Source organism: Dasypus novemcinctus, chromosome 14 (genome assembly GCF_030445035.2).
Source record: "Dasypus novemcinctus isolate mDasNov1 chromosome 14, mDasNov1.1.hap2, whole genome shotgun sequence".
Lineage (NCBI taxonomy): Eukaryota > Metazoa > Chordata > Mammalia > Cingulata > Dasypodidae > Dasypus > Dasypus novemcinctus.
This window is the reverse complement of record NC_080686.1, coordinates 53,082,385-53,659,100: the sequence shown is the minus strand read 5'-3', so window position 1 is coordinate 53,659,100 and position 576,716 is coordinate 53,082,385. Positions and strand designations below refer to the sequence as shown.

Genomic DNA, 576,716 nt, shown 5'->3' with positions numbered 1-576,716 from the left:
ATCTATGGCCAACTAATTTTTGACAAAGGAGGGCAGGTCTACACAATGTCTCTTCAACATATAATGCTGGGAAACCTGGATATCCAAATTCAAAAGAATGAAGGTGGACCTCTACCTCACATCATATACAAAAATTAACTAAAAATGGAACAAAGACCTAAATATAAGAACCAAAACTTTAAAACTCCTAGAAGAAAACAAGGGAAGCTTCTTCAGGAAGTTGTCTTAGACCATGATTTCTTAGACTTAGCACTACAATCACAAGCAACAAAAGAAAAAATAGATAAACAGGACTTTATCAAAATTTAAAACTTTTGTGCATAAAGGGCTGCATCGTGTTAGTGAAAAGGCAGCCCACAGAAAGGGAGAAAATATTATAAACCACAGATCTGATAAGGGTTTAATATCCAGAATCCATAAAGAAAACAAACAACTCAACAATAAAAAGATGACCTAATTAAAAAGTGAGCAAAAGGTTTGAACAGACATTTCTCCAAAGAAGATACACACATAGTCAATAAGCACATGAAAAAATGTTCAACATCATTAGCCACTAGGGAAATACAAATCAAAACCACAATGAGATACTATTTCACACCCACTAGAATGACTATTATTTAAAAACTGGAAAATAACAAGTGTTGTAGAGGATGTGGAGAAACAGAAACTTCACTCATCATTTTGGAGAATGTTAAATGATGCAGCTGCTGTGGAAAACAGTTGATGGCTCCTCAGAAAGTTAAGTATAGAATTATCATATGACCCAGCAACCCTACTGCTAGGTATACACCCCAAAGAACTGAAAACAGTGACTCAGACAGATATTTGCCTATCAATGTTCATAGCAGCATTATTCACAATTGTTAAAAGATGGAAGCAACCCAATGTCCATCAACAGATAAGTGGATAAACATATATATATACATACAATGAAATATTATTCAGCTGTAAAATGGAACGACACTCTGAGACATGCTACAATATGGATGAACATTAAATACATCATGTTGTATGAAATAAACCAGACACAAAAGGATAAATACTATATGATCTCGTTGATATAAAATAACTAGAATAAGCAAATTCATGGAGATAGAAACAAGAATATCGGTTACCAGGGGTTGGGGTAAAGATAGGGAATGGGGAGTTAATGTTTAATTGGTCCAGTTCCTTTATGGGCAATGGAAAACTTTTGCTAATCGGTGGTGGTGATAGGAGCACACTACTGATTTAAATATTTGAGTGCAGTTAAAGAGGCAAACTTTAGGTTGTAAATATGTTACCTGAAAAAAACTTTTTTTTAAACCATAGGACTCTACCACAAAGTGAACCATAATGTAAATAGTTTATAGTATGGTTACAATAATATTGTTTCATCAACTGTAGCAAAGGTACCAAACTAATGCACAAATGTTAATAATAAGGCAAACTTGGTGGGGGGAAGTATATGGAAACTCTGTATTTTCTGACTGGTTTTTCTGTATACCTACAACTTCTCTAACAAAAACAAATTTAAAATTACTCTCAGGGAAGCAATAAGCAAAAACTATTACATGGGAAATTCTACAGGACAAATGACACAAGGTTTCACAAACATTAAAATTTAAAAAAAAAAAGAAGAAGAAGCAAGGAAAACTGTTATGGAATAAATGAGACTGAAGAGAAATAACGCCAAATACAATATGTGGATCTTGTTTGGATCCTGGTTTGAATTAAACATCTTAGAGACAATTGGGGAAATTTGATCATGAACAAGATATTAGATGATAAGAATGTTAATTCTGTTATATTTGATAATAACATGGCGGGAGTACTTTTAAAAATTACACTGAACAGAAAATTTTAGGTGAAATAAAATGTCTTGAATTTTCTTTAAAATTCTTCGGAAAGAAAAAGAAAAAGATCAAAGAAAATCGACAATACCTTCATAATTATTGATAGAGACTGTTTTATGGGGTCATTAAACAATTCTCATTATTCATGAGTATGTTTGAAAGTTTCTACAACAAAAAATTAAAACAAAGACGAAAGAATAAGAGGACAGTGTGAGCTGAAGCCAGTGATGTTTGATTACTATTAGAATCTCATTGCATGCAGTGATAACAAGGCTTAGGGTATTCTGTTTATATATATACGCATGTGCCATTTTGGAGAGCCAATTTCCAAAAACTTGAAATAAAATATACTTTGCACTAAAAGTAATCCAAACAGAATTCAATCCTCCCTTCATAATCCATAATTCAATTTACTCATTTATTCAACAACTATTTATTTTAGTACTTACTATGTGTTCAACACTGTTCTAGACACTGGGGATATAGGAGTGAATAAAAAAAAGATAAAAATCCCTGCTATCAAGGAAATTACACTCTGGTAGGCAGATAAAGACAATGAACAAGAAAGACAAGTAAATCTAGTATGATAGATGGTGATAGGTGTTAAGGAAATAAATAAATAAAGTGGGCAAGGGAATTAGGAATGTAGGGAATGTAGGGAGTGAGAAGTTTCCAAGTTTGGATAGGGTGTCCAAAGAAGGACTCACTAAGAAGCTACTATTAATCAAGGCCTTTTCCAACAAAAGGGAGAAACAAGTGACAAAGTCTAAAGAAGCATCATTAAATTTATAAAAAGTATTCTAATGAACAATAATATCATCATAAGAGTAAAACAAGTGACTTCCAGTGGCTAGAATGATGGATAAAATAGTCACTGCTCTTTTTTTCCAAACCTGTCTCTGAACTTCTTTACATTGATTTACTTTTTTAATTTGTTTTAGTTTCCTCAGAACAATCAAACTGTTGATATGTAAACAAATGGATCATATGACTTTGTAGCTCTGTGTGGCCAACACCCCAGCTGTCCAAATACTAACAATTTCTTACGGTAAACTTAAGAAATAAGGCCATTAAATTACTTAACCTAGAAAAGTTATAAAATATTCCTTGGTCTTCCTTTTCCCTTAAATCTAATATGCACTCTGTGCTATCACTACCATCTATTCCAGTTATATATTTCTTAGTAACAAATGACCACAAAATATAATAGTTTAATGTAACATTTATTCACAAATCAACAAATTGGACAGGGTTCAGTGGGACCAGCTTGTTTTTGTTCCTCTTGGTGTCAGCTGTAGCAGCTGAAAGGCTGGGAGCAGAAATCATCCAAAGGCTCATTCATTTATCCGGTAGTAGATGCTGATTCTCAGCTGGAACTTTATTTGGGGCAGTCAATTGGAATACCCATATGTAGCCTCTCTGTGTGGTTTGGTTTTAAGGATAAGTGTCTCAAGAGAAAAAGTGGAGTGGAAGCCATACTACTTTTCATAATCCAGCTTCAGAAGTCACACACCATTACTTCTGCCACAATCTTTTCTTAAGAAGCAAGTTACTGAGGCCAACCCATATTCAAAGGAAGAGAAATTAGCTTACACCTCTTGATGGTAAGTGACACAAAAATTGTGGCCATGTTTTAAAAAAGAAACAAAAAGCAAACACCACGGCCTGCCCTGTGGTCAAGGGTATTTTATACTCTTCCTACAAGCACTTCTCTCCATGAACTCACACCCTCTTCAAAAGTTTCGTCTATTTAGAGCATCAGTCTCAGGCTTGAGGTCCAAGAATCTTATCGTCTGAATCAGTTCCAAAGGTGAATGCAGCTCCTTGAGTCCTGCTGAGTAGAGGTCACCTTTATCTCACCATCTATGAACTACAAAGAAAAATTGTCTGTACTTACATACCGACAATACAATCATGGGTCAAGAATGGGACAGGTGATAGCCCCATTCAAGAAGAGGAACAAGGCAGTCTGGTATACAGCAATTCTGAAATCCAACGAGCACATATCCTTGATTAGGGTTCATTCCTACTGCCTGGGTCTGGCTCTTGAGTTCCCAACTCTGGATTTCCTCCCTCTGTGCTCTAGGTTTCACCACCAGAGTTTTCTTTCTTTACTCAGCCCATGTTTGCTGTGTAGTTTTTTTCATATTTTTACCTTCTCTCGCCTCCCCTCCCCTCCCCTCCCCTCCCCTCCCCTCCCCTCCCCTCCCCTCCCCTCCCCTGTCCTCTCCTCCCACCTCTTAATTTTAGCATTTTTTACTGTCTGGAGAGGCTAGGAATGAGAAGTAATTTTTACAAACCCACAAAGTCCTGGCTCCTTTATATTTAGTAAAATTTCTTTCCATGCATCTTTCTCCTCTTGTATTTTACTCTTGACAGCTAGAAGAATCCAGATAGCATCTCCAACACTCTGCCTAAAAAATTTCCTTAGCTAGATCATCCAGTTGATGAGATAGTATTTTCCATGTTAATACTTCTGAAGGTATTACTAAACTTTCTGCCACTATGTAGCAAGAGTCACTTTTCTTCCAGCTTCCAATAATATTTTCCTCACCTTGCCTTACTTAAGCAGCAGCTCCCTGGAGAGACATCAGGCTTCTGACAGGCCTTCCAACTTCTCCCTGAGGCCCAGTCCCAAAACCACATGGTTTAAATAACTCATTACAGTGCTTTTTCTGTATTAGGGCTCCATCAAGAAAAAAGAAAAATTAGGAATTATATGGAATATGGGATTTATTAAAGAAATTTGGCCTTATATCATTGGGGGAGCTCGTTAAACCATCTAGTAGGGTTGTTGCTTTCATATCTTGTGCTGTGCCCTTACCAGGATTTGGAGAAGCTGAAGAAGATGCAAAAGCAGAAGCTGCCCCAAACCAATAAAAAGAGCCAGCGGATCAGCAACAGTATAAGTGAACTTTAACAACAGATGCCTCGGCACTGAAACTTTCCAGGCTACCACTTCAGTTTTACCTTTTCAATCTCGTGGAAATGTCTCTTGTGGCCAGGTCTGACCTGAAACTATGAGAGGAAAGGAATTCTGAGATAAACTTCTAGCTTAGCTAAATTGATTCACCACAAATCTGCCATCCACCCCCACATCTGTCTCCTCTTACCATTGCTACTAACATAGTCCAAAGTCTTAGTCATCTCTTACCTGCACTACAATATCTCATTGGTCTAACCCTGCTTCCTTTATATACTACCCTCACACTGTCACTGTACCCAGCCATCTTTCTACAGTAAATGGCATAGCTCTAACATAAAATCTTTTAATGAGGGTAAAAGAGAATAAGACTGGGCTTAAAACTCATCATAATCTATTCTCTTGCTTCATTGCATGCCACTTTCTTTTACAAATCCTATACTCTGTCCTTGAGAGGTCATATATTCTTCCTGCATCGAGTGCATTTACTCTTATATCATGCTGTATTTGGTCTATATGCCTTTTCAACCTTATCTTCTTGTCTAACTTCCTAATCTTTTAAAGGATCTACTCAAATATTATCTCCTTTATAGTTATTCTTGAACCTTGACTCTGTCTCCGGGCAGAATTAATTGCTTCCATATCCATGTTTAAAGAGGAGTGTATACAAATTCTAGTTTTTCATTTAATACTTTGTGTTATTGTCCTTTTTATATTTCTCCTTTGCTGTACAATGTTTGGCACAGAGCATGCATTCAATAAATGTTCATTAAATTGTATTAACAAATTAAGAGGAGGTACTGTCTGAAAGAGCACCTGTGACAGTTTTTTGGACCCCAGAAAAGATATTCTTGACGCTAATCCATTCCTGTGGATGTGGGACCCTTTGGTTGGATTGGATTCAGTTGGGGGAACTTTGACTGGATTCCTTCCATGAGGCATGACCCAGGGTGGGTCTTGGTCCTATTGCTGGAGTACTTTAAAAACAGAGGACTAAAGCAGAGACACACTGAGAAAAAGCTGCAAAGGTGGAAAGAAGGAACTCAGAGAGGAACCCTGGAGAGGGGAAGCCACAGACAGCACCACCAGAAGCTGAAGCAATGAGACCCAGGAGAGAAGCAGGTGCCTCCATGTTCCTTGCCAAGTGAAAGGAATCCAGGATCACCAGCAGCTGACCTTCAGTGAGACAGCATCTCTGATAATGATGTGGATATTTTCACATTCTCAGAACTGTAAGCTCTTAACCTAATAAATTCCCATTATAAACATCCCATTTCTGATACATGGCTCTCAGCACCCTTTAGCACACTAAAACAGCACTTTATATAGTCAGTCAATGGCCAAAACTAATTAAGGGTCACAGAAGTTAAAAACAAGCTGAGTGATTTATTTGTTAGGCATTATCCTAGACGCCTAGTTTAAAAATATACTTTAGACAGTCATTGCCCTCAAGGAGCTGGGAGTGTAGAAGGAAATTAGAGGTAAACAGATCATTCATCAAAGACTTATTAAGTACCCATGTCATTCCAGGCACCATTATAGCACTGAGATACTGGGGAAACAGTAGTGAAAAAGAAAGATTAAGTCTCTTCTCTCAGGAGGCCAACATTTCAGTACAATGAAGTAAATGCCAAGTTAAATAAGTGCCCAGAGTGACAAAGATCCTGATCTGTTGGTTTAAGGAAGAGTTCCTGCTGATGAATGCTGAAAGCAGTCTTAATGGATTAAAAAGAATTAACCAGCTGATGAACTGTAAGGCAGAAAGCATTTAAATAAAAAGAACATGAAAAAAGAAAGAGGCATAAAACACACAGAGCTCATGGGCTAATATAAATAAATAGTCAATTCTAGTGCAGAAGTGGCAAGGAATGATGGGAGGTGAGGCTGGAGACAGATGCAAGACCAGTCATGAAGTACCTTTCCTAAATGCCATGCTTAGGGAAGTGGGCTCCATCCTATGGGAACAGGAAACCACTGAAAATTTGAGGTCAGGTAGTGCAGTGGTAGATTTGCATTTAAGGTGGTTAAATTTAGCAGCATAAAGGAAGGAAGGGTTAAAGGAAGCAAGAGTGGAGGCAGGGAAACCAATTATGAAGCTTATACTAGTCCAAGTGAGAGAGGAAAATAGAGGGAGAGGAAGGGATAGTTTATAATGCTGGTAAAATTGTGACTAGAATCTGGTGTCCCAATAAGTACATTAGATGGGGTGAACCACAATTCAGGATGTGATTCCCATTAATCGCCTTAGTTATGTTCTATAAAGTCACGTGAACACTGAATTAGTGAACCAGAACCACCGCCCTTTGAGGAAATACCGGGTTAGGTTGTTTTAAGTGTGCCAGGCTAAAGAAACCTGACATCTTTTGTTCCTCAAATTTGCACACAATGATTCCCTAGGAAGTTCTGTTTTACCAGCAGAGACTATCTCCATTAAATCCTGTCTAAATATAGAATCATTACCTTCAGAACATTTCAGAGCAACATTTCAACAACGCCTCCAAACGTAAATTTAAGCAAGTTTAAGCATAATTTGCACCAGAGTTCATTAAATCAGGTGTTGATCCATTAATGTTGAACTCATGGCCAATAGCACTAACTCATGCCTGAAGGAAGCTTACCTCATGTGTATTTTCTCCACAAAGCACATCACACAGAACCTTCTTGTGCTTGACACTTGAACACTTGACAGCATGTCAGCACTGCACTTGCTAGGGGCATTTTTTAGCAGTGAACTCATCAACGAAAAGCACAAAGTATGAAAAACATGGCATTAAATATACCGTGAAAAGGACACGTGTTTACAGTGTAAGAGCTGAAACAAGAAGGCAGATGGTCACTTTGTTCCACCTCAGCTGGGAACTTGTGCACTGGAGATTCAAATTTTTCCCCTGGTCTGCATATGTCTGCAAATGACTGGCCCTGTCACAAGTATTGATTTTGGTTACAAATAAATTTTAGTGAGAACATGAATTTGCAAATATGGAATCTGTGAATAATAAGGATCAAATGTATTTAGTAGGATAGAGCTGCATCACAGGTCCATGTTTATGAAGACATTATATACTTAGGAAGAGAGATGTAGGAAAGGAGACAGTTTGCTATTAATATTTCAAACTTTTGAGTTTTGTCCTGCATCTTAAATGCACTCCCTAAGGACACCAGCTGAAAGGACTTGGTTGCTCATCTCCCTGATGTATGAATTAGTCTCATGTAATGTCAGCATCCATAGGTTTTCCAGCAACCAAAAATCAATCCACTTGACAGGAAAATTGAAAAGTCACCAGCTTTTGCAGACAGTATAAGCCTGTAAATTCAGCACAAGACTAGGAATTTACAGTTGGATGTCAATCCAGACTGAGCTATTAATTTATTATGTGAATTTCAGGAAGTTAATCTATTCCACTGAAATTGTGTGAGAAATACCTAATGATTATAAACTACTTTGGAAGTATAAAGTGCTGTGAAAATGCTAGAATATAGCCACCTAGAATCTCAAAGACCTTGAAATAAAAATAATCATTAATGTTATTAACAAAGAGAAGGTTTGTTGCATTTTAAAATACTAATACAAAAGAACCTGTCTAATTCATACTATTACAGGAGCCCCATGGCAAACAAAAGGATTTTGAAAGCTGGAAAAATGTACAAAAAAAGCAGGAGTTTAAATACAGGTTATGGAAGAAGTCAATGTACCTATTGGTTTGTTTTGGCAAGTTTATTTTGTTATTAAAATGTGGTCAGAGACTATTGAGGAAAATGATTTCAAACATGAGTAGATGGTTCAAATACTCTAAATCTGCTATAGATATTGTCTTTCTTCTGTAATAAAAAGGATATTGGGCTTATCTTTATTCATTTGTTTTTAACTATGGAAATGGAAGATTTGATTTAAAGTGTTTTGGATTCTCAGAGCCTTGCCTTCTAAGCTTAGCCTCATCACTTAAGCTGAGAGGCTTGAGCAAACTATTCATTCTCAACCTGTCAAGTCTCATTTTCATCATTTATAAAATAGGGATGAAAATACCAACCCTTCTCTTTCTATAAGGACTGAATAAACTCATGTATGTAAAGCATTTAACACTGCTTGCCACAAAGTCACTGTTCAATAAAAGGAAGTTATATTTTCTTTTGTAGAACCTCACATACACATTTAAATCAAGTTCTCTTCCTTTCCATTAACAAATCTCAAATGTGCAAACATTACTTTTGGGACTGATAGAAGGTGCTAACTTATGCCTACTCTGCCAAGAACTCATCTCCCTGCTGCCACCTGCCCTCCACCAATATATTCTTTGTCCATTCCTACTTCATCTTATTAGATATCTGAGTGTACTCTATTAGAGTGGTTCAAATGAGAGGCTAGGTAAGGATCTTTCAGAGAGGTGCAAAAAAAAATTTTCTTACATTATGAAGTTGTAAATATATTAGTGGTTCACAAACTTTAAAACAGGAAATGAGTTAGGAGAAATATAGTTATCAACTCAAATTTTGCCAAGTAAGATTCTTTTTAAAAATTCACTCTCATCTATACCATAATTTCATGAAAGAATATAACCTATAAAATTTCTTTAAATTGATAAATTTGCTTTATGAAAACTCACTATTTTATACTAAATTTTCTTATTTTGGCAATGAATTTATACAGCAGCACTAGATTACTCAGGTTGGATAAACTCAGATTCTAATATGAGAAGGCACACTCACTTATACACACACACACATTTTGAAAGCTTCTACCAAAAATTAAATACATAGAAAACAGAAGGAAATAATCAATCAAGATAAAATGTAGGGAAGCGATGTGGCTCAACTGATAGAGCATCCGCCTACCATATAGGAGGTCCAGGGTTCAAACCCAGGACCTTCTGGCCCATGTGCAATGCTACCATGCACAAGGAGTGCCATGCCACGCAGGGGTGCCCCCTGTGTAGGGGAGCCCCAAGCACAAGGAGTGTGCCCTGCAAGGAGAGCTGCCCCACGCGAAAAAACGCAGCCCACCTAGGATTGGCATAAAATGTAGAAAGTTTAGAAAATAGAATGCTGAAATAAAACCATGCCAAACAAAATAGCTAAACACCTACAAAATCTATAAACTAAGGCTGAGATTTTTGACTTGGGAACTTGGCATTCTGCTTGAGAAAAGAAATATAAGTTAGAAGACCTGGTGGGGGATGGGGGTTGGGCCTGTCTAAAGCCAACAGCTACTACTCAACTCTCACCAAGTGCTGCCATAAAGAAATCCGAAGAAATCCTGGCCCAAGGTGGCCAGCTCTTCTATTTTTTTTTTTTTATAACCTGGAAATATGGATTTTAAGTGAGATCTCCCTGCTTGTAAATGTTACCAACTGTATTAGTCAGCCAAAGGAGTGCTGATGCAAAATACCAGAAATCTGTTGGCTTTTATAAAGGGTATTTATTTGGGGTAGAAGCTTACAGCTACCAAGCCATAAAGTGTAAGTTAGTTCCCTCACCAAAGATATTGCCACATGTTGGAGCAAGATGGCTGATGACATTCAGCCTTCCTCTTCCTTCTAAGGTTCCATGGTCCCAGCTCTTTCCTTTCTCAGCAGTAGGTTGACATAAGTCTTCTCTCTTCCTGGGCTTCATTTCTCTCCAGACTCAGCTGCTTTGCTCCCTCCACAAGGCCAGCTATAAACTATCAGGCAAATGGCTCATCTCATCATCCCTATGTCTAATGGAGCCTTCTCTCTTTTCTCATGTATCTCCTTCTCTGAGTGTTTACTTCCCAGGGCTCCAGCATCAAAAACTCAAACTCTCTCCTCTCTCCGTGAGTACCCACCCCCTTGTACACCAATTAATTTATTTTTTCTTTTTTTAATCACAACACAGGCCAAACAAAATACATCTCTGAACCATTCAGTTAACCAGTCTAGAAGCTCTGGTGTAGTGTGAGAAAAAGAAAGTCAAGGATAACATTCTAAAGGATGGTCATAGGAAGAAATGCCTGCCCATCACCCATTGCCCAGCCCAAGGAGGAGGAACTGGGAAAAAGTAGAGTTATGGAAAATAAGAATTTCAAGGAGGGGGTAGTCTTACAGTTTCAAATGAAGCAGAATTTCCAGTAAGATACAGACAAATGGTCATGGTACCCCTTTTAAGAGCAGTTTCAGGGGACCAGTAGAGGGTAAACCCAGACTTTTGTAGGCCAGAGTATATAAGAAAATACAAATAAGTATGGATTGAATATATTCTGCTTATTGGTAAAAAAATAAAAAATCCTAAGAAATATTATTTCATATATATATTTATACATACATATATTGTAGTATTTTGATATTGCTTATGAATTCCAAAAATAGACATCGAATTATGTTTGTACACTGGTTTGTTCCTCTGGGCATATTAGATTATATTGGATTCAGAGGTTTCAGTTTTACTTGATGAAATAATGATTAAGGCTTTGATTGGGCCATGTCAATAGGACATTGAGTCCCTACACACTTGGTGGGCAGCAACTCGCAGAGAAACAGCACCAAAGAGAAGGGAGGTGAGAGTTTTTAAGCTGGAGCCCCAGGAATTAAACACACAGAGAAGCAGATACATGAGACATGGCAGAGACCCCAGGAAGAGAGACACACTGTTTGCCTGATAGTCCACAGCTGGCCTTGTGGAGAGAGCAGAGCAGCTGAGCCCAGAGAGAGAGACAAGCCCTGGGAAGAGAGGAACCCAGGAGCCTGAACCCTTTCAGACCTTGGCAGCCATCTTCCTCCAACACATGGCAGCATGTGTTGAGATATATATATATATATATATATATATATATATATATATATATATATACATAATTCAAAACCACAGGTTTAAATAGCACCATGTGTGCATGTGTGGGTAGTGTCATTCTTTAGCAATAATTAAAAGTTTTGTCAGTATATTACAACATGCACAAAATATTTTTTTAAATGTTCTTTGTGAAGCTTAGGAAAGATGTGTTTTCTTAGTTCAAATTAATTTACCCACAACATCAAAAAGTTTAACAACTCATTTAATGAGAAGCGGACTTGGCCCAGCGGTTAGAGCATCCGTCTACCACATGGGAGGTCCGCGGTTCAAACCCCGGGCCTCCTTGACCCATGTGGAGCTGGCCCATGTGCAGCTGGCCCATGTGCAGCACTGATGTGCACAAGGAGTGTCATGCCACGCAGGGGTGTCCCCCACGTAGGGGAGCCCCACGCACAAGGAGTGCGCCCTGTAAGGAGAGCCGCCCAACACAAAGAAATTTCAGCCTGCCCAGGAATGGTGCCGCACACACGGAGAGCTGACACAAGATGACGAAACAAAAAGAAACAAAGATTCCCAAGCCGCTGACAACAGAAGTGGACAAAGAACACACAGCAGATAGACACAGAGAACAGACAACTGGGGGGGGGGGGGGGGGGGGAGGAGAGGGGAGAGGAGAGAAATAAAATAAATAAATCTTAAAAAAAAAACAAAAAACAACTCATTTAAGAACATCATAACCAAATCTTACAACCTCTACAATTATCAAGTACCTTAAGAGCTAAATTCTAAACAGAATATAAATATCAAATTCTGAGATATTAGATGGGAAGTAAAACACAAATGGAAATATGTGAAACATTTATTACTATCTCACATATTTCCTTGGTCTTATAATGACCTATGAGCTACTGAAATTCCTACACACTGAATACCAAGGTCAACAGTGAACCTGCTCTCTCTGCCAAAGCTCTACTTTTATGAAACACCTTGTCAATTCCATTTTTCCAAGATTTCAATACTCTTTCTGTCCTGGCTCTGCCTTCCTTCCAGGTCACATACAGACCGAAAAACAACACAATGATAATTACCATTTTCCTATTTACCATAAACTATACAGAATATGCTAAAATGCTAGATGCATTATTACTAAACTTTTCTATTAAGCTTTATAGTTCTCCTACGAGGTAAATTATTCCTTTTTTATAATGAGCAAAATGGTGCTCTTAAAAGTTAAAAAAATTGTACAAGCTTTAATAGATAAGTGCCAGTGTTAAGATTCAAATCTGGGTCTGATGGAAAATGTCAATATTTCCAGTATGTGTGTGGCAATTGCAATGCTATTATCCAAACATTCGAACTCCCTGCCTACAGGACACATGGTAATACTGCATAATTCTCTCATTTGGGTGAAGCCATGTGACCAATTCCAGCCAATGAATTAGAGAATGGTCTCTTCTGGGCCACAGAATTTGCTAGATCGAGATCCTCCTGAATGTTCTCTTGTAAAGTTTAAGGTGGTCACAGAGTACAGTGTCATAGAGCAGACCTCCTGTCAACGTGCAATAGAAATGGAACATATACAAGAAATACTCTTTTGTATGTGAGTCAGTATTTTCGAGTTATTGCCACAGCATAACTTAGTATGTATCTTGACTGTTACTATCATTAATTCTCAAAATTCAAATAAACACATCTCAGTGGGTAAAGATACAATATGAAAAGACAAGGGAAAAAGGAAGAGCTAAGGTCCACTGAGCCTTTCAAAAGGAGTTCACATAAAGTCTGACACTAGGCAGTTTCCAAGATCGAGGAAGGCAGATGAATAACTCTGCCTAATGTGCCCAATTTTTGTTCTATAAGGTTTCCCTGGGACCTTCCACCCTCACTAGTGACAAAAGTTATGATCTATTAAATGGTTCTCAACTGGCGGCAATTTTGTCCCCAAGGAGACATTTTTCATTGGCAAAACTTGAGACAGAACGCTAATGGCATTTAGTGTATAGAGGCCAGGAATGCTGCTAAACATCTTAAAATGCTTAGGACAACCACCCACAACAAAGAATTATCCAGCCTAAATTGTCAGTTGTGCCACTGTTGAGACAAAAGTAAAAAGCGTTTTCAATTTCAGAAAGAAATAAAAATCCTGATTCAAAACCGCAATTTACTCTTGCTTATCAAACTCATGCATTGAGGATCTCATTAACTCCCATGTTGACATTACATTGGTTGAAATTATAAACATTAGGACTTTCTTTTTGATAAGACAAAACTGACATGGAATAGAAAAGCAAGAGATAGATTGCCATTTCTGTCCCCCAGAGAAGTGATAATTCAGCAGCCTTGTAATTTGTCTTATTAAGGCATTTTAGCTATCCTGATTATACTGAAATAATATGACTATAAACTTCACAGATTTTTAAAGTTTTAAATTTTCTTGATCTGTACATTTTGAAGGATTCATTTTATAGATTCATTAAAATTATTATCTAACAGATGCATAAAGGTAAATTAACTGTAACATAGTATTAACATTTAAGAAAAAGCTCTTTTGGGTTTACTTCTTCCCTTCAACTAAAAAACTTGAAGAATTCATTTTTGGAGAAAGATAAATAGGAAAGGTGGCCTTTTTTGAGCAAGCAAAATTCTAAGTCACCTTCTTTTTATCCCTAATGATTCATTAGTTAATGGCAATTCCTCAGAATCATATCTTATCCTCTCAACTGGTATCTTAGAACATTAACAAACATTTATTAAGCATCTAATATAGGCTCGGTAATGGGCTAGATATTGTGACAGTAGTCCAGAAGATCTTGCTTGTAGGCACTTCTAAGAGAAAAAGAGATACATAAGCAACTAAATAAAAATAATTACAAGTGTGTAGTTAAGTAGAAAGGAGTACAGTTATTACAAAAGGTAGCTAATAAACAACTAAATATATATAATTAATTACAAATGTGTAGTTACTACAAAGAAGTGGTTCTATACCTGGGGTACTAATCTAGTCTAAGATGGGAGGGAACAAGGGAGACTTCCTACATAGGTACTATTTAAGTGCAGACCGGAAGGATTAGAAAGCTAGGTGAAGTAGATTGGGTAAAGCATTTCAACTCTGAATGGCAGTTCAAAGGCCCTGAAGTAGAACAGTGGTACATTAAAAGATAAGAACTGATGCTTCCTAAAAATTACTTTCAAAACACAGTAATAAAACCCATAAGCTCTTACTGTAAAGTTAGATGGAAAAAAATTATTTTAAAATAAAATAGGAGAGAAAAATTCAATGTGAAAACATGAGACAGAGAAGAAAAACCACCCAATATTTGTTCAATAAAAGTATTAAAGTATGACAACAGATCTTACAATGATGAAAGACATGTCAAAAATATTTTTATTATTTCAATTTTTTCATTTTTTTTGTATTTTGTTATTTATTATTTCATTTTCTTATTAATTTTATTTGGTTATCTTGATGGTTTCATTTTTGAAGAAGTTCTGCATCACAGAAGGGTACAGCTGGCAGGAGGATCATTGGTGCAGAGTGTGATGGGGGGTCAGGAGGAAGTTCATATGGCGCATACCACTAAGGCATATGAAAAGAGTTCAATTGTTAATGGGGCATTGTCACTGTGAATGGAGATCCACACAATAACAGAAAGAAGATAAAATTTCCAACCTGGAGAGCTCTGCCACATTCACTAAAGGGACAGCAAGAGTCCCCCAAGTACAGGGGCAGTGCCTAGTGGAGGAGGATGGATCATTGCAATGGGCCCTTGATATTGATGACTGTACTATGAACCTTTACTCTTGAAACTGAAACAGCCTAGTTTTATATGTTGACTAAGATTTACCTCCTGAGAGCCTCCTTTTTGCTCAAATGTGGCCTCTCTCTAAACCAAATTCAGCATATAAATGCATTATCTTCCCCCCGCCCCTGGTGTGGGACATGACTCTGGGGATGAGCCTCCCTGGAAGAGAGGGATTATTACTAAGTGCCAACTAACAATGCACCGGAAAAAGACCTTGATCAAAAGAGGGAAAGGGTAAATGCAAATGAGTTTTTATGGATAAGAGATTTCAAAATGAGTCAAAAGGTCATTCCAGAGGTTATGCTTATGCACATCTCAGCAGGATCTCATTGACTGCCACAGTAAAGTTGCCTCAAATAGCAGGGCTCCTGAGGGCCCTAGAGACAACCAGACACTATAGGCAGGACAGCTCAGGAGTTTGGCACCCTGCCAGTAGGCCCTACTTTGGAATTTACTCTCCCCAGTGTGAGAGTTGGCCTCATTTGTGGTTTCCCTACACATGGCTCTTCTGCTCCTTTCTATTTGACCCTATAGTTACTGACTTGATAGGTGTATGTCCAAGAGACTTAAATCTTTGCCTGTCCATGTGCCAGTTGGATCCTGAATCTCAACTGAGTTGCAACACCCACTCTCCAGTTCATTGAACTCACCCAGGACATCTAACAAGGAGATGATGATGGACAATGCCCATTCCATGAAAGAGAGTCTGCAATTTCAGGCAAGATGGTCCCATCTATCTGCTCCATGGGATCTAAGCCCCCACTCAATCAGAGGTGGAGTGGCCACACCATCCCAAAATTCTCCTGATTGGGGAATGAACGATGGACTAGAGTAGACTTACTATTATTCTACTATAGACTTGTTATTCTAGCAATGGAAGAATTTATATCATTGATGTGGAGGCAGTGGCCACAGGAGGTTCTGAGAGGAGGGACAGGGAAAAACAGGTGTAATATGGGGGCATTTTCAGGACATTGGAATTGTACTGTTGCAATGATGGATTTAGGTTGTTATATATTTTGTCATAACTTAAAATTGTGTGGGACAGAGTAAAAACTATAATGTAAACTATAAACCATACTTAGCGGCAATGGTCCAATGTGTGTTAATCAATTGTAACAAATGTACCATGCTAATGAAGGATGTTATTAATGTGGGAAGGTGTGGGAGGGGTAGGGAGTGGGGCATATGGGAATCCCCTATATTTTTTTCTGTAACACTCATGTAATCTAAAGTATTTAGAAATAAAAAAATTTTTTAAATATTATACAGTATGAAATTACCAATTAAATTCTCAAAGAATCAGCTAATCTGTTCCTTCAGCTAGTTCATGACAACCTGCAACAGCATGATATATTCACAAGTGTGCCAACATTAATTTGCACAAAATTCTTTTTACCATTTCATATTAACAAATGTTTATTTATTTTTCCTTTAACACCCGCGAGTCAGAATATTCTCCCACTTCCTTCAACCTAAATAAACTGTCACTATTCTAAAATGTTCTAATGACTCTACTTGACTTCTCAAGCCATTGCTTAAATGGCTATTACTTTATTATTTCCCTCTATTCTGTCTGGGCATAATACTATGCTCTTATATTTATCCCATATATCTTACATGTAAGAATCTGTGTTTGTATTATTCTCAAATATATGTCAGAACAAAACAACAAAACAAGGGCTGGATAAAATTCTGAAACAAAACTAGTTTTCTCTGTTTTTAAATTCTAAAATTGTCAAAAAGAACAATTTGAACAAACGAATGTTGATTTAATTCATTCACTTTTTATTTTTCCTTTGGCAAACATCAGATGTGAGAAAAACTATATTGCTAAATGTAATTACACACACTTGTTTACTTCATACAAGTTGTAAACATATTAAAATGGATAAAATTCTTGTCCAAATAACATATTCTAAAACTCTGACATATAGTTTTATGACTTAGGACAAACAAAACTTCCATGAGACCATCATCACACAGCAAACTAAATTAGTATAAGCAGTTTAAATTAACAACTGCCATTTTTTTAAAGATTCCACTTTTAGTTTACCATTAAAATGATGTTTATCTGAAGTTTAATGAGATAAGAGAAGCCAACTACACAAATCTTGTCCACAACCATATTGGTCATTTAAAATAAAAAATATTAATAAAATTTTAAAAATTAACCTATAATCAAGAAAATTCTACTCAGCAGGTTATTTTAGAAATAACTACCAATAAGCCACTTTAGAATATTTTAGATGTAAATTGAATTCATAATAACTAGGTTTCATGACATCTTGTTTATATTACTTATTAATGCTTATATTTTAATTTTAAAGTAACTATTTTAAAATAGGGCCAAGGTATTTAGTACTTTACAAATTCATTCTTTAAAAATTTCAGATCCCAAAGATATTCAAATTAAGAACTACAAAACAGGCAGCATTCTGAATATATTTTGTTTGGCAGGCAGAAGACTTTTTAACTTTTGTATTGGAATAACTTCAGGCAGGGCTTGCTTGCTCTATTTTACCAAGGTCTCTACCAGCTTTCCACATTTGTTACCTGCTAGGTGTGTGAGACTGACACCCTGTTTTAAATATTAAAACCCTATATTACTTGAAAAAACAGTTACATTCACCTGGTTATATATATCTGGGAAAGATAGGTCAAATCAAAAAGGTCTCATTTGCAAACATACATTATTCCTTGCATAACAAGTTATCAGGTATGTTGGTGTATATGGGTATAACATTCTTAAAAAAGAAAACTGTTTTGAGTAACCTGAAATCTGAGCTAAATAAATCATTTATACCCGAAACTACTGTATACTATATAGGTCTTGGCTCCCAAAGGGTGGATTTCAAGTTGACCCATACACATAACAAAAATTTTTAAATACTTGAATTAAAAGTAAAGTGCCATCAATAAGGCTAACAAAATAATAAGTAACAAGATTTTCTTCTGATCCTAGAGAATGGAGCAAAAAAGGAGAAAGTTTGTAAGGCAAATTTGAAGTAAATGTGACCTTGGACCTTTTTACATTGCTACTTCTTCAACTTGTACAAAGGAAAGAGTAAGAAAGGCCACATACTGTTTCTTGGTAAAAAATGTTGCAAAGAAAACAAACCAGCTGAGCAGTGATGAGGAAAACATAATAATGAATATAAGACTTTGTAGTTAGGCAGATAATCAAGAGATGTTGGTACTAAGTCACTCAGAAGTTTAAGAAATGGCAAGGAATATCTAATGATTTAGAATGACACCGTAATCTGCAGGATCTTTTTAAGGTACACACAAATAGCAGGTTAACCACTATTTCTTCAGAGGTTTAAATCTGATAGAGAAAAACCTATCTACCTTTGAATTTGCCTCCGTTCTTTAAACTTAACTGTTTCCCATCTGAATAAATAATTTTAAATTCTTAATTATTAAAATAAGTTTCTTAATATACTTTAATGGGGTTATATAAAAAGCTTCTGTAATCCCATAAATACCAAGGTTATTGCATTTAAGTTCATTTATAAGCATTAATTAAATCTGCTATCACCATCATCACAGTATTACAATAAACAAAGAGACTGAGACAATTCACTTGTTCAAGAAATATTACACTGAAATGGTTACTGAAAGCTTTTAGTAACAAGAAAAAACAAAACTAAACTTTATTCCTACACAGGATCGTAATGTCCAGAGCTCTATATTAATAAAAATATCTGAATCAGGTACCATCTTGGTCTTTGAATGATGTCCTCCATGATGGAGTTATAAGTTTTTAAAAAAAAACAACAAAAGGGACACTGGTTTTAAAGTTTATAAGACATATACTTCTCAAAAACCTGTTAGTAGCTGTGCCATAAAACTGATTTAAGGTAGTTGTGTTTTTCAGTAATGTTTGAAACAATTCAGCACTTGGTATGAATACTCAGATCACAAATTGTACTAAAACATAATTGTATAATGTTTTGTAAACTAGCAGCAGTTTTCAGTAGCTGTGTTCATCAACTGTGTAACAGAATTGTAATGTTCTCCTAAGCCATATGCATGTCTCATATATCTGAAATGAAAAAAGAAATGAACAGTTTTGATGGAAGTAACTCATTGTATATAAATGCGTATAATATATATAAATGTTTATTATGCATATAAAACTAAGCATTCTGAATGAATCACTCCACTGTGATTCAACAGACTACATTCAATATACTACATCAACATTTTCCTTATAAGTTCAACACCATCTACAGTCAGCAAGATTTGGTTCAATAACTGCTGAATTTAAGTCAGGTATAACAAAATCATTCAAGGAGAAAAAGAAAAGCTGACATGCTGAATGCTCAATAAGCTTAAATTTTTACCTAAAGCCATGACAATAATGACTATCTTGGTAGGTTTAATTAATAAAAACTAAAGCCAATAATAGCAAACCATGCACACTCTATTTCAGAGATTTCTTGATCATGTAAATTCTTACAAAATATAAAGGAAAATAATTTCTAAGGAATAAATTATAAGGCAAATGAATACATTTCAACATTTACTCTTTTTGAGATTTTTATCATTATTAATGTTAAACCAGGACAATGTATGAACAAGTCCTAAAACTTTGTCATCTTCAGAAATTTTATTCTTGATTCATACAAGTGTATTTCACTAAAGGCACAATTTTCTAACTCACATATTTTGACAATGACTTCTAATTCTATCATTACTTTTACATTAAATAAGCATAATTAATATTCACCTGAAGACAGGTTTTTTGATAAATCAACGAATACAAACTAAAATCTTTTTATATTACTTTTTGTCTTAATTATGAAAAATACAACAGGAAAAATTTCTAGGTACTTACACAAGTATTAGTGGCTTTTTGGGATATTCTTCACCAACTATGATAGGAGGAGAATCTGCCTGTATTACTTCTATTGGTGTTTGTAAAATGTGAGACAGTGCTCTTAGCTTTAGGGAAAAAAATACATTCATTAGGAAAATTAAAATGTACATTTTATTCTAATCATAAACTACTGAAGTAAGGATGAACAGGGCAATCAGTCAGAATAGGGACTGTGTTCTATTCATCGCTCTATACCAAGAGCCTAGCACATAATAAATATTTGTTGAATAAATAAATAACAATTTATTAAGTCAAACAGAAGTTTCTCAAGCCCTGGCTGCACAACAGTCATAAATACCAATTTAAAAATATCAGTGCCATAATTAAGGAAATAAAATAGAGGATTCATTTTACTAGTGTCTCTATTTTTTAATATAGATGAACTTTTTAAAAAATACTATTAATCAAGCACCAGACCAAATAAATTACAATTTGAGGGAAAGTGTTAGGGAAAGTGAAAAATAAAAACTCTTCAGATGATTCTAATGTATTTCCTAATGTATAGTATAACTCAGATACATTCCAGGATCGAGAAATCACTGCTCTAAAATTGTCAAGGCAAAGTGGAATAAGAAATGTATATGAATTGCACTATATTTTCAAGGAATTTTCATAAATATACAATTTTAGGTAACTACATATGATATAAAATTAGAGCTTACAACTTATGAATAATGGCTAATAAGGAATATTGATACTAAAACTTTTTAGACTATTTGAGCACCTTAAGTACTTCATGTGTATTAATTCATTGAATTCTTACAATAACCTTATAGGACAGGTACTACTATTGGGGTCATTTTAAAGACCTAGAATCTGAAGCAGAGAAAGGCTAAGAGACTTGCCCAGAGTCAAGCATGAAGAAATAAAATGACTCCTCAATTTAGTGATCTGATCTATGTATTTGCCCAACTAGTACAGTCCTTTCAGGAGGTTTTTGAAATTGCAGGTAAACTTATGTCAAATGTCCTTGAAGATGTTTTAGGTCTTTTCTCAATTAAAAAAAAATTCCTTAAGATTCTAATATTTATATTAATTTGTGATCCTTATAGAAAAGTTAAAATATCTTCAATTATTCCTAATGTAAGTCACAAAACTATTAGGAAAACTTGCTGAGAGTTTCCCAAGACCTAGGAGAAACAGACAAAACAAAGAGACACAGTTCCCTCTGGTGGTTCAAAAGAGGTACAACTACAGCACTTCTAAGAAAGATTTTTGAGGAAGCATTCATGTCTCTAAAAAACAGTCTTGAAGAGAAATATTCAGAGCTAAAAACTATTCAAGAAGAGGAGTAATCATTATACATTATACATTATTAGTAAAAATATTAGATTCATGCATAAGGCAATGCTGCTTTATTCAATGTTCACTAATACCCTATAGAGTACCTTTAGGATTTTATTACTTCCATTCGATAACTAAGAAACTTGAGTTCAGGAGGTTAACAGACTTCCCTAAGGTCACAAAACTCAGAAGTGGAAAGAAAAGCCAGGTCCTGAACCTAGGACCTGATCTCTTATCCTTCGTCTTCCTAATATACCAGGCTGCCTCATCACTACTCAGACCATTTAAGTGTTTTATTTTGTTTTAATGAAACAAAGTTAATAGTAAAATGAATAGCATGAGATAAAAAATTCTGATAAGTGTCTACAAGCGACTCAACATACTGTTTTCTTACATTTGAATTTTAATGCTTCAAATACTTCTTAACTAGAAATTCACTACACTATTACAATAGATGTTTTGTGATAGGATTTGATCTGTAATTTCAATATCCAAAATTCAACAACAATACTGTTTTCTATTTCTGATGGAAGTCACTATTGGAAAAATAACATGTCCAACACATCAGCTAAATCATTAGGGTAAATTTTACTATACTTAAAGCAACACCAGCCAAGCTAGCACACATATCTACCACTGTACTATTTAAAATGAAAAACACATCAATTCCCAAAGGTACATACTTTTTAACAATCCAATCACTATAATTACAAACTTACCTCAAGCTGACCTCCCCATGCAGCTGTGTTTACAATATCAATACAATACTTTCCAAACTCTTCTGTATAGAGAACAGATCAGAATATAGCATTTAATAAATTTCCTAACTTATTTTACAAGATCCCTTTTACAGCACCCACAATTCCTAGTGAAGCTACCCAAGTAATGAACTTCTTCCTTCTCCACCAGTACCCTACAGAATTTAATCTATTTCCCAGATTCTTACTTAATCCAACCCAACCTTCTACCATCTTTCCATCTAAGAACAAAATAATCCATTCTGAAGCCCAGGTACTTTACCTAAAAAACCTACTTTCTGCTCTTTATTTCAAACAATCAGCCTCAAAATTGCCACTATACTCACCACCTTGCCATGTATTTGAACCCCAAATCTATATCCCAAAGAATACAGACAGAAACAAAAAAAAAGTTACCTCTATATTATGTTTAGTGTAAGATCCTATAAGACATGCGAGAGGAGATGTAAAAGACCTAATCACAAAATTTGTAACAGGCATATCTGGCACACACAAATTATATAGCACAAGTACATGTATCTGTACTTTTAGAACGAAATCCCTGTATTCATAAATACCATTAGAACAGTGACAATGGCCCCATGAACCTCTTTGAAATCTTGATGAAAGTTGAAATAAAATAGTGCAGCCACCATCCCTCTCTTCCCCACCCACCCCTGATCAAGATAACATGATTTTCCATACAATCTCCATAATTTTAGACTGAAGCCAACCAGTTAAAGCTGATCCATGTACACATCAAGTTAGGACTCTCCTACTACAATAGTTTTTTAATCCCAAGGCTTACTTCAATGGCTTACTTCTGAAAAAGAATTTGAGGGGTTTATTAATAAATATTTACAAAAATGTCAGTACTTCTTTTTGATGTTACTTACATGACTATAGTATGACAATAAGGCATATTCTTTCCCAAAGCAATAAAAATATAAGTTCATACTAATCAACTTATGTTCCATCCTGTCTGTCCTGGAAAAAGGCAGTAAAAGCTAACTTGTCAATTTAGTGAGAGAAATACAGTTTTTTTTTTTAAGTGTGCATATAATCAACAGCCAATAAACAGTAGCTATATTTTCAATGTTATATATGCTGGCCTATTTTTCTATTCTCACTGAGGAAAGGCAAAGGAGAAGGAAAAAGAGGGACAGCTGTTTTATAATTAAAGGCCATTAAAATTAGTCATATAAGGACAATAACTGAAACATGAAATTTAGTACTAAATATGGTAATAGCTAAGGTAAAAATGAAAATAATTCATAGAGATCTCATCTAATAAAATAAATAAACTCCCTTGACCTATTTTCTTGGACCACCTATTTTTTTCCTCTTTGCTCTTTATTCAGTCAATAATCATTTATCAAATCCCTTTAATGAACCAGGTTACTGAAAGTGCTTGTCTCAATTAAACTCATTAACATTCATTCCATTCAGCAAATGTATTATGAGGACTTACTATGCGTCAGGAAATTACATTTTATTCTAGCTGGGTACATCATAACACAAACATGAAAGTTTGTAACAAGTATTAAAACAATTATGTGCAAAACTCCAGAGGGACACAGCTGAGAATCAGAGGTGAGAGGTGATGGTGGGTGGCTGCAGTATTTCAATTCAGTATTTCAAAGATGCTATACTAGTGCCAAACTCTGTAAGGAGAATAAGAACCAAACAAGTACATAAAGGGACAGAAAATCCAGGTACTCTGAATATCATCAGCAAGGGCAAAGAGATATGAAGTTTCTTGAGCTTTTCATCAAACTGAAGTCTTGGTAATATATTTTGGGGATTCTACAAATGCTGTAGAATAACTGTATAATTGTTTTCATTTCAATAGTTTAAAGCATCAATATAAACATATTATTAATCACTCAAAATCTGTACCTATATTTGCGATCACAATTCCATAGGCATTAAGTAATATTTCTTTAATACTTCAAGCTAACAGAACGAAAGTAGCAGCAGTTAGCACAAGACAGTATAAGAATCAAGAACTCAAAAGAACCCTAATCTATAGCAACTTTGGGAATCTAATTTTTTTTCTTTTGAAATGAATTCACATAATTTGAATAAGTTTATTATGATTTAAGAATTGTAAAAAAATTGATGAAGCTGGAATTTGAATATTATCCTGAATATAATAGGCTACTAGTGAAACTCATCTTTTTTAAGGCAATACTTCTGGTAATGAGGAAGGACTAAATGAGTTAAGGAAATAATTAAGATTTTAGTATTTTTTAAAGTTTTTACTATGTGAGTATATTACTCATTCATATCCAACAATTTAAAAAACAATAGGAAAAAATAGGTAATTATTAAATTTCTGGAACCATGGACAGACAGCTTGTAAGTTTAGAAGCAAAGTTATAGTTCAAAGGAGAGACCCAGGGATTTTATGTAAGCTATGTCCATATATAAAATATTGGCCAAAATTAAAAAGCAATTAAAAATCTGAAGAAAATATTTGCTGCGATTTTTATTTTAAGAAAGGATAGCTTTTTATTTCATGAGAAATAATGAAAAAGTTTTACAACAGTAAGCCCATCCTGGGTGGGGGCATCAGTGTAAGATGAGCGTAAAAGCAAGGAACTCCTCAAAAAATGAAGCAGCACTATCATTTTATCAAAGACTAAGAAAGCCTGTAGAAATACCCCAGAATAAATGAGGCTAAATATAGTATCTGATCCTGAACCAGGTCCTGCACTGAAGGAAGAAAAATGCCTATAAAGGACATTACTGAGTTATTTGACAGAACAGGAATATGGACTATAGATTAAAGTACTGTATCAAATGTTTAATTTACTGAAGTTGGTAATTGTACTATGACAATTTAAAAAAGACTATTTCTATTTAGAAGTATAGGACCAAAATGTATAGACGTTAACCTCAAATAATTCAGAAAGAACTATCAATAGAGACAGACAAAATAAAAATTACTTTAAACTATAAAGATATGAGTATAAGCTGGTAATTTCATGAAAAGCTATTTGGTAAAGAGTCAAATCTTCTAAGTTTGTAGTTGAGCCAATAATTCCACTTCTAGAAATATAATTTAAGTAATCAAAAGTATTGTGATTAGATTTTCCATACTAATTTCTAAAGCACAACTTATAAAAATAAAAAGCAAAAGCTGGCAACAGAGGGAAAGAGTTAAATAAACAGTAGAGTCATAAGATAAAAAATTACATAATCATTAAAAAGTCTCATTTTAAAATAACGTTAATGACATTGGAAGTGTTTATACAATAAATTATAATGGTAAAACGACATTCAATACCTTGCCAACTTTGCATTAAAATAAAATACGGTCATCTCAAAGATTGCTACTGACTTATTTTCTTTACATTTACCTACATTATTCATGTTTTTTTAGAAGCATGTTACTTTTACAATTAAAAAGCCTCTCATAAATGAGGTCTATTCCATGTAGATATTGTAGTAAAGTACATCTTCTCCCTTAATCTTCCTAAGTTCCTCTTCTTAAGCAGGAGAGCAACTGAGACACAAAGAACCTCAGTAAATTGTATAAGGTCAAACAGCTTAAATCCATGGTTTAAACCCAGAGCTGACCCCAGAGTCTATGTTCTTCATCACTGTATTACTCAAGAAAAGAAAGGAGAAGAAATGAAATGAATGTTGATTAACAGGACATGGGGGTTAAGGTTAAGGGAAAAATGAAAATGATACTAAAAGTTTTTAGTTTGAATTTGTATTTCTCACAAGTTTTCAGTTGAGGCTGATGCTGCTGGTCTACGGGACTACACTGAGACCCACCGTTCTAGAGAAGAGGTTCTTAACTGTTGTAAAAAGTAATAATCTCTATGGACTCAGGAATTAGTATTTATTAAAAGCTTCCTATAAGTACAATCAATCATAAATTTATGAACATTTTTTTGTGAAATTGCAACTTAGCCTAGTATTATATACTGTCTAAGAGTTCAGAGTTACTTCCGGAAAGCCTCCCTGTTACTCTAATGTGAACTCTCTCTAAGCTAAACTCAGCATATAAAAACACACTACCTTCTGCCAGCATGGGACATGACTCTGGGGGATGAGCCTCTCTGGCACCAAAGGATTATTACCAACTAGTGCCAACTAGCGATGCAACTGGAAAAAGACCTTGACCAAAAGAGGGGAATATTAAATACAAATGAGTTTTTATGGCCAAGAGATCTCCACTAGTCAGGAGGTCATTCCAGAGGTTACCCTTATGCATGTCACAGCAGGATCTCACTGACTTGCCACCTCAAAGAGCAGGGTTCCTGATGGCTCTACAGACATCTAGACACTATAAGCAAGGCAGACAAACTCAGGAATTTGGCAACCCATCAGTGGGCCTTACTTTGGAATTTTTGCCCCACAGTATCCCAGAGTTAGACTCATTGAGTTTTCCTACACATGACTCTCCTGCCCCTTTTATTTGAACCTATAATTAGCACTATATTTATTAAATATATGTCCCAGAGACTTAAATCTTTGGCTTATTCATGTGCCAGTTGAGCCCAGAATCTCCAAAGTGTTGCAGCACCTATTCTCTAGTTCACTGGACTTACCCAGGACAATTAACAAGGAGATGATAGTGGACAATGCCCATCCCAAAGACCAGAGAGTGTATGCAACTGCAAGCAATATAGTTCCATCTATCTGCCCCATGGGCTCTAAGACCCATCTCAATTAGAAACAGAGTGGGCATCATCATCCCAAAAATCCTTAAGATTGGGGAATGAATAATGGACTAAAATAGACTTACTATTATTCTATTACAGACTTATTATTCTAGTAATGGAAAAATTTTTAGCATTGATATAAAGGCAGTGGTCATCAGAAATTCTGAGGGGCCAGAGAGGGAAGAATAGGTGTAACATGGGGCCATTTTTCGGGACATTGGAATTGTCCTGCATGACATGCAGTTACAGATTATAGGCCATTGTATATTTTATCATAACCTAAAAAATTGTGTGGGACAGAGCATAACATATAATGGAAACTAATCATCGTTTAGTGGCAATGTACCAGTATGAGTTCATGAATTGTACAAATGTACTCTACTAATGAAGGATGTTGTTAATGTGGGAAAAGTGTGGGAAGGGGAGAGGGTGGACCATATGGGAATCCTCTACATTTTTTATGTAACATTTATGTAATCTAAGACTCATTTAAAAATAAATAAAAATAAAAGCTTCCCAATGATTCCAAAGTGCAGCCACTGAGACCCAATGGTCTAAAGTGTGGGTGTGTGGGGTGGGGGGTGGGCGGGGGGGGGGGGTTAAAGAGAGAATTCTTGGTTTACTTTAAGGAGTCCAAAAGGACAGTATCTTTTTATTTTTTGCCATTTTATACTTGAATATCTAGTTATTTCTGTCACTGCTGACAGATCCATCTAATCCTTTCTTTTGTACAATATATAACTTGCCATTTTTCAGACTAAAACAATTCCTTGGAGAATAATATTAGAGAAAAATCTGGAATTGCCAGACCCCCAACCCATATTTGACTGGAGTAATTGTATATTTATCTGCTTTTTATATTGGGGTTCTGCATACCACCTTATTCAAAGATGGGAACTGCTTGCTTAAGAAAAATGAAGTCGGAAAACTACCGGTAGAAAGCAAGTACACTACCTACTATAATACATTTGAACCCCTGAATGCTGACTGAAGAGATTGGCAACTGGTCTACCCTATATTAGTTCACCGTCCATTTTCCTTGAATGACCTTTCTGCATTCAGATTTCCCTATACCTTAACCAGCCCTTCTCTCCACCAGATATTGTAAAACACTATATAATCCCTACTCTATATTATTAACATACACCATGAACTCCCATTCCACACTATATGTTTTGAAATTCCTTGATACCATTAATTAGATATTCTCTTAATAGATAAATAGTAATGCTGTTCCTCATACTTATAAGTCATCTCTTTCCTTTTCAGTCTTATTTCAAGGGCAGGTCTTCTCAATTTCCTCTCTTAAGGCTTTCCTGGCTTCCTTCTTTCTCAAAACAAAACAATCTTCAAACAAAAACAGCATTCCCTTAAATTAGTTTCTCAATGCTGTCCATTTGCTTTCTTAATTAAATAACTTATTTGCTTTCTTAAATAACTTAATTTTTATTAATTTCTTAATTACATAACTCATCATGATCCAAATTATTGCCTGATAAAAAGATGTTTCCAGATTAAATTATAAGTCTGTAGCTCCTATCTTCTCACTGACGCTCATCTCTGCCTAGGGTACAAAATTTGTATGTCATCTACTCCTGATGCTTAGTCTCCAGAAACTACCTTCTCAGGTCCAGGAACTTTCCTGCTTTGGCCTAACACTTGAAGACACAGTTATATATCATATATACATGTGCCAAGAACTTATAAAAAGATCTAAGCTTTTTTTTTTTTTACCTTTCCATGCATACTTTATTCTTAATTATCAAAGGTATTACAAAGCATAAGGTAAACTCAGTTGTTTTTGATTCTATAAAATCAAATTTTACCTGAATATTAATCTTCCTACTTAAAGCTTACTGAGAAACTTGCAAAGTAAAGGATAAAAAAGGAAGTGTTTTCCTAATCATTCTCAGCTTACAGTGTTCAAGTGCTGTATTTCCAGAGCCTGATGGAAGCTTATCTCCCTGTATGCCTAGCATTTATTTTTGTTAAAAATGAGGTTATGAAAACATTTTTTTCTGATAATAGTTTTGAATCTTATTCCTATTTTTAGGTTACATAAAGCAATTAATGTATTTTACCTACAAAATGGTAAGTACTTAAAAGATTTTACGTAAAGCAACATGTATCAGTATCTATTAAAATTACAAAAAATAATTCTGTCCATATGTGATGTTCTCCCTATTAAGACTGTAGGGATTTTTCATATGCTTGATCCCATGAAACATTTCATTTAAAAACAACAAAACATAGTAAAGAAAAATAAATTACCTGAAGTATACATATCTCCTGTATTAGGGTTTGTTAAAAATGGCAGAAAGTCTTCCACATGGCTTTGCATGTATTTAGAAGTTTGACTTCTTAAGGCAGCCACAGTCAGAGTGGAGTCCTGTTCCTTCAGTTGATCTTCAATAGCTCTATACATACAGTGGCCATCAGATGGAATCTGTTTTATTTCCAACTGTCTAGCTGCCAATATTTGAGCAAGTTTTTGACTTTCTACATGTCTGGCTCCTGATAAGTTCTCAATTTCAGCTTCTGCTATCCTTTCTTCCCGCTGCTTTTCCAATGCAGCTTTTTTTTCCTAAGAAGAGGAGAATTTAGAAAAGTTAATTTATAATAATTAAGGCTGATTCTCATTTTTTTTAAAGGCATGAAGATGTAAGATTTTCAAAGCTTTTTGCCTTTTTTTTTCTTTTATCCAAATGCACTCTCATATAGATAATCTTATCACTTGTGGAATTTTCTACACTATGAACTGCTTTAAGGGAAAACTCATCTAGCACCTAGCACTATAAAAAGCCCTCAAGTTTTTCTTACGTCTATTTGAAAACTACATGCTAAGTTATAGTTTACTTATTTATTTCAAAGTACTGTCTTAAGAACGAGTTATCCTATACCTTAAAGCACATCATTAACATATTCAAGCTTAGAAAAATCCAAGCATCTTAATTTATCACTCTACTGGTGAAGCATTATTATGCTAACGTCTTTATTTTTATTTAAAGATTTGTTTATTTATTTAATCCCCCCCTCCCCCCCGGTTGTCTGTTCTCTGTGTCTGTGTCTATTTGCTGCATTTTGTTTCTTTTGTCCGCTTCTGTTGTCGTCAGCCACGGGAAGTGTGGGCGGCACCATTCCTGGGCAGGCTGCACTTTCTTTCCCACTGGGCGGCTCTCCTTATGGGGCGCACTCCTTGCAGGTGGGGCTCCTCTATGTGGGGACACCCCTGCGTGGCAGGGCACTCCTTGCGCGCATCAGCACTGCGCATGGGCCAGCTCCACACGGGTCAAGGAGGCCCGAGGTTTGAACCGCGGACCTCCCATGTGGTAGACAGACGCCCTAACCACTGGGCCAAGTCCGTTTCCCACTAATGTCTTTAGAAGGACAGAGGTAGACACTATTTTTATCCAGCTTTTAAAAACAGAAGTGTATACACATACATAGGTTTAAAAGTAATAGATAAAAGCATTCTCCATTGTAAAAATATTAAATTACAGATAGGCTAAGTTCTCCCACAGGGAACAATGCCAAAACCAGTGACCTCTTCAGAAGTTTGAAGTGGATCTTTCTAGACTTTTTATGTATTTTCATAAATACAGTTGTATTTGTAGAAAATGGAGAGAATTTTTTTAAACAAACTTTACATTCTGCAACCCGCTTTCCTTATTCAAATTTCTAAAGAAATCTCCCCATGATAGCCTTTGCAGGGATGGGATGGGGGATGGTCAAGGAGTGATCTGTGACATGAAGAATGAATAAGAGGTGGGGTGGAAAGGGTAGAGAAAGAAAAAATTCTTGACAATTGGCCTAGCAAAGATCAAAGCCTAGAAAAAAGGTAAAAACAGTTACCTGAGAAGTGTCAAGAGATGAGGTTGGGGCAAAAAAAGACAGATACATAATTAACACATATTAAGTCTATGCATAATGGGGAAAAAAAACTTAGAAGATATACCCAAATTAAATACAGGTTTTTCTCTGGATAATAGGACTATATACAAGTTTTATTTTGTTTTTGTTTTTTTTTCTTTGTGCATCTTCATTCTCTACCATGACCATTAGTATGTTTTACTTCTAATACTTGGGGCAAGGGAAAGTTGCTCTTATTGCTTTCAATATCAGAAAATAAAAATAGTTAAACTAACATTTACAAATCTTGCTATTGACAGGAATTACTGTGAAGGAATTGGTAAACCAAGAAAAAGGGTAGGAAAAGGTAAAAAGATGTTCATGACCCTAGCTCTAACTCAGGGGTTCTTAGCCATTTTTATTGTTCCACAGACCCCTTTGCCATCTGTGCCAGGTGAAAACCATGGACCCCTTAATAACTCCACACTATACTGTGTACTAGTTAATAAATATATCACACCAGCACCAACACATCCCCACAAGAATGTTTTCATGATTTCAATTCAAGATCATGGACTCCTTGTTAAGAACCCCTGCTCTAACTAATACTTAGGTCTAATACTTGGGGCAGGGGAAGTGAATAGAAAGGCAAATTTAAATTAAGTTTCATGCCACATCCACTTGTACTACATGTGTTACATGCCACGACAGATGAATCAAAAGTGATTTCTAAGTTACCTGAATCAAAAGCAGTAATAGCTCCCTATTAAACTTAAGCCTATTTAAGTATTTTTCTTCCAACTCTAACCATGCAAGAAGTAATAGCAACACGTTTACTTCACTGCATACCTACAACTGTGAATCACAAAGCATAACATCTTTAAAACACAAGATGGCACCATTACTTTATAAAAGACTGAAAAACAGGTTCAGAGGGGAGAGGGAGGATAAGCACCTTAGACATCATCTAATCCAAAACCCCTCATTTTCCTCTTCTGAGGAAACAGCACGCAGAAAGATTTCCAAAGGCCATATAGCTGGTTAGAAGCAGAGCAGGGGCCAAGGACAACAGAGAGCTCCTTTTATCCAGGCACCTGAATCAGAATAAAAGTTGGGGCAGATGGGAGCTGTAGTTAATGATGTAATGTACTATTTCCTGGAAGAGTGGAACTTTATTCTATCTGCAAAACCATTTAATCCTCAAAAATACTAATCCAGTCATTTCATTTTTCCCTCATTCTTTGCTTCCACATTAGGAAACAAATCACTTTCATCTCCAAGGTACTATACAGGAAATCCATGAGACTCTTTTCCCACAATTGTTGTGTCCAAAGGCACTAGGCCATTTTGGTTCCTACAGCCATATTACTAAAGACAGAAAGGCTTCAATAAAGTCTAATGAAAAGTAGATAAGATGAAAATAGCATATAACTCATAAATGTACTATTGGGAAAACTAGAGTCACAGTGATATATCAAATAGGAAAAATAATTCTGAATATGAATCTTGAGAGCTGAGTACTAGTCCTGGATTTGTACTGGACTTTCAGTATGCTATTAAGATAACCTGGCCCTCAGCTTTCTCAATTTTTAAAATAAAGAAATGAACTAGATCTCATTTCAGCTGTCAAATGTCATGTCCAAAGAATCCAGTTCTTCTAAATTCTATATTTGGCTCCCTCCACTATAACAAAGAGCTTCCACTAAAAAGTTCTTTGAAGTAAATTAAATACTCCTATGATTTACTAAATTGGAAATAAGATTTGCTCTACAATATCCCACAACAAAACACTATAATAAATTTTCATAAAGTTTTCTTATGTTTTTCATCTGTGTTTTATGTTCCTCCATAAAACACAGTTAGCTGGCTTTTTATTCCTTGGTGCCTCTGGCAAAAAGACAAGTTCCAAAAAATTAATAATTATGAAATTATTTCTGATTTCTGGTTCCACTTTCTTCAGTATTATAAATTTTCAATGTTTTCTGTTCCACAATTCCTTTAATATAACAAAGTATTAAGAAACTTTGCCAGCCTGCTGCTAAAGGCCAGGTGACCAATAAACAACAATGCAAAGATGGATTTGTTTGCATGTATCCTTATCAAATATATTCTATAATGAAATAAAATCTGAAAAATGAAAAAAAAAAAAAAGAAACTTTGGACATTACTTTCTAGGGTATTTTCTTTTGCCAATGTTCATGCAGCTAACCACAAAAATACTAACTTTTCTGAGGGTACGGCTGAAAAAGGTTTTAATTTTAAAGTATTTCTGGAGAAAAATATCAAAATGCTTGAGAAAGGTTAAGTGTTTTTGTTTGCTTTGTTGCCTAGGGGTCCAAGTGGGATGAACAAATTTTCATAAAAACACAAAGGAGCCATGTCCCTATGTCTTCCAGAAATAAATGGATTATTATAAAATCAATTACTAAGTAGAAGAAATTCCAACAAATATTTTGTTAATGCTACTGCCAAGCAAAAATTCTTTCACTTTTGAGTTACAGAAGCTAAATGACAAATTGGGAGACTGTCACAAAAAGAATGCATACCATAAGTATCTCCAAAAATGCATACCATAAATGACTCCAAAAACAATAAAATCTAAATTTCATGATTCTATGAAACTCACAATCATATTTACTCAAGAATAAAATGTTATAAAAGTATGAGAAATGTTTGACTATTTACAACTTAATCAACTTTCAAACAAAAGACTCTTGGAATTCAACTCTTAGGATGAAATCACTAAGTGGCAAACTTTGCCATTCTTAACAATAAACAATACTATCAATTTGTTAGCACTGTTCTCCAGGTCTCAGGTTAAGGGATTTGGAAACATCAAGTACTAGTACAACATGGAGTTTCACGTTTGTTTGTTTTTTTTCAAATTGAGAGTCCTAACTATGCAATCTCATTCCTGTAATTCTGACATTATGAACTCGCTACTTAAAATAAAAGTTTCTTTATAGTACTTCAACAATGCACTGTTTCATTCTTACATTTGTTTTCGTGCATGCTGTTCTTCCTCCTTGCAATGTCCTATCTAACTAAATACTTCCTTCAAATTACAACACATAATTTAATATTTAGCATAATGAACTTTCTCATTTCTGAATTTTCATGGTAATTAGCTATTATATAGAGAATTTTGTTCATCTAGATTCCTGTTTTCCAAACCACCGTAATACTTGGAGTTATCACAGTAAGCTAAAAATAATTTGGAAGTTCTAGGTTCAACTCTCATTTAAATACTTAATACCATGGTTCTTAACCAGAGTTGTGCATCAGAATCACCTGAGCAACTTTTGAAAATGAGTAAGCTTGGGTGCACAAATTGGACACCCTAAGTTATTAAGTCTTGGGTAAAGCCTGGCAAAATATATTTGTAAAAATATCCTTTGCACATCCCTTTCCCATCCCTACTCTCCCATGAGACTACAAACTGGACATTTTATTGTATTGCCTTAGGGCTATTTTATTATTTATAAAATAGGGATAAGAAATTCTATTCCACCAAATTTATTGTCAGAACTAAATGAGGTTTCATGTAAGCAGTCTCACATAGTATTTTGGCACCTAACAGGTGCTTAATAAATGTTAATTCAGGTACCTTGACATAGAAATTCATCTTTTTTTTTTTTTTTCATATTTCCTTCCTATACACATAAGATAGTAGTGCGCATACAACACTAACTTAAGTACTTGGTGACATGACTTTCATACCCGTCTCTTTTGTGCTTTTGATATCCGAGGCTGCTGACTCTCAAGAACCAAGTTTGAAATGTTAACAGCAACAGAATCTATCTGAAGGAAACAAAAAAGCATTAACAAGTTAATGAAAAGTACTTTTAAATGATTAAAATCACAAATATGTCTAATGTCACATTTCAAATTTGAATAAAAGGACTAGATACCAGATTAGATAACATGGTTTTATATCCTTTTCCCATTTTTCAGTGAGAATTGATCAGATTCCCAAGCAGTTTCCCTACAGCTTTTTGAAGATTTATGCTCATCCCTGCATGACTTCCTTTATTGGAATGCCTACTCCATTAATTTAAATACTGTACCTTCTGTGTCAATTTATTCAACACTACACACTTCCCTTCTTCGAATGCTGGTAGTACTTAAAAGTCTGAGTTGGCTCAGTTCACCCCTACCTTCATAACCTCAAATGTGGCAGCAGATGCCTTTCTCCATCCTAATTAGCCAGAACCTAACAAGCACTGCTCCTTGATGATAATAAGAATTTGAGCTTTTACTGTCATTTCCCACCTACAAACTGATCATTTGTAGCTATTACAAAATTTTATTAGCTGTTACAACTGATCCAATATTCAATGGTTATTATGTTTGTTTAAGAAAAAAAAAAGCCAGATTTATAACTATCAGGATTAGTAGGTATTTTAAGCAAGTTTTTAATATGACACATAAAACTTCATGAGGCCTCTAGCAAAAGAATCTTTAAAGGCTGAGGCTCAAATGATCAAAATATCAAAATCTGATTACAACTTCAAAGAGTGATAATGGACTCTAGAGAAAATAGGGGTCTTGTGATTTTTTTAGAGGAATATGCTAAAATTTACACACTGCCATACTGACAATAGGTAAAACATACAAAGCGTTTGAAAAGAAAAATGACATAAGAGTTCTGGTAGCATTTAGAAAAGAAACAAGCTTAGGTTAATGAAAAAGGTATTAATTCAAAATAGAAAGGGAGTTTGTATTTTAACAGTTAGACAATATGTAGCTTAGGAATCAAAAACCCTTGGACTTAAGAAAGAAATCTGAAAATTCGAACACCTGATACAGTGAACAAAACTATCTCACTAATAGAAGACATGAGAGTCAATTAGAATTACCACAATTGTGACAACAAAATTAAACACCTGGAGAACCATGGCTTGTTACCTGGAGATAAAATATATTCAGGGCAGGAAAGGCCAGGATCTTGACGACTGGCTAATAAAGAAATTCAGCATAATTTAATATATATTAAATATAAGGACAATTATTAATCAGTACAGACTAGTTGTTTTCCTTGTCAACAACAAACCAACAACTAGCCAAATAAAATAAAAATTTATATTAGGTAAGATTTTGCATGGGAATAAGAACTTTCCAACTATCAAAAGTCGAATTAAGTTGTGGAGTCTATGATACTTGATCTTCAAAGCCCAGGCAATAAGCTATCATGCTATACAAAAATATAGGAGAATCCAGTATTAATACCCTGGAGTAAGACAGCTCTGATTTTTACATTCTGGCTCCAGCACTGAACAGTTATGACTTGAGGACAAAATTCTAAATCTCAAGCCTGTTTCATGTAGTTAAAGATGGAAGTAACTACACTTACCTTATAGATGAGGATTAAATGAGATAATGCATGTAGCATGTTAAAGTGCTTGGCACACAATACATATTAGCTACAATGATAAAACATCATTTTAGTTAAAATGATGAAAGTTAACATGCTCCAATTTACCCAAGAAACACCAGGAAAAAAATTATTCATTATAATTTGTTCATAAAGTATTTTTATAATGTAAAAAGATAGCACAGGGAAGTGGATGTGGCTCAACCAGTTGGGCACCTGCCTATCACAAAGAAGGTTCCAGGTTCAGTCCAGGGCCTCCTAAAAAAAGAGGAGTAGACACAGCCCCTGCTGCAGTGAGCAGATGCCACAAGCCAGCCAACTTGGCAGTCCAACCACCAGGAGCAGATATGGCTCTGGAGGCTGGACAGTCCCCTTTCATTTGGGAGGTCCCAGGTTCCATTTTCCTTGCCTCCTGGAGAAGGTGAGGAAAACAATGAGCAGACAGACAAGAGAACCTTTTGGGAGAGAGGGGTATAAATAAAGAAAATAAATCAATCAATCTTGGGGGGAAAAAAAAGGATAAGGTATTTGTTCACCCATCTGATCTTTAGAAGAACTTGTGCTTAGATAGCAAAAAGTTATTTGTATCATCGTATTGTATGAGAGGAAAGTTATGCTCAGAAAAATTAAGTAACTTTGACCAGAATTAAAATCCTGTAAAGTGGCAGTTATAAGAATGATCTTCCAGCTTCTACATGAGAAACCTTCCTCTAGTCCACTTTATCAATTTGTTCATTTTTTGTTCTAGTAAGTAGGGAAAGAAATGTACTGTCTTTGCTGATCAAGTAAACCTGGTCAAAATATATTAATGAAAGGTGATGCATAAACAGGTTGGATGACTTCATTTCCCTACTATTTTATGATTTTATAAGGAGTTTAATAGAAGTGGATGATTGTATTCAAATGCTGTAAGCAAAGACATTTTTTCACATACCTTATTCTCTTTAGAAGTCAGCTTCAATTGCTCCAATTCCTCTCTATGTTTTTGCTCCATTTCTGCTTCCAATTTAGCAACATCTTCAATGAGTTGCTTCCTCCTCTTTTTGTCATTCTTGGGAACAGCATTTTTCATACCCTGAATTCTGGCTGAAAAGTCACCAAAATCATTAAATCAGAAACAGAGGAGTAAGAGAACATGACAAACAGGAAATATGAAGGGACGGTAAAGGGAGAAAAACACAGAAAAGTAGCTATTTAAGCAAGAAGAGTCATTACATAACTATCAGAAGACGAAGCTGAGAACCCGCCCCCATCCCCAAGGAAAATTCATTAACATTTGGTGCATTTGATGGGGCAGAAGAAGGAAAAAGAAAAGACTGACTGAGGCAGGTTTAAATCTTTCCAGTATCTCTTCTGAGCGCTCAAAACGGATGTGTTATTTCACAATGCACCCTATTTGGGCTAAGGGCTGGTAACGGGTTGGAATGGGAAGGAGGTGGGGGAAGGTTTAGGTCCAGGACTGTAGCTGTGAAGTGTTCTCAGACATCAGCACCTGGACGGCGGGCCTGAGCACAGAAAGCTTCAGAAGTCACAGCGATCAACAGGCCGCCAGTACAAGGGGACGAGAAAGAAGAAGCCACGTACTACTACTATGCGGAATTCTAGGAGGATCCAGACCGGTCGCCCTTCACGATTTCCCAGAAACGACCCGCTACGCGCGCCTTTCCCTGTCCCCCCAACTTCTAGGTTCCCCTCACCCTGCAACTCCTTTTTCTCTTTGCGATGCCTTCTCACCAGCTGCTCTTCCTCATCAAGCTCCTCCGTCAAGACTGCCTCCATGACGACCGGGTAATCAGCCACACCACTGGAACTAACCCGCACCAAGGACAGCCCCGCACCTTCCACCTCTCACCTCTCACCCTGGGGGCCATTGGTCAGGACTGGGACCCAGCCCCGCCCTCAAGGCGGTTCCGGCCCTAAACCTGGCCAGTTGCGCGAGAGGGGAAAGGAGAATGGATGCTGCGCGTGCGCACTGACTTGCGCCCCGAGTTCTGAAGGCTTGGCGCGGCGGGAGGAGGAGCGCGACTCGCGGCTGGGGTGTGGATTAGGCCGGCTGGAGTTTGCTGCCTCCCCAGTGACTGGCGCGCTCCAGCCCTTCACCAAGAAAGCTGCGCGCCAGGTTATTGGCCTTGTGATAGGGCGCGTGGAGATGGCGTAAAGAGCCTTTTTTTTTTTCAAAAATGTCCCTTTTATTTCTTTCCGTGCTTTGGTACAGCTCTTTTTAAAATGTTTGGTCCCAGTTGCTACAGGGAGGTATTGAAAAGGTAAGAAGTACATGTAAGACATTAAAACAGAAACGGTTGATAATTATATGTGGGAATCTTTGGCCTGAATCAGATAGACTGTAGGAAATTACGTTCTATTTATTGTTTTCCAGGTGATATCACAGCAGTTCCGAAGGAGGAAACAGCTAATTAATCGCGAAAATGCCGCCTCTTGAAATGAATATAGTAGTGGAAACTATAGTAGATATTAGTGATGAGTGTGTTTCTTGCCATATACGAGCTTAAAGAGGAATGGGCAAGAGAAGAACTGTCAAAGAGCTCACGAAAAAATGTCATGGAGTTGAAAGATATAATTAGCAAGATCCGGCACAAAATTGGGTTACTAAAGTAAATGTAAAGGAAAAGAAATGATAATGGAATGCAGAGAAAAAGGGAAAAGAAATCAAGATTTACATTTCGAGGAAAAAGAAAAAATTCTGCAAGACAGAGAAAACAGGTTACCTATGAAAGAACAAAACTCAGGGTGACCTCAGATTTTTCTCCAGGAGTAAATGCAAAAAGACTGGAAAAATAGATACTGTGGTTTAAGGGAAAAGGATTTTGACCCCAAAATTATATACCCTAGCAAGTTATTACTTCTGTATGAAGGCAAGTGAAAGACATTCTCAGATATTTGTTGTTTTAATTTACTAAAGGTTGCCAAAATACCGGAATGGGTGACTTTTTAATAGAAATTTATTAGGGTGAACAGGATGTGAAAATGTCCAAATAAAGGCATCAGCAGAGATGCAGTCTTTCCAGGTTGCAGCTGTGGGCAATCAGGCACTTGGCATCATCTAAAGATGCTTAGCATTGGGTGATGATCTTTCCCCGGCCTCCTCTCTCCATCTTCTGGCTGTTCTGCTGATTCCAGTCTTGAGCCTGTCTCCCAGCCTCTGGGGGTTTCTCTTTTTCTCTGCAGTTGTAAGTGATCTTGGAGTCCTCTCTCTCAAATGGCAGGATAAAATGGCATCTTTCATTCTCTGTGTGGCTTTTCATTTTTCTACCATTTATAAAAAACTACAGCAAGGGGGCCATGGTCCACCCTAAGTCATGCCACACTCAAGCACGCCAATCAAGGGCCTCCAGCTGAATTACATCCAATCAAAGGCTGGGTTAGCTCCAAGAACATTATCTTTTTTAGGATTCACAAAAGCTTCAAGCCTTCACATGCAGGGATTAAAGAAGTATACCACCCAAGTACTGTCTCTGAAAAATTTACTGAAAACAAAACAGAAAAAGAGTTGTCAATATACATAATATGTTACTTATTTTCACTATTTTCAAATTATCCTGAAACTTTTCTAAATTATCTTACAGTAAACTATAATATATTTCTAGGGGACACAAGAGACCACATTGCAAAAAAGGACTAGAAATTAATGTCTAAATACTGAAAAATCACATACTTGGAATTTTTTCAATATTCTTAAATAACTATTATGCCAAGAAAGAAATGATAGCAAATACTGACAATTTAGAAAATGCAACAGTGAGAAATTGAGAATTAAAAACTAGAAAGACCTAGTAGCTGGAGTTTTCTAAATTTTGGTACCTTCCAAAAGAGGAAGTAATCTGCCTAAGTAGTGATTTTACTCCTATAGAAGGTATTATAATTGCCACAGTAAACTTTTTGGTGGTAGATTTTTTTTCCCCTGGTTGAGCTATATCATAATGGATCCCAAGCAGCTGACAAGAATTGGTTCTCAATAAGGGAAATCCTAAGTGTGTTCCACCCTTGACACCCTCCCTCCCGCCCCAATTTTTTTTCTTAGTCCTCCACATAACCCTGATCTGCAAGTTGTGCCAGCATTACCTGGGAATTTGTTAGAAAACCAGGATCTCAGGACAATAGCAGCACAGGTTTAGATTATAAAATATATTATTAAGCGCCTACAAGCCTCTTCACTTAGTACAGTGCATTATATGTTATGAATGCTCACTAAATGTTATTAGAATTTACAAACTATACTTTGCTTAGGTAGTGTTATTGTATAAGAGATTGTGCTTGAATTGTAAGCTATTGCTTACAAAATCAGAGATTTCATATTTTTGAAATATGGACTGGAACTTCTGTTTTTCTCCTCCTGTTTTGGACATCTGTTAACATGGGAAATGGAACCTTCAGGTTAATAATCCAAAATTCAAAAATATTGAAGGAATACAATTTAAAGTGGTAAAGAGTGAGCCTTTCTTTTGTGGATGAAATAACCTTGGGGTACACTTAAATTCAAGTCAGTCATTTTTCAGAGGTTTTTATGTATAACATGAAAATTCCATCTCCAGTAGTTCTCAAGGGGCAGAATTAACCATTTCATTGGTGACAGGTTGGTAAACAGAAGTATTGGCACTACTTGGAATGGCAGCTCTAATAATTTGCAAACAGCTTTTCTGATTCTCCAATGATATCCTCCCCTGAGAACGATAACACGGTTGATTATTGTATTTTTAATAGTGGTTTAGAGCAGTGCTTTTCAAGTATGAATGTGCAAACACATTACTGGAAAATCATGTTAACATGCAGATTTTGATTCAATATGGGTGGGGTAGGTACCGAGATGGTATATTTCTTTTAACTCCCATGTGTTATTAATGCTTCAACTCTGGATACCACACTTTCAAGTAAAACAATAAAAATCCTACACTGTCTCTACTAACCATGAAAGCAAGGCTGAAAAAGTAATTAATTGCTTAAAGCCACACAGTAAATACCAGAAACAAGTCTGATTTCAACACTGTAATTTTTGTCTTGTACATAATTCTGCCTCTCATTCATGCTTTAGCACCCACTGAGATTTTTGTAAGAATAAAGTGACATAATTTCTAATTTATATAGCAAGGCAGAAAGCTCATTATTTCATACAATCAGAAAAGGGTGTGTTCATGGAGGGGAAAGATGAGATTTGTAAAACATTGTGCATGATTTATGATGGGAATATTTGTGGATAAGTCAGGCACATATTTGGAAACTAAGGTCTAGAGCGAGATGAGATGTCAAGGTTAGAAACAGGTTTTAGATTTCTGATGGAAGGTGGTATTTGAGGCCATGAGAAATCATTCTAGAAAGGATGATAGGAAATAGGAGAAAGAATAAAAGGGGATTAAGCTAAGGAATACCTAAATTAATGGACAAGTATTAAACAAGAAAAGGCTTATATTTATAGTCCTAATTGAGTTAAAAATAAAAACTAATGTATTGCAGCAACCAGCAAGATAGCAGCAGAGTAAGGAGCTCATAAGAGCTTGTGCTACAGGACAGTTAGTAATCACTCAGAGCTCTCTAAAGCACTTGTTTGGAGGCTCCAGGAGACCAGAAGAGCATCCTGCAACATCCTTGGAAGAATAGAAGGAGGAGACTACCCATCTGCAGAGAAGGTTCATAAGTAGAGCACTCCATGCCATGAAGGCCAGTGCCCATCCTCCACTGGAAGCACAGGCTGCCTCAGGAACTATTCCGCAGCTGGAATTGGAAGCTCCACTTGCTGAAAATGGGAGGATGAAACAATTGGGCACCAACTTCAGCTACTGATTAGTAAATTAAGTGGGCTAAAGTATAATCCTAAAATCAGCTAAAGTTTGAACGGGTCCAAGTCAGAAGGAGGCCAGTAGCTGTCATTTTAAGTCTGGTCCTTGGCATGAGGGGAAGCAATGCAGATTGAAAATCACCGTGCTGGTGGGGACTGGCTTCTTTCTATCCAGATTACATTATATACCTCTGGTATAAGCCTCAGCCCCAACTCTTGACAAGGAGGAAGCTGGGGCACCTGCACAGCCTCTCCTGGAAAATACAGGCCACGCTGCAGAGGCTGGTGATCATCCTACACTGGCGGTGCAAGCCACCTCAGGAACAATTCTGTGGCTGGAATTGGAAGCTCCATTTCCCAAAAACAGGAGGAAGAGATGGTTGGCCACTGAATTCAGCTACTAATTAGTAAATTTAGCCTGGCTAAAGTATAGAATAGCCAATGTTTGAAACTGTCCAAGTTGGAAAAAGACCAGTAGCCACCACTTTGACTCCACCCCTAGCAGAGGGGAACCTAGGCTGACTGAAAGCCACAGTGATGGTAAGGACTGGCTTCTTTCTCTCAGATCTGCCTAGCCTTCAGCCCCACTTCTAGCAGGAAGGAAGCTGGTAGGTCCTGTACCCGCACCAAGTAACTGCAGGTGCATTTGGCTGGCACAGACTGAATAGTCAGAAGTCTATTGGGGCAACTGTGGTCGTTATGGACCCACATGGCATAGCTGCAGCTCCATCCCCACTTCAGGCAGGAGAGGAAGGTACATGAAACTTCATCATTCTCTCTGGGCAACTAAAGTCTAGGCGTGCATGACTTGAATTATGACACACAGCTGTGGCTCTGTCTCCACCCCTGGCAAAGGAGAAAGTTGGGAAAAGCTTCATCAGTCCCTGGGGCAATAAGGGCAGCTTGAGCCTTCACAGCTTGTAGCATGAAGTACATCCTTGGCTCCTACTACACAATCAGCAAGCGAGAAAGTGTAAGAAAGTCCTAAACTAAAGAGGAAAACTGCACCCAGAATAAATAGTAAGCTAGATGCCAAGACACCAAAAAAATATTACAATCCATACCCAGAAACAGGAAGATATGGCCCAGTTAAAGGAATAAGATAAGCTGCTGGATGACATAAAGGAGTAGAGACAACTAATCATAGATGTTCAAACAAATCTCCTTAATAAATTCAATGAGAGGGCTAAAGTGATTAAGAATATTGAAAAGACCTTGGATGAGCACAAAGAAGAATTTGAAAGCATACATAGAAAAATAGAAGGTCTTATGGGAATGAGCAGTGCAATAAATGAAATTAAAAATACACTGGAATCATAATAGCAGATTTGAGGAGGCAGAAGAAAGGATTGAAGAAATGGTCTCTGAAAGTGAGCATACAAAAGAGATGAAGAAAAGAAAGGAAAAAATTGAACAAGTTCTCAGTGAACTAAATGACAATGAGATGTGCAAACATATGTGTCACATGTGTCCCAGAAGTAGAAGAGAAGGGAAAAGGGGCAGAAGGATTATTTGAAGACATAATAGTAGAAAATTTCCCAGCCCTACTGAAGGGCACATATCCATGTCCAAGAAGCACAATGTACTCCCATCCAAATAAATCCAAATAGATCAGTTCCAGGACACATACTAATGAGAATGCCAGACAAAGAGAATTCTAAGAGCAGCAAGAGAAAAGCAGTGTATCACATATAAGGGATATCTAATAGGATTAAGTGCTGATTTCTCATCAGAAACCATGGAGGCAAGAAGACAGTGGTATGATATGTTTAAGATACTGCAAGAGAAAAACTTCCAGCCAATAATCTTATATCTGGCAAAATTGTCTTTCAAAAATGAGGATGAGTTTAGAATATTCACAGGTAAACAGAAACTGAGAGAGTTTATAACAAAGAAACCAGCTTTGCAGGAAATACTGAAGGGCATGCTAGAGCCTGAAAAGAAAAGACACAAGAGAGAGGCCTGGAAGAGTGTCTAGAAATGAAGATAATATCCATAAAAGTAACTAAAAATGTCAAAAGAGTAGTTAAAATATGTCAGATAAAACCCAAATATTTGGGAATAATATTTGTTAATTGTTAAATTTTAAAAGACCTAAATAATTAGAAGAATATTCCATGATTATGGATTGGAAGGCTAAATATCATTAAGATGTCAGTTCTGCTCAAATTGATATGCAGATTCAATGCAGTCCCAATAAATATTCCACCAGCATATTTTAAAGAAATGAAAGACACAATTACCAAATTTATTTGGAAGTGTAAGGGGTCCTGAATAGCCAGAAACAAAAAGGAAAAGTGAAGTTGGAGAACTCTCATTTCTGGACTTTAAATCATATTACCTAGCTGCAATTGTGAAAACAGCATTGTACTGGTGTAAAGACAGAAATATAGACCAATGGAACCAAATTGATGATTTAGAAACAGACCCTCACATCTATGGTCAAGTGATTTTTGACTAACCTGTCAAAATCACCCAGTTCACTCAGAATGGTCCATTCAACAAAAGTGCTGAGTGAGAGAAATGGATATCCATAGTCAAAAGAAGGAAAGAGGATCCCATCTCACACCTTATATACACATTAACTCAAAATGGAACAACAACCTAAATATAAAAGCAAAAACCATAAAGCTTCTAGAAGAAAATGTGGGAAAATACCTTCAAGACCTGGTGGTAGGCAGTGGATTCTTAAAGGAGATAAGAGGAGGACTGAGATGGACTACCAATGTTCAATGCACGTAGAGGTTTTAATTGACTTTACTGTAAAAGTGTGGAAATGTACAGAGTTGATGGTAACATTATAGTGAGTAACAGCTGGCTTATAAATGGAAATGTGGCTGAAAATGGTTGTCTAGGGATGTAAATGCCAATTGACAAAGTTAAAGAATGATCTAGGGACTAGATAGCACAGTAAACCCAGAGGTGAGTGAAAATTGCAGTTGTGAGCTGGAGCAGATGGACATTGTCTTGGTGGTGGTGGGAATGTGGATAAACATGGGAAAACAACTGGAGAGACCTATGGACTGTCGTTAACAGTAATAGTGTAATATTCATGCATCTATGCCAAAGAAGTACTGTGTTGATAATGGGGGGAATATGGAGTAGGCTATGTTCCTGGTAATAATCTGATGGTTTTATCTCATATTCTGTGTCAAGTGTTCCACCATGGTGTGGTGTGGTGTGTTGCTAGAGGAGTGTTGTATAGGAACTCTGCATATATGCATGATTGTTTTGTAAGTTTACAACTTCTGTCGTAAAAATATATTTAAAAAATAATAATAGGGTGGGTTGGGGAAAAATATACCAAATGTAAAATAAGGAGTATAGTTACTAGTAAGATTTTGACAATATTCTTTCATAATTTGTAACAAATATCTCAACAATGTAAGGTATAGGTGGTGGGTTGATGGAGCAATTTAATATTATTGATGAATTCCAAAAAGAAATATTGGATTATGCTTGTCATCTCCTCTGTACCTGGGCATGATTAAGTTATGATTAGGGTGTTGAGTCCCCATCCACCAAGGGGGGGGGGCGGTGGGGACTCACAGATAAAAGGCATGACAAAGAACAGAATTGGGAGTTTCTGATGTTGGAGTTTTGAGGTCGGAGTTTGATGCTGAAGTCTTAAGCTGGAGCCCTGGGGAAAGAGACAGAGCCATTTGCCTGATAGTCTACAACTGACCTTGTGGAAAGAAGCAAAACCTAGAGAGCCTCATAGTCTACAGCTGACACTGTGGAGAAAACAGAGTAGCTGAGCCCAGAGGAACCCAGAAAGCCTGAGGTCAGCAGCTATTTTGCTCCAACACATGGAAATAGACCTTGGTGAGGGAAGTAACTTATGCTTTATGGCCTGGTCACTGTAAGCTGCTACCCCAAATAAATACCCTTTATAACACCAAGCAGATTTCTGGTATTTTGCATCAGCACCCCTTTGGCTGACTAATACAGCTGATGCATGTTTGCTTTGTAAGTTCACAACTTTTATTATACACTTATTGTGTATGTATGTTCATGTATAAATGATATAAAAATAACAGTAGGGTAGGTTGGGGGAAAATATTTTGTTTAGTAGTAACATTTTGAGTATGCTCTTTAATCATTAGTTAAAAATGTTTCAAACAATGTGAGGCATTAGTGGTAGGGTAAGATATGAGATCCCTTTATGATGTTATGTACGCTTTTGAAAGTTCACAACTGTTACTATACACTTATGTTTATGTATGAGTGATATGCTTCAATACACTTTTAAAAACGTTTAAAAAAATAATGTGCTGCAATCAACCCTATGTTTTGAGGTAGTTAATAAGAAGCATGGGGCTTTTATTGTTGGGCCAGAATTTTTTTTTTTTTTTTTTTTTTGTATTTTGCAAACTTAAAAAAATTTGCAATGGCACATTCATCATTCCTTTATGGTAGGATTTTTTTTTTTAGCAGTGGCAGGGCTGGGGATTGTACCTGGGACCTTGTAAGTGGGAAGCTGGAGCTCACATTGGCTCCCTCCATTGTTTCTGAATAGATTCTAATCTCTAGTTCACTACTACACATGTAGGTTTTTGTGTAATTCATTGAACACATTTTTTAAGTTGAGATTTTAACCACATTCACATATATAATTCATTGCTCTTAATTACTTTCACAGTGTTGTGCCACCATCACCACCATCCATTACCAAAATTTTTCAATCAACCCAAATTTACAATTTAAGCATTAACTCCCCATCCCTACCCCTAGTCTGGCCCCTGGTAACCTATATTTTAGATTCTGACTCTATGAGTTTGCTTATTCTAATTGTTTCATATCAGTGAGATCATATAATATTTGTCCTTCTGTGTCTGACATTTCACTTAATCTGATGTCACGGTTCATCCATATCAAAACATCATTCCTTTTTATTGCTGAATAAGTTTCTATTTTAGTAATATACCACATTTTGTTTATCCATTCATTGGCTGATGGACATTTGAGTTGCTTCCATCTTTTGACAATTATGAATAATGTTGCTATGAATGTCAAAAGTCCCTGCTTTCCATCCTTTGGGGTATATACCCTAAGAGTAGCATTGCCAGGTCATGTGGTATTTCTTCACATAGCTTTCAGAGAAAATGCCAAACTGTTCCACAGCGGCTGCAAATTTTACACTCCCACCAGCAATGAATTTAACATATTTTACTCAGTGCTTTCTATACATACTTGTTCTTAGGGAGCAAACAGTATAATAACAAACATAAATTCATTTAAATGTGAATAACTTATTTACAATTTATGCTAAGTATACTGTCAGTATTTCAGAAGCGTTCATTTTTAAAAGGCAAAATAAAATGAAATTTATCTGAAGAACGGTTTAACTCAGGGTTTGGCAAACCTTTTCTGTAAAGGGACAGATTATAAATAATTTAGGCTTTTCAGTCTGCACTCTGTTGCACCTTTTTATTTTTTTAACAACACTTTAAAAATGGTAAAAACAATCTTAGCTAGCAGGCCATATCAGCAGTTTACCTACCCCGAGTTTAAGTTACACTTTTCACTTAATCACAAAGGAGTCAAATTCATTTTGTAAAACTTTACCTCTGTCCTTTGTGTAGAAAACTAGATAAATGTCAACTTTATAATTTTTCCTCATTATAAAAGAACTATTCAAGTGCCATAAGGAAAAAAAAGATAATAAAGATAAAATGAAGATTTATTTTGCCATATGGTAAACATTAAAGACAAACAGGTAATTAGAAAAATATTAATAAGTAATATGTAAATAACAAATGTTAAAAGGGATATCTTACCTAAATAGTATAAAAAGGTGAAGAAAAATGTATATATTAGAATTTTTTAGTTGCTCTACATGTGAGTAAGGAATTTGGGGACTTTGTTTCTAAAGGAGAAGGAAATAGGAGAAACAGAGTGAGAAGGCAGGAGTAGACTATAAGGAGAGCAGTTGGGATTTGTTGTAGAGCCAGTGAATCTCAAACAGTGGTGGGGAAGCCAATGGTTATTTTACAAATGATATCTATAATATCTAAAAGCATTGCTTATACTATGATATAAACTTTGTTTCTACTCTGAAATCTTCCATTGTAGTCTCTAATGCTCGCCTATAGTTCTCTGAGTGATCCAAAGGCACACTGAGTTTCATATCTGGGTTAAAGTGATGGAATATAACAAATGTGTACATTGAATGAGAAATCAATGCTAGAGAGGGCCTTGAGAAAGAAGGCTTCTGGAATTTTACTGACAATCAGGGAGAAGACTCTAAATTTCCACAAGCCTTGGAAGTAACGTTTGAAGTTTATATATTGCAAAAAAAATAGACAGTATTTTTGAGGTTCATGTAAGAAATCTTTGCCCCAGAAGTTAAGCTTGGTATTTTAATGATGTTTTTAAAGAATAGAAAAGACATTTGCATTTGAACATTTACCAAGTAACAATGGAATTGTGATTGGATTATTACCATTGACCATCATTTCTGCCTTAAGGAGAGGAAATTTTTTTAAAAAGGGTGTGTGTGTGTGTGTGTGTGAAAGAGAAAATTCTTTCTTTCTTTGAAGAAGCTGTATGAGTCAACCCACAGTTTGACTGTGGGTTGTGAACAAACCATCTTTATCCCCGAAATAAAGTAACCTACTCTGCTTGGCATCGAGTATGGGGTGGGGTATAGGTCTAGAATGTTTGGATTTTCTAAGTAAACTCTTTGAGGAGGTTGAAAAGCAGGTGAGAACCAGATAAATTTACTTAGGATTGCCTTGAGTACTATAGGCTTGGTCAAGAAAAGCATTTATAGGTTCTAAAACAAGTAATTTATACCTAGCTCTCTGGGGACACAGAATCCTCAACAGACATCTAGGTTATAATTTAATCAAAGAATGCTAATACAAGTGAGATTAATTATTTCTAAGATAAACTCTATGGGGAAAAAGATTCTCTTTAATAAGAGGAATAACTGATTCATATTGTTGAAGATAGCTTAATAATTTATATCAAAATCAGAATTTCATTTCTAGAAATTTATCCTAGAAGAATAGAAATGTATACAAATTTATAATACTGAAAAAACGGGAAACAATTTGTTTGTCCAGGCATAACAACTTATTTAGTAAATTAGCATGTAGCTAATTAAAAAGAGTTAAAATTAGCATGTAGCTAATTAAAAAGAGTTAAAATTAGCATGTAGCTAATTGAAAAGAGTTAAATCTACATTGATAAGGAAGGGACCTCATAAGATTTAGTAAAGGAAAATGTTGGTTACCTGACAGCAAATATGGTAATACTTCTTGTAACTGTTTGTATGTTTGTATATGTGTAGAAAATACATGGATGTTGCCAAAATGTTAACAGTACTTACATCTGGATAGTAGCATTTTGGATAATTTCTCCTTCTTTAGCATGTATCATGTTAACAAAAAAACAAAGCTTTTTTTAAAATCAAAAACATTTCTGCAGAAATTCTGAACAAGATGCAGATGATGATAAATGTTAACCATTATTCCACCATACAGAGGTACCCTAAGAACAGGATGTTTCCTTCTGGTCATTTAAATTATTTTCAAATCTAGAATAGTTCTCTATATAAATTTTTTTCTGCTTCTTTTTCACTTGCAATTATAATATGGGCATTTCTCTGAGTCAGTTATTCTTCAAAAACATTTTAAACTGCTGCATATTTTCCCATCACATAAAGCACCTCTCAAAATCAGTTTTCAGCCCTTACCTTGCTTAACTTCTCAGCAATAGCTGAAACTATTGAATATCTTTTGTCCACATTTCTATTCAAATGTCAGTGAAGCCTGCCTTAGTCCCTCCATTAAAAAAATTAAAAACTGTTCTCCTCACTCAGCTTTCCTATGTCTCTGTTTATCTTGCTTTATTTCTCTCCAGTAACAATTATCACCATCTGATATATATCCTTGATAAATTGAATGTTGTCTATCTCTTCCCTTAGCTCCTGTGACACACCCTCTCCTGCTTTTTCTCCTTTCGTTCTGGCAGCTCCTTCCATTAATTCTTTCTTCTCTCTTTCTTACTGAAATTTGTTTGGTTCCTAGGGCTCTGTCCCAAGCCTTCTTTTCACTCAATTCATTTTCTTCCAACTGTATCAGCTCCCATGGCTTCAATTACTACATCTGTATGCCAACTGCACCTTTCTCCAAAACTCCAGAATCTTAAATATAAAACGGTCTCCTGGATAGCTTTTCTTAGATTACTCTACAGTTACCTCAGACTCTAGGTAGTTGTTTGTTTTATTTTGTTTTTTGTTTTTGTCCTTTTTTACTTTTTAATAATGTTCATGTATTTCCAAGTGCTTTTAAAACTCACACTAAATGGTACCACTGCACAGCCTAAAGGACCCCACATGTTCTTGCTCCTGCATTCGTCTCTGATCCCATCTATTCCCAATCCCAAAGCTCTAGTCATCCTAACTTTTTCCCCCTGTTTTTTGAAAAATCAAGTGTGTTTCTGCCTCAGGAGTTTTCCCTAGTGTTTTCTTGACTTGGGGAATTGTTTTATTTTTTTGTTTTTTGTAAAAGTGGCTTTTTATTATCATTCAGGTCAGAATACATATATCCACTTCATCAAAAATGCCTTATCTAACCAACAGCCTCCAAAATGACACCTCATATATCATGCATCTCAAGGCCCTGTCAGTCACTTCTCCAGCTATAGCATCACCATAGCACTGTTTACACTTTCAATACATCTCTTTTCTTCTTGCTTTTTTCCCCTACAGCTTTATTGAGGTATAATTGACATATACAAAACTACAACCAATCAACCAATAAATAGCATCACTGTCTGCTCAGTTGCTCACATTGGAAACCTGGGTATTACTATTCTTTTCCCCTTAGTGTTTACTTTTAACAAATCATTGTCCTACCTCCTAAATATATCTCAAATTAATCTACTTACCATCATTTCTACTGTAACTACTAAAGATCCAAGCCTGAAAATTTTTTTAATATACTTTTTAATTTTTTAAAAAATACTTAGATTACGTAAATGTTACATAAAAAATATAGGGGATTCCCATATGCCCCGCTCTCTACCCTTCCCACATTTTCCCTCATTAACATCACTGAATCATTATTTTACCTGCATTATAAAACTTCCTCCTCTCCAGTTTATTCTTTATAACACAATAAGAGTGACCTTTATAAAAATCAATGCCAAAGTAACAATTCTTAAATTTTTAAGTAGTTTGTCAAAGTCTATACTCATTAATATGCTTCTCATGGCCCTTTCCAGTATCATTTAATACCTCACTCTGTAACCATCTGTTCAACCATTCTGTACTTGGGTGCCTTGAACTTCCACAGTCTCCTTTCTCCTGAAATGGAGTGCCTTTGGAAACAGTGCTTTCTCACCACTGGAAATAATGAACTTTAACGCCCTAACCACCCTATCTAAAGTCACTCACAATTTTTATCCATTCATTCTTTATTAAAAGCACCTTATTTATTCCCTTTATAACACTTGCCTTTTGTCTGTTTCTCCTCCATGAAGCATTAACTAGACCTGACTTGTTTGTATTTGTGTCCTTGTTACCTGGCATGTAGAAGTCATTCAGTAAACCTTTTAATGAGTCAAACATATATTGGGTGGTCATTTAGCAATAATAAAAATAGATAAAAGAATATTTTAGGTCCCTTTCATCCTTAAAATAATTCAATTATGGTAATATTGTTCTATATCTTATCCTCAATATTTCTTGAACATAACATCAAACCAGCTCTCAGTTGGCAATTAGAAGACAAAAGACCAGCTCTCTCTCTTGTCCCTGTGATAAGGTTTTGCCCTTTGGCAACCTTTGCACAAATAGAATGTCAGTAAATGAACACAAACATTTCATAGAATTTTTTCTTTTGTCCTTTTAACTTTCTAGTCTGTCTCTCTTAATTTATATTGTATTTTACTCTATTTAAATATTTTCCATCTTCATGTTTTAAAATCTCTCTTTTTTTCTGATTTCCAAATCCTTTTTTATATTTTTCTTCTGTTGGGGATTAAATTATGTACCCCAGAAATACATGTTCTTAATCTTGACCCTCCCTGGTCCTGTGGGTGTGAACTCACTTGCAAATAGGACCTTTGAAAATGTTATTGTATTAGATAAGATGTAACCAAACTGATTGAGGGTTGATCTTAATCCAACATGGCCGAAGCATAAGCAAAGGAAATTGGACACAGAAATTGAAGCCAAGAGGGACAGCCAGAAACTAGAAGCCACAGGAGAAAGGAGAAGGCATCACAAATGTCACGGAAAAGCAAAAGAACCCCAAGGATTCCTGGCAGTCAGTTCCAGGGTGCCACAATCTTCATGGAGAAAGCTTTCTCTTGCTGATGCCTCAATTTGGACTTCCAACCTCAAAATCATGAGCCAATACATTCCTATTGTTTAAAAACCAACCCATCATATGGTATTTATTTTAACAGGTGTGAAACTAAACCATCTTTCATGGTAATTTTTTCCCGTTTTTCTTTGCATGTCATAAAAAATTATGTAGCACTGGGCAATAATCCTTATGTGGTAGAACACCTGATGTGGTGGATGTGACAAATTGCCACTTAGGATGCATTCCAACTAATTCCTAGGGTTGGAAGAATTTGCAAAGTCTAGAAAGATAAATACTACATTTCTCAGATTCTCTAGTAGGATGCTGGGTACAAATTTGTTTCCATCAATTAGAGGCTCTTGCTAGGATTAATTGAGATGGATCTCTTTTTTTTCTGTTATTTCAACTGTAGTTACTGCTTAGGACATTCATGTAGACCTTGGGTAGCATTACCACATCATTCCCATGTCCAGTAGTTTTGTCCTTATCTCTAGGTATCTTCCTGATCTCTGATCACTGCTACCATGATGTTTCCTTGAAGTGAACATGCCTTGTGACAGCCTCTTGATGAGCTTCTTTATGATTCAGTTTCTCATCTTAAACTGAGGAAAATAGGAAGATAAAAGCCATCTATTCTGAAATTTTAAGAAAACTATTTTCTCAAATAAAATCTTACGTAGAAGTCCAAGATAGGAAACAGATAAAAATGGAGCCAATGAAACTGAAACAATGAGTAGCATGGAATGCCACACTGAATTTAAGGCACTTTGGCAGGGCTACTAGGAATTCAGTTTGAATATCATGAGATAAAGTCAGGGATTTTCAATTTGATTGCACATTAGGATTATCTAAAGAGTTTTGATTGTTTTTCTTCTTAATACTGGTGTTCTGGGTTCTCCCAAAAAGTCTACTATAGGGACCAGGCAGGTGTATTTTTTAAAGGTCCCCAAATGATTCTTATATACAGCAGGGTTGAAAATAATTGCTCTGGCTAGCCTTTTTCCTAATTCTAAGCACTCAGCTTTAAATTAATTTTTATTCTCAATTACAATTGTGTTTTCTTTCTCCAAGGTCTCTGTATTTACAAAAATCTTTGTATTTCCTTAAAAATGTTATTTTGTTACCTAGCTGGCTCAGAGCTATCTTCCAAAAGAGAATTTTACCTGTTTGTTAGGTCTTTATTGTGGGATTACTGTGCTCAAGATGTGTTAACTGTTATGATTGCCAGATATATAATGAATTTTTATTCAATTTTTCTATCTTCAGATTACTCTGTTCTTTGAACTACAACAAATTCATTCATACATTCATTCAATCTACTCAACTAATACTTATTAAGTAACTGTTAGATATTTTGAAATGGACTAGATAGGCAGTCAGTATTCCCTTAAGGATTCTAAAGTGTTGGTAGTCAAAGACTCTTTCAGTTAAAAATGAAAAATATCCTTTAGGATGGAGGAAGCAGACATCTTGGGGACCAAATATGGTCCAAAAAGTCATATTTTGTTTGACCTGCAAAATATTGGACTTTTAAAAAAATTTCATTAGCTCTAAACCTTCTAAAATAAGATGAGTTCACATAAAAAAATCTAGACTTCCAGCTTCTCTTGAAAACTTGAGCTCTGACATACATTTAAATTCTAGTGTAGCAGTGGTGGGGTGTCCTTTATTTGGGCATGTTTTCTCCAGTTCATCACATTAGCCATTACCTTTGTCTCTTCACTGCTGAGGCCAAATGCCAGTTGTTTACAGGGCACTTGCACAGTTGGCTTTCTAAGATAGAATTAAAAGTGAACTAATTTTTGTGTCTACATCTCTACCAAAGGTAGGAAAATAAAAGGCAGGCTTTGAAGATATTAGAAAAATATCACTTCTATATAGAAGCGAAAAATATTCTTTGCATCTAAATATGCACAAAATGTGTCTGTGTACGGGTGTGTCAAAACATACACTTTAAGATGCCATGAAAAAAAACACCTGGTTAGTGTCCACTAATACATTTTCATTTTTAGGAAGCAACTAGGTCTACCTTGCTTCCCATTGGATCTTTCATGCTTCATATATTTCTTAAAATAGAGTAGGTGCTAAGTAAATGCTTACAGTATATAAATATGAAGACTCTTACAAATAAAGGGGGGGGGGAGTAGGAGGTCTGCTTTAATGTTAAATATCAAAATCTCTGTGTGCAAAACATAATAAGTATTATAATTTTTCTACCCCTATAATATTTACTCTTCTTGAATTGGAGGTAGAAATACATGCTGTTTCTCCTCCTTCTTTATCAAAATGAGAATGAAGTTATCAAAATCTCTGCATGTCACAATAAGAAATACTACTTCAAGTTTAGATTTTTTAAAAAATCCTCTTCCTTATCCTTTCCACCAAAATTTATTGAATAACTGCTATGTTCCAGGTACTGTAATAAGTACTGGGTATATACTGGAGATGTAAAAAGGTATATTTATTCTTATGAAGATGTTTTACTTGTAACAAGCAAGTTAGTATATTAGTTTATATGTAAGTAAACAAATAAATAGACTCAAATGTTAAGTACTATGAAGTAAAATAATCATGTGCTGTAACAGAAAATAATATGAGGAATTGGACATGGCTCAATTGATAGAGCGTCCACCTACCATAGGGAGGGTCCAGGGTTCAATACCCAGGGCCTCCTGACCCATGTGGTAAGCTGGCCAATGCTCAGTGCTGCCACGTGCAAGGAGTGCCATGCCATGCAGGGTCATCCCCCCGTAGGGGAGCCCTACACACAAGGAGTGTGCACCGCAAGGAGAGCCACCCGCCTGAAAAAAAGTGCAGCCTGCCCAGGAGTGGCGCACACACACACAGAGCTGATGCAGCAAGATGATGCAACAAAAAAGAGATACGGTTTTCTGGTGCTGCCGACAATGCAAGCGGATGCAGAAGAACACACAGCGAATGAACACAGAGAGCAGACAATGGGGAGGATGGGAAGATAAATAAATAAAATAAATCTTTAAAAAAAAGAAAAGAATATGGGGCATAGGATGGGAGTGGGAATCTATTCAGAATGGTTAGAGATGCTCTCCCTGAGAAGGGAACATTCAATGGTTAAAGATGATCTCACTAAGAAGGCAGAAATCTGATTGAAAGACAAGGAGTCAGGCTTTCAAAGTAGGATGGGCATTTACAAAAGAGACAGCCAATTCCAGGCTATTTACTTACTGATGGTATCTTGAACAAGGTTTATAAATCTCTTACTTATGCCACTGATGCTACATACTACCTCTATTCCATTTACCACTAAAAGACTCACTAGGTTGCATAAATTGAAGTAGATGTAGATTGTGGGGTCTGGTCTCCAGTGGAGAGGAAATCAGTGGCTAATAAAAACCACTCAGAGTCTGCTAAAGATAATACTTTGTTGTTAATATCCACTGTAGTGAAAAACCATAGAAGAGATGGGGTTTGTCCTCAGTGCCCTCCCACCTCTCCTCTGTCCCTTCACCACCTTCTGACACTGCCAAAAGCAGCAGGAAAATAATGCATTTATGCTGCATTCTTTTTTATCCATTTTGCTTTATTTCCTTGTACTTAACAGATCCCAGTCCTCCTAAGTATTTACCCTCACCCTCCTACCTCACCCCCTTAAAGAATGAAAGAAAAAGACAGAAAGAAAGAAAACAGAGGAAAGGATGCTTCTAAAGATCTATCAGATATTGAAAAAATTCATTTATTAAACTGTTCAAGACAAAATGAGTGGCTAAAGTTAATGTAACTTTTAAACCTTTATAAAACTTTTACATTTTAAGGGAGAATAATTGTTAACCCGAATGTATTCAATTGTAGAATTTCAGGAAATAATTTAAATGAAGAATTTCATAAAGGGAAAGGAAAAAGATCATTTTGGGGTGGGCTTCTGACTCCCCCTTCTCCTTGCTCACATCCACTTCAGCTATCTTAGAAGAATAGAGGTAGAAATATTGCCAGTGACAACTTTTGAAAGTTTGATGATTCATTAAAAAAATACAAAACCCTAATAACCGATCCTGAGTTAAGTTTACTTTGGAGAAATGAAAAGTATATTAATCTCAAGGTATGCTCATTTCACTTGCCTCCTTTAGAAAATAGGTTTGGTTTCACCTTTCTAAGTTTGAGACTTTTACCCTTAGTCTAATTTTTTTCAAATGTCCCCTGTGAATGCACCAGGGATTGTGATTATAAGACTTTATTTTGTTGCTGCTGTTAGACCACTTAGTACTTTTATTGTGAATGAACATGGAGTCAAAAGTGAAAAGACTGTAAGATTATAGAGGAAACAGAATTTGAAAATCAAAGTGAGGAGGCAAAATGCATCAGAAGATAATGGAGAATTTATAAATCAAGGAGTAACAAGGTTCAAATCTGAAATAGAAAATTGCTATTGAAAATCAACTACATAATTGGTTGTGTTAATAGTTAATCATCTCTTCCCACCCAAATCAATTACAAGGGTAAAGATAATGCACTGGATAATATAATTTTCTTGACAGGAATTTTATAGTCTGTGTAGGAATTCTTGTAACACCCTTATTTCATTTTGTCAAAAAATCAGAATTTAACTTAAACCAGCATAGCTTGTTCTTCCTATCATGGTAGGGAAAGAAAAGAAAATATTTTGTCATTTGATGTTCCTATGAAGGTTTAGAAGGTGTTAAGACATGTCATTAACTTTCTTTCCTTATAGCGTTTCGATTATACTGAAATTAGATAATTAGTGGTACCTGTTTTGAGTAACATGGTAAGTAGAAATAAGAATGGAAAGATTTGGGAAAGGAAAACTGAAAAATGATTTACAACACTTTATGTTCTTAGTTTTTAATGAAAAATTAAATTTATTTTATAAACACAAGCTTCAAATTATACAGATTTATAAATTATCAAATAGAAAAAAGCAGCCAAAAGACTATATTGCAGCATTTTTAATAGTATTAAATCATTAAATCAGTTATAATCATTTGTCTTGTTAATACTGCTCTTATTTACATAGTTCTTCAGACAATTTCACTCCTTTATCCTTGTATACTGGTTACTTTAATCTCTTAATTGTTATCATTAAATATTGCATGAACTATCTTACCATATAATATTTCCTTAAATCTTTATGTTTTTAAAAAGTAACATTCATATTATTACCCATCCTGAGATGGCTCCCTCATCTGCCTGCTTGCTGTATCTGCTAGCTGTGTCTGCTTGTTGTGTCTACTCATTGTCTCTGCTCATTGTGTTCATTTATTGTCTGTTCATCTTCTTTAGGAGTCACCAGGAATGTAACCTGGAGCTCCTATGTGGGAGGCAGGGATCCAACTACTTGAGTCACATCCATTCCCTGCTCATTGCATCAGTTTGTTGCATCAGCTCATTGCATCTGCTCATCTTCTTTAGGAGGCACTGGGAACTACACCAGGGACCTTCCATGTGGGAAGTGGGTGCCCAACTATTTGAGCCACTTCCACTCCCATATCCTTTTTAAAATGAAGAATATAAGTATATTAAAAATTCTCCAAAAAGAAAAAAGAAAAAAAACCTTTCTCCCTAATTCTAGTCCCCAGAAGAATGACCACTGTTAATAAAACCACTTATTATTAATAATATAGTATGGATAGCAGCAGCTTGATCCTTATTAGCTGACAGCATCATACCTGATTTGATTCTTTTTTATTATTCACAGCAATGAACTTATTTGCAGCCATCTTTCAAATAACAATTGCTAGGTTTTAAGAAAAATATTACATCCTTATTTGTCCCTATGTTAAAGGAGAGTTATATACTTAAGTATATCTGGGCAATATTTCAGATGGTGACATTCAGTTCCCCAGAAACTGCTTACTGAATAACAAGTATACCTAAATTTAACTAAAGATTTCTCATTTTGGCATCTACCACTCTATGTTGCAAATACATGTATTCATAAACTTGAATGAGTGAATGAAGGAGCTATATTGTTCCTCCATTGCCTTTTCTAATATCTCTTTCAGGATGAGAGAGTGAGCAATTCAGTATGAGCCAACATTCTGGGTTTTTAAGAGAACCAGGTTACTTTGCAAACAAACATGTATATGTTAAATACCTAACCATTAAATACAGCTGTTAAAAATTTAAGTATATAGCAATGGATTGGCACCAAAAGCATGAACAACAAAAGAAAAAATAAATAAATTGGACTTGAACAATATTAAAAACTTTTGTTCCTCAAAGGACATTATCAAAAAAGTTAAAAGACAATTTAGAGAATGGGAAAAAATAGTTATAAATCATATATCTGATAAGGGTTTAATATCCAAAATATATAAAGAAATTCTACAACTCAACAACATAAAGACAACCCACATAGAAAATGTGCAAAAGAGTATAAATTTCTCCAATGGAGATATTTATACAAATGGCCAATAAGCAAATGAAATGATGCTCAATGGCGTTAGTCATAAGGGCAATGCAAATCAAAACCACAGTGAGCTACCATTTCACACCCACTATTATAGCAATTATTTAAAATTATTTCACAAATGTTGGCTTGACCAGGATGTGGAGAAATTGGAACCCTTGCACGTTTCTGGTGGGGATGTAAAATGGTGCAGCTACTGTGGAAAACAGTTTGACAATTTCTGAATAAGTTGAACAGAATTACCATATGATCAGGCAATCCACTCCTAGCTATATAATCCAAATAATTTAAAAAGGAACTAAAACAGGAACTTGTATGCCAACATTCATAGCAGGAATATTTACAATAGCAAAAAGGTGGAAACAAACATAGTGTCCATCAAAAGATAAATGTATAAACAAAGATGGAATATTATTCAGCCATTAAAAGGAATGGATTAACCTTGAAAGTATTATGCTAAGTGATATAAGCCAGACACAAAAGGACAAATATTGTATGATATGACATATATCTAAAAAGGCAAATTCATAGAGACAGAAAGTAATTAGAGATTACCAGGGACTGGTGGAGGGAAGGAGAATGGGGAGATACTACTTATTGGGTATAGAATTTCTGTTTGGGGTGATTAAAACATTTTGGTAATGGTAGTAACAGTTTTACAACATTGTAATTAATGTCATTGAATTGTACAATTAAAAATTTTATGTTATATATGTTAACTACAATTTTAAAAATTTAAGTGTCAATAGACTTTTCTTAGTCACTTTCTTACATGTTGAAACTTCCATAATATTTCTTAGACTTCTTATCATTCATCATATTCAAAAAAGTCTCCAAGTGTGACTGAAGCCTTGAGTTAAGTCAATATGGAAAACCTGATGTGTGATTCTTCCATTTTAGTTTCTTTTCTATTTAAAATTTTAAATATTAAAATAATTCTGCCAGGTATGGTTCCTTAGGTCATTTGGAAAATCACTCCATAGTTCACTATATACTGGTTCAATAGTGTTGATTGGCAATGAGTTAAAAATAAGACACTCAGATGCTTTCCAAATTTAACAAGAGGTTTGAAGCTATATCCATCCCAGAAAAACATGTTCTTAAATTAAATTCATTCCTATGTATACCTCTTGTAAGTAGGATCTTTTGATGAGGCTACTTCAGGTAAGAGGTGACCTACATCATTCAGAATGGGTGTTAATCTTAATAGTAGTTCTTTATAAGCAAAATGAATACAGAGAGAGAACACTAAGGAAGCAAGAAGCTGAAACAAATGAAACTCTGAAGAGAAGGAACAGGCCAGCAGATGCTGCCATGTGCCTTGCCATGTGGCCGAGGAGCCATGAATGGCTGGCAGCCAGTCTTCAAGAGGAAAGCACCAGTTTATGATGCCTTGACTTTGACATTTCCTTAGGCTCAAAACTGTAAGCTAATATATTCATATTGTTCAAGCCTAATCATTTCAAAATACCATGAGATGAGTTGGCTTATAAAAATGGGAATTTATTAGCTTACAAGCCTACAGTTTGAGATTGTGAAAAGGTCCAAATCATGGCATCATCAGGACAATGCTTTCTTCCCAATGACTGCCTGCCAGAGATCCTGAACTCTTCTGTCACATGGAAGAGCACATAGCAGTGTCTGCTGGTCTCTCCCTTCTCTTCAGGGTTTCATTGCTTCTAGCTTCTTTCTTTTGTGGCTTTCTCTCTCTTTGTCTGAATTTCTTTTGCATATAAAGGGGGACTGAGACCTGGGCTGTGCCGTAACTGAAGTAATCTCATCCAAAGGTCCTACTTACAATAGGTTTACACCCACAGGAATGGATTAGCTTTAAGAACATGATTTTCTGGAGTACATTCAGTTCCAAAGCACCACACCCAGGGATCTGAATGATGGGCCATATCTAAGTATATATTTAACTTTATAAGAAACTTTCAAAATGTTGACAGTGTTAGCTGGCCAGCTTGCAGTTATCTGCACTAAGAAATTCTTTCCCCACTTGCTAGTTCATATGAGTGCAAATTAAAAAAAAATGGAAGTCAGATTCAATGAGATCTTGCTGAGATATGTATAATTGTAACCTCTGGAATAACCTCCTGACTCATTTTGAAATCTCTTAGCCATAAAAACTCTTTTGCATGTAATATTCCCCCTTTTGGTCAAGGTCTTTTTCCAAATTTATCACTAGTAGGCACTTGGTAATAATCCCTTGGTGCCAAGAAGGCTTATCATTGGGAGTAATGTCCCATGCTTGAGGAAAGGTTTATATGCTGAATTTGGCTTAGAGAGAGTCCACACTTGAGCAACAAGGAGGCTTTCAGGAGGTAACTTTTAGGCAATATAGAATACTAGGCTAAGATTCAGTTTCTTGAGAAAAGGTTCATAAGTACAACCATCAATGTCAAGGACCAAGCATAATGGTCTGTCCTCCTTTGCTAGGCACTCTCCATGTACTCAGGGGTTCTAGCTGCTCTATTAGAGAATGTATCAGGACTTCCAAGAATGGGAATTCAATATTCTTTTGGTTATCATATAGGTCTCCACCCACTGAGACAATACCCCATGACATATGGGTATTCATATGCCACAGAGGCATGCTGCAGGTGCACCCCACCACACATACCCCCATTACCAACACCCCACACCAGTGATTCTCCTGACACAGTTGTGACCCTTCTGCAATCCAAAACTTCCCCCAAAACAAAGTTAAAAAATAAATTAAAATAATAAATAAAATACAAAAATAAAAAATAGAATTTTAAAAATAAAGTAAAAATTTTTTCCTCAATATTTCTTTCATCATTGTAAGATCTGTTATCTTTTATCCACAGTGACAATTTCTTCCATATGTTCTCCCTTTTTCTTTTTTTTTTAATCTTCAAAGAAGCTTTAGGTTAAAGAAAAGCAAATTTTGGAAAAGAAGATACCTATTGCTCAAAAAAAGCAATCTTATCTTCCTAGAACAAATAAAATTAGTAGTCAAAATACCGATTCCAATAATAATTTTAGTGGAATCTATGCTGGCAAATCATTTCTCTTCTCCAAATATCCTACATTCTAATCCTTGCTGTATAACATGCTGAGATGTCATCCTACTCATTCTTCTTTTAATGTTATTAGTTGTGGCAGTTTGATATTATTGATGAATTCCAAAAAGAAATATCAGATTATGTTTGTAAACTGATCTTTTCCTCTGGGCATATTAGATTATATTGGATTCATAGGTTTACTTGATTAAGTAATTATGTAAACCTCTTGTACCAGTAGGGTGTTGAGTCCACACCCACCAAAGGTAAAAGTCATGGCAAAGGACAGAGTTAAGGGATTTTAATTTTGGAGTTTTGGTGTTGGAGTTGGATACTGCAGTCTTAAGCTGGAGCTCCAGGAAGTAAGCACATAGAGAAAAGGGAAGCAAGCCCCAGGAAGAAAGGAACCTTGGACCCAGGTAGAAGTAAGACACTGGAAGGGAGGAACCCAGGAAGCCTAAACCTTCAGAGCCGTTGGCAGCCATCATGCTCCAATATGTGGGAATAGACTTTGGTGAGGGAAGTAACATGCTTTATGGACTGATATCTGTAACCTCCTACCCCAAATAAATACCATTATAAAAACCAACTGATTTCTGGTATTTTGCATCAGCACCCCTTTGGCTAATACATCAGTAATAACATTTTTAGAAAAAACTAGCTCACTATTTTTTAAGGTATGATTGCTTAAGAATTAGATGCTCCTTTAACTGGGTTTCCATCATGTTTTCTTCATATTTCCATTAAACAAAAATGGTGTTTTACTTTTCTAATTATCTGTCACAATGGATTGTGAGTGCCTCAAGATTAATAGCCCTGCTTTATTCATTTTCATAACTCTATACTTACATTAGTGCTTGGTACAAGTAAGCAATCAACAATTGTTTTTTATGATTTAAGAAAAGTACTGATGATAAGAAAAGCTACTAGGGGAAAGCAAACAAACAAGCAATGGTAGAATTTTAAACTGTCCAATATTAGTATAATGGAAATATTTAATATATTTTAAATTTTTATATTATTCTTACACATTGATCCTGTGAAGCATTGTGCAATGACTTGTGTTTCTGATCCTCTGGTAATTAGAATAGCAGAAACCCAAATGGTAGACATATTTGTTTAAAGTGTATGTGTTTTAATTTGCTTCCTAAATGAAAATTTATATAATTATCTTTAAGATATTTTCAATTAAAAAGAAAGTAAGTCATATATAATTACAGATCTTTCTTGTGTCAGTTCAATTATAATAAAAGTTATCTATCTCTGATTATTACTATTAGTTTAAATTAATGGGATTTCCATTAATGGGAGTATTTCTTTGTTTAATATTTTTTATTTATTTTTAAAAGATACATAGATCACACAAAATTAAAAAATATAGGAGATTCCCATTTGCCCCACTCCCCATACCCCCCACCTTTCCCATATCAACAACTTATTTCATTAGTGTGGTACATTCATTGCAATTGGTGAAAACATTTTGGAGCACTGCTACACAGCATGGGTTATAGTTTACATTGTAGTTTACACTCTCTCCCAGTCCATTCAGTGGGTTATGGAAGGATATATAATGTCCTGCATCTGTCAATGGGAGTATTTCTTATTAAATAAAGAGTTTGGCTCTTTTTGTATATTTTACTTTTTGTTAGACTTTTAAAATTTATATTAACCCACTCATATTAATAAAAAAAATAAAAAGTTAAAAGTTGAGATTTTTGCCTGACACTTAGGCACTGAGTGGTCCAAGATGAGGCATAATTTGAGAGTGGGAAAAAAGCATGTTTGCCTTTATGTTGTGGTGTGGGAAAGACCTTCTGTGGCAGGCAGAATAATGTCTCCCTAAAGATGTGCACATTTTAATACCCAGAACCTGTGACTATTTACCTTACATGGAAAAGGAACTTTTCAGATAAGATTAAGAATTTTGAGATGGAAAGATTACCCTGGATTAGTCAGGTGGGTCCAAAAACAAGGTCCTTATAAGTGAAAGAGGGAGGCAGGAGGATCAAAGTAAGTGAGAGGTTTGAAGATGCTGTGCTACTGACTTTTAAGATGGAAGAAGGAACCACAAGCCAAGGAATATAGGTAGTCTCTTGAACCTGGAAAAGGCAATGAATGGATTATTTCCTAGAGCCTTCACACAGGAATGCATCTCTGCTGACACCTTGATTTTAGCCCAGTGAAAACTATTTCAGACTTCTGACTTCCATAACGATGATATTATAAATTTGTGTTGTTTCAAGCCACTAAGTTTGTTACAGCAGCAATAGGAAACTGACTCAGCTTCCTAATGTTGTTTTACTTAAATGATACTATTGGTAAATTTTAAATAAATAAATAAAATTGATCACCTGTATGTGACCAATGTAGGTAGTCTGACTGGGTGGTTTGATTAGTGTAGACTGGGTGATCAATGAGACCAATGAAAATATGTGACAAGTGAGGACAAACTGTCCAGGAAGGCAAGACAGGATCCTTTAGAAAGACTGAGGGACCTGAAGCATATTCTTTGGAGTTAGTTGACTAAAAAGGGGAAGCAGGCTTGAGAGTGAATTTTCAATAAGGTGAGAAAGGAACCAGATGTGAAATGGCACTCTGCTCACTATTATATCATATACCCTGGACTTGACATGAAATAAAAAAGAATGAGGATAGGAATACCATCAAAAAAAGAAGGCAGTTTCTCCTATTATTGCATATAAATTACAGAAAACATAAAGAAAAATCATGTAAGGAAGCAGCATATAGTGGACAGTTAGACAACTATTAAAATATTTGTGGCAGTTTGAGGCTTTTGTGGACCCCAGAAAATCTTGTTCTTAAAGGTAATTCATTTTGGAGCATGCAAATGAATTAGATGGGAACTTTATGGGTCCTTTTGATTAGATTCAGTTCAGGGACATTTCTTTTGATTAGATCACTTAGGTAGGGTATAACCCAGGGTGAGTCTTAATCCTCTTACTGGAGTCCTTTATAAATGGAGGAATAAAAAGCCACATACACAGAAAAAGCTGCAGAGGCAGAGAGGAAGCCTCTAAGCAGGGAGAACACCACAAGAGCGAAAAGCTGAAGCAACATTGTAAAAGCCAATTCATTTCTGGTATATTGTGTTGGCAGCCTTTAGCAAACTAAAACAATGTTTTCAACACAAACAGAATTGAAAAACGAACAAATAACTAGGAAAAAATATCTCTTATTTTTTACAGGATTTTCCCTTTCAAAAGTGAAATTTCTAGGCACATTTAGAAGAAATTTCACAGTAAATTTGCAAAAACCAGTGTGTGACTCAAGGGAATGGTTAATTTATTCAGGCTGCTGCAACAAAATGAATACCCAAAGGTAGTGTCTCCCAAAAAATGGGACAAAAGTCAAAAGAAACAAAAATGGCAGAATTCCAGCTGCAACTTGGTGGGCTTTGGTCAAGCAGATGTTGCAATCTTTCAGAAAAAGAGTTTGTGTATGTGTATATATGTAGGTACATGTGTGACAGAAAGAGAGAGAGGGAGAGAAAGAGAATTAAGTTCTCTCAGTTAATTATTTCCTGCTCTTGGAACTGTTAACTCAAAGAAGAAATTTAGAGGGAGAGGGTTAGTCTCTTGGTACTAGGGAGTCCAGAGGTCAGTGTAAGTTCAGAGAAGAAAATTTTACATTTCTCAACACAGGCAAAGGGTCAATATATTTCATATATAAAGTTAAAGAAATTCTTTAAAATTCCTTCCATGTTTCTTTTGGCACACATCTTGCTGTAATAGATAAACCCTGAAACCTTCATGGACTAACATAATAAAGTATATTTCTTACTCACAAAACACTTTGTTTTTTAATGTCTATATTTATTTATTTAGGAGGTACCAGGGATTGAATCCAGGACCTCATACATGTGAAGCAGGTGCTCAATCACAGCTAACCCCACTCCACCACAAAACACTTTAACCATAAGTAGTGATTTAGATTCCCAGGTCCTTCCATCTTGTGATCATTTTCAATGTGTGGCTCCAATGGGCTCACTGCCATCTAGCCTAGAGTGAAAAAAGAGCATGGAGGATCATGTAAGGAGGTATTTTATGGGTTATATCTAGAAGTAGTCTATGTCACTTCCACTCACCTACATTGGCTAGAAATTGGACATATAACCACCCCTAACTGCAAAGGTGGCTGGGGAATGCAATTAGCTGGGTTATCAGGAAGAAAAGAGAATGGATTTTATTGACTGGTCTCTGCCACAATATCTTTTTTTTTTTTAATCATTTTTAAAAACTTTCTGACTGGTTGTGTCATTGTCTTCTTGGTACATTTCTTTGCCACTTGGGGGCCTGCACCTCTCTGAACCATGTGGGGACAATTTGCCACAATATCTTTATGAATAAATTTTTACAGTACTGAAAAGAGGAACTCTTTCAACAGAAAAATGGCCAAAGGACAAGAACAGGCAAGTCACAAAGAAGTAATGCCAACAACCAATAAAAATATTAAATAATCTTCAGCATCATTAAAGATCTTATTTGTTTAAAATGATAATACCCCTTGTATTAGTTACCCAGTTGCTAAATCAAAAACAAAATGGTTTGGCTTAAACAATAAGAATTTATTGGTACCTGGTTTTGAGAGGACAAGTCCAAAATTGTGACACCAGCAAGGCTTTCTTTTCTCCCTTAAAACTGGCATTCTGGTGATAGCTGCCAGTGACTCTTGGTTCTTGGCTTTTCTGTCACATGGCAATGCACGTGGTAATGACTTCTTGTTTCTCTTCCGGATTCCACTGACTTCCAGCTTTTGGCTGCTCCTCATGGCTTCTCTCTCTGTATCCATTTCCTTTATGTGACTTCAGCCATACTGGCTTGAGGCTCACCCTCATTCAGTTTGGGTACATTGTAAATAATGACATTTTCAAAGGTCCTATTTACAAATGGGTTCATACCCACAGGACTTGGGATTGGGACTTGAATATGCCTGTTGTGGGGAACATGATTCAATCCCCAACAACTCCATGTTATTTTTCCAGAATGCTGATGAACTGAATAGTCTCAGACAGAAGTAGGAGTAAAAATTGGGCAATTCACCATATAAATCAAAAGATATAAAAATGTACATAATGGTTGACCTAAGTTTACAATTAAAAAAATTAATAAAGAATAAATAATCAGAAAAGTGTTCAAAGATGGATTGGAACTATGGAGAAATTCACAACAGTGAGTTAGAACCCCAGGCATATTCAGGCACAGTGACCTAAATCCAGAGAGACCCTGTGAGGAACACTAGCTGCTGAAGAGGGCTGCATACAAAAGGGTCTCCTGGTAGGGGGTGAGAGGGAAGAAGGAGAAACCTGAGCAGAACAGCAACCAAGTGCTTCACTCACTCAAGGCAGTTACTATTGGTACTAAATGCAAAATGGACTTTTCTGGAATGACCCACCTTTCTGGATTGACTGCATCTGGCTATCAGGGAAGAAACCAGGGGCAGAAAGTCTCACAGGAAAAAAATGATAATAATAAAAGGAGGTTAAACTAAACTGCTGTAAGATTGAAGGGTTCCAGAACTGCAAAGTGTAAGGAAAACAGGGCACTGAATGAGGGATAGAATTTAAACAAATCATAGGAGCTGGTGAGAAAATTCTGCATGAAAACAAACAGAACAGATCAAAATTCTTGAAGAAAGAACAGAGGAAAGGAAGCTTTCTCCTGGAGAAATTACATAAAAAATGATATTTTACCACGTATCCAAGGCAAGAATTAAATGACAAAGAGTTGAGAAAATACTATTATTTAAACTTGGACTGTTCTAAAGGTATAGAACGAATTGGACCAAGTGTCAAAAAAGAGCTATAACACAAAGGTAATCAATAATGAAACCCTAGACAAGTGAGAGTGACTGATTTACAGATTTAATTCATCAATATAGTCAGATGTCTAGACGTGAGCAAAAAATTGTAAGCCATATTAAGAAACAGGAAAACATGATCAGTGAAGGGAAAAATTAAAAATTTGGAGAAGACACAGACTTTGCAGACTTTGGAAATTTAATTAAAGACTCTCAAACAAATCTCCTAAATAAATTAAAGGATATGAAGGAAAATAAGGAAAAAAAAAAAAAAAGACTGTGAATGTGAATGACTCTAAGGAAAATGATGATAGAAACCATTCAAGGGTCCCAATACCAAGAAAGTGAGGACTATTCGCAGCCATCAACTTCTAGTAGCATCATTTATAGCAGTCAAGAAAACATCAGAGAATTTGAGAAGGAAGAATGACAAGATAAACAAGAAAGTGTGGAATCTTAATGCCATTGAACTTCTTGTGAATTGCCCAGGTCAACCATGGCAAAACAGGACAGCTTATTGTATGGTTTATATGTGCAAATAAACTTTTAAAATCATGAAATAAGCCCTGTCCAGTATGTAGGCAATCTATTCAAGTGATTGTGATGACTTATTTACCCGAGTTGACTTGTCTATTAAAGCAAAATTATCTATTTCTAAGTATATAACCCTAAAATATAGACAGTTATTTTGGTAACATGAAATTTATTATTATTTTTTAACATATATCAAAGTGAGAATTTCTTCTGTATAGAGTAATTTACATATTTGGAGAGTGGGTGGGGATTACTGAACATTCACTTACTTTTAGGAAAATTTCAGTTCTGTTTATATTTTATATTTGGGTTTTAATGTGATTTGAATAGGCTATATAACTGGTCCTTTACTCCTACCCCTTATATTTTAAAATGTTTTCACTTTCTCTTAAATGAGTAGTATCTGATTTTTAAAAATATAAGTAGGACATTTAAATGTAACTTATTTAGTACTTTTCTCATAAGGAGATAAAGTTTGTGAGAAAGATTTAATAATTAAATTTTACATAGGGAAGCAGACTTGGCCCAGTGGATAGGGCATCCATCCACCACTTGGGAGGTCTGCGGTTCAAACCCCGGGCCTCCTTGACCCGTGTGGAGCTGGCCCACGCACAGTGCTGATGCACGCAAGTAGTGCCGTGCCATGCAGGGGTGCCACGCATAGGGGAGTCCCATGTGCAAGGAGTGCTCCCTGTAAGGAGAGCCGCCCAGAGTGAAAGAAAGTGCAGCCTGCCCAGGAATGGCACCACACACACGGAGAGCTGACACAGCAAGATGACAAATAAAAAAAGAGACACAGATTCCAGTGCCACTGACAACAGAAGCGGACAAAGAAGAACATGCAGCAAATGGACACAGAGAACGGACAACTAGGACGGGGGTGTGGGGAAGTGGAGAGAAATAAATAAAATAAAAATCTTCAAAAAAATTTTTACATACTCTTAAACCTTCTGATCCTTAATTTCTGTTCTTTCAGAGCCTCCTAAAATACTCTACAGAAAAAAAAAAAGAAACTGGTAGTTATATTTGGTGCTATAGAAGTAAAAATGTACTACTTATTCTCCAGCCTCTTTGTTGTATTAATAGTAAGGGATAGGTGGTGAAGATCTAGTCCATTGAGAAATCTTTGAGAACAACCATCATTTACCTACAAGACAACTTTTTTAAAATTCCATATTAGAATGTGGAGTTGTCCTCAGGGATTTGACCTGATATGCAATTTCAGGACTTATTGAGGATTGATTGTTTCTCTTAAGTGAAAAACAATTTAAGATACTTTGAAGTACTTTCTTGGGCTGGGTTACAGAGACCCTGGTAGTTTCCTAGGTTTCAGACCTTTGCTTAAGGTCAATCTTACAAACCAGTGAATTAAGAAAGATAAAAGTCAGAGATTAAACAGAAGAAATATCCATTTTTTAAAAAGTTGGAAAGGTTGACTTTTCTCTAAATTATCTAGAAAACAGGCATAACATTCCTTTAAGAATGACAGGGTCATAGATTCTAAAATCTCCCCCAAACTGTGTAGATCAACTTGTTGATTATATTTATATACAAGTCTTCAGCAAAATAGTGTGAATTACCAAACCTTTAGACAAGTAGAATTGAGTTTTGATTTAAGGTCCCAATGTTTTTCTCCCAAGTATGACAAGTTGAGGAAAATAAGATCTAACTATTAATTTAGAGTAGAACTGACAAGTGATTTTACACAGCAATTTCGTATGTCTGTTACTAGCAGTAGATTGTTATAGGTAGACATTAGGAAAAAAAACATGTTTACACACAACTAAGCCATGTATACATATGTATGTAGAAAACAAATGGTTGGAGGTATAAGTACTTGAACCAGAGCTATAATTAAATACAATAAAGCTTAATTAATTCAGAATTTATGGTACTTCAAATAGAACTAAACAGAGTACATCCTTTCTAAGGTGATTTAGTATAAATGAGAATTTACTGTAAGTTCAGATTATATGTATGCAGTAATTATTCTATTTACAAAACAAATCAATGTGCAAATGGAATTTCATTCTAAATGCCTATGGATTACTAATCGTGATGGTTAGGCTATTGTGTCATCTCGGCCAGGTAATTGTGCCCAGTTGCTTGGTCAAGCAAGCACTAGGCTAACTGTAATACAAGGGCATTTATGGACTTTAGTCACCATTGACTTTACTGCAGTGGTAAATCATAGATAGCTGGTTATAATTACATCAGTCAGGGAGACTGGCATCAGCAATGAGTGATGCTTAACCCAATCAATTGAATGCCTTAAAAGGGGAAGTGATTCCAGCATTGAGAGAGAATTTCCCAGCTCATCTTTGGACAGCCTATAATCTCCAGAAACTCATCAAGAATCTTCATTGGACTTTCATCAGAACTTCTGGTTGCAGCCTGTTTGCGGAACCTGGGCTTGTGCATCCCCATGGCTGTGTTAGAGACTCAGCTAAATCTCTTACTATTGACAGATATCCCTTGTTGATTCTGTTTCCCTAGAGCATCCTGACTAATACAACTTGGTACCGGGAGTGGTTCTTGAGGAACAGAGTCTTAAATATGGGATGTCTGAGGTAGTCTTGGGAGTTTTGCAATTGTCTCTCTACACTAATTGGGCTCAAGGGTACTGATGACTCCCTTTCCAATAATGAAGAGGCTGCTAACAGTCCATGGCGTGAGTTGGCAATCGAGATACACAAAATAGCATCACTGGATACCCTTATTTCCATGCTTATAAGAAGCAAGGATCTGGGTGAGAGCATTTTCAACACCTTAACAGAGTTCTGTGGAGTCAAATGGTAAAATGATGTTGGCTGGCTCTTCCTAGATACTCTGGATACTGTTACCAAAAAAAGAGATGACTTAAAGGCTTCAAATTTGAAGCTTAAACACCAAACGGATGAAGTGAAAGTTTCTGTGTGTGCTCTGAAAGACTGTAGACAGAGGCTCAAAATATCTGAGAACCAAACTCAGACTCTCATTGTAAGAGTAAAAGAGTTACAAAGGAAACTGAAATCTCAACCCCACAGGGTTTCTGCAGTTAAGTGAAGGCATTGATTAGAAAAGAGTGGAATCCAGAGACTTGAGATGGAGACAAATGGAATGATGATGATATCCATGGAGACTTTGGAACCCTGAACTCTGCTGAGACTTTACCAGAGACCCTGCCATGGCCTGCTCTGTTCAGACCACACCTTGTCAACCGTGTATCATCCAGTCTCCAGCCTGCCCCAGGGAGTCTGAAACAACTTCCTGTCCTGAGGTGGGTACCAGGCAAACTGAGGCCTGCCCTGATCAACCATCAGTTTGCCCCCAGGCAGTCTGGGTCTCCTCCTAGCCTTGAGGCACATACCAGCCAAACTCCAGCATGCACTGCCAAGCCTCCAGTCTGCCCTGAGGAAACTGCCTTCCATCCCCTGCCTGAAGAGATTAATCCTGTCTCACCAGAAGAAAATGCAAGGCAATGCCCTGAAGTCAGTAGCTTGCAAGGCATTTCTAATCCTTCTCTGATCCCACCCCTACCACCTATCTTGTGTTCCAGACCTATTACTAGAATAAAATCACAACAAGCCCCCAAAGGTGAAATACAAAGTGTGTCCCATGAGAAAGTAAGATATACTCTGAAAGAACTCCATGAGTTTTTCAATATATATGGAAGAAATTAGAGGAATAAGTGTGAGAATGGATCCTAAGGGTATGGGATAATGGTGGAAGAAATATAAAGTTGGATCGGGCTGAAGTTATTGATATGTGCCCACTAAGCAGAAATTCTGGATTCAAAATGCTGTAGCTCAAGGGGTTAGAAAGGGCTCTAACAGTTTGTTTGTGTGGCTGGTTGAAACATAAACCAAAAGATGGCCTAGCATGTCTGAAGATGAGATGCTGGATTTGCCCTCTGACATAGTAGAAGAGGGAATTCAAAGGCTTAGTGAGGTTGGAGTGCTAGAATGGATTTACCATTTGAGAGCTGCCCCCCGCCCCCTCCAGCAATGTCCAGAGGACACACCTTTAACCAAGACTGTGAGGAATAAATTTGTAAAACTAACTCCATCTTCCCTGAAGAGCTCAGTGGTTGCTCTTCAATGTAGTCCAGATATTACTGTAGGGAGGGCTGTGATGGAATTAGAATCCTTGAACCTTATGAGGATGACTGGATGGCAGTCTGGTAAAATTCAAGAATCGGCGTTTGATCACCAAAGTCAAGGTGGGCGTGGCTACCACAATGAAAGGCAGATTCAAAGAAGCACTCAAAATAGTCTGAGTCATGTAGAGTTATGGCATTGGCTAATACATCATGGGTACCTAGCAATGAAATAGATAGGCAGTCTACTAAATTTCTTCGGGATCTGTATAAACAGAAGAGCTCCAGATCGAATGAATGAAACCCTAACTCAAATTATAAACACAGAGAATCATGGCCCCTTAATTAATTCCCAGACCTGAGATAGTTTACAGACCCAGAGCCCCTTGAATGAGGAGGAGGCCAGGTCCCCTTGGGGAAGGATCCTATTAATCTGCCCAAAATTTATACTGTTAATCTTCCTCCCACCTTTCCCCAAGAAGATCTATGGCCTTTTACCAGAGTAACTATGCATTGGGGAAAAGGAAATGATCAGACATTTCATGGATTATTAGACACTGGCTCAGAAGTGGCATTAATTCCAGGAGACCCAAAACGTCACTGTCCACCAATCAGAGTAGGGGCTTATGGAGGCCAGGTGATTAAAGGAGTTTTAGCTCAGGCCCATCTCACAGTTGGTCCAGTGTGTCCCCGGACCCATTCTGTGGTTACTTCCCCAGTTCCAGAATGCATAATTTGAAAAGACATACTCAGTAACTGGCAGAATCTCCACATTCAATCCCTGACTCGTGGAGTGAGGGCTATTATGGTTGGAAAGGCCAAGTGGAAGCCACTAGAACTGCCCCTACCTAGCAAAATAGTAAACCAAAAGCAATACCAGATTCTTGGAGGGATTGCAGAAATTACTGCCACCATCAGGATATGGAGGATGCAGGGGTGGTGATTGCCACCACATCCCCATTCAATTCTCCTATTTGGCCTGTACAGAAAACAGGTGGCTCTTGGAGGAGGACAGTAGATTATCACAAACTTAACCAGGTGATGACTCCAATAGCAGCTGCTGTCCCAGATGTGGTATTATTACTTGAGAAAATCAACACATCCCCTGGTATCTGGTATGCAGCTATTGATTTGGCAAATGCTTTTCTCTCAATTGTTATTAGTAAGGACCACCAGGAACAGTTTGCTTTCAGGTCACAAGGCCAGCAGTATACCTTCACTGTACTGAGTCAGGGGTATGTCAACTTTCCGGCCTATGTCATAATATTGTCTGCCGGCATCTTGATCATCTCTCCCTCCCACAAGACAGCACACTAGTCCATTATAGTGATAATATCATGTTGATAGAACTGAGCAAGCAAGACATAGCAAAGACTAGATGTATTAGTAAGGCATTTGTGTGAGAGAGGAGGAAGAGAAATCCAACTAAATTACAAGGTCCTTCCACTTCAGTGACATTTCTAGGTGTCCAGTGGTGTGGGGCATGTCAAGATATCCCTTCTAAAGTAAAAGGCAAGCTGTTGCATCTGGCTCCTCCTATGAGCAAAAAAGAGGCACAGTGCTTAGTTGGTCTCTTTGGATTTTGGAGACAACACCTTCCTCATTTGCGACCCATTTACCAGGTGACCAGAAAAGCTGTTGGTTTTGATTGGGGACTGGAACAAGAAAAAGCTCTGTATCAGGTCCAGGCTGCTGTGAATCTGCACTACCACTTGGGCCATATGATCCAGCAGATCCAATGGTGCTGGAAGTTTCTGTGGCAAATAGAGATGCTGTCTGGAGACTTTCGCAGGTCCCTTAGGAGAATTACAATGCAGACCCTTAGGATTTTGGAACAAAGCCCTGCCATCCTTTGCAAATAATTACTCCCCTTTTGAGAAACAGCTTTTGGCCTGCTACAGGGCCTTAGTAGAGACTGAGCACTTAACCATGGGCTATCAAGCTACCATGAGACCTGAGTTGCCTATCATGAGCTGGGTATGGTGTGACCCACCAGACCATAAAGCTGGGCATGAATAGCAGCACTCCATAATAAAGTGGAAGTGGTATATACAAGATAGGGCTCGAGCGGGTCCAGAAGGCATGAGGAAGTTACATGAGGAAGTAGCCCAAATGCCCATAGTCACCACCCCTGCCATGTTACCTTCTCTTTCACAGTCCACAGCTTTGGCCTTTGGGGAGTCCCTTACAATCAGTTGACTGAGGAAGCAAAAACTCGGGCCTGGTTTACAGATGTTCTGCACAATATGCAGGTACCACCTGAAAGTGCACAGTTGCAGAACTACAGCCCCTTTCTGGGACATCCCTGAAGGACAGTAGTGAGTGAAAATCCACCCAGTGGGCAGAACTTTGAGCAGTGCACCTGGTAATTCATTTTGCTTGGAAGAAGAAATAGCCAGAGGTGCACTGGTACACTGATTCATGGGCTGTTGCCAATGGTTTGGCTGGATGGGCAGGGACTTGGAAGGAACATGATTGGAAAATTGAAAACAAAGAGGTCTGGGGAAGAGGAATGTGGATTGACCTTTTAGAGTGGGCAAAATCATGAAAATTTTTGTGTCCCACATGAATGCTCACCAGAGGGTAACTTCAGCAGAGGAAGATTTTAATAATCAAGTGGATAAGATGACCTGCTCTGTGACTAATGCTCAGTCTCTTTCCCCAGCTGCTCCTGTCATTGCCCAGTGGGCTCACAAACGAAGTGGCCATGGAGGCAGGGATGGAGGTTATGCATGGGATTAGCAACATGGATTTCCCCTTACCAAGGCTGATTTGGCTTCAGCCACTGCTGAATGCCCAATCTTCCAGCAGCAGAAACCCACACTCAGGCTCAATATGACACCATTCCTCGAGGTGACCAGCCTGCTACCTGGTGGCAGGTTGACTACATTGGACCACTTTCATCATGGAAGGGGCAGTGATTTGTTTTAACTGGAATAGACATATACTCTGGATATGGGTTTGCATTTCCTGCATGCAATGCTTCTTCCAAAACTACCTTCCGTGGACTTACTGAATGTCTTATCTACCACCATGGCATTCCACACAGCACTGCTTGCAATCAAGGAACCCATTTCACAACAAATGATGTGCAGGAATGGGCACATGCCCATGGAATTCACTGGTCTTACCATGTTCCCCATAACCCTGAAGCAGGTGGATTGATAGAATGGTGGAATGGCCTTTTGAAGACTCAATTACAGTGTTAACTCAATTACAGACTCAACTACAGTGCCAAGGTATTAGGTGGCAATACCTTGCAGGGCTGGGGCAGTGTTCTCCAGGAGGCTGTGTATGTTCTAAATCAGCATGCAAAATAACATGACTTTAAAATGCTGTTTGACCTAAAGTAAGGGGGAAATGGAAAGGAGAAATGAGTTTATATGGCTACGAGTTTCTAAAAAAGAGTCTGGAGGCTGGCAGAAGGATTGCCCTCATGCACAACTGAGCAGAGTCAGAGAGACAGATAAAGCAGATACAACCCCCAGATATTGGTTCCTTTGAGGGCTAAAGAGACCCATGGGAGTTATGGTCATGGCCGATGGGGTTAACTACCAGGGCAGATGGCCCCTCTTTGGAAATGGTGTTTATGTGTGATGAATCTGGACTCAGATGGGATCTCCCTTCATAAGACTTTCATGCTAATGTGCTGGAGGTGCAGTTAATGTTGGGGTTTAAGATATATTTAGGGGATTTGAATCTCTGGACTGAAAATGTGATAGCCAGGTCCTGAGCCTCAACAGACTCCAGCACCTACAATCTGATCTATTGGACTTACCACACTCAGCTAAGATGGAGTTGAAGAAGGACAACCACCACACCATGGAGCCTAGAGTGATTACAAATGAAAATGGGAGGATTGCATCCAGCATCCATGTGGAATCTGAGCCTCCTCTTGACATAGAGGTGCAATGGACACAACCAATCCAATGTCCACATAGAAGAGATGGCATTGGATTGGGAAAAGTGGACATGGTGGACGATGGGTATGGGGAAAGGCAGGAAGAGATGAGAGGTGGAGGCGTCTTTGGGACATGGAGCTGCCCTGGATGGTGCTTCAGAGGTAATCACCGGACATTGTAAATCCTCACAGGGCCCACTGGATGGAATGGAGGAGAGTATGAGCCATGATGTGAACCATTGTCTATGAGGTGCAGACGTGCCCAAAGATGTACTTACCAAATCCAATAGATGTGTCATGATGATGGGAACGAGTGTTGTTGGGGGGGGGGGAGAGGAGGGGTGGGGGGGTGGGGTTGAATGGGACCTCACATATATATTTTTAATGTAATATTATTACAAAGTCAATAAAAAAAAATTTAAAAAAAGTAAAAAAAATAAATAAATAAATCAGCATGCAGTCCATGGTGCTGTTTCTCCCAAAACCAGGATCCATGGGTCCAGGAATTGAGGGGTGGAAATGCAAGTGGCACTACTCACTATTACTCATAGTGATCTACTAGGAAAATTTTTGCTTCCTGTCACTGCAACCTCAAACTCTTCTGGTCTACAAGTTTTAGTCCCAAAAGGAGGAGTGCTGTCACCAGGGAACACAGCAATGATTCCATAGAACTGGAAGTTAAAACTGCCATCTGGCCACTTTTGGCTCCTCTTACCTCTGAATCAACAGTCAAAGAAGGGAATTAGTGTACTGGCTGGGGTGATTGATCCTGTCTATTAAGGGGAAATAGGACTGCATCTACATAAAGGGGGTAAAGAAGAGTTTGCCTGGAATACAGGAGATTATCTAGGGCATCTCCTAGTGGGCATCTCCTAGTACTGCCATGTCCTATGATTAAAGTCAATGGAAAATTGCAACAATCCAATCCAAGCAGGACTAACAATGGCCCAGAATCTTCAGGAATGTAAGTTTGGGTCACCCCACCTGACAAAGAACCACGACCAGATGAAATGCTTGCTGAGGGTAATGGAAACATGGAATGGGTAGTGGAAGATGGTAGTGATAAATGTGAACTTTGACCACATGACCAGTTACAGAAATGAGGACTATAATGGTCATGAATCTTTCTTCCTTGTTTCATTCTGATGATGATTGTATATGTACACAAAATGAATTTCTTTGTCTTCTTCCCCAAACTTTCCCCTTATCATATAATAAGTTGTATCCATTTCATGTCATAATATTTGAGGATATCAAGTTAGAGAGTGAATATTACCCAATAACTTGCACCCTATTCTGTGTGGAATTAATGTGTTACCAGTTGTACACAGGACAGTTGAACATGGTTAGGTGGAAATATATATACACACACACGTCTGTTATTGTTTTTACTTAGAGACTATGTATGGTGTCAGGTAATGTGTATGGTTGCCGAGTTGACAAGGGGTGGACTGTGACAGTTAGGCTATTGTGTCAACTTGGCCAGGTAATTGTGCCCAGTTGTTTGGTCAAGAAGCACTGGGCTAACTGTAATACAAGGGCATTTATGGACTTTAGTCACCACTGACTTTACTTCAGTGGTAAATCATAGATAGCTGGTTATAATTACATCAATCAGGGAGATTGCCATCAGCAATGAGTGATGCTTAACCCAATCAGTTGAATGCCTTAAAAGGGGAAGTGATTCCAGCATTGAGAGAGAATTTCCCAGCTCATCTTTGGACAGCCTATAATCTCCAGGAACTCATCAAGAATCTTCATTGGACTTTCATCGGAGCTCCTGGTTGCAGCTGCCTGTGGATTCTGGACTTGTGCATCCCCACTGTTGTGTGAGAGACTCAGCTAAATCTCTTACAATTGACAGATATCCCTTGTTGATTCTGTTTCCCTAGAGCATCCTGACTAATAGAGTAATGTAGTCTTGATAGTCTACATGTTTAGTCTTAGTATAACATATATTATTTATTGAGTTACAAATAAAGAATTTGTTAAATGATTAAAAAAAACTTATGGGATGCAGTGAAAGCAGTTTGAGGGGGAAATTTATATCACTAAATGCCTATATTAAAAAAAAAAGAAAGAATTAAAATCAAAGACCTAACTACACATCTGCAGGAACAATAAAAGAACAACAACTAATCCCAAAGCAAGCAGAAGGAATGAAATAACAAATTTTAGAGCAGAAATAGATGACATTGAGTAAAAAATAGACAAAAACAAGTTAAAGTGGAAGATTAGAAAAAGATATTCCATACAAATAGTAACCAAAAAAGAGCTGGATTAGTGAAAGTAAAATCAAACAAAAGATTTTGAATGCAAAGCTGTTATAAGGGATGAATAGGTCATTATATATTAATAAAAAGGTCAATTCACCAAGAAGAAATAATTATATAAATATTTATGCACCTAACTTGGGTGGTTCAAGATCCATGAGATATATAATAGCAAAACTAAAGGGAGAAATAGGTGTCTCTAAAAACACAGTTGACACAGTTGGAGACTTGAATATACCTCTCTCAGTATTGGTTAGAACATCTGGACAGAGAATAAATAAAGAAACAGAGAGCTTGAATAATATGGTAAATGAACTAGACTTAACAGATATTTATAGAACATTGCACCACAAAAAGCAGGATATACATGTCATGGACTCTTCTCCAGAGTAGACCATATATTAGGTCATGAGAGAGATCTCAAGAAATTTTAGAAGACTGAAATTATACAAAGCACTTTGATCATAATGGAAAGAAGCTGGAAATAATCAATAATGAATGGAAAAAAAGAAATGTCATAAATATGGAGATTAAACAATACAGTCTTAAATAATCAATGGATCAAAGAAGAAATTGCAGGAGAATTCAGTAAATATCTTGAGATGAATGAAAATACAAACCCAATATATCAAAACCTATGGGACACCATAAAGGCAGTGCTGAGAGAGAAATTTATAGTCCTCAATGCTTATAATAAAGAGGAAAGAGCTAATATTGAAGATCTAACTGCACATCTGATGGAACTAGAAAAAGAACAGCAAATTAATCCCAAACCAAACTGAAGGAAAGAAATAATAAAGATCAGAGCAGAAACAAATGAAATTGAAAACAACAACAGCAAAAAAAAAAACAACAAAAAACAAAAAAACAATAGAATCAAATAAACTAAAAGTGGTTCTTTGAGAGGATCAACAAAATTGACAAACCCTTAGCTAGAATGACAAAGAAAAAAGAGAGAAGATGCAAATAAATAAAATTAAAATGAGAAGGGGAACATTTCCACTGACCAAGCAGAAATAATAGAGCTTGTAAAAGTATAAACCGTACTCTGAAAAACTAGGCAATGTAGATGAGATGAACAAATTCCTAGAAACACATGAACAACCCTCATTGACCCTAAAAGAAATATAAGACCTCAACAAACCAGTCACAAGTAAAGAGATTGAACCAGTCAATATAAGTCTTCCATAATGAAAAGCCCAGATCAGAGGCTTCACAGTGAATTCTACCAATGATTCAAAGGTAATCTAATACTAATCTTGCTCAAGCTCTTCCAAAAAAATTGAATGGGAAAGAATGCTACCAAACTCATTCTATGAAGTGAACATTGCCCTACTACCAAAACTAGATAAAGATACTGCAAAAAAAGAAAATTAAGACCAATATCTCTAATGAAGATAGAAGCAAAAATCCTCAACAAAGTAATTGCAAACTAAATTAAAAGCACATTAAAATAATTATACACCATGATCAAGTGGGTTTTATCCCAGGTATGCAAGGATGATTCAACACAAGAAAATCAATTAGTGTAATAAAGCTCATTAATAAATTGAAAAAGAAAAATCACATTGTCCTCTCAATTGATGCAGAAAAGGCATTTGACAAAATACAGCATCCATTCTTAATAAAATTAATCCAAAAGATAAGAATAGAAGGAAGCTTTCTCAATATAGTAAATAATATATATGGGAAAACCTACATTGTACTCAATGGTGAAAGACTGAAAATTCTCTCCCTGAGATCAGTAGCAAGACAAGTATACCCACTGTCACCATTGTTATTAAATATTGTGCTGGAAGTTCTAGCTAGAGCAATTAGGCTAGAAAAAAGTAAAAGGCACCCAAATAGGAAAGGAAGAAGTAAAACCTTTAGTATTTGCTGATGGGATGATCCTGTATCTAGAGAATCCTAAAAAATCCACAACAAAGCTACTAGAACTAACAGATTAGTTCAGCAGAGTGGTGGGATACAAGATTAATATGCAAAATTCAATAGCATTTCTATACACTATGGATGTGCAGTCTGAAGAGGAAAACAGAAAAAAAATTCTATTTATAATAGTGATGAAAAGAATCAAATATTTAGGAATAAACTTAACCAGGGTCATAAAGGACCTGTATTCAGAAAATTATAAAACATTGCTAAGAGAAAGCAAAAAAGATTTAAATAAATGAAATGACACCTTGTTCATGGACTGGAAGGCTAAATATTGTTAGGATGTTAATTCTGCCTAGACTGATTTACAGATTCAACACAATCCCATTCAAAATTCCAATAGTTGTTTTTGCAGAAATGGAAAAGCCAATTATCAAATTTATTTGGAAAGACAAGGGGCTCTGGATAGCCAAAAATATCTTTTAAAAATTACAAAGTTGGAGGACTCCCACTTCCTGATTTTAAAGTATGTTAATTAGCTACAGTGGTAAAAATATAGTACTTGCATAAAGACAGACAGACTGACCAATCTAATCAAACTGAGAACTCTGAAGTAGACCCTAGCATGATTTTTGAAAAGCTGTCAAGCCTTCTCATATGGGCCAGAACAGTTATTCAACAAATGGTGCTGGGAGAACTAGATGTCATATCCAAAAGGAAAAGAGAGACCCCTTAACTCACACCCTATACAAAAATTAACTTAAAATGGATCAAGACATTGACAGACCCTTGATATTAATGACTTTCCTTATGAACCTTTACTTTTGAAATTGAAACTTAGCCTAGTATTATTGGTTGCAGAAGAGTTACTCCAGTGAGCCTCCTTGTTGCTCAAATGGGGCCTCTCTCTAGGCTGAACTCAACGTATAAATGCATTTCCTTCCCCGCAGCAGGGACAATGACTCCCAGGGATAAGCCTCCCTGGCACCAAGGGATTACTTCCAAACACCAACTAGGAAAGCAACCAGAAAAAGACCTTGACCAAAAGGGGGAAAAGTAAAGACAAATTCGTTTATATGCCTAAGAGACCTCAATGTGTGTCAGGAGATCAAACCAGAGGTTACACTTACGCATGTCTCATCAGGATCTCATTGACTGCCAAAGTAAATACTACCTCAAATAGCAAGACTCCCCTCAGGCTCTGGAGAATCCAGACACTATAGACAGGGCAGATAGCTCAGGAGTTTGGTGCCCTGCCAGTGGGCCATACTTCAGAATTTATGCTCCCCTGTGTGACAGAGTTGGACTCAGTTGTGGTTTCCCTACACATGGCTCTTCTGACCCTTCTATTTGAACCTACAATTAGTACTAGAGTTGATAGGTATAGATAGGTATATGTCCAAGAGACTTAAATCTTTGGGCTGTCCATGTACCAGCTGGGCCCTGAATCTCAATGGAATTGTAACATTTACTCTCCTGTTCATGGGACTCACCCAGGACAACTAACAAGAAGATGATGTTGGACAACGGCCATCCCAATGAACCAAGAGAGTCTATAACTCCAAGCAAGAGAGTCCCATCCATCTGACTTATGGGATTGAAGTTCCCTCTCATTTAGAGTGGCCATCACCATCCCAGAATCTTCAAGATTGGGGAATGAACTATGGATTAAATTAGACTTACTGGTATTCTATTATAGACTTATTGTGATTTTAGCAATGGAAGAACTTATATCATTGATGTGTGGGCAGTGGCCACTGGAGGTTCTGAGGGCAGGGAGAGGGAAAAACAAGTATAATATGGGGTCATTTTAGGGATTTGGGAATTGTCTTGAATGACATTGCAAAGACAGATACAGGCCATTATATATCTTGTCATAACCAACAAAATTGTGCATGATAAAGTGTAAACTATAATCCATGCTTAGTGGCAGTGCTTCAAAATGTGTTCATTAATTGTAATGAATGTACCACACTAATGAAGGATGTTATTAATGTGGGAAAATATGGGAGGGGTAGTGAGTGGGGCATATGGGAATCCCCTCTATTTTTTATGTAACATTTATGTAATCTATCTTTTTTTTTAAAGATTTATTTATTTATTTAATTCCGCCCCCCTCCCCTGGTTGTCCGTTCTCTGTGTCTATTTGCTGCGTCTTATTTCTTTGTCCGCTTCTGTTGTCGTCAGCAGCACGGGAAGTGTGGGCGGCGCCATTCCTGGGCAGGCTGCACTTTCTTTCCCGCTGGGCGGCTCTCCTTACAGGCGCACTCCTTGTGCGTGGGGCTCCCCTACACGGGGGACACCCTGCGTGGCAGGGCACGCCTTGCGCGCATCAGCACTGTGCATGGCCCAGCTGCACACGGGTCAAGGAGGCCTGGGGTTTGAACCACGGACCTCCCATGTGGTAGACGGACGCCCTAACCACTGGGCCAAGTCCGTTTCCCTCTAATTATCTTTTTAAAAAATATATATATATATATATATTTAAAAATGGATCAATGTCCTAAATATAAAAGCTCTAACTATAAAGTCCTAGAAGAACATGTAGGAAAACATCCTTAAGATCTTGTGGTAGGTGGTAGTTTCTTAAACCTACACCCAAAGCATAAGCAACAACAAAAAAGTAGATAAATGGGACCTCCTCAAAATTAAACACTTTTGTACCTCAAAGGACTTTGTCAAAAGAGTGAAAAGGTGTCAATTCAATGGGAGAAAATATTCGCAGTCACATATCCAATAAGGGTTTAATATCCATGATATATAAAGAGACCATAAAACTCAACAATAAAAACACAAGCCAATTAAAAATGGGCAGAGGACTTCAGTAGACAATTGTCCTAAAAAGAAATACAAATGGCAAAAAAATATGTGAAAAAATGCTCAAAATCACTAGTGATTAGGGAAATGAAAATCAAAACTACAATGTGATTTCATTTCACATCTACTAGAATGGCCACTATTAACAATACAGAAAACTACAAGTGTCGGAGAGGATGTGAAGAGGTAGGAATGCTCATTGCTTATTCACTGTTGGTGAGAAAGTAGAATAGTATAGCCATTGTGGATGACTTTTTGGCAGTTCCAAAGGAATTTGAATACAGACTTGCCATGTGACCCAGCAAAACCACAACTAGGTCAAAACCACAACGTCATTCAAGACAATTCCCAAATCCCTAAAATGATGCCATATTATATCTGTTTTTTTCCTCTCAGTTTCAGAAGAACTGAGAGCAGTGACATGAACTCAGCAGTGTTCCTAGTGAAGTTATTTACATTTTCCAAAAGATGGAAACATCTAGGTGTCCATCAACTGATGAATGGATAAACAAATTGTGGTGTATACACATGATGGAATATTATGCAGCTGTAAGATGGAATGAAGTCTTGAAGCATATGACAACATGGATGAACCTGGAGGACGTTATGCTGAGTGAAGCAAGCCAGATAAAAGGACAAATACTGTATGACTGTGCTATTATGAAATAAATATACTGTGTGAACTCATGGAGCTAATAATTAGAAAATAGGTCACCAGAAAATAGAATGAGGGTGGAGTATGGAAAGCTGTACTTAATCTGTGCAGAATTGGTATATGGGTTGTTTGTAAATCTTTGGAATGGAATAGAAATGTTTGTATAGTGTTACAAATAGTGTTTGTAACTAGCAGAGTTACTACATGGGTATGATAGTGGTTGAAAGGGAAAGTCTATTGGAAGGAAAGATAAAAAAATGTAACATTGGGCTATATAACATTGTGAAATTTCATGTGAAACTCGAATATGGGTAATATTGCATATATAAGCCTATTTTAAAAATATATAAATACAAATAAACTAGAGAGATGGAAACAGAATAGCAGCTATGTATGGCAGGGGACGCATAGAGAGAATGAGAGGTGATGGATTTGTTTGTTTTTGTTTTTATTATTATTATCATTATTAGAATAATGAAAATGCTCAAATAATGACTAAAGTGATGAATCTATGTGATTATACCAAATACCATTGATTGTACACTTTCAATGGATTTATATTTTATTAATATGAATCAATAAAATTGCTTTGTTAAAAAAAGTAATGCTTCCATAATTTGTTTTTTATTTTTTTGAAGTTTAAATAAAGTTTTTAAAGAATGGAGTAGAGGCTAAACAAACTGGGATGATGTATTTAAGGGTCTGCACAGTCAGAAAAGATGGAATCAAAGTCCTAGAGGTATAGAACATTAAACTAGAATGTAGTTCCGTATCCCACAGGAGGAAGTGCTGGGAATACCCCTTTCTACAGAGGTTAACAGTTATTTTCTTACCCGACTGATTTATTTTTTTTTTAAGATTTATTTTTTATTTATTTCTCTCCCCCTGCTCCCAATTGTCTGCTCTCTGTGTCTATTTGCTGTGTGTTTTTCTGTGTCTGCTTGCACTCTTGTCAGTGGCACCAGGAATTTGTGTCTCTTTTTGTTGCATCATCTTGCAGCATCAGCTCTTTGTGGGTGCCATGTCACTCCTGGGCAGGCTGTGCTTTTTTTGCATGGGGTGGCTTTCCTTATGGGGTACACTCCTTGCGCGTGGGGCTCCGCTACACGGGGGACACCCCTGCTTGGCATGGCACTCCTTGCATGCATCAGCATGGTTCATGGGCCAGCTCCACACAGGTCAAGGAGGCCTGGGGTTTGAACCGCGGACCTCCCATGTGGTAAGCGGATGCTCTATCAGTTGAGTCAAACTCACTTCCCACCCTATTGATTTCTAAAGCCCTAGGAAAAGGCAGTTTCTTGTCATAAAATTTGTTTAGAGTGTCAAATAGGTTTCTCTGTGAAGAGTGTGTATCTCCAGGATTAAATGGATTTTTAAAAAGTAATATTACTTTTTGCAGTTATATTTGCCCTTCTTGTTAAAAAAAAATAGAGAGTGGGAAACTAAACTTATATTTCATCACCTCAACTAATGTTGCACTTTTCTGTACTTCCAAAACATCCTGAGAATAGGCTGATTTAAATGAATCTATTAGAGTGTTGTTCTACTTGGGAACCATTAATTTGGAAATAATTCTAGCAAAGAGTGTAAGTGGTAAGATTAATGCATCAAAATCAACATTTTTTAGTAGGAAAATTTCACTGTTTTTTTTTAGAAGGATAAATGCTTCAACAAAGAATAAGATCACTTTTTAAAAAAAGAAAAGCAAACCATTTAACCCTAAGACATGCAAATGTGCAAATTACTCAGAGAAGATTGTTTGATACAGTGAAAAGTACTTGATAGAGCTCCTTCAAGCAGATGTCATAATGCTTAATATAGCAGTTTAGGATCTTGAAACATAAATTAAGAGGTCATGATGTTACCATGTTAAATTATTTTACTTATACTTAAGGCAAAATATTTTTGACCAAAATAATTTTTACAGTGGTGACTAGCATAGCAAATGGTCGTATTTTCCATATATATTGGTAATCTTCCTATTCTTGCAATTGTGTTTACCTCCATCATAGCAGGGAATGGTGACCGTATCATCTTCTTACTTTGCAACCCCAGCATTTATTACCAAATACTTATATTTAATAGCCCTAAGTGAACATGTGAATTCTGAGGCAACAGTCATATATAAAAGTATATATAACAGTTATATATATATCTATCCATCTCTACAGGTTATTAAATAAACTCTACTCCATGTGTACAAACATGGAATAGTTATAGTTTTCTCCAAATACTGCCCCTAACAAGGCCATTTAAAATTTTCCATTGCATCTTAGAGAGGTTCCATAAATCCCTGGTCAATTTTAATGACTAAAATCCATCAGGCTTAAACTCCAAATATTAAAGATATTTAATACCTAAATCAAAGATTTCTTCTTTTCTATCACCTGCTGGCATGGTGGCTTGAGGTACCTGAAATGGGGAATGTTGTTGTCTTCCTTTTACTTCTTTCTCATTTCTCATCTTGAAGAAAGGAGTACAATTGACCTCCGGGCCTCAGCTTCTTCCTCCCTCTTTAGGTTGTAGCTCCTCTAGTGAGTGGACAGGGAGGCCTAAGAGGAATCACCAGGGCCACTCTGGTGATTGTAGGACTGTGATCCCCATTTCATTGCTGCTGTCTGTTGATAGTTATTATTTTTTTTTTTTTGATGTCCTCAGGTTTATTGAAAATATTACAGCATAGCAGAAAGATTCAAACGGCTCCACGTGGTGTTTTGAAATTCATCCCAACTGTGGGCTGAGTGACCTGCAGGTTGGAGAGGCTGCCGAAGTCCAAGAGCTTCAGCATTTCCTTAGTGTCAGGATCTACTTCAATGATCTCCTGATCCAGGGCTGAAACCTCAGGAACATAATTATCTCTCCTTTCTCTCTCCTCCTCCTGCAGCTTGATGGAGATACCCCGCACGGGACCTCTCTGGATCCGCTTCATCAGATGCGTGACATAGCATGTCGGCGGGTCTCTGGTAAAAGAGGACTGTTGATAGTTATTCACAGCTTCTAGAGGCCCCTTATACTCCTTGGCTCATGGCCCCATTCCTTCATCTCCAAAGTCAACAATGGCAGGTTGAGGCCCTCTCATAGTTTGAATCGCTCCTTCTTTTTTTGTATATGCCTCAAACATGACTTTTAAAGACTCATGTGATTTGACTGGGCCCACGTGGATAATCCAAGCTTATCACCCCACCTCAAGGTCTGTAGCCATAATCACCTGCAAATTCCCTTTTGCCAAAATATTCACAGGTTTCAGGGATAGGGTGTGGATATCTTTGGAGGGCAATTATTCTGCTTACCATAAAGGTAAACTAAAGAAGCTTTCCATTTGCATCAAAATTTAGAGGAAATAAAAAGGGCCCAGGGCAGTCTTTCCATACAGCAAAAGGTTCTTCATGTGAGAAATGGCTTCAGGATAAATTTCAGATCAAAGATGTGGCTGTAAAACGCCTTGTTAAGATTCGGAAAGATCCAAGGCAGTGATGAGGAAACTTGCTTATATAGACAATAGGTTTTTTATAAATCTGAAGAGCCTCAAATGCAGCCCAACATAGAGAGAGACCTGTCTCAAAAACAAAAACAAAAACAAAAACAGGACTCTGGTTTTCAGGGCATGATATAAACCCCAATCAGATACATAGAAAGCCCCATATGTTTTTTAAGAGAGTTGTATCAACTTGGAATAAAAGACAGAGGTAGTTTAAAATCATAAGTAGGGGTAGGAGGCAAGCTGAGACAACTACAAAGCTGCAGCCAAGAATCACTTCTTATGTAAAAGAAAGGACACTAAGTGGGCAGAACCAAGAGCCAAAAAGACCAATAAATGAGGAAGTAGAGTAGAACCAGGAGCAGAACTGTGCCCTAATTAATGAGCTCTCCTTGGCCCTGGCATCAGGGGAACTGGTGACATGTGCCAAGCTGGATTTCACAATTCTATGGTCCAGTGTGAGCTGTGTACCTTCCATTCTGAACCCCACATTGTTCCCCACTACCTTTAGAAATGTGAGTGCTTATTGCTGTATCCTGTACATCTTTTAATATTAAATGAATGTGGTAGGGAGATAAGGAGAGGCATGTAACTTGTTTTTTTATTTTACAGGTTCCTGGATCAACAGGAACTGTAGCCAAGAAGCTGAACCTGTAAAATCATACAAAGAGCCTCATCTGTATCTGCATTTGATTTAGATGACAAGATTCTGTGCTCAGGTGATTATATGAGACTTTGGGGTCTGAAAGGTGCTAAAGGTAGTTTGCTTGTAGGAGGGAAGTTACTCATCTGACCAGAGCTCAGACTATGGTAGATTGTTATAAAATGGCCTCCAATGAATCATGCCTTTCTGCGTTCCATGCACCTTGGAATGTAACATTGTTGTTTCTCCCATGAAGGGATGCAATCTATTCCCTCCACTGGCTTTGTGACTTCCTTTGACCAATAGAATGGGGAAGTGAATTTGTTTGAGAACTACAGCCTAGATCTTCAGGGGCCTCACAGTTTCTACCATCACCCTCATAGAGTACTGCTTTGAGACTTCCAAGCATGTGAAGAAGCTAGAATGAAAGACTATAAGAAGAGAAATGCCCAGTCATCCCAGCTGTCCCAACTGAGCCACCCCAGCCATCCTGCCAGCTGAATGTAGCAGGATGAGGAAGCCCAGGAGAGACTAACAGAATAATCACCCAATCAACCAATGGAATCATGAGAAATAATAAATCATGCTGTTTTAAGCCACTGGGTTTGGAAGTGCTTTGTTAGCAGTAGATAGCTGCAACACTAGCGTAAGTCCATTACATCTCTTACTAGATCATGTATTATCTGTTTATATAGCACCTTTTATTCTAACAGATACATTAGGTCATCTCATGATTAGAGATGGCAAAGTATCAGCCATGAAAATATCTTAAATTGATGAATATTATAAAACATTTACTGAGCAACCATAAAATACAGTAGTCTAAATTAGAATGATGTTCATCTAAGACTTTTTTTTGCTTTTAATCTACTTCAACATTGTTGCAAATATAATCTCTATATACTCATCACCTTTTAAAATAGTGTATGAAGAGTATTATCATTAGCTGAGTCACCCTCAAATGAGTTCTAAAACGGATAAATAAATCGAATAAAGGGAAAAAATTTTTATACTCAACATTACCTGGGCAATAAAGAAACCCTTGTTGTACAAAAATAATGGAACAATAAAAACACTGGTCAGTCAGATGGCAAAACTATCTTCATCAAAAAATTGAGAAATGCTCCTTTTTCCTGCTAAACAGTTTGTTTTGGTAAGATTCTGGACTACATAGGATTTGCTCATTCAGTTATTTGTTTATTTATTTGGCAAATATTTACTGAGTGCCTACTAAATTGCCAGGCACACTGCTAGGAACTAGAGTGTTTTTTTTTAAAGATTTATTTATTTATTTCTACCCCCACCGCCTGTTGTCTGTTCTCTGTGCCTATTTGCTGCGTCGTCTTCTTTGTCTGCTTCTGTTGTTGTCAGTGGCACAGGAATCTTTGTTTCTTTTTGACACCCCTGAGTGGCATGGCACTCCTTTCACGCATGGGCCAGCTGCACACGTGTCAAGGAGGCCCAGGGTTTGAACCACGGACCTCCCATGTGATAGACGGACGCCCTAACCACTGGGCCAAGTCCACCACTGGAACTAGAGTGTTAGCTGTGAATAGAATAGGTATAGTTTTTGACCCCACAATGTCATTTGAGGGTGGAGGGTGAGAATGGAAAAGTACATAACTGCTATAACGGAGTGTGATAATGATATGATGGGATACTATAGTAAAAGGGTTTTGGTGATTCTTCTTTAAAAGTTTCCTTTAATTTAATTGTCTCCAGCCTGCAACTCCAGGAGCACCCTATTCATTTTGTAAATTACAAACACTTTTGCAGGGAGCTCTACTTCTTGACCCCTTCCCTTTCCAGGTTCCTGGAGACCTGTAATTTTCCTAGGATCATATCATATGGGGTTCTTATATTGTAACCTGAAGCTGCTGATCCACAAAACTGCCACATAATAGGAAACATCATTCTTTAATATTTCCCTTAGGATTTCCAGCTGGTGTCTAAATGGATTTTTTGGAAGAAAGAGTAAACTGGTACAATATGTCTCCAGAGAGCAAAAGGCCCTTCTTAATGTAATATGAGCAATAGTTTCAAATGTCTAAAGTCTGCTGTTCCTCAAGCCCCTTTAAAGCTACAACTAGGACTACTAGTCTCATTTTTTTTTTTTTTTCTGTGTGACCTTTCAGGTATTTTGAGGACTGGGACCATGCCTTATTCATCTCTGTAGACCCAATAAGCATGAAATAAATGTTGAATGACACTGAGAATCTTTGCAGGAAAATTACCATTCGAAACCAAAGCTATTTTCCTATTGCATTTATATCCCGGTTTGTTTTGTTATTCATATAAATCACTCCTTTTAGGATAATGTGACAAACCACCAGTACTAAAAAAAAAAAAAGGAGAATAAAAATCAATGCAGGAAACAAGAACTATGCTTAGCCTTTCCCCCTCTCATTACATGTGAAAGTTTATTTTAAAACATTGTCTCAGAACATCTCAGAACATCACATAATGATTCTAAATATCATTATTGCAAGTGCCAGAGATAATATAGACCAAACACAAAAACAAAACTAAAATGGCAACCTATTTTGTAAAATGAAACTTGAAAAAACCAACACACTTTGCATATTTTTAATAAAGAACTAGAGTGCCAAATACCTATGTAAAAAAACAAGGAAAAGCGAGGTGTGCCAAAACTCATTAAAAAATCTCTACTTCCTCTCAGACAAGAGATGCTGAAAAATGATTTCATAACAAAAGAAGAGCTCCTCAAGAACAAACTGATAGTTCTAGGAATAAACTTTCTTCAAATAATGAATGCAAAGTTTGGCATCAAGAGTCCCTCCTTCTCCTCAGAGGGGCTAAACTTGATTTGTGTTTTTGCTCCAGTTTTTCTAAATCAATTAACAGGCCTTTTCATTTACCCAGTTTCAGGATGCGCTTTCTCCTTTTCTTTAATTAAGGAAATGTAAAACATACAAGAGAACTGTCGCACACGGCCTTCAGCAGCCCCACCCCCCACCCCCCCAGTTGCCCCTTCTTCCTTTTTGTGGTTACTTTGCACCTTTCCTTCCCCTCATTTCTCAATTGGTCCTAATTTGCTCCCTTTTTCCCCCGGCAGCCTGGGCTCCTCCTCCTTTTTCCTCTTGTCCTCCTCTCCCAGTCTCTTTCTTTCTCTCTTCTCCCCCTCCCCCAAGTCATGCTTCCCAGCGCGCATCCCCTCCCCTGTGCCTCAGCCCCGCACCCTCTGCATCCCCGCCTCCTGCCTTGTGACACATCCCGGGCCCTCCCGGAGGCGGCAGTAGCGGCCGCCGCAGCCGCACTAGTCGCCTCCTCCACCGAAGCCGCAACCCCGGGCTCAGCCTCCTTCTGGCCCCGCAGCTGCTGCAGTCATGGCTGCTAATGGGGTGGACGAACGCTCGCCTCTGCTGTCAGCATCCCATTCGGGGAATGTCACTCCCACGGCCCCACCGTACTTACAAGAAAGCAGCCCCAGAGGTAAGGCCGGCGTAGTCCTTTCCACGTTACAAGGAAAAGCCTCAGGACTTGGTTGTTGAAGCTCAGAGACGAGCCTCTCACTGGGCTGCGAGAGACGGATGCTGGCTGTGCCTTCTGGAGGAGAGCCTTGCTGCCTTGTAGCTCTACCGCAGAGCTCTTCTGGCGTGCGTGTGTGTGACCCAGGGTAAACGATGTGACACGAATTTCCAGAGCTGGTCTTTGCTGTTCTAGAGCAGCTCCTAAGTGCAGTTGGGAGGTGGTGCAAATCTCTCACAATCATTCACAAATCCTTCGGGTTGCTGAGAGACAGGGAGTACTGCTAACCTTGGTATCTGTCCTTGAAAGGTCTTTAGCTTGAAAAATATGCTTCTCTTATCATTCACTCACCAATGCTCTGTTCAATCAGGGAATTGCCTTACCAAAATGTATTTAGTTAATCAACATTTCTATTACGTCTGAAATGCCTGCCCTTCCATATTACTCCTGCTTGTAAGGAGTATGTGTTAGCTTTAGTTGTGAATGAGGAGGAAGACCCTGACTTTTGATGGACAGAAGGGATGTTTTTTATGTATATCTGGGTGAGACTGAAATGAACTTCTACAAAGTAATGCAGGTTAATACTGTATATTTTTCTACTTCTTTTCTCAAGATAGAATAAAAAAAGATTTGATGGTAATGGAATCTAGAGAAAGGGGGGTAAGATCTATTTAACAAACTATTCATTCTCTTCAAAAATCTATCATTGTGCTAAGCCTTTTAGTTGATTCTTGTAGTAGAAATAAGGTGGGGTCAGGAGTTATGGAAAATGGACTTTGAGAAATCACTTAGAGTAGTGAAAAGATTGGTCAAATATGGCACTTGCAAATTTAGGTAGTGCTTAAATGGATCTTGTTCCTTTTTGACTGAATGTGAGGGAAGTTTCAAAGCCTAAGGTAGAAAGTTAATGCTTTTGAAAATATGGGCAGATCATGTTTCTTGTAACAAAACTTTGTCTAAGTTAAAGGCTAGAGTTGGAAAAACTATAGAACCGGTTCACCTTGTCTAGTACTTAAATATCCTATTTAACACTTTGTAACTTGGAAAGCAACAATCTAGATATTAATTCAGGACAGATCTTAAAGGAGGACCAAGTAAAAAGATGTTTAGCTGTGAATAATTCAGTGTGATCTATGGGTTGTGAAACAAGGTGCAAAATGGAACAGATTCACTGAAAATACACAAGACATATTTGATAATCAGCGTTAAACTAGTGCCAGAAGATGCCACATGGCAAAAATGCCTTTAATGGACCAATTTGATATTAGTATTTTATTGATACATAAGTTGCATAGTCTAGGATAGGTTTAAACACTCATCAGTGAATGTTTCAACTTCATCAAATCACCCTTTTAAGACAAAATATTTCACAATTCATTAAGAGACAACTTAGATTTAAGTTATTGCCATAGAACCTATTCTCATGTTCTCTGCCTTGGATCCATATATTTTTAAAATATTTAGTCAATTAGTGGCTAAATTATCTCCCGAAATGGTCACACTCATGGGCCTGGTTATAGATTCTTTTTTAAAATCATTTACCACTTATTTGTTTAACCCGATACAACTCCTCAAACTACATGATAAGGTATAAGTTTGAGAAGAAGTAGTTCCATTCTAGAAAACTTTCAACAACTACAGAAATTCAATGACTTAGCAAAAAGCTTTCTATTTTGAAATATACTAGCTCTTTTTCTAAATGGTGGATGAGACAGGTTAGATAATGAGAAATGCTAATTTCATATGGTATAATACCAGGAAGGAAGAAGCATAAATGAGAAATAAAGGTACTGTATGTATGACAGAATATCTTTCCTTAAAAATAAAAAAAATCTTCTAAAGATTATTTTTATACTATTTTATACTATTTTATAATGGCCTAATCAAAATAGACTCAGTTATACAAGACTGAAGTCTTTAAGACCAGCATTATTCATTCATTCAGTAATTTACTGAGCACCATGAAGTGCCAGGCACTGCTCTAGGTAAACAAGACAGATGAAACTCATGCCCTGTGGAGCCAAATTTGTAGTGAGGACAGAGAATAAGTAAACATATGACAATTGTTACAGATAGTAAAGAAAACTGTCACTAGACCAGATGCTTTTAGTACTTGAAAACAATGAGTTGAATGTTGGAATTGAAGTACCAAAACCAGTATCCACCTTTTGATAATGAACTTTGCTTCATGAGTTTATGATACCATTTTTAAAAAAGGGAGTTAAGAGCCATAACTAGAGAATATTTCTTCAATCCAAACCTTTGTTCTTTGTATCACCTTCTAAGAACAGAAATCTGAGCTTTCACTTCAAAATGAACTATTCTATTTCAGCTTGAAAATCAGTGGAGTGTTTATTACTAAACTAAACCAGTTTTTGGTAATATAGTGAGGAACAGTTAGTATTGTGCATCTGTTTTAGCAAAAGCAGAATCATGTTTCTATATCAGTACTGGATTTCTACATAAAGTAAGAAATCTCCTTCTCCGAGATTATGATGCTCTACTTGAACTTGCCATTTTATGTGAAGGCATAGAAATTGACATCAAATATAGTTTCAGGCTCATTTGAAAGGAGATTGGAAAAAAATATAACAAAACATATAAAATCTGTATGCATTTAATTGATTTGTTAACACATATACTAAATTTATAGGTACGATATAGCAAAAGAATATGATACCTACATTGAAAAATGGTTTATATTTTGGGTTGCCTAATTATCTGTGTTTTAAATTTGGAAATGCATTTTGAGATTATATACTGTACTATAAATTTATAAATGGAAAAAAGTCATTTGTTATACAGGGACAGTTTGGCTTAGTTTCTTTCTTTTATTCATTCAGTAAATATTTATTGAGTACTAACCAGACTCTGTGGTAGGAGTATAAAAACAGACATGGCTCTTGTTTCACTCAAGTAGGAGAGATAGAGACCTAAATCAAATACTTAAATAAACAAATGCAAATCAGCAATGAGGATGAGGATGGTGCTGGAAATGTACTATGCGGTAAGAGTATGTAATAAGATTTAAATAGGTTAGGGAAGTCAGGGAGGACTTTCCTGAGGGAAGGAGGCTTGACTGATTGATCTCAAAGTTGGCAGAAGGAGGAGTGGAAGAACATTTTTGGCAAAGAAAACAGTATATGCATAAAGCCTTTAGTAGGGTGGAGTTTGGCAAGTGCAAGGAACTAAAAGAAGGTTAATGTGGCTAAAGTGGAAACAGCAATAGAGAATGTGCAGCAAAATGAGATTGGGGAGGTAGGTGTAGTTGGCAATCTCCTCCATGCCCAAACAATGTTTTCTGATATTCACTAAGTTCCTGGGTAGTTCACTTCCCTTGAATCTGGGCTGATCCTGTGACTTACTTTTGAACTATCAAATCAAGTAAAAGATATGCTGAATGACTTTTGAGGCTAGGTCAGAAGAGGTCTTGTAGTCTTTGCCTTGGTCTCTTATAAAGTACACTATGGGGGAAAGTTACTTGCCAAGAATGAAGTTGAATACCTGAAATCTCCATGCTTGGAGGAGCCCTCAGACATGTGGGTGAAGAAGCCATCTTGGATGTCCAGGCCAGTCATGCCTTCAGATGACTCTAGCCCTAGCTGACTATCTTACTGCAATTGCATGAGATACTCCAAGTGAAAACCACCCATCTGAGGCTGATCAATCCGCAGAACCATGAGAGATAATATTAAATTGCTGTTTACAGTCACTGACTTTTTGGGTAATTTGTTATGCAGCAATAGATGACCAGAACAGTAAGTATGAGTCATTCCATACTGTCATTGTTGGTCACACTAAGGGATTTTGCCTTAAGCAAAGGGACGACCCAGTTAGATCTGTGTTTCCAAAAGGGAAAAAGATCACTCTATTTATAGATTAATGAGGTGGCTAGATGGATGAGGATAGATGATTTGAGTGACTATTGAAATAATTCAGGTAAATTTCGTGAATTATATGATAGTAGCTTGGACTCAGGTGGTTGTAGAGTTGGAGAGAAGTGAGGTGGTGTTAAGGAGGAAGATTTACAGGGCTTGGTGAAAATAGTATGTGGGAGTGAGAGGGAGGTAGCAAGGATATTTCCAAGAATTCTGGCTTGCACATCTAAATTGTACGATTGCCTGCATTGAGATAGGAAATAGCAGGGGAGGACCCAGCTTTGGGCATCACAGATCCTGAGATTAGTTTATTTATTTATTGTCTCTTTTTTAAGAAAGATAAATGGATCACACAAAATGTTACATAAGAAGTTCCCATATAACCCTATAACCCACTCCCTGCCCCCCTGCTCTTCCTACATCAGCAAGGCACATTCTCCCCCAGTCCATCCAGTGGGTTATATCTAGTGGGTTATGGCAGGATATACAATGTCCTGCATCTGTCCTTGCAATATCACTCAGGACAACTCCAAGTCCAGGAAATGCTCCATATAATGCCTCTTCCTCCCTCTCCCTGTCCTCAGCAACTCCTGTGGCCACTGTCTCCACATCAATGATACAATTAATTCCATTGCTAGAGTCACAACAGTTCCATAGTAGAATACCAGCAAGTCCACTCCAATCCAAATTATATTCCTCCATCCTGTGGACCCTGGGATGTGATGTCCATTCCACCTCTAAATTGCGAGGGGCCTTAGATCCCACATGGCTGATGCTTGTGATTCTCTGCTTGCAGTTGTAGACATTCTCAGTTTCCTGCTTGTAGCTGGAGACACTCTTGGTTCCCTAGTGTGGTGATTGATCATTCTCACCTCCCCATCAGCTGACGTGGGTAAGTCCAGTGAACCAGAGAGCAGGTGTTGTAACTCTGCTGAGGCTCAGAGCATAGCTGGCATGTGAACAATCCAGAGATTCAGGTCTCCTGAGCATACATAAACCCCAGCACCAACCACAGGTTCAGTAAATGTGAGAGAATTGACATGTGTAGAGAGGTCACATCTGAATCCAACTCAGGAGCACAAATTCCAAAGTAGGGCCCATTGGCAAGGCACTGAACTTCAGAGTTATCTGTCATGACCATAGAACCTGTGTGTCTCTGTAGCCCTCAGGAGCACCAGTACCTGGGGTTATATCTACTTTGGCTATCTCTGGGATCCTGCTGAGACATGCATATGTGCGACCCCTCTGATAACCTCCCAACTCATTTTGAAGTCTCTTAGCCATATAAAGTCATTTGTCTTTACCATTTCTCCCTTTTTTCCAGGATCTTTTTCTAGTTTCATCACAAACTGGTGATGGTAGTAATCCCTCAGCACCAGGGAGGCTCATCCCTGGGAGTAATGTCCCATGCTGGGGGAATGGTAATGCATTTACATGCTGAGTTTGGCTTAGAGAGTGGCCACGTTTGAGCAACACGGAAGCTCTCAGGAGGTAACAACTAAGCTCTAGGCCTAGTTGAAATTTCAAGCACATAGGCTCATAAGCATAGTCATCAGTATCAAGGGCCCATCATTGGACCATCCTGCTTCATGGGTCTTTGTCCTTGCACTTGGAGGATTGTTGCTGTTCCATTGGGGAATGCAACAAAGCTCCCCAGGATGGGAACTCAGTACTCCCTCAGTTGTCCTGTGTAACTCTATCCACTATGACAATACCCAGTGAACATCTGAACATATATACCCCAAATGTATGTCCTGGAGAACTCCCTCCCATCTAAGCATCCCCCATCAATGACATCCCACACCAGTCTGAGCTTAGTTTTAGTTATGATGCATTTAAAAAGCTTTTCAGATATCCAAGAAGAATTGTCAGACAGGCAATTAATCTGTATGTGTAGGACTATGAAATGAGGCCTGGACTGAAAATATAAAATTGTAAGTTATTTGCATATAGGTGGCAGTTGTTTACATGGATGAGGATTCAGAGCTTCCCAAGGCCCCACCAATGTGCCACAGGATGTGCCGAGAATGCACCACATGTATGTTATAATATGATTGCCCTGAGCTCTTCAAGCCAGTGAAGGCAGCTCTCAGCTCTGAGTAGCCATACAGATATTGTTATTTTCTCTGTGTGCCACAATGCGGTAAATTTTGGGATACTCTGTATGAGATCACCTAGGGAGAAGAATAAAGTAAGAAGAGGAGAGAGCCTAGAACAGTGACTAATTAGAACAAAGTTAACCTACAGGAAGCCTCACTAGCTGCCAGCAAGAGAAGAAAAAACTAGGAGACTACACTATCATGGAATCAAGGACAGGAAAATACTTCAAGAAAGAGGAAGTGATCAAGCATGTCAAAAGTTCAAGAGAAAGCAAATAGATTGTCTCAAAAGTGTCGGTTCAAATTAGTGTCACAGAAGTCACTGGTGACCTAAGTGAGAACTGTTTATGTACACTTATATTTGAGGTCTTTTTAAGGAATTGAAGAACTAATAATTTCCATCTACTGTAATATTTTTTGTGTTTTTTTTTTACCTTTCATCTAATGTAATATTCTAATATATATTTATTTTAATTGCACAATTACCCTGAAGCAATTGAACTTTAATAAGGTTAATGCTTCTGTGTTTTTTTTAAGATTTATTTATTTTTTATTTCTTTTTCTCCCCTCCCCCCCTCCCCTTCCCCCCTCCCCTTCCCCCCCTCCCAGCCCCAGTTGTCTGTTCTCTGTGTCCATTTGCTGTGTGCTCTTCTTTTTGTCCGCTTCTGTTGTCAGCGGCACAGGAATCTGTGTTTCTTTTTGTTGCGTCATCTTGGTACGTCAACTCTCCGTGTGTGTGGCACCATTCCTGGGCAGGCTGCACTTTCTTTCACACTGGGTGGCTCTCCTTATGGGGCGCACTCCTTGCACATGGGCTCCCCTACACGGGGGCCCCCCTGCATGGCACGGCACTCCTTGCACACACACATCAGCACTGCGTGGGTCAAGGAGGCCTGGGGTTTGAACTGCGGACCTCCCATGTGGTAGATGGATGCCCTATCCACTGGGCCAAGTCCGCTTCCCAATGCTTCTGTATTCTGAGACATTTTGATTGCTTATGAATATAATTGTGTTTAGAAGGCATGGCATATACTTTTCAATTTTGTTTCACTTTTTAAAAATGTGTAAATTTGAAATTATTTGGGGAAATGTTTTCAGAGATTAGAAAAAGAAATAAATTAATTCCTGACTTGAGAAATACATTGTGTTCTTGTGCTTCTTAGAAATTCTATGGTAAAGAAAGTATACTTTTAATCATCCTCTTATGTTTTATACTTAGAGAAATCTAAGGTTACAGATTGTGCCTTTGTTTAAAGTGAGGCAGAGTCTTAGGTCATTTAGAGTTATGATCTAAACTAAACTAGACTTTAGTGAACTTGAATCCTTGAATAAATTTTGGCTGTCTTTCTAATTTCTGAAGCTCCCTACAACTTCACAGAGTGTAAGGTTGACTGGGTTGGTAGACGAAAAGACCCAATGCACACATGCCACCCACTACAAGTTGAAGTCTCATTGTATTTGCCAAGGATCCTGAAACTTACTGAAAGTTAAGTTGTCACAGTGAGCAGGAAAACAGGCAGATATTTGAGAGAAGCCACCTGGGCCTTCCAAGGCCCTAATAGGGTTGTACAACTCCTGTGATATTGAGCAAGACAATTTCTTGCTGAATGAGAGAAACTTAATTTTGTGTGGTGCTAATGTTAATGCCCCATTTAAGTGGATATTTACAAACTGGTTCTTGAATCAAAATCTGCTTCATTGAAACTATATCCACATAAAGGGAAAGAAGAACCCAGACATTGGTGAAGTATATTTGCCTCCAGCTTTTCAGTGTAGTGGCAAGCCCATTTCCAGTTATAAACCTTTTCTATTATTCTGCATACTTTGGGCTCCATGATTTTTTTATTCTATTTTATTATGCCCACATTTCCTCCTGGCTCTACCCAGCAGCTTTAAAGCATTAATCAAGAAATGTTTCATTCCTTCAGCCCTCCTTTCAAATATTGAGTGCCTATTATACTGTTCCAGATGGTGGGGAGCTTATAGTCTGTGAGATACACAAGCCATAAGCATTAATTTCAGAGTTAAGAAAATAAAGCAGGCTGTGAATATAGATCATAAGTGGCTTGGGTCAGGGAGTATTTCAGATGAGGTGTTCAGTAAAGATACTTCAGGGATAACAATCACTCAGAGACCTGAAAGAGTAATCACCCATTTGAAAATTTAGGGGGAAAGTGTTTCATGTAGCAGGAGCAAGACGTGTGAAGAGGATGTTGACTAAACAAAGAGACCAGTGGGTTGTAGAGTGATTTAGGGGGAGTATGGTAGATGAGAATAGAATAGGAAGACTAGGGAGGACCAGCAGAATCACGTGGGCCACCATGAGTGTTCTGAGGCTAGTGGGATGCCATGTTGGTTTTGTAGCAAAGGAGAGGCATAAAGTGTTTTACTTTTTGAGAAGAGCATCCTCATTGGTGTGTGAAAAATGGACTACTGGGGGATAAAAGAAAAGATGTATAGCTAATAGGGAGGCTGTTAGATAGAATAGGCAAGAGGCAATAGTAATCTATACCAAGTAGAGGTGAGTGAAGCGGTGAGATATGGTTGGATTCAGGATATATTTTGAACATGGTGTAGGTCCTGCTGATGAATTGATCAGTAGAAAGAAAGGGATCAAAATGTTTGAGAAAATGATCTAAGTATAGGTTTAAAGTTGTACTATTATCTGAGATGGGCAATAGAGGGAGCAGTTGATTGGGGTGGTGATCAGTGGAAAGAAAGGGATCAAAATGTTTGAGAAAATGTCATAAGTATAGGTTTAAAGTTGTACTATTATCTGAGATGGGCAGTAGATGGAGCAGTTGATTGGGGTGGGGGGAGGGTGTCTGGGACAGGGAGAAGCACAGTGGAAACCAATATTCTGTTTTAGACATCTTGAGTTTAAACTACCTGTTAGGAATCATAGAATTGGAGATGTCAAGTAGGCAGTTTGTTGTACAGATCTGGAGTCTGAGGAGACATTGGGGATGAAGAGAAAATTTCACTCGACAATTATTAATTGCATAGTAACACTCTGTGGTGGGAAATGATACTCTCAACTTCCCATTTATTTCCAAAGACCATGTAAACTCTTTTCAGGAATGTCATACTTTTAGGGTGGAGCATTCTGACAAAATCTTGTAAGATTTGCCAGATGAATGCAGATGTTAAAAAGCAGAATTATTTCTTCCATTGCTAGAGTCACAATAATACTATAGTAGAATACCAGTGAGTCCACTCTAATTCATATTTTATTACTCCATCCCGAGGACCCTGGGGTATCAATGCCCACTCCACCTCTTAATTGGGAGGGGACTTCAATCTCATATGGCTTGTGGATGGAGACGGTGGCTACGGGAGTTGCTGAAGGCAAAGAGAGGGAAAAGGAGGAGTGATATGGGGGCATTTTTGGGACTTGGAGTTGTCCTGACAGATGCAGGGTGAATGGGGTGAGAGTGTAAAATACAATGTAACTATAATCCATGCTTTGTAGCAGTGCTCCAAATGTGTTTATCAATTGCAGCGAATGTACCACATTAATGAAAGAAGTTGTTGACGTGGGAAAAGTGGGGGTGTAGGGAGTGGGGCATATGGGAACCTTCTGTATTTTCTAATGTAACATTTTGTGTGATCTGTGTATCTTTTAAAAATAAATAAAAAATATATTTTTAAAAAAAGGAGAGTTAACAGGATAGATGTTCATAGCTATCTTGGAGGGCAATAAATAACTATCTGGGAAGCAATACAAATGGTAGCTCTAATCCTTTCACTGTAGGGAAAATCAGGCAGCCCTGAATACAGTGCTGTGCTCAGATGTTTTGTGTTTCATGTTTATAATGACCAAGAGGTACTAAATAAACTGGGAATGACAGCTCATTAATAGCTTTGAAAGGGAAATAAATTCTTCCTGCTCTTGTCTGTTCTATTGAGAAGGATTTTCTGCCTTTTTTTTTTGCACAAGAATTTTTGCTTTGGCACCTTTTTAGAACCCCACCTCCACCCCCCAGTTGTAAAGGAGTTACAACTCCTCTTGTAAATGAGTTTCCTTTACTCTGTAAGAAAAAAAAAAAAGAATAAGAAATGGAAAACCCAGCTTCTCTTCCTAGACTTCAGGTTAGTTCCTCCAAGCATTACATAGTTAATCCCTTTATATTCTCAGAGAATATCTGTCACCAGATTGTGGTTTGGTCATTGCCAAGAATGGGAGCCCTGAGACTTCAGTTCTTTCTCATCTCTGCCACTTACTAGCTGTTTGACCTTGGAGTATTTACTTTATATCTCTTGGCCTCAGTTCAAGGAGTGGCTTGAACTAGATGATATATTATGTTCCCTTTTGCTTTTATATTCTATAACACAAATGTTTTTTTGTAAGGGAGCTGGGTATTTCTATGGGAATATATCTATCACTTTAAAATGTAGGTGCTTATTGTCTACTGTCTTAGTTTGTAAGAGCTGCTATCACAAATACCATGCAATGAGTTTTGGCTTACCAGGAATTTTTTTCCTCATAGATATGAGCCTAGTAGGAGTTCACAATCAAGATGCCATCAGGGCTTGTTTTGTCCTGGAGCCAATGTTCAGGAGCTGGTTACCAGCAGTCCCTGGCTCCCTTGGCCTGTATCTCTGCCTCTCCTTTCTCTGTCTGCTCTTCCTGTTTCTTTTGACTTCTTTCTTCTCCCTCTTCTGTGACTCTGGCTTCTAGTTTCTTCTCTTTATAAGTTCTCTAATAATTTGGCTTAAGGCCCACATTGCTTCAGTTGGCCATACCTTAACTACAAAAAACATCTTCAAAAAATCCTATTTACAATGGGTTTACACCCATTATTACATTATCTAGATTAAGATTAAGAACAGATTCAGATTCCCATGCCGCTGACAACAACAGAAGCGGACAAAGAAGATGCAGCAAATAGACACAGAGAAGAGACAACTGGGGTGGAGCAGGGGAGGGGAAGGGGAGAGAAATAAATAAATTAATTAATTAAAAAAAAAAGAACACGTGTTTGCTGGTATACGTAATTCAACCTATCACAACCTCTTTTATTTTACTCTCTTACTTGTGGTGTCCCTCTTTCCTTTAAATTACTGTTTCTTTAGGTACACTTTTGGAAACTGGAGAGAGTATGCTGACCAATAGGGAATGTTACTCGGCTCTTTTAGGAATCAGAAGCCCAACCAGCACACAGTGTTTTACTCCCCTCTTGAGTATTTACTTATGTTACTCATTGGTTAGGGCAGCTTTCTTTAAGCAAATTCTTTCTTCTTCCCATATTTTGTGAAGGTGAGATATTTAATCTTGGTAGATTTGTAACATGGCTTTTACAAAAAGAGTGTGAAAGAGTGTACAAGAAAGCTTTTAATTGTTCTGCGTTTGAACATGTAATTTCTACACATGGAGACTTTGGGGGAAGGCATGTTAGAAGATGAAATTTTGTAGGTTCAGAGATTAATCATGAGGATAAGCAAGACATAGAGATGACAGTGAATAGATTTAAGGAAAGAAGATTTTTGCATATACTTGCGTTGTTATTAATCTTAGATCATAGGCTGTTCCCCATGTTACCACTGATTTCTACAAAGTTGGTGTCTTAGTTTGCCACAGAGCTGCTGATGCAAAGAACCAGAAATGGGTTGGCTTTTTAAGGGGGATTTATTTGGGATGAAAGCTTACTGTTCTGAGGGCATGAAATGTCCAAATCCAGGCATCATCAGAGATGCTTTCTCACCAGTCAGTTACTGGTGATATTGGTATCCTAACACATGGCAAAACAAGATGGTGGCCGATCTCTGTCAAGGTCCCTGCCTTCTCTTCTGGGCTTACTGTCTCCTGGAAGCCAGCTGTGGGCTGTCAGTCATATGGCTCATCTCTTCAGCCTTGGGCTGCTCTGTGGGCCCAACCTCTTGGGGGCTTTGTGCTTCAGCTTTGGCTACTAGCAATCCTTGAGTCCCCTCTCACACATGGTAGGGTAAAGATATCACAGTTGGTGCTTTCATTTAAATTATACCTTTCCTGAACATTTTGAACTCTAATAAGTTTCCAGTAACTACATGTCTCAATTGACTGGACATTTTTGCTTTTATAATCTATAGTGTTGTAACAATTAGAGCTCAAACTGTTCTGAGATAGTTAGCGCTCAAACCGATCTGAGATTTATAGTTGGAGCAAACTCTAGCAGAAGGGCTAAATAATTTGGCCAAGGCTACTCAGCTCATACATGGCAGAGCTAGGAATAAAACTAAGATTTGTTTGACTCCTTGTCCAGTTTTAACTTCACTATAGGATGCTTAATTTATAGGGTCTATTTTCTATTAGATCATGCAGAATTTTTAGAATGGGAATAACAAAGGAGGCAATGGCCAGTGCAAGAAAGGCAATGACAGTTAAGAGAGAATAAATGATTTGTCCATGATCACAAACTGGCAAGACTAGAAAAGCTCTTTTTGCTCTTCTGCTGAATTATTTCCTCATGTTATACTGACTCCTTCAGGTTGAGAGAACAACAAATTCTGTAAATCTTTCAGGAAAATGAGGCCAGTATGTTTGAGTGATTCAGAAAGCAGGAAAAAAATATTTTTTTAAAGAAGACAAAAAGCTAAATGTTGTAGGGGATGTTCTGAAACTAAACATCCTGTTAAAGTTGGTAAAGCTTTTGGGGATTATCTTAAAGTGAAATCTAGAGCAATGACCAGTGCCATTTCATATTTTCATATTTAGCAATTTTAGAATCATAGAATTTCAGGGTTGCACATGGCTTTGTAGGTCACCTGCTCCAAGCTTGTTCCTAATGCTCACATACACTCAGTCTGCATAACTGTCTATGCTATGTCTAAATAGTTCTGGTCAATGACATCTTAATTCCTCCTGTGACTATCCATTAATTGTTTGTATAGCTTTTTTTCCCTATACAAAGGAACTGAAATTCAGCTCCTTAAGTTTAGGGAGAATAGTACAGATGTTAAGAGTATGAAACTGGGGTTGTGACCACCTGGGTTTGCATCATGGTTCTACTTCCTATGAGTTGTATAACTTTGCGAAAGTTATGAAATCCCTGCATACATTTTTCCCTATCTGTAAAAATGGGGATGATGATGATAATGATAACAACAACAACAACAACAACAATAATAATAATAATTCGTAACCTCATAGGAATGCTGATGGAATTTTAGCTAGTTTATGAGTATGGGCATACATGTTAGTGCTGGAATATAGTAAAGACTAATTGAGTTTCAGCTACCAGTGTCTTTAATGGACAGCTTTGCCTCTTCTGGCAAACCTTATTCTTCTATTTGACAGCTCTCAACTTCTGAGGATAGCTCTCAACCTCATACTGAGACTCTTCATCTTTAGGTTAAATACCTTTAGTTCATTAAACCAATCTTCATATGACCTGGTTTTAACTTTACCACAATTAGTCTTCTGTAAATATGCTGCCATTACTACTTCCCTCAATAAGATATAATACTTTCATTACTAAATCTAAAATCTTTAAAAATTATTAATACATTTATTCATTTATCCACTTCTGGAAATTTATCCTACAGATGCCAGGACAGAGGAATGAATTGATAATTTGTACAAAATTATGCATTGCCACACTGTAATAACAAAAGACTGAAAACAACTGAGACTGTCTAACTATTTCTCTGTGTAATGAAGCACATGAAACAACACTCACTTATTTTGCCTACAAATCAGTATTTGAGTAGGATTTGGGGGGATAATTTATCTCTGCTGCAAGTGTCTGTTGCCTAAGCTGGGATTATTCAAACAACTGGGGACTAGAAGAACTTGGGGCTGATCAGACATTTCTCTCTCATCATGCAATTGTAAGGCTTCTCTGTGTACTATGTCCATGTAGTCCTAGAGTAATTGGACTTCTTACATGACAGTTCTGGGTCCTAAAAACAAGTCTTCTTAGAGAACAAAATAGAAGCCTTATGGTCTTTTATGATCTACTATCAGAAGTCAGTTATAGTGTCACTTCTTTTGTGCTCTATTGGTCAAAGCAGTCATAAGCCACACACATTCAAGGCGATGGAACATAGACTTCACCTCTCAATGGAAGGTCTGCCAAAGAATTTGTGGCCATGTTGTAAAACCATCACAATAGGCCATGATATAGTCACCAGTGGAATACTCTGCAGCTGGAAAAAAATATGAGAATACTTTCTGTATACCATTTTGAAAAAATTGCCAGTATATATTGTAAAGTGAAAAAAGTAAGATGAAAAACATGCATAATGCAAAAGTAGAGATGGGGATTCTGTCTCTGAATGCTGCAATCACTTCTCCTTTTAAGGTCTTCAACTGGTTGGATGAGATGTTTCTCATTGCTGACAGCAATCTCCTTAGTTGATTGTAGGTAATCAGCCATCTATACAATCAACTCTCTGATGATTTTTTTTTTTAAGATTTATTTTATTTATTTCTCCCCAACCCCTCACCCTCATTGTTTGCATTTGTTGTGTCTGTTTGTTGTGTGTTAGTTTTTTTTTTCAGGAAGCACTGGAACTAAACCTGGGACCTTCCATGTGGGAGGGAGGCTAATCTCTTGAGCCACCTCTTCCTCCTGCTTTGCTGTGTCTCTCATTATGTTTTCCTCTATGTGTCTCTTGTTGCATCATTTTGTTGTATCAGCTCACTGACTTGCTCTTCTTCTTTAAAAGGCTCCAGGAATTGAACCCGGACCTCCCATGTGGTAGGTAGGAGCTCAATTGTTTGAGCCACATCTGCTTCCCTCACTGATGATTAAAGACCTTGAATAAAAGAAGGGAAATGACAAAGACAAATGAGTTTATATGGCTAAGAGTCTTCCAGAAAGAGTCAGGAGGTCATCAGAGGGGTCACGATTATGCACACCTCAGCTGGACCCCAGACAAAGCCAAAGTAGATACAACCCTAGGTACTGGTTCTCCTGAAGGCTACAGAGATCCAAAGGATATACGGTCATGGCAGATGGATTTGGAGTTCTGTGCCATGTCAGAGGGCTCTACTTTGGAACTTGTGCTCCTGAGCGTGATGGAGTTGGACTCAGATGTGATTTTTCTACACATGCCTCTTCTGTCAGTTTTACTGAACCTGTGATTGGCACTAGCGATGGTCCATACTCAGGAGATTTGAATCTCTGGACTGCCCATGTGCCAGCTGGGCCCTGAGCCTCAGCAGAGTGGCGACTCCTACTCTCTGGTTCATCAATCTTACCCAGGTCAGCTAACAGGGAGGTGAAGATGGTCAACCACCACACCAGGGAATCAAGAGTGCCTATAACTGTAAGCAGACGAATTGCATACATTATCATGTGCAATCTAAGCCCCCTCTTGATCTAGAGGTGGAGAGGACATCACCATCCCAGGGTCCACAGAATGGAGGAATAAAATATGGACTAGAGTGAACTTACTGATATTCTACTATAAAACTATTGTGATGAGTAATAGAAGAAATTTTAGCATTGAGGTGGGGAAAGTGGCCACAGTAGTTGCTGAGGGCAGGAAGAGGGAAGAAGAGATGTGATGTGGGGGCATTTTTGGGATTTTGAGTTGTCCTAAATGATATTTCAGGGTCAGATGCTGGACTTTATATATCCTGTCATAACCCACTGAATGTACTGGGGGAGAGTGTGAACTACAGTGTAAATTATTATCTATATAGTGCAGCAGTGCCCCAAAATGTGTTCACTGAATGTGATGAGTATGCCACAATGATGGGGGAGGTTATTGGTGAGGGAGGAGTGGGCTGGGGGGTGGGGGGTATAGGGGAACTTCTTATATTTTTTAATGTAACATTTTTTATGTGATGTATATATCTTCAAAAAAATACAATATACAAAAATGATGTGGTGGGGGGTGGGGAGTGGGTTATATGTGAAAATAAAAATAAAAATTAAATCATTTTAACTATTAAAAAAAATTAAAGTCCATGAAATGCCCATCTATTACAGTTAGCCCAGTGCTTGTTTTACCAAACTAGGCACCATTAACCTGGCCAAGTTGACACATTGGCCTAACCATCACCCTTGTCAACTTGGCAGCTATATACATGACCTTAAACCATGCTTAGTCTCTAAATAAAAACAGTAAGAGACATATATATATATATTCCCCCCTCCCCTCCCACCTAACAATGCTCAACTGTCCAGCAATTGGAAACACAATAAATCTCTCCAGAATAGGGTGTGAGTCCTTGGGTAATATTCACTCTTAAATGTGACATCCTTTAATGCTATGACATGAAACTGTACAACTCATGCCATAAGATAAGAGAAAAAGTTAGGGAAGAAAACAAATATATTTGTTTTGTGTATGTATGCAGTATACTCATAACAAAATAAGGAAGAAATATGCATGACCATTAGAGTCCTCATATTTGTAACTGGTCACAAGGTTGAAGCTCTGTTGCCTTAGAGCAGGGATTAACATTTTTGGTCCACAGACTCCTTTGCCAGTCAGGTGAAAACCATGGACCCCTTACTAAGTTCACACTTACAGTGTGTTAATTAGCAAATATATCATAGCTACACCAATACATTCCCACAAGAACAATGTTTTTTTAAAATTTTCAGTGCAAGCTCATAGACTTCCTAAAATCTTTCCATGGAACCCTTGGGGGTTTTTGGACCCCTGGTTAAGAACACTTGTCTTAGAGTCTCTCATGGAAGATCTTGTCTCAGCCCTGCAAGGTATTGCCACCTAGTTGGCACTGTAATTAGGTCTTTAGAAGGCCGTTCTACCATTCTATCAATCCAGCTGCTTCGGGATGATGGGACACATGGTAAGACCAATAATTCCATGAGCATGTGCCCATTCCTACATATCATTTGCTGGGAAGTGAGTTCCTTGATCAGAAGCAATGCTCTGTGGAATATCATGACCATGGATAAGACATTTGGTAAGTCCATGGATGGTAGTTTTGGAAGAAACATTGCATACTGGGAAGGCAAGCCCATATCTAGAGTATATATATATTCCAGTTAGAGCAAATCACTGCCCCTTCCATGATGGAAATAGTCCAGTGTAATCAACCTGCCACCAGGTAGAAGGCTGATCACCTCAGGCAATGGTGCCATATCAGTGGCTGAGAATGGGTCTCTCCTGCTGTTAGATTGGGCACTCAGCAGTGGCTGTAGCCAAATCAACCTTGGTGAGGGCAAGTCCATGTTGCTGAGCCATGTATAACCTCCATCCCTACCACCATAGTCACTTTGTTCATGTGCCCAATTGGGCAATGACAAGAGTGACTGGGGAAAGAGACTGAGTGCCAACCACAAAACGGGTAATTTTATCCACTTGATTATTAAAATCTTCTTCTGCTGAAGTCACCACAGACAGTTGAATCAGACAATACCCAGCTCATGGTAGGCAACTCAGGTGTCCTGGTAACTTGGTGGCCCATGGTTAAGCATTCAGTCTCTACTAAGGCCCAACAGCAGGTCAAAAAAAAAAAAAAAAAAAAGTTATTTCTCAAAATGAGAGTAGCTATCTGCATAGGATGGTAGGGTTTGCTCCAAAATCCTGAGAGACAGCATTGTGATTCTCCCATAGGGGCTTGCCAAAGGCTCCAGATGGCATTTCTATTTGCCACTGGGACTTTCAGCATTATTGGATCTGCTAGATCATATGGCTCAAGTGGCAGAGCAGCTTGCACAGCAGCCTGGACCTGTTGCAGAGATTCCTTTTGTTCCAGTCTCCACTAAAAAATAGCAGCTTTTCTGGCCATTGAATAATTAGCCCAGAGTAACACACCCAAATGGGGAATGTGTTGTCTCCAAAATCTTAAGAGGCCAACTAAGCATTGTCCCTCTTTTTTGGTTGTAGGAGGGATTAGATGCAACAGCTTATCCTTCACTTTCGAAGGGATATCTTGACATGCTCCACACCACTGGACACCTAGAAATTTCATTGAAGTGGAAGACTCCTGTATTTTTGTTGGATTTATCTCCCATCCTCTCTTACTCAAATACCTTACCAATAAGTCTATAATCATTGCTACTTCTGGCTCACTAGGTCCAATCAACATGATATCATCAATATAATGGACCAGTGTGATGTGTTGTGATCATCTCTCAAGCTCCCTGTGGACAATATTATGACATAGGGCTGGAGAATTGATAAACTCGTGAGGCAGGACAGTAAAGGTATATTGGTAGCCTTTCCAGCTGAAAGCAAACTGTTTCTGGTGGTCCTTACTAATGGCAATTGAGAAAATAGCATTTGCCAGATCAATAGCTGCATACCAGTTACCAGGGTATGTGTTGATTGCTCATGCAATGATACCACATCTGGGACAGCAGCTGTGATTGGAGTCACCACCTGGTTAAGTTTATGATAATCTACTGTCCTCCTCCAAGAGCCATCTGTTTTCTGTACAGGCCAAATAGGAGAGTTAAATGAGGATGTGCTGGGAATCACTACCCCTGCATCCTTCATATCCTCGATGATGGAACTAATCTCTGCAATCCCTCCAGGAATCTGGTATTGCTTTTGATGTACTATTTTGCTAGGTAGGCGCAGTTCTAGTGGCTTCCACTTGGCCTTTCCCTACCATAAAAACCCTTACTCCACAAGTCAGGGATCCAGTATAGGGATTCTGCCAGTTGCTGAGCATGTCTATTCCAAATATGCATTCTGGGACTAGGGAAATAACCATAGAATGGGTCTGGGGACCCACTGGACCAACTGTGAGATGGACCTGAGCTAAAAAACTCTATCAATCACCTGACCTCCAAAATCCCCTACTCTGACTGGTATACCACAGTAACATTTGGGTCTCCTGGATTAGTGTCACTTCTGAGCCAGTGTCTAATAATCCCCCAAATTTCCACTCATTTCCTTTTCCCCAATGCACTGTTACCCTTGTAAAAAGACTGTAGGTCTCTTTGGGGAAAGCTGGGAAGAAGATTAACAGTATAAATTTTTGGGAGTGTAATAGGATCCTTTCCCAAGGGGATCTGGCCTTTCCCTCATTTAAGGGGCTCTGGGTCTGTAAATTGTCTCAAGTCTAGGAAGTGATTAAGGGGTGGTGACTCTCTGTTCCTGTAGTTCAAGTTAGGCTTTTGTTCACTCAACCTAGAACTCCTCTAATTATACAGATCAAGTAGAAATTGAGTAGACTTCCCATCTATTTCACTTCTAGGTAATCCATGATTTATTAGCCAATGCTATAAGTCTATGTGACTCAGACTGATTGCTGCTTTGAGTTTGCCTTTCATTGTGGCAGCCACCCCCCACCTTGTCTTTGGCGATTAAGTGCTGCTACTTGGCTTTTGCCAGCTCCAGATCCCATCATCCCCATAGTGTTTAAGGATTCTAGTTATGTGACAGTAGTTCCCACAGTAATATCTTACCTACAGAGAAGACCAACCACAGAGCTCTTCAGGGAAGATGGAATTCGTAACACAAATTTATTCCTGTAGTCCTGATTAAAGGTGTGTCCTCTGGACATTCCTGGGGGGGGTGGGCAAGTCTTAAATGGTAAATCCATTCTAGAATTCCAATCTCTCTAAGCCTGTGGATCCCTTCATCTACAATATACAGGGTAAATTGGACATCTCTACCTCAGGTATTGTAGGCCATCTTTTTTTTTTTTTTTGGTTTTTATTTATTTTTTAATGTTACATTAAAAAAATATGAGGTCCCCATATACCCCCCACCCCCCTCACCTCACTCCTTCCACAACAACACCTCCTCCATCATCATGGGACAGTCATTGCACTTGGTGAATACATCTCTGAGCACTGCTGCATCACATGGTCAGTGGTCCAGATTATAGTATACACTCTTCCCCAGTCCACCCAGTGGGCCATGGCAGGACATACAATGTCCAGCAATTGTCCCTGAAGTACCACCCAGGACAGCTCCAAGTCCTGAAAATGCCCCCACATAATGTCTCTTCTTCCTACTCCCTACCCTCAGCAGCTACCATGGCCACTTTCTCCAAATCCATGTTTTAGCCAGTCACCAGAACAAACTGTTAGAGCCCTTTCTAACCCTTCAAGCTACAACACTGAATCCAGAATCTCTTACTTAGTATGCTCATATCAGTAAATTCAGCCTGATCCAACTTTATATTCCTTCCACCATTATCCCATACCCTTAATATCCATTCCCAGACATATTCCCTTGATTTCTATCTATATAAATTGGAAAACTCGTGGTCTTTTAGAGTTTAGCATACTTCCTCATGGTCAATGATGTACTTCACCTTTGGGGGCTTGTTGTGGTTGTAGTCTAGTTATAGGTCTGTAAGAGAAGAGGGGTGGTGGGGGTAGGTAAGGAGAAGGATTAGAAGTGTTTGCAAGCCATTTACCTCAGGGCATTCCCTTTCAGTTTCATCTGGTGACACAGGATTAATCTTTTCACATAGGGGTTGGCTGGCAGTCTCCTCAGGGCAGGGAAGAGGTCAATACTCCTTGGGGCAGGCTGGAGATTGGGTGGTGCAGGCTTGAGGTTGGGTGGTACAAGCTTGACATTGGGTATTCTCTTCAGGGCAGATGATTACAGGTTTGTCTGGCAAAGTCTCAGCAGAATTTAGGGTTTTAATTTTCCCACTGCCATCAACCTTAACTCATATGTCTCCATCCCAGTCCTCCAGATTCCATTCCTTTCTAATCTATGCCTTTACTTTAAGAGCAGATACCCTGCAAGGTTGAGATTTTAGTTCCCATTGTAACTCTGCTACTCATACAATGAGACTTTTTTTTTTTTTTAAAGATTTTATTTATTTATTTAATTCCACCCCCTCCCCTGGTTGTCTGTTCTTGGTGTCTATTTGCTGCGTCTTGTTTCTTTGTCCGCATCTGTTGTCGTCAGCGGCACGGGAAGTGTGGGCGGCGCCATTCCTGGGCAGGCTGCTCTTTCTTTTCACGCTGGGCGGCTTTCCTCACGGGCGCACTCCTTGCGCGTGGGGCTCACCCACGCGGGGGACACCCTTGCGTGGCACGGCACTCCTTGCGCGCATCAGCACTGCGCATGGCCAGCTCCACACGGGTCAAGGAGGCCCGGGGTTTGAACCGCGGACCTCCCATATGGTAGACGGACGCCCTAACCACTGGGCCAAAGTCCGTTTCCCGAGACTTTTTAATTTAAGATTTATTTGTTTATTTCTCCCCCTATCCCTCTTCCCACCCTGCTGTTTTTGCTGTCTGTGTTGTCTTCTTTTCTCATATTCTCTCCTCTAGGATTCACTGGGATTCGATCCTGGAGACTTCTGATGTGGAGAGAGGCTCCCTGTCAATTGTGCCACCTCATTTCCTGGTTTCTGCTACACTTCACCTTGACTCTTCCCTTGTTTCTCTTTTGTTGCATCATCACCTTGCTCTGTGACTCACTTGCTCGGGCACTGGCTCACTGCATGGGCCCTTGCACTCACTACGCGGGCAGTCATGCCCACTGGCTCACCACACAGGCACTTGTGCAGGCACTGGCTCACCATGCGGGCATGCTTTCTCTTCTTCTTTTTCACCAGGAGGCCCCAGGGAACAAACTTAGATCCTCCCATATGCTAGGCAGAAGCTCTATCACTTGAGCCATATCCACTTCCCACAATGAGACTCTTGAGTCTGGTTTTAAGACACCTGAAGTCTGCAGCTGCTTGAAACAGGATTTTCTTTAAGAGCACACATAGAAACTTTCATCTCATTCATTCTGCAGTTAACTTGTAAAATTGAAGCCTGCAGCTCTTTTCATTCTTTTTCAACTGTATCCAGCATATTTAAGAACAGCCAGCCAACATCATTGTACCTATTAACTCCAAAAACTCTGTTAAAGTATTAAAAACACTTTCACTCAGATCCTTATGTCTTATAAATGTGGAAGTAGTCATATCCAGTGGTGATATTTTGCATATCTCTATTGCCACCTCTATTGACCATGGAATGTCATTGGTCTCTTAATTATTGGAAAGAGGGTCATTAGTGCCCTTGAATCTAATCAGAGTAGAGAGCTAATTGCAAATATCCCAGATCCAATTCAGAAATCCCATTTTTAAGATTCTGTTTCTCAAGAACTATCCCACTTCTGGAAAAACTGTATTAGTCAGGATCATTTAGGGAAATAGAACTACCAGGAAATATCTGTAACTAGTAAGAGATTTCATAAAATTGTCTCACACAACCATGGGGATACACAAATCCAAATTCTGTAGGGCAGGCTGCAAACAGGGATTCAGATGAAGGTCCTCATTGAATTCCCCAGGAGATGTTGGCTATCTGAAATAGAGATGGGGATTCTCTCTCTGAATGTTGAAATCACTTCTCCTTTTAAGGCCTTCAACTGATTGGATGAGATGTCATTCACTGCTGATGGCAATCTCCTCAGTGATTATAAAGGTAACTAGCTATCTATGCAAAAACAATTCACTGATAATTAAAGTCCATGGAATGCCCTTGTATTACAATTAGCCCAGTGCTTGCTTGACCAAACTACTGGGCACCATTATCTGGCCAAGTTGGCACATTAGCCTAACCATCACAATACTTAAGGACTTGTGCTTGACTGAATGCTATCTTCTTGGCATCTTCCATAAAGTGCCTGGTGCACTGCTTCTCCCTACCTGACTATAGCTGAAGGCCTTTTCACTTTCTCTGGCATCAGAGCTCATAGAGGGGAACTTATCACACCTCTTCAGTTAAAAAACTAGGTTTTCCCTGGAGCAGTGACCAAACTTAGAAAACAGGTGAATTAAATGAAAACATGATAGGTATCACTAACCCTGCATTTTTTGAATCTTTGATATTAACAGTAAGATTTGCAATCAACCCAGGGATGTGGTACTGCTTTTAGAGGAAGTTCTGGGGCCTCCGCTTGGCTCTTCCGATCAAATGGCTCTTAATCTATGGATAAGAACACCAATTTGCATATTTTTTAATTATCAAGAATGTCTATTCCAATGACATATTCAGAAATTGGGAAAATAACTTTAGGATGGGGCTGCAGGTATACTCTGCCACTATGAGTTAAACTTGGACTACAACTGCATCTACCATGGATGGTCATAAGCCCTTTTTTAATGGGTGCATCCCTGTGGAATTTTTTAATAACAAGATTAGTAGTAATTTATTCAGGCAAGACTCTTCAATGGTTGCTAAAATTATTGAGTGAAAGTGTATTGAGAAACAAGATATTTACACAGTCTGACTCATTATAAAACATTTATTACTTAAAAGGGAAAATAGTAACTTCATAGTGAAGAAACCTAGCAGAAACCCTTGTAACCAAGTTATCAAAGTTAATGTCAGCAGTAATGGGACAAATCAACTTTGTGCACCTCCTAATATGAAATCCACAGTGGAATTTTGAGTCATCAGGAATTAGTGCCATTTCAGAGTCAGTTTCTAGTAATCTCTGAAAAGTCTGGGTCTTTCCTTTCCCCCAGTGAACAGTCCTTCTAGTAAACGGGCTCAGGTGTCTTTAGAGAAGGCTTACCACAGTATATGGTTATGGCAGTGTTGCTGGATACTTCCTGAAGGGGACCAGCTTCCCCTTAAATCAAAGGTCTTTGGGTCAGTGAGCTGGATTTTGTTGAAAACTGGTTAAAAGGTTGTGAGTTTCCATTATTGCTACTTAAGTTAGGTTGCTGGTTACAAGATCTGGATTTTTTTCTATTATGTACATCAGGTAACATTTTTGCAGGTTGTCCATCTATTTAAAACCTAGGTTAATTTCAATTAGCCACTGCCAAAGATCCTTGTGGCTTAAAATATTGTAATATTCACCACTTCCCCTTACAATAAATGCATGCAGGTTGTCTTTGGCATTTATGTACTGCCGTTTGGCCTCTGTTGCTCTGGGATCCCATCATCCCCACTGAAATCAGGCACCACATCTCAATGGAGTCTTCTTGAACTATAATGCCTAGTTTACATAGGAGAGCTACTTCAGCAGGATGTATTACTTCTCTAAATAATGTATTTATTGATGCCTCAGTGGAGGGAGTATCCTCTGGCATGGGATATAGTGGGCATGGGTATGCAGGCTAGACATGATAAATCCTCCCCAACATTCCTATTTTCCTAAGCCTTTGGAATGCTTCCTCTACATGATGCCAGGGATGTTCTGTCATCTCAGTTTCATTAGGTGTAGACCAAGTTTCAGCAACCTACAAGTACACTGTTAAATCTACTTCCAGTTTTACAACCAAATATATTGAATTCAGAAGATCTGGCAGGAGCATCCATATTGTTAAATTTACCTGAATCCTGGTGTTATATTCCATCTTTGCTGGTTCAGCACCCTTAGGATCCATTCCTATACATATTCTCTAGATTTCTGACAATATATATTGTCAAAACCTTGCATTTCATTCGGTGCACAAGCTCCTACCTCCTGGGTCAGACCTTGTACTTTTTCCCCCGGAGAATGCTGTGATCTGACCCTGTCTAGTGGCAACAAGGAAATTTGAGGATGGACTTTAAGGAGAATGGACATCCATATGTAAGGCAACTGCCTCAAGTGAGGTTAACAAGGTTTTCACACAAGGGAAGGCTAGTCTTCTTAAGCACAGAGAGCAAACTGCTTTCATTCATAAGGGAGACTCAAAGTGACCTGGGGGTTAATTTTATCAGCCATTTGGATACAACCAGATGACTCCATTTCAGATTTCAGAGTCTCACTCCTTTGCAGCCAGTGCCCTAACTTTCACATGAGAGCCTTGGCAAGGCTGTGCATTTTATTATAATTTTGTAATGTTCACAATTAAATTTTGTGCTGATCCAGCAATATGAGACCTTTTGAAGTTGGAAAAAAGTGATACATTTCGAGCCGCAGAGAAGCTCTCTGGTTCTCTGACCATGACTTGAATTGAGAGTTTAAGCACCGGAATTCCTCATTTTCTTTCTGAAAGTGCTCTATTGCATTGAGAAAAATCCATACCACACCATAGTCCATATAGTGATCATTACTGTTGTAATGGTCAAGTGAAGGAGCCATAAACATCACAATCAAGTACTGGTGATAATTTGATTCATCAGGATGCCACTGCATGCTTTGGATTATTACCATCCCATTTCCTGTTACTAAGGAGTTCAGCACTGCATTCAAGGCCAAGGCATGACCAAACCACACTTCCAATCCCATCTTTGAACGTATCTTTCCAGGATCACTTCTGATGTGAGTTTTTGTATCAGTCAAGGCTTGGCCAAAAGATACAAACCGCAAAATAGAATTTAATACAAAATATTGTTAACTAGTATAAAGTTGTTATACTAAACTGAAAGGTAACTGAAAGGTAAAAATATAACTTTAAGGTATCAAGGAGATATCAAATGCAGGAAGCAGCTACTGCTTCCAGGCTGAGGGAACAAAGGAAAGAGGTCGAAATGGTTAAAATACGGACACTTAGAGGAGAAGTTCTGCCCAATGAAAACATGGTTTCTGAGGAAGAGGCATCAGCCACCTGGTGCTGGTGTCTCTGACCCTGGGAAAAGGGCCTTTCATACCTTGGAGAGGGCACTGCTAGACTGGAGAAGTTTTGCACAAGAAGCAGCTGAGGCTACTCTGTCCTTAACCCATATCCTCCACACCATCTTAAGGGAAAACAAACCCTTGCAATGAAAGTAGGAGAAGAAAGAGCCAGGGCTGCTCACAGGTATCTCCTTTATCCCTATTTTGCTCATCCTATAATCATAAAAGACTAAAATTTCTCTCATTTTAACCTGATGTTATTAATAGTTGAATATAAAGAATATGTTAGTGAATTAAATAAATTAAACCAAAAAATATTGCCATTGAAAGGACTCACAAAGGGGATAACTGAGATAATAAGGGTCACAATAATACAGGAAAAAATTTCACCCTCTAAAATGTAAGAGGATGTATCTGGAATAAAGTCAAGTATGGATTAATACACCAGGATGAATGAGCCGGACAGAGTTCTTTGGCATAAAATAAATTAAGTCTATATTTGTAGAGGGAAAATGTAATTTGATCACTCTAGGCTTCATAGAATAATAATGGCTATTTTTGAGTGTTTTAGGAAGATATGCTTTGTGATCTGTATGCTATCATTCTGTACCTTTTATGAGTCTCAGTTTTTCTATTAAGTTTTTCATATCATGAATTGGCTCTTTTTGATACTCTTTTCTATTGACTTTCCCTGATTCTTCCCAATCTATTTTAACCCAGATCTGATTCTCCAAAGCTTCATTATTGGATTTTATTTATTTATTATTTTTAAAGAAGCTTTAGACTACATAAATGTTACATAGAAATATAGGGGATTCCCATGTGTCTCACTCCTTCCCCTTCCCACACTTTCTTTCATTAGCATGGTATACTTTTTACAATTAATGGACACATATTGAAGCATTGCTACTGTGGACTGTAGCTTACATTACAGTTTACACTCTGTCCTGAACAATTTTACAGGTTATGACAACATATATAATGGCTTGTATCCATCATTGCAATGTCACGCAGGACAATTCCAATGTCTTGAAAATGTCCCCATGTTATACATATTCTTCCCTCTCCCTCCCCTCAGAACCTCTGGTGGCTACTGCTTTTATATCAATGATGAAAGTTCTTCCATATAGTATATAGTAAGTCTATATAGTAAGTCTGTAGTAGAATAATAGTAAGTCTACTTTAGTCCATTGTTCATTCCTCAATTTTGAAGATTTTGGGATGGTGATGCTCACTCTGCTTCTAATTGAGAGGGACCTTAGATCCCGTGGGGCAGATAGATGGAATTTTCTTGCTTGCAGTTGCAGACACTCTTTTTTCCTTGGGATGGGCATGGTCCATCATCATCTCCTCGTTAGTTGTCCTAGGTGAGTCCAATGAAGTGGAGACTAGGTGTTGCAACTCTGCTGAGATTCAGGACTCAACCCGCACATGAATGGACCAAAGATTTAAGTCTCTGGGACATATATTTAACAAGTATAGTGCTAATAAAAGGGGTAGAAGAGCCATGTGTAGGGAAAGTGTAAGTGAATCTAACTCTGTTATACTGGGAGGCATAAATTCCAAAGTAAGGCCCACTGACAGAGTGCTGAATTCCTGAGCTGTCTGCCCTGCTTATAGTGTCTGGGTGTCTCTAGTGCTCTCAGGAGCCCCACTGTTTGAGGCACTGTTTACTGTGGCAGTTGAGATCCTGCTGAGAGATGCATAAGCGTAACCTCTGGAATGAACTTCCAGACTTACTTTGAAATCTCATAGCCATAAAACTCATTTGTATTTACCATTTCCCCCTTTTGATCAAGGTCTTTTTTTAGATGCATTGCTAGTTGGTCCTTGGTAGTAATCCCTTGGTGCCAGGGAGGCTCATCCCTGGGAGTCATGTCCCACACCAGGAGTGGGGGATTGTGGGGGAGGGAAGATAGTATGTTTATATGCTGAGTTTATTGACGATTGTACTTATGAACTTTTCTTTGTGGAACTGAAACTTAACCTAGTATTATAAATTGCCTAAGAGTTATCTCCTGAAAACCTCCTTGTTGCTCAAATGTGGCCTCTCTCTAAGCCATTATTGGATTTTTGCCTGGTTATTTCTAAAGAGTCTCCTCATAGGTACTTACTTCTTTTCCCTATACTGAATCATTATTTATTAAGGGAGGTAGCTGTTATTGTGGAACGATCATCTGGACAGGAGTAGCTTTTGACTTTGCTAAAGGTCTACATAACCCTTAAAAGTCAGAATCTCTGGGCTTCAGGTTTTTACTTTGTAAGATGAAGAAATTAGTCTTTTTAATTTAAACTTGCATGAATTTCTAACACTCTGCAATTCTGGAAGTTTGAAAGAGAGTTTCAGAATTAAGGACTACTGCTGTAACAAATACTGCTCAAAATGGTGGACAAAATTTTTTCTTTTAGGCAAACCTCATTGAGAAAACGACTATTGTTTAAATAGTAAATAATCTAAGACTCTTTCAAAGAGAAGAATTTTTACGAATCTTACTTTCAATATCTAATGTTCCTGAGTTCTGAGACAGTGGACTTTTAAGGAGGGCAGAAATTTAAAATAGGAAAGATAGCAGTGGTCTGCTGACTGTTTTAAAGTGAAAAAAGACAAGGTAAACAAATCTAAGTTACCAAGTATTCTAGTTTAATTGTGGAATAATTTTTTTGGGATTATAAGCCCCTTACAAGAAGAGCTATAAGCAAAGATTTCTTTGGGGTAAAATCTGAATGATAGGGAAAGGCCAAAAGTACAAGAAATATCTATAAATCAGCTTAGGACTGTAGTATTGGACAGAAGATTGAAACAAAAGGCCTGAAGGCACTGTTTAATGGAGTAATTAGCTTGCAACATTGGTCATTCTATTGATCTCTTGGATTGATTTCATTTCTCTGGTGGATCAGACGAGTGTGGCGTGATTCCCTCACCTCTCCAGATGCATGATTTGGAAAGGGCATTTTTTTTTGGCAGCCAAACTATACCCCTGTGGTAGGACCCTAGATTCTCTGCTAGAAGAGGAGAGATAATATACTTAGTGTTATTTTTCCAAGAGAAGCAGATGGATTTGGTAAATTTCAGTGATTCACTTTTTCATTCATTCATTTAATAATTACTTCTTGAGCATCTATCATAGACAAGGCACATAACACTGGTGAATCAGTTATAAACACACTGGACATGATTCTGGCCTCATGCAGCTACAGCCTCTTTCTTCTTAGACTTCTAATCCACAGTGCTTGCTTTGCCCCCTCCCTCCACTTCATTAGGCCCTAGAGGAGTAATTTAGAGTAGTTTTTGTCATCAAAGATTTTTCTTTTTCGACAGATTGAAAAATATGCGAGGGATATCCTAGAGGAAAATTGCACAGGGTTTTATTGGCACTAATATATTTCAAACGCGTTCTTGGGAGATTCCTTTGAGCAAAGCTTGCGCTTGTTAAACGCATGGATTTTACTGTCCTTTTATGTAGTTGCAAGATATGACCTCCTTTCCTCAGCCCTAAAGCGGCACTCTTTTCTTTAAGAAATTATCTTGTCTTTAAATTTCTTTTCTAGCATACATAATCCCATGTACATTTTATGGGAGAACAACTTCATGTTACTTTATAACTCAAGGGAAAGGCAAGAGAGAAACTAAATTTATTAATAATGTTATTGCTAACAATGATTTAAAACAGTATATATTTTTATTACATACCAGATAGTGTGCTGGGTACTGTACCAGGTATCTTGTTTATTCCTTTTGAAATGTCTTGAATTTGTAGTGAGATGTTTATTATATTTCCCAGGCTAATACCTTCTTTTTTGAGATCTTTTAATATAATATGCAAATTTCAAGGGCTAAAAATGTATTATTTTTAAATTTTTAAAATTTTTTATTTTTTAAATTTATTTCACTCCCCTCCCCCCATTGTCTGGCTCTCTGTGTCCATTTGCTGTGTGTTCTTCTGCGTCCACTTGCATTGTCAGGTGGCACTGGGAAACTGAGTCTCTTTTTTGTTGTGTCATCTTGCTGCATTAGCTCTCCATGTGTACGGTGCCACTCCTGAGCTGGTTGCACTTTTTTCATGAGGGGCGGCTCTCCTTCCGGGTCGCACTCCTTGTACGTGGGGCACCCCTACGTGGGGTTGCCCCTGCATGGCATGATACTCCTTGTGCATGGCAGCACTGTGCATGGACCAACTCACCACATGAGCAGGAGGCCCTGGGTATTGAACCCTGGACCTTCCATACAGTAGGCAGACCCTCTATTGGTTGAGCCATGTCTGCTTTAACCTATCCTTGTCTTTTTGATTAATGCAATACAGGTCCCTCTGGATCAATTTCAAATTTCTTAAGTTTTTAAAACTATTTTTTACAATTTAAGGCATCTATAGCTTCCTTTCAGGCTCAATGTTCTGGTAGAAACCTCCTTAAAATGTGAATAGTGTCACTTCATTTCAGAGTGGCCTCTTTCAGAGTTTGGGCTGCTGCAGAAATTCAGCTTATTATGAGTCATTTGAATGAGTAGCACTTGTTGCTAATCCTTTGCAAGTATGAAAAAAATCTATTTAACAATCTCGTAGGATGCCAGGTGGTAGTATATGGATTCTATACATACTGTAATATCCTGTGTTTGAAGTCATTTTAAAATATCACAGAATTCAGAATCTAATCTGAGGAAATCTCTGTTTAATATATAGCTCTTTACATTATTAGCTATTTTGATTCTATTTACAGTGGCTTAAAGCCCACTGAGATGTCAGTTCTCTGCAGTAGTGCTTAGATCATGTGTTAGGTGTGGCCCATTCTAGACATCCTAAGATCATACCTTACCTTAAAAGGGTCTTCTGTTCCTGTAATTGAGATAGCTTTAGAAAAATGTTAGGAGGTCCCTTTTTAGATCTCCTTCCAGAGTAGTATATCAAGTATATTTGGACTTTAGTAACAAATATATGCTTCAGATAAATCAATCCTTGATTCTGAAACTTCCCCTCCACCCTTTATCCACTCAATTAGTTGACCTTAGGGCTCTCTAAACTTGTGTGTGTGCGTCTTTGTATTATGGGAATTTTCAAACATACAAAAAAGTAGTACAAATAATATGACCTTCCATGTCATTGTATTCATCAATTACCCACATCTTGCTACTCTTGTTTATTCTATTTCCCCACTCTCCCCACTCTCCCCCAACTTGGAAAAAGTCTTTATGTTTTTCACGCATCAATACTTTAGTGCATTTTGAAGATTTTTAATGTTATGTAAAAATATGAGACTAGAAATTGTTGTAACATTTAAGTTATTTCTCTTTTGTGACTGAAAATAGCATGGATCTCATCTTTGTTACATGCTGATAGGTTTAGTTTCCTTAGATTTTTATCTCTTTTTGACTGACTCCAAAACTCTATTTCATTTTTATCACAGCCAGCAGTCCTTTCACTGGTTCCAGTATAAACAGAGAGCATGGCAGCTATACAATTTATGTGTGTATATAAGTAATTTTAAACTTTTGCTTTGACAATTAGTGGTCTTGGTAGTCAGATCATTAGTACAATATCATTTTACCTTAGATGTAAAGCACTACTTTCCTATTAAAGGTCTATGAATTTCCACATAGGAGTGAAATGAATATTTTAAATGTAGGTTGTTAAAAAGAAACTGCATCATTGGGGTAGACCTAGGCAGCATATTTTGAATTTTATCAGAGTTAAGACTTATTTTACTTCACAAGACAATCTAATGTGTGTTTATGCTCTGAAACTAGGATAAATTGGCTGGCTTTAAAAGCATAAATTAAACAAAAGGGGAAAGCTTGATAGTTTCTACTTGTCCTCTTTTGCTTATATGCTCAAATCAGCCACAATATCACTGAGACTCTGATTCAGTGACTAATATCTTTTCAGCGGAACTCCCACCTCCATATACAGCCATTGCCAGTCCAGATGCCAGTGGTATTCCAGTAATAAACTGCCGAGTGTGCCAATCTCTAATCAATTTGGATGGCAAGCTTCACCAGCATGTGGTTAAGTGCACAGTTTGCAATGAAGCTACAGTAAGTGAAGTTTTCTATTAATAAAAATACAAATTGTTTTCTGAAGTCTTATTCCTAAAGGAGATACTTCAATAAAGTTACTTAAAAGTAGATGGGAGCTGGATACAAATATGGAGATCTTTTTTCTTCCTTTTTTCTGTTTATATTTGGTTCTTTACTTTCTAAAAGGGACTGGTATATGGTTATTTATAATTATCTTTGATGTCTGTTCACGTCATAATTAGATCCATTCTGATTCTCACTAAAATAAAAACATATTAAACTTCATTACAAATGTAAACTGTGTCCTTATTTATTTATTTAGGAGGTACTGGGGATTGAACCCAGGATCTCGGATGTGGGAAGCAGATGCCACTTGAGCTATATCCACTCCCAATGAAAGTTGTTTTTTTTTCATTTATTTATTTGGTCATTTTAGGAGGTACAGGGGATCGAACCCGGGGCTTCGTTCATGGGAAGCATGTACTCAACCATTTGAGCTACGTCTGCTCCTGACTGTGTCCTTATTATGGGGAAAATTATTTAAACTTGTTTTATTTCTGTAGAATCAGTATGATTTTCCTGGGCTTTTGTGATTATGCATTTATTACTGACATCAGTGCTAAAGTGTTTACAAATAGCTTAGTCTTTCATTCCACTTACTTGATATTAAGTTAGTAAAATATTCAAAAAAGCTTGAAGGGCACATTTTTCACTGAACTTATATTGATATTGGGAAGGACAATTCAATTCAAAAAGAAATGTTTACAATTTCAAGTAACAACTGGTAATGCATGTGCTTGTTTAGATGAACGATATTTCTACTTTCATGGTTAGGCTTTATATTTAAAATTTTAATTCCTTGCTTTCTAAATCTGCAATTAAAAATTAATTTAATTTTTGGTATTTGTATTTTTTTCCTCTTTAGAAAATCTGAAAAAGACACAAAAGCCCCATAATTATTGTGTCTCCAGGAACCATAAAACACGGTTATTGTACTTTAAATATTTTATAGGAAAACTGTAAAATAAAACCTCAATTCATGACATAGTAAATATTGTAAATATTTTCTCTTATAAAAGACATCATTTAGAGAAGAACTTTATTGTGTAAATGTCCCTACAAAACCAGCTATTTTCTTTTCATTTGAACAATCTCTATCAAATTTAGTTAGCATTAATTTCCTTAGTGATCTTTGCATACTTGGAAAGAGAATAAGAGTTATTAGACATAAATAGTAATTTAAAAAATACCAGTATCTTAAAGATTTCCTTGGATTTGATATTGGTGCTAATTTCTTCTCCTCTTCTTCCTCCCATAGCAACTTTTGTTCTTTGACAAGTAGGAAAAAAGAGATTTGAAACATTATGTTTATTCTTGGAAGTACACAGAGCAGACTTGGCTATTATGCAGGAATCTCAAAATCACTGTAGATTTAGCCAACAAGGACAGTCTGCCAACTTAGAAGTCATGAGTTCATACAAGCTCATTGGGGTTTGGCTACAAATAACTTATAGACATAAAAGGATTTCTGCTAAATTTTGAATATCGTTAACGTCCCTGTAAAGAGTAAAGAAATGTAAATAATTGTAAAAATTCTATAGACGATGAATAGTACTAATCAGATTGCCTTGTGTGGAATCAATAACATTAAAGACGAGGGAAAAGTGAGAAAAACGTGTTTGAGGACTGCCTTAACCTATACGATGTGCTAATTTTAAGATTTAATTCGATCCTAAATTTATGAATGAAGAGTTGTTGGGCAACTCGGAGCATCTCTGGAGAAATTCTAGGTGGAAAAGAACACATATAATGGACTAGGGTCCAACAGAGCAACTCCTTTATGTCCACTATCACTGTCCCTTGTTCAGTTTTACTGTAATTCATTCTACTCATGTTACCTAAAGGAGGGTATCAGTGTAACTGTCCTTCTGGGCAGCCATCTCTGATAGGAACCTGATATAACTGTGGAGATGAAAAAAAAATACAAGGTTAATATAATCAAAGTCCTTTTTATTTCAATAGATAGGATTGGAAAGGAAAGTAATTTTTGCATGGGTTTTGTTTTTGTTTTTTTTCTTTGTCAAAAATAATGACAATATTAGCAAGACTTTGAGAAAACAGAATTTAAGTTTAAGGGAGAAGTGAATTCTAAGAAAGATCATGGAAACCTGGAGAAGTCCTCAAGAAAGAGTGGAGCAAGTTTGTCTGTGTAACTCAAGTGAAATGAATACTACTGTAATCTATTTATTGTATACATTCAGAAGTAAAGGAAATGCTAGGTTTCAGTTAGAGGTCTGAGAAAACAAAGATAAGAAGTTGATTTTTTTCAATTCAAGTTCATGGATGTCCTGAAATCTTTTCATGAACCCCTTACAGGTCCATGGACCCTGGCTAAGAACCCCTGGTGTAACTAATTACAAGCCTGAGATTTGGAGGCTGACAGGGGTTTGAGTACCAGTTTGCTGCTTAGTAGCTATATATCCTTTCAACTTAACTTCTCCAAACTGTTTTCCTCATGTAAAATCATGTAATAATAATACCTACTCCACGGGGTTGCTTTTGGAAGCACAAGAGTAAAGCCCCCATCACAATGCCTGGCACATACAAGTTTATTTTGCCAAGTAAGATTATTAAAGCTTATGCATAAGGACAATGTCCCTTTTAATTTTTTCATTTCATTGCAGACCAGGAATAACATGGCATGGACTGGCACTAAGGACCTTGAGATCTAGTTCAACCACCTTGCTTGACAAATGAGAGAACTGAGGTCTAGAAGTGAGGTGGGAATAAAAATAAATCCTCTCATTTGCCAAGCACACATTTAATTAATGGCACAGTTTGGATATACAGAAATTAGTGCAAATTCTGTTTATCTTGGCATTTTAATAGACTAGCTATACATTCTGGATGTTTGTGAGTTTTAGATATTCATATCTTCAATTTTAATATAGTTTGATAAATTGTAGGTGATTTATTTATGAACTTTTACATATTTCTACTATGGTTATTTACTTAATTTTTTTTCTTTTGAAATAATTGCAGACTTAGAGAAAAGTTCCAGAAATAATGTCAACACTTCCCAAATACCCTTCATCCAGATTCCCCAAAGGTTAACATTTTACCACATTTGCTTTCAATAAATAAACAAAAAAATTTTTCCAAACTGTTTGAGGGTAATTGAGGAAATGGTGCTCTCTTACCTCTATGTACTTCTGTGAGGATTTCCTAAAAACAAGGGCATTCATTTATATAATCACAACACAATTATCAAAAACAGGAAATCAACATTGATACAATACTATTTTCTAATCCAACTACCTAATTCATTGCTCTCCAATTGTCCCATTAATATCCTTTATGACCAAAACAAACAAACAAGCAAAAAAAAATCTGGCCCAGGAGCAATCCAGAATGACTTTATGTGTTTGATTGTTATGTCTCTTTATTCTCACTTAATCTGAAACTTAGAATTTCATCTTTTATTACCTTGACATTTTTGAAGCATACAGGCAAGATATTTTGTCACTCAATTTGGGTTTGTCTGATGTTCCCTCATGATTAGGTTCAGGTTATACATTTTAGGGAAAGGTATTATGGAGTGATATTCCATTCCTCTGAGCGCATCATAGTTATTTAGCTTAATAAGCTTAAACCATAGAACTGAAAGATGGGTTTGGTGGTGTTCTTGCTTTTTAATTTACTATAAAGTTAAAAAAAAATCACAAGTAATAGTATTAAGAGCTATTCCTTCTTTTTTTTGAGTTAAGGAATGTCATAAAAGGAATCACTTCTTATATTCTAATAAATAAGGCTTAAGCAAAGTTCAAATTAAGCACATACCCGTTTCCCCACTATTCTTGTGATGGGGCCCACTCTTGGAGGACAGCTGCCAGAGCCCTCTGTGAATGTTTGCACCTGGCCAGGCAAATGCCTATGTCTTGTTAATTTAAAAGGGAAAGCAATTCTCTGTGTGCAATAATTATCCCCCCTCCGCATGTGAAAGGCCAATTTAAACTAATTTTGAAATATATCCTTAATAATTAAATCTCTACATTCCCTTCTCCCAAATCATAACCTATTTACCAGTATTTATATTGTGTGGAAAGGCTTATTTACTTTTTCTTAAACTGTGCTTTGGTTGCAGTGTGGGAGCTGTCCTATTTAAGGAATCATGTTCGTTTTAAATACAAAAAAAGCTTTGGCAGTCTGTACTTCGGTTAATTTGCTGTTTGGATTTTCTTCCTTTATCTAGCCAATCAAAAATCCCCCAACAGGGAAGAAGTATGTTAGATGCCCTTGTAATTGTCTCCTCATTTGTAAGGACACATCTCGGCGAATAGGATGTCCCAGACCCAACTGGTAAGAGATAAAGATTAATTCATTCATTCATTCAACAAGTATTTATTAAAAGTTCATTATATGCTAGGCTTTGTTTTAGATGGAATACTGGTCCTCAAAATAATTATAGGATCTAGAAGATATTTTCTTTGCTAAAGGGATTTTTTTTTGTGTGTGAGAAGACTGATATGATTTTTTTGGACTTAATGATCATAGGTATTTGCAAGATATAATATTCTTGAATGAGCAGTGAAAGTTTTCTTGTTATATAAGTACTCGATATGCTGTGGGATAACAAAATTGTTTCCTTTCTCTTTCCATAGTAGACGCATAATTAACCTTGGTCCAGTAATGCTTATTTCTGAAGAACAGCCAGCTCAACCTGCATTGCCAGTTCAACCAGAAGGTACAAGGGTTGTATGTGGGCACTGTGGAAACACATTCTTGGTAAGTAACATTTGTCTGAGGTATAGAAACCTGTAGATACAAGTCATGGTCATATGCATTTGACAACTGCTCTTATTCTTATATGTGGTCCAAGTGTAAATTGGTCAAAAGATTAAAATAGGAGCCTTATTTGGATAGAGAATTGGAGCTGCAACTAGGATTTATAGCATTGTTTGTGAATTAGATAAAAAGTGCCTGCTCTGATTGATTCAGTTGTAAAAGGGAGTCTCTTGGCATGGATCAATGAGAAATAGCATTCTTTCCTACAGGCTTAGATCCATGTTTGCCTTGGCTTGGTGAGTGGCTGAACTTAGCCCCATTTTCACCTCTTTAGTAGAGCATAAATTGCATAATCCCCTGCAGTGGTTCTGCTTCATGGCTTTTTTCTTATTTTAAAAAATTACACTTGGAATAAAAGTGATTAACTCTGGTATTCTTAGATAAACAATTGGATAAAATTATGATGGTATGTGGAATTTTCTATGAGCAAAATTATAGAAGTTTTTGTTTTACTTTTTCAAACCTCATCCCAAGGTTTGATTATAAAAAGTTAATTTCATATTGACAGACCCAACAGGAAGGGTAAGAACAAGTTTTCTTTTGTTGTTTAGCCTTCAAGAGAGACAAGTGGTTGTCCTTAGAGCCTGAGTATTAATGGAAGCTCCCAGGGTATAGGCATGGGAAAGGCTAAGCTAGCATTGGTCTAAAAACAAGACCTCTTGTCACTAAGGGATAAAGAAAGGGTAAGTAAGTTGCTTTTTTTCCTTCTAATTTTTATTTTTAGTAAAGCATTTCATATATGTAGCCTCAAATGTCAAAGTTTTATAGAGACTACAAAGCTTTTATAGGGAAAATGGTCGTCATCTCATCTACTTCCACTCCCAGGTTCCATCTTCCAAATACTTTTCAACCCTTTCAACTGCCTGTCTGGTATGTAATTCCATGCATTTTAATTATTTGTTTATGCTTTTGTGGGTTTTTTTTTTTTAGGTACTGGGGGCCAGGGATTGAACCCAGGACCTCCTATGTTGGGAATCCAGGAATCCAGTGCTCAACCACTGATCTATATTGGCTTCCCTGAGTTGTTTTTGTTTTGTTTTGTTTTGCTTGTTGTTTATATTTTTTCTGGAGGTACTGGGAACCAAACCTGGTACCTCCCATGTGGGAGGCAGGAGCTCAACCGCTCAAGCCACATCTCCCTACTCTTGCTTTTTAATCAATTAATTTCAGACATAACTCACTAACTTCTAAAATGCAAGATGAGGATTAGGACTCATACACCTGCTTATAATTTTTCCCCTGATCCATACTCCCAATATAGTTTTAATTTTTATTTAGTTAACAACCAGTGCTTTCATTTTTTATGATTAAGTAAATAATGTTCACAGCAGAGGATTATATTTATGACTAGGTATATCACAGCTGAGAAAATGTACTACATTTTCTCTCCCGTATAACTGACAATTTTCTTGCATATATTAAGTGTTGTCTCTTCCCCTTTTGAATATGCTTAATATTCTATGTACAAATCATTAGTTCTTCCCATGCTCTTCTATAGTACTGTAAAAATTCATGTCAATGTACTCAAAACGTCAAAGAATCTATTATTTAATTTTCTTTGTACACAACTGTCATCCTAGGAATTCTATTTACCTCTTTCCTTTGTTGGATCCCATGCCATCCTCATGGTTCTTGGTTTAATCCCTCAATTTGGTGACACCCATTTCTCTTAGATTTCTGAGAAAAGATGTAGGGAAAATAAATTTAAGTCCTTTTATTTTTAATTTAATCTCACACTCACTTTTCAATTTGCCCAGATGCAGAATTCTAGTTGCCAATTATTTCCTCTCAGGAATTAGAAGGCTTTGCTTAATTATTGATGAGATGCTCAATCACTCTTCTAACTCATCCTTTCTATGTGACTTAATTAGTCAACCAAATAGGTGCTGATGCAAAATACCAGAAATCTGTCAGCTTTTATAAAATGTATTTATTTGGGGTAGAAGCTTACAGTTACCAGACCATAAAGCAGAAATTACTTCCCTCACCAAAGTCTTCTGCCATGTGTTGGAGCAAAATGGCTGCCAACATTCAGCCTTCCTCTTCCTCTTAAGGCTCCATGGTCCCAGCTTCTTCCAGTATCAGCTGTGGGCCATCAGACTCTCTAGGCTTAATCTCTCTCCCTGGAGCTGGATTCTCTCTCTGGGCCCAGGCTTGCTTCTCTCTACAAGGTCAGCTGTAGACTATCAGTTGACTGGCTCTGTCTCTCTCTCCGAGGCTCAGTTCTCTCTGGGCTCAGATGCTCTGCTCCTCTGTGTGCTTACTTCCCAGGCTCCAGCTCAAAACTCCAACCTCCTTTTCTGCAGGGTAGTTTCTCTGTGTGTTCCCACCCACCAAGGGGGCAGGGCCTCAAGTCCTACTGATGTGGCCCAATCAAAGCCTCAATCATTATTTAATCAACTAAAAGTGAAACCTCTGAATCCAATATAGTCTAATATGCACAGAGGAAAAGACAAGTTCACAAACATAATCCAATATCTTTAAAAAAAATTTTTTTTTAATGAAGGGTATTTATTTGGGGTAGGAGCTTTCAGATACCGGGCCATAAAGCATAAGTTACTTCCCCCACCAAAGTCTATTTTCACATGTTGGAGCAAGATGGTTGCCTATGTCTGTGAAGGTTCAGACTTCCTGTGTTCCTTCCTTCCAGGATCTTGCTTCTTCCTGGTCTCAGTGTTCACCTCTTCCTGGGGCTGACTTCTCTTTCCTCTGTGAGCATACTTCCCAGGGCTCCAGCTCAAGGCTTCAGCATCAAACTCCAACATTAAAAGCTCTCAACTCTGTCCTTTGCCATACCTTTTATCTGTGAGTCCCCGCACACCAAATGATGGGGACTGAACACCCTACTGGCTTAAGAAGTTTACATAATTACTTAATCAAGTAAACCTATGAATCCAATATAATCTTATATGCCCAGAGGAGAAGATCACTTTACAAACATAATCCAGTATTTCTTTTTGGACCAATATCTATTTTTGAAATTCATAAGCAATATCAAACTGCTACAGGGACTTATTTTTCCTCTTTATTTTCTCTTGTTTTCTTCTTTTATTTTCACCAGTTTTCTGAAATTTCATGAAGATGTGCCTAGGTGAGGGTCTTTTTGCTCTCATCTGGGTAGTCAGTGGGCCCTCTTAAAGTGAAATCATAAGCTTCAGTTCTGGTAAATTTCCTTATATTATTTCTTTGACAATTTTTCCACTCCATTTCCTTTGTTTTCTTTTTCTAGAACACCTTATATTAGACTTTTCTTTAAAAACAAACAAACAAACATTTCCTTTCAATTTGATATTACTTACCAGGAAAATTCTCAATCTTATCTTTCAAACTTCATTACAAATTTTAATTTTTAAAATTTTTATTCAAAAATAACTTAATTTTTAACTTCCAAGGGCATTCCCTTGTTCTCTGGTTGCTGTTTCCTTTTTATAGCATTCTCTTGTTTATGTTATCCTTCTGAAGCTATTAATTATATTTTTATGGGTTTTATTCTTCTCCATGCATTTTCTCTGTTTTTTACCCACTTTTACCCATTTGTTTTCTTTTGTAATAGAGGCTTTCCTCAAAAGTTCATTGATATTTGAGAGCAAGTCAATGATTGGAATCTCTATAAATGTAGGCAGGGGTGGGACATTTCTTTTCTTTTCTTTTTGGAAGAGAACTTACATGTAGTGTTAGTAATTATTTGTTGTTGTTGTTAGAGCCAGTTTATTTGGAGAAGAATCCTCGAATCATTTGTAAGTGATAAGCTTGGGAGATAGCATTCTAGGAACTGAGAAAATCTCACCCACTATTCCTTTGGTTTTAGAACTATATTTTAGTCTTGCCTTCTGCTATTTCTGTTGTTTCTAAATCCACAGGCTCTGAAATCTAGTTCCTCTTCAGAATAAACAACTCTTCTTATATGTTTTGGGGAGGGGTGGTTTTCTGGTTATAGGGTATCAAGGGAGAGTTTATAACCCATACTTCTGTTTTTATCCTTACTCGATGCCCCCACTTTTAAAAGTACCTTATGGCTTCAATATCTCAGCCAATCCCTAATTCTTCAGTGTTACCAGTGTGCTTTATTGGTATATCCCCCCTGCAGGCAGTTAAGTTTCAACATTTTCCTTTCACTAAGTCAGTTACCAAGTCTCCATCAGCATTCCATTGTCCAAATTTCTGAGGCCATCTCTTCCTTGGTTCTGTTTGTCCTTTAGTGTAATATATATTTTTAAACTTCATGTACTTATCATTTTAGTGGGGTTTAAAGGATAAAAAGGAAATGCATGCATTTTCCCATTTACTACATTTAATCAGAAGTGCTAGGGTTTTCTAATACATCTCCTTCCTTGATTTATATTCTTATTGAGTAAATCAATGACTGAGTACATAAGTTAATGAATATACTTGATGAGGATGGATACCAACTTTCTTTTTAAAATATCATTATGTTTGATTTAATATAGGGCAATAAACTCTGTAGGTACTGAATTTACTAAATTAAATATATATTAAACATTTATATTTTCATTCTTCTTTGTGAAAAAATACATATTGAGAGAACTACCATTTAAAAATCTTCAAAATAGATTTCAACCTACTTTTAGGTATCTCCCCTCCATGATTATATTTTGCCAGAGATGTTTTATATTCCAAATCTTTGCCATGGATAATCCTTGTAGCCACATTACAAATGTGGCAATTTCATGTATTCAACAATATTTGCTGAGAGCATGTAGGTCTAGGTGATGGGGAAATAAATGGTGGTAAAGAGGAAGGCCCAGTCCCTGTCCTCATGGAGTTTTCTAATTTCATAGGAGGAGAAAGACATTTAAAACAAGCAATGGTAATGAAATGCAAATTTCTATAGTGTAGAAATACAGAGTGTTCTTAGTCCACACACAGAAGCTCCTACTTTAGGCTTCTTTTTCCCAAAGGAAGTGACACTATCCAGAGTACAAAATAATTTATGCACTTAGATACTCTTTCTCCCCAGAAGAAAATTACTAAAGTAATATGTAAGCCATGCATTAATTTTTAAAACAGGCTTTCTTACTTAATATTCAGCAGAAGCAAGTGAGTCATATTACCAGATGAGCACAATAATTATGATTAAGAACTTTTCTCTTTAGCATGAAAGAGTGTTTTGATTCATGTATAGTTTTAAAGATATGTTCATGATTTCAAAATTCATGGAAAATGTTACTTTTTGTTATTAGGGGAACATGGTATAATACCTTTAAGGTCGATATTGTTTCAGATTAATGAGAGATGCTCAGTGTTCACAAGATTACAGTTCCTGAAAAGCTCTTAATTCTGGCCTGAGAACTCAGCTTTGTCCTTATTAGGTTGCTGATCTTGAATAATCTTAAATCTTTTATAGTATGTCCTTTGCCCTTCAAACTGTTAACTGTTAGGATAACCCATTTATTTATTTCCCACCTGTTTCAGCCTTGGCCTACAAGGTCCAAGAGCAATTGAGGCAAGTTACAAAGATACATTCATTTCAATAGGATTAAAAATAAAATATAAGAAAATCAAGGAAAATGAAAAATAGGGCAGAAAAATAAGATGGAAGTAATGGATAAGATAAAAATATAGGAATGCATGCTATTTAATCCTGTACAATTAGGCTGAGTTTTAACCCTGAGCTTTCTAGCAGCCAGTAAAACAAGGAAGACATATCTATTTTAAGAGATTCATGACATTTTTTTAAAAAGTCACTTAGGAGAAGCTTTACTGGAATACTAAGACCTGAGAGAAAATTCTCCCATAGATTAAGGTAAAAGAACAATGTAATGGTCTGTGTTATCAACAGCTTGTCTGTTTATAATATTTTTTAATATATCAATATTACAATGCTAAAATTAAATTTGCCATTAAGCATTTTGAGAGCCTGTTGGCTGTCAAGTTTAGAAGTTTAGAGTGGTTAGATTTGAGTTCCCCAAAGTATTTTCCATGGAACACTCATTTTATAGTATAATAATAGGTGTTCTGTGAATAAAGAGTTCCATGGTCATTAGGAATTGCTAGGATAAAAACAAAATTAAACAGACTTTTAAAAAGAACTTTTACCATGCATTGTTGTGAATATTAAAGAGGGAGTTTTTGTGTAGTAAACTCGTTTAGATTCTAACCCTTTTTTAAGGGGATCATCTAAACATCAATATTTTAAGGGCATTTTTTGGGGGAAATAATTTTCTAGAATAATACAGGGAATACATAACCTTCAACTATTCTTCCATGAGTATAAAGAAGTTTAAGACAATTTGAACAGCAGATAGTTTACTAATGTGTTCTGTGGGGCAGGTGTTCCCTATTGTTGGTGAAAGACAGATCCAGGTGCTTTGTCAATCAACAGACTGCAGGACTGGCTTTCTCCAGTAAAACATAACACAGTCCATAATATGTACCTGAATTATAGATGGTGGTTAAAATTTGTCCTCAAGTGGACCAATGTAGAACCTTTAGGCAGGGTCAGATCTTCACTTGGACGATTATTGTGCCATAGCAGAGAGTGACAATACTTTTAACATGGGCATACTTCAAGGTAAGTATTACCAGTTGCCTATCATATCATTAAAAAAACCCACAACTTCAATAAGGTACTGTAGAATTACTAGTTTTAAATAGTATAGCTTTCTTATGAACCTCCTATGATTGGTAGAAAAGTATATCTCAGGGAAACTAAATCGTCTGTTACCTAGGATGTTTAAAAATAAGTTAAATAAATATTGGAAGACCCCTCCTAAACATAATCAAATTTTAAAGAACTTAATCTTTTTGGTAGAAATTGGATAAGATTATTTGTCTGTTGAGACTTCAGGTTCTAGCCATAAAATTTTAAGATTGCAGAAACTGTATTTTCTATGAGAATAGTAGTAAGTAAACTTCCTTTAAAAGCTCATTTGTTTTCCTTCAATAGATTATGATAAAATTATTTCTAATAATAGATGCTTTCCGTTGTTAGTTTGGTGAATTTAAGTGAGTGCTCAGAGATAAAACCAGATATTTTAGGTTGGCTGGCTATGTAATTTACTAATTACACAATAAAGTCTCTGCTGTTTGCCAGTAATAATTGAATTTACCATTCATAGTCTGTGCTAAAAGGAAGATCATTGTAAAATGACAATATTGTACTAAATAATCTTCTTAGGTGGGTCATCTAAAATTTTAGAGTTACTATGTCAACTTCAGGCTTGGAGTTTGAGTCACTCTTGACGCAAGGATTTCCTAATTGCCTTCTCAAATCATTCTTCTTTTAAGTTGAAAAATGTAAATTTATTATTTATAAATAAAAATTGAAATGACGTAAGTTCAGCAACTGGCATAAAAATCCATTATACAAACGTAAGAAAGAACTTTTTAATATTCTGTATAAATTTCTGTAGAAATCTATAAATCCGTTTAGTTCATTAATTCTATAATTTTACTATTAATAGAATTCTTTGAAGTAAATTAATATTTCTTACATAGTATAAGTAATGAGAGAGATTTGCTGCTGTTTGAAATATCATAGCCTTAGTTTGGATTTCTCAGAGTTGAAAAATAATCGTTTTGAAAAGATAATCATCATTCACTTGAAGTTTCATTTCTAATTTGTCTCAGGACTTTTCATTCCTATTGTGACAGAGAGATCATTATCAGGGTTAAATAACTTTGATGAGATCTGAAATGAAATGAAGAAAAAGGAGTGCAGGCAAATTTGTTTGTTCTTTTTCTGAAGCTAATCATAAAAGCAAAAATCAAAAGCATGCATCCAATATTTTTGAAAAATTATCTTTTATTGTGTGGAAATCTACTGAATATGCATAACTTATAAAACTCTACTAAACAATTTGGGAGTCTGGAAAGAGAAATGGGTGACCTGGAATCCTAAGCAAAAAAAAAAAAATCATTTTAATAAAGAAAATGATGATTTGATGATAAAATTGCTGTAGAATTGAAAGAATTTCTTCTAAACTGATAAAGGAAATTTATCTTTTATAAGATGGTTTATAGAAAAATAAATAAGATGGAAGGTGAGAAAGACATTTAAGCTATTTCATATATCCTAATAGCTTAGGTTAGGTAGAAAATTAAAAGAGAAAACTATACTATATGGCAAAGCAGGAAGCAATATTCCCTTCTTTAGTTCTGTCTACATCTAATCTATTTAGTTTTCTTTGTGGTTTTGCAAAATGAATAGGTGCATATTAGTAATAAATATAAATATCAATGTATTTTAAAGGATGACCCTTATGATTAAAAGGAAAAATAACTTTGAAGGGTCATGAAAGTATATAAAATATGGTTTTATTCTCTGGGAGTGAACTGAGACATAAAGGTGAAAGAAATGACCCTAATTACGGCATTACATTCAGCTTTTGTTGTAAAGCAAACGTAGATTGCGTCAGAACCCTGGAAAAACCATGGGAACTGTTTCAGAGGGGACTCTCTGGAGACTTTAAGAGGGGGAAGACGAGTTGGTAGGGAAAAGCTCATGTAACCATGAGAAGGTGATTATTTTTCCTACAAACCCTGATGACATTTAAACTAAAAGAAACATTTTATCAGATTGGATATTTTTCAATTGGTTTTCTTTTCAATCCCTTTGTTTATTTTACAGTGGATGGAATTGAGGTTCAACACTCTGGCAAAATGCCCACACTGCAAAAAAATGTAAGTTCTCTACTATTAGAAATATTATTAAGAAATATCGAGACAAATTTAGAGTTCAGAATCTCACTAAGTAGCTTTTGATTTTAAGATATATTTTGGAATGAATGTGTGATTAATATATTTATGTATTTCAAGACTAAACAAATAAGGCATCCTTAAACTAATTAATGTATTTTGAAATTAAAATGATTGGGCTTGATTATCATTTTCTGAAGGAAAATTGGTTTCTAAGAAAGTGAAATTACTAAAATTGTCAGTAACTTGGTTAGGATTTTCAAATGTCCTAGGAGGTTATAATCTATTGCATAATCTAATGCATATTAAAAAATGGGGTGTAATCCAGGAGAAAATCCAAATTGTTTGGGGGTTCCTAATTGGGTGGTAGCCATGTCCTGCCTAATGTGATTATCTGATGGCAAAATTTATATAATGCGTTTGTTTATCTTAACTAAATAGTCTGTCTACTTCTCACTATTTCTAAATGCTATCCCTTAGAAAAAATAACAAAATAAATAACAAAATAATATTTTGATTAAAGAAATTTTATGTCATCTGTTCCTGATGACTCCATCCAGGTTCTGTAGTTTGCTAGGAGGACTCATCTAGGATATAGTTTTACTCACGTCTATGATATATAACTGCAAAAGGATACAAAGCAAAATCAGCAAAGGGAAAAGGTGTAAGGGGTGAAATCTGGAGAAACCAGGTGTAAGCTATGAAGGTTGTTCCTTTCCCAGTGGAGTCACACAGGAAGTACTGCAATGAATGTGACAGAGAAGCTTATTAGAGACTCACTGCTCAAGGTTTTTATTGGAGACTGGTCACATAGGCACATCCTGCCTAGCACATATCAAAATTCCAAACTCCCAGAAGAAAAGCAGGTTCAGCATAAACTATACTGTTTATTTACAGTTTAGGTACACAGTGAGCTACTCTTATCAGTTAGGGAATGTTGGGAACTCACCTAAAATCTAAGTTACCAGGTGCCGGCCAAGGGTAAAACCTTGCATCAGGACTTTCTAAAGATAGCAGTCTCAAGCCTGCCATGTTAACTCTTTTCTGTTCACATCTATTTTAATAATAAAATTTTAAATTAAAAATTATCATTCTTCACTTATATGTATTTAATGTAAGCAAAATAATTTTTTTTTAAAAGGAGTTACCAGGGATTGAACTCAGGACTTTGCATGTAGAAGGCAGGAGCTCAACCACTGAGCTACAGCCACTCTCAGCTAAAGAAATTTAAAAATGTTTTGAGAGTCAATTTTTAAATTTAAATTTAAATTTTAAAATTTTTTAAATTTTTATTTTATTTGAGAAGTTATGAGTTAACAAAGCAATCATGCATGCCATATAGGATTCCCATATATTGGCCCACCACCAGTATCTTACGTTGTTGTGACACATTTGTTAAAAATGATGAAAGAATACCATCATAATATTATTGCTATCTATAGACTATAGCTTATATTTTGTGTATTTTTCCCATAAACCATCCTATTATTAGTACCATGCATTAGTGTTGTATATTTGTTATATAGTTCATTAGAGAATGTTTTCATCTTTGTACCATTAACCATGGTCCATCATTCACCATGGGATTCACTCGGTTATATGTTCCCCTGCCTTGTACAATTCATCCAAAGTGTGCCCTCAGTGGCTCTCAATTTATCACAGAGTTGTACTGTCATCATCTCAATCAATTTCAGAACGTTTTCATTACTCCAAAAGGAAAAATTCTGTACTCTCTTCTACACTTCCATTATTGACTCTTAACATTGATGTAATCCCTTCTTTGCCATTGTTGTAAAAATATTAGCAATATTACTGTTAACTATAGTCTATATGTTAAATTAGTTATATTTTCCTATGTATCTGCAAATTCCTAACACCTTGTAATAGAAGAGCATTCTTTTATTTGTACTATTAACCACAATGATCAGCTGCCACTGAAATCATTATGTTATACAATCTCTAGATTACCCTCTACTTTGCTTTAAATTGAAATTAACCTCCCTACACTCTTCCTTTTAGTCACAATCCATATTTATAAATCAGGAGTGTTGATTATACTCACTATAGTGTGTTATCATCACCTCTAACCATTTCCCCACATTTGCAATTCTCTTTATTAAACATTCTACATACATTCAGCTTCAGCTCCCCCTTCTCAACCTACATTCTATCTCTTAGTAACCTCTGAGTTTACTCTGTGAGTTTACTCTTCATAATTATTTCATACTAGTGAGGCCATGCAGTATTTGTCCTTTTGTGACTGGCTTGTTTCACTCAACATAATGTCCTCAAAGTTAATCCATGTTGTCATATGCATCCCAAGTTCATTTATTCTTACAGTTGAATAGTATTCCGTCATATGTATATATACCACATTTTGTTTATCCATTCATTGGTTGATGGGAACTTAGGCTGTTTCCATCTTTTTAACAATTGCGAATAATGCCACTGTGAACATTGGCATGTGAATGTCTGTTTGTGTTCTTGTTTCCATTCTCCTGAATATATTCCTAGTAGCAGGATTGTGGGATCATATGGCAGTTCTGTATTTAGCTTTTGAGAAACCACTAAACTGTCCTAAACAGAGGCTGCCACATCTTTTCCAACACATGTAGCTTTCTGTGTGTGTTTTCTTTTTTCAGTAATAGCTATTTTGTAAGGAATGAAATGATGTCTCATTATATTTTGATCTGCATTTTTCTTGTAGCTAGAGATGTTGAGCATCTTTCCACGTGCTTTTTGGCCATTTGTATTTCTTCTTTGGAAAAATTACTGTTCAAATTTTTTACCCTTTATCTTAATTGGATTGTTTGTCTTTTTATCATTAAGTTGTATGATCTCTTTATATAACATGGAGATCAAAGCATTACTGGATATGTGGTTTCTGAAAAATTTTTCCCATTGAGTAAGCTGTCTTTTTACCTTCTTAACAAAGTCATTTGCAGCACAAAAGTGTTTAATTTTGAGGGGGTCCCAATGCCTAGTTTTTCTTTTGTTGCTCATGCTTTGAGTATAAGATTTAAGAAGCCAACACCTGCCATAAGACCTTGAAGATGTTTCCCTACATTTTCTTCTAGGAATTTTTATTGTTCTAGCTTTTACATTTAGGTCCTTGATCCAGGACCTCTTTCTTTCCTTGAACTATGGATATTCAGTTCTCCCAGCACCATTTGTTGAATAGACTGTTCTGACCTACCAGGGTGTTTGATAACCTTGTCAAAAATCACTTGACCATAGATGTGAGGGTCTATTTCTGAATTCTTTTTTTTTTTTTTTTTTTTTTTATTTAATTCCCCCCCCTCCCCTGGTTGTCTGTTCTTGGTGTCTATTTGCTGCGTCTTGTTGCTTTGTCCGCTTCTGTTGTCGTCAGCGGCACGGGAAGTGTGGGCGGCGCCATTCCTCGGCAGGCTGCTCTTTCTTTTCGCGCTGGGCGGCTTTCCTCACGGGCGCACTCCTTGCGCGTGGGGCTCCCCCACGCGGGGGACACCCTTGTGTGGCACGGCACTCCTTGCGCGCATCAGCACTACGCATGGCCAGCTCCACACGGGTCAAGGAGGCCCGGGGTTTGAACCGCGGACCTCCCATATGGTAGACGGACGCCCTAACCACTGGGCCAAAGTCCGTTTCCCTATTTCTGAATTCTTGATTCAGTTCCATTGTTTAATCTGTCTAATTTTATGCAAGTACTGTGCTGTTTTTTTTCTTTTACCATTATACCTAAGTAATATGCTTTAAAGTCCAGAAGTGAGAGTCCTCCAACTTTGTTCTTTTTAAAGACATTTTTGGTTATTCGGGGACCTTTACCCTCCAAATAAACTTGATAATTGGGCCTTCCATTTCTGTAAAAAAAGGGCCATTGGAATTTTTATTGAGATTGTGTTGAATCTGTAAATTAGTCTGGGTAGAATTGACATCTTAATGATATTTAGTCTTCCATCCATTTACACAGAATGAACTTCCATTTATTTAGATTCTCTTTGGTTTCTTTCAGCAATGTTTTGTCATTTCCTGAATACAGGTCCTTTATGTCCTTGTTAAGTTTATGCCTAACTATTTCATTCTCTTTGTCACTATTTTAAATGGAATTTTTCTTTTACTTCATCTTCTGGATATTCATTAATAGTGTATAGAGGGAAGCAGACTTGGCCCAATGGATAGGGTGTCTGCCTACCACATGGGAGGTCTGCGGTTCAAACCCCGGACTCCTTGACCTGTGTGGAGCTGGCCCATGTGCAGTGCTGATGCGCTCAAGGAGTGCCCTGCCACACAGGGATGTCCCCCACGTAGGGGAGCCCCACATGCAAGGAGTGTGCCCCGTAAGGGGAACCACCCAGCATGAAAGAAAGTACAGCCTGCCCAAGAATGGTACCGCACACACGGAGAGCTGACACAACAAAAAGAAAACAGATTCCTGGTGCTGCTGATAAGGATAGAAGTGGTCACAGAAGAACACACAGCAAATGGACACAGAGAGCAGACAACTGGGGGGCAGGGGAAGGGGAGAGAAATTTTTAAAAAGTAGTGTATAGAAATGCAACTGAATTTTCATGTATTAGTCTTTTATACCATCACTTTGCTGAACACATCTGTAATTCCAGGAGATAGGTTGTGGATTTTTCAGGATTTTCAACATATAGGATCGTATCATCTGTGAATAGCGAATGTTTCACTTCTTCCTTTCCTATTTGAATACCTTTTATTTTCTTTTTCTTGCTTAACTGCTCTAGCTAGAACTTCTAGCACAATACTGAGTAACAGTGGTGACAGTGGGCATCCTTGTCTCAGCAGGAACACTTTCAGTCTTCACCATTGAGTACAATGGTACCCTTAAGTTCTTCATGTACACTTTAGCATGGTGAGAAAGTTTCCTTCTATCCCTATCTTTTAGAACGTTTTTATCAAGAAAGGATGCTGTATTTTGTCAAATGTATTTTCTGTGTCAATTGAGATGATCATGTGACTTTTCTTCTTCAATTTATTAATGTGGTATTTTATCCTAATTGGTTTTCTTCTGTTAAACCACTCTTGCATACCTGGGATAAAACCTACTTGATTGTCATGTATAATTCTTTTAACGTGCTTTTGGATTCAGTTAACAAGAAATTGGTCTGCAATTTTCTTTCTTAGTATCTTTGTCTGGCTTTGGTATTAGGGTATGCATATCATAGAGATAATTTGGTACTGTTCCTTCCTGTTCAATTATTTTGGAAGAGTTTGAGCAAGATTTGTATCAGATCGTCTTTAAATGATTGGTAGAATTTACCTGTAAAGCCATCTGGCCCTGGCCTTTCCCATTTTGTGAGATTTTGATGACTGTTTCAATCTCTTTACTTGTGATTGGTTTCTTAAGGTCCTCTATTTCTTCTTGGGTCAGTGTAGGTTGTTGGTGTGTTTCTAGGAATTTATCCATTTTATCTACATTGACAAGTTTGTTGGTGTACAGTTGTTCATAATATCCTCTTACAATCGCTTTTATTTCTGCAGGATCAGTGGTAATATTTCCCATCCACATTTCTGATTTTATTTGTTTGCATCTTCTCTTCTTTTCTCTTTGTCAGTCTCTGCAAGGGTTTATTGATTTTGTTGCTCTCAAATAACCACTTTTGATTTTGATGAATTATTGGTTTTTTGTTGTTGTTGTTCTCAAGTTCATTTATTTCTGCTCTGATATTTATTATTTTTCTTTCTGCTTGGTTTGGTACTAGTATGTTTTGCTTTTCTAGTTCCTTTGGGTGTGCAGTTAGGTCTTTGATTGTAGCTGTTTTTTCTTTTTTAATGTAAGCATTCAGGGCTATAAATTTCCCTCTCCTGACTGCTGTTACTATATCCCATAGGTGGTATTATGTTGTGTTCACCTTTTCATTTGTCTCAAGCTATTTACTAATTTATCTCACCATTTCCTCTTTGACTGTGGATTATTTGAGCATGTTGTTTAATCTCCATATATTTGTAATTTTCCTTTTTTCTGTTATTAATTTCTAGCTTCATTCCATAATGATCAAAGAAAGTCCTTTGTATAATTTCAATTTTTAAAAGTTCATAGAGACCTGTCTTGCAACCCAATATATGGTCTAGCTTGGAGAGCACATGGAAAGAATTTGCATCCTGCTCTTTTGGGGTGTAATGTGATATAAATTTCTGTTAAGTCAAAGTTCATTTATTACGTTATTCAAGATCTCTGTTTCCTTATTTACCTTTGGACAGATGTTTTATCCAGTGCTGAAAGTGGTGTATTGAAGTCTCCAATTCTTCTTATAGAGACATCTATTTCTCCCTTCAGTTTTTTTTTAAAATATATTTTTATTAGAGATGTTATGTACTTACAAAACAATTGTGTGCATGTTGTGGAATTCCCATGCAACACCCCTCCACCAACAAGCTACATTGTTGTGGAATATTTTTTACTGATTATGAGATAATATCATCAGTCTATTACTACGAACTATGGTATATAACATACATTTGATATATTTTTTCCATACTCCCCTGTTATTATGACAGTATATCTTTGGCATTGATGGAAGAATATTACAGTATTGCTATTAACAATAGTCCATAGATTACATAATTGTATTTTTCCCATGCTTCTTCACATTCTTACCACTTTGCAATAGCGAAGTACATTGGTTCTACTTCATAGAAAGACATTCTTGTACTCGTACTATTAACTACAATTCTCTTCCACCTCTATATTCACTATATTTTTCAGTCTCTAGATTATTCTGTAGCTTTCTTTCAATTGAATTTATATCCCTACCCCATTTAGCTACAATTCCATTTGAAAAACAGCTACATTAGTTCTGCTCACTATAATGGTGTTGCCATCAACTGTATCCATTTCCACACTTTCATGGTCAAGTTAATTAAAACTTCTACATACATTAAGCATCAATACAACTTCTCAACCCTCCTCTTATCTCCTAGTAACGTATACTCTAGGTTTTAACTCCATGAGTTTATTCTTCATATTTAGTTTATATTAGGGAGACCATGCAATATTTGTCCTTTTTTGTCTGGCTTATTTCACTTAACATAAAGTCTTCAAGGTTCATCCATGTTATCATTTCTTCTTACAGTAGCATAGTATTCCACAGTATGAATATACCACATTTTGTTTATCCATTCATCAGTTGATGGACACTTGGGTTGTTTCCATCTTTTGGCAAATGTGAATAATACCTCTATGAACATCGGTGTACAGATGTCTGTTTGCATCACAGTTTTCAGTTCTTTGGATATATTCCTAGTAAAGGAATTGCTGGTCATATAGTCCTTACTGTTTTCTGTTTGTTTTTTAATAATGGCCATTCTATGTGGTGTGAGATGATATCTTCTTGTTATTTTGTTTTGTATTTCCCTAATAGCTAGTGATATGGAATGTTTTCTCATGGCTTTTTGGCAATTTGTATTTCCTGTTTGGAAAAATGTCTATTTAAGGCTTTTGGCCTTTTTTTAAAACTAAATTGCTTGCTCTTTTATTGTTGAGTTGTATTATCTCTTTATATAGAATGGAAATCAAACCCTTATTGGATATATGGTTTTCAAATATTTTCTCCCATTAATGGGATGCCTTTTCATCTTCTTGACAAGGTATTTTGAAGAACAAAAATATTTAAGTTTGAGGAAGTCACATTTATTTATTTTTTCTTTTGTTGCTTGTGCTTTCAGTGTAAGTTTTAAGAAAACACCACCTCCTACCAGATCTTGAAGATGTTTCCCTATATTTTCTTCTAGGAGCTATATGGTTGTAGATTTTACAGTTAGGTCTTTGAGTCATTTCAAGTTAATTTTTGTATAAGGTGTGAGATAGGGGTCTTCTTTCTTTTGGCTATGGATATCCAGTTCTCCCAGCACCATATGTTTAATAGACTGTTCTGCCCCAGCTGGGTGGATTTGATAGCCCTGTCAAAAATCACTTGACCACTCATCAAATGCAATGAATGTACCACATTAATGAAAGAAGTTGTTGATGTGGGAGGAGTGGGGGGTGTGGGCAGTAGGGTATATGGGAACCTTTTATGTTTTTTAATATAACATTTTGTGTGATCTATGTATCTTTAAAAAAAGAGATAATAAAATAAAAGTGCAAAAAAAATCCCTTGACCATATGTGAGAGTCTGTTTCTGAACCATCAATTTGGTTCCACTGGTCTATGTGTCTGTCTTTATGCCAGTACCATACTGTTTTACCACTGTAGCTAGGATATTTGATTTAAAGTCCAGAAGTAGTGGTCCTCCAACTTCATTCTCCCTTTTTAAGATGTTTCTGGCTCTTCAGGGCCCTTTACCCTTCCAAATAAATTTGCTCATTGGCTTTTTCATTTGTTTAAAAAAATGCTGGTAGAATTTTTATTGGAATTGCATTAAATCTGTTTATCAATTTGGGTAGATAGCATTGACATCTTAATGATATTTTGTCTTTTAATCCATGATCATGGAATGTTCTTCCATTTATTTAGGTCTTTTAAATTTCTTTTAGCAATGCATTGTAATTTTCTGAATATAAGTGCTTTATGTCCTCGGTTAAGTTTATTCCTAAATATTTGATTCTTTTAGTCACTCTTGTAAATGAAAATTTTTTTCTGTCTTCCTCCTTAGAGCACATTAGAAGTATATAGAAGCAATATTGATTTTTGCATATTAGTCTTGTATCCTGCTACTTTCCTGAAATCGTCTATTAGCTCTAGCTGCTTTGTTGTAGATTTTTTGGGACTCTCTAGGTATTTGATTATATCATCTGCGATTAGAGAAAGTTTTACTTCTTCCTTTCTGAACTGGATGCTTTTTATTTCTTTTTCTTACCTGGTTGCTCTAGGCAGAGCCTCTAGCACTATTTTGAACAATGGTGGTGACAGTGGGCATCCTTGTCTTGTTCCTAATCTTATAGGAAAGCTTTCAATCTTTCACCATTGAGTTCAATGTTAGCTCTGGGTTTTTTCATATATGGCCTTTATCATGTTGAGATAGTTTCTTTCAATTCCTATCTTTTGTAGTATTTTTATCAAGAAAGGATGCTGGATTTTTCAAATGCCTTTCCTGCATCAATTCATAGCATCATGTGATTTCTCTTCTTTGATTTATTAATGTGCTCTCTTACGCTGATTGATTTTCTTGAGTTGAACTACCCTTTTATGCCTGGTTTAAAATCCACTTGATGGAAGGGGACTTGGCCCAGTGGTTAGGGCATCCATCTACCACATGGGAGGTCCACGGTTCAAACCCCGGGCCTCCTTGACCCGTGTGGAGCTGGCCCATGTGCAGTGCTGATGCGCGCAAGGAGTGCCCTGCCATGCAGAGGTGTCCCCACATAGAGGAGCCCCACCTGCAAGGAGTGTGCCCCATAAGGAGAGCCGCCCAGCATGAAAGAAAGTGCAGCCTGCCCAGAAATGGCCCCGCACACACACAGAACTGACACAGCAAGATGACGCAACAACAAAAAAATAAACACAGATTTCCAGTGCCACTGACAACAGAAGCAGACAAAGAAGAACATGCAGCAAATAGACACGGAGAACAGACAATTGGGGTGGGAGGAAAGGGGATAGAAATAAATAAATAAATAAATAAATAAATAAATAAATAAAACTCTAAAAAAATAAAAAATAAAACCCATTTGGTCTTGATGAATCATTCTTTTCGTGTGTTGTTGGATTCAATTAGCAAGTAATTTGTTGAGGATTTTTACATCCATTTTGGTTAGGGAAATAGGTCTGTAATTTTCTTTTTTCACATTATCTTTATCTGGCTTTGGTATTGGGGTGATATTAGCTTTGTAGAATGTGTTTAGTATTGTTATTTCTTGTTCTCTCACTTTAGTTTTGCCAGTGTGTGTCTCATGTATTTTGGGGCACTCAAGTTAGGTGCATAAATATTTTTTATTGTTGCTTCTTCCTGGTGAATTGCCCCTTTTATTAATATGTAATGACCTTCTTCATCCTTTATAATAGTTTTGCATTTAAAATCTATTTTTTCCCAATATTAGTCTTGCTCGTTGAGATCTTTTTTGGTTACTATTTACACGGAATATCTTTTTCTAATCTTGTAAAAATGGATTTAATTTGCATTTAAGGTGAGTGTTGTAAGACAGCATGTAAGATGGCTCATATTTTTTTTATGCATTCTGTCAGCTCATGTCTTTTGATTGGGGAGTTCAAGCCATTAATGTTTAATGTTATTACTGTAAAGGCATTATTTATTTCATCTATTTTCTCCTTTGGATTTCCATTGTCATGTCTTACTATTGTTTGTCTTTTTACCCTTCTCTTGCCCTTCCTAATAGTCTGAGCATCTGATTGGTGAATTTATTCTGGTGGTTAATTTTCTTTCTTTCTTAATGGTTTTGTTTCATTTCTCTTCTTTGATTTTTTGTTCAATCTAATCTAAATCTTTAAGATTGCCCAGCTTAAGTTATCTAAACAGGGCCAGGGACCCACTGGGGCACTGACCAGTTTCAGGAGTGCCTGAATATGAGACTCCAAAATGCTTTTTTAACTTATTTCCTGGCCTTCCAGCAAATGGTACTCTTAACCAAACATTCCTGTGGAGGTATCTTTTCAACCTCCACGAGCCGAGATTCAAAATGGGTTCTGCTGGGCAAACTGTGAAGAGAAACCACTCTCCTCTCTCCACCACACCTTTCTTCCTCCCAGGGCAGAAACTATCTGTTCCCCTCTCAGTTGACTGCAATGAGCCACCAGTTTTACCCAGGCTGATTGAATTGAGGGTGGCTGATGGGTGCTATTCCTGGCTGAGGGGGCTAGTAACTCACCGTTTTCACTTAGGCTTTTTTATCTCTCCCTTTCCCATCTGGATGATATGTGGTACTTTCCTGGTCTGCAGACCACAAAAGTAGCTTCTACATACAGCTTTTTGCCCTTCCCCCATTTTTTTTTTTTTTTTTTTTTGCTAAGAGAGTTGAGCCTGCTGCCCTACTCTGATACTATTTTCCCAGAAGTCATGACAAGTCAATTTTTTAAAAATTGAAAATACAGATCATATTTTAATTCATCTAGAATAATATAAATATCCTAATTTGATGGTAGAGAAATCCAGAATTATTTCTAGGAGAAAAGAATTTAAAAGAGTTTGAGAAGTACAGTATATGTAACAAAGTATCTCTATTTACCTGTGCTAGATCTGATTCCAATTAAGTAAAACCATATATTTCTAGGATCAAAGGCACATATATTTCCTTTATTATTTAGTTGTGAAATTAATTACTCAAATAGTTGTCTTTGTTGGACCTAGTGGAAGTCTGTACTTGGAGAAAAATGAGAATAACTCCAAATAAATAAACAGATAAAAATACATGTGTGTGTATATGAATGATACATATTTCTGAGTTTTAACCTTTTGTTTTCACAAAATGGAACAAAATTAAATTGCATATGTGTTCACCAAAAATATTAAGTTGGTTAAAAAACTCTTATAGCAAATAAAAAGCAGAGACTCCTGATTATCAGGCTGTGCAGAGCACATATTGATGCTTACTTTATATACACACGTATATATAAACTATAATCTTTACTACAATTCTGGAATGCAGGGATTATCCTCATTTTGCTGATGAAAACATGTTAGAGATGTTAAAGATTTTGCTTTAGTGATTTGCTCGGATAATTAACTTACAACAGTGGAAATATTTTGCTCATAAGAATTATTGCATGTATTGATATTCTGTGATTTGTTAAAATATCACAAGACAGTGTGTTAATGTTGTTAGAAAGAAAGCTGCCCCTGTAAGAAAACAAAAGCTCACCTGATTGTGGAGGAGAAAAGAATTTTATTAATGATCTTGCAAGAATGGGTGCAACCTGGATAAAGTGGCTAGCTTGCCAAACAAGAAACAGTGATATTTATAACCTAAATCTAACACACAGATCCCTCCCATGTTCCCCATTGATTGGGTACTTCAGGAGTTACAGCCTATCCAAGAGGTCTAACTAATTACGCATTTCCTGCTCTCAGTCACTGCTCCCGCATTCCCTACATTCCAGCAGTCTGGGCAGCATGGTGCCACTTTTCACTCCTGGTGCTGCTTTTCAAATTTGGTGCCGTTTTCACTATTGGCCACGCCCTCACTTCTCACCATTGGCCCCGCTTGCTTTGGTGCCACTTTTCAAATTCTTGGTGCGCCAAAACCTCTAGAACCCCTTTCCCTCCCTCCTCCAACTGCAGAGCTAGCTCTGGCTTCCCCTTTTTGTGAAAATTAAACTTAACCTTTCCTACAAATCCCCCCTCTCTCTTTTAGACTCTTTTTAATTTTCACAATTTAGTTTCTCAAATCTGCTAAGATCCTCCTCACATTGTTCATCATAGAGATTTTCCTCCTTAAGGGGGTGCAAGTTGTTTTGCTTGTACTGTGTGGGCATCTGTTTGGTTAGGTCCGTTTCAGTGAGCTTTTGAGCTAACCCTTGGATACATGGGATGATGCAACATCAAACTGCTGTGCGTACCCCAGCCACAATGATAAGGGAGGTCAGGACAGACAATGCCACTCCTTTTCATTTTCCAAACCAGCTCTCTAACCATGCCGTGAGTGGGTTGTCAATGCCAGAATTTTCTGCTTACTCTTGAGATAAGGCTCTTAAGCCTTGCAAGGCTTTGGTGATAGTCCTATCTGGGGCCATATTATTGGGGATGAAGGTATAGCAACTCCAATCATAACACAGCCACCTCCTTTTTCTGGTAGCATCATGTCTAGGGCTATCCTATTTTCCCATGTCATTTGGCTAGTAGCATCCATCTGTTCTGCTATTCCCTTAACTGTATCCCTACTGTAATTGATAAATCTTTGTTGATTATAATATAGTTAATCCAATCCACATTTAAAGGAACCAGGTAAACTTTTCCTTCTCTTTCCATGGTTTCATGTTTCTTCCTCTTTTTCAAATGCCAGTTTGAAATGGGATGGCCAGTTGAACCAGAGCACAGGTTCCTCCCCACTTCTTAGGTAACACTGGTCAGAGGATGCCCTTTCCACAGTACCACCAAAGGTCTGCTCGGAGTATGGCCAAACTGGAGAAATTGCCAGTACTATCCTCACTCACATTCCATACTTGTATACACAAGGCCACAGTCCCAAGGTCCTGGAGCCTTTTTCCCCATCTAGAGAGACAGACAGAGTGACTTTCTGGACCAAGGTGGGAAGCTGGTTTGGCTTCGATGTTGCCCTTTTTGACAGGAGGGAAGAGAGAGGACAGTTTTCACCAGGATTTTCACCAGGAGTAGCAGTCTGGAAGAGGAGCACCATACACTTAAACTCCCTTTCATGCTCTTCCATACCTAATAGAAAGGGTACGATATGAGCAGTGGACCAGCCTGTTGTACAAGCATAACAGTTGCTTTTGTTCAGACTCTGGACTGTATATTTGACCCATTCTACCCAGGCATTTGCATCTCCATATCCTGTCTCTATTTCTATGATCTGCTTTAAGTCCTCTGCCTTAAGTATTCTGAATGCTTTGGGATCATTCTGCATTAGGGAACTGGCCTTTGGTGGGTTTCCTCTTGGTATCTCTGAAGGGTTAGCTGGAGGGGACATTGTTGACATCATATCCACAGAGGGAGGAAGGACTCCAGTACAGAACCTCCCCAGAGGATCTTTACCTGTAGCGCCCACCCCCATCCCATAGGCTCTGTCAGGGAAAGAATAACAGTTTCTGTTGCTGAATTTGTCTGCCTTTCTAATGGTTATTACCACTGGGTTACACTGGAGGTTTTTGCAGTCTGGTGGGGTATTACCTTTATAAAAGGCTATTTTGTCCTCCAGTAGTTTCCTCTTCCGTTACCGGTGGCCCACTCCTTATACTCAGTAGTCCACCACGCAAAGCTCCAATCAAGACAGGGGAAGTTGAGATAACCTCTTGTGACTCTGGGCAAAGATATTTATTTTGCCCACTCAGCCACCACTGATGTCCTAAATCCCCATATTTTATCACTTAACACATACCAAACTGCACAGGCTGAGACCCTAGACCTTTGGTTATATTTACTATCAGTTTAACAGGGTTTGTCATGACCTGAATCTGAAACATCATAGCCAGTATAATTATACTCATTTTCAGAAACTTTAAATCCTTCCTCTGCTAGTCTCTTAAGGCATTAGACAAGGTAGGTATAGATAATAGCCTTCCCTCTAAGTGGAGGGATATCTTTCCACAAAGTTCACTGATACAGATTCTAGCCAGTCCCTCCTCCTTTCTGATATGCCCTCCCAACTCTTGCCTTCTCAGAGTGATCTTTAAGGGATCCGAAGTTGGAGTTATTTCCCAGGACTTGGACAGTGTTGTTGGGCACTTATCGTCCAGGCCAGGTACTGGTTCTTTCAGTTGAGAGTAGTGGGTCCAGCCTTTTTCTGCTGTCCAGACTGTAGTTTCAGTTGTCAACAAAACTTGGTAGAGTCCTTCCCATGTAGGCTGAAGTTTGGACTCCTTCCATGACTTGATTAGGACCCAACTGCCAGGTTGGTGTTGATGGACAGTGAATTCAAGAGGCAGGGTTTGGACCAGCAAATCACAATGCCTGAGGGATGATACAGTAGAGGACAAAGCCAGTGTATAATTCTTAAGGAAAAGATCCTTCAACTCAAAGGAAGGGAGGTCTCCAGTCCTCCTAGGAAAAGGCAAGCCAAAAAGCATTTCATAAGGGGAGATTCCCATTTCTTCCTAGGGGCAGTTCTAATCCTCAATAGAGCTATGGTTAAGCACTTAATCCAGGGTAACTTTGTCTCTAAGACCAACTTAGAAAGATGCTTCTTTAAAGTTGGATTCATTCTCTGCACAGTGGTGCCAAGGTATATGGAAATTCCATGTGACACCCAGGCTTTGCATAATATTCTGGAGTACATGGGAGATAAAGTGGCTACCATTGTCTGAGTCTATATTTTCCACTAATCCATAATGAGGAATGATTTGTTCAAGGATAATTTTGGAAGTTCCTGACGCTATAGCTGAAGCAAGAGGATATGCATCCATCCATCCCATCAGATGATCTAAGAACATACTTTAGCCGACCCGTTGGGGGCATTTCAGTGTAATCAACTTAAATGCTTTGGAATGGCCTGAGGCCCAGCTCCCGTCCCCTTGTTCTTGGATCCTTAAGACTTTCCTATTGACCTTTTGGCAAATTATACATTGTTCACTTACTTGTTTATGCATGTATAAAGGCCCATGCATCCAAAATACCTAAGAACCAGATCGCACATGGCCTGTACTCCCAATGACTCCCTTGGTATAAGACTGCTAATACCTCTGTCATCATTTGTTTATTCAACATTTGCCTACCATTCAGGAGAAGCCACCTCCCTTGATCATCTAGGGTCGCTCCTAACTGCTCCAGCCCTTTCACCTCCTTTTCAGAGAGTGTGGGACCCTGAACTCTTCGGGAATGTAGAGAATCAGGATCATCAACTGCAAAGAGGAACTAAGAGAGGCTTCCCTAGCTTCTTCATCTGCCAAACTTTTGCCCTTTGCTTCAAATGTATGACCTTTCTGGTGTCTGTTTACATGCACCACTGAGGTTTCCCTGGTTAAGAGTAGATTGACCAAATACTTGTTTTATTAATTTCCCATGGACTAACCCTTTTCCTTTGCTGTTAATCAATCCCTTCTCTTGCCAATTTTTTCCAAAGGTGTGTACTATCACAATGATATACTTAGAGTGGGTGTAGACTGTACCATCCTCTTCCTCTAATAATTTGAGAGCTTGATTTAGTGCATACAATTCACAAGTTTGAACTGACCAGTCATTGGGCAATCGGCCAGCTTCTTTCATCTCACAAGTTAGTCCATCTACAATTGCATAGCCATTGTGCCTCCTTCCTTCTCGGGCCCTGGAGGATCCGTCTAGGAATAATTTTTCCTCCAAGTTCAGGGGAAGTTCCCCTAGGTCAGACTGGACTTGGGTCTGATATTCAGTCAGGTCTAAATAATCATGGTTAGGAGCCTCCATTTGGTCAGATCCTTTCCAAAGGAAAAGGTCAGGTTTAGGCTATGGTCTGTTATCAATACCAAGTCATTTTTTCCATTATGATGGCCTCATACTTCAGAATTCAGGTATCAGTCAACCACCTTCCTACTATCTGAGACTGAATAGTTCTGACCTGATGAGGGATGCTAATGACTAAGGCTCCTCCAAAAGCCAGCTTCCTGCTCTCTTCTACCAGGAAAGCGGTTGCTGCCACAGCTTAAATGCATCTGGGCCATCCCCGGGAGACAGGATCCAGGATTTTGGAAAGGAAAGCTACAGGTCTCCTTTGACCTCCCCAGATTTGGGTCAGAACCCCCAAGGTTGTCCCTTTATCTACTGTAACAAACAGGTGGAAAGGTTTCTCAAGGGAAGGGAGGGCTAGAACAGGGGCCTGCACCAGTGCCTGTTTGAGCCCCTCTAAAGCCTCTATCTCCATCTGAGACTTACATCTTCATTCTTAAAGGGATGTTGAAGGATGATGGTCATTCTTTTGTAACTGCTTCCCTCTGGTTAGGGGCCTTACCTGACAAGGTATAAAACCCTCCTGCTATTCTGTCATCTTTGGAGGAAGATGACTATGGCACCCTGAGTGAAACTGGATGAAATCCCTGTATGGCTAACAAGATGGAAGAAATAAACTCAATTGGAATTTTGAGGATATAGGGTTTTACTGGAAGGATACTGGTCCACAAATGTAGAAAAGCCTAAAGGCTGTATCTTCTCAAAGTTGATGTACTTTATTTTGCAGGTTTTCATCAGAAACTGGATCCAGGTCCCAGGTTACCCATAGACTATCTTGAAGGGGTTAAGCTAAAGTGGATCCCAGCCACCTCATTTGCTGTTTCCTTCCTAGTGGGAAAATGCTTAGCCCTGGCAGGATGGCATGTGGGTTTGCCAGTCTTCCCAGGATAAGAGTGGGACAGGTTTTAGAACGAGGGCTAGGAGGGAGACTTCGATTAAGCATGTTCATGAACTACTTAAAAAGTGAAGTGTACCAGGACCTTTTAACATGTTCAATATCCTCTCCATATGATCCAGAAAAGATATCATCATAATCATCAAGCATATATCTAGAATAGGAGAGATTTAGGTACAGGACTTAATACCAATTAATGCACTAATAAATGCATGAGTTTCTTTTTGAGTTGCAATTCATAGATCTGAGGTCCACATTTGCAACACTATACAAATTATCTCTACATGGGAGCATGCCATAATGCCAATCATGTTTAAGTCCTACTCACAGCACTCTGGTAATCACTGCTCCACTTAGCATGTCCTTCACACAGCCAGCATGCTGCAGCACCATTGACCCTAGAGAGTAGCTACAAAGATATGCTCCAGTATTCTATGGCCTGGTGCACAGTGCCCTTCAGCACCATTGAGCTTTTTACTTCTATACCTTCACTGCAGTCACACTTCAGCAGAACAGATGCCCAATGGAATCAAGATTATCTTCCTTTTCCACCACTTTAATACGCAGATAGAGGTGGCCTCTGACAGTTTTTCCTGTTATAATGTTACTTTTTGTTATTAAAATCAATTCAGTTTCTGTTTAATAATGACTTACTGGAATTAGTCATTTAAATATTTGGCTTAATCATTGCTTCTACAAACTTCTTGTAGCTATCCATAATCACATAAACAATAGTTGCTTCATCTCAAGAAAAAGACTGCCTTCACAAAACACATTCCCTTACTTAATACTACCTTCTACAATGCCTTCTACAACTTGCCATATGTGTTCAAGTTTTGTCCTACATACTTCCAATCTAATTTTATGAAAACCAGCTATCTTATCTTAGGAAAAACACATTCCTTTAAACAAACTTACCAAATTTAGTTAGCACTCCCACAAACCTTTTATGTCTTTCTATATCTACTTAAGTCTCATATCCCTCATTTTGTTCTGTGAAAAAAGAATAAACTATTCATCTCAATATAGGCATTTCAAAGATTTCCATACTTTGTTTATTAATATAAGTCCTTTTTTGATTTTTAGCCATTTGAATAGAGCTATTTTAAGAATTTTCATTGTCAATTTAATATTACCACCTGGAGGTATTTAAACATACACTGAACAAACAAACACAAAAAGAATTATGAAAGCAAGTCTGCACAGAGCCAATCCTCATCTGCCTCATACTTTGACCAGAATACATCAGGCAGTCATTTCCTCTTCATTGGTCCAATCATTATCAGTTCAGTGCTCCAACATCTTCCCTAAAGGACTATCTGAAGGAATGTCCCTGGGGGATCTTTCAGATACCCCCTCCCTGGTTGACTGACTGCCTCTATTCTCCATTCTGAGTCTTGGCTGGATTTCTTTCACACGCAGACCCATCAGAATTTCCCCACCACCAAGGCAATACTTAATATTCCCTTTTCTTACCTTGGACCATGCACAGGGTTACCTGGTTAGCGAGAGGCATGTTTTTCTTTCCCCTTTTCTTGTCCACAATCTGAAGATCCAAGTGTCTGGTCTTGAGTCCTTCCAGCTGTCAAAGGTGGGCCCCCAACAGCAGAGTCCAAGCCCACTCAATTGGCAGGGTACCCCTTCCCCTCATCTGCCCCAGGGGTCCCCCTCTGAAGTTTAGGATCCTGGACATGCCCCAAAGTTGTTAGAAAGAAAGCTGTACCGGTAAGAATGCAAAAGCTCACTGACTGTGGCAGAGAAAAGAATTTTCTTAACAATCTTGCAAAAACAGGTATATAGGAGTTTGATATTATTGATGAATTCCAAAAAGAAATATTGGATTATATTATTAAACTGATCTTTTCCTCTGGGCATATTAGATTATATTAGATTCAGAAGTTTACTTAAGTAATCAGGTAAACCTGTTGGGCCAGGAGGGCGTTGAGTCCCCATCATTTGGTGTGTGGGGACTCACAGATAAAAGGCACGGCAAAGAACAGAGTTGGAGGGCTTTTAATGTTGGAGTTTTGATATTGGAGTTTGATACTGAAGCTGGAGCCCCAAGGAGAGAGACAGTACCATTAGCCTGATAGTCTGCAGCTGACCTTCTGGAGAGAGGCAAAGCCTAGAGAGCGTTCTAGTCTACTGCTGACCTTGTGGAGTAAACAGAGGATCTGAGTGCAGAGGAACCCAGGAAACCTGAACCCTCGCAGGTGTCAGCAGCCATTTTGCTCCAACATGTGAAAATAGACTTTGGTGAGGGCAGAAACTTATGCTTTATGCCCTGGTATCTGTAAGCTCCTACCCTAAATAAATACCCTTTATAAAAACCAACCAATTTCTGGTATTTTGCATCAGCACCCATTTGGCTGCCTAATACAGGGTACGACCTGAATAAAATGGCTAGTATGCCAAACAACAAGAAACAGTGATATTTATAACCTAAACCTAACACACAGGTCCCTCTTCTGTTCCCCATTGATTGGGTACTTCAGGGATTACAGTCTATCTGAGAGGTCTAGGTAACTTATGCGGTTCCCACTCTCAGTCGCTGCTCCCGCATTTCCTACATTCAGGCAGGCTGGGTGGGCTCGGTGCTGCTTTCACTCCTGGCGCTGCTTTTCAGATTTGGGGCCACTTTCACTATTGGCCATGCCCTCACTTCTCACCATTGGCCCCCCTTGCTTTGGTGCTCTTTTCAAATTCTTGGCATGCCATAGGCTCTAGGACCCCTTTCCCTCCCTCCTCCAATGGCAGAGCTGGCTCTGGCTTCCCCTTTTTGTGAAAATTAAACTTAACCCTTTACTACAAATGTGAAGAAGAATTTGCATCACTGAGGAAACTTGCATGGAAATTCACATGGAATTAGTCAGCTTAAACGTCATTCTAAGAAGAATGCTTATAGAAATGTAATCACATGCTAAACATAGGAGGCCTTTGTCACTTAATTGAGTAAGGATGCTTTTATCCCATGAACACACAACTGGTATCTAGATTTCTTTTCCTTTTGAATACCTTTCTTCATAAAGAAGTGATGGGTCATTGGCTGAAGTAAGATTCTGAGATAGAATTTTATTTCTTTGACAAGAAATAACAAATATCCTAAAATTACTTTTACTTTAAAGGAATTACTAAGTCAGTATGGTGAAAGTAGCCTGTCATGTGCTTAATCTCAAAAAACATTTTGGGGAAAGCTCCTCTCAGGACTCCAGAGACTAAGCATTTTCTCAAATCATTTTTAAAAAAAAACTCAGTAAGTGGTGGATGGGACTTTTGCAGCTTAAAGTAATGTTTCTGTGTTACTTTGGCAACTCTGAAAAATGAGCTCTACTGACCAAACTCACTGAAGAGAAACCACTCTCCTCCCACTGGGTTGGGGATGTAGTCCCATTATTCTGAAAGAGAACTCCATGAAAATGTCATAAAGGGCCTTAACCAAGTAGAGAAGTTGATTTAATCCATAGTAATTATCACTGATTATCACTACTTCTATATCACCAAGGTACTCTTTTGTGGATCACCTTCTGCCATTTTAAACAATTTTGCTGTTTAGTGCTTTCTTTTATATTTATTCATTAATTCATCAAACAGTCCTATGCCAGGTACTGGGTGCTAGAAATAAAACAATCTTGCCTTCAAGGAACATTGTCTTGTGGACATAGAGGAGAAAATAAATAATTACAATAAAATTTAAATGCTTTGAGAGAAGTATGCCTAGTGTGACATGCTCTGAAGAGCTCCTAATCCAGAGTAGGGGGAAGTCACAGAAAGCTTCCAGGAGGGAATGATATATGAACTAAATTATGAAAGATAGGTGGGAATTATGTGAAAAAGAGGGATCAGTAGTTCTTTGTAGAAGGAGCAGCTGTGCTGAAGGTACAGAGAAAGCAGAGTGTAGATGTGCTTCCATGGAAATTGAATTAATAGGATTGAATGAGAAAGAATGAGAGAGAGATTGGGGCCAAAGATGACCTGGGTATCCGAGAGGCTGTGAAACCATTCACTAAGATAGGGAATTCAGGATCTAAAAGAAATGTGTCATCAGAGAGATGATAAATTCACCTGAACATATTAGATGTGGAAAGACATCAAGGTTTGCTAGCTTGGCTAAGTCATCATCTCTCAAAATTCTGTTCCATCTAACTGCATTTCAGACCTCCAACTTTGAATCAACATAACCATGTGCTTCACCCTACCTTTTCCAAAATAGCTGAGAACTGGAAGAATCTAATCTATGTTGATTAGCTCTTTACAAATGTTTAACTTTACACTTTAGCCAAACCTTTGGTGCTGATTGATATTCTTTTTGCAAATGTCCCTTTTTAACACTCTCCTTCATTTCCCCAAACATCTATCCCCAGATATTTTCTGTACCTCTTAAACCTCCATCCCTCAATACTGCTCTGTTTTCAGCATATGAATTGCCTCATTTCTCTTGATAATGATTGAGTGTGTGAACTAGCTCATCTTTACACTCCACCTAAAAACCTATCTTTGTCTTCATTTGATTAAAGCACCATTCCCTGTGGAGTAAAATACAATGTCCTCAATCCCCCTTAGGCCACTGAATTTGCTTTGGCAGAATTCACATCCAGATTGTAGATTCCAGTCCATATGTTCAGTCCTCAAACTGCTAGTTTCCATGTATCATTAGGTCCTTTTGGCCATCCCGTTTTTCCCTTAAAATTTGCTTTCTTATTAGTTTACAGATATCACTTTTTCTTGGTTCTCTCCCACTTCCCTGAACATTACTATTTCCTTTGTTTGCTTCTCTTTGTCTTTTTTTTAAATGAAATTTTCGCCCCAAAGATTTATTGATTTATTTAATTTATTTCTCTCCCCTTCCCTCCCCCCACCCTCCAGTTGTCTGCTCTCTGTGTCCATTTGCTGTGTGTTCTTCTGTGTCTGCTTGTATTCTTGTCAACGGCACCAGAATCTGTGTCTTGTTTTGTTGTGTAATCTTGCTGCATCAGCTCTCTGTGTGTGCGGCACCATTCCTGGGCAGGCTGTACTTTTTTCACGCTAGGCAGCTCTCCTTATTGGACGCACTCCTTGTACATGGGGCTCCCCTACACAGGGGACACCCCTCCATGGTACGGCACTCCTTGCGTGCATCAGCACTGCGCGTGGGCCAGCTCCACACGGGTCAGGAGGCCCGGGGTTTGAACCTTGGACCTCCCATGTGGTAGGTGGATGCCCCATCCATTAGGCCAAATCTGCTTCCCCTCTTTGTCTTTTAAGTTGTTAAATTTTGGTTTTCTCGAGGTGGAGCTGACCACACTAGACCTGGGTTTCCTTGTATGTTCCTATGTCATTTAATATGCTGTTAAATCATGACTAATATGTCATTAATCAACCCAGTCTGTCTTTGGAGCTCTAGATGTAAATATACACTTATTTCAATCTGGGTTTTCCATAGGCATCTCAAACACAGTGTGTCCAATTTACCCTACTTACTCTTCAAACTAATTGTCCTCGCATTTTGATGACTATATCGCTATATTAATGAATGGTATCCTATCTACCCAGCAGACCAAGCTGGAAATCTGAGAATGTTTCTTTTCTTAATATCCCTATCCAAATGTCAATAAGTTATATCAATTCTGTCTCTTAACTTCTCAATTCTGTCCTCCTTTTCTCACTATTCATGCTTTAGCTCATGCATTCATCATCTCTTACTAGTACTATTGCAATAGTAGTAGTACTCATCTCTTGGATGACAAGCCTTACAATTCTCTGTCCATTTACTAGTGTAATCACCCCCAAATACAGATATGATTATTAAACTCTTTGGCTTCAAATCTTTAGTAGCTCTCAAATTCATGGTCATGGCATATAGTTGTACAGGTTGTATACTGCTGAACCCTAGGAGGTCGCATTCCCATTTTTATCCTAGACTTGTCTATTTATTGGTATAAAAAGTGCTGTGATGAAGGACATCTTTTACTTATTGGCACAAATGTACCATATGAACTACTATAGATCCATCGCCTATCAGAGAGAAATCCTAACTTTGAAGCAAGGTATATATAGCCCTCCAGGTTTAGGTTTTGTCAGACATATCTAGTGGTATCTTTGTTATGTTTTTTTTTTTTTTCCCTACCTCTCTTCATAACCCCTTATGTACAAGCCTCAACAACATACTTCCATGAGCATACCATATGGTGTCTGACCTCCATCCCTTAATCTCATTCTGCTATGCCTGAAATGGTCTGGCTAGTCCCTTCCTCACTCCTATCTACCTGAAAAACACCTACTTACCTTCAAAAAAATTATCTTAAATATCTCTTCCTCTGTGTAATCTGTGAAGTCATTTCCAAGATCCTCTCCTTCTACCTACCATTCATATGGAACTATATATTCTAGCCTTGTCCTCACCATGAACTATCATAGCATCTACTTTTACTGTACTTGCTACAGTAAGGAGTAGTTTGGGTAAGTTTTGTCCTGTTTTGTTAATATTGAGTTTTAGGTATCCATGGAATATCTGAATGAGATGTGTGATAAACAATTGGTTATATGAATGTTGAACTCAAATTAGAGGTCTGAAGTAAGGATAAAAATACTTGTTGGAAAGAAAAACTATCAAGTTTCATTAACCTGAAATATCCTTTAACTTAACTTGTATTTTTAGCGTCAGCATTCTGTGCAAGGGTAACAAAAGTTGTATGCTAAATGGTCCCTGAAACAGGGAGTTTGGGCCAACTGATTGGCATACCTCATGATTAAATATTAATCTGAAGTTGTAAGCCACTATTTAGATTATAATGCCTATATGATGGGCTAATTTGGAGTTTGGAGGACTCATTGAACAAATAGCACTTATCCCACTGAAGAACTTATTATTTGCATGCTTCTCTTTCTCCCCTTTTAGACCTTGAACTCTATAAAGGAGGAAACCCTGTAATTTTTATGCATAGATTAGTATTTGGCACAACACTGATGCCATCAGTGCAGATGGGTCAAGGAGTCCCAGGGTTTGAACCCCGGACCTCCCATGTGGTAGACGGACACCCTAACCACTGGGCCAAGGCCCGCTTCCCTACATTTCTTAACTACTACTTAACTACAGAAACCTTCTCTGATGGAAACGTTTTTCTACTGCTTGTTCCTTGGACAAAATTATTTTTTCCAGATCTGAGCAATACTACTGATATCAGCTAATGTGTCTTACTCCTCCATTTATTCAAATCTCACCCTTCTTCTTAAACCCTACATAATAAAACCTTCCCTGGCTACCTCATCTAGAAATTGTATTGTAAATAACATTGCTTGGCACCTTCTTCCCTTCTAAATTTCTTTAGCACTAATGCCACCAGCATTTTGGTGTCTCTCATAATTGTAGTATTCCTTAGGATGTTCACTGTTGTGAAGGAAAGGTGAGTAATTTAAAAGTCAATAGTTCAATGTTTGGGAAACACTGCATACTCTTTTCCTCTTGGCGAATCACTGTTTTTTGTATATTAAAATTTCTTGATGTTCATTTCTAAAAATATGGATGATGAGTTGACTATAACAAGCATCCTTTTCAATATATGACTCAGTTCATATGAAAGTTAACAAAATACTCAGAAGTGAAAAATGAAGAGGAAATTACAACCGGGCATGCTTGCTAGGACCTAGAACCTGGGGTTTTCAATGTTCAGGTGAAGAATGGAAGAGAAGACCTTGGTCATTCAGAAGGTGGAGAATTGGAATAAAGCCACCCTCACCTGCAATGAAATTCTCAAGAAGTTCCCATGAAAAGAGATCAGGAAAAACAAAAATCTACCAGAAAAGGGAGGTTACAAAGTAGAATATAGAAGAGGTCTTCTGAGAATTTGTAAGAATAGTGAGTTTGAGGTTTGTATTTCTACCATCTTGATGATCTAGGAAAACCCAGTTCTAGAAATTAAAGTATGTCCTCAGTGGCTCCCAGTTTCATCAGAGTTATGCTGTCATCAGCTCAGTCCATTTCAGAACATTTTCATGTTCCAAAGGGAAAAATTCTATACCCTTTCCTACACCCCCATTATTGACCCTTAGCATTGATATAGTATCTTCTTTCCCATTTCTGTAAAAATATTATAATGTTACTGTTAGATATAGTCTATATGTTACATTATTTATATTTTTACATGTATCTCTGTATTCTTAACACCTTGTAATAGAGGAACATTACTGTATTTGTACTATTAACCACAATTGTCACCTACCACCAAATCACTGTTATATAGTCTCTCGATTATCTGCTACCTTGCTTTCAATTGACACTAACCTCCCTAGATGACCTTATAATACACTATAATGTGTTACCATCAACTCTATTTCCCCACATTTACAATCCCCCTTATGAAACATTCTACATACATTCAGCATCAGTCCCCCTTCTCAACCCACATTCTATCTCCTAGTAACCTGTACTCTAGAGTAATTCCATGAGTTTACTCATCATAATTAGTTCATAGTAGTGATGCCATACAATATTGACCTTTTGTGTCTGGCTTATTTCACTTAACATAATATCCTCAAGGTTCATCCATGTTGTCATTTACATCCCAACTTCATTTCTTTTTATAGTTAAATAGTTTCCATTATATGTAAATATCACATTTTGTTTATGCATTCATTAGTTGATGGACACTTGGGCTGTTTCCATCTTTTAGCAATTGTGAATAATGCTGCTGTGAACATAGGCATGCAAATGTCTGTTAGTGTCCTTGCTTTCAGTTTTTCTGAATATACTCCTGGTAGTGGGATTGCCAGATAATATGACAGTTCCATATTTAGCTTCCTGAGGAACTGCCAGAGTCCTCCACAGAGCTGCACCATTTTACATTCCCATCAACAGGGAAGGTTTGTTCCTGTTTCACCAATTCCTTTACAGCACTTGTAAGTTTTCTGTTTTTTGTTTTGTTTTGTTTTAATAATGACAATTCTGTAAGGCATGAAATATCTCTTTGGAGTTTTGATCTGTATTTCCTAAATAGCTAATGATGTTAAGCATCTTTTCATGTACTTTTTGGCCATTTGAATTTCTTCCTTTGGAAAATTTTCTGTTCAAATCTTTTGCCCATTTTTAAATTGGGTTTCTTGTCTTTTTATCATTGAGTTGTATGATCTCTTTATATAACGTGGAGATCAAACCCTTGTTGGATAAGTGGTTTCTGAAAATTTTCTTCCATTTAGGAGGCTACCTCTTCACTTTCTTAACAAAGTCATTTGAAGCACAGAAGTGTTTAATTTTTAAGAGGTACCATATATCTATTTTTCTTGTATTGCTCATGCTTTGGGTATAATGTTTAAGAAGCCACCACCTACTACAAGATCTTGAAATTGTTTTCCTACATTTTCTTCTAGGAGTTTTATAGTTCTAGCTTTTATACTTAGGTTCATGATTCATATTGAGTTAATTGTGTATGAGGTATGATATAGGGGTCTTCTTTCTTTCTCTTAGCTATGGATAGCAAGTTCTCCCAGAACCGTTTGTTGAATAGACTCATTTGACCTAGCTGGGTGGGTTTGATAGCCTTGTCAAAAATCACTTGACTGTTGGTGTAAGAGCCTATGTCTGAATTCTCAATTCATTTCCATTGGTCAACATGTCCACCTTTACCACAGAACCTGGCTCATGACAACTGTATTCTTAATAACAAAAACTGGAAACAACCCAGATGTCCTTCAGTAGGTGAATTGTTAAATGAACTGAGGTGCACTCGTAGCATGTTTACTACTTAGCAGTAAAAAGGAATAAAAAAGTCATGCATGCAACAAAGTGGATGAATCTTGAGGGATTTATGCTGAGTGGGGGGAAAAAAAGGTTACTTATAGTTTTGATTCTACTTATGTGGCAAAATTTTAGAACTGGGAAAATACTCATGATTGCCATGGGTTAGGCATGGTGGCATCTAGTGGGAGCAGGGAGAGGCAGGAGGGAGGTGGGTGTTGTTATAGAAGGACCCTCTGGTGATGGAACTGTTCTGTATTTTGACTATGGTGGTAGATACATGAACCTGCACATGGGATAAGATCATATAGGATTAAATACACATAGTCACTCACAAACGAGTACCAGTAAAACATGGAATCTGAATAAAATCAATGGATTATATGAATATCATATCACTGTTGTGATATTTTTCTTGTTTTATAAGATGTTACCACTGGTGGAAATTGGGTAAAAGGTACATGAAACTCTATTATTTCTTTCAACTGCATGTGAGTCTACAATGATCTCAAAATAATAAGAAGAAGAAGAAACAAAACAGAACAGACAGATTGAAAAAGGATCAATAGAATACCTAGAAATAAAAAATTAGGGAAATGAAAATTCAGTGGACAGATTAATTAGCAGATCAGTCAAGGTTTATGAGTAAATGTGTAGGTTGGAAGATAGAAATAAGTGAATTACCCAGACTTCATCATAGAGAGAGACAAACATGAAAGTTAAAAATAAGAGGATATGTTTATCAGAATATATTTAACTGATTTAGAAGGAAAAATAGAGAATGGGAGAGGGACATTTTGTGGAGATAATCTCTAAGATATAAACCCTCAGATTAAAATAAACAATGAAATCCAAGCAAAATAACTAGATAGATATGTCATAGTGAAATTACAGAAAATCAAAGAGAAATAGAAGGTATGAAAAGCAGAAAGAGAGAAAAGCAGCTTTTCAACATGAAAGAGATTACAATTGTGCCAGCAAACACCTCCCTTTAGCAATAATAGAGGCCAGAAAACAAGTTCAAAAATATTTCAAAGTGCTAAAAGAAAATAGCAGTCATCCTGGTACTCTAGATCTTTCTAAACATCATAGAAAAATGAAGATGAAACAAGGATATTTTTGAAGAAAAAAATAATAAAACTGAATTTTTACCATTCTGATACCCTCATTAAAGAAACTGCCAAAAGTTTGGGGAGAAAAATATCTCAGAATATCTGCAATGCAAGAAGAAAAGGTAAACCAAGGTTTGTAGGTATTCATCAGGAAAGCTGCCTATATAAAATAGCAATAACAGTAACAATGATATTAATACTAACAAACCTGAAAAATACAAAAATACAATAAAGATAAAATACTGCAGAGGAATCACCTCTCAGATGGGAGCAGGATATTTGGAGTTAAAAGTTTCTATGACCCTTATATTTATTGGGATAGTAGATTTACTAAGTGATTTTACTTCTTTAGAAGTATACATGTTTGGTTCAGGGAAGATGGGGATGGAGTAGATAAGCAGGACTTAGTTTTCTCACAAAAACAAAAGAGAAAGGGCGAAATGCTCTTTGAGGAACCTGTTTTGGGGGTTAGCAGACCATGACAGTGCTGTGCAGTGCCCAGGAGAGAGAGGGACAGAGAGACAAAGACCCTGAAATGACAACTGTGAGTCCTGTGGTGGCAGGGAAGGACACCCATTCACCACTTTCAAGATGTGAAACCTGGGAAAAACTCATGGCCCCCTGCAGCTGACTGAGAGGAGCAACTATCTTCATCCCTGGGAAAAGAGAGGTTGCAGTGGAGGGAGGAGAGAGGTTTCTCTTTAGTGAATTTGGCTAGCAGAACCCTCTTTGAATCTTGGCTCTGGTCAGACCAAAATCACTGTCAAGGGGAGGTGGAAAAAAATACCTCCATGGAAAGGTTTGCTGACAAATGCCATCTGCTGACTGGCCAGGAGTCTGCAAGATAAAAACAACTTTTAGGTCTCAAACCTGAACACCTGGGAGAAAATCTGCAGCCCATTAGCAATCCCTGGACCAATTTTGATAACTTAAGCTGGGTAATTTTAAAAAGGTAGAATAAGTTGAACCAAGAATCAAAGAAGAAATGTGGAAAATAAAAAAACAGCAGGCAAGAGAGAAATCGACTGTTAGAGTAAATTCACAAAAGTATTCAGTTGCCTAGATATCAGCAAAAAATTATAAGCCATATTAGGAAACAGGAAGAGATGACCCAGCCAAAGTATCAAACTAAATATTCTGAAGAGACACAGCATTTAAGAAAACTAATCAATGATAATCACACAAATCTCCCAAATCAATGTAAAGAATTGAAAAAAATATGACTAAGGAAATAAAGGATAATACAGAGACACTGTGTGAGTATAAAGAACAAAGCTTGCAAAGAAAAGTAACAGCTTATTGGAACAGAAAACATAAAGAATGAGATTAAAAATATATTAAGGCACATAACAACAGATTTGAATATTGATTGAAGACAGCATTAGTGATATCAAGGACAGAACATCTGAATTGGAAAAGACAGGAGAACAGCAAGAGAAAAGAATGGAAAAAATGCAACAGGAATTCAGGGAATTGAATGACAAAGCAAAGCATACAAATATACACATTATCAGTGCCCCATAAGGAGAAGAGAATGGGAAAAGGGGAGAAAAAATATTTGAGGAAATAATGACTGAAAACTTCCCAACCCTGATGAGACATAAATATCAATATCCAAGAAAGACAATGCACTCCAAATAGAATAAATCCTAATAAGCCTACTATGAGATACCTACTATTCAGAATGATATTAGAGATAAAGAAAGGATGCTGAAAGAATCAAGATAAAAGCAAATAATCACATCCAAGGGAATCTCAATAAGATTGAGTGCCAATGTCCCATCAGAAACCATAGAGGCAAAAAGATAGTGATATGATGCATTTAAGGTATTGAGAGAGAAAAATTGCCAGCCAAGAATTTTGTATCCAGCAAACGGTCCTTCAAAAAGGAGGGTTTGTTTAAATTCTTCACAGACAAACAAAACCTGAGAGCGTATATTACCAAAGACCAGAATTACAAGAGATACTAAAGGGATTGCTGTAGCCCAAAAGAAAAAAAGAAGGGTGGGAGACTTGGAAAAGAGTTTAGATATGAAGACTATTAGGATGGGAAATTAAAGGTAAAAAGACAGACAGTATAACTTAAGACAATAGAAAGCCAAAAGACAAAATGGACAAAGAAAATTATGCCATTACTGTAATAACATTGAATGTTAATGGCTTGAACTCCCCAATGAAAAGACATAGACTGATAAAATGGAAAAAAACATAAGAGCCATATATGTGCTGTCTACAGGAGACTCACTTCATACATAAGGACACAACCAGGTTGAAAGTGAAAGGTTGGAAAAAGATATGCCGTGCAAAGAGTAAGCAAAACAGATCTGGAATAGCTATACTAATATCAGATAAAATAGATTTTAAATGCAAAACTCTTATAAGGGATGATGAAGGTCATGTATTAATAAAAGAGGCAATTCACCAAGAAGAAACAACTATACTAAATATTTATGCACCTAACCTGGGTGCCCCAAGATACATGTGGCACATACTGGCAAAACTGAAGGGAGAAACAGATGTCTCTACAATATAGTTGGAGACTTCAATACACCACTCTCAGCATTGGATAGAACATGTGGGCAGAGAATCAATAAAGAAACAGAGAGCTTGAATAATATGATAAATGAAGCAGACCTAACAGATATTTACATAGTATTATACCCCCTAAGAGCAGGATATACATTCTTTTCAGGAGTTCATGGTTCCTTCTCCAGGATGGATCATATGCTGGGTCACAAGACACGTCTCAATAAATTGAAGAAGATTGAAATTATACAAAACTCTTTCTCTGATCATAATGAAGTGAAGTGGGAACTCAATAAAGGATGGAAAAAGGGAAAACTTTTTATTTTTTTATTTTTAAAGAAGCTTTAGATTACATAAATGTTACATAAACAATGTAAGGGATTCTGATAAGCCCCACTCCCTCCCCCTCCTACACTTTTCCACATCAACAACATGCCTTAGTGTGGTTCATCAGTTACTACAATTAATGAACACATATTGAAGCATTGCTACTAACTATGGATTACAGTTTACATTAGTTTCTACCTTTCCTGCAAAATTTGGTAGGTTATGACAAAATACACCATGGCCTGTATCCAGCACTGCAATGTCATGTAACAGCTGCAATGTCCCAAAAATACTGCCATATTACTCCCATTCTTTCCTCTTCCTCCCCTCAGAACCTCTGGTGGCCACTGCCTTTATATCCATGATAAAAGTTCTTCCATTGCTAGAATAATAAGTCATCTATAGTAGAATAATAAGTCTACTTTAGTCCATTGTTCATTCCCCCATTTTGAGGATGGTGATGCCCACTCTGCTTCTAATTGAGAGGGAGTTTAGATCCCATGGGGCAGATGCATGGAACTACCTTGTTTGCAGTTGCACACACTCTTTGTTCCTTGGGATGGGCATTGTTCATCATCATCTCTTTGTTAGTTGTCCTGAATAAGTCCAGTGAACTGGAGAGTAGGTGTTACAACTCTGCAGAGATTCAGGGCTCAACTGGCACATGGATGGACCAATGATTTAAGTCTCTGGGACATATATTTATCAAGTATAATGCTAATTATGGGTTCAGGTAAAAGAGACAAAATAGCCATGTGAATAGAACCTATACATGAGTCTAACTCTGTTGCACTGGGGAGCATAAATTCTAAAGTAAGGCCCACTGACAGGGTATCAAATTCCTGATCTATCCATTCTGCATTATAGTTTCTGGGTGTCTCTAGAGTCCTCAGGAGACCCACTATTGTGGGACTGTTTATGTGGCAGTTAATGAGATCCTGCTGAGATGTGCATAAACATAACCTCTGGAATGACTTCCCAACTCACTTTGAAGTCTCTTAGTCAAAAAACTCATTTGTATTTAATATTTCCCCTTTTGAGCATGGTCTTTTTACAGATGCATTGCTTGTTGGCACTTGGTAATAATTCCCTGCTGCCAGGGAGGCTTATCCCCAGGAGTCATGTCCCATGCCAGTGAGAAAGTTGTGTGTTTATATTCTGAGTTTGGCTTAGAGAGAGACCACATTTGAGTAACAAGGAGGCTTTCAAGAGGTAGCTCTTAGGCAGTTTATAATACTAGGCTAAGTTTCGATATTACAAGAAAACCTTCATAAGTACAATCATCAGTATCAAGGACCTGGCATAATGGTATGTCTTCCTTCACTCGGCATTGCCCTTACACTCAGGGTATTTTTGCTCTTCTAGTAGAGAATGTAGCAGAACTCCCCAGAAAGGGAATTCAATATTCTTTTGGTTATTATGTGGCTCTCAACACACTGAGACATTCTCCTATGAACACTTGAACATATTCATATGCCTTAGAGGCATGCCCCAGGTGAACCCTTTCCCGTGCATCACCCCATCACTGACACTCTGCACCAGTGATCTTCCTCTGCCACTCTTGTGACCTCCTGTGATCCAAAACCTTACTGAAAATGAAGCCAACAAATTAACCAAATAATTAATAAGAAAATGAAATAATCATTTAAAAAATAATCCATACAATAAAACATTTTTTAAATTGAAACAGAAAAATTAAAAGAAATTTTAGACAGTGTTTTTATCCATGTAAGATCTTTTGTTCTGTATCTACAGTGACATTTTCTTCCATATATTCCCCCAATGTCTTATTTTTTTTTTAATTTCCTCTTCAAAGAAGCCTTAGGATACAGAAAAGTCACATATAGAATATAGGGGATTTGCATATACCTAATGCATTTCCCCCTTTCCCCCTCCCCTCTTAATAATAGTCTACAGGTGGATGGTACATTCATTACAATTGATGTACAATATTGAAGCATTGCTACTAATGGTCAATGGTTTATATTTTGGATTTACACTTTTATAGATTTTGATGAAACTTGAAGTGGCCTGTATCCATTATTGCAAGATCATACTGAACAATTTGAATGCCCTAAAAATACCCTACATTCTATCTATTTTATTCTTCCCTCCCACTCCCCTCGGAACTAAGTTTCAATTTTTGAAGAGTAATATTCATTGTTACTTGCAATAATATTGAGGGTTTGACATATTTGTCCAGTTTTTTTTTTATCAGTTACTGCCTATATTCTCAAGAGATTCTTGTTCCTCTAATTGAGAACATAGCAGGACTCCCCAGGATGGGAGTTTAATGTTTTCTTGTTTATCATGTGGTCTTCACCCACTGATGTAAAACACTGTAACAAGATGAACACTTATATATTACATAAAAGCCTGCCCCTGGTGCTTCCTATCCCACATACACCCCCATATCTAACACCCTACACTAGTAACCCTCCCCTGCCATATTTGCCAAAAGAACATTTCCAATATTGTAGTTTTAACCACAGACCTACAAATCCCCAGAGTTCACCCACTCCTTCCCCCAACCCTCCTCCCAGTTCCATGGATAGTCCAACTGAACCCCCACCCTACTTCCCTTCACAGACCAGCACCACTGAACCCAATCACATCACTGCAGCACTGTCATGAAAACTCATATATTTATGGAGATTAAACAACACAATCTTAAGTAATCAGTAGGTCAAAGAAGAAATAGCAAGAGAAATCAGTAAATATATTGAGACAAATGAAAATGAGAACACAATATATCCAAACTTATGGGACACCTCAAAGGCAGTTTTGAGAGGGAAACTCATAGGCCTCAATGCTGACATTAAAAAAGAAGAAAGAGGAGCTAAAATGAAAGACCAAACTGCACACCTAGAGCAACCAGAAAAATAAGAACAAACTAACCCCAAAACAAGTTGAAGAAAAGAAATAATAAATTTCAGAACAGAAATAAATGAAACTGAGAACAACAACAACAAAAAAATCCCCAATAGAATCAGTGAAACCAAAAGTGGTTCTTTGAGAAGATCAACAAATTGACAAACTCTTAGCTAGTCTAACAAAGAAAAAAGAAGACACAAATAAATAAAATCAGAATTGAGAGAGGGGCACGTTGCAACTGACGTGCAAAAATAAGAGGGATCTTAAGAGGATACTATGAACAACTATATGCCAAAAAACTAGACAATATATACGTAATGGAAAAATTCCTAGAAACACATGAACAACCTACACTGACCCTAGAAGAAATAGAAGACTTCAACAAACAAATCACAAGTAAAGAGACTGAACCCATCATCAAAAACCTCCCCAAATGAAAAGCCCAGAGCCAGATGCTTCACAGGTGAATTCTACCAATCATTCAAAGATGATCTAATACCAGTCTTGCTCAAGCTATTCCAAAAACAGAACAGGAAAGAATGCTACCAAACTCATTCTATGATGTCAATATCACCCTAATACCAAAACCAGATAAAGATACTATGACAAAAAAATTATAGACCAATATCTCTAATGAATATAGATGCAAAAATCCTCAAGAAAATACTTGCAAATGGGATCCAAAAGCACATTAAAAGAATCACACACCATGATCAAGTCAGTTTTATCTCAGGTATGCAAGGGTGGTTCAACACAAAACAATTAGTGTAATAAACCACAACAATAAATTGAAGAAGAAAAATCACAAGATCCTCTCCATTGAGACAGAAAAGCCATTTGACAATATACATCCTTTCTTGATTAAAAACACTCCAAAAGATAGGAATAGAAGGAAACTTTCTCACCATGGTAAAATGCATATAAAAAACCTACAGCTAGCATTGTACTCAACAGGGAAAGACTGAAACCTTTCCGGCTAATCAGGACAAGATAAGGATGCCCAGTGTCACCACTGTTATTCAGTATTATGCAAAATGTTCTAGCTAGAGCAATTAGGCTAGATAAAGAAATAAAAGGCACCCAAATAGGAAAGAAAAAAGTGAACCTTTTGCTCTTTGCAGGTGATATGATCCTATACCTTGGAAACCCTGAAACATCCACAGCAAAGTTACTAGAAATAATAGATGAGTTCAGCAAAGTGGCGGGATACAAAATAAGTATCTAAAAATCCAGTGTTTCTGTACACTATTGATGAGCAATCTGAAGAAGAAATCAGAAAAAAATTCCATTTATAATAGTGGCTAAAAGAATAAAATATTTAGGAAAAAACTTAATCAAAGACATAAAAGATGTGCACTCAGAAAACTACAAAACATTGCTAAAAGAAACCAAACAGGACCTAAATAAATGGAAGGACATTCCGTGTTCATGGACTGGATGACTGAATAGTGTTAAGATGTCAATTCTACTCAAAGTGATTTACAGATTCAACACAATTCCGAGTATAAAGGCAGCCTACTCAAAGGGAAGAAGCATTTGCAAACCACATAATCCGATAAGGGTTTGCTGTACATGCTAAGATCACACAATTCAATGATAGACAAGCCACCCAATTAAAGAATGGGCAAAAGACTTGAACAGACATTTTTCCAAAGAGGCAATACAAATGGCCAGAAGCACATGAAAAAATGTTCAATATCACTAGATATTGGGAAATGCAGAACAAATCTACAGTCAGAAACCATATCACACCTTATAGAATGGCCATTATTAAAACAAAACAGAAAACTACCAGTGCTGGAATGGACATGGAGAAACATGAACATCCCTCCACTGCTGGTGGGGATGTAGAATAGTTCAGTCTCAGTGGAAGACAGCTTGGTAGTGCCTCAAGGAGCTGAATATAGAACTGCTGCATAATTCACCAATCTTGTTATTAGGAATATTTCAGAAAAACTGAAAGTAAGGACACAAACTGACATTTGCACACCAATGTGCATAGCAGCATTATTTGTCCAAATATGGAACTAGTCCAAGTGTTCATCAGCTGAGGAATGGATAAACAAAATGTGGCATGGGAAGTGGATGTGGCTCAAGCGATTGGTCTCCTGTCTACCATATGGGAAGTCCAGGGTTCGATTCCTGGGGCCTCCTGGTGAAGTCAAGCTGGCTTGTGCAGCGAACTGTCACAAGCGGAGAGCTGGCCCATATGAGTACTGCCCTGCTCAGCAAGCTGGCCTGCGTGGAATGCTGGCCTGCGCAGGAGTGCTGGCCTGTAGAGGCAAGCTGGCCTGAATGGAGAGCTGATGCAGCAAGATGGCAACAAAAAGAGACACAGAGGAGAGACAATAAGAGACACAGCAGACCAGGGAACTGAAGTAGCATAAGAGATTGAGCACCTCTTTCCCACTCCAGAAGGTCTGAGGATTGATTGCTGGTGCTGCCTAAAGAGAAGATAAGCAGACACAGAAGAATGCACAACAAGTGGGCACAGAAAGCAGACAGTGGTGAGGGATGGGATGGAGGAAGAAATAAATAAATCTTAGGAAAAAAAGAAAAAGAAAAATGTGATATACACATACAATGAAATACTATTCAGCTATAAGAAGATACGAAATCAGGATGCTTATGAAAACATGAATAAACAATTAACATAGAAGATATTATGTTGAGGGAAATAAGACAGACACTAAAGGAGAAATATATGGTTTCACTAACATGAACTAAATATGATGAGTAAACTCACAGTGGTAAACTCTAGAGTATAATTGACTAGGAAATAGAAGGTGGCTTGAGAATGGGAGATGATGCATAATGTATATAACAGTCTGAATAATGTTAATTGAAAAATGTAAATGAATAGAGTTGAGAATAACACATTGTAATGAGTATAACTAACACTCTATAAATGTGACTGTGGCTGAAAGGGGTAGTCTGGGGAAGTGAATGGCAATTGAAAGGAAACTAGTGTGTAATCTAGGGAATGTATAACAGTTATTTGGTGGTGGATGAAGATTGTGGCTAATAGAATAAATATAAGAATGCTCTTCTTTTACAGAGTGCTAAGAATGTAGTGATATGCCAGAAAATTGCAACTAATGTAACTTGTGGATGATAGTTAACATTAATATTTTAATATTTTCCAGTAATGACAGGAAGATATTTTTTAATACTAAGTAACAACAATAGGAGTATAAGGGGGTGTGGGATTTTTCCTTTTCAAGTAATGAAAACATTCTAAAATTGACTGAGTTGATGACAGCACAACACTGATAAAAGTGAAAGTCACTGAGTGTACACTTTGAATGGATTGTACATAGCATTGGGCTATATAACACAGAGAAGCCAGTGATGGACTGTAGTTAACAGAACAAATACGAGAACATTTTCTCCTGAACGATAATATATATATAAAATTAATATAGGGTGTTAATTATTGGGTGGGTTGGGGGAAAATACACCAAGTGTAAGATATGAGCTATAATTAGTAGTAATATTTTGACAAGGCTCTTTCATAGTTTGTAACAAATATTTCACAGCTATGCAAGGTGTTGGTGATAAGGAGATATATGGGAGCCTTGTATAATGATGTGCATGTTTGTTTTGTAAATTCACAACTTTTACTATACATTTATTGTTTCCATATGTTCATGTATGAATGATATACTTTAAAAAGTTTATTTAAAAAAATTAAAAAGTGAAAATAAATATATATGTTAAAATAATGAGTTCAACTGTAAATGAATAGAAATAAATTGTAAAACTTTCAAAATAGTAAATGGAAAGTGAAATAAAAGACTCACAATCCATAAGAAGTAGAAGAGGGGAGAAAAAAGCATAGAAAATGCATAAATAATAGAAAGCTAAAATAGGATGGCAAAAATAATCCATATGAAGCAGTTATCAGAATACATAAATTTAGACTAAACATGCTTATAAAACTTGCCAGGAACCATCAGATTAGATTTAAGAATACTTATGAAAATTTTACAGAAGAAACCCCCAATTTGAAAACAGAAAAAAATGAAATAAAATGATGGAAAAAGATATAATCATGCAAACATTAACCAAAAGAAAATGTAGCAAACAAACACTAAACAAAATTAATAAAATAATAATTGCCATTAAAATGACAGAGCTTGCTGACCTCTTACTCCTTATAGAAGTGGAAACCTCAGAGTTTTCCCAACCACTTTAGAGCTAGATATTGCATTTCCTAGCCTCTATTGCAGATAGTTGTGGCCATTTGCCTAAGTACAACTTCTTGATACTTTCCTTATAGACAAAATTTCTTTCCTTGGTTTTCTTGTTTCTTTTCCATTTGGCTGGTAAAGGCAATTGCAGCAGTAGCATTGTACCTGTTGCTGAGTCTGGCCATGCAGAGTTGTATACAAATTCTAGGCTGCACACTTACCCTTGAATCTTACACGTGAGAGAAATAATCTTCTGTTGAAACTACCATATTCTGGGTTTCTTTGTATAGCATTTTAACATGTACCTATCTCATACTCTTTAGGGTAAAATTTTTTATTATGGTTATTTTATCAGGAATATAAAATAATTTTTAACTCCTATGCACTAAATATTATAACTTCAAAATGGATAAAAGAAAAACTGGCAGTTACAAAGCCTATGACCTTGTGGATCAGGTTATAAATACTAAAAGCATTAATACTTTTAGAAGAAAATATTGAAAATATGTATTTTTTTACTTAGAAGTTGTCAAGAGTTTCCTAGACAAGCCATAAAAAACAAACCTTAAAGGAAATGATTATTTTGACTATATTGGAATTACATTACATTGATTTCACTAGTAAAAACTCTACAAAAAGATTTATTAAAAATTAAAAAATTACACAGACTAGAAGATATATGCAGTATACATTGCTAATTGGATTAGAATCCAGATTGTATAAATGTCATGTATGAATCAATAAGAAAAAGACAGCCAAAACCAAGCAGCAATAGATATGAATAAGCAATTAATATAAAAAGAAAACTGATAGTCAGCTAACATTTAAAGATGTTCAGCCTTGCCAGAAATTAGGTTAAAACCACTATGAAAAACCATTCATAGCCATCAAATTGACCAAAATTAGAATAATACCAAATGTTGATGAGGATGTTATTATGTTGTTGGAGATATAAATTTGGCATTTATTAAAGTTGAAGATACGTTGTATAATACCCCCAGCAATACTATTCCTTGGTATACATTTGAGAAATTCCTGTGTTGTATATAAGAAAGTATGTACAGGAGTGTTCAAATCAGCATTGTTAGGGATAAAAATTAGGGACAAAAGAAGCTTTGAATGTACATCAACAAGAAGAATGAGTACATTGGTATATTCATGCAGTAGAACAAAGGTATGAAAATGAATAAACTAGATCTCCACATATCAGTAGGGAAGAGGCTCAAGTAGATAGTGAGCAAATAGAAAGAAACAGAAGCGTATGACTTAACACATAAAGTTTTTAAAAGAGAAATTAACGTAAAATTAGCTATTTAAAAGTGTGCAATTCAGGGGCAAATCATTTAGTACATTCACAGTATTCTCTAACCATTGCCTCACTCTAGCTCTAAAACATTTCCATCATCTCCAAAGGAGACCCTGCACCTATTAAGCAGTCTCTCCCTGTTCCTCTCACCCCCAGCCCTTGACAATGACTGATCTGCTTTCTGTCTCTATGGATTAATCTATTCCGGATATTTCATATAAATAGAACATATGTGAACTTTTGTGTCTGGCTTCTTTCACTTAGAATAATGTTTTTGAGGTTTATCTATATTGTGGCATGTTTCATTACTTCATTCCCTTTTATGGCCAAATGGTATTTTGTTGTATGAATATGCCACATTTTGTTTATCCATTTGTCCAATGGGCATTTGGGTTTCCGCTTTTTGGCTTCTATAAATAGGACTATTATGAACATTCTTGTACAAGTTTTTATGTGGACATATGTTTTTATTTCTACTGAGTATATGCTAAGGAATGGAATTTTGGGGTCATTTGGTAATTCTATGTTTCATGTTTTGAGGAACTGCCAAACTGTTTTCCATAGCCACTGACCTATTTTATATTTCCATGAGTCACATGTGAGGGTTCCATGTTCTCCACACCCTAATCAACACTTGTTATTTTCCACTTTTCTTTTTTTTTTTTTTTTTTTAAAGATTTATTTATTTATTTAATTTCCCCCCCTCCCCTGGTTGTCTGGTTGTCTGTTCTTGGTGTCTATTTGCTGCGTCTTGTTTCTTTGTCCGCTTCTGTTGTCGTCAGCGGTACGGGAAGTGTGGGCGGCGCCATTCCTGGGCAGGCTGCACTTTCTTTTCACGCTGGGCGGCTTTCCTCACAGGCGCACTCCTTGCGCGTGGGGCTCCCGCACGCAGGGGACACCCTTGCGTGGCATGGCACTCCTTGCGCACATCAGCACTGCGCATGGCCAGCTCCACACGGGTCAAGGAGGCCCGGGGTTTGAACCGCGGACCTCCCATATGGTAGACGGACGCCCTAACCACTGGGCCAAAGTCCGTTTCCCTATTTTCCACTTTTCTTATACCCATCCTAATGATTGTAAAGTTGTATTTCATTGTGGTTTTGATTATTTCCATTTTCCTAATGATTATGGCATTTGTTTATCTTCTTTGGAGAACTGTCTACTAAAACTCTTTGCCCATGATTCAGTTGGGTTGTCTTTTTATTGTTGAATTTAAAAGTTCTTTATACATTCCAGGTACTAGACTCTTATCAGATATATGATTTGCAAATATTTTCTCATATTCCGTAGGTTGTCTTTTCACTTTCTTTATATTGTTCTTTGATTAAGAAATGTTTTTAATTTTGATGGAGTTCAATTTATCTTTTTCTTTCTTGTGACAAAGTTTTAACACTTGCAAAATAACGCTATATGTTGCATGCAGAGAATGCATACTCACTAAATGTGTAAAGAGATTTTATTACCCATGCAGTAGGTATTTGTTGGTCATTGCCTTAACTTTTTCATGAGATGGCACTTGTACTGTGGGGTAGCAGTAGGTCATGTCCTGTGGGGTAGCAGTAGGTCATGTCTTCTCTAGAAAGACTAAGTTGAATGATAAAAGTGGGTATGGGTTGCCTAACCAGATTCATGACTGAAATTAACGAAATAAACTGTATTCTCTTAACTCATAAAAGAGCTGCTCTGATATTTACTTAGAACATTTAGACTTATTTAATGCATTTTTCTAATAAGCTTAGTTGGGTTCTGTGATGGTTAGGCTATTTTGTCAACTCAGCCAAGTAATTGTGCCCAATTGTTTGGTCAAGCAAGCACTAGGCTAACTGTAATACAAGGGCATTTATGGACTTTAGTTACCATTGGCTTTACTGCAGTAGTAAATCATAGATAGCTGGTTATAATTACATCAATCAGGGAGATTGCCATCAGCAATGAGTGATGCTTAATCCAATCAGTTGAATGCCTTAAAAGGGGACGTGATTCCAGCATTGAGAGAGAATTTCCCAATTCATCTTTGGACAGCCAGCATCTCCCAGAACTCATTAAGAACCTTCATTGGACTTTCATTGTAGCCCCTGGTTGTAGACTGCCTGTGGAACCTGGACCTGTGCATTCCCACGGCTGTGTGAGAGACTCGTATAGAATCGCATACTATTGACAGATATCTCTTGTTGATTCTGTTTCCCTAGGGACCCCTGACTAATACAGCTTGGTACCAGGAGTGGGGTGGGTAAGGAGAAGGATTAGAAATGCCTTGCAAGCTACTGACCTCAGGGCATTCCCTTGCATTTTCTTCTGGTGAGACAGGATTAACTTTTCAGGCAGGGGTTGGAAGGCAGTTTCCTCAGGGCAGACTGGAGGCTTGGCAATGCATGCTGGAGTTTGGCTGGTACATGCATGCATCAGGGCTGGGAGGAGATCCAGACCCCCTGGGGCAGGCTAGAGGCTGGGTTGGGTAGGCTTCAGTTTGGCTGGTACCCACCTCAGGACAGGAAGTTGTTTCAGACTCCCTGGGGCAGGCTGGAGGCTGGATGATACAAGGTTGACAAGGTGTGGTCTGGACAGGGCAGGCCATGCAGTCTTATCTGGTAAAGTCTCAGCAGAATTCAGGGTTCCAATGTCTCCATCAATATCATCATCATCCCATATGTCTCCATCCCAGTTCTCTGGATTCCACTCTTTTCCAATCAATGCTTTCATTTTAACTGCAGAAACCCTGTGGGGTTGAGATTTTAGTTTCCTTTGTAACTCCACTACTCATACAATGAGAGTCTGAGTTTGATTCTCACATATTTCAAGGCTGTGGCTACAGAAGACAAGATTTTCTTTCAGAGCACACATAGAAACTTTTGCATCATCCATTCATGTTTTAAGTTTCAAATTTGAAACCTTTAACTCATCTCTTCCTTTTGTAACAGTATTCAAAGTATCTAGGAGGAGCCAGCCAACATTATTTTACTGTTTGACTCCACAGAACTCTGTTAAGGTGTTGAAAACACTCTCACCCAGATCCTTGCTTCTTATAAGTGTGGAAGTAGAGGAATCCAGTGATGGCATTTTGCATATCTCGATTGCCAACTCATGCCATGGATTGTTAGCAGCCTCTTCGTTATTGGAAATGGATTTGTCAGTACTCTTGAGTACAATTAGGGTAGAGAGACAATTGCAAAACTCCCAGAACCACCTCAGACACCCCATGTTTAAGACTCTATTCCTCAAGAACTACTCCCGGTACCAAACTGTATTAGTCAGGGTTCTCTTGGGAAACAGAATCAACAAGAGATCTCTCTCAATAATATGTGATTCTATGAGTCTCTCACATAGCCGTGGGGATGCATGAGTCCAGGTTCCACAGGCAGGCTGCAATCAGAGGCTGCAATGAAAGTCCGGTGAAGGTTCTTGACAAGTTCTGGGAGAAGTTGGTTGTCCAAAGACAAGCTGGGAAATTCTCAATCCTGGAATCACTTTTCCTTTTAAGGCATTCAACTGATTGGGTTAAGCATCACTCATTGTTGATGGCAACCTCCCTGATTGATGTAATTATAACCAGCTATCTATGATTTACCACTGCAGTAAAGTCCTGAGTTGCCTGTCATGAGCTGGGTATTGTCTGACCTACCAAACCATAAAGTTGGGCATGTACGGCAGCACTCCATAATAAAGTAGAAATGTTATATACAAGATAGGGCTTGAGCGGGTCCTGAAGGCACAAGTAAGTTACATGAGGAAGTAGCCCAAACGCCTGTGGTCACCACCCCTGCCATGTTACCTTCTCTTTCACAGTCCACAACTTTGGCCTCTTGGGGAGTCCCTTACAATCAGTTGTCTGAGGAAGAGAAAACTCGGGCCTAGTTTACACCTGGTTTTACACAATATGCAGGTACCACCCGAAAGTGGACAGCTACTGCACTGAAGCCCCTTTCTGGGACATCCTTGAAGGACAGTAGTCAGGGCAAACCCTCCCAGTGGGCAGAACTTAGAGCAGTGCACCTGGTTGTTCGTTTTCCTTCAAAGAAGAAATGGCTAGAGGTGCATTTGTAAACTAATTCATGGGCTGTTGCCAATGGTTTGGCTGGATGGTCGGGGACTTGGAAGGAACATGATTGGAAAATTGGTGACAAGTATGAGAAACATAAGCCAACTGTGAGGTATAAGACAGGAAAAACCACGACATGCATGCATAGAAGTTAACCAAAAATATTCTAAAGCTAAATATAGCATCAGAGAAATGATCCAATGTCCTAGGAACTCCTAATGGCAAGTTAAATAATAGAGTACAGTATTTAATGATGAGCCCAGTTCATCCATGTGTTTCTGTTTGGGTTCAAGTATACAAGAAAGTTTATGATATATAATTACAACAATATTCATTAATTTAAAAAATAAAGGAAATCATATTTATTAGGGAAGAGTAACCTTTGTGGAATAGCATATTTCTAAAGTATAGAAAATGATGCATTTCTGTATTTCATTTATTCAAGAAATATTTCTTGAGCAATTACTACTAGGTGCTAGGGTATGCAAAAGTTATTAAGATACTTTATTATGTCATTCATTAACAAACAGTGCCTGGCATATGATACATGTAAATTAATATATGTAAGATTCAACTGGGAAGAAAGTTCTAATTGACCATTTAGTCTCTGCTATACTTGTATTATTTTGAAAACTACCAAAATTAGAAGTTGAGAGTGCTAAGTACTACTGGATTTGGAATTTCAGCTGAAAAGTGGTAGCAATATATGCTTTTATGAATTTCTTAGAGGCTTTTTGGCAGTATCTATAAAAGACTTTTAAAAGTTTAATCCTTTTAACTTTATAATCATAATTCTAGAAATTTACATTGAGACAATGAAAAATAAGCACAATGCTTTTTTTAAATACTATACTTAAAATTTTAAAAAATGTATTTACAATACATAAATATTACATTAAAAATATGGGGAATTCCCATTTGGCCCACTCACTACACCTCCCACATTTTCACACATTAACAGCATCCTTCATTAGTGTGGTGCATTTATTAAAAATGATGAAAACATTTTGGAGCATTGCCATTAAGCGTGGATTATAGTTTACATTGTAGTTTACACTCTCTCCTGCACAATTTTTTTGAGTTATGACAAGATATATAATGGCCTGTATCTGTCATTCCACTGTCATTTAGGACAATTCCCAAGTCCCAAAAATGTCCCCATATTATACCTACTTTTCCCCTCTCCTTCCACTCAGAATCTCTAGTGGCCACTGTCTCCACATCAATGATAACAGTTCTTCCATTGCTAGAATCACAATGCCTACAGTAGAATACCAGTTGGTCTACTCTAGTCCATCATTCATTCCCCAATTCTGAGTATTCTGGGATAATGATGCCCACTCCACCTCTAATTGAGAGGGGGCTTAGATTACATGGGGCAGACAGATGGGACTGTCTTGCTTGCAGTTGCAAACTCTTTCTGTTCCTTGGGATGGGGATTGTCCATTATCATCTCTTTGTTAGTTATCCTGGATGAGTCCAGTGAACTGGAGAGTAGGTGTTGAAATGCTGATGAGATTCAGGGCCCAGCTGGCACATGGACAGCCCAAAGATTTAAGTCTCCTGGATAAACACCTATAGTCTCATACTAACTATAGGTTCAAATAGAAAGGTCAAAATAGCCATATGCAGGGAAACCACAACTGAGTCCAACTCTGTTACACAGGGAACATAAATTCCAAAGTAGGGTCTGCTGGAAGGGTGCCGAACTCCTGAGCTGTCTGTCCAGCCTATGGTGTCTGGGTATCTCCAGAGCTCTCAGGAGCCCTGCTATTTGAGGCAATATTTACTTTGGCAGTCAATTAGATCCTGCTGAGAAGTATATAAGCATAACCTCTGGAATGACCTCCCAACTCACTTAGAAGACTCTTAGCCATATAAACTAATTTGTCTTTACCCTTTCCCCATTTTAGTCAAGGTTTTTTTCCCAGTTGCTTTGCTAGTTGGTGCTTGGTAGTAATCCCTTGGTGCCAGGGAGGCTCATCCCCAGGAGTCATGTCCCACACTGAGGGGAAGGTAATGCATTTATATACTGAGTTTGGCTTAGAGAGAGGCCACATTTGAGCAACAAGGAGGCTCTCAGGAGGTAACTCTTAGGTACCCTATAATAATAGGCTAAGTTTCAATTTCACATGTAATGGTTCTCAAGAACAGTCATCACTCTCAAGGGCCCATCAATGGTCCATCCTCCTTTACCAGTCACTGCTGCTGTACTCTGGGAATTCTTGTTGTCTCATTATAGAATGTGACAGAGCTCAGAGTGGGAATTCCCAGAGTGGGAATTCAATATTCTTTTGGTTATTGTGTGAATCTCCACCCACTGTGACAGTGCCCCATGAACACTTGAACACATTCATATCCCTTATAGGAATGCCCCAGGTGAACTTCCTCCCATGCATCCCCCATCTCTGATACCCTGCACCAATGATCCTCCCCTGCTGCAGTTGTAACCCTTCTATGATCCAAAACTTTGTTATAATTGAAGTAAAAAAAAAAAAACCAATTATAATTAATAAGAAAATGAAATAATATAGTTTTAAAAATAATGAATAAAATACAAAAATTTTTTTTTCTAAATTTGAAATAAAAATAAATAAATAATGCTTATGTGGCATTATTGATAATAACAAAAGCACTTTAAGTATCTAATAAGGAATTGGTTAAACTATGTTATATTCATCCATTGGAATTTCAGTTTGAGTATACTTAATGGCATAGGAATATATTCATAATATATTGATAAATTAAGAATAAAACAACACAACTGGAGGAAAATATGCCAAAATGTTGAGCAACTATGTTAGGGGATTATAGGTGATTTTCCTTTTCCTCTCCTAGTTTATTTTCCTTTTTTAAAAAATACTTTGTCTACATAAAATATTAACTGTTTATTAATTGTTATAACCAGAAAAATTCAAATGTTATTTGCAAGATAGCACTGATTGTCTGAAATTCTGGAATAGATCTTTTTGGGAGATAGGTTTTATTTTGGAAGATCATTAGAGACCACGGTATTTGTTTGTAAATATTGTGAATGGCCAAGACTTGAACTTTGTTTAAAGCCATAATACTATATCACAAATTGACCATTTTTTATTTTGGTCACTCACTAAAAATGAAATTTTTTTGCACATGTTTTGTATATCAAGTTGAATAAACAAATAAAGGTATATAAAATAATGTTATTAAATCCAAAGTTGGAGAATCTTAATGTAAATATTTAATGTTCTGCTTTGCTCTCATGAATTTTCAGTTCTTCAGTCGGTAGTGCACTTCCACGAAGACGCTGCTGTGCATACATTACCATTGGAATGATTTTTATTTTCATTGGTGTTGGATTAACTGTGAGTATTGCTTTGCCATTAGAATTCTTTTCTCTCAGTTTTATCTCCATGGTAAATAGTGAGGCCTGAGACAACCAGGGATGATCCCTGAACAGGCTTCATGCCAGGCCCTCGTACTTCTGTGGGACTATGGACAATATAAAGCCCAGTCTAGGGTCCTGTTTTTAGTGGAGCTTGCCCATCCGGGTTAAATGGTGTCCTTGGACCCCTCTGAAGGTCCTTGATATTGGGAAATTTATCATCCATTTAACAAAAGACTGTTTCTTTTTATTTGGTGCCAGAACAAATTTTAAATTCTGGATTAATTTCCTTTTAGAGATAACATATTTTTAGTGGATTTGTTTACTTCATAAGACTCATCATTAATATAGGTAGAAACATTGTCTTGTAAAACTGTCAATAGAGTCAGCAGATATACCCACTTACTAAACTTTCTAACCTTTTGTTTTATATTGCTTTTTATTTTAGGTTGGCACCCAGGATTTTTCCAGGAGATTTCATGCAACCTATGTTTCTTGGGCAATTGCTTATGTCTTAGGTTTGATCTGCCTTATCCGAGCTTGTTACTGGGGAGCTATAAGAGTCAGTTACCCAGAACACAGTTTTGCATAATCTTGCTTATGATCCAGTGATGCAGGTGAGAGTGTCTAGAAGTTCTTGATAAGATATTCTGGACATCTTTAAATCATTTGTCCTAATGGATTCCATTCTCATTTATGTATAATAGTTTAAAGACTTTGGGAGTCTTTTATGAACAGTTGTTCACTGCACTACATTATATGCAAATAGTTTGTTTTGCTGCTAGGTTTCTAAGCTCTGAATAACAAAGCAGTCTTTTCATGTTCTTTTACATCTCTTAAATATATTTTTGGATGTGTCCCTCACATTGAATATAACATCATCCTTTCATTATTTTGAAATCAGTTGTTCCATTACTTGATGATCTGTGAGTATTCCCAAGAAAAGTTTATAAGTGTTTCTATAATAGCTTCACATTTATACTTACATTTAATTAAACTGAATCAAAATTGCTTGCTTTAAACTTTAAGCAATATGAATTTGCTTGAACTGCTTACTGAAAACTTTAACCTCAGATCATAATGTCCTTATTCAGGAAAAAAAAAAAAATTGAGTGTACCTTCAAAGACTTGAAACTGTTGTTAGAGGAAAACCATTTCTAGATACAGTTTGCTTGTTTTTTGTTGTTGTTGTTTGTAGATATATACAATATTTTGTTAGTACTTTAAAATACAAGAATGAAAATATTTGTCCACAGTTGAAGATAATGTTGGATAAATGTCTTCTCTCAAAGATGACAGGACTTTTTGTCTTTCACTTTTGTCTCTATTATTTGCCAATTATAAAAATACTATTTTGGATTCATGGAAATTAATGTTAATCAGCTCTGTATTCCTTTATAGATCCCTGAGGAGGTATTTCATATAATATATTTTATAATATTTGGCCATTTAAATATAGATATATTTACATTGGGCTGTCCTCTTTTCCTTTAGGTCACAGTAAGTTTTTCTTATTAGGATAACTATGTACTACTTATATGTGTTGGGGGCTTATAACATTTTACATTAGCTAAAATGTTGAGATAAAGGAATTACTCTTACCATTTTTTTCAAATATAGCTTGTCATATAATTACCCAATTATTCAAGAAAAAAGATAAACAAAAAGCAACCTAGTTTTCTGAGAATTCACTAGAACTTAAGGAATCGGCTCTCACACTGCCCATCTTTTCAGTTTTGAAAAAGAAATTGCTTAACTGAGACATAATATTCAAAATTCTTTTATGTAGTAGAATTAGATAATGAAATGATATGAGTAAATTAATTGGCTATTCCAGGGATAAGAATAATATTTTAAGTTATTTATGTTCTTGACTATTATAAAAATGTACTCATCAGATAGTGTGGAGAAAAAGAAATGTAAACTTCAAAGAGTAAATGCTACATGTATAAATGCAGTAGCTCAGGATTATATGTACCTTTGAAATACACTAATAAAGGTTATTGTTCAAAAATTGCCTTGTCCTATTCCATTTATGAAAAATAAGATGTCATTTCCAAAATTGTCTTGAGATCTTATTCTAAGGGTGTTTTCATCTTTGAGAACATATGTAATATTCCTTTTTAAGTGTTCACTTATCTTTTTTCTCCTATTTTCATGGTTTTATTTCTAAAACAGATTTTAAATCTACTTGAAATATTCTTAATGTTAGGTATAAAAATTATATTTATTTTCTTAATTAGTTAACTAGTAACACTATGTGTTGAATAATCCATTCTTCCTACAATGATTTGAAATTCCACATTAATTCATATGCTATATGATCGTATTCCTTTTGGAATATAATTCCATGAGAACTGGATCCTTTCTGGTCTTGTTTACTGCATTATCCCCAGTATTTACAACAGTTCCTAGCACATGAGTGTTCAATTGATATTTGTTGCAAGAATGAATAAGTGATTAAAGGAAAAACTTTCCCAGGAGAACCCTGAAGCAGAAATCACATAAGAAAGTGTAAGTAGAATGGATAATTTTAAAAAATTCTATGTGAAAAAAATCATAAGCAAAGCCAAAAGACAAACTGGCAAAAATATTAGAATTTAAGCTAACACAGATACATTTTTTCACATACCATATTAAGAAAGAATAAAAAAGAGCAATAAAGGCCCTGTAATGTTAAGGAAGTAGGCACACACACACACACATACACACACACATTCTTTGACCTACTAATTCTATCTCTAGGAATCTGTTCTCACAGTATTATGGATAAAAGAGCAAGTATGTGTGCACAATGTTATTTATCACATTTATGTTTACAATAGGTATTTAAAGCAATCAGTCCAAAAATCTAATGATATGCAATTTGTGAAATAAATTTTGGTATACTCATAGTATGAAATAACAGGCAACCATTAAGAAAATGATGCAATTTTCCATCTATTGAATCGGAAATTTGTTCGCAAAATATTGCAGGACATAATCAGATTAAAAATCAATTTTGGGAAAATTATTGTATGTTCATGTATATATTAACAAAACTAAAGTTAAGCACTAAAATTTTCAAACTGGTTATCTCTGAAAGATGGGAAATAAGTTTTTGTTTTTTAAAATATTTTATTTATTTATTTCTCCCCCCCTCCCCCTGTTGTCTGCTCTCTGTGTCCATTTGCTGTATGTTCTTCTGTGTCTGCCTGTATTCTCATTAGGTGGCTCCAGGAACTGATCCTGGGACCTTCCAGAGTGGGAGAGAGGTGATCATTCTCTTGCATGACCTCAGCTCCCTGATCTACTGTGTCTCTTATTATCTCTCCTCTATGTCTCTTCTTGTTGCATCATCTTGCTGCACCAGCTCTCTGCGTGGGCTGGCACTCTCTGCATGGGGCAACATTCCTGCACTGGGCAGTATTCTGTGCAGACCAGCACTCCACACACGCCTGTACTCCACATGGGCCAGCTCACTACATGAGCCAGTTTGCCTTCACCCAGAGGCCCTGGGCATCGAACCCTGGACCTCCTGTATGGTAGATGGGAGCCAAATTGCTTGAGCCGCATCTGCTTCCCTAGTGATTTTTATTTTCTATTTGAACTAGATTAAAAATTGGAAAGTTGATGTTTATCTCTTGATAAGAATGGATGTGCTGATCATGTCAATATTTGTTACATTTTCATTTATGTTCTTTAAGAGTTTTTAAATAAATTTCCTAAATTTAGAACCAATGAGTTCATTGATAAGACCTATTTTTCAAAACTTTTTCTTTTAAAATACTTTCAAACTTACAGGATTGTTACAAAAATCATACAAACCTCATACAGAGAAATCCAACATAATACCCCTACCAGATCCCAAATCTACCTTTCTTCTCTACCTCCCTCCCTGCCTTCCTTTCTTCCTTTTTATTAATCCATTTTCTGAACACTTGATTGTAGGTTGTATATACATTATGCTCCTTGAACACTTAATACTTCCATGTACATTTCCTAAGAACAAGGATATTCATTTATGTAACTACCTTAAGTGCAATTATCAAGTTCAAGAAATTAAATATCTATATAAAGCTTAAAGTCTGTATTTCACTTTTATCATATGACCCAATAATGTCCTTTTGAGCCTTTTCTCTTCCCTTGCTAGATCCCATCTAGGATCATGCCTTTAATTGTCATTGTCTCTTCAGTTGTTATCATTGTTGTTGTTTTTGTGGGAACCTATATACAATGTAAACTTTCCCACCTAAACATTCCCAAGCATATCTGAGTGGAATTAATCACATTCATTATGTTGCAGTACTTTCACTACCTTCTCTTACTAAAACTTTCCCATCTCCTCAAACAGAAACGCTACATCCATTTTGTATTAATTTCCTTTGCCCCCTCCCCCCGGCAACCTTTACTCTAATTTCTGTTCTAAAAATGTCCATATTCTCCAGTATTTTCTTTGTAGTTACCATGGGACTTAAATTTAACAACATATATCTATAACATTCTTATTTGCTTTGAAACCAACTTAACTTATGTAATATATACAACCTATTTTCCTATACCCCACTGTCCCCCTACCTTTATTTTGTTCTTGTCAACAATTACATGTTTATATGGTATGATTCCAAAACCACTGACTCATCATTGCATTTTATGCATTTAACTTTTAGATTCCATGGAAAATAAAAAGTGGAGTTAAGAACCAAAAATACAATACTACTGGCATTTATGTTTACCCATGTTGTTACCCTCACTGGAGATTTTTATTTTTTTAATGTGGCTTTAATCTATTGTCTATTGTCCTTTTCAATCTGCAAACTTCTTTTTAGCATCTCTTGTAGGGCTGGTATAGAGGTGATGAACTTTCTCAGCTTTTGTTTATCTGGGAATATCTTAATTTCTCCCTCATTTTTGAAAGACAGAATTGTAGGGTGTAGAATTCTTAGTTGGCAATTATTTGCTTTTAGCACTTTAAATATGTCAGCCCAGTGCCTTTTTGTCCCCTTGTTTTCTGATGAGAAATCGGCATTTAATCCTATTTAGGCACCCTTGTGTGTGACATGTTGCTTCTCTCTTGCAGCTTTCAGAATTCTCACTTTATTTTTGGCATTCAGTGATTTGACTATAATATGCTGTGGCCTGGGTCTATTTGGGTTTGTCTTGATTATAGAGTTCACTGAGTGTCTTGGATGTATATATTCATGTCATTCATTAAATTGGGGAAGTTTACAGCCATTATTTCTTTGAATATTCTCTCTATCCTTTTCTCTTTTTCCTTTCCTTCTGCAACTCCTACAACACATGTATTGATATCCTTGATGTCCTACAAGTTCCTCAGGCTCTGCTCTGTTCACTTCTTTTCTTCCTCTCTCCTTTCTGCTCATCAGACTGGAAAATTTTAATTGTCTTCTCTTCAAGTGCTCCAGTTCTTCTGCCAGCTACAATGCACTGCTGAACCCCTCTAGAGAATTTTAAATTTCTATTACTGTGATCTTCAGTTCTATTCAGTTCCTTTTCATAATTTCCAGCTCTATTGATATTCCATTTATGTTTCATCCATCATTTTTCCAATTTCCTTTAGTTCTTTTTGCATGTTTTATTTTAGCTCTTTGAACATATTTAGGATAATTAAAAAACAAAACAAAACTCTCTGGTCTATCCCAGGTCTGGTTCTTCTCATTGATGGTTTCTAATTCTTTAATCTTCTCCTTTGCCTGGACCATCATTTCTTGTTTCTTTGTTTTGTAATATTTTATTGAAACCTGAATATTTTGATATTTAATGTATTATCACTGAAATTTAGACTCTGGGGTCTGTTCTTTAAGATTGTATAGAGCTAGTATTATTGACAGAGTTTTCCTTGAATTTCATGAAATAACAACAACAACAACAAAATGAAAACAAGGAATAAAGGAAAACACCTTTCCCAGTCTTCACACATTGACCTGTGCAAGTTCTCTCCTTCAGGGCTTTTTCATACAATGAATTTAGAGAATAGCTCCAGGACAAACAATAGGGGCCTCCCTGATGCTTTCTGCTTATGCAGCTTGTCTTGAGGATGAACAGTGTTGGGCATGCACATGTGGCCCTAGGAATTCCCTATTTATGTGGTTCTTAATGTTCTCTCTTCCCAGTAAACAGTTTCCACACCATCCAAGGCAATGCACATTTTGTCCTGTCCTTCGGCTATCTATCCCTCCTTCCAGGCACCACAACTTGACTGCTCTCTCACAGCATTCTATAGGAGGACTCATTGAGCCACCTTCTACATGCAGGGCAAGTTTGGAGATGGTAAATCCCTCAGGCCACTACCAGGAAGGGTGGTCCAGACATATATATTCCCAGTATGTTCATGAGGTTTACTCTGTTACCTGTGTAACTGATTCCAAGGATCCATACTGGGAGTGCAGGCTGGTTTTGCAGTGTGCTTGTGAGGGTTAAGGTAGGGACCAGCCAGGGTACCAGGAGATCCTACTGGTTTTAAGTAGTCTTTTACTTGGTTCACTGATTTCCCTGTTACTACAGTCCCTTAACTGCTTTCTAGGGCTTTGAGAAAGATATTTCTGCCAGTTCTTCCTGTGTGTTCAAAGATTCTATGGGCTGAATCATCTCGCTCTGCCATCTTGATCAGGGTGGGGCCCTCAAGACCTTATGCTTTAAAGTAAACAAATAAATATTTATACCTAATCCTACACAAATCACCATAAATTCTATTTAATTAAATCCAAATTTATGTAACTTTATATTCAATTTTTTTTAAAGTAAAGAATGTCTTCCATTGCCTAGTACAGATTTGGAATCCAGAAGGAGCTGAGCAAATGTTATTTGAAAGAAATCCATCACAGCCATGTATAAGAAAAGGAAGGATTTGGTTGCCCCCTCCTGCCCAAAGTAGTAAAATAGTTTTAGAAAAAAGGAGGAAAATGGCACTATGAACAAGTATTCTTGAGTAAGTAATTTGTGGTTGTAGTGTATACAGAGTCATTTGTTGTATGTAAACATCATTTTAGAAAAGAGCCCTCATAATTGCATGTTCTAGATAATGCTCTAGACTCACAACATGTGTTGTTTAATATGAATAAGAACCCTAAGAATCAAATATTTCTGTTTCTGTTTTACCAGAGAAAATTGAGGTCCAACTCACATAGATGAGAAAAGTAGATTTGGGGTAGAACAGGACTCCGCATTCAAAATAAGCATTCCCAGATGATTCTGATGTAGGTTTTTCCTGGATCATACTCTGAGAAATACTGCCCTACATACACCATGCTGAAAATTACACCCACATTTTCACATCCACTTTCTGCCTTCACATTTTCTCATAGAGACAAAGTTTCAATTATCTTTGAATAAAAAATGCCATTTCTATTTTTTTAAATTTTGTTTTGTTCTGATATGGCTATATTTGTGCCCATCTCTTATCATGAAATTTTACAACCATTTTTATGATCATGGGTTGCACAAATTCCTATAAAATCTAAAGTAGCATTTAATCAATGTATGTTTGCAGTGCCTACATGCATATATATGTAATAAACACTGAATTAAAACAACCCTAGTGTTTATTGAGTTACCATACGTATGTTGGCATTTAATTTCCATAACATAGTTATAATTCAACCATTGAGAAAGGTCAGACAGGTTAATATGCTAGCTAAAGGTTACTCAGCTTATATGTGACAGAGCCATCTAGAATCAAACTCTTTCTCTTCATCTCCAAAAATGTATCGGCCTTTATGTACAACATAAAATTCTTGTGCCTTACTTTACTTTTTTAGGAAAAACTTGAATTTTTCAAATCCCCTGCTCTTCATTATAGCTCAGCTGTAGAAAGAAAATTACAGAAAAGTTTGCCCTAAGTATTCATTTCACAAAGGAGAGAATACTGTGTATTTGAAAATATCTTTTTATGAATTTTATATTCTATTCAATGATATTAATTTTATAGCAGTTTAATTTATATTCATAACATATAATTATATGTATATATTTTCTTTTTTATAATTAAAAAATCGTAGGAAGATTGAGTGGGATTATTATATCAGATATGAGGAAGGTTGGCATGCAATGAGTTTTATTTAATAATTTGCTTAATTTCTTTTTCTTGTAATTGGAATATTTATTAAAATGGTTGTTAAATAGCAGAGAATGCTAAAATAAACTTGTAAAGAATTTTTAAAATTCATTTTATATGTTCAGTTATACAATTTAAATTCATTCATTGTGTTTTATGCTTTGATAAATTTGCATGCATTTGACTTGAGATGTAATACTATGTGAAAAGCAGAAAAATAAAGAGCCTGTATTATTTTGGAGACTGTATCACAAAATAACTATCTAATGTGGAAACATTTTTGATCTACAACAGAGGTAATAACTTTACAGTTTTGTCAATATCACTAAAAGTCATTTGAAGTAACTACCTAATAGGAAGTAAGTGATACACATTACTCTGACTGAATATTTTTAATACCCTAGTGACTTATGCATAAGTGTAGGTACTAATGATTGGATATAAAAGCTGCTAAAAGTTCCCAGAGTTTAGATAAATTTTTCTGAAAAATTTTGCCACAGAGTTTAACATTTCCATGTTAAATATATTGTTGGGCTAAGATATTGGATATTTAAATAATATTGGAGAAAAATACATTAAATGTTTATTCATTTTAGCAAGAATAAGTTTAGGAGATTTGTGGAGAATTTCTAAGATTATTTAAAACCATGGTTTTTTTCCTGACCTCTTTCTATATACCTGCCTTACTCCTTCCTTTAAAAGTTCCTCTCAACCTACCATCTACCATCTCTAAATCAATAATGATTTCAGCATCTGTATTCCATTCTTACTATATGTGATTGAATTAAAATGTCAGTGTGAACAGTCTATCTAGTTCTCTAGTCTGTACTCATAGTTCTTTGATTATCTCATCTCTAGTGACCTTTATCTCCATTCCACAACTGCTACTCACCTCTGTAGCTGCATGGTGTGTGGTCATATATAGAACTGCTCCATCTCTGAACTCTTAAACTTATGAGTGTATCTATATCTTATATATCCATATCCATATCCATACCCATGCATAACTGCATAAAATGCTTTGTAAATGTGGAATGAAGGAATCAGAGGCAGACTACTGGCAAGAGGTTGGTAAGAGAATTATTTGGTAAACCCTAGATAATGCTACCTTCTCAGGTTTCCTGACTTCCAGGGTTTTTATAGCACTACTTAGGCATACAGACACACTGTGAATGCCTTTATTTTAACAATTAGTTTATTGAGTTGGAATTGTCTGTGCAGATATGTACCCTTACTAGACAGTATATATGGTGAGAGCAGGTAATTAGACTTTTTCACTTTCATGTTAGTAGTACCTCACACATTGTCTTATTAACTAACTGGAAGATATTGTGAAGGTAAAATTTAAAGATATGAAAATGAAAATATAATTATAATTAAAACCTCTACTTACACGTAGTAAGGCAAATCAACTACAAATTATTTTCTAACTGGGATTCCTTCTTTCCACTATTGTCTCTTCTCAATCCATTATTCACACCTTTTTAAATGGTAAAACCCATCATATTAGTGCCCTACTTGAAAGCCTTCAATGCTTCATTTTGCTTTTATGATCTCCTTACTAGAGCCTACAAAACACTATGATTTCAGTTTTTCTCATTTCTCCCAACTCATCTTCAACATTCTTTTCTTGCTTTCTAAACCTTAGCCAGGCTAGGTTTTCATCAGTTTCTAGAATAAGCCAAACTTTGTTTTTCCCACCCCAGGGTGTTACTACCTCTGTTCCCTCTACCTATAACACTCTTCCCTATTCTTCATCTACTCTTGGTCCTCAGCCTAGATGGTCCATTTTTAGAGAGGCCTTCCTTTTTCAACTATCCCATTGCCTTTAAATATCTTCCTTTTCTTTCCTCCTTTGGAGATTGTTATATTGTAAGGCCTGAAATTCCATGTGCTGCCTTGTTATCTTTGAGCCTTAAAGGGCTCCAAAGGCCTAGCCATGAGCTCCCTTGCCCCTCCAGATATGCCCTCACCAAGTGGGAAAGGCTCTCCATCTGACTAGTTCCTTGTGCAGATGGACCAACTATACTTCATCCATCCTCTACCTTAGTTTCTCTTTCCTGATAGCTGGCAAAATTATTCAGACAAACCAATCACATCCTCCCATGGGAATCAAGGGCCACTCCACCCTCTGGTCACTACAAAGCTTGCCTCCAATAGCCCCTGCTAGTTCATTCTGCTTCTGAATGCAACCCCTGTGTGACCCTGCATGGTGTACAATGTCCTCCTCTTTTGGGCTATGAATATATGTGACAAATAAACTACTGCCAGTTGTACCTCCCCAGTGTTGGATGTTGTGTGCTTGGCCATCTTATACTAGGGTGGGGGATCCCTCCTTCACCAATCTGGTAAATAGAAGGTGGTCAGAAATTGGCACCACAAATAGGATGTCCCAACTATGAGGACACCCAGCTGGCTTTAACTAGCTCCTCCTTTGCTAACTAACTGCTTCCTGGTAAGGTGAAGGTCACCTTGAATAGAATTGTCAATTGCTGGCCGGCTTGCGACTCACTCTGGGTTCTACTGTCTCTCTGGGTCATGGCAACCTTTTCTTACTCTAAAGTGTTGTTCTTGCCCCAAGATAAGAACTATTGTTAATTGACTAAATCCAATTGTGAGCTTCCGTTGGATACTCCCGTTGGATACTCCAGGACTCCTGCCATCCAGTCTGAGGCAGAGGGACTATCAACAATCCTAGATAGAAAATGACAGGAGGTTTCTAGTCTATTATAACTGTTCCTATTGACCCTCTCAGCACCCACAATGTAAACTTCAGTCCAACATAGTTTAGTCCTTTTTAGGTTCTGGTGGTAACATATTCCTCATTTACGTATTTTCTTACTCTTACTGATGCTATTATTTGCAAATGGTCCCAACTTACATGGGGCCTCCTCCATTAGATTATCCACTTTAGAATCTGTCCAAATTGCAATATAACAGACACTTCCATGAGTACCCTGAGAGACTCCTTCACTGTAGAGGCTTTGGCAACCTCTTCTTCAAGCCTCATGGAATCTTTGAACTTCCCATATGGGAATATGCTGCCCATGATTTTCAGATGCAAGACTTTCCTCCTGGGCCCCATTCTTTATACCACCAGAAGAACAAATGCCAGCCACACATGACTCTTCTGGGAAAGAAAAACTCTCACAGACTCTGAGCTTGTGCCCATTATGCCTTGAGTTACTGAAGCAGCACCATTCTTCAAACTTGACAAGGCTACTAAGGCCTTCGTGACATAGGAAAAGCCAAACCTGAGCCCTCTGGCATCTTCCACCTAGAGGAGGGTGGTGTCCCCTGTCCTCAGTCCCTTTACAGATACCAATGGTGCTGGGTTGGATACCCCTTTCCCAGAAACTTTGGCTACCTAGGAGCTCACTGGGATCAAATAAGTGAACAGCAATGGGAGTTGGTCTACTGTATGAATGGCATCACCACTATAATAAGTGATAGAACTCAGTATAATGTTGCTGCTTTCTTAACCAGATGTCCTTGATAAAGAATGGAGCCCAAGTAAGTGTTAGCACCATTAACTGAACTTCAGGAAGTCATTCTAGCATTAGATACCCCTGGCTAACAAATGAACCCATCTAGAAATTTTAATAAACTTGGGCCACTGTCTAAGAGTTGCCTCCTTTGGTGTAAAGAACTTTGGGAATGTCTTGCCTCACATATTCCCAAAATATAAATCAAGGTAATAGATATATATATAGTAGGCTACAATACAAGGCCTCATTAGGGTACTTCTTATCCCCTTTGGAGTTCCATTTACTGATAATGACTAAGGCACACATTTCATTTCTCAGAATACACAATGCTAGGCTCTTTGGAAAAGGCATTCAATGGAATTTTCATCTCCTTGATATCAAGGACCTATCAATTGAAAGGCCTATTGTGATGCTCAAAAAACTATTTAATTTCAAAGTGACAGGACAAATGGATTCCCAGCTGGGTGTTCCTAGTGCCACAGGGATTGATTAGTCTAAATTTATGCTCCTAGGGATATAGTCTCTATATAATACCACATAGGTCCCTCAGTTGCCTTTATTGGACATAGAGGGTCACCTCTAAAGTTCATGTTTTTGAGGACCATCTCACTATGTGGCCCTCTTCCTCCTGGTTAACTATCTACTTCATTTTCTAGGGAGACACTTCTACTCCCTAACTGTGAGTCATTACTAAAATAGGTGTTTGGTGTCAAAGCATCAGGGGTCAATTTTATCCTAAAGCCTGAAATTCCATATAAGTCTTGTTATCTTTTAACCTCACAGCTTCTCAAAGGCCTAGCTATGAGTTTCCCTGCTGCCAATAGTGTCTGCCTAGTGTTGGGTGTAATGTGTGCCATGTTGTAATATTTAGTGAGGGATGCCCAGCTTCCTGAATGGGAAGTTGTCAGAACATTTGCCTTTTGAATTCTCTTCCTAAATGCTTCTTTCTCTGGAAGCATTTATAAAATTTATTAAAAGTAATCAACATCTGATTCCTAATGATTTGTTTTTAATACACCTATAACAAATATGTATGTACACACATGTATATATGCATGCATGTGCTATGTGTGTATGGACATATATTTTGTGTGTTTATATATAAAAGCCTTTTGGACATCTCACTTTCGATATCCCCTTATAATCTCATATTTACAAGTCCTAATCTGAACTCTTCATTTCCCTCCCTAAACATGCATTACCTTTTGTATTCTTTACTTTATATCACCACAGACTCATATCTTTGCCTGCCTAAGTCAGAAATCCGAGTCATTCTGAATTCTCTTCTTTCACCCTCACATCTTGTCACTAAACTCTATTGATTTCACTTCAGCAATACCTTCCAGATCTGTCCCTTGTTCTATTATCTTAGTTCAGTAATCATTATTTCTTATTGGAGTTATTGCAATTGTCTCCAAGGATGTTTTCTTGCTGCCTGTTTAATTTCGTGATTTCTTACAACCCTCAAAAGCCTATCCTCCACACTGCTGTCAGATGAACTTTCTATTTTGATCTTGTTAACATATTGTTTAAAACCCTTCAAAGATGTTGCTTAACTTAAAAGAATCAAAATCTGACTCGTCCACATCTCCTGTTTCATTTTCCCATCTTTTGTGTCCTCAACTCCAGCTACCTCATACTGGTCAAGGTTTCTTTTTCCTTTGTACCTCCTCCTCTCCTTTCTTTTCTTCTTGCTAACTGAAAGCTTCTCTGACCTTCTAGGCCTAAGGGTCAAGTTAGGCATTGATCCTACTGTGCTTCCAACCTAATTCTTGGGTTCCTCCATCACAGTACTTGCCACTGACCACAGACTTGTTAACTTGCCCTTGGGTCCCACCGACTGGGAGATCTGTGATAGCAAGATCCTGTGTACCTTCCCCCTGTCCCCACCTAGCCCAGGGTTTGGCGCTGTGTTCGAAGAGGGGACACTAAAAGATTACTGAATGAAAAAGTGAGTAAAAGAATAAGCGTGAAGATGGAAAGGATTTGGATGGAAACCCTTCGACTGATTTTGTTCCTTTCAGGTGAGGAAGGTTTTGATTTTAACTGGTCTTGCCTCCATCTAGGACTGCAACCCGTGGGAGAGAATGTATTCTGTCTGATGTAGACCCTTTCTCAAACATGTTAACCCATGACAACCCTAACTGTGGCACGGAGGAAACCCGCCGGCGCCGTCGGGGCCCGCCAGTCTGCTCTGATCAGCGCTGCAGCTCTGACCGGGGCTGCGCTCCGTCGTCAGCGCGTAGGGCGGCCTCCCTCACAGAGGCGGCCTCCCTCACAGAGGCGGCCTCCCTCACAGAGGCGGCCTCCCTCACAGAGGCGGCCTCCCTCACAGAGGCGGCCTCCCTCACAGAGGCGGCCGCCCGCAGCCCGCCGCTCGGCCCTGCGCAGGCGGCCCGCCTCGCGCCTCCGCGTCCTCAGGCAAGCAGGGTCCTGAAGGCTGTTCAGGCGGGCGCGCCCCGTCCAGGGCGAGCCTGTCAGCACCTCAGAGAGGCCCCTCGAGGTCTCCTCCGCCTGACCCTCGGAGCCGCGACCGGCCGGGGTGCCCAGTACTCCCGAAGCTGCGCGCGCTACCGATTTAACGGTCGAAGCGCAGCGAGGCCGCGCCCGTCCTCAGGGCCAGGCGCCCGAGGCCCCGCCCCGCGCCGCCGCGAGCCCTCGGAGCCGCCGCCGGCCACGCCCCCGCTCCCCGCTCTCCGCTCCCCGCCGCCGCATCCCGGCCGAGAGCTGACGCGCGGCGGGAGACGTTCCCCGACGGGCAGCAGGGCGCTCGGCCGCCGCCTCTGGGCTGAGTGCGGTGTCGCTGCTGCCCCGAAATCCTCCTGGATCTTGAGGCGGTAGGTGGCCGCGGAGGATGAGCGAGTCTGGGAGGCGAAAGTCGGGGCCGGGGCGTGAGAAGGCGGGCGGGGCGTCGTCTCGGGGGCCGGGCACCGGTAAAGCTGAGGCGAGAGAAATTCTGGGGTCGGTTGGGATCGATCTATTCAGAATCCTCCCCGGGTTCCCAAGGCGGGTTATAGAGTGGGACGGCAACGGGCTAATCGGATGAGGAGGAAGAAAAGGGCTGTGGCTAATGTGAGAAAACCCGGCGCAGCGACAAGTGGTTGAGGGAGATTTAAACAGCGGAGGGAGTTTTACACACACACACGCACACACCCCTCTCAAAAGTAAGTAAATATCTACAGAGCGCCCTCTGTGTCGACGACCTGGTGGTAGGTGGTGGGATGCCTTGAAGACCTTCTCCCCCGGGGCCTCGTATCCCCTTTGGCAATTTATGGCAATTTTTTTTTTCGTTGCAGGTATTTTAGGCAATGCTACAGGAAAGGGCATTTATATTTCTTACGGTAACCTACAGAGACCTGGTACTTGGACAGTTTTGTTTGAGGAAATGCTAAATTGTTTTTATGTTGAAAAATGTTTCCAAAAGAGCCTCCCTTCCACACTTTGTGTTTTATCAATTATAAAGAGAAGGCCTGAAAAATATGATGGGACTTTCCCGACTTATCACTGTTTAGTATTTATTCTAGTTTTCATTTTTTCCTGAATAGTGCAACCAGATTTATGAAATGTAAAATGTCTTGAATCGCCTAAGTCATAATTGGTGTTATTCTAACTCCCCTATACCTCCTTTATGTTCCCTTTAATCAGTTTATCAGTATGTGTTGTTCACTTATAAACAAGGCGTATTTAGTTTCAAAGAAAATAATTTTGTAAAAGTAGTGTTATGAAGTTCGAAACTGAAATTAAATCTTACCTGATTGTCATTGGAAATATAGGCAAAACAAATAAAAATAGTCTTTTCCTCTTGCAATTCAAACATTTCTTTCATTTTAAAAACAGTACATAAATATATGATCTATGATTAGTAAGACAGCATACCATGTTTACAAATCAGCAAAGAAGAGTAATCCCGTAATTTATTTTGTATTCAAAGAAAAATTATAAACTGAGGAATGGAAATTATTAGCACATCCCAATTTACTGAGCAAGGTTTTTATACATTAATATGCCTTTTTATAGTTAATTTCTTTATCCATACATGCATGCCAGTCTGTTAGGCATTTCTAATTTCCATGGTTAATGGAAAGGATTAGAGTAGTAGGCAGTCAGATGCCTTTCCTTTACTTACCAAAAAGGCATATTTAGACATAAGAGCATGAACTTTGTAGCCACATCCTCATTTCTCGGACTAATTAGCTTTGTCAACGTGGGCAAGTCTGTTATTTTTTCAGAGCTTTAGTTTTCTTATCTCTAAAACTAATAATAATTGTCTCTAATAGTTCCTATATGGTTCAAAATTAAATGAGAAATAATATGTAAAGTATTTGGCAGGTAAAAACAACTCAAAAAACAGATTTTAATTTAAAAAAAGGACAGTACATATTGGGTTATAAGATTGTGCCCAAATTACTCAGTACGTGAGCTTATAATCATACTATTGCACTATATCTTAAGAATGATATTTATTATATTTTAGGAAATTCAAGGTTAATTTATAATTTCAGAATTGGTGTGTCCTTAGGATATATCTTTAGTTCAATTTTTATTTTTCAACAGAAAAGGAACCTAAAATATAGTTAGTATTGCTAGATGTAGAACTGCAACTACAACTTAGATTTCCTGACTTCTAGGCCAATTCTCTATTCACAACTCTTGGCTTTTTCAAAGATGGTTACTTAAATATGTGTGAACATGGGGAAAAATACTTTATTCAGCAACCATTTCTCAGTATGTATTACTAGAGTGGATATTTAACAACATTGGCTCAAATTTTCTTTAAAAAAATTATGGCAAAGCACTATATATTTACATTTTAAAACACTGCTTTATTATAGGACCACCACTTGCTACCCAGTGTTGTTGTAGGTAGGATTCTGTTTCTTTTCCAACTGTTGTCCTTTGTAACTTTTGCCATCATAAATGCTCATTGTAGGTAATACCACAGAAAACTTTTTGAGCTCTACATTCAGTGGGTGAAATAGGAATTAAAATTTGTTTTGTATTGAAGTTATTTGCATACTGACTTTGTAGTTCAGCTAAGTCTTTATTTTTTTTAACCTGTCTAGATTGAGATCCTGTGGATCAGCTTTATAATAATGACAACTTCTTGTAGATACTTGCCTTTTCCATTAACAACACTATTTAAGACATGATGGTAGTATGTAGTATGCACTGTAATCCAAAACTTATTCCCTATATTAATGCCTTTATGCAGGCATAGTTTACTTTTGTTTTTTTAACATTAAACAGTGCTGTTATGACACCATCTTTTCTGATTCCCTTTACTCATGTGGATTTATGTATCTGCGCACTTTTTGAATCTTTCCTACTACAAATTGAAAGGGGAGGTGACACATAAAAAGCTTTTATTTTTTGTTTGTTTACTTGTATATAATATAATAGAGTTCTGAAACTCCCCAACTATTGAAAATCCATACTATGAATATTGTGATGTGCTGTGCTAAACAGCTGGAAGACTTTACAACCTATGAATTCAGTTTCAGCTGAGCAATGGAAAACAAAGAAATGTGTGCCAGAGTATTCTGTTATATTTTGATTCACTAGATTCATGTGGGAAACAAGGTAGAACATTACATTAAAAACATAAAATGGCTAAACACAATTAAAGCAATGTATATTAAATTGCTTGAGTTCTTGCTTTGAATATTCCCTTCAACAAAGAAAATGTTCAATGAATACTTGTTTTAATTTTTTTTTTGCTACTGTGTTTCTTTCTTTTTACTTCTTGTTACATCAAAGTTATATTGCCAGCAAGTACAGATGGCATTAGTTTTCCTTAGAAGGTTATAGCCATGTTAAAATACTAGTTAAAAGACATATTAAAACACTAAATAGGTGTTAATCTGCAGTACTGCTTGGCTTATCTCCAAATTTCAGGAAAATGTAACGATTATGTGTTTATTTTTGCTAACTTTGTTGTTTATAATTTTATGATTTTAACATTTGTAGTTTATTATGTCCAAATACATTTACTCAAATAGATTAAAGCATTTCTTTGGGTCTTCAAGGGAGACATTAAACCCATTTCATAGTTGGAGAAACAGTCATTTATGATTTAAGACCATATGGTTACAATTGTTTCTGGATGAATAGGTGTAGAGGTGCTTGGTTTTACTTTGACTTTGTGTTGATAAGCATCAAAATTTGGAAATTCTATGTCCCATGCAGCCTTCAGTAAGCTCTAGCTATATCCTTATGTATTTAAATTTTTAGAGTATATTTAGTAAAACTAACTGTGTTGTAGGTACGAGGATAAAATAATAAATAAGGTATATATTTTTTGGCTTTAACTAATAGTCTATCAAATATGCATACTATGTAGTTACTATCATACATTTTAGAAACTTGAATAGACAAAGTACAGAAGATGCCGGTGGAGGAGGAAGGTGAGAAAATAGTTTTGTTTTTTTTTTACTACCCACTATTTGTTAGGAGCTAAATTCTCGTAAGCCTCATCTGTAAAACAGGAATAATAATAACAATAGATAACATTTATAAAAAAATTTATACTTACCAGACTTTGTAGTAAGTGATTTTTATATATTTAGTTTTTATATCAAATCTATGAGTTAGATTTTATTGTTATCTATGCAGTTGTTTATAGCTAGATAGGGAAGCTATGGTATCAACCTAAGCTGACATGAGACCTGAATTCTATTTTTTTTCCAAGATTTATTATTTATTTATTTATATACCCTTCCTCCCCCCTTCCTTGTGTGCTCTCTGTGTCCATTCACTGTGTGTTCTTCTGTATCCATTTGTATTCCTGTCAGTGGCACCAGGAATCTGTGTCTCTTTTTGTTGCGTCATCATACTGCATCAGCTCTCCATGTGTGCAGTGTCACATCTGGGCAGGCTGCACTTTTTTTGCGCTGGGTGGCTCTCCTTATGGGGCGCAATCCTTGTGCATGGGGTTCCCCTACACGGGGGACACCCCTTTGTGGCACGGCACTCCTTGTGTGCATCCATACTGCATGTGGGTCAGCTCATCACACGGGTCAGGAGGCCCTGGGTTTGAACCACGGACCTCCCATGTGGTAGGCAGACGCTCTATCCATTGAGCCAAATCCACTTCCCATGAATTCTATTAATAGTATCCAATTTGTAGAGTTGTTTTGATTATTGAATAATGTAACAATGGTAAATGGTATTCTGTGCACAAAACCTGGATATTAACCTCTATTTCTGTTATCATTTACCCTGGAGGTGATGGAGACCTGAAGTTTTTAAAGCAGAAATGTTTAAAGCATGCAAATAAAAACAAATCCCAGGAAGTGGACTTGGCCCAATGGATAGGGCATCTGCATACCACATGGGAGGTCCGTAGTTCAAACCCTGGGCCTCCTTGACCTGTGTAGAGCTGGCCCATGTGCAGTACTGATGTGCGCAAGGAGTGCCGTGCCACGCAGGGGTGTCCCCCGCATAGGGGAGCCCCATGGGCAAGGAGTGCACCTGTAAGGAGAGCCTCCCAGCGCGAAATAAAGCGCGGCCTGCCCAGGAATGGCATTGCACACATGGAGAGCTGACACAAGATGATGCAACAAAAAGAGACACAGATTCCCGGTGCCACTGATAAGGATAGAAGCAGTCACAGAAGAACACACAGTGAATGGACACAGAGAACAGACAACTAGGGGGCAGGGAGGGGGAGAAATAAATAAATAGTAAATCTTTAAAAAACCAAAAAGCAAATCCCAACTTAGATAAAGAAAGACTTTATATTCAAAAAGACTATTGCAATAGAGAGAATACTCTGGTCTCAGAAATCTACAAGTACCTCAAAATCAAACATAAAAAGGCTTTTCTTTTACAGGGAGGGGTAAGAAGGGCTAGCAGGAATTTTGTGGAGGCACAGGGCATGAGGTAGCAGGGTAGGGTATGAGGTGCGGTTAAGCAGGTGGCAAAATCAAGGCTGTTCAGCAGGAAATGCTTCTTTCTGTGGTCTGCTGTTCCTCAGAATCTGAGGAGATTTTCTGTACCTTAGTGCTTTACTGCTTGTATGCATTTCTGGGCAAGCCAAAGTTTAGGGACCTGTGGGGAGAAGAGAAACCTGACTAAAGTCAGTTATGCCAAAACAGAGGGTAAGAAGTGGGCAAATTGTGAACACTTAGTCTACCTTATTGTTTAAGATAGACAAAATCTGTCCTTAAACTATTAGGGGGAGCAGATGTGGCTCAAGTGGTTGATCTCCAGCTTTCCAATTCTGTGATCTCGGGTTCAATTCCTAGCCCTGGTACCTCAAAAAAACAAGCAAGCAAACAAAAAGAACTAAAAAACCAATCAAACAAAAACACTCTTAGGGATGGAATAAGAATCATATTGAGGTGAAGGATGGTCCAAATAGTTTTCAAGGTAGGGTTGGGCTATTAAAAAAACAATGATTAAAGGTTAAGAGAGTAAAATCAAGTTTTGAAGTTTGGAGGGAGCCAGTCAAGAAGATTGGGACTGAAGCATCCTCAGATGGCTCAGTAAGGATGGCAGTTATAATCAAATGGATTTCCAGTTTGGGCTAGATATTTTTGGTGATGGCACAGACATTAGAGAGGTTTTGGGGAATATATGCAGAGAAGTTGTCCCCAGTTACTCTGCTATTGCCCTCTTAGAAAGCAGAATCATGTTTAATGCCGGACATTCATAAATGACTGGAGGTCTTAGAATTTTCTGGTGACAATGATGGTGATTTTGGTAAGATTTTCCACACTCCTGGTTATTTCCCAGAGCAGAATATGAGAAATGCAGGAGTGTCTTAGTTTCCTCGGTGCTACGACAAATACTACAAAGTGGGTTGGCTTAACAACAGGAATTTATTGGCTCACAGTTTCAGAGGTTAGAAAGCTTGTGTCGTCCGTCCCCGTCCCCGTCCCGGTCCCATGTCCACCCCCCCCCTCCCCCCTCCCCTCCGGTCAGTAGCATTCTGTTTAACCAGGAGTTGTTAGGTTCTTTAGCTTTCCCATCACATGGCAATTTCCTTTCCTTTCTTTTCTGGGTTCTGTTTACCTAACAGCTTCTATTCATCCATGTGGCTTTTTTTTGATGAAGCCTCTAGCAATAGAATTAAGACCCAACCTCATTCAGTTAGGCTATACCTTAAGTAAAAGTAACATTTTTATGCATTCATTGTAAATAGGAATGGATTAAGAGTAAGAATGTTTTTTTCTGGGGTACATAATTGAACAAGGAGTTACGTCACATTTTCTGAATAGCCCCTGCAATAGCAACTCCAGGCAGGAAGATTGTCCATACATGATCTTTTAGGTTTCCTCCCAATCTCTTAGCCTCTTGTTTAAAGGCTTTTTGAGAATCTAGTGAGAAAGGAAGTTCACAGCCTCCTTCCAATTTTGGGACTTTGTTCCTAAGCATGTAGAGTTTTTGTAGACCTTTTGGATTATCTAGTGCCTGAGAAACTTACTTCAGAGGTAATAGAGAAATTAAGGTGAGCAAAGAAGGCAGTCTGGTTAAAGATTTGATAAAGGTTAGTAAGATTAGGTATATAATAGGATCCAATCCAATTAGCAGGCAGATATCAGTAGGCATGTTTGCTATAAGTAAAATATTTCTCATTAGGGACTATTAGGCTTTATGGAAATGTGCCATAGATTTTAATTTTGTAGTTAAACGAGCCCTTTTTGTAATGGACTGAGGTTAAAGGAAGTTCCTTTTGAAGTCTAGAGCAAAAAGTGAAAGGATCCCTAAGTGATCATTAAAGGATGCCCTAAAATCTGAGAAAGGGTATAAGAATGGGGGGAGGTGGGGAAGGAATGGAGACTTTCAAAGAAAAGGAAGTTCATAACCAGAAATTCAAAGTAGAATTGTGAGATTGTGCTTGTAGTTGAGTGAAGGAATGCCATAGATTCTGGGTTCCTTGCAGGGATGGGGGAATTTGATGAGGGGGGCAGGAAATAATACAAAATAGGGCTCATTATGGAAGGCTGTGGATGTAATAGGGGAGTTATATGGATAGTAAAAGTGACACTAAAGGGGCTAGAGAAAAAAGATATATAGTAAAGAGAGAAAATAAAAATTATGAGAATAGGCAGTAGGTGAGAGGTCTTAGTTGAACATTTTGGGTAGAACCTGACCATCTCACAATGTCATTTGCTTGGCCTGAAGATCTTATGAAGGCTATCCACATTGTAGCACTGTTTGCTTCTGGGGTCTCTCTGGAGAGCTTTTCAGTTTTAGGTCTCCAGCTCTACTTTTTCAGTTGAGGGTCATGAATCCAGGGTTGGATCTACTGGAATTTGGCAACTGTGTTAGTGGTAAGGTGGACAATGTAACAGGCTTTCCAGTGGGTCTCAAGGTTAGTTTTTTGGTGATTTCTCCAGGGAACTAAGTATCCAATACTGGAGGAAAAGCAGCCTCAGTGTGTTAAGTATGGATTTAATTAATAAGTCCCTTGCAGTATCTTAGAATGTCTGAATTAACCAGGTTAGAATCTTTGAGAGCCTAGGAAGAATAGAAAATTTCATGAGTTAGATAATTTTACATGGGAACAGCTGGTGTGACTTAGCAGGAGAGAACCAGAGGGCAGTCAGGGCTAAGATAAAAATTTGAGTTTGCTGTTTGTTTGTTTTTTGTCAGTTTAGCAAGTTTTAACTTTAATAGTCTATTAGCTCTCTCTGTCATTCAAGATGACTAGAGATGAAAAAAGCCGCTGTAGTTTTTAGGATAAAGGAAGAACTAGTTAGAGCTTTTGGATGATTTTACCACTGAAGTGGGTCCCATAGCCACTTGAATCAATGGATTTTCCCATATGGGGAGTACACTAACAAAAGTTTAGCAACAGTAGTGACAGTGGTCCTTCTACAGGGAAAGCTTTAAGCCAGCAAGAGAACAAGGATATGACAGGAAGAACATATTCTTAACCATGAGATTTAGGGAGCAGAATAAAATCTTAATGCCAATGAAGAAAAGGACTGAAACATCTGTATATTAATAAAACTCCATAGGTAAGTGACATGAATCCTCAAATGACAATCACTGACCTAGAATATACTGTATTTATATTAAAGAAATAAAATTGTGACCAAGTTAACATTTTTTAAAAAAAACCTGAAATTATGACTGAAGGCATTCAGGACCACTACTCAACTCTAAAAGTGGAACTTGATGCTTTGTTCCCACTTCTGTTCCCCCTGTCCCCACTTCTTTTTAAACAAACTATATATATATAATATATAATATTAATTGTATATTAATACAATTAATAACTGAGCATGAAAGACATTAGAGGGTTCTGGAAAAGCTTTTGGAGCCCTCCATCTGAAGGGGAAAAAATGGTGTCAGAGGCTGGAATATATTTCTTTGGCCAGTTCATTAATTTGTAAGCAGTGACTCTGAAATTATATCCAATGAAAAATGGCCTCCATAAAAAGCCTTTGGGGGCAAGGGACCTATGGGGAGGAGAGAACTCTGACTAAAGTTTGATTAAGCCAAAGCAGAGAGTAAGAAATAGGCATTGTGAACACTTGATCAAGAGATCATGGTTTGGGGAGAAAAGAGACTGTATTCATTTTTTTTTCAGAAAATGTTTTGCACCTATTCTGGATCCATCCCACGTACTGTGTTAGTAGCAGAGTACATAAGTGCGAATAAAGTTACTGCTCCTCACTTGAAAGAGAATCTCTTCCTCACTTTTTCCTAGTATGGAATACAATTAAATAATCAGTTATATTACAATACAGTGTTCTCTAATGCAATGATGTGGATATATATTACCCAAAAACATAGATGGGGGCATTTAAATCAGACTGGGTGATTAGGGAGATGGACTGAGAACTATTGCGGAACTAAGAGTAGTAGTGGAAATGAAGAAAATAAAGGTATGTTGTAAGTAGACTGGATAGGATTTAGAGACTGATTATGGGAGACGAGGACTTCTAATTTAGACTGTTGAATTAAAGATGCCATTAACCAAGCCTGATCTAAGGGAGTTGACGATTTTAAGGAATATGGGAGGAAGGACATCTTTAGAATCAAAGTAATGAATTTGAATTTTTGTATGTTGAATTTAAGATGCCTGTGATATATAAATGGAAATCTCTTTAGGCAATTAGAAAAACAAGGCTGCAATTTAAAAGAGAGGTGGGTGTGGAAGTATAAATCAGGGCATATTTATCACGTAGATAGGTAGTTGCAGCCATGAAAATAGATGAAGTTAGCTAAGAGGGCCAAAGCCAAATTTGGAGGAAATCCTCCATTTAATTGAAGAACAGAAGGGGAATCCACTAAGGAAGTTAGAAAAGACAATCAGAAATAACAAAGAAACCAAAAGAATAGAGTGAGGGAAGTTAAGGGAAGAAAATGTTTTAATGAAGAAATGACCAGCTATGAGAAATGCTATACAGAGGTCCAAGTTTATTGCATATTATTTTAAATGCTTCTTTTGTATTTGTGTTTTGTTTTCTAATTTAATTTATAAAATAAGTTTTCTCAAGTGAGTGTTGTAGTTTTTTCTAGGTATGTAAAGCAACCTGATTATCTTTTTCAAAAGATAATGTATTTTTTCCCTCCAAAGTATGGAACCTCAAGGTCTTTGTGATAATGGAAACCAAAAAATTGATTGGTAAACCGCTTCAACCAGCAAGACCTGCTCGCCATCTGACTTCTCCCCCTGGTGAGTGATGTAGTGTGCAGTTGTTTAAATATAATTTATAAAGTTATTGATATTTAAAACAAATAATGAAAACCTGTGATAACATGTTTGAAGAGTTTAAAAGTATTACCAAAAGAAAAGGCTTCTTAATTATTTACCAGTCTGTAGTCTAGGAGACTAGCTAAGGTAGGAAGTAATAGCCCAGGACAGGCAATAAATTTGTGCATTGTTTTTCATGCTTCACTTTGATACCTGACCTCTGCTCAGAGTGTGCCTAGTACAAATAGAACAACCATACTGGAGAGAGAATTAGCCTTTGAAAAGTATACCTAACTTCAATTAAAAAAAAGATTAGCATAAAAGAATACTTAGAGATTCCACTGTGTTTGTGATGTCACAGGCTTACTCTGGCAGAAGCTTGGGTTATGCTGGAGCTGGAATATATAATGTCAGGAAACCTAAACAAAAATAATTCTAATATTAAATGTTTTTCTTTAGCCCATAAAACTATTCTTTTTGACAGATTCTTGAGGTGATTTGTACTTAACTCTAAAATTGGACTATTGATCTTTTTATTCTATCCATTCCTTGTCAGAATGGCTTTCATGGTCTAAGATTGGTGATAAATATGTATCCTATTTAAATTCTCTTTAGTCCTTATGTCCATCTGAATTAAGCAACATAATACTGGCTATTTATAAAAGGAAAAAATCTTTTTATAGAGTACAAAGATGAAGCAGAAAAGATAGAAATAGAATTAATTCCTCATTCCTCCATTCTTTTGTCCTTGGTTCCTACAAGGAAGATTGTCCCCAGTTTGGTCCTGATTTCTCTGAAGAAGGCTAAGACTTAGGACAGACAAATGAAATTTATGGCTACTTCTAGACCATAGTTTAGCAATGCTGATCTCATATCCTTTTGGTGCACTGGGGGAGCAGGAGCATAGGGTCAAGGCTGGGATTTTATCCTAATGGGAACACTATAAAGCTATTTGGCAGCAGTTCCATTCTATGATCAGTCCTTTTACAGTACCCTTCCTTTATGAAGATCCAGGTTTTCCTCCAGGCCTAACTGGTGAACAGGATGAGCAGGCAGCCCTGATTTCTCACTTATAAATTCTCTTAAGAATTTCCAAACAGAGGAATGGAGATTTATAAGGCAGAAAAGTTTAGTAACAACATTAATTTTGGACTTTATCAAACCCTTCCCTCTCCCTAACTAATTCAAATTCCTGAAGGAATCTTCAGGTTTTCCTTCAAGACAGATTGGAGTACTTCAACCTGTGAAACCTTCTTTATATCCCCAAACTTGGGATACCCTTAGTATCTTCTCTCATATAATTTATTATCTATCAAATTGTATTTTGATGATTATATATGTTCTTGCCTTTAAAAATAAACTATGAGCTGTTTTATCTCCAAACCCTTTTGCATGCTTGTATTTTCATTCCCTAATGCAGTAAATGGGGCTGAATAAATGTTTGTTGAATAAATGAACTATCAGGAAATATTTCAAAACAGTACTTAGAATATTCTAGACACTTAAGCTTTAGAGGTGATATTATATCATTTTATTGGAATCATGGATATTTAAAGGTTTTCTTTTTTTCTCTTCTAGGAGCAGTGTTTCCTTTCAACTTTCAAAATGAATATCCATGCAACACTCAGTGCTTACAAAGTGGAGTTGTCAGAGTAAGTCTTAGAAATTATAATAAAATGAACATTCATTTACAAAATAGATAATAACATTTGTTAGATGGCTGTATGTGCTAGGCACTATGCTAAGTAATTTATATACTTTTAAAAAATTATGAACGATCTCAAGCATATATTAAAAAGAACATAATATGTACCTGCCACCCAGCATTTTCAAATATAAACATTCTGTCATATTTTTAAAACTTTTCAAGAAAAAACCTTATATTGTCCCTCAAAATTCCCATTTCATTCCTATCCTTCTCCAAAATAACTATCCACTTATTTTTTCTGTAAATCTATTTGTACTTTTGCTATAATAATACAGTTGTTGTAGCTCTTTTACAATTTTACGTAAATAGTATACCCACATGTTTTAGTCAATCAAAGGGGTGCTGATGCAGAAATTGGTTGGTTTTATAAAGGGTATTTATTTTGGTTAGGAGCCTACAGATACCAGGCCATAAAGCATAAGTTACTTCCCTTACCAAAGTCTGTTTTCATTTCATTTCATGATGGCTGCCGATGGCTGTGAGGTTTCAGGCTTCCTGGATTCCTCCCTTTCAGGGTCTTGCTTCTCTCTGGGTTTAAGTTTCCTTTCTTCCTGAAGCTGGCCTCTCTTTCCTCTGTGAGCTTACGTGCCGGGTCTCCAGCTTAAGTCTTCAGCATCAAACTCCAACATCAAAACTCCAACATCAGAAACCCTCGCATCAAAAGCTCCAACTCTGTCCTTTGCCATGCCTTTTATCTGTGAGTCCCCAATGCCATAATGATGTGGCCCAATCAAAGCCCTAATTTTAACTTAATCACACCTACGTACAGACTAGATCACAAACATAATCCAATATCTATTTTTTTTAATTCATAACCATATCAAACTGCTATACCACGTTTCTGCCTTTTTTTTTCACTCTAAGACTGATTTTTTCATTTAAATTTAATTTTTGACCAAATAGTCATGAAGTTAAAATTCAAAATGCACAAATGGTATTTACTGAAAATTTTCCCTCCAATTGCTGGCCCCCTTTCATTCATTTCTTCTCACCAGAAGTAACCATTGTACAGGTTTCTTGGACTGCATGAACAAAGTATAAGTAAATTCATAAATAGAAGACTAGGCAGCTGTTACAATGAATAAAATTGTTGTATATATATACTGATACAGAACAATTTTCATCTATATATGGATATATTACATTTTCTGTTGGTGGACATTTGTTCTATTTTATAAAAGATGAGGCAATGAATGTCCATTAGTTTTTTCCTTTAATATGTGTTTGAGAGGTTCTCTGGGGTATAAATCTAAAGTAAAATTGCTGTGTGAAGCATACGCTTATCATCAGATTTATTAGATTTTGCCAGATTACTCTCCAAAATGCGGTGTATGAGCAGTGTAAGAGGACTCTGATTCTCCCACATTCTTGTTATTGTCAGATTTTAATTATTTTTTTTCTTGTCCATTGGATGACAAATCATATCTTTTCATTGTTTTTAATTTTCAGGTCTCTGTTCTTTGTGAGGTAGAGCATCTGTTCCGATGTTTAATTTGGCTGTTTGGATTTCCACTTTTGTGAATTGTCAGTTCATATCTATTGTCCGTTTTTCTTGGGTTGTCTTTTTTCTTCTTAATTTATATGACTTTAAAAACATATTATACATTTTAATGTCTATGCTTATATGCACAGTAAATATTTTCTCATAGTCTGAGAGTCTTTTTGTGCAGTGTTTTTGTTCAGAAGTCTTAAATCTTAATTTTGTCACACTATCAAGGTTTTTATGATTTGACCTTTTGTCATTGTTTAAAAGGTTCTTCCCTTCCCTAAGATTAAAAGATATTTCCCTACATGTTTTTCTGAAAGTTTTATACTTTTGGGTCTATATACTACTTGAAATTGATTTTTCATATGGTATGGGATTTTATTCCCATAGAGGTCAATTGTCGAGCATAATTAATTGATTTATAATATCATCCTTACTATATAGTAAGTTTTCATTTGTCAGGGTTTGTTTCTGGATTCTTTATTCTGTTCTGCTGATCTTGTCATCTATTCCTTTGTCAATACATTGATATCTACATTACTATTGTTTTTTATTTTTTTTATAGAACATTGAAATGTTTTATTTCTTCTAGCAGCTAACATTTCCCTAATAAATACAACAGTAATATTCATAACTCTCTTTGGACCATTGACTGTCTTCTAGAAACTTTATATGTAAAAGAGTATGTTACCATGCAAATTTTACAGAGAAAATCAAATCAAGGAATTAAATTTACTTCTAAATTTAAAATTTTGGCTCCTGCTTCAATTATTGTGCAAAAGCTACCAGAACCTGTGTCAATGATGGCACATAACAAAAATGAAGGACAATTTTTACCCAAGCTCTGCTTTTTAATTTCAAATCAATTTTGAGTTATAATTTACATACAATGCAGTGAACCCATTTGTTCTTTGAGGTTTTACAAACATATACCCCTCTGTAGCCAGCCCCCAGGCAAGATAGAGACCATTTCTATCTTCCCAAAGAATGCCCTTGTAACTCTTTACAGTCATTTATGACTCCTGTGTCTACCATCGCCCTCCTCTCTATCCCCATTCCAGGCATCTACCTGATCTGCTTCCTGTAACTAGAATTAGTTTTGACTGTTCTAAGTTTTTATATAAATGAAATCATATAATATATTCTTTAGTGCTGGGCTCCTTTGCTCAACATGATTTTTTTTTTTAACCCCAGCCCGTCCCTTAGGGACCCAGGGCTATTTACTCATGTGCCTATGCCCTGGGCAAAGGGGATCTAGAAATTTCAGGCACTTAGGGCCCTCAAGGACACTGATCTCTGGAGAGCTTACTTGGTGTCATGGCCCTGTCAAAGTGGGGCAGTTGGGATCATTTAACAAATGGCTTAAGACTGGCTTGTCCTTTTCTTAGACCCCAAAAGTACAATTGGCTGTTGGTACAATCCCACATTGCATTATTTTTTAAAATCAATTTTATTGATACATATTAATAAAACATACAGTCCATCCCAAGTGTACAATCAGTGGTATTTGGTATAATTACATAGTTGTGCATTCATCATTTCAATAATTATTAGAATATTTTCATTATTCCAATAATAATTTTTAAAAAAGGACCCAAAATCCTACCCTTTAATAATCACCTGTCTATGCTTCCCCTGCCATACATAGCAGCTATTCTGTTTCCATCTAATTTATTTGTATTTATATTTTGTATAGAGGGGGTCAAACAATAATAGTACCTTTTGTTTAGTTTCTTTCACTTAGTTTATTTACTCTTTTTCTTTACCCTTGCTGGAAGATTATTAAGATATTACTATCGGGAAGTAGACTTGGCCCAGTGGTTAGGGAGTCCATCTACCACATGGGAGGTCCATGGTTCAAACCCCAGGCCTCCTTGACCCGTGTGGAGCTGGCCCATGCGCAGGGTGTCCCTGCGTAGGGGAGCCCCATGCGCAAGGAGTGCACTCCATAAGGAGAGCCGCTCAGCATGAAAGAAAGTGTAGCCTGCCCGGGAATGGCGCCGCACACACGGAGAGCTGACACAACAAGATTATGCAACAAAAAGAAACACAGATTCCCGTGCCGCTGACAAGAAAAGCAGACAAAGAAGAAGAGACACATAGAACAGGCAACTGGGGTGCAGGGGAGAGAAATAAAATAAATAATTCTTTAAAAAAAAAAGATATTACTATACACTACTGTCCATATTTTGCTTTGGTTGTATTTTTGTCTGATATTAACATCTTGTAGCATTAATGTACATTTGTTCAGTTTCAAAGAAAAAGTTTTATATATGCAATATTACCCATATTCATGTTTCATATGAGATGTCACTATGCTATACATTCCCACATTACATTTTTTAGCTTTTCTTCTAGTAAGATTCATGACCTTAGACTTACTTTCAACCACTGTCATCCCTATATATTAGCACTGCTAGTTACAAACACTGTAATGTGCTTTTGCCTTTTCTATTCTTTTCCAAAGATTTACAAATAGCCTTTTTACCAATTCTGCACATATTAACCCACAGCTTTCCATTCTCTAATCTCATTCTATTTTCTGGTGACCTATATTCTAGTTTTTTGCTCCATGAATTTACATAATATATCTGGTTCATAGTAGTGCAATCATATAGTATTTGTCCTTTTGTGTCTGGCTTGTTTCACTCATTATAATGTCCTGCCAGTTCATCCATGTTGTTATATGCTTCATGACTTCATTTCTCCTTGCAGCTGCATAATATTCCATCATTTGTATACACCACAGTTGTTTATGTATTCATTGGTTGATGGACACTTGGGTAGTTTTCATCTTTTGGCAATTGTGAATAACTCCGCTAAGAACATTGGTTTGCAGATGTCTGTCTGTGTCACTGTTCTCGATTCTTCTTGGTATATACCTGGTAGTGGTATTGCTGGGTCATGTGGCAAATCTATATTCAAACTCCTAAGCAATTGCCAAACAACCTTCCACAGTGACCATACCATTCTACATTCCACCAACAGTGAATAAGCTTTTCTATTTCTCCACATCTTGTCCAACACTTGTAGTTTTCTCTCTTTTTTAATAGTTGCCATTCTAATACTTATGAAATGGTATCTCTGCATTTGCATATTTTGATTTGCATTTCCCTAATCATTTGTGATGTTTTTTCATGTCTTTTTTTCACCATTTGTGTTTCTTCTTTGGACAAATATCTATTCAAATCTTTTGCCCATTTTAAAAATTGAGTCGCTTGTCTTTTTATTGTTGAGTTGTGGCAACTCTTTATATATCATGGATATTAAACCCTTATTGGATATGTGGTTTCCATTATGTATCCCATTGAGTTGTCTGCCTTTTCAACAGACAAAGTTCTGTGAGGTACAAAAGTGTTTAATTTTGAGGAGGTCCCATTTATATATCTATTGCTCGTGCTTTGGGTCTGAGGTCCAGGAAACCACCACCTACCATAATATCTTGAAGATGTGTCCCTACATTTTCTTCTAAGAGTTTTATGGTCCTGACTTTTACATTCAGGTCTTTGATCCATTTTGAGTTGATTCTTGTATAGGGAGTGAGAGAGGGGGGTCCTCTTTCATTCGTTTGGTTATGGATATCCAGTTCTTGTAGCACCATTTGTTGAAGAGACTTTTGACCCAGTAATGTGGACTTGGTAGGTTTGTCAAAAACCAGCTGGCCATAGAGAAGGGTCTATTTCATTTCTATTCCATTGATCAATGTGTCTATCTTTATGCTACTACCATGCTATTTTGACCACTGTAGATTTGTAATATGTTTCAAGGTAAAGTAGTGAGAGTCCTTCCACATCACTCTTCTTTTTTAGGGTACTTTTGGCTACTTGGGTGACCTTTCCCTCTGAGTAAATTCGGTAATTTTCTATTTCTGTAAAGTAGGCTGTTGGAATTTTGATTGATATTGTATTGAATTTGTAAACCAGTTTGGGTAGTATTGACATCTTCGTGATATTTAGTCTTCTAATCCGATAACACTGAATTACTTTCCATTTGTTTAGTTCTTCTTTGATTTCTTTTGGCAGTGTTTGCAGTTTTCTGAATGTAGGTCCTATACACCTGTGGTTAAATTGATTCCTAGGTATTTGAGCCTTTTTCTTGCCTGTTGTAAATGGAATTTTTTCCCTAATTTCCTCCTCAGAATGTTCAATACTAGTGTACAGAAACATTACTGATTTTTTGTGTTGATCTTGTTTCCTGCTACTTTGCTGAACTCATTTATTAACTCAAGTACCTTTTAGTAGACATTTCAGAATTTTCTAAATATAGGATCATGTCATCTGCAAAGAGACTTTTACTTCCTCTTTTCCTATTTAGATGCCTTTTTTTCCTTGCCTAATTGCTGTAGTAGAACTTCTAGTACAATGTTGAATAACAGTGGTGACAATGGACGTCCTTGCCTTGTTCCTGATCTTTGAGGGAAAGCTTCCAACCTTTCTCCAAAGAGTATGATGTTGGTTGTGGGTTTTTCATATATCCCTTTTATCATATTGAAGAATTTTCTTTCTATTATTTTTCAAAATGTTTTTAATCAAGAAAGGATGCTGGATTTTGTCAAATGCCTCTTCTGAATCAATCAAGGTGTATCACGTTTTTTGTCTTGGTTAATGTGGTATATTATGTTAACTGATTTTCTTGTGTTGATCCACTCTTGCATACCAGGAATAATTGCCACTTAGTTGTGGTGTATAATTCTTTTAATATGCTGTTAGATTCTATTTGCAAGTATTTTGTTGAAAACTTTTGCATCTATGTTCATTAGAGAGATTAGTCTGTAATTTTCTTTCCCTATAGTATCTTTATCTGGCTTTGGTATTAGGATGATGATGGCTTCATAAAATGTGTTATGTAATTTTCTGCCTTGGAACTTTGGAGAGGGCAGACCTTTCACCCCATTGTTCAGGAAGAGTGCCACCACCCCAAAGCTCAGAGATGGTGGGGACTGTGCCCCAGGGTTTGTGGAGAGCCTGGCCACCATCCCATTGCTCAGAGAGGGTAGGGCTTATGCTCCAGTATTTAGGGGGAGCATGGCCACTGCACAAGCCTCTCCATCAGGCATGGAGGACAGAACATCAATCCATATATGTTGGAGTTTGCCTTGTGGGTTTGGGAATTGTTTGAGATCCATGACCTCTTTTTCATACAGTTTCTCCCTTCTGAAATGGGAATGTTTGGCCTATGCCTGTCCTTCTCTTGTTTATTGGAAACAGATAACTTGTTCTCCAGGTTTCACAGGTCCACAGATAGGGGAACTGTGGTTCAGGACAGATGACATTGATTGTGATGAGACTTTATATTAAGCTTTGTTACTGAAATGATTTAAAGATTTTAGGATGTTGTAATGGAATGAATGTATTTCGCATGAAGAAATAACATGTCTTTTTGGGGTCCAGATGGTGGATCTAGTATTGTGGAGCTATGTACCCCAGAAAAACATGTTCTTAAACTTAACCCAGTCCTGGGGGTGTGAACCATTATAAGTAGGACCTAGATTAATTCAGTTAAGGTTGGTCTAATTCAATCTGGATGGCTGTTAATTCTATTACTGGGGTCCTTTATAAGAATGAAATTCAGAGAGAAAACCATGGAGGGAACAGCCAGAAGCAGAAAGTCATGGAACCCAGAAGAGAAAAAGGATTGTCGTTTTGGTAGCATTTGTAGAAATATTAAGGAATGGCTTACAATCAATTCAGTGGTTGATGGAACAGAGATATTTAGTTATGTGGGAGATGTCTCCAAGAAACCTTACCTTAGTGAATTACCATGGTTCAGGGTCTGGTCTATAGAGATCATTTCTTGGGGGTAGGTTTTGTTTACCAAATTTGTGAAACTGATTTATAAAATAAGAAAACCAATTTTATAATGAGAAATCTTGCTGTCACTCTGTAATTCCCTTATTGATACAACCTGTGAATTCTCTCCTTGTAGGGATATTTATGTGAAGCCAAATTGTAATTTGAATTTTTCTTGGTGATCATGAAATCAGAAAAAAGGAGTTAAAAATTGATTTTTAAAATGTCATCAGACTGGTTTAGCCATTCTCACAAAAAAGATGATCATGCCACTGGGACAGGAAAACTTTGTGACTGTGGCTTATCCCACCCTTTACTGAGGACATCGAGTTCTGTTGTTTCTACTTTTTTTTGCCCTATTGGATGAACCAACTTTTCTTTATTTCCCCAATTGCCAAGATACTGGGTTAAACAGTACAGAATCCTTAAAAACTGATATAAAGATCTACTTCACATGTGATTTTAAAAAGTAAATACTCTGGTATTATTATTGCAGTTTTGAGAATGAAGATATATTGTTTAAACCAGTTACAATCCATTTTTAATGACTTTGGAATTATTTATCTTTGGTACCATATGATTAATCTTTGGTTTTGTGTTTTTTAAAATAATTATAATTATGGCAAAAATAGTTATAAATATGTGAACATATTTTGAGAGACATTTTTGTTGCATATGTTTAATAAGCATACTTAATAATGATTGCATCCCTTTAACCCAACTATGCCTTAACTGATATTTTGATTATTAGGAAAATATTTTGGGGTGGTAACAATTGGGTTATATAAAATTTAAAGCTTGCTTTGAAAAGTATATTTTCTTCTTTAATAGTGTAAGACAAATGGAACGCAAGCCTTTCCTCAAGGTCTTAATGAACAACAACAACGTCAATCTCCAGTTAAAAAAGGTAGATTTTTACCATAATTTCCCAAATCATCATACTATCTTATCATTCATGTAAAGGTTAATATTACTTTGTTGTTTAGCTTAAAACCTTATGTACATAAGAAATTTAATTATATTCTTTGAAGTTTAGTTTTCTATATTAGTCAGGCTATAGGCTTGACTGCTCTCAAGGGGAAACCAGAATAACAATGGTTTAACAAGTTAAAAGTTTATTTCTCTATCATGTAAAATTCTAATCTGGTGTTCTGTGAAGTTGCCACTGGTTTTATCTTCTACTGTCTTACTGCTCTGCCATCCTCAATGCATGGCTTCCATCTCATGGCCCAAAATGGCTACTCTTGCCATCTGATCTCCATTCCAGCCATCAGTAAGGAAGAAAGGGGGAAGAAAGTTCTCCTTAAGAATATGACCCAGAAGCTGCACATATTACATCCACTTACATACCTTTGGCTAGAAATTAGTCTTGCTATACCTAGTGAGGGGGGACTGGAAAATTTGGTCTTTAGCTGTGCAGCCATATAATTCTATTATTGAAGTAGAAGGGAAGAACTTTTCTTGGGGGAGGGCTGATAGTTTCTCCCTCATTAGCTATATTTTAAATAAAATTAAAATGATTTTAGTTTCTAGGTTTTTATCAAATATTATATTATGTAGTTTAAAAAGTTAAATGACATGAAAAGACTTTGCATTTAAAAAATATGTAACTCCATATTTCTAAATAAAATATTTCATTTTTTCCTGATTTCTCAATCTTTGATATTATATATTGAATACCTATCTTGATAAATGAGAATCCCTTCACTTTTTCACCCCTTCATCTCTTCTGCCTACCAGTTATTTCAGATGTTTAAAGTGTTAATCATACTATTAAAAATTATTGTGGCTATTTAGTTATAGCTGTTTGGCCAAGAGGTATATTAAGACCTTATTTCCTTTTTCATATAATCCTTCATTTTTCCTGGAGCTAATGTTTGCCTTGTTTTTCTTTAACTATTGTTAAATTTTCCCTCAAATGCCCCAACAAACTTGTATCTTTATATATAATATTTTCCCTTTTTTGGAATATATCAGTTCTTTTTTTCCTAGACAGGACTTTACTTTCATATCTCTCCGTTATTCTACCCAACATGGACTAGTTGCTTTTTAGTACTCCATTGTCACTGGTTTCCTGGAATGGACCTTTTATATTATCTTGAGACATTGTTTTACAATTCTTCTCTTTCTTTTTTATTGATATAAAATTCACATAACATAAAATTCAACATTTTAACCATTTTAACAGGAAAAATTTAGTTTTTAGTACATTTACAATGTTTTGCAATCATTACAACTAATTTCACAACACTTTCATCACCCAGAAAAGAAACCTTGTGCCCATTAAGCAGTTATTCTCCCCTCCTGCCAGCTCCTGGCAATCCCTAGTCTGCTTTCTGTCTCTTTCAACTTAACTGTTCTCAGCATTTCAAAAAAATGGAATCATACAATATGTGGCCTTTTGTGTCTGGTTTCTTTTACTTAGCATAATGTTTTCAAAGTTCATCCATATTGTAGCATGTGTCATTATTTCATTCCTTTTTGTGGCTCAATATTCCATTGTATGAATATACCATATTTTGTTTATTCATTCATCAGTTGATGGAAATTTGGGTTGTTCATAATGCTGCTGTGAACATTGGGTACAAGTTTTTATTTGAACACACATTAAGTTCTTTTGGGCTTATGCTGAGGACTTTCTGGGTCATATAATAATTTTTTTTTTTTAACATTTTTGGACCTGCCAACTATTCTTCGCAGTGTTTAATGTACTATTTTATATTACCACTAGCGATATATGAAGGCTCCACTTTCCTCATATTCTAGCAAATAATTTTTTCTCTTTTTAAAATTATATATCATAATGTGTATGAAAGAATATCTCATTGTAGTTTCCATTTGTATTTTCCTAATGACTAATTATTTTGAGTATCTTCTCATGCACTTCCTGACCATTCATGTATCTTCTTGGAGAAATGTCTTTTCAAGTCCTTTGCCTATTTTTCCATTGGGTCTTTGTGTTGAATTGTAATAATTCTTTATATTCAGGATACTCTTAGACCCTTATCAGATATATAATTTGCAACTATTTTCTCTTATTCTGTAGATTGTCTTTTCACTTTCTTAATAGTGTCTTTGATACACAAAAGTTCCTAATTTTAATAAAGGCCAGGTAATCTGTTTTTTATTTTGCTGCTTCTGCTTTTGGTGTCAAATGTCAGAAGCAGGCCAAATTCAGGGTCATGAAGATTTACTCCTATTTTTTTTTTTAAGTTTTATAATTTTAGCACTTATATTTTTTTATCCCTTTTGAGTTAATTTTGTATATGTTGTGAGGTAAGGGTTCAACCTCTTTCTTTTGCATGTGAATAACCAGCTGTCTCAGAATGATTTGTTGAAGACATTTTTGATTGTGGGCTTATTTCCGGATTCTCAGTTCTATTCCATTCATCTGTATGTCTACTCATATGCCAGTACCACATTGATTTGATTACTATATCTATGTTGTTTCAAAATTGGGAACAATGAGTCCTCCAACTTTGTTCTTTTTCCAGATTGTTTTGCCTATTCAGGATTCCTTGCAATTCTTTACAAATTTTAATATCAGCTTGTCCATTTCTACAAAAAAAAAAAAAAAAAGTACACTTGGAATTTTGATAGGGATTATGTCGAATCTTTAGATCATTGTGGAGCGTATCATCATCTTAACATATTGTTTTCCAATTCACCAACACTGAGGAATGTCTATCCATATTCAACAATGTTTTATAATTGTCATTATACAAGTCTTGTACTTTCTTGATTAAATTTATTCCCAAATATTTTATTATTTTCTTTGTTAATGAAATTTTCTTTATTTCATTTTTGGGTTGTTGCTCGTGTATACAAACACAACTAATTTTTGTATGTTTATCTTGTATCCTACAACCCTGTTGAATTTGGTTATTAGGTTTTGTTAGTTTTTTGGAATATTCTATGTAATTTCATGCCATGCACAATAGATAGTTTTACTTCTTCCTTCCCAATTTGAATGACTTTTAATTATTTTTCTTGCCTAATTTCCCAGACTCAGGCTTCCAGTATAGGTTGAATAGAAAAGGCAAGAGCAGACAACCTTGTGTTGTTCCTGAACTTAGGGAGATAGCTTTCAGTATGACAGGTTAACTATGAGGTTAGCTGTAGATTTTTCATGTCCTTTATTAGTTTGAGGAAATTGACTTATATTCCTAGTTTTATTGAGTTTTTTTTTTTAATCATAAAAAGGTGTTGGGTTTTGTCTCATACTTTTTCTGTATCAATTGAGTAGTCATGTGCTTTTTCTCCTCTTGCTAATAATGTGGTTTATTTTGTTGATTGGTTTTCATATAATGAACCACTGTTATAATCCTGGGATGAATCCTATTTGGTAATGTGTATAATCCTTTTAATATGCTGCTGAATTCTGTTGCTAGTGTTTGTTGAAGATTTTTGGTCCATATTCATATGCGATATTGACATGTAATTTTCTTTTCTTGTGGTATCTTTTTTTATATATATATATATTTTATTAAATTGTCTTTTTTTTAAAGATACATAAATCACAAAAAATGTTACATTAAAAAATATAAGAGGTTCCCACATACCCCACCCCCCAGCCCCCTACTCCTCCCACATCAACAACCTCCTCCCTCATCATTGTGACACATTCATTGCATTTGGTGAATACATTTTGGAGTACTGCTGAACCGCATGGATTATAGTTTACATTGTAGTTTATACTCTCCCCCCATACATTCAGTGGGTTATGGCAGGATATATAATGTCCAGCATCTGTCCCTGCAGTATCATTTAGTACAACTCCGAGTCCTGAAAATGCCCCCACATCTCATCTCTACTTTCCTCTCCCTGCCCTCAGCAACTACCTTGCCACTTTCTCCAGATCAATACTACAGTTTCTTCCATTACTAGTCACAATAGTTCTATAGTAGAATGCCAGTAAGTTCACTCTAATCCATATTTTATTCCTCCACCCTGTGGACCCTGGGTTGGTGATGTCCGCTCCACCTCTATATCGAGAGGGGGCTTAGATCTATGGTGGATGGATGCAATTCTCCTGCTTGGAGTTGTAGGCACTGTCAGTTCCCTGATGTGGTGGTTGACCATCTTCACTTCCCTGTTAGCTGACCTGTGCAAGTCCAACAAACCGGAAAGTAAGAGCTGCAACTTGCTGAGGCTCAGGGCCCAGCTGGCACCTGGCCAGTCCAGAGACTGAAGTCTCCTGGGTATACACCAACCCCAGCACCAGCTACAGGTTCAATAAAAGTGATAAAAGAGGCATGTGTAGAGAATTCACATCTGAGTCCAACTCCATCACACTCAGGAACACAAATTCCCAGGTAGAGTCCACTGACAAGGCACTGAATTCCAGAGCCAACCGCCATGATTGTAAAACCTGTATGTCTCTGTAGCCCTCAGGAGCACCAGTACCTGGGATTGTATCTACTTTGGCTGTCTCTGGGATCCTGCTGAGGCATGTGTAAGCACAACCCCTCTGGTGACCTCCTGACTCTTTTTGAAGACTCTTAGCCATATAAACTCATTTATCTTTACCATTTCCCCCTTTTATAATTCTGGCTTTGGTATCAGGTTGGCTTAGCTTTCCAGTGATGTCGTAACAAAGTACCACAGACTGGTTGGCTTCAACCATGGAAATTAATTTTTCTATATGTTATGGTGATTTGGAGACCAAAATCAAGTTGTTGGCAAGACCATCCTTCCTCATAAAGGGGAGAATCCATTCCATGCCTCTCCTTTAGCTTCTGAAGGGTATCTGTCATTCCATGACATTTGTTGGTTAATGGCAACATAACTCAATCTTTTATGTCACATGATGAACTCTGTCTTGGTCTCTCTGTGTCCAAATTTCCTCTCTTTATAAAGACACCAGTTCATGTTGGATCCACTTTGGCCTCATCTTAAGTAATAACATCTTCAATGATCCTATTTATGATTAAGTTCACATTCATGGGTCCAGAGATTAGGATGTGAACATGTCTTTTGTGGTGACCCAATTCAGTCCTTAACACAGGATAATACTTGCCTCAAGAGTGAATTAGGAAATGTTCCCTCCTGTTTTTGTTTTTGTTTTTAAGAGTTTGTGAAGGATTGGTGTTAATTATTCTTTAAATATTTGTTAGAATTCACCAGTGAACCATCTGGTCCTGAACTTGGATTCTTTGGAAGTTTTTGATTACTAATTCAATCTCTTTACTTATTAGAGATCTATTCAGAATTTCTATTTCTTTTTGAGTCGGTTTTGGTAGTTTACATCTTTTTGGGAATTAGTCCATTTCATCCAGGTTTTTTAAAATTTGCTCATGTACACTTAAAATTGTTCTGTAAAGTTGGTTCCTCCTCCATTTCTGTTTTTATTACTTTGAATAGTCTTTTTTTTTCCTTGGTCAGTCTAAATATTTTTCAGTTTTTCAAGAACCAGTTTTTGGTTTTGATTCTATTGTTTTTTCTATTTTATTCATTTATCATTACTGTAATCCTCATTATTTCCTTCCTTGTTGCTTTGCATTGAATTTCCTGTTTTTCTAGTTCTTTAAGGTGGAATGTTAGATTATTGGTATGAGATTTTTAATATAGGTATTTACAGTTATAAATTTAACTCTGAACAGTGCTTTCAATGCATCCTGGAAGTTTTGGTATGGTGTGTTTTCAGTTTCATTTGCAAATTATTTTCTAATTTCTCCTGTGATATCTTCTTTGACCCATTGGTTGTTTAAGAGTTTATTGTGTCATTTCTATCTATTTGTGAGTTTTCCAGTTTTCCTTGTTATTGATGATTTCTAGCTCCCTTCCATTGTGGTGAGAAAAGGCACTATATGATTTAAGTCTTTTTAATTTATTGAAACTTGATTGTAATCTAACATATGATCTATTCTGGAGAATGTTCCATGTGCATTTGAGAAGACTGTATATTCTGCTATTGTTGGGTAGAGGGTTCTATATATATCTATTAGATCAAATTTATTTATTTATTTTTTTTATTTTTTTATTTTTTTATTGACTTTGTAATAATATTACATTAAAAATATATATGTGAGGTCCCATTCAACCCCACCCCCCCCCACCCCCCTCTCCCCCCCCAACAACACTCATTCCCATCGTCATGACATATCCATCGGATTTGGTAAGTACATCTTTGGGCACCTCTGCACCTCATAGACAATGGTCCACATCATGGTCCATACTCGCCTCCATTCCATCCAGTGGGCCCTGTGAGGATTTACAATGTCCGGTGATTACCTCTGAGGCACCATCCAGGGCAGCTCCATGACCCAAAGACGCCTCCACCTCTCATCTCTTCCTGCCTTTCCCCACACCCATCGTCCACCATGTCCACTTTTCCCAATCCAATGCCACCTCTTCTTTGTGGACAAATTTATTTATAGTGTTAAGTCCTTTATTTCCTCATTGGTTTTTGTCTAGTTTTTATATCCATTTTTGAAAGTGGAGTATTTACATCTCCAATTATTACTGAACTATTTCTCTTTCTTCATTTCTGTCTGCTTTTCCTTCATATATTTTAGGACTCTCTTTTTAGGTGTATGTATGTTTATAATTGTGTTTTCAATATATTGTCCCTTTTTATTATCTAATAACCCCTTTGCCTTTTGTAACAATTTTTATCTTACATCTTACTTTGTTTGTTATTATAAATAACCACTCCAACTCTCTTTGTTTGCTTGGAATATTTTTTTCCATCACTTCACTTTTAAACTCTTTATGTCCTGAATCTAAAGTGAATCTCTGTAGACAGCATATAATTGGATCATGTTTTTTAAAAATCTATTCTGCCAATCTCTAACTTTTAATTGTGAAGTTTAATTCATATACAATTATTCTTTGCAATTTATTGATGAGGAAGAAATTCTGCCATTTTGCTATTTGTTTTTTGTATGTCATAATTTTCCTCTCTGAGTTTCTCCATTTCTGCTTTCTTTTGTGTTTAATAGATATTTTTCTAGTGTACTATTTTGTTTCCTTTCTAATTTCTTTTACTATATATTTTTTAGTTATTTTTTTAGAAGTTGTCTTGGAGATTACAGTCAATATTTTAATTTACAACAATCTAGATAATTAACGCCAAGTTTATTTCCATAAGCTTTGCTCTTAAATAGTTCCATGCCCTCTTTATGTTGTTACTGTTCTATAGTACATCTTTACATTATGTACCTGTCAACATAGATTTGTTTTTATTGTTTTATGAATATAAATAATATTGACATATTTACCTATGTAACTAACTTTACCATTTTCCTTTATTTCTTTGTGTAGCTTCAGGTTACTCTTTAGTGTCCTTTCATTTCATCAGAGAAGAATCCCTTTAAGGATCTTTTGTGGGGAAGTCTGCTAGTGATGAATTCCCTGTTTTGTTTATCTGAAGATATCTTAATTTCTCCTTTATTTCTGAAGAATAGTTTTTCTGGACATAGAATTCTTGGTTGACAGGTTCTTATTTACTTTCGGCACTTTAAATATGTTATCTCACTGCCTTGTTAAATCCATGATTTCTGAAGGAAATTGGCTTTTAATCTTATCGAGGGTCCCTTGTATGTAATGAGTTGCTTCTCTTTTCTGTCTTTCATGATTCTCTTTGACTTTGTGCTTCTTTATTAATTTTCATCTTCTCATCTTTTAATTTTAGTTCCTAATAACTTTCCTCAATTTATTTTCTGGCAGCACAGAAACTGAGTACTAGTTAGGAGTTCTTTTAAGAGCCATTAGTCATTCCCATCATTGGAAAATTATCATTGCTGTTCTTCTGCATGACACTACAGCAGCAACAGCTGCCCAAACTCACCCTCCTTCTGTCCCTCTCTTTATCATTCTCAGATTTATATTCTCTGTCTCCAATTCCCATTCCTTAGGGGGAAAGTTTCACAGTTAAGTATGAGGTTAGTTGTGGATTTTTCATACATGTCCTTTATCAGTATGAGGAAATTATCTTTTATTCCTAGGTTTTTAAAGTGTTCTTTATCATAAAAGGTGTTGGATTTTGTTGAATGCTTTTTCTTTGTCAGTTGAGGTAACCATGTGGTTTTTTCCCTTATGCTATTAACATGGTGTATTATGTTGATTAGATTCCTGGGATGAATCCTACTTGGTAATAGTGTATAATCCTTTTAGAATGCTGCTGGATTCTGTTTGCTTGTATTTGTTGAGGATTTTTGTGTCCATATTCATAGGGGATCTTGGTTTATAATTTTGTTTTCTTGTAGTGTCTTTATCTGGCTTTGGTATTAGAATGGCTTAGCTTTTTTTGTTGTTGTTTAATGCCAATGTTGGCAAAGCTTGTATCATTTGCCCTATAGAATTTCCCACATTTTATATTTGGGAGACAGAGAGGATTTTCTTTTTTTTTATTAGAGAGGTTGTAGGTTTACAGAAAAATAATGCATAAAATTCAACGTTCCCATGTACCCCTTCCCCCTGCCCCCAGTATTAACACCTTGCAATAGTGTGGTACATTTGTTAAAATTAATGAAAGTGGGAAGTGGATTTTGCTCAACACATAGAGCTTCCACCTACCACATGGAAGGTCCAGGGTCCAAACCCAGGGCCTCCTGACCCAGGTGGTAAGCTGGCCCACACGTAGTGCTGATGTACGCAAGGAGTGCTGTGCCACGCAGGGGTGTTCCCTGTGTAGGGGAGCTCCACACTCAAGGAGTGCACCCTGTGAGGAGAGCCACCCCACGTGAAAAAAGTGCAGCCTGCCCAGGTTTGGTGCCGCACACAAACAGAGCTGATGCAGCAAGATGATGCAACAAAAAGAGACACAGATGCCTGGTGCCGCTGACAAGAATACAAGGGGACACAGAAAAACACACAGTGAATGGACACAGAGAGCAGACATCTGAGGGGGTGGGGAAGGGGAGAGAAATAAATAAAAAAAAATCTTTAGGGAAGCAGACTTGGCCCAGTGGATAGGGTATCCGTCTACCACATGGGAGGTCCGTGGTTCAAACCCCGGGCCTCCTTGACCTGTGTGGAGCTGGCCCACGTGCAGTGCTGATGCGTGCAAGGAGTGCCGTGCCATCGGGTGCCCCCACGTAGGGGAGCCCCACGCACAAGGAGTGCGCCCCATAAAGAGAGCCGCCCAGTGCAAAAGAAAGTTCAGCCTGCCCAGGAATGGTGCTGCACACATGGAGAGCTGATGCAGCAAGATGATGCAACAACAACATAAAGAGAGACAAGATTCCCATGCCACTGACAACAACAGAAGTGGACAAAGGAAGAACACGCAGCAAATAGACACAGAGAACAGACAACTGGGGCAGGGGGTGTGGGAAGGGGAGAGAAATTTTTAAAAAATTTTTAAAAAAATCTTTAAAAAAAATTAATGAAAGAATATCATTACAGTTAAAGAAAGATTTGTAATATTAATAGACTATAGTTAAATTAGGGTTCCCTGTTTGTGAAGAGCTTTATTGAAGTATAATTTATATACAGTAAAATTCATTTTTTAAAGTAAATATCACCATTTGTTACTAAATGCCTTTTTAGTAAATTTGTAGAGTTGTGCAATCACACTACAATCCAATTTTAGAACATTTCCACCACCCCAAAAGAGCCCTTCTACCTATATGCAATCCATCCCCATTCTCTCTCTGAATTCTGAGCAACTGCTAATCACTATCTGTCCCTATTGATTTGCCTTTTCTAGACATTTCACATAAGTGGAATCATACATTTCATGGTTTTTATTTAAGTAAAATTTTATTGGATTATATCATACATACATGAACATACATAAATAATGAAAGTGTAGTAAAACTTGTGAATATACAAAACAAACATCCATATCATTATACAAGGCTCCCATACATCTCCTCACCACCACCACCTGGCATTATTGGGAAACATTTGTTACCAACTATGAAAGAGCATTGACAAAATATTACTACTCACTGTAACCCATATCTTACATTTGATGTATTTTCCCCGACTCCCCCCAATTATTAACAACCTATGTTAATACTGTATATTTGTTATCATTCAGGAGAAAATGTTCTCTTATTTGTCCTGTTAACCAGTCCATCATCTACCACTGAATTCCCTGTTATACAGTCCCATGCTTTGTACAGTTCATTCAAAGTGTATACTCAGTGGCTCATATATTCATCACAGAGTTGTGCTGTCATCACCTCAGTCAATTTTAGAACATTTTCATTACTTCAGAAGGAAAAAATCCTATACTCTCTTTTACCCCCTATTTTGTCCCTTAGGATTAAAATATTTTCTTCTAGCCATAACTGCAAAATATTACAATATTACTTTTAACTACTGTCTGTAAGTTGCATAAGTTGTAATTTTCTCATGCAGTATATGACTTTTTGTATCTGTTTTTTTGTCACTTACCAATGTTTTCAAAATTCACCCACATTACAGCATACATCAGTAGTTCCTTCCTTTTTCTTATTATGTAAGTATTCCATTGTATGGGTTTAGCAATTTTATTTATCCAGTCACCAGTTGATGAACATTTGCATTGCTCCAGTTTTTGGCTATAATGAATAAAGCTGCTATGAACATTTAATGTGGACATGTTTTCATTTCTTTTGAGGAGAAGTGGGGTTACTGGGTTATATGTTAGGTGTTTGCATAACTTCATAAGATACTGCCAAACTGTTTTCACCAGCAATATCTGAAAATTCCAGTTGCTCTGATGCTTGTTGATAATTGATATTGACAGTTTATTACTATTTTTAATGTTATCCAATCTAATAGTTCCTGATTACTGAGTTGTCATATGGACCACCAATTCTACTCCTAAAAAAGGGGGTTACCACCAGAGGTCCTGTAGACATTAAAGATAAAATAAGAGAATACTATGAATAACTTTATACTAACAAATGTGGCAACTGTAATTTAATGGATATACTACCAGATAGGTCAAAATCTGGTAACCCCCTTTTTATCTCTGATACTGGTCTTTTGTGTTCTTTTTTGTCCCTTGATCAGTCTAGCTAGGAATTTGTTGGTTTTGTTTATCTTTTTTTAAAAAACTAGCTTTTGGCTTTGATATATTTAAAATCAAATGTCCCATGTTATACCTATTCTTCCTTCTCCCTCCCCTCAGAACCTCTGTGGACCACTGCCTTTATATCAATGATACAAGGTCTTCCATCGCTAAAACAATAATACACCTACTTTAGTTCATAGTTGCATTTCCCTCTTACGTTTATTCCTCAGTGTTGAGGACTTGGGGATGGTGATGTCCACTCTGTTTCTGATTAAGAGGGGGCTTAGATCCCATGGGATAGATGGATGGAACTGGCTTGTTTGCAGTTGTGGATACTTGTTTTTTGGGATGGGTGTTGTCCATGATCATCCTTTTGTTAGTTGTCCTGGGCAAGTCCAATGAACTAGAGAGCAGGTGTTGCAACTCTGTCAAGATTCAGGGTTCAACCGGCATATGAACAGACTGAAGGGGCAAAAGAGCCGCATGTAGGGAAATCATAAATGAGTCTAACTCTGTTACATTAGGTAGCATATATTCCAAGGTAAGGCCCACTGACATGGTGCCAAATTCCTGAGATTGTCTGCCCTGCCTGTAATGTCTAGATGTCTAATTTATGTTTTAATAGTCATTCAGTTTGAAATATTTCCTAATTGTCATTTTGTCTTTGACTTGTAAATTATTTTGAAATGTGTTATTTAATATTCAGAATACTTGGGTTTTCTGATGTATCATTTTTTTAAGTTTGAGACATGTTGCCCAGGATATGATCTGTCTTTGAATGACCGTTTGTACTTGAAAAGAATTTGTGTTCTGAAGTTGTTGATATAGTGTTCTATAAATGTAGTTAAATCAAGGTGGTTAATAGTGTTGTTCAGCTTTATATCTTTCCTGATTTTTTCTCCTAGTTCTGATAACTGAAGGTTTTTCACATTTTCTACTATTATTATAGATTTCTCCATTCCTCCCCCCCCCCCCCATTTTGCCAGTTTTGTTAATTATCAAGGCATATGCATCATCAAATGTTTTGGTAATTGTTGTGTCTTTATTTTATATTAAAATAGCCATTCCAACCTTTCTATGCTTAGTTTTTGTGTGGCATATCTTTTTTCAGCCATTAAAGATGAATGGATTATGTATGTCTGTATTTAGCTGTATCTCTTGCATTTAGAATATAGAGTAGGGTCTTTTTTGAAAAATGACATTTTGTCAATTTCTGGCTTTTAATTGCAACGTTTAACCTAAGAGTTAGCAAATTATAGCCCATGGACAATATGCCTATTTATGTAAATAAAATTTTATTGGAACACAGGCATACTTTTTATGTATTGTCTGTGGCTGTTTTTGTGCTACAAGACAGTAATTGTGATAAGTTTATATAGCCCACAAGGCCTCAAATACTATCAGGTCCTTTACAGAAAAAATTTGTTGACCCCTATTTTAGACCATTAACATTTAATTATTGATATGGTTGGCTTTAGGTTTATCTTACTGTTTTTCTTTTTGTCTTCTTCTGTTTTTTTGTTTATTGTTTCTATCCCCTTCTGCCTCCTTTTATAATATTTAGATTTTTAACAAATATTTCATTTTAATCAGTAGAATTTTTATCTATATTTCTTTATATGTAAGTGGTTGTTCTAGGGATTATATCATACATACCTTCTCAATTGACTTAATATCATACCACTTCAAGCAAAACAGGGATACTAAAACCTTGCAACTCTTTGTAAGTCCTCCTTTCCTTCTACTGCTCTCACTGCACTGACCTCTTGGCTGCAGTGGTTATTGGTATTATATTTTCATACTTTGAAAATCCCACTAGATGATATTAGAAATATTTTCTTTAAACAGACATGCATATTTTTATAAATCTTAGAAGAAAAAAGCAGTCTATTTGCCCAACTGCTGCTCTTCCTTTATTCTTTAAGATAAAGTATGTTTTCGTGGACTGTGGGAGAGTGTGGACTATGGTGTGGACCATTGACCATGAGGTGCAGCGGTGCTCAGACATGTATTCACTAAGTGCAATGAATGTCTCATGATGATGGAGGTGGTTGTTGTTGTGGGGGAAGGAGTGGGGTGGGAGGGTGGGGGGTATATGGGGACCTCATATTTTTTTAATGTAACATTAAAAAAATAAAGATAAAAAAACTAAAAAAAAGATAAGTTCTCATCTAGTATCATTTGCCCTCAGCTTGAATAACTCCTTTAGCTTTCCTCATAAAAGCAGTGATGGTGACTAATTTTCTTAGTTCTCCTTTATTGGAAAATTACTTTGCATTCATTTCTGAAAGAATATTTGAACTAGGTATTGTTTTCTTGGTTGCCAGTTCTTTCCTTTTAGCATTTTAAAGATATAGTTCCAGTGTTTTCTGGTTCAGCATCTGCTCTATCTTGGTGATAATTTCTGGTGGTTTTGATGAGTAATCCTCAGGTATTTGAATCACTGCTTTCCTCAAATACAGGGACCCTATCTTGGGTCTTATTCATCAGTATTGTTAAAATTCAGGAGGCCAATTACATTGGGGTTGACTAGCCTTGGTCAATCCCTGATTTAAAAGGACCTGCCTTTCTAATAAAGGTCTGCCATACTAAGAAGTACTAAGAAATGGATGCCAGCCAATCAGAAATAATCCCCTTAAGAAGGAGCTTCCCACAGGAAACAGCCCAAATAAGGAGTGCAGCCTAGATATTCATTCAGGGTATTTCCTAGCTTGCTTCCTCATTTGCCCCCATATAAGCTTCCCTTTTCTACTCCCTTGGCATCGCTCCTTACCACATTTGGTTTGGTGTTGCCCCATTGGTGAATTGTTGGCCAAATAAATTTTGACACAGCTTTTAATTTGCCAGTGTTTATCTTTTGCAGTACCTAGCATTGTCCCTGATACATACTAGGAACACAATAAATGTTTCTTGAATTGAATTTATTTTGATTGTGTTAAATTTTTAGTAACTTAATACGAGGACAAGATAGGCTATTAAATTTCAATTTTGGCAGGATCTTAATTGCCAGATGAGTATTACTGCTTTGTTAATACCAGATCACTTAACTAGTCTTGAATAACCTTTGAAAAACGCCATGCATTACCCATATCTCAAACAGCTCTTTTTCTTTTTCCCGAAGCCTTTTCTCCTTTTTTCTCAGTGTCTTAGTTTTCCTGATCTTTTATGACAAATACCACACAATGGGTTGACTTAACAACAGGAATTTATTGATTCATGGGTTTGAGGCTAGAAGTACAAGATCAGGGCATTAGCAAGGTGATGCTTTCTCCCCAAAGTCTATGACATTTTGGTGCTGGCAATCCTTGGGGCTCCTTGACTTGTGTTCCTTCCTTGCATCACATGGCAATGTCTTCTTTCTCTTCCTGGTTCTGTTGTTTTCCTGACTTCTGGCTCCTTCCCATAGCTTTCTCTATGTCTGAATTACTTCTGTTCATAAAAGACTCCATTATTAAGCCCCAATCTCATTCAGTTGGCTACATTTTAACTGAAAATAGTATCTTCAAGAGATCCTATTTACAATGGGTTCACATCCATAGGGATGTGGATTAAGAAAATGTCTAAATTGGGGGATACATAATTAGTCTACCACACATGGGTACTACTCATTATTTTATAAAATAACGGACAGTTAAGGTACAACCCAAAATGGTCTAGGAGAGTTATGTTTTATAACATTACAGTTGATGTTTAATATCTACAGAAAGAATTAAATACAGCAGAGATTTCCTGTTGAAGCTCTCAAATGTTTCCATCTGCAGAAAAAAGCCAGACTTTCTGCCTGATCATCCCATTGTACTTCAAAAACCAGTAAGTAGTTTTCTAATTGTTTTATTTTAATTCTAAGATACTTGTCTTCAATATTTCATTTTTAACCTCTTCACTTTAACATACAATTCAGAAAAGTACATAAATCTAAATATACAATATACAAGTATTATAAAGTAATTAACACTGATTGAGAAGAATTCTTCTATTTGAAAGGTCATGAAAGTATCTTTCCATATTATCTTCTAGAAGCATTACTGTTTTTTAAATTAAGGTCTATAATCTACCTGGAATTGATTTTTCTATATGATGTTAGATGTTTGGGGTGCATTGTCCTTGAATATTGAAATTTAAGTCTTTCATAGGGGTTGGTAAGTTTTCAGTCATTATTTCCTCAAATATTTTTTCTGCCCCTTTTCCATTATCTTCACCTCTATTGTGGTTGTACATTTCATGTTGTCACTCATTTCCCTGAGACCCTGTTGTATTTTTCCCATTTTCTCTCTGTTCTGTGTTTTCAAGTTCAGGTATCTGTCCTCAAAATACTAATTATTTGAGCAACTCAAAGCTGCCACTAATGTATTTTTAATCTCATACATCGTGTATTACATTCCCATAACCTACTTTTCTTTGCAGGCTTTCAAATTGTTATGTTCACCCAGTGTCTTCCTTTATACCTTTAGTCATATTTTCCTTCAATTCTTTGAATTGATTTAGGAGATTTATGTGATTATCATTGATTAGTCTTGTATCTCATCAGGATATTTAGTTTGTTGCTTTGGTTGGGCCATCTCTTCCTATTTCCTAGTATGGCTTGTAATATTTTGCTGATATGTCGGCATCTGAATATGTTGCTGAATTTACACTGATGGTCAATTTCTCTCTCTTGCCTAGTGTTTTTTTCATAGTTCTTCTTTGATTTTTGGTTCAACTTATTCTGAGTTAAAGTTGCCCAGCTTAAGTTATTTGTGTTTAGAGACAAAAAAGCATATTTGTGGCTGACTAGAGGATGGTACCCATCGGCAAAGCTTTCCACAGAGGTGTCTCTTTCAACCTCTGTTCCTAGTGTTTCTAGTCTGATCAGAGCTAAGATTCAAAGTGGGTTCTGCTGACCATATTCACTTAAGTGAACCAATTTCCTCTCTCTGCCACACCCTCCATTTTTCCATGGAGGAAGATGTCTGTTTTCCCTCTCAGTTGGCTGCAGTGAGCTAGGCTTCATGCCTTGAGTGTGGAGGATGGGCACCCTTTCTGGCTGCCACAGCTGTTTGGTAACTCACCGTTGTAGTTTCAGTTTCTTCCTTTCTCTGTCCCTTGGACAGCTTTTGGCCATTTCTCCATTTTTGTGACAGAGCTCAGCTCTGCTTGCCTACTCTGATGCTACCTTCTGAGAACTCCCCTCTGTTTTTATGTCTTTTAATACAATAAAACAAGTCATCCCACTAACTTACTCTTTGTCTCATTGGCTTACTCTTCAAAGTGTCTTTGCTATTCTTAACCCTTTATATTTCTGTCATTCATCATATTCCATCAAAATAAATATACACAATAAATACATAAATACATACCTCTTTGAAGATATTGATTGGAGAGGAGATGAGTTTTTGCATCAGATGGGTTCAAATTGTACTGGTAGTGCTGAATGGTAGTACTGTGTGCATTGATAAATCAAACTTGGATTTACCTTCCTCTAGCCTCAGGTTTTGCCATGGCAGATTAAAATGACAGTCTATCTCATAGACTGGATGTAGGATTAAATGAAATAATGTATGATCGTGCATAATATGGTATCTGTCTCTATTTAGACATGTTAATTTCCATCCTTTATGGTCTTCTGTTTTGACTAGAATTTGAATTTAAAGCTTTCATAATCACTCTTTTATACAGATAAAGACATCTAAGCTTGTACTAAGACAAAATTCAGAATTCTGAATACCTCCTGTATTTTCCATTTTGGGGATTCTAACTTTTGGAATCCATAGTTTTACAATTTTTTTGAAATTTATCTTGTTCACATGTATATCAATGTTTCTTAATTCAAACTCCCTATCTTATTGGTTGTAGGTCAAGTCTTTCAAATATAATGCCACACCTAGAAACATTTAATGAGGAACACTGTACTTCATGATGCTTGAATTTTTTATCTGTTCAAAGTGTGTAGGGACATATGGTCACTTTCTCATTTGCAAACTTTTCCATCTTAACATTTTATTTTATAACATTAACTTTGGTAAAAGTTCGACATACACATTGTTTTGAACAAACCTCATACACTAGAATTGAGTTTTGTTTTTATACGTAACTCTAGATTCCACAGAAATAGAACAGATTTGGAATATAATGTAATATATCTTTAAAATTAATTACTTACACTTTATTAAACACAACTATTTTGCTATTTTACAAATTCCAGTTATTGCAATAGTTTCTATAGTAACATGCATTTAGATCAGTATACACTTAATTAGGCTCATGGTATTTGGTTTGATTAATTAGTAAAAACTGCATTCATTCAATCTAATTGATGATACTTTCTCTTCTATATTACAGGAAAACAACCAAAGTTTTAAGTAGCATTTTAAGAACAGAAGAATTTGAAGATAATTAATCGTTTTATATTTTGGACACCTACAAATGAAGTGGATCTTAGTAACAATAACTGCAATGGACTGTGACAATTGAATTTATTTTTAATTTTCATGGTTGGCTATTTGGTTTTTCCTAAAATGAGAAAGAGATATTTTAACTGTAAAGAATGATCTAATCAGTTTCAGCTTTGCGGCCAGTTACCTGCATAAATTGAGAAGTAACACTAGAAAGTGGGAATATGCTTAGTGAAGTGGGAAGACTGTATTTATAATTTGCATGCTACTTGCAGTTTTTTTCCATCACTTGTAATAATGGACTGGAAATGCAAGCTGTAAAGATTCTCAAATATAAAGTATTTGCTATGATATATATGGTACATACTTTTGTTGCTTTTGAATTTGCTTTTGCTCTGTTTCCCATTCATTTCATACCAGCACTTGAAAGGATTTTTACAATCTATCTAGAATCTTAGAATGATGATGTTCAGTGTTTAATACCTAATTCTCAATGACAGGAGGGAGAATATTTAAGTAGCCATTTCTTATCAAATATATGATTGGTTTCTAAGTTTTCATAGTTACTAGCAGAGATTGACAATTTGGAAACAGAATAATTTATGGAACTTAAAGTTGAAAAATAGATGCAACTTGTGTCTCTAATCAGACCATATGAACAGTAGAAATTAAGCAATTACAAAAATAGGACTGACACTTTGATTTCTAAAGAGAAAATATTTAGGCATTTACAAACAATTCAGGTACATTAGGTTTCAATTCTGTAATTTCCTGTATCTAGAACATGTATGAAAGAAGAATTTTGGGGTTTAAACTTTTTACAAACATGTTATACAGTAAATCTCCTGCAATTTGCGACTCTAAATGATACCCTTAAAAAAAAAGTTTTTTTCTAGCACAGTGTAAAAAGAAAAATGCTGCTATAAAGGTAAGTGTAACTCCATCTACTTGTATTTCTCACATCCTTGGGTCTACTGACAAGAAGTTCAAGGCCAATATTTGGCAACATGGTTATCTTTCACTGAATTCTTAAAACAAGTACCTTTCACTTCACCAGCTTTGGGGCTTGCTACCTAGATTCAAGCTTTAGTCCGTATAGGTTTCCCAACTTGGTCTTTCAGTTCTCCATTTTTCATTATTTTCTCAAAAAAAAAGAATCCTTTTAAATAAAATAAAAAGCATTAACCATAAATTTATTGGTTAATTTAAAACAATATTATATATAGGATCCAGTCCAATTTTTCTTTCGCTTTTTGCTTTACTATTTTCCTTTTATACTATAAATATGAAAATGTGAATCTATACACACACAGAGATTTGTATAGAAGCTTGGGTCAGAATTACCATATATTTAAATTGGTGCGCTTAATAATTTGCCTATTTTCAAGTGCTTTTTGTATCTATTTTTAAAAATATGATAGAACCTATACCAATATGGAATCTGGATGGTGCTTCCATTTAATGAGCACTGTTGCTGAGGGCAGAACCCGTTTTTTGCAGTCATGCCTACCATGCTAATTTAGAAACCGCCTACTAATCAAAAGACGATGTGTTTTCTAAATCTGATACTGAAATGGACCAGCCAGAGTAATGTTTTGATTGGCTATGATTTGTCTTTATTGGAACCAAATTTTAACCAACGTTTTCAAAAGTCCCCTAGGTTCTAAAGTCACATGATCCTTTCTTACTGTACATAATCAGAGTGAGACTTCAAAGACAGTTTATCTATTTGCCTTTGTACATATGTCTACCTTGTTTGAATAATCATTGTACATCTCCATTATTGTTGTTCTTTGCTTTGTATTTGAATTAAAAGAGTTGAGCCAAATGTTGCTCTCATAGTGTTTATCTTTAGAATTGACCAGAGACATATATATCTATATATACACACATACACATATACTTCTCAATTTATTCATTTTTTAAAAGATATTACATTCAAACACATATACTTTTATGTGTATGTATATGTGTGTATATGTCAAAATTATTTATATCTAGTTGAAAAAAATTTATTCATTTAAAAGTATGTATTCCATAAACTAATTTCAGAAAATATTTTAGGTCAAATTTTATATTTTTTAAAATATCAGTTCGACTTTGAGTTTTCTAGCAATGGAAAGTTGGGGAAAAATATTTTTTTTCCCAGTAGCCTGTACTCTCAAAGGAATTTGAACTAGTGAATAACACAGTGACAAATTTCAATGTGCCTTATATTTTCCTTAGAGAGATTTATAATCAGGAGATTTAATTATTCAAAATATTTAATATATGTACTTTTAGGCCAGAGTATATAATGTATAGTTTTACTATTATAGTTGTTTTAATGTTAAAACTGGAAAGCAAAGTATGTGCCCATTACTTTCCCTATTTTTATGAAATTTTATGCTTGTTTTATATTTTGTCTTTATTCAGTTAAGTTAAATCTTTATTTTTAAAGTATTTTGAAAACCTTATTTAATTTAAAATGCTGATAAAGTTAACCCTCTCTGTCCCATACCAAATCCATATGCCATAATATTTGAGCCACATTCTCTGCAAGTAAAACTCTCTTTTCTTTACTTGTTTAACTTACATATAGGGAATTATGATACTAATAAATGATATAATGGTATTATGTTACTAACTGGTACCCTAACATCACAGAATTGTTCATTTATTGTGAAAAACTAATTTGTAAGCTTACAAATAGAAATTCTATGGGTTTACAGACTATTAACTTTTAAGTAATATAAAGCAAATACTCAAGGGATTATGAATTTGGGAATCGAGCAGGCATTATTGAAGAATAGATTTTACTCACAGAAAATCAGTTCTTTAAAATCACAAGACATCAGTTAAACCCTTTATATGGCATAAGACTGTACAAAATCTGTCCTAGGAAGTAATTTTCTAAAAGTTCCCACTTTAAATATTTTTCATCTCTACATTTCTTTACATATTAGGATTTGCCACTTAATAGGGTTTTCAGTTAGACTGTAGCAAAAAAAAAACCAACAACGCTTAGCATCAAATAGTAGTGAATTTCGAAAATTGAGCTAAAACTCACATGAATTATAAAGTTTCAGACTAGATTTTAAAACACTGTACATAGTAAATGAAAGTATAAAGATTAACAACCATCAAGAATATTCTGACATTTGAACAAGAACCAATGTTTTGCACTTGGAATCACAAAGAAAATACCTAGGAACATCTAGTTGTTGTTCAGGATCCACCATGAAGCTGGAAAGAGATGAACATTTTTTAAATAATGAAAATAACTGCATCCTACATGCTGATTCTTTTTTTTTTTTTCCCTCTGCTAACATTCCTTTTTTTGACACAGATTGAGAGCCAAGAAATTCAAGGTGCATGCCATTCTTAAAAAGAACATTTCCCTCACCTTTACTGTGTATTCTTGTTCATCATCTTTCTCGTTAACCATTTCCTGACTAAGTCAACATCGAACTCTTTCTATTTGATTGTTATTTGTACCATTTCTTTTTGTTTATATAGTCTAACTAAAATTGTTTCATGTGAATAGAGCTGGTCTTGGCAATGAGATTACAAATGCTCTGAAAATAAAAGATTGGGTATAAGCAAGAGGATGTATTGTGGATGTTTTTCAGTTTTATATACATTGTAAAATTGGAATTGTTTCCCACTGTATATAAATACCTTAAAGAGAAATCTATAGCAAAGAAGATTTGTGGAATGCTGTGAGAAACAGAAAAATAGAAAGGATTAAAATTTGTTTTCAAAGCCTTTTAAAGTAGTTTGCTGGCAGTAGGATCTTTCTTATTGTGTATCTTTTTCTATAACTATAGGTCTTTCTCCTATGATAAGGAATTATTCAGTCCCACTAACAGAGTTCACATACTGTTTTGTCTGGGTGGCTTAATGGCTAATGGACCTGGGTTGCTGTATTCCAGGATTGCTCATTTGAATGCTTTAAAAAAATTTTTGCATCCTATTTTGTGTTTATTATATAAATATACTTTTAAAATTTTGTTTGAGTCACCAAGTTTATTATTTCTATTAGGCTTTCCTAGTTCAGAAGTTATACATTCAATTATTCTAATAGATGCCCTTAGATTTTTAATATACATAATAAATGAATGCTGTTTAACAAAATCTAAACTTTAGTATCTCTCTCCTCACTGAATGATTTTTATATTTGAGGGTTCATAGGAATCTCTCTAAGATTGTATTTTTATATATGGCTGCACTCTGGTTTAGTGGCTTTATTTCTTGAGATGTATCTTAATCCATTTAGAAATTGTAATAGCAAAGCAACCCTTTTTTTTTTTTGAGATTTATCTATTTATTTATTTATTTATTTCTCTCCCTTCCCTGCCCCTCACCCCGGTTGTCTATTCTCTGTGTCTATTTGCTGTGTCGTCTTTTGTCTGCTTCTGTTGTTGTCAGCAGCACAGGAATCTGTGTTTCTCTTTGTTGCATCATCTTGTTGTGTCAGCTCTCTGTGTGTGGTACCATTCCTGGGCAGGCTGCACTTTCTTTTGCGCTGGGCGGCTCTCCTTACGGGGTGCACTCCCTACACGGGGGGGACACCCCTGTGTGGCACGGCACTCCTTAACGCGCATCAGCACTGCGCATGGGGCCAGCTCCACACAGGTCAAGGAGGCCTGGGGTTTGAACCGTAGACCTCCCGTGTGGTAGATAGACGCCCTAACCACTGGGCCAAGTCCGCCGCCCCCAAAGCAATCTTATTAGAAATAATTTGTGAATTAAATTAGAATTACAAACTATGAATCCTGTTTCAAAATGTAGTTGTTTTTTTTCCCTTTCAGATTTTAAGTTTATCTGAAATACTAATATATTTTTATTTTTAACTTTCAAGGCCATATAACATAAAATGCATAAAACTCATTATAAAAAAATTGTAGAAGAAATGAAAATTTAACAGAATAAAAATAAAAAAATATAGCCAATAAAACCATAAATAATATGTATGTGAATTCCAGCTTTTTCTTAAGGCATATGCATGCTCCTGCAATGATAAATCTTTTACTCTGAAATAGGGTGAGATGCCAAAATCTTCTTTGTGGAGGTTTTAAAAATTGTGCTAGAAACCAAAACTAATTTTTCTTTATATTCTATCAAATTCCAGTAGTAATTGCTGAAATTAGATGTGATATTAAAATTATATAATGTAAAATATATGCCAACAATTAAGAGACATTAAATTGTATTTAATTCAGGCTCAGGGAACAAAATTTGATCCAATCTTAGTTGCTCTGTTTTTCTCTCTAAAGTAAAAATGCTCTGAGAAAGAATGTAACCTCAATGACATTAATAGAGCATAGACAGTTAATCCATGATAATGAACTAAAATTGGGCCCCCCATAATCTATTAGATTACTTTAAATGTCCTGTCTTTGCTCTGCCAGTTTTTTCTCTTGGTAACTTAATCAGCTTCTGTTTCTACTCTATTCTTGTTCAGGTGTGCTTTTTTTTTTTTTTTCCTGGAAAGACTCAACATGCCATGTAAGAACAAGATTCTTCCTTTACCTTCTATATTGTTGAACTAGTGGTTCCAAGATTATGATAGAGTTGAAATCAGAAGTGATGACAGACACAAAAATACAAGCATCAGGTCTTCTTGGAAATTTTCATGATTCCTTAATTTAGGAAATATGTTTCCTTATATTATATACTGTACTAGTACTGCATTAGGGTAGGGAGTGGGATGTGAAAATAAATAAGATTTGGATTTCACTTTCCTGTATTCTGTGCACAAAGGCTGCAGCAGTCATATTTACAGAAGTTACTTGTATCCTACCACTTTTTTCTCCATTTAAAACAGTCTGTTCAATCCTGGTATAATACTTAAGCTAATTCTTTTAGAAAAATTCAAGGCAATCATTGAAATCTATTCCTTAATAACCCACACTACTATATTATTAACCTATACCTTTCCTCAAGCTATGGTGCAGCCTAATTTAAATGATTAATTGAATTGTGAATCAATAGAAATTTTCAACTATCTTCAAGGCTTTTATATTTGAGGATTAAAACTGAAATATATGGGAGAAGAAATTTTACTAGTCTGTCATCTCTAGACAAACCTGTCCTTAAGATCTATAGTAAATGCTTATTTGAACTCAGGCTGAGACCATAAGGAGAGTTATTCAGCTCTATTCTGAAGTATTTTTTTAAAGATTTATTTTATTTATTTCTCTCCCCTTCACCCCTTCCCCAGTTGTCTGTTCTCTGTGTCTATTTGCTGCATGTTCTTCTTTGTCCACTTCTGTTGTTGTCAGCAGCACGGGAATCTGTGTCTCTTTTTGTTGCGTCATCTTGCTGTGTCAGCTCTCCGTGTGTGCGGCACCACACCTGGGCAGGCTGCACTTTCTTTTGCGCTGGGCGGCTCTCCTTACAGGGTGCACTCCTTGCGCGTGTGGCTCCCCTACATGACATGGCATGGCACTACTTGCGCGCATCAGCACTGTGCATAGGCCAGCTCCACACGGGTCAAGGAGGCCCGGGTTTGAACCACGGACCTCCCATGTGGTAGACAGACACCATATCCACTGGGCCAAGTACGCTTCCCCTAAAGCATTTATACCTTATCTTTCCCCATCTCCTCACCCAACTTCAATTCCAGAATTTACTTTTTCATCTTTCATTTGTTGCCCTATCCACCAAAATCTACCTTTCAAATTCTCACCACTCTATTAAATTGTTCTATTGAACCATGACCTCTTTTCAAATCCAATTTCCTCTCCTAATTCTCCTCAGTGTTCTTTATAATCATAATGCCTCCAAGGATCACTGCATTCTTGCAATCTGACTCCTGGTTTCCTTTTACTCTACTACTATGATTCTTCTGTGATTCACTTTCCTCAGGATCCTAATAAAGGAGGCTTTTCATTCTCCACCAAACTTTAAATAAAGGCATTTCACCAAGCTTCTGTTGGCTCTATTGTTCTTATGTATATACTTTCTTACCAATCCCAGGCTTCAACCTTCACCTTACTGATATTATCTACTGAAAACTATCTGCAAGTGGAGTCCTAAAACCCTTGGCTAGCTCCAGTCAGCTGCTGTTAGTTGCTGGCTAGAGTATTGTCCTCATTGACCAACTGCTCCTCTTCATGTCCTCTTCCTTTCTCCTCCCTGTCATAGTTTTCACTGAATAGGTCAAACCTTTAATGGCTCCATGTTACAGTAAGAACAAGGTTCAAACTTATTATGGTATTTTCAACTTCATTCCCCACTGTCTCCCTTCTTTCCACATGTCCCACATATAAGCCTTATGCCTTAGTCACACCTATTCACAAATAAGCAAAACATTCACACTCTTTGCAGTTCATGCCTAGTACTTATTTATACTGAGGTGCCCTTCCTTCCCATGTTTCCTTGTCAAAATCTCTTAAGGTCCAATTCAAGAGTCATCTCCTCCTTAAAAACTGCTAAAGAAATAATCACTTCCTCCTTTAATTCCCCAAAGCACATTATAACTCTAATGGTAGCTACTACATTATGCCTTGAGGTGAGTTCATTTCTACAAGCATTTGTCTTTAATAACTGATACTTCATAGGTAGGGACTGTGTTTTACTTTGTACCTGCTTTAGCTTATATCATAATGCTTGTTCATATTTGAGACTCATTCAGTAGCCAGTTAAGCACCCATATCACCCCAATGCCTAAGACATATTAATACTCAAGGGTAATTGGGACAGATAGATGGGTTGATGAACAAATGAATTTTGCTTCTGAATTATCTTAAATATGATTTGTCTAGGCCAGATTTCTTAGATAATTTCATTTCAAAGCATTCTCTCCATTATCCTTTCCCCAATTATAAATAATAGTTCAGCAACTATTGTAATAAAAACATTTTAGCATAATTTCAATCTCCAGTCCATGGTCCACTTATTTCAAATTGTATTCAATACACTGAATTCCAACATCATAAAGGATTTGGGTAATTTTTAGAAGTATCATGATCTAGCCTATACTTCATGTTAAAATTTTAATGATGACCAGCAAATTACTCATGTTATGTTCAGTATAGCCAGGAATACAATTAGGACCAACTAAGGACTGGAGCTAACAGAAGAAATACATAGACTTTTTGTTTCTTCCCTGCCTCCTCCCACTTTAATATGTAAAGAAATTATAAAGGGAGCACCATTAATAGTGTGAGTGTATGAGTATGTGAGAAAAGAATATCTTCAAAAAAAAAGACAGTACAAAAGTGCACAGAATCATTGTGAACCCAAGATAATTACCAGGAACTAGCATAGTAGATGTGAGCTCTGGGGTTTCCAAGAAATCCACGTTACTTCTTTGGAACATCTTGCTGTAATTTGTCTGATGATGGCTGTATAAATAATTATAGGTTAAGGCTATGCATTTGTATTTATAATATTTCTAAATAGAAGCAGTAGAGCTCAAATTAAATTAAGATGGCAACTTTTTGGATGATTTGGATTAAGTGCCTGAATACAGACTTTTTAAAATGGTTATTTAGCCTTTAAAAAAAGACTCAGGATAATTTAATAATTTACATAAAAGGAATTTAAAAAGATCATTAATTCTCTACAGAATATAAAACAATTGGAGGGAACCTTTAATTGTAGCAGAAAGTTTAAACAGAAGGAAGACTTCTTGACTGTTAGGATATTTTTTAAAAAATAGGGTAGTTTAGAAAAGGCCTGTAGAGTCTTTATACCTAGAGGATAAAAAGAAAAGTCATCTAATGGTGTAGGCCTGGAAGCACTGTCAAATAGGTTTCCTTTAAGTCTCCTATGCTGAAATTCTATAGTTCTCAATTATGCCTTCACTATACCACAAAGTGCCTTTAAGAAAAGCCACTAAAATCAAACTCTTAGATGAAATATATATCAGTGGAATTTTCAGGTATTCCATTTCTTCCATCACCATATTTTAATATCCTAACTATCGACTTGTTAGAAAGCTATATTCTCTGTGCCATTTAAAACCAACTGAAAGTTTCCTATAATCTCATAATCTCAGAATAACAAGTATTTCCTTGTTCCCACTTTTCTAATTATATATTTTGTTAGTAATTATTTTACTTTCAGGGAAGTTTATTTTTTTATCTGTGCCAATGTCCTAAATTTTCCCTTAATTTTCAGTGTTTAAAGACATTTAGCAAAGTTGTTAGGCTGTAATTTTCCTAACCATTTATATAGTTTATTTGTAAAATAATAATCACAGAGCTTATTTTAGGGAAAATGAGAAGGTAAATAATTTTTCTTGTCCTCCGTTTTCTGCATCCTCTCTCTCACCTGCCTGTATGTAGTAGATGCCCATGAGCCCTATTTAAACCTTATCTAAAAGCATTCATTAAATAGTTAAGACTAAGAGTAGGCATATAACCAAAGTATTTGTGCTTCAAGAGGAAAGCACAATGAAAATACCATGCAAGAAATTCCTAAATATGTCATATTCAGGATAAATGAGCAAATGGGACTGGTTTTAAGGCACAGTACAGGAAATGAATCTTTTCCTATAGGTCCTAAAATTGTCTTATATGTTGCTACCTACTTTACTTCACAAAAAGTAAGTTCTGCTCATAACGTACCTATTCCATGCACTACTATTCTCCCAGAACTCATAAATCATGTAGCGAGATTCATTTGAAAGCTTCTGTACAGAGATCCTGGAAAGGAAAAGAAAATGCATAATTAGTTACAGTAAATTTAAAAACAAGGAGCAAACTAATTTTTCTTATCAACTCTGTGTGGTATAAAACAATCATCCATTTGTACATGAAACTACTTAATGTGTCTGCATAAAAATTGAGTATTTTTGTCAAGGGTTCAGTATATCTTTTTGGCATAAGGTTTTTTCAGTTTTCTTGTTTGGCATTACAAAGAGATTCGATATCACAAATATAACTTTGGTATAAATTCATATATTATCTACTAATTAAAGATTTTTTGAGCATTAGTTGTGTGAGAGTTCAGAAAAATATGATTGTGCCCTACTGTCCTTGACCTCAAGTATAACTCTTTGGCTTGAGGCCTGTTAACTCCAGGCCTGTTAACTCTACAGTGATTGCCAAATTCTTGGCCTTACTCCCTTCCTCTATTGACAGCTTTGGCCTGGGATCCTGTTCTAAGCCATTTAAGTCACATGGACCACACTGTTGCTATACAAACTTAACTCCTAGCTTTGTCCATGCCAAATGGTTTTTCCTTTTTTCTCTCTTACTCTTCAACTTCGTCTCAGTCCAGATCAAGTTTAAGAATTCACATTCCTATCATAATTGTAGTTTTAAACTGCTTTTCTAGTTTGGGGAAAACAGATTTGTTCCTTCTAGTCCTTTGACAAGCCTGAATATATGTAAAGGCCTATATATTTTGGAAAAGTGAGGAGAGTAATGATTGAAAAGACAGATTGAGGTGAAGTGTGTCTATTTAATCCCAAAGCAGTGAGAAACCAATGAAGGTTTTAAAGCAAGGAAAGAGACATGGTTAGAGCCATGTTTTAAAAGATCCTTTGATGGCACTGTGGCATATGATATGGAGGGCAATAATAAAAACAGGAAAAAAGCTCAAAGGTCAATGGAATAATTAGGTGAGAAGTGATGAGGATCAAGGTGAAACAAGAAGAAGGAACAGATGAATAAATGAGAGAATGGGACAAAATCAAAGATGCCTTTTTTTATTTCTCCCCTTCCCCCTCTCCCTCCTTCTTGCTTTTCCTTTCCCACTCCCCCCTTCCTGTTGTTTTGTTTGAATGTCTGTGTTCATTTGCTGTGTGATCTTCTGTATCTATTTTTCTTTTTGTCTTCTCTTCCCGTCTTTCTCCTCTAGGATTCACTGGAATTTGATCCTGGGAACCTCTGATGTGGAGAGAGGTCCCCTGTCAATTGTGTCACCTCAGTTCTTGGTGTATGCTGCACTTCACCTTGACTCTCCCCTTCATCTCTCTTTGTTGAGTCATCATCTTGCACAGGCACTGGCTCACCACGTGGGCACTCATAGAGGTACTCCGCTTACTGCGCAGGCACTGGCAAACTGCGTGGGTGCTTGGATTGCCATGCAGGCTCTCATGTGGGCATTTTGCTCACCACATGGGCACTGGCTCACCACGCGGGTACCCACATGGGTACTTGGCTTGCCACACGGCAGTCGGCTCACTACATGGGCACTCGACTCACTGCATGGGCACTCGGCTCATCACATAGGCATTGGCTTGCCAACATGGGCACTTTTTCTCTTCTTCTTTTTTTCCAGGGGCCCCAGAGATCAAACCTGGGTCTTCCCATATGGTAGGTGGAGGCCTTATTACTTGAGCCACATCCACTACTCCAAAGATGCCTTTAAAAATACCACAGGTCCTGTACAACCTAATCTGTCACAATACATTTTCATTAGAAAGCAAAATGTGAGGCTAGAAAAACAACAGGACATTGAGTTTATAGAGAACAAAGAAGGTACCAGGAAAATAAAGATTAATGTGGATTTAGGATTTACCTAAGAATGACCAGCAGATGGCGGTACCTATACACAAATTTTTAAAGCTCTTTGCCTATGACTCATAGTGTTGTATATCTAGCTTGATTGATGAAGGTATAACACAGCAAATATTCTTATAAGCTCTAGGTTATATTTTCTAGGAAAAGTTTTTGTTTTAGGCTCATAGGAATTGAGTAGAAAGTGAAATTTGAAATGTTCTAATCCAAGGAGTTCATGGATGGGCCTTTTGGGGGTTCCTTGAAACTCCAGAAATTATCTGTAAATTAATGTGCTATATACTTTTTCCTGGGAAAAGAATCCATAGCTTTTGTCATAGTCTTGAAAGTATGTGTGAACCACAAATATTTAAGAACTATTTGGTTAGAGAGTAGTTCAATCTCTTTTATAGCCAGGGAAGCCTAGGCTGAGAATAACAAAATGCATTGCTTCAAGTCACATAATAGATTAGTATCAGAGCTGGGACTAAAACACAAGGTTCCTCACTTCTAGTCTAAGATTTTTTGTATGTTTTAAATAAAAATTTTTATTGAAATATGACTAAGCTCTCTTCATTTTTCTTTTTGAATAGTTATTTTCTCTAAGATAATGGTTCTCTAATTTGTGTGCAAAGATATGAGTTATGAGTAAAATGCAAACCAGAATTGCTTTACAGACTGAATGCTTTCAATTAAGGGCCAAACAGACCACTACACATAGCCATGACATCTGACATTTAGGCACCTTGCTATTTGAGACAATACAATATCAATAATGATGTGTATACAACGAGAGCACAGAACAAGAAAAGGTTAACTATGAAATAATCTTTAAAAATATTTCAGTCAGGAATTGTTAAAAGGCTTAAGGCTTGAATGTTTAGTTTTCAGTTATTTGCAAACCTGAAATTAAGTGACACACCTGTGAGCTGCCGCTTATGTGACTTTACTAACCTAGAACACCCTTTATCTTCCTCCTTGACCTGTTTATACTTCCTGTGACAGTTGACACTCACTTCCTGTTGCAAACGTTCTTTGTCTAAGCTGTCTGTGTGTAGTCACTAAGAGCTTTAGCTGTGAGCTTTGACAGAACTTGAACATTCCTAGCAGTTGGAAAACGAGTGAATGAAATGGCTTCTAGGGGAAAAGGATGTGGCTCTAGAACAGGTGGGGGGTAAGGACCTTACCCAAGGCAAGTGGTCCATGATGGACAGGATTCTTCCTTCCTCTTGATTTTCTCTTTCCCCCATCCCACACCTTAATTAACCTAAAGAGTCTGACTACCAGAAAAAAGGTGCATCAGGAGGGACAGTCCCCACATTCTGCCATAGGAAGATCCAGATACTCCTAAATGATTAATGGCTCAATGTGTGGGAATCATTAGTTCTCAAAGATGTTTCTCTAGCCTTGATCCAGCCTCAGAGTCGATTCTTATAAATACAATCCCATATTCAATTTCCCTCACTTCTTGACATGGAGTTTAATACTTTGAGAATCTAGAGTTTTAGAGCTGAGTGTGACTTTAGAAATCATTTTATACACACTAACAACTTTGAAATCTTGCATCAAGAACATGGCTTTCATTGCTCTCTACCTTCCTGAATGAAGTATTTTGCAACTATTTTCTCCTTTTCCAACTAGAGTAAGTTCTTTGAAGAAAAACTGTTCTCCTCTGGCGCCAAGCACAGTTTTGAGAACACACTGTGTACACTACATATATTCAAATGTTTGCCTCCACAAACGGATTAATGAACTTCATGAATACAAAGTAAGTGCAGAATCACAAGCATCAAATGAGGCTTGTATATATGTGCTTCTACATGGGTCCACACAATTCATCTGCCTGAGATCTTCAGTAAAAACTCAGATTTAAATCTCAATTGATTGATTACTATGAGGAAGCCTGTGTCAGTCCCCAAGCGTCTGAATCTCCTAGTCAACTACCTAGAGGGCAAATCTTCTCTACTTCAGTGGTCTGACTTTAACAAAGTGGGATCTTATTGTAATTGGAACTGGAAGGATCTTGCCTATTATACTCTTGGTTAACCACAGAAGGTCCAGGGAACTAATTCAAGGATGCCTGAATGTTGGCAAGAAGGAATTAAATGTGGGCTTTAGAATCAGACAAACTTGGGCAAGTTATTTATTCTGTCTGAGCATCAGTTTCCTCCTAGATGGATATAATTCATGTCTCAAGATTGCTGTGAAAATTAAGAAAATGGATACAAAATGCCCAATCCAGTAAATCCTCAGTATTTTATGGTAGCATTTCCTATCTAACCATGGTATGGCTAAGCCAAACATGATGAGTGAATGAGAAAATGTCAAAGCTTGGGTAATTTGCAGAACGTTATTTTGTTAGCCAGGTCGTAAGCAATCATGTTGGACATATTGGAGCATGACTGATGGTGTGAGTGGCCCATTTAATTATTCATCAATCAGTATAGGTAGAAAATTGAATTTAATTAACTGGTAAAACTGAAAAATGAATTTAGATAGGTGTCCCCACCATAACATGTGTATTCCACATATTCCATCCATGTGTGATGAATCTCTAATGTTCTTTATAGTTGACTTTTTGATATTTCCAGTAAAAGGAAATTAGCTGAAAAATCAGCAGCAAGAAGGAGGTAAAGAGGTATTAAGAACAGTCCAGTCTCGCAAAGGAAAAGGAGAAGAAGAGTATATTACAGGGAAGCAGACTTGGCCCAGTGGTTAGGGCATCCATCTACCACATGGGAGGTCTGCGGTTCAAACCCCGGGCCTCCTTGACCCGTGTGGAGCTGGCCCATGGGCAGTGATGATGCACGCAAGGAGTGCCATGCCACACGGGTGTTCTTTTTGAATTTTCTAAAATGAAGTTCTATTTCTAAGTATTCTCCCCATTCTCTTTTGAATCATTGAACTAAAAGGACTAAAATGGATTTTGATGTGTGCCCTTCTGTGCCTGATATAAAGAAAAACAGAACAAAAAATAATGGAAACAGCATTTCCTGTGTTTCTGTTACAATGGTACTACTGGGAAGTGCATGAGCAAATCCTCTATACTCTATACTCTAGAAGGGTCGTCAGCTAGTTGGACAATGAAGGGTGCCCAAATGCAATAGTAATCCTGGCTCACATTCAGTGGGTCCTCGGTGGATATGACCAGTGCTGTTCTGGGCTAAGCCTTTCACATGGACTATCTCAGTTAATCTTTCCAATCATCTAATGAGGTTATGAGGTTTCTCATAAGGAAACTGAGGCTCAGAGCCAGTTAGGGTCTTTCCCAAAGCCACAAGTCTAGTAAGAGCCCATGTTTAATTCCAGAGTCAAACTTCTTAGCTGGGGTGGTATTCTGCTGGAATATGAATGAAAGATAATTACTGGGAGGAACACCAAAGCATTCAGAGACAAAGAATGTGTTTGTGTACACACACATACAAACCCTTGTAGAGGATAATGAAGTATAGTTAAAACAAGCATACATGATAGGATTAGAATTAGTTGTGGAAGTTTTCAGGAGCAGGAGAGTTTGGGGCTGGGTTTTGGATTTAGGGCAGGGCATGGGATGGCAGAGACCTGCAACACATTTCTGTGTGTTGAGAATGATCAATCAAATGCACAAGATAGGAATTAAAAGATGATGCTGGAAAGTCCAACAGCAGCTGTGCATTATGGCAGAGTGTCCAGGTGAGGGAAAACAAGCGATAGTGATATGTATTGCTGGGGTCTGTTGGTAGGATACATGCAGAGTCAGCATAGACATCTAACATTTGATAAGACACTTATTAGAGAGTTACCGCAGGTTTCTGATGAAGGGAATTCTATGATAATGGTTTCTGAAAAATTATTCTAGCATTTGTTTATTTGCCAGGTTAGAGTGTAGAAACTGATGATGAGGAACAGTTAGTTAATTTTTATAGCCTGAGATAATAGGACTCTGAGCTAGGGATGGACAAGGAAAGAGGAAAGGAAAGAGATGTTGAATTTTCTTCTATGCCCAAGTTCTAAAATCATGATTTCAGAGATCTGTGCACTTTCATAATGGTTAAAATGGTTACTATGCCATCAGGCATGCTGCCAAGGGAGCAATCAGAGCTAGATGCTCTGGAGTTTGGGCCTCATCTACCAGAGACAATTTTAAATCAGACTGTGAACTTGCCTGGCTGCAAATGAGGAATTTAAAATCGCCTTAAAACTCCTCAGTTAGATTATTCTTTCCATTTTATTTCCTTTGGTGCCACTAATGATCAAACTGATACAAGGTCCAAGCATAAATGAGAAAACAACCTGTTATATTCTGCAAACTGCGTAACCCAGAGGTTGGGAGGATCAGTGTAACTTAACCCAAGGATTCCCAAATGCTAGTCTTCCAGATCTGTACCCTCCCGAGATGTTAGGATGCCTTCTCCCCCCACCACCCTCCATGCCACTAAGGAATGTACCCGGAGAACTTACCGCAAGCATCCAGTTTGGGAGGAAGCACTCTCCACATAGTGTTTTAGAGCAAGTTGAAATTCCTCCAAGTCCTCCTCAATCACAGACATCTGACGCTGCACAAGCATGATATGCTGTGAGGAAAGGGTGAACATTACTGGCTGACTGTCACAGAGCCTTGCTGCTAAGCCAGACCCCAATGCCCATCCTATCCTTCTACACAAAACAAATGATTTTTGTTTATAAAATATGACCAACGAAGGTCAAGGCGATTCCACATAATAAAACTATATTAATACTGTAATATACACAGGTATTTGTCTCACTTCTAGTAGCAGAAGCTAAAGGAAAGTGTCTTTTACACTGATGTTTTCCCCTTTAAAGCAGTGATTCTCAATTAGAATTACTGGGGAGGTTTAGAAATTACAACATATCAGAGTCCCTGGAGTGGGGTCCTGGCAATGGGACTTTAAATTTTTGACCAAGTGATTCTAATATGCAGCTAGGGTTGCAGTCACCAACTTGGAGTTATTTACCAAATTTTAAAGAGAAATTTATAGTCCTAAACTGCACTGTGCACAGCTCCAGCAAATCCTTGGATATACTGTGATATTAGACATATTTATTGTAAGAATCATTTCAAACACTGAAATTTTAAAACTTCAGTATTCACTGATGCACTTTCAAAGGTACATTAACCATATGGGATTCTCATGCACATTAAGCACTTAGAATAGACCCCATGCAAAATCTCATGGTGTTAGATGGTGCCTGCTTTAAATGGATTGTATTGGGTTGAAGGCCAACTGCTTCCTATAACAAATCCTATTACCATTATAGAATTGATATAGTTTTAAGACTTTCCTGAAGATCTCTATAGGCTTATTGTGGAATTTTGATCTCAAGATTAATCCTGTCTTCTTCAAGGATTGAGAGTGAATCATAAAAGTACAAAAGAGAATAAGGATTGGGGGCAAATCAAAAGTATAAAATAACCAAAGGACCATCTAGAATATGAAGAAAATAACTCAGACATATTACCCAAATAGTGGTAAAGCAGAATTAAAACCCTGGCCTGATGGCTACTGCAATGAGGTTCTCATTTCACGTTAATAGCTACCATTTGTTGAACACCAATTGTTTTATAGACACTATTTTAGGCATTGCATATATTCAGCAAATGCTCCTATTTCATGTCAGGTAAATACTAAGAGCTAGATTCTGGGCATTCAGCAAGTGATCAAGATAGAATTCTGTATTAGTATTGGTAAAGAAATAAAACAGGCTTGAAAACTATGTCTTTGGGTACAGTTACTGGCACGTGAAACTGACTATACGTAAACTGACTGAAAGTCTATTCAGTGTTTGAGAGAATGTTTACTGGAACAAAGAAGTTTTGAGCCCAATCTTAAAAACCTTAAAATGTTTACGTTAAAATAACATTTGGGCCGCTAAACTTATATGAGCTCCTGAAGCAGGTTGTGAATACTGTACACCCCCCCCCCAGGAAAGGAAATACTCTCCAATGGGCCATTTCAGATGCAGTCTATGCAAACAGTGGATCAAGAACCACCTTTCAAAAAAAGAATAATGGACAGTTCCTTCCCCAATGGGCATCCAGTGTTTAAACAAGGAACTGTCATCGAAAAGTACCTTCCCAGCATGAATTCATCATTGAAATGGGTGAGTGAATCCTGCATGTTTCCATTTTATCCCCTTTTTAATGACAATTTATATGGCAGTTCCCAGCCCAGCTTTATTAATGTATAATTGTGTGTGTGGAGGAGCTGGGAGGGAGCAGATAACTTGTCTTTTTGTTCATAGGTTTGTCAGAATTCAAGGGACTACATCCTGACCCTATGGAGAGAACTGAACATCATCAAGAGATCCTTGATTTTGAGACAGAAGCAAAAATGAAGAGACATTGGGTCCATATAGAGTCTGTGAGTGTGTTCTCTATGTGGGAAGGGAGCAAATGAATATTTGAGGACCAAAAGGTGAACTGTGGCAGAGACTCCAAGCTATTCATCAAGAGCCATTTCTTCTTTCTAGGTACACAGCATTGCCCAGCATCACTTACGATTAGCTAAAACCAACTGATGAGTTCTCACCAATGGAATATGAGCAGATGTGTGGGTACCACTTTGAGCCAAGACTTTTAAGAAGGATGTGAGCCTCCTTCACATTCTCTTTTCCTTTTTGGTTGGCTAGATGAAGTCCTGATGGCAGAGCCACAAGACGAAAAGAAGCTATGTCCCTGAGCCATTGTCTACTGGACAAGGAACAACCACTCACTGTGTTGTCTCCATAATACATTTTGGATCTATTTGTTTCCATGGCCTAGGCTTCTTAATGTAAGAGACAAGGATGAGTTTAGTTTTCACATGAAGGTAATATAAAGCAGGGAGAAAAAAATATTAATTAATGTAACCTGGCAGCCTACTGAGTCAGTCTCCCACTCCTGAGTTAAGCAAAAACAAAGGAAACCAGCTTAAGCCAGTCCTATAGCCAAAAAAAAAAGGATGCACAAGAAAAAGCTAAGTCAATACCAATTCAGCACTAAATTCCATTCCTTGTTTGGCAAAAGGAGCAGGTAAAAGCCAAAATGGTTGAATGTGATGGGGGGAACTGTTAATCTTAAACTAGGGCACTTGTGCAGGAAAGTTAGACCTCTTGGGTAGGCTGTAACCTCTAAAGTATACAATCTATGGAGAAACAGAGGAAGGGCTGTGTGCTAGGCTTAGGGGTATAAATTGGTTCATTTTCCTTTGTTCAGTGTGCCAGCCACGTTATGGTGTACCCGTTCTTATAAGATTAAGAATAAATTCTTTTCTTCTCCACAATCAGGTGAGCCTTATTTTCTTCCAGAAGATTTCTTTCTTACACTTAATGAGTTCAATAGTTTTAACTGAGCTTTTAACTCAGAGAAAGGCTTATAACTATCTCCTCAGGTTGTGTGACTGAACAATCAGTTTCCTATATGACTTTGCCAGCCTCCTATATGACTCTGTGGTTTTAAGATTAATGTTAGAGGTCTGCAATAATTAACAGGCTGTACCTCAGTTTCCCAATATGCATTGGGAAAAAGGTAAACCTGCCACCCCACCCCTCACCCCCACCACTGTGTCTGAGGGCACGGCATTTTCCCACAGGTTAAACAAAGGAACCGTGTAGAGACCGGAGTAAAGGGAGATAGAGATCTTCATCATCTGCATATCAGAGGGAGATGGAGGAGATCTTTACTACCTCTACCTGCATATCAGAGGGAAAGGGAAAGTTTCATATTTGCATATCAGAGGAAATAAAGAAACCCTTTAAAGCCCTACAGATCAAAAGAAACATTTGCTCCTGCAGCATTTCAGGAGAACATAAATCCCCTAATCATTATCAGGAAAATTTTCTCACCTCTAAAGCTTCCTATTGGTCCCTGAACCTCACGGACCCTCAACCCCCTCCCACTATCATTCCTCCACCTAAGAATGTACTGTATAAATTCAAATTCCCCCATTCCAGGAGTTGGCTGAAGTCTGTTCTTCAGACCCCTCTGTTGGGGGACCTTCTCAATAAATTCTTTGCTTATGGTCAATCAGTCTCCGTGTCCCAGTAAGTGCCGCATTTTCTCCAACAGTTAATAACTAAAGTTAATCTCTGCCAAAATAATTGTGGACATGTTATTTTTGCAGAAATCCCTAGGTCAGAATTTTGTGACTAACAATGATTCAGATGATTCTCATTGGCTTTCCTAAAGAGACATATAAATATATCCACCTTTTCCACTAGAGTTCTCTCAGTCTGAAGATAATTCTTATATAATCCACTGTGGTAGATTACATAACTACCCTCCTGCCTTTTGAAATGTGCCTTTTCAGCTCCTTTCATCAAGATATGGATTCTTGTTCCCTTCTTCCTGGGTTGGCCTTCTAATTTGCCAAGAGAACATGGCAGATGTGGCAGTGTGCCTGATGCAAGTGTAGGCCCAAGGCTCCTTGTGAGCTTCCACTCTTGCTCTTAAATCTCTGCGACTGCCATCTGAACAAGTCCCGGCTGGCCTGCTAAAGCTGGGGTCAGCAATATTTTCTTTAAAGGGCCAAATAGTAAATATTATAGGCTTTGTGGACCATATGGTTCCTCTCACAACTACTCAACTCTGCTGATGTAGTGTGAAAGCAGCCAAAGACAACACATAAACAAAGGCCATGACTGTGCTCCAATAAAACTATGCACAGAAACAGTTGGGAGGCTGTAGTTTGCTGACTGCTGTGCTAGAGGATGAAAGAGCACATAGAGTAGAGCCAAATCAACCGATTGATCCCAGCTGAGACTCAGATGTACATGTGTGAAAGTCCAGCCAAGATTAACAAAGCTGACATTCAGCTGACTACACATGCCTAAAGATTAGCAGCTGAGTCCATAAGAATTACCAGTTGCTCCCAGCCTAAATTGTCTACTTCCAGATTTGTGGTTATTGTTACAGGCCACTACACTTTTTTATTTAGGTTCTGGGGCCAGTGATTAGACCCAGGACCTCACACATGGGAAGCAGGTGCTCAACCACTTGAGCTACATCCACTCCTTTATAGCCACTACATTTTGAAGTGGTTTGTTGAGCAACAATAGCTAAGTAAATTACCATTTTTAAGCATGGGTATGAATATGATAAGCAAAAATTAAACTCTTAGCTCCCAGATTTTACTTTGCAACTTAAATAAGGCATGCCTTTCCTCTCTTCTCCATAGACTTTTTTTAAATTTTTTTAAAGATTTGTTTATTTTTATTTCTCTCCCCTTCTCCGCCCCCCTCCCCCCCCACCCCCCCCCCCCCCCGTTGTCTGTTCTCTGTGTCTATTTGCTGCGTCTTCTTTGTCCACTTCTGTTGTTGTCAGAGGCACTGGGAATCTGTGTTTCTTTTTTTTGTTGTTGCATCATCTTGTTGTGTCAGCTCTCTGTGTTTGTGGCACCATTCCTGGGCAGGCTGCACTTTCTTTCACCCTGGGTAGCTTTCCTTATGGGGCGCACTCCTTGTGTATGGGGCTCCCCTATGCGGGGGACACCCCTGAGTAGCTCGGCACTCCTTGCGCGCATCAGCACTGCGCATGGGCCAGCTGCACACGGGTCAAGGAGGCCCGGGGTGTGAACCGCAGACCTCCCATGTGGTAGACGGATGCCCTAACTACTGGGCCAAGTCCGCTGCCATCCCATAGACATTTAAATGAAGATATTAGTTCATGAGGCCCAGATAATCTGCCTGAGGTTCATGACTACTTGAGAAGTGGAGCTTTTAGAATCATGATTAATTTAAGGCAGACTTTCTGAAAGTCAAAAAAATCCTTAAATTTTCTAAGATGTCCAGATGAAGAAAAGCTGTGGGTGTGAGATATGGGAGAGGTGAGGAAAGAGTCATAATGTCTTGATGATATTTCTATATGTCAAATATACAGCCTAAAATGTTATGGAAATCAGAGACCTCATAGCTGTGTAGACAGTTCAGTTATATTCCTGGGAGAATATAACAATGCTGTTTTTGTTTCTCTGGTGTAGAAGGAGTAGTGTAGCCTTTATCACTTGCCTTATGATAAATTTGTTAAATGGAACAATGGTGGAATATTTGGAATTTCTTAAGCTGAAAGTGCTATATAAGTATGAAAAGTCAATCCAAGTTTATAGAATAGTGCATTTGCCAGTGATATTAGATGACAGTTACATCTGCCTTGGAACATTTCTAATTTGCAGTTAGCTTTTTTAATCTAAGTAAGTATATTTGAAATGCAGCTTATTTTTCATGTTGACTGACTATTTACTATATTTACAATAGTATTCCAAGTATAGCTTCAGAGATATCATCGCCTTCCTGGTGTGTACTTATTGAATCACTTAATAATTGCCAAGCAAAATTATGTTTTGCTTGCTCCTGACATGTTAGTTGGAAATAACCTGCAAAATACTTTAAGTATATGGCAGAATTGACTTACTCCACAAAACCCTACCAAAGAATTAGTGGGGGTGGAGAAGCAGAACAATATATTAGATTTGCAGTTTCTTATTGCATGATAAGCTATTCTAGTGTATACAACAGCAGTGTGAAGAAAATTTTTTGAAAAGCAGAAGAATGTGCTCAAATTTAGTTTAAAATTGATTTTTTAAAAATTTCTTTTGAATTTCAAAAATATGTGGAAAATGACTACCTTTCCAATAGTCTTGTGATAAGAAGTGCCACACAGGCACTCAATGGCACCAGGCAAAAAGGATCCAAGTGAATCCATATACCTGACCCAGCCCATTAGGAATGGTCTGGTTGGAGCAATTCCCTTCAAATATCAGATTGACTTTTCATGATTTACCTCCAGTACTTGGTACTTGAGAGCTGGAAGACAAGGCATTCCCAAATTATTAATAAGTTATAAAGTCATAGTCTTGGACTTTAGATCTGGATTTATTCCTGTTGTACATTTATCTTCTATTTTATCTCAGCAAAAAGAAAACTGAATTCCTAAGGCAGCTATGTCTTTATAATATGCTTGTTATAAATAATTTGAAACATTTTGATAGCCCTATGTTCTTTCAGTGCAGTGTTAGAAGGCAATATTTAGAGATAATATTATTGTAAAGAATTCCTACTTACTCTATCTGGATTTTAGCTTAAATAACGTGTTCTTCTGGAAGTCTTCCCTAGTCATCTCAATTAAGTTGTGACCTCTTGCAAAGCAAGGCTATGCTTCCCCTATTATAATGCTCATCACATTTTATTGTAAACCCTTGTTTAATTGCTTGCATTTTCTTTTAGTCTGTCATATTCACCACTTTATCTCCAGCCCCTCTCTTACAAGTCTGGCACACAGTAAGTGACCATGAGTTATTTGTAGAACAAATGAAAGATGTTTCCATTTTTTAGCCATTAACTTTTAAAAATACCTTTAATAAATTTTATTTATACTCTATTCATTACAGAAAAGGATTCAATATGAACCTGAATTCTACAGCAACACACAATTGTCAGGTGCTCTTTAGCCATCTTCGTCATGTTGTCCTTTATATCCTTCATCTTTCTCTTTCAATAGCAAGGGTATAAATGAAGAAGAACTGGCTTCACTTTTACTATGTGGCCTTAAACAGGTTAATCTTTCTCAAATCTTCTGAAACATAAAACTGGAATAATGGTATTGATAGTAAAGGGTAATTGGGGAAATTAAATGGAATAATAAATGTAAAGATTTTGTCTCATGATAGGCATTCAATATATGCTACTTTTCTTACTCTGGTCTAAGCCAAAATTATGGATTTAAAGAAAGACATAACATCTTAGACTCATCATTATGTAATGGCACATAGTCCAGAAAACTTTAGGTTTGGCAGTTGTCAGGGTTCAGGACTTCTGCTGGGTGCTTAAATAAGACTACCAGATAATCTGCTCTCTTCAAATGGTAGAAAACCTGATGAAATGGAGTCAAATGTTAGCCCACACTCCACCTCATTAGCAAAGAGTCAACTCTACTAGTGCCCATAAAATCGGCCAAACAGTAGGGTTGAGTGTTACCTTGTAGTGATTTGTATAGGTCTGGTATTGAATTGCTGGGCTTTAGCTATGGTATTTAAACCTCTCTATACCTTAATTTCTCCACCTGTAAAGTGAGGCCAGTGATAGCACCACTTTATGGGGCTGCTGTGATGATTGAGTTTTTAATGTGTTTAGCACAATGGTTGGCACATAGCAAATGCACAGTGAAGATTAGCTTTTAAGAAACAAAATATAATACAACATAGCATTTGCTTTCTGCAGTGGAATTTATTTTTCAAAGTTATCATGCATACACTAATGGCAAAGGAGAAATACCTCTCTAGTCAATGAATTCTAAAACTGGTTTTGGTCACCAGGATAAATTACTGAACACATAGTAAGATACAATTATACTACCTATAAAATAGCAAGAGAAAATCTCTTTGGGTCAGTCTGAATTTAGGAGATTTTATAGGAATTGAAGGTAAGGCTTGTACTACTAATAAAAAATACCCACAACTTTTAAATATTTTTGGTGTTGCTGAAGAAACAACCAGCTCAAATAATTAACTATATGTCTCTTCTTAAAGAGCATAGTTTTCTTTTACACATGGTTGAGAATATTTAAGGAATATCCTTTCCTGCTTTGCTTTTTTCAAGCAATTCTGACTGCTGAACCACCTTGCCTTTTCCTATTTTTTTAAGTACATATTTCTATGTGCTACTGAATTAGTAATTTTGTATGCATTGATCTTTTAAAATTAGCATTGGCCTCTCTCCTCTGTCAGGAACCAGAAAATGGTTCATAAACCACCTTTTATAAGCCATCTCAGATGGTTTTTATTCTTAATGGCTGGAGAGAGAGAGTAGTCCTACATTAGGAAATTAAGAATAGACACTTGGCTCATATCATTAGATAGGTTTATGTTTATTTTTTTTACTGGAGTGTAGTTTTCCCTTCATGCAAATCTTTGAGATGACATAGATGCAAATTCACAACGTCATAATTCCTAAGGGACTGCACAAACCTCTTATTCATAGAACGTGTGCCCTATACCACTCTCCTCTTACCTTCCCACCAAAATCTATTTTAAAATTCTGTTTTTCTGATGAATTAATATAGATCACATCCCTGTTTTGGGAGGAGTAAAAGCATTGAGCATGTAGTGAAAATATGGTTTATATGAGGGGGAAGTGTTCAAATCTTTAGGATTCTAATCATAACAGTCATCACTAATCTTTTCTGAGAATCCCCCAAAGCTTCCTTTCTTAAGACTCCCTTTGTGCTCTGGATTTTGGACAGATGAGCAGGGCCTTGACACACAGGAATTCTTAGCTGCTTCTATCACGTTGTCTGTGCCTGTGAAATAAGTGCTAGATACAGAAATGGAAGGTGTTTTCTGTTATTGTTTTGTGGATATGTGACTGGTCCTTCAAGATCTATAAAGTATGTTATAATTCAAGGTAGTAAGAAAAGTGATTTTCTATAGGTACCCAAGTTTTTAAAATCCAAGTTACTGGCACATGTAAATGTAAGCATCCAGTTTCCCCAAACAGAAGGTATTATAAATATTTGCCTCAAATAATATAGCACATATTGTTTTTCAATTGGTTTACTCAATAAGTTCATTTTGTGGCATCTTAGTGGATCTATCAGGATCGCTCCATCCGTCTTTCTTTCAAGCTCCATAAACCACCAGCACTCTGGAGGAACGTTTTTTCCCAGGGGATATAAATTGTCCCTTTTCTCTGGATGCCAATTTATTCTTTGAAAAATTATTTCTAGGCACCTACAATGTGCCTGACCCTGGGATAAATATAGGAAATACAATAATAACTCTGATAAGGTTTCAACTCAGATGTAGCATTCAACCTAGTATATGTGAGTATGACAGAATTTGAATGTTGCTCTAGTCTGCCAGTAATATTCACTTATTTTATAACTCATTGATTTATACCTGCATAACATTTTCATTTTGTACATATGCCAGGTGCTTTCATAAAAACCTGTAAAATAGGTATTAGGTTTCTATGGGCCAATTCAGTAAACTCTACTTACCCATGCAAAAATGAAATATGCCCATGTATCTTTCACTTTCTCAATTTTTCATTGAGATAGTAATTAATTTCTGAAGAAATTAAATCATGTTTTCAAAGCATATTTTAAAAAAATTTTGATCTAGAAAAAATACTTACAGATTTAGAATTCCCTTCAATAACTTCTTCTTCCATTGGTTCAAGTTTGAGGTCCTTTGGTTAGAAGAAGAAATGGGGTGGGGGTGGGGATTGGAAATTAGCTAAGGAAAAGAAACAGCATATATTTGAAGAAAAATTTACTTAGAATGACCAGGACTAACAGGCTGATTTCTTTTGTGCTATATTGCCACATTTCTACATTTCTTAGGAGATTATGGTAGATATTAATGCTGCTGCTATAATGTATACGTATTCTAGTACTAATTTTGCTTCATTAAAAAAAAAAAGCTGAATTGAAAAGTAAATGAAAACTCACCTAACTCAGCTAAAAATGAAACAGACACTAGAGCCTTCTGCAATGACCAATGGATAATTCTAATGTCGCCCAGTGAAACCGAATGTAATCTACAAGAACTCCATTCTGTGAAATCCTAGCATTTCTGTTAAGTAGTTTTACGCACAAAAATTCCTTTAAATAGATAAGAAAAAAATAGAAAGATGTAGAAATCCAGACTAGCTGAAGTAATTTAAGCCTGTTAATAGCAGAGCTATGTAACTCGGCTGTGCTGTTCTTTTGTGATTTAACTTTAGGCAAATTATTTAATTTCTTTGGGCTTCACTTTCATTGTTCCCTGTGCCTTAAATTCTCTATTCTACAGAATGTCTCCCCCCAGCTGGCTGGCACCTTCTCCTCTTTTATACCATAACTCAAATATCACATCCTTAGAGAATCTCCATAGAGAACTTTCCAGACCACCCAGTTGAGTATTCCACACATCTCTGTCATATTACCCTATGTTTTCTTCACTATCTGAAATTATATTGTTTCATGGACATACTTGTTCTTTTGTCTATCTCCCCAGAGACCAAAGACCTTATCGATTTTTATCACTACCGTATTCCCTCTGCCAGAATAGAACCTGACATATAGAAGGTATATAACACGTGTTAGCTGAATGAATGAATGGCTAAATGAATGCTCCATCTAAATCACAGCTTTTATACAAAGGCAAATGACCTAAATATAGATGTGAGCTAAAAATGAAAAATCCTTTACAGATAGAAACTTTGTCCCCTTGATCACTCCTTCCCTGAATCAACTCAGGTACAGTGTTCAGTCCTCCCACCTCTGATCAAAGGTAAGAAAAATGTAGAACAATTTGCATGAGCTAGCGTGGTGTCCCTAATTAAATCCCTTCAAGTGAGGACATCCTGGGATCTGATGACACACTGAGGACTCCACGAAGAATTGAGTATTTTGTTTTTGCTGTTTGTTTCTTCTAATCATTAAAGGTCTCTTCTGCTGGGTTTAAGCAAACCATGAAATATAACTTTAATGTATATCTGTAAATACCCACAGAGGCTGGAATGGAAAGAAGGAATGCCTGAAGGATCTTGAAGAGATAGCAAGTGTTTTTTTTCCACATGCATTGTTTACATGTGTAAACCACGTGCTTTGGTTTACAGTGGAAGCAGGATTTATCATAAATACTTAATGGAGAGAAAAGATAACATATGTTCCACCTTAGGTACTCTTCCATGTAATGGAAGATCAAACCTAGTGCTAACAACTGCAGACAAGGTAGGCAGCAGTGAAATGACATGCACTTAGCCACTGTTTGATAATTGGGTAGTTTTTCTCTAAAAACCCAATTCAGCACAGTAAAGAATAAGTTGCAGAAGAAAACTGAACTTGCACTGCTTCTCCATTCATTTAGATGGCTCATGCTGAGCCCCACACAGCTGGAGCCCCATGCATTGTACTTTTAGCAAACCGCTTAGACACTGTCTTCAAAATGAAACTCTCTCATTGAAAGGGTGGGAGAAAAAAGTCTGGGAAAGAAAGAGATGTGACAACACTTTGATTTAAAGTTGGAAAAAAGTTATGACCCAAGTTGGAGACATTCTTTAAAATAACTATGTAAATTTAAGACACCAAAAAAAACCCCACACACAAAAAAACAAAACATGAAAAACCAACCAAACAAACAATATAATATAATACCCACAGGTCTATCAAGAGATTCAAAATCATATTTTATTTATTTACTTTAGGAGATACTGGATTTTGAACCCAGTACCTCGAACATGCAAAGCAGGTACTAAAACAACTGAGCTACACCCACTCTGCCAAAACCACTTAAAAAAAAGATATTTGTGTTCTTCAAATTAATTTAAATGTATTTAACAAATGAGACTTATGTTTTAATAGGATTGGTTTTCAAATAGGGTTCTTGGATTACAACACTAGAAAACTAATTTCCAGAGCCACAATTTTACCTACAGATCTTTCTAGTCTCAGCTCACATACTAATTGTTTGAGGGAAGAAGGAAAGCTGACTTACAGCAAACTCTTAATTTAATATTTGCCCCAGTATGTGGTCAATGTCAATTTACAAAATAAAGACAGAGGACAGAGGGACTGGAGCTTTTCAAGGTAGCCTCCTCTGTATTTGGCTCTTCTTTCTATAGAATCTCCTAGAGGTCCTTACCTATTCTCAGGGCTTGAGGCTTCATCTTTATGGAGATGGCTCCCAGGACTCTAACAATAGCCTGATTTCACACCTAATGGCTCCCTAAGTCTCTGATACCTAGAAAAGCAGTTGCTCTCTCACATCACTTCACCAGTTGTCTTTCACTTCTCTCCCTTTTCTGTCAGTGGTATAATTTTCCCAGACTTTCAGACCTAAACCCTCAGATTCCTATTTAAGTTTCCCCTGTCCTTTACCTGTCATACCACATTAGGTCTTTCAAATTTGCTCTTTTCTTTTAATCTACCAAATTAGTCTGGGCCCATCTCTTGCCATATCTGATCTAGTGGGCTCAGGCCTCAAAATCTGTTCTTTTAATGCCATTGTCTGCACTGAATCTTGTGGCTCTGAGCCTTGTCTTTTCTAGTTTGAACCCATTTTTCATTTTTGCTGCCCAATTCTCCAAGGATCCCTTTCTGTCACTTACCTGTTGAAAAATAATAAATGCTTCCTGTCGTCTCTGAAATGAAGTTCAAATCCCCTACTCTGTTACTTAAAACCCTCCATTATTGGACCCCCAACTGTCTGTCAATCTTTTTTTAAAAAAAGATTATTTATTTATTTATTTATTTCCCCTTTCCTGTCCCCTCCCCGCCCCCAGTTGTCTGCTCTCTGTGTCCATTTGCTGTGTGTTCTTCTGTGTTTGCTTGTATTCTTGTCAGCAGCACCTGGAATCTGTGTCTTGTTTTGTTGTGTCATCTTGCTGCATCAGCTCTCCGTGTGTGCAGCACCATTCCTGGGCAGGCTGCACTTTTTTTATGCTGGGCGCTCTCCTTACGGGGCACACTCCTTGCGTGTGGGACTCCCCTATGCAGGGGACACCCCTGCATGGCACAGCACTCCTTGAGCGCATCAGCACTGTGCATGGGCCAACTCATCATAAGGGTCAGGAGGCTCTGGGTCTGAAACTTGGACCTCCCATGTGGTAGGTGGACACCCTAGCCATACAATCTTGTTACTACCTCCCTAAATGAAAGATTCTGACCAGAATGGCCTACTTAATTTTTATTCAAGCCATTGCCCTACTTACACGGCCTCTCCAGCTACTTTTTATACACTCAAATCTCACTTTTCTTAGTAGATCTTCGTTAGTTTCTTAGTTTGGTAGCTGGCCAGCACTGGTTCTGACTTTGAGGGCATTATGCTTTCCTTTCCTCTGGGTTTGATAATCAGGGTGCTCTTCCCTTCCCTCCAAAAGGCTTGTATGTGACCCCAGATGGACCGACCAGACTCTCCCCACTTGGGAAGTGGAATCTTGGGCAGAATGCCAAAAGAGTGGAAATGGTTGGAACTCACTAATTCCAGTGGCGGTACCCTGAAAAACTGTTGAATATTTCTGGATTTCCAGAGTTGTCTTGTCTCCTGCCTTTTCCCAGGTCCAGTTCTCTAGATTGTCTATCGATATTGTTTTCACCCCCATATCTACCAGAAAATTCTTTTTTATTAAATTAGATTAAATTAAATTACAATCAAAATTCCTGAGACATCATTTTCAAGGTCCAGCATCAGCTCTTCCTGTCACACGAAGTCCTTGCAGAGCATGATAGCACAAGGTGGACTCTCCTCTTCAAGTCAACATCTGTGAGTTTCAGCCTCTGCTCCATTCCTTCAGCATGTCTCAGACAGCCACCAAGTGTTTACTGAGCGTTAACTATGAACCCAGTTATATGCTACTGCATATATTTTTTCAGTAATCAATTAACTTTTTTTGAATACATAAGAAAAGAGCTTTTTTTTACAACTAGACTGTGAGTTGCTAAAAATAAGTGACTCTATCTCAAACATGTATGTTTCTTTCTTGGTGCCTGGCATGTAAAGGAAACATATTTTTAGTGATTGACAAAGATGGCCCCTCCCATCCTGTATAGCGGAAATATCACTACAATACCAGGACTATTTAGTACAATTTGAATTAATCAATAAAAATATTTAGACAATAACCAGAAGCATATAATGAATGATTATATATGTATATATCTGAAGAACTCTTCAACATCCTAACTTGCTTGCAAAACTAGGCAGCTTTAATGCCCCAAATCATCAGTTAATATGCTAAGTTGAGTGGAATCTCTTTTAGCATATTGTAAAGCCATGTCCCTGCATCACCTTGAAATATTTCCAGGACTTCAACCAGATCATCCCCATGAGCTGCCGTTGGCATCACTCAAGCACACTGCCACCTAGATCACTGATAACTAGAGTCAGGAAACATAGTGTGTTTCTTTAACCCTCAACATTATATCCACCTTTAAATATAATTGCAAGTAGGCAGGGCTAGGTGGGTGGGAGAATTAAAAGGAGCTCCTATATTTGCTTTAACAAACAAAACAAAACCACCAACAAGCAGACATCATCCTGGGATCAGTGGATCCTAACTATTACTCTATCCAATGGGCAGTCTCAGCTACTGGGACAATGAGGGTTGTGGTTGGAACTCTTGAAAAATGGTAGTAAGAAGGAAGAAAAACACATACCTTCTTTTCCAGCCTATCAATTAATTTCTGTAGTCTGTTTATCTGGGTCATCCACTGACTGTCTTCTTCTAATAAGCCTGGGGGAGGAAAATCATGAGGGAAAAACGTTAAACTAGACTGAGAGGAATGCAAGGATATCTCAGAGCTTTCTTTCTGCAGGAAGACTGCAGCATAGCTAAATAGTCAACCGTGTTTTCAGAAAATGTATTCACATGAATGCTTTCTAAGTCCCCACAGACCCATGCATCCCAGTGAGTTCATTTTCACCATCCTGGGTGTTTTTTTTGTTTTTTGTTTTGTTTTTTGTTTTGATGTGCATTTTTGTCTGTACTGGCCTTTGATATTCAAAAGAACAGATCCCCTGAGCTATTTTTACTACCCCACTGGGTGGCAAATTTTTCTCTTGGAAAAGGGGAGCAACAATCAATTCTACATTTACTCCTGGGGCAGTAATGCAGTATGATTTCAGTGATTGGAGCCAGTGAAATCACAGCCCTGACCAGACCAAAGAACAAATTGTTACAGTCACAGAGAAATACAAGTAAGAGCAGGACAGTTGGTGGTGTCTTCTTTCCTAGGAGCTAACCCTAGTATACACTGACACTATGGTTATGGCATAGCTGTTAAGGGAGCAGTCTGCTGATCTCCGTCAAATTAGTTGACTCCACTAGCCTCCGTTTTCTTATTGTAACATGGTAATAATATTAGCACCAGCCTTGCTGTGAAGAATGAAGATTGAATGAGGTTATATGATCATATTTATCTGTACCTAGCACCAGATTAAACACTACTATTTTTGTTGTTGTTATTAATATAGCTACACAAAGGGAAGAGTTGTGACCTGTGCATCTGCACAAATAAACTGGTATCCTTGTGTATCCTTATTGCAGACCACCCAAAATATTTTCACAGGGAGATGCTGAAGTAATATTGATTATTATTTCTGATATGTGGATGGGATTGAAGTCAAGACTAAAATGTCTTGCTTTAGCATTTAATGCAATGAAGACAACACCTTATTATAATAAACAGTGCTTTATGTCACAAATTCACTTTTTCATCTGCTTCTTTGAAGAAATACCTTTTCCATAAATAAATTATGGTGCAAAAATAAGCAGTTGCACTTTCACAAAGAAGTGGCTGCAAAAAGGGGAGACTAGGACTGCTTAAGGAAAATACAAATACATAAACAAAGCTTATTTTTTAGTTCACAGTTCATGTTTATTTTTAATTAATTTATCTCCAATTTGGATTGTTCCTAAAAGGATCTAACACAGCTGTCACATCAAAGTCCCTTAGAAAGATATTTCAGACTCAATATGATTTTCTAACTAAAATGAAATGAACATTCTAGATTTTGCCTCTGGAACCTCACATTGTCATTTTCTAGTCACATGTGGTAGACTGTATTATTGTTTCTACTTCTTCACTATCTCCTGTTACTGAATTATATGTTATCTTTTGCCCCATGATTTCACAGGACCTCTTACTATAGTGGGTGGAGTACAATTCATCTCACCTCCCCCTTGTCACTGGCCTTGTCCATCAGACTCCTTTGGTGCTGTGGAAAGTTAGCATACAATAAGCATGCAATGGTTTGAAATACACTTGTATGATCTGAACTAACTATTTGTGCTCCTGACATTCACAAGGTGGGATTGCCATCACCTGGAGTTGTTCCTGATTACACAGAGGCTACATGAGGAGAGATCGGAACCCAACCTACAGCCCAGAGCCAAGGCCAGCTGAGCTCACCAAAATCACAACCAACCATATATCAGAAGCTGGTTGGAAGCCACTGGCTTCACAGTGAAAATGGACTAATACTCCATATGATCTTGAACAAATCCTTTACTTTTCTGGGCTGTGGTTTCCTCAGCTATAGGGAATGGGGATAACGGCATCTATCATGTATGGTTTGCAGATAAAATAAAACAGCACTTAAGAAAGCTCTTGGAAATCTTTCAGTTACAGTCTGTGTAAATATAGGATATAGTCTATAGTCAGTACTTGGATTTTCTGAAATGTTAGATATTTAAAGATCCATTTGTGTCAAAATGACATGTGCACGTGATCCATATGCATATTGTATACAAGCTTTATAAAAATGACAAATGCTTAGCAGCATACATTTGCATATCTCAAATTGATTTTAAAGTAATTATTATAAATGGCATGGTTAGAAATTTAAACACCTAACAATTATTAGCAAGGTATTAACCCAGTAAATGCTATATTGCATTACACACTTCTAAGTACCAGCTATGATTTTAGTCCTATCATGAAAGGAAGCAGCAGTTATTTTTCTAAAATTTTCTAAAATGAGTTTAGAGTAGGCTTAGAGAGGCTTGGGGATCTACAGCATATTAGAATACAGCCTAAAGCATATGCTTATGCTTTAAGGGATTTCTATCAGACTCAAGGGTTTTAGCTGACTGAGCTACTTGCTTCCCTGCTCACTTCCTTGTGTGTGCTGAACAGACATAACTGCTAGGATTCTGACAAAACTGACAGATTCATTACCCAAGCTCTTAATATCTTAGAACCCACACTGCTTGAATGCTCGGCAACTTGGCCAATGGAAAATATCCCATTACCAGTGTTGTTCTAGCTACAGTTTTGCTTGTTTTAAAATACAAATTGAATTGACTCTGAAGAGAGAAAACAATGACAGTTGCATTATTACCTGGACCACTGGCATTAAACTGAGGGCTGTTGGGGGAGAAGCTGTTGTGTCTCTGGACTCGGCGGCTGGATCGTTTTCCAGGCCATTGAATAGACAGGACTTCTGGCTTCGTAGACCCTTGCCTTGAACAAGAGAGACAGTGTTTAACCTCGATATCAGGATGGCTCTTCAAAAGTCAGTCACTGAGATTTTCTAGTGTAGTGAAATGAAAACAATAAGAATGACAGTTTAGAAACATGCTCCAGAGACCCAAGTGAATCTGGTATTGTAATATGTGAATCCAAGGAAGAGAATTCTGGGTTTCTTTTTTCCTTAAAATTAAAAACTCTGAGTGAAATCTGTGTCTTAACTTGTAATTTAAGAAAAGCATCTTTCTTTTGTTGGCCAAAACATCAATGGAAAAAACATTTATGTGTATGCCACTGTTATATTTTGTTTAGTTTGAGAACATCTGTGGGGTTTTCTTTTTTTCGTTTGGTTTTCTATTAATTTTTTAATCAAAGGTATATGTTGATACATTTTAAAATTTCAGATAATTCTTCAAAGCTTATTTCAACAAACAGGAGATCCCTCCTCCTTTCTCCAACCATGCTTTCCATTCCCCTTTTACAGAGGCAGTACTTTTTAACATAGTATTTAATTTGGTGTTTACCTTTTATCTGTATATGACATCCTTAAATTGCTATGCCTTTATTTTTCAGTTTTAGGCTTTATCAATTAACCTTCCAAGAAAAGCTCAGGCCAATGATATATACGTGAAATGTTATAGAGAACTTCCATTCTAGTAAGCCTGCTTATCTTAAAGGACTGATTCAGTAGTGAAACAAACCTTTTGTCTTTATTCTTCTTTCCTAGCTGGAATATAGACATGATAACTGGAATTCCAACAACAATCTTGGACCATGAGGCAAACTTGAGAATGGAAGAGATGCACTTAAGATGTGAAGAAGGCCCACGATAAATTTGTGGAACTGCCACAAATGCCTTCAACTGCCCACCACCAGACTTCTTTCATAATATAAGCCCTTATCTGTTTATCACCTTTTCTAAAAAAAAACGTTATATGTAGCTAAATCCAATACTAATTTACTCATCCAAAGTATTCCTTTATTATCAGTTTAGGGATTCTTTTAGTCTCTCTCCTGTGTTGACTCTCCCTCCAACCCCACTCCCTGCTATGCTCTCTTTTGCTTTTAAAGGGATCCCATTTTTCTCCTAGTTTCTTTGTTTTGTTGGAAAACATTAATTGCTTCTTAAGAAACTGTGCATCTTTAGAGGTAAAATTCTTGAGACATTGCATGTATAAACACATCTTTATTTTATTCTCCTGATTTATTAATAATTTTGTAATGAATTCTAGGTTGCGAATAATTTCCTCTCAGAGTATGAAGGAACTGTTCCATTGTGTTCTCCTTGGAAGTGTCAGTATTGAAAAAACCTAGAGTGTTTTTTATTGACTCTTTAGGTATGACCTGGTTTTTCTCTGTGGGAGGTTTTAGGCCCTTCTCTCCAGTATTCTGAAATTTCATAATGGCATACATTGATGTTGGTCTTTTATTATTCATTGTAATGGGCTTGTGGTCTGTCTTACCATCTTGGAAACCAAGGACCTTTATTTCAGAGACTTCAAAAAATATTCCTTTGTTAATTTCTTCTATTTGTTCTCTTTCTGGAATTACTATTTTTCAAATATCAGACCTCTTAGACAGATCCTTCCCTTTTGCCCCCCGTATTTCATCTCTCTGTAGAGTTTTATTTCCAAACATTCTCAGAAGTTTAAATTTCTGCCATCTACTAATGAGCTCTTTTTTGTGCTTTGGATATTTTTAAATAGCGAACACCTTTGATTCATAAATGTATTATCTTCTCTTAGCTTTCCGAGGGTACTTATGATTGTCTTTTGGAAGTTTTCTTCTGCTTTTTGGATTGCTTCTGTTCTTTTGTTTGATATTTTCCTGCCCCTAATGATCCTTATTTGCCACCCCTGATATATCTGAGGGAAGGACTACAGGGATGATTAGAACCTGTATGTGTGGTAGGAATTACCAACTCACAGCCTTCATTGTAGACTGGCCTGGCTTGACCTGTTTAATGGGGGACTTGCTATCTTTAAGTCTTTTTCTCTTGAACTGATCAGATCCCTCAGAGAAGTGATGCCCAATCATATGATATAAGCCTGTCTCCCAGTGCTCTGGGAACAGAGTCTGTGAAGGGGGGTTTAAGCCTCACTGATCAGTATAGCAACCTTGACTCAATTCCTAATTTTTTCATATGACTTACCATCCCAGCCACACCAGGAACACCCCAACCAGAGCACCTCTTTTCACTTTGCCAGACAGCACGTTCTAGGCTTCCTCAAAGATTGGGAGGGATAATCACTGTTCTTTATGGGGTAGGGCAGGGACTCTGGGTCTAACAGCTTTTTTTTTTTTTTTCCTATCTTGTTGTGTCATCATCTTTGGAGCCTGCATCTCTCCACACCAGTAGGTCTGGGATGCTTCTTTTTTTTTTTTTTTTTTACCAGGAGGTCCCAGGCATTGAACCCAGGTCCTTAACACAGTAAACAGGAGTTCAATTGCTTAAGCCACAGCCGCTTACCTGACAGATTCTTAAAAATCCTTCCACAATCACCTTCACTTCCACTATCAGTTGCACATGTAGCAGCTATCATTAAGCCATTCTTAGGTTTTGTGATACCAAACAGATTACATCTTAGCTTCCCACATTGCCTGCTTAAATTTCTGCTTTTTCGGATTGTCTAAATCAGTTACCACTAGGATCCATCTTTTTTTTCCAGGTTCCAAGTTTCTGTTCCTTTTGGCTCTTCTTTCATCCTTCTTATCTGCATGGGTTTATGCTTTCTTTCATCCAGGTACTTTATTGTCAATTTTAAACAGTTAAGGGAGGGAGTAGAAAAAATCATATGTATTTAATCACCAATCATTAACTAGACTACCCTATGGATTTTTCTATGGCATAAAAAATGTACTTTCTAGTAGCTTTTGTGGCCAAAAGAGTCAGTGACTCAAGCAGTCTTTCTTTGTGCTCAAGCTGAGGGCATATAAGCTGTCTGAACTTTCATAATAACCTGTAGGCAAAATTAAAGCCTTTCTTTACTTCTATAATAGACACCATCAAAAGGAGAAAAAAATAACTGTGACTTCTAAGCCCAGAAGGAATCAGTAATATCAGAGGATATAGAAAAGCTTTGTAAAAATAGAGCAAACTTACAAATTCCATTATAAAAATAAAATCCACATATAATTAAACTTCTCAAAAATTGAGTTTGTGAGAAAGAGAAATTTAGGTAAGAGAACAGGTATCCCCTAGAAGGAAACTTCAGTATAAAGTAATGGTTATTCTTGTCATTGGCCATTAGATATTTCAGAAAGACATGAAATTAAAATGACTTCCATTTAGCCAGTTTGCCAGGGTGGTTACAAAGAATGTTGAAGAATGTCACCTAAAAATGTCACCTCTGTGTCATTCCAGCTGTGTTCATCCCTTCTTCCTAAAATTGCCATTTTAATTTTAATAGACATAGGCATTTTATCCAACAGGGCATATCTAAATCATTACTGCAGGATGAATGATACTATGTGATTCTGCCCTGGGGTTGATGGGTAGTGATGATTTCTTAAAATTTGTTGCATTCCAAGGAGTCTCTGTATCACTTGGTTTCACAAAGTTTAAATTCCCAAAATTTTTTGAATGTCGTAGGAGAAGCAATTATTGCAATCCTGGGAATTTTAATGATAGCTGCTGTATTAATCAGCCAAAGGGGTGCTGATGCAAAGTACCAGAACTCTGTTAGCTTTTATAAAATGTATTTTTGGGGGGCGGGGGGGGGGTAGAAGCTTACAGTTACTAGACCTTAAATAGTCCAACTCAAAGTACCAATTAAGAGGTACTTTCTCACCCAAAGTCTACTGCTATGTGTTGATGCAAGATGGCAGGCAATGTCTGCGAGAGTTCAGCCTTCCCCCTTTCTCTTAAGGCTCCATGGTCCTAGCTTTTTCTGATCTCAAATGTAAGTTGGTATAAGGCTTGTCTTTCTCCTTAGGGCTCATTTCTTTCCATGCTCAGCTGCTCTGGTCTATCCACAAGGTCCGCTGTAGACTATCAGGTTCATCTCCCTTCCCAGGGCTGTGTCTCTGGGGTACTCTTCCTGCATATCTGCTTTTGTGTATTTTACTTCTGTGTGAGAGTCTGTTTTATCCCCACCAAGGGGACAGGGACTCAACCCTGTACTCCCTAATGACAGGTTGAATCAAAGCCCTAATATTTATTTAATAAAGTAAAAGTGAAACCTCTGAATTTAATACAACCAAGAGTAACACGCCCAAGAGAACAGATCAGTTTACAAACATAATCAATTATATATTTTTGGAATTCATAAATAATATCAAATTGCTATAGCTGCAGGTTGCAATTCTTGACAGTGTAGAGTATTATGTAATCTTCCTTAAAGTATGAAAAAAACCTGGGAGTGCTATCATCAACATGGAAACACAACACATTCTCTGGAAAAGTCTCTACTCAGAAACAACTAATAAAAGGACAAATCCCACTAGCTTGGAACTATGGAGGATAATAGAGATTTGGAGGACTTCACAAATGCTGAATCAAAGAAAAAGAAAAAAGTAAAAACACACACACACACACACACACAAAGAGCAGGAGATTTAAGATTCAGATCTGCCAGCAGTCTGGACCCCTCCTTTACTCTGTCCTGTGCAGCTTACAGCCTGGGGACGTCCTATGGTAGATGCAGACCATAGAGCCACTCATAGTAGCAAGTAAAAAACCCCTGCATTTCTAGGCAAAGGGACTCAAGTGGCTGGTGAGTGGGTGCATACAAAAGAAAACCCAGGAAACAAGAGAGACCATGACAGAACCTCTGGCAAGAGATGAACAAACTCAAACAATTTTCTGATTGTTGATCACCTAAATGAAAAAAAAAAAGAAAAAAAAAGTTTTTGAAAATGGGGATACCCTAACGGAGAAGTAACTGTTGGCAGAAAATCCTCATGGAAAAAAATGGGGAAAAACTGAAATTCTATAAGATAGGATAGGTCCCAGAACTGGAATGTGTAATGAAAAGGAGACACTGAGAGAGGGAGAGAAGTTAAACAAATCATAGCAAGTGGGGACAAAACTGTGTACCCAAACAAATCAAATAGGTAAGGATTTCCAGAGAAGGAACAGAGGAGAGGAAGCCTTCTCCTGCAGGTGAAATAATTGCATGTAAAAAGGCAAACTTAAAAGTTGTACTGGGAAGCGGACTTGGCCCAGTGGATAGGGTATCTGTCTACTATATGGAAGGTCCGCAGTTCAAACCCCAGGCCTCCTTGACCCATGTGGAGCTGGCCCACATGCAGTGCTGATGCGTGCAAGGAGTGCTGTGTCACGCGGGGGTGCCCCCTGCGTAGGGGAGCCCCACATGCAAGGAGTGTGCCCCGTAAGGAGAGCCACCCAGTGTGAAAGAAAGTGCAGCCTGCCCAGGAATGGCACCACACACAAGGACAGCTGACACAGCAAGATGATGCAACAACAACAAAAAAGAAACACAGATTTCCATGCCACTGACAACAACAGAAACAGACAAAAAGAAGAACACACAGCAAATGGACACAGAGAACAGACAACTGGGGCAGTGGGGGGGGGGGGGGGGGAGGGAAGAGAAATAAATAAAATAAACCTTAAAAAAAAAAAATTGTACTGTATGTCCAGGTCAAGAATCAGGTGTAGAAGAGCTGAGAAAACAAGAGCAGTTAAACACAGGGTACTCTAAAGGTCCAGTATAAGTTGGATAAAGCATCAAAGAAGAGTCTAAACACACAGCCAATTTAAAATAAAACCATAGGCAAGAGGGTGAAACTGACTTTCAGATTTAGCATATCAAAATAATCAGATGCCTGGACATCAGCAAAAAATTACAAGACCTATTAAGAAACAGGAAGACGTGGCTCAGTCAAGAGAAAAAATTAAAACTTCATAGGAGACAAGAACTTTGGAAAAACTAATCAAAGAAGTTCAAACTAATCTAAATTAATTCAAATAGATGAAAGAAAATATGGATAGAAATAAACTGATGGTGGTTATAGAGCTAAAGGATATTGAGACGACAATGTGTAAGTGAAATGAAAAATTAGTAAGTTAAAAACAATAAATTATATGAGTGAAGGACTCAATAGTGGTTAAAAATACAGAATGCATACAACAGCAGCTTTGAACAGACAGAAGAGATCAGTGAACTATTATAGAAAATGCGACTACAGAAATCATACAGTCAGAACATAGAAAAGATTGGACAAAATTGAATAATGGCTAAGGGAGTTGAGTGACCACGTAAAATTTACTAACATTTGCATCAAGGGAGTCCTAGAAGAAGAAAAGAAGGGAAAAGGGGCAGAAAGAATATTTGAGGAAATAATGGCAGCAAATTTTCCAACTCTTATGACAGACATAAATAAACATGTCCAAAAGCACAACATACTCTAAACAAAATAAACTCTAATAGACCTATTTCAAGACACATACTAACCAGAATTTCAAATGCCAAAGATAAAAATGAATTAAATAAGAGAAAAATGATTAGTCACATAAGAGGGAGCCTCAATAAGAATTACTTACTGCCAATTTCTCATCAGAAACCATGGAGGTGAAAAGGCAGTGGTATGATACATTTAAGGTACTGAAAGAGAAAAACTGCCAGTCAAATATTCTTTACACAGCAAAACTGCCTTCAGAAATGAGAGAGTTAAAACACTCAGAGATAAACAGAAACTGAGAAGCTCATCACCAAAAGACCTGCTCTATAAGAATTACTAAAGGGAGTTCCTTCAGGTTGATAAGAAAAGACGAGAGAGTGGCTTGGAGAAGTGTGACGAAATGAAGATCTTTAGTAAAGGTAACGAAAGGGATAAATGCAAAACCCAACAATACTATACTCTCAATATATAATTCTACTCTTTAATTTTTTTAAGAATTCAAATGAAATTGAGGAAGAAATAGTCATATTTCCTGATAATGGACACAGGAATTATAAAGAGGTAATGTGGAACACAAACAACAACAACAAAAAAGGGACATGGAGGGATATGGAGGCAGAAAAAGTTGTATCACTTCAAATAATTTGGTTATAGACTTAAGTTGTATAATATAAACCCCAGGGTAACCACAAAGAAAGTATTTTAAATTTATACAGAAATAGAAATGAGAAGGGGATCAGTCACATAAAATCAACTATAGGTTAAGAAGGTTGCATTAAAGGAAAAGAAAGACCAAAAAAGATATGACATAAAAGCCAAAGGATAAAACGACTGAAGTAAGTACTGACTTTATAGCAGTAACACTGATTACTAGTGGATTACTCTCCAATCAAAAGACACAGATTAGCAAAAAGGATAAAACAGCATGATACAAATAAACCCAAGGACACAAATAGGTTGAAATCGAAAGGATAGGAAAAGATATTTCATGCAAATAGTAACCAAAAAAGACTGGGTAGATATACTAATATTGGACAAAATTGACATGAAGTCAAAAGCTGTTATAAGAGACTAAGAAGAACTCTATATATCAATAAAAGGGGCAGTCCACCAAGAAGAAATAATCATAAATATTTATGTGCCTAATCATGGTGACCCAAAATACATGAGCAAAACTCAGCAAAACTGAAGGGAGAAAGAGATACCTCTACATAAATAGCTAGAGATTTCAATACACTGCTCACCTCAACAAATAGATCATCTAGCAGAAGATCAATAAGGAAACAGAGAACTTGAATAAAATGATAAATAAACTAGACCTAACAGGCATACATATAATATTGCACCCCAAAACAGCAGAATATACATCCTTCTCAAGTGCGCATGGATCATTCTCCAGGATAGCGATGCTGTTGGGTCACAAAACGTGTCTCAATAAATTATATTAAAATTAAAATTATATATAACATCTTCTCTGACCACAATGGAATGAAGCTGGAAATCAATAACAGGCAGAGAACTGGAAAAGCCACAAATACACGGAAGCTAAATAACACACTCAAACAATAGTCAAAGAAGAATTTACAAGTGAAATAAGTAAATATCTTGAAATGAATGAAAACGAGAGCACAACATACCAAAATTTATGGGATGCAGTGAAGGCAATGCTCTGAGGGAAATTTATAACCCTAAATTTTACTTTTTTTTTTAAAAAAAGGAGGAGCTAAAATCAAAGAACTAAATTGCACACCTGGAAGAACTAGAAAAAGAAGATCAAACTAATTCCCAAACAGGCAGGCAGAAAGAAACAACAAAGATCAAAAAAAAAAAAAAAAAAAAAAAGGGAAATAAATGAAATTGAGAATAAAACAATAGAGAGAATTTACAAAAACCAAAAGTCGATTCTTTGAAAAGGTTAAAAAAAATTGACAAATCTTTAGACAGACTGACAAAGAGAGAGGACACAAATTAATAAAATAAAAATGAAAGGGAAGGGAACATTACTGTTGACCCCACAGAAATAAAAAGGATCATAAGAGGGTACTAGGAACAACTGTATGCCAACAATTTAGACAACTGTGATGGAATGGACAATTTCTTAGAAACACAGAAAAAAACTTATACTGTAGGAAAAATAGAAGATCTCAACAAAGAAATTACAATGAAATAGATTGAATGAACCTCCCAATCAAGAAAAATCCAGGACCAGTTGGCTTCACAGGTGAACTCTACCAATTACTCCAAGAATAATACCATCAATATTACTCTTCCAAAAAATTTAAGAGGAGGGAATACTACCTAACTCATTCTGTGACACCAATATCACCCTAATAGAAAAGCCAAATGAAGATACAAGAAAAAGAAAATTACAAATTTCTCTTATAATGATAGATGCAAAAACCTACAACAGAATACTAGCAATTCAAATCTAACAGCCTATTAAAAGAGTTATATGCTATGATCGAGTGTAATTTATCCTAGGTATGCAAGGGTGCTTTAACATGAGAAATTGAATTAATGTAATATACCACATTACTAGTATGAAGGGGAAAAAAACTACATAATCATCTCTCTTGGCACAGAAAAGGCATTTGACAAATCCAGCAACCTTTCTTGATAAAAACACTTAGAAAGTAGGACTAGAAGGAAACTTCCTCAACATAATAAAAGGAATATATGAAAAATCCACTGCTAATATCATACTCAATGGTGAAAGACTGAAAGCTTTCCCTTTAAGATCTAGAACAAGCAAGGATGGCCCCTGTCACACTATTATTCAACATTGTACTAGATGTTCTAGCCACAGTATTTCAGCAAGAAAAAGAAATAAAAGGCATCCAAATTGGAAAAGAAGCAATAAATGTTTCAATATTGGCAGATGACATGCTCCTATAGGGAAAGTCCCAAAAAACTACAACAAAGCTAATAAGAGATAATAAAGATATTCAGCATAGTGACAGAGCAGATCAACACTCAAAAATTAGTTATTTCTTTTCTTTAAATTTCTATTCTATCTTTTATTTTCAAATCACACTATTTAAAAATATTTTAAAGGTATTCTTTTAAAAGTCATCTTCTATTAGAGTTACAAGTATCTTCCTTGTATCAAAAGTTGTGCTACTATCCTAGTTATTTGTGAATTCACCAAGCAGTCCAGCAAGTCATCTGTAGAAATGAATGTCTGAGAAGGGACGATGATGCTATCTGTTTTTTGTTTTTTTTTAGATTTATTTATTTCTCTCCCCTCCCCCCACCCCAGTTGTCTGTTCTGTGTGTCTGTTTGCTGCGTCTTCTTTGTCCGCTTCTGTTGTCACCAGCGGCACGGAAATCGGTGTTTCTTTTTGTTGCATCATCTTGTTGTGTCAGCTCTCCGTGTGTGCGGCACCACCCCTGGGCAGGCTGCACTTTCTTTTGTGCTGGGTGGCTCTCCTTATGGGGTGCACTCCTTGCACATGGGGCTCCCCCACGCGGGGACACCCCTGCGTGGCACGGCACTCCTTGCGTGCATCAGCACTGCACATGGGCCAGCTCCACACGGGTCAAGGAGGCCTGGGGTTTGAACCTCGGACCTCCCATGTGGTAGACAGATGCCCTAACCACTGGGCCAAGTCCGCCGACTGATGATGCTATTTGATGCAAATTTGTCCCACAACTGCATTTTCACTTTTACTCATCATTCGTTGTCTCTTTGTACAATGTAATTTTCCAAAATATTCTCCCATCTTTGTCAACAAAGTCTTTACCATCACTTTCAAATACACCTCCTCTTTCTGAATATGGTTCTTCAGAACTTGGTATTACAGTGGCCAGATCAGGGCCAAAGGGACTTCCTGCCTCCTGTTTTATTGATCCCATGGTGAAGTTCTGGCTACGTATTTGGTCCACTGTATTTGGTTGTGCACATTTAATTTTTCCTTTTTTTGTGTGTTCTCTGTTTGTTCAAAACACTTGAGTTTTTCTACCTTAGATGTTTGGTAATGATCAAAGAAAGCAGACACAGCTCCATTAAAGTAGTGACAATTGATTTCATGAGATGTTAACCCAATCTCAGTTGGATTTAACCAAGCTCTGATATTGTCTGGATCCTCTGCAGTTTTCATGTCACACACAAGTATATGGGTGATTGCCTCTTCTACTTGGGCTTGGTGATCTTCCAGTTCAATCCATGAGTTTATGCTGACAGTGACAGGATCAATGGATTCTACATAATGCTACCAGTGTCTGGAAACAAACAGAATCTGTCCTGGGTTCAGTGTAACTATATATCTTTGAGCGTTCTGGAACTGAGGGAAATGTTTTAAATCAGGATTGACAATATTAGTTTTACTGAACACACTGGATTCTTCATAGGGGATACTAGTTGGATAAAGGAAAGGAGTATCTTCAGGAGGAAAGAAATGCCATCTTTTCCTTCCTTGTACTTGGAATACTAAGGTACAACCATAGGTATCCAGGTGACAGGGGGTATGGGTCCCCAGGGAGCTGATCCACAATGTACTTTCCCGGCCAGTTCTTCCAGGAAACCCAAAGTCAGACCATATCACATCCTGAAATATATCTGTCTTGTCTTCAAAGAGATGGACAAAATATTTATAGTCAGCATAAGCCCAGAATTGGGAATGATCATAATCTCTAAATGGTCCAGAAACAAAAGATTGGTCACAGTTCCAGGTTGGAAACTTTTCAAGTGTAACTTCTATGTAGCTACATGTAGTTTCAAACTGAGAAACTGTATCTCTGCTTTTCATTCCCATTCTGAACATATCTGCTTTCTATGAAGGACCTCAGAATGGGGTTTGGCATTCCAGTATCACGCTGGCCAATCAAAAATCATGTTACAAAAGACTTAAGGTTGTTGTAAAGACATTATAATTTCTTTTTCTTTCTCTGGTGTAAAAGACTTGACATGTTCAGCTTCCTTCTTTCTAGCACCAGCTGCAAGGGTGGTATCCGTGGTGGGCCCCAAGCCTGCAGCCATGACTTCCATGAAAGGAGCATGGCAGAGACCCAAGAGTACAGTGTAATGCAAGTGGGGCAAAACCTGAGTCCTAAGTTCCAGTTGTGTTTCTATACAATAATAACAAGCAATCTGGGAAGGAAATGAAGAAAAATTCCATTTATAATAGCAACTAAAAAAATGAAATACCTAGGAATAAATCTAAGGATATAGAAAACTATAAAAGTTTGCTAAAAGAAATCAAATAAGACATAAATGAATGGAAGGAGTGTCTTTCCATGCTCATGGATTGGAAGACTAAATATTGTTAATTCTACCCAAAACAAATTTATAGATTCACTGTAATCCCAATGGAAATTCTAACAACCTTCTCTGCAGAAATGGAAAAGCTAAACATCAAATTAATTTGCATGGGTTAGGGACCCTGAAGAGCCAAAAAAACATCTTGAAAAAGAAGAATGAAATTGGAGGACTCACACTTTCTGACTTTAAAACTTAGTGGTCAAAACAGCAAGTTACTGGCACACGGGTAGACAAAGAGCCCAGTAGAATCGAATTGAGAGATCAGAAATAGACTCTCACATCAATGCCTGTTGATTTTTGACAAGGCTGCCAAGGTCCACTCAAATGGAAAAGAAAAGTCTCTTCAACAAATGGTACTGGAAAAACTGGATATCTATGTGCAAAAGAATGAAAGAGGACCCCTTTCTCACATTGTAGGCAAAAATTAACTCAAAATGTCTCAACAAATGGTACTGAGAAAACTGGATATCTTCAAAAAATGGTACTGGGAAAACTGGATATTGATGTGCAAAAGAATGAAAGAGGACCCCTAACTCACACTGTATGCAAAAATTAACTCAAAATGCCTCAAAGACCTAAACCTAAATATAAGAACCAAAATTAGAAATCTCCTAGGAAGAAAATATAGGGAAGATCTTCAGAATCTTGTGTTAGGCAATAGTTTCTTAGACTTTACTCCCAAAGCACAAGCAACAAAAGGAAAAAAAAAAAGGTAAATGGGACATCCTCAAAATTAAAACTTTTGTGCATAAAAGGACTTAACCATGAAATTGAAAATACAAACTTCTCAAGGGGAGAAAATATTTGAAAATCACATATTTGATAAGGGTTTCATAGGCAGAATATATAGAGAAATCCTATAACTCAACAATAAAAAACAACACCTTTAAAAAAATAGGCAAAACACCTGAATAGACATTTTTCCAAAGAAGATAAACAAATGGCTAAAATCACTTGAAAAGATGTTCAACACCATTAGCCATTCAAGAAATGTAAATCAAAATCCCAGTGAGGTATCATTTCATGCCTATGACATGTTTTTAAATGGCTATTTAAAAACAAAACAAAACAAAAAAACAGAAAATTACAAGTGTTGGAGAGTATGTGGAGAAGCAGGAAAGTTCAGCCATTGTTGGTGGGGACATAAAATGGTGTATCTGTTGTGGAAGACAGTTTGGCAGTTTCCAAGAAAACAGAATTACCATATGACCCAGCAAGCAATCCCATTTCTAGGTATATCCTCGAAAGAATTGAAAACAGGGACTTGAACAGATATTTACACACCAATGTACATGGTGGCATTGTTGACAACTGCCAAAAGGTGGAAGCAATCCAAGTGCCCATCAACCAATGAATGGAGGAATAAAATGCAGTATATGGAGAGAACCAGCAAGATAGTGGCAGAGTAAGGAGCTCCTAGAGTCAGCTCCTGTGACAGGGCAGTTAGTAAACACCCAGACCTATCTGGAGCTAGCTGAAGCACCTGTATGGGGTCTCCAGGAAATAAGAAGAGCATCCTGCAACATCCTTGAAGGAATGGAAGAGACTGTTCATCTGCAGAGAAGATTCATAATTAGAGCACTCCACACCACTGAGGCTGGTACCCTGGTGGCACAAGCTCCTTCAGGATTCATAGCTGGAATTGAAAGCTCCACTTCCCAAAAACAGGGGAGGGGGAAGAGACTGTTGGGCACCAACTTTAGCTACTGATGAGTAAATTCAGCGGGTTAAAGTATAATCCTGAGAACAGCTAAAGTTTGAACCTGTTCAAGTCAGAAAGAGGTCAGTAGCCGCCATCTTAACTCTGCACCTGGCACGAGGGGAAGCAGAGTAGACTGAAAATCACAGTGCTGGTAGGAACTGTCTTCTTTCCATACAGATCATATTGCAGCTCTAGCATAAGCCCCAGCCCCATCTTCAGCAGGGAGGAAGCTAAGGGGACCTGCACCAGCCTCTCCAGGGAATTACCGGCCAAGTCGTGGAGGCTGGTGATTATCCTACTTTGGCAGCACAAGCAGCCCCAGGAGCTATCCTGTGGCTGGAATTGAAAGCTCCATTTCCCAAACGCAAGGGAGGAGGAGACGGTTTGCCATCAATTTTGGCTACTGAGTAGTAGACTCAGCTGGCTAAGTATAAACCTAGGAATTGAATCTGTACAAGTCGGAAAGAGGCCGGTGACTGCCATTTTGACTCTGCCCCCAGAATAAGGGGAAGCACAGCTGACTGAAAATCATAGTGATGGTAGGAACCAGTTTCACGCAGATCATCCTGCAGCCCTAGGCCAGGCTTCAGCCCCACCTGACAGGCAGGAAGTTGGCAGACTCTGAGCCAGCTTATCCAGGTACCTGCAGGTACCTTTGGCTGGCAGACTGAATAACCAGAAGGCTACTGGGGCAACTGTGGTCATCTTGGACCTACACTGCATAGATTGTTGTTCATACCTGCAGCTCCATCCCCGCCCCAGGCAGAGGAGAAAGGGACATGAAGCTTTATTAGTCTTTCTGGGTAACTATATTCTAGGCCTGTATGACTTGGATTATTCCACACAGCTGTGACTCTGTCTCCACCCCTGGCAAAGGAGAAAGTTGGAAGAAGCTTCATAGATCCCTGGGGCAATGAGGGCAGCTTGAACCTCCACAACTTATAGCACCAACTACATCCTTGGCTCCTACTACACAACCAGCAAAAGAAAAAGGGCAGGAAGCCCTAAACTAAAAAGAAAAATTGCCCCCAGAATAAATGCTCTAGTAAGCCAGATGCCAAGACACCAACAAAAAGTACAATCCACATCAAGAAAAAGGAAGATATGGCCTGGTTCAAAGAACAAGATTAGCCTCCAGAGGACATAAAGGAGTTGAGACAACTAATCATAGATGTTCAAACAAATCTTTTTAATAAATTCAATGAGATGGCTAAAGAAATTAAGGATATTAAGAAATTAAGGATGAGCACAAAGAAGAATCTGAAAGCATACATAGAAAGATAGCAGATCTATGGGAATGAAAGGCACAAAGAAATGAAATAAAAAAACACATTAGAATCATATAATAGCAGATTTGAGGAGGCTGAAGAAAGGATTGGTGAGCTTGAAGAAATGGCCTCTGAAAGTCAACACACAAAAGCACAGATGAAGAAAAGAAAAAATTGAACAAGGTCTCAGGGAACTAAATGACAGCAAAAGATGTGCAAATACATGTCATGGGTATCCCAGGAGAAGAAAAGAACGAAAAAGGGCAGAAGGAATATTTGAAGAAATAATGGTAGAAAATTTCCCAACCCTACTGAAGGGCATAGATATCCATGTCCAAGAAGCACAACATACTTCCATCTGAAAAAATCTGAATAGACCAACTCCGAGACACATAATAATTAGAATATCAAATGCCAAAGACAAAGAGAGAATTCTGAGAGCAGCAAGAGAAAAGCAATGCATAACATATAAGGGATACCCAATAAGATTAAGTGCTGATTTCTCACCAGAAATCATGGGGGCAAGACAGTGGTATGCTATATTTAAGATACTACAAGAGAAAAACTTCCAGCCAAGAATCTTATAACCAGCAAGACTGTCTTTCAAAAATGAGGGCAAGATTAGAATATTCACAAATAAAAAGAAACTGAGAGAATTTCTAACCAAGAGACCAGATTTTCAGGAAATACTGGAAGATGTGCTAGAGTCTGAAAAAAAAAAGACAGGAGAGAGAGCTAGAAGAAGAGAGTCTAGAAATGAAGATTATATCATAAAAGTAACTAAATGTGTCAAAAGAGTGGTGAAAATAAAATATGGCAGAGAAAACTCAAAGAGGAATAAATTTAACCAATGATGTAAAGCACTTGTATTCAGAAAACTGCATCTCTATGTTAAAAGAAATCCCCCAATGATATAAAGCACTTGTATTCAGAAAACTGCATCTCTATGTTAAAAGAAATTAAAAAAAGCCTAACTAACTGGAGGAACATTCCATGCCCAAGGATTGGAAGACTAAATATCATTAAGATGTCAATTCTATTCAAATTGATATACTGTTTCAGTGCAATCATGATAAAAATTCTACCAGCATTTTTTAAAAATTGAAAACATGATTATCAAATTTATTTGGAAAGGTAAGAGGTCCTGAATAGCCAGAAACATCTTAGAAAGGAAAAGTGAACTCCCATATCCAGACTTTAAATCATATTACCCTGCTATAGTGGTAAAAACAGCATGGTAGTGGCATAAAGACAGACACAAGACCAATGGGACCAAGATGATGGTTCAGAAACAAACCCTCACATGTATGGTCAAGTGATTTTTACTAGCCTGTCAAACCCACACAGCTCAGGCAGAACAGTCCACTCAACAAGTAATGTTGAAAGAACTTGATATCCACATCCAAAAGAAGGAAAAGGACCCCTATCTCACACTTTATCTAAAAATGAACGCAAAATGGATCAAAAACTTAAAAATAAATGCAAGAACCATAAGGCTTCTAGAAGAAATTGTAGGAAAATATCTTCAAGCCCTAGTAGTAGGTGATGGATTTTTATTGGATATAAGAAGAGGACTGAGATGGACTATGATGTTTAATGTATGTAGAAGTTTTCATTAGCTTTACTATAAACGTGTGGAAATGTAAAGAATGGATGGTAACAAATAGTAACAGCTAGTTTATAAATGGGGATGTGGCTGAAAATCGTAGTCTAGGAATGCAAATGCCAACTGACAGAATGCTAAAGAATAATCCAGGAACTGAATAGCACAGTAAACCAAGAGGTAGTTGAGAATTGTAGTTAATGGTACAGATACAAGAGTGTCCTTTGTTAGCTAGAGCAAATGTAAATCACTATTGCAGGGTGGTGGGAATGTGAAGAAGCATGGGGAAAATACAACTGGAATGACCTATGGACTGTGGTTAGCAGCAATAATATAATATTCTTGCATCTTTGCTAAAGATATACTGTTGTTAATAATGGGGCAGTATGGAAAAGTATGGATGTGGTAACAATTAGATGATATTATCTTATCTTTAACAAATGTTCCACCACAGTGTGGTGTGTTGATGGAGGGGTGTTGTTTGGGAATTCTGCACATGTGCATGACTGTTTTATAAGTTGCAACTTCTGTCATAAAAAAATATTTTAAAAATAATAATATGGTGGTTTGGGGGGAAAATACACCAAATGTAAGATAAGGACTATAGTTAGTAGTAAGATTTTGACAATATTCTTTCATAATTTGTAACAAACGTCTCATGACAATACAAGGTGCTGGTGGAGGGTTGATTATGGGACTTCTCTATGATGTTATGCATGTTTGCTTTGTAAGTTCACAACTTTTACTATTCACTTGTTGTTTATGTATGTTCATATATGTACTAGTCAGCCAAAGGAGTGCTGATGCAAAACACCAGAAATTGGTTGGTTTTTATAAAGGGTGTTTATTTAGGGTAGGTGCTTACAGGTACCAGGCCACAAAGCATAAGTTACTTCCCTCACCAAAGTCTCTTTTCACGTATTGGAGCAAGATGGCTGCCGAAGTCTGTAAGGGTTCAGGCTTCCTGGGTTCCTTCCTTCCTGGGGCTTGCTTCTCTTTCCTCTGTGTGCTTACTTCCTGGGGATCCAGCTTAAGGCTTCATCAAACTCCAACATCAAAACTCCAACATCAAAATCCCTGAACTCTGTCCTTTGTCATGCCTTTCATCTGTGAGTCCCCACCCACCAAAGGGTGGGAACTCAATGGTGGGTGGGGACTCAACACCCTACTGGCACAAAATGTTTACATTAATTACTGAATCAAGTAAACCTAATCCAAGATAATCTAATATGCCCAGAGGAAAAGATCAGTTTACAAACAAAATCCAATATTTCATTTTGGAATTCATCAATAATATCAAACTGCTACAATATATAAATGACATAAAGATAATAATAATATTAGGGTGGGTTGGGGCAAAAACATTTTGGCTAGTAGTAATATTTTGACAATGCTCTTTAATCATTAGTTAAAAATGTTTAACAACAATGCAAGGTATTGTATGAGTTATGAGAGTCCTGTATGATGTTATACATGTTTGTTTTGTAAGTTCACAGCTATTACTATTACTATTATTGTTTATGCATATTTATGGATGAGTGATATACTTCAATAAATTTTAAAAAATTTTTTAAATGCAGTATATGGATACAATACAGTATTACTCAGATATAAAAAAATTCTGACACATGCGAAAACACAGATCAATCTTGAAAGCACGTTGAACAAAATAAGTCACAAAGAAAAAGACAAATATTGTGTGATCTCACTGATATCAAATAATTAGAATAAGTAAACTCACAGAGTCAGAATCTAGAAAATAGGTTACCAGGGGATGAATTAGGAATAGGGAATGGGGATCTAAGGCTCAAATTGTACAGAGTTTCTGTTTGGGTTGTTGGTAAAATTTTGGTAATGGATGATAGTGATGGCAGCACAACATTGTGAATGTAGTTCACAGCACTGAATTACATATGTGAATGTGGTTAAAATGAGAAATTTAAGTTGTATATATGTATATTAGTCAGCAAAATGAGTGCTGACACAAAGTACCAGAAATCTGTTGGCTTTTATAAAGGGTATTTGTAGTAAAAGCTTACAGTTACAAGATCCTAAAGAATTCAACTCAAGGTACCATTACAGGTACTTTCTCATCAAAGTCAGCTGCCTTGTGTTGAAGCAAGATTGCAGGCAATCTCTGCCTGGGCTCTCCTTCCTTTTTCCTCTTAAGGCTCTGTGGGCCCAGCTTCTTCTGATCTCAGCTGTAGACCGGCATAGGGCTTATCTCTCAGGACTTCCTGTATTGGTCTGGCACAGGATCTGTTTCATTTCCAGCTTTTCAGCTGCAAACTATCAGGAGAATGGCTCATCTCTCCCTGGCTCCAAGATCAAAACCGACAAAGTTCTCTCTCTTCTTGAGTGAGTGCCCCTTTACATCAGCCCACCCAGGGGGCAGGGACTTAACCTGAGTTAAGTGGTCAAAGCAAAGGCCCTAAATTGATTTAGTCAAGTAAACTTAAAACCTTTGTATTTAATATGATCAAAGGGTATTACACCCAGAGGAACAGATGAGTTTACAAACATAATTCTTCTCTTTTTTTTGGACTTTCATAAATAATCACAAACTGCCACAATATGTTACTAGAATAAAAACTTAAAAAACAGGACTGTACAACACAGTGAACCCTATTGTAAATGCTGTGCTAAATTTATTACTACAATTATAAAAATGTTCTATCATGAATTGTAACAATTGTATCATGCTTATGCGAGGTTTAAATAATAGGGTGATATATGGGAACTCTATTTTATACATGATATTTCTATAAACCCACTACTTCTCTAATAAAAATTTTTGAAAAGACTGATAAACCTAGACTTTTTTTGATAAAATGAGTTGACCTCCTTTCTCTGATCCTATTCTCCCCTCCCCATACATATACTATGTATCAGACTAATTTTTCTTAAACTTTATTTTTATTGTAATTCTTTTCTATTTACAACCACCAATGACAGAATTAAGTCTAAGGATATTCATCTGGGTTTTAAGACCTTTCTTAATGCTAGATGCCAGTTAGCTTTGTCTCCTCAATGTCCCCAGGTCCTCACCCCTGGCTCCCTTATATGATGCCCTTAATCTGGAATTCTCTTTCATTTATTCATTCATTCTCACCTGTTTTACATGCAGTTGTACTAGGTAAAGGGGAACAGAGCAAAGTCCCTGCTGTTCGAAACTGAAAGTCTAATGTGGGAAATAAATATGCAAGAGGTTGAAAATGTAAGGAGATAAAAGCAGAGAGGAGTTCCATGGGAGCATATGGTAGTAAAGTAGGGGAGGAGGTACATAATCCTGTTTTGAGAGCAGTAAAAGTTTCCCAAAGAATGTAATGTCCAAACAGTGGCCAAATTATAAGGAATTAGCTAGATGAGAGAACTTGAGGATATGCGGTAGGCAGGGAGACTGTTCCTTCAAAGAGAATATCCTTCTACCGTTCAAATCCACCCTAAAGGTTCAGTTCATCTTATCTCCCCACTATCCTCTTGTTTGATATCATGGGAAAGGGAATAGGAAGATTAGATTTGGTTTTATGTAGTGCTTTTTACGGAGTGCTTGAGTGGTACTGGGTGAACACTGTAATTTACTTTTCTGTTTCATCTATAAAATGGAGATACAATGTTTGTTTATGTCAGTGGGATATTTTTAAGAAAATGAAATTTTTAACAATGTTCATTTACTTATAATAATCACACAGTGTATGTACGTGCATACACATATATCACAATTGCACAGCTCAATGAATGTTCACAAACTATACACCCTAATGCATCCAGCATCCAGATCAAGAAACAGAATGTAATAAAGGATCACCATTTCAGCTTCCCTCATACTGCCTTCAAGTCCTTATTCACTGAGGGTTACCTCTATTCTGATTTAGAACAGCATGGAAGAATTTTGCCTATTTTTGTATTTTATTCTAAATGGAAAAACACAATATATATTATTATATGTCTGGTTTTTTTGTTAACTTTTTTTTAAAAGAGATTCATCCACATTGTTGCATGTACTTGTAGATTGCTTATTCTCATTGCAGCATAGTATTCTATTTTGTGAAAATATCACAATATATTTATCCATTTTATTGGCCATGTGAATTTGGGTAGTTATAATTTTCAACTTTTATGAATAGAGTTTCTATTAACATCCCAGTGCATGTCTTTTGAAGAACATGAATATGTATTTCTTGGCAGTACATTCCTAAAAGTAGAATTCTGTGACATATGATATGCATATATTTAGTTTAGTAAATATACTAATATACTAAATGTGGCCAAACACATTTACAAAATGGGTTTATAAATTTAAATTCCCACCATCAATATATGAGAGTTCTAGTTGCTCTACAGCTCAACAACACTTGGTATTTTTTTTTTTAACCATTCTGGTACACATATATATAAAATAGGTATGTGTACATGTGTGTCTGTGTATGTATATCAATGCTGTATATACATATTTAATAATAATAATATATATAATTTTCTCATTACAAAAAGGATTTAAGGTACTTCACAAGAATCTGAAAAACACAAGCAGATTCTATTAAGAGAAACAGTAATGAAAAAATAAAGCAGAACCAAAAATGTGGTTAAAGGGGCAGAAATACATCAGAAAGATATGTTGGAAGTGATGTGTAAAAGAGCTCAATGATTACATATTAATGACTATGAATACATTTTGGAATTGCATTTATTGTTATTTTCTTATTTTACCCTACCCAGATTCAAAGCTAGACTGTAAGGAGAAATACTGATTCTTATGCTTTTACTCTACCTTCATAATACCTGCCAAAGTACCGATCAAGCAAAAATTGAGTCATTTCTATTTTAGCAACTTAATTTTAATTTACTCAAGGGCAATAACATTGCCTTTGATTTACTTGATATACAAACTTGCACATTTTATTAGTTTTTGAACCGGTGATTAGATTCAGCCTAAAGCATACAGCTCATATTGTCTACAACATTTACATAAATGGGCCATTTCTGTTTTGAGATTACTCCTCATGCCTGCTTGCAGTGCTTTACCTAAGGCATCTAACCCCTTATAAGGCAGTTATAAGTTTCAATGAGAGATCAAACCATCATCTCATTTGGGTTTAGACAAAGAGCATCAGAATTACAGGCAGATGGCATGCCATTGAGTCTGGTCTCTACTATTGCAATGTAATCATGGACAAAAACATTGAGTTCTGTTATCCATATCTACAAAATGAGGCTGAAAAAAATACCTACTTTAAAGGATTTGGTTTTCATGGAGGGAAAAATCATTAACTAGTGAGAAGAGACTCAAATAATTTTCAGTTTACAAGTGAAAGGGTCATTATTGTCATACGACATGTTTAAGGCTTTCCCCCTTCCTTGTCTCAACCCCAGACTCCAGTGGTGCTGTTACTCTGCTCAGTTTCTGGACTCATTGTCCATGAAGTGTGAATTGTCTGACTATGGCTCTGTCCTCCTTTCTCTCTCCATCTGGGCAAAGGGAAGGCTGCCCAGTTCCTGACCCAATGGGAAGCCTACTGAAAGCAAGCCCAGGCATGTTTCCCCTCCCTTTTCTCCACTGCTGAGGGCTCTGGGGTCATATCACTTTTGTTTCCAATAGTCAGCTGATGGTAAGATACTGCCTTCAGAGAGGAGACACCACCGTGGTATAAGGCACACCTGTCAGCTTGGCTCATCATGGACTTCACTGTTCATGTATTTTCTTTCTAAACCTCTCAGGGAGGACTATTTGAGGAAGGATTTCGGCATCCCTGAGTGCCTTATTCAGATATACACAATGGCACTCCCCAAACTGACATCAAACCTATAACATTTCCCATTCTTTCAAACTGTTTATTGAGCTAGAAGCCTAGAAATAAATGATTCTTCAATCTTCTAGTGTCTGCTGCTTTCCTTACACCATATTCTTATGCTCCCTGTCATTAAACACAGCTGCTGTGCAGCTGTTGGCAGTGGTCACAAGAGGTCAGCCTGTGGCCTAACACAAAGAAGAGTTGTATATTAAAATTCACTCTACGACGGTGAATGCAGAACACAGCTTTGTAGAAGGGAGCTATAGAAAAAACCACATAAAAGCACAGGTAAAGAAGATGCACAAAGCTCTTCTACAAACCTCTCCCAGCTGGGAAATGATTGATTCTAAAAAGAGAGAATCTATTTTATTTCCAAAGTCTAAACAAAAGTAACAACAAAACAGTCTTCATTTTCTCCTTAGGAATGTGAAATCAATTTCATTGTGCTTCAAGGCATTCTCCCATCCTCTGTTCAAAAAAGAGGAACTCAGTTTTTGCTTTTCTAAAGCTAATTATTATGCTTCAGCATTTGATGAGGAGTCACCCAAAGCAGTGGAAATAGGAAGTTTATAATGTGAAGAATGTTGCTTGAATCCAATGAAGGGTGCAGCCCTGCCTGCATGGCTGCATGAGATCATTAGCTCTGGAATTACAGGCTTCTTTGTAAGAGTTTGGTGGCGCTCACTCATTTTGATATTGTAAACACATGGTTGACAACTCCACTTTTTTTTTTGAGATGTCCTATTTATTATGTATCCATTAATTTGTTTTAAAAAAGGACCCACAGTGTAGTCTATTATTAGCTTGTTCAGAGAACTCACTGTGTGGTTCTCATTTATTTAATATGGATAAGTTAGATAAGTCATACCTATAGGTTTAAAATAACACACCAGCCAGCAAAAACGTGTAGCACAAGCACGAGTTTTGCCAAGCCTTTCTATGGTTTGCAAGGTGGAAATGACAACTCAAGAAAGTACCAACTGTTAGCTGGAATTATTTCAGTGTCTGTGTTACGCATATCTAATTTAGGTTTCTTTTTAGCATTTGTGCCTTTATTTTTTATAACTATTTTAATACTGTGACTTACTTTCTCAGCAATAAATTGAATTTTTAAAACCTTTTCCCATCATTCATTTTCCTCTTTTTTCCTTAAATAGACTTACTGAATTCTCAAATCTCCCAAATATTTTGGGTCCACTTAGCCTGAAAGGGTCTTTCCCATCATTTTCATATTTTAAAATTAAACCTATTTGCAATATGAGCTCAGCTGCCACAGGGAAAATCTAAAAAACATTTTTATTCCTCTATCCAGATTTAATATTTTACTCTTCTGAAATCCCTTGGCAATTTATTTTCCCTTCTCTACAGCAGATATCATTTTTTATCTTGCATTAAAATTTTAGTGTTCATGTCTTATTTATGCAATATATTTCAGCCTTCTTAAGGGTAGGGATTTTGTAAGATTTATTTCCACGTTATTCAGTGTCTTTTAAGGTCTTCTCCATCTACTAAGCTCTTAGTTAAAAATTGTTGAATGACAAAGAGTAAAAGTAGAATGGTTTTTTAGAGGCAAATATAATGCAATCACCTGGTGAAGCTCCCTGCCATTCTTTCAAAATCTCTTAATTCTCATTCTTAGTCTTTACCAGTTTAAGTGTCATGACTCTCAACTCGTCTTCCATAAACATAGACTCACTAAAGACACATCACACAAGAATATTTAACTGGCCTTTCTTGACGGGTTTGCTCCTCAGTAGTTTCCATAGCACACTCTAGGGAATTCTGGAGAGACTGCAGCTGATTCAAGGTCTCCTTCAATAGGAATCGTGTCACAAATTGTTCCAAATTGGAGGCTTCTTGGTAGTCCTAAGGGGAACAAAATAAATGCGATTAGAAGTAGAGAAAAATCATCGGAATGGGTTCCCCCCAAGTAGTCATCAATCTCTGATTAATTCTAAAGAGGGAAAGAGAAGAGAGGAGAGCTGCTAGGCCCTGGAGGCTGTGGCAGAGCCGTACCCATCCACCAAGAGTTGAATAAAACTGTGCAAATGGGAATGTAGACTGGTACAACCTCCGTGGAAGATAGTTTGGCGGTTCCTATGGTAGTTTTGTTTTTTTTTTACCTTTATTTTGTACATTTAATAATTGAAAATATGAACAATTAAAAATTAAAAAGAAAACACAATTGAATAAAAATATATATTTCTCAATTAAATGTACTGGATACCTATACATTTTAATGTACCTATGATCTGGCAATCCTGCTATTAGGAATATATTCAGAAGAACTGATACATCTGTTAACAAGGATATGAACAGATATTTGTACACCAATGTTTATAGTGGTGTTATTCACAATTGCCAAAAGATGGAAACAACCCAAATGTTCATCAACTGATGAATGGATAAACAAAATGTGGTATATACATATAATAGACTACTATTCAGCTGTAAGAAGAAATGAACTGGGGAAGCATATAACAACATGGAGGAACCCTGAGGATATTATGTTGAGGGAAATAAGTCTGACACAATAGGACGAATATTGTATGGTCTCACGGATATGAACTAAATATGATGATTAATTTATGGAGTTAAGCTATAGGGTATAGGTTAATAGGAAACAGAATGTGGGTTGAGAATGGAAAGGTGATACTGAATGTATATAGAATGTTTAATAAGGCTGATTGTAAATATATGGAAATGAATAGAGCTGATGATAGCACATTATAATGAGCATAACTAACACTACTGATTTATAAATGTGATTTGGCTGAAAGGAGTAGTCTAGGAAAGTTAATATTAATTGAAAGGCAGCTAGAGGATAATCTATGGACTGTTTGATTTTGGTAGTAGATGAGGATTAGGGTTAATAATATAAATACAAGACTGCATTTCTATTAGGAGGGGTTAAGAATATGGTGCTACAGGGGTAAATACAACCAATGTAACTTACAGACTATAATTAACAGAAATATTATGCTATTTTTGTAGCAAAGGCAAAGAAGGTACCATATCAATGCTAAAGTCAAAGAAAAGAACATGAGATTTAGCTTTATGAGCTTTGAATATGATCAAGCGTTTATCTTCATTTTCTTCCTTAACAAGGAGACTTTAGTCATGCCATTTAACCAATCTGTGCTCATTTACTTAACCAATCTGTGCTCATTTACTTATCTTTCTGAACACTGGAGAAACAATTGAGTTTGTTTTTAGGATTAAATGGGATAAATGTGCCTGGACAGAATTTTATAAGGTAATGCTTCCATAATTTGTTAAGCTTCCTTTTGTCTTTTTATTTTATTTTTTTAAAAGATGTATTATCTATTTATTTATCCCCCCTGGCCGCTTGCTTGCTGTCTGCTCTCCTCTGTGTCCATTTGCTGCACGTTCTTCTGTGTCTGCTTATCTCCCTTTGTTGTGTCATCTTGCTATGCCAGCTCTGTGCAGGAACAGGCCAGCTTGCCTTCATAAGGAGGCCCTGGGAAGTGAACCAGGGTAGATGGGGGCCCCATCGGTTGAGCCACATCTACTTCCCCATGTTATTTTATTTTTTGAAGTTGAAATAAAGTTTACTTAAGACAAAATAAAACAAAAACTCTGCAAAAAAAAGTTTGCATTTTATCTTAGGTTTCACTGCACCTGCCTCAAAGGCAGAAAGGTAGAAAAATAACAAAACCCAGCAGAATCATAGAATAGACATAGAAAAGGAAAAATATATCATGGAAAAAAGTTTGAAATGTGATTAAGTCAGAATGTATTCTGTGTTTCATTTAAATGGATAGTCATGTCCTCATGTATTTTCTCAATTACCAACTACATGCAGTCATGTTTCAGCAATTGGCTAAATTCTTTCTTGATGTATTTATTATGGCTGCTGTCTGTATTATGCTGATGCCAGAGGAAATCATGTATAGGTTTCTTAAATTTCAGAAAATGTTAGGCCTGGAATATTTAAACAGTTCACTAACTCTGCTTTTGCCCCTCCCTCAGTAACTTTACTGGAAGCTCCTTGGCATCTAACTTCTAGCCCTGTACCTCAGCCACAAAAGTAGCATTTAGTCAAGCAGACCTAAGCCTACGTGGAGATCACTGCACATGTAATAACTGCTTTCCAAGCTTAGTCTACATAAACTGGCAGGCTGTGGATGACACTACCTGCTGCTTTTGTTCTTTAAAGTCTCAGTGAGAAGAAAGGAAGAAAACCAGGTTGACTTAGAATGAAATGGTGCCGAGACCACTAGTTTAGGTCATGGAACCAGCCAGCTAAATCTGGTTTTCTAGAGGCTTGGGTGACACCAGTGGATAAAAGTTAAACCAAGGTTTATTTGACCCTGATTTCATTCCTAGTTTCACATTATAGCAACTTTCTAAATATCTGCCTGTCTTTGGGTTCACTATTTATAGGTGAACAACATAGGAAATTTTCTAATATACCACATATAATGACCTTGTTTAAAATTTAAACATTTTAATGTCTTTAAACTCCACCCCAAAAAACTAATGATGAAACCAAACATTACATGCTCATAATAATAAAGACTTCTTGGTGAGTTAACTCCAGCTAAAAATATATGCAAAACATTTAATTTGAAAAACCCCACACCCCTTAGCAGTCACCTCTCAATCTCTCTATCCTTCCCCTGCCCTATATAATCAATTATCTAATTTCACCTTTATAAATTGATTTATATTTACATTTTATATAAATGGAATCATATAATATGTAGTACTTTGTATTTGGCTTTCACTTAACATAATGTTTTTTGTTTTCCTGATATTAACATCTTATTTTCTAAACCTATTTATCCCTCCAGGTTCACCCCATTGTACCATCTCTGTATGGCCTTTCCTCCCCTTGAACTATCCCTTCTCTTCACAGGACTAGGCACACTTACTTCCCCTTCTGTGTGCTTCTTCAATACCTTTCTCCTTACATGTGGTATAGAAATTATCAAAATGTATTGCAATCTATTGTTAAATGTCTATCTCCTCCATCCCAGGGCATTCCAGGCCATTCAAGGGTAGGGACTGGTGGTGAGTATGTCTTATTCATCTCTGCCTCCAGAGTGCCCAGAATAAAGTCTAGCTCATAGCAGATGCCCCATAAATGCCTCAGTAGAAACAAGGAAGAGGGAACCACATGGAGATTAAGGCATCAGAAAAAGGGGTCTAAGCTTCAGGAACCGTTCTTGCCTATCCACAGTCACCAGCAGCCTTCCCTGCATCTAGCCCTTGCAGGCTGTAAATACTACAGCCCAACTTACCAGAACATGGTAGACTCTGGAATAAAGTGAAAGACAGCTTTGTTCTTAGACTGTCCTCATTTCATTTTCTGGACCATTTTTTAATCTTCCCTTCCCTTTTTCTGGATCCCATGGTTTGGGACTGCAGACCCAGATGGCATAGATCCAATCTTCCTTCCCTTCTCTCACATATGCAGATGTGCCTTTGGAAGGCAGTAGCAAAAGCAGCAGATGGAAAATTAAAATAGATAACAAGCTGGAAAATGTCAAAGCTTGGCCCTTTTTATTCTCAACAAATGTGTTGGTTCTGAAGATACAAAAAAGGATCTTTGCATTTCTAATTCCCCAGAAGACCGATTATTGACTTACAGCACGTGTTTTAACAAAACCCTGAATTTGAGAGATTGGAAGAAATAATGCCTACTGATCTGATAAAGGAGTGAAAAAAAATGTACAGATGATACCTGAAACCCAGATTCTGCCTTTTTTTGAACACCATTTAGTCCTTCATGTCTATTAGAAAGGATATGGGCAAATGAAGACTAATACCATATTTCCCAGATCACAATAATGGTCAGCTCATTGATAACTGTCAGTTCAATGAATAGTTAAGCGGAGATTGTCAAAGTAGTAATATTTCCATTTTTACTTCTGGAAAGTCAGAATGTAGTAAACATCTCAATCTATGCAGTTCCTTTGTTGGAGCTTGAACAGGGTGGCTAGCATTCATTTAATAAATATAAATTCTAGCATTAGAATCACAGTGCTATGAGAAACTCAGGTTCTTAGGGGATTGCCTGTGCTTCTTAAATTGTCAAATTGTTTCTCAGTATGTAAGCTCTTGCCCATCTGGATGATGGAAGAGACGAAATCATAGCTATAAACCCACTATGAATAATCTGAGATAAATAGGACAATCAGAGCTTCAGTGTGTCCTGTTTTTATTTGTCCTGTTTGAAAATTAAGTCAATGACATCCAGTCTCAGTGTCCTCTTGTTTTTGGGGCCAGATAATAATTACATTTAGCAGGACGTACAGCTTCTGATGCCTTTGAGCTAAGCCCCTGCAGCTCTTGCCATTCTTGTGTGAAATATCTGTGCCAGTTTTCTGTAACAAGAAAAAAAATCACTTTTACAAAAATAAGATTGCCCTTTTCTCCTTTTCCACTCTCCCCAAAAGTGATACCTTTTTAAAAATACTGACTTAAACTACATTATCTATGTCCTATTTCCTTTCCTTATTCACAGGCTTTCATTTTAAATGGCACATACCCTGTAAACAGGGAGAGCACATTTTTACTTTAAAACAAAACAAAGCAAAACAAACAAAAAACATTTTCAAATTGTAGATTCCCGAGGATTAAGGGAATCATAGACTTTCAAGGTAGTGACAAGGGAATAATTTTGGAACAAAATATCATTAAATAAATTGTTTTCTGTAGTTTGAAGTCAGAAAATACTTTAAAGATGAACTACATAATTTAAGATCTTTTCATTTGCAAACTCCATTGCCGAGGACTTGTCCTAGAGCTGTCAAGTACTTGTATCATTTAGGCTCCTTTGTTCTGCTTCTTCTATTGCTCTCTCCTACACTAGGAGACTAACAAGAACACATGGCCCCTTAGACATTTTGTCTAGAGAACAATCCCATTCTGCTGGGAAGTAATTCTCTTCAACCAAATGGAATTTCAGGAAAACGCTCATGGCTATGGGACCTCACATTCATATCTATCTAAAACATCATGTGGTGATTAAGACACTAGGTTGGAAATATTTCCAATTAAGTTCTGATCTGTACATGTGCCATTCAACAGCTGTGTTAACTTGGCAAGTAGTCAAATTTTCTAAGTGTCTATTTTCTTATCTGTGGATAAAATAGTGTCAATTTCATAAAATTGTACTGAGGATGAAATGAAATATAGCATGCAAAGAACGTGGGATGATGTCTATCTCATAGTTTTTGATAAATATTCATATTGTTATTACTCCTTTGTAGGAAGGATCATGCAAAGTATAATGGACAGAAAATTGGCTCAAAATTCACAAGACCTGTGTCGAATGCTGTGATAAATTGTTTACCTCAGAGGTATTGCTAGGATAAATGTATGGTTGGTGTTTGACATGGAATAGGTTTTCAATACTATTAATTTTCCCGAGTTTCTCCCACATGTATTTCTACTGCACATTTGCTACCTTGCTTGTTCAAAAATTAGACTTTGTACATACATATTTGTTATCATATTGAAGCTGTGACCCATGGAATTCAGTCTTTGAGGAATGTCAAGTGCAAAATGCACAGCTCAACTACCCAAACTAATGAAAAATAATTTAATTTTAATTTATAGCTCTTCAAGGATAGTAAATGGGATCCAATTTATAAATTGAAACCAAAATTCTTGCACTCCCCTTTATCTCCTCTGAGTTTGTCACTTTTACCCTCCTTTGGAGCATCTCCTTTTCCAGAATCTTTGCAAAACTTTCTTGGTCTCTGGCCTACTTTTACTCCTCTTTCTTCTTTTTCCCCCCAGCTCTTTACATGTAGATTAGTCTCTATGAATCTGGTTCTATTCATCTAGGACTTCTTCTTCATTTTGTATCACAGAAGCCTAAAAACCAGAAAAATAATGATGATAGTCTTCTGGGAAGATTACCACATTGGTGACATTATTTTTGGAACTCTTGGGATTCAAACATAAACACAACAGAGCAATGTGATACCAAAAACCACATCCAAACAAACAACACTCCTTCCTAAACTCATAGACAACAAATTCAACAAAACTGAACTAGATGATATGGTATTATCATGAACCTCAAATTTCAAAGAGTAGAGACAAAAATCACTGATAGCCATAAAATTTGCTTTGTATCATATCATCATATTTGTAGGAAGAAACTAAAGGACGCAATGAGGTATTTGATTCACCCAAGAACAAAAGAACTCCGAAACAGCCAACAAATATTCAGTATATAGCACTATTGACTAATTTGAAAATAGCAGCTGAAAGTGGGAATAATTTTATCCAATCCAAAAATGGGAGAGCAAAATATCCTGGTGATTCATAAGAAGCTATAACAGTATAGACCTGGTGAACTCTTGAAATTGACTACCAGTTCTAAGAGGACCCTACCCTAAAGAGAAACTGCTGGGAATGGAATTAAAATTGAGCAGGACAGGGACACAAGACAGAAAGAAAAGATTCAGATAAAGGTGCAGGAAAGGAACAGGGACAAAACACCTTAGAGAGAAGCCACTGTATTTTTTTAACATAACCACGACCAAAAAGGGAGTCTTGTGACATTAGAAAAACTATTCTAAACACAGCCTGTTTCAAAAATTCAGGAAACTAATGTTTTTTTTTAAAAAAATGAGTAATATAAAATTTTGGGGTCAAATTCTGCAAAATGATATTATAATAAACAGAAAAATAAAGAGCAGAATAATATCCCTGCAAACAATAGCAGTACACTAGAAAGACAAGTCTGCAAAACAGATAAAATGTTTAGCCAAGTATTTAAAATGAGCTAAAAACAAAGAAAACAAATGCAAGATATGAAAAAACAACATAAAACAGAGTTAGATTAACTCAGAAATGAGGTGACAGAATTCAGGAAAGAATTGGAAATTAAAAATATATATATTATTTCAGAAGTGAAATCTAAATTAGAAGGAAAACAGTAACCAATAAACATAAAAGATAATAACTTAAAATAAGATGAAAAGGAGGAAATCTAAAAATCAAAAAGAAAGAAAGGATTTGAGAGAAAGTGACAAATATTAAAGATAGACAAAGAACATTTAACATACTGATAATAGGGGCTCCTGAAGATGAAAGTCATAGCAAAGGAACATAAAAATACTAAAATCTATTATTCAAGAATGCTTTCCTGAAATAAAAAGATTTGAACATTCATATCAAAGTACCCTACATACCAGGGAATATCAACTCAGAGCATCAAGACATATTTTAGAAAAGTTATTGGACTTTGAAAGACAAAGGAAAAATCCTTTGTGCACCTACACATAAACAAATGACTTATAAGAGAAGGAAAACTAGAATACCATGAAAATTCCCAATAACAACACTTATGCCAGAAAAAAAAGGACTAACATAAGATACTCAAAGTAGGAACATAGAGCCAAGGATTTTATTTCAGGAAAATGGACTTTTAAGTATAAAGGGCATGGAAAACTAATAGAAATATAAAAGGTCAGGTAATAGAGTCTTCAGGAAGAGCTGACTGGAACAATATTAGAGAATAACGAACTCTAGAAAACCAAAATTACTAGAGAGACTTTAACATAATGATATAGTCCAGGCATCAGCAACCTTTTACTGTAGAGGCAAGATACTAAATTTTTTAGATTTTGTCAGTCAAGAGGCCATATGTCCTATCATTGTAGCATAAAAGCAACCATGGACAATTCTTAAATGAATGAGCCTGGCTATGTTCATAGGTCATATAAATCAGAGAGTTTGAAGAACTTAGCTCATGAATGGAATTTGCTGATTCCAGACCTAGGAATTGAGCATCAGTGACTGCCTATTTAAAAAAGAGAGACAACCAGTTATTATGTGTTTCCTGTTGAGAGGACATACCACTATGTACAGTTTTGCCAAATAAACCTCTGGTGTCAGCTGACAATTTATAGTATAGAGTTCAGAAGAACATGCTAAATTACACAATGAGTAGGCACTTGGCAAAGTCTAGACTGTGGGCTCTACAACAGATAAAAATAAATAAAAAGGACTATGGGGGCAATCTATATGTAAAGAGACTTAAAAGGCATAAAAATGGAGGGCAAGACGAACTATAGGCTATAGTGATGTACATGTGGGTGACAAAACAAAAAAACTACAGAAAGTAATTATCAGGGGGTTGGTTTGGTGGTTATTTTCAGGGGGTAGAGGGGCATTATGGTTGGGACTGAATACATAGAAGGGCTCCTGGGTTGGCTGGCAAGTTTAATTTCTTGATTAAAATGGTAGTCTTAAGAGTATTTGCTTTACAGTAATTCATTAAGTTCTAATTTGATTTGTGTAGTTTTCTGCATCTGGGTTTTATTTTATAATAGTTATGAAATGTTTAGGAACCAGCCTGATGGAGATAAATGTTTGAGAAGTTGCAGGAGGAGAAAGATGTTGGCTATAAAACACAGGGGACTTTGGCAGGCAATAGGATATGAAAAATCAGTAAATACTACCAAATTAGTAAATTTTATACTTCTCATATACTATCTCCTCAACTGGCTAGCTTGTATTTTTCTTCAGTATAACATAGAACCAAATGTTTCATTTTTCACTATGAAAAGCACAGAGCTATATTCAGACATAAATTGGACTCAGTTTATGTTTGTTGATGTTGATAATTAAATATCACCAAAATTTCTTCTCCATAAACAAACTACTTTTCACCTCATTGCTCAAACAGTTTTCTTTGAATATCATTTTAAGCTCATGGAATAGATACAAGACATCTATATCTAGTAATGATACCCCAAAGGTAGCAGTCACTTGTAATGTGACTCTTCCTAAATAGTATGTGTGTCAAATGGACAGTTCTAATTTTAACACAGCTTTATAGTATTTTGAGTTAATGTGCCTTAAGTTACTGAATTTGTTAGACACAAATATACTTTCAAAATGCTATATATGATCTTTCTGCTTTCACAGGCAGATCAATTATCCTTGTCTTTGTTCTAAACGAATTCTGAGACAGAGGGAGTAATTGGGTATTAAAATATTATGAGCATTTCCAAACAGCATAGTGCATAGAAAAGAGTAGATACTTAAATATATGAACACTGGCACATTTTTTGATTTGCCTTTGTGACCCATCTATGAATAGAGTGCCAAAATGTTCCAGTAACTTTTCTAGGATAATTAAAAAGCAAGGATATTTTTCCCTATAGGACTTCATAAAAAACAAAATATTATATTTCATCAAATATAAAATTCCATTTTTAATTTGGTACTTTGGATATTGCCAATTAAATTATTTTACAGCATCAACTGTAAAAGGCATCCTAATTTCATAGTTGTTAAAAGTGAAAAATACACATCTTAGAAGTGATAACTATGGTAGATTTTCATATTTCAGCATGGTCACAATAGACAGCAAGAGGTATAAAGATTTATTTGTGCCTATAATTTCTAAATGTTCTAACTCCTACATTTGAAAGTCTGGAATGTTATGCTGAGAGACAGAACTTGTGATTTCTCCCACATATTCAAGAAAATGACTGGTTAGTATAAGAAGAAATTGGATGTTACTGAAATTAGAGCTTGGGTTTGCCTTAATTAAAATTGGGTTTATTTAAGGTCTGCTTGTTTTAGGGGTATCTAGATGAGCCTAGGCTTACAAGCTGGTGGAATACTTCATTAGCATATCAAAGAATTAGTAAAGAATTCAAGGTGGATGGGATTTTATGGTATCACTTAGATAAAATAATGTTGTGCACAAATACACACACACCTCTAGGTGGATTCCAAGAAGGGCTCTAAAAGTCCCAGATGATTTAAAAAATATAGGGAACATATGTAAGGGAAAAGTGGATTACAAAAATCTATCTGTATCCTCCTTTCTAAAAAGTCTCCCAGATGATTATACAGAATATTTAAAAATTAGTTCTGAATATCTTATTTGAAACAAATTGAAAGATGGTATTTTAATTTAACAAGATTTCTGTGTCAGCGGTGGAGGGATGTGTGGGGAAGAGTACACTGGGGCATGCCTCTATGGTATATGAAAGTGTTCATGTGATAATAAGGGTGTTATTTCAGTGGGTGGAGACCCACACAATAACCAAAATATTAAACTTCAATCCTGTACGGTCATGCTACATTCTCTAATAGAGTGACAAGAGTCTCTACAGTACACAGGCAGTGCCTAATAAAACACTCTAATAAGCCACACCCTCGATATTAATGCTTGTACTTATGAACCTTGTAAAACTGAAACTTATCTTAATAATATCTATTGCCTAAGAGTTACCTCCTAAAAATCTCCTTGTTACTCAAATGTTACCTCTCTATAAGCCAAACTCAGCAAATAAACTCACTACCTTCCCCCTGGTATGGGATATGATTCTCAGGGATGAGCCTTCCCAGCACCAAGGGATTAATACTAAGTACCAACCAGTGGTGTATTTAGAAAAAGACCTTGACCAAAAGGCAGAAACATTAAATACAAATGAGTGTTTATGGCTAAAAGATTTCAAAGTAAGTCGGGAGGTCATTTCAGGGTTACACTTATGCACATCTCAGGCAGAACTCACTAACTGCCATAATAAGCAAAACCAAAACAGGGGTGCTCCAGAGGGCTCTAGAGACATTATAGGTAAGGCAATCAACACAATGAAACCAGCACCCCATCGGTTGGCCTTACCTTGGAATATGATAAAACCTATTTCCCCACCATAAGAGTTAGGCTCATTTATAATTTCCCTACAAATGATTCTTCTACCTCTTTTAACTGAACCTGTAATTAGCACCATACCTGTTAAATAAATGTTCTAGAGACTTAAATCTTCAGTCTGTTCATATGCTGGTTAAGCCCTGAATTTCAGCAGTTGTGGCCAACAGCTATACTCCAATTACCACGGTAGCCCAGGACAACTAACAAAAGGATGTTGGTGGACAATGCTTATCCCAAAAGACAAAAAGTATCTACAAGTACAAGCAAAATAGTTCCTTCCATTTGCCCCATAAGATCTAAGCCCCCCCTCATTTGGAAGCAGAGTGGGCATGTCCATCCCAAAATCCTCAAGATTGAGGAATGAACAAACATAAGAGAGGAATGGAACCATGGACCAAAGTAGACTTACTATTATTTTAGTAATGGAAGAACTTGTAACACTGATTTAAGGATAGTGCCCATCAGAAGTTCTGAGGGGAGGGAAAAGGAAGAATAGGTGGAACATAGGGCATTTTTAGGGCATTGCATGCTACTATAATGATGGATACAGACCATTATAAATCTTGTCAAAACCTACAAAATTGTATGGTGCAAAGCATGAATCATAATGTAAACTATAGATAATGATCATTAGCAATGCTCCAATATTTGTTCATCAATTGTAAAGAAATGTACTACACTAATGTAAGATGTTGTTAATAGGGGAAAATGTGAGGGGGAGGCGGTAGGGTATAAAGGAATCCCCTATATTTTCAATGTAACTTTTTGGTAATCTAAACTTCTTTAAAATCACCATCACAGAAACATCAGGACTGGAGAATGGTCAAAGGACTAGGGAAGACTTAGAGTTGTTCTACTTGTGATCCCAGCAATGGAAGAACTTAAAAAAATTTTTTTTTCTCATTTGATTTTCTAACATACTTTAAAATTTTACTTTTTAAAAGAAATTTAGATTACATAAATGCTACATAAAAGCTATAGGGGATTCCCATATGCCACACTCCCTAGCCCTCCCACATTTTCCCACATCAGCAACATCCTTCATTAGTGTGGTACATTTGTCACAATTGATAAAAATATCTTGGAGTAGTGCCACTAAGCAATGATTATTGTTGCTGCCTTTCTCCACCCCTCCTCCCCTTCCAGCCCCCGCCGTCCTTCCCGCCAGTCCCGCCCATATTGCCAACCCACAATCTGCCCTCTTCCCCAGTAACTGCTTACCTCAGGTCTATCCATCAGCTTCAGCCTATCCACAGCCGCCCCTTAGCCAGCCCTCCCTTCATCACACCCCTCCCTCTACCCAACCCTATATAACTAAGTGTACTTCCATAATAAAGCAGACCTGTTCTTGCGCTCAAGCGGTCTCCATGGTTTTTCCCCAACCGCGCGTCCCCCACGCCTGGAGAACCGGTGCTCCCTCTTGGGCACCCCCCGCCGGTGGTTCGGCAGGAGCAAGCCCCCCTGACTCTTGGGCCTGAGCGAGGACGAAACCCTCTCGCTCAGCTACAACTGGCGCCCAACGTGGCAGCTCCTCCCCCGGCCCCTCTCTGCTGCTGCTGCTGCTGTGATCGTCCTCCTCTCCAGGTAGGGACCCCTCGCCCGGACGAGCCCCAAGGGACCCCTCGCGGTCGTCCCGTCCCTATCCCGTCATGGGCGCCTCTTTGTCATTGCGTCAGGCGCCGCAAGTCAGGGCCCTCGCTGCCCTGCTCGATGCCAATGGAGTCCGCGTCTCCTTGCGGTAGCTCCAAAAGTACTGGGATCTCTTGCTCCCTTTTAATCCGTGGCTCGCCACCTGCCAACTCTGGAGCCCGGACACCTATTCGCGACTCATAGATCGAGTCACCTCCGCCATGGAGCACGAGAAATGCACCTTCCCAACAGGCCTCTTACCCGTTCTCGTTGCCATTCGCTCTTGTCTCCTTGGCGCCCCGACCGAGGCCATTTATGAAGCTTCTCCCAAACGGCCTCTAGACTGTGATCCCGATGAGTCCGCCGACACTGACTCTCTGTCTAACCAACTAGCTGCTGCTCTCGAGCGCGAACCTCCCCGCCCGAGCTCCCCGCAGCAGACAGAAACCACTCCTGCCACTCCCCAAGATGGCGGACTTCCGCCTTCTTCCCCCACTTCTGCCCAAGATGGCGTGCATCCGGCTTCTTCTCCGCCAGTATCCTCCTCCTCCCGCCTCTACCCGCCTCTTCCTGCCCAGTCAGCATCCGGTTCGGGCCCGGAAACTGCAGGGTCGCCATCTTCCGCTAAACCGGAAGCACCCCCCCCCCGCCATTTTGTCCGCTGCTGGATGTAGCTGCTCCGCCATCTTGGCCGGCGCCCGGAAGGGTCCTGCCGCCATTTTGTTGTCGCCCGGAAGCCGCTAAGCCGCCATTTTCTCACCCGTGTTCCGCTTATCCCTTGCCGCCGCCGTACGGCAATAGCCCTTCACCTGCCTTGGCTGCTCCATTGGCCCCCGGTGCCACGCCTCCTCAAACCCCTCAGCTGTATCCGCTAAATCCGCAGCCCACGCCGCAGCGACCCCAAACTTGGCTACCCTTTACAGCAGAAGAGGTCAGAACCCTCCGCAAAGCTGTAAAGGAAGACGGGATTGGCAGCCCTTATGCGCAGCAACTACTTGAGGAGTTAGGGACCCAACTCGTTCTCCCATATGACTGGATTGCACTAGCCCGTGCCATCCTGACGCCGGGTCAATTTATTGAATGGCGCACCCATTATCAAGCGGCTGTTGACCGGCAAATCGTGGAGAATGCCCAGGCCGGCGTTCTCAATCCCTCCGATGCATACACGGGCACCAACAATTATGCAAACCCTCGTTCTTATCTCGAAATTGACCCAGGGTTTTGGCACCGGGTAAAGGTCCTCGTCCAGTGGTCATTCTCTCTAGTTTCCACCAAGCAGCCCACCAAGCTCGTGCAGCTGCTTCAGGACTCCAATGAGACCTTCCCAGCATTTGTCGCCCGCGTCCTGGAAGCTTGTCAGCGGAAAATTTCCAGCGAGGATGCCCAATTTGCATTAGCCAAAGAGTTAGTCATTGACGGGTGCCTTGCGCCGTTCCGGGCCGTAATCCTTCCCATACGCGACAAAGCTCTGCACGAATGGGTCCTTGCTTGCCGTGACGTCGACCCACAAGTCAAAACACTCACCGCTGCCTTTGCCTCTGCCATGGCTGTTTCATCCAGCCCCACTTCCGTCTGCTTTCAGCGCGGCCAGCCCGGCCACTTCGTCCGCGAGTGCTCCCAGCCAGGCCCAGCGCCTCGCTCAGACCCGCCGATGCGACGGCCAAGGGGCCCTTCTACGCCATGTCCGCGTTGTGGGAAAGGTTATCACTGGGCCCGCGACTGCCGTTCCGCCCAAGGTTCCCAGCAGCCTTTAAACTTCCAGCGGGGCAGGCCTCAGCCCCACCCCCAAGAGGCCCCCAGAAAAATTCCCAAGCCATAATGTGGACAATGCCTATCACACGCCGCCAGAAACCCTCATTAGAGCTTAAGATTAATGGGCAATGGCTTGATGGGCTTCTGGATTCTGGCGCTGAAGTCTCCTGTGTTCCCTTCGAAATCGCCGCATTCAATCACTGGCCCCTCGAAACCGGCCCTCAAGTCATCGGCGCCATAGGAGCCGCCACCTCCTGGAAAACATCCCAGCCTCTGCATTGGAGCGACTGAGAAGGCCACGAAGGCCAAATTCGCCCACTCATCCTTTCGTCAGTCCAGACCATCTTATGGGGGAGAGATGTTCTCAGCCAGCTAAAGGCCTGAATCACCACAGAAGCCTTCTCAGCTGCGCTGCCCCCCCCCCCCTTCTAGGGGCCACTGCTCCCATCTCAAAACCTGACCCTATCCCTCTGGAATGGGACACAGAGGAGCCCATCTGGGTCGAGCAGTGGCCCTTGCCAGCTCACAAATTGCAGGCTCTCTCTGCCCTCGTCAAAGAGCAGCTACAAGCAGGGCATATAGAGCCGTCCACTAGTCCCTACAATTCACCGGTCTTTGTCATTAGCAAAAAGAACACCAGCAAATACCGCCTTCTCCACGACCTCCGTGAGATCAACAAACATATTAAGCCAATGGGATCACCTCAACCAGGATGCCCGCATCCCACCGCAGTCCCCCAGCATTTTCATGCGGCAACCATCGACATCAAGGACTGCCTTTTCTCTATTCCTCTTCACCCCCGGGACTGTCTGAGATTCGCGTTCACGGTTCCACGCATCAACAGCCAAGGCGCAGCTCAGCGATTTCAATGGCGAGTATTGCCTCAAGGCATGCGCAACAGCCCAACTATGTGCCAACTGTATGTCAACCATGCTGTTGAGCCGCTGTGCTCCAAGTTCAATCCGGAGCACACATACATTCTCCACTACATGGATGACCTCCTTTTAGCAGCGAGCTCCAGTGCGCTCCTCAATGATCTGCTCTCGGCAATAATAACAAACCTCTCCAGCCTTGGGCTTACTGTGCAGTCTGACAAAATAAACCTCCAGCCTCCTTTCTAATTTTTAGGCTTTCATTTTCATCAGTTTATCCAGCCCACAAGCCCAAAAATCCACCTCTCTCTGAAGATGACATTAACTGAGCTCCAACAGCTCTGCGGGCAAATCAATTGGCTTCGCTCGGCGCTTCCCATCACAATAGCACAAATGCAGCCTCTCTTCGAGCTTTTGCAGACAAGGGACAGCCCTCCAACGGCGACCACTCGCAGCATCATCATCACTCCAGAGGCTCGAGAAGCCGTCCAACAAGTCAGCGCCGCCCTGCAACAGTGTCGCCTGGAGCGGTTCTCCCCCACCCTTCCAATCTTGGCTTTAGTTCTGCCAACGCCAATCACTCCCACAGGTCTCTTGTGGCAAGATGGCCCTCTCCTTTTTCTGCATACGTCAAAGAGCAAACTCCCGAAAATCTGCCCCTTTATAAGGGCCTGGATCACATTGGCTACTGACTTAGTACTTCTCTCCATACAAACGTATGGCATCCCGCCACACACTATTGTTTGGTCTTTAGATGCCAAGGAAGTTACCTCCCTCATCATGAACAATGCCCAAATGCAGAGCCTGGTAGAGCTCTTTCGCGGCTCCTTTGACAACCACTATCCTCATCACCGACTGCCGCAGGGAATGTCTCAATTGGCGTTTTCCAACCCGTTCCGTCCATTGCCCGCAGGGAACCCGATCCCTTCTGCTATCACTGCCTTCACAGATGCCTCAAAAACGGCATTTGCTGCCATCATATACACTCCTGAGAATCCTGAGCCACAGCAACTGCTGTTCGCAAATGACTCTTCTGTTCAAGTAGGCGAGCTTCTAGCTGTCGCTGCAGTCCTCAATCTCCACCCAGACCAGCCTCTCAACATCTTTACTGACAGCCTATACACTCTTCAGGTGTGTCGCAGCCTCCCGCTTGCTACTTTCCTACCAGGTGACTCAAACATCGATCGGGCGCTCGCCTTCATACAGGGACTGCTTGAGGCGAGGCAGCAGCCCTGGTTCATTGCTCATATCAGAAGCCACTCTGGCCTACCAGGACCGCTGGCTCAAGGGAATGACCTCGCTGATGCTTCTGTGTCAAGCCGCCAGGTAAACCCGGTCCTCCTACATGAAAACCCTGCCGACGGGCCGCGGCTTGGAGACTTTGTTAATCAAGCCAAGCTCCTGCATTCCCAATTCCACTTCTCCGCGTGGTCCATCTGGAAGCTCTTCCCAGACCTTCCCATTGAAACTTGCAAACACCTTGTGCGCGCGCGTGCCGGACTTGCGCGCCATTGTTGCCACTTGGGCCTTTGCAGCCTCAGGGTGTTAACCCCCGTGGCCTCCGCCCCAACTCAAGTTGGCAATTAGATGTCACTCATGTCAGCGCCTTTGGCCGCCTCAAATATCTTCATGTAGCAATTGACAACTTTTCGCTTCTGTGCTATGCAGTCCCTCTTGCGGGAGAAAGTGCTAAACACTGCGTCCAGGCGCTTCGCCAAGCTATTTTGTTCATGGGAATTCCATGGGATCTCAAAACAGACAACGGACCAGCGTATCGCAGTGCCTCCTTCGCCAGCTTCGTGCAGATGTATCACATCACGCATCATTTTGGCATTCCATACAATCCACAGGGCAAGGAATCGTCGAGCGCACTCACCAACAGCTCAAGCTACTTATTCAAAAAGAAAGGGCCTCTTCTCCCCACAATGCCCCAGCCGACGTCGTGACTGCCTGCCTCATTCACCACAATCTCCTGACCTTCGATGACAATGGATTCTCCCCTACCCATAAGCACTGGGGACCCATGTGGCAGCCCTCGCAAGTTCCCCTTGTCCATTGGAAAGACCCTGCCACAAATCGTTGGCAAGATCCAGCTCCCCTCCTAGCACAGGGGAGGGGCTTTGCTTGTGTCTTTCCAGAGTCTGAGCTGCAGCCGCTCTGGATTCCTGGGCACTGCATCCGGCCTGCCACTGACCCACTAGTTCCACCAAATGATCAGCACCCTATGCCTTCGGTGAGAGATAACATTGACAGTGGATACGGCCCAGAGGTCGCCCCGTTCACCCGGATCCAGTACCAGCCATCATCAAGATGCCGCACCGTCAGATGATGCCTCTACACAACCTCGCAGCTGTTCTCTTCGTCCTGGCTTCCCTCACTCTCCCAGCCGCTGCCAACCCGAGTCACCAGCCCTTCAATTGGACCCTCTCCCTCTGGCAACAAAAAAGGCTCCTTGCCTCGAATGTAACCGCCTCCGCCCCCTCTTTCACTACTGATGTCGCCAACCTCACTGGACGCACGAACCTTCCGTCTTATGAGTGGGGGGGACACAACCCCGCTGCAACAGGTTTCTACATGTGCCCATCCTCTGCCAGAGGATGCCATGACCCAACGCACTATTACTGTCCTTCCTGGGGGTGCGAAACCATCGCCCATGGATGGTCCGGCGCCCCTAACAAAGACCCATACCTCACTCTCCAGCGTAATGCTACTCGATGGAACACCATTACACTCACAGTCAAAGACCCCAACTCCGACCTCTGGTTACGAGGCCGCATGTGGGGAGCCCGCCTGTATGCAGTAGGCTACGATTACGGCGCCATTATCACTATAAAAAAGGAGCCAATTCACACACGTTCCACCCCAGTGGGCCCAAATCAAATTTTCAATCCTCCAAAAGCACAGCCCCCTTCTCTGCCCCGCTCCACCTCGCCCGCTCCTTCGCCCGGCACCCCCCTCGCCACTGCCTCCCTCAGTTCCCACAACCCCAAGCCTCGCTTACCCCCTACTCTGTACCCCAGCCCCCTCCCGTCGCCACCCTTTTAGGTCTCGCTGGAGCAGGCACGGGGATCGCCGCCCTTGCCCTCCGGCAGGCGGTCGATCAAGATATTACCTATCTCTCTCCTCCCGTACCTGCTCCCATTCCTAGGCCCCCTTATCATTATCCTCTTAGCCCTCACTGTGGACCCCTGGGCCATCAGAAGGATAGTCCACCTTGCCAAAGATCAAGCCAATGCAGTGTTCAGCTCCTTTGTACAAGTCCACTACCAACGCCTCGCCACCGCTGAGTCCCCCCCCAGCCGTCCACCTCGCCCCTTCCGCCCGCACCACCTACTCCAGACCGCACGCCTGTAGCTTCTTGTCTTCCTCCCCTCACCTCTCCCCAACTGTTCCTCCCCCTCGGGCGGGGGGTCCGGGGACATCACGAGCCCGTTTCGCTGGCAAGGCTCGGCGTGTGCCAGGCGCCGGCGTGCGCCGACCCTAATGGCGGGCACATGCGTCCTGGCCAGATGCTATGTCGTCCGCTCACGGCCAGCCGGTCCTCGTGGTCTCCCCCCACCCCTCGTCCTATTCCAGTACCCGTCCTTATAACCTCCTTTTCCTCCTCCTCCTCATAATCCTTGTCTTTTGTTGCTGCGCACACCGAGTTATTCACACCCACAGTGTGCACCAAAACTTGTTGCCTCTATTTCCTTTTAAAAACAAAAGGAGCAATTGTTGCCGCCTTTCTCCACCCCTCCTCCCCTTCCAGCTCCCACCATCCTTCCCGCCAGTCCCGCCCATATTGCCAACCCACAATCTGCCCTCTTCCCCAGTAACTGCTTACCTCAGGTCTATCCATCAGCTTCAGCCTGTCCACAGCCGCCCCTTAGCCAGCCCTCCCTTCATCACGCCCCTCCCTCTACCCAACCCTATATAACTAAGTGTACTTCCGTAATAAAGCAGACCTGTTCTTGCGCTCAAGCGGTCTCCGTGGTTTTTCCCCAACCGCGCGTCCCCCACGCCTGGAGAACTGGTGCTCCCTCTTGGGGCACCCCCCGCCGGTGGTTCGGCAGGAGCAAGCCCCCCCGACTCTTGGGCCTGGGCGAGGACGAAACCCTGTTGCTCAGCTACAGATTATAGTTTACATTGTAGTTTACACTCTCTCCTGCACATTTTGCAAGTTATTACATGATATACAATGGCCTGTTCTGTCATTGAAATATCATTCAGGATAATTCCCAAGAGCCAAAAATGTTCCCAGATTACACCTATTTTTCCCTCTTCCTCCCCTCAGAACTTCCAGTGGCCACTGCCTCCATGATAAAACTTCTTGCATTGCTAGGATCACAACAAGTGTAGAGTAGAGCAATTGTACGTCTATTCTAGTTCATCTTCCATTCCCCAGTCCTGATGTTTCTGGGATGGTGATGCCCTCTCTAACTCTAATCGAGAGGGGGCTTGTTCCCATAGGGCAGATGGATAGGAATTTCTTGCTTGCAGTTGGAGACCTTCTCTCTTCCTTAAGATGGTTATTGGTTGGTCGCCTTCTTGTTAGTTGTCCTGGGTGAATCCAATGAACCGGAGTGTAGGTGTTACAAGTCTGTTGAGATTCAGAGTCCAACTGGCACATGGATAGCCCAAAGTTTTAAGTCTCTTGGACATACACCTATCAACTCTAGTACTAACTATAGGCTCAAATAGAGGCACAGTGGAGACATGTGTAGGGAAACCACAACTGAGTCCAACTCTATCACACCGGGGAGTGTAAATTCCAAAGTAGGGCCCACGGGCTGGGTGCCAAACTCCTGAGCTGTCTGCCTTGCCTATAGTGTCTGGAAGTCTCCAGAGCCCTCAGGAGCCCTGCTATTTGAGGCAATATTTACTTTGGCAGTCTATGAGTTCCTTCTGAGACATGCATAACTGTAACCTCTGAAATGACCCCCTAACTCACTTTGAAGTCTCTTAGTCATATGACCTCATTTGTCTTTACCCTTTCCCCCTTTTGGTCAAGGTCTTTTTCCAGTTGCATTGCTTGTTGGTGCTTGGCAGTAATCCCTTGGTGCCAGGGAGGCTCATCCCCAGGAGTCATGTCCTAACTGGGGAGAATGTAACACATTTATATACTGAATTTTGGCTTACAGAGAGGCCACATTTGAGCAACAAGGAGGCTCTCAGGAGGTAATACTTAACCACAGTCAGTGATTTACATTGTGGTTTACATTTTGGACTGTACACTTTTATAGATTTTGATGAAATTTGATGTGGTTTGTATCCATTCTTGCAAGATCATGTGGAATAATTCCATCACTCCAAAAATGTCCTGTATTCCATCTATTGTATTCCTTCCTTCCTCCCTCCCCTAGAGACCCACGGTCCCAACATTGTAGTTTCAACCATATTCACCTGCTCCTTCCCACAACCCTCTCCCCAATTCCATGGACAGTTTAACATACCCTTCCCACCTACCCCCCTTACAAACTAGCACTGCCCAGCTGAATAGCATCAATGAACCACTGTGACACTCAACCACTGCAGAACTACATCCTTCCACCGTACAGATTTTCCCCATGTGGGCATTGATTCACAACCTTCTTCTCCCTTTCTTTCTCCTATAAACCTATCTTCCAACCTCTAGCAATGTGAGTCTGCTCAATTTGCTTGATTCATATTAGTGAGGTCATATAATATTTGTCCTTCTGTGCCTGGCTTGCTTCACTCAACATAAGGTCTTCAAGATTCATCCACATGTTCCTGTGTGTTAATACTGCATTCTTTCTTATGGGCTGAGTAATATTCCACTGTATGTATGTACCACAATCTGAATAGCATTTCCCTAATAGCTAGTGATGTTGAGCATCTTTTATGTGCTTTTTTAGCCATTTGTATGTCTTCTTTGGAGAAGTATCTATTCAAATCTCTTGCCCGTGTTTTAAATGAGTTGTCTTTTTATTTTCAAGGTACAGGGTTTCTTTCTATATGCTGAATATTAGGCCCCATTCAGATACATGGTTACCAAATATTTTCTCCCATTGAGGTTGTCTTTTTACTTTCTTAACAAACTACTTTGAGGCACAGAAGTTTTTAATTTGAGGAGGTCCCATTTATCTATTTTTTCTTTCATTGCTCATGCTTTGGGTGTGAATTTCATGAAGCTATTTCCTAATATAAGATCCTGTAGATGCTTCCCCACATTGTCTTCTAGGAGCTTTAAGGTCTTGGTTCTTATATTTTATCTTTGGTCCACCTTGAGCTAATTTTTGTATAAGGTGTGAGGTGATATTCCTCTCTCATTCTTTTTGATATGGGTATCCATTTCTCCAAGGACCATTTGTGGAAGAGGCCATTCTCTCCCACATGAGTGCACTTGGTGTTCTTGTCAAATATCGGGTGACTGTATATGTGGGGATCTATATGAGAACCCTCAATTCAGTTCCATTGGTCAATATATCTATCCTGTGCCAATACCACTCAGTTTTGACCACTGTAACTTTATATTATATTTTAAAGTTAGGCAGTGTGATTACTCTGATTTTCTTTTTCTTTTTCAATACATCTTTGGCTATTCAAGGCCCCTTGCTCTTAAAAATAAATTTCATAGTTACCATTTCCAATACAGTAAAAACTGCTATGGTCATTTTTACTGGGATTGCATTACATCTGTAAATCAGTTTGGGTAGTAGAGACATATTAATGATGTTTAGTCTTCCTATCCATGAACAGGGAGTATTCTTTCATTTATTTAAGTCTTCTTTGATTTCCTTTAATAGAGTTGTATAGTTTTCTGCATATCAGTCATTCACATCTTTAAATTTATTCCTAGGTGTTTGATTCTTTTAACTGCTATTTTAAATGGGATTTCTCCTCAATTTTGTCCTTAGATTGCTCATTATTGGTGCACAGAAATGCTGATTTTTGCACATTGATCTTATAGCCTGCCACTTTACAGAAATCATTTATAAGTTCTAGAAGCTTTATTGTAGATTTCTCAGGACTTTCTATGTATAGAATCATGTCATCTGCAAATAGTGAAATTTTGACTTCTTCCTTTCCAATTTGAATGCCTTTGATATCTTTTTCTTGCCTAAGTGCTCAAGCAAGTACTTCTAACACAATGGTAAACAAGAAGACTGATAGTGGGCATCCTTGTCTTGTTGCAGATCTTAGAGGGAAAACTTTTAGGATTTCACCATTGAATATGATGTTAGCTGTGGATTTTTCATATATACTGTTTATCATTCTGAGGAAGTTTCCTTCTAGTCCTATTTTTGCAGTGTTTTTTATCAGGAAAGGGCACTGTATTTTGTCAAATGCTTTTTCTGCATCTATAGAGATGATCATGTGATTTTCAAATTTCAATCTGTTTACGTTGTGCATTACATTGATTAATTTTCTTATGTTTAAACATGATTGCATACCAGGAATGAAACCCACTTAGTCATGGTGTATAATTCATTTGATGTGTTTTTGAATACGATTATCAAGTATTTTTTTGAGGATTTTAACACCTAGGTTCATTAGAGAGATTGGCCTGTAATTTTCCTTTCTTGTGGCATCTTTGTTTGGCTTTGGTATTAGGGTGATGTTGGCATCACAGAATGAGTTAGGCAATGTTACCTCCACTTCTATTTTTTGGAAGAGTTTAAGCAGGATAGGTGTTAGTTTTTCTTGAAATGTTTGGTAAAATTCACCTATGAAGCCATCTGGTCCTGGGCTTTTCTTAGTTGGGAGGTTTTTGATGACTGGGTCTATCTCACTACTTGTGACTGGTCTGTTCAGTTCATTGATTTCTTCTTTCATGAATATAGTCTGTATGTGTGCTTCCAGGAATTTGTCCATTTCCTCTAAGTTATCTATCTTGTTGGCATACAATTTTTAAAAGTATCCTATTATGATATTCTTTATTTCTGTAAGGTCAGTGGTGATATCCTCTTCCTTTTGTTATTTTACATATTTTCATCTTCTCTGTTTTTTCCTTTGTTAATCTAGCTAAGGTTTGGTCAATTTTATTAATCTTCTTGAAGAATCAGCTTTTGGTTTTATTTTTTCTATTGTTTTCTTATTCTCAATTTCATTTAGCTCTGCTCTAATCTCTGTTATTTCTTTCTTTCTACTTCCTTTGGCATTAGTTTGTTGTTCTTTTTCTAATTCCTCCAGGTGTGCAGTTAGGTCTTTGATTTTAGCTCTTCTTTTTAAAAATAGGCATTTATGGCTATGATTTTCCCTCTCAGTACAGCTTTTGCTGCATTACATAGGTTTTGATATGTTGTGCTGTCATTTTCATTCATTTGAAGGTAGTTACTGATTACTGATTTCTTTTGTGATTTCCTCCTCAACCCACTGTTTGTCTAAGAGTGTGTTGTTTAATGTCCATATTTTTGTGCCTAATCTGCTTCTCTGTCCCTTACTGATTTCCAGCTTCATTCCTTGTAGTCAGAGAAATTACTATGTATAATTTCAATCTTTCTAAATTCATTGAGTTGTTTTGTGGCCTAGCACATGTCCTATCCTGTAGAAAGATTCATGTGCACTCAAGGAGAACGTATATCCTGCTGTATTTGGGTGTAATGTTCTGTATATGTCTATGAGGTCCAGATTCTCTAATATATTATTCAATGTCTTTGTTTCTTTATTGATTCTCTGTCAAGATGTTGTGTTTAATGATGAAAATGGTATATTCAAATCCCTACTGTAATTGTAAAGGCATCTATTTATCCACTTAGTTTTTCCAGTGTTTGCCTCATGTATTTTATTCATGGTTAGTGAATAAAAGTTTATGATTGTTCTATCTTCTTAAAAGATACTGATTTTTATTAATATATAGTATATCCTTCTTTGTCTCTTACAATAGTTTTGCATTTTAAGTTTATTTTGTCTGATATTAGTATAGTTACTTCTGTAATTTTTTGGTTATTGTTTGCTTGTAAAATTGTTTTCCAACTATTTATTTTCAGCCTCCTTGCATCCCTGGGTCTAAGGTGAGTTTCTTGTAGACAACATTTAGACAGGTCATAGTTCTTTATTCATTCTGCCAATCTGTGTCTCTTGACTGGTGTTTAATCCATTAACATTCAATGTTATTACTGTCAAGGAATTACTAATATTAGCCATATTTTCTTTAGGCTTATGAATGCAATCTGCTGTTTTTATTTCTCTTTTTAGTTGTTCTTATACTCTCCTCCAATTCTCTCTCTCCTGTTTTTTCCTTTCTACCTGCAAAATTTCCCTTAGTATTTCTTGAAGGTCAGGTTTCTTATTGACAGACTCTTAATTTCTGTTTATCTGTGAATATTTTTAACTCTCCCTCATATTTGAATGCCAGCTGTGCTGGATAGAGAATTCTTGGCAGGAAGTTTTTCTTTCAGCACCTTAACTATGGCATACACTGCCTTCTTGCCTCCATGGTTTCAGATGAGAAACAGCACTTAATCTTATTGAGCTACCCTTGTATGTGATAGATCTTTTTTCCTTTCTTGCTGCTTTCAGTATTCTCTGTTTTGAGCACTGGACAATTTGGCTAGCATATTTTTTTGAGTAGGCCTGTTATGATTTATACTGTTTGGGGTATGCTGCACTTCTTGAACAGGTACATCTATGTCCCTCAAAAGAATTGGGAGCTTTTCAGCCATTATTTCCTCCAACACACCTTCTGTCCCCTTTCCCTTCTTTTTTCCCTCTGGGATGCCTAAAATGCATATGTTTGTGCATTTCATGTTGTCATTCAAATCTCTAAGTCCCTGCTGGATTTTTCCTTTTTACTTATCTGTTCTACTACCTGCTTTATTTCATATGTACTGTCTTCCACATCACTGATTCTTTCCTCGGCCTTTCCAAATCTGCTGTCATGTGCTTCCAGTATATTTTTTATTTCTTGGATTGTGCCCATCGTCATCATCATATCCATTATCTTTTTAAGTATATTTACAATTTCTTCAGCATGTTCTCACAGTGTCTTCTTAATATCCTTAATCTCTTCCTTCACTTAAGTTGATTCATGATATTTGTTTGAACATCTGATTAGTTGTTCCATGTTTTGCATCTCCTCCTGTTTTAGTCTGTTCATTGGACCAGGCTGTGTCTTCCTGTTGCTTAATATGACTTGTAAATTTTTGTTGGTGTCTAGACACCTGTTTATCTTGATGGGTTTATTCTGTTGATTAGCTTCTCTCTCTACTCTAGGGTTTTATTTTGTTGTTATTTTCATGTGTGTGGTAAGGTGTCACTTTCACACTGTGTGCCTCTTATTATATTTCCTTGTTGCTGTCTATGTTCCTTTGGAAAAAAATTAGGACCAGAGAAAAGGAAAGAGATAGGAAGAGAAAAAGAATAATAAAAGTAATAATAGTAGTAAAAGATAGAAGAGGAACTGTGGGACCTAGGAAAAGGAATAAATAACACAAGAAGTACAGAGAAATGAGATTTAAAGAATGGGATAGAAACAATGAAATGAGAAACAGAATAGAGAAAATTTATAGAATGAATTAAAAGTCCAGAGTGACAAGAAGAGAGAAAAAAATAAAAGAAAAAGTAAAAAGGATAGAAAACAGAGAAAAAAGGAGACAGAGAGAAGGAAAAACAAGAAAAATTAAAAACCAAAGAGAAAGAGGTGAAATGAGAGCAACATAAAACAGAAGATAGAAAGATGGAGAGAAAAGTAACAGTATAGGTAGAAAAAAATTGGTAAATAAACAAACAGGGAAATATAACAAACAGGGTCAATACAGCAGCAACTCATTTAAATAAAAGAGAAAGAAAGAAAAAGAACAAAAAGCAAAAATAAGCACAGAAAAACAGCCATCACTCTTCGACCCCTAAGCATATTCTCAGGCTGCTGGTGTTCATCAATCAATCATCCTACAGCCTGCACTCTGACGGTTTTGATCTGCTCTTTAGTGAATAAAAGAAGAAAAAATTTTAAAAGTATTGATTAAAAAAAAAAAAAAGGCAATCCAAGAAAAGCTAATATAGAGAGAATGTCTATATGTTCTCTGTCCTCAAGTTTCAATTGGGTGCCCAATAACTAGGTGGATCGCTTCTCTAAGAAGAGCTGGGAATCAAACCTGGGGTCTTGTATATATAAGGCAGGAATTCTTCCACTGAGCTAAGCTGTCTCCTTAGGTTACTTAACCTTTCAGAAGGCTATCCACCCTCTTTCCCTTTGGCAGCTTAGATCCCCTGCAGTTTGCCAGAGTCCTGCTGATTAGGTGCCTGTCCCTGCCTCCTCTAATCAAATTCCTCCCTTTACCTGGGTGGCTGGGCATGACAACCTGCCTGCCCTCCCCTCTCTCTGTCAAGTTGGGGTCCTTTCTGACATTCAAAGGGAGCTCATCTATCCAAACTCACCACAAAGAAGCCACTTTCCACCCTCTCAGACCCCCCTTGTTCACAGGGAATCTGCCCTCACACCTCTCAAGCATGGAGTCTGCTGCTCCACCTGGCTATTTGTCCTGAGGGTGGGCTATATGCGTTTTTTCCATGCACAGGGCGAGCAACCTACAGTTTTCCTTTGGCTTTTTTATCTTTCTAGTACCCCTCTAGCTGACTCAGAGCACCTTCCTGTTCTATATAAATCTAAAGCAACTGGCAAGGAGGAAGACATCTGCTCTCCTCTTAGTTAGATTCAGTTTGCCAGGAGTTTTACCTTCACTTTTTATCTTGAGGGGAGGGGAAGGGAGCCCTTTCCTGCAGCTGGGAGGTTTAATAACTCATGATTTGCTGCTTTGGCTTCTTCATCTTTCTGCCCCTTGCTCTCTTGGGTGTTGTGAAGCAGCGTCCTGGTCTACTGTACCCCAAAGCAGGTCCCCAAGGCAAGCTTTGGCTCTTTATAGTCTTAGTGAGAGCTAAGTCTTATCTGTCTAACCTGATGGCCATATTCCTTTACTATGGAAGAATTTTTATCATGGATATGAAGGTAGTGGCCACTGGAGGTCCTGAGAGGAGGACAATGGAAAAATAGGCGAAATTTGGGGGCATTTTTGGGCCTTGGAAATTATCTGATGACATTTCAATGACAGGCGCAGGCCATTGTATATCATATAATAACTTGCAAAAGGTACGAGAGAGTGTAAACTACAATGTAAACTACAGTCCACTTACTTGCAATGCTCTAAGATGTGTTCATCAATTGTGACAAATATGCCACACTAATGTAGAACATTGCTGATGTGGGCAAATGTGAGTGGGCTAGGGAGCAGGGTATATGGGAATACCCTATACTTTTTGTGTAACATTTATGTAATCTAAGTTTCTTTAAAAATAAGAAAAATTTAAAAAGTATGTTAAAAATAATTTTGTATTGTGTGTTAAAGTCTTATCTAATATAAAAAAATAAAGCTAAAAAGATTTCTATAAATCCCACTTTTAACAAAAGGATAAAACATCCTTAAAAATGCTTTTCTAAAACACCTTAAAAATGGTAAGAAAATAAGAGAAAACCATGAGTGCAAAAAAGGAGGGATACAGAAAGTCTAACATTGAAACCATTGTGGTCCTGCAGGCATTTTCATTAGTTAGAAACTTAGAGGTTTCAATTGTAACAACTTTTGGGGAGACAGGAATTAAGTCAAGGTGGGGAGATGAAGTTGAAATATTCAAAGGAGCACTCTTTCACTAAAAGGGAAGACTTTCAAAATCTACTTATGAACAAATAAACAACCAATTTGTCTCAGTTTTAACTCTGGGTGCACAGAAGTCTCCCTGGAAGTTTTCAATCAAATCTCAGGCCACATACAAGGCTAAGGTTCAAATTTACCTACCTGCATGATCCTGCAAAGCCCTAAACTAAGAAATTAGCTAAAAGTAGTTCCATAGTGATAGTATCCTTAGATACCTGACAAACAAAAACATATTCAATGTGAGGTACATCATCAAACCCAAAGATACTCAAGGATTTAACCAATCAAGTATGAATTAGCAGAATATATATTAAAAAACACTTTATCTAGCCATTTGTTTAAGTCACAAAAAGAAACTAAGAATCATGAAAAAGAGTCAGCTTACACACCCTAAACATCCCTCAAATTTTAAAAGAAATAAGAGATAATGAAAACATGAGGAGGCAAGGAGAAAGTATAACAAATGATCAGAGAAGTTTGCAAATAAGAATGTCAAAATATAAAAAATGAAATAAACTCTCAATGGGTAAATTAAATAGATTAGATACAGATAAAGAGAGAATTAAGGAACTAGCAGGTAAATCAGAAGCAATTACTCAGATTGAAATATAAAGAGACAAAGAAAGGAACAATGAGAGGGACAATATGAAATAGAAGTTCAGAGACAAAGGAGAAAATAAGGGGTCTAACATAAATGGAATACCAAGAGGAGAAGTGAATGGGAAAGAGGGAATTGCTGGTAATTTTATAGCATTGAAGAAATACCTCAAACCTCACATTTGGAAATCACAGCAGATGCCACGTAGCTTAAGTAAAAAGACATCTGTACCCAGATGCATTATAGGAAAACTTAAGAACACCAAAGGGGATATTTTACAGATAGTTGGAATTAAAAGGAAAGCTGATTAAAGAGGTAGCAATAATTGTAGTCCAGAGATAACATAATATAATCAAAATTCTGAGAGAAAATAGCTTTGCCTACAGTCATAATCCCATCTAAATTACCATTTGGGAAAGAAGGTCTGAGTTGCAAATAGAAATACTAAACATCTAAGACAATAAAGGAAAAAATGGAATTAAAAAAAATGAATCAATGCAAACAAGGAATGTAAAGGAGAAAAGAAGAAACAGAAAAACATGATAAAGAGAAAACAAAGGAAAAAAAGATAAAATGGTAGAAAAAATTCCAGGTATGCAAGTATTCTAAATAAATGCCAATTCACTAAGCTTCTCTGCATAAAAACAAAAGTCAGATTTTTTTCAATGCAAAACCAGATATATGCCATTTAAAAGAAACATGCTTAAAACGTAAGGACAGAGAAAAGGTGAGATTAAAAGAAAGGAAAAATATGTACCAGGCAGACTTCACCATAAGAAAGCTTGACCATCATACTGATATCAGGTAAAATAGATTATAAGGCAAAACCATTACTAGGGACAAAATTGGCAATCTCTGAATAATAAGATGTTCAATTTATCAGAAAGATATGATCATTTTAAAGTTAATGCAATTAAATTTCAAATATACAAAGCAAAATTTCACACAAGGAGAAATTGACAAATCCACCAAAGTAGGAAATTTCAAATCCAGCTCTTTTATTAATTACATCAAACAGATAGAAATTAATAAGGACATGGAAGACAAGCTTGATTTAATGAACTTTTATATCATCCTGCAATCAAGAAGAAAAAACATTCTTCTCAAGCACATGAAACATTTACAAAAACTGTTTATGTATTCAACCACAAAGCAATTCTCAACAAATTTCAACATGTTGATATCATATAGATGTCATTCTTAATTAATTAAGTTAGGTATGAATAACAAAAAGTGATAGTTAAAAATATCCAAACCCAAACAGACTTGAAAGCAGATTTTTAAATAATTCATGTGGGCTCACTTCACCCCTCTAGACAGTACTCATGGGTAGAGCCTCTCTGGATGATCAAGTGTAATTCCTTGAAGAAGCTACAACTGGTACAAAACATCTAAATCTTTGTTTCAATCCCTCCTGTACATGTGACTGTTAACCATGCAGCTTTGCTATCTAGGCAGCGGCAGTTCCAATCACACCCTATTATCTTTAGAGCTCACCATTCATAAGGGTGAAAAAGTTCCAAGGTCCCATATGCCCCAGGGTACAAATGCTAAATTCAAGGTCCCTTGAAGTACTCCACTAACTTTGTCTAAAATGATTATAAATAACAATTGCCCAAGGCAGAGAGAAATGTATTGTATCCTACAACTCTGCAAGCAAAAAAGTTTCAGTAATTTTTCTCATGCTGTTTTGTACTTTCCACTGATTCTTTTTGAAGTGCCTGTTCCTTTCTTTTGCCAATTTTTCCATTATGTTTTCTGATTTTTTATTGATTTGTAAGAGTCTTCAAAAGTTCTTGACACCAATTGTTTTAGTTTCCTAGCTGCTGAAAGCAGATACCATGAAATACTCTGGTTTTAAACAATGGGAATTTACTAGCCTACAGTTTGAGGATGTGAGAATGTCCAAATCAAGGCATCATCAAGGCAAAGCTTTCTTCTGAAGACTGGCCGCCAGAGATCCTTGGTTCCTCTACCACAAGATAAAGCACATGGTGGCATGTCCTGGTCTCTCTTTTCTTCTGTGTTTTGTTGCTTTCAACTTCTTGCTTCCCTGACTTTCTCTCTTTGTCTGAATTTCATTCTCTGTCATAGGACTCCAACCAATAGACTAAGACCCACACTGGGCCATGCCTTAACTTAAGTAACTTCATCAAAAGGTCCTACTTAAAATGTATTTGCACAACAGGAATGGATTAGCTTTAAGAAAATGATTTTCAGGGACACGTACAGTTCCAAATCACCATATCAGTCCTTTAATAATTGAGTTTGTGAATATACTCTCCTGGTTTGGGGTTTGCTTTTCAATTTCTAAGAACTGTCTTTAGATGTACAGATGTTCTTGAACTTAATGAAATCAAAGCTATCAATTATAGCATAGTTGGTAGGTATAGTTTGTATTTTGTACCTTGTTTAAGAAATACTTCTCTACTCCAACATTATTAAACTTTTCACCTATATATTAAAATCCATACATCTTTACTCTCCACATTTAAGTTGTAAATTGACCTGGAAGTGATTTTTTGCAGATGGAATGGGGATTTTTTTTTCATATAGATAAGCCATTTTATTCCTACTACCATTTATTGAACAGTCTATTATTACCACTACACTTATCTGTGATACTAGCTCTATCATAAGTTAGGTTTCTATATATTTTACAACAGTTTTTTGTTTATAGATAAGCATTTTTACATTGTGTTTTCCAGCTAAATGCTCTTATTAATTCCTCCTGGAACTGATTAGAGTTTATGTTGGGTCTTCTCACTCAGTTCTCTATTTCATAACCTCTTATATATTTTATAAATCTTTGTCTCTCTGAGCCATATTCTGTGTGATATCTGCAAATCTGCCTTACAGTTAACTTATTCTCCTCTCTTCTGCTGCATCTACAGTTAAATTAGTCTCGTGAGGTTTTTTTTTCATTTATAAAAGTTCTTTAAGAAATGTTCTTACATATATATATATATTTCTTGCTTTTCCATATTTTAATACCAAGTATTTCATTTAAAAATATTATATACATACTTATTCTCTTAGCTAATCACTCCAATGTATAAATCTTTGAATATTTGATTCTATAGTCTATTATTTCTCTTGGCTCTCACTCATGGTGCATTGTTTCCTTAGGAATTGATTTTAAAAAACTATTAAGTTCATATACCTTACAAGATTCATCTATGGCAGTTAATGAGATCTAGATTAAGAGAGGATTTTGTTTTGATTTTGTTAGATCCTGGAGACACTGCCAGCCTGGGATAATTATAAATGAAATTTGTGGTTTGAGGCATTCCCAATATCCAAGAAGTTTGATATACCCAACATATAGTTATAAATTCTGAGGGTAGATTCTTTTTCCTCTCATTTTTTTGGTGCTGAGGATCACTAGCAGTAATTTTCCTTGCTGCCCCCTGAAGAGTGAAGGAGATCGCTTACCTTGAAGGGTGGTGATGGTTAGGGTTTTTCTCTCATCACTGGCATCCTGAGGGCTTGAAAGTGAAAATGTATGGTCACTGATTAAAGCCAGCATCCACGTGCTGCTTGTTCCTCTGGGTTTCATCTTTCACAGAGACTTTGGCCTCTGAGGAGTCTACTTTCTTGTCAGGTCATTGATGCATTTAAGAATTTTAAAATATATTTTATCCATCATTTTTAACTGATTTCAGCAAGAGAACTGGTCAAGAATTTTACTCCCCCAAACTTCCAAGATCAGAAGTTGCTAAGTATTTTCCATGGATTACTTTATTTGAACTTCACAACCTTGGCATAAAAGATTAAGTAATTTACCTACGTTCAGACAGCTAATGGTAAGTTTTAACTTTGTTCATGAGTAAGGAGTAATTGATCAATAGGAAAAAAATGAACTAAAAACTATCTCTATACTACTTTAAAAGCCATGCTGATTTTAACCATTAAAAAACTTACAATTACAGATTAATGTGGCTGAAAAGATAAGCTACGGTTTTCTGTAGAAAGTAAATTAATAGTTTAAATTATAAAGAAAAATAAATTTTACTTTTAAAGTAACAATTTGTTCATTAGAAATTAGAAAATAAAGTTGAGAAACAAGTTTAAAATAATTGTTCTAAAATTCGATTGCAGAATGGCTGCACAATTATAAATTTACTTAACATTTAATTGTATACCTACAATGTATAATTTTATGATATGTAAATTATATGTCAACAAAGCTAGTAAAAATACCAATAATATATAATTTGCTTTCCCAAAACAATTACATTGCATTTTAAATCAGTTATTTGCATTTACAAATGTATGCATCTTCCCATGGCCACAAATATTCATTTACATTATTGTTTTTAATGGCTTAATGGTATATTCTAATGTATTCATAATTTATTCATCCAATCCCATATTATTGGACATTTAAGAATGGGCATTTTTATTTTAAAAATTTAACTTTTTATGGTATTTTACTGTTAATTTAATTTTTATTTATTTGATTATTACATTTATTTGACTATCCTTAACATTTATACAATATGAACTATAATATGCATGTACATAGGTAGAAGTTTCTTTGTATGGATATATGGAGAGAGCGCCCTTTGAATTCATCAGTATAAAGTAATTAAATTCATTCTTTTTGTATGTATGTAACTCAATGGTGACATAATCTATAGCAGAACAATCTGAGAAGTTTCCAGAAAGAAGTACTTGGGTTTGCTAGAAAGAGGATGGAGCTTGGAATCAGAGCCTCCAGATTCTTACTATTAAGAGAAAGAATAAACTCTGTAGTATCTCTATTATTTACTGAATATCCTTTTGTAATTATAACTGCAAGGTACATTAAAGAAGGAAATAAAATTAAACGACTGCAGGAAGATGGGCTGTGGTTAATAGTACAAATATGAGAGTGTTCTCATGAACTAAAACAAATGTGCAACACTAGTACATGGTGTTAATAAGGTGTGTATGGGAAAAATACACCAAATATATGCTATATACCATTGTGGTAATAATCTGATCATGTTCTTCCATAATCTGTTAACAAATGTTCCACAACAATGTAAGGTGTTGGTGGGGGGTGGGTAGATATGATGGGAATTCTTCACATTATGCATGATTGTTTCGTAAGCTCACAATTTCTCTAAATATACATATATTTGTAAAAAATTAAACATATTCCAACACGTATCACACATTAACACACACAAATAAAAAATGAATGCAAATAAGGTTTTAGTCAAACACTAAATACAAACATGTTTATTAATTAGGGAACATCTTCATTTCTCTAAGAAATGTAGATAACTATCAAAAAGACTTAGTTGGCACAGGAGAGAGATACTGTTCAATTAAGGTCAAGAATAGAGTACATATAGCTCATTGAACTGAAAAACAAAATTCAGTATCAGAAAATCACCAAATTTCACAGGCAGTCAGCAAATCAACCAAAGATAATGCTATACACAGGGCTGGAAGAGACCATTAACTCCAAATTCCTAATTTCTAAAAGGAGGTTCAGACAGATAAAGAATACTTGCTTAACAGAGTCGTGACTCCTACTCTCTGGTTTATTAGAGTTACCCAGGTCAGCTAACAGGGAGGTGAAGATGGTCAACCACCATCCCAGGGAATCAAGAGTGTCAACAACTGTAAGCAGAGGAATTGCATCCATCATCCATGTGGAATCTAAGACCCCTCTTGATCCAGAGTTGGAGGGGACATCGCCATCCCAGAGTCCACAGAATGGAGGAATAAAATATGGCTTAGAGTGGACTTACCAATATTCTACTATAAAACTATCGTGGGTAGTAATAGAAGAAATTGTAGCATTGAGATGGAGAAAGTGGCCACAGTAGTTGCTGAGGGCAGGGAGAGGGAAGAAGAGATGTGATGTGGGGGCATTTTTGGGACTTTGAGTTGTCCTAAATGATACTGCAGGGTCAGATGCTGGACTTTATATATCCTGCCAAAACCCACTGAATGTACTGGGAGAGAGTGTGAACTACAGGGTAAAATATTTTCTATGTGGTGCAGCAGTGCCCCAAAATGTGTTCACTGAGTGCAATGAGTGTGCCACAATGATGGAGGAGGTTGTTGGTGTGGGAGGGTGGGGGGGGAGGTATATGGGAACATCTTATATTTTTTAATGTAACATTTTTTGTGTGATGTATATCTCTTCAAAAAAGTACAATTTACAAAAATGATGGGGTGGGGGGTAGGGAGTGGGATATATGGGAACCTCTTATGTTTTCTATGTTTTTTTGTTTTTTAATGTAACATTCTTTGAGATCTATTAACTTTAAATTAAAAAGTGTAATTAAAAAAAAAAGAATATATGCTTAAAACCACACAGCTCTCCTAGACTAGAATATAGCCGTCCTCTTCCTGCAGCCTATCAAAGGGGCTTAAAACACAAAACACAAAAAGCCTCTTAAGTCCTTTCTAGGTCTGTGATAAGCACCTTTGGAGAGAAACAGCAGGTTCCAGCTACAAAGGCCCCTAAGGCTAGGAAGGGCAGAGACTTCTGATATAAAGTTGTGCCCTTCTGGGAGCCTTGGGAATCTAGCCCTGAAAAGGAAAGCTTTTCAGTGCTATTAACACCAGCAATTAAAAAAGGAAAAACAAAACAAAATAAAACAAACAAGTCATCTAAATTGCAGATGAATTTCTATTTGAGCTGAGAGTAGCAAAATGGCAGCAAATTTTCCAAAAATGAGTATTTCTTAAGCAGAGAGGCTTAAATCATACTGGCCTCAGAAGGTTCTCCTCAGAAGAGTTTACAACCTTCAGATAATGGATATATACAAAGCCTATGCTGGAATGAATATCACCAGAGTGCCAATTATTTCATTTATAATTTTAAATTGCATATTCATATTTGAGATAGATTTTGTGTGCTGTACTGGATTAAGTTTTAAAATCAATGCTGAAAGATAAAATTTAGATTCTAGAAGAAACAACTGTAAGTTACAATCTCAGTCTGTTTTTTATGAGCAAAATCAAGACATATACATATTTAGAAAAATTAGAGTAATTTGTTATTGAACTGATGATGCAAAATTAATTCTGTTATTATGTAAACAACAAAAAGCAAATTTCAAGTAGGCGCTTAGAGCGCTAGGCTTGGGGGACTATGGAAAATGAAAAGACTATAAAACAGGATGAAGCCCTGCTCAGGATCTTGGTTGTTTCTTACAAAAGGATTCATTTTAATCAGAGGCTTATATTTTACTCCTTTGCCATAGCAACAGACATGGAATCCTGTACCAGGAAGGTTACAGCGATAATTTTCATTATGCTCAGAGGAGGTACTATATTAACAGTTTAGTGATTAGACTGAAATAAACTAATGAGAGTATTTCTACTCAATTCTGAATATTTTTTGATCCTCACAGAGGATAAGGTTCTATGTTGGGTGACAAGAGAGGTCATGAACTCACAATGTAGCTTATGTAAATTCATTCATCTTCCTACCCCTCCTCAACTTTATGAAAGAGGAACATTAAGATGGGGCTCAGTTTCCATCCCATAATGATATGATTCTGTTGTATGCATCCTGACATTTTACATGTGCGTTCCCTCTTCCCACTCAGTGTACAAGGATGGAGTGCAGTTACTCTGCAATTGGGCAATGTTTATTTTCTTAATGGAAGGAAGAAAATAATTCTCATAGTGAAAATGCTGAAATGCTAAGTAGATCCTCAGAGAAAGGGGATGCTTTTTTTTTTTTTTAATTAAAGAAGCTGTAAGTTTACAAAAAAAAAATTATGCGTCACACACAGGATTCCCATATACCAACCCATCACAACCACCTTGCACTGGTGTGGAATATTTGTTACTATCGATGACAGCACTTTGCTTATTATTGTATTTTTAACAGTAGTTACTTTTGTTTTATTGAGGAAAGATTAAAATAGTCTATCATCCATTATTTACATTAGGTGTATTTTTTTCCATATACCACCCTATTATTACTACCTTGAATTAGTATCATACATTTGTTATAATTCATGAAAGAACATTTTTTGTACAATTAGCTCTAGTTCATCTACAGTAGGGTTCACTATGTTGCACAGTTCTATGTTTCATCTTTTAATTTTTATTCTAGTCATATATACACCCTTAAGTTTCTCTTTTAACATTAAGTTCAGCACTGTTGATTAAACGCACAAAGTGCTACCATCACCATTATACATTTCCAAAAATTACCATCAAATTAAATGAAAATCTGTACAAATTAAACATCAACTCCCCATTCCTCACTCCCCCAATCTATCTAATGGTAACCTACATTCTAGTTTCTAACTCTATGAGTTTGATTATAATTAGTTCATAACAGTGAAATCATACAATATTTGCCCTTTAGTGCCTGGTTTATTTCATATAGCATAATATCCTGAAGGTTCAGCCATGTTTTTGCATGCATCAGGACTTCAGTCCTTTTACAGCCACATAATATTCCACTGAATTCATATACGTGGATACCTGTTGTTTATCCATTCAATGCTTGATGGACATTTAGGTTGCTTCCATTTTCTGGCAATTGCAAATAATGCTGCTATGAACTTTGGTGCACAAACATCTGTTCAAGAACCTTTCTATAATTCTTTTGGGTATCTACCTAATAGTGGGATTGCTATATGGTAATCCTACACTTAGCTTCTTGAGAAGCTGCCTAATTGTCTTCCACAGTGGCTTAAACTTTTTACATTACCACCAAAAATGAGTGAGTGTTTCTATTTCTCCACATCCTCTCCAACATTCATAATTGCTGTTTGCTTGTTTTTTTCAAATAGAGGTCATTCTAGTAGGTATGAAATAATATTGGGTGGTGGACTTGGCCCAGTGATTAGGGCATCTGTCTACCACATGGGAGGTCCGCGGTTCAAACCCCAGGCCTCCTTGACCCATGTGGAGCAGGCCCATGTGCAGTGCTGATGTGCGAAAGGAGTGCCCTGACACGCAGGGGTGTCCCCGCGTAGGGGAACCCCACGTGCAAGGAGTGCGCCCTGTAAGGAGAGCCGCCCAGCACGAAAGAAAGTGCAGCCTGCCCAGGAATGGTGCTGCACACATGGAGAGCTGACACAAGATGACACAACAAAAAGAGACACAGATTCCCGTGCCACTGACAACAACAGAAGTGGACAAAGAAGACGCAGCAAATAGACACAGAGAATAGACAACCGGGGTGGGGGGAGGGAAGGGGAGAGAGAGAAATAAATAAATAAATCTTTAAAAAAATATATCACATTGTTTTTGATTTGCATTTCCCTAATGGCTAATTATGCTGATCATCTTTTCATGCAATTTGTGTTTATGTCCTTTGGAGAAATGTCTATTCAAATCTTTTGATCATTTTTTTTTTAATGGGTTGTCTTTTTTATTGTTGAGTTGTAGGATTTCTTTATATATTCTGTAGATGAAATCCTTAGCAAATATGTGGTTTCCAAATATTTTTCCCCATTGAGTAGGCTGTCTTTTTACTTCCAGGGTTAAGTCTTTTGATGCTCAAAAGTTCTTAATTTTGAGGAGGTTCTTTTTCTTTTGTTGCTTGTGCTTTGAAATAAAGTCTAAGACACCATTGCTTAACACAAGATCCAAAAATGTTTTCTTCTACGATTCTAGATGATCCTAAAGATGCTTCCCCATGTTTTCTTCATGGCCCTGGTTCTTATATTTAGGCCTTTGATCCATTTTGAGTTAATTTTTGTATATCGTGTGAGACAGAGGTCCCCTTCATTTAACGCACATGGATATTCAGTTTTCCCAGGACCATTTGTTGAAGAGACTCTTCTATCCCAATTGAGTGGACTTGGCAGCCTCATCAAAAATTAAGTGACCATAGATGTGAGGGTTTATTTCTGAACAGTCAGTTCAATTCCATTGGTCTCTATGTCTGTCCTTGTGCTAGTAGCATGCTGTTTTGACCACTAAGTTTTAAGGACAGGATGTGTGAATCCTCCAACTTCATTCTTCATTTTCAAGATGGTTTTGGCTAATTGGGGACCATAACTCTTCCAAATAAATTTGATGATTGGCTTTTTCACTTCTGCAAAGAAAGCTATTAGAACTTTTCATTTGACTCTGTAAATTCACTTTGGGTAGAACTGACATCTTAACAATATTTAGTCTTCTAATACATAAGCATGAAAGGACATTTCATTCCATGTAATTAGATCTTTGATTTCTTTTAGCAAAGTTCTGTAGTTTTCTATTACAGGTCAGTCTTTTATATCCTTAGATTTATTCCTAGATATCGCATTCTTTTTTGTGCTAATATAATTTTTTTTTCTTTACTTCCTTCTCAGACTGCTCAATGCCATTGTATATAGACACAACTGATTTTTGAATGTTGATATTCTACCTCACCCCTTTGCTGAATTCATTTATAAGCTCTTTATTGTAGATTTTTCAGGGCTTTCTCTATACAGGATTGAGTTGTTTATAAATAGCGTTACTTCTTCCTTTCCAATTTGGATGCCTTTTATTTCTTGTTCTTGTCTAAATGATCTGGCTAAAACTTCTAGTACAATGTTGCGTAACATTGGTGACAGTGGGTATACTCATCTTGTTCCAGATATTAGAGGGAAAGCACTCAGTCTTTCACCACTGAGTATAATGTTAGCAGTAGGTTTTTCATTTATGCTCTTCAGCACGTTGAGGAAATTTCCTTCTATTTCTATTTTTTAAGTGTTTTTATCAAGATAGGTGGCTGGATTTTGTCAATTATCATTTCTGCATTGAGAGAGAAGATCATGTTTTTTCCCCTTCACTCTGTTAATGTGGTATATTAATGATTTTCTTATGTAGAAGCACCTGTGCATATCTGAGATAAATCTCACTTGATCATGGCATATAATTCTTTTAATGTTCTGTTGGATTTGGTTTCCTAGTATTTTGTTGAGGGTTTTCTATAATTGTAAGAGAAACTGGTCTATAATCTTCTTTCTCTTGTATCTTTATTTGGGTTTGGCATTAGGGTGATGTTGGCTTCACAGAATGAGTTAGGTGGTTTTCTCTCCTCTTCAATTTTTTGGAAGCACTTAAGCAAGATTGACATTAATTCTTCATAGGTAGAATCTACCTGTGATGGCATCTAGTCCTTTTTTTTTGCTGGGAGGTTTATAATGACTGGTTCAATCTATTTCTTGTAGAGTCAGTGTAGGCTGTCATGTGTTTCTCAGAATTTGTCTGTTTCAAAGTTGTCAATTTCTTGGCACACAGTTGTTCATAGTATCTTCATATGTTCCTTTTTATTTCTGTGAGTTCAGTAGTAATGCCTCCCTCTCATATCTGACTTATTTCCATCTTCTCTATTTCTTTGTCAGTCTAAGCATTTGTCAATTTTATTGATCTTGAAGAACCAGCTTCTGGTGTTAATTCTATTTTTTTCTCAATTTCATTTATTTCTGTTCTAGTCTTTACTTCTTTCCTTCTGTTTGCTTTGAGATTCTAGTTGCTCCAGGTGTATAATTAGGTCTTTGATTTAGCTCTTCTTTTTTAAAGTCAAAATTTAGGGCTTTAAATTTCCCTCTCAGCACTGCCTTTGCTACATCCCATAGATTTTGACACCTTGTGTTCTTGTTTTCATTCATTCAAGATATTTACAGATTCCTCCTGCAATTTCTCCTTTGACTCACCAGTTGCTTAAGAGTGTGCTGTTTAATTTCCATTTATTTGTGGATTTTCCAGTTCTTTGCCTGTTACTGATTTCCAGCTTCATTCCATTATGGTCAGAGAAAGTGTTTTGTCTAATTTCAATCCATTTAAATGGAGAATGATACATGCACACTTAAAAACATATCCTTTTGTTCTTCGGTACAATGCTCTGTATATGTTTGTTAGGTCTGCTGATTTATCTATTATTCTATTTCTTTGTTTCCTTATTAATCTTCTGTCTAGTTGTTCCTTCTATTGATGAGAGTGGTGTAGTGAAGTCTACAATATTATTGTAGAGACATCTATTTCTCCTTTTAGATAAGTCAGCCTTCACCTCATGTATTTTGGGACACTGTGCTTGGGTGCATTAATATTAATGATTATTTCTTCTTGATGAATTGCCCATTTTATTAATATATAGTGTCCTTATTTACCTCAAAAGTTTTTCATTTAAAGTATACTTTGTCCAATATTAGTATAGCTACCCCAATTTTTTTTCTGGTTATTTGCATGGAATACCTTTTCAGAATCTTTCATTTTTCAATCTGTGTCTTCAGGTCTATGGTAAGTCTCTTGTAAAGACCATACAGTTGGAATACACTTTTTATTCACTCTGCCAACCTGTGTCTCTTGATTGGGGAGTGTAATCCATTAACATTACTATAAAAGATAGTACTTACTTTAGCCATTTTATCCCTTGGTTTTTATGTGTCTTTTTTTTTGTCTTTTTTATACTTTTAGTTACTGTTACTGATAACCTTTATTTCATACTCTATTCCAAGCCTCTCTCTCTTGTCTTTTCCTTTCAGCCTGCAGAACTCCCTCTAATATTTCTGGTAGGGCAGGTATCTTGATAAGCTGTTTTTGTCTGTAAATACATTTACCTCTTCACTTTTGAAGGACGGTTTTGTTGGATAAAGAATTTGGGGCTGGCATTTCTCTCATAGTATCTTAAATATATCATACCATTGCCTTCTTGCCTCTATGGTTTCTGATAAGAAACTGACATTCTTATTGCAGATCCCTTGTGAGTGATGAGTCATTTTCTCTTGCTTTCAGAATTCTCTCTTAATCTTTGGTGTTTGGCATTCTGATTAGCATGTATCTCAGATTAGGTATATTAGATTTATTCTGTTTGGAGTCTGTTGTGCTTCATGGACATTTATGTCTTTTGTAAGAGCTGGAAAATTTTCTGTTATTATTTCCTCAAATGTTCTTTCTGCCCCTTTTCCCATCTCTTCTATTTCTTCTATATCCATGATGCATCTGTTGGTATGCTTCGTGCTATCACTCATGTTCCTGAGACATTGTTCAATTTTTAAAATTCTTTCCTCTTTACTCTTCTGATTTCAGTTGTCCTGTCTTCCAGTTCACTGATTTCTTCCGACCATTCAAAGTTGCTGTTGTATGCCTCTAGTGTTTTAAATCTCTACTGTTGTGCCTTTCATCCACATAATTTGTTATGTTTCTTTTTTTAACTTTCAAATCTTTCTTTATGCTCACCCAATGTATTCTTAATATCCTTTATCTCTTTAGCCATATTTTCCATCATCTCCTTCAATTAAAAGATTTGAACATTTTTGTTCTCTCTCATCTGAAGTTTTAAATTGTTCTTTGACTGGGCCTCCCACCCCTAACCTGCATGTCTTAGTATGGCTTATAATTTTTTTTTGATGTAGAAGCATTTGGTTAATTTGATGACTTTATTCTGAAGTTCGATTTTTCTTCCTTGCCTATGGTTTTATTGTTGGTTGGCTTTATGTTAAGGTTCTTCTTTGACTCATGGTTCAATTTATTCTCAACCTCTAGAATAGTTTATGTTGAACTAATCAGAATTTTTCAGCTCTTCATTGAGGTGAAAGAGTAGCTCAGAGCCAGGACCTAGTGATTCATATTTGCTAATCAAAAGTTATGATTAGTGCTTGGCCAGGCTGTATTTGTCAGCCAAAGTGGTGCCGATGCAAAGTACCAGAATTCTGTTGGATTTTATAAAAGGTATTTATTTGGGGTAGAAGCTTACAATCACAAGGCCCTAAAGAGTCCAACTCAAAGTTACTTCCTCACCCAAAGTCTGTTGCCAAGTGTTGAAACAAGATGGCAGGTGATGTCTGTGAAGGTTCAGCCTTCCTTCTTCCCTGTTAAGGTTCTATGGATCCAGCTCCTTCCAATCTCAGCTATAGGCTGGCGTAAGGCTCATCTCTCTTCCCAGGGCTATCTCTTTGCAGGCTCAGCTGCTCTGCTCTCTCCACAAGGCCAGGTATAAACTGTCAGGTAAATGGCTCAGTTCTTTCCCTGGGCTCCAGCATCAAAACTCTCTCTCCTCTGCCATGTCATTTTTTTCTGTGAGTCCCCATCCACCAAGAGGGCAGGGAGGAACAGAGCAGTTTATGAACAATCAATATCTATTTTTGAAATTCATAAACAATATCAAATTGCTACACATGCACACCCCTGTTCTTGGGGAGGAGAAGCTTTATGTCTGTCAGCAGTAGCTAGTCATGGACCAAATCCCAATGTGGTCCACCATGAGAATGAGGAAGGCAGCCACAATAGGGAGAGATCTAGTCAATGTTCTCTACCATAGTTTTCAGTCTCTTCCTCCTGCTCTTTCCTGGATCCTGTACAGTGTTCTTCTGATTTCTAGAGCCCCAGAACAGTTGTTTCAGACAATTCCTGCGATGGTTTGCTCGGTCGGTAGAGGTGGGGTCTGGCTGCGGACGAGGGGTCGGTCCAGCTCTGGACGAGGGGTTGGTCCCGCTTGGGACGAGGGGTCGGTCCGACAGCAGACGAGGGATTGGTCTCACAGGGGTTGCGCGGTTCGGCTGACGGGGTCGCCCGGCGAAGCCGGCGACGAAGGGGTCGCCCGGAGAAGCAGGCGACGAACTGGGGACAAGGGAGGCCAGGCCCTTGTCGGGGGCTCTCAGGACTGGAGGGCGCACGGCAGAAGAACTACCGCGGAGACAAGGTAAACACGCAAGTCCACTTTATTGAGGGAGAGGCAACAGTTTTATAGGGGCTGGGGAAGGCTGATTGGTCGAAGCCATGCCCTGTTCTGATTGGTTGCCGGCGAAAGGTCAGTGGGCGGTACTGGACGGGGGAGGGGTGGTGGTTAGGGATTGGCTGTCGCTGTTGCTGGGGGAAGGGGCAGGGTTTAGGGATTGGTGGCTGCTGTTGCTGGGGTGGAGGGCAGACTGGATTTTTCCACCCACGCCTGGCTGTTGCTGCTGTTGGGGGAAGGGAAAAGGGCAGACTGGATTTTTCCGCCCACGCCTGGCTGTTGCTGCTGTCGGGGGAGGGGAAAAGGGAAGACTGGAATTTTCCGCCCTGCGCCTGCGCAGGGAGAAAGAAGAAGGGTGCCGCCCCACAGGCATCGTGTGGCGCCATCCGGGAGGAGGGGCGGCCGCGGAAGCATGGCTGCCGAGAAGGGGAGACCCGAGGGCACTCTGCGCCCATGCCGAGCTTCCTTCAGGGGTGGCGGTGAGTCCGACCAGCCACCCTATTATGGGGGCAGCGGCTTGGCCTGCCGCGGCTGCTCCCCCGCCAGGCCAGCAAACCACACTTCAGCCCGAGGGGTGACCGCAAATTCCTGCCTGTTTAATAGTTGCGTTGGAGAAAGGACTGAGCCCTGGAGCTCCCTACTCCATTGTTCCCAGAAGTTTTGAAGGGAAATGCTTTTAATTTTTCTGATCAGGGAGGGTGCCATTAAAGCACCATGTTAAATGTACCCATGGTCTTCAAAGCTTCACGTTGGTTTTGAATAGTCTGCTTAGCAATGCTAGCAATTATCATTAGTATATCTGATTGTAGGGAAGAATAGTGGGGTTTATACTTCTCATACATAGTCCATCATGAGTCTCAGAATGTTTCCAGAACATTCAAGAACTCGAATGTTTAAATTTATTATAAAACTGATATCAAGAATAAGTATCCACCTGAGTTATGTGTTTCCTATGCTGAAGATGAAAGTTCTACAAATGCCTTCTGGACCAAATATGAGTATAATAAATATGTACGAAAATCAAATATACTGTAATTACTACTTACATCAGGGGTAAGATTTGAGCATCAGCATATCACCAACTATGGCAGGGCCAGATCTAGGCAATTAATTTTCAGTGAGTGTGTACCTCCTTCTATACATTTCTCTCTCTATTCCAGAGTTTCTCATCTTACTTCAGTTCACATAGCTTTTGGGTTCCATCAGTTTACTCTTAACACCCACTGAACTACCCTCTACTAAATTATTAGATAAGGCATTTAGATTTTTCCCTTCTCAGGGTTATTTGTTTTTAAAGATTCCTAAAGATTGAAAAGTCTTTAAGAGAAATGGGTGTCTGGAGGTGAAATTTCAAGGATTCTTGACTCTTTCCCCATGTTCCTTAATTCACATTCTGGAATATAGTAGGAACCAGTAGTAGCCATAGAGGTGCCACAAGAAAGAACCTGATGAATGACTGTATTTAACTGCAAGCTGGCTCTCTTCAGACTTCCAGCCCAGACTGAGGATAGTGAAGATTCTAGAGCTGGACCATTTCTACCTGATTTGGGATTCCTCTTATGGGCAGTCTTTGCTCTAGGGCTCACCATTGACTGGGACAAGACTTTCTCAGAAGCTCTTCCCACTCTCCCTAGCCTCTCTATCTTTATTTACAGTTGTCAGACCTGATTGTTGTCTGAAGGTTCTTCTCACCATTCCTGCTCCCTCTCCCCATCATCTTTCACAGGGGTTTCTTCCAATAAATCTCTCAATTCCATCTTGCCACTTGCTTCCCAGAGGATTTTTTTTTTCTCTCTCATTCCCTCTTACCCCGGTTGTCTGTTCTCTGTGTCTATTTGCTGCGTCTTCTTTGTCCGCCTCTGTTGTTGTCAGCGGCATGGAAATCTGTGTTTCTTTTTGCTGCGTCATCTTGTTGTGTCATTTCTCCGTGTGGGTGGTGCCATTCTTAGGCAGGCCGCACTTTCTTTGGTGTTGGATGGCTCTCCCTGCAGGGTGAGCTCTCTGCGCGTGGGGCTCCCCTACACGGGGACACTCCTGCATGGCACAGCACTCCTAGCGTGCATCAGCACTGTGCATTTCAGAGGATTTGAGCACACATCGTGCTCACATATTTGTTGAGCCAGATACATGCACCTAAGCTGGGAACTAATTATTAGGGGTGAAGAAGGGAAAGGAGAAGGGACTAGATCAAGAACCTACCATGTGCTAAATGCTTTACTATGAAGGAGTCTTGGTGCAGATGGGCTAAAAGATTAAGATAATTGATAGTGTTATATTAAATCTGGGGACACCTCAGAGTCAAAAAAAACAAAACAAAAAGTAACGTGCCTACTTCATCTTTAGACCCTCTATTGAGTTTCCTCTTGACTTGTTTGAAATTTGAAATTCCAAACAAGGTGACCAACCCAGATAAACAATCAAGTTCATAGTTCATTACAGTTTACCCAATTCAAGATAAAACTTACCTGCCCTCAATACCCCCTACAAAATGGACAAACCTTTGTCCAATCAATAGGAATTACTTCCTTTTTTATGTCTATAAAATCACTTGCCATCCCTAGAAACTTGAGGCTGCTTCCATTTTTGCAAGTGATCCAACTGTTACTGAGCAAAAGCTGGGTTCTTTTCTGTTCGATGAGCTCTAGTGACCAATTCTTGAGACACTGGCATTTCAAAGAGAGAGAAAAAGTTTATTGCTAAGCACTTAGCAGGGATATTTGAGGGCCTATCAGCATAAAACCTGTCTTCCTGCATTGCAGTAATTCTGATAGTTTTACAGTTATCTAAGGGCAGGTAGGTTTTTGCTAATGAGTAACTGGGGTGGGTTAGCTCTGTGCTGACCCAGATTCCTTCATTAATAAATATTAGGAGGCTGTCTAGTGATCATGAGACTTCAAAGTTGTAAGACAGGGTGGTGGTAGTGGGGGTACAAACAGCCAGTCACAAGATTTTATAGCCACAAGATAAAGTTATATAGTTTTACAATCATTATCAGAGATCAAGGCATCTGGATTCTAGTTCAGCAAGTTTCAGTAATTTTGGGTATTTACTTTTGGCTATTCTACAATGTACTAGAAAGTAAAAAGGCTTCTATATAATGATTCAGTATTCATAAATATTTGTTAATTCTTAACCCTCAGTTTCACAGCTTCCTTGCTATAGCAAAACTTTTGGGTGTTCGGAATAAAATGCTGTAATTACAAACTTAACTCTAATTTGTCTTTCAACAATTAATGCAGTGGCTGATATGTATTAAATATTCAATAAACAAAAGCTGTTCCTATTAATAAGAATTACACTGGATTATGCAGGTAAGTATGTGATATCAAGAGCCATGGAAAATGCAAAGGAAGAGCTCAGGGTATGTGAAGGGAGCATGGTCCAAGAAGGCAACTGGGCTCAGTCACCTTAACTAAACGAATTCCATGTCAGGTGCTTTTCTATTTAATTTTTAAGATTCCTGGTGATTTTTAGCTCTAAGTGTTCCCCAAATATGTAATTGGTCCATTTTTAGGTCTCTGTGGTTTTAAAAGTCTCTAAATGGTTAATATAACATCTCTCTCAGTGAAGGGGGAATAAGGTATAAGGTAAAAGAAGTACAAAGCTATCCTCTGCATGTCTGAAGATAAGGCTACATCTTTGATTTGGATATGAGGCACTAAGTTGGGGTGGAGTGGAGTGGAAGGAGGCGAGAGCAGACAGGACTCTTGGGGTGACATCTTGACTTCTGTTTTAGTCAGCCAAAGGGGTGCTAATGCAAAATACCAGAAATTGGTTTGTTGTTTTTTTTTTTTTTTCAAAGATTTTTATTTATTTAATTCCCCTCCCCTGCCCCGGTTGTCTGTTTTCTGTGTCTTTTTGCTGCGTCTTGTTTCTTTGTCCGCTTCTGTTGTCGTCAGTGGCATGGGAAGTGTGGGCGGCGCCATTCCTGGGCAGGCTGCTCCCTCCTTCGCGCTGGGCGGCTCTCCTTACGGGTGCACTCCTTGCGCGTGGGGCTCCCCTACGCGGGGGACACCCCTGCATGGCAGGGCACTCCTTGCGCGCATCAGCACTGCGCCTGGCCAGCTCCACACGGGTCAAGGAGGCCCGGAGCTTGAACTGCGGACCTCCCATGTGGTAGACGGATGCCCTAACCACTGGGCCAAAATCCGTTTCCCAAATTGGTTGGTTTTTATAAAGGGTAGGAGCTTACAGATACCAGGCCATAAAGCATAAGTTACTTCTCTCAACAAAGTCTGTTTCCACATGTTGGAACAAGATGGCTGCCAATAACTGCGAGGGTTCAGGCTTCCTGGGTTCCTCCCTTCCTCAGACTTTAATCTGGATTCAGGGTTCTTCTCTTCCCCGGGCTTGCTTCTTCCTAGGCTCAGGGTTCCTCTCTTCCTGGGGCTTGCTTCTCTTTCCTCTGTGAGTTTCCTTTTCAGGGCTCCAGTTTATGGCTTCAGCATCAAACCCCAACATCAAAAACTCTCAACACTGCCCTTTGCCATGCCTTTTATCTGTGAGTCCTCACCCTAATTACGTGGCCCAATCAAAGCCCTATTCATAACTTAATCATGCCCAGACCAGATTACAAACATAATCCAGTATCCATTTTTGGAATTCATAACCATATCAAAGTGGTACAACTTCCTTCATACCTAAACTTATTCTCACAGGGATTCACATCCATGCCTAGTGGCTAGCTTTTCTATCTTCTTAAAATGCAAACTCACAGTGAGGTATATCACTATGGATTTTTTTTCAGACTGTAGTATGATTGCAGAGACTTTCTAGATGTAAGAGAGTTTTGAGGCCCTACTCTACCTCCTAAGGAGATAAAGGCCTAAACTAAGAAAACTGACACAGAAAATTACAGTGGATAAAGAGATGGTAGAAAACTCATAAGCAATTACTCTAATCCTATAGCTCTAGTAAATATAAAGATTTATTCCTTAAACCAACTGGTTAGTCTCAAAGTCCACAACTAAACTATCTGTCAATAGTGACTTACAGGAGTTAGGTCCCTGATTCTTAGTAAATTAAGCCTACAAATGAAAGTATGTCTAATACCATACTTAGCAGGGCATTTGCCTTAAATATGATTAGTTCAATCTCATAAGAGTGTCATTTTTGAAAGGTTAATAAACCCATCCACATTTCCCCAGAGCACAAAGGACTAGTTTTCATTTGTCTTAGCCTGATGCAGATCTGCTGCAACTTTGAAATCCATTGAGGTTTTTGAGAATTTGTGTGTATTTTATAATGTAGCATAGTATTACACTTGGCCTTGCTCAGGCATATAATCAAATGGTCTAAAAGAGTAATTAGAAGAACTACTACCACACCATATATAAGGATATAACCATTTTGACACAATCCTTTTAATCACAGGGAACAGGCATGGTTCAAAATTCAGAATTTTTCAAAATCTAGAGAGGTGATACCCAGCATGTGCCACATATTATACAATACCGCCAGCAGGTTCCGAACATAGTTGAAATTTCTGCAGCTAATCTCTTGGTGTTAAATTAGGTTTGCTACAAAATGCCTTTTAGTGCTAAGCTGACCAAAAACAAACTAATCTGCTTTTAGAACTTTTGGATTTTGGAATTGTTCATCAGGATTGGTAGATACATAGTTTGGATCCTGACTACTCACCACAAGGTTTTGGAGAAATAAGGAAAGAAAGAGTTGCCAAGAATTTAGCTTAAAGTTGAAGTAGGGGACATTTATTGTGGTATTCTACCGACTATGTCTTTAAATAGACTCATTTACAAAATGTCTCTTAGGCTGCATAAAATACAGACTTTCTATTATATACAATGCTTTGTCTAGAGTACCCTGGATAAGCTATCCCCTTACAGATGGTCAGCTTATTGATTCTCAATTGTGCCTCTGATTTGCCTGAGAAAATATAAATGGGAGTGAAAAGAAAGAGAGAATTAAAGAAAACACACCCTTTCCAGCTACTGCCCTATTTCTATTTCACAGATCAGATCTGCACAACACACAAGGGAGACTGTGATCTTGCGCTTAAACTTGTGAGGCAGGGAAGGGGGTTCACATAATTTCCTACTCTGTTTCTCTGTATCAAACAATTATCATTTATTTTCTATTAGCTGAAAAAAAGTCTACCACAAAATGATAAAGCAGTAGCCACTAATAATGTCATCATTTCATTGGAAATTAGGAGCCGATTTTTATTCCTTATTTTATCCTTTTGGAGTCTAGCACCTGGCAGCACCTTGAGTGAGAGAGGTACTTCACAAGCATTTATTAAATTGGATTGAGAATGCCCCACCTCCACCACCACCTTTTGTTTACTGCTTTTTTGAAGAACTGTGGACTTTCTCAGTCTTGAGGATACTATTCTTCTGGTTTATCTTGGGGATTCAGAAGCATCTGCTTTTGCTTCTGGAGCTATTTCTAATTTTGGGTAGTCAAATCCTTCATGCCTTTGTTGTGCTTCCAAGGGTGGCTGTAGGAGTATATGTTCTGTCGCTGCAGATGATCTGTTTTGATCATATTAATGAGGAGATGGCTGACTAGGAGCTGAGCTCTATATTTTTATGAATTAATTTCTGCTGGGTTTTAATAATTCTGTTATTGACAGAAATTTGTGTCTCAACAGTCGTATGTGCATTCCTGTTAAGCAGAAGCTTGGCCAATCATCAGAAAATGTCCTCTGCTGCTATTTTCTATGCATTCACCAGACCTGCTGAAGTTCTCTCAGCAACAAGCTACAACTATTGACTTGATTTTCATAGGTCAGCTGAAATGCACATCCTTGCAATGAAGGAATGGTTCATGAAGTATTCACTTTTAATACTTTTTTTTTTTTTAAATCAGTTTGATAAACTTTGGACTTAAATTTTTCTCTGGAGGATCAAAATTCCAATCTTTTGTTTAGATTATTAGTTGCTATATTGATTAAAAGGAAATCTCAGTTTTTTTCAAGATTTTTTTTTTTTGTATTTCTCTACACCTACCCCCACCCCCACCCCCATTGTCTGCTCTCTGTGTCCATTCACTGTGTGTTCTTCTCTATCTGCTTGCATTCTTGTCAGGTGACACCAAGAATCTGTGTCTCTTTTTGTGTTGTCATCTTGCTGTGTCAGCTCTCTGTGTGTCAGCACCACTCCTGAGTGGGCTTTTTTTGCACGGGGCGGCTTTCCTTGCGGGGTGCACGCCTTATGCATGGGGCAACCTTATATGGGGGAAACCCCCACATGGCATGGCACTCCTTGTGCGCAGCAGCACTGCACATGGGCCAGCTTACACATGGGCCAGGAGGTCCTGGGTACCAAACCCTGGACCTCCTATATGGTAGGCAGTCGCTCTATCAGTTGAGCCACATCCATTTCCCTCAGTGAGTTTTTGTAGGCACAAAACATTTTGGTGGTTGTTCTAAGAAATAATCCATCACATCTGAGTAAAGTACCAACCTACATGTACAGGAAATACTGGGATTAACAAAGGCTGAAACATGGGAATGACCTGACAGCAAAAAGATATGAATTCCCTCTTCAATCCCTATTATGGGCCATAGACAGTGCTAGACATTTTATCCTCTAAACATCTTTGGGAAGGGAGTTTAGTAATTCACATCTGATAAAGGAAGAAATGGGGGCACAAAGGTTACCTGGGCATATGATAACAAGTGGCAGAGCTGGGATTCAAATCAAGATTTACCTGATTCTGAAACTGTTCTTTCCAGAGACAGCTTTGCACATATCCCCACTTGCATAGCTGGAGAGTGGGATAGTTTTACTTATTTTTCCATAGGAATATTTGTATAGAATGGACAGGTAGAAGTGGCAAAGAAATAAAAGTGAGTTTGTTTTCTAGGAAGGGAGAATCATGGTCCGTTCATCATTGAAAATATTTATGTATGGAAAACAGTGTTCAAAACTTAAGAACATATAACTAAATGTTATCAGACTGCTATATATGATATGTATGCTATGTGTGTATCTCTCTCTCCTCCTTGCTCTTTAAATTATCAGTACGAAAATGAGGCTTCTGTTTCTTAGAAACTAAAAATATTACTCACCTGCGCCCACCATGTTCTGCCACAATTTAATCTTGGTTACAGCTCTCAAAATGTCAGAACAGAAGATCATGAACTGAAGATGTGTCATACAGAAACCATTTTAAGGGCAAGTTCAACATAATAGTTAAAGGGAAAAAATTCAACTGTGAGAAAACTTGGTGCTATATTTAAAAAAATAGCATCCTTCACAAATACAAAATTGTATGAGCATTACGATTAAAAATGCTAATTTTGTCCTTCCTTTGAACCCTCCCCAGCTGGCCAAAAAATGCACTGGCCCCTGGCAGGTAGAGGTGCTCTGACTGCCTCCAGCAACAGTGACACCCTTTTGGGCCAGAGAGGGGCAGCTCTTACTCTCCTAAATTGGTAAAATCAATAGGAACAGTTTGTCAAATTCTAGAAACAGTTTTCTTGGATAGAAATTCTCTGAATCTGCTCCGTCTTCACTTTTTCACTAGCTTTCTTGAAATGGACACTTCACCTTGGCTCTCCAGCCTGTCCAAAACTGGGATGCAGTCACGGGTACCTCTCTTCACTTCTAGCTGATTCATGATCAGCTGTGATCTGCAGCATATCTCCACCTCCCCTGGGGTCCAATATACAGTTAAAAAGTGTACTGAGTACATGAACTAGCCCCTTGCAATAGTTGGTGATGCAATGATATTTATTACATCTCAAGACAATTGGGGTGACAGACAAATAAACAGGGTGATAAGAACTATCTTGAGGATATGCATGAGGAGGCTTGAGGACCTAGGAGACTTCCCTGGGGAACTGACAAGCAAGTTCTGTAGAATCACCAGGAATATTACAGAACCAGCCACCTAGCAAGTAGCCTTTTGGAAAGCTAAGGAAGTACATAGGAAGGGGGTGGGGATGTAATCCACTCAGAGGGACCACTTTATGGCAAGGTCCAATGGGAGAATTCTGGGAACAGTAAATAGCTAAGTAAGGCTGGGGCAAAAAATCACATAGTGAGGGTTGGCAAGAGTTCCAACTAGAGAGGTGGGCGGGAATACATGAGATGAGCAGGGAGGGCCCAGATTTTGCGGACTTTGTGTGCCTCAGGAAAATAGCCTAAACATATTTCTGAAGGCAATAGGGAACTATTGAAGAGTTTCAAGCAATTGAGAGAAAGCCTAAATTTTTGGAAAGATTCCTCAACCTACAAGGTAGAACTTGATCCCACAGAAAACACTGGAAGCAGAATGAAGTGTTTCTGGCAGAATCCCAGTGAGGGTCATTCTGGCTCTGCCTAACAAGGCCCAGACAGCGGACTGAGAGAAAAGGATGGATGGGAGCAACATGAAAGAGATGGAAATCTGAGGACATGGTGCCGGACTGGACAGTGGGTGGGAAGAAGACTGGAAGACACAAGGTCTCCAAGGGACACGGACAAAACAGACATTTTGTTTGGGTGGTTGTCATATGGATGATTTTCCTTCATTTACAATATTTTATTGTTATAATCTCATTATTGTTATAATGTTCGTATTACAAATAAAATCTGATAGGCATGATATTCAGTGATCCAATGTTTAAGAAAAAGAAATTAAGATGTTATCAAATATTTATCATAAGTTAGTTATTCCTCATATTTGATGAAATCAAAATCAATCAAAATACATTTTTCTCACAGAAGAGAGACACCTGTGAGCTAACCCCCTCAACCCACCCATCCCCATTTCATTTAATTGAAATGCTGATCACAGAAATGCAGAAACACCATCTGACCATGTGAAGAATGAGAGACGAGTTATATATTTTAATGTTCCTGAGAAAACCATGAAAAAGTCGTACATATATATTTTCTGAACATCCTGAATAATAGCTTCTTTTGTGTGTTGGTACAAGCCACAGATTCTTGGCCTTTACCCTCTATGTTTGGGTCATGTAAAAAAATATACTCAATGGTAAAACATTCAGTACTGGCAACCTTGGCTTTGCATATTTTAATTCATTCTGTGACAGCTAACAACCAAAAAAGATGATCAAAAATGACATTTTTAAGTATGAGGAAAATTCATATTTCTGGTGTGTTTTTATGTGGTAGAAAGGAATGCTTATTGAAAATGGTGAAAAATTTTCTAGAATCCATAAAATATACCCATAATTACACACAAATATGCAAAAATGCATCATATGCACAATAATTCTTCTTCCAAAGAATAAAAATCAATATTATGACCAGAGTAAACAGTATCTACATATTAGAGGTGACAGGCAACCAAATTAGTACAGAGGAGAGAAGAGTTCACTTAACTGACCCCACATTACTGACTTCCTCTATTCAAAAATTTTAAATGTAAATTATTCATCCTACTTGCTTTTCAGCCTGAACACCCTCTAGTATCCAAAATAACTCCATGCTTCAAATACATTGTATTCCCTGAATTTCTGTGAAAACACATTGCCTTTCATTACCACTGCTTACATTATATCTTTTCCTTAAGGTGACTTCCATTCTTACTATGTCTGAAACTTTGTCCATTGATCTCCTTTGCATCCTTTGAAGTTCAGCCTAAATGTCACCTACTCCAAAACACTTTCCAGACTAGACTAGGTGATGCTTCCCTATTTTATATTCCAACCGCACATTGTTCAAACCATTCATATAAACCTATTTAAGGTCTTGCATTGCAAACAGCCATGTGTTGTCTGCCCTGCAGTGAGCCTCATGAAACCACTGCATTATAAATCTTCAACCCCTTTCCAGTTCCTAGCAGAGGATTTCTACTCAATGACTCAACTGAGGTGACGTTACGGAGATGTGGATTTTTCAGTCATTGAAAAACTAGAACCTTCTTTCAAATCTAATACCTTGAAGCACTTAAAAATTTTAGAATAGTTTTTTTTTTGTAGAAATGATCATTTTCAACACTTTTTTTTAAAGATTTATTTTTATTTATTTCTTCCCTCCACCCCATTTCCCCTGTTGTCTGCTCTCTGTGTCCATTCACTGTGTGTTCTTCTGTGTCTGCTTGTATTTTCATTAGGTAGCTCTGGGAATGGATCCTGGGACCTTCTGGAGTGGAGGAGAGGCGATTACTCTCTTGCACCACCTCAGCTCCCCTGCCTTATTTTCTCTCCTCTATGTCTCTTGTTGCGTCATCTTGCTGCACCAGCAGCATCGGCCGGCACTCCTGTGCGGGGCAGCTTTTCCTGGTGAGGCGACATTCCCACTCAGGGCGGCTCTTCTGCGTGGGGCCGCCACCACATGTGGGCCAGCTTGCCCTCACCAGGAGGCCCTGGGCATCAAACTCTGGACCTTCTATATGGTAGATGGGAGCCCAATTGGTTGAGCCACATCCATTTCCCTAGAATAGTCATCATTAGTATTAATTTAACTCAAAAAGAGAAAAATTTATTCTCTATCTTGTTATAAATGTTTTGGCTCTATTAATATCTATGTCACTGTATATATACATTTGCATATGTGGCTTGAGTATAATTCTAAAGATAGAACAAATTATCACCATTACCTTTCAGCAATACTAGTATTCAACTAACATAAGAACAAAAAGAATGGGTATGCATGTCAGATTTTTTAAAAAATCAATTTCTTTTAATGGAGGCTGAAGGAAAAGAAAAAACAGACTCCCTTCCACTACTCCATCGCAACACACACACACACACACCAGGCAGTTAAAAGTTGACTAATATGATGATTTAAAAAAAGATGTCCATGAATTGATACTTTTCCCCTCAAGAAGTGGAGCTTAATTCCCCTCCCATTGAATGTGGGCTGGACTTACTGACTTGTTTCTAACAAACAGAATATGGAAGAAATGATGGGATGCTACTTCCAAGATCATATTATCAAAGCATTGTGGCTTTCATCTTAGTCTCTGTCTCTTTCTCCTGGATCACCAGCTCTGTGAGCAGGCTCCACAGAGAGACCACATGGTAGGAGCTGAGGTCTCAAGCCACCAGCCATGGTAGGAGGCTTGGTATCAGATCCTAACCCCTTCAGATTGCAGGCCCAAATCACAACTTAACCGCAAACTCTTGATAAACTCTGAGCCAGAATCATCCAGTGAAACCACTCTTGCATTCCTGATGCTCAGAAACTACATGAAATAATAAATGTTTATTGTTTGAAACTGCTAAATTTTAAGAGAATCTGTTATACAGAAGGAAATAATTAACATAAGATCTAAAAATATTTTATCTTTTCTGTCCACTCAACCATCATTTCCCTGAGCCTTCAAGAAATTAATTAGAGGGAAGCGGACTTAGCCCAGTGGTTAGGCCATCTGTCTACCACATGGGAGGTCTGCGGTTCAAACCCGGGGCCTCCTTGACACGTGTGGAGCTGGCCCACGTGCAGTGCTGATGCATGCAAGGAGTGCCGTGCCACGCAGGGGTGTCCCTGTGTAGGGAAGCCCCACATGCAAGGAGTGTGCCCCATAAGCAGAGCCACCCAGTGTGAAAGAAAGTGCAGCCTGACCAGGAATGGCGCCGCACACATGGAGACCTGACACAACAAGGCGACGCAACAAAAAGAAACACAGATTCCCGTGCCGCTGACAACAACAGAAGCAGACAAAGAAGAACATGCAGCAAATAGACACAGAGAACAGACAACTGGGGCAGGGGTGAGGGGAAGGGAAGAAATAAATAAATAAAATAAATCTTAAAAAAATAAAGAAATTAATTAGAAACCATAGTATCTTCAAACCAAGAAATTCTAGGAAGAAGCCATTCACAAGGCACCAGTTTGAGATTGTTGCCCACTCTCTCTTACTACAGTGACAGAGAGATCATCTTGGTAGATAGTAGACTGTTGTGGTTTAAAGTGTGGGGTTTGTCATTGGATGATGTGGGTTCAATTCCCGGTTTTGTCACATCTTTGCTGTGTGACTTTGAGCTTCCTCATACACTTGAAGAAAAAAACAACAGACCCTATCTCAAAGTGTTACACTGAGGATTAAATAAGATTCTAAAAATAAAATGTTTAGCATAGTACTTGGCAAGAAGGAGTGACTCAAAAGTTAGTTATTTTGTTATTATTATTACTTTGGTTCAAATAGGAAACCTGCGAGGCTGCCTGACTGGACATTCAATCATGGAGTGACAACATACAACCAGTCTCTTAACCTCCAGGGCTACAACTAAGGAAACCACCTCCTTCTCATCCTGTTGGAAGTCAGGCCACTTGAAGGGCAGTTGGTTGTACTGAGAGTGGTTATGACCCCAAACAGAAATCCAGTCTGACATTGGTACAAGAACAAAGAAACTCTAGGAGTTCATGTCACTTTTGAATCCCATCAGGGATCCCAGAGGACTCAATAACCCTGTGGGCTGTTAGACCACAAGCTAACGCACAACTGTCTGGCCACTAAATAAGTGATTCCGAAGATGACATCACGCACCATCATGCACCCACATGCTGTCTTGTCCTGCCCACAGAGGAAGCACCTGCAATAGATGTTCACACACATTTTCTTCTTGAATATGCTATTAAAATAAGGACTTTGGCAAACTAATTCTCAAATATTATTTAGTATTGCTCATTTACAATGGCAAACAAGGAAAGGAAAGAACTTCAACATGATAATAATTGATGCTTTTAGGATCTAAGAAATTCAACCCAGACCAATTTTTAATCTCTTCCTCGGCCCTTTTCCACTTCAGGCAAAAGAAATGAGTCATATCAAATTTGATTCTCATGACAGAAGTAATCACATGCTGGGCTGTGTACCACTCCCCCCCGCTCCCCTAACAAATGTTCTCATTAACATCTCTTTCTGTTAACTAGCTTTTGACATTTCAAAGATGAGTTCATCAGAAATATGACTTTAAAAAAAACTCCATTAGGGCAACTCTAGTTCAGAATTATATCCTCAGGCAAAATAAAGTAGCTTTGTGTTTAAATAAAATGGTGCACTTTGTACCTATCACTTCATTAGGCAGAAAATTAGCTCCCAATTCAAACTAAGAACTTAAGTGTTCCAGCCAACAATTTAAGGAAGATAAATAAAAAAGATGCCCACAAGGGAAATATACAGCTATTCTAAATCATAGAGCTATGACACAAAATAAAAGTAATTTCTTTCTATCTTATTTCTGCTTGGGGTAGGGGATAGAAGGACTGGTGAGACTGACTGAAAATAGAAACCATGGGAAACAGTGATTATGCCCAGACCTCTGGGGCTTTGAGGTCCACCAGAGGTCCAACTGCCACTGTAAGAGTCATAGCCCGAAGAGTCCACTGAGGTTTTAATTATTTATTTTTTTAAGTCCTCATAACTCAAGATTATTTGCAAGGTTGTTCTTGGTATGTATATCCTCATTCGATAAACTGTAAATAAAAGTGACATGTGGCAAATCGTAGTCAGCATTCCCTGATGCTGTCCATTGATAAACCACAACTCTTTTGGACTAGAAGGAGAGCCTCAGGTAGAGCCAGCCCCAAGCCTGCCTCTGTTTAACCCTTAAAAGGTAAGGAAAGGGAAGCCGACTTGGCCCAGTGGTTAGGGCATCCGCCTACCACATGGGAGGTCCGCGGTTCAAACCCCGGGCCTCCTTGACCCATGTGGAGCTGGCCCACGCACAGTGCTGATGTGCACAAGGAGTGCCCTGCCACGCAGGGGTGTCCCCTGCGTAGGGGAGCCCCATGCGCAAGGAGTGCGCCCTGTAAGGAGAGCCACCCAACGAGAAAGGAAGTGCAGCCTGCCCAGGAATGGGGCCGCACACATGGAGAGCTGACACAACAAGATGACGCAACAGAAAGAAACACAGATTCCTGTGCCGCTGACAACAGAAGCGAACAAAGAAGAAGACGCAGCAAATAGACACAGAAAACAGACAACCGGGATGGGGGGGTGGGGGGGGTGGGGGACTCCCTAAAAGCAAAAAATATATAAAATATCTAGGAATTGATTTAACAAGAAATGTTCTGAATCTATATGAAAGAGCCAAAAAGAATTTTATGAGACATAAAATAGAACTTGAATAAATGGAGAAATAAGTAGATAACTCCGTCAGAAGGCATATTTCCAAGATGACAATTCTTTGAAAATTAGTTTATAAATTTAATGCAAATCCTGTAAAAAATTCCAATGGAATTTTTCCTTAGAATTGTAAAATAATTGCAAAATTTCCTAAGAAATGATAAAACAGAAAAAAATTATTTGGAAAAGAGCACTCAGGGCAGACTTTCACTTTCACATTTCCAAATATACCTAGCTATTCGAGAATTAAAATATTTGTTAACACCAGAAGAGATAACTTTAACAGTGGAACAAGAGAGTGGGCTCTGAAACATACCTGAATATTTTTAAATTATTTAGCCAATGGTAAATGTTGCATTTTCAGTAAGTGGGTAAATAATTGCTCAGGAAATGGTGCTGTAATCGTTGACTATTTGGAAAAAATCCTGAGTTGGATTATCTTTTGGATGCCTTTGAATCCTTTATAGATTCATCCAGAGATAGGAAGGTCATTGATATTTTTGCTTATTGCTCTGAAGAATATTAGATTTTCTTTTGGATATATTTTATTCTTCCAGTAACTAAAATTCTAAATATCCCTTGTTTGACATGGCTTGTAAACACCCCAATTTTCTAATTAAAGGTCCATATATTTCTCTGATGATGAAAAACTATGCATTTTCAAATGTATGAATTTCCTTGCCTAGAATTTTGCTTATTTTCCATTTGATTCCAGTATTTACTTATTATCTTCTTCTATTTCTTTCTTTTTCCTGGTCTTCATATATTATACTGAACTCTAAATACTTATTTATTCATTTGCATTGTTTCCTTTTGCCTAAAACAAAAGCATCAATTACCAGGGAAGCTGGAAGTCTCTATACAACTCCTAATTCACAGTTGACTTCTGCAGAGTTTAATCAGTTCAAAGACCAAAGGTATCCCAGCAACAGAAGTTTGTGTGTTATGATACCACTTGTTTACTTATAGTATGTTCTATATGGAACCACATAAACCTTAAATAAAAAATTTCAAATGAGAATCACTTGGTTTGGTTTAAATCTCATTAACTTCAGGATACCAGTAAGTTAACTAACATTTTGTGACTTGAATTCATCATTTTTGAAATGGGGTACTACCATTCGCTTAACTTTCCTCACTAGGATGTGACAAAGAAGAAATGGAATAATATGTATTAAAGAATGCTGACAAAACTAAGGCACTATACAAATGTTAGTTGGCACTTATCGTTATTCTCACCTCTCTTTGCTCATGCCCACCCAAATTCCAGGCTTTTAAGCAGAGGATTTGATGGACTTTGTCAGGAACTTGGCTCAGGGAAGTCAGATCAGCCACCACCCATTTGGCAGTGCTGAGGCAATGGCTAGAAAGCAGCTTCATGATATGGTGGGTGCAGTCCAATTCCTGAACCTGCCCAGACTTCACTATGAGCTTAAGTCTCTTATCCACCCAGCCAATGCTTTGTTGATGCTCTTTGCCTGAACTAATTAACCACACCATCATCTGAACCTTACAAGTAACATTAAAGTGGCCTCTTGCCATCTTTCAAGTACACCAAAAGTCATGCTCACATAGACTGGAAGTATTAGGTCTTATCTCAGTTCCTTCTGGTTAGGTGGAGAATTCCTCTGCCCAGGATTCCTGACGAGTCAGCAGATACTACAGGGTCCTTCAGGAGAGCATGGGTCTCCTGTGAGAGGGCCGAGCCCCTCAGGACTGGATGGGGGCAGCTTTTCCAGGGGACTGGAGTTCCCTTTCTTGCCAGATGCTAGGCAGAAGTCTGGCAAAAGTTGGAGAGATGATTCTAAAGCTTGGACCTGACATGGGCCTTCCCTCCTACTGAGCCAAATTCTCAATCTCCAGACACTTCTGTTTTGTTCTCCAGGCCCCTCATCTCCAGCACCTCTCTCCCAAACACATTCATAAAAGACAGGACATTTCAAGGTACGAACAGGATAACAGATAAGCTTTCTGTAAAATGTTTGTATATTGTGGCTCTGAAGTCCAAGAGTAACTCTTTCATTTTGTTTATATAGAGCATTTAAGGGAGTTTAATGAAATTATAACAAAGGTGCCAGCCTGCTTTATGTCAGAGGGTATTTCACTGTTCAACCCACATCAGTTCAGCTCCTAAATTTTGCCTGAAACGAGGAAAATTTTTAATGATGAATCATACACAAAATTGTAATAATTAGTTGTGCTTTCCTCAGATAGCAACTGTAAGACCTATTGCTATGTTTTCTTCTTCCTTATGGTAAAACTTCTCAAACAAAAAGTTTGTCGATCTTTAGCTAAAAAAAGGAATATGGAGTCAATGGGATGCACAGATGCATAGTATAGGGGACTAAGAATAGAGGAGAAATGGAAAAATTAAATAAACTAGCCTCCGGATGCCAGGGATAAAAGCAACATGAATCCCAAAGGCAGAGAGAAACCCAGTGGTACTAGGACTCAATTCTTTTTTTCCCCTAGAACCATTGAAGATGCATTGTAGGATATACTTCTTTGAAAAGTAACTTTTAGAAGAAAATTATAAATAAACATACAGTTTAATTTGGGAAATTTTCCCAGGTACGCTCAGTGAGGTGACATCACAGCCTACTAAATATTTTGAGAACATGATTCGTCACTTTGGCTTATCAGAACCTCCTTTTAACCTCACCAATTAACAGGGAATCCCATTTATACTTGTATTAGGTAGCACATAATGAAATTTTGCTTTAGTATTTGAATTTTAAATTTGCTTTAATACTAAAACCACATCACATACTGATGTGAATTAGCTTATCACCTCCTAAATGGGCAAACCTAACATTCTGGGAGAAAACTCTGAAGTTGAATGGAAGAATGCGATCTGAGATACCTTCAGGATTTTCTACTGACCATTTTGAATCTGACTCACAGTGTTTTATTCCAAAAAATAACCAAAGAAAAACAAAACAATCCTTGCAGCACTTGAGGATTTGTCAAAGGGTTGGGGTTAGGGGTAAGGAGGAGGAAGGGAAAATAATGAACTCTATATCTGTCCTGAGTCACCTCCTGGGGTTTAAGCTAAGCAGTTAAAACCCATTTTATCCATTCTCTGACACAGCAAACAGATGTACTGCCAGTCAAGATAAGACCACAAACTGCTTGCATTTCATTTTTCATAAAAGCCCTAGAACAGTCAGCCCTTCCTACTGAGATTGGACTTTTCATCTGGGTAAAAATATATAGAGATTTTCAAAAAGAAATGCTGAACTCAGAAGGTTTCATTGTGCCAAACAGTACGGAGAAGATGTCAGTTTGACAGTGGCCTGAAAAATGTCGAGACTCCTGCATTTCACTCATCATTGATCTATTTATTGTACAAAGGGGCTTTTCCTAATTTTATTTTGACAGTTTCTTCTTTCTTCCTTCTCTCTTCATCTTTTTTAAAAATCAAGGACAGATGTTTACCCTTGATTAGACAGTTTGATAATGTGGATCAAATTCATTTTTAATGGTTCTTGCCAAGGAAATGATTTTGTACCTAAGAGACCAAAATAACAGACTGACCTCAATTTAAACCTCAGAAAGCTTCACTGTATTCATACAAGGAGAATATGATTTTAGTGAACACTTTTGTGAAAGTAAAGAAGATAAAATACTTCCTTTTCCTTCCTATTAAAGAAAATTTCAGAGCTTCTTAAATGGATTTAGGAGCACAATTGTTCTTTCAGAAGCAGGGGTATTTAGCTTTTGGAGCTGTATGAATATTCATTAATACATTCATTTAATCTACAAATATTTACTGAGTACATTTTAAATATTAGACCCTGTGCTAGGCTCTGGATGTACAGTGGTGAACAAAACAGATACAGTCCTCCCTCCTTCTCACAGACAAACAAAAATATTCATAGTTATCCCTTCTGATAATTGTAGCAAGGAAGAAATGGGATGCCCAAGAAAAATGAGCTCCATAGGACAGAGTGGTCAGAGAGACCTTTCTGAAGACACGGTATTTCAGATGAGACCTAAAGAATGAGAAGAGATGCCAGCCACATCAAGCAGAGTTTTAAAAATTACCATTTCCAAAGAAAAGTCCCCAAGGAATAAGTTATTATGAATGTCCAAATACCCCCACAGAGGTCAAGAAAAAATGTTCGCTCTTTCTGGAATTTGTTAACTGGATATTGGGCATCCTAGACATTCTATAAATTTCTTATAGTTCCTTTTTTGCTTTATAGTTTGGGAGACTTTCAAATTTATTTTCCTAGATGCTCTTGCAATTTTATTTACGCCCTCATAGCTTTAATTTCCCAGAGCTCTTTCTTGCTCTCTGGATGTCATAGTAGTCTTGCTTCATGGATGCAATATCTTCTCTCATCTCTGAAGATACTTTCTAAGTTTTTATTTCCCTGTAGCATCCCGTAGTGCTCTTCTCCCCTCCCTTCCTTTTTATCTTTCTGTTTGCTTTGATTTCTTCCTTTCTTATAAGAAGTTGGTGACACTTGGCTGACTGTGCATATTTAAGGGTAGGTTACTAACAAGTTGATTCGGGTGGTAGGTGAGGGAGGTGGGAGCTGGCTGGCCTCTATCACTGGAGAACTTGTCTCTTCTCTTATAAAAGTCTTATTTCTCAGAGAAGTCTCTTCCTGTTTACCAGGAAGACATAGCCTGCTTGCCAAAACTCTAGGATCTATGTTAGGGAAAGAGCTGGAGGTCTTGTCATTTAATATGTAACCTTTGACTTAATCTCCCAAGTATGACTGGTATCATCCCAGTGCAGAGACTCTCTCTTTTACTTCTTACAAAGTACAAATCTCTTTTCTGCCTGGGTTGCCAAAGAGGCAGTTACTCAGCTGGGTTGAGTAGAACAAGTGATCTGGGGATCTAAGTGCTTCCTATACAGCTTTCTAGCATATCATCCTGTTTTAGCCTTCCCTTTAGCCCCTTTTCAGTGGCCACTGGTGGACCAATTCCTGAGTCTTTCTAAGATCTAAGCTGGTAGCTTTCTGCTTTTTCAACTCCAGCCAAGTAGTCAGATGTCTCAGGTCTGCTGTCAGCTACCACTTGTCCATTTGCTTTTCAGTTTCCAGAATTTGTTGCTATAAACTCCTTCACTAAAACAAATCTCTTTGCAGTCTTTTTCATGGAGCTTCAGAACAAGTGGACTTTAGTGGATATGTAAACCTGATGTTTTTGACCAGAAATTCCATGTATGCTTTTAAATATTTTTATTGTCATGCACCTATGTGCTAAAATAACATCTTCTGATTTACTGCCAACAGACAATTGAATTTCCCTCTCTTGACTTGTCTCATAGCAGTCAACACTACTGACCCTTCCCTTCTTATTGAAATAGGCTTTTCTTCCACCATGTACATTTTCCTGACTTTCCTCCCAATCTTTATGCTCACCCCTTCTCAGACTCTCTTGTTGGTTCATCCTTGTTTACCCACCAAAGTTGACACTCCTTAAGGCAAAGTGTTAACCCCTCTTTTCTTTACATTTTACATTTCTCTTTAGCTGATCTCATTCATATCCTAAGCCCAATTCTGACAATCCACACATTTCCATCTCCAGTCTAGACTGTGACTCTAAGATCTAGATCCATGTTTCCAGTGGCTTACCTGACTCTTCTCCTTAGATGCCTCACAGACAGCAACCTTACATTCTCAACCTGGTCCTCCCTCTTCTAGCATTGTGAGTCAATAGTGTCACTACCAAAGTAGACACGCTAAAAACTAGGATTTATCCACGATATCACCTTCTTTCTTTCCCCATATCCAATCCTTCTCCAGGGGCTATTGATAGGATCTCAAGTATACGTGAAATTAATTCACTTTTCTCTATATCTTCTGCCAACACCCCAAGCACTAACATCTCTCACCTGGACTAGGGAATCAGACTCTTCACTCATCTTCTTGATTCTATTATCTCCCCTCTCCTCAATATTATCCACCCCAATTCCAAGATAATTCTCATATGGTCTTTTTGAAAGTATGTATGATTTTTTTAAAAACTTCTGCTTAAAACAATTACCTGTTTGCATTTAGGATATAAGCTTCAAACCTTAGCTGTTCTGACAGCATCATGAAAGATATGACCTCTCCCTAACATACCAAATTCATCTCCTATCTTACCACCCTCTGGCCTCACTAACCTCATTTCCTTGAAAGCGCCAAACACCTCCTGACACAGGGCCTTTGCGTATGCTGTTTCCTGGTTTTAGTGTTTTTCTGCCTAGTTATTACTACTTTCTTTGACAAAGTACTCAGGTGTCAGTCATCTCCTGCAGCATGAATCAGGTAATCCCTCTTGTGCTTCTATCATGTACACTGTAATTGCTTATTTATATATTTGTCTCCCCACTAGACTATGAGCTTTTTAGAGTAAATTTATCCTTGTATCTTTGGCACCAAGCATAGCAGCTGGCACATAGTAAGTGTTTTGTAATTGTACTTTGAATGAAAAAAATAGCTGAGTTAACAGCAAAAAATTAATTATCCGTAATAAAAGGAATCTATATGTTTATGATAAACTAGGGAATAGGCATGATTTTCAAGAAAATACATTTCAAAAAAAAGATTTTATAGAAAATAACATTAATATTGCCTTACTTTCTTTGTTTTGCCCATTGCCTTCAGGATGGAAAGATTCAGGTCTTCAAGTGCTGCCAATACATTCTCATATTCACCCAAGTGCTGAGAAAAGTATTCTGAAAAGTGAACATATTGAAATAAGTACACGTTTTGAATTTTAGTAATCATAAAACATTACTCCATAATGAGTTAAATAAATAAAGCCAGCTATAAATGAAAACTGGAAGGTTTTCAAATGAGATTAAGGTACCATACACTCTTCATTAATGAAGTAAAAACCTGGATGGTTACCATTATCCTTGAAGAAATATTCTTTCCTACAAAAATAGGAAAAAGATGAATCTGAATCTACTGACAAAATTGTTTTCAATTAAAAAAAATGTTCTCAATAGCATGTTATTATGGATCTCACTAGCATAGTAATTTTAGAAACAATTATGCTACATGTTATTGTTTCTCTTGGGAGACATTTCAGGAAGGTAAGCTCTTTTCAAGGCTAAGAATCACTGATGTTGCAAAAAGCAAGAGGGAGGTCTCCTGTGACACCTCCTATGTAATCATTCCTGTCAAGATCTCATTTTTGTTCAACGATTTGGGAAAGCAAAAGGCATGTTTATCACATTTCTCAGTTGGTAGGAATAAATAATAATCAGATGTCATAGGTAAAATTAAAAAGATGGGAATCAGATTGATCCCAAACTAATAAGCTGGAATATAAGAGAGAAAAAGCAAGACCTTGTATTTACTTATGTAAATCAATTATATATTTCTAAAATGGTGATATAGCATGACAGAAATGCACATATTGAAAGGATCTAGGGCTTTCAGTTACTAGAAAAGCAATAGCTCTTACCATTCCTGTGATCTCAATGTCTCTCTTTAATGTAACATAAGTACTTGTGGAATTAAATTGAAATGGTAAATATAATCACATATTTGTAAATGTAATCACATAGTCCCACTGGTGATCAGTGGGATAAACTTCTACATGTTTGACAGAGACTGCCTTTATTAATTTTTCTAATCATCTAGATAGAATTATTTGTTGACATTGATATTAATAACAAATGGAAAGTGCCACTAACTGATTGGTTAATGCACAGACTTCTTCAGAAGGTAAGCAATAAATTAGTTCAAGATCATGGTTGTCAAAATAAAGTCTGTGTATACATGGATTAAAAACAAACATGTTTTTGTCAAAAAGCAAAATGCATTTCTGATTATGCTTTCCTTCAAAACAGTGTATAGTGCAAATCATATCATAAAAAGGTTTTATAGGAATAGATTAGTTGGAAAATAAATAAGAAACCAGATGCTATTTAAATACCTGTTTCAAAATAATATTTTATCACTTGGTTATGACGCTGATTCATGGTAGTGTTGACAAAGATGTCTGGACTTTTCTACGTAATTAATTATATGTAATAAAGACACTGTGACATGGCTATAGAACATTCATAAACTGGAAAAATAATAGAGTCCATACTAAATTGAAACAAACAAAAAGTGTAAGGAAATATGCATAAAAGTTAATTAGCAAGTTTTTAATATACACAAAGCTTCAAGGAAGACTGTGATGGGGGTTTAAATGCAAGCCTATAAAAATATAGAAAGGGAAAATAACATAATTTGGTGCTATAAAATAAGGGTTATGAAAGAATAAAATAAGTAAGCCATCTTTTAAATAAATGTTTTCATCCATAGCCAAGTGAGGGTCTCTGGGGAGAATCTAAACTGTTTTTCTACTTTGAAGACAGACATATATATGTATAATACATGCAGGCATATGTTGAATAAACACATGAGAAAGCCAGTGTTTAGAGGTTTAGAGCTGAAACCTATCTAGTCTCCATCCACCCATCCATCCATCCCTATGCAAGTAGTTGGGGGTGGGGCGGGGGTAATAATCACTCCCCAGGCAATATATTAGATAGCAGAGAAAGAGAAGAGAGAGAATTGCAACACTCCTGTGGCTAGAAGCTTGATTGGGAATCTAAGGGTATGATTATTTTGAGGTGGTGCTGCTCAGTATCCCAGTATCTAACAAAGTGCTTTACAACTTAATCACCAAGGGACACTTGCCAGGTAGCCAGGACAAGTGGGCTCCAGAGAGAAAGTCAGTTGAGTCATAGACATTTAACAAAGATTAAAGGAGGCAATTCCCCACTAATTAGTCATGGTCAGTGTTCATTTACTCATTCCATTACCTAACATACATTTATTTAGTGCCAGCTATGCCCCAGATGATATACTGGGAGCTTGGGATACAAAGATGAAAAGAAAGAGCTTCTACCTTCAAAGAGCCTATAGTCTGATAGGGGAGAGAGACACTCTAACAAACACTTGCAGTAAACATGATCACTGACATGAGACAAGGTTCATGAGCCCAGGTACAAGGTATCATTGAAGAATAGCACAAGGACTACCTAAGTCTGCCTTGGAGAGGCCAACAAGGGCTGGATTAACAGATAAATAGGCCTTAACCTGAGAGCCAGAGGGAGAACCACCCTTATACATGAAGGCAAGGAAGCAAGCAATATTTTGTCATGTTTGAAGGAATTTGGGTAGCTGAGCTTGCTGGGACATAAGGACTGGACTAGGATATATTTGAGGATGGGAGCCAAAAAGGAAGCAGGATGCTAAATATCAGTAGAGAGAGAGGACATTAGATGTCTTGGAAGTGTTCTTTGCTAGGCACTCTACATTTTATTTGAAAGCCTAAGACAGGGCTTTTGATCCTCTGCTTCAGAATCCTCTAGGGCCTCACTACTCAATGTGTGCTCTGTGGGCAGGCAGCATCAGCATCACCTGGGAACTTGTTAGCGTCTCAGGCCCATCCCAGATCTAACGAACCAGAAGCTGCATTTTAATAAGATCCCCCGGTGATTTGCAAGCACATGAAAGTTTGGGAAGCACTGTATTGTTAAAAATGAAAGATTACTGAAAAGGTTCCAGATGGACTAAGTCAGATTTCTTTTGGTAAGGCCCAGGAGTCATCATTTTTACCTCTAAGTTTCCATTTTGAAATCTACTTTCTAAAGTCTCTGAAGTCCATTCAGCCTTTTCCTACCTAAGAATGAGTTCACTACAATATCTAGCCATGCCTAAGCTAAGCATATTTAAGAAAAAAGGTTTTCATTGGATTGAATCCACAATTTTTCCCTATAACGCCTACAGACTGGCCCTATTATTAGCTAAGGAAAACTCGATTTCTTTTTCAAATATGTTATCTGTTTCCAAGACAAATAGTCCCTGAACTTCCACATTTCCTCATACAAAATTTTTTCCAAGCTTATTCACCAGCTGGGACAACTTCTGGATATGCTCTTGGTGTTAGCTAGTTTGGAGCCCAGAATTGAACAAATTACTCAGTGTATGTTTCGACTATGCACTCCCAAGGTAACCAAGAGAAAGCAGAGACCATTATGTTCTCAGAGACATAGACTTTGTAATTTTGTTAATGGCACCACGACTTTCCTCAAACCTGAAACTTATCTTTGACTACTTCCTTGCACTAACCACTGACATTTGTTGGCAATAAAAGACAGACAATTTGTTTCCTACAAAAATCTTCTCAAAGATTTCTTTTTTAATTTTTACAAATGCTCCCCCTTTCCCCAATTCCCCTGCTTCCCTGGAGTCATCATTTTTTAGAGGCTTCCCTAGGAGACTTTGATACAGATAAAAAATTGATAACCAGTATGGGCAACCACAAGCCGAGGAACAATTTTGAAAAGGAGACGGATGTCCTCAAGTTATTTTATCAGAAAGATTGCCCTGGACACTGGAAGGTTTGAGGTCTGCTGGTGACACTATGGGGAACGACAAGGGTAGTGTCAATTGCCAGGAGTGACTTAATCACAGAGGTAAGGGGCTAAAAGCAGGGTCACACCAAAGCTGTGAAGTTGAAAGGGTGGCAGGGACCCAGCATTTCTATGTCTCCAAACCCCAATATGCGGAAAGCAGGAAAGGAAGGTCAGTGTCAGTGATGGCCTTGGAAGTGGCCACACTGGGACTAATCATTTATTCTTGTTATTGTGACACATTTTTCATTTGAATCATGACGTTAATGTGGACTGGGCAAATGTGTTCAGTCTTTATTTTGGCATTGGAGAGGGACAAAGATTCATGTAAATATTGTTTCCTTAAGAACCTTATTCTTTGGTAACTAGAATGACTTCCTGGTGAAAAGATCTGTTTTCATTGAAACCTATGGTAGATTCCATGGATATGCGCAAAAGAGAGATGTATAATGAACATAGAAATGTGTGAAAACGAATATTAAGTTTAAAAAAAGAATCTTTGAAAAATTAAAAGAGGCTGGGCAATTGGATCTAATGAAAGAATGGAAGACAATTTTATAAGCAGATGCATTAAATAAGTTCTGTTTAAGAAAGTAAATAATCTCTTCATGGATATTCAGTGAAACATCTTCTCCGACAAAATGCTACCAGGGGTCAGTTTCTCCCTTCCCTACTGTGGCAGTTTGAGATTATTTTATGAATCTCAAAAAGAGAGATTCTGTTTGTAAACTAATCTATTCCTCTGGGTGTGATGTCCTTTGATTGTATTAAATTCAGTTAAGGGGCCTTTAAATAGATTACCTCTGAAGATTGTTTAGGGCTTTTTGAGTCAACTAAGTAAGGTATGACTACGGTTGAGTCCCCACCCCTGTGCTGGGTCTGTTATAAATGCACACACACACACAGGCAGACATAGGAAGAGTGAACTCTGTCATTTTTGATCCTGCCATATGACAGAAAGGAGAAGGCTCCAACAGCTGAGGCCCTGTGGAGAGAAGAGCCATTCCCCTTGTAGCTTACAGCTGAAATCAGGAAGAGAGCAGAGCAGCTGAGACTGATATGGGAAGCCTGGAAAGAAACAAGCCCTATGCCAGGAGAGAGAGGACGACAGGATCACTTAGGCATGAAGCCTGAAGAGGCCGACCCGCAGAGCTCAAGAGGAAAAGAAAGCCCAGAGAGGAAGGAGAGATCAGGCAGAGATCACTTGCCATCTTGCTTCAACACTTGGCAGCTGACTTGGGTGAGAAAGCACTTCTTAGGTGCCTTGAGTTGGACTTTCCATGGCCTTGGGACTGTAAACTTTTACCCTAAATAAATACCTTTTATGAAAGCCAATACATTTCTGATACTTTGCATCAGCACCCCTCTGGCAGACTTATATACCTACTATACCTAATTTGTGGTATCACATCACCAAATTACAGGGTTTTTTCCCTTTCTATTCTGTTCCTCAATCCTCTGTGTTGTTAAGAATTCCAAGTCAGAACCAGAGGAGCCATAGCTGCCACAGAGGTCACACTGACCACTGGTCTCACAAATCATTTTCGTGAGTATAGGAGAGTCACACTGTATGTACCTTGCTAGACCTTCCCAAGCACTATACTAGATAGGAAAGAAAATAACTGATTCAAGAGAGAGTTAAAGCTCTCATGGTCTAAATAGAGGCATAAGTTGGAAATCTAAGGATATAGGTATTTGAGGGGATGCAAATCAGTGTCAAACTGATTTACAACTCATTTAACAGGGACACGTGCTAGGCAGCCATGGCTTTAATGACCTGGAGGAGAACTAAAGCGTCTGGCTTTTTTCTTTTTGGCTGGCATAAATCTCTTAATGCTGCCCAGACTCTGCCAATGCAAGCAGTCCTGTGCTTCAGTTTGAACATAGATGCCCTGGCCAGGGACACTACACAGGAAACTCACATGAACTAATAAGCTTTTTTACTGGGTATTTCCTGTACCCTACATATTTAGCAATCTTATTTATAAGCTTTAGCTAATGTTAAAAATAGTTTAATATTGACAACAATCACCTAGATGAGAACTTAGGCTTAAATGCAGTCAGCCTTACAAAGCTTTCTTACTGATATGCTTTCAAACCAAGTAACCAGCTATATGAACATTCATTGCAATTATTCTTCACCTTCCTATACAGCTATCTCAAAAATATTTAGCTGCTGAGCTGGTTTGAGTCTTCTATGGACCCCAGAAAATCCTGTTCTTAAAGAGAACCCATACCTGGGCCTGTAAATGTATTGCAGATGGAGCCTTTTGGTTAGATTCTGTTAAGGGCCTTTGATTAGACTGTGGGACCCAAAGTCAGTTTTAATCCTCTTACTGGAGTTCTTTATAAACAGAGGACTAAAAAGACACAGACACAGAAAAAAACATGGCAGCGACAGAGAGAGAGGTCCCAGAAGTCAGAGGCTGGAATCAGTAGAGCACAGAGGTACGGGAAGAGACCCTGAGAGGGCAGGCCCCCGAAGACAGGAAGCTGAAGGCAATGAGATCTGGAGAAGGGAGAGAGAAGTGGACAGGCATTTGTGCTTTACCACGGGCCTGACTGCCCACAGCTGAGCTCAGGGAGAAAGTGAGCCCCAGGAGAGATGGCTGAGACCAGCTGAGCTGCCATGGTGCCTTGCCACTGGCAGCTGGCCTTGGGGGAGAGAGCTGTGCCTACTGCCCTGATTTGGACATTTTTCCCGGTCTCAGAACTGTAAGCTTTTAACCAAGTAAATTCCCATGATAAAAGCCAACCCATTTCTGGTATATTGCACTGGCAGCCTGTAGCAAAATAAAACAGCTATCAAGTTCAAGATTTTCAAGATCAGTAAAAATAAGGTTATGAAACAGGATGATAAACTGGGTAGCGTCAGGAAAGTACTAAAATGTGCCAGTGGGTTTTAGACCACAGCTAAAGATGGAACAAACAGGAAACCAAAGTCTCAATGCTGAAGTTCAAACACAATTACCTAATTAAAATTGAGTATGTAGTGGCCATTAGGAATAGCATATAACCTAAAGCTTCTATTTAGGAAGGCCTTCCCAATTATAGGTGAAGAGGAAATAATCTCGACACCCCTATACCATGCCAGTGGGTGTGCACAGGGGAAGAACTTCTGACCAAGTAATTATACTTTTAGGAATCTACCATACAGAAATACACAAACAAAAGTGCAGAAATACATATGAGGATACTTATTTCAAAGCTGCTTATATTAGAGGAAAATTGGAAACAACATGAAAGTCCCCAAAAGGAACTTGGTTGAATAAATTAATGTACAATGAGACACCATGTAGACTTTTCATAAAGATATGAGATGGAACACTATGCAGTTATGCTGAAAAATGTGTCCAATAATCAGTTAATATGATCTTACTGTTAAAAAAAAACAATGTCTGCACACATCAATGCCAATATATGTATAAAAATATCTGAAGTACATGTTGCCAAGCAGTTAACAGTGAAGGTCAGTTTGGGGGAAGAGAGGCAATTAGCAGACACTAACATTTTAACATTTAACTTAACACTCCTACATATGCCCATACTGCTAATTTTTAAAAATATGTATTACTTTCATAATTAGAATGATAAAGATATATATATATATATTTTAAAAAGATTTATTTATTTATTTATTTTCCCCCCCTCCCCTGGTTGTCTGTTCTTGGTGTCTATTTGCTGCATCTTGTTTCTTTGTCCACTTCTGTTGTCGTCAGCAGCACGGGAAGTGTGGGCGGCACCATTCCTGGGCAGGCTGCACTTTCTTTTCACGCTGGGCGGCTCTCCTCACGGGCACACTCCTTGCGCGTGGGGCTCCCCCACGCGGGGGACACCCTTGCGTGGCACGGCACTCCTTGCGCGCATCAGCACTGCGCATGGCCAGCTCCACACGGGTCAAGGAGGCCCGGGGTTTGAACCGCGGACCTCCCATATGGTAGACGGACGCCCTAACCACTGGGCCAAAGTCCGTTTCCCTAAAGATATATTTTTAAATCATTATTTTATTAGAGTTTTAAATTCTAGGCCAATAATTTAGCAAAAGAACTGATGAACTAAAAGGAACAGAATGAAACTTTTAGATACCTTGAACTTTCACTTGGCCTCTGCCAGGGAGCACAGGAAATCTATTTTCCCTGCCAATCAAGATCTGCCCCTCCCATGTGGTAGGCAGAATTTGTGCTGGGTGTGAATTGGCATATTTCACTTGCTAGCACTGAAGCATTTGGCTTTGATTAGAATCCAACTTAAATATTTACTTTATATTCACAAAATAATGAGAAATGAAACTACACTGTGTAAATTAAATGCAAATTCTTGAGAGGGGGAGATTATAGAACACGATTGGGCATGCGATCACTGGATTAAAGGTACAGAGTGCAATTCTGTTGAATTAAAATCCCAAATACTACTTTCCTAACTGAAACTATGGGGGGAAATTATAGTCAGAGCTTTTAAAATAAGTACAGGGTAGGTTCCTAATTTACCTCTCATGCAGGAAAAAGTTTATAGGGGATAAAGCGTAGATAGACCATATTTTAAAATGTGAATTGTTTTTAAGGGAAAAATAGAGGATAACATGATAATACTTCATTAATGTAGACAGACAAAGCAGCAAATAAAGAAGACACAATCAAGGGTTTGATGCTAAGAGCCCTTGTACCAGTTTGCTTTCTCATGAGCTGTGCCTATCCAAGCAAAGTTAAGCCAAGAACAAAAAGAATCATTTGGGTTATTGCATGCTAGAATACTTTGGCCTAAAACATCTAGCAATTTGAGGCAAATGAGTCTCCCACACTCATGAGATTTCAAAATGATCTCAGTTCTCCATATAATCTTCTCAGTTCTCCACTTTTCCATTTCACTGGCAGGAATTGTCTATACATGGATAAGAGCCTGAGCTTTAAGGTGATGGTTATTCATCCCAAAGCCTAGTGGCCATGGTCCACGTAGGCCACTTTGGCTACTCAGGACATTTTAATACGAAGGTCTGAATGGCGCTATGGTCTGATTGTGTGTGAAACCATAAAATTTTTCTTGATTTTTCTCTGCTGGTGTTTCATAGCTCACAAAAGCATGATCTGCTTTGGTACCAAAGTACCTTGCTTCTGCATAAAAGTATTTTGCTTTTCAGTAGGCTTTTCACTGAACCTGGGATATGAAGCACAGAGTTTTCATGACCATTGGAAATGTGAAAGCTCTTGATCGATGATTATCATATTAGATTTGATCAGAGTTACTTCTACTGCCTGAAACCCTGTATTCTGAAGGTTTTCTCTGCTAGGAATGTCATCTTTTAGTGCTGCTCTATCACTTTGATGAAATGGAAGATAACCATTCTTGAATACAGTAAAAAAAAAAAAAACCTTTTTGATGATTTTGGTAAACTACAAATCTCTAATAATAATAATAATATATTCAGAGAGTGCTTTTGGCTTCAGTTAGCAGGTTTGAGAGACACTTATCTCTATCAGAATTATTAAAGTAGCTTAGATGATAAGATCAAACAAAGGAGTTAACCTTATCTTATGTTTTATTTATCTTAAAACATACAACTTAAAATATACCTTCCCAGGTATTCAGGGTTTTCAATACAAGAAAATCAATTAGTGTAATAAATTACATTAATAAAGTGAAGAAAAATCGATACTGTGCTAGAAGTTCTAGCTAGAGCAATTAGGCTAGAAAAAGAAATAAAAAGCACCTAAATAGAAAAAGAAGTAAAACTATTAGCTGATATGATTCTACATGTAGAAAATCCTGAGAAATCCACAACAAAGCTACCAGAACTAACAGACGAGTTCAGCAAAGTGGAGGGATATAAGATTTATATGCAAAAATCAGTGGCATTTCTATACACTGGTGATGAGCAATCTGAGCACGAATCAGAAAAAAAAATTCCACTTATAATAGTGACTAAAAGATTCAAATATTTAGGACTAACTTAACCAAGGACATAAATGATCTGTATTCAGAAAACTACAAGACATTGCTAAAAGAAACCAAAGAAGACTTCAATAAATGGAAGGACATTCCATATTCATGAACTGGAAGACTAAATATCATTAAGACATCAAATATATACAAACTGATTTACAAATTCAACACAATCCCAGTAAAAATCCAAACAGTCTTTTTGCAGAAGCAGAAAAGCCAATTATAAATTTTATTTGGAAGAGTTAAGGAGCCATGGATAGCTAGAAATACCTTGAAAGGGAAGAATGAAATTGGAGGACTTTCACTTCCTGATTAAAAAGCATATTACCTAGCTACATGATAAAAACAGCATGGTACTTGCATAAAGACAGATACAGATTGACCAATGAAACCAAATAGAGAACTCAGAAACATGCTCTCACATCTACGGTCAGGTGATTTTTGACAAAGCTATCAAAGCCCACCCAGCCCAGAATAGTCTATTCAACAAATGGTGCTGAGAAAACTGGACATCCATATCCGAAAGAAAGAAAGAGGACCCCTATCTTACATCTTTTAAAAAATCAAAACCACAAAATGGATCAAGAACATAAATATAAAAGCTACAAACATAAAACTCCTAGAAGAAAATGTAGGAAAACATCTTCAAGATCTTTTGGTAGGCAGTAGGTTCTTAAACCTTACACCCAAAGCATGAGCAACAAAAGAAAATATAGATAAAAGGGACCTCCACAAAATAAAACCTTTTGTTCTTTAAAAGATTTTGTCAAGAAAGTAAAAAGGCAGCATACTCAATGGGAGAAAATTTTCAGAAACCACTTATCCAATCAGGGTTTGACATCCATGTTATATAAAGAAAGGGATCATACAAATCAATGATAAAAAGACAAGAAACCTAATTCAAAAATGGACAAAAAGCTTGAATAGATTTTCTCCAAAAAGGGAACACAAATGTCCAATAAACACATGAAAATTTGCTCAACATCACTAGCTGTTAGGGAAATGCAGATCAGAACTACACTGAGACACCATTGCACACATTATAGAATGGCCATTATTTAAAAACAAAACAGAAAATTACAAGTGCTGGAAAGGATGTGAAGAAATAGAAACACTCCTTCACTGTCGGTAGAAATGAAGAACAGTGAAGCCTCTGTGGAAGACAGTTCGGAAGTACCTCAAGAAGCTGAGTATAGAATTGTCATATGATCCAGCAATCATGCTACTAGGAGTATATTCAGAGGAACTGAAAGCAAGGATGCAAACTGACATTTGCACACTGATGTTCATAGCAGCATTATTCACAATTGCTAAAATATGGAACCAGCCCAAGTATGCACCAACTGATGAAGGGATAAACAAAATGTGTTATGTACCTACAATGGAATACTATCCAGTTATAAGAAGAAATGAAATCGGGGTGCATATGACAATATGGATGAACCTAAAGGGTATGTGTTGTGTGAAATAAGCCAGATACAAATATTGTATGGTTTCACTAATATGAACTAAATACAATGAGTAAATTCACAGAGGTAAACTCTAGAGTATAGGTTACTAGGTAATAGAAGGTGGGCTGGGAATGGGAGCTGATGCTTAATGTATGTAGCATGATTAATAAGGCTTATTGGAAGAGTTTGGAAATTTATAGAGGTAATGGTAACATGTGAATATAACTAACACTGACGATTTATAAATAAACATAATTGTGGTGGAAATGGGTGGTTTGTGGATTTAAATATCAATTGAAAGGAACCTAGAGGATAATCTATTGACTGTATAACAGTGATTTTGGTGGTCAATGAAGACTGTGGTTAATTATATAAATATAAGAATGCTCTTCTTTTACAAAGTGCTAAGGATACGGTGATACATGGGAAGATTACAACTAATGCAATTTATAGGTGATAGTTAACAGCAATATTGTAATATTTTGCAGCAATGGCAAAAAGATATTATTTCAATTCTAAGAGACAACAACAGGGGTGTGTGGCACTTTGATATTATTTATGAATCCCAAAAACAGAGAAGAATTGTTTGTAAAGTGGTCTGTTCCTCTGGGTGTGATACCCTTTGACTGTATTAAATTCAAAGGGTTTAAGTTACTTGATAAAAGATTAGGACTTTGCTTCAACCCTGTCAGTTGGGTGTGACTCAGGTTGAGTCCCTGCCCCCTTAGTGAGCTGATATACATGGACACTCATTCAAGAAGCCACACAAGGAGAGGGAGAACTCCAGAGACATGGAATAGGAGAGAACTTGGTCATTTTGGTCCTGTCATATTGACAGAAAGGAGAAAGTTCACACAGCTAAACCCATAGGGGAGCTGAGCTATTCACCTGATAGTCTGCAGCTGAGAAAGCCTGGAAGCACCAAGCCCTGTTCGAGACTGACATAGGAAACTCTGAGAGACAAGCCTTTTGCCAGCCTACAGCTGAGATTGGAAGCAGCTGGGGCCATGGAGCATTAAGAGGAAGAAGGAAGGAGAGACCAGGCAGAGATCACCACCATCTTGTTTCAACACCTGGCAGCCAACTCTGGTGAGAAAGCAGCCCTGAGCTGGACTCTAGGGCCTCGTAATTCTAAGTTTTTACTCCAAATAAATACCCTTTATAAAAGCCAACAGATTTTTATCAGCACCCCTTTGACAGACTAATACAGGGGGTAAAAGAGGGTATGGGATTTTTCCTTTTGGATTTATGAAAACATTCTAATATTGACTAAGGTGACAGCACAACTCTGATGAAAATGCGAGTCACTGAGTGTATACTTTGAATGGACTTTACAAAGCATGGGATTATATGACACAGGCAATCCAGTGGTGGATGATGGGCTGTGGTTAAGAGAATAAGACAATGTTCTCTCATAAACAATAACAAATATATAATACTAATATAGGGAGTTATAATCTGGTGGGTTGGGAGAAAAATACACCAAATGTAAGATCTGGGCTATAGTTAGTAGTAATATTTTGATGATGGTCTTTCATAGTTTGTAACAAATGTTTCCCAGCAATGCAAGGTGTTGGTAGTAGGGTGATGTATGAGCGCCCTGTATGACGATATGCATGTTTGTTTTATAAATTCAAAAATTTTACTATACACTTAGCTGTTTATGTATGTCCATAAAAGAATGATAAACTTCAATTTTAAAAAAAACCTTCCAGTATTCGAGAAATATGGCTGTTTCAAATTAAATAGATTCATAATGCTTTGAATTTTTTATATCAAAGAATTTTGGAAATATGTAGTTTCTACATTCCTAGTGTTTGACTTGTTTCTAACCACAAAGACTAAGAAAAAGAATGAAGAGGCAATTAAATCATGTATTTGTAAAGATTTATCTCTCCCTATAGAATCATGTGATTTACAAGTGACATTTAAAATTCCAGAATCCTTAAATCAGTCATGGAATACTTTTACATTTCAAGGAGTCACTTTTGCAAAACAATAACTAAAGTCTCTACACAACACATTATGAAGAAAATAATAAAGTTGTATTAAACCCTAATTTAAAAATATATTCAAATTGATGGAGAATTTGCACTTGTGAAACTATGGACCAATTGCAATAGCAATTCTCTCCCCATGAGCAAGTTAATTGGGCCGGATTCTTTCCGCAGTGAGGTGGTGAAATACATGCTTGGGCAAAACTCATGGACATAAATATTTTGTGATCTTTATTTATCTTTTACTTCATTCCAGAACACCTAACACATGACATTCATTCCAAATGAGCAGTAATATAACAGATAGTATTCTTTTTCATTTTAAAACAACTAGTACGCTTGGTCAGTCTTAAAGAAACTTACCACATAGTTCTTCTGTGTCGAGATTGCTGAAAAGATGAAGAAAATAGCTTGTTAGCTTAGCAATATTTTAAATTCAAGTTTTTTAAAAAAAATTTATTGTACAATCCATGCCTATGGCATTTCACTTATAAGCTCTACATTGTTTAAATAGTTATTTTATTAAAAATGATTATGTCAGATTCCAACTTTGAACAAATAATTCCTGGAATTCATGTTTCCCCAGTATAACTTCTTGGCAACATTGCATAATGTTGAAGAATGTAGGCTCTAGAGCCAGAACGCCTGGGTTTAAATTCTGACACTATCACTTACCATCTACATGACCTTGGTCACTTTCCCTCTCTGTGTATCACACTTCCTCAGCCCCAAAGCAGGGATAACAATTCCTACTTCATTGGGATGCCGAGAGATTTAAATGAGTTAATACATACAGAGCACATAAGAGAGAAACTGGAAGAGAGTAAGTTCTTAATAAATGTTAGCTATTATTATGCCTGACTTGGTAGAACTGCTAAAGCTTCCGAAGTTACCTAAATTCAATCTTTGAGATTTGGTTCAATGCTTAATTTCAAATGATTTCTAAAACAAAATGAAGAACTACATGGCTCAATATTTACATGTAAACAATAGACACATCCATTACTCTTATGGAGATAAATGTAAAACATCTGATGAAATATTACAAAGAAGTAATCATGAAGAAATGAAAGGATGGTTTAATATCAGGCAATAAATCAATATAACTTATTACATCACAACTTAAAGGATAAAAACCGTATTAAATGCTTAAAGGGAATTTATAAAATTCAACAGTAATTCCTCATTTCAAAAATGTTTAAATGAAGTAGAAAAAGGTAAAGTTCTTAAAGATGACAAAGACTGTTAGTAAAAATCAACTGCAAACATCAGTTAACAGAAAATCCTTGGCCTTATATAGTTGCCACCTGTCAAATCTCATTATAAATAAATTTCATAATTTAGCCCTGTTTTAAGTAGCAGTCAGGGTCATTGGACAGGCGGGACATTGGAATAGACATTCCAAACATTGGCTCCTTTTACCAGCTCTACCAGTAGTTTTGCTATGGAATTTTAAACTCAGGATTTCATTCTACGATAGCGAATATTTGATCTTAGGGAAATTATATCTCCATACCTCATTAAATCTTTTTATATAGTAGTATCTGTCATCAGATAGAATATGTAAAGCCTTATGTCAGTTTTGGCGTGGGCTCCTGTTTATCCATTTACTTATTCCACAAATATTTATTGTTAGGTATCAGTCATTTTTCTAATGGCTGTAGCAGGTTGCAACAGATGTCAAGATGAATATGTCAGATCACTAGTCTTGAGGGCTCAATGTAGCAGAAGACTGATAGAGTAAATAATTACAGGGAACTCAAAGGTGGCACAGTAGGGAATGGCAGGCTGTACTCCTCCTCCAGAAACTGCGAGTAGTCAGGTCTCCCTGACAGTGGGGAAGCTGCGGGACCATGGGGGCAATTGGAGAGGGCAGCTAGAAAAGGGGGACCCAGCTGGCTGGAGAAAAGGAAAGCTGTAGGAGATGGGGCACTCACTGCAGCACCCAGCCAGCTCAGAGGGAGAGGAAAGCCAGGGAAGTGACCTGGCTGAAGACCAACACTCACCAGGCTCCTACAGTGAGGAAAGCCCCTGGGGCAACCAGGGGTGCATGCATCCCAGTACCCAGCAGGCACTTGAGGTGGGAGAGCTGTGAGAGAAACAGGTATTTTGTGATCAGTACCCAGCCAAACTCAGGGGGAGAGAGGGAATGGGGAGGAGAGATAGAGCAGGCAGACCAGGAAAAAAAAAAGGGAAAGACACCAGCTGGTTCTAAAGTGTCTTCAGGGAGAGGGGAGTGGGAAGCTGATGGGGTGAGCTGTCACACCCTTCTGCCCTGGGAAAGAGAAGAACTTGGTCAGTGAGGGGGTGGGCTGACAAGTACCTTATGGCCCAGGAGAGGGGGAAGCTGGGAGAGGCAACTGGCAAAACCAGAAGCCCAACTGGCCTGAGGGAAAAGAGGGTGGGCAGGAGCAGAAAAAAAGCCTTCAGAAGACTATCCAACCAGTGGAGTGGGTGTAGTTCAGTGAGTGGATGCCTGCTTCACATATACAAGGTCCTGGGTTCAATCCCTAGAACCTAAAAAAAAAAAAAAGCCTACCAGCCTGAGGGATAGGAGAGCGGGTAGAAGCATAGAGGCAGCCCAGGAGCTGTAAGGTGCCCAACTAGCCAGAAAAGAAGGGATCCAGAGAAGGATCTAGCGGGTTGTCAGGTACCCAACTGGCTCTCAGCGGGGGGAGGAGTTCAGGGACAAGCAGCCTCGTGACAGGGAACTTGGACTGAGATTTTTTTAAAGGTGTTTACTGTTTGTTATTTTATATTCTTATTATTTTTTTCTCTAGACCTAGGTACTTTAACTGTGGAGGGCTGGCTGCAGGGTGGTTGGTGAGCACAGGCAACCTGAGACAGTTACTAATAGACTAAGTGGGTAGACTGTTTTCCCTTTTTTTTTTTCAATTTTTCCTTTGTTTCTCGTTTTATTTTCCTTCTTTTCCTTCTTTTCTCTTTCTTCTCCTTAGTTTCTTCCTTTCTTTTCTTTCATTTTTCCCAATTTCATTGCTCTTCATTCATTCCACATTTTCATTTGATCTTTATTATTTTTCTCTTCTTAACTTTCTTGTATTTTATTTTATTCTTCTTTTTTCTGTTTTTTTTTTCTATTCCAACTTTTAAACTCTTATTCCTTTTTATTTTTTTTAATGACTTTTTCACTCTTACTATTTTTTTTTCCTGGTTCTTTTATGGTCCCTTCTACATCTTTTGATCAATTTTTTTTCTCTTCTTCTTTCTTTCCTTTTCTAAGATCTTAATATTTGGTGAGGGGAACACAGACAACAAGAAGGATATAGAATAAGTGAAACCAAGTGTCAAAAAGGGACCTTAACACAAAACAAAATGAAATAAAACCCTAAAGTAGAAAGAGAAGCTAACCAACTGAATAAGCCCATAAAGATAAACAGATACCTAGTTAACAGCAAAAAATTACAAGCAATACAAGAAACAGGAAGACATAGCCCAGTATAATGAACAAACTAAAAAACAGTAGGAAATGTAGAATGTGGAACTAATCAATGGTCTACAAACAAATATGAATCAACTTAATGAAGTGAAGAAAGAGATAAAGGATATTAAGATGATACTGGGGAACATACAGAAGAAATTTTAAACATACCTAAAAAGATAACAGATCTGATGGTGATGAATGGCACAATGCAAGAAAATAAAAATATCCTGGAAGCACATAACAGCATATTTGAACAGGCAGAGGAAAGAAGTAGTGATGCTAAAGATAGAACATTGGAAATTGCACAGATAGTTGAACAGATAAAAAGATAGAAAAAATTCAGCAGGGACTCAGGGAATTGAATGACAAAACAAAATGCACAAACATATGCAATATAAGTATCCCGGAGGGAGAAGAAAAGGGAAAGGGGGCAGAAGGAATGTTGGAGGAAATAATGGCCCAAATTTTTCCAACTCTTTTGAGGGACACAGACATGTTCACAAAGCACAGCACACTCCAAACAGTATAAATACTAAAATGCCTACCCCAAGACACAAACTCAGCAAATTGTCAAATGCTTAAGACTGAGAATTCTGAAAGCAGCACAAGAAGAGAGATATATTACATAAAAGGGAAGCACAATAAGATTAAATGTTGATTTCTCATCTGAAACCATGGATGCAAGAAAGCAATGGCATGACATAGTTAAGGTGCTAAAAGTAAAAATGTGCCAGCCAATAATTCTGTATCCAGCAAAGCTGACTTTCAGAAATGAGGGAGAGTTCAAAATACTCACAGGTAGACAGAAGTTAGAAGAGTTTGTCAACAAGAGATCTGCCCTTCGTAAATACTAAAGGGAGTTCTACTGGTTGAAGAAGTTACTTTATTATTTTTTAAGATATTTAGACTACATAAATGTTACATAAAAATATATAGGGCATTCCTATATGCCCCATTCCCAACCCCTCCCACATTTTCCCACATTAACAACATCCTTCATTACTGTGGGCTATTTGTTAAATTTTTTTTTTTTATTGATTTTGTAATAATATTACATTAAAAATATATATGTGAGGTCCCATTCAACCCCACCCCCCCACCCCACCTGTCCCCCCCCAGCAACACTCGTTCCCATCATCATGACACATCCATTGGATTTGGTAAGTACATCTTTGGGCACCTCTGCACCTCATAGTCAATGGTCCACATCATGGCCCATACTCTCCTCCATTCCATCCAGTGGGCCCTGTGAGGATTTACAATGTCCGGTGATTGCCTCTGAAGCACCATCCAGGGCAGCTCCATGTCCCAAAGACACCTCCACCTCTCATCTCTTCCTGCCTTTCCCCATACCCATCAGCCACCATGTCCACTTTTCCCAATCCAATGCCACCTCTTCTATGTGGACATTGGATTGGTTGTGTCCATTGTACCTCTATGTCAAGAGGAGGCTCAGATTCCACATGGATGTTGGATGCAATCCTCCCACTTTCAGTTGTAATCACTCTAGGCTCCATGGTGTGGTGGTTGTCCTTCTTCAACTCCATCTTAGCTGAGTGTGGTAAGTCCAATAAATCATATTGTAGGTGCTGGAGTATGTTGAGGCTCAGGACCTGGCTATCACATTGTCAGTCCAGAGATTCAAATCCCTTAAATATATCTTAAACCCCAACATTAACTGCACCTTCAGCACATTAGCATGAAAGTCTTATGAAGGAAGATCCCATCTGAGTCCAGATTCATCACACATAAACACCAGTTCCAAAAAGGGGCCATCTGACCTGGTAGTTAACCCCATCGGCCATGACCATAACTCCCATGGGTCTCTTTAGCCCTCGAAGGAACCGATATCTGGGGGTTGTATCTGCTTTATCTGTCTCTCTGACTCTGCTCAGTTGTGCATGAGGGCAATCCTTCTGCCAGCCTCCAGACTCTTTTTTAGAAACTCGTAGCCATATAAACTCATTTCTCTTTTCCATTTCCCCCTTACTTTAGGTCAAACAGCATTTTAAAGTCATGTTATTTTATGTAGACAGGGATATTCTGCTGATCCACATTGAACCTTCCATATAAGGTCATTTTCCAGTTGCATCATCAGTTGGTAGTTGATAGTGGTCCCTCGGTGCCAGGGAGGCTCATCCCCGGGTGTCATGTCCCACGCTGGGGGGAAGGCATTGCATTTACATGCTGAGTTTGGCTTGGAGACTGGCCACATTTGAGTAACATGAAGGCTGACAGGAGGAAATTCCCAGGCACAATGTTGCTCTAGGCCTTGTTCTTATTTTAGGCTTATCAGCTCACAAGCATAGTCATTAGCATCAGGGGCTCACTGTTGAACCCTCACTCCCTCCCAGTCCCCACCGCTGTATCTGGGAGACTGTCGCTGCTCCCCTAGGGACCACGACAGAGCACCACTGGCCAGGAACCCAGTACCCCCCCTGCTGTGGTTTTTAATTGTTGCCACTATGAGTATATCCAAACATTACCATGCACCCTGGACATATGTTCTGTACAGCTCCCTGTCAGCCATATATCACCTGTCATTGGTATCCCATACCAGTATCCCTCCATTGCCATTGTTGAAACACTCTGTGATCCAGAACTCCCCGAAATTTGAAGCCCAATATAATGTCATGGTCCCTTACTAGGAAATGGCATATAGCGATGGATTTAAAGGTTAGATAAAGAACTTGGATAAAGTTAGATAAAGAACTTAGATAAAGAATGTTGACTTGAAAAAATTCTACATCCTATCTTTCCCCCCCCCCCCTAATTATTCAGCTCCTCTTCACAGGAGTCCTAGACCACAGCAATGCATATATATAATATACAGCACTCCCATACATCCACCACAAAACCTTTTTCCTTCCACAGCGATACTCTTACACCCTATTCACATCATATTTACTTAACGGGATGTACAGAGTCTGAGACATTAGCTTTCTAACAAGGTGACATCTGTGCTTACATTATGGTGCATACTTTAGGATACACAGATCTTTACATTCTTAGTTATCCTATGTTTTACATTATGGTTTACATTATCAGTCTGTCATCTCCTATATGTTATGGTGTAATATTACATGTTTAATATCCATCCTTGTGTACTCTCAAGAAACTCCTCTCTTACCCCCCATTTACCTTGGTTCCACACATTTAACGTCTATTTTCCCTTCCACCTTGGTGCCCACAGTGACAGCCAACCTCCATTTCCTGAGGAGCCACTTCCAGAGATAGATGGAATAGTGTTCAGGGCCTAACTTGCTCAACTGCCCCAATGCCCTGGGAGCCACCCTTTCTCTCGAGGGATACAGTTCCCTCTATTTGGTGGCATTAGTCCTCCCCAGGATGTGGGTCCACCCCCACTCTCACTACTTGGGTTTCTACCCCATGGTGACACCCACTCTGGCAGAATGAGCATTTAGACATTCCCCAGGAGCCCGTCCTGCATCAGACCCTCCCCTCCGAGCATTCTAACAGGTAACCCTCTTTATTATATTTTGATATGATTTTCTCCGCATTTTACTCTCCACCAACACCTGACCCTCTCCTGTGTTCGTATGCTACCCCTCCCTCCCCCCACTTTTGGGCAATGTTACCCATCCCTCCCTCCCCAGCCACCCTCAAACCCGCAAAGCCCCAACCAAAGGCAACCCCTTGCCCCCCTTTTATCTCTTCTTTGTGTTCATACTTACCACCATCTCGTCTTAAATTCCACCCCTGCAGACATCGGCTCATATCCTTCCTCCACCCTCCGATTTCCTGTAAGCCTATCGTTCAGTCTCTTCTATCTAAGGCAGCTTGTTTATTTCATATCATTGAGGTCATATAGTATTTGTCCTTCAATGTCTGGGTTGCTTCACTCAACATAAGGTTCTCAAGATTCATCCATGTTATCACATGTGTTTGTAGTGTGTTTGTTCTTACAGCCGAGTAGTACTCCATTGTGTGTACATACCACATTTTATTGATCCACTCATCTGTTGATGGGCATTTGGGTTGATTCCAACTTTTGGCAATAGTGAACAATGCTGCTATGAACATTGGTGTACATATATCTGTTTGTGTTCTTGTTTTCAGTTCTGCTGGGTATATTCCCAGCAGTTTTATTGCTGGGTCATATGGCAAATCTATGGCTAGTTTTTTGAGAAACCGCCATACTGTCCTCCAGAACGGTTGGATCCTTCTGCATTCCCACCAGCAGTGGATGAGTGTTCCCCTTCCTTCACATCCTCTCCAGCACTTGTATTCTTCTGTTTTTTTCATAGCTGCCAATCTTATGGGTGTAAGATGGTATCTCATTGTAGTTTTGATTTGCATTTCCCTGATAGCTAGAGATTTGGAACATTTTTTCATGTGCTTTTTTGCCATTTGTATTTCTTCTTCGGAGAAGTGTCTGTTTAAGTCTTTTTCCCATTTTTTAAATGGGTTGTTTATCTTTTTATTTTCAAGATATAGAAGTTCTTTATATATGCACGTTATAAGTTTCTTATCAGATATATGATTGCCAAATATTTTCTCCCACTGTGTGGGCTCCCTTTTTACTTTCTTGACAAACTCCTTTGAGGTGCAGAAGGCTTTAATTTTGAGGTAGTCCCATTTATCTATTAGTTCTTTTGCTGCTCGTGCTTTTGGTGAGATATTCATAAATCCATTTCCTATTACAAGGTCCTGTAGATGTTTCCCTACACTGTTTTCTAAGGTTTTTATGGTCTTGGCTCTTATATTTAGGTCTTTGATCCATCTTGAGTTGATCTTTGTATAAGGTGTGAGATGGTAATCCTCTTTCATTCTTCTACATATGGCTATCCAGTTCTCCAGACACCATTTGTTGAATAGGCCACTCTCTCCCAGTTGAGAGGGTTTGGTGGCTTTATCGAATATTATGTGGCTGTATATATGAGGTTCTATATCAGAGCTTTCAATTCGATTCCATTGGTCTATGTGTCTCTCCTTATGCCAATACCATGCTGTTTTCACCACCGTAGCTTTGTAGTATGTTTTGAAGTCAGGTAGTGTGATTCCTCCAATTTCATTTTTCTTTTTCAGTATGTCTTTGGCTATTCGGGGTCTCTTTCCTTTCCAAATAAATTTCATAGTTAGTTTTTCTAGTTCCTTAAAGAAGGCTGCATTGATTTTTATTGGGATTGCATTGAATGTGTAGATCAGTTTTGGTAGGATAGACATCTTAATAATATTCAGTCTTCCTATCCATGAACAAGGAATAGTCTTCCTTTTATTCAGGTCTTCTTTGATTTCCTTGAACAATCTTGTATAGTTCTCGGTGTATAAGTTCTTTACCTCTTTAGTTAAATTTATTCCTAAGTATTTGATTTTTTTATTTACTATTGTGAATGGTATTTGTTTCTTGATTTCCTCCTGATCTTGCTCATTATTAGTGTACAGAAATGCTACTGATTTTTGCGCATTGATCTTATAACCTGCGACTTTACTAAACTCATTTATGAGTTCTAGAATCTTCGTTGTAGATCTCTCAGGGTTTTCTATGTATAGGATCATGTCATCTGCAAATAATGAAATTTTGACTTCTTCCTTTCCAATTTGAATGCCTTTTATATCTGGTTCTTGCCTCAGTGCTCGAGCAAGTACTTCTAAGACAATGTTAAATAGGAGCGGAGACAGTGGGCATCCTTGTCTTGTTCCTGAGTTTAGAGGGAAGGAGTCTAGGATTTCTCCATTGTAAACAATATTGGCTTTAGGTTTTTCATATATACTCTTTATCATGTTCAAAAAATTTCCTTGTATTCCAATCTTTGGAGTGTTTTTATGAAGAAAGGGTGCTGTATTTTGTCAAATGCTTTTTCTGCATCAATAGATATAATCATGTGATTTTTTTCCTTTAATCTGTTTATATGGTGTATTACGTTGATTGATTTTCTTATGTTGAACCATCCTTGCATACCTGGGATGAATCCCACTTGGTCGTGGTGTATAATACGTTTAATGTGTTGTTGAATACGATTAGCAAGTATTTTGTTAAGTATTTTTGCGTCTAGATTCATTAGAGAAATTGGTCTGTAATTTTCCTTTCTTGTGATGTCTTTGTTTGGCTTTGGTACTAGGGTAATGTTGGCATCATAGAAGGAGTTGGGTAATGTTCTTTCTGTTTCGATGGTTTGGAATAGGTTCAGCAGGATTGGTGTCAGTTCTTTCTGGAATGTTTTGTAGAATTCACCTGTGAAGCCATCTGGCCCTGGGCTCTTCTTAGTTGGGAGATTTTTAATAACTGATTCTATCTCTCTGCTTGTGATTGGTTTGTTAAGATCATCAATTTCTTCTTTTGTCAATATGGGCTGCTTATGTGTTTCTAGGAATTTGTCCATTTCCTCTAGATTGTCATTTTTGTTGGAATATAGTTTTTCAAAATATCCTCTTATGATAGTCTTTATTTCTGTGGGGTCAGTGGTGATATCGCCTTTCTCATTTCTTATTTTGTGTATTTGCATCTTCTCTCTTTTTTTCTTTGTTAGTGTTGCTAAAGGTTTGTCAATTTTGTTAATCTTCTCAAAAAACCAGCTCTTGGTCTTGTTTATCTGTTCAAGTGCTTTCTTATTTTCTATTTCATTTAGTTCTGCTCTTATCTTTGTTATTTCCTTCCTTCTTCTTCCTGTTGGGTTACTTTGTTGTTGTTTTTCTAATTCCTTCAAATGTGCAGTTAGTTCTTCAATTTTTGCTCTTTCTTCTTTTTTGATATATGAATTTATGGCTATAAACTTCCCTCTCAGTACTGCTTTTGCTGCATCCCATAAATTTTGGTATGTTTTGTTCTCATTATCATTTGTTTCAAGGTAGTCATTGATTTCTTTTGAGATTTCCTCTTTGACCCACTGTTTTTCTAAGAGTGTGCTGTTTAATTTCCAAATCGTGGTGTGAAATCTGGGCTTCTGTCCCTTGCAAATCTCCAGCTTGACTCCACTGTGGTCAGAGATAATGTTTTGTATGATTTCAATCTTTCTGAATTCGTTCAGCCTTTCTTTGTGGCCTAGCATATGATCTATCTTGGAGAATGATCCATGTGCGCTTGAGAAAAATGTATATCCTGCTGTGTTTGGGTGTAGCGATCTATATATATCTATTAGATCCAGCTCCTCTAATATACTATTCAGATGTTTTGTTTCTTTGGTGATTCTCTTTTGAGATGTTCTGTCCAGAGTTGATAGTGGTGTATTAAAATCCCCCACTATAATTGTAGATGTATCTATTCTTTCACTTAGTTTTTCCAGCGTTTGCCTGACGTATTTAGAGGCACCCTTATTGGGGGCATAGATATTTATGATTGTTCAATCTTCTTGACAGATTTTCCCTTTCACTAAAATGTAGTATCCTTCTTTGTCTCTCACAATTGTTTCACATTTAAAGTCTATTTTGTCTGATATTAATATAGCTACTCCTGCCTTTTTTTGGTTATTGTTAGCTTGTATGATTGTTTTCCAGCCATTCACTTTCAATCTCCATGCGTCTCTGGGTCTAAGATGTGTCTCTTGTAGACAGCATATGGATGGGTCATATTTCCTTATCCAATGTCCCAGTCTGAATCTTTTGATAGATGAGTTTAATCCATTGACATTCAGTGTTATTACTATCAAGGAATTATTTGTGCTAGCCATATTTTGATTGAATTTGTGTTTGTCATATTTTGTTTGTATTTTTTTTTTTGTCTTTTTTGTTATTGTTGTTGGTCTTATACTCTCCTCCAACTCTGCCTTTCCTGTTTTTTCCTTTCTTCCTGTAGAACTCCCTTTAGAATTTCTTGAAGGGGAGGTTTCTTGTTGGTATACTCTTTCAGTTTCTGTTTGTCTGCGAATATTTTGAACTCTCCATCATGTTTGAATGCTAATTTAGCTGGATAGAGTATTCTTGGTTGGAAATTTCTTTCCTTTAGTACCTTGACTATATCATATCACTGCCTTCTTGCCTCCATGGTTTCAGAAGAGAAATCAGCACTTAATCTAATTGAGCTTCCCTTGTATGTGATGGTTTTCTTTTCTCTTGCTGCTTTTAGGATTTTCTCTTTGTCTTGAGCATTGGATAATTTGACAAGTATATGTCTTGGGGTGGGCCTGTTGGGGTTTATGACTTGTGGAGTGCGCTGTGCTTCTTGGATATGTACATCTGTCTCTTTCAGTAGATTTGGGAAGTTTTCAGCCATTATTTCCTGCAACATTCCTTCTGACCCCTTTCCCTTCTCTTCACCTTCTGGAATGCCTATAATACGTATGTTTGAGCGTTTTGCATTGTCATTCAGGTCCCTAAATCCTAATTGGATTTTTTCTATCTTCTTATTGACCCCTTCTACTATCTGTTTGATTTCTGAAGTACTGTCTTCCACATCACTAATTCTCTGCTCTGTCTCTTCTAGTCTGCTGATATTTGCTGCAAGTGTATTTTTGATTTCTTGAACTGTGGTGTTCATTCCCATCATATCTGTTATGTTTTTTCGTATGTCTGCAATTTCCCCTCCAAGTGATGTCTTCATATTGTTAACCTCTTTCATTACTTCGTAAAATTTGTTGGTGATAAATGTTCTGAGATCTTTCATTGCTTGTGCCAAGTTTTGCTCCCCTTCGTGATTATTGGTTTGTTGATTGGATTCAGCCATGTTTTCCTGATTACTGGTTTGGTTTGTAGATTTTTGTTGCTTTCTGGTCATCTCTTTATCTTCACGTATTTAATCAGTTCCTTAGCTTCTTTGTCTGCTCTTGGAGGTTAATTAGCTGTTATTTTTGCATAGGTGTTATATCTTCTCTTTGTCACTTTTTTCTTCTTATTCTAGTTTCTTGTTGTTGGTTAAGTTCACTTTAAAGGAAAGTATTAGTGTTGGGGGAAGGCAATTGTGTAAGCAAGGGAAAAGTGTAAAGTAATATTGGTGATATATGTTAACAAAGCAAGAATATGAGATCTGGGAGGATGGAGGTTAGATTTATGTAAATTGTGTAGAGTTATAGCAGTAGGTAGAGTATCTATTATGAGGTAGGTGATTGAATATGGGAGGATTATGGTATGAGCTAAAAAGCTATTGATTTCGTGAGAGAGGGAAAGAGAAAAAAAATGGTAATAGTTTCAAGAGTGGATAACAGACAGAAAACAAAACATAGGTATTAGAAATTAAGACTTAGACCCTTCGTGGATCGAAGAAAGGGAGGTGGGAGGTGGAATATGGGAGAGCCAGTAGATGGTGGTGGATATCAAGATGTAGGGGAAAGAGGATAGTGCAGGTAGGCTAAATCAGTTCACACAGAAATGAGGCAGTGGAGGATGAGAAAACCCCAGCGAATGTGAGGTGTTTCCTGCCGCACCTATTTTATAATTGAGTTAAAATAAACTAAGTAGAATATGAGGGACAAGAGGGAGAGAGACAACAGAAAAAAAGAAAGAAAAAAAAAAAAGAAAGTGGGGGGGAAGGGACGAGAGGAAGAAAGTAGAAGGGGATGGGCAAGGGGTGGGGAACAGATAGGGGAAAGAAAAAAAAAAAAAAACAGATATGCACGACCCAGAATTAAAACACCCACTTCACAGCACCTACCACGAAAAAAAGCCTTAAATAACTGAGTAAAAGAAAGACTTTGGGGGATACGCTGTGAGAGAAGACTAGGGGATAATGCGGTGTTAGCAATCAGGAAATTGAAAAAAGTAAAGAATAAGTCAAAATGAAAATAAAAACAAAACAAAATGAAACAATAAGGAAAGAACGCCAACGTTGAAGGCTAGGGCATTTAAGGACCTCAGATGGACCTCAGTGCGTGATGGATTCAGGGATGGAAAGTCTGAGATATTGAGGTCTCAAGAGATGTGAGTCTCTGTGGTGTGGGCCACCAGATTTTAGGGAATTCAGACTTGGCACCCTCCAATCTGGTCTACAGGAAGCCTGGGAGCCCCGCAGTGTAACACAGCCCTCAGGGATCCCCTCAGCTGGGTGCCAGCCTTAAGGGGGAAGTCAGATCCGCAAACTCTATATTATGACTGAACCCTGCAATTCATTTACTTAGCTGGGCTCATTAGTATATTTCACTTCAGCTTTTAGACAGCTCCCGTCCTGTGATTCCAAACCTCTGCCACTAGAGGGCGCCTCTACACCGCAGCCACTTTGCTAGTACAGATCTGAAGCCCGGCCTGTGACGCCGAAAACAGATTCGAAAATCGCATTTCCCAAGCTTCGCAAAATATTCCCTAATCTGCTTCCAGACGTATCCCCCTCCCTTGCCGCAGCCTAATACAACTTTCCGATTACGTCTCTTTATTGCCTATAGCCTATTTGGGTCAGAGACCGGCTGCCGGGCTTTTGGGGGCGGGGCTTCAGGCGGAAGGACTATTGTTTATGTTCGCAATCACAAGTTTCTCCCGCTTCACAACAAAGCACCGTCTATCTTCCCAAATCGCACTGCAAAGGCGACCCGTCGCATCAACCCGTGCACAGCTCGCCCAGAGCTCGTGAACTCCTCGACAGCTCAGAGCCGTGTAAAAGCGGTGCCGCTGGGCTAAACCGCGACTCCCCCCACCCCCAGCAGGGAGGAGCCCGTGCGCGGGTCGCACCCACAGGCAATAGAACCCAAACTATATCTACTAGACCAATCCTCTCCATTACCTTTCCACCCAATCGATGTCCAGGCACTTCTGCCCTGCAAAAATCCCGAAAAAGCCCGGCCTTGGAGAGCCTGCAGCCGCGCCCAACCATCTCCTCCTGGGACCTACCGCAAAGGCAAGTTCACTCAGCGACCATCTTGCCCCGGACCGATTTGTTAAATTGATGAACACATTTTGGAGCATTACCACTAAGTGTGGATTATAGAATATATTGTAGTTTACATTTCAGCATCCTGTCTTGATAAAAACATATCAAAAGATGGGAATAGAAGGAAACTGCATCAACACAATAAAGGGTACATAGGAGGCACCCAGAGTTAATATCATACTCAATTGTGAAATCATAGAGGCTTTCCCTCTAAGATCTGATATAGGAAAAGGATGACCACTGTTACCACTCTAATTTAACATTGAGTTAGAAGTACTCGCTCAAGCACTTAGGTAAGAAAAGGAAATAAAAGGCATCCAAATTGGAAAGGAAGAAGTGAAAATTTCACTATTTGCAGATGGCATGATACTATATGTACAAAGCCTCTAAAACTCTACACCAAAGCTTCTGAAGCAGATAACGAATTCACTAAAGTGACAAGATCAACATGCAAAAATCAGTAGCACTTCTGTACACTAATAATGAGCAATCTGAGGATTAAAAATTCCATTTACAATGTATCTACTGGAAGAATCAAATATCTAGGAATAAACTTAACTAAAGATGTAAAGGACTTACATACAGAAAACTACATAATACTGTTAAAAGAAATCAAAGATGACCTAAATAAATGTAAGAATATTCCATGCTCATGGATTGGAAGACTAAAGATCATCAAGATGTCTGTCTGATGCAAACTGATTTACAGTTTTAATGCAATCCCAGTAAAAATTACAACAGCATTCTTTATTGAACTGGAACAGTCAAAAATTTATTTGAAAGGACAAGCAGCCCTGAATAGCCAAAAACATGAAAAAGAAAAATGAAAATAGAGGAATCACATTACCTGACCTAAAAGCATACTACAAAACTGCAGTGTCAAAACTGCATAGTATTGGCACAAGGATAACCATTCTGGCCAATGGAACCAAATTGAGAGTTCTGATATACATCCTCACATATATGGTTAACTTATATTCATAAGGTCACCAACCCCACTCAACTGTGCCAGAATGTCCTCTTCAACAAACAGTGCTGGGAGAACTGGATATCCATATCCAAAAATGGGAGAGGAATACCACCTCATGCTCTATACAACAATTAATTCAATATGTATTGAAGACATAAATATAAGAGCCAAGACCATAAAACTCCTAGAAGATAACATAGGGAAGCATTTATGCGTTCTTTTTTTTTTTTAAATATCTTTTATTTATTTCTTTCTCTCCCCCCGCCCCCACTCCCATGAGTTCTTATAGTGGGAAATGTAGTGGCTTTCATAAACTTTACACCCAAAGCATGAGCAACAAAGAAAAAAAAATTAGAATAATGGGACTTCTTCAAAATTAAAAACTTTTGCACTTCAAAGGAGTTTGTCAAGAAAGTGAAAAGGCAGACTACTCAATGGGAGAAAATATTTGGGAAACATTTATCCAGTTAAGGCCTTTCAGCATATATAAAGAAATTCTACATCTCAAAAATAAAAACAACCCATGCAGAAAATGGGCAAGAGATTTAAAAGATACTTTTCCAAAGAGGAAATACAAATGGCTAAAAAGCACAAAGAATGGTGCTCAACATCACTAGCTATTAGAAAAATACAAATCGAAGCTACAATGAGATATCCTCCTAGACCTATTAGACTGGCAGCTATTAAAAAAACAGAGGACTACAAGTGTTGGAGAGGATGTGGAGGAAAGGGAACCCTCATCCACTGCTGGTGGGAATGTAGAATTGGTACAACCATTGTGGAGGATGGTTTGGCAGTTTCTCAGGAAGCTAACTATAGACTTGATATATGATCCAGCAAAATATTAAATTCCCATCCTGGGGTGTCCTGCTACATTCTCTAATAGAGTGGCAAGAAACTATAAGGCAGTGCCCAGCAAAAGAGTACAGACCAATATGTCAGGTCCAAAATAGACACTTGTTACTTAAGAACCTTATTCATGTAAAATTGAAACTTAGCCTAATAATACATATTGCCTAAGAGTTATCTCCTAAAAACCTCCTTGTCTCTCAAATGTGGCCTCTAAGCCAAACTCATCATAAAAGCTCACTGTCCTCCCTGCCCCCCCCCCCCCAGGGATTATCACCAAGCACCAACTAGCAATGCATTGAAAAAAAGACCTTGAGGAAAAGGGGAAATATTAAATACAAATGAGTTTTTATGGCTAAGTGATTTCAAAGTGAGTCCAGAGGTCATTCCAGAGGTTATTCTGTGCTTATCTTAGGTGAAGCTCACTAACTGCCACAGTAAACAATGCTTCAAGCACGTGTGCTCCTAAGGGCTCATAGTCATCTGGACACTGTAAGCAGAGTAGACAACCCCAGGAAATCGGCACCCCCATCAGTGGGCCTTACCTTGAACTACATGATAACCTATATCCCCAATGTTTCAGAGTTAGACTCATTATAATTTTCCTACACATGGTTCTTCTGCCACTTTTATATGAACTTTTATATTAACTTATAACTAGCACCATACCCATTAAATATATGCCCCAGAGACTTATATCTTCTGGCTGTTCATATGCTGGTTGTGCCCTGAATCTCAGTAGAGTTGAACAACACCTACATTAGAGTTTATTGGACTTGCCCAGGACAACTAACAAAAGAATGATGATTGGCAATGCCCATTGGGAAAACTAGAGTATCCACGACCACAAGCAAGACAGTTCAATCCATCTGCCCTAGGGGATCTAAACCCCTCTCAATCAGAAGCAGAGAGGACATCACCATCCCCAAATCCTCAAGACTGACGAATAATAAGGGAGAATGCAACTATGCAACTATGGATTAAAGTAGACTCATCATTATTCTAGCAATAGAAGAACTTTTATCATTGATATAAAGGCAGTCATCACCAGGGTTTCGGAGGGGAAGGAGAGGAAAGAATAGGTGTAAACAGGGCATTTTGAGGACACTGGAATTGTTCTGTATGATATTGCAATGATGGATTGCATCATTGCATGGTTATTAGCAATGCTTCAATATTTATATATCAATTGTAACAAATGTACAACACTAATGAAAGTTGTTGTTGATGGGGGAAAGTGTGAGAGGTGGAAGGTTATAATGGGACTCCCCTATGCTTTCAATGTAACTTTTATGTAATCTAAAATTTCTCTAAAAATAAAGAAATAAATAATTATAATACACTAAAATAACTGCTCTGGGGGAACAGTAATTGTGTCAAAAAAATATCAGTGACTATATAACAATGGAAAACATTTTTGAGCTAAGTCTTGAAGGTTAAATATGAGCAGAAAAGCAGACAAGGGAAAAACATTCCACTTGAGGAAGACACTATTTACATGCACACAGACTCACTTAGAAAAAATTAGGACATAAAGAGTTCAAAACTCTGAGTAATTCCTCTGGCTGGAACCCAAGGGGTGTGTAAGGTCATCCACCAATATAAAAAAAGAAATATTTGTGCTTCTATTTGAATTTATATTTTTAATTTTAATATTTAAAACCTTAGAGTTTTATAGTGTATAAAGATTAATATAGTGGTACATGTATATAGTTTACAAACAAATAATTTTATACATTTATATTAGGATTGCTCACTGAAAAGCATTTCTGTATCAGGATCTTGATCCAGAACAATTCAGAGCTCCAGGCAATGATAGGCAGTGATAGGGAGGTGAGAGGGCGGGAAGAAGAAAAATTGAGGGGGAAAAAAAAAAAAATCACCGAAACTTGGAAATTTTTTGGATTCAGGATTAGGTAGCTCAGACATTTTTAGAAGTCCAATTTCAAACAATTTGGTCATAAAAATACGTATCGGGTGAGGAAAGCAGAGCTGGAGACGAGACCAGAGGCTGAACTCGGGGTCTGACAAGATGGCTGGGCTGCCCAGCAGGATTATCAGGGAAACCCAGCATTTGCTGGCAGAACCAGCTCCCGGTATTAAAGCAGAACCAGATGAGAGCAACACCCATTATTTTCATGTGGTCATTGCTGGCCCCCAAGATTGGCCCTTTGAGGGAGGGACTTTTAAACTTGAACTATTACTTCCAGAAGAATACCCAATGGCAGCCCCTAAAGTATGTTTCATGACCTAAATTTATCACCCTAATGTAGACAAGTTGGGAAGAATATATTTAGATATTTTGAAAGATAAGTGGTCCCCAGTACTGCAGATCTGCACAGTTCTGCTTTCGATCTATGCTTTGTTAAGTGCTCCCAATCCAGATGATCCATTAGCAAATGATGTAGCAGAGCAGTGGAAGACCAACGAAGTCTAAGTCACAAAACCAGCTAGAGCATGGACTAGGCTATATGCCATGAATAATATTTAAATCGATCTGATCATCAAGTGTGCATCTCCTGTTCTGCCAAGACTTCTTTTTTTGTTTGCATTTAATGGACACAGTCTTAGAAACATTACAGAATAAAAGCCCAGACATCTTAAAAAAAATATATATATATATATATATATGTATATATGTGTGTGTGTGTATATATATCGTTTTCTACCTTTATTGTTTCCATAGAGATTTGAATAGGACATTAAAAGTCATTTTGGTTTTGTATTTGCTTTCCTCAGAGTTGTTCACAGATTCATATTGAAATTTATTTTGAATTTCCAAAAGAATGAACAACCCAATCAACTCTTGAAAATTAAATTACTTGGAATATATAAAACATAGCAGTTCAGAAAAATTTGCACGACATTAGCTCTACTTGTTCCTTAACGAAAAACCTTGTTTGTAAAGCACTATAGTGTCTGGCTGTAAACATTCTTTTATTCAACTATTTTTATGCTATGTTGTTTGTAGTATGTAGTAAAACTGTTCTTTTAAGAGTAGGCTTATAGGTGTGAATTCTAATAGAATTGATTTCTTGCCGAGATATATTTCCTTCCTGTAGTAACATGGGATTTTTAAAGAAATTAAGCCAGAGACAAGCCTTGAGTATACTTGATGTAATTTTTTCCTGCTTGTTTTCGTTTGTAGCAAGAAACTTCATAATCTTTTAGCTACGCAATCAATTTTTTTAAAAAAAGCAAAATGGAAAGAATGCTAGTTACACAGTAAACATTTTTGTTGAAGCAGAACCAGAGGAATGCACTACAAAAGTGCATTCCCAACTAGATGCCAAAGCAAGGTAAAGAACACAACAGCAGTGTTAAAAAAAAAAAAAAGGAAACGGTATCAGTATACAATTAAAATGTTCCTAAAATGTCAATAGCTTGGAAAAGTGATTATGTTTAAAGTTGTGCAAAAATATCAAACCAAACATAAAATTGTAAATATGGAATGAACAAAATGTACATATATTGTTACCAGATTCTATCTAGGTTCTTAGCTGTGCTGCAGAAATGAATTTCAAGAGCACGCCAGGTAGGTTAGGCCAGTAATGTATTCAGGTAGGGGAAGAGAAATGGAGAAAATAACAGAGCAGGGGTCCCAGGTAGTGAGGAAGGGGATGAAAAGGGATGAAGAGGGCTGATTTACAAGCTACAATTTCCCATTATAGATTATAAATCCCCAGGTTTACTTGCGTGGCCACGTGGTGGAGGAAAAATGGCTAAAATGGTGCAAAGACGGCAGGGCACAGGTCCAGAGGCAGGAGAGCAGGGCGAGAAAGAGCACTCAAGCCTCTTGGTTTGCTTTTAAACTGTTAATTATTCCACCCTTTTGCTAATGGCAGGGGAAGGGGTTCCAGCTGTTTGCTGTTTGGATTGATTACCCCACCTATCAATTCCTTAGTGAGAACCCAATGATAAAGTTTCTAGAGAACATCTGGGCTTTTCCTTGTTGCGGCGGCTTGCTCGGTCGGTAGAGGTGGGGTCTGGCTGCGGACGAGGGGTCGGTCCAGCTCTGGACGAGGGGTCGGTCCCGCTTGGGACGAGGGGTCGGTCCCACTTGGGACGAGGGGTCGGTCCCACTTGGGACGAGGGGTCGGTCCCACTTGGGACGAGGGGTCGGTCCGGCAGCAGACGAGGGATCGGTCTCACAAGGGGTTGCGCGGTTCGGCTGACGGGGTCGCCCGGCGAAGCCGGCGACGAAGGGGTCGCCCAGAGAAGCAGGCGACGAAGGGGTCGCCCGGAGAAGCAGGCGACGAACTGGGGACAAGGGAGGCCAGGCCCTTGTCGGGGGCTCTCAGGACTGGAGGGCGCACGGCAGAAGAACTACCGCGGAGACAAGGTAAACACGCAAGTCCACTTTATTGAGGGAGAGGCAACAGTTTTATAGGGGCTGGGGAAGGCTGATTGGTCGAAGCCATGCCCTGTTCTGATTGGTTGCCGGCGAAAGGTCAGTGGGCGGTACTGGACGGGGGAGGGGTGGTGGTTAGAGATTGGCTGTCGCTGTTGCTGGGGGAAGGGGCAGGGTTTAGGGATTGGTGGCTGCTGTTGCTGGGGTGGAGGGCAGACTGGATTTTTCCGCCCACACCTGGCTGTTGCTGCTGTCGGGGGAGGGGAAAAGGGCAGACTGGAATTTTCCGCCCTGCGCCTGCGCAGGGAGAAAGAAGGCATCGTGTGGCGCCATCCGGGAGGAGGGGCGGCCGCGGAAGCATGGCTGCCGAGAAGGGGAGACCCGAGGGCACTCTGCGCCCATGCCGAGCTTCCTTCAGGGGTGGCGGTGGGCCCGACCAACCACCCTATTATGGGGGCAGCGGCTTGGCCTACCGCGGCCGCTCCCCCGCCAGGCCAGCAAACCACGCTTCAGCCCGAGGGGTGACCGCACTTGTTCCCAGGAAGCAGAATCCTGGGGGTGGGGTTACCAACGTCCATGTGGACTCTCTTGCCAGGTTCCAGATCTGTCTATTAATTCCCTATCTTATTAGCCTGGTTCAAAATGACAGTCTTGGAAGAAAATGAGCAACAAAGTCTGTAGTGAACCAGATTCCTTCTGGATGTTAGGACTTTGGGTGGGTCCACTTTAATGATTAGAAGGATTCACTCAAAATGGGAAAAGGTAAACTTTGTCGTTAAAAACAGGACCTCAGGAAAAGTAAACGCTGTTTATCATAAAACATTAAGGTTCATAGTTACTCTGTTCACAGTATTTAACTTTCTATGAGCCTACTTGATAAAAATTGTGTTAGTTCTATCTGTTGGACCTGCCTCTCAATTTTGCCATGAGCACAATTTTAACATTCCTAGTGATAACAATGACACAGCACAGACAATTTTAAACCATTTGTTTACCATTCTCAGGGGCAGTTAAGTTGTGTCAATTTTACCTTTCTGTCAGGCACTGAGTTCTGAAGAACCAAATTGCTATCCTAAGGAAAAGCATCTTGCTGATTAGTAAAAGAGAATATTTTGGATGTGCAGTTTAGTCCCTGTCTGGAACTCAGAATCTTTCTATACCCCATCTTTCTATACCCTTTTTTATATACAAACTCTCAATTATATACCAGTCATATCTTAAAATAATTTGAGATTCAGGTTACAATTTTCAGTTATCTTTCTAAAGTATTTTCCTACAGATTTATCTTCCTTTACCATTCTCACATTATTGCAAAGAAGAACAAAGGATTGTGATTTTCTTGCTGAAAAAACACCATTATAAACTCCTCCCTTGCTTCTCCTGATTATATTCAAGGATATTTTTAGCTTCCTCTTCTTTGAGTTTAAAATTTACATGCACTGTTGATCTTAGGAACCTTTAAATTCTGAATCCTAGCTCCTGCTTTACTGAGCTTCCTGCTCATCACTAGGCTGAATATTTCTAGTGGAAAAGAATTAATTTTTTTTCAGTTGGCAAAACAGTTTGTTAAACACTGTTAAACATCTTAATAGCCTGAAGGAGTTCGTTTTGGCTTCCAAAGATATTTACTTCAAGAAATTATGAGGCAAGGATATTGTGACTCAAGGAGCAACAGGCTTAGTTACTCAGTGATGGAAATGGGGTAGCGAAGCACATGTTGGTTTATTGGCAGACTAGAGACTGGCTAAATAACAAATATGCTCTGCCATCATTGTGTTTTTCATTTACAGAGTTAATATTATGAACAGCCAATTCACTAAAGATAATCCGAGCAGACTCTCTTCCCATACTCATCAGGGCAAATCTGTTGAGCTAGGTCTGACACACCAAACAAAACAGCAAGAATGAAAAATGACAGAAGCAATATTGGGAGATTAGAAAAATGATAAAGTACTTGACCTTGAAAATATTTTTGGATAGTATTTAACATCATGAACTACATATAATTGGTGATACAAGAGTCTGGTAAATTGCTGAGGGACAGGGCAGATGGTGGGACTGTATGCTAGAAATGGACATACCGCCTGGGATGGAACAGATGCTGTAGATCCAAGCTAAGCTGAGGTGAGCTCTAAGAGCTGGGAGAATTTAATCTAGAGGAATGAACTGACATAATACATAGTGGCCAAAGGGATTTCAAGAACAGACACTATTCAGATATTCCAGCAGGCAGGGCCCAGTTTGTCTAGTCACCAGAGTCAGGAGCTGAATACTAGGGCCTACCAGCAGCATACGTCCCTCATCCCAGAGGAACAGGGATACTACATGGGTTGTCCAACAGGGGCCTTCATACAAAGAGCAAAAAATATCAAAAGCGGAGTACAAGTGGAGATTGGTTTTTAAGATTAAGATAAATACTCAGTCGCCCGATGCAGAACACCACATAAGGCCAGGCTGTCAACATGGGTATTTGATGTTGCATGTGAAACTGCTGAGGAAACCCTCGTAAGAGATCTTTAAGTCTCTTCTGAAGCCTTAATTGTTCCTAGAAACCAGAGTAGGTGATAGCGTGTAAGCACAGGTTAAATTGCCCCAAGTATATGGAGATGAGGACTAAAGAGACTGACCATAGGCAGCATTTGGCACCCACTGGTTTGAAACATGGACTAGAGAGTCGGTCATGATCATCACAGAAGTCTCCTCTAAGCTTTCGTCTACAGGAGGATTCACAAACCTCTTGTACAGGGGCCAAAATAGGGTCAGTCTGTTTTCACACATATAAGTACTATGCCTCATATATGAAAAACAAAATGGAATTGGAAAAGCATATTATCCCTTTTTTCTCAAGTTAAAAGTTATGCATTTATCACCTAAGACCTACTAGTTAAACATTTTCTATGTGCATGTCACTATATGCTATGTGCAATTCAAGAGTCATGTAGGCAGAATAACTATCCTTTCAGTACTTGTTGAACTGAAAAGCTGGTTCAAAAGTTGCAAGCTACTGTTTTGCATTAAATTAGCTTAAATTTCAGATTTCAACAATGAAAACTGATGGTACCCTACAGAGTCAAGTATGGAAATATAGAAAAAAAAACACAAAATTAAGAATTTGTAGTTAAATAGCACCTAACATGTATGGAGTATTTGGTATTTATGGGGTACATTGCTAATAATCTTACAGGGCAGGCTTTATTTACTTTCTATCACAACTCCATGATTTATAAATTATTAATCGCATGGGCCAAGCAGGGGACTAGACCTCAGGTGAGGTTAAGTAACTTGTCTGAGGTCACACATCTAAAGAGTGGCAGAACCAGGATCAAATCTAGGTATGTCTGATCTTAACCACTAGCTAAGAGGGTCTGGGAATCAATGATAGATCTTTGATGTCCTCAGCACAAGGATATACTGGAAGATACAGGAATATTTGAACTTGCTCAGAGAGTTTATAAATTGAGAACCAAAAGGGCCACGGAGAATTCTTCACTTGGACCCTTCACGCCTAAGCACCATGTGGTGGCCCTCACCAAAGGTGAGGATGGTGCTTTCTTCAATTGTTTTTCTCCCACTGAACTCGAAGTTGCTCAAGGGCAGGGACTATGTTCCAACACTCTGCATAAACACAAATGTTGAAGGGAGTGGCTGGCACAAAGGAAGTATCCAACTGAGGCTTTTTTTAAACTGAATCCTAGAGACCACCATCATTTAAGAGGAAGGAAGGACTGCGAGGGAGCCTACCTGGGATGGTCAGAGGAATACTAGGAGAGAGCGGGGTCTCAGAAGTCAGAAAAGAGAGTTGCACTAGTTCCATATGGAAGAAAACGCCTGATAAGTACTAAAGAAGTACTGCTGCAGTTCACACAGGGTATGTGGCTGCTTAGAAACAATCAGCTCTTCCCCGAAATTCAGCTGAAGAGTGAAAAGGGGCCTACCTAGGACAGGCAAACAGAGCACACAGATGACTCTGGAGAAACATGATGCGAAAGCGAGAAATAAGTCAGGACTAAGTAGACATGGGGAGTGAGGGGACAGTGTCTAAGGCAGGGAGAAAGTTAATTATATTTACAGGCTGGGACCAAGAGGCTCAATGGGGAGAGGAGGCAACTGGTGGTGAGAAAGCCACAGCAAAGGTGAGAAGGGGTGGAATCTGGTAGGTGCAGCTATTTCTTTCTCTGAGCCTGAAGTAGAAAATACGGAAAGCTACTCTGTTCATCTATGAGCCTATTTTCTAGTTTACAGGTTTCTAAATCTGGCTGATCATCTAAACCACCTGGGCAGTTTTTAAATATACAGTTTTCTAGGTCAAACCCTCAAAGATTATGCTATGGAAGATTTGAAATAACTCAGGAATCTGTTCTTTAAAAGAATTGCCAGGGTGATTTTAGTAATCATCTTTTACTTTTTAACACTACCATTTAAACAAACTATTTCTCAAAGAAAATAAAGCATTTCTTAGAAATGAACTATAATCAGCAAAGAATATCTGCTGCACCAAATAGTGGCAGCTTAAATTTATTACAATTATATATTTAATGGTAATACTAAGTTCAAAAGTTATATACACAATAATATCCTGTGTTAAGTATTTTTAGACTCTTTAGAGATATGAATTATATTCAGTAGGGAGAAAAACTCTGCTTATACAAAAGGTCAGTCTCCAAATGAAAGCAGAATATTTAAGAGCACAATGCCTAATAGAGATACCTGATTTTAGTAAAAATTCTCCGGGAGTCATACTGAAGTTCCCTCTCCATTTTTTCCCTCAGAGCTCATTACCTGCAAGGTTTCAATTATCAACCGCTACTACTACCTCTTACATCTTTTATCCTAGCCCTGTCTTCTCCCTCAAGCTTCAGTCCAGTTTCTTCAATTGTCTTTTGGCCTTTTCCATTTGGATATTTTGCCACTATTTAAATCAGTGCTTCTCTAATGTTAGGGTACATCCTGGAGAGTTTCTTAAAGCACTGATTTCTGTGGGCCTATGAATTTGCATTTCTCTTAAGCTCCAGGGGACGCTGATGGTTTAAGAACCACACTGAGTAGCACTGATAGGGACAACAAGAGGTTCACCTGAGCTCAGCCCCTTCTTTCTTGGTCTAAATTTGACTATCGGTTTCCACAATCCCAGCAACAATGGCCATGAGCTCCATCTTTCAGAATGCTCTGCCCCTGCCTCACTTGCACTAACTTGTTTCGGGCACACAGGAGAGAATCAATCCTAATTACTTCAAACATTTGTAAAAAAAACTAACTCCAGGAGACACTTTTAGGCGATACACACATAATGTCAGAGACCCAGTGTTCTCTCAAGTTCTTACTATGAACCAATTCCTAGGCATAAAACGTTAACGACTGCACCTTGAATATTATGACTGGTATAAAAGTTGTGCCTAGGATCAGTATAATGGATTTTTTACGGAGATTCTTGTGGAATTGCATTGCATGTTCAGGACAACAACAAAAAAAAGTGATTCAGACTTACAGTTGTATCATTAAGGTAATCCTGGAGAGGGGGCAGTAGGAAAGAAAAAAATTACCAGACACTGCCTTCATTACATACTCTATAATGGGTAAGCATAAGATAGCTGCCAAACAGTTGCTGTGACTTAGCATTGAACTCTTAACTGTTAGATGATTTTGAGCTCGAAATAGCTGGCTGACATTCCACTGTCTTTCAGAACTGAAGAGCTGTCCCATGGCTGATGTGCTCAGTGGACAAAGTAATCTAAGACTCTACATTTCTTCACATTCTCTTCTGTTTTGTCTCATTGCTGCTTCTCTCCTGCTCATACCTTTTTTTGGCCACAAGTGCTTCCAATCCCATCCAAACATTGCTGCAGATCTTTGTTTCTTCTTATAATTGTTTTCTTTCTTATTGTTTCTCCTTTCCTGCTACTTGTTCATACCGCCTTTTGGTTTTTACATGAAAAGACTAGTCTTGATAATGTAGTGGACATTTTTGCTGGCTCTGCTCATACCTTCTTCTGAAATATCATCCCTCTGACTTGGGGAAACATTTCCTCAACTCTGTCTCGGGTGGAGCTGCCAATCATAGTACCCCATTTCTACCCTACCTTACTCCAACTCATCTGGACAAAGGGATGCACAAAGTACTCTACTTTCCCCTTAGCCCTGATGAATGGCCCAATATTGGGCACAGTGCATAAGTGAGGCCATTTAAGAGTACTTTCTTGCAATTTTATGCAAGTTTCAGGAGAAAGGCCTCCTCTTACCTCTGGGGTGGCTAAGGTAAGGCGACATAAACTTTGATCTGTTTAAAGCCCACCTGATAGAACAGAATAGGATACATTTGATAGAGAATTTTAAATCTCCAATGCCTATTAGAATGCTATTTTTACAGGAAATTATGAAATTGAATTACTAGATCATGTTTTTAGATGTGGTAAGGACAAATTGCTATAAAAATTTCTAAAACCTCTCAAATTTTGTTCTTATCTCAACACGGATAAGTAACAGTTTGAGGACTAGCATCATTGTATTAGCACCAGTGTAGACAGCTTCTATTCTTTTTCATGCTTCTGTTTAAATTTTCAAAATTCAAATTTATTTATTCTAAAAAATATAGGTTTTGCCAGAAACAGCAGCAAAAAGTTGAGTAAAGGCTTGGGTTTTATCCCTGGCTTTGCCATGAATAAGTTGGATCTTCAGTGTCTAATCTCTTAAAATAACAAGAATTTAGAAAAGCCCAATTCTAAATTTAAAAAAGCATCTATGATTCTATGTCCCAAAGACTTAGCAAAATATGTACAGAACAATTAAAGTGGCAATGGGGAAGTGGACTTGGCCCAGTGGTTAGGGCGTCCGTCTACCACATGGGAGGTCCGCAGTTCAAACCCCGGGCCTCCTTGACCCATGTGGAGCTGGCCCATGCGCAGTGTTGATGTGCGCAAGGAGTGCCGTGCCACGCAGGGGTATCTCCTGTGTAGGGGAGTCCCATGCACAAGGAGTGCACCCTGTAAGGAAAGCTGCCCAGTGTGAAAGAAAGTGCAGCCTGCCCAGGAATGGTGCTGCACACACGGAGAGCTGACACAGCAAGATGACGCAACAGAAAGAAACACAGATTCCCATGCCGCTGACAACAGAAGCAGACAAAAAAAAAAAAAAGAACATGCAGCAAATGGACACAGAGAACAGACAACGGGGGTGGGGGTGGGGATGGGGGTGGGGGAGGGGAGAGAAATAAATAAAATAAATCTTTGGAAAAAAAAAGAAATAAGCTTAAAATGGAAAATGTCAAAAAAACACAATAAAGTGGTAATGGATAGAAATTAATTAAAATCCTCCTGTCATGTTACCTACTTCTCAATGAAATTCTATATAGAGTGATTCTATCTTGGCATCACGTAAATAGTCTCACTAATTAGGTGATTGCACTAGATGGGTAAGTCTGAAAAATGCTAAAAGTTAGGCATCCTAAATGCACATGCATTTTTGTATATTATTCAGTTAGAAAATTGTCCTAATTTAAGAAAGTTTGATATGACTAAGAATGTCTAAATCTTCTCAAAAGTGAAAGGAACTCAAAACAAAAAGTTTATTTTGGAGAGGAAGAAAAAAAATGATAGGTTTTGAAGCATGTTTACATATTTCTTTTTGTGCAATGAAAAGTTATTATACATAATTCTGAAACAGGCATGCCTCATAAAACGTTCGATTTTTCTTTCTACTAAAATATCTAAAATTTAATTTTGTGAGCTTATTTCACACATCATTTTGCCTTTGAGAAGTCAATCTTTGTCATCAGACATACAATATAAAAAAAAAAACTAGTAGAAACATTCCAGAAAATTGTTTAATATGGTGGAGAAAGCTTTAGGAGAAATGAATTCTTCCTGTAAAAAAAAAATTATAGTGTCTTCGGTAAAATCCATTAAAGCACTTGAGATGGACAGGAGGGGGAAATCAATTCTTCCGGAGTCTTCTTATACTGATATTACTGGAAAGACAGAAGTTGCAAAAATCAAACATAGATTAAGTTTAAGAAAAATGCAAAATGTTCATTATAAGTGAAGAAGAAGGACCAAGATAAATGCTCTTTCGTATATGCTATTAGCAAGTTTTCTGATATTCTGAGTCATATATGTGAGTTGGAGGAAGGTACTTTAAAAAATATTTTGGACTTTGTACTCTGTCTTTAGCAACCAGTAAAATAACTTTTATTCCACTTATTAATTTATCCATTCAAAAATATGGCTGAATAGTGTTCCTATGTTTAAAAATCTTCTCTCAAAGAAAAAAAATATAAATTTAAAGTGTGGTAAGTTGGCCCACACACAGTGGTGCCATGTGCAAGGAGTATGCCCCGTAAGGAGAACTGCCCCGCGTGAAAAAAGCGCGGCCTGCCTAGGAGTGGTGCCATACACATGGAGAGCTGACGCAGCAAGATGACGCAACAAAAAAGAGACACAGTTTCCCAGTGCTGGCGAATAATGCAAGTGGACACAGAAGAACACACAGGGAATGGACACAGAGAGCAGACAAAGGGAAGGGGAAGGGAAGGGAAGGGAAGGGACGAGAAATAAATAATATACATCTTTAAAAAAAAGTATGAAATATATAAATTCAAATGTAAACAAATCTAAAGTATGCATATATGTGCTGAGCAAGATTTTACTCCAGTGGCTTGCATAACCCACCCCACTGGCTTGCCTCATAAAATGCTTCATTTTAACAAAATTTCTAAAGTTCAGTTCAGATAGTTCATTTCAAACATCACTGTTGCCATTGAGAATTCTGTCTTTGCCATTATACAGTGTACCTGTTGGTTTGAGCTGGTAATAAATGTATAAGGCACAACATTCAAAGGATCAAAGAGCACCTCCGGTGACAAGTCAATGTTCCTTTCACCTCACCTATGTCCTAGCCACACACAAGTTTCTTTCTTTCTGTTATCTCCAGTTTGATGTTTATCTTTCCAAGGATAGTTCTATCTACATTTACTGAAAAATCCGTGCATATATACTCTTCCTTTTCACTTGAAAACTAGCACATTGTACAGATTATTCCAAACTTTCCTTATTTCACGTGATAAAATATCTCAGATATTCTTTATCCCTATATATAGTGGTGGATTCATTATTTACTAGCTACATACCGTGCATACTAAATGAATGTACCATGATTTATTTTTTTATCCTACTCAATTTTTTTACATAAACTTAAGGTAGATTCAGAGAGTGTCTTAGCTTTCCTGAGCTGCTATCACAAATATCACACAATGGGTGGCGGACTTGGCCCAGTGGTTAGGGCATCCGTCTACTACATGGGAGGTCCGTGGTTCAAACTCTGGGCCTCCCTGACCCATGTGCAGCTGGCCCATATGCTGTGCTGATGCACGCAAGGAGTGCCCTGCCATGCAGGGGTGTCCCCCACGTAGGGGCGCTCCATGCACAAGGAGTGCGCCCTGTAAGGAGAGCCGCCCAGCGCGAAAGAGAGTGTAGCCTGCCCAGGAATGGCGCCACACACATGGAGAGCTGACACAACAAGATGACGCAATGAAAAGAAACACAGATTCCCGTGCTGCTGACAACAACAAAAGCAGACAAAGAAGACGCAGCAAATAGACACAGAGAACAGACAACCAGGGTGCGGGAGGGGGGAAGGGGAGAGAAATAAATAAATCTTAAAAACAAAAAAACAAATACCACACAATGGGTTGGCTTAAACAATGGGATTTCATCGGCTCATCGTTTTGAGGCTAGGAGAAGTCCAAAATCCAGGTGTCAGGAATGTGATATTTTCTCCGCAAAGTCTGTAACATTCTGGTGCTGGTAATCTTGAGGTTCCCTGGCTTGCCTGCCTGCTTCCCACCATCATATGACATCCCTGTTCTTTTTTAGGTTCCATCCAGCTTCTGGATCCACCCCCAAATCTGGCTTCTCTGATTATGTTTGAATTTTTTTGACTTATAAAAAAGACTCCAGTAATCTCGATTAAGACCTCATTCAGTTGGGCTACACCTTCACTAAAACTAACTTCTTCAAGAGATCCTATTTACAATGGGTTCACATGCACAGGGACATGGATTAAGATTAAGATTACAATTCAACCTACTACTGTATTACTAGTAAGAGAGCCCATCTCCAGGCTGAGAGATTTGTCTAGAAAGAAGTACCATATTAATGCAAAGTACTATATTAGTTCACTAACCTTCATTATACTCTATACTCCTAACCCCAGACAATTCCCTCTCACATTCATCCTCTACTCAGATAATGTTCTAGGCTTAATGTGTCACCCTCATGCTTCAAACCAAGGACTACAAATGTGCCATGAGGCTATGTCCTCTAATGGCTGAGAATAAGTCTGGGTGTGTGCCCAACTCCACCACTCACTAGATGTGTGACTTCAGACAACGTACTTAACATTTCTAAGCCTGAGTTCTCTCATGTGTAAGTACAATTATAACAACTTTCACACAGCATTGCTGTGAAGATAAAATAATCTAATAGATGTAGTCTACAGCCTGACATCTGACTTCAAGAAGTGGTAGCTGGAAGTAATTATGCTCTTAATCCAAGGGACACCGAGGTATTTGCACTTCAGACTAAAGTGAGTAGTTCTTAGTTATTTGCCATTATCCGTGTTTCCCTCACCGTTAACCCACTGGTTACCTATCATCAGGCAGAGGATAGCAAGGCTATTCTATTTCCAAGAGATAATGTTATGCTATGACAAGCAAAGGGAACTGAATGCGTGAGACATTCTTTAGTCTTTATATCTTCCCTATGTTAGGAGATGTTCTACACGCTTGCTTCTTTGAAAGACATGCAAAAGAGGATGGGAACAATGCCATTGTAAATCATCAGTGCCAGTCATATTGGGTTACCCTGAGGGAGAAAATTTCCTGTTTCCACTGCTTTCCTGTGGATGAATCTCTTTTTGGATGTCCTTCCTAAGATTGGAGAGGGGGACATGGTGGAAGTGTCTTTAATTCTCCCTGAGCATGGAAACAGTTCCAACAGACAACATAACAGAAATCTGAGGAGATAATGGGGTGACTGTTACCAAATATGACCTTGAATAGGAAACAAAGGGGCTCACAAAAGGCCCTTCTGACTTTTGTTGTTTTCGTGGGGTTCTGAACTTTCACTGACAACCTTATAAAAGGAATCTATTAATTAGTTTGAGGCTGGAAAAGAAGAAAAAAAATTCTTGATTTTAATAAAAATTCTCTAAAAAACCTACAGGGTTAAACTTTTCCCATACTAGGCCAACACCAGTGGACATATTCCTACCTCTGTAACTGCTTTTGCTTTTCCCTGGACCCAGAAAGACCCCTTCCTTCTTCTAATGTAATCACACTGCGCCTTTTTAGTGCCTTGTTCATGTACTACCTTTCCTCATGAAGCCGATTTTGACCACTCCAGCCCATCTTCATTTTTCTGTCCTTTGAACCCTCAGCTGTGATTCTTAGTATTTCCTCATCACTGACCCTTTTGAGAATCTGATAAAAGGCATGAATCAGCTTTATCCATTCATCTATCCAGAAATTGCACAGGCATACAAACTAGTTTAAGAGTTTGGGGACGACCTAAGCTTATCTTTGAAGCCCAAAGTTCTAGAGCATTTCTCCCCAAATCTACCCATCAGTACTGCCTTTCATTGTTATTTAGCGGATAAATTTAGGCCACATGTTATCTCCCTCCTAGATTAATAAATCCTTGAACACATGGATAGTGATTTTCTTGGTTGATTGGTGTCATTCTCAGTGCTCTATAAATCTCTCTTAAATAGAAGTGCCTCCCAGAAATCAGGAGTTTTACCAGGAATAGCAAGAGTAGCAATGGGCCATTTTGCAAGTGTTCTCAATTGTGGCTGCCCATTAAAATCACCTAAAAAGCTTAAAAATATTGATGCCAGTCCCTACCCCCAGAGTTCTAATTTAATTTGCCTAGGGTACTGCTTGGGCCCAGTGATATTTTTAAAGCTCCCCAGGCAATCTAACATGCAGTCAAGATTTAGAACAACTGGTGGGGTGGCTAACGAATCAGCTGATTAGATTTGAATCCTGACTGCCAATTCCTAGCTGTGTCTTATTTAGTCAAGTTACTTATTTTGAGGCTCTAGTTCCTTAGTTGTAAAGTGAGGATAATGGGAAATTGAACCTTACAGGTTGTTGTTAGAATTAAAGGCAATATCTTTTTTTTTTTTAAGATTTATTTTTATTTATTTAATTCCCCTCCCCTCCCCCAGTTGTCTGTTTTCTGTCTTTTTGCTGCGTCTTGTTTCTTTGTTCTTTGTCCGCTTCTGTTGTTGTCAGTGGCACCAGAAGTGTGGGCGGTGCCATTCCTCGGCAGGCTGCTCCCTCCTTCGCGCTGGGCGGCTCTCCTTATGGGTGCACTTCTTGCGTGTGGGGCTCCCCTATGCGGGGGACACCCCTGCGTGGCAGGGCACTCCTTGCGCGCATCAGCACTGCACATGGGCCAGCTCCACATGGGTCAAGGAGGCCCGGGGCTTGAACCGCGGACCTCCCATGTGGTAGACGGACGCCCTAACCACTGGGCCAAAGTCCGTTTCCCATAAAGGCAATATCTTGAAACAACTAACAGTATGTTACAGACAAAGAGTAAGCACTTAATAAATATTAGCTGCTCTCACATCAAGTAACAAATACATAGGTACAGACAATTTCTTCTTCAAAAGCCTAAGGGTCAAAGTGCCTTGACCGTTTAGAGTCAACACATGTAAGCCCCATTTAATGATCAGCATTCTCCTGCTAGCCATGATTCCCAGGGACTTTTAACCATATTTTTGTGTTATAGCCAGCTGCTCAGATGATCCTGTTTCTGGGTATGAGAGAACCCCAACAGGAATAATAAAAAGATAAGGAAGCTTGGCCAAGTGTAACTATCTTTAGTGATCTCTGTGAGTCAGCATTCCTGACTTGATGGTACTACCAAGTGCATTTGAAGATGTGTGTTCACAGAGTGCATGGAAAGTTCTGCAAGCCTAGCCTCTCTGATTCCTTGTTGAAGGGTTTTGGTATGGAAGTCTGACTTAAGCTGATTTTCTTGGAAACCTTTTTGTGCAATAATACTCCACATAATACCTTCATTATATTTTAGGATTACCTCTTTTGCAAATTTGACAAGGTAAAGAAATGATATATTAAATATATGCTTAGCATTAAAAAAAGGTGTGAGCATTTTCAGTTGGAAGAATAATACCAATTTCCTAATGTTTTCTACAAAGATGAAATTCAAAACACAAAACTGACTCTGGATTTTAATCCTGTATGCACTCCTCAACAAGCTTAAAAACAAATAAAATACTCTAATACAAATCACTCTATCAGTGATTTGATATAATTTTAAAAGTATAGCTTAGAAAATGACCCAATCATTTTCATCCTCAGTTTTCTCTATTTAAAATGGGTAGAGGCAAGTTTGGTGTGGGTGAGAAAATATTAAAAACATTCACTTCTTCTAATTACACTTCTTCTAATGTTTACTTATTTCTGGTATAGCCAGTATGAGGATAACATGCCATGTTGGGAAAATATGAATTTCTGAAGCAAAGAAAAGTTCTAATTTTGATTCCCTGATTCATCCTTTACTGGTTATATGACCTTGGGCAAGTTACTGAACTTTTTTAGGCCTTGGTACATGGTGGTAATTTTAAATGAGGTAACACTGTAAAATGTTTAGAGCAGTGCTTTGTACAAAATAGGAATTCGGTATCTAAGCACCCTTCCTGACAGACATTTATATGATATTTCCCAAAGTGAGTGACTGTTACTAAATCATTTTTCTAAAAACACACCCATTCCCCAATTTAAAAAAAAACAGCAACAACAACCAAAAAGCACATTTCTGTGAAGGTGATAATGGATCCTGAGTACTAGAGGCAGATTGGTTTAGGGGCAGGGGTCTTAAGATTTTTTTTGTTCCATGGACCCCTTTGCCAGTCAGGTGAAAACCATGGGCCCCTTACTAAGTCTACACTATATTGAGTATTTTTTAATAAACATCTCATACCTGCACCAACATGCCCCTACAAGAATAATGTTTTTTTGCATTTAAATTCAAGCGCATTGACCCCTTGTTAAGAACCCACAGTTTAGGGAAAGGGAAGACGAGTCACAGCTGAAACCTGGACAGAAAACATGACACATGGCGGTGAAACCCTTACCGAAAGCCAAGAATAGGGGAGACCCCAGCCACTAGCGATCCCATTTGGAATAAGGTTCCGTTAAGAGTCAAGAGGAAGCCCCAGATACCTTCAAAAGGACTCACCACTGGCCCTTTGAGAATTGACAGGTGGAGCAACCAATGAGAACAGCAAACAGCTGGGGCCCCGCCGCCAACGTTAGGAAGGGGAGGAATTAATAACAGCTCAATGAGGGTAGCCCCAAAAGCCCAAACGTGCCCTCTGCCTACAGGAGCCTGCATCTGCACTTCAGATGTATAATTCTGGTCTTCCTCCCCTTTCTCAATAAGCTCTGTTGTTTCTTTTCTCCCATTCCTCAACAAACACTTTTTACTGGCTTAACTAAACCGGCATGTTCTTAAATTCTTTTATGTAACATAGTCAAGAACCTAGAGGAATCCATCATCCCCTGATTTCAAACTGAGTAAAGAAATAAAACAATTGAAAACCAAACAGGGAAGGCTCTGACTGGATCAAGCCGGCAGAGTGAAAAGCTTTAGGGCTCTGCCCCCACAGAAGCTTTGAAAAAAGCTGTTCAGAAACTGGCAGAGAGTAAAAAACTGGCAGAAGCATCTTTCTCAAAGCTCCAGACAACAGTTAAAGGATTGCAGTATCAGGATAAGCACCAAATCAAGAAAAAGGTCACTTAGCAGCATACAATCTCAAGTTACCCTGGCTGCCCACCCCATACCCTTCACCAGTCTGGAGCCGGCCTGTGCTCCGAGCACAGATCCACTGTTCTGGTTCTGGAGGAAGGATGTTTGTCTGGCTCAATCAGTCTAGTGGTGGCCTGAGGGACTCCTAGTACTAGAAGTTATTCTACATTTTTAGGTATGAAAGGTGGCTCACTGAGCCCTCCTTCAAAACTGCTGTGGGAAAGCAGTCATGTGGCCACCTGGGGCAAAGAACTGCTGGCTGTAGGACAAAGTGCAGTGCCTCTGACCACTAGGAAACTGTTTCCTAGGGAAGACTGGACAATAGAACCCTATAAATGGGGTAATTCCTAGGGCCACACACATAGAGAGCATCAAGGTGGCCCCTATGCTGTGGCCTGGAGCTAGTCTCTGAACTCTGTATGAATAAGCTCTAAAGGAGAGTACTCATACATGTCAATTTCCAGAGACAAAGATGTTTTTTCTTTCCTGTCATAACACTAGCTGGACACAAGCTTAAGGAACAAACACCTCAGAGTCATTCCAGCAAATACATTAAAATACCGAAATGTCCAAGTTTCAATAAAAATTATAAAACATAAACAAAGATAGAAAGTGATGGCCCAGACAAAGGACAAGATTAAAGCATTAGATGACACCTTGATTTGGACATTTTCACAGCCTAAAAATATAAGCTTGTAAACTAATAAACCCCCCTACTTAAGGCTAACACATTTCATGGTATCTGCCTTCAGAGCTTAGCAAACCAAAACATCCTCCCTGGAGGCATGTGGCCTGCACGCCCATTGTGAGCTCCTGGCTCTATTCCAGAGGCAGAAGAGTAAGCCCAATGTGCTACTGGGGTGCCTGTATTTTGGTGCCAGTCTATTGGGTGGCATTCTGAAAGTCTGAAACCAAGTGCTTTTTGGCTTGCCCTCTCAGAACTTGCCTTGCAAATAGAAGCCTCTTGCAGACAGGTAAAGCAGTATAAAAGTCAAAGTGGCCAGGAACAAAGGCACTATTGAGAACCTGGGAAGGGGGTTAAAGTCTACTTGGAGGGGGGAGGGCACATTTGAATTCCTCTAAATAGGGGGATTCCAAAGGCCGTGCATGAATACAAGTCCAGGACAAGATGCAGTCTCAGAAAAAAGAGAGGACAATGCTCTTCACTTTCATCTTGGCCTGATCTCGATGGGAGGGCTAAACTCTGACATTCACCAGCCAACACAGAGCCAATTTATAGAGACCGTCAAAGGTGCTTTTTGCCTTTTTTTGGTTTGTTTTATCTCCTGGCCTTCAAGGAAAGCTGTCATATCACTATCTGGAGATAATGTAAGAACAGACAGCTCAAAAATACATCACAGAGTTAACACATTAAAATATTAAAACATACAGTGTATAAGAAAGGATTATAAGACAGAAAACAAACAAACAAAACAGGAAATGATGGAATATCCAAAGGAACAGGGTAAAAATCCAGAAACCTTCTACAAAGAAAAGACAGACATACAGAATGAGGCTTTAATAAAATGATCTTCAGTATGCTCAAAGAGATAAAGGAAACATGAAGAACTAAAGGATATCAGGAAAATGATGAACAAACAATATGAAAATCTCAATAAAGAGAAATATTAAAAAGGAATTGTGCTGGTTTGAGTCTTTGGTAGACCTCAGAAAATTATGTTCTTAACCTAACCCATTCCTTTGCAAATGTGGGACTTGAGGGTTAGTTTCAGTTAAGGGACTTTTTTATTAGACCACTTCAGTTAAGGGGCTTTCAACAGATTTGTGGGCTCCAGGGTGGGCCCTGATCCTTTTACTGGAGTCTTAGATAAACTGAGAACTGAGAGCAAAGATTCAGAGAGAAAGAACTGTAAGCTTTTATCCTGCCATGTGAGAGAAGACTCCAAGATCACCTAAAACTGCAGAAAGACAGAGAAACCCCAAGAGGCTGAGAGAGAAGCTGGAGGCTAGAATCAGAAAAGTAATCTAAGCTGAAGAAACGAGACCCTGAAAGAAACGAGCCATATGCCCGATTACCTACAGTTGAGCTTGGAGAGAAAGTGAGCCTGGAGGAGAAGGCAGAGATCAGGCAAAGCTACCATTGTGTCTTGCCCTGGCAGGCAGGAGTCCAGGATTGCTAGCAGCTATTCTTTGGTGAGACGGCATCTCTGATGATGCCTTGATTTGGACATTTTCATAGCCTTGGACCTGTAAGCTCTCACCCTAATAAGTCCCAATTGTAAAAGCCAACCTCTTCCTGGTATTTTGCCTTGGCATCCTTTAGAAAACTAAAGTAGGAACCAAAGAAATAATGGAGCTAAAGACCATGGTCATTGAAATGAAATATTCCCTAAATGGTTTCAACAAATTAGAAATGGCAGAAGAATTAGTGTACTTGAAAACAAGATAATTAAAGGGATTCAGTCAGAGAAGCAGAATGGAAAAAGTGTGCAGAGCCTAACAGTCCTATGGGACCATGTAAGGTATGCCAATATATGCATTACTGGAGTCCCAGAAGGAGATGAAAGTGAAAGGGGCAGAAACAATATTCAAAGAAATGAGAGAAAACTTCTCTAGTTTATTGAAGGACATGAATATACACATTCAAGAAACCCATTAAAAGAGGGAAAATTTTAGGTTGTATATATGTTAGTAGAATAAAATTTTTAAAAAATCCATAGGACTGTTCTACACAGTGAATCCTAATGTAAACTATAGGCTATAGTTTATAGTATAATTATAATAGTTACACCAATATAGCAAAAGTATCACACTAATGCAAAGTGTTAACAGGGAAAAATGTGTGTGTGTGTGTGTGTGTGTGTGTGGGAACTATTTTCTGTATGATTTTTCTGTAAATCTACAACTTCTATAATAAAAAATAAATTATTAAATATTCAAATGGTATTTAATGATTAATGGAAATGAAGAGACTTGAACTCTGTTAATATTGAATATTGTATAATATAGGATATAGAGGAAAGTACCACAACTCTCCCTGGTTTCTTATTTCCTATCCAGCACTCTTTCCTTTGCAATTTTCATGGTGTTATGTATCACATGTTACATTTTTTTTAAAGATTTTATTTCTCCCCTCCTCCCTCCCCCCACATATTACATATTTGTTAGCACTCTGTATTTATGACAAATGATGATTTATGTAATTCATCTATCCTTTTACTTCAAGGTTCATATCTGTTCCAGCCCACTAGTTCACAGCATCTCTTGATATTATGTCATATTTCTTTTTGTCCTAAATCTTTCCATTCTTCATTATTTTTCCTGATTGTTTTTACACAATATACTCTTTGGAGAATTGTGCTGCTTTGCACGTAAGTCCATTTAAGTCATTGAAAGAAATACCAAGGGCATCACTATTGGAGAAGATAATTTTTTCTCTTCCAGAGTAACAATCATAATGAATTATTTTTACATTAAAGCAAATAGACCTTAAAATCAAACAAGTAACTATTTTTTCCTACTCATACCTTGTTACTTATCTTTTGTCTCTCATTTCTCTTTTCAACATCTCCATTTTTAAAATCTCCCTCCCTCTGCTCCTTGCTAAAAGCTAGTAGAGGAAGTTTAATTGATTTAAAGCTAATTGGGGGAAGCGGACTTGGCCCAATGGATAGGGCATCTGCCTACCACATGGGAGGTCCACGGTTCAAAACCCGGGCCTCCTTGACCCATGTGCAGCTGGCCCATGTGCAGTGCTGATGCGCACAAGGAGTGCCATGCACGCAGGGTTGTCCCCCGTGTAGGGGAGCCCCATACGTAAGGAGTGCGCCCTATAAGGAGAGCCGCCAGCACGAAAGAAAGTGCAGCCTGCCCAGGAATGGCGCAGCCCACACGGAGAGTTGACACAACAAGATGACACAACAAAAAGAAACACAGATTTCAGGTGCCACTGATAAGGATGGGAGCAGTCACAGAGGAGCAGGCAGCGAATGGACATGGAGAGCAGACAGCTGGGGGGGGCGGGGAAGGGAGAGAAAAAAAACTAAAAAAAAAAAATAAAGCTAATTGGTACTACTCTGTTTGAAGGATTATTGGATTACTCTTTCCTCTTAATTATTGTCATATTAAATTATTGTTAGACCATAGTTCCTTTTCTTTCTGCTTTGTAAAGTCCAAATATGAAAGCAGATGATTCTGTTAGGTTTCAAAAATGGAAATTATAACTAAGCACATTGATCACCTACAGATGTTTTGTTGATAGTTATATGAAAAGTTAATACTGGAAATTTTAAAAATAAAGTTTTTTGTTTTCTGAAATAAAATGCCAAATCTGAATAATAAGAATCCAAGTCCATCTATTATTTTAAAGCAAAGGTTGACTCTATTCTTGGCAGTTTGTCATATAGTAGGCACTCAATAAATAATTGTAGAATAAATCAAAAAGTAGGAAAAAGCAGAAAAAACAAAGAAATGATTGTACATTCATTACTAAAGGTACCTAACTAAATTTTTTTTTTAAGATTTATTTATTTATTTCTCTCCCCTTCCCCCCCACCCTGGTTGTCTGTTCTCTGTGTCTATTTGCTGCGTCTTCTTTGTCTGCTTCTGTTGTTGTCAGCAGCTCAGGAATCTGTGTTTCTTTTCATTGTGTCATCTTGTTGTGTCAGCTCTCCGTGTGTGCGGCACCTTTCCTGGGCAGGCTGCACTTTCTTTTGCGCTGGGCAGCTCTCCTTATGGGGCGCACTCCTTGCGCATGGGGCTCCCCTACGCGGGGGGCACCCCTGTGTGCACGGCACTCCCTGTGCCCATCAGCACTGTGCATGGGCCAGCTCCACACGGGTCAAGGAGGCCTGGGGTTTGAACTGCGGACCTCCCATGTGGTAGACGGACGCCCTAACCACTGGGCCAAGTCTGCCGCCCCCTAACTAAATTTGATGTGTTAAATATTTTCCTCTAAAAGATAAGACAACTAGTTATAACTAGAATCTTACAATAAGAAAACTTATTTAGGTAGTTTTCTGGGCCTTCCATAATTATGGTATGCTCCATCTAAACAGAGCTCAAATGAAGTTCATAGATTAAATCACCTATGACATTATTTCATTTTTCATTTTGATGATAAAATGTTATTTTCCATTTCTTTTTGAAGTATGGAAAGAAATTTTAATCACACTTACAGTGAAGTAATTGCTCTTTTTAATTTCAGTGTTAAATCAAAAGCTATTTTGTTCTAATAATATACCTAGAAAAGCATTAAGATATCAGTGGCCAGAAACATGGGCAGGTTATATTGATAACCTGTATTGTGATTAAAGGATACTTGTTAAAATGTAGACCAGCACATTGGTCTGAAAGATTATCTAATGTTACTTGCACTGAAATCAAACCCCATCTCAGCTATTTTCAGTGTTACATTAAAGCTGGCATGAAGGTAATTAGATATCATTTTGGGGTAATTAAGGATATGCCACTTTCTGTTCACTTAGCCCAGCTTGATCTCTGCTTCATAGAATTTAGGATGCAACAGGTGGCACATCATCCTAGAAATCTTTTGGTCTCCCAGTTCTCAAAGGAAGATGCCAGTTTTACTTTGATGACCTTTGAAATTCACGCAGAGAAAATATATCTGAAAAATTAAGAATATAGTTGCCACTCAAAGGCGGCGGCCCCACTGCTCTTTGGATCAATAACCATTGCTCATTTAGGAGACTTCTGTCTAGAACTTTCACCAGACTAATGTCCTTTTATTTTCCATAATGTCAGTATAATGAAAGTCTTAAGGAAATAAAAGTCAAATTAAAGCAGTTATACATCAAATAGTTCCTTGGTGACAAATATTATTGAAAGTTGCAGTTTTCATTTAAATATATAGTGCTGTATCTTGAGGTTTAAAAATCTCTTCAATTATGGAATTTATTGATGGCCTACTTGTACAAAACACTAATCAGTGGGAGATGTGCCAGTACCTGCTTTCAAGGAGCTAGCTTTATTTTGGGAGATCAAAGAAAAATGCCTACATAAATTGAAATGTGCTTATGAAATAGCATATTGGAAAGTCATAACTAATAACTGTCAATATATATATGCTATACAATTATGTATGGTGGATATTTAAATATATATAAGCAAATGCCTCACTACATTCTTTCACCCTTATACTACCCATCATTATTTCCTTCTACTGACTAGCTACTACTGTCTTGAAGCATCAGTGACACTGTGGACAAGAGAGAGGCATCAGATGCAAAGTTTAGACTCAGATGTAAGAGAAAAGATTTAGAAGAATACCACTCAGTAACAACCCCATTTCCCCAGTAGACGAAGATTCCCTGGAGTAGAAGAAGAAAAGAGAGAAATGAAAGTGAAATGAATTTAGACTGCAGAGCTTTGCTAAGAAGGTGTCACACCTTGTCTTCCCCTCAAGGCCAAGTGTGTGCGTGGTAATGGTGGTTGAGGTGGTTTGGGTGATGGAGGAACCCTAGAGAAATTCAGAGATCCGACAGAATATCTGTGATCCATCTCCAGACAGAAAGACTCTGTTCTCTGATCAGCATGGTGGGCTCGGCAGACATCTGCATGGCATATGTGGGTAGGACAATCTGAGACTTCACAGAAACCCTGCACTGAAGACTAGTTTGGGGGTAGTACAAGACCCTAGAGATCTAAGTAGCAGAGAGGTGGCACAGACAACTGGCAGACATGAAAACATGGGTTGAGGGTCGAAATCAAGGGAGAATGCACAAGGAATTTCCTGGAGAAATGACCAAAGATCAGGTGGGAATATAAACACCACTGCAGATTCATCACGGAAAGCTAGAAACAGAGAGGAAGAGATATCCCCACTCTTTCAGAAGTTTGCACTAGGTAAGGCCTCAGTCTCATATATAACCTCCAAGAAGAGAGGCTGAATTGACTAGGATTAATTTTCCAACATCTGGCAGAATGAAGGCTCAAAATGGAAGTTTAAAGTTACAGAAAAAGTAACATTTCACAATCCACCTGTAAGTAAGGAGGTAGCACAGGGTAGAGGAAAGAGGGAGGGATGGGTTCAAGCCCAGGCTCAGACAGTTGCTGTAACTTTGGGAAGTCACTTAGCCTCTTTGACCACTTTCTTCAAATGTAAAATGGAGTTAGATTAGAAGTACCCTGGGGTGTGGATGCAGCTCCTGTGGTTATGCACCTGCTTCTCATGTTTAAGGTTCCAGGCTCAACCCCAGTACCTCCTAAAAAAAAAAAAAAAGTACCCTGCCAAGGCAAGGACTGTTCTTTTCATTGACATATTTGTCAGTGCCCGAAAAACTTAATGCGAACATCCATCTTAGAAGGATGTATTGCTATACAAAATTTATGCTAGCATTTAGCGTAGTGCCTAGCCCTTAGCCAGTGCTCCATAAATATCTGTTTAAGTAAAATGAAACAAATCTCGGAGATCAGTGTTGAAGTTATACTTGGGACCTTATCACCTAGATATGTCTCATCGCTGTACCTGGAAAACACATGATAATCACTCCTCTTTAACAATAATGGAGTCAATGAAACTTCATTAAATTCATTTCTCTGCTATATGTAAATAAATATTAAAGCTCTCCCAATCATGACCCTGGAAATTCATAGTAGCTTCAGGAAGAAAAAACAAAAAAAAAAAAACAGGAGGAATAATTCTGCTTTCCATTGCTAAGGAAAGTCTTGGATATAAAGGGGAAAAGGATACCAGTAATTATTAACCCATTCAAATGAAAGAATGAAACTGGATGGGACTAAAGAACTGTGAAGTAAATGTCATCATGTTTCCATCAATCCTCACCTGCCCCATTCTAAGCAACTGTTCTAGCACTCAGAGTCACATACTATTTACACTGGCCCCAAAGGCCCTAGCAACATTAGCAAAACCCTCACAGTGCACATCATAAAAATGATGTGTAATGTGCTGGGATCCATTGGGAGTGTGGTTAAAAAAACCCTGTTGGAGCACGATGCAAGGCTAGACAGTCCAGGACTCATTTGAAGAAAAGAGCTCTAGCAGACAACTTGTTCCAGCCCACATAAAACAAACAGCACACAGCACCCCATAAATCCACCCACACAGCCAGGCCCTTGAGAGTCCGCTGAGGATTTTCCTCTGCAGACAGCTTCTATGATGTGAGATGCAGCATAATCAACCTTCCCTCCTACCCAGCACTTATCTGTAAGAGATGAGAAACAATGGAAAATTTCAAAAGTAAGTAACATCACATCCATTTGTTAGGCATGTAGATTTGTACTGGATACAAAGGACAAAAGTAAGGACAAAAGTAAGACCTCGATGGGGGAGGCGGGTGAAACTTTTAGGAGGCTCTCTGTCGCCGACCTTGAGGAATTTCTCTCTCAACCTTTCAGAAAACTGAATGGACTCCTGACTCTTAAGTCTCCCAAATAACTTTCCAAGCCTAAGCTGTCTCCCATGTCCTTTACTTTTAAATTCCTGCCAGGATACAAGTTGCTTTCCTTTAATCCTCAGAGCTGCCCTTACTCTATTATCTATCAGGAGGGTTTTTCTCACTCAAGGTTGGGTGAAAATGAGACTCCTCAGTTCTCCCCTGGTCTTATTGCCTTTGAAAACAAGTCCCAGGCCACTTTTGCTATTGTTAAACTAAATAGGAGGAGGAAAGAGAGAGTGGCAGAGCCAATGTCCCAAATTTGTATTATAGTTCTTAATTTCCATTTTTAGATGATGCCCAGGAGCTTAGTGGCCTCCAATATTCTTCTGTTATTTCTGAATTGAAGGACCTTTGACCTCCATCTATCTCTATAATCTGTTGAGTTTTTTTTTTTCTCCCAAAGAAAGCCCATTTTCCAAGCCACTATTGCATCCCAAAGACATAATTAGGAAAAAAGCAATTCATGCCAACTGTAGTTTATATTTTTAAGGCTCTTCAGAAAGGGACCTATTAATCTCAAAGAGTTCTCTGCTTAAGATAGGTCTATCTACACACTCTTTTCCAAACAACTACTTCAACCACTTGGTCACTAAATTGACACATTCATCACTATCATTTTGTTCTTTGGTGACGTCTCCTAAAATATTAGGTTTTATTGACTGAAGATACCCGTGTCCATACCACAAATCTCAGGAACAGCTCCCAAAGAAGATAGTATGCAGAGAACTCCAAGAAATATATGACTTTACAGCCACCACCCATTTTGCAGTGTCGAATCCAGGAAGCAGCAGTGAGCAATCACTCTGTGGTCCATGTGGCTTGATACTGACAAGTATTCCTAACCTGAGTCAAATGTTACAAAATTATGTAACCCCTTCCTTGCTTAGTAGACTAGACTGCTTAACATTTGTTTCGTGAGTTTACAATTTCCCTGCCAGAAAATATTAGCTACACTTAATATTTAAATATAGTAAAGCATTGAGAAGTGTCCTTGGCCAGGACCTTCGAAACAGAAGATTGCTGCTCTGCCAGACTCCAAGAGAGTGTATAGAAGTCCCTCTAGTGGGAAGCTGTGTAGATCAGTGGTTAAGATCAAATAGCCCAGACTTATCTCTATTCTCTAGGTGACCTTGGGAAAGTTAATAAACCTCTCTGTACCTCGGTTTCCTCATGTGCAAAATGGGGCCAATATTAGGTTTGTTATAAAGATTAAATGAGTTTATAAATGAAAAGTGCTTAAAGCAAGACTTGGCACATAGTAAGTGATCCATAAATGCTGGCCAAAATTTACTCTGAGGCAGAGTAATAATCTTCCAAAATCTTTCCAGATCAGAAAGACGTAAACAAACTCAGAAAAATGAGGTACAAATGCTTAAAAATGATGATCTAGACCAATATTTTTTTTCAAGCACATCTGCGACAATCTCCTTAGTGGTCCTCCTATCTTGTCACCTTTCATCAATTCTCATTGTTTTGGAGAGATCCATCTTTCTAAAATAAGAACCTAACCCAGTCACTTCCACGTTTAAGACTTTCAACAGCTCCCCACTGACATAAATATAGAACTCAAGTCACTCACCAGATCACAAGGCCTGACTTGTCTCTCTTGCCTCATCTCTCACTATCACCCTCTTGGAATGGATGCTCCAGCCACGCTGAGAATCTTCTCAGTTTCACAAACATGCCACATGCTTTCTCACGTAAAGCCTTCCACGTATGTTATTCTGTCTAGAAACTTTTCTCATCTTCATCCCCAGCCACATCCACACTCCTCCTTGATAACACCTCATGATTCAGCTTAAAAGTTACTTGATAAAAAATAAGAAAAAAGTTACTTCTAGGAGGCATTGAATGACCTCCTTCCCCAGCCCACTGTATTCTCCTGTCATAATTAATCAAATTATTGCTTGTCTACTTTCTCTGATAAAACTATAAGTCCTTTGTTCACCACCATATCCACAGTTACATGTACAATATTTGTCACATAGTAAACACTCAGTAACACTTCGTTGAATAAATGGCAGCCTCAGTTTGTATGGGCAAGATGGAATTTTAGAAGTGAGTTGACTCAGTTCAATTTCAATAGCCTCCTTCTTTCCCTAATCTCCTGGGATTCTCTCCCCTGGAATTCCCAAGAACCCCTTCCCCCAGGCTTTTGTGGTAGCCTCTTACAATATCTAAATTGTTTGTTATAGCAGAGTTGATATGAACTTATTCATAAAAGGTTGGTGTCTGATTAGGAAATTAGGGAAGATGAGTTTTGACTGGTGCTTGTTTGCTGTTTCTTCGCATAAAACATGAAAATGCAATGTAATAAATCAATGTTTGAGCACCTTCAAACCACCATTAAAACAAAAACTTACAATATATACAACCTTTTATATTAAATTTCTATGGACTCTTGTTTCCCAGATTAAGAAATCCCATCCAAAGGCTTTAAATTTATTAAGGATAGAAATTCCCATGTAGTCTGTGACTGTGAAAGGGGAATTTCTGTCATGGGCTCTGAAATCTTTCTTAACTCTAAAGAAGAGTACCAATCAAAACAACAAAGATTTTTCAGACATTCAGCAAAAGTAAATAAAAAACACATCCTGAATTTTTCACTGAAATATGAGTCTATGAATATGCCCTATTTTAAAGACATAATCCCTTTCAATTTTCATGACCCAATTATAACATAGACACATTTTACTCCACGGACAATAAAGAGATTTAGAAAATATTAAGGGGAAAAAAATCTGGGATTAGGCATTCAAAATTCAAGTATAAATGCAAAGAAACAATTATAATAAATAACAAAACAAAAATTCAAAGACTGGAGCCCTTTTGCAGTTTATTCTCATTTAAGTGAGTCTGGTTATCAAGTCAATTTTTCAACATCAAGCTTGGAGAAGGATCAGAGTGAGAGCAACATGAGAGAAACCACACAGAGGCATGGATTCAGACACTAGACCCGCTTCTATTATAACCACTCACATTTTAAAATTAAAGGTTAAGTGGTAATTCACCCCCTTTGATTCTGATGAGCCCACAGGAGGGGTCCTGATTATTTTTCAAGTAATCAGATTTCATTTTCCCCCATCTATATTACTTCCTTAAATTGTTGACCTTTGGCCAAAGTAAGGCAGGCAATCTTCCTGTGATTATCACATTACCCAGGAGTCTCTGGCTTTTTGAAACTTTTTGAAAGTTAGACTCCAAGTAATAATTGTCAGACGATCTAATTTTTGTTAAAATATAGGTTGTTCAAGCTTAGTGATCTTTGAAAAAAAGAGTAGCAATCAAGTTAAATTACATTTTATCAACAAGGATTAACTGTTATAAAGTCTCTGGATTAAAGACAGGCACAAAGCTGGAACTATTAGTGGAGAGAACTGTCTTTTCATGCTTCTGAAATCACAGTAAGGAGTCATCATTGACTCTATTTTCCTGAAATATCAGCCCTCCATGAGATATTTGGAAAATCATTTTCCATTCATCAATATGTCAGATACCTATAAATATAGAGTCATATTCATTTATGCATAACACATGGCACATGTTACCCATGATAGATAATTAAATACTTGTTGAATAAATAAGTGAACAGCAGGGAAAAATTACAAATTTCTTGGAAGCTACAAACTCATCTCAAATAACGGTTGTCAAGTTTGACAATCTAAATTTTTCCTTGGAAATTATTCACAGTTAAAAAAAAAAAGAAAACAAAGAAAACTCTTTGTGCTAATCTTGAGTCCATAATCATTCAATTCAACCTGACAGCAGAGATGATGGGAAGACAGGGAGAATTAGTTATGCAAATGATAACTCCAATGGCCCTCAACAGGTATATTTCTAATTATTTCTAACTACTGTTTTAATCTAAGGTTGATTAAAAGTAGATTCCCAGAAAACTTTTAAAAAAATAAATCATTTAGGCCCATTAGTGACTGAGTCAAGAATAATAAGGTACAGCTGATACTCATGCCCTGGTATTTTCCCTATTTTCACTTAACTACTTAAAGCTTTTTCTATTCAGGTATTTTCCTACTGAGAAACCTTTTAAGACCAGAAAAGAGAATATAACATTCCATGTAATAGGAACTGTTTTGTAAGCTATGAAAACTGTTCTTTTACATGTAAATGCAGATCCATTATCAAATATATTAGGACAAAGAAAAATCTTAACATATTTTACATTTGTTAAAATATGGAAATAATCCATATTTATATCTTAAAATTATATTCATGGATTTTAGTTCATGGGAATATATTACTCTTTTAGGGAAGGAAACTTTGAAACTGTTTTAGTTTAATTAAGAGTCCAAAGCCAAATTTATCACTTACTCTGATCCTAACCAAAAAGAGTCCGTTCTTTTTTGACAGTAGCTATCAATGGTATCATCCTTTTCACAGGGTCTCAACTATAGAAGTCACCAGCAGTGTACCATTCCATGCCTTTCTTACATCTAATCAATATCTCCTGCTCCTAAAGCAAATGATCAACAAAATTTGCAATTGATGGAAGCAGTGGAAAGTGACAGTCTCTGCCTCAAAGGGTGTGCAATTTAAATGGGGAGAGAAGATTAGCATGGTAGTGAAACAATGAGCTAAAAATAACAAAAAGATATTACATAATTAAATGGTACCTTATGAAATAAATTATAATTCTAAAAACTTGGAGAAAGATGATTCAGGAAGGAAGGAAAGATTAGTGAGTACATCTTAATTATTATGTGTCAGGTACCTTACTTATATATTATTGCTAAACTTTGCAAAATGGATTTTTACATGGACTCTCAACAAGGAGAAACAACTACCAGAAGTCATCACAGTAATTTTGTAGAGGGATTGAAGCCCAACCTGGCAAGTTCCTGAGTTCTTTCCACATAGCAACCCTGCCCTTTTATAGAAAGGATAGACCATGACTTTTGGAAAATTTTATTAGACAAAGGGAAGGGGCAAGGCTGTTTGGGCAAAGAATATAGCATAATGAGAGTTGTGGAAGCTGGAATTTATTCCTTTTCTTAAATATTTATTGAGCTTGCATGAGCTTGCAGTATGTCCTAGACTCTATGTTGGGTCCTGGAATTTAATGGAAAGCAAAACAGACATGCTTCTGCTTTCATGGAGTTTAAATAAGAAGATGTAAACATTAATCAAATAAACACGAAATATATAAAATTATAATTTAGAGAAGTGTTGTGAAGAGTTCTCATTGTACATGCCAAAAGGAGAACACACAATGGGAAATTTGACCTAAAAAGGAAGATCAGAGAAAGCTTTCATGAGGCATATAGATGTGTATTTGATTTATCAGCATGGAGAAAAGATACAGAAGACCACACAACAGATGGTAAAGATCAACTATGGGGGCTGGCATAGGGGTGGGCAGTGGAAGGGGAGAAAAGTCAAAAATATTGTTCTTTGTGATAACAGAATGCATGTACCAGCAGTATGGTACACAAATGCTATTGGTGGTTATTGCAAAAAGGTGGGATTTCAGGTGTTTTTCCATTCTTATGATTGTCTACATTTCTTAAATACTTTTTCAAACAAGCATGTGTTATTTATGTAATTTTTTGTGGAGGAAATATGTTCTTAAAATAATTGCTCTTGAAAATCACTCACTTCAAAAGTAAGCAATGTCTTTTAAGTTGTTTGTAATTACGTTTGTCTAAAGAATTCTGAAATCATAAGGAATCATAGAGCAGAACCATTGTTGTAACTGTTCAACCAAACCAAACATTCTTGAGAATGACATATTGTAAGAGAGGGAAAGCTGTACTTGGATAGTGGTAGTGAAGATGAAGAGAATTAGATGGATTCACAGGCTAAATAAGCAGGATAAAAACTGTCCAAGAAGTAGCATCAAATAATTTAAAAGAGATTGGGGTTACAATTTTACTGAATTGGTTTCACCCATTTGGAGGATATTGGCGAGGTAAGAAAGAACACTGCATTTGGTGAATAAATAATTCACTTAGATTTCTCAGAAAATTTTTGTTTTGAGCACTATTCAATTTTGCTTCATCTCCAGCAACTGTATCATGGATAGTGGGAAAGGAGGGTTCAATTAAGATTAAAGAGAATTCAACCTCTTCATAGGAAGAAATACATGACAACCAGAAAATAATTCCCTAGGTAAGATTAAAAATATAAAAAGATCTATTAAAAGTTTGAAAGCAAATACCTTCAAGGCAAACAATTAAAGGACACAGTAAAATTGTGAGAGCACTTTGAACAAGAGAGAAAATAAGGCAAATGCAAAGTGATGGAATGGAGGGAGAAACAAGGACCAAAGTCCAGAAGTAGAAGATGAATTCCAGGTTTAAAGGTAGGATGGGGGGAAGGAAAATGTGCAAAGAATGGAAATAATGTCCACAGGGGAAAAAAAAGAAAAAACACTTCTAAACTGTAGCAACACCACTCTAAAAATCCTGTATAATGGATATAAAAGGAGGAGAAGGATAAGGCAGCAATTAAAGCAATTACCTCAACTATACTGTACATCCAAATATATTCTACTACTGGAGAGAAATTGCCATCTTTTCATCAAGAATAAAATGCCTGAAAAGCATCTTAAAAACTGGGCTTGAAATATTTTGATTTTTGATGTGCACAATAAACAGCTAAAAATCTGAAAATTTACTAAAGTGGCATTATAGAATGGAAAGAGTTTAAGTTTCATTTTTAGGCAGACCTGAGCCATTCCCAGCCCCTGACACATACCATCTGTATCACCTTGGACAAGTTACTTACCTTGGAAAGGTAAGATGAATCAAAGATTCTCTGATTCTTTACTGTAGAATGTGAATTACAATAATACCTACTTACTTGGTTTTGTGAAGGTTAACTAAGATGAGGCAAATATGAGCCTGACACACAGTCATCCAATAAATTTATTTCCCTATTCCTTTAGAAATTAAACGTTTCTTTTAGAAATTAAATATTTCCCTTAGAAATGAAATGTGAATTACCTTGACACAAAATATAGCTTGACGACCTTCTTAGTCAGAAAATTGGAGCCGAGTCTTTTCAGAAATTATAACTAAGGATAAACCATTTCCTTGTCATATAAAAAAAAGTCCCCTTAAAATTCCCTCCTTTATAAATGCCTAAAATTATGCTAATCTTCTCATTTAAATTAGAATTTTTGCGTCTTTATTCCTCACTCTTCCTTTAGGGAAGAATCCTCTGCCCTTACCCAATTACAGATTATGGAATCAGCTGATTTAAGAAGAGTGCCAATGAAAGAAAGAAAAGAGTCTTAAATGTAACTCAGGAAATTGGTTAGGTTTTTCTCTCCATTTTTTTTTTATGAGCTAGAGAAAAAAAGATATTGAAGAAAGGAAATGGGTTTAATAATTATGACGTGAAAGACACACCTAAGTAATGGGTGACTGAGGAAATTTGATGGACACAGGTTAGTTCTAATTGCCCAAATGAAATCAATAACTGTTATAGAGTGAGTCCTGCTAAGACTGTAAGACATCCATTATCAGTCTCTGAAAATGTGAGACAAGTTACATACGTATAGGATATAAACACAGTCTTTGTTGTAGCCATGTATGTAGTTCTGATTTTTAAATTCTTAAGAAATAAGAAAAATGTACAGGTTAGAACTACCCAGATAACATCAGATTTTCCTGATGAACCCATACACAGTAGGAACCCTCTGGAGTTTCAATTCCAATAAGCCCCTGTATCTTCTTGGGAAAGGGGATCATCTTCCTCTATAATAAGGGATGGTAAAGGGTAGACTTTGAGCCTGGGTAGGCAGTAACAGGATCTCCTTCTTTAGCACTGAGGTCACTGACACTCTTTCTCATTTGGCATACAAAGTATTCTGAACTAAAACCAATGGAGATGGGTGTCAGCTAAATCCTGTCTCTCTGTAGAACAGCATGCCCCTGCTGGCTTTTGTTTGTTTATGCCAAGTTTGCTACTTCTTGCCGTGACAGAGAGTAGCCCACCCTCTATCTCCTGTATCTGAACCTTGACCAACTGTATTCTCTGTTCTCTACTAGTTGTTCATTGCCAGCTTGGGTCTCGTTTGAATACATGGAACACTCTTCTGCTAGGGCTCCTTTGTCCAATGTGTATTGCTGTGCCCCAACCAAGGCACACTCAGGCCACCTACTCCATTTTAACCTGATACAGTCTGTATTTTTTTTTTTTTTCACTTCATTAACAACATAGGGCTACACTGTCTCTCTTCTAATTTCTTGCTTCTGTACCCACCCTTAGTCATGCCATATCTACATAGCCTAGTACCTGGGACTATGGGCTGCCCTTATCTGCAGGCACTTAAATCTTGGTGCTATTAAGTCTTTAATTCTGGTTGAAGAAGGAATAGGCCATTTTACCAGGGGTGGTGAGCTTTCTTTTTCACTGTTGGAACTGCAAGGGACTTTCTAGGTCACAATGCAATGCAGGCTGAGCTACATGCTCTTCAAACTGACCCACTTCTTATTCCATGGGTACTTATCCTGCCTTCTTTATCCACTGTCCTTTCATATATGTTCACTTAAGCAGTGTGATAATAACTCAAGGGAAAAAGTGGGTTCATCAACCAACTCATCAAGCTTGAGAATTTCACATCATGCACAAGCAGAGTTTTCTGATTCAGAAGGAACAAACCCATCGATGTCATTCTCCAACTAGTATGACATTATCTCATCACTGGTGCATAATAACTGTTTTCAAATAATATTAGAAGGACCTGTCATATGGAAGAGCAAACATGATTATTCTACATGGGCCCTAAGGAGCCAAAATAAGAAAATAAGTGGAAATGTAGTGTGAAAATTTTCAATTTAGCTTAAGTTTTTTCAGACTTTCAAAGATAGTTGATGATGGACCATGCCCTTTTAGTAGGTGTCAATATATTCCTGTTGTTTTAATGTGCTTTCATAATTTAACAAGTCCTGGGTTGAAGTCCCAGTATCCAAAACTTATGTTAGCATGGAATAAGGAACTCTTGGCTCTGAAGATATGTCTTCCATTTCTAGGCATAGGCCTCCATCTGAGGTCCCTTGGAAGCTTTTCTGTATTCTTTATTTTTGACCAAGTCACAAAACTTCCATCTGTTCTACCATTTGGTATACCCTGACAATCTGGGACTCCCAAATGCATCGGCCACAGACTGGCAGAAATGTCTGTTATCTCCAGGGGTTCTTTCCCCCTGCCTGTGCTGTAGTTAACATCCAAAAAGACTTTCATTAACTTATTTTCCAAAATGCAGACAAAGCTGGCATTCAGTTGAATAAGGGTACTTCTAATAAGCTATGAAAGTTTCCTCTTGATCTAATATGATGGTTTGAAGCTGGATGGACCCCAGGCAGTTTAAAGCTGAATAGATTCCAGAAGATCATGTTCTTAAAGCTAATTCATACCTATAGATGTAAACCTATTGAAGGTGGGGCCTTTTGATTAGGTTACTTCAGTTAAGGGCCTTTTGATTAGGTTACTTCAATAAGGCATGGCTCTGGGTGGGTCTTAATCCCCTTACTGGAGTACTTTATAAATGGGGAGAATACAAAGAGAAAGAGAGAAAGCAAGACGCTGAGGCAACAAAATACAAAGAGAAGGGAAAACAAGAGTCCAAGATTGTGAGTATCCGGTCTTTGGAAAGAGAGCATCACCTGATGATGCCTTGATCTGGACACTTTTCTCAGCCTCAGATCAGTCAGCTTGTAAAAGCCAACCCATTTCTTGTATATTGCATTTTGACAGCCTAGCTAACTAGAACACCAAATGATCCTCCTTCTATCTATTCCTGCTTTTTATCTGGTATGGTGGTCCCAATTTGTGGGCTACCAAACTTTCACTAATATTTACTAAATTTGCTAATTTTTCTAATACTGTTTTTTCAACTTAGAATCTTTAAGGTCTTTATCCTTTTCAAACAGTAACTTTTATAAAATTTGAGGGAAAATGTTTTATAAGAGCTTTAATGGAACTGGAAGAAATGCAATTTTGGAAGAAATCCAAAATTACTGAACATTTAACAGCATAAAAGAAAAAGAAATATTACATATTTGACCCAGAGAGGCGACAGTTAAGACAACTCTTGACAAACATCTGGGAAATCATGAAGGTTTTAGTGAGATAGGCATGACATTCTTCAGAATATTCTGAAATATTATATTGTATGCACTTCCCTTAAGACTTGAGAGAATTAAGTTTTTCCACAATTTTCTGCCCTGTTGTCAAAAATATCCACTTTGGCCTTATTCTCCTTTGCCATATCACATATCCCAGATAACATCCACAGAAACAAGCCTATCCATTGTTCCACATTCAACCAACTACTCTTCAAGAAAAAACCACAGAAACTTTCTAAATGTAATGAAGAAAAGTTGATCAATCTTAAAAAGAAAAATAAGATGATGGGAAGTTGGGTTCCCTTGTGATGCCTTCAAATCTCTCTTACTTTCAACTCTGGGTTCTTTTTACTTCCAAAGTCACTACCCTGAATAAAAATATTAAGGCCAGAGATTATGAATGTAATTTCTGACAAAACATGCATTATCCCAGAATTCGAATATAGCATCAAACAAGTAGGATGACTCATGAAGTGCTCATAAGAGTGAGATTTTATTGAGTTTTGAGTTTAACCTTGAGCCTGGCAGCCCTCAGGTCCTCAGCAGCAGATGTTTGTGGACTCTGACTTTCAAAGTACACCATTAAAGTAAGACGAGTTTGACTGCCATGGTTCAGCCTGGGGATCGGCTCCTGTAGGCCGGGTTCTACCCTTGATCAAATTAGAGGGATGAGGGATGCTGGGCAGTGGTGGTATTTGGGAGGAGTATAGATTTTCTTAGGTATGTGGAAGGAGAAAAATTAATTGGCTTACATAGTACAATAATTAAAATAATTAATACCTGGATCATGCAAAGATAAATGTTAACACAAAAAATTAATATCTATTGGCTATAGGGCTACAGTTCAAGTGTTTGAATTAATATCAGAAAAAGATCAAACCCTGACCATTGACATGCCTTTTTTTTTTTAGACAGGAATTTCATGAATATAATTCAGAAGTCTTTACCTAAAATACTTTAGTTCCAAATCAAGTTGAACACTATTATGATCATAAAACACTTATTCTTGTTACAGCAGTAATTATCCCTTTAGACTTAATGTATCAATCATTAAGCATACTCCTTTAGCCCTTATGTTATCTTTATTTTATGCCAAGTAATCCAAATTAATAAATACATAAAATAGCAAAACCAAGCCAAGGAGGCCTACCGAAAACATTATTTATCATGAATATGAAAAAACGTATATTGAAAATTTCCATGGCATCAAGTTCTGGGTCTATGACTCACAATAATTGTTCCAAAGTCAGATATTTTTAAAACTTTAATAATTACTATAACAAGAAAGAAATGATGACCATACATGCTGGAATATTAACATCTGAACTTCCAACATCTGACCACAATGGAAGCCTATTTTTTATTCCCCTCAAGTATCATTTTTCACAATGGTATGGGGTAGCTTCCTTTCTTCCCTGCATAATCATTATTTCCCAGTAATATTTTCAAGATTCAACTAAAGTCACCCGCAGTCTTATTCCCTATCTTTCACTAGGGACACAACAACCTACAAATATGTTACTCCCTGACATAAGTTTTTGAAATTCCCTGGTTGACAAGGGTAAAGTTAAGGCACTTTTGTAATCTCCAAACACAGTTTGCTTCCTGCCTGGCCCATTCTTCCCTCTCTAGTTTTGTCTCCTCCCACTCCCAGTCTTAAAGCTGACACTTATGAAAGTGCTCATCACTCCAATTCACCCAAGTGACATTATGCCTCCAAGCCTTTTGTCATAAGGACTTTCTGATTAGAGTATCTTTCTTCTTTAACTAACCAAGATCTAATCTCCCACAAAGATTCAATTCTTGGCCACATAATCCTGGGAACATTTCCTGAACCCACCAAAATGGGCTAAGATTTCTACCCTTGTGATTCCAGAGTATGATGCTCACAATCTCAATCATAATATTTGTGATATTATATCGAAATAATCAGTTAATGTGTTTATATCACCATAAAACAATAAGCCGGTTCCACATTGCACCATCAATATCCACTAGGGATTCATATTATGCCAGATTTGTTGAATGGAATGAAACTTTTTTTTTTTAAAGATTTATTTATTTATTTAATTCCCCTCCCTCCCCCGGTTATCTGTTCTCTGTGTCTGTTTGCTGCGTCTTGTTTCTTTGTCCGCTTCTGTTGTCATCAGCCGCATGGGAAGTGTAGGCGGTGCCATTCCTGGGCAGGCTGCACTTTCTTTCGCGCTGGGCGGCTCTCCTTACCGGTGCACTCCTTGCGCATCGGGCTCCCCTACACGGGGACACCCCTGTGTGGCAGGGCACTCCTTGTGCACATCAGCACTGCGCATGGGCCAGCTCCACACGGGTCAAGGAGACCCGGGGTTTGAACCGCAGACCTCCCATGTGGTAGATGGACGCCCTAACCACTGGGCCAAGTCCGCTTCCTGGAATGAAACTTTTAAACCAGCTACCTGCTAATACTATTTCTGACACCAGAAATGTTAAGCTATTCAATTGAATTCAATTCAATTCAATTGAAGTCAAGAAATTTATAAACTAGTTGTTTTCACAATATTCAGTTGTTTGAGTCAAGTGCATTTAATCTTCTAATTTTTCATATCAGATTGCTTAAACAAAATGTCTGTGCATAAGTATAGCCCAAGAACATATTTTGGCATGCCAGCCCATTGCCTGGAACTATGGCAACATTTTGCCTAAAGTGACCTAATGAACACTCCAAACAGTGGACATGCTGATGGATCTTAAGGTATGGTTAAAATGGTTCTCTCACATCAGAATTTCTGTAATCATGACTCACAATGTGATTTGGTTAATTACTCAAAGCAAGTAACATATTTTTGTTGTTCTATATTCAAAACAACTCATTATTTTATAGTTTTAAGCATCATGAGAATAAAATCGCTATAAACACTATATTAATGTGATAAAGATGTGTAGGTAAAATAAATAGAATGGAGAGATCACAGTATACATTAATTATTCAGAACAAAATGCTGTGTGCTGCATTATCTGCATCTCTCAGGTGATTTGGAGTTTAGCACATCTGAATTGTCCTTATAATTCTTTTCACTGTTGTGGTTCCCCATTTCACTTTGCTAATGTAAGAATGGCCTAAGGACAACTTTAAAATTTTTTTAAAGATACTTAGATTATACAAATGTCACATAAAAATATAGGGGATTCCCATATGTCCCACTCCCCATTCCTCCCACATTTTCCCACATTAACAACATCCTTCATTAGTGAGGTACATTTATTGCAATTGATTAATACATTTTAGAGCATTGCCACTAAGCGTGGATTAAAGTTTACATTGTAGTTTACACTCTTTCCCACCCAATTCAGTAGGTTACGGCAAGATTTAAAATGGCCTCTATCTGTCGTTGCATTGTCATTCAGAACAATTCCAAAGTCCCAAAAATGCCCCCATACTACACCTGTTTTCCCCTCTCCTTCCCCTCAGAATCTCCAGTGACTACTGCCTCCACAACAATGATATAATTTCTTCCATTGCTAGAATCACAATAAGTCTACAGTAGAATACCAATCAGTCTATTTTAGTCCATAGTTCATTCCCCAGTCCTGAGGATTCTGGGATGGTGATGTCCACTCCACCTCTAACTGAGAGGGGGCTGTCATCCCATAGTGCCAATGGATGGGACTCTTGCAGATGTAGACTAATTCAGAGTCTAAGTAACAAGACAAAATTCTACCTTATCAGTGATAAAATTTTGAATTACAGTCTATGCTTTTGTTTAACCTTTTGCACAAAGGGCACTGCCTAAAACTGCTTTAGAAGAATTCTTCACAGAATGTCACTGTTGTCTGATTCAAAATTTAGAATTTCAGAGCTTATCAATTATATTAGCAAAGATGGGGTATATCAACATTACATATCACTGAGCATTAAAATGTACCTTCTACATCTTTCCTCTCTCTTCTTCACAGGTATGCTCTTACATACAAATGCTCACTCTCTACTCTCTCTCTGCCTTATTTACAGAATCTAGTGATAAAGAAGTTCCTTACTTGGTGTTGTGTGTATCAATGGTATGGAAGAGCTCATGTAATTCTTCTCCACTCAGAACACCATCTGCAAAATAAGCTTTGAATTCTTCAAAGGATAATTTTCCATCATCTGTAATGGTAAGAACAAACAGAAGAAAAGCAAATCACTTTCACTTTGTACATTGATCTTTCTTTTGATTTGTAAAACCTTACCCAAATGCTTTTGCATGTGCATATACACATATATTCAAAAAGAATGAACTGCTCAAGGTGTTAAAAAAGAAGAAAATCAGTATATCTTTAAAGTTCGCAGAATGCAGATGTGTACATTCTGATGAAATATAATTTGGTTTTGGCTATTTACCTATTTATTTATTCACCCAAACATTTAACAAGACTGGCAATACCAGCAAGATATCCACACAACCAAATAAAGAGTCCCAAACAGTCAATTATTTAGATGTTTGCCTTCATGGTACAAAACATATACAGCAATAGCAGGTTGCAGGTTAAATTCTAAATGTTTAATAAGTATGCATTGAGTAAAAAATGCTTTCGTGTGAATACCAGAACCATTATTAGAGTCCAAAACACTTTGCTCATTCTTTTATTCTTCAAACAAGCACTTTTTAAACCAAAGATTTCACTTATTCTGTGATACAAATATTAAACACAATCAGGGGGTTTAATACTAGAAATCAGATGTACAGACATAAGAGTAAATATCACACAGTACAGCACAATAAGTGCAATAAAATACACAGTTTGAAATGTATGGATGTTTGGGTAATATTTCTTTCGTTTGGGACATAAAGGGTTTTAGCAGCATTTGAGTCAGACTCTAAATAACAGGTAAAATTTGGATAAGCCTAGATGGAAGAAACATATTAACAACAAGCAAAAGTAAGAGATTTATCCCAGACACACACACAGAACACACATATAATAGAAGGGTAGATGGGCAGGTAGGGAGATGAAAGCCTCCTTTGTGCAAGCAGCTGATCTATCAGTTATCCCAGATAAGCCACCCGATGGCTCCAGGGTAGACATGATGGTCTTCATTTACGAGTCTGAAATCTAAAGCAGGAAGGGACTCAGCCAGGGTCACAGAACTCCTACAGTGTGGTTCTACCAACCCTCTGCTGAACAGGATTGAGTTTGTCTTTGAGTAGATGAAGGTATTGAATAGGACTGGATCATCAAGGCCCATTTAGGGTTTTTTTTTTCTCCAAGGATGGCCCACAAGACTACCTGGGGTACCATTAAAATAGATTCCTGGGCCTGATCACAGAACACAGGGAGGGGAAAGTCACAAAGATATCTGCGTTTTAATAACCTGTGTGGGGGATTTGAATCTCTGGACTGACAATATGATAGCCAGGCCCTTAGCCTCAACAGACTTCAGCTCCTACACTCTGATTTATTGGACTTACCCCACTCAGCTAACATGGAGTTGAAGAATGTCAACCACCACACCATGGAGACTAGAGTGCCTACAACTGAAAGCAGGAGGATTGCATCCAGTATCCACGTGGAATCTAAGCCCCCTCTTGACATAGATGTGGAATGGACACAACCAAGCCCAGGCCCACAGGAAGGAGGAATACAGTAAGGATTAGAGTGGACTTAATGATATCCTATTCATTAACTATTGTGGTTAATAATCGAGAAAATGTGGCATTGGTGTGGAAAAAGTGGCCATGGTGGCTGCTGGGTGCGGGGAATGGGAGGAAGAGATGAGATGTCGAGGCATTTTCGGGACTTGGAGTTGTCCTGGGTGGTGCTCCAGGGACAATTGCCGGATATTGTAGGTCCTCCCATGGCCCACTGGATGGAATGTGGGAGAGTGTGGGCTATGGTGTGTACCACAGGACATGGGGTGCAGTGATGCCCAGATATGTACTCACCAGATTCAATGGATGTGTCATGATGACGGGGGAGAGTGTTACTGTGGGGGGAGTAGTGGGGTGGGGGTGGTGGGGGTGAATGGGGACCTTATATTTTTGAATGTAATTTTTTTAAAAAAATGAATAAATTGAGTAGAATTTGGAAAAAATAAAAATAAAAAAATAAATTTCAAATATAGCATTTCCAGGTCTCATATTGGGTAATCTGGTATTTTAGCTTCCTGTTCACATTCTGTAACAATGGAAATGTTCTTTATAGTGAACTGGGTGATGGTTACATGCATGTATACATGTGTAAAAATTCATTGAGTTGTACAATTAAGATTTATGCATTTTACTGTATACAACTGATACCTCAAAAAATAAAACTGAAAAAAACCAAACCACAAATAAAACCAATAATAATAATAATAATAACCTGTGTGATTTCTCCTTATACTATAAAGGACAGAATAGGCCTAATTACTGAATTGCTTAATTTTTCAGATAAGGGACTACAGGCTGTAACATCTTCCAAAACTCCTTACTGCAAAACACAAATATAAAGACTCTTGAAAGGTTTTAAATTGTTTCATTTTGTTTTTTGACTTAATACATTAACCAATCTTCCAATTAATGCTCGCAAACAGCTAACTGGGCAGACATAGACTTAGAGGTCTTGCAAACCAGATCTGATTGAAGCGCAGAAGGAGTTCCTGACCGCCAGTGATCCATGGGCCATCCTAGCCCAGCCCTTCAAACGCCACAGCAAACCATTACGAGACAAAGTTTAACTTACCAGGCTCATTCATCAATTGCCTAATTTTGCATTTCTGTTTCTGGATGTGTTATTTTAGGGTCACACCTCAAATGACTACTTTTTAAATTGTTTATTTTTTTTATTTAATTATTTATTTATTTCTCTCCCCTTCCCCCCTTTTATCTGCTCTCTGTGTCCATCCACTGGGTATTCTTCTGTGTCCACTTACATTCTTGTCAGTGGCACCAGGAATCTGTGTCTCTTTGTTGCGGCATTTTGCTGCATCAGTTCTGTGTGTGTGTGGAGCTACTCCTGGGCAGGCTGGTGCTTTTCTCGCATGGGGCAGATCTCCTTACAGGGCACACTCCTTGTGCATTTGGCTCCCCTATGCAGGGGACATCCTGTGTGGCACGGCACTCCTTGTGTGCAAGAGCACTCCATGTGGGCCAGCTCACCACATGGGTCAGGAGGCCCTGGGTTTGAACCCTGGACCCTCCCAGGTGGTAGGCAGATGTTCTCTCAGTTGAGCCAAATCCACTTCCTTCAAATGACTGCTAAAATGTAAGCCCTATGTGACTTAATGGAGCCATTTCCCAGTAACAGGAAATGTATATTCCCAGACTGGACTTAATGTATTTCTATCTCCTGACTGATGAAAAATATATTGCCAAGTTGCGGAATTAGACACAAACTAAACCTAGGTATAGGTCAAAGAGAAAGGGAATACCTTTTCATCTATTAAAACAAAAAAAAAAAGAGGAAAGAAAAAAGACAGAAACCCACCCACTATTTCTAACTCAACCACTGTGATCTGTAATGAATGTAACACATGCATATTCAGGGTGGAATATGTTTTCTTCTGTGAACATTTAACATTTCTCAGGTAAGCTACACTCCAGGTGCCCATGCACCCCGTGGGTATGGAGGACCTCTGAAATATTGCTCTATAATTACTCTAAGTAAGTGATTTCTGGAAATAATGTACATACTAGCCAACAAAAGCATTGACAAGTGCCCTGATGGCTCTCTGGGGCTCATAACGGCCTTCTCCCCTCTTCTCAACCCCCAGTTTTTTTTAAACTTTCACTGAGTTTAAAAAACAGAAAAATGAGGCACTGCATTACCACCCTGCTGGCTTGAAGGAGAGAAAGCACATTTTGAAAGCCTGTCAGACCTCATGTGGGACTCCTGAAAGTCTTCACCTCAGGCTGCCACACTTTTAAACGAGCAGTTGCAAAGAGTTACCTTTGAATACTTCTAGACTAGTAGTTTAATGTTAAACCAAAGTATTACATTTTTGTAAAGGTAAGGGAGAAAAAGCAACCCCTTTCAGTGTGGTTAATAGTAAAGCAATTGCAATAATTTTGTTAAATATTTTAATTCAACTTCTGTTTTCTTGTTGATCTTTTTGTCAAAATGGAACAACACAGTTAAACCCTGATGTATACTGACTTGGCTCAAAAAAAATAGCCAAGTCTTGTGAAGTGTGATTTACTATGTTAATAAATATTAACTTTACCATAAAAGGGCACAGGTTTTCCCACTTTTTCTGTTAGAAATTTCTATAGAATTGCATGGTTTGCTTGAGTTTATCCTGAGCACAGCTGGCTCTCTCTCTACTCTGTTTTTAAATTATTCTGCCCTCATACTCTAAACTCTATTCATTTTTTTTAAATGGAGGCAACAGAGTGCAGTTGCTTAGAGAACAGTCTTAGAACAAAGAAAAACTTGAATATTAAATGTGGTTTCTCTATTTGCTATTATGACACTTTTATCCATTCTTTCATCAAATCTTTATCAAGATTCTACTAGGTACTAAACACTGTTTTATGCTAGTATTATAAATAGTTGAGCCCTTATAATTATGATGGATGATATGGCAAACAAAAAGCTAAATAATGTATGGCAGAAGAAATTCTAGAGGATGTATATTTATATCTATCTATCTATCTATCTATCTATCTATCTATCTATCTATCTATCTATCCATCTATATGGTGATACTAGGACCTTACAGGAGGGAAAACTAACCCAAGTTTAAGGGCATAAGGAAGGCTTACTTGTAGTGGCATAGTTCTGAGACACAAGTATAAAGTAGGAGTTAATGGGGGGAATTCTAAAGAGAAAGACTCTTCATTAGATGGAACTAACTACAAAGCCAGGAGACAGGAGAATATGAGTTGGGAAAATGAAAAATAAAGTCATTATACACACTCAAAGATTTCATATTGGGAAGGACCAGGGAGGGGCCAGGGAGGTAGGTATGATAGGCAGCATCATGAAGAACCTTAAAAATCACAGTAATGAGTTTTTGTTTTATTTTTTAAAGATTTATTTATTTCTCTCCCCTTCTCTCCCCCACCCCCACCCCAGCTGTCTGTTCTCTGTGTCAATTTGCTGCGTCTTCTTTTTGTCCACTTCTGTTGTTGTCAGCAGCATGGGAATCTGTGTTTCTTTTTGTTGCATCATCTTTCTGCAACAACTCTGTGTGTGTGAGGCGCCGTTCCTGGGCAGGCTGCACTTTCTTTCGCACTGGGTGGCTCTCCTTACAGGGCGCACTCCTTGCGCGTGGGGCTCCCCTACGCGGGGACACCCCTGCATGGCACAGCACTCCTTGCGAGCATCAGCACTGTGCATGGGCCAGCTCCACACGGGTCAAGGAGGCCCGGGGTTTGAACTGCAGACCTCCCATGTAGTAGACGGACACCCTATCCACTGGGCCAAGTCCGCTTTCCAACAGTAATGAGTTTTGACTAAGAGAACTCAGGTAGTTACATGGCAGTGACAACACAATTTCATTTTAGACAACTTTCTATGGCAGAAGTGGAAAGGAGTGGAGGAGTACAGCCCTGGAAAAGGAGTGCACTACTGTGAGAGGACATCACAGTAACTGATCAAGAACCAATGGTGGGGTGAACGTTCATGAAGACAAAGAGATAAGTGGATAGAATTGTAATCTGTTTAGGAAACTGAATGAACAGATACCGGTGACTAGAAGTGATACATGAGAAGCTGTAAGTCAGGAATGGGCCCCTGCTTTCCAGGACTGGACAACCAGATGAATGGTATCACTATTCACTGTGAGAGAAAGCAGAGGGAAAAAGCTTGGGTAAAGTCAAGAGCGCTCTTTGGGACATGTTGAGATTAGTGTCTATGGAACAAGGGGAGGTATCCAGGAGGCAGGAGGATCACAACAGCCTAAAGAGCTCAAGAGAGATGTGGGCTTGAGATGTACATATGGGAGCCATAGCATATAGTAGATGAAGTCTTAGAAGTAAATGAGTTCTCCCAGAAAGAAAGAAAAGGGCCCATGACAGACTTTGGAAATGCCAGGTCAATTCTTTAAGTTTCAGATTCTACAAAGGCTGGGCTGTTGAAAGGATTAAGTGAAAGGCAACACAGAAAACAATTAGCACAATTCCTAGAACATAGGAAGACTACAACAAATGTTACACATAATTTTCAGATGGTGTGGTGGCTTGGAGGTATGTACCCCAGAAAAAAATCTTAATTTTAATCTGTTCCTGGGGCTGTGAACCCATTGTAAATAAGACCTTTTGATGAGGGTTCTTCAGTTAAGATGTGGCCCACCTCAGTCAGGATGAGTCTTAACCCTGTTACTAAAGGCTTTATAGAGAAAGCCACAGCCAGAGAAAGCTATGGGGAGAGCAAGAAGTGGAAAATCAAAGGAACACGGAAGACAAAGTAGAACCCATTGCCATAAGCATTGCCATGTAGACAGAAAAACCAAAGATCTGAGGATCATTGTAAGGCAGCCCCAGAACACCACAGTCTCTGGGGAGAAAGCATTGCCTTACTGATGCTTTGATTTTGCTTCCTAGTCCCTAAACTGTGAGCCAATAAATTCCCATTGTTTAAGCCAACCCACTTGATGGCTTTTGTTTTAGCAACTAGAAACCTAAAACGGATGGGTTTGATTCTGGCTAGGTGATAATTGCAATTTTTAAGCCATTTTCTGCTCTACCTTGAAAAGCATTTATTGAGTACAGCAGAAGATGGATATTTAATATGTTTTTTAATGATAGAAATTTTAATGTATTTTCTTGAGTAATCAGGTTTTATACATCCTGAAACTAGTGCTCTTTTTTAAAAAGTCTCTAGAAACACTTATTTCTCCTTCGGGTTGTATTTTCAAACATATGCCAACAATTAGAGCTCTGATTTCAGTATTTCCCTTCCCCTCACTGGCAATTTTAAGCTAGTTTTGTGAGCATTTTAAATTATTATCCACCCCAAATACTGGCTCTCTTTCATGTATTGCTTAACATTTTTCAACACAATAAATATTGTAGTTTATCAAGATCAAAACAGCAAAACATGATCTTTAATAGTAACAGCATTCTGGTACAAAATCAACACCTGGGAAGAATTACTGAGTTTTATGCACAAAAGACAGCAAGCACTTTGCATGTGAATGCACATACTAGAAGCAGAAATAAAATACAGCAATCTTATTTAGAAAGCGAAGGTCTTAAATTATAAAACCAGAGTATATTGTTAAATTTAATAGATAAAACTTCCTGTAAAATGTAAATTTTAACCGTTACAAATCATTTGATATCTATGCATTAGTTTCCTTATCTCTAAATCAAAGTTCCTTCCTGTTCCAGCCTTCTGCTGTTACATCTTTGTTTTAAAACAATATAAATAAAAATATACCTGAGACTAGAGTCACATCTTGATACAGCTCTTGTCCTGGTGTGCAAGAGTCCTTGGAGAGAATCTACTGGTCTTGATTCACTGGTGTCCCCATTAGTGCCCTGATCAGAAACATGTCATATCTAGCTCCTAAAAGGTAAGCTTTGTTGGGCATCTTTTAGGGAGCTGGTCTCTGCTTTGTTGGTGTATTATAAATGTTTTTCTTTGTTCTTCTAGGGTTACTACAAAGTTCTGAGGAAGGGAAAGCTTCCAAAACAGTCTGTCATCATGAAGGCCAAATTCTTCAGCAGAAGAGCTGAGAAGATTAAGGGCATGGGGGGAGTCTGTGTTCTGGTGGCTTGAAGCCTTACAGAAAGAAGTTCATTAAATGCTAACATGCCTAAAAAAAAAAAATTAATAATAATAAGAGAAGCTTTTCAGGTTTAGCTCCAAGCTTGGAAGTCATCACTCAAGCCTTTACAACAAATAAAAACCGAATAAACCAAAAATCAATAACTTTTCTTGGACTCATCAGATAAATGGGGTCCCAAGGTAGAGAGAGAAATCCAGAGAGTCCAGTCCAATATCTGCTTACCTGGAGCTGAAACCACTAGGGCCTTAAACTGTTAGGAGCACTTAACTGGTAATTTTGATGAATTGCTGATATCTAAGTATTGATAACCATGATAGTAAGAAGGTCTTGAGGCCTTAATCTTAGGGGGACCTCACATTTTTGTGGACCACCACCAGGTCCTCATAGTGACATGGTAAGATATACTCCCTTGTGACTTTGGCAGGGGGAGAGAAATAGTAATCATTATGAAATATGCCCAGAGCATTCTCTATAACAAAGACCTTCTTCTCAGGGGAAAGATTTTACCAGAGCAAATAACCTGTCTGCAAGAAGGCCATTTCTTCCACTCCAGATAAGAAACACTTGTAAAGGACACAAGTCCACTAAAAGACTGAGATTTAATCATAATTTGAAAGAACACACTTCTTCTGCACCTTACCATCACTCTAAAAGGGCTTAAGGATAAAAGAAGTCAATTACAGCTTTCTGCCTGTGCATACTGCTGAGGAAGTATCAAGGTCCTTCCTCCTTTTGCCATCATGCCTAAGTCAGAGTCTCCTAAATTGCTGCGGAAGCTCTTCATTGGACTGCTGAGCTTTGAAATAACCAATGAGAGTCTGAAGCATAATTTTGAGTCATGGGGTACACTCATGGACAGTGTGGTAATGAGATCGAAACACCAGGCACTCCAGGAGCTTTGGGTTTCTCACATATGCCAGTGTGGAGGAAGTGTATGCTAAAATAAGTATTATGCAATGGGTTGACTTAACAATGGGAATTTAATTGGTTCATGTTTTTCAGCTTAGGAAAAGAACAAAATTATGCTTTTTCCCAGAAAACTATGGCATTCTAAGGCAGACTGCTGGAAATCCTCGGTCCTTGGCTTTTCTGTTACATGGTTTGGAACTGTATGTACCCCAGAAAATAATGTTCTTAAAGCAAATCCATTCCTGTGAATGTAAATGTATTGTAAGTAGGACCTTTTGATGAGGTTACTTCAGTTATGATATGGCCCAGAGTGGGTCTTAATCCACTTACAGGAGTCCTTTATAAGAGAATGAAATTCAGACAGAGAGAAAGCCATATAAGCAAGAAGGAGAAAGCAAGAAAACACAGAAGAGAAGGGAGAGAATTGATGCCATGAGCCTTGTTGTTTAACAGAGTTGACCATGATTCCTGGCAGCTGGACTTCAGGAAGAAAGAATCATCTGTAAGATTATAAGTAAGGGTAACTAAAAGTGTTAAAAGATAGACAATAGTAAGATATGACAACAGAAAACAAAGGGATAAAAGAATGAAGTAAATATAGCCTTTACAGTGATAAGAATGTTAATGGATTGACCTCCCCAATCAAAGACACAGATTGAAAGAATGGGCCAAATATATATATATATATATGAGCCATATATTTGTTGTCTGAATAAGACTTGACTTAGATGCAAGGCCATAATCATGCTAAAAGTGAAAGGTTGGAAAAAGATATTTGACGCAAATAGTCATCAAAAAAGATCTGGAGGAGTGACACGAATATCAGACAAAATAGATTTTAAATGCAAACCTGTTAGAAATGAAGAAGGTAATTATATATTAATAAATGATAAAATTCACCGAGAACATGTAACAATAATTAATATTTATGCACCTAAATTAAGTACCCCAAAATACATGTGCACACAGTGGCAAAACTGAAAGGAGAAATAGACATCTCTACATTAACAGGTGGAGAATTCAACATAGTGCTCACAGCATTGGGTAGAACATCTGGACAGAGGATAAATAAAGAAACAGAGAGCTTGGAAAATATAATAAATGAATTAGACCTAACAGATATTTATAGATAATTACACACAATATAGGATATACATTTTTCAAGTGATCATGGATCTTTCTCCAGGATAAACCATAGATTGGGTCATAAGTCAGAGCATAGTAAATTTTAAAAGATTGAAATTATACAAAGCATTTTCTCTGGTCATAATGGAATAAGGCTGGAAATTAATAATAGGTGGAAAAGGGGGAAATTCACAAATATATGGAATTAGACAATACACTTAAAATAATCAGTGGATCAAAGAAGGAATTAGAAGGAAAAAATCAGAACTCTTGAGATGAATGAAAATGAGAATACAACATATCAAAAATCTATTGGATAGTGCAAAGGTGGTGTTGAGAGGGAAATTTATAGCTTTCAATGCTTACATTAAAAAAGAATTAAAACCTGAGACTTAACTGTATACCTGAAGGAACTAGAAAAAGAAGAGTAAACCAATTCCAAAGCAAGCAGAAGGAAAGAAATACATTTTAGAGTAAAAATAAATGGAGAATTAAAAAAATTCAATAAAATCGACAAACTAAAAGTTGGCTCTTTGAGAAGACTGATAAAATTTGACAAACCCTTAGCTAGACTAACAAAAAAGATACAAATAAATAAAATAGGAAATGAGAATGGGGACATTATCAATTACATAGCAGAAATAAAAGAGGTCATAAGAAGAAAGTTGAACAACTGTACACCAAAAAAAAAAGAAAAGAAAAGAAATAGACATTGTAGATGAGATGGACAAATTCCTAGAAACTCATGAACCTCTTACACTGACCCTAGAAGAAATAAAGGACTTCAACAAGCCAATCACAAGTAAAGAAATTGAAACAGTCATCAAAAACTTCCCCAAAATGAAAATCCCTGAACCAAACAGCTTCATAGGTGAATTCTACCAATTATTTAAAGAAGATCTAATATACCTCTTGTTCAAACTCTTCCAAAAAAAAAAGAATAGGAGGGAACATCACCAGACTCATTCTATGAAGCCAACATCACCCTAATACCAAAGCCAAATAAAGATATTATGTAAAAAGAAAATTACAGACCAATATTTCTAATGAATATAGATGCAAAAATCTTCAACAAAATACTTGCAAACCAAATCCAAAAACACATTAAAAGAATTATAGGGAAACGGATGTGGCTCAACCAATTGGGAGTTCCAGGGGTCAATGCCCAGGGCCCCCTAGGGAGGACAAGCTGGCACACACAGCGAGCTGGCCCATGAAGAGTGCCAGCCCATGTGGGAATGCTGCCCCATGCAGGAGTGCTACCCTGAATGGGAATGCCACCCTGTGCAGGAGTGCCAGCCGACATGGAGAGCTGGCACAGCAAGATGACTCAACAAGAGACACAGAGGAGAGAAAATATGAAGGTATAGCAAAACAGGGAGTTGAGGTGGAGCGAGAGCGTAATTGCCTCTCACCCACTCCTAAGGTCCCAGGATCAGTTCCCAGAGCCACCTAATGAGAATACAAGCAGACAGAGAAGAACACACAGCAAATGGACACAGAGAGAGGGGAATGGTGGGAGGGGAGGAGAAATAAATAAAAATAAAATCTTTAAAAAAAAAAAGAATTATATACCAAGATCGAGAGAGTTTTATACCAGGTATGAAAGGATAGTTCAACACAAGAAAATCAATTAGTGTAATATACCACATCAATAAACTGAAGAAAAATGACATGATCATCTAAGGAAGAAATCAGAAAAAAATTCCATTTACAATAGTGACCAAAAATATCAAATATTTAAGAATAAACTTAACCAAGGACATAAGGACTTGTATTCAGAAAACTATGAAACATTGCTAAAATAATTTTAAAAAGACCTAAATAAATGGAAGGACATTCCATATTCATGGATTGTAAAACTAAAAACATCATTAAGCTGTCAATTCTACCCAAACTGATCCTGATAAAAATTCCAACAACCTTATTTATAGAATTGGAAAAGTCAATGATAAAATTTATCTGTGATAGTAAGGTCCCCCAAATAGAAAAAAAAATCTTAAAAAATAAGTACAAAGTTGGAGGACTCTCCTGACTTGAAAGCATTTTACTTAGCTACAGCATAAAAAATGGCAAGGTAATGGCATAAAAATAGACAGATTGACCAATAGAATTGAATTAAGAGTTTATAAATAGACCCTCACATCAATGGTCAAGTATTTTTTAGTAATACAAGGCTGTCAAACCCACCCAGCTGGGCCAGAACATTCTATTCAACAAATGGTGCTGGGAAAACTGGATATCCATATTTAAAAGAAAGAAAGAGGCCCCCTATCTATCACCTTATGTAAAAATTACCTCAAAATGGACCAATGGGGAAGCAGCTGTGGTTCAATCAGTTGGGCTCCTGACTACCATATAGGACGCCCTGGGTTTGCATCCCGGGGCCTCCTTGTGAAGGCAGGCTGGCCTGCATGCTGCGGAGAGCTGCTGGCCCGTGTGCTGCAGAGTTCCGCTGGCCTGCAAGTGCTGCAGAGAGCTGACTCAGCAAGGTGATGCAACCAAAAAAAAGGGAAACAAGTGAAAAAAAACACAGAAAAGCACACAGTGAATGGACACAGAGAGCAGACAGCAAGCAAGCTGCAAGAGGGGGAGGGCAAATAAAAAACAAGAATGGACCAAGGACCTAAATATAAAAGCTACAATCATAAAACTCCTATAAGAAAAAATAGGTAAACATCTTCAAGATCTTCTGGTAATTGGTAGTTTCTTAGACCTTACACCAAAAACCTGAGCAACCAAAGAAAAATAAATAAATAAAAGGAACCTCCTCAAATTAACCACTTTTGTACTTCAAAGGACTTTGTCAATGGGAGAAAATTTTCAGAATCATATGTCCAACAAGACTTTGCTTTCCATGTTATTTAAAGAGATCAAATAACTCAATGACAAAAAGAAAAGCAATCCAATTAATAAATGAGCAAAAGACTTGAATAGCCATTTTTCCAAAGAAAAAATACAAATGGCCCCAAATCACATGAAAAGATGCCCCAAATCACTAGCTATTAGGGAAGTATAGATCAAAACTACTGAGATGTAATTTCACACGTTACACAATGGTCATTAATTTAAAAACAAAACAAAAGAGAGGGAAACGGACTTGGCCCAGTGGTTAGGGCGTCCGTCTACCACATGGGAGGTCCGCGGTTCAAACCCTGGGCCTCCTTGACCCGTGTGGAGCTGGCCCATGCACAGTGCTGATGTGCGCAAGGAGTGCCCTGCCACGCAGGGGTGTCCCCCACATAGGGGAGCCCCACAGAGTGCACCCCGTAAGGAGAGTCGCACAGCGTGAAAGAAAAGTGCAGCCTGCCCAGGAATGGTGCTGCCCACACTTCCCGTGCCGCTGACGATAACAGAAGCCAGAAGCAGACAAAGAAACAAGACGCAGCAAATAGACACAGAGAACAGACAACCGGGGGAGGGGGGGAATTAAATAAATAAATAAATCTTAAAAAAAAAAAAAAAAAAAAAAAAAAAAACAGAAAAATAAAAGTCCTGAAGAGAATGTGGAGAAATAGAAGCACTCCATTGTTCATGAGAATGAAAATGGTAAAGCCTCTGTGGAAGAGAGTTTTGTGGTTCCTCTGTGGAAGAGAGTTTTGTGGTTCCTCAGAAGCTAAATATAGCGGTACTTCAGTACTCATCTATTGGTTCTATGAGGTGTGATGAGTACCAAAAATGATGAATACCAAACAAATTTTTCTCATTAGGAAGAATGTAAATAAATTTAATGCATTCTCAAACCAAAGACAATGCACTTTTTTAAGGCAACATGTAAAAAATAGGGTTGTATATCACTATTTTACAAGAGAAACCTAAAAATTAATGAATACTTAGATTAAATAAAAACTTCACTTTACCTGTACTGAGAAAAGTCCATGGCCTAATGGGATGGTGGGAGGGGAGTGGGGAGGAGGAGAGGTCACATCCAGTAGAACATCAGGCATTTATTCTCCAGTTGTTTTTTCTCTTTTGCCTTTTTTTTCCATTTGCTCCACAGGCTCTGACACATTCTTTGTCACCTTTGCTAAAAACTTGTACAATGAGGACTGCTTCTGTCTTCTTTTCAGAATTCCTCAAAAGTGTGAAACTGTTTGGTCATTCAATAAATTCACATTTCTGCTTGTCAGAGCTTTGTCCGGATGATACTTCACAAAGTTTTGAACTTCTGCCCATTTCACACACATTTCTTTTTATCAAGTAACTGGGGACATCCTCCCTTATCTCCTCCTCACCTGAGGAAATCTCTTCAGGTCCCTCTTGTTGCTCCTCCTTCTGTAGTTCCTGCAGCTCCTCAGTGCTGAGCTCTACACAACGTTCCTCCACTAACTCTGCAACATCAGCAGCATCAACCTCCAGACCCATGGATTGGCCCCAAAAAACAATATCCTACACAACTGTACCCTCTGTACCTGCAGGCTTGGGGTCAGCCTCAAACCCATCTAAGTCTCTGAGTCACAGCTTCTGGCCACCAATTCTGGCCTAGTAATGCCTTCTCCTCTTTTGTGATATAGGTTCTCAGTGCTTTTTTTTTTTTCAAAAAACTTCAGTCTCATCACAGTTAAAACCTTGGTAGGGAATAAACCCTTCAGCTCTACACAGTCTTGAAATTCACTGATGAATTCATCTGTAGCCTTTTTATTAATACTTACTGCCTCACCATGCTTCACAATGCTATGGATGCTTGCCCTCTCTTTAAAATTATCAAACCACCAGTGGCTGGCCTTAAAAACTTCAACATTTTTCATCATTCGGTCCAGAACAGACCACAACTACACTGATTTTGATGAAACTTTGTACTCAGCATTGTTACTGCAGTGATTTTAAAGCTGCGGGAATATTGTGGTAAAAGGAATGTACTTCGCTTATGGAAAGAACATGGCTTTTTGGGGTCCAGAGAGTAGAGTGATTGTTTGGAACTGCATGTACCCCAGAAAAATCATGTTCTTAAAGTTACTTCATTCCTGTGGGTGTAAACCTAATGTAAGTAGGGGCCTTTTGATTAGATTTCTTAAGGCATGGTCCAGAGTAGGTCTTAATCCTCTTACTGGAGTCCTATATAAATGGGATGGGATGAGGGGAAGGGGAAGGAGATACAGAGACCAGAGATGGAGTGTGTGGCATGGAAGCTGAAAGCAACATAACACAGAAGAGAAGGGAGAGACCAGCAGATGCTGCCACATGGCAGAAGAGTCAAATATTCCTGGAGCAAGTCTTCAGGAAGAAATCATCACCTTGATGATGCCTTGATTTGGTCATTTTTCTCAGCCTTAAAACTGTAAGCTTATATGCTAATAAATTTCCAGTTAAAAGCCAACCCATTTTATTTTATTTTTTTAAAGATTTATTTATTTATTTATTTATTTCTGCCCCCCGCCCCAGTTGTCAGTTCTGTGTCTATTTGCTGCGTCTTCTTCTTTGTCTGCTTCTGTTGTTAGCGGCATGGGCATCTGTGTTTCTTTTTGTTGCGTCATCTTGTGTCAGCTCTCGGTGTGGGCAGCGCCATTCTTAGCAGGCTGCACTTTCTTTTGTGCTGGGCAGCTCTCCTTACGGGGTGCACTCCTTGCACATGGGGCTCCCCTACGCAGGGGACACCCCTGCATAGCACGGCACTCCTTGCGCGCATCAGCACTCCGCGTGGGCCAGCTCCACACAGGTCAAGGAGGCCCGGGGTTTGAACCGTGGACTTCCCATGTGGTAGATGGACGCCCTAACCACTGGGCCAAGTCCACTTGCCGCCAACCCATTTTATGATATCTGCTTTGAACAGCTTAGCAAACTAAAATAGTGATGAAAGAAGAACTTTTTGAGGTGGTAGAAACTACAATGATTTTGGCAATTAATCCAATCAGTCTTCAAATGTTGGACCCATGAAGGGAGGAAACTTTAAAGGCATAAACTCTGGTCCTTATGGTGGTGGAGACCAATACTTTGCCAAATCATGAAACCAAGGTGGTTATAGTAGTTCTGGCAGCAAAAGAAGCTACAGCAGTGGCAGAAGTTTTTAATTATTGCTAGGAATCAAAGTTTAGCAGGAGATAAAAGCCAGGAAAGTGAAGGAGAAATTATAGATTTTAGCAGGTTTGTTAAGCCAGCCAAGCACAGTTGTGGCAGAGCCTAAGTACAACAAAAAAAGACGTTTTAGACAATACATAGCTGTATGCGCAAAAAACTCGAGGACTATATCTGTGACTAGTTGAATAACAGTTTACTTTAGTTTCAATTCTGTGGAAGGTGTCAGGTATTCTGACGGGTTTCAATGCAGAATTTTTTTGTACTCACGCTGATTACTAAATATAATATTTTGATCTTTATGCTGAATAAATAAATAAAAACAAATAAATCTTCAAAAAGGGGTAACAAAGCCGCTGTGGCTCAATCAGTTGGGCTCCCGTCTACCACAGGCTCACCTGCATGCCGCGAAGTGCTGCCCGGCCACACGAGCACCATGGAGAGCTGACTCAGCAAAGTGACACAACAAAAAGGGAGACTAGTAAAAACACAGAAGAGCATGCAGCGAATGGACACAGAGAGTAGACAACAAGCAAGCCACAAGGTGGGGGGGGGGGCGAATAAATAAAAATAAATACAGACACACAGAAGGATGCACAGCGAATGGACACACAGAGCAAGCAAGCTGCAAGGTGGGGGGGGGGATAATTTTTTTTAAAAAGTGATTACAACTCCTTCTTTCTGAGGAGGAGTACACATGGAAGTCCAAAGCCAAGAGAATGTGAAAAAAAAAACTAAAGGAATTTGAAACATCACCACCTACAGCTACAAACACTGAATAGTCCAACGCCCAGCTGTATTAACATGAAGTGTCACACTAAAGTCCTATTTACTTTGATTCTTGTTACCTGGTGTATCACGTCCAAGTTTCACAAAAAAATTACAAGGCATGCTAAAATGTAAGAAAAAGCAGAGTTGAAGAGACAAAGCAAGCATCAGTCAGTACCAGATTCTGCTAAGACATAGGTGTTATAATAATCAGGGAATTAAAAATCATGATAAATATTTTTAGGGCTATAATGGAAAAAATAGACAACATGTAAGACCAGATAAGTAATGTAAGCACTAATGGAAACCCTAAGAAAATATCAAAAGGAAATTCTGGAAATCAAAATCACTGTAATAAAAATAAAGTATTTGATAGGCTCATCAGCAGACTTGAAGTGGTCAAGGAAAAAAAAAATCAGTGAGATTAAAGATATGCCAATAGACATTTCACAAACTGAAACACAAAGAAAAAAAATGAATAGAAAGAAAATCAAGAACTGTGATACAATTTCAAAAAGTGTAACATGCACATAATTAGAATACCAGAAGGAAAAGAAAGAGGATGGAGAAGAAATATTTGAAGCAATAATAGTAAAAGATCTTTCCAAAATTAGTGATAATAACCAGACCAGAGATGCAGGAAGCTCAGAGAACAAGAAGCAGAATAAATTCTCCCCCAAAACCTAGGCATATCATATTCAAATTGATGAAAAACAAAGAGAAAAATCTAGAGAGAAGAAGAAAAAAAAACAAAACAAAACACTGTACCTATAAAATACCAAGAATTATAATTACAGTAGACTTCTTGTCAGAAACTATGCAAGCAATAAGGGAGTGGATGAAATAAAGTGTTGAGAGAAAAATACCACAATCTAGAATGCTGTATCTTGGGAAAATCTTTCAGAAGTGAATAAGAAGTCTCTCAAGCAAAAACTGAGAAAATTCATTACCACCAGAACTGCCCTGCAAGAAATGGTAAAGTTCAGACAGTTATTTACCTTCCAATGTTCATTGCAGCATTATTCACAATTCCCTGAAGATGGAAACTACCCAAGTGCCCATCAACTGATGAATGGATAAATAATATTATTATGAAATACAATGGAATATTATTCAGCTGTTAAAAGGAATAAATTTTTTTCTTTTTTTAGATTTATTATTTATTTATTTCCTTTTCCGCCCCCCCCCCCCACCCCTGCTTTGTCTGTTCTCTGCGTCTATTTGCTGCATTGTCTTCTTTGTCTGCTTCTGTTGTCAGCAGCATGGGAATCTGTGTTTCTTTTTGTTGTGTCATCTTGTTATGTCAGCTCTCTGTGTGTGTGGTGCCATTCCAGGGCAGGCTGCACTTTGTTTCGTGCTGGGCGGCTTTCCTTATGGGGCACACTTCTTGTGCGTGGGGCTCCCCTACATGGGGAACACCCCTGTGTGGCACGGCACTCCTTCCGCACATCAGCACTGCACATGGGCCAGCCCCACACAGGTCAAGGAGGCCTGGGGTTTGAACCATGGACCTCCCATGTGGTAGGCAGATGCCTTAACCACTGGACCAACTCCGTTTCCCATAAAGGAATAAATTTCTGATACATGAAGCAACATAGGTGTGCCTTGAAGGTCTCATGTTGATTAAAGCAAGCCAGACACAAAAGGGAAAATATTGTATGAGTTCACTGATACGAAATAATTTGAATGTGAAAATTCATGGTTACCAGAGTCCAGGGTAAAGGGCAGGGAAGTCAAGCCATAATTAGCACAGAGTTTCTATTTGGGATAAAATTTTTAATAATGAAGGGTTGTGATGGTAGTACACATTATAATTAACGCCACTGAATTATATGGCTTTAAAAATAGTTCACATAGGTTGTATATATCTTACCAGGATAAAAATTTAAAAACAGAAACAGAACTGCACAACAAGTGAACTCTAGTTTAAACTGTAAACTATGGTTAATAGAATAATATTGTTTCTATAATTTGTAACAAAAGACATCACAATAATGCAAAGTGTAAATAAGGAAAACTGTATTTGGAAGCAGTATATGGGAACTCTACTTTTGGCATGGTTTTTCTACAGGAAATACATTTTTCTGCTCTAACAGATCTTTTTAAAAAGTTCTTCAAGGAGAAAAAAATGATAATGTTTTGATACTCAGATCCACATAAAGAAAACAAGAGCATCACAGAAGGAATAAATGAAAGTAAAATAAAATTTTATTTCTGATTCCTAATGAAACTATGAGATAACTGGTTAAAGTAATACTACTAATAGCATAATGGGCAATCATACCAATGTCTTAAGGAAGAGTGGGGAAAACAGAAATATTCTATTTTAAGGTAGTTATACTACCTGTGCAGAATTTAGTGTTATTTGAAGGTGGACTTAGATTAGTTAAAAATGTAAATGGCAAACTCTAAAGCAACCCTAACATTTTTTTGGGAAATAAGTATAAGTGATATGATGGAAGGTGATAAAATGGAATAATATAAAATGCTTAATATAAGCCAGATAAGGCAGAAAGGAAGGGGGAAATGAAACAAAAAAATAAATATATAATAAAAAATAGCCACAAAGATGGTACTATTAATCTAGTTTTATTAATCTCTTTAGTGAGTAATCTAAAGATACCAAATACATGGCAAGATTTCATAACGGAAAAAAAAGACTCAACTTATGCTGCCTAAAAAATAAGTCCAGTTTAAATATAAAGACTCAGATCATTAAAACTAAAGGAATGGAGAAACACCAAGATAATGTTAATAAAAAGAGAGCTGAAGGAGCTATATTAAATTTCAGACAAAGTAGATTTCAGAAGAAGAAAAATTATCAAGGGTAGAAAGGAACATTATCTAATGATAAAGGGGTAGATTCTCCAAGTAGACATAACCATAAACCTGTGTGTACCAAGCAAAAGAGTGTCAAAATATATGAGGCCAAAACATTGAACTGAAAGGAGAAACAGACAAATCCACAATTTTGTAGTTGGGAACTTCAACACTGTCTTTCAGTGACTGATGAATGAAGCAGGAAAAAAATTTAGGGTTAAAGTTGACATTCCCAAAAAGGACTACAAACAATTTCCAAGCTGGGAAACACCAGGAAAAATTCATAGGCAATTCTATTAATATTTCCAGACACTAAACTGCAGTTCTTTTCCAATAAATGCCTTGTTTCATTCTTTCATTTATTCAACCTTTATTCAACTCTGAATAAACCAGTATCAACCAATTCAAACTAATTGGCATTTATAGAACACTCCAGCCAGCAGCAGCTGAATATGCTTTTTTCCCCCATATTTGCATGGAAGATTTACCAAGATAGACCACATTCTAGGCCAAAAAACACACCTTTACAAATTTAAAAGAATAGAACACAAGTATATTCCCACACCACAATGGAAATAAATTAGAGATCAAGAACAGAAAGCTGGAAAATCTGCAAATATTTGCAAATTAAACACCTTTCTAAATAACACATGAATAAAAGTTTCAAGAAAAATATTTTGAACTAAATGACAATACAACTTACCAAAATTTGTGGGATGCAGTGTGAGCACTCTTAGAAGGAAATGTATACTACTGATTGAATATATTAGAAAAGAACAAAGATCTAAAATTAAACACCTAAGATTCCATCTTAGGAAACTAAAGCAAGAAGAACAATTTAAACCTAAAGCCAACTGAAAAGAAATAAAAGAAGAGAAATCAAAGAAATTTAAAACTGAAAACGATAGATAAAACTCAACAAAACTGCATGGTTTGAAAAGGCAGATAAAATTGATAAACCTCTAACCAGGGTAAGAAAGAAAAAGAAAGAAGACATGAATTACTAAAGCAGAAATGAAAGCAGAGTCATCATTACTGTTCCTATGGAAATTAAAAGGATAATAAAAGAATATTAACATATTTGACTACAAATTTGATAACATACCTGAAAAGGAACAATTTTTTTTTTTTTTTAGGAAAAATTTCTTAAAAGACACAAGCTACCAAACTCACACAAGGAAGGTAAAACAGATAATCTTAATACATCTATATATACAAAAGAAATTGAATAATTAGCCTTCGATGAAAAAACAAACAAAAATAAACAAAGCCATAGCACATGCCCAGATATTTACAATGGCAAATTCTACCAAGCATTTTAGGAAGTTATCGTACCAATTCCCCACAATCTCTTCCAGAAAATAGAAGAATACTTCCTAAACTATTCTATGAGGCCAGCAATACCCTAATATCAAAAATACACTGAGCTATTACAAGAAAGGAAAATTCAGACTAGTATCTTTCATGAACATAGCTGCAAAAATTCTCAACAAAATATTAACAAATTGAAACCAACAGCATATAGAATGAATTATACACCAACATCAAACAGTATTTAGTATTTGGGAAAAAAAATATTAATATAATCCACCAAATCAATAGGCTCAAGAAGAAAATAATCCTATCAACTGATGCAGAAAAAGTATTTGACAAAAATCTAACACCTATTCATGATGAACTCTCAGCAAACTAGCAAAAGAGGGGAACTTCCTCAACTTGATAAAGAACATCTACAAAAAAACCCCACAGCTATTATCATACTTAATGGTGAGAAATTAACACTTTCCCTCTAAGATGAGAATGAGATCCTAGGGGAAGTACTCACTTATCACTCCAATTTAATATCATATTGGAAGTCCTAACTCGTGCATTAAGACAAAAAGCAGAAATAAAAGATATACATATTGAAAAGGAAGAAACAATACTATCTTGTTGGTAAGTGGCATAATTGTATTTGTAGAAATTCCTAAGAATCAACAACAATAACAAACAACCTGGGACTAATAAGTAAGTGTAGCAAGGTTGCAGGATACAAAAGTTGATGGCTTTACTATATTCTAGCAATGAGCAACTGAAAATTGAAATAAAAAATTAATACCCTCAATAGAACCAAAGTAATGAAATACTTAGGTAAAAATTTAACAAAATTCAGAAAACTCAAACTCTGAAGGCAGCCAAAGAGATAGTCTGTGTTCATGGATTGGAATACTTAATATTTTTAAGTTGTAAATTCTTAACAACTATATCTATGGATTCAATGCAATCCTAATTACAACTCCAGCAAGATGTTTTGTAAATATTGACAATCTGATTCTATAATTTACATGGAAAGGAAAGACTTAGGATAACCAACACTATAGTAAAGAAAGAGAACAAAGTTGGAGTACTCTCACTACCCAAAGCTACAAGAACACAAGCCAGCATAATTTTGGCAAAAGGATGTATGTACAAATCAATAGAACAGAATTGAAAGTCACAAATCATACCCATGCTTATATGGTCAACTGAGCTTTGTCAAAAAGGCAAAAACAATGCATTGGAGAAAGGATAATCTTTTCAACCAATAGAACAGGAAAAAAAATTAGACTTTACACATTTCACAAATTATATCAAAATGGAGCATAGTCTTAAATGGAAGACATAAAATTACATGAGAGAAAATCTGGTTGACTTCAGGTTTGGCAATGAATTTTTAGATATAACACTACAAGTATGAACCGTGAAAGAAAAAAAGAAATTGATGGTTTGGGCTTTATTAAAAACTTTTACTCTGTGAAAGAAATTGTTAAGAGAATAAAACTACAAGCCACAGGTTGGGAGAAAATATTTATGAAACGTATCTGAATAAGGACTTACATAAAAAACTATGCAAAGAACGCTTAAGACTCAACCAAAACAATCAAATTTTTAAAATGGGCAAGATCTGAATAGAGACAATGCTCAAGAATATATATATGGCAAATAAGCATATAAAAAGATGTTCAATATCATTTATTATTAATGAATTGAAAATTTAAACTGCAAAAAATACTACCTATTAGAACAGCTAAAAGAAAAACAAAAACAACAATACAAATTGCTGGCTAGGATGTGGAACAGCAGGAACACTCATTTATATTTGATGGGGAAAAAACAGTATAGTCACTTTGGAAGTTAGTCTGGCTGCGTCTTAAAGACTAAACATAGTCCTACCATATCACCCAACAATTATGCTCCTTGGTATTTACCTGACTGATTTGAAAACTTATGTCTACACAAAAACCTGAATGTGAATATACATAGCAACTTTATTCAAGATTGACAAAAAACTAGAAGCAAATAAATTGTCCCTCAAGTAGTGAAAATATTAAAAAACAAAAACTGGGGGAACATACAGAAGAAATAGCATGCATAAGAAGATAACAGATCTGATAACGATGAAAGGTACAATGCAAGAAATAAAAAATATGCCAAAAGCTCACAACAGCAGATTTGAACAGGCAAAGGAAAGAATTGGTGACACTAAAGATAGAACATTGGAAATCATACAGATAGAACAGATAGATAAAAAGAAAAAATTCATCAGGGACTCATGGAACTGAATGACAACACAAAATGCACAAATGTGCATTATAGGCATCACAGAGGGAGAAGGGGCAGAAGGAGTGTTGGAGGAAATAATGGCTAAAAATTTCCCAACTTTTTTGAGGGACATGGATATACAAGCCCAGGAAACTCAGCATACTCCAAACAATATACATCTCACCATGGCTACCCTGGGACACATACATGTCTAATCACCAAACACTCAAGACAGAGTGAATTCTGAAAGCAGCAAGAGAAAATAGATCTACCACATACAAGGAAAGCTCAATAAAATTAATCACTGATTTCACATCTGAAACTGTGGAGGCAAGAAGGCAGAGAGGTATGACAAAGTTAAGGTGCTAAAAGAAAAAAAAAGCTGTTAACCAAGAATTCTGTATCCAGCAAAACTAGCACTCAAAAATAAGAGTTAAAAATATTCACAAATAAACAGAAATTAAGAGTTTGTCAACAAGAGATCTGCCTTTCAAGAAATACTAAAGGAAGTTCTGCAGGTTGAAAGGAGAAAAACAGGAGAGGGTTGGAGGAGAGTATAGAAGGTAAGATTATTAGTAAGAGTAATTAAAAGAATAAAAAGAGAAATAAAAACAAAATACGACATACATAAACCTAAAGAAAAATGGCTAATGTAAGTACTGCCTTGATAGTAATAACATTGAATGTTAATGGATTAAACTCTCCAATCAAAAAACACAGGTTGGCAGAAAGGATAAGAAAATATTATTCATCTATAGGCTGTTTCCAAGAAACTCACCTTAGACCTAACAATACAAGGAGGTTGAAAGTGAAAGGTTGGACAATGATTTTACATGCAAACAATAATCAAAAATGGTAGAAATAGCTATACTATCAGACAGGATAGACTCTGAATACAAAAATATTTTAAAAGACAAAGAAGGACACTATATATTAATAAAAAGGTAGTCTCAAGAAGAAAGATAAAATATTTGTGCATATAACCAGAGTGTTCCAAAATACATGAGGCAAACAATGGAGAGAGGCTAAGGGGAGAAATAGATGCCTCCGCAATTATAATGGGGGAATTTAATACACCCTTATCACCATTAGACAGAACATCTTGGCAGAGAGTTAATAAAGAAAGACTTTGAGTAATATGTTAGAGGATTTAGACAATAGACATATACAGAGCATTACACATAAATACAGCAGGATATACATTCTTAAGCACACATGGCTCACTCTCCAGGGCAGACCACATGCTAGGTCACAGAACATGTCTCAATAAATTTAGAATGATTGAAATTAAACAAAGTAATTTCTCTGGCTACAATGGAATAAAGCTGGAGATTAATAAAGGACAGAGAACTGAACAGGCACAAAGATATGGCAGTTAAATAACACTCTTAAACAATCAGTGGGTCAAGGAGGAAATTGCAAAAGAAGTCATGACTATGAAATGAAAGAAAATGAGAATACAATATATCAAAACCTATGGGATGCAGCTAAAGCAGTGCTGAAAGGGAAATTTATAGCCATAAATGCCTATATTGAAAAACAGAAGCAATTAAAACCAAAGACCTTACTGCACACATGGAGGAACTAAAGAACAACAAACTAATCCCAAAGCAAGCAGAAAGACAGAAATAAAGATGAGAAAAGAACTAAATGAAATTGAGAATTAAATACTAGAAAAATTTACCAAAACTAAAAGCTGGTTCTTTGAGAAGATTAATAAAATTGACACTTAGCAAGACTAACAAAGAAAAAAAAAGATACAAATAAATCAAATAAAAAATAAAGAGAGGGGATATCACCACTGATCCCACAGAAATAAAGAGTATCATAAGAATTTACTTCAAAAAATTATATGCCAACAAGATGGATAACTTAGATAAAATGGGCAAATATCTAGAAACACAAACTCACCCTACACTGATGAAAGAAAATATTAATGAACTCAACAGACCAATCACAAGTAATGAGATAGAAATAGTCATCAAAACCTCCCAACCAAGAAAAGCCCAGAACCAGGAGGCTTTAATGGTATAGTCTATCAAACATTCTGGAAAGAACTAATACCAATTCTGCTTAAACTCTTCCAAAAAATACAAGTAGAAGGAGTATTACCTAACTTGTTCTATGATGCCAACATCACCCTTATACTAAGGACACACAAAAGATGCCACAAGAAAAGAAAACTACAAACCAACTTCTCTAATGAAACTTGATGCTAAAATCCTCAAGAAAACACTTGCTAATTGTATTCAACAACACATTGAACAAATTATACACCGTGATCAAGTAGGTTTTATCTCTGGTATGCAAGGATGGTTCAATATAAGAAAAATTGATGTAATACACCACATTAACAGATTTTTTAAAATTCTATTGACACAGAAAAAGCATTTGCTGAGACACACCATTGTTTCTTGAATAAAAGCACTATAAAAGACAGGAATAGAAGGAAACTTCCTCGACATGATAAAGGGTATATATGAAAAACCCACAGCTAACATCATATTCAATGGTGAAATGCAAAAGGCTTTCTCTCTAAGAACTGGAGCAAGATAAGGATGCCCACTGTCACAGTTTTATTTAATATTATATTAGAAGTACTAGCTCAAGCACTTAGGTAAAATAAATAAATAAATAAAAAGAATTCAAATTGGAAAGAAAAAAGTGAAAATTTCACTATTTGCAGATTACATGATCCTATACATAGAAATCCTCTAAAATTCTACCACCAAAGCTTCTGGAACAGATAAACAAATTCAGCAAGGTGGCAGAATATAAAGATCAACACACAAAAATCAGTAGCATTTATTTACACTAGTAATGAGCAATCTGAGGATTAAATCAAGAAAGAATTCCATTTACAATAGCAACTAAAAGAATCAAATATCTAGGAATAAACTTAATGAAAGACATAAAGGACTTGTATACAGAAAACTACAAAATATTGTTTAAGGAAATCAAAGACCACTTAAATAAGTGGAAGAATATTCCAAATTCAAGGATTAGAAGACTAAATATCATTAAGATGTTTGTCCTACACAAATTTACAAATTTAACCCAATTCCAACAAAAAATTATAACAGCATTTTTTACTGGATTGGAAAAGCAAATTGTGAAATTTATTTGGAAGGGCAAGGGACCCTGAATAGCCAAAACATATTGAAAAAGAAAAACAAAATTAAAGGAATCATGTTACCTGACCTAAAAGCATGCTACAAAGCTATAATGGTCAAAACTGCATGTTATTGACACAAGGATAGACATACTGACCAATGGAACTGAACTGAGAGTTCTGATATAGATCTTCACATATACAGTCAAATTTTATTTGGCCAGACCACCAAGCCCACTTAACTGGGACAGAATGCCCTCTTCAACAAATGGTGCTAGGAGAACTCAACTGCCACAGACCAAAGAATGAGAAGATCACCATCTCATTAATGCAAAAATTAACTCAAGATGGATCAAAGAACTAAATATAAGATCCAAGACCATAAAAACTCCTAGAAGAAATGTAGGGAAGTATCTAAAAGATATTGTAATTAGAAATGATTTCATAAATTTTACCTCCAAAGCATGAGCAATGAAAGAAATAGATAAATGTGACCTCCTCAAAATGAAAAATCTTTGCACTTAAAGGAGCTTGTCAGGAAAGTAAGAAATCATCCTATTCAATGGGAGAAAATACTTGGGCTACACTTATCTAATAAGGGCCTAATATCCAGTATATATAAAGAAACTCTACATCTTGAAAATAAAAAGGCACACAACCCATTTACAAAATGGGCCAGAGATTTGAATAAACACTTTTTCCAAAGAGAAAATACAAATGGCTAAAAAGCACATGAAAAGATGCTTAACATCACTAGGTATTAGGGACATGCAAATTCAAAACTACAATGAGATATCATTTTATACCTATTAGACTGGTGACTATTAAAAAAAAAAAAACAATACAAGTGTTGGAGAAGCTGTGGAGGAAAGGGAACCCTCATCCACTGTTAGTGGGAATGTAGATTGGTACAGCCATTGTGGAGGATGATTTGGCAGTGTCTCAGGAAGCTAACTGTAGAATTGCCATATAACCAAGCAATCCCACTACTAGGTATATACCTAGAAGAATTGAAAGCAGAGTCAAAAATGGATATATGCAAACCAGTGTTCAAGTGGTAGTATTGACTTTTGCCAGAAGTTGGAAACAACCCACCTGTCCATTAACAGATGAATAGATAAGCAAAATGTGATACATACACACACACACAATGGAATATTACTCAGCTTTAAGAAGGAATTAAGTATTAACACACAGGACAATATGGATGAATCTTGAAGATCTTATGTTGAGTGAAGCCAGTCACTATAGGACAGATATTTTATGACCTTACTTATATGACCTAAGCATACTGAGCAGACTCAGAATTTGAGTCTCATGAAACTGAAACAACGTATTAATGTATCTTACCCAAGAATTACCTCTTGAAAGCCTCCTTATTGTTCAAATGCAACCTCTCTCCAAGCCAAACTCAGCATATCAGGTCACTATCTTGCCCTCTCATGGGACATGACTCCTAGGGATAAGCCTCCCTGGCACCAAGGGTTAATACTAAGTGCCAACTAGCACTGCATTTGGAAAAAGACCTTAACCAAAAGGGGGAAATATTAAATGCAAATAAGTTTTTATGACTAAGAGATTTCAAAGTGAGTCGGGAGGTCATTCCAGAGGTTATGCCTAATGCACATCTCAGGAGGCACTCACTGACTGCCACAGTAAACAGTACCTCAAGCAGAGATGCTCCTGAGGGTTCTAGAGACAGTCTAACCATTCCGATAACACTATACATGTATACTAGAATTAAACAGTTAAATAAATGGATGGTAGATGGTGGGAGCCAGGTTTTTCATTGTTGGAGTGGGGAATTACAAATAATCAATGGGAGGAGGCTAGAATAATACAAATAATAATGGATTAGAGTTTGAGAATCAGTATGAACTAATGTTTAGCTTATGATACAAATGGATACAGAACAAAACATTTATAGAATGTGTATATATATTGGTTAGTATAAACACATGTATTTCCTTGCTCTGTCACCTGAGGGGACCTACAAGCAAGATACCCCAGTAGCACTAAACATACCTGCACCCAGATCTTGGTTAATACCATTCTCCAATAAAAAGAGCCAGGGTATATTAGGGAAATGGCTGATTCTAGGACTGACTGAGGCAGGAAATACAGAAGATGAGATCAGAGACACTCAGGGTTCCAGAAAGTAAGGAAGTACTCAAAAACAAACAATAACAATAAGAAAAACCACACAATGATGGGTGTATGTCAATAGGACACAGGAGTCAGCTGAAAGAACTCCTAATGACCAAAGCTGGAATCATTTGAGTACCAAAATAAGGTAGTACTGAATTATAATCCAAAGTAAAAGTAAATAACTTGAGTCCATACTGACATAAATGAATAATTGAGAGAGAATAGATAAGTCTGCCATGCAGAGGAATTCTAAATAATTCATACAGATACCCTTCAAGAAGGTGGAGCATAATGTCTCCCTCCTTAAGGGTGGGTTATACATAATGACTTTCTTCTAAAGAGTATGGTATGGAAATGGTGGAAAAGAGTAACTTTATAGGAGAAACCTAATAAACATCATACCTTTTTCAGATGATCAAGGTCAAATCAGCAGTGATAAATCATGGTGACAATATTTACCCTTGTATTTTACCTCTGTGATCTTTCTCTGCAAACCTATAAACCCATTGTAATTATGAAAAAGAAAGACAGGTAAATCCTAGTTGAGGGACATTCTACAAAGCATATGACCAGTACCGCTCAACTGTCAAGATCATTAAAAACAATGAAAGTCTGAGAAACCATCATAGCCAAGAGAGCCAAAGAAAACATAACAAATAAATGGAATATGGTACCCTAGATGGGATCCTGGAATAGAAAAAGGACATAGGGTAAAAACTAAGGAAATCTGAATAAAGTGTGGAATTTAGTTAACAATGTATTAAAATTGGGCTCATTGACTGCAACAAACGTCCCATACTAACAACAAGAGATGTTAATAGGGTAAACTGGGTCTACCTCTGTGGAATCTTCTCAATATTTTGTAAATCTAAAAATTGCTCTAAAACATAAAGTTTATTTAAAGTACACAGAGAATATGAAAAGTATATTGAATTACATTAACATCTGAAAAACTAACTTGCTATATTATCAACATGGTAGAATCAGTTATATTACCTATAAAAGATCTTGAAAAGTAATATTTACCATATTAACATACAAATAAAATCAATTCCCTAACTTTGGACCTTTTACCCTGGCTCACATATATTCTATAGACTATTTGGGGGAATTAAATATGTCTAATGTGTCAATGCTAATAAGTTAAAATAATGCTGCCCTGTTATTTTGCAACCATTTTTATTCTAACTTCTAACTATTTTCCTCAGAATAGTTTCATGAAGTGTATTGATACTTTTCTTTCCAAAAGGAGAAGAAAAGTGAAATAAAGCAAGGTTAAATGATTCAAATGAGGTCCATGAAAGCAAAGAAATTCCTCTTGAAAGCAAAGCATTTGTTCTGGGAACACAGTCCTGGAAGCTGATCATTAATTCTGCTTTCAGGTTAAAATCTACCAAGCACCCAGACATTAGGCAGAAAATTGAATAACTCAATCAAATGTTTGGCTCTTTACTACCTTGACACTAAATATTTAGATGCTTTATGGGAAAAGCTTATTTCTTACATCAAAATATTTGTCAGGTTGGGCATATGTTGGCATATTGGAAAAAAAATACTTCATCTTTAGGAAACTAGTGTGTATTAGTTTTTCACAGATAGAATGGATGTACTTATTTAGTGAAAAAAAATTCAGTTAGTTTCATTTTTATAGAGAATTAACGAAAACATTTTATCCGAGACTAGAAGAGAGGCAACAAAAACCACACCCTCACTTATTCAGGCTTTCCTAGAATGACAGATGAAACACTTTCTCGAGGAATATTTAGTCATTTGTCAAATATGTAGATTCAAAACCAGCAGCATAAAGAATACTCTGTTTGTAGGCAACTATCACTGCTAAATGAAAATTTAAATGTTTTAATACAGGTAATAGGTATAGAAAAAGGAATGAAATAACATTATTTACTTGCCTTCCTTTCCCCACCTCCATGACTTCTTTTTCTCCCTTAATAACCACTGTTATTTACCCTCCCAAGGAGGAATATCTGTTATTTGTCTGGCCAAGATCTGTTCTCTCTTCTTTTGGTAATCATACTTAGATTTTCACTTGAGAGTTTACCTGCCCTCTCAAGTATTTTCAGTGATGTTTCGGGCACCTCAACATAGGAATGGTTATGTAACCCAAGTCTGGAAAATCAGTTCATTCCATCTCTTTTCACTGCTTTATGATGAGAATGTGACTCTTGATAAATTAGAGGAAATCTTGATATTTTTGCTTAAGTTATTGTAAAAAAAAAAAAAAGTTCTTTATATTTTGACTTTTTGAACTGGTAGGATGCATGCCAGGTGCTAACTTGCCATCCCTGATAAGGGAATCTGTTTGAAATAAAACCAACCATATGAAAACCACTAATAGAGATGGAGAGGGAAAGAGGGAGGCAGGGAGGAAGAGACTGGCTAAACACCTAGGACCAGTTGTACCTGAAGCTATACCATTAACCTGGTATTTCAAAGACAAGAGCCAGCACATTCTCAATTTTACTTAAGCTAATACAAATTGAGATTGTCACTTTAAACTGAACTGATCCAGATTTATAACCGTCTCTGTACTTTCTAGGTATCTAAAATTGTATTCCTCTTTAGAGATTCAGTTGAGGATAATTATTTTCACAAACCATCCTAGGCTACCCCAAGGGAAGAAAGCACTTCCTCCCCTGCACTATTAAACATGAGAGTATTTATCACTCATTTAGCTTTGTGATTTCCCTTACTCATTTTTTTCTGTTTATCATCCATTTATCTATAAGATGTTAAGCTCTCACAGGAAAACATTGTCCAACACTACCCACCCTACTTAAAGTCCTGGAGAGTAGAGTTGATAAATCTGCAGAAAATTTAGTCAGTTAATGCTCAAAAATCAAGGGGAGGACCAAGATGTTGGTTATTTGCTCCATGGTGACATAACACCACAGAATCACTGAACAGCAAAAACTGGCAGTCATCTTCCCCTACATTCTGGAAAACAATTACAGAGTTGCAATAACTGGGCAAATGCTGAATCAAAGCATGGCTATAAAATGGTAGGAAATCTTGTGACCCATCCCCTAACTCCTCCGGGCACAGTGTAGAGCCAGCCTGCACTCCCATTGTGGGTCCTGGGCCTGTTCCCATGGCAGCAGTGTAACCCCTCTGCATACACCTGGGTGCCTGTATGTGAGTGCCAATTTACTGGGTGGCAGCCTGTGGCAGTTTGAGATTATATGAATCCCAAAAAGAGAACGACATGAATATGCACATTCAAGAAGTCCAACGAATCCCAAACAAGAGAAACTTGAAGAGAACTGTGCCCAGAAAACATAGTAGTCAAACTGTCAAATGCCAAGGACAGGGAGAGTCCTGAAAGCTGCAAGACAAAAGCACTGTGTCATATAGAAGTAGAAAATCTCAATAAGATTAAGGGCCAATTTCTCATCAGAAACCATGGAGGCAAGCAAGAGGGGGGATGAAATATTTGAAGTGCTAAGAGGAAACAACTGACAACCAATAATTTTCTATCCAGTGAGACTGTCTTTCAAAAATGAGGGTGGGATTAAGGTATCCCTAATAAACAAAATCTGAGGGAATTCATCATCACTACACTTGCCCTATAAGCAATGCTAAAGGGAGTTCTTTAGGAAAGGAGAGGATACTAGACAGTGGACTAAAGTGGCATAAAGGAATAAAGTCCTCTGATAAAGGTAAGCATATGGGTACCTCTGATAAAGGTAATCATAGATAAATCTATGGTTGTGGACAAAATGTATAGATAACTGGTAACAAGTACAATTAAAAGGTGGGTGGACAGAAGGGTATAGGAACTGTGAATGTGTATGTTACTGAAGTTAAGTTGGCATAAAATCAATTATCATTGTAATATATCTAGGATGTTAAATTTAAACCCCATGTAACCACAAAGAAACTACAAGAAAACTATATGCAGAGAAAAATGAGAAGGTAATCAAAATACTATATTACAAAACATAAAATAAACATGAAAGTAGGCATTAATGGAAGCATTAAGGGACACAAAAGGTATAAGACTTAAAAAGATCAAATAGTAAAATGGCAGAAGAAAATGCAGCATCATCAGTAGTTATTTTACATGTAAATGAATTAAACTTTCCAGTCAAAAGCCAGAGATTGGTAGAACGGATTAAAAAAACGCATGTCCCAACAATTTGCTGTTTACAAGAGACTCACCTTAAAATCAAAGACACAAGTAGGTTGAAAGGACAGAAAAATATGTCACACAAATAGTAACCAAAAGAGAGCTGGAACAACTATATAATATCAGATAAAATAGACATTAAGTCAAAAAGTAATACTGATGGAAGGGTCACTTCAACAAGATGACATTATTATAAATACATATATACCTAATGGCAGAGCCCCAAATATATGAAGCAAATATTGATAGATTTGAAGGGAGAAATAGACAATTCTACATTAATCATAGGAGACTTCAATATAGTACTTTCAATAATGGATACAACATCTAGACAGAAGATCAACAAGTAAATGCAAGGCTTGAACAGTACTGTAAACCAACTAGATCTAACAGACATATATAGAGCATTTCATCCAACAGCAGCAGAATACGCATTCTTCTCTAGTGTACATAGATCGTAGCCCAGAATAGAATGCATGTTAGGTAACAAAATAAGTCTCATTTAAAAATAGTAGAGTCATACAGTATCTTCTCTGACCACAATGGAATGAAACTAGAAATCAATAGCAGAGGAAGAACTGGTAAATTCATAAAGATGTGGAAATTAAACAACACATTTTTTTTTTTTTTTTTTTTAGATTTTTATTTTATTTATTTATTTAATTTCCCCCCCTCCCCTGGTTGTCTGTTCTTGGTGTCTATTTGTTGCGTCTTGTTTCTTTGTCTGCTTTTGTTTCTTTGTCCGCTTCTGTTGTCGTCAGCGGCACAGGAAGTGTGGGCAGCGCCATTCCTGGGCAGGCTGCACTTTCTTTTCACGCTGGGCGGCTTTCCTCACAGGTGCACTCCTTGCGCGTGGGGGCTCCCCCACGCGGGGGACACCCCTGCGTTGCACGGCACTCCTTGCGCGCATCAGCACTGCGCATGGCCAGCTCCACACAGGTCGAGGAGGCCCGGGGTTTGAACCGCGGACCTCCCATATGGTAGACGGACGCCCTAACCACTGGGCCAAAGTCCGTTTCCCTAAACAACACATTTTTAAACAACCAATGGTAAAAGAAGAAATCATAAAGGGAATTAGGAAATATCTTGAGGCAAATGAAAAGAAAAACATACCAAACATTCTGAGATGCAGCGAAAGTATAGCTGAGAGGGAAATTAATAGCTTTAAATTCTTACATTAAAAAGAATTCAAATTAGAGATCTATATTCACAACTGAGGATCTAGGAACAATGAACAAACTAAACCCAAAATGAGCAGAAGGAAGGTAACAAAGATTAGAGCATAGATCAACTAAATCAAGAATTAAAATAAGAGAGGAGCCCAGAACTGATCAAAGTGGTGGGACCGGCCTCATGATCACTGAGATGTGAAAGGCTGTTGAGGAGGTGAGGAGGCCTCTTCCTGATCCCAGATGCTTTTCCTGCTCTGCACACGACCCCTCTCTCTTGAACCAGTCCCTCTTCTGGAGTGCCACTGTTCCCAGCCTGGCATACTGTCTGACCACCGTAGGGAAGATGGAATTGATCCAGAAGGCCAAGCTGACTGAGAAGGCCAGTGGTAGGATGACAAGACCACCTGCAAGAAGGCCATGAAGGATCTATCCAACAAGGAGTGCAACTTGCCTTCGGTGGCCTATAAAAATATGGTCAGGGTCACAGGTGTGCCTGGAGGGTTATCTCGAGCATCAGGCAGAAAATCAACACTTCAGACAAGAAGTTGCAGCTGATTAAGGACTACCAGGGAGTTGGAACTAAGGTCCATCTTCACCATGGTCCTGGAATGATTAGGTAATTATTTAACAGCCAAGGCAACTAATCCAGAGAGTAAGGTCTTCTATCTGAAAATAAAGGGAGATTACTTCTGATACCTTGCTGAAGTAGCATGTGGCAATGATTGAAGACCAACAATAGATCATTCCCAAGGAGACTACCAAGAGACATTTGATATAAGCCAGAAAGTGATGCAACCCACATATCTAATCTGCCAGAGGCTGGCTTTTAACTTTTCTGTATTTTGCTCTGAGAGCCTTAATAACCCAGAGTTTGCCTGCATACTAGCTAAAACGGCTTTTGATGAGTCCATTGCAGAACTTGATACACTGAATGAAGACTCATACAAAGAAAGCACCCTTATCCTACAGTAGCTTAGAGACAAGTCAGCATTATGGACATCAGACAGTGCAGGAGGAAACTGCCATGCAGTAGAAGGGGCAGAAAACAAAATGCATGCATACTGTTATCCTTCTTCCCATCAAGAAACCTTTTTACACATCTCCGTTCCTTATTCCACTTGGATTTCCTATTGCAAAGAAACCCATTTATGTGTATGGAATCAACTGGTTATAGTCTTTTCCAACTGCAGCTTTGGAAAAACTCCATTCCTTGATTTGTGTCTTGGTCTTCCTGTTTATGCAGTGTTACTGTAGAAAAGCATTAATAGCTTCATTTCATATAGACATAAGTAACTTCCAAACACCTATGTAGAGCACTAAAATGTATCTGGTATTTAAGTAATTAAGTAGTTCAGACTAGTTCTGCAGGTAGACTGTGTTGTGTATTACTGTGAAGATATGACAATGCAGTAAATTACAGTTTAAAAGTATTCTATATAACTTCTCAATTTCTACATACTCTTCCTTACTCTTCTTTATGGATTTCCTTTCAGTAATCAACTTTTCCATGTTTTTAATGAATTCTTTTTTAGTAGGAATTCAGAAGTATATTATATTAAATGGAAAAGCCTTTGGCATTTCTGGGCTGGGGGACGGGGCCACAAATTGAAATGCCTCCTACATAATATAGTATGGAGGTCATATATATCTGTGACAAGGGAGTTTCCTTATTCCTTTTTCATATAATGCTGTTTAAGTTGACAACTTCCTTTTCCAATAATAATTCACTTACACTCATGCCTTTGCAGTTCTGGTATCCATTTTACTGTGTAATAAAAATAGCATTTTGCTGTCAGAATATAAGCATTACTTTTCACAAATTAAAGTAAATGTGATTTCTTGATACACTAGAAAGAGGATATAAATTACACAAGACCAAGTCTAAAACTTTAGTACTTTTGCATGCAGTTTGTGCATATCTGAGAGGGCATCCAGTTTGTTTAGTAATTGTTGTTTAGAAAGTTAGACCACTATTATGTGTTGCTAATCATTAATTGTAGCCCCAAAAAGCCTTGTAAAAATGTTATGTCTTACACAGCAACAGAATAACATAAAATTATTTTGTTTAAAAAAAAACAGCAGAGAATCAGTAAAACCAGAAGTTGGTTCTTTGAAAATAATAAAGAGAACAAACCTTTAGCTAGAATGATGAAGAAAGAGGATACAAATAACTAAAATGAGAAATGAAGAGGGTAGACATTACTACTGACCCCATAGAAATATAAAGGAGTTTAAGAGGATATTATCATTAAATGTACCCAAAGATAAGATAACGTGGAGTTGGATAACCTAGATGAAATGGAAAAATTCCTAGGAACACACAAAATATTTATACTAACTCTAGAAGAAATAGATCTCAACAGACCAATAACAACTAAAGAAGTTAAATCAGTAACCAAAAACTTCCCAAAAGACAAAAGCCCATGAATAGATGACTTCATTGGTGTATTGTACCAAATATTCCAAGAACAATTAACACCAAGTGTGCTCAAACTCTTCTAAAAAATATTAAAGAGGGAACACTCCCCAACTCATTCTATGAGACAAATATCATTTTCATACCAAAGCAAGATTTTAAAAAACACAAGAAAATTACAGACCAATATCCCTTATGAATATAGATGCAAATCTCAACAAAATACTAGCAAACCAAATCTAACAGCACATTAAAATAATTGTATACCATGATCAAGTGGGATTTATCTCAGCTATGCAAGGATGATTCAATATAACAAAATCAGCATAACACAAATTAATAGAATGAAGGAAAACAAAAAATCATCTCAAATGACTCAGAAAAGGCATTTGACAAAATCCATCATCCTGCCTTGATTGAAAACACTTCAGATGATAGGAATAGCAGGAAACTTCCTCAACACAATACAGGTCATATATGAAAACCCCTCTGCTAACATAATGCTCAATAGTGAAAGATAAAGGATTCCCTATAAGATGAGGACCAAGACAAGGGTGCCCAATGTCATTACTGTTATTCAACTTTGTACTGGAAGTTCTAGCCAGAGCAATTAGACAATAAGAAGAAATAAAATGCATCCAAGTTGGAGAGAAAGAAGTAAAAATTTCCCTAATTGCAGATGGCATGATCCTATATAGAGAAAGTCCTGAAAAATCCAGTAGTGTTTATACACTAATAATGAACAATCTGAAGAGGAAATCAAGGGGGAAAATCCATTTATAATAGCAACTAAAAGAATTGAATATCTAGGAATAGGTTTAACCAGAGGACGTAAAGCATTTATACATAGAAAAATACCAAATATTCCTAAAAGAAATCAATGAAGAACTAAATTAATAGAAGGATATTCTATATTCATGGATTAGAAGACTAAATATTGTTAAGATGTCAATTAGACCTAAAGCAATTATAGATTCAATGCAATCTCAACCAAAATTTCAACAGAAATGGACAAGTCAATCATCAAATTTATATGGAAGAATAAAGGACCCTGAAAAGCCAAATCATCTTGAAAAAGAAGAATGAAGTTGGAGGACTCACACTTCAAGATTTAAAAACTTCTTACAAAGCTACAGTAATCAAAACAACATGATACTGGTACAAGGACAGACATACAGACCAATAGAATGAAACTGAAAGCTCAGAAATATACCCCATTCATATTTACAGCCAATTCCACTAAATAGGAAAAGAACAATCTCCTTAACAAACAGTGCTGGAAAACTGGATATCCACTGGCAAAAGAATGGAGGTGGACCCCTAATACACACCAAATACAAAAATCAGCGCAAAATATTTAAGTATTTAAATATAAGAACCATAACTACAAAAGTTTTAGAAGGAAACACAAAAGCATCATCTTCAAGACCTTGTGTTAAGCAAATAGTTCCTTAGACTACACCAAAAGCATGTTCAACAAAAGAAAAAAAAAGATAATGGGACTTGATCAAAATTTAAACACTTGTACAATTGACTTCATCACAAAATTTAAAAACCTGCAGAAAGGAGGAAAATATTTGAAAGCCACATATCCTGATAAGGGTTTAATATCCAGATTATACAAAGAAATCCCACAAATCAAAAACAAAAAGACAACCCAATTTTAAAATGGGCAGAAAGACTTGAATGGGCATTTCTGCAAAGAAAATAAAAGACAAAAAAGTACATGAAAAGATGATCAAAATCATTTGTCATGATGGAAATGCAAATCAAAACCCAAATATCATAATATTTCACATACACTAGAATGGCTATTAAAAAATGGAAAATAATTGTCAGAGAGGATGTAGAGAAATAGGAACACTCATTCATTGCTGGTAGAAATATAAAATGGTGCAGCTTATGCTGAAGACAGTTTGGCTGTTCCTCAGAAAGTTAAACAGATGTTTGCACACCAATATTTGTAGAGGCATTATTCACAATGACTGGAAGATGGAATCAACCCAAGTGTACATCAATAGGTGAATGAATAAAAGTGGTATCTACACACAATGGAATATTATTCATCCATAAAAAGGAAGGAGGCTCTAATACATGCAATAAGGATGAACCTTGAAGGCACCATGTTGGATGAAGTAAGCCAGACACAAAATGGTAGGTACTGTATGATCTTACTGATATGAAATCATTAGAATATGCAAATTAATGGAATAAGAAAATAGAGTAGAGTTTTCCAGGGTCCAAGTTGAGGGTAAGGAATGGGGAGTTGATGCATAACTGGTACACATTTTCTGTTTGGGCTAACAGTTTTAGTAACAGTGGTTGATGGTAGCACAACATTGGGAAAGCAGTTAACACTACTGAATTATGTATTTGAATTTGGTTAAAAGGGGAAATTTTAGGTGACAAATATGCCGCTAGAAGAAAAATTTTTAAAAACACACAGGATTGTACAACAACAGTGAACCCTAATGTTAACTATAGACTATAGTTAGTAGCAAAATTATAATATTGTTTCATCAAGTATAAAAAAAGTATTACACTAATGCAAAGGGTTAATAATAGGCAAAACCACCTGTGGGGGAAGGTAAGTAGGAACTCTTCTTAATTTTTCTGTAAACGTACAAATTCTCTAAGTAAAAAAAAATCAAAGGGGAGTTAATTTTCATTACATAAATGTATGACTTGCCTAACAAAGAAGTTATTACTTTTTGAGGACTCACTGTTTTCACAGACCTCTTTCCATAGTATCCTTTCTCACAAGTGAGGAAATCCATCTTTAGGGCCTATATGGAATTAGTAAAGGAAGAAGGCAACTGAAATGTTTGAGTATTCATTATATATTAAAAAACATTGAAGCTACATGTATTTAGCTTGCTTATTTCTCACAATAACCATAGAATTAGATCTTGGTCCTACTTAACAGAGGAAAAAACAAGCTCAGAGAGACTACTTAATTTGTCTAAGGTCATAACCTAATAAATACGAACCAGAGTTTGTCTTTCTATTCCCACCAGCTAGCATAGTACCCGGCACACAAAGGGAACTCAAACTATTAGGCGAATGAATGAATGAATGACAAGAGTCAAGAGTCAAGGTTGTTCCTTTTGGTTCTAAACATCCATTTTATCATGTCACCTTAAACAAGATCATAGCCCAAACAAATCTATACACTGTTTTTTGTTTTTAAGTTACTTGAATTACTTCACATTGACTTGGAAAAATTGGTATTTCTAGATTTCAATAGCATAACTCTGCTACACTTATGAGCTACAGCAAATGAAGCATACTGATTAAGTGCTAGCACTTTGGATTAGAAGGGAATCTGAATATAAATTCTACTTACTAGCTGCATGTCCATGGACAAGTTACGTATGTCTCAGATGACTAACTGTTAAATTGGAATAGGATCTTCCTTACAAGATTTTTATGGGGATTAAATGAAATTATGCATACTGTACTAGCATAGTATCTGGCATAGCCATTCTTCAGTAACTTTATTTACTGTTATTACTACCATAACTATTATTTTCTTTTGAGATCTGAATTTTCTTATGGCTATGTAAGTATTATAACATATAGGCTATTGACTGTTCAAATATATTGAACAATTTAGATGTAGAGTATTAAAGAGATCAATTAGAAACCTCACTAATACATCTACAGATAATAGGAACACACTCTCTCATAATGAAGAGATCCAATATTACAACAAATTTAGGCTTTTAATCGATAGGACACTGTCATCAACATAAAGAAATTAGTCATTTCCCACCTAGGTATCCAAGGCAGAAACTAGAAACGTGACTCCTCCGTGCATATGTATATATCACAACATATCTTCACCTTTTTCACTTAAATTTCTGGTTAATTACCATGTTTTTACTAATTATACATCCAAAAATATCAAATTCATTGTTTATCTCTATTACTTTGGCCACTGACTTATGAAGCTTTAAATATACCGAACCTGCTGGTTTTTGCAGTAAGCCAGGTACAAAATGATGATGGCTATGTAGGGGAGAAGAGATGGAAGTGGAATTAGTGAGAAGTGATTAGTCTTTGAAGGTGTTAGTGGAGCCAACAGAGTCTGCTGATGGATTGGATATGAAGTTAAAGATAGAAAAGAATCATGGAAGCCTCTGAATCTTTTAGCCAAAGTAAATGCTGAAAAGCAGCACCATTTTCTAAGGACAGAGACTCTGCTCTGAGGAACAAGTCTGACAGCTGGGATTAAGAGTTTTGTGTCAGTCAGGAACATGGTGATGTTCAATATATATTTTAAAAACAGAGAAATTGTGCTCAGTGGCTGTTTCCTGTGCATTGTTCTAGTTCTTTTTTTTTTTTTTTAACTGGGGTTTTTTTGGGTTTTTTTTTAAAGATTTATTTTTATTTATTTAATTCCCCTCCCCTCCCCCGGTTGTCTGTTTTCTGTGTCTTTTTGCTGCGTCTTGTTTCTTTGTCCGCTTCTGTTGTCGTCAGCGGCACGGGAAGTGTGGGCGGCGCCATTCCTCGGCAGGCTGCTCCCTCCTTCGCGCTGGGCGGCTCTCCTTATGGGGCGCATTCCTTGCGCGTGGGGCTCCCCTACGCGGGGGACACCCCTGTGTGGCAGGGCACTCCTTGCGCGCATCAGCACTGCGCATGGGCCAGCTCCACACGGGTCAAGGAGGCCCGGGGTTTGAACCGCGGGCCTCCCATGTGGTAGACGGACGCCCTAACCACTGGGCCAAAGTCCGTTTCCCTGTTCTAGTTCTAAGTCTCTGTACTTTCTTTCCCTTTGGCTGGAATTAATTGTCCCCCATACAACTCATTTACCTGGATGATTGACGACAACACCCTGGGCAGGATTAAATTTTCCTCCATGTTCCCATAGCAATAGAATAACGTTTATGAAGAGCACCAAGGCAGCTCCTGGGATCTTTGAAAGATCATCACAGATAGAATATCCAAGCACTGCCTCACGGACAATTCAGCAACAATCACCTTCCTCTGACCATGGCCAAAATTCACATTCATAAGCAAGATGCTGAGTGTCTAGTGTGTTGTCACATGGATGCCTCATAGCCTGTGGGAGGGTGAGCAGAGTATTTGATCCAAATAGGAGTTAGGATCAAAATAAAAATATGTAACACCTATTGAAAATTTATTTATTTATTTCCCCTTCCCATGCCCCCCCCCCACCCCAGCTGTCTGCTCTCTGTGTCCATTTGCTGTGTGTTCTTCTGTGATCACTTCTATCCTTATCAGCGGCACTGGGAATCAGTGTTTCTTTTTGTTGCGTTATCTTGTTATGTCAGCTCTCCATGTGTGTGGCACCATTCTTGGGCAGGCTGCACTTTCTTTCGCGCTGGGTGGCTCTCCTTACGGGGTGCACTCCTTGCGCATGGGGCTTCCCTATGTGGGGGACACCCTTATGTGGCAGGGCACCCCTTGTGCACATCAGCACTGCACATAGGCCAGCTCCACACGGGTCAAGGAGGCCCGGGTTTGAACCGCGGACCTCCCATGTGGTAGGCGGATGCCCTATCCATTGGGCCAAGTCCGCTTCCCTGTAACACCTATTGAGAACTTCCCATGGGCTAGGTACCATTCTGAGACATCTGCATACATCATCTCATTTAATATTTTAACAAGTCTGTGAAAATCACTGTTATCTCCATTTTGTACAAGAGGAAGTTAAGTAGCTGGCCCAGGTCACACAGGTAACCATTGGTGCAGGGACTTGAACTCAAAAAAGTCTGACTGCAAAGTCATAAACTTCACCCTATTTCTACATGTCTCCTGAATCTAGATGGACTAGAACAGATAATTTAGTTGTAGAAACAAAAGAAAAAGGATGCGAGGCTGTCAAGCCTTATAGATGTTGACTACAAGGTAGTAAAGATAGAAGTCACTCTTTAGGGTTGGTACATTTTTGTTCCTGCCGGGAGGCCTGACTTCTGAGCCTTTTACAATCCATGAATGCCATCCAGGGCTCAGTAATTGGGATCTAAATTGTTTGTTTCTGTAATGGTTGATAAGCCAAGCTATGTAAAGATAAGAATTCTCACAGCTTTCTGCTTTTGACAGAAAAGCAACACGTTTTTAAGTGTGAAACTGCTTTGCATTTTGGACAAAATCATACTATGGGGGAAAAAATCTGTCTTTCCTTATTTTGAACAAAAATTTGTACTCCAAACTTGTACTCCTGGATTTCTCCCACATATTCCACTGCTCTGTGAGCTGCTTTTCCTAGTAGGGTACTTGTTAAAACAGGAGAGTTTTGTGGATTCTTGTTAATGAATCATTCTTACCAGACTTTGCTTTGATGTTCAAAATAAGCAGTGTGCAGATGAAGGGTTTTCATTTCCCTGGCGAATAAATATGAGTATTGGGCTGAGAACTTTACTGGCAATTTGTCTGTAATAAGTTATTATTGGGTTGTCAATTTCACTAATTTTTCCCAAACACCTTGAGAAAAGAGTAGGGAGTTATGAAAAAGATCAGCTTTATGTCAATAATCCTAGTTTCGAGGGTCCAGCCCTTAAATTTACCATCATTTTGGGAGCTCAGAGTCCTGACCCAAAGAAGAGAGAGGCTGGAAAGTCCAGGGATGCTTGGCTCAGTAGATTACATGGAAGGATAGCCTTGTAATCAAGTTGCAAGAGACAGAATCAGAGACCTATGGTTAGTACTTGGAAACTTTGCTGGCCCATGACCCTGCCTTCAGGAAAAATACTTGCACTTAATATTTATTTTACCATTCTACCTAAGTCATCATAGCTGTATGATGAAATTTGAGTAAATCAAATTTCGGGCAACCAAATTGAAACCAATTCCCACATAATCTATTTATGTTGGCTATGTAAGGATCCCATAGAGTTCAAAATAGACCCAAATATGCAAGTACTACATCAACTATGTTCTAACTAGGCTTTCTAACTGCCAAAGTTCTTTCTTAAAGTGGACCAGTCATTCAAAGAACTATAATTCTTTCCTATTACTAAAGAAGCAAAGAGTGTATTTAATCAATAAAACTGCCACATATTGGGGTGGGACATCATATTCAGGATCTCTGCAAACTCAGGTTATAACTTATACTTACATATGGCTGTGTAGACTGAAATACATATGTGCATATGTAAAAAAGTGAAAAGATGACCAAATCTGGAGTTGGATAGGCCTCAGTTCAAAACCCTGGTTCTGCTCTTTATGAGCTATCTAACCTTGAGAAGGTGATGTCACCTCTGAGCTTCATTTACTTCATTATAAAAGACAATAAATATAGTTAAAAAATATCGAGTAATTACATGTGACATCAAAACTAAGTGTTTTATAGGTATAGTTTCATTTAATTCTTAAGAAATCTTATGAAAGAAGTAACATTATCCCATTTCAGTGGTGGAAACTGAGGCACAGGGAAGAGGAATTAGTTGTCCATGGATGGTCATAGTGCTTAAGAAAGAAAAAGAGGCAAGACACAACTTTGTGTAGCCTCAGAAACTGTGTTTTCTCTGTGCTAAATGATTCTGTACACTTTTCATAATGGTTGAGCACAATGCATATAAAGCAACTGGAAGAGTACCTAGCTCATAATATGTCCTCAAGGAATTCTAGCTAATACTAGTAATGAATAAACAAGAGATAAGCAACAGTGTTTAGTTTTATTAAACGACATATTGTTTTCTTCTTCAGTTTTCAAGGTCAGATTGTTGGTGAAGCACTCTACAATGCAATTCACAAATATTTACTGAGCACCTAGGATGTGACAGGCATTTTGCTTACCACTGTAGATTTGGTATATGCAAAATAGAATGGTCTCTGCCTTCACAGATTTAAAATGTACAGGCTGATGGAGTGCACTAAAGACTTTTGAGGAGAATTATAAGCATCTCTTAGGGAGATCAGTCATTAAATTTGGACCAAATGTGACACCCATGCATCTACTTTTTTGCTGATCAAGAAGGTCAATAGATCTTAGAAAGTGCAAACCAACAAGAGAAGTCTGATGGTTGTCATCACTGAGTCTTTCTGAGCTTAAAAATAAATATTTTTGTAAGTTTTATACCTCTCCATATTTCATTTCCATTTCCATTCCCATTCATTCTGCATGTTAAGTAAGCTTTCTCAGAAATTTTGCATTTCTAGATTAAATTTTGGGCTATTTACACCAAAGTACTCATGTTTCTCCTAAGCAATCCTATTTTGAGGCCTATTTTTATGTCTGAGATGCTAGCCTATGATTTAAAACCAAATAAATAAAACAAAAAATAAACTCTCCAAGGCACATTATTATAATTAATTGCTAATCATGCACCCCCCTACCCCCATTTCTCCAGAAGCTTCTCTTCCATGTCAGATATTTCAAAAGCCAAATCTGAACTCTGGCAAGATAATGACCATACTGCTTAATGCCCCTCATTCCCTTCATTATTCCATCCAATTATGGCATCCACAAAGTACTCTAGAATAGGAGATTCTGTTTCAAGAGATGAGTATATGTAACAGCTGTTTATTTGCAAATACCAAATATGATGAACACATGGCACAGAACGATGGTTAATTTTTCATGCTAGTTTCTTCTCATTTGGATTATCCACTAACCTTTTTCCCCTCTTTCAATTCTGCATGTATGGCAACTAGCCTAGTTTTTTCCCCACTAAGCTCCACTGGAATAAAAATGATTCCTGGATCACCAAGGGTCTCAGATACCCAAGGAAACACAGCATAAAAAAACAGCTTAAGCTTTTAGTAGCAGTAGTGATCATCGAAGTCATAATAGCAGCAGTAAATTGGGCATGTATTTACTTATTATGTGCCAGGAACTGCAAAGGGGACTCTACTACATAATTTATTATTTATAACCTTACAACAGATTGGATGCCATTATTTCCATTTTATAGATGAAAAAGTTGAAGGTATAAAGCTTAAGCTACTTACCCAAAGCCACAAAGCTGCTCGAAGGCAGAGCTTTGATTTAAACCCAGATCTACCAAACTCTGCCACACACCCCCCACACACACCAAGATGCGATACGGTGCATCAAGGGAAATAAGATTCAGGCACAACAGAGGCTCCCAGCAAATGACCACTTTATTGCTTGCACAGCACAAAGGGAAAAGAGCAGGAGAAAAGATCCCACCTTGACCAGTCCCCCAAGGAGGCCAGCCACTGGGTCAGTGTCAGTGGATGTTGGTGGATGACAGCTTCACACGCCTCTCTTTGAGTAGGCAATGAGAGTCACCTGCACCTACTGAGCTTTTATAGACTGGGGGTAGAGAGCAAGGAGTGTGGGCTCTGCAAATGAGCAAGCAGTGTACCCTGACAAGCAGCTGGGGCTTGTTAAGATTTAACACCTCCCCTGGCTGCCTGAAGTTTTTTGCTAAATAAAAACATATTGAATCCGGCAAGCAAACAAGCACAAATGGAAACATACTAAGCACCTGCACACTAACAAGCAAGATTGGAAGAGGAGGAGTGTAGATGAGGGTTGGGATCATCCCTGAGTGTTAACTTGACCTCCCCAGCACCCTGTTCCCCATCACACACACAATTTACACTGAGAATAAGATAGAAGAGTAAGGAGGGATGAGAGGTGTGGGGAAGAGTAGATAGACAGAGGAAGATGGCTAACAGAGAACATTCTCAATCAATATTAATTCATTAAGTGAACATCCCACTGAGTGCTACATACTCTCCAGGCTCAGTGTCTGTTAATACCCCACGTCCCTTTCTCTGAAGAGGAATGTTTGCTTTAGAAGAGAATCTCCAGCAAACTACTGCAGTCCTCTACTCTAAGGGTTTCACCACGAGAGCACAGGGGGGAGAGAGCGGGGCCCTGCCACGGGGAGTTGGGGAAGGTTTCCCAGATAAAGTGCCTTCTGAGCAGAAATGTGAGCAATACATGAGCATTCTCGAGCTATCTAACAGTGGAAAGACAGAGGCCTGGAAGATGGAGGGATGCTCCGGGAACCTCCAGTGCTTCTGTGGACTGCAGAGGAGGATGCATGGTGAGGACTGTGGGAGGTGAGAGCAAGGGCAGGGGCCTCTGATAGCACCTTAGGATCGGGCCTTAGGAAAGGGAGCAAGGAGTGGGAGCCGTCACAAGGGAGGAGGCAGGTGAGGAAACATGGACCTGAACAGGGCCACCCACGTGGTGTAACACACGAAGTTTTCAGCTGAACTGGATTGTCAGGGGTCTTTAAATACGATGATGGATTATAATGGGCTAACAAAGGGGGACTTTTGGTGGAAAGAAGAGTGAAAGATAGAAAGATAATAGTGGCCCTGAATCAGAACCTTGCATTCCAGGAAAATGAAGATATAGCCTAAGACAATTAGAACCTTGAGCTGAGAGGGAGATAAGGCATTTCTGAATGGGAGTGGACTGCTGAAATGAGAGGCGGGTGTCCTGGAGACAGAAAGATGTCCCTGCTTCTGAATAGCAGACTCAAGATAAAGGTGAGGATGAAAAGACAGGATGATAGTTCCATTACCTGTAACTACAAGTTTTTTAAAAAGTGCTTCAAGTGAAAAAAAAAAAAAGCCTTGAATTAACAACATATCAATAACCAGAGCATAATCTGAGAAACCATTTAGATGGACAGGCATAGTTAAGTACTATCAGGGCTTGGGACACTATTTTATTGCTCCTCTGGGGAACATTTTTTCTGCTTTGTGGAAAGATGCCTAGTATCAGTCAAGTTCTTCTTGATCTGGCTGTTTAACGGTTAACTAGACTACGGTATGTCTTTAAACTATCAGATCTGGACGTTGACTGTAATCTCTCCCCATAGCTAAGAAATGGGACTTCGACAGAAACTTTTGTGAAAACTATACTACTATTACAGCACTATACAATACCAGCAGTATAAATTTAATAAGCTCTGACTTGTTATTCTATGGTACAAAATTTCTGGTGGCATAAAGAAATCAAAAGGTATTGCTTATAACAGATTATAAGTGGACTTGATACAGGCATAACTTAAACTGCAGTACCTTTGACATAGCAATTTTTTCTTCTGGTTTGCTGGCTTCTGCTTTTCTATCTTTATTTGCTTATCAATCCCAGTGCATATACTTTGAAAGGGAGCTATGGACAAGAGTCATGGGATAGAGATAAGTTTGACAATGCAGACGTCCTGGCAACCATTTAAGAATGCAGCTGCAGCAGTAAGGCAACTATGAAGTACAGAGTGGACAGCCTAGATTTCCATGTCACTCAAACCCCAGTTCAAGTCCTAGCTCTGTATCTTCATTACTCTAAGACATAATGCATGCAAAACACTTGATCCAACGCCTGACATGCAGTAGACACTTGATAAATAGAAGCTGTTATTACATTAATATTAATTTAAAGCATGAAAGGAAAGTGCTAGAGCCAAAGTATGACAAAGCTCCTTACTTAAGACCATAAAGGCCATCTTCCAGTCAAATGTAAATCCCTCTGCCAACTTCTCCTTTGACTATCTTTGAGGCATAAACTTGCCTAAAGCTGTTACAAGTACAAGAGACTGACACTTTGTGTCAGTTTCTTGCCCTTTGTATTCTTTATAAGGGGCTCTAAAAGGCAGGAGATTATAAAAAGAAAACTCAATTTTTGGTCTTACCATTTTTATCTGCTCTCCTCAGTATCTGGAAAGGAAAAAGGAAAAAAAAAAGCATTACTAATTTTTGTAAGTATTGCAGTAAAACATTATACTCCAATGAAATTTAATCATTAGTACACAAATTACAATTTTAACTAAAGGTTTATCAATTGAGATCTTTTTGTAAAAGCCAACAACTGAAAACAACCCAAATGTCCACAAAAGGTGGTTGGATAAACTATGCTATACCCATACAATGGAATACTACTGAGCAATAACAAGAAATGAACTAGTGATGCATGCAATGACTTGGCTTTCAAAATAATTATGCTGAGTAAAAAACCTAGGCTCGAAAGAGTACCTAAAGTATAATTCCATTTTTATAAAATCCTAGAAAATGCAAACTAATCTACAGTGACAGAAAATAGAGTAAGGGTTGTCTGGGAATGGAAAGCACATAGAGGGATGGTTTACAAGAAGGCCTGAGGAAACTTTTGGGAGGTAATAGATATATGTATTATCTTGACTTGGGTAATGATTTGTAGATGCACGTTTATGTGAAAACTCTTCAAATTTAAATTTCAAATATGTACAGTTTTATGTAAGTCAATCCTACCTCGATAAAGCTGGGGAAAAGGAGAAAAAAGAAATTAAGTGTGAATAAATGGCAGTTCATATGTCGATAGTAAGTCTTTACTTCCATGCATTGATTATATTATTTGGGCCTATTCAGAATGATCTGCAGTGAATACGAACTGTCTGGTCATCTACGGCCATTATTCTTTGGTAATGATTTCTAAGTTTCTTCTGGAAAACCAGTCTTTCCTCCACTCTTGCCCAGGTGCTCCAGGGCTGGGCAGAGGACTCAAGCCTGGCAAACAGGGTGTCACAGCCACCTGGTCATGGCAACTGTTCAGACATGAATGTATTGGGGTTAGTGAATGATAGGCCAAGGCCTTGCTTGTGATGTTAACAGAGAGACACGCATTCTTTACTCTGGGCCTTGAATCGAGGAAGATATAGGCAAGGAGCTGCTGTCAGCCATTTTGTTATCACATATAAACTATAAGTAACATACTCTGAGGAAAGCAGAGTCCATAGAATGAATGGGACTGGATCCTGATGACCTTCTGAGCCATCCCGATTAGATGATCTCCAGCTTTTCAGTACAGGAGCCAACACAGGAGGATTTTTTTTTTAACCTTAAGACAATGTGGGTTATCCTTTCCTGTTACCTGCCATCGAATTAGACCTGATACTGCATACTTATAGAGAAAATAATCTGGATGACATAAAACATAGCTATGTTAAATACAGCACCAAAAAATATGTTCCTCTACCATAGTATAAAGAAGTTATGATTAAATAACCAGGGCTACTCTCATATTTAGTTTGCCTCTTCTTGCCACTGAAAGCATGAGCAAGAGTTCTTATTCTCAAAGTTTTCTGTTTCACTGCTTTCAGTTCTAAGACACATTCTTTATTTCTTCTGTTGACAAAATGGAGATGAAGCATGGATAAATCTAAAGTTTACTATAGTGTACTTTAGTATAAAATTCTGATAGTATTTCTAATACAATTCCACTTATGGAATTTTTCCAGCAATAGATATGTATCACCCATGTGTGAAAGAAGTTTATCCCCTTCTTTCACTAAATATATTTAATTGTTGCAGGAAGTCTGCATGCAATAGTAGGTAGGAGCTTCTACAGTTAGAACTGAATCAGACACAAATTCTTCTTACTCCAAAGAGGCAATCTCTAAGGGGGATTTTGGAGATCCCTCCCACCATCACAACATACTTCTTCCCTTCCACTGGCACTATTGAGCCCCAGCTGAAATTCAGGGAGAAGCAAATTGCCCCCTATTTCTTACTGCTGTTTTACTCTAAGATTATATTTAAGCTCTTGTGTGCTCACAAGTTTGAAGTGACTTGAATGGCTCCTGGGAAGAATAATGACACCCAAGATCTGGACCTAGGACTTCTGTTGTGTTATTTCATAAAGAACCATCAAAAGTAGCATTCAACCTCTTGGAGATGAAATTAAGATTGTAGCCTTTGCTATTAAGACAGCCCTTTGTAATTAAATATAAACTGTACTGTCTCTGCTGCAAATTTTGCCTCTGTGTCTACAGAGTAATAAAAAATGTAATGCAGATCAGAACTAAGTTTCTTATACTATGTTACATAATAATCTGGGTCAGCTAATCTTACTGATTGCTATCACTAGATAGATTGTAAATAAATTTAAATACTATGGTCTGTGAAAAGCTTAAGTGCAGGTGATACATCTTTGCTGTAATTTAAGGATTATCAAAGAGCTTCCTTTATCCCAAAAGATATTCTTTGATGGCCTCACCTGAACTTCCTCATTTCTCACTTTATGTTATTGAAGGCAGATGTTGAAATGCAAATATTACCTTAGAGGCTTAGCAAATCAACACAATAAGCACCATACACTGAACTAATACTTGCTAAGTGACTCCTCCCATGTACCAGGCTAAAATTAGATATTTCGATGAGCTGAGCAAGGCAGTCATGTAGTAGACTCCTGAGAAACTGGGATACAGGGCAGGGAATTGGGACCTGCATAAAACATGGAGTACCTTCCAGAAGAGAATCCCTAGTTGGTGAACCACAGTGTTTGGGCCTGGGCAGCCAGCAGGTGGTTTTGCTACCAGGCCCTTCGTCACCATGACATAGGATGCAGGGAAGTGGCACTGAAAGATGGATGGAGGAAAGGTAATTGGTGCATATGTTCTCATCTTCTCAATTTAGCGTAGGCGCTGCAAGTGAAAACAATTTACGATGTAGGATGATAAGAATAAAACTCAGTTTTCCCTATTTCTGCTGGTTCCTGAAACTAATACATTAACATTTACCTTGCCAACAAGAAGAGACAATGTCGGGGTTAATTGCCATTCTCCCAACCGGACTAACGTCACTCAATCAACTGTGTATGTGTCACTAAACAAGACAGAAAACTTGTTGCTGTAACAGAATTCAGTCACAGAAACATTGAACTTGTACCTGGAAAGGTGTTTTTGTTTTGACTGTCCTCTATCCATCTTACTCCTCAGTACAAATAAGTATACATAGGGCTTAAGTATCTTTGTGATGGACAATATTACTCATTTTCACAAAGCCCCTGACTATGCAGCCACTGTGCCTTATAGGTGCACATGGCTGTTCATTCTCATCTGGGGGAAGGAAGAGAAGACAAACAGGAAAGTCCACTCTCTCCTTCTCAATCTTCCGTCCTCACTTCCACCTCACCAGTGAAGTAGGGATGGGCCCTTTGCTCCTAGTGAAATATCAAAAGAAAAAAAGCCAATAAACAGTAAAAAGAAAAAGAAATCAAAGGAAAAATTAGTGGGGAGAAAGGTGGCATCAGACGGATGGAGCTGCAACTAACTGCATTTGGGATTTGTTTTGCTGTCAGGGATGAGGAGAAGGTTTGTTTTTCTCCCTTTGTGCAGCAGCAATGTTCGTTAATGTAACGGTTCAAAAGAGAGTCCACAAAATATACAGATTAGTATTCTAAATTAGAGTGTATTCTGTTATTTGGAATGCAGCAACCTGGGAAGAGACAGTCCACTGGTGTAAGAGGCAAACAAAGATCATCCCCCTTGTCCTTTGGTGGACTGCAGGCTGGACGCCTGCTCATCACCTTTCCTTGGTTGGGCCACACGTTGGCAGGGTGTGCGTGTGCACAGAACCAGCCTCCATGCCCCGACACACTCTGGTACCAGTGCTAGGTTTTCTAAGCACCCAGTGGGGGCTCAAGGGTATTTATGATGAACTGGTACATAATTCTGTCATTTTTAAAGAATTCAATTAGATTTTTAAAGAAATAGTCCCTGAAATTTGTAGATTTAGCTATTATTATTCATTCAATGTACAACACTGATGTAAATTATACTGCAAATTCATGTGACATATTTTTCCCTCAGTTTTTTTATCCTAAGAATACTCACTTCTTACTCACACCAACCTTGGGAAGTTAATTAACATACTCATTTCCAATTTGGAAAAAAAGGAAAATGAAACAAAATCACAACAGTTTGGGTAAATCTTTCTGATTTTCTTGTTACACATCTCTAGTTTCAAGCCAGCTGGGTATGTGTAGTCATTTCATTAGCAATATTCTCATAAGCAGTTTAAATCATTTTCTAGAGGATTGGTTATTCCAGTGGCATTGGAATTTAAACAATGGCAATCAAAGTTTTACTCAAAATTGGAATTAGTCTGTGTGATGCAGAAACCTCCAAAGGATTTCATTTCTGTTGCACTTTGAAATTGGTAAAGTCTATCATCTATTTATTATGAATTCAAAAAGAATTCCTTCTTAACAGGGCTAGTAGAATATATTAAACTTAATCAAATAAAATGATATATTTATATTTCACATTTTATTTTGCTAAAAGCAATTCGATCCAGAAATGAATAATTCAAAAATCCCCAAGTAACAAATCCTTTTTCATGTCACATATTTCATCAGAGTGTTAGATTTTTCACAAAATGTCTCAGAGAAAAGTGTAAACAAAGTCTTTTCTATTTGAGATAAAATCCAATGGCAGTGATTTTTTTGAAGATCTAGCATTTCACTAGAAAACAAGTATGTCAACACCTCTCATGAGAAATCACTTTTATATATTTTTAAATGTCTAGAATAATAGATATACGAAGACAAGCATGCCCTATTCATAGCCTGTAAGCTCCTTCAGGGTAGGGGCCAGATACTGTTTATTTACAGAACTTGGGACAGTGATACATATCTCAAAGTAAGTGGGATTTTACATTTTTAAAATTAAAGCTGCGCTTTGAATACTTGAGCCAAGGTTGTTGTGGCAGAGAGGATGACTTTCAACTTGTTTAACTTCAATCCTTTCATATCCATTCTATCAACAGTATTTGTTAACTGGCTAAAAAGTGACAAGGATTCACTTGATATATTTGGGAGACAGAGTTTAGGCAGGCTAGAAAGAGCGGAGGCCCCTTTTACCCTCTTTGAACCACCTTCGCAGCTTAGCCATCAGCCCTGTAACTGACACTCGTCAGCCCCTGAGGATTTCCTTCACAGGTGTGCTGAGGTGCCTTCACCCTTCCCCCAGCTCAGTTCCTCCAGGAGATTATGGCCCTGAACGCAATGGCAGGCTTGAAGGAATATCAGCCAAATCAACCATTAGGACTATAGCATCATCTTATTGATCCAAGCTGAGCAGAGAATGAGTGTTCATGAAGAATAAGCTACTGAAACAATCCCATGGAGTGACTTGTGTTTTGGTGGGAAGATGCCAGGCTAAGAATGCCTGAATCCTCCATTGGAAAAGCATGGTGAAAAGAGTGAGGAGGCTGCCAGGAGACACATTTGGACCTTTCCCTACATCATTTGCCTTAGACAGTCTTAATTATTACTAGAAGTTTCTCAATTTAAAAAAATCCAGCTAATTCAAATGAACTGACAAGGACTGCTTAGCCCCCCTCATCTTCATTATCTGCCTCACCATTAAGATACTCAACTCCTTTTCCTCCTATTTTCATCCCTCCACAAAGGAAACAGATTTGGTCTCTGGCTCACCTCCTTTTATAAGCAATATTAACTCAGAGAAGAAGAGGGGAAACCACACACAGCACTCCTGCTGCTCTTCACCCATTTTGTATCATGCCAAAACAAGACACAGCCAGCCAGAACTGTCCCCACCCAGCCAGGGACATCCGCGGAGATGGTGGGGGTGGGACTGAGGAGGGGCTGGGCAGGCAACTGAGGAATAGGAAATCCAGGAGACCTACAGGCAGAGAAATAGCTGGGCAACAGGGAGAAAAATACAGCAACCAGAAACAGGAGAAAGGGAGAGAACAGCAAAGTTGAGAAATAAATGAGAAATAAAACGGCTATAAAGATAGATCACAGCAGGAAGGCAGAGAAGTAGCAGGGAAAGGAAAAGAATGGCCATCATATCAAAGAATATCAAAGAAATGGAGGGAGTGATACTCGGAAAGCCAGGGATAGGACCAGAGAGAAGACAGTCAAAAGCTAGAACTGGTGAAGGTAATAATAGTAATTACAACATGGAGAGGTACAGGGAAGGAGAATTAACAGGGGAGAATAAAGGGGGAAAAAAGAGAGGTGGCATTGAAAAAAAGACCATCTTGAGATCTTGGCTATGGCTGTAAAAAGAAAAGCAAACGTGTTTGTTTTCCAAGGGGCTGGGAGATGGCGGGCACCACCATCTCCAGGACTTGCCTTCGTCTCTTAAAGCTTCAGCGAGGATGGGCGCTGCAAAAGGGCACACTAGAGAAGAGGTGGGCCCCTGCTCCCACTCTCCTTAGCACCCTTTAAAGCGTCCATTTTCAGCCAAACGGAGACTGCTGTTATTTACAACCAGTTCCTAAGGAAGCACAGGCTGTTAGGAAAATGTAACTTTTGGAATTTCGTTAAGGGTTGCGAAGTCTCAAGCTGGAAGTCCTGGGACAAACCTTTTGGCAAGTTGAGTGGCAGCCGTTTCTCTGTCTGGTTTCTCTGGGTGGTTGTTTTTTTGTTGTGTGTGTGCAGTGAAACCCTGGTGGATCCACACCCGAACAGAACACCCTCCCTCCCACACACAGACACACGCACCCCTCCTCCCAGGGAAAAGATGTGGGAACCACCGACCTAACTCCTTCCATCCCTACTTACGTCGAGGAAGATCGACATGCCCTTGGAGTGCTGCAAGGCAGAGCTGAGCTCTTCCGAGGAGTTGTTGGAGGACGGCGAAGTCTCCCGGGAATCCTCCATCCTCGGGCGCCCCGCGGGCCGGCGGCGGCGGGCGGGCAGGACGCACCCTCTCCCGCAAGGGCGCGGCCGCAGCTGCTGCCCCCGGCGCCCCGCGCCCGGCCGCGGTCGCCGCTGCCCCGGCTCCGAGCCCGCGAGGGTGTCCGCTCCCTCGCGCGCCTCCCTCGGCTCTCCGGCTCGGTCTCCCTCCCTCTCTCTGGCCTCCGCGCTCCCGCAAGCTCTGACTCGCCTCCCCCTCCCCTTGGCTGACGGCGCCGGGATCGGTCTCATCCCTGCTCTTAGCAACGCGCAGCTCCGCGCGCTGGAGAGGGGGCTCTGGCCCGCGCACCGCAATTGGTCAGGGGCGCAGATGGCCTGGGGCTCTTCCCACCCCACCCCGACCCGTGTGCGGGGGAAGGGAAAGGTACCCCCGACAGGGAGGGTGGGGACGAGCGAAGAGCATTTGTCCTGAGCAACCAGAGCCCGAAGGAAGGACGCCCCGCGCTCACCCACGGGGAGACCGTAACGCCAGTGGAGAGGGATTCGAGGGGGTTTTGCCTACTTGGTCTTTCGCGCCTGCAGGACTTCGCAGAAGGCGGGTGGGTTCATGGAAATCGCACGCCGCCAAGTAAGGGAGGAAGTTTAGGGTTGAGCTTAAACCATTAGACTTGGGACTCTCCAGAACTGAGTTCGAGAGCTGCTTTCTTATTTTATCTTACGATCTAGCAAGTTACTGGATCTGTAAGCCTCAGTTTTCCTCATCGGTAAAATGGTCATAATGATGACACTTACCTCAAAGGGTTCGGAGACTTAAAAGTGAAAATGCTACCAACAAAGGACCAGCACAGAGTAGGCCTCAAAAGATGTTTCGCTGTGCTAATGGGAAAGGATTGTCAGGTCACGTCCAAGCAGCAAGCTTCAGAAAGTCGAAGTTTCAATAAAGGTGCAAACCTTATCTATGTGTAAGAATTTAAGCTAGGGTAATTTTTCAGTGCTCGAGGGTTTCAGTGAGGGTTGTAAACGTTGTCGTTTGGCTACATTTCATACAGATATCCACTGTTTATTAGGCATCAAAAATGGGTAAGACACTTGCCAGCCACTGGGTGTGTTATAAAATTGAACAATTTAGGAGCAAGGTGAAACAAAGATGGTGTGAATCCGATGTCCACGTTGTGGCCTCCCAAGAAAAGAGAGTATGTTCTTTCTATTAGGCACATCATAATACAGGACAAAATTGGTGTGCCAATGGCATCTACAAAGTACTATGGATTTCTTAGGAGAGACAGTTTTTTATAATCTGGGTGTGGGGACCAAGAATGTCTTGAGGAAAGAGGTGGTATTTGAAATGTATCGTAAAGATAAGATATTCAGTAGTTGACAGAAATAGAAGAAAACCGCATTCTAGACAGATGGAAGAGCATGAGGAAAGGATGGCAGTGGGAAAGTACCGGGGCTTTGTAAGGAGTCCTCTAGGGATCTTTGTGAAAATTCTGTTCGTCCTGTCCCCCACTTACTGAATTAGAACATCAAAGTCTGCAACCCAAGCATCTCAGCTCCCCAGATACTTTCAGGGGCAGCAGCTCTGTAGCAGGGCCAGGATTAGGAAGAGCAAGCCAGGCACCTAGAGCACAAAATGTAAGGAGGCACTCACTCTCAAGGGTGACCCTGCCCTTGCACGACTCTGAGTGTGAGTACTTCGTTGAATTTTCTACCCTAATTGTCTCACTTGCCTCACCCAAGTCCCAGCCTTCTCTTTAGATCAGTTCTTGGGAGAAATGAATCAAGTTTTTCTCACCCTTGGTTATACATTGGAATCATCTGGTGAAATGGGGCCACCAATTCATTGACACTCTATCTGCAAAGAGGTAGCTTACCTCCCTTTGAATCTACAGGCTTGTGATGCTTCAAGCAATAAACTAGAGCAGAAGTGAGGCTATGTGACTTCTGAGGCTAGGTTCCTTGCAGTTCCACCTTCTTCAGTGGAATATTTGCTCTTGGAGTCCTGAGCCTCCATATGGGAAGTCTAACTGCCTTGAGCTACCATGACTTGAGGAAGTCCAAAGCTATATGGAGAGGCATATAGGCACCCTGGCTGTCAGTTCCAGCTAAGCCCTGGCTTTGTGCCCACCTGTCTAAGCAGCAGGCATGTGCCTAAAGAAGCCTCGAGGTGATTCCTTCCCCTAACCATTTGAGACATCTCCAGCCATTTGAGTTATCCCAGCGGTGACTCCAGACGGCAGACACACCTATGCCCTGTCTGAATAGATCCACAGAATATGGGAGCATAATAAAATGATTACTGTTCACTTAAAGAAATCTTGGGTTGGTCTGTTTACAAAATAGGGAACTTAAAAACATTAAAACAAAACTGATGCCTGTGCTTCACTCCCAGAGACTCATATTCAATTACCATGAATGTTGGGTATCTGAGCATGTGAAAAAGCTTCCCAGGTGATTCTGATTCTGATGTGCAGCCAGGATTAAGAACCGTAGTAGGAAACAAGCAGGGAAACACGGGAATAAAATATCAGTTGCTAAGCAGAGGCCATAGGGTGATGACCCTTGAATTTCAGAGGTGGAATTCTGAACTTAATTAGGTAGGGACTTAAAGAGACATTAGACGTAATCAGGGAGTTATTGATTAGAGCTGTGCTTCAGAAAGATTAATCTGGTAGCTCTGTGTCCTTTTACCTTATTAACTGCAAATAATGTTATCTAAACTGCTGGAATAGGCCCTTCTCTTTAACAACAGCTCATCAGAAGGAAACAGAAAATTATTGAAACAAATTGGCCAAACCATCAAATGGATACAGACTACTCAAATCACTGAAGAAGAAAGGAGGAGAGGGCTAGCAATCACGTACATGAAGGCTATGACATTACAAAATTAAAATATTATTTGTCCTGTCATTGGATGGAGGATTGAATACGTTTTTCTGCAACAAGTGCAGTTTAAGTCCAGAATATCTAACCCAAGCTCTGAGTATCCCTTAGCCCTTATATTCAGTCCTTCACGTAGCAACATCATGGCAGGAGCAGGCAAGGAAGAAGACTTTACTGATTGTAAATGAAGAACAGGAGAATAATCAGTAGTCATCACTTAAAACCAGGGAGCTCTTTGTAATACTTTAGTAAAAACACTCCTTTCACCTTTGTCAGCTACGAATGGTATTTGCCATATGAATGGATTTGCTTAGTCTCTCCATTGTTATTATACAACCAACTGGACATTATTTTTTATGCCTTGAGCAGGAAACTATGATGCTGTAGCTGACTTCTTTTTAATGGAAATGTAATGTTCATGGAAAGCTCTAACAGAAATGGATGGCAATTAGATTCCCATTCACAGCCAAATTCAACAGGCTCTACAAAGTGATAACCAAACATATTTTTAATTTTCTTTTTACATAGACAGTGAGGAATTCTGAAAACTGTTTTTCACACATTACTTTCCTGGAACACAGATGCTGCACTGCTGTACCTAGTTTCACTCACAAATATGCGACAGCAGGCTTGAGGGAAGTAATACATCTAGCCACCTTCTTTGTATAAAGAGCCTGGAAAAAAAAAAAAAAAGAGATAATTCTAGATTCCAGCTATCAGGCTTACTGTGATAAGACTTTGACACAAAGGATTTCTAGCACTTCAGGAGATGATAGCCAAGTGGGAATGCATTGTATTCCATTCCATCTCTGCCTCATGCAGAAACTATTACCTAAACCATTTCAGTCAGCCAGAAATCTATCTTATTTCTACTGTAAAAATTCTAGGAAAGGCTATTCTTTTAATCGGTGACTCAGAATCCTTTTATTCAGGCAGTGAACCTTTTCATTGCTTTGGCTGCCCACGGTCCAGGCCTTCCTCCTCGTTGGGGGCAGTCTCCAAGGGTGTGCATTATTTTCCAAGGTAACACCCACCTCTCCTGAAGGAAGGGAAGAGAGACCTCGCCCTATTCCCAGACCCCTAAAGTAGACTGTGATTTATATTCAGGCAATAGGATGCTCTCCCTGGGACTTTAAATCTGGATCAAGTAACACAAAGGGAAGGGGACACAAAATTTATTAATGACAGTGTGCAAATTCAGTGACACAGTGCCAGCAGAGCCTTTGGAAGCAACTTATCCAGTCTGATCAGTGGGCTTTGACTGATTTCTACAGCCCTGTCTTCCAAACATGCTCTCCTGCCTTCCTGTCGACTTCCTGAGTGACCCAGCATTCTTCCAATATTTCTTTTCTGTTTCACATTAGTTTGTGTTATTCTTGTTGTTTAAACCAAGGAGTGTGAATGATAAATTTAATATAAATGTCTCCTATTAAAAAGGGCCATTTGTTAAATCACTGGAAAAAGTCATTGGTTAGAAAATGAATTGTTCAAACACTTGAGTGCCTGCTTCATGCTGGGCAACTCGAGAGCATAGCTGGGGAGATGACAAGAAAGACTGGTCCTCACCATTGTGGTGCATATGCAAATCAAGGAGAGATCATTTTAAGAGGTAAGTCAGTGAGACGAGCAATGCCAGAGGTTTGCAGAGAGAGCTACGAGAGGACAGAAGAAGGGACTTGTCCCCATTAGTACCTGTCCTGTGTGACCACTCATCACTCATGTAACAAGAGATGGCAAAATTAGGGTGCAGGGATAACATGTGCCATGGACCAAAGATACTAATAATGGCTATCTTCCTATGAACTAATGTACACTGAGAATTTAAAAATTACTGTAAAATAAAACTTAGAGTTCTTCCACAATGAAAAGCAAACAAATCCCAAACTCATCCTCTCTTACCTCTAGGCTTTGCTAGAGAGACTGTGCCCAGGCTTCCTCTTTCTAATGGGCAAGATTTCTCATTGGTAAAAATAAGGAAAAGGCATTGTGTACAAGTGGTGAGCAAGGGCGAGGCACAGAGAATGCTCAACTGAGGTTTTGCATTTTGACGCCCACCAGCACCACTGTATTGCAGCCGTGGTGAGGACCGGAAGGGTGTAGCGCAGTGCCTGGAAGCAAGGAAGCAGTGCTGCCCGCTCTTCCCGTGAGACGCCTGGGTAGCCCTGGATGCTGCTGCCGGCTTCCTCCTCCTCGAAACTCTTTTCCTGACTTTCAATAAACCACAGTTTGAGTGGTGTTCCTCTGCCTCTCTCTTCCTCTTCATGGGATCTTCTAACTGTTCTAGCTTTTAAATGTTATTATTTTCTAAGTTATCTCTCTGGCTAACCTTTCTCACTATGTCTGTCTGTCTCTCCTTCGCCATCTCTCTGTCTTTCTCTCCTCCACGTGCTGATATCCAAACTCCTGGTTTCCACTAGCCTAGAGGCTGATGGCTGTAAAATCAGCACAGCTCTCCTCTCACCTGTAGCTACACTTTATGAGTTCGTGCATACTTCCTCGGCATTTCAAACTCAACATGTCTAAAAATGAATTCATATAATTTTCTCCAAATTGTCCTGTATCCCATGTCTTGGTAAATAACATCACCATTCTTTGAGTCATCTGGAACTGAAACCTGGGGATAATCTAGACTCCCCACACTGCCCCCCACTCTGCTTCCATCCGATCCCCACCTGCATTCGATCAGTTGTCAAGGTGATCCTTGGAATCTGCCCTCTCCGCTGCATCCCCATTGCCACAGTACAAGACCAGAACAGGGTATCTCTTGCCTGCTGCAGAGCCGCATTCACCTGCCTGCTTTCCCTGCCTCCCGTCGGCCTCCCTCTCATCCATGCTTTACACTTTGACAGAGTGAGGCTTCTAAAGTGCACATCTTTATGGCTGAAAATCCTTCAGAGACTCCCTGGGAGCCTTTGAAATAAAATCACCTTTACTGAGACTGAGCCATCTCTTGACACTGCCCCCCAGCCGCCTCCCAGCCTCAGCTTTCCCAGGCTACGTTTCAGCCCCACAGAATTACTGCAGTGGAATGCAGGGGTTAAGTAGACAGATTCTGATGTTCAGAAGACATGGGCTCACATCCTAGCCTAGCTTTTTACTATCTGTGTGACTTTGGGCATGTTAATTACCCTTTATTTTTTTCAACTTTCAAATAGAAATAATAATGCTTCTTACTGCACAGGCTTAAATGAGAATTCAGTTAAATAATCCATGTAAAACACTTAGCATGCTACCTTGCACAAATATAATAGCATAAAAACGTGAGCTATTTATCACTCCTTGCAGATCCCTGGGTGTGCATTGCTCTCCCACACTGCTGGGCTGTTGCCCTTGGCCTTCTATGCCCAGAATACGTGGTCTTCTTAATCAGCCTGCCCATCACTCCCTTGGGTTTTAAGGATCAGCTAAGATGTCTTTTCCTTTCCCCAAGAGCCTCTCTTCCACCTCCACCACTCCCCAGTACTGAAGTAGCAGCCCCTCCTCTGTGTTTCCATAATGCTCATTGCATTCCCCTTTCATGTCCCTAATCACGTTTTTCAAAAAATATTTTTTCAGTATCATCTCTGACTACCTGACTGAACTCTGAGATGCAAAGTAGGAACTGATTTTTTCATCTGTCTTGTGCTGAGTAAATGACTGGACACTTGGGAGGCATGCAACAAATGTGGAATGAATGAGCAAATGTTAAATAAATTTTATACTGAATGTGGGAATCAGAGTAAGAGAATGAATTATATTAACTGCCTCTTTGTTATTGTGCACTATCGCATGAATTAATGATACAGTGATATAGAGACTAGTGGAGTGGCCTTAGGATCCAGAGTAAGATTTGTAAGCATAAGCTGCTAGATATGGGCAGAGCTGGGTGCTGGGTGACCAAAGAGGAGACTAACAGTGTGCTTGGAGAAACAGAGCAGGAGTGCTCCCACTCCCCCAAAAAGAGAAAAGTTAAACTTTGATGAACTTAGCTACCATTTCAGAAAGTAGAGGAAACAGCTCTTATAATTTCAATATGCATCTACAGTTATTAAAAATTCAAGATTGTAGGGAGGTGGGAGACAGGACCTAGCAACTGTGCATAGAACTCCCAAGAGTTTTAACCAGTGTTGAGAAACCTGCCCATACGCTTTCTCGCCTGGCTTCTTCCTATGTATAGGCTATGTAGGCATCTCACAATGAATTCCTGGGGATGTGTCATTAAACCCTGGAGCCAATATGAGGAAATGGAGCAGGGGCAGGATTGAGGAGCCAAACCCAGTTTTGCCACTTACCAGCCATGGCACTCAATTTGTCTAAGCCTCGCTGTTCTCGTCTCTCAAGATGAGGTAATTGAATGCTCTTGGTAAAGTTTCTATGGGATTAATGGGAAAGGATTTAAATTTGTCTGTGAGCACAGTGTGAGCAGACCCTACCTGCTTTGTTCATTCCTGTGTCCCCAGCACTTCATGCTGCTCTTGACAGTGAGCATGCCACGGATACTGATTGGCTAAATCAGCAACCAGCACACAGTAAGGTCCTCATATGTGTGCAACATTGTGAATTTTACAAAGAGAGGCAGATGTAAGAATGCTGGGAAGATACCCACTCTTCCCTGGCAAACACTGCGATAGTAATGACTTTTTAAACATATCCACAATTACGTCAAAGACAGAAAGTGCCCATTTACACCCTGTTTAGCATTTTCTTCTCTTGGTTACTCTTTCATACATGCAAAGGGGCTTCAATAATGCATTTGACATTTCCCTTTAAATGTGCAAACTAACCAGGTGATTCGTAAACTAGAATTATTAAGCTACATTTTATTGCATAAGAGTTGGAAACCATTCTTCTGGCATACATTTTTAAACCCCTAATATAAACCTCTTACATTTTTTTAAATGAAGAGAACTAGTCCTTTTGAGCCATAGTACACACCCTTATACTATGTAGAGCCAATCCTATGTAAGTACAATGTAAAATACAGCATTTTATTTACAACTTAGAGAAAGTTTTCAAGAGTTAATTTACTAATGCAGTTGACAGGTGGAACTAATTAAACCCGGGAGGATTCTCAACAAGATAATAGTAATGACTGCCTCCTTCCAATTTCCTTCCCAGTCTCAAATTTATCTATTAGAAAAAATGGAAAGGCATATTTCAAAAAGAAAACTGATAATAAAATAGTTGCCAAGTTTTGCCCTACTAGCTTTAATCAACACCCAATTCCTAAAGAGTGGTTTTGTTTATTTTTTAAATTGTTTTAAATAAACTGCTCTTCTTCCAATAGATAAAAATGCTTTAGGTTCAAAAGTATTTGCTAATGTCACTGAGTTTGTTTCATTTTTGCTAAAAGGAGTCATCATAGTAGTGTAAGATATTGAGAAAGAAAGAGTGAGAAAAAGAGAAGAGGGAGAGAGAGAGGGAAAAGGAGTGAGAAAGGAGAGTCTGATCTTTTTAATAAGTTAAGGGAATGAGTTCCAAATCAAACTAAGCTGAGGCATACAGAGTCTCTCCCACTTCTGAACTGTGTGACTTCGGGTAAATCATTTAACCTATCTTGGCCTCCCTTTCTTCATCTGAAAATGGGAACAATAATAGTACTTACCTCATGGATTACTGTGAGGATAAAATGAAATGTTCCATGCCAGGCTCAAAGTAATTGCTTTCAATAGACTGTGTTTTGATGGAACATTTGAGTCTTCTTGTAAGTAGAGTTGGGATTATCCCTGAATCTGCTCACCCCTCACTAATCCCATCATTTACCAGGTCTCATGAATTCTAATGCATATTTAGTTTGCATCCATTTGTTTTCATTCTTGCCCCACGTTACCCCTGGAGCACTGTTAAGCCTTTTCCTGGGACTGCCTATGTCTCTGCTTCCTTCCTGTTAGTGTTCCACCCCACGTTGGACAATAATTCTGAAAACAAATACTGATCCATTTTTTCCTCTGCTTACAAGTAGGCAGTGGCTGCCACAGGCCTTGGGGTTGATTCAAAGGTCCTTGGTTTTTTGCTTTCAAAACCCTGTGAATTCCATCTTTGTCTCTCCCCAAAAATAAAAATTCCAAACGTGCACACACATACATGCATGTACTTACCTGCACACTTCCTAACATTCACATACATGCCCTTACAGACACACGTGCAAATGCACCCGTCCACACTTGCTGTAGACTCCAGACTCTCTGAATGTCTTTCATTTCCTCACCTCCGTGCTGTTCTACCCCCACCCCCTATTCATTCTTCATGCCTCAGTTTGGAACTCACTTCTGAGAAGCCTTAGGCAGCCATTGTATGTTTCCACACATTTTCCATTAAAACACTCAAACTCTGCAATAATTTCCTGTTGACAGGTCTATGGATATAAAATCAAAAAGGGAAGCAGATGTGGCTCAAGTGATTGAGCTCCCACCTACCACAAGGGAGGTCCTGGATTCAGTTCCTGGTGTCTTCCAAAGATCAGCAAGACAGTGAGCTGATGCAACAGTCTGGTGTGGTGGGCTGACACAACAAGATGAAGCAACAAGAGACACAAGGAGGAAAACATAATGAGAGACACCACAAAGCAGGGGATAGAGGTGGCTCAAGCAATTAGGTGCCTCCCTCCCACATGGGAAGTCCTGAGTTCAGTTCCCAGGGCCTCCTAATAGGAAGAAAAGCATACAACGAACAGACACAGCAAGTGTAAAGAATGTGAGGAGAAATAAATTAATTAAATAAGTCTTAAAAAGAAAAAAGGACAGAGTTCAAACTACCTTGCTTTCTGTCCGCTAGGTGCTAAGCACCTAACACAACACCTAATGATTTAACAAACATTGTGAATAAGTCTGTTGCAGGGTAAATCCACATGCTCATTCTGTTCTCTTGAAATTTAAAATTCATCAAATCAGTACTTCATGTAAAAAAAATAATATTAAATTAGATGAGTTATGTATTAGTTTCTTTAATGGGAACATTCATGAGGATAATCTTGTAAAAATAAAATGTTACAGTGTATCCTCAAACACTTTGCCTGGGATGAACTTTGGTGAGCTATTGAATGTTTCCTGCCCAGAAACAGTGTGAGTTTAATGTTAATTTTAGCAAAAGACAAAAAAGATTAAAGGTGAGCAAGAACAATTCATTTCACAGCCCATCATTTTCTGCAGCATTAGGTTGATAGAGGAGAAACTAACTCAACCTCTGTGGAAAGTCATGTGGCAACTTAGGTTAAAGTTAAAGTGTTTATGCCCTTTGGTTCAGTAGTGTTACTTCTAGGCACTTCTTCCAAAGGGGATAAACAGACAGCATCATGAAGATGATGTCTTGGCCCAGGTTCCCTAGAAAATAGAGCCTGAGGCAAAGTTTACATGGTGAAGCTTTATTAAGTGGCACAATCCAAGGGCATAAAAAGGGAAGCAAGAGGGGGAAAGAAGGAGAATAAATAAGACAAAGCGGTACTTACTGAGGTGATCAGTTTCACAAGAACGTACAGCAGGGCCCTACATCATGCCAGACAGCTCTGATCAAGCGGTGTGGACCCACCTTTCCTGGGAACACTGCAGGGGTGGGGGAGTGGAGGGGGGAATTTTGTTTGTCATCTTCTTCCCTTCACCTGCCTTTCCCTGGTCAGTTTGGCCCACAGGGGCTTTAGTTCCTCCACTTGGGGTTTGTTAGTTGATTCACCCAGGCAGCCTGGGAAGTCAGATTTCACTACCACATCCTCCTCGCCTGCACCGCTCTGCTCCCTTGGAGCTGGGAAGCAGTGGGAGGACTGAGAAACTCCATGAACGCCTCTGAGCTAAGCATGCCTGTGCAGCGCCAAGGCTCCCCCGAATGACTCTGCCCTTTGGGGAGCCTGAGATAGCCTCCCATGCAAGGAGATGGGGCTGAGGATGGGAGGAGTGCAGAGACAGCCACTGCTGCTCCCCCCAGAGGTCCTGGTAGGCACGTGGGACCAGACAAACTTGGGGAAAAATAGAAATTGGATCAAATACAGTGGTATGCACACTGTATTCATTGTAACATGGATTTATATCCCAGTAACTTTTACACAAGCCACATTTTCATGAATAGAGGATTGGTTCAGTAAATTTTTATGGATTCGAAATTGCATCAAAATTAGGTTACAGGGAAATGGACTTTGGCCCAGTGGTTAGGGCGCCCGTCTACCATATGGGAGGTCCGCGGTTCAAACCCCGGGCCTCCTTGACCCGTGTGGAGCTGGCCATGCGCAGTGCTGATGCGCGCAAGGAGTGCCGTGCCACGCAGGGGTGTCCCCCGCGTGGGGGAGCCCCACGCGCAAGGAGTGCGCCCGTGAGGAAAGCCGCCCAGCGTGAAAAGAAAGAGCAGCCTGCCCAGGAATGGCGCCGCCCACACTTCCCCTGCCGCTGACGACAACAGAAGCGGACAAAGAAACAAGACGCAGCAAATAGACACCAAGAACAGACAACCAGGGGAGGGGGGGAAATTAAATAAATAAATAAATCTTTAAAAAAAAAAAAAAAAATTAGGTTACAGACAATATTTAAAACATGGCTTAATAAAGGCAGTTATGTGTGATGTGTGTGTGTGTATGTGGGTGTGGAAGTCTTCGAAGACATTAGGGAGAAAAGGTTACCAATATATTAGTGACCCTTTTAGCCGGGTGGTAATATTTCATGTGACTTTCTTAACATTTTCTTGTAATTTAAAAAGTGTGTGATTGTGTATTATTTTTTTAAGTCCCTGCTTTCTTTTTTTTAGACGTTATTTATTTATTTGTTTATTTTCTGCCTCCTTCGCCTCCCCCTCCCCCTCTTGGCTCACCATGTGGCACTTGGCTCGCCATGCGGGCACTCAGGTGAGCATTCGGCTCACCACATGGTCTCGGCTCGCCACGCAGGCTCCCACATGGGCACTTAGCTCGCTGCGTGGGCACTTGGCCCACCGCATGGGCACTTGGCTCGCCACGTGGGGATTCGACTTACCACGCAGGCACTGGCTCACTGTACAGGCACTTCTTTTTCACCAGGAGGCCCCAGGGATCGTTCCAGGGTCCTCCCATATGGTAGGCGGAGGCCTTATCACTTGAGCCACACCTGCTGTCCTGATTGTGTATTATTTTTATATTTCAAAATATTATAAAGCTCTTTGTATTTTTAAAACATTTTGCATTGAAGGATTTTAAAATAACAATATCCTGGTATTGATTATAAGTAAGAATAGAAGAATTTCTATTCTAGGTCTGCCATGCTCTGATAGACCCACATAAAATTAACTTCAAAGGTTAGAAGTTTTGCTCTGTATGTCCCAAAATATCACCTATGATATTGCTGTTATGTATGGATTTATTTAATGAAAATTTAACTCTGAAACAACAAGGCCAAAGCTTAGGTACAATGAAAGCCCACAGTTTAAGGACTGCTGTAGAAATGCTCCCCACTAGCTTTAAACCATTATTTTGCCTCTGTTTCACTCCAAGTTGACAGGTGGTATTCCTCACACTCACCCTGCCCTTTCCCATTTCAGTGATGCCATCCCCTCTTTGGATAACCAACTTCTTGCTCTCCCCCACCCCATTTCTCAGCCTGGGGAACTTGAAGTCATACTTCAAGTACCAGCTGATGCGTCATCTCTTTTGTAAAACCTTCCCAGCTCAAAGGAACCCATCTTGCAACTTACTGAGCTTTTTGAAATTCAGATCCCTCTTCAAAATCTTGCTAGTATTCATAATATCAAATGTTTCCAATAATTTCAGGGGAAAATATTAACTTGCTTACATAAAGCGTGAATAAGTAGAGTTGCTGGTTGAAATGTACAAATTTATCATTTCACATGACAGGGGCTAAGCTTGCTTGAAAAATGATATTTGGTTGCAAAGTGAGACAGTGATGTAATAAAAAAAAATACGCTCTAAAGCTCTGAAGTTGCATAAATGAGATGGTTTGGGAGAGTCTTATAATCTGGGGCTCGCTCTGGCTTCGCAGGTATTAGTTCCACAGCTCAGGGAGCACAATACCCTCCATTGTTCCCCTCCTAAGGGCAGAGCTCTTTCCCACCAATGCAGAGTGAGTAGTAATGAGAGGCAGGTGCGAGTGATTGGGATTTCAAACTAGGCTGACCACAGGGAGCCCAGGCTGGCAGACAGAACCTAGTAGCAGGAAGTACCACAAGCAGCCCATGTCAGTGGGGTCCGATATGAAGCTGGGTTGGGCTGGGAGACCACTGGTTTCCAACATGAGGGTTAAGAAGAGCAGTGGGGAATCTTTGAAGGTGCAATATTCAGAGTCTCAGGCAATAAGCATGCAGTAGAGACCTCTTTCAGTAGTGATCAAAACAATAATAAGTTGTATTTCCAAAGAGGTTACTGTGCCTGGCTTTATTCTAAGCAAATATACATCTCTTAACTTCTTTTTTTTTTTTTTTTAAGATTAATTAAATTATTTATTTCTCTCCCCTTCCTCCCCCCCCCCCACCCCAGTTGTCTGTTCTCTGTATCTATTTGCTGTGTCTTCTTTGTCTGCTTCTGTTGTTGTCAGCAGCACGGCAATCTGTGTTTCTTTTTGCTGCGTCATCTTGCTGTGCCATTTCTCCGTGTGGGCGGCACCATTCTTGGGCAGGCCACACTTTCTTTGGCCCTGGGCAGCTCTCCTTACGGGGCGCACTTCTTGCGCATGGGGCTCCCCTACGTGGGGGACACCCCTGCATGGCAGGGCACTCCTTGCGTGCATCAGCACTGTGCATGGGCCAGCTCCACACGGGTCAAGGAGGCCCGGGGTTTGAACCGCGGACCTCCCATGTGGTAGACGGATGCCCTAACCACTGGGCCAAGTCTGCTGCCTCTTCTTTAGTATTCATGCTCTGTAAGGTAGGTTTTATTGTCATTATTATTGCTCTAATCATATTATTACTAGGAAATTGAGTCTCAGAAAGTGAAATAAGCCTAAGGTTGTACAACTTACAAGGGGCTTGGTCCCAAAACTACCGTAGTTCTGCAAGCTATACTTGATTTAATGTGGGCCGCTTCTTGGTTCAAGCTTCTAAAAACCATCCCAGCAGCATGTTAGGACTGGCTCCAGGGATCCCTGCCAGAGCATACAGTCTTGGCCAGTGAGAGTTGCCTCACACTGACAAATCCTCCCATGCCCAGCTTTATGTCTCCCAGCTCAGTCCATCACCCTCAGGAATTACTCTCAGGAATGCTCATTCTTCCTGTTGGTAATTGTGCCACCTCCCAGTCAGGCTGTGCTGAGATTTACCTGCCTCAGGAATCAGTCAGCCCACCCTCAGATAATTCACTGAAAGGATTCACAGTCCTCAGAAAAGCTGTTATCCGCATGGTTATGGTTTACTACAATGAAAGGATGCAGATTAAAATCAGTAGTGGGAAGAAGAACACAGGGCAGGGGCCAGGAAGCACCAAGGCATTGAGCTTCCAGGGGTCTTCTTCCAGTGGAGTTGTATGGACAGCACCTATTTCTGCCACAGCAATGTGTGACAGATGCACGGAGTATTGCCAACTAGGGAGGTGCTTCAGAGCCTTGTGGTCCAGTGCTTGTATTGGGGTCATCACATAGACGTGGCTGACTGCCCATGTAGCTAACCTTAGTCTCCAACCCCTCCAGAGGGCAAGCTGATACTGCATGGTCCAAGGGCCCCTGCCATAAACTATGGTTAGCATAGACTATCTGGCATGGCCCAAGGCCCCCAAGTAAACACAGACACTCTTATCAGGCAGAACATTCTAAAGGCTTAGAGGTTGCCTCTTAGAAGCTAAGGGCATCTCTTTGGGCAAGGTTAATCCTTTGCTGCCCAGCATCCAATGCCTAAAGCTGTTGGGGGACAGGTACACCAGCCTAATAAGGGGGTGGACTACCAAGGGTATGGCCTTTCCTTGAATTTATCACACTAACTGGATTTCCATAGAGTCCCTGATTCAGTGTCCTGTCTAGAAAAACTTGAAAACTATCTTGCTATTTCTAGATACCAGAGTCCTACTGAGAACCAACGTGTAACCAGAAGTCCTTTCTTTAAGGAGGCAAATGATGTAGTGGAAGAAGTCCTTGATGCAGTGGAGGCAGAGATCAAAAGGTTCAGAGAGGAGGGCAACCTAGAATGGACTTGATGTGTCAGACCAGATTACACAGCAGATGACTTCATTGGAAAGGCCCAAAGAACATTTCATTTGTCAAAGCCATCAGGAATGCCCTGGTGAGGGATACCATCATCACTGAGGAGCTCAGTGATGGCTATTCTTTGTAGGCTGGCACTAGGAGATACTGTTACAGAACTGAACTCCTTAGAAGCAATGGGGATGATGGGATCACAGAATTGCAAAAGTCAGGCAACAGGATGTAGCCCTCAGAGACTAGGTGGGTGTCACTAGCAGCAAGGTCAGAAAGACAGCCAGAGGTCTTGATCTTCAAGTATATCAACTTCCCCACTGGAAAGGTACATTATTTGCCCAGTTTTCAGACTTGAGCCAATTTTTAGAACCCATCAATTAAAAGAGAGGTTGGATTCTCTTAAAGAATCCTACAAAACCACAGCAAGTGTTAACATTAATCCTTTCCCCCAAAGGAACCTATAAATATTTACTGGGTAATTTTACAAAGGGGAAAGGATTTATCCAGATCTTTTGAAAGTTCTTGAACTGACACTGACCCCTGTATACTCAACGTGCTCTCATGAGCCCCCAGTTACAGCAGTGCTTACATGGAGGTCAGCAGAGAACTGTCTCAGTTTCTTATCACAATTGGTAAACTGGGTCAATAGACCTACCTACTGGTCATTTCCCCAATGTAGAATAGAAGGGACATACTTAGAAGCTGGCAGAATGTTCATATTTGTTCCTTGAATTGTGGATGGAGAGATATTGGGGCAGCAAAAGGCTCAGTGGAATCCTCTGAAGTTTCCCCTCTTGAAGCCAAAATAATAAATCCAAACCAATATCACATCTTGGGTGCAATGGCAGGGATTAGCCAGATTTAATTCACCTGGAAGAACTGAATAGATTATGATGCATAACAGTGGACACGGCAAATTTAGCCAAATCGTAGTTCCCCCATTGCAGCTCCTGTACCAGATGTGCTAGAATGACCGAAAGAGATCAATATGGCGTCTAGTGTGTGGTGTGTGACTATTGAAATGGGGAATGCACCCTCCAGTCATTAAGAAGGAGGAGCAGAGACTTCTCCCACTCATGTGGGATGGACATGAGTATGTATTCATAATTTTGCTCCACAACTAGTTAGCTCTTCTTATATCTGTTACAATATTGTTCAAAACAACCTGGATCATCTGGATATTCCATGGAATAAAATGTTGGTCCATTATATTGCTGTTATCATTTTAATTGAATCTAATAAGCAGGAAATGGCAAGTACTCAAGACTCTGGTAACATACGTGTGTTTCAGAAGGTGAGAGAAAAACCCTAAAATATTTCAGAAGTCTGTTACATCGGGAAAACTTTCAGGGGCCAAGTGGTTTGCCAATTATCTTCTTCAAGGTGAAGTACCAGTTACTGCACCTTGCTCCTCCCACCACTAAGAGAGAAGCACACTAGTACGTAGGCCTCTTTGGGTTTCAGAAGCAGCATACATTGCTTTTGGGAATATTGCTTCAACCCATTAGCTGGGTTTTGTGAAAGATTATCAGTTTCAAGTGGAGTTCAGAGAAAGAAAGAAATCTGCACCAGGTCTAGCAGTATAAGCTGCTCTGCCAATTGAACCATATGACCCAGCAGATGCCACAGTTCTGTAACTATTTTCATGGAGCTTTTAGCAAACACTAATAAGAGCATCACATTATTGACACCTAGAGCTCTGGAGGAAGACCATGCTATCTGTAGCAGAGAACTATACGAATCACTGAAAAGTGTCTCCTGGCACTCTACGTGGGTCCTAGTGGAGACAGAGCTTCTGAGCATGGGACATTAACTGACCATGCAGTCAGAACTGCCCATTTTTGTCTGGATTCTGTCAGACTATATAAAAAAAATTAGCCAGACTCACCAGTCATCCATCACAAAGGGAAGGACTAACTGGGATTGGGCTCAGAGCCTCAGGGATGCAGGGTCAGGCTAACTAGACCATTAGGAGTACAGCTGAGGGTGAGAGAAATCTAGAATAATAGTAGAAGAGCATGGTAGAATTGTGCTTCTTCAGGACCAACAACAAAAGCAGGGCTATATGTAATTTGTCTCACTAATCTTCTTAGGTTTACCCTGAAGTTGTGACTAAATAGAAGCCAGAAAAATTGACTGGACTGAGTGGATCAACAAAACTTAATACAAGAAGGATGTGGATCTGAGTGCTGCAGGGGTGGGCTGCAGAAGATGTTGTTGGTGCCCTGGCCTGGCCCCCTTTTCCAGACCAGTGGGTGTACCCCCCAGCTACTACAGGTGTTGGCTGCTGCAAGGCTGGATGGGAAACACCTCACCTGGAGATGTCTAGGTTCTAGACCTGGTCTGTCTTTGAAGGTGACTCATAGCCAATGACTGACTGATGTGGGCATAAACCTCATCCCCTTACGTCTAGAATGAGAATTGTACCAGTGCAGTAAGGAGGTCAGGCTGAAACTAAATACCTCCTTAAACCATAGTTCCAGACCCTGCTCTATCCTGATTTTTCTCTCTTCTTACAAATTTCTCCTGAAAGCATTCTTTCCATTAATCATTTGCAAAAGTTTCCCTTTTCTACTCTGCTTATAGAGAACTCCACCCAAGGCAAGATACAAGCATAATTTTCAAAAAAGTGTTACTGTTTCTCTGATGGATTAACATTAGAGATGATTGTTTAGATTTAAACTGAACCCCAGATTTCTGGGCTAAGATATTGTTTTCTTATAGACCATAGTTGAGATTATTTCTAGGGGCTAGGATAGGGCTGAAAGTGAATGGGTAGATGTGACAGTGAGAAGTGTCACTAGCTATGATCAGTAGAGGAATGTAAACACAGGAGGAGGGAGAACGACAGTGCAAGTTCAAGGTGATAGGTGTTTTGTAGCCAAGCCAGAAATAAATTCTAAGTAGAAGGAAGAAGCCTCTGTACCTGGGGTGAACTGCCCTCAAGAGACTAATTCTATATTTGCTCCCAAGAGGTGAACAGGGATTCGTTTTATTTTTTAAAGATAGCATCTACCCTCATACTCTGCACTGCATTTATCCAAGCAGACATTTACCTTCTAAGGATGTCACCTCCACAGCTATAGCTTTCCACTAATGACTCTAAGTAAACATTTGCTTAGTTAATGAATGAATTTTAATATCGTCAATGTCAGCTTGTGTGTATATAAAGTGCCCGGAGCCTGCTGATTACTATATATAATATTCAGAAAGCATTTTGAGCCCCAAGACAGAGGTTTTTTTGCAGACAGGCTGCAGTTATCTCTCTCTAAAGGACATGGTAAGATTAGCTAATTTTATAAAATGCTTCAGGAATGAAAACTGCTTTATGAAAACTGATTATGAGTATCAGTGTGCATGCCATAAATTCATATGTCCAAAGTTGAGTGGAATTTGTTTTTTATTGCTAGAAGGAATATTTATTGGAGTTGAATACCATTTTTTTCTTAGAATATGTAAGAGTATTTTACAGTTCAAAAACGTAGGTTATGTGTCTCATAACACAGAGGCAGTTGATTCTGGTTGTGCAGCCAGGGAATTAGCACTAACTACTATCATTTAGAGCTCATTCAAGACTGCAGATATTGCTTATTATCATTTAAAATGCATTAAATGTATGCCTTACTCCACTGTATACTAGCTAGAAGACTTTGGGAAAATCAAGAAAACTCTCTGTGCTGCAGAGTTCTCATTTGTCAAATAGTGGGACATATGCCATGAAACTAAATGATACAGTACAGCTATAGATTTAGCACAGTCACTGACTCTACGTTAGCACTCAGTAATTGCTGGTGTAACTACTGAGTGGAATATTCACCATGGAAGGGTATAACCAAAATATTTTTTCTCCCACTGTCCCCTTCAAATTTATTTAAAGGGAACATTTTTTTTACCTACTAGCATGGAACCTGTCACTCCATGTATTGAATGTCAATCTCCAAGCCCTGATCCCAGTCCTACAAGCATGGAATCTCCACAGCATGTTTGAAACCTATTGCTCTGGGTATAAATTTAGGTCTTCTAGCTATGACTATGCCTTTTCTGGCATATAATCTTATTCTCCCCAGGAAACACAACCCTACTGGCGTGGAACTTAGACCTCTACATGTACAACGTAGCCTGCCAAGCATGAAACTTGGTTCTCCAGGCATATAATGTAGCCCTTCACCATGGAACTTGGTACGTCAATTATGGAATCTGTTTTTCAGGCTTAGAAAATCCTTCTGGATGTGAGTCTTGCCTCTACAGACACCAAATCTGACTATTTTGGTATGGAACCTCAACTTCCATGCATGGAAAAATTTCTAGATATGGGGAATTGAGTATTACAGGGATGCTACATTACAGTTATTACTGTGTGAAATCACTTTCTCCTAGTTTGGAAACTGGCCTTCTAGTGGTTTGAATCAGAACCTCCAGACATGTCATCAGGAGATATGAAAACCTAGCCATCTCAGCTTGGAATCTAGGCTTTTGAGAATGGAATAGGAAAATATGGACCTGAAAAAAGGTCTTGCTGTTATGAAACCTGGCAAGAAATTGGCTCACTATATTTGAAAGTTGAGAATCTTAAGTAAACTCTGGCTTTCTAAGTATGGAATGTCATACATTCAACTTGTCTGTTCTTTGGTAGAACTGTGCCTCCAGACTTGGAAACTAGCAATCCATGTGGAATTTGAAACCTGGGACTACATGCATGGACCATGGCATTCAGGATGTGGAATCTCAATACCTATCATGGAGCCAGGCCCTATGAACATGAAAACTGGGATTCCATGTGTGAAAGGGCAACCTCAAAGCTTAGATCCTAGCCTTTAAAGGTGGAGCCTTGATTTTATGCTTATAACCTGGCTTTTCAGGCATAGACATTATCCCTCTGATATATAGACCCTGGTCGCCCAGGCATAGAACACAAAAGTTTATGTGTGGTATCACTGTCTCCAAGAATGAAAGCTGTCTCTAATGCATGGGAACTGACACTTAACATTTGTAATCTCAATCTGAAAGCATAGAACTGACACTATAAGCATGGAATGTGGCACTGAATGAGTGCAAACAATCTTCAAGCATTGAACTCCATCCTACATCTTTGTTTCCTAGAACTTCTGTAATGAAGTAGCATAAATTGGATGGCTATAAAAAGCATAAATTTATTATCTCACAGTTTAGAGCCAGACGTCTGAAATCACAGTGTTTCAATCTCTGCTTCCATCATCTCATGGCCTCTTCTTTCTGTGTGTCTATCTGTGTCTTCCCTCCCTTCCCTATAAGAACACAAGTCATACTGGATTAAGGGTTCACCATACAACAAATGGCCTCATATTTTAACTTAACTCCAAAAAAAGACCACATTCTGAGGTACTAGGGATTAGGCCTTTTATATATCTTTTTTGGGGGGATGTAATTCAACCCGTAATGCTCTACAAACATGGACCTAGCAATGCATGCACAGAATATCAAAGTATGAAAAATCAAAGTATGGAACATGACCTTACAAGTGTGGAAACTGGCAAACCTAGCATGGAATCTTTTGTTTGCCTCATAACATTTTTTCTCTCCAATTCATGTACCTAGTCTCTCAGGCAGGAAATTTGCACTATAAATATGGAATTAAACCTTCAAGTAAAAATCCTTGACTTACAAGTATGGATCACTGCACTCCATGTATAGATGCAATCTCATAGTATGAAAACTGGCAAGAAAGCATGGGATCTGGCATTCCCAGTTTGGAATATCAATCTCCAAACATGGAAAATGGTCTTAAAAGTATGCAACTTGTCACTCCAAATATGGAACTTGGTTTTCAGTGATATAATTTGGCTATCCAAGATAAGGAACATAGTCTTATAGGAATGGAAATTGGCAATCTATGTGTGGCATCTGAAACTCAGAAACACACATGGATCCTGGAACTCAATGTATGCAAAGTACAACGCAAAGTATTGAATCTCCATTCATGAGCATACAACCTGGCTTTATGCATGGAATCCGTCATGTACAAAATCTTAATTTCCAAGAATGGAACCTCTGCTGCAAGCATATATCTTGGCATCTGAAGAGTAGAAACTCAATTTCCCAAGCATGGAACTCAAATAGTGGAATCTTGATCTACAAGCATAAAGCCTGCCTTTAAATTGATGGAACCTTGTACTCAATATGTCGAATTTCAGTCTCCAAGCATGATCCTGGTGCTAGAAGCCTAGAACCTGATACTGCTTGTATGGAATCTCAATCTCTAAGCATGGGACCTGGCTTCACATATGGAAACTGTCACTCCATGTCTGAAATCTCAACTTATAATCATGTAGCTTGACCATGCAAGCATGGAAATTAGCACTCCAGGTGTATAATCTTGTTTGCCAACCTGGAATCCTACAAGAAGGAAACTTGTATTACATGAGTAGAAGAAATACAAAGTTTGGAACATAGTCTTTAAAATGTGAGACCTGGCACTTCGGGCATTAACTTATTGTTTCTCTCATAGAACTTTGTCTCCAAGACATGGATCCTGATCTACCAGGATGGACCCTGAAAATTCAATATGAAAGCTAAATCTCCAAGCAAGTAACCTGACCATATAAGCATAGAAGTAGTCATTCAGCATGGGAGATCACACTCCAACCATGGAGACTGGCCTTAAAAGCATGGGCCGGCCTGGCATTCCACTTGTAAAATCTCAAACTCTAAGCATGGAACATGGCCCCAAAAAGCATGAAACCTCATTCTATGTTTATACTCTTAATCCAGTTATAGAACATGGCTTTACATATGTTGAACTTGACAATCAGAAGTGGAACCTGCTATAGGAGTCCTAGAATTTGGCTTGACATGATTAGGAATCTTGCTTCCCAGGCCATGGAACTCAGCATTCCTCATATGGATTCTAAATCTGTGAGAATGGAATATGGACTTATGACCTAGAACCTGCTTCTCCATGTGTGGAATTTATAACTTCATATAGAGAACACAGACCAATAAGCATGGACTCTGGGGTACTTGATGTCTGAAAATTCAATCTCCAAGCATAGCATCTGGCTTCATAAATGTGGATAATGGAATTCCATCCATGGAAACTGGCTTTTCACTCATGGATTTAGCCTTCTGGGTCCTAGAACTTTGACTCTCAGCATGGAGCCTGTCTTAGTTTGCCACAGGGCCTGCTGATACAGAGTCCAGAGATGTATTGGCTTTTATAAAGGGAATTTATCTGGGGAACAGGCTTACAGTTCCAAGGCTGTGCAATGTCCAAATCAAGGCACCATAAGAGATGCTTTCTCACCAAAGTCAGCTATTGTTAGTCCTGTTTTCCTGCCACATGATGATCTTTTGTCCTCAGCCGGGGGCCTCTTTCTCTGCCTCTGTGCTCTTCTGGTTCAAGACTCTGGGATCTCTCTCAACCTCTTGAGGCATCTCTGTTTTCCTCCAGTCCTCTCTTTCACATGGAAGGATCAGATATGGCAGCTTCCTTTCTCTCTGCCTGTCTCTCTCTCCCTTGTATCTCCATTTATATCAGACCCAGCAAGAGGGCAGAGACCCAAGCTGGCTCAGACCTCAGTGATGTAGTCCAATCAATGGACCTGAAGTGATCTTATCAAAGGCCCTTTAACTGAATTTAATGCAATCAAAGGGTCTCACATCCACAGGAATGGTTTAGTTTAAGAAAATAACCTCTTTCTTTTTGAGATTTGTAATATAAATTTGTACTATCACAGAGTCTGAAATTTTTTTGTATGAAATAACAATCTTGAAGCCTGGAATCTCGCCTTGCAAGCATGATTCCAGGCAATCCATGTGTGTAACCTAAACCTACATGTATAGAACATGACTTGACAGGTGAGCAAGAAACCTGCTGTTCATTGATCAGAAACCCAACTCACAAGTGTGGTATATTACCCAAAGTGTGTGGAACTAGCCACTACAGAAATGGAAACTTCCATTTCTGTTATAGACTTTGGATCCCTAAGACATGTGAAATTTCAAGTTCTGAACATGAAATCTTTTCCTATAAGCACTGAACCAGGCATTCAATGTGTGGAATATCTATTTGAAAGTGAGGATGCTGGTCCTACAATCATGAAACCTGGTACAACATGTATGAAATCCTATCACTAAGCATGAACCCTCTATCCCTATAAGCACATAATTTAGCATTCCATGTCAAGGATCTCATCTCATATCCATGCATGGGAAATGGTCTTAAGTAACTGAACCTGGCACTACAGACACTGAATATGGAATTTGATTAATAAAATTTTGAACCTCAAAGCATAGTACCATGTCTGACAAGCATGGAACTTTGTACTACTCTTACGCATTCTCAATTTCAAAGCATGGAAACTTGCCCTGTAAGCATCAGACCTCACACACCAGATGTTAAATCTCACGTTCATTTCATAACATACTAAGTAGGGAACCTGGTACACTATGTGTGGGATGTCATTATCAAAGCTTGGAAAATGGCTTGAAAAGTGTAGAATATGACTTGCAAGAATGTAGCTTGCATTGCAGTTTTGGACACTGGCTTTCTCAAATATGGAAATGTTCTATCTGGCATGGGTACATGGAATTTCCATCTATGGAAATTCATTCACCAAGCAGGGACCCTGGCATTATACATGTGGAATATCAATCTACCAGCATGGGACATGAACCTTCAGCTATGCATTTGAACATTTCTGTAATTCCAAATTCCATCCATGGAATATGGCTCTATAATCATGGAATCTGGTATTGCGTATGCAAAATGTAAGTCTCCAAGCATGGAACATGGATTCAAATGTTGTGGATCTTGGCACCATAGCTATGGAAATCTACTTTTTCCTCAGATTTTGGCTCTGCACATCAAGTACTTTGGTCTACCATGAATATAACCTTTAATTTAAATCTGCAAGCATATAACATGACTCTACAAGAATGTGGGGAATCTTAAACCCCAAGCATGGATCTTAGGTGTACATGTGTGGAATTTGGCATTCCAGTTACAGAGCACTGAGTTTGAGTCATTGATGTTAGTTCTCCAGAACAAGGGAACTTGTTTTCAATTATGGAATTTTTGTAGTATAAATACATAATATCATATCCAAGCATGGAACCTGGCCCTATAAGCATGGAGACTACCACTCTGTTTTTGAAATTGAGTCCTACAGTAGCTGTCCATGGCATGGAAGGTTGTCCAAGTCCCAGGTATGGAATTTGGCACTATTTACATGGTTTCTTCATCTTCATGAATGTATTATGTACCACTAGGCATGGAACCTGGAAATTCATATATGGAAACAATCCTAAATATAAAACATTGCCTCACATATGTGGATCTTGGCATTCCAGTCATGGATACCTGCTTTTCCCTCATAGATTTTGGTTCCCAAGTCATGGAATGTGGTCTTTCACACATGGATCCTGGAACTCGATATATGTTGTTTTAGTTTGTTAGGCTGCTGAAATGCAATAAACCACAAATGGGTTGACTTTTACAATGGGGATTTATTAACTTAAAAGCTTACAGCTCTGCTTGGAAGTTTTTTCAGTGCTACTTTACTTTTACTTGTTTTTTCCTTCCCCTCCCCCTCCCCAGACCTGCTGTTTTTGGTTTCTTTTTTCACTGTCTGTGTCCATTTGCTGTATGATCCTCTGTATCTATTTCTCTTTTTGTCTTCTCTTCTCATCATTCTCCTCTAGGATCACTGGGATTCTATCCTGGGGACCTCTGATGTGGAGAGAGATTCCCTGTCAATGGCACCACCTTATTTCCTGGTCTCTGCTGCATTTCACCTTGACTTTCCCCTTCATCTCTTTTGTTGCATCATCATCTCGCTGTGTGAATCACTTGTGTGGGCACTGGCTCACTGTGAGGGAACTCGGCTTGCTGCATGGGCACTTAGCTCACCACATGGGCACTGGCTCGCTGCACAGGCACTGGCTCACCACGCGGGCCCTCATGTGGGCACTCAGCCCACCACACAGGCCCTCAGTTCACCATGCAGCCATTCAAGTGGGCACTCAGCTCATCACGTGGGCACCCGACTCGCTGTGTGGGCACCCACATGGGCACTTGGCTCACTGCACATGCACTCGGCTTACCGTGTGGGTACTGGTTCTCTACACAGGCGTGCTTTCTCTTCTTATTTTTCACCAGGAGGCTCCAGGGATCAAACCCAGATCCTCCCATATGGTAGGTGGAGGCCTTATCACTTAAGTCACTTTTGCTTCCCCTACTTTATTTTTAACGGACCACAAGATTCCCCCACTTGCCAGGTTTCATATTTAGTTAAGAAATTATATTAAATTAACCCATAAGAAAAGAGATTAAAAATAAAACAACAACCCTCTCCAGCTTTGCATCTCAAAATAATTTTTCAAGTTCATGACTTTATTAAAACGAACTTTTTAAAAAAAATTAAAAAGTTTATCTTCTTTTGATTCTTTCTTTTAGTAAAATAATTGAATGTAAAATACAGGCATTTTCCCCACCTGTTTTATACCCTAGATTAAAAAGTGGAATGATTAAAAAAAAAAAAAAAAACTAACAGTTCTGAGGCCATGAAAATGTCCAGGGTAAAGCATCAGTCATCAGGTTATACTTTCTCCCCAAAGACTGCAAGGGATCCTGGACTCCTGTGTCACATGGCAAGGCACTTAGTGGTTTCTGATAGTCTCTCCCTTTTGTCTGGGTTTTGTTGCTTCAGCTTCTTACTTCTGCCTTTCTCAGATTTTCTGACATTTTTCTGTTCCTGTTGCTTTCTCCTATCTCTTGCTCACTCCATATTCATATTGTTTATAAAGAGCTCCAGTAAGAAGATTAAGACCCTCCCCGGGTCATGCCTTAATTGAAACAACCTAATCAAAAGGCCCTTAAATGAAGTAACTGAATCAAAAGTTCCCACCTACAATAGGTCCACACCCACAGGAACGGACCAGCTTTAAGAACATGATTTTCTGGGGTACAGACAATCTCAAACACAGTAGCTTCACACCCAAAAAAATGGACCAGCTTTAAGAACATGATTTTCTGGGGTGCATACAGTCTCAAACTACCACATATGTTACCTCTATCTCTGACTACAGAAACAAGCCCTGCAAGCATGCAATTTGAATATTCAGGGTATTATCTCAGTCTCCAAGCGTGGAAGTTGACATCTCAGATATAAACCTTGACATCTCAGACATGAAGATTTCCTTTTAACCCACTGAATTTGTCTTTATAAGTCATGAAAACTGTCCCTCCACCATTGAACCCATGGAACCTGGAACACTATGTATAAAATACCAAACACCAAGCAGGAACTTAGCCATGGCATGAAACCTAGAAACTCTTCGGATTCTAAAACTACAAGACAGGATATGTGTTGAACCTGGCATTTTAGACTTAGTAACTGGCCTTTCAATCATAGGCATTGCCTCTCCAAATCATGGAAACTTCTCTCCAAGGAATCACACCTGGCACACAATGTAGAGAATCCTAAATTCCAACCTTGAATGGTATCACTACAAGCATGAAACTTGGTACACGTTGTAGCATGGATACTTGTCACTACAAATGAGGAATCTATCAATCCATGTAAGGAATCTAAATCTGTCAGTATGGAACTTGGCCCTATGAGCATGGAAACTTACATTCCAGTGTCAAATCTCAGTCTGCAAGAATGGAACCTGAACCTACAAGCATGGGTTCTGACACTCCATTTGTGGAATCTCAATCCCCAAACATGGAACCCAGTCCTACAAGCATGTAATTTGTTATTCTGGAAGTGGATTTCCATCTCAATTCATCACACAAGGTCTTAAATGTATTGAATTTGGTCCTCTAGATGCAGAATCTGAAATTTGAGTCATAGGAGTGGGCTCTCCAAGACATAGTACCAAGTCTCCAATATGGAAATTTGCACTTCAATTGTGTAATCTCAATCTCCAAGCAAGGAAATTCCATTTAAAAATGGAACCTTATATACCATGTGAAAAATCTTAAATTCCAAGTATAAAACCTGCCTCTACAAACTTGGAACCTGGCACTCAATTTATGGGATATTGTATTGGTCAGGGCTCTCCTGGGAAACAATCACAGGAAATATCTGTAAGTAGTATGAGATTTTATAAAAATTTCTCATGTGACTGTGGGGATGTACAAGTCCAAATTCAACAGGTAGGCTGCAAACCAGGGGCTCTGATGAGGGTCTTTGATGAGTTTCCAGGAGACATTGGCTGTCCGAAGTTGAGCTGGAAAATTCTCTCTAAATGCTGAAATCACTTCCCCTTTTAAGGCATTCAATTGATTGGATAAGATGTCACTCATTGCTGATGGCAATCTCCTTGGTTGATTGTAGATGTAATCAGCCATCTATGCAGTAAACTCACTAGTGATTAAAGTCCATAAATGTTCTTGTATTATAATTAGCCCAGTGCTTGCTTGATCAAACAACTGGGCAAATTTACCTGGCCAAGTTGACACATTTGTCATGTGAAACATGATACTCCTGACATGTAAACTTGCATGTCAGTCATAGACATTGTCTCACCAAAACATATAACATACTTTCCCAGGCATCAATCCTGGATTCCAATGTATGGATTCTCAATCCCCAAGCAGGAATCTGGTCTTCAAAGCATCAAACATGGCACCACATTTGTGGAATATACATCTACAAGCACGAACCATTGCCTTACTAATGTGGAACCTGGCACTCCAGCCATAGAACTTGGTGTTCCTATCATCACAGGCATTGACTCTCCAAGATATGGGACCCGGCCTTCTTCACAAGGAAACTGGCATTCTATGCATGGGATCTGTCCTTTCGCTCATGGAATTGCCCATCCCTCAGGTATGGAGCGTACTCTTACTACTTTGTATTCTGCCCTTGGTCACCTTTCATTAATGGAGAATCTCTTTCCAGATAGGTACATATATGCAAAGATAAATACATGGATGAAAACAAATAGGTAAAATTTAGTGTGAATTTTAAAAAAATGTTTTCTGCCATTAAGAATCTTGTGAGAATTAAATAGGTTAATTTTTGTAGTGCTTTTAGAACAATGCCTGGTCGCCAGTAAGAGTAAGTGGTTGGGAAGTGCTATGTGTTGTTGTTGTTATTGTTACTATTACTACCTACTACCTCTTTTATTCATTTATTCCTTCATTCAGGAATGTTCAATTTAATATACATGGGGATTCATTTGTCATTTTTTACTAAACAAAAAAACCCATTCACTTATATGAATAGTTTTTAATAATCTTTAATGAGAATATATTTTCTTCTCATTTTTATGTATAGCATAAAAAAACTTCATGATCAATTATTTTTAGAATAAAATATGCGCGAGGATAACATGTAAGACTGGTGTAGGTGTTGGGGCTGTCTATAGTGCTAAGGAATGAAATTTAAAACAACCTTTTGTAGGGGCCATTTGATGATAGATGGGAAAGTCTTCAAAAAACCCTATATTCTGAACTGTAATTCTGCTTCCAGGCTAAATTCTAGGAAATTTGCTAAGAAAATATTCAGAAGTTGAGCAAAGATGTATGTGCAAGGATTCTCATCATGGTACTCTGCAACATAGCAAAAACTGCAAGCCAACTTACTTATCTAAAAATGAGAGAGTGGTGAAATAAATTGTGGTGCATACTGAAATGGACACAATGCCACCACCAAAAGATATAAAAAGATGCCCTTGGAATGTTGCTGGGTGAAAGTGGCAGTTAGTTTATCTGTTATGCATATGATCCCATGGACAAAACATGGACATACAGGCGCCAAGATATTGGTGATGGTTGTTTTTTGATTATAAGATTTTGGTTATTTTTAAATTTTGCTTTTTTCTTGTTATATATTTTCATCTGCAATGACTATGTAATTAAAAAGGGAGGAGAAATTAACATAGGGAAAACTACGCTTCCTTTTATTTGGAAAAAAGTTAGATAATGTAGAAACTGGCATGTAAATAAAATCTTAAAAGGAAATTCTCTATCTTTTGAGTGTAATTTTCCATTGCTATACCTCTTATGCCATCTTCTGGTCTAAATATAATTCAACTATTTGAGAATATCTAGCAGCAGTGGTTAGTACCTTAATACTAACTGTTCCAGAAACTTTAGTCACCACGTTTATGATTCAGGTATCTGTTTATTTGCATATCAGGTATGAAAATTTAAGTTGGCAACTTAAAAATTTATGATCAGGTAAACCGAGTTTTAGTATAGCAAGAAGAGAATATTGGATAAACTGTCAGAGTTTATCTTTCAGAGAAAGACTAAAACAAATTTTTCTCATGTAAATCTACATAAACCTAAAATATAGTATTAAGGTATTTCTAAAAATTGATTTAGAGGCAGTATAGACAAAAACAAAGGATTTGGAGTAAAAATACTAGGATTGAATACATTCTGCCACTAAGTTATTATGTAAACTTCAGAAACTCACTTTTCAGTAACCAAATTTTATCCTTATTAAATGAAGATAATAATATCTACCTTTCTCCTTCCTTATTTCTGAGCTTCTAAATTCTTATACCTATATTCCTGCAGTGTATATATTGCTGACTGCTTACTAATGAAAGGGATGAATCATATGATATACTAAGGGATTTTAGTTTCAGGATAAGATAAATCAAAGTCTTTACATAGGTGTTCAAGGTTGATATTCTAGAGTTTATATTCTAGAATTTATATTCTAGAATATTCCTGAATATTCAACAAATATTCTACTATTCGCATATGCTGAGACAAGGAATAACTGTTAGTAAAATAATGTCCTCTTATCCAGCTCATACAATGAATAATCACAGAACAGAGGGAATAAAAATCTGAGTGCCAAAAGTGATAGAAAGAATTGATGTGGAGACCTCAGAAAATACAAAATGGATATTTAGGTTCACTAATCAGAATCAGAGATCACTCTCATTTTCCAGTGATGGTTTTCAAAGACAAACCCTGCAAGTGTGAAAGCTGACCACTCCCTGCTTTGTCTGGTTCAGAAAAAGAAATTTAGAATACCTACTCAGGAACACTTACTTTTGGTTCTTAACTAAACTTCTGCATTCTCCCATGGATTACATTAATAAATGTAGGCCACACAGCAGTACAGTCATCACAGTGGTGACACCTGTTTCTTTAAACTGTAACAAGACAGAGGGATTACTTACTGGGAGGCCACAATTGTGTGGACACCTCCCTCCCCTGTGCTCTCTTCTCCTTCCTCTCTCTATTCCTTTCTCCTTTTCTTTGTTCCTCAATTATTTGATTGAGATACTACTGTATGCTTGGTACCATACTAGGCCCTGGATCTCCTAAAGAGACCAAGGTATACATAGTCCATCTCTCACAAAGCTTATATCTAATATTCTGACTTATTACAGCCATTTAAAGATGGGACAACTGAGACTCTGTGAGGTTAGGTGACTTACTCAAGTTCACATAGCTTCTCAGGGGTCAAGACAGAAGTAAGTTTTATTTGAAATAATGAGTTGGGGGATTAACAATAATACATTCTCATTGTAGAAATTTTAGAAAATAAAGAGAAGTATAATGAAAGCTAAAATTACCCATACTCCCTCCATTGAGAAATAATCATTGCTGATATTTTATTTTATTTTTCTACATCTCTTTTTTCTATACTTAAATACATAATCTTTTACATTATGTAGGGGCATGATAATGAATATAGAGTTTTATATCCTGCTTTCTCCCTTTAGATAATCTATAAGCATTTCCCAGAGTATGAAAAATTATTTGAATCATTAATTCTTTAAAAATTTTAATGAGATCTTTACATTTTAGCACATTGATAAATCTATGATTCAATTAGCACTTCTTTCCCATTGAATATTGGCAGGTACATTTCCAGACTCTTTACATTACTTTTGTACATAAGCAATCTTGCCCCTCAGAACGCCATATGCATTTGCTCTTTTAGGAATGTAGTGAGCTTATAAAGAAACTAAGGCTAGTCTGTTTTTTGATCCTTTATAGACAAACTTTTTATAGGATTTTTTTCTTTATCCTAATAAGTATATAAGCTACTACTAGATAGACCTAGACGTGGTTCTCTGCGATTTTGGGGGGACATCATGTTTGCTTTCAATTTGTAGCCTCAGATCATTATTTTAGCTTAGGAAATTTTTCTTCTATTATATTTTTGATTATTGCTTCTTTTTCCTTTGTTCTGGGTTACTCAGGAAATAGTATAAATGTCTTGAATGGTTTATCAATTCGGTCAATGCATATTTATGCAGCACTTTTCTCAGCAGAGGGCAGTTACGACCCTTACTTAAGAAGGGTTTATATTCTTGGGGAGTGGAGAAAGACATTAGAGAATTACAAAATAATTAAGCAAGATGGCTGGGTAGCTGATTTTAGTGAGGTGGTCAAGGAAGGATTCTGCAGGGAGGTGAACTTCCTGCTGAAATCTAGACGATGAGCAAAGTTCTGAGGGAAGAGCATTCTGGGAAGAGGGAACGGTTAAGTACAGAGCCATCAGGAGGGAAAGTGCTAGGCATGTTGGGTCAAATGACAGGTCAGTGAGGATGGAGGACTGGTTACAAATAGGGCAGTGACATGAACTGAAGCCTAATAGTCGAAGGACCATGCTTGGTGCTCTTGCTCAGTCCAAAGGAAAGCCATTGGAGAGTTGCCAGTAGAACAGTGACACAATCTGATTTATGTAAATTTTAAATAATCTCTCTATCAACTGAATAGAGAATAGAGTCTAGGGGAACAAGACTGGGAGCTGGGAGACCAGTCATTGCAATAAGAGGTGATGGTGATTTTCACTTGCGTGTTGTAGTAAAGACAGACATCTGTGTTTCTATCATATTCTTCTCTTTCTCCTTTTCCTCTGTATTTTACCAGTTTTCAAAGTTACCTTCCACATTATTAATTAAATATTTATTCAGCTCTTTACTGTCTCTGATAGGATTTTTTTTTTAGCACAGATTTCTTTCCTTCTTTGTCTTTTTTTCAACTAGTTCTATCTGCATCCCTACCTTTATTCAAGCTGTTTTCATCTTTTAGTCCTAGCTCTTGTTTCAGATGGCGTGGTCTCCTGAAATAGTTTGAGAAGAAAACTCCTGAAAAATACTTCCTAAATTTTCTTTTCTTTTTTTAAGAAAACAATCTAAAGTCTTAAAGTCTTAAAGTCATCCAAGGCAGCATCTTTGCCTATATTTCACAATGTGTGTGGTTAGAGGGTTTTTATGTTTGTTTGTTTGTTTGTTTTTTAGGGTAGGCGAGAGAGCAAAGAGTAAAGAGTTTAATGAGAAATGAGGGAAAAGAAAAAAAGTACACACTCCAGACATGGGTGCAGTCATGCTACAGGGTGAGACACACCTGTTTTTTTTGTTTTGTTGTTTTTAGCTAATTTTTGAAGTAGGAGAGATGCAGCAGTCCTGGTTGCCAGCAGGCCAAAATGGTGGCAAGTCCTTAGTTTTCCCGGCTGCTCAGTTGCATGCCAGCAGCCTTGCCTTCTCCAGTGGAAGCTCAATGGCTGGGAAAAAGGTCACTGCCTTACTTCAGAGTGTGTTGCTGAGCCCGGCCCATTCGGTTTCATTCTGTGTTGGCATCTTTGTATAGCATATGTCAGCTTACACTCTCCCAGAACACCCTGCAGTATTTTCCTATCTCTGCCTTTACCAATAACTAATCTCCTAAATTTCAATGTGCCAACGTGCCCTCACTCTTCTTGATCTTACTCCCATAATATCTGTTCTGGGTGCTGTGAACTATATTGACAACTGAAAGAAAGCCATGGCAGCCAAGTGTGGCGCAGCAGGGCAAGGCTATGGCACTAGCTTCTAGGTTGTTCTATCAAGGAGTGGCTGACTATTCTTTTTCTAAGTGTAGCTCCTAGGTAATATGGTTAGGAGTAGAAATTTGGGGTTTCAGTTTCCTTTCATACTTTTTTAAGGGCCTTCTGTTTAGTTTGGGTTCCACACTGGAAAGTGTGGTACATAGGCCAAGAATGTGCTCTTCAGTCCATCTGCATTAATAATGAAGTTAGTGAACATGGCCCTGGCCTTGGGCATAAGGTCTTTGTGCATCTTAAATTACAATGATGCTGCCAGTTCTTATCTTTCCCTGTAACTCTGAGTTTTAATGGACTACTGGAAAGGGGCTTATTAGATATTACCAGTGAACTAGTGTTCTATAAAAGTCACTTAAGGAGGAATATGACACTAGATCTACCTGATTCCTAAGCCCAACATATTCGACATTCTACATATTGTTTACAGTGCCTGGAAGGAGGCGTGATCTGTAGTCTTTAGATCCCAGGTCAATCTTTAGTTCCTCAAAGAAATTTTTCTGACCCTGGTCTGAAACAAATGTACCGTTTTTATGCTGACAGAGTTCAGTGACATGCCTGCATTACGTCCACCACCGCTGTCATTTTACATTTATTTTGCAATGTGTGTGATACTTAATATCTGCCCACTAACCCAAACACCACCACCACCAGGCAGTGTCTGGGTACAGTAATGCCTCAGGACCTATTAAAGTGTCTGGCACATAGATGTACAACACATTTTTTGAATGAATGTTGAATGGTTGGAAGAATAAAGATAAAAAAATGGTAAAAAGAAAGAAGAGGGGGAAGAAGAAAGGGAAAAGGCTGCTTCTGTATTTGACCATTCTGAAGGTCATGACCTTACAAATGTCCTCCTTCACTACGCTTTCATGGTCCCAAAGTCAGCTGAAATTAGGGAGTTTCTCTTTAAATAAATAAGCAAAATTTTTTTCTGGATAAATGTAAAACTATAGAAAATACAAAAAAGAATATAATAATGCAAAGTGATCTCTGTAACATCTTAGTATATCTGTCCCCATTGTATTTATGCTGCATATATGCTTAAAAGAGCACAAGTAATATGTGAACACACTGTTCTGTTCTTTCTCAAATATCTTAAAAACATGTCATTGTTAAAGTAGTATAAGCTCATTAGCTAAAATTAAGATAGCAATCACTTCAGATCTGTAATATCCTTGGTAGCTTATATATGGACCTCTATAGCATCTGGTTCTGTATGTAGAACTATAGACATGGTTTCCAATAAACGCAGTCATAGCAATAACACTTGGTTATCAAGAAAAGCTTTGTTTGGGTGTATATTTAATAATTTACAGGTATATCCTATTTTTCAATAGCAAATGTCTTTTTATATTATGTCTCTTTTAAAAGTATTAAATTATATAGATAAAAGACAGCACCCTTGAGCTCTTGCCAAATCCCTTTTCTAATAAGAACTTCACAATGATAGTTTATCAGAAAACGTTTTTCTGTCATTTACACAAAATATGTCAGGGAAGTTGGCTTAAAATTACTTTATTTTGACTTGTTTCTCTATATTAATGAATATATAAAAAGGTTCTTTTAAAAAATTGTCCATTGATACCAATGTAACATAGCCGTGTTCCTTTCATTCAGAGAAATAGAACATTTGAGTGTCTACTAAAGAAAGTTTTTCATAAAGAATAAAGATTTAGTATAAGATCATAAAAAGAAGACACTTCATATAGAAGTTGATTTCCCTCCTTTCAGTTGGCTTGACTTGTCCCAATTCCCCACAATCTCCTCTCCTTACCAACCATCTTACCTGCGCTGAGTTCTTTCCCTGTTCTAATGTTCTCCACAGTATTAGATAACTGAAGACAGTCCCTTGTCTGTGACGAGGTCCTACAATAGCAGTTTCTTCTTGAAAAAGCAGTATAGATACATATACTTGGATCATGGATTAGAATTTAATAAACTATATTGAGCAGCATCCTCAATGGAAACAAAATGTCCTGGCCTGTGTATAATTTGGCTGAGATCATATTTCTCTTGGCTGGATCCCTCCCCAAATTCTGCAGCACTGACCCCAGGCTCTGCAGCTGAGTCAAAGACAGAGTCTTCATGTCTCTGAGAACAAAGAAGATTCCAGGGCAGTCAGCAGAACAGCCAGCAGGAGCAGGGGCTTCAGACTGAATGCTTGCGTTGATTAAACAGGCCCTTTGGCATATAGAAGGGGGAAAAAAAGAGTGTCATCACTGGTTTTGTTTTCACAAAGCCTTAAGGTTTTTTTTCTCTAAAAGCAGAGAGAAAACCATAAATTACACTAAATTTTGGCTAGAACTTGGTCAGCCCCCACAGCACAGACCTTGGACAGGGCTGCTTATGCAGGTTCCCAGGTGCCTGGGGATCTCTAGCACCTTCCCAGGTAAGGCCTGTTCTGTTCTACAATTTTCCCAGCCCCCAGCTAAGAGTCTGCTTCTCTGTTTCTCACCCTAGGGACTGCCCTGAAATAGCATCTTTACCTTGATGATGTCCACTAGCATGGCCAGGGCCCCCAGGTCCCCCTGTTGCAACCCACTGACTAGGCCAGTTATCTTGGATATTGGAAATAGCAAGGAGCAAGGCTGAGCTCTGTCTTTCTTTTTGCCTCCCAGCCAGGGCTGTGTAATTGTTTCCCTGTTGGTTATGCTCATGCTTGGCCTCTCAATTCCCACCATCCTCATTCATAGGCTTGGCCCAAAGGGTCAGTCCCATTAATAAGCCATCCTTTCTAGCTCTGGCTTTGCTATTCTCAGCTTCTTCCTCCCCACTGGTCCTACCTTGTAGTTATTTCTACAGCTTTATGGAGGCTACATAGATTGTAACACTGTCTAAGACGTGACTGAACTTACAATAAAATATGCTTACTTCCTTCTCCCTCCCAAAACAGCACTGAAATTATAGTGAAGAAGATTCTAAAATGGAAGAACAGATACATCCACTAGGAAAAGGGAAACTCATAGAGGAAACAACAGGAGGGAAAAAATTAGATGCTAGAAAGCAGAAACAGTAGTAACTGGTTTCGCAGACCAAAGAAAGTTGAAACCAAAGTTTGCATTAAGGAAAGCAGGGATGGAAGTTGATTCATGGGTATAACTCCAGAAAGGTGACTTTGAACAGGGGATGATACAGATGAGGTTGAGAAGATTGAAAGGGTGTTTAGTAACCATCTGAATTCCCAGATCTCCTTCCCCTACCCTATGCAGGAGGGTTACTGCAGGGTGAAGTCACCATCATCCCCCACCCTGGAGAAACTGAAGCCTTGATTCTCTGTAAAGTGGTTGAACCAGGGAAACGGACTTACAGACATCAGAAATAAATGTGTGTGATACCCTTTTAAAAATTGGAAGATAAACTAAAAGACTGTGTAGTAGTCAGCCAAGGAGACGCTGATGCAAAATACCAGAAATCAATTGGTTTTTATCAAGGTTATTTATTTGGGGTAGAAGCTTACAGTTACCATAAAATGTAACTTACTTCCCTCACCAAAGTCTGTTGTCATGTGTTGAGCAAGATGGCTGCCGATGTCTGCCAAGAGTTCAGGCTTCTTGGCTTCCTCTCTTCCTGGGGCTCCATTTCTCTCCAGGATCAGCTGCTACGCTCTCTCAAGGCCAGCTGTAGACTATCAGGTGAATTGCTCTGTCTCTTCTGCCAATCTAAGGAACCATCTCTATTCCTTTGTGTCCCTCTCCTATGTGTTCAATTCCTAGCCTCCAGCTCAAAACTAGATAGTAATGAAAAGTTTTTAAATCAAGAAATATCAGTATAAGCATACTCTTTAAAAAAATGAAGGCAAATATAAGTGAGTTCTACCAAGCATTCAAAGAAGATTTACTACCAATCTTACTCAAGCTCTTCCAAAAAATTAAAAAGAAATAACACTACCAAACTCATTCTATGAAGCCAATATCACCCTAATACCAAATCCAGGTAAAGATATTTCAAAAAAAGAAAATTATAGACCCATTCCCTAATGAATACAGATGCAAAAGTCCTCAACAAAATACTTGCTAATCAAATCCAACAACACATTAAAAAAATCATTCATCATGATCAAGTGGGTTTTACACCAGCCATGCAAGTGTGGTTCAACACAAGAAAACCAATCAGCATAATACATCACATTAATAAATCAAAGTGTTATAGATGTTGAGAGAGGTTCAATTATTTGTGTATGGAAAGGCCAGGACTCAGTAATAATTTTAGGAAGGAAAAAAAGAATTTATGACTGGCTGGCTCAGGAGCTTTCTGTTCAAAACCAGAGCCCCAAATTAGATTTTTGAGTTCTTTTTATACAGAGGAAGAGTTAAATGGTCCTTTGTTTCAGTGTTCAATAAGTTTGAATTAACACATATTCTCTACATTGTAGGTAAGCTTTAGCATGAACTTCATACTTTCCATGTAAGCTTTCAACACATTTGGTTTGCATTTTCCCTGAATATTTAAAGTTTACGGAGTTTACATTGCTTAATTGTTAGAGCAATCAGGAAAGAAAAAGAAACAAAAGGCATCCAAATTGGAAAGGAAGAAGTAAAACTTTCACTATTTGTAGATGAAATGATCCCATATCTAGAAAGTCCCCAAAAACCTACGACAAAGCTGCTAGTGCTAATAAATTATTTCAGTAGTCAGGATACAAGATCAGTAGCAAAAATTAGTGGTGTTTCTATACACTAGTAATGAGTAATCTGAGGAGGAAATTAGGGGAAAAATTCCATTTACCATAGCAACTAAAAGAATCAAATATTTAGGAATTAACTTAACGAAGGATATAAAGCACTTGTATTCATAAAAATACAATACTTGCTAAAAGAAATTTTTTAAAACACCTAAATAATTGGAAGAATATTCCATGCTCATGGATTGGAAGATTAAATATCATTTAGATGTCAATTCTACCCAAACTGATATACAGATCAATGCAATACCAATAAAAATTGCACCAGCATTTTTGAAACAAATGGAAAACACAAGTATCAAATTTATTTGGGAGGACAAAGGGCCCCAAATAGTCAGAAACATTTTAAAAAGGAAAAGTGAAGTTTGAGGACTCTCACTTGTGGATTTTAAATCATATTACCTAGCTACTGTGGTAAAAACAGCATGATACTGGCATAAAGATAAACACATAGACCAATGGAACCAAACTGATGGTTCAGAAACACACCTTCACATCCATGGTAAAGAGATTTTTGACAAGCTTGTCAAACCCACCCAAATGGGTAATAACAGTCTATTCAACAAATGGTGCTGGGAGAACTGGGTATCTATAGCTAAAATAAAGAAAGAAGACCCCTATCTCACACCTTATACAAAAATTAACTCAAAATGGATCAAAAACCTAAATATAAAAGCTAGAACCATAAACTTTTAGAAGAAAATGTAGGAAAACATCTTCAAGACCCGCTGGTAGGTGGTGCATTCTTAAACCTTACAATGAAAGCAGGAATGAGGAAAGAAAACCTGGATAAATGGGACCTCCTCAAACACTTTTGCAATTCAAAGGACTTTGTCAAGGAAGTGAAAAGGCAGCCCTGTCAATGAGAGAAAATACTTGGACACCACTTATCCAATAAGGGTTTGATTTCCATTCTATATAAAGAGATCATACAAATCAACAATAAAAGAGCAAGCAATCCTAGTAAAAACTGGGCAAAAGACTTAAACAGACATTTTCCAAAGAGGAAATACAAATGGCCAAAAAGCACATGAAAAAATGTTGAATATCACTAGCTATTAGGGAAATGAAAATCAAAATGTCAATGAGGTATCATCTCACACTGCACAGGATGGCCATTATTAAGAATTAGAAAACAATACATGCTGGAGAGGATGTGGAGAAATAGGAACACTCCTTCACTGTTGGTGGGATTGTAAAATGGTGCAGCCTCTGTGAAAGTCAGTTTGGTGGTTCCTCAGGAAGCTAAATATAGAACTGTCATATGATCCAGCCATTCCTCTACTAGGAGGAGAACTGAAAACTACGACATGAACAGACATCTACATACCAATGCTCATAGCAATATTGTTCACAATTGCCAAAAAAAGGAAATGATCCAAGTTTCTATTAACCAATGAATGGGTAAACAAAATGTGGTGTATACATGTGATGGAATACTATGCTGCAGTAAGAAGAAATGAAATTGGGATGCATATGATGATAACATGGAGGAATCTTGAAGATATTATGCTGGGTGAAATAAGCAAGACACAAAAGGACATATATTGCATGATCTCATTAATATGAACTTAACACAAAGAATAAACCCATGGAGTTAAAACCTAGAGTGAAGGTTATTAGGAGATAAGAGGAGATCTGTGAAGGTTTATTTAATGCTTAACTTATATAGAAGTTTTAATTAACTGTACATGTGTGGAAATGGATAGAGTTGACGGTAACACCTTATAGTGAGTAGCAGTTGGTTTATAAATGAGATTGTGGCTGAAAAGGGAAATTAGGAATATAAATATCAATTGAAAGAAAGCTAGAGAATAAACTAGGGACTGAATAACACAGTGAACTCAGAGGTGGATGAGAAATGTGGTTAATAGCACAAATGAAACAATGTCATTCTGTGAACTAGAACAGATGTACATCACTGTTGCAGGGTGGTGGGAATGTGGAGAAGCATGGGAAAAATACAATTAATGTAACCTACGGACTGTAGTTAACAGCAATACTGTAATATTCTTGCATCAATGTCAGAAACATACTATGTTAATGGTGGGGAGTGGTATGGAAGAGATATGCCAAGTGAGCACTGTGGACCATGGTTAGTGGTAATAGTCTGATGATGTTATCTTATAATCTGTAACAAATATTCCACAGCAGTGTGTTGTGTTGGCAAAGGGTTGTTGTATGGGAATTATGCAAAAGTGCATGATTGTTCTGAAAGTTCATAATTTCTGTAATAAAATTTTTTAAAAATTTAAAAAGGGCACTGGAAGAAAAACGAAGGCAAAACTAAAGGAAAAAATATGCCTAAAAGAAATAAAAGTCAATGCTTAGAAATGAGAACTGAGTATCTCTAGGGGTGGAGCAGAAATAGCTTTTTAACAATTATAAATCTTGTAAAATTATTTTACATTTTAAAGTATGTACATGTATAACTGATAAAATTTTTAAAAAACAAAAATGTAAAATTAAAATTAATTAGAAAGAATAAGAAAAAACTTTTATTTTATATGCTACCTAGTTGTCATTTTATAGAAAGACTTGATAGGCTGTTTTTCCCATCCTTGCTGGCCTGGTTTGGTAAATCCTTTACTTTCAAATAGAATATTTAGGTTCAGGAACAAGAGCAAAATTTTCAAAATACATTTATGAAAGAAGAACAATAATTTGTAGTGTCTGCCTCCATATAATTTAAGAGGATGCTAAGTACATATGCTTCTTCACTCATTGACTGTTCTAATTAACCTAAAGCAGAGATTTTGTAAAAGTAAACAGTGGCTCACTTGTCAGATTTATCTTGCAGCTGCAATTTGGGTAGCTTTATAGTTTAAAGAGTAAATTTAAATTAGTTCCTGCATTTAAAATGTAGGAGACTTAGCATTAAAAAATTAACCATGGCTTCTCTTAGAGACCTGGAAGAGTTAACCACTTTGCGTCCACATTCGCACAGGGTCACAATTGGTAGAAGTCTAATGAGGGACTAGTTAAATAAATTAAGATTCAGCCACATGCAGTTATGAAAAAGATTGAGAAAGTTCTTCATGCAATTAAATAAAATACTGTATAAGATAAATTAATATTTTCAAAATTCCCAAGAGGCAGAATATTGCATGTCATATGCTACCTTTGGTAAAAAAAAAAAAAGAAAGAAAGAAAAAGATACAATTTTATATATCTAGAAGAACATGCACAGAATTGCTCAACAAATATACACAAGCAACTGGTAATATTCATGGCTTCTGTGAAAGAGACAGAGGGTCTAGGGTCAGAGATGAAAGATCTTTTAGCTTTTTGAAATCTTTCAATTTTGAACTATATGATTATATTATATCTTCAAAAAATAAAAAAAAGTTTATAAATTCAAAATTCTTTAGTTCTTCATGTATACATGAATGAGTGTAACATTTAGAAATATTGATACATATTTCTATATAGTATCTATATTCATATGAATATAAAATATTTATTGCACTTTTGATTGAATGTTTTATCATGATTCCATCACTAAATGACTGGGAATATACAGTTAATTCTTTCTCTCTCTTAAAACATCAATCCCTAAACCTCGACTTTTTCACTGAGAGTTCTTATCCTTTTTTGGACGTTTATATGCACTTCTGAGATTCATTAAATGCCTATATAATAACACTAAGAGAAAGAAATTTTAGAGAAACCAAATTACTGAATCTGCTTAGTATTAATTCCTCAGAGTTAAAAATTCCTGTTTGAAAATACAGATATAAATATGTTCATAATTTAATGAATGCTTGTTTTAATATTCCCTCTACTTCAATATCATAACTATTATATTTTTTCCACTTTTATTTGCTATCCTGATAACTAGAAAGCCTCTTTTTCTGAACCAAAGATGTTATACAGAGAAATGATTACAGTTTCCTCCTCCTGATTTTAAATCTTTTCCTAATCCTTTTAATTCTTTGATTGCTATTTGCATTAAATAGACTTTTGTGTATCTAAGGTAGCTGCACCTAATCCTCTGTGCCTACTGGCTCAGTCCTAGTTTATGCAGACAGGCCCAATGCCGAGAAAGAATGGAGACACAGGCACCAGTGCCAAGCTAGCTGAGCACCCCAGCAGCCTGTTCAGTGAACTTGAGTACCTCTGCAGCCCTGTAAGAAAACCCTACACGAGTATCAAGGACTGGACTACATGGAGGCAGAAGGCCCACTTGGGCAGAAGATTTGAAGGGATCATAGAAGATGAGATGAGAAAGAAAAAAGGAGGCTAAGAGTTTTATCTAGTTTTTTGATTCGTTTGTCCCAAGGATGAGGTCGCAATTTTTTTTTTATTCCTTTCAAATCACAGTTTAGTTTTTATAAAAAGTTATCAAAAAATAAAGAGACAGAGCCATATTTATCTGAATGGGTTGACAATTCTTAAAACGACTTAAATAACAGTGATGATATCTATGCTAATTTTCTGACCTTTTAGGTTTGTAGCATATTTTCTTCATAAACCCGCAATATTATTGTAATATGGCCTTTAAAAATAAGCAACTGTTTTAGAGAATGACATTAATATTTTAGCACTTCATATGATCAGTGAGTAGGAACAGTAAGGCACTGTCAAACACAGATGCTCAGTACAGTTAAATATATGCATAGCATCTTTTAAAATCAAAATTGTGAAAGAGATGTGGGTGTATAGGAGCCATTCTTGTATGCTGAGTCAAAGATGATTAAGACAAGTATCTTTTTTCCTAATCTCTTACCTACTTAACATTTTCAAGCTTCCAGCTTGCTATCCGGTAAAGTTGCTTTAGACTAGAGCATGGCCCCACATGGGAGGCAGCATAACATAATGGTTAATTAATAATATGGGTTCAGAAGATTGCCCCGTTTGTAATCCTAGCTCCACCCTTCACTACTTATGTCCTTGCACAAGATCCTCATCCTTCCTCCCAGGGTCTGAGTGTCCTCATCAGTGAAAGGGGGATAATAGTGCTAACTACCTAAAAGACTTATTTAGAGGGTTATGTGCGCTAACAGCTAAAAAGATCTTAAAATAGCATCTGGTGCATTGTAAGTACTTAATAAATATTGGCCATTGTTATTATATCTGGGTCCTTCAATTTTCACGGTGTACTTTAGGACAGTGAGGTGCCCAACTTTCCACTTCCAGAAGAGCAGAACGGAGAAGATTAAGGGGTAGTAAAATTCACCTGTCATTTTTCAACCACCCTGATGGAAGAAAAGTTAGCGCGCCCTGGACCACTGCTTGGCTGATGAAATTCTAGTGGTCGAGTTCTTGTGATAAAGATCCTTTCTACAGGACTGATGTGATTTTGCGCCTCTGTGTGCCTGCAGAGAGGTTCAATTTGAGGATTTCGAAGTTGACTAAGAAAAAGATTTGACCACTAGGTGGTAGTGACGTACAAGCTAGTTATTGGGGAACTGGTAGGTTTGCCCGGAGAGGGATGGCCCTCACTGCAGGAAGACTTCCAGAGGCTGGCAGCACAAAGGAGCCATCAGAGCGGGAGCAGGGCAAGGCGAAACTCCCAAACTCCCGACAGAGAGGAGAAAGGAAGGGGGCACGTAGGTGACCCGACAGTAGTGTAGAGGCAGCCCAATGGAGAGCCTCTGGGCCACAGAGCGCCAAGGAGCTGAATCAGCGCAGGGCTTTATAATGGCAGGGGTTCATCGTATTAACTGAGAACAGATAGTAGACCGGTTTATGCAATCACGTTAATGCTAAATGGCGAAATATTGCTTATTTTGGCTTTTTAAAAAAATTTTAATGGATGTGTAACACTTCGAGTTTGACTTTTTTCTAAGGGACCCAAGCTGCTGTAAAGAAGTGAAAATAGCACACAGGGACACTTATACAGAAGTCATATTTGGCTCATTTATGTAATAGTATCCCAAGACATTTTAGCTATATTGGTTTTGCAATAGCATGAACACTTTAAAGCTGTGGTATAAGAGTTGGTGGCAAACAACTTTTTTTGGCACGTGAGGATAGAAGGTAAACCAACATTAAGTACAAGGAGGTTACAGAGTTAGTTTAATTCTGGACTGCAAAGGGGACTCATTCAGGCACTAAGATATGAGTATTTCTTGAAGAAGAAATACTAACATGGTAGTAAAAAATTCTCATTTTATTTGATTCCACTGACAAATACCTGTAGAAGTCAAAAGAATTATTTGCCAATCATGCAATAAGAGAAAAATCAAAGAATCAAGGCATGAGTCTGGGGCATGTTCTAATATCCACAAAATATAAAGTGTTTATTGTTAGATGATGCCTTGCATTTTTGTTTTAATTCTACATGAAGAAAATGAAATTCTGAATATTTGTTACATAATTAGGTTGACTGAAAAAGTTATTATAATTGGGATCTGTAGCAGATTCATCTAAGAATACATATGTTAAGTAAGAAAATGTTTGCTTTTTTAGCTTGTTTTCAAAATGGAATTTAAGTTTAATTATTAGATGCTCTCTGTAAAAAGAAAGAAGATACAGAGTATAAAAAGATTATCCCTTTCTCAAATTTTTTGCTATAGATAACCATTACTTGTTGACATATACTTTTTGAAGTTGATATATAACTTTGTGACTTTTTAATGTATGTAATTTAATCTCAAATACTTCCATATCCCAAAGTGAGATTTATAGTCAAGAAAGTAGGGCTTATAAAGGAGGTGAAATAGAAAGGTAGTTTTGAGATCTTGGAAAGTCATTCATAGTCAGTCTATGAAAGGGAAGAGAGAGACCTAGTTTGGGTGGCGGAGTTTAGAATATAATTTTTAAAGGAAGAGTGTGCTATGAGTTCTCTCCAGCTTCTACTCCATAGTGATGGAGTGGGGTCTGTCTGCCATTACTTAGGCCTAGGGAAAGGAATTTCCAAGAGACCACTTAAAGACATTAATCGGTATCTCATAAAGGCATGACTCAGTCACTAACAATCTGAAAGTCAAGAAACTGTGGTTGCCTCCTTGATCTAGGGGCCAAAGAAGAGTTAATTGTTATGGAATCCACTTGGGCTTCTAAAATTTATCAGATGTGGGTCACATGAGACAGGGCCAGCAAGGACTGTCTTAGATCTTGTACATAAGAGCTATGTAAGGCGACTATGAGAGAACATCCGAAAGAGGGTGGAGATATTCTACCAGGCGCCTTTCAAAGCTGGGGAAAGAGTCTTCAGGGAATAGGCAGAAGGAGATGCATTTCTTGTGGTGCCTGTGGCAGTTTGATATTGTTTTTGAATTCTAAAAATAGATACTGGATTATGTTTGTTAACTAATCTATCCTCCAGGCATATTAGATTATATTGGATTCAGAGGTTTCACTTTAACTTGACTAAATAATGATTAAGGCTTTGATTGGGCCACACCAGTAGGATGTTGAGTCCCCACCCCTTTGGTGGGCAGAGACTCACAGAGAAAACCACATGGCTGAGAAGAGAGTGGGAGTTTTGATCCTGGAGTCTGGGAAGTAAACACATAGAGAAGCAGATGTGTGAGGAAGGAGAGAAGGCTCAATTGGACACAGCAGAGGCCCTGGGAAGAGAGAAGAGCCATTTGCCTGACAGTCTACAGCTGGCCTTGTGAAGAGACCAGAGGAGGTGAGCCTGGAGAGAAACGAACCCTGGGAAGAGAGAAACCCAGGAAGACTTAACCCTTGGCAGATGTCGTGCTCCAGTGCACGACAACAGACTTTGGCGAAGGAAGTAACTTATGCTTTATGGCCTGGTAACTGTAAGTTTCTACCCCAAATATATACCCTTTATAAAAGCCAACAAATTTCTGGTATTTTGCATTAGCTCCCCTTTGGCTAATACAGTCAGTGCCCATTAAAGGAAACTGAGATATCACAAGAGCTTGGGGTTGGGTTGGGGATAAACTAACTCCCTGAAGAGCCAAGGACAACATTGCAATACTTTCTAACCTTCAGCTCCTGTTCCACAGAGCAGTGAATGGCAAAGCCATCCATCCACACAGCAGGCCCATCCATAGACTGGCACTCATGATTCCCTCCTCTCCCTCTCTACCTTAGCAGGCAACTCGAAATCCACACTACTGAATATCACTTGGATCCATTAGCTCCTTTCTATCTTAACTGCCACTTCTTTAAGTCAGGCCCTCATCAGGTTCTTCCTGGATCATTGCCACTTCCTCATAGTTCCCCCTAATGTCAGTTTTGCTCCCCTTCTTCACTACAGCCAATGTGTGCCTTCAAAAATGTATAATCTGATTATACTTCTTACTGCTCAAAACTTCTTTCAGTAGTTTTGTTGCCCACAGGTACAAGTCTGTCAGCCTTTGATAGGGTTTAAACACCCTTTCTGATCTAGCCCTAGCTTATATGTCCAGTCTGTATTTACCTCTCATAAAATCTCTCCAACTCTACTACTGCTACTGTTGCTTTTCACAGTGTATCTAGTAGTAGGCTATAAGCTCCTTGAGAGCAATAAACTATAAATCACTTATATTGTGCTCCTAGAAGCCAGCATGGGGCCTATAACATGGTAGTAGGATTGGCAGATAAAATAGAGTGAGCAGTTAAATTTGAACTTCATGTAAACAATGAATATATTTCTAGTATTAAAATAGTATATATTGTTTATCTAAATTCCAATTTAAACAGTTGTCTTATAGTTTGGTTTCATGAAACTGGTATCACTACATGGTAGGTATCTGGGAAATATTTATAAATAACAAAACTCTGGTTTTATATGAAGTAAATTAGACACTGTGGAAGGCAGATGTTCAAAATTCAAGAATTAATAAATTAATATTAAAAATTGAATGTTATCCTGCTACTGTAATACTTTCAATGGGACAATCACAATAGAGATAGTGATATAAATTTGCTTTAGTTTTCATTCTTTTAAAAAATGTGACCTCTTAATATAAATAGTATTTATATAATTTATTTTTGAAGGATAGTTTGAAATTATTTAGCACATATAAAAAGGGAAGTTGCAGAATTTGACCCAGGATACATTTTCTAACTCTGTTCTTCACTGTCTAATTATGTAGCAGAAGGGTTGCTCTTATAATGGAAACACCTTCCTTTCAAAAAGCAGGTTCTGCTTTCAAAAAGTAGGCTCTGGAAATGATTAAACCCTAGCATGCTGGAATATGAACTATAATTTAAGGATTGAAGGCAATGCCCTTTCTAGCAACTTGTGACCCTAGAAATGTACCTGTATGCTGAAGTCTTAAACCCACTAGGCGTATGCCCTCTAAAGTAGGTGGAGCCATAAAATGAGTGCAAAAACTTCAGGCGAGAGGTAGTGGAAACTTAATGTATTCAATGAAACAGGAATTCTGTGGTTCTCTTAAAGCAGGTAACAGTTATGTGAATGTCAATTTATTTGCAATGACATTCTGTGCCATTGTCACTTAAAAGACAATATCGATCTCTGAATTATTAAAAAAGGTGTCCACTGATCATTACTCTGTTAGACTGATTTTTTTAAATTTAGCCCAAAACTATTATTTATTTATTTATTTTTTATTATTCATTTTTTAAAAATATTACATTAAAAAAAATATGAGGTCCCATTCAACCCCTCCGCCCCCACCCCACCACTCCCCCCACAGCAACACTCTCTCCCATCATCATGACACATCCATTGCATTTGGTAAGTACATCTCTGGGCATCGCTGCACCTCATGGTCAATGGTCCACATTATAGCCCATACTCTCCCACATTCCATCCAGTGGGCCCTGGGGAGATCTACAATGTCCGGTAATTGTCCGTGAAGCACCACCAGGACAACTCCAAGTCCCGAAAACGCCTCCACATCTCATCTCTTCCTCCCATTCCCCACACCCAGCAGCCACCATGGCCACTTTTCCCACACCAATGCCACATTTTCTCTGTGGACCTTGGATTGGTTGTGTCCATTGCACATCTATGTCAAGAGGGGGCTTAGATTCCACATGGATACTCCTGCTTTCAGTTGTAGGCACTCTAGGCTCCATGGTGTGGTGGTTGACATTCTTCAACTCCATGTTAGCTGAGTGGGGTAAGTCCAATAAATCAGAGTGTAGGAGTTGAATAGACTGATTTTCAATGTAATGCAAAAATTAAAACCTTAATCTTTGTTATTATATCTTTGATGTTAGATACCTAAACTCAGACACTTATTAAATGTGTGTAGCCATCTCTCCCAAAGATGGCTTTGACAGTAACTCCTAGCCTACATTTTCTTCTGTGATGTGAACTTGGCCACTATAGAAGATGAAGTGCTCTTCTCCACCCTCTAGAATCTGGGTGGGTCCTATGATTGCTTTGACCAGTAGAACGGCGTAGAAGCCATGCTGTGCTAGTTTTAGGAGTTGCCCTCAACCTGGCCTGGCTGTGCTGCTTTTTCTTTTTGAAAGCTAGCTGCCATATAAGGAGAACAAATACTTTGAGACCATTATGCTGTGGGAAGACCAAGCCATGTGAAGAGGTCCTGGAGCATGAGACAATATGTAGAGAATGAGAAAATTCAAGGAGGACTGAGATGCCAGACATTTAAGTGAAGAAACACTCTTGAAAGTGGTTCTTCTAGCCCCAGCTAACCCAGCTAATATCGTATAAATCAGAGACAAAGCACCCAGGTTCTTCCTAAATTCCTGACCCCCAAAAGTATGAACATAATAAAACCCTTGTTTTAAGTTGCAAAGTTCAGGGTTAGTTTGTTGTGCAGCAATAGATTACAATAACAGTGTGTTAAACAGTAAACTGTTTAATTCATCTGAACCTCAATTTCTTTATCTGTATACTAGAAATAGAAATGTCAGTTACACTGTCATGGAAGATATTGCTAGATGCCTACACATATGTCTTTTTCCTGTATGTATGTGTATATTTAACAATTATATGTGATGATCATCATGTGCCAATTACTGATTAAAATCTTTCTAAATATTAACTGATTTAAATGACATAACAATCTTATGAAATAGGTATCATTATTATCTATATTTAACAGATGCAGATGTTTTTCTATTTGACAGATTAAGCAGCTTGCCCTAGGCTACTGAGTCAGCAGCAGGGCTGGGATTTGCACCCAATTTAACTACTTTATTAATTATGTTCTCTACTGAGTGAACCCTGGGCAACAGACCTGGATAAAAAGATTCCACAAAAAGTAAATGTACTTTTGTGCTTACACATTCCTGGGGCTTAAAATCTGGCCAGTAAGATGTGGGCAAACATTGTTGGGCAGGATTTCCAGGAAGCTTCCTAACAAAGAGGCAACAGCTAGAGAAATCCCCTTTTTGCCCTCCTTCTGCCTGATGTCTGGAATACATAGGTATTAGTTAGAACTCCGGCGCCCGTATTGGATCATGAAGTGACCTTGAGGATGGCAGCTACTCTCCGTAGAGCGGAACGGTAGGAGCAGCCAGGGTCCCTTGCGCCAGCTACCTGTGCATTGACTTTACGTAAGTTTTTAAGCCAGCATAGTCAGGTGCCACTCATTAGCAGCTCTACACAGTTTCTAACCTTTACAATCATCATTATCATTACCTTAACTCTTAATAGATGGAATATAAATTATTAGGTAGAGACATCTGTTAAACAGTTGTCACCCAGACTTCACCTGCCCTCCCATCCTTCTCTAGGGAAGTCACAAACACACACTAAGCAGCCCCATCTCCTTTTCTATTGTGTGCCATTTGACAACTGAGTTGTTAAGCCTTATGAAAAGGCCTAGCCAGATTTTAAACCCTAAACAGCTCCAAGCAGCCCCAGATGCTTATTAGAACAGGAATTCTCAGGGGCAAGCTCCCTCCCCCTGAAGTAGATAAAAATGACACTTAAACAGCATAGATTTGTCTCTCTTCTCATGTAGACCAAAGTGATATGGAGTCACCATCTTTTGTCCCCAACCCAGAACAGTGTTTGGCCTCCCCAGAAGACTGACTGTGATGGGACTTCTCCCCCTGCTCTTTTAGACTCTGTGCTGGGTAAGTGACAAGGAGATTTGCCCTTCTGGACCCTTTATTCTGTGCAATAAAGAGATCATTTGCTGAAAGTTTCTGTTGTGACCTGAACCCACGTTCCCATGATGTACTGTTGTAGTAAACTTGCCCCACTGTATTATTTGTAAATGTGCTTTTGTGCTTACATATTTCTGGGGCATAGAATTATGTATTTAAATCTTTATTCTGTCACCAATTGTGTGATGTTGGGCAAGTCACTTAATTTCTCTATGGCACAATATACTTTTGCATGTGAAATAGGGAGAATATTTTGTTGATTTACTGGATTGGGATGAGGATTTAATAAGAATGCATGTTAAGTGCTTAACACACTTAACACAATACATTAATGGAAGTTGTTGCAATTAGGATATAATTTATTAAATAACTTTACAAAATTCCATGTCTCTATCTTGACAGATGATTTATTTTCAAATTTATACCTGAAACCATTTAAAATTTCCTTGGATCAATTTTCTTTACATATATTTTAGTAAAATTATAAATTTTGAATTGATATCTTGACACCTAAAATGATGAGACTGAGACAGCTGTACAGTTTCAAAATACTTGCAATTACACTACTTCACTTTGACCTCACAACTCTTTGGTGATATTATTTACTACCCAATATACAGATGATAAAGCTAGTCCAATAAGAACTTACTAAAGTTGGGAGAAGTCAGGGGATGATGGATTCCTCTAGGTTCTTGGCTATGTTACATAAAAGAATTTAAGAACATGCTGGTTTAGTCAGGCCAGTAATTTACTGAGAAATTGGAGAAGAGAACAGAAATAGGAGAAAATAACAGATTACACATCCCCAGGTGTAGGTGCTGGCTTCTCCAGGCAGAGAGAGAGATTTGGCCTGGGCAATTAATTATTAGAAATAATTTATTAAGCTATTAATTATTCCTCCTCTTGTTCATGTTAGGGAGAGGAGCCCCAACTGTTTGCTGTTCTGATGGATTACCCCACTTGTCAGTTCCCCAGGAGGCCCAATGATCAGCCTGCCTAAGGGTATCTGGGCCTTTCCTTTGACCCCGATGGAGATCTTGTTCCAAGTAGGGTTCTCATAGGGTCCTTCCAGCAGCCTCCTTGGTGGGGTCTTTCCCTCAGAGGTTTCCAGGTGGGGTTCTATGGCCACCTGTTTCATGGCTATGTTTTTCTTCCAGGCCTTACTCGTCTTCCCTTTCCCTAAACCAACCTGCCTAACTATTGCTAGAAAGTGGGAGAGGTAGAATTAGAAGATGTTCTTGGCGGTGGACTTGGCCCAGTGGTTGGGGCATCCGTCTACCACATGGGAGGTCCGTGGTTCAAACCCCGGGGCTCCTTGACCTGTGTGGAGCTGGCCCATGCACAGTGCTGATGCGGGCAAGGAGTGCCATGCTGCCGCGCAGGGGTGTCCCCTGCATAGAGGAGCCCCACACGCAAGGAGTGCGCCCCGTAAGGAGAGCCGCCCAGTGCGAAAGAAAGTGCAGCCTGCCCAGGAATGGCACTGCACACACGGAGAGCTGACACAACAAGATAACGCAACAAAAAGAAACACAGATTCCCATGCCGCTCACAACAACAGAATCGCACAAAGAAGACGCAGCAAACAGACACAGAGAACAGACAACTGGGTGGGGGAGAAGGGGAGAGAAATAAATAAATAAATCTTTAAAAAAAAAAGATGTTCTCCTTTTTTCTTTTTTATGACTCAGAGTGATAATGAAAACATTCCTACTCTACCTATAACAATTCTAAGTCAGCTCCAAATACTATCGCGTTATCAGATTCTCCTTTGACATCCCCAATTTAGAAGAGACCTCCTTCCTAAATGACTGTACTTCTTTAGTTATGTTTGCCTATAACCCTCGTGATATTTGACATTGTATGGTGGCTGTTTATGTATGTATCTCTGAAACCGTGGGCAGGAAAAACCGGTTTGTGGAGATATTGTACTGGCTCACTACAATGGATTTACTTATTATTGTAATTCATTTTAACTGAGGGATTTATAACAGTACTGTGACCAGATGCCCTCCTTGCCCCGCCCCCCTTAAGCCAGTTTGTTTAGCTTATTTCCATTCTTTCACTCATTATCTTAATGGATGATTTATAACATTGCTGTAACTAAATGCTTCTCCCTTATTTATAGCCCCTCACTCACAGCCTGTTTAGCTTATTTCCACTCCTTTACTTTTCATCTTATGTTAACTAAACTCTTTACATATGTTGTAACCTGTAACCATATGTTGTTGTTTTTTTTGTTTTTTATTCCCCCCCAGTTGTCTGCTCTCTGTGTCCATTCGTTCTTCTGTGATTGCTTCTATCCTTATCAGCGGCACCAGGAATCTGTGTTTCTTTTTGGTGCTTCATCTTGTGTCAGCTCTCCGTGTGTGCAGCGCCATTCTTGAGCAGGCTACACTTTCTTTCACGCTGGGCGGCTCTCCTTACGGGGCGCACTCCATGCGCATGGGGCTCCCCTACGCGGGGGACACCCCTGCATGGCAGGGCACTCCTTGCGCGCATCAGCACTGCAGGTGGGCCAGCTCCACATGGGTCAAGGAGGCCCGGGGTTTGAACCGTGGACCTCCCATGTGGTAGGCGGATGCCCTATCCATTGGGCCAAGTCTGTTTCCCTGTAACCGTATGTTTACCCCAGCTAGCTTTTGTCAGTTTTCAATGGCTTTGAATATTATTAACTATAGCTGAAATATAACCAATGAATATCTACTTGTCACTATCTCCACCTCCTCTTGTTTAAATCCCATAAAAACCCTAAGCTTCTTAGACTCATTTGAGAGACCAATTTGAGCTGGAGCTGCCTTTCTCACCTGCCCGTGGATCTTACATGAAAGCTCTTTCTTTTCTCAAAATCCCAGAGTCATGGCATTGACTTCTGTGCACGTCTGCCCAGTAACATCTCTTTGTTGACAAGTGCTTCTGGGAGGTGCTGGAGTGAGAGGAGAAGGAGTTCTTTCCCTCTTTTCACAACCTTACAGAGGCTGAAGGCAGGAGCCATGTCCATCTCCTTCCGCACTGTTCACCCAGTACCTAGCACAGTGGAGGTATCAAGGGAATAGGTATTGAAAGATGAAATGGACAACAGAAGGTGGGACTTCACTTCTAAGCATAAACATGTAAAGAGCAAATTCCAAGAAAAAAATAGCCTTGGAATGTGTACATAAAAATCTGGAAGACCATTCAGATCTCCATATGAATCCAGGTTAAAAAATGAAAGTGAACCTAGGATGGCACCCAGTCGGCTAGTGGGCTAATCAAGGTGGGGCCATCTCTGGGAGCTGCTAGGTACTGAGACTGCTGGAACCAAGAGGCAGGAAGGGGAAGTATCCAGAACAAGGGCCAAGCTGGAGATTTAGTTCAGAGGCTAGCCTGAAATTCAAAAGAGAGAACCCACCTTAGGAGGCACCTTCTCAAAGTCCAGCATTCTAATGTCTCCTTCAAGACCAATTCCTCTTGATTTTCAACAATAGCTTGCTCTGTTTAGAACCTCAACTCTTGTTTGAATAAATAAATAAATAATAGGGGAAAATACTTTAATTTGGGACAATTATACTTTGTGAATTTAAAAAACGCCTAGGTAGAATTCACTGGAGGCAAGGTGTTATGAAATCTTAGTCTGCAATGCTACCAATAGTAGTGAGTTAACATTCTACATAGGTGGATTTTTGGAAGCAGAGGAAGAAAGAAATCTTTATTGGGGAAAGAAGATATGATGCTCCAAATGAAAATTTATGTTGAATTTTAAATGTGATTGGATTCAGGCAATAATTCTATATATACTTTAAGGAAATAGTTTCACAAAGGTGGATGCTAATAGCAGAATTTTTATAATAAAGGTGATTTATAATAAAATTTATAATAAAAATGTATTTTATACATATGTATGGATGAAAAAATATCTCAAGGAATCTATTCTAAAATGTAATCAGTGATTATTTCTGATTTGTAGATTTATGGATAGATTTTCTGCACTTTTTAGTCTGGTTTCTAAATCTTCTACAATGAATATCCAGTACTTATGCAATAAAAATGATCAAAGTTTAAATAAATTTAAAAAAAAACAAAAATGTACTTGGATTGTGTTTATGCTGCAGAATACAAGATGAGATATACTTTGGCTTCCAGGATTTATAAAGTAAAGGAACATTAAAAATTAATCTTTAAAAATAATGTAAAAACACAAACTAATGTAGGTTAAGTTTTTGGTGACCCAAGTGAAATACTCATTAGCATTACAATGTTATGACTTGAATAAAAAATGAAATTTTGTTTATTATATTGAATTTGACTTTTCTTTGTTCATACCATCTATGATTCTATAACTGAATTGTATCAGAAACAAATGCATGGTACTGAGGGAAGTGATGTAAAAAGGAATATAGAATAATTAAATCTTTGTAGGGAAAGAAAGACCATTTCCTGTTCAGGGTTCAGGAATGCTATCATTCCAGTCAATTTGTGTCAAGAGATTAGAACTGACATTTTCTCAGTACCCACTTGGGCTCAATATTTTATGTACATCACCTCGTATCATTCGTATAACAATTTAATGAGGTGGCGAATTATCCTCTGGCTTTACAGAAGAGGACAGTGAAGCTCAGAGAGGTCAGCTGACTTGAAAAGACAGTGAGTGGTGAAACTAGCAAGCAGAACTTTTCTGATTGGAAACATCCTACTTCTTTTGCTATGCTTCCACATGCAAATAATTTTTTCCTAGAAACCCTGTTATTACTGGATTTTACATTCCTGAGCAAAAATATGACTTTTTTGTATGAATGCGGTTCCATGGATTTAAAAATTTTTATCCTATTATCATATATACAGCCTAACATTTCCTCTTTTAACCACATTCAGATATATATTTCAGGGCTGTTAATTACATTCACAATATTTTTCTACCATCACCACCATCCATTACCAAAATATTTCCATTGTTCTAAATAGAAACTCTGTACATTTTAAGCCTTAACTTTTACATAAATAGCCCAAAGCATCATTAATTAACTATAAACTAGGTATCAGTATATTGCATCATGTAAAGCTTTCTTATTTAATATATAAATCTCTCTTAATTTGAATATAATTATATTTGAATATGATCCCTAGGGCACATTTTTTCTTGATATATCCCATTGTACAAACTATTTTGCTGTATTCCAAGGTCACACCAACAATGATGTAACACTAGAAATTAAAAACATAAGAAAAGTCAGGTTTTATTTCTATGCATTTGTCAAAAATAATTTTTTAAAACAGCAAACAAAACCTCAGGCAAAACATGACATTAGTCAATAACTTGTTTCCCCTGAGATACTTGCATTTCCTCTGAAACAACAAAAATGTCTGGTTTTGTTACAATACAAATTAGGAAAGAAATTATCCTATTTCATATTCAGAAACTAACGTAAAATAGATGTATATTGTGTTACATGTTATATACATATAATTAAAAACACATTTCCTAAATTAAATCTAAGGCCTCTAGGCAGTGGGTGATAATAAAAACCAGTAAATAAGTTAGGGATACATGCATAGTGATCGGGGCATTTGTAGATACTGAACTTCAGCACTGGCAGGTAGGACTTTGTGCAGAAAAAGCCAAGCAGCAGGAACACAGTAAACAGGATCACCTGTACCCAGTTTTCAGGTGCAAAGAACCAGTGTTCCTCCTGTTTCCCACAATGTGATCTGATACCACCTACACTGGAATCACCTGTGCTGTAGTTGAACCATGAAGTCTATGGGGCCATACCCAGACCTGGTAGAACCTTTAAAGCCCAGAAATCTTCAGTTTTCAAGAACTAAAACTCCCCAAGCCATTGTTAGGCTCCCAAGAGTTTAAGAACACTGATCTGAACCTCCCAGAAGAGCATTCTTTCTGAAGAAGCCAAAGCAGAATGTTTCTGTTTCTGTTTCCCACACATTTAATCATCAAAAACCCCAAGAGAGTCCTCTATAGTCTGTATGTGACCTTACTGTGACCTAAAACTTCTTTGAAAACAGAATGAAAAAAAAAAGACACTGAGGAAGAAATGGAAGAAAAATGCCACTGTACATATGGGACAACAGTTATTACAGTGATGAAAGGCAAAATGTAAAAAAAAAATTTTTTAATGTTTTTCATTTTTTTATACCCCAATTTTTTAACCTTATTTTTTAAAATTATTATGTATTTTATTTCTTATGTTTAAACCTATCATTGCTATCTCATTTTCCTTGTAATTGAATTTGGCAATACTCTTGGCTTCATTTTTGAAGAAATTTTGGATCACAGAAGGGTTACAACTATGGCAAGAGAGGATCATTGGTGTGGGGTGTCAGTGATGGGAGCTATGTGAGAGGAAGTTCACCTGGCCATACATATAAGGTATACAAATAAGTTTAAATGTTCATGGGGCATTTCTACAGTGGGTAGATATTCACACAACAGCTGAAAGAATACTGAATTCCCATCCTGGGAAGCTCTGCCACATTCTCTAATGGAACAACAATAATCCCCCAAGTACAGGGGTAATGACTAGTGAAGAAGGATGGTCCATTGATGGGCCCTTGATATTGATGACTATGCTTATGAGCCTTTTGTTCTTGAAATTGCAACTTTGACTAGTTTGTAGGGTGCCTAAGAGCCTTCATGTTGCTCAAATGTGGCAACTCTCTAAGCCAAACTCAGCATATAAATGCATTACCTTCCCCCCTGTGTGGGACACGACTCCTGGAGATGAGCCTCCCTGGCACTGAGGGATTACTACCAAGCACCAGCTTGTGATGCAACTGTAAAAAGACCTTGAATAAAAGGGGAAATGGTAAAGACAAATGAGTTTATATGGCTAAGGGACTTCAAAATGAGTCAGGAGGTCATCAGAGAGGTAATGCTTATGCATGTCTCAGCAGGATCTTATAGACAGCCAAAGTAGATACTACCCAAAATAATGGGGCTCCTGAGGGCTCTGGAAACACCCTGGTCCTACAGCCATGACAGATAGCTCTGGAGTTTGGTGCCTTGCCAGTTGGCCCTATTTTGGAGTTTGTGTTCCTGAGTGTGACAGAGCTGGACTCAGATGTGACTTGTCTACACACACCTCTTCTGTCCTTTTATTGAACCATAATTGGTGCTGGAGTTCATAGCTGTATGTCCAAGAGACTTGAATCTCTGGGCTATCCGTGTGCCTGCTGGGCTCTGAGCCCCAGCAGAGTTGCAACATCTACTCTCCAATTCATTGGACTCACCCAGGACAACTAACAAGGAGATAGGGATGGACAACCACCATACCAAGGAACTGAGGGAGTCTAAAATTGCAAATAAGAGTGTCCCATTCAGCAGCCATATGGGACTGAAGCCCCCTCTCAATTAGAGATGTGGGCATCACCATCCCAGAATCTGCAGGATTGGGGAATAAAATATGGACTAGAGTTGACTTACTGGTATTCTACTATCGACTTTTTGAGATTCTAGCAATGAAAGAAATTATATCATTGATGTAGTGACAGTGGCCACTGGAGGTGCTGGCAGCAGGGAGAGGGCAAAAGAGGTATAATATAGGGGCATTTTGGGACTTGGAATTGTCCTGAAGGACATTGCAAAGACATGTACAGGACCTTATATATTCTGCCATAACCTACAGAATGTAGTGGGAGAGAGTATACACTACAACGTAAACTATAATCCATGCTGTGTGACAATGCTCCAACATGTGTTCATCAATTGCAATGAATGTACCGCCCTAATGAAAGAAGTTGTTAATGTGGGGGAAAATGGGAGGTTTGGGGAGTGGGGCACATGGGAATCCCTTATATTATTTTATGTAACATTTTATATAATCTAAGTATCTTTTAAAAATAAATAAAAAATATATTTTAAAAAACAAACAAAAAAAAGCCCAAGGAACTTATTTAAATATTTTGACCTTTGGGGAAAGGATATCAAATATTTAAGTTCATTTTTTCTTTAGTAAATACAAAAAACTTTCTTAGAATATAAAATATATCTTCTCACCAAAAGAGTAGCAAAAAAGGCCAAGATATAGCAAGTCACTCACTGTTCTAGTGTTCCTTTATTAAATCAACTCATAATTACTTTCCTGGCATGTACTAAGAACTAATATTATTTCGGACAATCCAAATGTAGAATGAGCATGTGCAGGCCACAGTGCCATGGATGGGAATAACGACTTCCCGTCCACGCTGTTGCATCTCATCCTCCATATTTTCCATGCTTTTGGCCTCTGAAGCAGTATTCATGGTTCTCACTGCATGTTTCATGCTCTCCTAGGTTGGTGCTTCTCAGTCCTCAAACTCTGCATTAAGTCATTAAATCTGCTGGTCACCCTTGCCAAGGCATCTGGACCCTTGGTCATCTTGCTGATCTAGTGTTTGCCATTAAACTAATGAAGTCTTTATTGGAACACAGACATACTTATTTGTTTACATGTTGTCTATAGCTGCCTCCAAACCACAATGGCAGAGTTGAGTAGTTGTACCAGAGATGGCAAAGCCCACAAAGCCTAAAATATTTGCTATCCAACACTTTGAAAAAAAAAAAAGGCAGACCACTGCTCTAGATCCATAACAGAAATGGTTTTTGATGGATGTCAAATCCTACTAGTTCCCCAAATCTGAGGGTTCACCCCTTTCACAAGAGTGGACAATCTCCTGTCAATATTGAGAAGATGGTAACTGTGAAGCTTGTCAAGATCATCAGCATTTCACTCTAATATACCTACTTCCACTACACAAGAGTTTGTGTAGCTGCATTTTCTCCAAGCAGCATTCATGACTGTTCCATGGTTACATAAACACATGCTTCAACTTCCAGATCTTCATTTATGAAAGCCTATAGGACAAGAACTGAGTTGTCCACATGAGCCACTGGGGGCCAACCCCACTGCCAGACTTATCGGTCACCCAGTCTGAGAGTGGGGCTGCTGGAGTAGAATCTATAATTTATGCTCTTCTTTTTCTCTTTTAAAATTTTCCTGCAGCAAGCTTGGCTACTCAAGTTATCACTCTGTACCAGGTTATGCTGCTTTCGCTAACAACCCCCGAATATTAGCACTTAAAACAGCAAAGATGATTTTCTTCCTTATGTTACAAGACAGCTATGGATTGGCTTAGAGTCTGCACCAAATACCTTCTTCATTCTAGGTTCCAGGCTGAAGAAGCAACCCTTATTTGGTACATGACATTTTAGGGGTGGAGGGAAAAAAGAACTAAGATGGAACTATGTAATAACTCTTAAAACTCTTAAAACTTTTTCTCAGATATCCCACTCACACTCCACTAGACAAAACAAATTACATGGTCGGGCCTGATAGAAAAGGAATGAGGAAGATTACTCTTCCCATAGGGAAGATGCTGCAAGTTGCATGGAGGAGAGAGAATAATAGGGAACAATAATCTAATTTTTAATTTATTTGTGCTTTTAAGTGGATGTCTTTCTGATTTCTTAAGCTGCCACCTTATCAGGACCAGGAACTTAATTTGGGCTGTGATACCTTTAAATGCATGACACCAGTCCTCACAGATCATATATTTTTCTATCCTCTGATGGATTAAAGGGCCTTAGAGCCCTTTCATGACTGCTAGTCAAACTGATTCTAAAGCCACAACTTCAAAAGCCTGTTTCAACTTCAGATTCATCAAGTCTATTGATAAAATTGCAATCCTAACCAGAATATTGTGTTTTGCTCTTATTATTTAAAAACATTTTTATGGGTGGATAAATGGCACAAGTTATGAACAAAGTTAAAATCTGTTCCCTTAACCAAGAGATGCCTATAACTCCAAGCAGGAGAATTGCATCCATCAACCATGTGGGATCCAAGCCCCCTCTCGAAATAGAGGTGGAAGGGGCATCCCCATCCCAGGGTCCACAGGATGGAGGAATAAAATATGGATTAGAGTGGATTCTGCTATAGAAATATTGTGGTATTCTGCTATAGAACTACTGTGACTAGTAATGAAAGAAACTGTAGCACTGATGTGGAAAAAAATGGCCCTGGTAGTTGCTGAGATCAGGGAGAGGGAAGAAGAGATGTGACGTGGGGGCAGTTTTGGAACTTGGAGTTGTCCTAAATGATATTGCAGGGACAGATGCTGGGCATTATATATCCTGCCATAACCCACTGAATGTACTGGGGGAGAGTGTAAACTACAATGTAAACTATTATCCATGTGGTGCAGCAGTGCTCCAAAATGCAATGAATGTGCCACAATGATGAAAGAGGTTGTTGATGTGGGAGGAGTGGGGAAGAGGGGGTGTGGGGTATGTGGGAGCCTCTTATACATATATTTTTTTAAAGATTTATTTTTATTTATTTCTCTCCCCTTCCCTGCCCCCTCACCCCCCGCCTTCGCCGTTGTCTGCTCTCTGTGTTCATTAACTGTGTATTCTTCTGTGTCCACTTGCATTCTTGTCAGGTGGCACCAGGAATCTGTGTCTCTTTTTGTTGAGTCATCTTTCTGCGTCAGCTCTCCATGTGTGCAGCACCATTCCTGGGTGGGCTGCACTTTTTTAGCGTGGGGTGGCTCTCTTTGCGGGGCATACTCCTTTGGCATGGGGCACCCCTGTGTGACACAGCACTCCTTGCACATGGCAGCACTGTATGTGGGCCAGCTCACCACACTGGCCAGGAGGCCCTGGGTACCAAATCCAGGACCTCCTACAGGGTAGGCAGATGCTGTATCGATTGAGCCACATCCACTTCCCTTTTATTTTTTTAATGTAACATTTTTTGTGATCTATGTATCTTCAAAAAAATACAATAAAATATAAATAATTTTTAAAAAAAGAAAAAAAAATCTGGTTCCCTTACCTACAACTACCTACCCACCCTGGGGGAAAAGATTTAATCAAATAGAACTTTTTGCATCATTGATGATATTCAAGCTATTGGCTATTGAATAAAGCATTCTGGGAACAAACTTACACATCTACTTTTACACAGCTTCATTGTTTTTCTTTCTTCCCTTTTTGTTCTGTTTGGCTCATTTGTTCAAAATTTATTTATTAAAAAATGTCTATGTGCCAGTGACTGGGTAATCTCTTCCTCTTTGCTCTTTATGGTTTCTTAAGTAAATAACATTAATGTGCTGACCTGGGCTGTGAGACCCTTGGAGACAACCTTCTGAGCTATCCTGGGTTAGGCAGTCAAAGAAAGTCAGAGAGCAGGCTGACTGAGCCCAGTTCCTTTAAGTGTTGCTTGCTTCCTAGTTGCACGCAGATGCAGGGGACGAGCACCATATAGCGAAATCACCTGAAGTCGTTATGCTGCTGTGAGGGCCTCTAGACACCTCAAAAATGCATCTGTGTTTGCAGAACATATCATATGATGTACAATATTGTTCTTTATTACAAGGATTCATTTTAAGGGCTTTACAGAATTTTAATCTATGTACTTTTAAAATTGACAATGCATTCACATGGCACAAAATCAAAAGGCTTGGGGGAGGTTTATAGTGAAAACTGTCTCACTCTAATTCTTATTCTCCAGCTACTCAGAATCCTTCCCAGAAAGAAAACACAGTTAACATTTTCTTGTATATCCTTTCAGAGATAGACTATGTATATGCATGCATGTTTTCTATTTGGGATTCCTTTTTCCTTCCTCCCTTCTTTCCTCTCTTCACTCCTCCCTCCCTCCCTTCCTCCCTTTCTTCCTCCTTTCCTTCCTACTTTCAGAAAGTGATAGCTGTTTTGTGCTTCACAATATACTTGGAGAGCTTTCCTTTTCACTACATACAGAGCTGCTTCCTTCATTCTAACTGTGAAAAAGGCTGGTGTTACATGTGGCGACTAAGAACCAAATCTCCTGTGTTCAATTCCAGTTCCATCACTTACCATCTTTGAAACCTTGGGTAAATTACTTTAACCTTTCTCTTCTTCAGTTCTCTCCTCTGAGAAAGGGAGATGATAATTGTACCCTCCTCATAGGGGTGTTAGGAGAATTAAGTAACTTGATGTTTAAGTAAAGCATATTGACTCATCTCTGGAATCCAATAAGTGCTCAATAAGCATGCTTGTTATTGTTACATATTCCTGTGTATAGATGTACCATAATCATTTCCCTCTTGATCTTTAGGTTATTTCCAGTCTTCTATATTTAATGGAAAAGAAAAAGGCAATATTGATAGTTTGCTTTCATATAGCACTTTATATGTTGACATGCAAAGTCTCATTTGAAACTTAAAACACAGTGACTCCATCTATTTCTATCCGTCATCAACATCCTTCCAAACTACTACCAGTGTATCCCCAGCACATGACCCTGAATAGGCGTAAAGTAGGTGTGCCAGTTTGAGATTATTTATGAAATCCAAAAAGAGAGATTATGTTTGTAAACTGGTCTTGTCCTCTGGGCATGATACTCTTTGGTTGTATTAGATTCAGCTGAGCTCTCTTTGATTAAATTATATTAAGATTAGGACTTTGATTTGATCACATCAGTAGAGAGTAACTCAGTTAGAGTACCCACCCCTTTCATGGGCTATACAAATGGACACTCAGTCAAGCAGACACAGAGACAGGTATACACAGAAAAAGACACAGGAGAGGAGAGAACTTGGGTTTGATGTTGGATCCCCAGGGAGAGGTGAGCATTCACTGAGAGTTTACAGCTGACCTTGTGAAGAGAACAGAGCAGCTGAGATGGCCTGGAAAGAAACGAGCCCTCCAGCTTATACCTGAGATTGGAAGAAGCTGGTCCCACTGAGTCTTAAAAGAAAGAGGAAGGCTGAACCCTTGCAAAGGTTGCCCGCCACCTCGCTTCAACACATGGCAACAGACTCTGGGTGAGGAAGAAACCTTGAGTTGGACTCTTTAGGACCTTGTAACTGTAAGCTTCTACTGCAAATAAATATCTTTATAAAAGCCAACAGAGTTCTGGTACTTTGAATCAGCACCCCTTTGACTGACTAATACAGTAGGTATAAAATAAAATATGATAAATAACTAACTAAATTAATATAGGTGAGATAATATTCATAATTCATGATGTCTTAGTCAGCCAAAGAGAAGCCACAGGTCTGTATTTTCTCCTGGATGATGAAAGAATTTTCTCCAATTAAAAACTTCGGAAGAAATCACAAAGGAAAAATCAGAATTGACTACATAATGTTTTAAAATTTCAAGTTGTAAAAAATCTTAAGTAAATTATAAGCCAAATGATGAACTGAAAGCATTTGAGATAAATATGATATACTTTATGCCTAAAAAGTGTAGGCATGCTGATCTGAAACATAATGCTCCGAGTGTAGCTATAACTCCACCTTAGTACACATGTAGAGGAGGGCTGCGGTGGGTGAAGAAGGGTGGCAGCCAGCAGTCTCCATGACAGGCCCCACCTCTTGCCCTGCAGCAATCCCGGAAGCAGGCCAGAGGGGCCAGTGGTTCTGAGAACTCACATATGAAAGCCATAATTGTAGAGTTCCCAGAAGGACACGACTGTGAACCATGTATGTGGTTTATCTGAGAGCCTTTGGACTGCTAGCACCAGTGCCAGGCCCCTGCACCTTAATGGAACAGCCAGCGGCACTTCTGCAGCCAGGAGATGGACTCGATTTTAATTTTGATTTGTTTTATTTAAACCTTTATAGGAAATGATCCCCATTTAAATGATATATTCATGGAAATGAGACTGGATGGAAGCTAACCAAAATGTTAACACAGATAGAATCTTTTAAAATGGGAAAACAAAATTATTGTTTTCAATACGATTCTAGCTCAAAAATTTTTGGTTCAGGAATAAATTCCAAATGCACTAACTGGGCATCAGATCTACCCACTACTGGGGGCAATGGCTTTATCACAAACATTTCCCTAAATGAATGCTGTTCTTCAAACCTGCTCCAGTCACTTCTGTCTCCTCATTGTCTTCTGAACACATGTCCTGCGTTCCTGCCTCTCAGCCTGGTTCACATCCCTTCCCTACCCAGAACCCTGACCTGCATTTTTTCCATATTCAGATGCTATTCATGTTCAACGTCCAAGTCAAGCCTCTTTCTCCCATGAAGCATTTTCTGAGCTCTTCAAGACACAGCAAATTCTCCCCTTTGAAATTGTAGTGCTGACTTTCTGTAATAATTATCTGACAAATTGGACTTGTGGCACCTTCAATATTTTCTTTACCTTTCACTGACTCCTCAGGAGCCGAGTATACATTACTTTTATTCTTAACTTGTTTCTCTGTCCATAATACATGAAGAAAATATGTTTGTCCAAATAAGTGCTGAAAAAAGATGGGGCTTTGATGTTAGACTGGTCAGGTAGGATTAGTTCCATCTCTGGAACACAGCTTTCTCATGCGTAAAATGGTGATAAGAATGTGTATTTCCTAGGGTTAAGTGAAATATGAAATAATGTGTAAAGTTATAGTGCGGTCCATAACATTAGGAAGGAATTCAATAAATCATATCTATTTATGATTATCATCAACATCATTGTGTCATTACAAAGTCCCTCAGAGCAGGGATAATCTGGGTCTATGATGTACTCAAGTGTTGTTCTTTATTTCATACATGTTTATTATGGTATCTGTACCATGGTAGGCAATGAAACACCGTGATAAACATAACAATGAGCCCCTGTCTTCATTGTGCACATAGCCTAGCATAAGCTGAGTCTCATCACAAAGCCAAATCTTAAACCATCAATCACAGCAAGAAAGCATTTTTCTAGGTAGACTGCCATTAACTAAAATTCATAATTTTCTGTTGTGAACAACAATGCAGACACAATATATTTTATGTATATTATATTGTCCCATCAATTTTTTTTCTTTCCAGACGTTAAAACAAAACAAAACAAAACAAACTATCATGTTAACATACCCACTAACCATTGTTAAATCTTTTATTTTGTATCTGATATGATTTGATGTTTTGATTATAGCTCTGATATTTAACACCTGAAGATGAAAATGTTCTATTGGAACAGCAGAGAGGAAGATGGCTGAAGACCTGAAGCCTCTCCTTTCTTTCTGTGTATAATATTTGTAATGGTTCCTGGGGTGCCAAATTGGCTGACCCCGCAATGCAAACAAATGGCTTCCTTCCATCTCATTCCCAACATCTCTGCTTGTCACAGCCTTCTCCAAAGCAGACTCTTTGACTCTGTGAACAACTATTGCCAAAGTATCTTCTTACCCTCAGCTGAGTAAACATTTATAATAATAATATTTCAGAAGGCTGGTAGGTGTACGTATCGACTCTTGATTAAACCAGTTCTCATACTTTGACCTATAAATGTAGGGTCTCACTTTTCCACAACACCTGTTAAAACTGCTTCTTAATAACTCAGCTCATGGCTTAATATTTTCCTATATAAAAAACATGGCAGATGGACTGGTATGTGACCTTGTACAGCCTCAAAGGGTAAACCATGTGGGTGAAATGAATATCACTAGGAAAGAATCAGTGGTTGCTGCAGGGGACTAGGATAAAGAACCTTACTGTGGGCTACTTTATTATTTGAATATTGTATGATGTGATCATTGGAGTGTCCTCAATTTCATACTTACAGGAATAATAGGTAGCTGTGGATTTGGTTTGGTGCTGTTCGGTTTTGTTTTCGACTAGCTAACTGTGGTCTGCAAGTAGATTTGGAATTTTGCACAAGAAAGTAGGGGAAGAGAGTGGCAGGAATGTTTCTGGCAAAGCTCAAAGGATTTTTCTGGAAGAGACAAAAGAAAGATGTGATAGCTTCTAGAGAGAGTGGAATCTTGGAAAAAGAGGGAGACTTTGACAGAGGATTCCTAGGACACTTGCTACGTGTTACGTTATTGAAATCTCCGCTCTTATGGCACTCCTCACTGACAGTTTCAGAGCTGCATTTGTGTGTGGCAGGCCCAGTAGGGAGGGAGCAGCTTACAAGCTAGTTGCCGAGTGAGAAAGATTAGAAGCAACTTGTGAATTGAGTTGCTCAAAAAGAGGAACATGTCATTATTCGATTTAATTTTTCAGATTAATTTTTCTTTAGTAAGCAAACACTTGAGTCCTTAATAAAAAAATGTTGAGTACCCTATGGTCATCAAACCAATTCCCTAGACAGCAAATATTTACATAGCTCAGATAAACCACCTGAATTTAAGGATATATATTATCAAGCAAATACCTAGTAGTCATGATTTTATTGCTTTTAATTTTTTTCTAAATCACATGTTCATCATCAGAATTTCAAAAGTTGTAGAAATGTCTATAAATAAAAGAGCCCCAGGAAATTTTGTATTGTATATATGTTACAACAGTAAAGTTTAAAAAAATATTCTCAGTTGAGAGAGTCACTTATTCCATCATACTGTTTTGACCTCTTCACAGATCAGGCAGGGTCCTCTTTCTGCTTAGATACTCCTAAAGTTCCTTCTGTATCTCAGTTCTTATTCTACTTTTAAAAAATTATCTATGTACTTGTCATTTCTCTCACTGGTCATAACTTCTTGATGACAGATTATGTTTCTAATCTCTGCACCTAACATAGAAGCCAGCACATGACCAACATTCAATAAAGCTTGTTGAGTAAGTGAATATATAAATGAGTGAATAAAATTAATAAAATGTATTAAAATTTTTTAAAAGCTCCCCAAAAATAACTGGTAACCAACATTAGAAATTTGGTGTTAGGGTGCCTAGACTTTTTTCTAAGACTTTACTCTTAATCTTTTACTCATTACGACCTCCATACTTGCTACAGTGATTTTACAACTATAACCTAACACTGCACAGTTTTAGCCTTTATCACTTTATATCTTTTGATCCTAATTTATTTTCTGAGTCAAAGTTATCTAATAGAATCTGTATTTGGATACTAACTCTTAATGGGATAGAGTTTCTAAATTTAAATATATATATTTTACATTTATATTAATGTTAGGTACTCATTTACTCAATTCTTAGGCTTATTTTCTATGGAAAGTTTTAAATCTCCATTTGGACTTCCTCTGACACACAGATATTTCTGAAACTCTTCTCCAGACTATGGCTTTTTCTGTGTTTTGTGAGAACGTAAACTTACTTCACTATTAATCTTAACAAAATGAATTATCTGCTCTCATGTACCTTCAAATACATTGAATGCAATTTTAACATTAAAAAAGCATGCTCTGGATTATCCATGCTACGGTTCCATAAATGTCATAAATAATTGAGACTTAACAATATTTACATTTAAAATCTCTTAGTGCTCATATTTATATGGAAAGAATTAATATCTAATTCTGGCATATAATATAAAGGAAGAAAAATTAAATAAAAGATAATCTTAGCAGTCAGGAAGAGAAAATAATTATATAAAATTTTTCGTGTTTAAAATGACTTTCTAATGAGAAGCATGATTTCTCTGCCTGGAATAGCTCCTCAAATACTTCCTCCTGCATTGTGTCTATGGTAAATCATTTACCCAGGCTTTGGATTAATGAAACCTCCTCTGTTCCCTACTTCCTGCCTTTTATCTCTACATCTTGATCTGTGTGAAAGGCTGCAGCCAATTAATAAAAATATTCAATACTGATGACATCATCACCTCTCACTGAGTTTAGATGACTCCTTATTCCTTTTTGCACTACATTACCCAGATAATAGATATTCAGTCTCTTTCCATTCTTATGTTAATGGCTTAAATTCAATCAAAGAGGTGATTTGCTGTTTTTTTTTTCCTGACCCTCTTTATTTTCTTCAGTGTGAATTTTTTAGGTGGTTCTTCATATAAAGAATCATTTTCTGTTCTTTATCTTTCAAGTTAGTCTCATTATTCCTATGAAAAACTCTAAATTTCATGAAAATATACTGTTATTTCTTCAGGAAGTTTATCCTGAATAACCAAGCAAGGTAAAGATAAACTATATAGTTCCTAAGCATTATCCATGCAAAACATGCCCTGTTCAAGGAGTCACCACCTGGAAATTGTTTCATTATTCATTATTCATTCACTCACTCACATGAAAATATTTATCTCAAGTCTGACTATATAACAAATAACAGGAATAAAATTTTATAACATGATTAAAACCATGAGCTTGGGTTTGAATCCTGACTCTGCCACTCACTAAATATGTGATTTGGGGAATTTATTTAACCTTCTATGCCTCAATTTCTTTATCTGTAGGGTTGCTGTGAGGATTAAGTAAAATAATCTATGTAAATATATTATTTACATAGATTATAATCTATTAGCTTATCTTTAGCCCAGTGACTGGACATTGTTGATGCTTTAGAGATAGCATGGGGAGCAGATGAAGGTCAAGTGGTTGAGTGTCTGCTTCCCGTGTATAAGGTCCCCAGTTTGATCCTTGATACCTCCTAAAAACAAAAACAAACAAAAGAAAAAACCAACTCTCATTGGGGAGTGGATGTGGCTCAGTGGTTGAACCCCTGCTTCCCACGTACGAGCTCCTGCATTCAATCCCTGTTACTTCCCCCCACGTCCCCATATCCCCAAAAAGTAAAGATAGCAGTGTGGTGGTAAGCATAAACTTGACATAACACTGTTTTAACTTCCAACTTAGAGTTAATTGTATCTTTCAGAGTCAGGACAACCAGTAACTGAGCCTCACTTCTCTGACTGAGTCTTAGAAGCAATTAAGTTGATGAAAAATATGCCCACACATCTGATTTAACAGAAGCAGGCCCTTCTAAGAAGCAGGTCCTATTCTTAGGTAAAGGGGACTGCGGGCAGATGTGGCAAACTCTATAATACTTGAGGTGATCCAGCCACCATTGACAGAAGGCATTCAGGGTTGCTTAGCTTGCTTTCATCAATGACCAGTTCAGATCCAGCTCAACCTTTCACACATACAGTGGGAATATAAGGGACCTAACAGCATTCAAAGGAGATCATTACTAAGGCAAGCATTGCCCTTTCCATTCCAACAGAGAATGCCCAGTGGGGACAATGCCCTACCTTGGGACCGGTGGAAGAAGGGTAAGAAGGGGGAATGGGAGAAAGACCTCATACCTATAGATAGCTGTGTGATAAGTTAGAAAGGATTTTTGATAAGCTCCCCCCCACCCTTAGACTCTTGGCTAACTCAGATTGTCTCTTTGTCCCAGGATGAACTGATTTTTAAAAATCAATTTTACAAGTATCTATTATACAAAGCAAGCTATAACAATGATTAAAAAAATATTCTAAAGCAAAGGAAATAATGTATCCTTATTGATTCATTAGTTGTGTCAATCATACTAACCTAAGTTGTCAACAATAGGGGAAAGTGAGTGTGGGATATATGGGAGCTTTCTGCACTATTTTTTAAAAAATAAAATGTTTTATTGTTTTTTAAAAAATTAAAATAAAAAATACATTGCTGCTGCCCGAGATCAAATTCTATTCATTAAAAAAATTGTTAGCAAAAGAGAATTTTGTTGTTGTCTAAATTGAGGCGCAATGTTTTGTTTTCATTTTTAAAAGTCAACTCTTCTCTCACAATCAACTAAATGTGGGAGTGAAAGCAAGCCAACCACCTGCAACCCCAGAGTCTGTTCAAGTTCAAAGTAAATAAATTCAAGGGAAATAATTAGATAGAAGCAAAAGGTTATATATATACTAGTTCTACACATAGCATCGCCCCCCACACAAAAGAAAATAACGTGACTATCTGCCATTATCAATGGTTTAATAAATTATGGCATATATATACAGTGGAATATCATGTGAGCTTTTGAAATAAAAAGATATCTGTAGGAATATTGAGAATTATTAATTATGTAGTTGTAGGTGAAAATTAAAAAATACAAAAGAGTTTATATGCAGTAAATACAAAAATATAAAGAATGTGCATGTTGTAGGCATTTTGAAAGGGTAGGATATGTTCTTTACATAGTCATTGATATATATCACCACTGTCTTTAATTTAAAAATGATATTACTATAAAGTAGTATATATTTTTGCATTTAAAAAATCTCTCAATGAATTTTTTAAGAGAAAAAAAATAAGTATTCATTCTTTTTCATATCTTTTAAATCCAAATGTGTTGACTTAACCCCAATTGCTATAATAGCAGAATTACAGGGGGACACTAGGGAGTGACAGGAGGAGGCTGCCATGCCTCAAAATGCATCTTCTATGTCATTTAATTCCAGAATTGCATTGCTTTCCACCCCAGTTATATTGCTGTCTGTTAGTTTAAGTACCACTGTCCTCCAGGAAACCAAAGCTGGCCTCAAGTGAAGATGGAGGAATGTCTCTGCTCTTTCCTTTATTATTTTTACCTCTCCTTAGTCACAGGTTTCTTCCTTAACTGCTGTTTTACATTAGGCCTAAAATTTAACTGGACTTTATTGAAGGCCTGGAGAGGGAATTACAACAGATAAACATAGAAATGGGTACCAACTATGAATGTTTTTAAAATCCAGAGCTCCAAGCCTTCCACAGGGTCCCCTGACAAATTGCTGTCCTGCCCACTCTCAACCTGCTTCTCACCTCCCCTCCACAGAGAACTGCAAACCCTCTCCCCGCCCAGCCTCCTATCTCCAGCCCACCCTCTGAGTCCTCACTTTCCCACCTGGATCTGTCCTTTCTGATGATGACTGACAATGAGCATAATCTCTTCAAAAAAATTTCCCACCCATCTCCAGAGGCTCTGCCAGTTCAATCCATCCGGGCACATTGCCTAAATCCCAGTGCTTCCTCCAAAGCCTGGATCATTCCATCTGGAATGACATCTGATATGGGAACATCAATAGACCAGATCAGACCAACCTTCAGCAGTGGATGTGGCTCCTGAGCCTTTGCTTGACTGAGGTGAAGAACCACTGAGTAGGTTTGAAAATTTACTGACATTGTGCAAAAATGTACCCTTTTTCAGTCTCTATCTGAACTTAAGTTGGCCCAAGAGCTTTCATTTCTGCACAGTTTGTAAAAGAAATAAAAATTAACTTGCCAATTCAAGGTCAATCAGTCGTTTCTACATTAGAACTCACTGTCTTTGGGATGACTATTCAGTCATATTCAGGTTTCTCTTCCTCTCCTTTTCCCTCTCCCCTTGTGCCCAGAGGCAGTCTACATTTCCTGGCAGGATGGTTGTCCATGGACCATTCTCTTTCCTCATTGGACTGATTCTACTGAGAGTAGCTGTTTCTCATTCATGCTAACATGGTCTGCCATGACTTCCAAGCATCATAAATATAGGCAGTATCCTCTGTCTTTCTGAACCCCTTTCCTCTCCCCTTCCCATGGAAACTATACTCAGGTCCATCCACCTAGATGCATTGTATTCTCCTTTTCTTCCCTCTACTTGAGCTCCTTGTCTCCTGGTCTTGAAGTCTCCTGGACCACACCCTGGAAAGTGGAAATCTTGTTTTAGGTTACTATTAATATCAGTCATTTTGCCATATGCTTTAGTTTGCTAAAGACTGATAATGCAATATACCAGAAATGGGTTGGTTTTTACAACGGGAATTTATTAGGGTAAAATATGATAGTTCTAAGGTTGTGAAAATGTCCAAATCAAGGTATCGTCGGAGATGCTGTCTTACCAAAGCTCTGCCCTTGGCGTTCCTAGACTCCTGCCATGTGCTAAGGTAAAATGGCAACCTGTTTCTGCCTCTTTCTATTCAAGCTCAAATGTGGGTGATCAGGCACAAGGCTCATCTCTCCCCTCCCTCCTGGGTTGGTTGCTTCAGCTTTAGGCTGCTCTGCTGATTCCAGCCACTGGTCTCTCTTACAGTCTCTCAGATTTCTCTGTCTTCCTATGACTGCAGGTGATCCTGGAGCCCTCTAACATGGCAGGGTAAAATGGCAGCTATCATTCTCTGTATTTTTCTTCCTGTTTTTTCCATTTATATAGGACTCCAGCAAGAGGGCTGAGACCCACTCTGAGTCATGCCTCATGGAAGTACTCCAATCAAAGGCCCCCAAATAAATTCAATCTAATCAAAGGGTTCCACATCCACCGGAATGGATTAGCTCCAAAAACACGTTCTACTCTGGGATTTACAACAGCTTCAAACTGTCACACCATACCTCCATTTTGCTAGGATCCTAGACTCCTTTTCAGGAACTAAGTCAGCATAATTACCCTGGCCATTTCTCTTATTAATTTCCTCCAAGAGTGTCTCGGACATCTGGAGCTTTTGTCTCCTTTCTGTATAGGGAGAAAACTGCTTTTAACGTTAATATCTTATAGTCAATCTACTGTTCATTAAAAAAAATAAAATAAAAAGAGCTAACAGAAAATCCTATGTTGTAAATCCTTGATATGTAAAAAGAAAGTACATGCATGTAAGGGATTGGATCTTGCAAGTGAAAATCAGGCTTTCAAAACTACTGTTTATATTGAGTTATTTCAAAATCCATCTATAAACTCAATTGATTCCTTCAATTCTCTATGTCCCTTTGTCTCCTTTCTTTGGGCAAATAAGCCATGGATATTCTGTTTAGTGTTCTGGCAAGAGTTTATAAAAAGATATTATAAAAAGGAAAAATACATTAAATGAAATTTTAAAACATTATGCAGTATCCCTCTGGACCTGAAGTTTTTCTTGCAAGTTTCAGGTCTCTTTATATAATCTGTAATATGAAAATGCTGAAATAAGAACATTCAAATCCTTCTCCCAAGGAATTTTTTTTTTTTTCTGGGACTGTTCAGTGTTTATCAAAACTAAGAAAAAAAATAACTTCTTCAAGAAAACATAATTCACAAAATTGCTTTTCTATTTCCATAAAAGCAAGCAATTTAAAATTCTTCCATAATAATTTAGTCTTTGGAGGCCTTAAGATTTTTAGAAAAAAAAATCTTAATTTTTTTCTATTCCAGGAAAATGTTTTACAATATATTCATATACTAAAATTCTGTGGAGTTGGGGTTTGGGTGCATGGATTCTGAGCACAAAGTGATGATTTATAAAGGTAAAGTCAATTCTCCATCTTTTATCATCAGAAAACTTTTTTGTTTATGATCTGAAATTATGTGTGTTTCTTTGTTTTGGTTTGTTTGCTAGCAGAAGGCTATTTCTTCTAAATGGTTAGAATTTTCCAGATTGTTCTCCATGAGGAGTACAGCATAAGAAATGGCATAAAGAACAACAACAACAAAAAGCCCTGGAAATAACAGGGGAAAATATCTAGAAATATTACATAAAATACACTGAGCATGACTGGAGACTTAGAACACATTTAGATTTGTTATGAGCATCTTTTGGAAGAATGTGGAAGTATACATTCTTAGATAATTTTGGCTGGACATTCACCATATAAGCAATTCTTAAAACTATTCAGAGTACAAAGATGTCTGGTTCATCTGTTTTCCTATGGATTTGAGTTTTGGAATCCTATAGCAACATATTCCACTAAGGTAAAAGTGTGCTTTGTTGAGCTTATTGTGTTCAAATATTCAGAGTTCTTCTAAAATTTTATTTTAATTTGACCAAGACCCCTTTCTTCCTTTTTACCAAAAACCAGAAACCAAAGAAGGACATTGTGATTACTATTGTTTTTAAATTTTTAAAATGTTTAATTTCTCTCCCGCGCCCCCACCCAGTTGTCTGCTCTCTGTGTCCACTCGTATTCTTGTCAGCAGCACTGGGAATCTGTGTCTCTTTTTTGTGTTGTGTCATCTTGCTGCGTCAGTTTTCTGTGTGCAAGGCACCATTCCTGGGCAGGCTGCACTTTTTTCATGCTGGGTGGCTCTCCTTACGGGGCGCACTCCTTGCGCATGGGGCTCCCCTATGCAGGGGATGCCCCTGCATGGCACAGCACTCCTTACGTGCATCAGCACTGCGTGTGGGCCAGCTCACCATGTGGGTCAGGAGGCCCTGAGTTTGAACCCTGGACCTCCCATGTGGTAGGCAGATGCTCTATCAGTTGAGCCAAATTTGCTTCCCATGTAATTATTTTCATGGTCACAGATGTCTGAACCTCAGCTTTTAATTTTTCCACTTTTACCAGGCCAATCCCCACATTATATTATCCATATAAAAATATTCAATAAAAGCATGACAATTAACTGGCAGGCAAAATTGAGTAAATTAATGAGATATGTCAAGCAATAGAAGAGCCTCTGAATAAACTAAGTGATAATTATCTAACTTCCTCAACCATTTTTATGTGATGCAAGATATAGCAACAGACTCAGATAAAGGAATATGAGCTTTCCTTCGAGAAAGCCCTGCCTTAAACTGAAGTAACTAGATTTTAACTGGTACTCTCTCTAAAGTACTGTTCTTACTTAAATATATTACTGGGAGGGTGAAAACTGAAATACAAGTATAGGAGACTTCTTTAAATTCATATATCAATTTTCACTTTTTCTTCTTTTGAAAGCTACTTTCCTCTCTCTGTTTTCCTTCCTCTGGAGAGGGTCATGACACCACACAGTGTTTCCATCACACAGTCTTTCCATCACACAGTGTTTATTTGGATAAAAGCAAAAACCTGGCCCATCAGCAAAATTGTCCAAGTGAGGGAAATATCTAAAATCCATGTGGCATAAATGCCCCAAAACTTAAGAATAAAAATTACTCAGGAGGCGTCTTCATTTTCCTGAGCAGCTATCACAAATACCACACAGAGCCTTGATTGAATCAATAGGAATTTATTGGCTCACAGTTTTGGAGGTGGGAAGCCTTGCTTCCTCCTAGGGTCAGTAGTGTTCTGGCTGGCAGGCGATCTTTTGGGTTCCTTGGCTCACCAGACACATGACAATGTCCTCTCCTTTCTCTTCTGGGCTCTTCCCCTTGGCTTTCTCCTTCTATGTCTGAATTTCTTATAAAGGACTCCAGTAATGTGGCTTGAGGCCCAGCCTCACTCAGTAAGGCCACATCTTTCCTAAAAATAACATCTTCAAGAGATACCCAGTTTACAATGTGTTTACACCCATAGGAAGGTGCATCAAGAACAAGAATGCATCTAAGTTGAGGTGGTGATTGCACTTATCTTTGCTTCACCTTAATTATTCCTGAGAAGAGGACTGACCACTCAGCCATGCCTGACAACACATTCTACTCTGAAATTTTCTTAGGCAAGAAATACTTTGCATCTATCCTAAATTTCTCCTGTCACACATGATTATTCATTCTCAATGTGACCTTAGTGGATATAGATGACTACTCATTCCTTCCTCCAGAATTTGCAAGGTTCTGGAGCATGCTGCCTACTAACCACATACAAATAGATCCTTCAGATTACTCAGAGAGTGCTATTTGGTTTCCCATCAGTTTTCTTCTCTTATCAAACTTAGAATGTCATGGTTTAAAATTTTTTAACTACATCTGTGTCTCAATTTTATACTTTCAAGGCTTTTTCCTGAGTGCTTACTCAAAATTCCATATCTCAATGCAATTGTCCAGTTCAAATTTATATACCACATTCTTATGTATTTATATGCAACATACTAATAAATTTTGCCCTCACTGATGTCATCATCAATTCACATAATGATGATAATACTAATTTATAAGTCATAATGTGTTAGGCTCTATGCTATGTGCTGACACATTTTATGTACTTAAAAGGTTGTTGAAGAAAAACTGTGATTCACTTATTATTTCCAAGTTCATAAATTGTCTTTGAAGAATTCCATGTTAAATAGTAATTTTCAAACAAGACAATTTTTGCTAACAATATTCAACAATTCCACTCTCATGATAAGATGGCAGTTTTTGTTATGGGTAAGCACTAGGCAAAAGGCATCCGCCAGTACTCTGCCTGAGTGTGAATCCCAGCTCTGTTACTCTGCATATGTGTGACTCTGCAAGCCATGTAACATCCCATAAAGCCCACACCAAAGCAGCCTTGTAAAGATCAAATGTAAAGATCAAATGAGGTAATGCTTATAAAAGCTGTTAAGCATAGTAGCTGCCAAATTGGTAAGCTTTCAGTAAATGTTGGCAGGAGTGGGGGGTGGCAGGATATCTCCTTTCTGATTATCTACTAACCAAGGGTGGCTTCAGAAAATGAAAATGCATCCTGGACCAAAGCGCTACTTTTATTCTTTCTGACCACCCCCTCCCCCCTTACTCTCTCTTCGCTTGCTCTTTGGTTCCATAAGAGAAATCTCACGATACTTCCAATTTCCTGATTTCACTCCTGTTCCTGCCTTCTTCACTGCTCTAAGCACACATTTGTCAGTCAACAACTTGGCTGGTTTTTCTGCCCCAGTTTTCTGGTAAGCCTTAACCCTTGCTCTGTCCATAGATCTGTTTTCTCTTCCTTTATTTTGGGATCACAGAGCACTGTTGGGAGAATCACCAAATAGTGCAGATTATGCCTCTACTGTTTGTGTCCTCTCACCTCACCTGGGCCTTCAGGGTCCCGCAGCAATTTTTTCACATATCTCAGTCAACTCCCTCTCCAATTCTTTATAGCCGCTGTTAAACTCATCTTTTAAAAGTCACCGACACTTCTCTACCACCTTCATTCTCGACAGATGACTATGCTTTCAATTTCACAAATTTCACATACACACACACATATTGAGATCACCAAACTAAAATCTAAGTTATATTAAACGTACACAATATGTCATTTGAAAGAATGTCTGTATTAACCCAACTATTTTCCCTTGTATTGAGGTTATTTGGTTTAGCCTGGGTGCTACTGGAGCACTCGCCTGGTAGGAAGGCCCTGCCTGCATCAGACGTAAAGACTGGAGAGGGAGAAGAGCTCTGCAGGGAAACAACAGCAACACATTACCACCCATTTTAGGATGTTCTTTAGGTCATCGTCTGCTCCAATTTCCTGGTACCTCATTTCTGTGCCACTGATGTTCAATCAGAAGGCATCCATCTCTTGCTGATTTTATTATTTTGTATCTTCCAGCACATAAGATCAACTGATATCTAAAGCTCTCCCCTCTGTGAGCTGTCAATAGCCTTACCATTAGAAGCTTCACTGCGACAAGCTGCTGCAGAAGCCACTGTCAGAAACAGCTTAGAGTGAATATCAGCCAGACTTGAGCAGCTTACTTTGAAAGAACCGAAGTAAAAGTACTAGTCTGTGTTTGATTTGATTAATTGAAAATCTGGACATTCATTTTGCTGACCATGTACCTACCATAAGCAAGCTCTGTTCCAGGGCCCTTGTTCGGGACTCCTGAGATGAGTTCAGGCACTGATTCCCTGACAACGAAGCATGTCAAGGGCAGCCAGCAGCCATTCAGAGCTTGGAAGTAAAGGAATGCCCGGCCTAATGACTGCCAGACAGAAGGAAACCTCTGATATTTTATTGTGTTCTTCAGTTTCAACTAATAACTGTTTTCCTTTGTCTCTGGCAAAGGAAGCTACAGTGGTTGTATTTGTAAAAAATCCCAAAATTGTCCAAGAGATCTCCACCCTTGTCCAAGTCATCTTTAACTCTAGCCTGGGCTACTGCAATGTCTCTTAACAAGTTTCCCTGCTTCTCCCTTTCCATACATTCTCTTCAGACTTGTCTTTTAAAAAGGCAGATCTATTCATGCCATTCTGCTGCTAAGCATTCTCTGATGGTGTCTCATCATGGCTAAAATAAAATCCAAATTCCTTATCCTGATTTCCAGGCACCTCTCTGCCAATCTGCCCACACTCATTCCTCTCTTCCTCACCGACTGTCAGGCATGCTGCTTTTCTTGAGCCTCAAACATGCCAAGGTCACTCTTGGCTTAAGATCTTTATGCTTGCTATCCTCTCTGCCCGGAAGGCCCTGAAAATTTTTCTTAATGAGACTTTCCTAATTAATCGAAAACACAATTTTTTCAAATAAGCAGAATTAGGATAAGCATATGACTTTAGCTACTTTTTTTTTTTTTTTTTTTTTTTTGGTAGATTCAATCAGAGAGCTTCCTGTCTAACCTATAATTCTTGGACCATATTAATGTACTTATGATTGTCACATTATTTTATATTAGAAATTATATTAATCACTTCTCTAAGGAACAATAATATCTACTCCCCATCTGTCTAGTTTGTAGGTAAAGACTTTAATAGATCAAATTCAATCTACCTCTCTGGAATTTATAATACCAATTAAGACCAAACTAACTTGATACTGGCTTGTAGCATAAAGGCTAAGTTGCTGCAAGAAAAGACCCCCAATATACAATCACTTAAATGAAATAACTGTTTACTTTTCTGTCCCAGTGTAGCCTCAGCTCCTAAGTCTGTTCTTCAAGGTCATTCGCTGGCCCAGATTCCTTCCACGTAGTTGCTATACTATTCTCTGGGACTCGGTCCTCCTCTACATAGTTTAATTAGGTTGTAGTAATATTAGAGTTCTAGTGTTTAGGAAGAAATAAAGTAACATCTTTTTTTTTTAATATTTATTTTATTTATCCCTCTATGCTCCTACCTGCCCCCCTCCACCCCCACATGTTTTGTGCTCCCTGTCTGTTTGTTGTGTGCTTATCTCTTTTTTAGGAGATACCGGGAACCCAGGACCTCCCATGTAGAAGGGAGGTGCCCAATCACTTGAGCCACCCCCACTCCCTGCTTGTTGTGTCTCTCATTGTGTCTCCCCATTGAGTCATCTTATGGCATCATCTTGTTGCATCAACTCTCCTGCTAGCTTGCTGTCTTGCTCCTCTTCTTTAGGAGAAAGAAACCAGGACCTCCCATGTGGTAGGCAGGCACCCAACTGCTTGAGCCACATCTGCTTCCCAGAAGTAACTTCCTTTTAAGCAAATTAGTGGAAGTGGTGCTCTGACTGCTTTTCATGGTGGAACTGCTATACCTCACTGCAAAGGGCTAATGAATGTAGGCTCTAGCTAGGTATCCAGTTAATCCATGCTCAGTGCTACAGTTTCCTCCCGCAACACTTGTCCAGCCCCCATGGAAATAAATCTATTCACAGCACTCACAAAGCTAGGAAACAGATTGGTCCCATACTAACTCTGGAAGAAGAAGGAAGTTATACACTAACTTGAAACAAAAATCTGACTAAAGCAGTGTTCATTTAATTATATGGGGAGATGTAAAATTGATATTAAATATCATTGGCATAGAATGTATATTTTATTATAACTGTAACTGGCATTAGTTTTTTTAAAAAATGACTCTCTGGAAGACCAACAAAATGATGATAATGGAATAGACCCATCCTGAAAGCAAGAAATATCTCCAACTGCAAGCAAAACAATTCCATTCTTCTACCCCATAATATCTACCTCCATTCTCAGCCTGAAGTAGAGTGGACATTGTCCCAAACCCCTCAAGAACGAGGAATGAACAAAAATAAGGGGGAGTGTAGACTAAAGCAGATTTATTATTATTGTAACTATTATCTTGTCTTAATTAAGTAACATGCAACATGGATGTATAAAAAGAAAAAGACACTAAAACAGATAGTTTTATTATATGCTGGTGAAAAAGTGGAAAGTATCCTACTGCTTTAGTGTCTGAGACTGAATGGATAATAAAGTTTCCAAAACTATATTCTAAAGAAAGAACAGAAAAACAATGATATCAATTTGGGTTATCATGGAAGAATCAGCAAGTCAAGAGTCAGCATAACAATACATCTGTACTTATGATCCATAAATAACCTGAATACTTTTCAAGGAAAAGAAAAAAAAACGGCTCTGAAATGCCATTCCAGTATCTGATGTAACATTATTATTATTTATAATAAAAAATTATTTTTTATTTTTAAAAAGATACTTAGATTACATAGATGTTACATAAAAAATGTAGGAGATTTCCAAATGCCCCACTCTCTACCCCTCCCACACCTTCCCATATTAACTACTTAAGTATGGCACATTTGTTACAATTGATAAACACATTAGAGCATTGCCACTAAGTGTGGATTATAGTTTACACTATAGTTTAAACTCTCTCCCACACATTTTTGTAAGTTATGGCAAGATACATAATGGCCTGTATCTATCACTGCAACATCATTCAGGACAATTCCAATATCCTGAAAATGGCACCATAGTACACCTATTTTTTTTCTTTAAAGATACTTAGGTTACATAAATGTTGCATAAAAAATATAGGGGATTCTTATATGCCCTGCTCCCCACACCTCCCACATTTCCCACATTAACAACATCCTTCATTACTGTGGTACAGTCATTGTAATTGATGAACACATTTTGGAGTATTGACACTAAGCATGGATTATAGTTTACATTGTAGTTTACACTCTCTCCCACCCAATTCTGTAGGTTATGGCGAGATATACAAGACCTGTATCTGTCAATGCAATGTCATTCAGGACAATTCCCAAGTCCCCAAAAATTCCCAAGTCCTGTGTTACACCTGTTTTTCCCTCTCCCTGCCCTCAGAACCTCAGTGGCCATGGCCTCCACATCAATGATACAATTTCTTCCATTGCTAGAATCACAATAAATCTATAGTAGAATACAGGTAAGTCTGCTTTAATCCATAGTTCTCTACCCAATCCTGAGGATTCTGGGATGGCAATGTCCACTTTGCCTCTAATTGAGAGGGGGCTGCAATCCATTAGGGCCGATGGATGGGACTCTCTTGCTTGCAGTTGTAGACTCTCTCAGTTTCTTGGTATGGTCATTGCCCATCATCAAATCCTTGCTAATTGTCCTGGGTGAGACCAATGAACTGAAGAGTAGGTGTTGTAACTCCGTTGAGATTTGAGGCCCAGCTGGCACATGGACGCTCAAAGATTTAAGTCTCTTGGACGAATACCTACCAACTCTAGTACTAATTATAGGTTCAAATAGAAGAACAGAAGAGCTTTGTGTTGGGAAACCACAACTGAGTCCAACTCTGTCACACTGGGGAGCATAAATTCCACAGTAGGCCCCACTGGCAAGGCCCCAAACTGTGACCTATCTGCCCTGACTATAGTGTCTGGATGACTCCAGAGCCCTCAGAAACCCTGATATTTGGGGTAGTATCTACTTTGGCAGTCAGTGAGGTCCTGCAGAGATGTGCACAAGGATAACCTCTGGGATGACCTTCTGACTCACTTTGAAGTCTCTTAGCAATATAAACTCATTTGTCTTTATCTTTTCCCCCATTTGGTCAAGGTGTTTTTCCAGTTGCATTGCTTGTTGGTGCTTGGTAGTAATCCCTCAGTGCCATGGAGTCTCATCCCTGGAGGGTCATGTATCATGCTGGGGTAATGTATTTATATGCTGGATTCAGCTTAGAGAGAAGCCACATTTGAGCAACTAGGAGGCCCCCAGGAGGCGACTCTTAGACACCCTATAATACTAGACTAAGTTCCCATTTCAAAAGTAAAGGTTCATAAACACTATCATCAATATCAAGGGCCCATCAATGGACCATCCTTTCACAAGTCATTGTCCCTGTACTTGGAGGATTCTTGGTATTCCATTAGCGAATGTGGCAGAGCTCCTAGGATAGAAAGCTGGTATTCCTTTGGTTATTGTGTGTCTCCATCCACTGTGACAATGCCCCATGAATATCTGAACACATTTAAATGCCTTAAATGTATGTCCAGGTGAGCGTCCTCCCATCACTGACCCCCTGCACCAATGATCCCCCCCTGCCACAGTTGTAAATCTTCGTGATCCAAAACTTCTTCAAAAAGGAAGTCAAAAAAATAGCCAAATACAATTAATAAGAAAATTAAATAATAATGGTATTTGTAAAAATAAGAAATCAGGTAGCGGATGTAGCTCAAGTGGCTGATTACCTGCTTCTTATGTACAAGGTCTGGGGTTTGATCCCTGGTACCTCCTAAAATACATAAATAAATAAAAATTAAATTTAAAAAGTTTTTAATTTAAAAAATGGGGAATAATAAAAACTAACGCAAAAATATTTTTAAAATTTTTGGTATTTTCCCTTTCATCAGTATAACATCTATTGTCCTACATGTACAGTGACATTTTCTTCCATTTATTCCTCCAATTACTTATTTTTTTCATTTTGTCTTCAAAGAAGTTTTAGGTTACAGAAAAGTCACATACCAAATACAGGGAACTCCCATATACCCCTTTTCCCCCTTCCCCTATTAATAACATTTTATATGTGGATGGTACATTTGTTATAACTGATGTTCAAATATTGAAACATAGCTACCAATTGTGGTTAATGGTTTACATTACGGTTTACATTTTGGACCATACACTTTTATAAATTTAGATGTAATTTAACATGGCCTGTATTCATCATAGCAAGATCATGTAGAATGCTTCCATCACCCCAAAATGCCCTCTGTTGCTTCTATTCTATTCTTCCCTCTTCCTCCCCTCAGGACCCACAGAAACCACCAGGCTTCACTCCTTGAAGGACATTCATAGTTACTTGCAACAGCACTAAGGACTTAACACACTGGTCTGTCCTCCCCCATTAGGCAGTACCCATGTTCTTGAGAGATTCTTGTCCCTTTATTTGAGAACATAGTGGGCCTCCCCAGGATGGGAGTCCATCACCTTGCTGCACATTATGTGGTTCTCCACCCACTGATACAACACACTATGGCAAGATGAGCACTCACATTCCCTAGAAGCCTGTCTCCTCTCCAATGTGCCCCATCCCGAATGCCTCCTATATCCAACACCCCAAACCCTCACTTCCCATATTGCCAACAGAGCATTCTCAACATTATAGTTTCAGCCATGTACCCACCAATCCCCAGTGTTCACCTATTCCCTCCCCCATCCTCCCCCAGTTCCATGGACTGTGCAACCCACACTCCCAACCCCACCCCCCTGACAAACCAGTACCACCCAAACCAACAGTATTACCCCACTGTTATGCCCCTCCACTATACAACTATACACTTTCAACTTATCATAGATTTTGCCTATATGGGTGTTGGCTCACAACCTTCTATTTCCTGTAAACATATCTTCCAGACTCTAGCTCTGTGAGTCTGCTTAGTTTGTTTAATTCATATCAGTGAGGTCATGTAATATTTGCCCTTCAGTGCCTGGCTTGCTTCACTCAACATAAGGTCTTCAACATTCATCCACATTATCCCGTGTGTTAATACTGTATTTCTTATAGCGGAGTAATATTACACTGTTTGTATATACCACATTTGTTTATCCATTCATCTGCTGAAGGGCATTTGGGTTGATTCCAACTTTTGGTAATAGTGAATAATACTACTATGAATTTGGTGTCATCTATCTGTCTGTGTCCCTACTTTCAGTTCTTCTAACCCAGCAGTGGAATTGCTGGATCATATGGCAGTTCTATAGTTAATTTTCTGAGGAACTGCCAAAGTGTCCTCCACATAGCTGCACCATTCTACATCCCCACCAGCAGTGGATAAGGATTCCCATTCCTCCATATCCTCTCCAGCACTTACAGTCCTGTTTTCTCAATAGCCACCAGTCTAATGGGTCTAAGATGATATCTCAATGTAGTTTTGATTTGCATTTCCCTAATAGCTAGTGATGTTGAGCATCTTTTCATGTGCTTTTTAGCCATTTGTATTTCTTCTTTGAAGAAGTGTCTGTTCAAATTATTTGCACCTTTTTAAAATGGCTTGTCTTTTTATTTTTGAGGTATAGAATTTCTTTATACATGCAGGATATTAGGCCCCTGTCAGATATATGGTTACCAAATATTTTCTCCCTTTGAGTAGGCTGCCTTTTTGCTTTCTTGATAACCTCCTTTGAGGTGCAAAAGTTTTTAATTTCAAAGGGGTCTCATTTATCTATTTTTTTCTTTCTTTGCTTGTGCTTTGGGTGTGAAGTTCATGAAACCATTTCCTATTATAAGATCCTGTAGATGCTTCTCTACATTATCTTCCAAGGTCTTTATGGTCTTGGCTCCTATATTTAGATCTTTGATCCACCTTGAGTTAATTTTTGTATAAGACATGAGATGGTTTGGATATGGAGATCCAATTCTACAAGCACCGTTTGATGAAGAGGCCATTCTCTCCCAGTTCAATGGGTTTGGTAGCCTTGTTGAAGATCAGTTGAGTCCATATATCAGGGTCTATATCAGAACTCTCAATTTGGTTCCATTGGCCAATATGTGAATCCTTGTGCCTAAACCATGCAGCTTTGACCACTGTAGCTTTGTAGTATGTTTTAAAGTCAGGTAGTGTGATTCCTCTGATTTCTTTTTCAATATGTCTCTGGCTATTTGGGGCCTATTGCCCTTTCAGATAAATTTCCTATCCATGAGTAGGGAATATTCTTGCATTTATTTAAGTCTTCTTTGATTTCCTTTAACAGTGCTGTGTAGTTTTCTGCATATAAGCATTTATATCTTTATTTAAATGTATTCCTAGGTATTTGATTCTTTTAGTTGCTATTGTAAATGGGATTTTTTTCCTGATTTTCTCCTCAGATTGCTCATTAATAGTGTACAGAAATGCTACCAACTTTTGCACAGTGACCTTAAAACCTGTGACTTTACTGAACTCATTTATAAGTTCAAGAAGCTTCATAGTAGATTTCTCAGGGGTTTCTATCTATAGGATCATGTCTGCAAATAGTGAAATTTTACTTCCTCCTTGTATTTTGTTGTATTTTGTCAAATGCTTTTTCTGCATCTACAGAGATGATCATTTGATTTTTCTCTCTCAATCTGTTTATGTGGTGTATTACATTGATTGATTTTCTTATGTTGAGCCATCCTTGCATACCAGGGATGAAACCCACTTGATCATGGTGTATAGTTCATTTGCTGTGTTGTTGAATATGGTTAGCAAGTATTTTGTTGAGGGTTTTAGCATCTGAGTTCATTAGAAAGATTGGTCTATAGTTTTCTTTTCTTGTGGCATCTTTGTTTAGCTCTAGTATTAGGGTGATGTTGGCATCATAGAATGAGTTAAGCAATGTTTCCTCCACTTTTACTTTTTGGAAGATTTTAAGCAGGATTGGTGTTAGTTCTTTCTGGAATGTTTGGTAGAATTACCTGTGAAGCCATCTGGTTCTGGGCTCTTTTAAGTTGGGAGGTTTTTGATGACTAATTCTATCTTGTTACTTGTGATTGGTCTGTTGAGATCACCAATTTCTTCTTTCATCAGTGTAGGCTGCTTGTGTATTTCTAGGAACTTGTCCATTTCCTCTAAATTATCCATCTTGTTGACATATAATTTTTTAAAGTATCCTCTTATGATACTCATTTCTGTCAGGTCAGTGGTAATATCTCCTTCCTCATTTCTTATTTTATGTATTTGTATCTTGTTTTTTCCTTTGTTAGCATATCTAAGGGTTTGTCATTTTTATTGATCTTCTTGAAGAACCAGCTTTTGGTTTTCTTTATTTTTTCCAGTGCTTTCTAATTTTCAATTTTGTTTAGTTCTGCTCTAAACTTCATTATTTCCTTCTTTCAACTTCCTTTTGGGGTTAGTTTGTTGTTCTTTTTCTAAATCTTTCATGTGTGCAGTTAGGTCTTTAATTTTAGAGCTGTCCTCTTTTTTAGTATTACTGTTTATGGCTATGAATTTTCCTCAGTGCAGCTTTTGCTGCATCCCATACATTTTGATATGTTGTGCTATCATCTTTGTTCATTTCTTCTGAACCCACTGTTTGTCCAAGAATGTGTTATTCAACTTCCATATCTTTGTGTCTAATCTGATTCTCTGTCCCTTACTGATTTCCATCTTTATTCCATTGTGGCCAGAGAAATTGCTTTGTGTAATTTCAATCTTTCTGTATTCATTAAGTGCTGTTCTGTGGCCAACCATATGGTCTATCCTGGAAATGATCCATGTGTACTCAAGAAGAATGTATATCCCACTATATTTGGCTGTAATGTTCTATATATGTCTATTAGGTCCAGGTCCTCTACTGTATTGTTCAAAGGCTTTGTTTCTTAATTGAGTCTGTCATAATGTTATGTCTAATAGTGATAATGGTGTATTAAAGTCCTCCACTATAATTGTAGTGGTATCTATTTCTCCACTTAGTTTTTCCAGTGTTTGCCTCATGTATTTTGGGGCACCCTGGTTAGGTTCATAAATGTTTATAATCGTTCTTTCTTCTTGACAGATTACCCCTTTTATTATTATATAGTGTCCTCCTTTGTCTCTTACAACAATTTTTCATTTAAAGTCTATTTTGTGCAATATTAGTATTGCTATTCCCACCCATTTTTGGTTATTGTTTGCTTGTAAAATTGTTTTCCAACCATTTACTTTCAGTCACCTTGCATACCTGCTTCTAAGGTGGTTTTCTTGTAAAGAGCACATAGATGGGGTATATTTCTTTATCCACTCTGCCAATCTGTGTCTCTTGACTGATGAGTTTAATCCATTAACATTCAGTGTTATTACTGTCAAGTAATTATTCACATTAGCCATGTTTTCTTTTGGTTTATGTATACCGTATATTGTTATTTCTCTTCTTATCTTTTTAGTTGTTATTAAACTCTCCTTCAACTCTCTCTCCCCTGTTTTTTCCTTTAAACCTACAGAATTCCCTTCAGTATTTCCTGAAGCACAGGTTTCTTACTGACATATTCTCTTAATTTCTGTTTATCTGTGAATATTTTGAACTCTCATTTTTTAATGCCAGTTTTTCTGGTTAGAGAATTCTTGGCTGGAAGATTTTCTTTTTTAGCACCTTAATTATGTCATACGATTGCCTTCTTGCCTCCATGGTTTCAGATGAGAAATCAGCACTTAATCTTATTGAACTTCCCTTTATGTGATGGTCCTCTTTTCTCTTGCTGCTTTCAGAATTCTCTCCCTGTCTTGAGCATTGGACAATTTGACAAGTATATGTCTTGGAGTAGGCCTGTTAGTATTTATACTGTTTGGGGTGCACTGTGCTTCCTGGACATGTACATCCATGCCCTTCACTAGGGTTGGGAAGTTTTCAGTCATTATTTCCTCCAACACAACTTCTGACCCCTTTCCCTTCTCTTCTCCCTCAGGGATGCATTTTGTGTTGTTATTCAAGTCCCTCAGTCCCTGGTGGATTTATTCTATCTTTTTATCTATCTGCTTGGTTTCAGCTGTACTATCTTCCACATCACTGATTCTTTCCTCTGCATGTCCAAATCTGTTGTTGTGTGTCTCCATTGTATTTTTCATTTCTTGTATTTTGGTGTTCATCATATCCATTATCTTTTTTTGTATGTTTACAATTTCTTCAATGTGTTCTCGCAGGGTCTTCTTAATATCCTTAATCTCTTCCTTCACTTCATTAAGTTTTTTCATGACATTTGTTTGTACATCTTTGATTAAGTATTCCATGTCCTGCATCTCCTCCTGTTTTTTAGTTGGTTTATTAGACTGGGCAATATTTCTGTTTTTTAGTATGGGTTGTAATTTTTTGTTGGTGTTTAGGCATCTGTTTATCCTGATGAGTTTGTTTAGTTGATTAGTTTCTTTTTCTAATCAAGAGTTTTATTTTGTTGTTGTTTTTGTATAAGTGGTCAATTTTCACTTTGACCCTTCATTCATCTTATTCTGTTTCCTTGCTGTTGTCTATGTTCCCTTGTGAAAAAAAAAATAGGGACAGAAAAGGAAAGGAGTATGAAGAGAGAAAGGACAATAGTAATAATAATAGTAATATGTAGAAGAGGAACCATATAAAACCTAGGAAGATGAGTAATTATCTCAAGTTAGAAGTGCAGAGGAATAAGAGTAAAAAGGTGGAGTACAAACAATGAAATGAGAAACCAAATTGAGAAAAATATATAGAATGAATTAAAAGGCCAGAAGGTGAGGAGAGTGGGGAAAAGAAAAGACAGAAAGGGGAAAAAAGTATGAAAAGGAAGAAAACATAGAAAAATGGAGAGAGAAATAAGAATAAGAAAAATTGAAGGCCAAACAAAAAAAGGTGGAATGAAAGAGCAACAACAGAAAGTGGAAGATAGAAAGATGAAGGAAGGAAAAGAAATAACATAGGTAGACAAAACTGGTAAACAAAAAAATAGGAAAACAAAAGAAGGGAATGCACAACAAAGAAGAAATAAGAGAATAGCAACTAATTAACAACAAAAAGAGAGAGGGAAGAAAGTGGATAAAAAGGGGGAAAGAACAAAAAACAAGCAAGCAAACAAGCAAACAAATAAAAGCCATGGAAAGAGAACCTTCGCTCTTAGGCACCTAAGGAGTTTCTCAGGCTGCTGCTGTTCATCAATCAGTTATTCTGCACCCTGCCCTCTGCAGGTTTTGAACCAGGTTTTAGTGAGTAAACTAAGTTAAATTGAGAAAAAGTAATCTTTTTAAAGAAAAATAAGAGATCCAAGAAAACCTAACACAAAAAGAATGTCTATATGTTTCCTGTCCTAAAGTATCATCTGGATGTCTGATAACCCAATGGATCACTTCTCTAAGAAGACCCCAGGGGGAATCCAGGGAATCTAACCAGGGATCTCCTATATTCAAGGCAGGAACTCCTCCACTGAGATAAACTTTCTCCTTGGGTCAATTAGCCTTTGAGAAAGCTATAAGCCCACTTTCCCTCTGGAAGTTAGAATCTTAGCAGTTTCAAGATTCCTGCTCATTAGGTGCCTGTCTTTCCCTCCCCCTTTCTATTCTAATTGCTTTCTCTCCCAAGGCAGCTGGGCAGGAAAGCCTGTGTGAGCAGATCCCCTCCCCTCTCCTGGTCAGGTTAAGGTCTCTTCAGGGATTCAAAGGGGACCCTGGTAACCGAACTCATTGCAAAGAAACCACTGTTGACCCTCCTGCAGACCCCTCCTCCTCCCAGGGTACCCTAAATAGGTCCTTGAAAGCTTATTGAGGCTTCCTACTGCCTGCCTCCCTTAGGCTGTTGGAATTTTGATAGTTGTCAGCCTGGGACTAGTCTGTTGCCTGTCTCCACCCTCTTCCTGCCCAAATTCCTCTCTTTCCCCTCAACTGGAATGTCAGGCAGCTTGAGCAGGCTCCCCTCTCTCCTCTTCTGGGGGCCACCTCAGTGCTGGCTGGTATGCTCCCTGAAGTTCAAAAGGGACCCGTATTCAAACCCACAGAAAGGAAACTCCTCTCCACCCTCTACCAGAAACCTCTTACTGTCAGAGAATGCTCCCTTCCACTGCACTCTGAGGCTGGTGGGAGTCAGGGGGTACCTGGTGGCTTTTTGTCTTGAGGGTGGGGCTTTGCCACCCACCAGTTCCAGCCAGAGGGGTGAGAGATTCACAGTTTTAACTTGGGCTCTTTATCTCTTTGTCCATTTCCATCTAGATCGATGCCCTGAAGCCTCCTTCCCCATGGGTCCCTAAAACCGCTAACTTGGGAAGGGTTTTGCCCTTCTCAGCTGTTTTTTGTGTGAGAGCTCAGGAGTGCCCATCTAAGCTGATGCCATCTTGCCAGAACCACTGACATAAAATTCTTAGAAAGAGTTTTTGGACTATTGTCCTAGCATGTTTTGCCATACACACAAAAATAGCATTTCTAGTATCACAGTACTAATCAAACTATACCAGCATTCTCTTTTTACTTGTCTGTCTCCATGAATTGATTGTATATCTTTTGAGGGTAACGAATCATATATCTCCTGAATAGAACAGTCTGACGCCCATGAATGGATAATGAATGAAAGCACACTGGGTTTCCAGGTCAAGGTTAAGAGTACTTGATCGTGAAGTGGACTTGGCGCAGTGGTTAGGGCATTCATCTACCACATGGGAGGTCCACAGTTCAAACCCCAGGCCGCCTTGACCCGTGTGGAGCTGGCCCACGCACAGTGCTGATGCGCGCAAGGAGTGCCGTGCCACAGGGGTGTCCCCGCATAGGGGAGCCCCACACGCAAGGAATGTGCCCCATAAGGAGAGCCACCCAGCGCGAAAGAAAGTGCGGCCTGCCCAGGAATGGTGCTGCGCACATGGAGAGCTGACACAACAAGATGATGCAACAAAAAGAGACACAGATTCTCATACCGCTGACAACAACAGAAGTAGACAAAGAAGAACACGCAGCAAATAGACACAGAGAACAGACAGCTGGGGGTGTGGAGAAATAAAATAAAATAAAAAAATCTTTGAAGAAAAAAAGAGGACTTCTTGATCATCTAAGTAGCACTTCAAAAGGCAGAGGGAATTATGTCACATAATGAATCATACATCCTAAGTGACAAATACCACGTGATAAGAGTATTTTACTCATATCTCAATATTTTACCTTCTGTTCCTCTGCTTCTGTGTGAAATTTACTATTTTTTGGTTTGTATTTTCCCTGCCCTCCCCACCCCCCCGCTTTCATTCCTCCTCCACACAGCTGTTCCTATCATGGGAATAAATTATGTTTAAATGTTTATAATTGAATAAAGTTGCATTTTTCTGGACTAGATATTAGAAGTATTTAAATTAATTTTTTCTCAGAACAAAACTTTTTCTAGTTTGCTTTACTTCTGAGGACTCTACTAATTTGACAATATAATTTAAAAGGCATTGAACATGAAATATTATATGTAAAATTTATAAAGTTAAAGCTACAATCATAAAACTCCTAGGAGAAAATGTAGAGAAACATCTTCAAGATCTGTGGTAGGTGTTGATTTCTTAAACCTTATACCCAAAGCACTAGCAACAAAAGAAAAAAATAGATAAATAGGACCCCCTAAACTTAAATGCTTTTGCAATTCATAGTACTTTGTGAAGAAGGTTAAAAGGCAGCTTACTCAAATGGGAGAAATTATTTGGAAACCACATATCCACTAAGGGTTTAATATTCATGTTATATAAAGAGACCGTACAACTCAATGATTAAAAGACAAGCAACCCAATTTAAAAATGGGCAAAAGACTTAATAAACATTTTTCCTAAAAGGAAATACAAATAGGCAAAAAGTACACAAAAAAATGTTCAACGTCATTAGCTATTAGGGAAATGCAGATGAAAACTACACTGAGATATCATGTCACACCTTTTAGAAGGGCCATTATTTAAAAATAAACAAACAAATTAAAAACAAAAACAAAAAACAGAAAACTACAAGTCCTAGAAAGGATGTGAAGAAATAGCCACACTCCTTCACCTTTGTTGGGAATATAGAATGGTGCAGCCTTTGTGGAAGGCAATTGGGTGATTCCTCAAGAAACTAAATATAGAACTGCCATATGATTCAGCAATCCCATTACTAGGAATATATTCAGAAGAACTGAAGGCAAGGATGCAAACAGACATTTGCACACCAATGTTCATAGCAGCATTATTCACAATTGCTGAAATACGGAAACAACCCAAATGTCCATCAACCGATAAATGAATAAACAGACTGTGGTATATACATACAATGGAATACTATTCAGCTGTAAGAAGAAAGGAAGCTGGGATGCATATGACAACATGGATGAACCTTGAGGACATTATGCTAATAGAAATAGGCCAGAAACAAAAGAACATACTGTATGATCTCATGAAACATGATAAATAAGCTCGTGGAGATAAACTCTACAGTACATGTTACTAGGAGTTAGAATGTGGGTTGGGTATGGGAGCTGATGCTTAATGTATGTAGAATGCTAAATAAGGTTTATTTTAGAAGTGTGGAATTGAATAGAATTGATGGTGATACATTATGGTGAGCATAACTAACACAGCTGATTTATAAATGTGATTGTGGTTGAAAGGGGTTGTCTGTGGATGTAATATGTCAATTGAAAGGAAGCTGGAAGATAATCTAGGGACCACATAACAGTGATTTTGGTGGTGGATGAAGATTGTGATTAAAAGGATAAGTATAAGAATGGCCTTTTACAAAGTGTTAAGAATACATGGTAAAATTACAACTAATGTAACAGGGATGATAGTTAATAGTAATATTGTAATATTTTTACATGACAAAGAAGATATTATATCAATTCTAAAGGGCAAAAATAAGTGGCATAAGGGGATATGGGATTTTTCCTTTTTGAATAATGAAAACATTCTAAAATTGACTAAGGTGATGTGATGACAGCACAACTTCATGATGAAAATGAAAGCCACTGAGTGTACATTTTAAATGGATTGTACAAATCTTGGGACTGTATAACACAATGAATCCTGTGGTGGAAGATAGACTGTGGTTAGCAGAATATGAGAATGTTCTTTCATAAGCTATAACAAGTACTTAATACTAATACAAGGTGTTAATAACCAGGTGGATTGGGGGGGAAATATACCAAAAGTAAGATATTGGCTATAGTTAGTGGTAATACCTTAATAATGCGCTTTTATAGTTTCTAACCATTGTTTCACAATAATGCAAGGTTTTGGTGGTGGGGGAATGTATGGGAGCCCTGTATGATAACATGCATGTTTGTTTTATAACTTCACAACTTTTACTATATGCTTATTATTTATGCATGTCATGTGTGAATGACAAATTTCAATTTAAAAAGTAAAAAAAAATCACAAATGCTAGAAAATAAGATTTTACAATTGTCTTCTCTCCATTTCCACCTTAAAGATATAGAAAAATTTGTAGAGTGTCAGGCAGCAACTGGCTTTTATAATTGCTTTTCTAAGTTCTATTTATCTGTTTTTTAAACATAAGGTATAATCAGCATGAAAAGCAGTCATTAAAAAAATTACTAAGTCATTTTTTTCTATGTCTAGGTTAAATAATGAAAACTTTATATAAACAGAACTGTGGGAATTATCTAAACTAGAAACACCGTTGTAAACCAAGAGTCACTTTCGATGACTTGTAACTAAAAAAATTGATTGGCACTATATTTTAAAAGTTAGTTATATAAAAACACAGAGAGAAATTTGGTTGCAGTGAAAATTTTACACTGCCCAGTTCTGCACAGATTTGTGTGCCTTTATAATGTCAATAATTAGAGGTATGTGTTTTAAGTTGAGTTTTAGGGATCTTCTAATTTCGTTTCAAGTGTAATGGTATATTATTTCTTTTTCCTTTGTCTTCCTAATGAAATATAAGAATCTGTGAAGCATAAATCTAAAACTGTTTGAACATGACCAGTTGTAATAACTGCAACATGTAGCTTACACATTAGTCCTCTAATGTTCTCAGGAAAATATTGAGGTGAATAATTGAGCAAAGTGACTTTACACTTAATGCTCAGTATCTCCAAAAAAGAATAACTGAGTGCTTTGTTCATTCATTTAACAGATGCTTATTAAGCACTTATATATGTCAGGCAGAGTGGCCTCTGGGAACCCACAGTGACCAAACTAGCTAAAATCTCCTACTGTCCTGGAGCTTACAATCTACCTGGAATTCAGACTTTTATTGAAAAATTGCAAGTGAATATTTGAAAGGAGGATGTACACAGGGCTACTGACATAAAATCTAGTGTGAGTAGTTAGAAATTCGAAACACACACACAGACACACAAATGCATGAGATTTAATTTTCCTAATATCATCATTTATTCCAATGATAATACTTTTAAAGTTAATGTTGGCTAAACACTCCATATATTGGTGTGTGTGTATGGGTGTGGGTGTGAGGAAAACTTTTCTCTAAATATCCTCCCTAACAGTATTCTTATAGCGAAGAGCATGATTAAATGCCATTTAGGAAAAAATGTATCAAAATGCTAAAGAACAAGATAGACACATATTGCTTCCAGAAAGCATCCAATTTAGGAAGAAGATGGCTATTGAAGAATAAAACACATGATTAGTATCATAAGAGGGGAAGCCCAGAGGAGGATTTAATGAAGCTAAGCCAGTCAGCTGTTGGCTGAAGGTTTCCAAGAGATTCGCAGATAGATAAGCAGCTCCGACTTTGGTACTATTAGGGATCTTTGGGGATTTTAATTTCCTTGTTCTTTGTCTCATATAAAATATGTCTTTCACATACACATTTTGTATTTAAATATCTCCCATCCCCCAACACCCCCCCCACACACACACAATTGGCAATGTTAATGCTGCATGGCCTAAGACTTGATAACTTAGGTAAGCTTAGTTCTAAGTATAAAGGAGAAATACTCTTTTCCCCTTGGTGTTATTTTTCTTGAACTGGTCTTTCCTTCCTCTTACAATTGAAGTGGTAAGACTCTGAAAGCAAAAATTAGGATGTAAGTCTAAGACAGAGGAGCAAAAGAGGCCTCTTTGCTTTCTTTTAATCCAGGCTTTAGGCCAACAGCACAAAAGGAGTCCTTGTAGCACTCCATGACTCAGCCTTACTCACTAGGGCTCTGGTTTAGTGCCAGAATCTTACAGCAAAGAATGTATGCTGAGAAGTTTTTGCTGGTCCCTGTGGAATCAGAAGATGGCTGATTTATGTCTCAGAGAGCTGGAGTCCCAAAAAAGCCTCTTTCTACTAGAAATACATATTTCTAGCAAGAGTGACTTTTGCAGACTGATTCTCCAAGATCTCCACCTGTGTGGTTTCATTTGCTGCTCACAGCAGCCCTGTGAAATGGGTAGATGGCTATGGCTCTTTCCTTAGTAGAGAAAACAAGAAGCCTACAGTATGTTGATTTAGGAAATGTACTCAAATACTTGAAATATTTTTGTTACTCTTTAGGTGTAGAGCTCCACTCCACACCCACACCCTTTGCACCAATTTAGAGATGATGGTTGATTATAGTGATAAGATCATGGACTATTAATTAAGCTACTATTTTCTAGGGTCAAAGTTTTCCAAGGGGTTACAGGTCAGCGTAGGCCTCGGTCCTTTCTCTTGCATCCAATTGGCTGGCAGGCAGGATGCGGTGGGAATAGGGGTGACGGAGGGTTGTCCTCTCCCTCTTCTCTGTCTCCTAGGCCACTTCAGCTGCACACAGGAGAACTAACAGGAGCCTCTTGTTTGGCTTTACGACACCATTTCCATTAGTGCCCACTGCATTATAAATGGAGAGAGCAATCCTAGCAGCCTGCTTTAGCTTGAGGCTATTTAGGCTTAATAAGTTCAAGGAAAAGCAGACTTTCATGTGTTCAGCCAGGTTTATTAGAGCTTTTTACTGTGACTTCAAGTCAAAGTCCCAACTAATAAAGTTTTTTTACTGTTGTTTGGTTATTGTCTCTCTTGAATAATTTGCTTTGTGAGATATACCTCTTAGAGTATCAGGGGAGATGTTTAGTTGAGACAAGATTAGGGATGTAGCTGGTTCTCTTTGACAAAAGACCATGAAATAGCATCCCACACTCAAATTTCTAACCAGTGTGAGCATAAAAAATGAATTTAAAAGAAAAATGCTGTTTTTATTTGCAGAATACACCTACTGATATTGGTGTCAGCAGAGGCCCTGGCATTCACTGTAAACAGCATAGAATACAGAGAAATATTACAGGTAAGCCTCAAGAAATTCAATGAACTCTTGACAGCAAACCAAGTCTGCCCAAGTTGAACATAGGATACCTGTACTACTACCCACACCTGTTCACGAGCCACTCCATTGGCCTTGCTAGGTTGGAATTAGAGAACTATTAAACATCCAGAGAAAGGCAAATGATTTGAAAGTCAGTAATAAAATATATTCACTCTGACTCCCATTTCCAGCCACATGGTTGAAATTGTGCAACGAATAGAAATATGGATTGATGAAATGTAACAGAGTTCCCAAAAGTGGTCACTTGTACACATAATTAGAAATAGATGTTTCTAGCAAGAATGTCATGTAAATTTTGATTTTGAAGACAGATTCTCAAACATCTCCACTTGTGTTTTCATTTGCTGTCCACAGCAACCCTGCATAATGCATGGGTGGCTATGGGTATTTCCTTAGTAGAGTTACCATGCTCATCTGGAGTTGCCAGTATAGTCTGAAAAATGTACACTAAATATATAGTAATTTGGAAATGAAGCAAAAAGTACTGATATATACACACTAATATTTTATATACACTGCAAAAACAAAAGCTGGAACAATTTAGGTGTCAAGATGCTGATTCCTAATGAAAGTGAGAGACAGAAAGATGTTGTATTTATCTAAAATAGACATGGGTTTTAGTAGGCTCATAGAAATCACTCTAATTTTTTTTCTGGATGATTCCATCCACTGACATGGCTTTTGCGGCCACTAAAGTGTTGGTGCTGTCTAAATCCATTTTTCCAGGTTGGATCTCTTTCCCATTTCCTGACTAGGAGTCATTTCCTTGCTGGAAAATTCCTTCCAAATGCCAGCTTTGAGCTACACTGTCTCAAGTCATGACTTGGGCTAGTCTTGCAGACTGAGCTCTTCAGCAGTGGATGCAGATAAGTAAGCTAAGGATGACAAGTTAGGCAGACAGTGAAAGCAGATGGCTTTCATCAAATCTGATAAATAAACCAAATCTTTGGTTTATTCTCTATAAAGCATTTGCTCTTTTTGTGAAGAGCAATGTAGACTGTTTATAATTTCAAATTATTGTGGTTTCTTTAAGAGCCCCCCAAAGTCAGATAAATAAACCATTCAAATAAGCAAAACTTACTCATTAATGGGTTGACCCACACTTAACATTAACCCTTCTACAAATGGAATGCCTACAGAGACATTACCAAACCATGACATGAGGTTACCTGGTGTTAAACTAATGTATAAATGCTCAAACAAATAACCAAAGCAGGGATGCAAATGTAAAAACAGCACGTGATCATTGACAATTGAAATAGTGACCATCCCCTTATTTTTAGGAAATGAGTGTTACGAAAAATTAATCAGCAGCAGAAAAGTTGAACATAGAAAGAGGAACTACTGCTTAAAATAAATAAGATCAAGAAATCATATAGACATTTATATGAGACTTTAGACATCATTAAAACGTTATTCTAGCCAAAAATGCATAAATATGACTCCCACTGACTTACTAGATGCCACCCTTGTGTAAACTGAACTGATAAATTTACACTAGGTGAGAGAAAATTTCCAAGGTTAGCACTAAGAATATTTGCATAATGAAGTTTTTCTTTAGCATTTGTCTGCTCTTGCCCTTATTTTTTTATTTGATTTAACTATATATCACATAAGAATAAACATTATTATACCAGGAGAACATTTTTCTACTTGTTCTGAGAATAAGTGAACATTTTAGGTCTTAAAAACTAGTACAACTTTATTCTTTCCTCCATTTGGTTTTTCTTTTTCTGTGTTTTAAAGTTGAAATGGAATACCTGG

General features: G+C 38.0%; 4 protein-coding genes, 2 long non-coding RNA genes and 3 pseudogenes across 11 annotated transcripts; 6 read left to right on the top strand and 3 right to left on the bottom strand.

The window, feature by feature from the left end:
* Nucleotides 1-17,069: 17,069 nt before the first annotated feature.
* On the bottom strand, nucleotides 17,070-38,049 carry OTUD6B (OTU deubiquitinase 6B). Of its 2 annotated transcripts, none has more exons than XM_004485213.5 (7): nucleotides 37,811-38,049; nucleotides 37,048-37,199; nucleotides 34,460-34,540; nucleotides 29,162-29,474; nucleotides 22,191-22,252; nucleotides 20,146-20,252; nucleotides 17,070-19,350 (listed from the first exon to the last, which is right to left on the bottom strand). In XM_004485213.5, the coding sequence occupies exons 1-7, from the start codon at nucleotides 37,890-37,892 to the stop codon at nucleotides 19,266-19,268; spliced, it is 882 nt and encodes a 293-aa protein (XP_004485270.4). In that variant the 5' UTR covers nucleotides 37,893-38,049; the 3' UTR covers nucleotides 17,070-19,265. The 2 variants fall into 2 exon arrangements, with proteins under 2 accessions (XP_004485270.4, XP_071063997.1); XM_071207896.1 differs by having other exon boundaries at nucleotides 37,848-37,989.
* A 50-nt stretch (nucleotides 38,050-38,099) lies between these two features.
* On the top strand, nucleotides 38,100-41,208 carry LOC131273281 (uncharacterized). Its single transcript, XR_009180457.2, has 2 exons — nucleotides 38,100-38,377; nucleotides 38,491-41,208. It is a non-coding gene; the product is annotated as an uncharacterized lncRNA (long non-coding RNA).
* A 49,741-nt stretch (nucleotides 41,209-90,949) lies between these two features.
* Nucleotides 90,950-184,418, top strand: PIP4P2 (phosphatidylinositol-4,5-bisphosphate 4-phosphatase 2). Its single transcript, XM_004474736.5, has 7 exons — nucleotides 90,950-91,176; nucleotides 122,443-122,591; nucleotides 126,826-126,932; nucleotides 127,235-127,358; nucleotides 136,009-136,061; nucleotides 182,294-182,384; nucleotides 182,853-184,418. The coding sequence occupies exons 1-7, from the start codon at nucleotides 91,071-91,073 to the stop codon at nucleotides 182,994-182,996; spliced, it is 774 nt and encodes a 257-aa protein (XP_004474793.2). The 5' UTR covers nucleotides 90,950-91,070; the 3' UTR covers nucleotides 182,997-184,418.
* A 12,223-nt stretch (nucleotides 184,419-196,641) lies between these two features.
* On the top strand, nucleotides 196,642-235,732 carry C14H8orf88 (chromosome 14 C8orf88 homolog). 4 transcript variants are annotated; one of them, XM_058275711.1, is made up of 7 exons: nucleotides 196,642-196,782; nucleotides 204,773-204,912; nucleotides 206,481-206,579; nucleotides 208,176-208,249; nucleotides 216,412-216,487; nucleotides 231,237-231,343; nucleotides 233,852-234,257. In XM_058275711.1, exons 3-7 carry the CDS (start codon nucleotides 206,507-206,509, stop codon nucleotides 233,873-233,875), a joined length of 354 nt encoding a protein of 117 aa, XP_058131694.1. In that variant the 5' UTR covers nucleotides 196,642-196,782; nucleotides 204,773-204,912; nucleotides 206,481-206,506; the 3' UTR covers nucleotides 233,876-234,257. The 4 variants fall into 4 exon arrangements, with proteins under 4 accessions (XP_058131694.1, XP_058131695.1, XP_071063996.1 ...); XM_058275712.1 differs by lacking the exon at nucleotides 204,773-204,912 and adding an exon at nucleotides 197,242-197,286; XM_071207895.1 differs by lacking the exon at nucleotides 204,773-204,912 and having other exon boundaries at nucleotides 231,295-231,343; nucleotides 233,852-235,732.
* On the bottom strand, nucleotides 233,493-480,809 carry NECAB1 (N-terminal EF-hand calcium binding protein 1). Its single transcript, XM_012518134.4, has 13 exons — nucleotides 480,505-480,809; nucleotides 473,846-473,870; nucleotides 426,411-426,519; nucleotides 369,101-369,126; nucleotides 355,568-355,665; nucleotides 290,988-291,124; nucleotides 267,140-267,261; nucleotides 264,454-264,530; nucleotides 259,449-259,502; nucleotides 249,783-249,895; nucleotides 243,465-243,542; nucleotides 242,146-242,237; nucleotides 233,493-237,129 (listed from the first exon to the last, which is right to left on the bottom strand). The coding sequence occupies exons 1-13, from the start codon at nucleotides 480,601-480,603 to the stop codon at nucleotides 237,101-237,103; spliced, it is 1,059 nt and encodes a 352-aa protein (XP_012373588.1). The 5' UTR covers nucleotides 480,604-480,809; the 3' UTR covers nucleotides 233,493-237,100.
* LOC105744286 (HSPB1-associated protein 1-like) lies at nucleotides 276,660-278,611 on the bottom strand (annotated as a pseudogene).
* On the top strand, nucleotides 386,781-387,281 carry LOC101419465 (ubiquitin-conjugating enzyme E2 N-like; annotated as a pseudogene).
* LOC111759503 (small nucleolar RNA SNORA3/SNORA45 family) lies at nucleotides 433,715-433,832 on the top strand (annotated as a pseudogene).
* Nucleotides 480,810-529,205: 48,396 nt separating the features above from the next.
* Nucleotides 529,206-531,606, top strand: LOC139436375 (uncharacterized). Of its 2 annotated transcripts, none has more exons than XR_011645591.1 (3): nucleotides 529,206-529,350; nucleotides 529,811-529,925; nucleotides 531,116-531,606. It is a non-coding gene; the product is annotated as an uncharacterized lncRNA (long non-coding RNA). The 2 variants fall into 2 exon arrangements; XR_011645592.1 differs by having other exon boundaries at nucleotides 529,206-529,400.
* The last annotated feature ends 45,110 nt before the right edge of the window (nucleotides 531,607-576,716 follow it).

Coding starts and splice junctions, on each gene's coding strand:
- OTUD6B (XM_004485213.5), bottom strand. CDS start 37,892: ATGGAGGCAGTCTTGACGGAGGAGCTTGATGAGGAAGAGCAGCTGGTG. Junction 29,475..34,459: donor CAAAAGCACAAAAGAGACGG/GTATGAAAGTCA, acceptor TCCTCTTCTTAG/GAAAAAAAAGCTGCATTGGA. Junction 22,253..29,161: donor AGGAGATATGTATACTTCAG/GTAATTTATTTT, acceptor TTCTCTATACAG/AAGAGTTTGGAAAGTATTGT.
- PIP4P2 (XM_004474736.5), top strand. CDS start 91,071: ATGGCTGCTAATGGGGTGGACGAACGCTCGCCTCTGCTGTCAGCATCC. Junction 91,177..122,442: donor ACAAGAAAGCAGCCCCAGAG/GTAAGGCCGGCG, acceptor ATATCTTTTCAG/CGGAACTCCCACCTCCATAT. Junction 136,062..182,293: donor TGCCCACACTGCAAAAAAAT/GTAAGTTCTCTA, acceptor ATGAATTTTCAG/TTCTTCAGTCGGTAGTGCAC.
- C14H8orf88 (XM_012518131.3), top strand. CDS start 206,507: ATGGAAACCAAAAAATTGATTGGTAAACCGCTTCAACCAGCAAGACCT. Junction 216,488..231,236: donor TCAATCTCCAGTTAAAAAAG/GTAGATTTTTAC, acceptor TAATATCTACAG/AAAGAATTAAATACAGCAGA. Junction 231,344..233,851: donor CCATTGTACTTCAAAAACCA/GTAAGTAGTTTT, acceptor TCTATATTACAG/GAAAACAACCAAAGTTTTAA.
- NECAB1 (XM_012518134.4), bottom strand. CDS start 480,603: ATGGAGGATTCCCGGGAGACTTCGCCGTCCTCCAACAACTCCTCGGAA. Junction 473,871..480,504: donor GCATGTCGATCTTCCTCGAC/GTAAGTAGGGAT, acceptor TTTCCTTTCCAG/ATACTGAGGAGAGCAGATAA. Junction 259,503..264,453: donor TTGATAGGCTGGAAAAGAAG/GTATGTGTTTTT, acceptor TTCTAACCAAAG/GACCTCAAACTTGAACCAAT.